The 576,716-nt window shown below is 41.5% G+C and overlaps 5 protein-coding genes and 3 long non-coding RNA genes across 23 annotated transcripts; 4 read left to right on the top strand and 4 right to left on the bottom strand.

The window, feature by feature from the left end:
• Window positions 1-38,825: 38,825 nt before the first annotated feature.
• FHL2 (four and a half LIM domains 2) lies at window positions 38,826-64,801 on the top strand. 6 transcript variants are annotated; one of them, XM_048495565.1, is made up of 6 exons: window positions 38,826-38,920; window positions 53,452-53,626; window positions 57,079-57,253; window positions 61,278-61,447; window positions 62,779-62,965; window positions 64,320-64,801. In XM_048495565.1, exons 2-6 carry the CDS (start codon window positions 53,570-53,572, stop codon window positions 64,469-64,471), a joined length of 741 nt encoding a protein of 246 aa, XP_048351522.1. In that variant the 5' UTR covers window positions 38,826-38,920; window positions 53,452-53,569; the 3' UTR covers window positions 64,472-64,801. The 6 variants fall into 6 exon arrangements, with proteins under 6 accessions (XP_048351522.1, XP_048351519.1, XP_048351520.1 ...); XM_048495562.1 differs by having other exon boundaries at window positions 53,452-53,631; XM_048495563.1 differs by lacking the exon at window positions 38,826-38,920 and adding an exon at window positions 48,486-48,649.
• Window positions 64,802-70,043: 5,242 nt separating this feature from the next.
• On the bottom strand, window positions 70,044-81,112 carry LG04H2orf49 (linkage group 04 C2orf49 homolog). Of its 3 annotated transcripts, none has more exons than XM_048495108.1 (4): window positions 80,963-81,112; window positions 76,483-76,649; window positions 74,286-74,637; window positions 70,044-72,288 (listed from the first exon to the last, which is right to left on the bottom strand). In XM_048495108.1, exons 1-4 carry the CDS (start codon window positions 81,095-81,097, stop codon window positions 72,232-72,234), a joined length of 711 nt encoding a protein of 236 aa, XP_048351065.1. In that variant the 5' UTR covers window positions 81,098-81,112; the 3' UTR covers window positions 70,044-72,231. The 3 variants fall into 3 exon arrangements, with proteins under 3 accessions (XP_048351065.1, XP_048351063.1, XP_048351064.1); XM_048495106.1 differs by lacking the exon at window positions 80,963-81,112 and adding an exon at window positions 78,764-79,031; XM_048495107.1 differs by lacking the exon at window positions 80,963-81,112 and adding an exon at window positions 78,764-79,031 and having other exon boundaries at window positions 74,289-74,637.
• Window positions 81,113-81,274: 162 nt separating this feature from the next.
• On the top strand, window positions 81,275-107,737 carry TGFBRAP1 (transforming growth factor beta receptor associated protein 1). Its single transcript, XM_048495154.1, has 12 exons — window positions 81,275-81,396; window positions 88,723-89,427; window positions 91,432-91,626; window positions 93,363-93,517; window positions 97,706-97,788; window positions 99,486-99,827; window positions 100,512-100,569; window positions 101,251-101,394; window positions 102,520-102,666; window positions 103,868-104,027; window positions 105,049-105,476; window positions 106,474-107,737. The coding sequence occupies exons 2-12, from the start codon at window positions 88,743-88,745 to the stop codon at window positions 106,660-106,662; spliced, it is 2,586 nt and encodes an 861-aa protein (XP_048351111.1). The 5' UTR covers window positions 81,275-81,396; window positions 88,723-88,742; the 3' UTR covers window positions 106,663-107,737.
• Window positions 107,738-113,679: 5,942 nt separating this feature from the next.
• On the bottom strand, window positions 113,680-119,192 carry GPR45 (G protein-coupled receptor 45). The gene is made up of 2 exons (XM_048495608.1): window positions 119,085-119,192; window positions 113,680-115,242 (listed from the first exon to the last, which is right to left on the bottom strand). Exon 2 carries the CDS (start codon window positions 115,041-115,043, stop codon window positions 113,907-113,909), a length of 1,137 nt encoding a protein of 378 aa, XP_048351565.1. The 5' UTR covers window positions 115,044-115,242; window positions 119,085-119,192; the 3' UTR covers window positions 113,680-113,906.
• A 6,492-nt stretch (window positions 119,193-125,684) lies between these two features.
• On the bottom strand, window positions 125,685-176,884 carry MRPS9 (mitochondrial ribosomal protein S9). Of its 2 annotated transcripts, XM_048494662.1 has the most exons (12): window positions 176,729-176,850; window positions 175,893-176,021; window positions 156,619-156,804; window positions 146,980-147,042; window positions 146,861-146,891; window positions 146,028-146,107; window positions 138,577-138,662; window positions 136,552-136,627; window positions 134,271-134,439; window positions 131,069-131,177; window positions 126,859-127,028; window positions 125,685-125,846 (listed from the first exon to the last, which is right to left on the bottom strand). In XM_048494662.1, the coding sequence occupies exons 2-12, from the start codon at window positions 175,974-175,976 to the stop codon at window positions 125,755-125,757; spliced, it is 1,146 nt and encodes a 381-aa protein (XP_048350619.1). In that variant the 5' UTR covers window positions 175,977-176,021; window positions 176,729-176,850; the 3' UTR covers window positions 125,685-125,754. The 2 variants fall into 2 exon arrangements, with proteins under 2 accessions (XP_048350619.1, XP_048350618.1); XM_048494661.1 differs by lacking the exon at window positions 175,893-176,021 and having other exon boundaries at window positions 176,729-176,884.
• Window positions 176,885-176,907: 23 nt separating this feature from the next.
• Window positions 176,908-227,222, top strand: LOC125431658. Of its 2 annotated transcripts, XR_007244325.1 has the most exons (4): window positions 176,921-176,979; window positions 198,433-198,549; window positions 212,169-212,275; window positions 227,014-227,222. It is a non-coding gene; the product is annotated as an uncharacterized LOC125431658 (long non-coding RNA). The 2 variants fall into 2 exon arrangements; XR_007244326.1 differs by lacking the exon at window positions 198,433-198,549 and having other exon boundaries at window positions 176,908-176,979.
• A 40,478-nt stretch (window positions 227,223-267,700) lies between these two features.
• Window positions 267,701-335,106, top strand: LOC125430860. 4 transcript variants are annotated; one of them, XR_007244232.1, is made up of 5 exons: window positions 267,701-267,866; window positions 325,045-325,279; window positions 328,154-328,252; window positions 329,809-329,945; window positions 334,736-335,106. It is a non-coding gene; the product is annotated as an uncharacterized LOC125430860 (long non-coding RNA). The 4 variants fall into 4 exon arrangements; XR_007244234.1 differs by having other exon boundaries at window positions 328,154-328,628; XR_007244231.1 differs by having other exon boundaries at window positions 328,154-328,636.
• On the bottom strand, window positions 316,434-552,990 carry LOC125430861. Of its 4 annotated transcripts, XR_007244236.1 has the most exons (7): window positions 552,873-552,990; window positions 522,250-522,338; window positions 461,338-461,415; window positions 348,104-348,197; window positions 339,592-339,659; window positions 336,401-336,464; window positions 316,434-317,065 (listed from the first exon to the last, which is right to left on the bottom strand). It is a non-coding gene; the product is annotated as an uncharacterized LOC125430861 (long non-coding RNA). The 4 variants fall into 4 exon arrangements; XR_007244235.1 differs by lacking the exon at window positions 336,401-336,464; XR_007244237.1 differs by lacking the exons at window positions 336,401-336,464; window positions 461,338-461,415.
• Between the last annotated feature and the right edge of the window lie 23,726 nt (window positions 552,991-576,716).

Raw genomic sequence — 576,716 nt, 5'->3', positions numbered from 1 at the left:
ATCCTGCATGTGAGCTCCCAAAGGCACCTGGTGGGCCACTGCAAGTAGCAGAATGCTGGACTAGATGGACTCTGGTCTGATCCAGCAGGCTAGTTCTTATGTTCTTATGTTCTTACCAAACAGAGCCGAGGTGTCCAGAGCAGGGGTACCCAGCCCCGTTGGGCCTGTGGGAATATTTGGAGTGTATGAAAATGTGCAGGGGTCACCACCCAAAAAGGGAGGCAGGATCAATCACAAAATGATTGCTGGAGAGAAGATGGGGAATAGGTCACAAAATGTCTAGAAGTTCTAAGCCAAGCATTCTTCTGTAATAGGCAGCTTTTTCTGAATGGACATTCCTCACAGACCCACAGGTGATGCCTCCTGGGGTCATCTGAAGTACCTCCTGGGGGAAAGACAAGATTGGCTGTTTTTGTTTATTAAGAGGTAGTATGGGGGAAGAACTAACTGAATGCCAGGAAACTTACCACAAGGGACCTCCGTAGGTAATTTAGATAGTTGTTGCTATATTTATTTATGTACTTCATTTCTATTCTGTGTTTCTCCCTAATGGGAACCAAACCTAGATTATATCATCCTCCTCTCCTCTATTTTATCTTCACAACAGCTCTGTGAGATAACGTTGGTTGAGCGCATGTGACTGGTCCAAAGTCACTCAGTGAGCTTCCTTGGCACAAGTAAGGATTTGAACCCAGGCCATTCCAGATTCTAATTCTACAAATTAGCAAGTACATCCCATAGGTCCAAGAGCCCCCCCCCCCCAAAAAATGTAACATCTACTTAAGACATGCGCTGCAAATAAAATGGGGGAGGGAGAGAGTTGTGCTTGGCCAAACATGTTTGGGGCAAACCAAGCCCCAGCTTTTCTATCAACATTGCAAGGATTCACCTTGGACTTGACTAAGCCTACCTTTGCCTTTTCCCATCACTCCAGGAGTGCTGCCAGTACGTCAGTTGCTTGAGCAGAGATCTAGCCCTGTGTGCCAAGAATAATGGGTTTCTGTTCCACTTGTGTGCCTCTTGGACTTTTCAGGACTACTTCTGATTTAAGTAATGGCAGGGGTAGCAGAAAATGCCTCTGTAGCAATCCTGAACCTTCCTGGTGGTTTCCCATCCCAATACCGCACAGGGCCAACCCTGATTTGCTTCCAGGATCTGATGAGGTCAGGTTAGCCTGGACCATCCAGGTAAGGGCATTTACAGAATAGGCTTCCTGAAATGACTAGGAAATCTTCTACTTCACTGAGATTCTGCATACTTTTGAATTGTATATTGTTTTTATTGTCATTATATTTCACACTGAGTCCAATATCAGAGAAAAGTGGGCTAAAATATTTTAAACAAACAGCTACCAACATATGACACAATGTCTCCACTGTTAATTTGAGATTATGTACCCAGAATGATATATGACATTTAATCATTGTAACATATAATGTGTGAGAAGTAAACAGGTAATTTGTTTTACTTTTATTTCGCTGTAAGGATGATTGGGGGTGGTATGCAATTTGTTATTCCTCTCTGTTCTCAGATCCATAGTTAATGATCTGTCAAGATGTCTGTAATAAACCCCTTTTTCAAGAAATGTTACAATAATTCACTCGGAGCTAAAACCTTCATGCCTATTCAGTGTTTCAAATCCCATAATTCTTCCTAGTTTCAAAACACAAAATAGATTTTGCTGTCCATAATAACTGGAGAAATCCATGGGAATTCAGTTCTGAGGACAGAGTTTTGTAACACGGACTTCTTTTGTATTTACATGTGAGCTTTTTACTTTTAACTGTTCCTTTTCCTTTATTACTCACCCATAAACCTTAGTATATGCTTAATCTTACTTTTATCGAAGAAAGAATGAGGATGTTGTGAGTAAGAATTTTGGTTAACAGCTTATTAGTGGTGCCTTGCCATTCCCCCAGTGATTTTTCATACGTAGTGTACTTCGTGTAGCAGAAATAACTACTTTGGTCAATTATTAATGAAGGCTGTAAAATTAATTCTTAATCCCAATTCCCTTACTGCAGAACTGGACAGTTTTAATCACATTTTTTTTTTGCTTCCTCCCAGGTCCATTACATTGAGAGTACATAAAATATATCTAGCATATATAAAACCCTATAAAAATATATATTCACAGCACCTTATTAAAATAACCCCTTCCTCCCAACCACATATAATTTGACTTAAATAGTCTTGCATTGCTTATAAACATGAGCATAATTACAGGCAGGGACAGGCCCCTCTCTTTTGGGAGTCCACACTACTAGAAACTCATTAATCTTCATTGGAAGGCTAGCAACCAACAACTTTTCTGCCTATGTGGGTCTTAAAATGGCTGCAGTGGATCTCATGATTGCGGCCATTCAGGGCTAATTCCATTGATTTTGAAATAAATAATGCATCCTATGCCTGCAGATCAATAAACGACTATTGCTTTGCTGATTTCAATACCAGGAGCTTTCTATGGGTAGGGCAGCCTACTATTATCAGTAGGCTAAAGTGGGGGAAGAGCTTCTCTTTTGGGTACACAGAGATGCCATGTGTCTCCAAGGTTTCTTCTATTAGGCAACATAGCATCCTTCCTATTATTTAGCTGCCTTCTGGCAAAAGCATCAGGAACTCTTGTGTCACTGTAAAACAAAGTGAGGATTACTAACTGCCTAGACTAGAGGGGAAAAAATGTCCTGTCCTTTTAGCACAGGCTTAATGGAATGTAACTGAGCAGGTGAGGTTGTTTACCTCCATGCCATGAAAGCCATGAAAATCTTCAACCATTCATTTCTTCATATTAAGCCTCTATTAAAATGATAGGACATATTTGCCAGACTTAATGGCAACCCCAAATTGGGAATATTTGTGCATTTGTGATCCACACGCACATCACATTGGGAAACAGGAGGAGAGCAACGAGTGAAAAAGGGGAAGAATATCAGGACTGCCAATTCTAGGTTGGAACATTCGGGAGATTTGGGGGTAAAGCTTTGCGAGGGTGTGGTTTGGAGAGGGGAGGACCTCAGTGGGTATAATAACAGATTGATCACCCTGCAAAGCAGCCAAGGGAACTGGTCTCTGTAGTCAGATCAGTTGTAACTTTGAGAGATCTCCAGGCCCTACTTAAAGGTGGGCAACCTGTAGGTGGAAGCGTAGTGACCACGGGGACAGGGTGGCTCAACTGTCCCCGGGGTCAGGGTGGCTCAACTGTCCCCGGGTATAATAGCAGGGAGGGCAAAATTGCCCCCCTCCTCCCCCTGCACCAACCCAGAAGAGTTGGTTCGGTGTGGGGGTGGCGCGCTTAAAGACGGGGTTATGCGCCCTGCAGGGGCCTGATGAGGCAGAGGTGCAGGATATTCCCACACATTACAAAATGGCATGCACCTCAGCCTCACCCCCTGGCCTCCGTGCAGGCCGACTTTTATCCTCCTCAGGCCCTTGGGATGGCAGGGGCTGGCCTGCAGGGAAGTGGGGGGCAGGGCTCAGCCTCCCCAAGCTCTGCTCCAAGTGTGGGGGTCACAGGGAAGGGGGGTGCCTAGAGGTGTGGTACCTGGGCCTCATTTCCCCCTGATACTCCTCTGCCTGTAGGAATACCTTTACTGGCTGTGCCATTTTGTTCAGGATTCCCCCTTCTCCAATTTCCACAACTAAGGTTGCCAACTTCCAAGTGGTAACTGGAGATCTCCTGGGATTACAACGGGTGTCCTGGCAACAGAGATAAATTCACTTGGAGACAGTAGCTACATTGGAAGGTGGAGTCTGTGGGTTCCATTCCATTGAAGCCCCTCCCTTTCTCAAACCATACCCTCCTCAGGCTCCACCCCCAAAATCTCCAGGTATTTCCCAATACGGAGCTGGCAACCCTATGTGAAGCTTGGACATGGCCAGAGGCGCAAGCCGAAAGGCTTTTCATCCTTAAACTCCCAGCCTGTGGTTTGCAGCCTAGCCTTTAGAGAAGCCAGTATATGATTATGCCATGATACGGTCTGCTGTCATCCTACTGTTTTGCATATGATCTCTTCCCTTAGTGTGGTTCCCAACATTTCTTTAGCAAATATCAAGCCAGCAGAAGGGAGTTTTAAGTAGCCTTATTTGCAAAGAAAGAGGAGCCGTCCCCTCTGCCGAAACAGTATATCCATGGCACATTTATCCCTTTCTCCCAACTTACCCAAACCCTCTCTGTTCCACCATTGGCTTAAGAGTCACAGCTTTCTGATCCACCTATTTGCATGTTACTAATGTGTGGCTCCCTCCCATATTCTTTCTGTATGTTCATTATAATACAGTTTCTTGTCAGAGGAGGAGGAGGAGTTAATATGTATTAGCCAATCAAGCATGTTCAGTACATACAATCTGATACAAGCCTTGCCCTTCAGCCCAGTCATCCAGCGGTCTTATCTTGACCTAACACGAGCATCCCCCCCTTACGACTCACCTCCACGTTCCTAGAAGAAAACACATTTCTTGTCGGGCCCATTTGGTAGAAAAGCATCATACAAATATTTATATACTTAAATAAAGCATGGGTATTTGCACCATGTGAGAGGAGGAGGAGATCAGTCCTAGAGAGATCATGTGGAGATCAGTCCTAGATTAACAGTTACATGAGTGGCTGTGTCTGGTCTCTGATTTGATTGTGAACAAATAAATTGTTCTTTATTGGCACAGTTCAGAACAAAGTCGCCTTTGAGAAATCATCTGCCTGGCTCAGATGCTGGAGTAGGATGTGGGCCTACATAAGAGTATGAAGAGAAAGGCAGGGAGGCTTGAAGTTCAGACCACTTGTACAACTGATGAAAGATTATTCAGTTCAGAAGTGGTGGAAGGATGTATAAGAAAAGAAAGGTCACTGCAGGAAGCAATTCCATCTAGCCTGATCCCAGTGGCAGGAATATGGTTTGCGGATTCTGATCATTAAAAGGAGTAGATTTATATAGCGACACTTGCCTTTTATATATGTAAAAGAACTCATTTAAATACTATTTTTAAAAGGGGGGGTCCCTTTCTTCACCTTTGTGGTTTGTGATGGTTTCAGATAGATGTTTGGCATGCGACCTCTAGTGGCAAGAAGAAGAACTATGCATGAAATCTATTTGACAAATGATCATTTGTAAGGAAATATTCTATTACCTAGAGGGGGGAAAGCTGAAGAACATTTTATGGGTTAAAAGGATTAATGAGGAAAAGTTGGTTTTCAGCCTAAGAGAAGCTAGACAGGAATTTATGAGGAATTGCCAGCTAGAAAGGATAAGCTTAATTAAATATACTAAAAAATGTCAGTGGATCTGAGAGAAGAGGGAAAATATTTAATTGATGTAAATATGAAAGAGAATTCTCTGAAATTTCTGTGTCTAACTCCCTTACAGTTAATCCATATATTTAAACGTGGGTTTGGAAAAATGCTATTCTCATATAAGATGCAGACTTACTCCATATTTTTGGACTTGTTCAAAAATTATATGTTTCTGAATTCTGTTTACAGATACAATCAAATAGACTGCAGGATATCTAATATCATTTGCCAGCCTGCCATCTAATACTCTTTCCCTCATCTTTGTCCTTTTCTTTTGAACCTGCTTTATTGGACCTGACCCCATACCTTGTCTTGTGTGACTATACCAGTTCTTTCACGTGTTTGAAAGCAGAGTGCCAAGTCATCAGCCTCCTTCCAAATTGCTGAAATCACCATTTTGATTTTTTAATTAGTGCTATTAAATTGTTACAATATTTTACCATTAGTTGCTATCCCTGGTGCCATGGCATAATGGTAGTAATTGGTTCAAACTGTTAAAAATGGAACTATGCTTCCCTGATGAAAATAAACAGAGGGAGAAGTGCTGTTAAGCTGAATGAGATGATCTATGTGGCCCAAGTTAGTTTGGGAGTTGCCTGATCTAACTTGAAATGCATGTAACATCTGGGAACTATCATTTACAAGCCATTGTGGGGTACGTACAGAAAATGGAGTCCGGAACAAGAACTGTTTTTGTACTCCCCCCGCCCCTGTCCTATGAGCATCCGCGGAAGGAGCAGTGATTCTGGGAGGTTCCTTTCACTCCAAGGGCAACCTGCATATACCCAACCCACCTTTCTCTCCAGTAAGAACCAAAGTAACTTAGATTATGCTCCTCTTCTCCTTTTTACCTTCACAATATCCCTGCAAGGTAGGTTAGGCTGAAAGTGACTGGCTCAAGGTCATCCAGGGAATTTTCATGGCACAAGTGGGGAGGGACGGAATAGGGGGAAAGGAGGAGAAAGAGGGGTAAAGAAAAGGGGTAACAGAACGGGGGAAAGGGAGAGAATGAGCGGAGAAACAGAATGGCAGGGAAGGAAGAGAAAAGGTGAGCCACAGGAGAGCTGCTGCCACCACCTCTGCCATTCACAGGATCATCCCCAAAGCCAGAGCCACTCTCCCTGGAAGCCACAGAAGAGTCTATCCAAGAGAAGCTGTAGAGGCTACTCTGCCCTGCTGCAGTGCCCAGAAGCACTTGGAGAGATGGGCAGACAGACAACCAAGCTAGGTGGGCAAGTGGTGGCAGCAGGTGAGCAGGCGAGCAAGCAAGGTGGGTAAGGTGGTGGGCAAGCAAGTGAACAGAACAGGCAAACAGTGGTGGGCGACCAACAGCACCCCCATGTGATCCAGTGGAGTTGTACCTGGGTCAAATGTCCCCCCTGCCCCCAGAGGCGGAGTGAAGGGGAACTGCGCCTGGGGCACGCGTGCGCCCCGTGCCCCTGCCATGCCCTGCCCCCATAATGCCCTTGCCAAGCTTCCGCAGGGGCATGCGCCCAGTGCATCATGCACCCCACCCTACCCCCTTGGCACTATGCTACTGCCGGTCCCCCAAGGTACGCCATTGCATGCTTCGGTCCACTATCTTCTTTCCTAGCAATTTCACCAGCTATTTTGCATTTTTAAAAAGAAAACTTTGCCTGCATTAGGGTTGTCAGCTTCTATTTGGGAAATACTTGGAGATGTTGGTGATGGAGCCTGAGGAAGGTGGGGTTTGGGGAGGGGAGGGACTTCAATGGGGTGCAATGCCATGCAGCCCACCTTCCAAAGTGGCCGTTTTCTCCAGGGGAACTGATCTCTATTGCTTGGAGATCAGCTGGAATACCAGGAGATCGGCAGCCACTACCTGGAGGTTGGGAACCCTAGTTTGCATTCATTTAATTTTCCTACTCTTACAGTGACTGACTGACAATACCCTCCTCCCCTCTGCCGCATTTCTGCTAAAAAGTCTACATTTGCCATGCTTCCTTGTTTGGTCTGTTCTTTGTTTCCTATCAAAAGTGAGGAAAGAGAGATTTTATGGGGGGTTGGAGTGGCTGTTTTTCATCAAAATGTCACAAAAATCCCAGCAAAGCTAGTGCTGCCTGTTCTCTAAAGAACCACAAAATTCCAAGAAAATTCCAATTCTATACATCCTTGAACAAGGGGCCCCAGCAATCCCAAACTTGTAATCCTGTTCCAAGACATCTCTATTAACAATCCAAACGAGCATTTTTTAGTTCATGAATTCTATTTGGTGACTGTGGTAGAAAGTGCCATCAAGTTGCAGCTAGCTTACGGTGACCCTGTAGGATTTTCAAGGCAGGATACAGACAGAGTTGGCACGCCATTGCCTGCTTCTTCACAGGAACTCTAGACTTCTTTGGTGGTCTACCATGTAAATACTCATTGGGGCTGACCCTGCTTCGCTTCTGAGATCTGACAAGACAAGGCTAGCCTAGGCCATCTAGGACTAATTTAGCAGTGGTTAATCTGTAATAAAAACGATTTTAAAACAAAATATAGAGAAATAGTGCCTTGTTGGCCTTACAGAACAACAACATCTTCTGTTGGTAAAGAGCAGTGCAAGTGTAACCCCTGTGTCAGAATGGGATGACCCAGAAAGGGGTGGAGTCTGAAAAGAAGCAGAATGCTGCAGAACTCATGAGGTTGGAGGAAGCAAGGCTACCAGGCTGGGACCTTGATTGATTTTATTAAGCCCTTAACACCTTGTTTAAGGTAACTGCAATGTTGTGGGGAACTAGTGGGAAGGGAGTTTATTTTTTTTTTGCTATATTTTAAATGTTAGAATTTATTGTTTCAGGGTTTTCAGGGTTTTTTGTGTATGTAAATGGTGAGAGTTTTCTGGGAACCTTCATCATCTTGAATCCCGTTCACCAAGCCGTTGAAGTCTTCAAAACCAACCACCAGCAAAGAAGAATTGGACTTGGCAATATCAGTAGACTGTAAATATAAGGACTTGAAATGCAAACCTGAACAGGACCTTGAATTGTAAATGTTAAATGTTGATGTTTAATGTTATTTGTAAAGAGAAGTAAACTGTTTTGTTTAAATTTGGTTCTTTGCAACTCCTTCCAAGTACTGCCCCACAGAACTCACAAGCTGAGGTTACACAAGGTTTTAAATAATTCCAAAATTTGCATCAGGAAAATACAAGGGTAGTTAACATTCAGGTACATAGTAACAGAATTGGTTACAAGTATAATTTTGATAAATAATAAAACTTATTCATACAATTCTTTGCTGCTTAAAAAATTAATTCAGTAATTTTTATAATTTACAAATTAGATTAAATCTGCTTGAAACTGCCCTGTAGGTTTGCAGCTAAGCAGGTGCATAACTTGGGTGGGGTAAGTCAGGGCTCATGCCCCAGGCACCACATGATCGGACGTGCCCTGGCCACCCTCCCACCCCCTGGGGTGCTGAGGCAGCATGGCAGTGGTGTGCAGGCAGCTATGAGCTGAACAGCGGCTCCTGCAAAGCTGGGCAGCTGTGGTAGGTGGCTTGACCAGGCTGAGGTGTTTGTGCTGCTGCTGCCAGAAGTAAGTAAGGCCTGGGGTGTTCCATGGCCCTTGAAAGGGCGCCAGAAGCAAGTCCAGGCCCTGCCACTCACCTAAAAACACTTGTCCTTCTCTTTTTACCCACTGTGGGGCTCCAGTGACCACATCCTCTGCCATCTGCCGGAAAGTGCCGCTGGTGAGTCTGGGCTGAGGGGAGGGGAGGCCAGGCCCAGCTCACACAGTTGTTTCCACCCCTGGCAGCTTCTAGACAGAGTTTAGGCACTGGGCACTGCTCCTGCTGGCCCTGGGATGGGCCAGATGCAGAGGGGGGATCCAGCAGGTTCTCACCAGTTCCCGAGAGTGGGTTACTAATTATTTGTGTGTGCCGAGAGGGGGTTACTAATTGGGTCTGCTTTTCTGTTAGAAATTCCAAAAATCATAAAGTCCTGTTGTTTCCTATGTGGCTGGTTAGCGAAGGTAGAAAACGGGATAATTCTCCCTGTTGGGCTATTTTAAAAACATGTTTTAGAAATATGGTAAAGTTCCTTGTTTAAGGAAAGTATCCTTCTTTTGATTTCTAGAAACAAAATTAAGTATTTGAAAGTATTAAGTATTTGAAAGGCAATCAATTAGAGGAGAAGTAGTTGTTTCTGTTGGCAGTAGACGATAGGACTTGCTATAATGAGTTTAAATTATGGACAGAAAGATACCAGCTGGAAATTAGGAACTTTTTTTTACAGTAAGAGTTTTTTACAGTAACAGATAAATTATTAATGCCCCGCCCCTGGAATGCCCGGCCACGCCCCCGTCGTGCCCCGCCCAGCCCCATTGGCGCTACGCCACTGTTTGAATCCCACCACCATGGGAACCTGTTACTAAAATTTTTGGATCCCACCACTGGCCAGATGTAAACAGTGTGATGCCTACTGCTACTCATGCACTGGCGTCGAGGCACAGCAGGGCTCACTTTGTCCATTTCCAACATCAACCATTCCTGAGAAACTCTTAATCAAAACACAGTGAGTATAGCTGTCCTGAACATAAACACTCATGTCTTGCACTGAGCCAGACCATTATTCTGCCAAACCAGTCAGCATTGTCAACTCTGTCTGGCATTTGTTCTCCAGGGTTTAAGGCAGAAGTCCTAGGTCGCCTGCTACTTGACCCTTTTCACTGGAAATGCCTGGGAGACCCTCTGAAACTGTGTTATTGATTTTAGGCAATTATACTTTGCTTTTCAAAAAACAGCAGCAAATAATAAACATGCACTAAAACAGATAAAATAGCAAATATATGTATGATCGCACAATGATACTGATACATAGAAATGCCAGCACCAAATGAAAGAGCATCACAATAAGAAATAGCTTAAAACTAGAAAGTTTCTTAACTTTAGCATCAAATTACAAAATTAGAATTCAGTGGGATAATATTTCTTGCCCACTCTGCATTCCAGCAGCATGATTCAGTCAAATTGAAGCCATTTTCCCCCTTAAAGGGAGATATGTTAAATACTTTAATCTTGTAGTTTTTGAGCAGAAACCTTTTAAATAACCTGTAAATAAAACCAGCACTTAAATACCTTGTGGATGGCCAGTGAATACTGCAAATCCATTGCAGGTAAAAAATTATCTCTTTAAGTGCATCCTTTAAAAACAGGTCTACAGATAGATGATACTTCTTGTAGCTAGCTCAGGGCCTAAGGTTGAAAGTGTCAGCGTCCTTTGGTCCTATCCATGTGCATCTATCATACCCAATGCTACAACTAATGCAAAGGTTGAGTGAACACAGCCACAGCTAAGCTCAAAGGGGAAAGGAAAAACCTTTGTCTAATGCACCTCCACTGAAGGCAAAGAGGATACTGGCTGTTTGAAAAGACCCAAGGTTCTTGCTCAGCACTTCTGATTCTAGTTGAACTGAGAGGTCATTGAAAGTATCAAGTACAAACACGGCCTAAGTGATTTACTCAAGGTCAACCAGGGAGTGCATGTCAAACTCATGAATCATACTTGGATAGCCCAAGGCTCATATTTTAGTACATCAACTCAGCTCAGTATCTTGAGCACCGGGCCTTTCTCTTTCCCCATCTGAGCTGTCAGTTACAGATTTAGCGAGCAATTTCAGTCATCCTGTCAAAAAGTGGTAGCAGAAGGAATAGGAAAGAGAAGTTGATTAAATAACTACACGTAAAATGTCAATATTATTAGAGCTTTGGATATCATAATACTGTTTATTTTTCCCAGTGGTGTATGCCTTTGCCTGGTACCTGATGTCTCCACATTTCATTCCTTAGCACTTTCTCTCACTTACTTTAACAAGTTACTTTAACACTGTTCATGTCATATGTAAAAATTACCTTCCATCGCTCAATAAAAGATGCATGCATTTGCAAGACAGGTTTTTCTTCCTGGGTGAAACAGATGTCATCGTTTCTAACAAAATGAAGCAAGTTTGTCATTTCAGAGCCAGCAGCAAGTTACTATAGCAACCTTCTAGCATTGTATTATCACATCCAGTACTTCAGGATTCTCTGTGAAACTAAGAAGTCCTTATGAAGTAGATGACATGCAGGTAACTTAAAAGTTTTTAAAAAACCCTGTCTTTATGCTGGCTTTGTCTTCCATCTGTCTCAACAGAAAATATTAACAAAGCAGCTTCAGACATTATTGTGTATGAGTTTATGGTGCCAGCATGGTGTAGTGGTTAAGAGCAGGTATAGTCTAATCTGAAAAACTGGGTTTGATTCCCCACTCCTCCACATGAGCAGTGGATCATTTTTGGTTACCTGGACTTGTTTCACACTCCTGAGCCCTGTGAGGATGGAGCAGGGTATAAATCAAAAGACAAATACATTCCTGTTGGGTGACCTTGGGCTGCTCACAGTTGTCTCAGAACTCTCGCAGCCCCACCTACCTCACAAGGTATCTGTTGTGAGGAGAGGAAGGGAAAGGAGTTTGTAAGATGCCTTGATCCCCCTTATAGGAAAGAAAGAGAGGGTATAAATCCAAACTCCTCTTTCTCCTCTTTTTCTTACGAATCGCTACAGGTTCTTCCAGTGTTTTCCAGCAATAACACAAAGGTAACACACCAGTGAAAGAGGCTGGTCTCATCATCATCAGAAATTCCAATCCAAAAGCAGAAGAGTTTCTGGTTGTGCATGCGGTTTTCTCTTGGAATCCCATCCAAAGAATTTAAGCAAAGGAAATGTATATTTTGATCTGAGCATCTGAATTTGTTGCCAGGCCATCAAATCATCTCTTTAGCTCAGTGTTGCTGTTTTTATTATTGTGGCAGTGACTCTGCATCAACTTGAACATTTGTCTTTCCTAACTCTAACACTGGGTTTATATAGCTAGCAGTACTGTATTAATTCCTAATAAATATAAATATATATTGAGACAGGGCCTTCTTTGAACAAGGCGTGTCCTTCTGTGTTACGACTTTTTCCTCTCCTCCAAGCAAAAAACTGGAAGGGATAAATGAAACCTGCGAAAGGATTTCGAAGAACAATTCGGCATTAAAATAGAAAGAGTGAGAAATCTTCCTTGATGGACATTTTCAAGTGGCTGACTTCCTTTCCACTCTATGATTCTAAACACAGTCAGTCTTTAGAAGTAAAGGAAATTGGAAAGGACTAAGGCGGGCCCAAAGCGATATTTTATGTCTACTTGAACAAAGTCAGCTTTATCCTGCCCTTATTATTTCCACCAGCCTTATTCTCTGACCTTGGTTGCCCTGCAGAGATGCATAGGATGCCCTTTTATTGGCTAATAGACCCTGCCCTTGTCAGATTGGGGGAAGATCAGTATAATTCGTGCTCCAGGGCAAGAGCAGAAGACAATCGGGGCTTGACATTCAGCAGTCAGTATAATTTAAGGGTCATGGAAAGGCACAAGTGTGTCACTGCTGATTTAATTCCCACAATAGAGTTTTACAAGTGCTGGGGCTCAATTTATATAGCCAATAAACATGACATATGGGTAGGATTGCCAGCTCTAGATTGAAAGATAACTGGAGATTGGGGGAGGGGGGAGGGGAGAGCCTGAGGAGGGCAGGGTTTGTGGAGGGGAGGGTCTTCAATGGGGTGTAATGCCAGAGTTCTCACCTTCCAAAACAGCCATTTTCTCTAGGGGAACTGATTTCTATCAATTGCAGTCCCAGGAGGTCACCAGCCACCACCTGGAGGTTGGCAACCTTGTGTGTGTGTGTGTAAAGTCCAGCCAACTTATGGGAGCCCAGTAGGATTTTCCAAGGCAAGACACTAACAGAGGTGGTTTGCCATGGCCTGGCTCTGCACAGCAATTCTGACATTCCTTGGCAGTCTCCCATCCAAATACTAACCAGGACCAACTTTGCTTAGCTTCTTAAATCTGATGAGCTCTGTCACACCTGGGTCATCCAGGTCAACATGGCTTGTGCTTTGTGCACTGTACATATTTCACTGTACACATTTCAGCCTTGATGGTTGAAATGAAAACAAACCCTGGGGAAGCTAGGAACCCCAGATGAAAATATGTTGATATTCTAGTGCAAATGTTTAGGATTAGGGTAGCATAGACCATTTTATCGTGATCTCTGTAAATTCATAGAGTAATACCCTTCTGCTGAACAGAAAGGTAAGGGGTGGGATGAGATGTTACCAAGAGTGGCGCCAGTTTAAAATGAGATCTAATACAGAGAGTGAGGAGTGCCAGCATGGTGGATTGGTTAAAAGCGGTGGACTCTAATCTGGAGAACCGGGGTTGATTCCCCACTCCTCCACATGAGTGGCAAACTCTTTCCTGGTGAACTGGATTTGTTTTCCCCACTCCTACACATGAAGCTTCCAGGGTGAGCTTGGGCTAATCACAGTTCTCTCATAACTCTCAACCCCACCTACCTCACGCAGTATCTATTGAGAAGAAGGGAAGAAAAGAAGTTGTAAGTCACTTTAAGACAACTTAAAGATAGAGAAAAGCAGAGTCTAAACCCAACTCTTTTTCTTCATCTATGCAAAGTAGGAGAGGACCACTCCCATCTGTTAATGGACAGATAAAGAAGGATTAATACAGAATTTGATCTCATTTAGAAGAGTGTAGGTTTAAACCCATCTGGAAATATAATAATAAATGCTGCCATCTTGCTAAACAGCGAGTAACTACACAACTTCTTTTCATATTTAATCTTCGCTTTCAATTGAATGTGTTACAAAGAAAACACCTGGTAGTAATCAGCTGCATTTTGCTACGTAAAATAAATACCTTTCAAATTATGAAAACAGAAACTGCAATAGCAGACTTGAACACAAGGTGGCAGATCTGTTTCTGCATTCAAGATGAAACTTAATGTGTCTGTGTCTTTTATACAGTACCCAGTATAAACATGAAGTCTGAATTGACCATTTCAAACATCCACTGAAATGTGAAATTAAACTTTTGCGCCAAGTGCTGGCCAGAGTAGTACACTTTATTTTTATTCTGTGTGAGCTTAAACTGTTCCCTAGAACATTTCAAACATTCAACAGCCCCTGCACATTGCATAAGGAAGTTGTTACAGATGAAGAAGCTTTCTTTCAGATGCTGCTATTGCTTTATGCTACTTACCTACAGAGAGCCAGGTGGTGTAGTGGTTAAACTGATGGACTAGGAAAACCAGGTTTGAGTCCCCACTCATGCCACTGAGATGGCCAGAATTTGGATGGGGACCATCAAGGAATACCATGGTTATGATGCAAAAGCAGGCAATGGCAAACTGCTTCTGAACATTTCTTGCCTGTGGGGTCAACATGAATCAGATATGACTTGATGGTGAAAAAAAATCCTGGGGCAGATGTTGCCCAAACCTCTTGCCTTCTATGCATGGGCTCAGAGGCTTATATCCAGCTCAACATTTCCATGGAGGAAGGATTTCCACCTGCAGAGTAAGACTTTCTCACCTCCATTCAAAATGGCCCCAAAATGCTGTCCAGAGAACATCATTTGGGGGAGCATTTTGAGCTGCAGAAGTTGTGCTTTGTGGGCAGGAAACTCCACCATCCATGCTACTGCTTGGTCAGATGGCTACATATGCAGGCATTACTTACCCTGTGACTGTTTGCTCTGCAGTGGGTTTTTCCTGCAGTTTTTTGTTTACAGAGGGATTCTCCCCCAGCAAAGTGTCCCAGATCAATCCGATTTGCCATTTGTCCACCCATCATTTCCTTGTTCTTTCTAAGCTACCTCCATTTGGGGAGGTTGGCTACCACTTTGTGTGTGTGCATGTGTGCGCGCTGTCTTTGGTCTAGCATTACTTTACTAGACCTTGTCAATTTCATGTCAATTTCAGCATTAAGTTTTTTTTTAAAGCCCTCTTGATTGTTTTGGAATGGTGGCCCAAAGAGTGGGAGAAGCTGCTGCTGTGTGGCTGAAGGGAGGTGGCGAGGAGAGAGAAAACACTCAGAAAGCTTAATGCACAAGGTCTCCACTTTCCCTGCAAAGGGAAAGAAAAAGTCACATTTCAAGAGAATTCTCTGATCTGAGAGCATAGTTCTGTGTGCCTAACCAAGGATGAAACCTGAAGGGACTGTACACTTAATCGAAAGGAGGCCAGGCCACAAATGCACAAAAGGCCACAGTCAAAAACAGGTAACTTGTAAGACAGCACCTGACCAGGAAGTTCCCAGTTCAGTCTCTTCTCCCAAATTCCTCAATGTCTACATATCTGTTAAGGGCAGACATGACTGGTGCTAAAAAATCACTTGCACACAACCATTGTACAATGGATAAAACTTGCTTGAAGAATGCTGTGAGTTATATTGTATGATGACCCTAAAAAAATTACTATCCTAATTTCAGAAGAGTCTTTCCATTTCACTATACTGAAAACAGATTAATTTGCCAAGTGACACTTCCCATCAAATGCTGGGTTTCAGGTGGAGGAGTGTTCAAATGTAAATCTTCACAGTTTCTCCCCTTCTCTTAATTGAAGCCTTAATAGAAAGTATTATAGAATTATTAAAGTATAAATACTGTATAAATACTGTATAAAGTATTATAGGATTATTACACATTAAAATGTGTAAACTTGTATCCTGGAAAAATGCCTTCTGTGAAGTATTGCTGTTCATTGGAAGTGTACCAGAATGTTCCATTTCTTTTCTTTTGTATTAAAAATATGTCTGGACTAGTTAAAAGAACGTTATCAGTCTACTGCAAATTCCTTGGTTGGAATCCTGAAAACATCCTCTTCAGATAGTTCTACTGATCCTAGGATCTGTTACTTTGCATGAGTAATGCATGTGCTGTCCAGGCTAGCCCTTGTTGTTGTACTAATTTATTTGACATTTTAGTATTCTGCCAGAAGAGAAAAAGTAATTAAATTGAGCTTCTTTTGAACTGCACCGCAGTGCAGAACCAGATTTAAAGGACAAGATTTCCATAATGCATTTCATCAGGACAGTAACTACAACTAGTGCACACACATCATGGGGCTGAAAGGTTTTTAAGGTACCACTTATTTTCAAAATTAAGCATATCGATTTATAAGGTCTCACAGGTCCCACAAGTAAGATTACAAATAACAAATGAGAAGACAGTTAAACGTAGGTGATGTACCCCTCCCCCTCCCTCCCCTCCCTTGCATGCCACCCCTCCTCCCTTCCTCCCCTTCCCTTGCATGCCACCTCTTCCCTCTCTCCCTCCCCTTCCCTTGCATGCCACCCTTCCCCCTCTCTTTCAAGCATTAGGCCATGAGAACACATCATAGGATTGTCAGCAAAGAGCTAGCAAACCCAGGGAGCTTTTAGGGCATCATGCAGTTCTGTATGATGTCACAACATCACTTTGAAATCTGATGGATTTCTGAGTTTCTGCCCAACAGGGCTGGTGTAATAGAAAGATGACCAGGGTCATTGATTCAATCACTCTGAAATGCCCTCATCCCTCTGGTAAAGCCCAGATCACCCCCCCCCCCCCACCCCATATACTAAGGAACTTAGGGCCATAAGTTGGGCAAATGGCTTGAACACAGATGGAGGAAAACGCTGCGAATCTGACTGGACATTGGTGAGAATTCACTAACAAGCCTACCAGATGGCAGTGAAGGTAGTGAAGAGGGCCTACTACTCCACCTCCATTGCATCCACAAATAGCCATCCAGCTGAACTGAGTGGCGAATGGATTCATGTTGGCCTACAGGTGGGGGGGGGGGGTTGGCTCTGCTCTTGGAAGTCAGCTGTGGCAATTTTGCAAAACACTTTCAAGGCAAAGTTGCTCAGATTCGTAGGAATTTAGACTCTATAGTTATGGACAATCCTCAGGTGGTCTCCAGAGAACTGTCTGGTCCACCTCTTGCATGCAGAGAACTGGGTGGGTCCAGGAGCTGGTGAATGCTTCTTTAGGGAGTGGGGAGGTGCCGTGAGCCTTGAAAGAGCTCTCCTTAAGAGGTCATCCCTGGATCCAGAAGATTTTAATAGCTATTGCTCTGTAGTCAATATCCCCTTTCTAGGTAAAGTTTTGGAGGGGTGGTAGTGCAACTGCAGGCACAATTGGATGAAACTGATTTTCTAGATCCATGTCAGTCAAGGTTCAGGCGGGTTTCTGGGACAGAGACAGCCTTGGTCACCCTGATGTATGACCTCCCCACTCTCTAAAGAAGCATAAGTGGGGCATAAATGAAATAAGAGAATAAAATAAAACAGACCTTTCTACACATGGAAAACTGGATGTCAAGGAGAAGAGCTCCAGCTTATTCTTTTTCCCTGGCTTGCTAGTTTTCTATGCATGCTATGTCCGAAAAATCTCTACACAGATGGTGCTGTTGTAATGCCCCGCCCCCAAAGGTCAAATGAAGCTGGGGAAAACAAAGTGAAAGAGTTTGAGAGAAACTGATTTGAGCCAGCAGCTGTGGCAAAACATGTGCAACGCTTAAATATATGTTTACATCTTATTACTTGTCTCCTAGAGACCATAATCTGATCAGGGTGTACTTTTCAGAAGTTATAAAATAGTAGTATAAAGAACATAAGAACATAAGAAAGAGCCTTGCTGGATCAGACCAGAGTCCATCTAGTCCAGCTCCGCTACTCACAGTGGCCCACCAGATGCCTTTGGGAGCTTACATGCAGGATGTGAAAGCAATGGCCTGCTGCTGCTGCTGCTCCTGAGCACCTGGTCTGTTATGGCATTTGCAATCTGAGATCAAGGAGGATCAAGATCGGTAGCCATAGATCGACTTCTCCTCCATAAATCTGTTCAAGCCCCTTTTAAAGCTATCCAGGTTAGTGGCCATCACCACCTCCTGTGGCAGCATATTCCAAACACCAATCACACGTTGCATGAAGAAATATTTCCTTTTATTCGTCCTAATTCTTCCCCCCAGCATTTTCAATGAATGCCCCCTGGTTTTAGAATTGTGAGAAAGAGAGAAGAATTTCTGTCAGTACAGAACCATTTTCTACCCCATGCATAATTTTATAGACTTCAATCATATCCCCCCGCAGACGTCTACTCTCCAAACTAAAGAGTCCCAAACGTTTCAGCCTCTCCTCATAAGGAAGGTGCTCCAATCCATCCCTCAATCATCCTCATTTAAAGAAAGCATTGAAAGAAAACATAACTTATTATTGACTTCGTTGAATTTCTGCCTGCTATACAACCATATACAACCATCTATATCTATCTGTATGTATTAAGACCTAATCCGATCTCATCAGATCTTAGAAACTAAGCAGGGTTGGCCCCACCTAGAATTCAGATGGGAGAAGAAGAAGAGGTTGGATTTATATCCCCCCTTTCTCTCCTGTAGGAGACTCAAAGGGGCTTACAATATCCTTGCCCTTCCTCCCTCACAACAAACACCCTGTGAGTTGGGTGGGGATGAGAGAGCTCCGAAAAGCTGTGACTAGCCCAAGGTCACCCAGCTGCCCAGGCTAATCTGAATTCCCCAGATAACCTTCCACAGCTCAGGCGGCAGAGCGGGGACTCAAACCCGGTTCCTCCAGATCAGAGTGCACCTGCTCTTAACCACTACTCCACTGCTGCTCACTGGAAGAGTTGCCATGTTGAGGCAAACAATGGCACAACTGCCTCTGAATATCTCTTGCCATAAATTGTTAACTACTTGGGGACTGGCAGGTCTACACTACATAGCGATTGTTTTAAGTGGCTTCATGAAGAGAGCACAGAAAGTAATGGAAAAGGGTGGTGGTGAAACATTTTATTTCCTATGTCTCGTATCTCCTAGGTCTAGCTTGTTTCTTGTCCCTTCGAGAGGTGTGTGCATTTACATTATGTAAGACCACTTCAAACCCATGTCCCAACCCATTATTTTCACTGACAGGTGAAACCATATATAATATAAACCATATTTCAGTTGAAAAAAAAAACTGTTTCATGTGGCTGACATTTAATGTCACATTACTGGGATGGCCGAGCAGGCAACGGTATGCAGACTTCTTCACAAATTTTAGCCAAAACATTAATGTAGATGGATCTTTTCCATTTAGAATACCTCAAAAAGGGAGCACAGTGCAATAATTTTGTGTGTTTGAAGCACACACCATTTACCTTGTGAGTAAAAGTGGACCCAGGTTCCACAGCTCATTTTGTTACAGACTCCTGATAGAATTAGGAGCATCAACCCATGACACAAAAATCACATTTAAATCTACTGCAGAGCATTCTTAATTAGAATTCAGAAATGATTCCATTCCACTGTCTGAAATATTTATAGAATTAGGAAAGTTTTCCTAATAAGGTATTAAGAGAGTTTATCTGATTCCTTCATTGAAAATACTGTACAATTTTCACTGATCGTTATTTCTTTTACCCATAGAACTTTCTGAGAATCCATTAAATAAGGATTTCTAGGAACTTGTTTATCAGAAAGCCTAAATCCATAAGGTCTTCCAATTTGTTCTCTGGAATTTTTGAGCAACAAGAAACTAACAGATGTTCTGTTCTCTCTTTCCAAGCTTCTTCACATGACAGTGTGAATATAAATGAATATCCTTTTTCAGTACACTCAACCCCAATGACGTCCTGGCAGAAGCAATACATGCTGCTGATATTTGATAAGTCTTGATGATACGTAAATTAATACTGTTTTTGAGGAAAATACCATTTGACAGATTTGTTATGAAGTGCTGAGAATTGGACCACACAATTAAATTTAATAACAAGTATCAAGATTTGTATCTGCTGGTAAATAAACCATTCCTTGCTCTAGTCCATGCACCTGCCCTTTCTCCAGTCTTAGTTTTTAGCATCAATGGCTAGAAAAGCACCAAGAAGGTCTAACTGTTGTGAATTCATTAGGCCCAAACGAAATTCCCACTGCAAAGAGCTCTAATATGTGTAGCCTGTGAAGGCTCTGGCAAACTGCTTTTCCCAGGGATCTTTATGATGAACATTTCTGTCGAAGTTTTAAAGAACAAGAAATCTCAAGGAACAGTGCTTTCCTTCACTTTCCCTTCATTTAGGGTTGTTTACCTTTAAGGTGGGACTCAGAGACTTCCTAGAATTACAATTGATCTCCAAGCTTCAGAGATCAGTTCCCCTGGATAAAATGGCCGATTTTGAGAGTGGTCTGGATGAAATGTCTTTCCCATATTTGAGAGTGAACTTTATGGCATTATTCCTTGCTGAGAACCCTCCCCTAAGCTCAGCCGTCTCAGGTTCCACCACCAAATCTTTAGGAGTTCCCGATGTAGAACTGGCAACCAATTACTGTATGAAGTTTTGATGGAAAAGGAGGGGGTGAGAGCTCACAGAAGAAGGAGATAACTCGCTGTAGGGGTAGTCTGGAACAGTGAAGGTCAGCCAGGGAAGTATTTGAAATAGGCATATCTTTGAGACTTGGCTTTCTCTCAAAGTTATCTGGAAAAGTACCTTAGAAAAAACAAATTCAAATGAAATGTGGGAAGGCTGGGGCTCAATTTGCAGCCCCTTGGTGGGAGAGAACAGAATATTATTTAATTTTGTTTGATCTATATAATATCATTTAACTTTGTTTGATATAACACATCTGCCTTTCATTACAATTTGTGCCTAGGGGGCTGTAATGTATTGGCGTAGTATTCATGCAGATCATAGCAGGGCTGCCTTCTGAATCTGACAGAGGTTGATTTTGTCAGTTTGAAGATGTTTCAAGTGATACTCTAGTATTTTCGAAATGGCAGCCAGTGCTGGTTGCCACTGGGACAACCCCAGCTGGTTTGTGTCATAGTCACTGAATCTCGATTTTCAAATAGTGAGCAGCAGTGGCATAGTGGTTAAGAGCAGGTGCATTCTAATCTGGAGGAACCGGGTTTGATTCCCCACTCTGCCACTTGAGCTGTGGAGGTTTATCTGGGGAATTCAGATTAGCCTGTACACTCCCACACACACCAACTGGGTGACCTTGAGCTAGTCACAGCTTTTCGGAGCGCTCTCATCCCCACCCAACTCACAGGGTGTTTGTTGTGAGGGGGTAAAGGAAAGGAGATTGTAAGCCCTTTTCAGTCTCCTACAGGAGAGAAAGGGGGGAGAGAAAGAGGGGATATAAATCCAAGCTCTTCTTCTTCATTTTCAATGACCCTACTGTCACCAGATATTACTATGCTGATGATGATCACTTTCTTGTCCTCAATCACTGTCTGGTGCGTTATCTGCTAACATTTTGTCTGTTTGGATTCAAAAGTTCCACAAGATCTTGACCTTCTCATTTTTCATGACTTTCTCTGAACAGTGTTCTCACCAGTTTTTAGCTGTCCTAATGTTGTGATTCTTGTAGAGGTGTAGACAGCTGGCCAAAACTAAGCGACCCGGTGCACATCTTTCTGCATTTCATGCCCTTGCCCCTCTTTGTCTCCTCAGCCTCCCTTCCTACACTTACCTTAGTTCCTTTTTCAGAACTTTTTCAGGGCTGCAAGGCCTTTGTTCACCTTTTCGAGTTTTAAAAGTCTGAGTGGGAACTATACTTCCCAGGAGACCTTGTGAGCCCCAAAGGGTCCTCCTGGGAAGTATGAATTCCCATCAGGCACTTTTAAAACTTGATGAAATCAAGGCCTTTTGCAGCCCCTGAACAAGTTCTGAACAAATGAAACCAGCAGGTAATGGGAAGAGTGGAAAAGGCGGGCTCTGCCATGAAGTGCCGCAGGGGGAAAGGGGAGGAGCCTGGGGTGATTTGTGCACCCCCAGATGTGCGCCCGGTGTGTGGCACACACACACCACCCCCTTGTGGCTTCGCCACTGGATTCTTGCATAAATTCCAGTGGATCATTTTGGCCACTGAGTTGTGCCTCTGTTTTTACTCAGTCTGGGTGATCTTTTTGCAGTAGCTGAGTTCATGATCTATAGTTTCATTGGCTTCCATGCACAGTCTACATTTTTCATCATCTGAGGAGTCTTCAATTCTGGAATATTATTGTTATCATTATTATTTTAGTGCAATTTAACTGTGTTGGATATGGTTAGAAATTTAAGGCAAATGTCTGCCACTAATGGGAATATACAAAAACAGTGCTATTTTTTCAAGCTGTGCTCCTCAGTTTAAAGAAAATATATTTCAGACAACTTAACATCATCAAAATATAATGTGAGCATATCGTCACAACTACTGTTATCCTTCTGGTGGATTTATAATTGGAAACTCTGCAAGAGTTCATACGCCCTCCACAGTTCTCCATCAACAGCCATTCATCACCTCTGAAGATGAATTGGCAAATGACTGAAGACAGAGAGAGAATTCTCAGAATCTGCTTTCTTGTAAAGGATCGCAAGGCAGAAAGGGACAGGATGCAAAGTGCAAATACGTGATTGTAACACCTTGGTCAGCAGCAGCAGGAGTCAGGAATCATTACCAAAATTAGGCACACATCCAAATGTAACCCTGATAAGAAAGCCAGCCATGCATTGACTTAAAATGGGCAACAGCCAGTACACAGAGAAGGTTCAGTAACAGATGAATTAAACAATGCTCCAGGCTTTCATCCTGTGGTTCCATTTGGAAGGTTGGGACTGACAAATGGTGTACATATTAACTATAGGTGTAAACAGTGTTTTCAACAGTTTCTTTCTTCAGATTTGTTTGTTTTTAAGAATAGCGGAGAAACAGAGAGAGAGGAAGGAAGGGAGGGAGAGAGATGGACATGTACAGTAAAAAGTAAAAATTAAGTCCCATGTTGTAGGTTGGCAATGATGGTTGATTGTAGATCTGAGAAGCTAAGAATTGGGGTCTTAAACTATAATACTTTCCCAAGAGCAAGACCAGTTAAACAACACACAAGACTTTCTTCTGAGTAGATCTTTTTAGAACTCCTACCTCAACCACTTAAGCGGCAAGCATGCAGTGCCCCCCTAACCAGGTCTACTCAGAATCCTATTGTGGACTATTCAGTGGTGCTTATTCCCAGGAAATTGTTTTTAGGATTGCACTCAATGTCACAAGTTTGCTATTAATTCATCAGTGGTGTGGACAAAAAGACATTGGAAGGACCTGCTTGTGTGCCAGTTATATTAATGTTCCATTTCGTACTTTCCAGCCTCAAATAAAAAGCAATTGATCCAAGTTGTAGCTGGCAGCTTTTAGAATTAAGTTGATGTCAGAGGCGTAGCTGGGCCAAACTGCGCCCAGTGTGCAGTCTGTATTTTCCGCCCCCCATGCCCCCCATGGTGCCCCCCGATGGCGACCACCGCAGCGCCCCCCCAAGGTCTCCTGGGAACTGTAGTTCCTCAGGCCGTTTTTAGCCTGTACTGTGAACAGGCCTTTTTTTCAGCCTGAAAAAGTTATAGGAAAAGGAAAGGAACTAAGGTAAGTGTGGGAAGGGGTGGGGTGGGCGCTGCGGGGGGCGCCACGGGGGGAGGGCCCTGGGTCAATTTTCCATGCCCCAGGCGTGTGCCTGGTGCACAGCGCACCCCCGCCCCCTTGTAGCATTGCCACTGGTTGATGTGGCTTTCTTTTTAGTTGTATGAACCACAAAATAAGATACTCTTCAGTCACAGTTAACTAATAATGGTCAAAATATCATCTGGAATGTGCATACTGACCATACCTATTACACAGACTGAATATATTAAATTCAAACTGTAGCCTTGTGTGTTTTGGGAGAATTTGTTTACATTGACTCTCTAAACTTCTGTAGTTTCAGGGGTCTGCCACAGAGAAGGAAAGGGGGTTAATAGTTCCTTCCACTTAGGCAAGTTTGCATCCAACGGTTAGATTCTAACCTCACATTTATCTGAGCAAATTCTTTTTGCCAAGTATGGCCAAAAATAACCATACTTATGTCAGTCAGATAATCTCCAATCAAAAGGCCAAACTCTTCTGTTCTCAAGTACATGCCTCTTAACACTGAGTGAAGGGAAAGAAACAGAAATTACTTGAAAATAATGGAACAACTGCAAAAGAAGTTTTTGCTGAAGTCTCTGAATAATATTTATTCTAGTACTTTTCCCACTTTCTTGGTGCTATATTCTGATAATTAAGAAGATGTAGACTGCCCCCCCCCCCAAAAAAATTACAAGGATACAACCTTCAGATTAATTACTTTGAAGGAGTCCCTTGGAAGATTAATCTTAAGAGAGCTCAAGGCCCAAGACAGGACATGGGGGGGGGGGGGAGTTTGATAAACCTCCCATAGATCACCCTCTCCCTAATTCTCTAAAATCTGGACTCAAGTAGAAGAGGAAAAATCATGCAATTTGCTCTGTCTATAAAATGGCTCCTACAGCCTCAGTTTGCCTTGGGACTGTGCAGGAAAGGGAGAGAGGTTTGACCTTTTAGTCTGTACTCAGTTTTGCTATTTGAAACAAGCCCTTCTCATCTGTTTTTAGCGATTTAAAGGAAAAGAGTTAGGAGTCAGTTTCAAATAACAAAAGGAGATTAAAGGATTAACCCACAACTCTTCTTCCTCTACTGTTCAAGTCACATTGAGGCTCTCAGGCTATTGAGCAGGATTATTTGTCCTCATCTTCTTTTTCCTTGGATTTATATTCAGCTGCTGTCAACATTCCATGCTCCTGGAACACATTCAGTCCTCATCAAACCTTCTGTGAAAGTTCTCCCCCTTTTTCTCTGCGCTAATTTATAAAGCCATATTTTTCCACACTCAAGAGGATTATCCTGTATATGTGAAATCTTTATCTGTCACCCAACTTTGTGCTTGTTAATATCATAATAGGAGCCATATACTTTATTATTTGTTACAGTGACTGATTCAGTGCTAGTCAGAAATGAGAAAGGGATTTGTATGTCATTCCATCCCCAAAAATCTTTCCTTCTAAATTCAATAATCTCTCAGGTAAATGAGTAAACCAAATTCTATTCCCTTCCTCTTTTTTTCTTTTAACATCTCTCAACATTCCTTTCCTTTTGAAGCATTTTCCGCCCTTGTCAGGGTATTAAAATGGGGAGGGGTTGATTTCTGCATAAGAAGTCCCTAAGAGCTCCGTGGTGCAGAGTGGCAAGCTACAGTACTGCAGACCAAGTTTTGCTCACAGCCTGCGTCCGATCCCAATGGAAGTTGGTTACAGATGGCCAATTCAAGACCTTCCAATTCAAGATGGCCTTCCAAAGTCAGTCAAATAAGTAGCCCACTTGCTAGCGGTAAAGTGTAGCTGACTGAGGAATCACAACTTTTTGCACTGAACTCTGAATTATCTGAACCTAGAATGACCATGGGAAAGAAAAGTAGCTCCATTTTCCCATTTACTTCCTTAAATAATACTCAGTGGCTGTCAGTGTTCTGTGAGTCCCAGGTAACAATGCTCACTATCTCTTTTTCAATTTACAAATGAATATTTTTGAACATAACTGGGCATCCCACAAAGTCTGCAAAATAATTGTCTATATGTGACCCTACTTAGCCGCTCAGTTGATAGACATGGGACAATCGGTTTTGCAGATAGACATAATTGCGGTTGTACATTTATACTCTGAGTTCAGAGAGAGAATCTGGAAGCCAATGCAAAGTTTGTACCTCTCGTCATATTAGAAACACAGTTCAGAGGTCAGATTAATTATTTTAAAAAATTATGGCTAATTAGGCATAAGTGTTATTGAGAATGTGCCATGTCTTTTAAGGACTTGAGAAGTACTTCCAGAACAGTTAAATCTTTCTGCACAAATGCTTGCTACTGTGTACATTGTTCCTATGAAGAAATGTAACTGAAGCAAGAAGTAGAAATATAAATGATGTGATTTGCCTTAAAAGACAATTTGCAACAACTCAAAGGAGGTGGACATAATTTTTTTGTTATAAATATTCTTTGTTGGGCTTTATCTTCAGTGTGGCCACAGGAATGGAACAACTGCTGGTTTTGATTATAACTGTACGTCACCAAAACCACAAGATACATTTACAAATCTCTGCCCCCCCCCTTCTACAGCTACTACTAAGTTCCTTTTTAGTAAGGTATGTAGATTTCTCAAATAGTTGTCCAGTATCTGAAATAAAAAAATTGAACATTAAAGAAGTGCTGATATATGGAAATATTTCAAATATTTCAAGTAAGGGATGAAAGTTATAATATCTAAGTATTTAGAACTAGGTCAGTGCAAAAAAACTTCTAGGGTAAAGCATTAGCTCTTACAACAGGAGTCATTTTAGCAAGGTCCTTGAGGAGAGAGAATGATAGGATCTAATTTGAAACTATCTGCATTTCTTAAAAATCTGTGTCTGTGATAACAACATTCCAAAAAAGATGGTGTGTACAGCAAAACATGTAGGCCAGCCACAACATCCTCTGAGCTTCCATACAGAGAACAGATTTCTAAAACTCAGTGGGCAGTTTGAAAACTCCACCATACCAGATCATAATCTTTGTATACTTTAGGATTATCATACTGTTTATTAACAATCTGATTTTCAAATAAAACTAAATAAACTAAATAAAATTATCTGATTCAAATAAAACCCACTGGAGTTTTTGGTATCAGCAGATGAAATCATTGTTGAAAATGCTTATATTTATAAAAATATTGGATGTGAATATTTCTAGCCAAACTGAGCATTTTGGCAATTAGTTTCCAAAAGCCTGATCATCGCTTTACATGAAAAGACTGCCCCTAATTGGAGGTGAAGCTTAATGCTCATTATGTTGCGTTTCTGTATAGTTGATCCAACTTCTTCAACAAAAATTGCCAGTATCTAAATCCAATGTTTTTCTGTGAAAATCAGATTCCACATTGAGTGTTTTCTCTTTGGTTTCCAACTATGTATTATTTATTTGAGAATCTCAAATCAATGTTCCCCTTAGAACTGAACCTTGCCAAAGACAAGAACAGCCTCTGTAGGAATAATATTTAGTGCTTTATGGCATTAGCAGTGCAACGTCGTGGTCTGGCTGGAGCAACTGTGCATGGGATTTCATTCTCAGTATCTTGACATGTTTTTGCTTTCAGCAATTAAGCTAGAAGAGTGGATGGATTCTGAATTAAACTATGTAGAATGGAAATTTTATTCTCCCAGCACAGCCCACTGGTATCTACTAAATGCTTCTCCTGGGAGGTAGGGGACCCTGAGGAACAGTGTAAGGAGGGTTTGTACTACAAACGGGGAAATTTTAGTCTGCATCAACCCATAGTGTAGTGTTTCTTGTATGCTCGTTTTTTTCACAGTAAATGTATTCCTTATTTAATATTAAATTAATTATACACTAATTTTATATTACTTGTATTTAATATTTAATATTTAAAATGTTAATTGATATGAAATTTAATTTTAAATGTAATCTTTTAAAAAATGTAATTCCTTTTAAAATAATTAGATTAGAGCACCTTAGAGACCAATAAGTGTTTCAGAGTTTCTCTCTAAGGTACTACTGGATTTGAATCTAACTGTTCTACTGCAGACAAACATGGCTATCCTCAGTAACGTATTTAACACTATTCCTGCGTTTTACCCTGACAACATAGAATTTCTGAACTAGATCCTTACAGCCCTTGTTCCTATGCTTTTTTGGATAAAGTAAAGTCAGGAAAGTGAATGAAGAGAACACATGAAGCTGCCTTTTATCAAGTGAAGTTCAATATTGTCTACTCTGGCTGACAGCAGCTGGCTCTCAAGAGTGAGATATCTGTCAAATCACCTGATGTTCTCCTATTGAGTGAACATTCTTCAGGCAAAAAGTCCACAGCTTTGAAATAGGGAATAACTATGGACCAATGGTAGGGCATGCAGAAATTGCAGTTGCCACCCCTGACATCTTCAGGTAAAAAAATAACCAGATAGTGGGTGAGGTGAAAGACCTCTACCTGAGACCCTGGAGTAATGGCTGATCCTGACAAATTAATGGTCTGATACAGTGTAATGGTCTGATACAGTGTATTCATAACAAGTTTTGTGCCTGAGTACTCACAACAAGGAAAATTGTGTTTGGTTTGGTTTTTAGTTATTATAAGTTTGCATTAAGGCCATTGACCAAGACGTTGACCCCAACAAAGAAGCCAAATGAAGAACTTGTTTTGATTGTTTTAAGGAAAGCAATTACAGACATGTTTGCAACATTTCCCTATAGAACAAGAAGAGCACTGGATTCCCAAGATTTGGAAGCTTGGATAACGCTATCCAACCTTTCCTTCTGGTTTTAAATTGCACTTTGGCTCATTACTCAATGCTATTATCTACCATCATACTTTCCAGATAGCTTGAATGCTAGACTGAGATTTTTTTCAAGCTAAGAGTTTAATTAAATTATTTTAAGTTTGTTCCCATTTGCAAGATATTTTTAGAATCGTGTTTGCACAGAAAGGGGGAGGGCTGTCAGTATTTAAATCAATCATCAAAATGTGGGGGGTGATGTATGTAATCTTGCAAAGTACACCCTGTCCCAAACTAGATTATTGTTCTTTGCCTAGCCCTCTCATGCGCTATTATACCATAACTGGCTTAGTCTGCAGTGATAAAAAGTGTCTCCTAACCTCCTGCTGTGATTTCAATTCTGCTTCCGGAGATTTTGCAACATGAGAATCAGTACTTCATAATGCTGCATTCTTAAAGTTGCATCACACCCAAGAAAAAATGTTATATATATTCTGTGCTCTTAAAAGAAGAATGCATGGGTGTGTTTTGCATGTTTTCCCCAGGGCATATCATGTAGACCAGGGGTAGGGAACCTGCGGCTCTCCAGATGTTCAGGAACTACAATTCCCATCAGCCCCTACCAGCATGGCCAATTGGCCATGCTGACAGAAACTTGATGGAGTCTCCCTAACATCTCAGGCTCCCTGAGCTGATGAGCTACCTGCTCTGTCCTGGAAGCCAAGTTGGTCCAGGGCTTCCTACTGGATAGTCACAAAGCATCAAACACATTTACTAGCACCTGAATGTTAGCAACACTGTGCCTTAATGAATTAGCATGAGTAAGAGTTCTCAGGGGAGCAACATTTCACATCTCTACCATGAAAGTACTCTTTTAAATATTTTGTTCTTTTCAAAACAAATCTGCATACTCCGCTAGAAGTTTGCATGGGGTTGTATGCAAATCTTAGGTCATGAACAATAATAATCACAATTATTACAGGAGTTAAAGTCATTTTGAACTACTTCCTCGACATTTTGCATCCGAGAAAAAATAATAATCTAGCAATACCTTGAAGATTTGATAGAAAAGGCATTTTTGTGTTTCTCTCATGGTAATGCCCTGTCCTTTTTTTCAGTAAACTCAGTCCTGAAGGGTTAATATACCTGGGTTTTGTCTTATAGATTCATGAAGACTGGCTAGCCTAAGTCCAATATCAGCTTTTCTACTATCTCTGGGCCTCAACTGCTTCATGTATTCACTTACATTGATGGCAGCAAAAGCAATTAATTCCCAAACAACACTAAGATTTCCTTTATGCGTGGATCCAATTATATGGTGGTCATTACTCTCTGGTATTCCAACTTTTGACTACTGTTTTAAAAATTATTTATGTATTTTATAGTTAATGGCATTTCCTAGTACTATAACATGACCGGCACATGAAAATATCAGATACACCACTGACCACAAAATAAAGGGCCTAGATGAGCCGGAAATGGTTTTGTGCTTTGGACAATAGATACTGGGCTTGGTAGCTCTGGCTTCCCTCGTTTCCAGTGCCAGCCGTTGTTGCAGAAAAAAAATTAAATCTGATAATTGCTTAGAGCTTATTTTCCCTAAGGGATATTCCAGCTATATTCAGAAGTTGCCTTTACCTGTAGATACTGGAAAAGTCTCCTGTTGATTTATTGATTTGAATGAACGTTGTATAAAAATATTTCTTTAGAACATATTGTTTCTGAAATATCTAGAGAGGGAAAGCAGCAACAGATGGCTTCATTTCTATGTTTGGTTTTCAAAACTGTTCCAGAGCATCATCATACACATATGAACAGGGGTTGACAAAGGAGAGTTAAAGGAATATTATTATTCAAAGTCACAAATAAATGTCCATGACAGTGAAATTCACCAGTAGGCTGGTGGGCTGCCAGAGACACAAAAAAATTGACTGCTTTGTTGTCTCCATGACTAAGGAGCCTCACAGAAGACTACAGACTGTCATCAACAGTGAGCTAAGAAAGCCATTTTTATATCATAGTTTCCAGAACAGACAGCTACCAACTATCTGTCACAAGTAGAGGAAGAGACTAAGAAAACTACCTCTCCATTTTCCATCACTGCTGTCATTACAAGACTGATGATGCAGGGATCAATTTAAGCACGTCTGCTCTTTTTATTTTCAGTGGGGCACACGACCAAAAAAGTGTTCTAAAGATTGTGCATAGTCAAGCTGGGCCAGAAATCCAGATCTCCAAGTTTCCATTAATTTTTCTGCATGATAATCTGTTCACTATGATTTTCCATTGATATAAATTGCTTGGTTTTGTTATTGTGGTAATTGTATCATGTCATTTTAACTTCAAACAGATTTTTAGTTCTGGAGAAGTGTCAGAGAGATGACAAATGAATAAATAAATGAGCTGGGTTGAGTCTAAGAAACAGAACGCTTGAAATTGTCTATTCTTACTGTCATGTTTACCCTTCTTTTGGATTCAACAATATACAAAGATACTTCTTTGGTGAGCACTGGCAGGTGAAATATCCTTGTTACTTGATCACAAGCAATGACTCTCTGTTCAGTGCTCCTCACCGTCTCAGGGTTGAATAAAATTTAGCCCTACATTCCAAGGGTAAAGTTACATATAAATATGTCAAATACATGACAATGACAAGTAGCAGAGTAGGAGAGAAGTCTGGCAAAGCAATCCTAATCTTCAATTTACATTTGGGAATGAGATTTCTCCTAAATTACCTAAATGAGCTGCCAGAGCTTGGAGATTTTTCTTGGTGGTATATACCACTGGTAGAAAGCTTACAACAGAGCAACTCTAGTAATAAAAAAGAGGAAAGGGGAGTGGAGAAGAAACATGGCAAAGGAAGGGAAGAGTCCCCTGCTCACACACAGCTCTTATCCCTAGCAAAAGAAAAACATTGCATCTGAAAAAACAGTGGCCTAGGTGAAAACATTCATGATTCATTTAAGGAACACCCCCAGATGACTGTTTCCACCTCTCTGTCTGCCCTCACAGCAACCATGGTCTCCTTACTTGGAACACTTTTGTGCTGCTAAAGAGGATTTATTTTTTGCAAATAGAGTTTGGTTATTCACAACACTATGCAGTTCTCATTCAAATTTGGCAATGCTCATCCTTATGGACACAGTCTTTTTTAGGTTTATTTGGAACTTAAGTAACAATGCGAAAGTAATGTGCTCAGAAGAGTGACACTTCTTAAAATTACACTAGGTCATGCTCAGAAGAAGTTACCCTTCTCCAGGAACTGTCCTGTTAAATTTTGTTCCTTCCCTTGACAGAATCAGCTCTTCTGATTCACTGTGATTAGTTGATTGCTTCTTCTGTGGCTGTCACATTCCTGTATAGTTTCAATTTATTTCCCTTTTGCAGCCAAAGTTATTGCTGCTCCATTTTGTTTTATTTTTCATGCACATGAATTGGCATCTAGAGCCAGCATGTTGCAGTGGTTAATGTATTGAACTAGGCTCCGGAGATATAGGTTTGAATCCTCACTCTGTCATGGAAGTTTGCTGGCTAGCCTTGGACTGGTAACTTTTTCTCATGGGGCCTTTCCCCACTTGCCTTAAGCCCCGCTCTACTCTCCTCAAGTAGCATGGGGTCCCGAGGCAATCCCCACGACAGGGCGGCGACAGCGCAGCTGCCCCGAAGCTGCCGCTGTCGCGCCCCCTCAGCGCGCGGCGCTGGAGAAAACGCTGCCTTTTGATGACGTCATGGGGATGCCCGGGCACGCGCCAGGGATGCCGCGCGCTGAGAGCAGCGCGCGGCATAGGGGGGATCAGAGTGAGTGGGGAAACGCCCTTTCTCTCTCAGTCAAAACTACCTCTTAGAGTTTTTGGAAGGATAAAATGGAAGGCTGGGGGCATGTTTCGGAAAGCCATTTTGTGTCTCCATTGAGGAGAAATGTGGACTATAAATAAATAAGTGTACCCAGGCTCATGGATGTGGAAGGCTTAAAAGACTACTTGAATGAAGCTTTTTGACATTTAAGCTCTGCTCTTGTTTCTTTCAGCTACTTAGTTACTTTGGCTGTTGAAACCAGCACTTAATTATGTCTAAGCATGCTGTGCAATAAAAACCTATCTACCTTAATTGAGATTTGGACTGGAGGATCATGAGGATTGACCACTGAACAGCAGTTGAGCAAGAATTAACAAACATTGCAGCCAGCAGGAGAAAGGCCATGAAGCAGCTGCAAATCAGGAGCTTTTCTACAAGAACTCAGTGTCTGCAGTTGAGAAAAAAGCTGGCAGTAGAAGGGTGGTTGTTTAAAATTTTGCATGGAAAAAATGATTGATTCTCCTAAAATTAAAAAAGAACTGTACTCATGGCTGTCCAATGAAATTAATAAGTACCAATTCATAGGAACAGGGACAGGCCCAACGTATGAGATGAACTGACTCTGCAAAGGAAAACTTGCCCTTCAGTTTGAAGACCTGAGCAAAGCTTGAGGAACAATAGGGTGTTTGGGAGGGTCATTTATTCATTGCAGTGGTAGCAGAAAGTGACATCAAGTCAGAGCTAACTTATGGCCACCCCATAGGGCTTTCTAGGCAAGACACATTCAGAGGTAGTTTGCCATTGCCTGATTCTGTGAGCCAATCCTTGACTTCCTTGGCGGTCCCTTTTTCAATTATTAACCAAGGCTGATCAAGCTTAACTTCTGAGATCTGATGAGATAGGCCTAGCCTGGGCCATTCCAAGTCAGGGCCCATTGATTCTTAGGGTCACCATAAATTGGAAACCACTTAGTAGGACATTCTACTACAGAAAGTAGCTGGTTGAAACAAGAAACAATGTACTTAATTACAAAACTTGTTAGCAGCCAATGGGAATTTTTGTCTAGTGTGTTTTGATGATAGCTTAAATGGCCCCTGGTATATTTTGAACGAAAGAATCTCATTAGGGGAAACTCAGAACATTAAGTTTTCAGGCAGGGGCTCAGTGGTAGAGTAGCTGCTTTGAATGCAGAAGGTCCTACGTTCAGTCCCCAATATCTCCATTTAAAAGGATCAGATAGTTTGTGATGTACAAGAACCTGGAGAGCTGCTGCTACTTAAAGTAGACAAGACCAGAAGCATACCGGGGGAGGGGGGATGGAATCTGGGGGCAAGACCTGCTCTAAGCCACCTCCCCCCCCCACCTCTTGCCTGGAGAAAAGGGGAACTGCTCCCAGGGCAACTACCAAGCTGGAAGACTCATCTGGTGTCTTTCCAGAAAGATTTTCTGCTGTAGCGAGAAGGATTTTTGGGGGGATTGTGCAACAGACTTGGTCTCAGGAAAAACACACAGTGCTGTCAGCACAGGACTGTGAGGAAGACTTTAGTACATGGTTAGTGAAGCAGTGTTGATACCTTTGGGAATGTTTTCACAAGTGCTTTTTGTTGTAGTGTAATAAATTGGATTTATATTTTGAGTTTATTAGAATTTAGACCTTGAACCTGGACCTTGGGGATTTAGGAGGTTATATTTATCCCACCTAACTGAAAGTTAGGAAGGAGGATCCTTTGCAGGAGAGGTAAAATCCCTGACAATTTTTGCCAACAGCCTCCACTTTCAGGCTGAACTAAGGTAAGTGTGGGGGTGGGGGCAATTTTCCACCCCACCCCCCGGCACATGCCCAGTGCAATGCAACCCCCCCCCCCCCGGGTAGCTCCACCTCTGAATAGGCCTGCCCCTGTACTTACTACAAGGAGCAGGGGCCTCCAGGAAGTCAGCAGTAAGAAGAAACAGCAAAAACGTGGCAGGAGAGCTGGAGCAACAAGAGCAGGCCACAGCAGTTCCAGGAAATAGGGTGCAGACAGCACAACCCTAGCCAAGCTGCAATCAGTGGTGTTCAGCAGCCTTAGGCCCCCTCCGCACATGCAGAATAATGCAGTTCCAATCCACTTTCACAATTGTTTGCAAGTGGATCCTGCTATTCCGCGATGAAAGGCAACCAGCTGCAAAGTGCACTGCCGTGGAAGGGCCCTTTAGAGCGGTGGGGCAGGGCTGGGCGCCACCGGGGCCCGCTTGTGACTCGCAATCTGGCGTGGAGGGGCTAGGAAGGCTGAAAAGCCAGTCTCAGGCCAGCAGTGCAAAACAGACAGCTCGTCAACTGCTAGGAGGCTGGATCAGAGAGCTCCTGAGAGGAATAAAGGGGAGGCAGAGCAAGAGAGAAGAGGCTGATGCGATACAGAGGGTCAGGTTTGCACGAGTACTGTTAACAACCTGACAGGAGTAAAGAGCTTATGAATAGAAGCCTGAGTTGTGCTGGCGGGACCAAAGTTGAGTGGCCCCTGAGTGGGATGTACTAAAAGGAATGACAGGCTTGCCCACTGGAAACATTGGGAGAGGCTGGAAGGCCCATTTGAAATAATGGGACCCAGGAATGCTTATTGACTTGAATGGACATAGGGCCGCTTCCCATCTCCACCCCTGATCCTTCTTTTGTCGTGACGGCTGGTTTCCTTTGTACAGCGGCATCCTGGCGGGCACGGCCCCAAGCATCCCCACTTAATCTCACAACTCTGGCGCAGGGTCATCAAAAGGCGCCCTTTGCAAGAGCGCCAGTGATCGGCCGCTACAAGCGGAGGGCTGGTTGTCGTGAAAGCGGCAGTGTCGGGGTAGGCCAGACTTGGTTCGCCACTTCACTCGTGAGGGAGAGTTTGGGGACCCCGCGCTATTCTCCTCAAGTAGCGCAGGGCTTAAGGTAAGTCGGGAAAGGCCCTCAATTGAAATACATTGCAGCACAAAAAAGGTAGTGAAGGACATGCAGAATGATTTCAATAATGGTCTCTGAGCCCATATAGACTATCTTGACACTGGAATGACAGCCCTCACAGTGGAGTGAAAGCCCTGGGGAACAGAATCTGTGCTCTGGCAGTAGAATGACAGCTCCCACACTGGAATTAAAACTCCTAGGGATTTTTCCACTGAATCTATTGGGAGCATCATCCAATGATCTGAACATTTGACACAACACTGAACAATCTATACAAAATTGCCTAAATTAGCAGTTTTGCAATCCTATACAGAGATTTGCCTTCCCAAGTCTACTGAAAGCATGCAAGTAAGCCTGTTTAGGATTACATTATAAATGAACCAAATATGAATCCAATAAAACTGCTGGGCACATTACTATTAAGTAGAAGTCCAATTTTAAGTTTATTTACAGGGCCAGGGAGGTTGGAGGCCAGGGGTGGGGGCATTTAGGCAGCTTTTCTTACAGAAGCTTTAGGCTTTTGACTAGAGTTATCAAAAGTATATTCAGGGCATTTTCTTTGTCCTTGAGGTATTTATATAGAGATCCCACACAGAATACTCAAGATCAGAAATGTTAAATAAACAGTAAAGAAAGAGGGGGAAAGTTCTCTACTTCTCCAGGGTAATGTGGGTTTCTGTCTTCACATCCAAATGACTCTGGTTCTAATCTCCTTAAGGACACCACCATATGTAGAAAGCTAATGAATAAACCTGGATGGTGAAAAATTAAGCTGCTGGATGAAGGAACTAAGCTGTTAGTAGGGAGATCTCCTGGGTATGAAACACTGAGAATGAAAACTAAGATCCAAGATTACAAGATGGTGGAGACAAAGCAGTCCTGGGTATAAGAACTGTTGTAATGAACTAAATCCCTTACTTCATCTCAGAAAAAAAGAGACTAATCTCCAAATGTCTCCAGACAGAGAATGGCTTGAAAAGTTTCAGAGTGTTACATTCTCTTGCTAGCTATGCTCTCTGATCCCTTGAGGTACCTATCACATACACAGCTGCTATTTCTTCAATCTACAAAATTAGATTAAAGGCTCAGGAGTACTGTAGTGCCGAGTTTAATCAACTGTGTTTACCATGAGTGGCTGGATGGTGATGTCAAAGTTCTGCAAATATCTCTTAAGATCTCTTTCTAGATGGCAAAAAATGGTCTTCATTAATGCCATTTAATATGAAGTTATAAAAGCTAAATAGTTCAGATAGTGACCCCTATCTCTGTAAACCAGACTTGGGGGATGGAATCAGCAACTTGAAGAAAAGGAAGTCCCCAAAATGTATCCTGTTGTTGACAAAGAGACCACAGATGCCAACTTCCTGGCTTGGGAAGCCAGACCTATAGCTTTACAGAAGCCTATGTAGAGTTACTCCACTCTAAAACTACTGAAATGAATGCTCTAGTTTTTTTTTTTTTTTTTTTTTTTTTTAGATTGGAGGCAACTTTCTTCAAGGACGGGACACCTGAAACCATTATCTTATTAGCTGCAAGTGGAAGTGGACTCCTTATTGCTCTGAGATGTCTTTGGCCCAATTCCATTATTGAGGAGGGCAAATACATATGTTCAGAGGATGTGCCTGCATCGTTTCTACCTTATTTCTTTGCAGGTCCCAGCACCAAAGCTGCACCTTTGGGTAAGCTAGGTAGAGTGCTTGACGGCAAGCACTAAGGAGCATCACTGGGCACCCTGTATCTCATTTACCATCAGAATTATGCTAGGGTGTTGTGTGGTTTCCGGGCTGTATGGCTGTATTCTAGTAGCATTTCCTCCTGACTTTTCATCTGCATCTGTGGCTGGCATCTTGAGAGGATCAGAGAATTATTCTCTGAATTATTTTGAGAGAATTGTGCTAGTTTGTTCTGGTCAAAAATACCTATGTCCCATTGATCTCTAATGGAGAGTCAAAAGGACATAATGAAGAAGAGGAAGAGGAGGAGTTTGGATTTATATCCCCCCTTTCTCTCCTGTAGGAGACTCAATGGGGCTTCCAATCTCCTTTCCCTTCCCCCACACACAATAAACAGGAATGCATTTTTTCAGCCTTCAGAATACTTAGGAAAAACTTAGACCAATTATGTATTTAACTTCTTTTGCCCCAGCTGTTTTGCTTGTACAGTGGGGGTTTTCCATGGTTTTTTGTTTACACAAAGATTCTCCTCCTGCAAAGTGCCCCTAGCCATTACATTCAATCATTTTGCCCACCCATCACTTCCTTGTTGTTTCCATGCAACTTCCATTTGGAGAGATTGTCTGCTTTTTTCCCCATCTTTGATTTTGCTATTTAATGGTGAGAAACCTTTTGTTAGAATGCCATGAGTTATTCCTTTTACTCTCAAAAATTGCCCATATGGCCAATTATCTTTTAAACGGGCTGGATGAGATGATCTGTAATGCACATATGTGTTCCGGTTTCCTGCCATTCTTGGTATAAGCAAGAAGATTAAATATACTTTAGGATCTTCTTAAATTCTATGCCAGAAATCCATTAATATGAGACTCCCTGGACTGATCGTGACAGCTTCCTTCCAATTTAATGGGCCTACAGATATCCTTCAATTCTTAGAAAAAGACTTAACTGTCACAGTGAAACTCTCTCTTGAACACAATAACTCATAATACACAGTATTATGACCATTTCCAACCTGCAGGCTCAAAATGTTTACTACTTTACCTGGGGGCCTAATTTAAATCCTTGTGCAGCTGTCCTCTTGCCATCAAAACTGGCTTTCTGCATGCTCAGGACTCCATAGGAACATGGGAACACATTTGCTACCTTAGAAAAGTTGCCGTTGTGCTGTGAAAGTGATTTTCCTCATCAGCTCATATGCCTGATGATTTCACGTTATGTGGCCTTTCAACAGGCATTTAATCACTGCAGTAGTGCTATGCAGCTGACAGAAAAGCAGTTCTCTTCACTTTGACGTCTTTAAAATCCGATCTGTTGCTAAAATTGTCCTCAGCTTCCAGTTATGTCCCTCTAAATCCACTGGACTTCAGTGGACTTAGGTGGGTATATGTTCATTCTTGGATCTATTATTAATCTCTCTTACTTTTGGTTCCCTAAAATTGATTGATGAAATGTGTGTTAAGCCATCTTTACATTACTAGCTGTGCACCGAACTGCGGACAATGTAGCAGACTTTCTACAATTTAAGCAAGTGAATTATGAAAACCCCCACTAAACAGAAAAGGACTGTAATCAAGGATGCTTAAAACGATCTTTAGGTTCCAGAATGCAAGCCTTCCCACCTTTAAATAACCCCTTGCACTGCAGCTGCAATAGCTAATGGAGCAGAATTTCTGCCATAAATGCTTTCAAGATTTTTTTTAAAAAATATGTTGTGATGGTAAATAGTGGAGGAAATTAGAATTTTAAGCAACTGATATATTTCTGTCCAGCTACAACAATACTTTTCATACAAGGATTCTTATTGAAATGGTTTATTGAAGCCTGATGCATGGTTACATGGAAGTAAGTCCCTCTATGTTTGCCTAGGTTTACTCCCTCTTAAGACTGCAGCTGTTCAGACCAATCCCTCTTCAGGTTTACCTGGAAATTCCATTGAGTTCAACTGGGCTTATTGTGAAATAGGCAGGCTTAAAATTGCTGTTTAAGTGTACTATAAACTAGGTGGCTGAACTTTACTGGAGGCTGAGCCATCCTTTCTATTGTCGACCTGAGCTCCTACAAAAGAGGATTCCTTAAAAGGAGAGTGTGCAGAGGCTGTGGCTCTTATCTCCCAGATTGGCTGCTTCTTTGGAGATACTGTATTTATAGCTCATCTGGCAAATGAACTCTTGGTGTTCTAATTGCTAAATACATAGTTTGAGTAATCCAATAAAGCAGAGCTTTGTCTCCTCATTCCTTGAGTGGAACACACAGCGGTCACCCAGCAAGGTAAGAGCAAAGAGTCCTCTGCTGACTTTTCATGCCAGAACACGGGGGGAAACAGGTTTTAGGGAATTGTTGGTATTTCACTTTCTGTCCCTGACACACGGCAACATGCTCATACATTTTTACCATTTAGTTCTACTGAAAGCCCACTAGCAGGAACCAGGAGATTACGGGAGCAGGTCTACTCAGATTCCAACTAAGGTCTATTTCACGGGGTTTACTCCCAGGATAGTGCTTTTTAGGATTGCCCTGTAAGAGCTGTTGTTGTGTTAGTTGTTTATATATGGCTGAAAAGACAAAAGTTGACTTGTAGTTTTGCCGTTCATGCCTGTCAGTATCTTTGCCAGATAGATCAGTGGAATGGAGGGCAATTTTGTAACTTTTTCCTCAGCAAAGTTCTAAGTCCACTGAAGACCCTTCTAAAGTCATTGAAGTATTTGGTTTTACAACAGGCTTGTTTTATTGTTCTTAAATTCAGTTCCTCCACTAGTCTGTCTAAAGCACTTTTTCATTTGAAAATATTTTTTTAAAGGGACACTACCCTATTTATAGTTTATGCTCAGTCAATATCGTGTTAGAGAATGTTAAAAGAAGTTGCCTCTGAAAAGAACTGCGGCCACCAATCTCTGGAGTATTTCATCCCCCATTTCTAGTCATTTTGACTACAATCTGTGCCTACTCACTTAGGGATAAGATTATCCCATTGGACACAGAGTGCCTCCCAAGTACATAAACATAGAATCAGGCAGTTTCTTTGATTGTATCAGAAATGACAATGCATTCCTTTTAAAGTTTGGGTTTTTTCCCCCTCCTTTTGACACGTAATATTTTAGAAACTGAGTGGTGCAGAAGTAGCAACATCTCTGGACAACTCTTGGTATTCTTTCTTGACCCTTCTGTCTAATGTCCTTAGAAGATTATCCTGATTATATGTTTAAACAGCTATGCTTTAGAAGCTGTCCCAAAGGAGAAAAGTAAAAGGCATGAGGCTTTTGTGACTGGAGGGGAATTCTTCATAATTGTTGTGCAAAATAACATCAACAGCTGGTGAACACCCATTAGAAAGCATCTATCCCACTGAACTGCTTTTTAAATTGATCTCAAGGGAACAATATTTTTCAAGCGGAGTCTCATTGTTTTGTTATGGCAATGGTACTCTGGGGAACAAGCATTTCCAAGTAGGTAAAGGTGCATTATCCCAGTTTTTTTCTTTTGAATCGTGATTAAAACTGATGCTTTCTGAAACCATTTTTTATTACAGCAGATCCAAATTTAAGCAAACTAGCTTCAAAATAAAAAAAAATTAACTGGCACTGTAGATAACCCACATCTCTAGGAAGGAGGGGACCCTGCTTTCACCCACCCTTTGTCTGAAAGGCTTGGTGAAGATAAAACGGTGAAGATAAAACGGGTAAACTAGCATGCCAGGCTGAATGGTTCTGGCCAAAACCTTTCCTGAAGGGAGTTACGTGCTCAATGGGCAAGGTTTCCTGAATGCCATATAAAATGCTGCACCCGTCTTAGTTATTTTTAAGTGAAATGAATTTCTGTTGGTGAACTATTCCATGATTAGTTCTGGATCCAGCTGAGTCGAGTTGCTTCATCCTAGGTCCAGCTGAGCAAAGCCACCTCATCCTAGAGTGAATAAGTTTCATGGTTCATGAATTTAATTAAATGTGTATGAATGACAGTCGCCGTTCAGTCAACTACATTTTTGGAAATTGCTTGGGCAGCACTTTTCCTGCTCCAGTTCATGGAGAATCACTAGGTTTACCCCCAGAGTTTTCTGCAGTGAATATGATGTGGAAATAAAATATGCACCATAGAAACATAAAGGAGCAAGTTTATTGGACATATGCTTAAGTTCCATACTGTACTTTGTACCTTCTGCTGCATAAACATCACTGACTTTCAGTAACAGTGCAGTGTAATACTGTCCACACAAGATAGGGTATTGCCATACATGAGGCTTTAATTGTTGTTAGCCCTTTCTTGTGCTTTTTGATTGAATATGTGAAATAGAAAGCAGAGGTGAGGAAGTTGTCATTTCCATCCCAGAACCCAGTCTGGTGAATCCTGCCATCTTCCAGGATCTAAACAGTTATTTTAGGCTCAGCTTTTGATGGTTTTCTATTTAAAAACATTATCTGCCTATGCCATTTCCTGAAAGCAATTTTCCTTGTTTCATGGGCAAGGGGAAAGAATAGGGGGACACAGAACAGTCTAGCTGATCTGGAGGAATATGGTAGCCTTGGCCAGCTATCATGAACAATCTTTAAATGGTTTGCATCACCTCTAGATTAGATCTTTGACAAATCACATTTTCAAGGGGAAGAAATAAGAGGCTAGTTTCTGTCTGGAAATAAACCGATGAGGTGGCTCTAGAATTCACAGGGCTGCTCACTTATTGGCCATAAATACCCCAAATAAACTTGTATTTACCCAAATCCCATGCCTGTTGACTAGTTTATAAATAAAGAACTTCTTTAAAATCTTGAATAAGTTGTTCCAATTTTTGAGCACCCAGCTCACACCGCTGCACCATTACTTCAAGGAAGGATAGAGTTAACTTTCCTTCTGAAATTCCTCAGTCTTTCAGCTCATTGGCTAAGTGCAGCAGCACTGCCTTCCTCAAATGAAATCATACCTGTGTTTCCCTGAAAATAAGACAGTGTCTTATATTAATTTTTGCTCCCAAAGATGCGCTATGTCTTATTTTCAGGGGATGTCTTATTTTTCCGCTCCACAGCTGCATGGTCTGGTGTTCAGTTCGACGGGCATGCTTCCAAACAAAAACTTTGCTACGTCTTACTTTTGGGGGATGCTTTATATTTAGCACTTCAGCAAAACCTCTACTATGTCTTATTCTCAGGGAATGTCTTATTTTTGGGGAAACAGGGTAACTGCTGGTTCTCCTCCCATCCATTTCTGGGGTTTCACTGGATTGACTCCAAAGCACTGATTTATTTGGGTGCTCTGCTTCTGCAAAGAGCTGTTATTCTTATTTGTTCCCTTGGCAAAGAAAATTTAGACCCTGCCTATATGCATAATTGGGAGTGTTTTCTCATTACTGATGGCGGGGGGTGGGGGTTCCTAATAAAAAAGATTATGTTAGTGCTTCTCTGTCCCTCTCATCTGAGATATGTTTAAAATATATCCCAAACCAGAAAAAATGCTTTGGGGCTACTATTTTTGGGAGAGTTTTCCTAGAGTTCTTGTATGTGTTTATGGTTTGTTCTGTGTGTGGCTGAGCAGCAGAAATGTGTGTGTGACAGAAAAAAAGAGTTTCCATGATAAACATATTTTTATGAAGCCATGATTTCAAAGGAATGGTTCTTTACTTGAAATTTTGCAGTGTCAATCTGAATAAACAATTCTGACTGAAAGAATGCATTTGAATTCAGAAAACTGACTATATGTAGAAAGAAAAGTAACTGACGAACAAATTGGGCTCCTTGCTCAGCATTACAGTACACCTTATTCTGTGACATATTTTCATGTGGTAAAGCAACGCTAGACATACAATTGATTATGAGATGGTATTCTTTCTCTACGACTGCCAGATAGAAAGTGAGAGATTTAGTCTTGATTTGCTTCTCTGGGAGAATTTATGTTGCTGACTGAGTAGGAGAGAGCAGCCACTGGCCTGCCAGTAAAGATGCAAGACACTTGTTATGGTAATAAAATTGGCCACAGTTTGTTTATTGATTACAGGCTGAAGGAAGCAGAGGCGCAGCATAGGGGACAAATCCTAGTCCCTAGGCATCACGCTTGTTGAACCCAATGCATTCCTTCCCCTAGCCCGAGTGCTGGGGGAACCAGCAGCAGCAAATTAGTGGGAGCCAATTGTGTACTGGCTGCTAAATGAATCTCCCCACGACCAGCAGCCCCCACCTGGGCATGTGGCAATGAGGCCCATCTCACCTCCAAGGTCCCTTGGGGGTCCCAATAATGGGGAGATGGGGCCCACAAGCTCCTCCTCCCCAGAAAAGGATCGATCCCCATGCAAAACCTGCCAAAGAGCAAATACCCTGCCAAGACATTGCTCCCGCCAAAGATTCCTAACTCTGCAACCAATCACACAATACTTGCCGCAAGCTGAGGAGACAGGTGTCCATTTCCCAATCAGAGGCATGTATGCCATCCGGGTGAAACAGGGCTGTGACTCAAAAAGAGATCTCAAGATGTGGCACCGTCCTGCTGCCCAGCGCCACCACATGTTGAGCCTTCCACCTGGCCAAGTCCATTTTATCCAGTGCTCCACGACAGACTCACAGCTTCAAGAGGTATGACGAAAACACAGTTGTGCACAGCAACCTCCATGTCCTCCAAAATGTGGCAGCCAACAAGTCATTCTCACCCAGCTGAAGGATCAAAGCATGAGGCAGCCTCTTTCAAAGACTTCATCCACTACTGTGAGTACAGGGTGTCCCAGTGCATCCCAAGTTGTCCAAGCCCGGTCACAGAGATCATATTGCCCAGACATGGGTTGACATCGCATCCAGAGTCCGCTGTGTACTTGCCAGCCCAAAGAAAAATGCTGTGGCTTCCTTTCCAAACTTTCTTTCATGGACCTGCCAAGGCTAAAACATGGAATCTGTTAGTGGACCAAGCCGGGGCAAATATAGCTCCTGTTGGTTGAAGAATGCCTGTCACCGAATGACCAAATGGCCTGCTCTGCTCAGGAGGAAGCCCCTCATCAGCAGCTGAGGTTGCTGCCCCAATCGGAAAAAAGCGAGGGCCAAATTCCTTGGCAGAGATGCTACCCAAGCAAGCCCTGAGAACACTGGGGGATTGAAACTGGAATAGGCAAGGCACATCAGCATGCAGCAAGAGGGGGTCAGGAATCAATGGCCACATCAAAAGGGATTCAGCTGTGTCCCACACTGGGCAGGGCTGGCTGGGGGCGGGGAAGGAATGTAAAAGGAATGTAAAACCACCCACATACCTCGGGCCTGCTGATCCGTCTTAGAGTAATGCAACCAGATATGCTGGTCCATCCAGACATTTGACAGGACGATGGCCTGGCTACTGAAGTCACGTCGGGAGCCCGATACTAACTCCCCACAGTGAAGGGCCCCAAAGAAGGCCAAGGAAATGGCTGCCCTCAAAAGGCTGACTTCAAATTGGGAGCAGCATGTCTCCGCCAAGTAGAGGGACATATCCTGGAGTAGGTCCCTTGTTGGGCCTGCACCATTCTGAGTGGCAGGGGACCAACTGGCTCCAACCCTCCACTGCCCTCCACTCCAGGAAAGACTTACAGAGGTTAGACAACCCAGCTGCCTAACAGTAGAAGAAAATGGCTGCCATATGCATGCATAAGGTCTTTGGAGTGGGACCCTGCGACCTCAGCTGGACAAGATAAGCACAACACCGCCCCCTCAGTGCCTCTGGGGCCAAGAACCCCAGCCTTCCCTGTGTTATTAGTTGATGCCAAGGCCCCAGAGGTCTTCCAGGAAGCCAATTGAGAAGCTGGTTTGGGCGGGGCGGGGGGCAAGGTACAAAACCTCTTCTCTTGTAAGGGAGACTAGGCATCTGCAATGTCATTACTGGTGCCTGGGAAAAGTGATTTGCTCCACTGGGGCAGGCACATAGGTAACTGTGGTTTTTAAAGGGAAAAAATGTTGGGAATTCATGTGCTGAGCTCACAGATGTAAAAGTTTGTAAAGCTGTCCTGAATATTCTACATTGCAAATCCTGAAATCTAAGTCCTCATTTAAATATTAAGTATTACCTCACTTTAACAAATATATTTAACTAGTAGCAAAGTCCATTGTGAGGAAAAATGCAGTGGGCTCTAGAAAGAGGGGCAAACAAGCATTTCTCCCCCCAACACACACAATGGGCTTTAAGGCTGGTGCGGAGGAAGGGGACCACACAAAGCCCCAGCCCCTCCAGTTGCCCCTGACCCCCTATCCCATCTCCTCTTCCACTTTCACCACTACTCCGCCTTTCCCCCTCACCATTCTCTTCTGGGTCCAGCAGTGAGGTCTTGGTGGCTGTGGCTCTGACTGCCCTCCCATTGGGTATTTGGTCTTTTGAGGTTGAGAAAGGGCATGCAGGAGAGTGGAGGGGCTTATGCCGGGTCCAGAGGGGAGGGCAGCTGCCCCCCCCCATGATGCCCGGGTTGGTCTTTGGACAGGGAGAACAAGCAAAGGAATAGATAGAGAGTGCTACTGGGGCCAGCTTGGTATTTGGGGTGAGGGGAGGGTGATGCTGGGGGCAGTGGGTAACAAACTGCTGTTGCCCTGCCAGTCTAGCTTGGTATTTGGGGCAAGGGAGGGCAGACGGGGGAATGGGGAGGCTGGGCCAGACCCATAGGAGAGGGTGTCCTGCCACCACTGTCCAGCTGGGCATGGCTTGCTTCTGTGTTGGAGGGAATCGCAAGCAGGGGACTGATCAGGTGGTGAGGGACATACTTCCCATCGATCAGGACTTGCTTTCATGGCTGGAAGTGAGTTCTGCACACCGATTGCTGAAAAGTGAGTCGTCGATTCATTCCATCCCTTTGCAGATTATGTCTAAGGATTAAAAGAGAAGCAGGACCAGTTGTTAAAATGTTCCTCCAGTTCACAGCCTTTAGATCCACTGGTCTGGAAAATGTTGTGATGCACAATCAGAGTACTTACAGTCATGGGAGTTTGGTGCTGAGAGGCCAATACTCTTGGCATGCTGTCCAGAAAGAAGGAAGCACGGGTTCTGGTGGAAAGAAAACAATTCAGTCCTAGTAGACAAAGAAAATGAAATTGGCTGGCAGATGATAGCTTTTACAGATTGTCCCAGCAATAGTCAAGGGCCTTTGAATGGTTTCTGTTTGAGGAGAAGGTAGCAGAGAAAAGAGTCTTATAACAGGAGATAGTTTGAAGTAGCAATAACAGTTGATAATGTTTTAGGTATGAAGAAATTTAGCATGACTTGCTGCTTCCTCCCCTCCCCTCTCCCATCTTGGTTCACAGATAAATCCTCCAGCATTGTATTAACACATCAGGTTCATCAGAGTGGTGTAGCAGTGAAGAGTGGTGGAATCCAATCTGCAGAACTGGGTTTGATTCCGCACTCCTCCACATGAGCAGCAGACTCTTACCTGGTGAACTGGATTTGTTTCCCCGCTCCTACACATGAAGCCAGTTGGGTGACCTTGGGCTAGTCACTGCTCTTCAGAATTCACTGAGCCCCACCTGCCACACAAGGTGTCCGTTGTGGGGAGAGGAAGGGAAGGAGTTTGTAAACTGCTTTGAGACTCCTTACAGGAGAGAAAGACAGGCTATATATCCAAACTCTTCATCAATAATGTTAGCACCGCCATCCTCTAGTTTCACAACTTGTGTGAACAAGTTGCATCAACATTCATTCTTGCCCGTCCCCTCATTCTTCTGACAGGGGTACTATCTGAATGGTAGGAGTGGCATGCAATCCTATCTTCCTTATATTTAAATGCAATACATACCTTTCTATGCTTATTCCTTTAAAAAAAAAGTTGCAAAGCTGTTTCAGGAACTGGAAGAGTATCTTAGGCGTTTTCCAGACAGACCTAATATCCTGGGATAGACTCGGGAATCGGGATCATACATACTGGGTTGTTTGTATCTCGGTTTCTCCCTTCGCATGGCAGCCTATTACCATGAAGACCGGGAGGGAGAACTGCAGTTAATTATGCATCAACCCCCAGTTTATTTTCATTTTCTACGCAAACGTTTCCATGCATAATAAACCGGTCCGTCTCCCATGGTGTTTGCATGGGAGCAAGATTGGTGCAGGGTTTTTCAAAAGAACCGCCAATTTAGCGATTTTTGAAAACCCTGGGAGAAGGGAAATCTTGCGGGACGGGCCCGATTTAGGGCTGGAAGCCATGTGGAAGTCGTGTGCAGACCAGGATAGTTCACCTCCCCATCCCGGGATATATGGTCTGTGTGGAAAACGCCTTAGTGACATCACAGGCACAAGCCGGTCAATGCCATCAACCATTGACATTAGTTGCCAATCTTCAAAATTCTGCTAGACCTGCCACACTCCTCTACATCTGAATGCATTCTTAACCAATTACTAAATTTCAGCTTGCAGTGGAAATATTTTTGATACCCTAATAATACAGTTACATGATACAAAGTGATGGGATTTTGTGTAGCCGAAGTGTACTGAGGTCTCAGTCCATTAAACTGTCAATTGTGTCTCGAATGCTCTCTGAAGCATTCCGTGTGTGTATGTATGCTTGTTTGTACGCACACGCTTTGTCAACAAGTCAAAGCTGAATTCTGGTGACCCTGTAGGGTTTTCAAGGCAAGAGATATTTGCAGGTGGTTTGCCTCATCATCCCACCCCTGTATTCCTTGGAGGTCTCCTGTCCAAATACTTACCAGGGTCGAGTTTGAGAGTGTGTGATTGGCCCAATGTCACCCAGCAAGTAGCACAGTGGGGATTTAAACCTGGGTTTCCCAGATCCCAGTCTGAAACCTTAACCACTACACCATGCTGGTTCTCAGCATTCCATATGCAGGCACACAAACGTATGAAGATAAACACAAGCCTTCATACATATATGTGATTCCTGACAGGAAAAAGAACATTAAGGAATGCAATTATATACAGGACAGAGTTTCAATGCTATTACATTGTATTGTGGTTGCCCTGGCAACTTATAAAGGACCCTCGTTCACACTGAAATATTTACATCCTGATATAGGTGATGATTACAAAACAGCTCTTCTGGAGTTAGTTTTTACCATTCTTCTCCCCGCCCCCGCACAATATCTGAGGAATTTTGAGAGCCTGTCTTTCCTATTTCACCATCATTTCTAGCATATGGAATGCATTCCTCTTTGAAGCTGTAAAATCAGAGGGAAAAACTAGCTAAAATTATTGTTTCTCCTGTGTATTGATTTGCTTTGGTTTGGAACTGTGGTCTGCTTAGGAGGACTATACTACACGTGATGTGAAGTCCTAGTTTTTGACGTTTTAAAAAATTAGAATTATGTTGAAACAATTTTGAGCGATTGCTTGAGCTGTGAGGGTTGCATCACCACTTCCCCTTGGACACAACTCTGTACAAGATCACCCCAGCTGCTTTCCTCATCCTAAAGGACAGTAGACAGCGACTGCTGAAAAATTACTCTGAGACGTCCTAATCTTTGACCACCTTTGTAGGTCAAATTACAGCAGGCAATAGCAGGAGTGCAAATATCACCACCCATAACTTCACCAGGTGAAGAGACACCTGACCACAGCAAAAGGGTGTGGGTCAGTCTATGATGATGTGATCCAATATTTACATACTTACAAAATTGTTCTTGCCAAGAACTGTTCAGGCACAGTATGGAATTAAAACCTCATTTCCCCCCCAAAGGGCACTTACAGGAGTGAAAAGCTGGCGTGTTTGATTTATATAAAAGGACTAAAGACTGGACCAATAAAACACAATGTAAGGATTGTTGGGGGTGGGTGGGTGGGAGAGGTAGGTGTGGAGAGGAGTTGTCGAATGCCAGCTGCACTGAGCCTCAAAGATTCAGTGTCTCTGGTGCTTTTATCTCCTTATATGGTAAAATGATACACAGGGGTTTTCACTAGGCTGTGAAGGCAGACGCCTGTTTCCACACAACACAGACAGCTGGACAGAAATTCGGGAGAGCGGCTTGCTTAGGTTGGAGGATTCCCCGGCTTGCTGTGTGTCTCCGCTCTTCTACCCATTTTGCTAATGGATACGATGCTCCATACCAACTCCAGGCAGTAGCATTAACGGTGTGTAAGTAGACACCCCCCTTTTGTCTCCTGACAGCCAGCAAGAACCCTTTGGAAGCTTTGCTGTAAATTACAAAAGGAGATGATGCTAGGATAACATGGGATGTTAAATGAGGCTATACAAAGGAATTTGACGGGTTTGTTTTTTAACTATAATAGTCTTTGTTGCCTACATGGCCATGTAGTAGATTAAAGCGACAGAAGGTTGGTCTTTTGTTTCGGCAAACGTTGTATGCAGAATAGGTAGAAATAATCCTTTTGTATCCAGATACAGTGTTCCCTGGCTGAGCATTATGTGTGAGGAGGCATTGTCTCCATTTCCCTAGATGGTTTTAGCAACCCTGTGCTGTGCTGGATAAGCCCCTGAGAAGGTCATGAATAAGTGAGAGTTCAGATTTTGGTTTCTTTACTCCTCAGTGAATACTTCCTCCTCTTTAGAACAACAAAGGGCCTCATTAATTTTTGCAGCAGCCAAATGCACAGGGGAGAAAATAGCTTTGTCTGCTTGCTGTCACACACGGAATGGCCAAAAGAAAGGGATCACTTAACAATGTAATCTGATGTAGAGCTACTCCAATTGAAGCCCCTTGATTTCAGTGGGATTAGACAGGAGTAATTCTGCACTGGATTGCACTGTCAGGCACATTTTATACTTTATTTAAATCTATTTGAAACACAGCCCACAGCGTTACATTTTTCTCTCTGGGTCTGCATTTAATGTTGACATCTGCTGTGCTTTTACTGCTGAGAAAAGACATGCAAGTCAACTTCAGCTTTCTTGTTAACATTTTACAGACCTACTGGGTTAATGTCTCCATCCCTATTTCTGCCATAATCTCTGAAATACAATGCCTTGGGTTACTGAACCTTCTGGTTAAAGATACTTTTTGGTGGCTGCCTAAAATAACTTTATTATTTAATCAAGATAGATATTTATCATCTTGAACAACAGCATAGGATACATGAGTGAAATACATTTTAAACATATTCCAGAGAACACAAGTTTGGAGCTGCAAGGAACCGAAAGGTGATATGGATTTGTACCATTTGAATCATTTGTAAACATATGTGATCTTTAGTCTCATTGTTCTCCGTGAACAGTGGTCACAGCCCATGACAGCACACCCTTGGCATGTGACAAACTGCATTGGATGAACTTTCCCCATATTATTCTCTTGTTCATTTTCTCAGTCAATGGTCTTTCACTTTTTGAACCACAAAGAAATTTCTTTGTACCTAAAAAGCAAGCAGATTATACATTTTCAAAGCCAGCATGTAAAAATGCTGTTTAGTAGGTCATGACTGTGAACTAGTAAGGAACTAAGTGTGTGTGTGTGTGTGTGTGTGTGTGTGTGTGTGTGTGTGCAGGTACAATGGAGCGCAGGAGCATTTCTTCTCAGTTATTTTACTATTTACTACTACTACTGTTATTATTTTGATTTATATATCACTCTCCCCTTGTGGGCTCGGGACAGCTTTCAACAATTAAATTTATAATCTTAAATAAAAACATATCAAAATTATGAATAAATACAGATTAAAACAAGTTTCACAGTTCTAACAATACTATCGCGGTAAAATACTAAGGGAAGAGAGTGACCCTGGTGGAAAGGGGAGGCCAGAATGGTAACCGTGGCTGCCTCAAATATATGCCTGGTAGAACAGATCTTACAGGCCTTTTCATTTACTGGTATGTCAATTCCCGCTTTACCCTGCTCTGGGGTTTGTTTCACTGAAAAAGGCACATGCCCAATCTGAATATGCCTTGTGGGATAGATCAATAACTTTGCCTCTGTAGAAGCACCCACAGGTTTACAGAAAGGCAGTTTATAAAAGGTGATGGTTCTGCTCCAGTCATGTGTAGTTGCTGACTGGTCCCATCATGGTACTTACTGAAAGTACACAGCTAGGCCCTTCTGCAATGCATATCAATGGGATAAAGGGTACTTATCTCTCATGCAAATAGCAGTTTGCCCAGTGGTGAGATTCAGCAGGTTCGCACCACTTCGGCAGAACCAATTGTTAAAATGATGCTTGTATACAACCAGTTGTTAAATTGTTTGAATCCCACCACCGGAACCGGTTGTTAAATTATTTGAATCCCACCACTTAATTTGCCCCTTTGCAAATACCTCTCCCTCTTCAGATCATCCTTCCTCCAGATTGATTTATTCTGGTTTTTGTGCTTGGGTGGGAAAAAAATTTGAATAATTTGGGAAGCATGGGAGAACTAGTGGAGGGAACCAAGGTTCAAATTCTCCTTCTGCTGATTCTCTGCCTTGCATATTTCCTTTAGCCTAGATAATGCTGTCCTAAGCTGGAAACCTCATATCCAGATAGACAGGAAAGGGAATGTTTAATACAGGAAACAATCCATCAACAAAGTGAAGCATTCCTCTCCGTTGCTACTTTGAGCAGGGCCGTGCCAAAATTCTCAAGCATTGGCAAAGTATACACACTGATCCATGAATTAACTCAATTTGCTCCTGATTTGTCTCAATGCATAGTTGGTATTAGGTTGTGTTAGTGATTCTCCCACACAACCTTTGCATTGCATATGGGAAGTAGAATATGATGCAGTATTGGCCTTTTACAAAAAGGGCGTGCCCAACAATTCCCTTCTTCATTGAGAAGAATGGTACAGGAAACCTTAATAGAACTTGTTTCTGAGAAAACCAGCAACATGCCAACTTCCAGGAATAATTTGGCATTATGCATGGCTTTCTGGAATGCTATAACTAGGGAAAAGCTAATTTCCCAGGAGAATCAGCTGTCCCCAGCTCCTATTTCCCCACAACCCCTCAGGCTCCTACCAGCCCTAGCAATAACTCTTGCTGTGTGTAAACATAAGAATGAATTGTCTGTAAGACTGGTTAGGCTGGGCGTGTGCAGAGAGAGAGAGAGAGAGAGAGAGAGAGAGAGAGAGAGAGAGAATATGGTCCTAATATGGTTACCAACCTCCAGATGGCACCTGGAGATCTTCCACTATTACCATTGATCTCTGGACAACCAAGATCAGTTCCCCTGTAGAAAATGGTTCCTTTGGAGGATGGATCCTATTGGATTATACCATGTTGAAGTCTTTCCCATCCCCTAACTCCATATGCCCCAGGTTCCACACACACCCCCCACCCAAATCTCCAGAAATTTCCTCAATGCATAGCTGGCAACCATAGGTCCTAGGTCTACCAATGAACTTCAGGGCTGAGTAGAGTTTCGAAACCAAATTTTCCAAGCCCCAGTTCAGCACTCTTATCACGATGGCCCCTTTCGCACATGCAGAATAACGCACTTTCAATCCACTTCCACAATTGTTTGCAAGTGGATAGTGCTACTCTACACAGTTGCAAAGTGCATTGGAAGTGGATTGAAAGTGCGTTATTCAGCATGTGCGGAAGGGGCTTATAACACACTAACACTATTCAAGTGAATACTGTATTGCCAACTACCTTGTATAGTTAATGATCTTCATGTTTTCAAGTATCTTCATTCCTTTCTTCCTTGCATGGATTTGACATTTTGAATGGAAAATGGATCCTGGAATTCTCGGGAGGAATACCTAAAGTTCTGAAACTAGTTTGTGCCAAGTATTGGTAGAGGAAAGGAAACTGATACATTCATTTGCTAGACTACAACACACACCCATTGTAAATATTTGGATTTCTGCCTTTGAAATAATGACAAATTTTAGATACCAATTCTAGATACCAAGTGGATTATAAAATTGTTCAGGGACACAAACTTAAATCTAATGCACGCTCTCTAGTGTGCACCACTAAAAACCTTGAATGACAACTATGTTTTAGAACAGAGTGCCAACAGAATATCATGAGCTACAAGTGGTCACAAACTATTTTTGCCTTAAAGAAATACAACAAGAATGGAACACTAATCTGTATTGAAACTCCCAGCAGCAAGTACCAGAGCAGTTGCCCCTTCAGTAAGAATTACTGAGACTGAAGGAGTTTTGCAATTGGTGTTCTCAGATCACCTGATTCCCCAGACCAAGAGAATTCTGGATTGTGGAGCTAATATCTTGGCTTGAGCTATTTTCAGTTCTCTCTTTAATCACACAAAGGTGAGGGAATTGGTGCCTGACCTATATGTCTCCTGTGGTATTTGATCCTAAGGTGCTAAACTAACGTCATTTGCTCTTGAAGCTATTTTTTCCTTTACAGTGATTGAATCATTTGAGTTAGGTAAACTTAGCATTGGAGCCAAGTTTAGCTTGCTGAAAGAGCCTTTTCTACAGGACAGAAACAAAGAGTACTTCCCATTTCCCCTTCCCCTATGATTCTCCCTACAGATGCAAATGAGATATTAAAAGCCAAATTGAAAATCTAGCATAAAGTAACCAGTAGAGCGTTGTTCCATCACTGCCCAGGACTACCAGAGTTCAAATGGCAATGAAGCACAATGGAGGAGCAAGCAAGTCACTAATCTACCTAGTAGACTTCCTAACCTTTCAACCTGGCAATGCCCCCTGTCAGGCATCAGCAAAAAACAAAGCATAGCCCATAGGCACCAATTGTACTAAAAACACAGGGTGTTTGTTGTGAGGGGGGAAGGAGATTGTAAGCCCCTTTGAGTCTCCCACAGGAGAGAAAGGGGGGATATAAATCCAAACTCTTTTTCTTCTTGAGGTAGAAAACCTTATGTAAGCTCATTGGAGGGATGGAATGGCATGTTGCAAAAATAAAAATAGTGATACGTGACTAATAGTACATAGCTAACCCCACCACCCGGAAATTTTCTGTACTGATACTGTAACCTGGAGCTGTTTGTTTTCTTGTTGTTAACAGGCCAGCAGAGGCCTAGATGCCAAGATGACAGAACGCTTTGACTGCCACTACTGCAAAGAGTCCCTCTTTGGCAAGAAGTACATCTTGCGGGAGGAGAATCCCTACTGCATCAAGTGCTATGAGAGCCTGTACTCCAACACCTGTGAGGAATGTAAAAAGTCTATTGGCTGTGATTGTAAGGTACCTTGGGCATGCCTTTCATTGTTCTAATTCCGGTGTCACTTGGCTGTTACACTTATTTCAAGCTAGAGGGATTTTAAAATGAAGTTGGGTATGTAGTAATGGACTCTGCTTAGATTCAGTTTGGGGTGCTGTTCACGCATGGGGATTGCAACCTTTTAATTGCTGTTGTTTTCTCCTGTTACTCAGGAGAACACTGTGGTGCACTGTCAGCCCCTGTCTGTATGCATGTGCAAATATATACGTGCAGAAATATTTTCCTAACCTTTCAGGGAAAGAACCCCCCTCCACAATCTCCTGGCCAATCACATATATCACATACTTTTTTCATTCCCTCGAGAAAGTCTTGTTTAACAGAAACATTGAAAGATCAGATAACAACTTGACTCCCCCAATCCAGCAATCCAAGTTGAAAAGTTCAGTTGATTAATTCCTCATTGCTTGCCTTGAGATGAAGTTGCTTGAAGCTTGGCCAGGCTCAGAGATCCTTCAGTATCAACATGTGCAAAGTGCCCAAGGGATTTAGGTCAAAATCAAACCTTGGAAAAATATTGCTACCCTATTTCTGCTTGGCGGCTCAAGGAGTCGTTGCATATTTGCAGTTTTGGGGTGTGTTACAGGTGCCACAGGGCTATCTCAAAAAATGGCACCCTCATATTTATTTACTTCAGTTATATGCTGCCTATCTCTCCAGTGCTGATGAAAAGCAGCTTACATAATTTTTTCCTCTCCACCAATTTATCCTCACAAGAACCCTGGGAGGTAGGCTAGCCTGAGAGTGTGTGATTGGCCCAAGATCACTCAGCAAGCTTCAATAGCAGCGAGGGTTTCGAACTTGGATCTCAAAATCCTAGTCCAACATTTTAATCACTATACCACACCATAACTAACAAGATAACAACTTGCAAAGAACAGTTATTGAAAATCCTTTACAAAAGGAAGCATAAATATTATTCTTTTGAGGATAAGGCAAAGTCTGTGTTCAAGATTCTTGAATTTATATAGAAAAAAGTCTGAGCTTGATCCAAAGTTTGAGCTGGTACAGAACAGATTGACAGAAAAAGAGCACTGCCTCCCTGTTTCCCAGCAGTACCCTTTGCTTCCTGAAAGGTCACCGCTGAAGGCTAGGAAGCCCTCCTGAGCAAAATGCCACACAGGTTGGGGAGATTGCAGGCAAAAGAGGTAATCAGCACAAAGGAGCAACTTCACCTGCTGTTCTGTTCTTCAAATCTTTTCCTTGCTGCCTGGCATTTGGTTCAAAAGGCTCTCCAACTCCGAGCAGTGACTTTTCATAAGGTGTAGGGTGGAAAAAGAATATCCACTTCTACAAACTCCTTCATTAGAGAACGTTCAGGTCTAATTCACAGGTCTTGACTACCTTAATTATTTAATCAAATAACTTTTAAACAAAATCTTCACAGACCACTAACATTTCCATCGCTCTTCTAGCATTTCTGAGATGGAAAAACATGCACAGCTGTAACTTTAAAGGCCATTGTAAAACAAACAAGCAAACAAGAACTACTAGTGGGCTGTGTATGTATTCATGGTAGCTTTTGTTGACAGCATGAGGTCTGCAGGGAGGCCCGCCACACGGGATGGAAATAGCAGCTGCCATCAAAGAGGATTCCTTACCTTTATCAATTAACAATGTGCGATCAAGTCACAATTATTCATGACAACCCCTTGACCACAGGGTTTTCAAAGCAAGAGGTGAGAATGTACTTTGGCCATTTACACATGTGCTGCCTCCTTCAGATTTGAATTTATGCATGTGTGGTCTCCCTCTGGGTCTGAATCTCACTAACACACATTCTTCCGTATCTTCAGCACTCAGATGAGTGAAGCCCTGCTATTTCTGAAACCTTTTTAAGCACAACTTTTTCCCTCCCTTCAGAGGGAAGGCGAAGAAAATCCATATGTATTACCATTTCCTCAGGCTTTCTTGCTCCTCTCCATCTTCCTCTGCATATACCACTGATCACAAGGGCTAGACCAAACATGGCAGGAAAAAAAGGGGGGAGCCAGGCTTTTCTGGTGAATGGGCTAAAAAAGGCTGGTTGTTTTCAAGAGAAGTGGTGGAATTCACGCCATTGCAATTGATGTGGTGTATTGTGATGCCAAGGTTGGGAAGAAGAGAGCAGCGAGCCAAGAGCTTGGGAAGATGGCAGTAGTGACCTCCCTCCTGACCATTTACGCATGCCCTACACATGTGTAAACAAAAAACCACAGGGAAACCCCACAGCAAAGGAAACAGCTGTGGGGTAACTAAGGCATGCATACATGGCCTTCCTCTGCATAGTGGCTCCAGTCTTCCTGGGAGGTCTCCTATCCAAGTGCTAACAACCACGAACAACCGTGGTTAGCTTCCAAGCTCTGATGAGACCGTGCTAGGCTATCAGGGTACTAGTGAATAACTCTCCCCCCTCCAAGTTTTTAAGGCCACATTTTGTTCAATGTTAACGCTAATAATATCACAGGACAATTGCTGGATGCTGAGTTTTTCTTAGCATCTTGTGTCTTAACACTAGGATCACAGTGTGTACCAATGATACGTCTCTTCTGACGGCATTATAGACTAAAAATTAAATAATTCAGATGAATCTGTAAGACTGGGTACACTTTCAACAACAAAACCAAGCTTGTTCTTTCCTGTAAAGAGATCCATTTGATAGATGGTCTCCTGACAGAACATACAACAAGCTTTAAATACTCTGGGATTCTCTTTCATAAACATTTTCTTTGGCATCAACAATTCAGCTGCCTTTAAAAAGAAAAAAGTCTTCACAAGAGTATGGTTTTAGACCATGGTTTTTACTAACTTAGAAAGCACTCTAAAAATCTATCCAATCCATAAACGTTTTATGTTATAGTCTATAAACTCCCAGAGCTGTTTTTGAAAGAAAGCCTGAAGTGCTACTCTAAACTGAGGAACAAAGTTAAGATTAATCTTTGCTACTGTGCTATGTTAATCTCGGCAGCTCATAAAAAGTCAATATACATTTTTGCCATTGATTGCTGTCATGCTGTAGTTACCATTCAGTATAATTATTGCTCTGGATTTTGACTAAATCGAATTTTTATTGTTGCTGATTACTTTTGTACTACTGGGCCTATGGAATGTTGGGGGACTTGGTTTTTAATAAATGATTTTGCCTGAATGACTTATGCAAATGTAGTGGAGAGGTTCTTTCTTCCCTGCAACCAGAATCTAGTTCCTCTTTATGATCAACCATGGCAATGCACAGCTATGTAAACTACACCAGGCTCAAAAAATTCCAAGGAAGGGAACAGGAAAGGCAGAAATAGGTATTCAATTTTGGCGAATTTAATGTTTACAAACTCAATAATAAGTATTTGTTTTTGACATTTCAAGTATCCATGAGAAACCCTTCCAAGAATTCAGCCAATTCATTAAGCATGCTTTGTGATTTGTGATTTCTACAGGATCTTTCCTACAAGGACCGGCACTGGCACGAAACCTGTTTCCACTGCTTCCAGTGCAAGAACTCACTGGTGGACAAGCCTTTTGCTGCTAAAGAGGAACACCTACTCTGTACTGAATGCTACTCCAATGAGTACTCTTCCAAGTGTAGCGAGTGCAAGAAGACCATAATGCCAGGTTAGGAGTTAAATGCTTTCAGCTCAAGGGGGTGGACTTTAGGTACCCTGCTCCAGAGCCCTCAGGAACCAATGGGAGTCTCTTCTCAAATTCTGTACCCTCTGACCTTCTACAGAAGGAAAGGGAACATGTCCAAGTCACGTACCAAGGATTCTTGTTTAAACTTCTCTCCCAAACCCATACTATTGAAGACTTTGTTCTGCTGCTACATGATTATTTTAGAAAATGTATACACTGCTTTTCCAGAGACCTGTATCTTTTATGTTCTATGCAGTCCCCCATCTTAGGAACCCCAAAGAATGATAATTCTTTGCTGCTACCCTGTTTCCCCGAAAATAAGACATCCCCTGAAAATAAGATGTAGTAGAGGTTTTGCTGAAGTGCTAAATATAAAGCATCCCCCAAAAGTAAGACATAGCAAAGTTTTTGTTTGGAAGCATGCCCATCAAACAGAACACCAGAGCATGCAGTTGCGGAGCGGAAAAATAAGACATCCCCTGAAAATAAGACATAGTGCATCTTTGGGAGCAAAAATTAATATAAGACACTGTCTTATTTTCAGGGAAACATGGTAGTAACTCAATTATAGTAACATTTAAGCAAGACAAAACCCAAAGGCAAACAAATAGGTACAAAACAAAACAATGATTTACAAAACAATTTACCACAACTTACTGAAATAGAACTTACTTGAGGCAGACAATATTCTCCATAGTATTTTAATATTAAAGACTATTTTTAAAATTAAGGAACACTTGTATACTGTTCAAAGTGGCCAAAGTTGAGAGTACAGTTTTTAGCATTGTAAGAAAAGAAAACTGCCCTGCGCACTAGCTTGCTCACCACCCTATCACTGTGTCCCTCTCATGGGCCCTTCCGCACATGCAGAATAATGCACTTTCAAACTGCTTTCAATGCTCTTTGAAGCTGGCGGAATAGCAACATCCACTTGCAAACAGTTGTGAAAGTGGATTGAAAACGCATTATTCTGCGTGTGCGGAAGGGGCCATGGTGACCGGGAACTTTTTAAAGCGTGAATATAAATACTTAAAATGATATCAGAATGCAAGCAGTCAAGTAACTCAGAAAGGGCAAGAAATAAGCCCTTTCTTAGCATTAAAACTGATTGTGAATAGCATTGATTCATTCAGCTTATGCTGTCCCCAAGCTCCCTCTTGACATCCTGAATCCAGGCTTCAAAGCAATGGGCCAATTAAACATGCTTTGATGTTTGTTATTGCAGAGGATGAAATAGCTTGGAGATGTGACTGTTTTTACTGGAAGACTCTTGAGCAAAGTGTATTTTTTTACAATTAGGTCAGGAAGTTAGTATATGAGCAGCTGGTGATCCCTGCTATGAAAAGGAGAACATTTTGAATTGGCCTTCATCTCAGTGATCTTCAGATTAATTTTTATGCTTGATGAGCCATGACATTAAAATTAGAAGGGTTTTAGTTATATGATAGGAACATGTAAACCACGTTCTGCGAGAGCATGAAAAGCAGATGGCCCCAAATCAGTCAGAGTTCTGTAACTGATACAGGGCCTTTGATTTTCCTCCCCTACCCACCCCCAACAATCCACTATGTCCCATATATAATGGCAAGAACCCTAGGCTGTATATAGATATCACATTACAGTGCTTATGGTGAATCACAGAGACATGATTCAAGGCTTAAATAAAACAGTGCACCCTAATGAATGTAAACAAAATTAAGAACTGAATGAAAACTTGTGCTAGAGGATCAGGCAGCTGGAGATGGGAAAGACCTGAGACCCTGGAGAGCTACTGTCAGTCTGAATAGATTGCCATTGATGATCCGACTGACTAAAAGACAGTGGCGTACGGCCCTAGGGACATGGAATACCCCATGTCCCCGGGCGCATACCTTTTGGTCACGTGGGGGGGCGGATGGCCCCCCCATGTGACCAAACGGGCAGACCCTCTTCCCTGCCTACAAGCCTGCCTACAAGCCGAATTTCCCTCGCGCCCAGCTTGTAGGCAGCGCAGGGGAGTTGGGCAGCCCCTTTTCCCTGTCTATAAGCCAGGCATGAGTTTCCCTTTGTGCCCAGCTTTTAGGCAGTGAAGAGGGGCTGGAGCAGTGAAGTGGGACTTACTCACGAGCAAACCACACGTACAAATAACTTTTAACTTCTTGATGATCTGTCCTACTGCAGCATCTTCTGCTTTAAGTTTCAGCAGAAGTCTTTGCTATTTTCTGCCAATAATGTGGTATCATTGGCATATCTCAAATCGTTAATGTTTCTCCCCTTAATTTTCATTCCATCTTGATCTAAATAGGATCCAGCTTTCCTTTCATGTTCTGCACAGAGATTGAAGAGATAGTGAGATAAAATACACCCTTGCCTAACACCTTTGCCAACTGGAACCCATTCTGTTTGTCCATATTCTGTCCTAACAGTAGCCTCTTGTCTAGAGTACAGGCTGCACATCAAAACAATCAGATGCTGTGGCACACCCATTTCCTTAAATAACAGCCATAGCTTTTCATGATCCACAACAGACAAAATCTTTGCTGTAATCTATGAAACACAAGCTCATTTTCTTCCTCAATTATTTCATATGCTCCAGTAACCAATGTAAATTTGCAACATGGTATCTGGTATCTCTTACTTTTCTGAATCCAGCTTGAACAACTGGCATTTCTCTTATTATACATCGTAACAGTCTTTGTTGTAAGATATTGAGCTTCACTTTACTTGCGTGAGAAATTAATGTGGTCTGATACTTGCTGAAGTCTTTGACATCTCCTTTTGGAGGGGAAATTGGAATGTGTTTCTAGTCTTTGGGCCACTGTTTTGGTTTCCATAGTTGTTGACATAATCTTGTCAAGATTTTGATGGACTCCGTTTCTGTGGCTTGGAACAACTCTATTGATAGTCCATCTGCTGTATTTTGGCACTATGAACTTTCTCATGTTTTTCTTCAACTTTATTCTAATTTTCAATATGAACAATTTATAGTCTGTACCACAGCTGACTCCTGGTAATAATTTAGCAGACATAAAAGAACTTCTCCATCCTCTGCTTCCAATGACATGATCTCTTTGATTTTTATACTGGCTGTCCAGTAGTGTCCATATATACAATTGAATTGTCTGTTTGGCTGACTGAAACATGTGTTTGCAATGAACAAATTGCTGTCCCTACAGAATTCTGTAGGTCACTTTCCTCTTTCATTTTGTGCTCCTGGCCAAATCTGCCAGCAATGCTTGAGGCTGGTTTGTTTCCTACTTTTTCGTTCCAGTCACCTATGATTTTTAGCACATTTTCTTTAGCTGTATGATCAATTTCTTTCTGGATATTTGCATAAAATCATTCAGGTTCTTCCTCACCAGCATCTATAGTTGGGACATAAGCCTGAATAATGGTTAATGTTGAAAGGCTTTCCCTGAAGTCTGATATTATTTGGTAAGACTTTGCATTATAGCTCCTCACTGTCTATGCTACATCTCACTTCACTATTAAAGCAACTCTGTTTGTTCTGTTATGATTCCCCCAGTAAAACACTTCGTAATTTTACTACTGAAAATGTCCCAATCCAGTCTATTTTCGTTCACTCACTCCCAGGATTGAAATGTTTACGCATTTCATTTCTTGTTTTACCATTTCAAGCTTACCTTGATTCATGCTTCTCATGTTCCTATTATATAGGTCTTAGGAGACAGAGCCTTCAACCCAAACATCTACAAACTGACCCAATTCTTGTAACATAACAGAGAGGCCCCTTCTGCACATGCAGAATAATGCACTTTCAATCCACTTCACAACTGTGTAAAAGTGGATTTTGCTATTCCGCAAGTAAAATCCAGCTGCAAAGTGCATTGAAAGTGGATTGAAAGTGCATTATTCTGCATGTGCAGAAGGGGCCAGAGAGATGGGGCATGATTTTTTTTACTACCTTTTCCCCTACAACACTTTGAAAAATAAGCCAAAACAAATTAGTGCCCCATTTAAATACAAAGCAAGAAATGTGGAATTTTATTCTGTGGTCTTCTCTTAGGAACTCGCAAGATGGAATATAAAGGAAATAGCTGGCACGAGACCTGTTTTATCTGCCCTCGATGCCAACAACCAATAGGAACGAAGAGTTTCATTCCGAAAGATAATCAGAATTTCTGTGTGCCGTGCTATGAGAAGCAGTTTGCCATGCAGTGTGTCCAGTGCAAGAAGGTATGATTGTCTATTCCTTTTTGCAATGTTACATTTTTAGCATTGCTTTGCGATGAAATGTGTAAGCATCAGCCAAAGGTCAATTCCTGGTTCTGAAATCTGTGACATTTTAGGTCTATCCAATTCTGCAAAAGGCAACGGCAGACTGCTGAAATGATGAAGTATATCAAAATGGCAAATACTTCACATTTCATCTACTTGACATAAGCTACAGGTAATAGGTTAGCGGGTCATCATATAAGTCATCACCCAAAGAAATTCGTAATCCACAAAGATCAGAGCAAAGCCAGGATGGGAATGTTGAAAGGAGGCGTATGGCCTTGAGAAAGATTAAATGGGGTTTAAATAAGAGAGATCAATGTTGACTAAAGCATGCTGGAGGGAATGGGGAGGGAGGGAATTGCCATTTGAGGTTGGGAAAGGTCAAGGGCCCCCACCATCCAGGCTTCAGATGAGGAACTATTCTTTGGATCTTGTATCTTTCTGTTTTTGAAGCAAGTCAACACATGCTGTCAAAGCTAGCTAAGCGGCTCAGATTGATGTACCTGGCTCTCCCTTTCCACATGTTAGGATGAGGGAGTGAGCATTGTATCAGAATGGGGTTTCAAACATGAATCTCTCTCATCCTAATCTGGAACTCTAATCACTAGACCACAACCCTTTAGAGAAAAAAACTCTCAGCAATTTTTTAAAAATCCCTGTGATATTTTTAATTAGGACAACCAAAAATGCCACAACGCAGTCTGCAAGCTTTGCATAGTATTTGTGTGTGTGTGTGAGACAGAGAGATTTTGACTGGTTCTAATAAAAGGTACCACTTTGCTTTTGGTTTTGGATGTTGCTTTCCAGTGGTGGCGAACCTTTGGCACTCCAGATGTTATGGACTACAATTCCCATCAGCCCCTGCCAGAATGGCCAATTGACCATGCTGGCAAGGGCTGATGGGAATTGTAGTCCATAACATCTGGAGTGCCAAAGGTTCGCCACCACGGCTTTAGACTAAAGGGGCTCCCAGCCACTTGCTCCCATTAAGCAAGACAATCAACAATTTAATACTGCATGTATGCAAGAGTAGACCTTTGGAGTCTGCTGAAGTGGTAAACTTGCTTATGAATAGGAACAATTGTTGGAAAATGTACATTTTTCCAAGAGCTAGAGTGGTCCCACTGAGCAAAGAAAGGCAAGGCATAAATGCTGTAAATGAACAAAAATAAATAATATTTCTCATTTGAAAAGCCACCATTTATTTGCTGCCTCAAATACTGGTGAAGTGAAAAAGAAGCAGAGCTTTTTTTTTAGATCATCCTTTTCTTCTACTGCTAATTTAACAGCCCATCACTACAGGAGGGATTACTTATCGAGAGCAGCCATGGCACAAGGAATGTTTTGTGTGCACTGGATGCAAGAAACAGCTGTCTGGGCAACGCTTCACTTCCCGGGACGAATTTGCATATTGCCTGAACTGCTTCTGCAGCCTCTATGCTAAAAAGTGTGCAGGGTGTACCAATCCAATAAGTGGTAAGTATCTTACTACAACTTAGTTTGAAAACTGATAGGTTTAACCCACCCATCTACCCACACCAAGGCAAATAATTTCCAGGGGGAATGGGGTAATATAATAGGTAGCCCAATCCGGGGAGGGTGGGGGGTTGAGTCCTGGGAGCAGCCTGAGCCCATGGCATGTGTTTGCCATCCTGCTGGCATAAGGGGCACTAGCAATTGTAAGCTAGCGGCACCAAACTTTCAGGGTATCTTTAGGAGCCTCTCCTGATGATTCAACCCAGGTTTGGTGAAGTTTGGCCCAGGGTGTCCAAAGTTATGGACCTTCAAAGGTGTAGCCCCCATCTTCTGTTAGCTCCTATTGGAAACAATGGGGGATGGGGCGCCCCCTTTGGGAGTCCATAACTTTGGACTCCCTCAACCAAACCTGGGTGGTATCAGGAGAGTCTCTCAACAAATTCCTGAAATTTTGGTGCCGCTAGCCTAAAACTGCACCCCCTGCAGGCCAAAACCCCCCAAAACACTAAAAAATAAAAATAAAAACCCAAACGGGGGTCAGAGCTTCATACATGTAATGGGGGGTTGAACTTCGATACACCCTTACCTACATCCTTGCTTTTGCGTTCATAAGATTCAGGAAGTAGATCATCTTTGGTGTTCCACTTTTCTTGCACAATTTTCCCACAGCTCTTTTGCCTGCCATGTGGAGAAGGCTGCCTGAGGACCCAGTCCATCAAGCATACATGTTATTTCTTGAGAAAATTGACAGCTGGAAGAAATAGAGGGTTGACTCCTATGAAGAGTAAAAGAGAGGAATTCACTCTTCCACTTTGCTCTTTGTCTGCCCCCCCCCCCCCTTCCCAAATGAAAAACTGCTACTGTGGGTTAGAGAGTTTGGAAAGAGGGGAATGAAAAGCCAGAAGCAGCAGCAAAGGAAAACTGGGAGATGTTGCCCCTGCTTCTACACTTTTTAAACATCTTGCTCCTTCACAGAAAGGAGCTCATGGAAAGCTGGAGGTAGTTCACTGTGACAAATTTTGGTTTAATATTTCCAGTACTTGAATACTCTAATGCCGTTCCATTGCTGCACAGCAGCTTCTCAGAAGTATCAGCTTTTTTTGTTTACGTAGGAGAGGGGAATTTTTGCCCATTTTTCCCTCTTGCTGACCTGAAGGTTTGGGGGGACATGACTTTGGGGAGGGGGGGAAAGGCTGCCATGGGGTGGAGCGTGGAAGTTGCTCTGCTCTAGTACAATGCTGTTCATGCTGCTTAAGATGGAAGCCAGCATCTGCACCTGGCTCCCCCAAAACAATCAGGAATCTCCTCCAAACCTCTCCACAGCTGCTTCTTATAACCTCTTTTGCATTTACAGGGCTTGGAGGAACCAAGTACATCTCCTTTGAGGAACGCCAATGGCATAACGACTGCTTCAACTGTAAGAAGTGCTCCCTGTCCTTAGTAGGCCGTGGCTTCCTCACAGAGAGAGATGACATCCTGTGTCCTGAGTGTGGAAAAGACATTTAAGACTTCAATATGGAATAACAATAAGCTGCGTACATTTTCTAAAATAAGCATTGACAGTGGGTATGGACTTTGACAAGAAATGAGAAACGTAGTGTCTTGTTTTCAACAACATATAATCTCAGCAGTTAACTTTTTATTTTCTAGCTTGTGGAAATGCACTGAAGGAGAAAGTAGGGGGTGAGGTGATTTTGACATCCAGTCATGCCACCAGAGGCGTAGCTACCAGGGGATGTGCGTTGCACCGGGCGCATGCCTGGGGGGCACAAAAATTTAGGTTTGTTTGTGGTTTTATTTGTATTTTTAGTGTTTTTTCAGTTTATGGCCTGCAGGGGGCGCAGTTTTTAGGCTAGCAGCACCACAATTTCAGGGATTTGTTGAGAGACTCTCCTGATGATACCACCCAAGTTAGGTGAGGTTTGGTTGAGGGGGTCCAAAGTTATGGACTCCCAAATGGGGTGCTCCCATCCAATGGGAGCTAATAGGAGATGGGAGGCTACACCTTTGAGGGTCCACAACTTTGGACCCCCTGGACCAAAATTCACCAAACATGGGTGGTATCATCAGGAGAGTCTCCTAAAGATACCCTGAAAGTTTGGTGCTGCTAGCTTAACAATTGCACCCCTGACAGCAGGCACCCCCCAAATTTCCCCAGATTCTCCTTTTAAATCCACCTCTTTGGCATGGATTTAAAGGGAGAATCTGAAGACCCCAGTTTAAACATTGAAAGTGATGCTGTTTCAGGGTGGGGGAGAATCCACCCCAAAACAGCAGCACTTTCAATGTTGTTTTATCTGCGGACCCCAGATTCTCCCTTTAAGGTGGATTTAAAAGGAGAATCTGGGCTCCCTAGTTTAAACACCATTGAAAGTGATGCTGTTTGGGGGTGGATTCCAGCAACACAGCAGCTGCCCACTGGAGGGGTGGAGCGCAAAACTCAGATTTTTGCACTGGGCTCCATTTCCCCTAGCTACGCCTCTGCATGCCACACATTTAATTGATTAATCAAGATCATTCAAAGCACCAAGATGTGTTCAACTATTACTAAAAGAAATTTCTCTTTCATCCTAAAACGACGTGTGATTTTTGAAGAGAAGGCTTTGTGAAGGATTACAGGAACTGCTGTTTGAAGTTAATAGGCCGAGGGCCAATATTTATGATATGTGAACTGGCAAACGTGTAAGTGATTCTGTGTTGGGTATGTAGAGGATATCACTAATAGAAAGATTTGTGTCACGCCTTAAAATAAGGAATTAAAGCAGCAGTTCTGTGTATATGAACATTGAAGCAGGACCATTAAAGTTAGCTGGACTTGCTCCCAAGTGAACGTACACATTGTCAGGCTGCGTGTGTTTTAAACAAATGTACATAACACAATTTATTGCACATGTCACAAGATCATCGAACAATGCACATTGTCAGCGTCTAGTTCTGGTTTTTGAAATTTCATTGCACCTTGTATTTTATGGAGTAATAAATTTTACACAAGTTTGCTGTATCTTGGTTAACTTCTGACATCTTAAAAATGTATATTCAATATCAACACTCTGGCTGTAATCCCTTTGATCTTACAGAGCAGGACTACTCACAAATCACACTGAGAGGAACTACCTGTACCCTTTCTGTCCGGAAACTATGAAATCAGGCCTCAAAGAAAAGGATTCTGGGACCAGGAAAGACTAAGAGGGGACTATGCTTATAGTTTTTTCTTCCTTCAGCCACTAGGTAATATTACCTCATTTCTGGCTTCCATTGACTCCTTACTACTTCATTACATAAATTAACTTCCAATTTTGTTTATATAGTAACTACATAGTTTTCTTCTGCCTCTACCCCTTTAAGGCACCCATGTATACTATTCTGTGCCAGAAATACTTTTGACCAATTATTGCTTTTCATGGTTTCAAATAGAGGTTGCTGTTTTTGTCTTTATTTATCTAAGGTAGACCTTGACACCTGCTCCAACTAATCTAATCAAGTCTACCACATCCTGAACAAAGATGAAACTTTTCCTTGCCCCTCATTTCTGTTTTTCTATTGGAATATTTTGGCTGATCCTACAGCACAATTCGTGGCTTTTTCTTTTGACAAACGTGACTACCTGCAATTGCCAGGAAAAAGACAGAAATCAGCAGATTTCCAATAGCAATAGATTGGAAGCAAGACCATTAAAAGCAACTTAACTGTACAGCTGCACAAGTATTTTGAGTACTCAAATTTCAAAATTTTTCCTTCCACTTCTGAAATATTAGTTAAGAATACAGAATACTACCAAATGCATATGAACTTAAAATATCTGATGTAGATTTCCCCACCCGCACAACACTCCTCCAGACAGGAAGTCATTTGGGATGTAGGGGAAGGTGAAAGTTGCAGTCAAGGGTAAAAATTCTTCTGTCCCTGTGCCAATGCACCAAGCCCAGGGAGTGGATCACATGACATTCTCCCACTGGGTAACCAAGGGAGAACTACAGGTGCCTGAAAGGAACACTGTTGCATATGACAGGATGTTTGGGCACCATGTTCCTTCTTTCCCAATTAATGAATAAGGTGCACAGAAGTGGTATCTGTTTTTCTTGTTTGAATCCCACTCCAAGTAGTCAGAACCTGCTGTCAGATTATTGTTTCAAATCTGGAAAATACATTAAAATGGCTAAACACACTTGGGCACTCCTCACTCCCATTTTAACTCTAATTCAATCATAAAGTGGAATACAATTTCACCCATGTGCTCTGATGTGGTTTTCAGCTTTCTTGAATGGCAGATCTTGAAAGTGAGACCACCATAAAGAGATATTATTGAACACAATGGTCTGCTGTGTGAAGTAAAAACAAAAATAAAAATCTGAGCATATCTAAATATCTCCTTGGATCTTAGACACGGTTTTATTTTTTTATGTGCCTCAGGCACAAAACATCTTTTGTTTTACAAAGACAGCATAATCCTAACCCACATTTAAACTTGTCAAGGTAGCACAGAATAAAGTGCTACTAGGAATGGCCTGGAGCTTGTCTAAATGTCACAGATTCAGGAAAGGGAGATTTTGGTTAATACCTCCTTCCAGAGGAGACCTCAAATCCCATCACTACACAAACTATTCCTGGGGATCGCCATGGACCAGTATTTGAAGGGGGGTGGTGGTGGTGGAAATCCTCAAAAGTTCTCCATGAACCCACTGAAATCTAGGCAGGATCTAACCCAATATTAGCTTTATCAGGCAAGAGAGCATTTTCTGGGAAGAAATATGGAAACATTTCTAGGGATATGCTATTTTTTGTACAATGAAATTTAATATTTACATTAACCACTACAGCTTTTAAACACCGGATTGTTTTCAAAACAAAATACAATACTATGCAAAGTGATGTGTGTATCCAAGATGAATATTAATCACTTAACAGCTAGTTCTGAGTATATTTTCTTACAAATTATACTTACCACAGATGACACTGATCACATACTACCACTGCAGAGAACTTGGGCAATGAACAAATGAACCGTCTTTAAAGAAGAACCTCAAATCTATTTAAGAAGCGTCCAATAAAAATAAATAACTCTTTTAGGTTTCAATGGGCTTAGAGCGGAGTAACTCTATACTGGACCTGCCATCCAACTAAAATTCTAAACAAGGTGCTCTTCTATACAGAAAGTGTACCACAAACCCGTCTTTCACCTATAAGTATGAAAGAGCAAGCTTTTGTATAACCGTAACATGGAACTTTAGTGCATCTTTTAAAAAATTCAAAGCAATTTAGCAACACTGATCACATATATTCATTTATCAAGCTAACATGGTCCCCTATTCATCTTGTGAGAATGCTTTTCAATCAAAGGTTGGAAATTTACAAAAGCACAATTACACTAATCACTGAATTTAATAAATATGATGAATTCCCCTGTTGGCCAAACTGGTTTGTATCAGTGACCAGTTCATTCAGGCCTTATCAACAGTCACTGCCTGTAGTCTAAAGGCTCTTGTGTTGCAACTGAGTCTAGCTTTGAGTGCCAGTAGTACGGCTGCCACTCAAGAACATGCCTTTAATATATGTACCTACTTCCCATCTGGAGCTACAGGATCAAACAGTATTGGTCTCAAGGAAGTGCAAATATGGGAACGTACGAGGTGATCTGATAAATCCCTCTCGGAAATCCATAATAGGTATTGCATCATCTGCATGAAATCCCAACCACATAGATTCCCCACCCAGCAGAACCTTTTTTTTGTTACCATCATAATATGAAAACACCTAGATCGGACACATTTCCAACAAGGGAGCTGTTAGATTGTTAAAATAAGGCGCCGTACTCTAAGTGAATGTGTCGATGCGGCTCTGGTCCAACAGACATGCTTCAACATTCTGTTTAGTTGCGGCAAGAGATAGAGGGATGAAACTGTTTATTCAGGACTAAGTGTGAATTGGGGTTTCTTGTAATTTGAGGTTATTTTAGCAGGGGCAGATGCTAATATTACCTTGGCCATTGCCAAGTTTTTTTTCTAGTTGATTAAGATTAAAAACTATTAATTTTGGATTGTTTATGTATTTCTCCTTTTTCTTTGAACTACTGAACTCCTACTATGACACTGTTGAGAGCTGAATTGGCTGTATGAGGAGTGCCATTAAAATCAAGTCAAGGAACTATCTTTATAGAGAAGGACTCTGGCATGTACATGCTACATGGAAATATCTGACCACATGCATGAAACTCCTGATCTTATTTTTTTTAACCAGGTGGTTATAGCTGGCAACTACAGTGTGATTTTCATTGGTCTAAGGCAGTGGTGGCGAACCTATGGCACAGGTGCCAGAAGTGGCACTCAGAGCCCTCTCTGTGGGCGCAAACAGAGTGCCCCCCCCCCCCATATCTAGGCTGGCCTGGGTCGCTGGGCTCGATTATTAGCATTAAAACTAAGACCTAGTTTTGGGGTAGCCGTTTTAGGGTAGCCGTTAAACCCCACTGATTTTCATGTGAAGAACTAAAGCGCGGTCCTTTACCTAGGAGTAAGTTCGGTTGCTGGCAATGGGGCTTGCTTCTGAGTAAACCCTCCTAGGGTCGTGATTCATCCATTGGGAGAGTTGCATGGTTGCTTCAAAGCAAAGCCACCGACTACCACCAAGCTTACTCCCGAGTAATGCACGCCTCAGAGCCAACAGTTTTTTCTAAACTAAAACCTCAGTATTCAGGTTAAATTGCTGCGTTGGCACTTTGCGATGAAAAAGTGGGTTTTGGTTTGCAATTTGGGCACTTGGTTTCAAAAAGGTTCGCTATCACTGGTCTAAGGAAACAAGTCCTTAGTGGCCATAGTGTTCGCTTATTTGCAAATAGAGTAAAGAGTGACTGGTGATCTGCGGCATCAACTCCTGTTTGGAAGTTTTCTAGGTTGACATGAACCATGATCTTAAAATGTTTTCATAAGACCAGATGACATATCAACACTTGCTTCCCCATGTAGCAACTCACAATACAGTCACACAAACAAGTACTTAGCATTCCAACTACTCAAGATTCTGACTGTTTCATGATAGAGACACAAACTCTGGCTTTAGATTTTTGCACATATATTTCAATGATTTCTTGGCTGAAAAGTATGCTTTATTTTGTGCGATCTTGGCCTACTAAGGTTAAAACAAATATTCCAATTTACAAGTGTATGTTTGGTTCCAAATACAAAAATGAGGACATCGATTTATCTTAAAATAGCATAAACTAATTTTAAAAAACCTTGAATCTTTATTTCAATACCCTTAAAAGATCACCCAATCCTAACCACTTTTAAACTTCTTTAAAGTAACACATTCTTCATCAAAATATAGTCAAGCCATGACCAGGTACACAGAACAAAGTATTCCAGGTTTTAAAAACTTGGAACTAACATATTTTACAAATTTTGGACTCATGTTTAAGGCTCAAGTTATGCCATTTACAAAAAATGGACACTTGAAAGCCCCAGCTGGCACAAAGTTTATATTAGAAATAACCTGAAATTGTGATTTATTAGAGCATCCATACTTACAGGCATGCTTATTCGTAAAATCACACATATGCATGCAGACACACAATCCCCAAACCTGTCAACTTCAAAGGCAGACAAAATTACAGCATAGAGAAGATCCGTACCATTTAAGAGACTACTTTAACTCAATTTATTTAAGTCAGATAAGGGTACTAAAAAGACAGCTGTTTAAATATAAAACACACAATATTAAACTGTGCAGTACCAAAGTACAAAACTGACACATGTGTTCAGCAATCAAGCCCAAATACACTTCAAACATACCATATCTTTAAATGCTCCGAATAGATATGATCCATTAAATTAGTATCCATATGACCCAGTGATTTCAATGAGAGTCAAACAACATTTTACTTAACATTCCCATTGCATGAAATGACACTCCAAGTGAGTTAATTTTGGCTGGATTTGCCCTTTATTTTTATGAGACTGAAGATTCCTAAGGCAAACCAAATTCATTTAAAAAGACATTAACAGTTTCAAATTGATATATCTAGAATCTAAACTGTCACAAAATATTTCAATGAGATGTTGCCAGCATCTTTACAGCATTTGAGCAGATAAACTTTTCTTACATTTCCATCCGATGGGTCCCAGATCGTAACAAGATACTGTGTATGGGAAGACGATTATAACACTTACATTCAGCTAAGATAGATTTTACAACATACAAGGAGAATCCATGGGGTTCAAAGAAATCTACCATGTTTCCTCACAGAAGGGGAAAAGGCAAGATTTGTTTTGTTTGCAAACTTCCATTGCTTATTCCCAGTATGAGTTTGCTTGTCATTTCAAATATATTTCATCCATGTATCTATAATATAAAATAATAATACATGTACTTGCTGAAGTACACTATTAACTCACACTCTACATTTCTCTCTGAAACTTTCTATATATTACATACAACCTACTAGTCTGTGCCTTTCATCTATTATCGCCAGTGATAACAGAAATCCATTTATCTCTAATGACAACAAAAACTTCAATTTGAAGCAAAGACACAGTTCAGCTGTTTTCCCCAAGTCTGTTAGAAGCAATAACAGTCTCACAGGAGGCTGAAAAATTCCCAGATGTCATTTAAACATAGGATACTGGAACCCAAGAATTTGATTTTTTTTTCTTAGTCATGACCTAATGTCCTTTCCGCAGAGAATAATGCACTTTCAATTCACTTAGACAATTGTTTGCAAATGGATTTTGCCATTCTGCACAGTAAAATCCATCTGCAAAGCGCATTAAAAGTGGATTGAAAGTGCATTATTCTGCATGTGTGGAAGGGGCCTAAAGCATACCACCAGAACTGCTTTGTATGAATGGATTCAGTCATCATAAGATGTCCAGCAGAACACGGAAGCACTATCTTCCACATCTTCTAAATATACATGTTCAGGAACATCAAATGTATTGAAGTCAGTGCCCCAGTACAGTTGAGTGTGGACAGTTACAAACCCACACATAGTTTCTGTATTATATCATGCAAGGGCTGAACTACTGTGTACTTGTCAAATTCAAAGATAGATTGGTAGAAAATTCTTGCTTTCTGAAAACCAACCATTAAAATGGAAGTAAATAAATCAAAGTGAAATACAGGAAATACTTTGAAAGTTACTGGGAAGAAGATGGTTCCGCTTTACACTTTGGAGCAACTGGAACTGTGAAGAATCCACTGCAATCTGCAATCTTGGTTAAATATTACTTCCAAAAATGGAGGCTAAATATTATTTACATGCCAAGCACCTTACGGATTCATGGCCATGTTACATGCTGGATCTTCTTTTTTGCTTCAGTAGGTTGTACACCATTCTGGGGGGGAACAGAATCAAATAATGTTGGATTTAGTATATTAAACCATTTAAGCAGACATCTTATGATACACTAAGCATGGCTGGCATTGCCATCTTGTGGCTAAAATCAAAATATAATCTAGCTGCAAGTAAAAACAAAAGAGTCTGATCCAGTTTCTAGTCTGAACATTAGAATATTCAGATTCATGCAGAGACTGAAAAATCTACTGAAAATACTGACAGATATGCTTATATTTCCAATATAAGTGATTCCCAGCTGTTTTTAATGTCGCTTATCTTCCTAAGAACGAGGAAAAGAAAGAAGAAAGCCTGCAATATTTCCAAATAATTACTTCTGGTTCAGAGGAAGAGAAGTTTGGATTTATACTCAGCTTTTCTCAACCGTAAGAAGTCTCCTAAAGCTGAGATAGGGTTATTCCAGCATAATCAATTATTTCATTCCTATTTATATATTTATATTAATAATAAAATTGTATCAATGTAAAATATATGAATTACAAACAGATCAAGCTTGCACAACAGACCTTTGGCAACTTTCTCTTTCCACTATAGTAACCCCCTTCCCCTGAAAAGCTGCTCATAAAAGTTGCTGGGAAACAGGAAGAAAGGGGGCTGACTAAAATCAGTCCTCCCTTTGCTTAAGAACATAAGAACAAGCCAGCTGGATCAGACCAGAGTCCATCTAGTCCAGCTCTCTGCTACTCGCAGTGGCCCACCAGGTGCCTTTGGGAGCTCACATGCAGGATGTGAACGCAATGGCCTTCTGCGGCTGTTGCTCCCGATCACCTGGTCTGTTAAGGCATTTGCAATCTCAGATCAAAGAGGATCAAGATTGGTAGCCATAAATCGACTTCTCCTCCATAAATCTGTCCAAGCCCCTTTTAAAGCTATCCAGGTTAGTGGCCATCACCACCTCCTGTGGCAGCATATTCCAAGCACCAATCACATGTTGCGTGAAGAAGTGTTTCCTTTTATTAGTCCTAATTCTTCCCCCCAGCATTTTCAAGTGATGCCCCCTGGTTCTAGTATTGTGAGAAAGAGAGAAAAATTTCTCTCTGTCAACATTTTCTACCCCATGCATAATTTTATAGGACTTCAATCATATCCCCCCTCAGCCGTCTCCTCTTCAAACTAAAGAGCCCCAAACGCTGCAGCCTCTCCTCATAGGGAAGGTGCTCCAGTCCCTCAATCATCCTTGTTGCCCTTCTCTGCACTTTTTATATCGCCTCAATATCCTTTTTGAGATGCGGCGACCAGAACTGGACACAGTACTCCAAGTGCGGTGGCACCACTGCTTTATACAAGGGCAAGACAATCTTTGCAGTTTTATTATCAATTCCTTTCCTAATGATCCCCAGCACAGAGTTTGCCTTTTTCACAGCTGCCATGCATTGAGTTGACATTCCCATGGAACTATCAACTAAGACGCCGAAATCCCTTTCCTGGTCCGTGACTGATAGCACTGACCCCTGTAGCGTGTATGTGAAGTTGGGATTTTTTGCCCCTATGTGTGCATCACTTTACATGAGTTCTTGCATGAGTTCTTCTGCAAAGGAGGATTTTTGTTGATTCTTTTCCTCCCGTAGCCTGCCCGCCCCACTCCCTTTCCTATACCATTCTTGGGTGAGGATCTCCCAAACCTCAGTCTAATTTGTGGGGAAGGGGGTCAAGTTTCTACTATGGGAAGGGCAAAGACCTTTTTCACAATCTTGCTTCATTTGGATCCAACCCATTTGGCTCAAAGAATCAGTGTGTTGAACCCTATAAAGACAATGAACTTGTTCATACAATTTCTGACATGTATGTCACACAAAGGCCTCTTCGTACATGCAGAATAAATGCACTTTCAAAGCACTGCAGCTGGATTTTACTGTGCAAAATAGCAACATCCACTTGCAAACAACTGTGAAAGTGGATTGAAAGTGCATTATTCTGCATAGAAACTGCAACAATTTTCTAGTGTATCTATGCTTTTTTTGTTGAGGGTATACTTACTGCTGTATCCGATTCTTCTTTTGGAGCAGTTCTCTTTAATTTCACAACAGTAGGTCCTGTAGTAGACACTAATGATGGTGCCTTCTGGCTAGACATCATATTGCTGTTATTAATTCTAATATTGTTCTTCTTGGTCTCATTAATGTCCAGTGTTAAAATGGAGGCAGATGTACATGTAGATGAATTTGAAGGACCCAAAAGTCTCCTACAAGTAGTGGTGCTTCCAGTTGTAGGTAATTTTAGATGCTCAATAGCTCCATTCTCTGTTTTCCTTATTTTTATACTTGTACTTGTTGAACTACCATCAAACACAATGAGAGGCCGTTTCCTTAGATTCTCCAAAGTAGCAGTGCTAGACAAAGATAGTGAACATTTATTTTCTTAGGAAAGAAGCATATGGCAAATAAGACCTATAAGGAATTATACTCTTACACATGCTAATTGGAATAATCCAGTGAAATGTTCCCCAAGGTTCTATGCTTAGATGAGAACCCTACATTTGCAGGAAATTAATGTACAGGGCAACTCTACTACAACAAATAATTGCTTACTTCAAATTTAGCTCTTTGTAATGAAAGCTGTAAAAATATCAAACTAATCATTTAACAATTCTTTCTCCCACTTAATTATTTTATGTAGCTATGACCATGTATCAAACATCAACAGGAACCTTATGGTACATTAAAGACTGACAAAATTATACCCCAGCCTTAGCTTTCATGAACTACAGCCCACTTAGTCAGATGCTCCACCATAATAAGAACTATTTCAGTCTTTACAGACAGAATGCGTGAGGTGCTGATTCATCCGAAGTTTGTTTAGGACTAAACATTAAGAGTTCACACAACCTCTCCTTAAATAAATTGGATTTGCTTAATATAAGCCAGGCTTTTGTAAGGCACTATCCCAGTTTTTTGTGAAATGTCCTATTTTAAGAGCCATGATAAAGCAACATGCAAGTAAAATACCCCCTCTATCTGTAGATTTCCATTATATACAAGTAAAAAAAGGACACACATGAAAAGAAACAGCTATCCCTGGATATGGATTATTAACAGCCAAAACTAATAGTGACAGTAAAAAGACCCAACCTACAATACAGCGAAAATGCATGGATTTAAACTGAAGCTCAATAGAAGCAGTTTTCTCTTTCTCTAACAAAACTCTTTAATGCAGATGATCTCCAGACCTTGTTCAAAGATTGTATGTTGCCTGCTGCGTATTCCTAACTTGCACTAAGGCAGCGGTGGGATCCAAACATTTTAGTAACAGGTTCCCATGGTGGTGGGATTCAAACTGTAAGCAGTAAGCCAATGGGGCTGGAGCATGGCTAACGATGGGAGGCTGTGGTCGGGCATTCCTGGAAGCGCGGGGTTCCCTGGCAAGTGACTTTAGCCGCAATGCATGCTCGATCCTTGGGCGGGAAAACGAATGCACGCAGGCGCAGGCTGCCACGCACGCCAGTGCACCTCCTGCTAGACTGCTTCAAGTTTTGCGCACTACTGCTGAGAGGAGGGGCGTAACTAAGGCAAAAATCACATGGCAAAATCACCAATTAGTAACCCCCTCTCGGCACACACAAATAATTAGTAACCTACTCTTGGGAACCTGTGAGAACCTGCTGGATCCCACCTCTGCACGAAGGTCTCCAAGCTCTTCTTCCACTCTGATGTTGACCCAATTCATTACATCTGCCCTCTGAGAAAAAGCAGGAACTGTGCATAAGGGATTCTTTTTCCCTCAAAACCACTTCCAGCTGATAGTATTCCTATCCTAAAAGTGACCAGAACCATCTTTCCATAACAGATCTGTCTCTACATTAACTTCTGCTTCATGCAGAAGAACAATGTACTTTTCCTGCTACAACTGGGGCAAAGGAGAGCAGGATAGGGGCAGTGAAAAGTGAAATCAATATAGAATTCTAGAAATTTTAAAATCTTAGTTTGTCAGCAGTAATCAGATATTTATCTCCCTATGTGCAAAGGTATTATACAAACAGCACCATTAAAGAACAGAGGCACATTCCACAACAGTTCTCAATGAGGAATTTTTTCCTACTGACATTATGTTACTTTTACTAATAACCTCTTCATGCTAATACATAACACCATCTTATCTATCACAGGAAGAAATGGATAAATTACTTCCTGAAAAGTTTCAGGGATGATTCAAGAGCAACAAGGCAAGCAAGAATTACCTGTCATCAGCATATTTAAACACCTTCAGACTTTTTTTCTTTTCCATCAACTTTCCCCATCTTGTGTTAGGCAAGGTCCGCTGAGGCAATGGTATAACATGTTGTACATAAAGATCAGTAAGGACTTCTTTACTGATCTTCACTTCATCTTCAACTGGTATATTTTTCTGTTAAAAAAAGTAGTCAAACCTGCAGTGTTATATAAGTGAAAATCTCTAAACTGCAACAACTGAACAATATTTTAAGTGTCACATATTGATCAAAATAGTGTGGATCTTCTTCAAAACAAACAGAAATGCATAGACTGGCTGACAAATTTTATTTTGTAAAATATTATCTGTACCTATTAGTTTCCCATTCAGAACACAGAATTCACAAACTGTGGTATATGTTAACCTTTGTTAGGTTTATTAGGTGAGAGCTATATGTAGAAGTTCAGATTTGCCTCTTCAACTTTAGTGACTACTGGCAACTGACACAGAGTAAAAGGTATGCCACACTAACACAGTATTAACTATAACTTTAAACAGAGTAAAGATGCTGGAGGTTAGGTGAATGTACACTTTAGGAATGTAAAGTTTTTTTGTAAGCTTTTAAGTCCCCTTGGTGCATATATAACTGATCTATGACCATAATAAATTAAGTTCTGAGGTTAGGTGATGTATGTCATCAAGTTGCTTCATCGTGACTCTATGAATCAATGCCCTTCAAAGTGCCCTATTGTTACCAGCCTTTCTCAGGTCTTGCAAATTGAGGGACATGGCTTCCTTTATCGTCAATCCATCTCATTGGGTGTTCCTCTTTTAACTAATCCATATATTTCACACTATAACTTTACCATAACGAAATACCAGTCCTATATTCTTATGAAAATAAAGGCTCAGATATTATACTGCTGTTCTGAAAAAAAACTTGTTTGAAAGTAGATCTGCTGATTTCTTTTTTAAAAAATTGCTCTAGCCTGACATGTAGAGACATACCAGATGATTGTTTTCTTGGAAAATTATAAAAAAATAAAGAAGACTTCATTAATGAAGTTCCTCGTGCCAGACTGTTTTCACAACTAATGTTAAGGGGGCAAGAACAAAAACAGCTGACAGTTCACATTAATATACCACATCAGTACCACATTGTCAGCTTATCTAATGAGAAAGGACAAAACAGCATGGCATACAGGTTGGGCTAAGTGCTGAGACCCCCACCCTGCCCCAATCTTCCATTGAGGCTGTCTACATAACCTTGGGCCAGTCACAAATACCTCACAGACAGGTTAGGAGAAAATGTGAAGATGTGAGGTGAGAAAGATAAAATGGAGGTGAGAATGATGAAAGCTACTCTTGGTCCCTGCTGGGGAGAAAATTTGGGTATATATGAAGTAAATGTTAGGGATGAAAGTTTCTCAGCTTTGGCAAAGCAAGAACCTTCACAGTTACATCTTTTCCTGATGCACTTATATAAGAAGTTCAAATGGGACACTTATAAAATGTGACCCTTGTAAACACAGATACGCTGGTGGAACACTTGCTAAGTAAACAGTGGGTCCTCTTCTTTCAGAAAAAAACATATGAAACGGACTTTTAAAAAGCTGTTTTAATAGAAGGGCTTCTCACAATATCCTGAGCTGCCAATCATTTAAATAGCTCCCGCTTCTGTGTCTTTCAATAGCATCATGATCTGCAGGTACTACCAGTGACAACATTTACTTTGATGCCATAAGTACAAACATGCATCCCTATTGGAGTAGGCCACTCAGTCCAGGAGCATTCTAAAAAAAAGGGTAGCCAGAAGCTTCAAGTATGACTGTCTCTGGATCAAATTGTCACCAAGGGGATCCTTTAACCAGCTTGCTCCAATTCAGTTGGCAACAAAAAGGAACCCCGATACAAACAAAAGACAACCCAAACCAAGTCAGATCCAAAACCTGCATTGCCTCAGCGGGCCCCAATTAGGAACCAATCTACAGCAAAAAATGCCCCAGTGGGACAAAGGGGCACAAGAGTAGGGTAGCCAGATCTCCCTGGCCACCAGTGAGGGTAGGGTTGCTAGATCTAGACTGGAAAACTCCTGGAGATTTGGGGAACCAGCTTGAGGAGAAGCGAAACCTCAGGGGGGCACAATGTCGTAGAATCCAGCCTCCAAAGCATCCCTTTTCTCCATGGGAACTGATCTCTGAATTCTGGAAATAAGGTGTAATTAAAGGGGATCCCCAGATTCCACCTGGAGGCTGGCATCCTCATTACTAGTCCCGCCCCTTCCACATTTGTGCACACGCCCTCCCCACCTGCTCCAGCGTAAGCAGCAGGAACTCCTGCGAGAGCAGCTCCGGGTGCAGCAGGAGATCCGTGTATGCGCTGCTTCCGCCACCATTGCTGCTTCCTTCCCCTACAGACGGCGCAAGAGCCCCGCGCGCCGCCATCTTGCCGAGCATGAACCTGATTGGCCGCCTGGGCGTTCTATCTTTGACCCGACGTTAGAGCTTCGTTTAGAATTCCTGCGACAGAACGATGGGAAAGAAGGGCGAAACAGAAAGAAGTCGCCGGGCGCGTGAAAGTGACGTCACAGCGAGCGGACAGCAAATAGCAAAGGCGCGTGAAAAAGACGTCACAGCGAGCGGACAGCAAATAGCAGAGACAATCCTCCCAGAAGGACCGCAGAATCAGCAGCTCAGCCCCCTGTACCCCACAAGCTACAATTAGAATTGGAGAGGCTGAGTTCTGATTCTTTATGCCTACTGCGAGGTTCGCCTTTGCTATTTGTGTACCAAAATAGGTTGGACCGAAGCATTAAAATCTTGCATAGAAAAGTTTCACTTTTTTTTGTATTACTGGAGTTAACAAGAGTGCACGCATTCCGCCTTAAACTATATACTCATGTTTAGAATACGATGCTTAATTGGACTGAAAACTGCAAGTTCTAGTTTCACATAGCCACTCAGCCATTTAATGTCTCCAAGCACTCTTTTTCAGTGCAACCCACCTCACGGGCTATTTGTAAGAATAAAATGAGGGAACATGAGTGCCCTTTCCTTGGTCTGACAGAAGGAGCGAATAAAAATGTAATTTCAAAAACAACAGTTCTATATGGATACATGATACTGTGCTCAACTGGAAAGTTATCCTGTTTCACTTTGGTAGTTCATATGAGAAGGCTCAAAACATACAGCCTTAGAAAGAGGTGAATGACATCTTTTTTTTTTTTTAGTTGTGCATAAAAAAATTCTCAGAGAGCCTGAAAACCACTGTATGATTTGTGTAACTGCTTGACCTGGTATTTGTTCATGGCTGTTTATTTGTGCTGCTGCTGGCCTTAAAATGTCTACCATATACCAGATATTGAAGGAAAAAGACTAGCATAGATCTTTAAAAACATCTGAGATCGTTTAATATCTTCTGTAATTTATGAGGAATATTTTTAGTTTTAGCAACAAAAATGAGCTTCTAACAAGAATCTGAACGTTATGTAAGTGATTAATGATTTTAGTAAAATTAGAAGATTTGATGTTATAGTTCTTAATAGTAAAAATGTAATGAAGTTTGAGTGCTTTATCTCCCTTGGTTACAACAAAATCAATATTTGTTTTGTTCTGTAACAGCTCTTATTGGTCATTGCTGATTTACTGCCTGTGTACGGTATTTTAAATTGCAATTGGAGACTGTTCTTGGGTATATGTGTTTTAAAAGAATGAGTATGCGCCCAGATATACATTCTGTAACACAATTTTATATGGAGTTTATATGAAGATGTTCTTTCTATGGTTGCCATCTGTATGTTACTATATTTTTTCAGTAATTTGTATATACTATTTTACATTTATTACATTTATTGAGGTTTTAAAAGTGTTTTAAATAAAATTGTACACCGCCCAGAGCCCTTCGGGGGTGGGCAGCATAACAAGTTGAACAAATAAATGAATAAAGCAATTATTTGCAAAGAAAGGGGAGCCGTCCCCCGCACATGGGCAGACTCCACTGAAACAGTATATCCACAGCATGTTTATTCCCTTTTCCCAAATTCACGAAACCCTCTCTGTTCCCCCATTGGCTAAAGGTACTTAAGAGTTAAAACTTTCCAGTCCAGCTAGTTACATGTGCTTCCTTAATATGTGCCCCCTCCCATATTCTTCCTGTATGTTCATTATTATACAGTTTGTTGTCAGAGGAGGAGAAGTTAATATGTGTTAGCCTATTAAGCATGCTCAATATGTACAATCTGACACAAGCCTTGCCCTTCAGCCTAGTCATCCTGTGGTCTTATCTTGTCCTGCCACAAGCATCCTCTCTTATGAGTCATCTCCTCATTCCTAGTAGAAAACACATTTCTTGTTTATCACAATGTCACTAGGGTCCTCCTGAGAAGCAACTGTGCACTGGCTCACTAATATGGCAAACCGATCTTATGACTGTGTACTTGCAGGCAAATCGAACTGAGTGACTTAAATCGCACTGAGGCTTGTTCTCATCCCAACCCTATGTACACCTACTCGGGATTCCCACGGCGCATTGAAGGAGGATGCAATCCCCATGCTCACTGACACCAAATCCGAGTGGACACAAACTGGAACGTCCTTGTCCCAGGAACCGTGCCTCCGGATCCAGCTGCACGTCTGCTTAAGCATGCATTGCTGCTCGGGGAAGGGGAGACCGGCTGCCCTTGCCCGCCCTCTCACCGGGGAATCATCTGCCTGGGCTTTCCCTGCCCCCTTACACGCTTCCCCTTCGCTTCCTCCGCCCGTCACCAGGAGGAGTCTATTGGTGCATGGCGCCTGCCTTGTGACCGGAAGGACCAGGGAGCCGCCCCCGGAGGAAGTATCAGCTGCGCTGGCTTGCAACGGTGGCGGGAGTGTGGCTTGCACGGCCGGGCCTGGAGTGAGTGGCACCGGTGGGCCTCACCTGGACAAGGGAGCTGGCTGAGCAGGTAAGGGTAGAGGGCTGAGCCACCGTCCCTCTTCTGCTGCACCCCGCCCAGCTTTGGCCCGACTCTCTGGCTTCTCTCTCCCCACCAGCTCCGGAGAAGCAGCAGCCTGATGCTCTGCCCACTTGCCTGCATCCATCCCGGGTGGGTGTGGTGGCGTGGCTTGCAGGGGACCGGCACCTACGAATGCTTGGCTTGGTCCGGCCCGGTTTGGATGGGAAAAAAATGGATGCAAAAAAAAAAAGCTAGGTACCCTTCTGTTGGAAGAGTGTGCGGGGGCCTTTAATGGATGTGGGGTGGCTTGGAGAGGGCGGGCGGCTGTCTTGCAGCAGTCGGGGTGTCTGGTGAGGAAATATCCATAACTTTTTAAATTGGCATTATCGGTAAGCGAGGTCTTTGCAATGCTGTTGCTAAGTGGCACAGGATAACGTGCTAGATTGCAAATAACCGACAGCAGGAGAGAAACGGCAGAAGAGCGGGGGAAAGAACTGTGTTTCTAGGGAGGTGGAGGAAGAGCTGATATGATCAGGCCTAGTAACTTGTGTCCGGGGATACATCTCTATGTTATGTGCTACAGCACTCATACGTGTCTTGGTGGTCGAGACAATAAAGTTACAAATGCTGTGACAGCACAGTGTCCAAATAGTGTGTGGTTGCCTGGGACAAACTGAGGTGTTTAAATGGTTTTCTGCAGAACGCTAGAAAGCAGAGGTTTAACCTAGTTTTCTCTATGAAATCTACAATGCAATATGAAAGCCCTTCTAAGCCCATTGGCTTCAGGATCTAGGACTTCACTGCTACTTTTGTATTTACCAAGGAGCACAGTTATGAGAAGACTTGGAACTGGTATATTTGAGACGCACATTTACTATCACAGTCTTAAGACAGAGAGGCAGGCTAGGGATGTCTTTATTAGGAATATTATTCATATCTTGTCTTTATCACCATAAAATGGAATTTAAGGCATCTATTAAGACATGAGATGAGCAAATTGCACACAGCCCCCACAATAACATTTAATAGTATTATAATTGAATAGTATGTTACCACCCTAAAGTCACAAAAATGCAGGAACAGTTAGTCTCCTGCTAATTTCAAAGGGGCTACTGCTTGGGGGGAAAATCCTAATTTTATTGAGGCAAAATGCAAAAATGTAAAAAGCTGTTAATAAATGACCTTTGAGAATTTGAGATGTTCCCTAAAATGTTGCTATTTGCCAATAAAGGCTTGGTGCTGTGCTCCTAAAATGTTGTAATACTTGTGTACCATAGGCTTACATTTTAAAGATTCAATATGTCCTTTGGTTCTGCAGTTTGTTCTAGCACTGAATCTTTATAATGGCTCATGCTGTTATGAACAAACAATATGATCTAAAAGAAGTAGTATTCTGAACGGAGAAATTTCAGTTTTTTGAATAACAGGCATACCATGTTTTGCAATTGTTGATAAACTATTCTGTCACTAGTTTGGGTGTTGTAATAGTTGTGGTTGTGGCTTTATGGTGTGGCATTGTTCATCTTATTTAAGACTGGGTATTATTCTAATGGTAAGCATAATCAGTATCATATAATTTCTTAGAGATACCTGAGTTGATGTCATTTTGGAGAAATACTTTTCAAGTATTTTGTTTGGTATAATGATTAAATTTTAAAAGTGTAAATACCTGAATCTTATTCAGAGTATACTTACAGATATATATCTTTGTAGATATAGAACAGCAGGTTTCTGTGTCCTGAGGTACTTCAGTTATTTCTGATTGGGAACACAGGGAAAGAATAGAAGTTGAAAACAGAAACAATCAACATTGTGGAAAGAAAAGGATTTTTTATTACCTGGATTTACAGTCAACTTTGCATATAATCAGCATTCCAGAATGTGTGCAAAGGCCTTCTGCACATATTTACTAGAAATGACAGTGGGACTTATTTTCATCACAACCAGTAATCAGTGTTTGAAAAACAAATGTGTGTCTAGATCATAGGAGTTAGGATTTTCAGTAAATAAATTAAAGTTTAAACTCTAATGTAGCTTTTTTGGGAGGGAGGGGGGATTTGTACACCTAAATAATTTCAACATATGCAGTCCATAACTTTTTCAAAATTCCTGGAAATGAAATATCAGAATGATAAAGAAATGCTCTTTCATAAATTGATAATGGTTAGGAAGATTCTAGTATTTTCTAGAATAGTGTTTAAAGGATGATAGAAGCTTGACGTGGATCATTTTGTCATGTGCCTTACCATAACAGCAGTGAACCAGGGCTTCCACCTGTATATTTGCAGGGACTGTACAGGTTTGTAGAGAGATCTTAATCTGTGTAAAAACAATAACAACTCAAAGAGGAGAGAGCATGATCGTTGCTTTTTAGGAGCACAGAATGTAGAGAACATTTGAGGACCATTTGAAGGAGGGGAAGAATTTTGGCATTTTTGAGACCTTAGCAACTTAATGTATACTTGAGTGGGGATGAACATTAATAATGGCAGACATCTGCTGACCCTAATTTACCCCCAATAAACTTTTTCCTTTTATGCTATGGGCTTAATTAACCAGGATCAGAGGAATGTATCACTCACCAATGAACTCTTTTAGCTGAGGAGGGTATATACCCGTGGTGGCGAACCTTTGGCACTCCAGATGTTATGGACTGCAATTCCCATCAGCCCCTTCCAGCATGGCCAATTGGCCATGCTAGAAAGGGCTGATGGGAATTGCAGTCTATAACATCTGGAGTGCCAAAGGTTCGCCACCACGGGTATATACACACATATACCCAAGAACCTATAGTATCCTGGAACAGATGAAGTTAGGATTAAGGTGAAGTTAGGATTAAGGTTGTGTGCCTCATCTTCATTTCTTCCTTCCACTCCCCACAAAAAACTATGTGGGGAAAGAAAAAACCCTATATTGCAGTTGTACAGCTAAACATTTTTCTGATCAACACTGAGGGCAGGTATTACAGTATTAAACTCTGAATTCGTAATTGGTTGACTGACCGAACCCAAAGAGTGCTCACCAATAGCTCACCAATGGTGTGGGGACCACGCCTCCCAAAAGTGCCTGCTTCATTGCAGTGTACCCCAGGGGGCCTTATTATGCCCACTCTTGTTTAATATCTACATGCGACCCCTTGCTCAGTTGGTGTGGAGCTTTGGGCTGGTTTGTCATCAATATGCTGATGACACCCAGCTCATTCTGTTGATGGAGGGGAGGGCGGTCTCTGCCCCTGTGGCTCTACAGCATTGTTTGGAGGTGGTCGCTGGTTGGTTGAAGCAGAGCATGTTGAAACTTAATCCATCGGAGATGGAGGTCCTTTGGCTGGGTTGTGGTGGGGGACTTCGGGATTTTCAGCCGCCGATTTTGGGAGGGGTCTCACTGGCCCCTACTTCTTCTACTTGCAGCCTGGGGGTCCACTCTTTCTGTGGAGATTCAGGTGGCCCATGTTACCCACATTGCTTTTTTCATATTCGCCAGGCCCAGTGGCTGGCCCAGATCCAGCCCAGAATTGCACTGGCTTTTTTGGCTGCCGCATCACACTGCCAACTCATGTTCAGTTTGTGGTCTAGTAAGACTCCCAGATTCCTTTCACATGTGCTGTTGTCAAGACAGTATTATCTGTGCATTTCATTTTTTTCTGCCTAAGTGTAGTATCCTACGTTTATCTCTGTTGAAATTCATTTTGTTTGTTTTGGCCCAGCTCTCTAATCTGTCCAGGTCATTTTAAATTTTAACCCTGCCCTCTGGACTATTAGCTGTTTTTCCTAATTTGGTGTCATTTGCAAATTTGGTTAGCATGCCTATTCCATCTATTCCATCATCCAATTCATCATCTATTCCATCATCCAATTCATTAATAAAAATATTGAATAGCATTGGGCCCAGGACAGAACCCTGTGGCACCCCACTAGTCACTTCTCTCCAGGATGAAGATTTATTATTATTATTATTTATTAGATTTCATAGACTGCCCAATCCCCCAAAGGGCTCTGGGCAGCATACAATATCAGTAACAAAACAACAAAATAAACATTAAGCATTAAAATCCCTTAAAATCACAGTAGCAGCATTATCATAAAACCCACATTGATTGATTGATGGTGTCCAATCCAAAGGCCGGGAGGGGAACACCAATGCCAAAAATAGCAAAGATACAATACAGGGATAAGCATAAGAATATAATGGCATAAGAATATAATAGGGGGCATCAAGAGGGGGCAGGCAATCTGCAGCCGACCTCCCCAAAGGCCCGGTGGAACAACTCAGTTTTGCAGGCCCTGCAGAACTCACCAAGGTCCTGCAGGGCCCTAACAGCAGATGGAAGAGTGTTCCACCAGGCAGGGGCTAGGGCCGTAAAAGCCCTGGTCCAGGTAGAGACCAGCCGCATCATTGAGGGGCGAGGGACTACCAGTAAATTAGCCTCCACAGATTGCAGAGGCCTGCTTGGGACATATGGGGTAAGACGGTCATGTAGGTATGAGGGCCTCATGCTGTGAGGGGCCTTAAAGGTTAATACCAACACCTTGAAGATGATTTGGAATTCTACCGGGAGCCAGTACAGGCGGTGCACCCCGGGGGTAATATGATCTCTAAAGGAACCACCAGTAAGAAGTCGAGCCGCCACATTCTGGACCAGCTTCAGTTTCCGGATCAGCCGCAAGGGAAGGCCCACAGAGAGCGAGTTACAATAGTCCAGCCTGGAGGTGGCCGTTGCTTAAATTAGAAAAGTTTATTTACTTCATTTGTATTCTACCTTTTTTCTCTGAGATTCAAGGCGAACTACAAAATTAAAAGCAGTGCATAAAGCCACCACATTTTGTTTAGACATCAGAACTGCAAATCACTTCCCTTAAGGAAGATTCCCTCCATTTTACACATTCTTCAGAATTATAAAGTGGGAACTTTCCTGACCTTGTCAGGCAGGTCTTTCCACCAAGTGGAGGCCACAACAGAGAATGCTCAGGTATAGGCAGTTGTTCGATAGTGAAAGGTTTGATTTTTGTTGGGTTTGAATCATCAGGGTAACACATGTGTGGAAGTGCATTTTCATATTCATTCTGGCCCTACAGTCAGAAATAAGTTATGAAGTGTGTTTTATATATGCTTGTGGTGTGCTGTTTACGTATTGAGAGGTAACAAGTATTGCTGATACCTGTGTGAGTGTAAAGGAAACAGATTTTCTTCTCATTGCCACTATATCCAGTATAGAACCTGCAACACATGTTAAACAAGGAGATAGAACTTTTATCTTTCATTAAGGTAGGAAGTACTGTTGTGCGCTGTTTTCTTCTAGATAGGAAAATCCAGGAAGTGAATGATTGCCCCATTGCTAACAACCTGGATCCAATCTGTGTGGACAGTTTCAGATAACTGAGATACTTATAGTTCTTGAATATTAGAAGGTGCAGAAATCTGGGAAGTCTCTCTTTCTCTTTGTTTTCATGCATGCTTCTCATTTTTTAAATGATCTCAACCAGGGGTTTCCAACTGTTTTGAGCCCATAGGCCCCTTTGGAATTCTGACACAGAATGCAGAGCCCACCACAAAATGTCAGAAGGTCAGGTTATGCATAACTGAAATAGTAACACTTCAATATTTCAGGCAGAAGATCCTTGTGTTGCAGCAGCTACTACTGAAGGTATTTTTTTTAACTGCTCAACCAATGAGACCCCGCAATCCAATCAGAGGACATGCTGGGCGAAGGCTACACCTAACTCTGTCCCCTTTCTAAAAACACTTGGAAAGGTATTGGCAGGTACCATGATGCCATCATGCACCATGTTAGGGAATTCTGATCTAATCAAACCATGGGCAGACCCAACCACTAGCCGGGCACCTACCATGGTTCCGCAGTTGTGCTTGGCCACCACGCCTGATAGCATAAGGAGGTCTATGAAAAGGCCACTCTACCACCATGCAGCCTCTATGGGACTGTTCAAACTTAAGATACTGTTTTTGGTGACTTAAGTCTGAAATGTCTACCACTGGCATAGAGTGGTGAATAGGTAAGAGGGAGCCAACTAAACTTGGCCTCTGCCTGTGAAGGAAAAGAGGGTTTGCCCTAAGCCGGTGCTCTTTTTCCAGTAACATACCAAGAAACAGGGTCCTTGATCCAGATACTCTCAATAGCTGAGTTTTAAAAAAATTATTAAAAAGAAAGGAAAAAAAATACAAACAGGTTTCTCTCAACTCTAGACAGTTCCATGTATCAAAACACAAACACCATGCAGGGGTATCCAACCCAAAGCAGATGGATGAATTTTGTAGAAAGTCTGAATGTCTCTAGCCATGTCAGAGGTTTTTTTTTTTAGCATTTTCTCTTCTCGTCCAGGAAGAGTAAGATGATCCCCCACCCGATCACTCTTGGTAATTAAGACCTATCTGTCAGGTTTTAGAATATGGCCTTGTAAAAACCAATTTCCGTTATGTAAACACAAACACAGTTTACAACTTCAATGAGGGCCAAAAGATTGTATTGTTTATGACCTAAGACCAAGTGGTTGCCATCCAAGATAAATGATCTCGAAGTAAACTTAAAGGAATGAATGCACTTTCTTCACTCTGACACACCTCTGGACCACCCCTGCTGCAGTGATGGAGGTTCAGGGATGCTGATGGCGGCCAGTGCATGGTGCCAGTTTCACCCCCCCCACCGGGGTAAGTGCCCCAGAGAGTGCAAATCCGCCAGCACGGTTGCCTCGTCATTCCCAAAAGCCGATTACCCCCACCCACTCTGGAAGGGACACTAAGACGTTTATGTCCATATTATTTCTGTTAACCTGCTAAAGAGTTATGGGGAACAATTCTAAGTAGATCTACTCAGAGGTAAGTCTCATTTATTCAATGGGTTTATTTTCAGGAAAGTACCTTTAGAGTTAAAGCCATGATGTATAATTAACTTGGGCACATATTAGATAAAAACAGGCAAGAAGTTGCCATAGTTATCAAGTTTTATTGTATACTGGGCAAAAAGTTCAGATAAATGTGTATGATGAACGGGGAATGTGATGCAGTCACTGTGGTGTTTGAGATTGCAAACAGCTCAGTAGCTCAAAGGGGAGGCAGAGTTCGCAATTCATTAATTGCTGGGAATAGCAGCAGCGACTAGTTCGTCATCCGTGGGCAATATGTAGCTGCAGCTTGAGAACAGTAAAGTGAAACTTGTATTGGGCACTGTTTGTGCCTGCCAGAACTTGCATGTTTGGGTTTTTGTTGCTGGAAAGTTCGCCTGTTTTTGGAAATATTACTGAACTGAAGATCTGGACGGATTTATTTTAAATATCCTATTTGTTGTTGCATGTCTGAGTGTAAAAATATTATCTTTTTACTTAGCAGACCATCTGGGAAGCGCAATGAGTGTCAAGGCCTTCAAGCTGGTCCCTGCAGTTGAGCGGGAAATGCTCATGGGTGACAAAGCTCGGATCAACATTGAGTGCATCGAATGCTGTGGAAAGAACCTTTACATTGGAACCAATGACGGTTCCATTTATCACTTCCTCTTGGAAGAAAAGAACTCCCCAGCTGAAAAGACGAGTTTTTCTGTTACCAAACAGCTGCATAAATACCTCAGTGTGAGGAAGGCTGTGGGCGAATTGAAAGCTGCTTCGGCCCTCAACAGGCTCCTGGTGCTTTGCGACAGTACCATCACACTAGTGAACATGATAAACCTAGAACCCGTCCCCACAGGGGCTCGGATCAAGGGGGCGGTGACGTTCACATTGAACGAGAACCCTGTGAGTGGGGACCCGTTCTGTGTTGAGGTGTGTATTGTTTCAGTCAAACGGAGGACTATCCAGCTGTTCTTGGTATATGAAGACAGAGTCCAGATTGTGAAGGAGGTTTTTACTCAAGAGCAGCCATGTGCCGTGGCTGTGGATGGTCACTACTTATGTCTTGCCCTCACTACCCAATACATTATACTGAACTACAATACTGGAGCCTCTCAGGATCTGTTTCCTTACGCCAGTGAAGAGAGACGACCGATTGTGAAAAGAATAGGCAGACAAGAATTCCTGTTGGCCGGACCTGGAGGATTAGGTGAGGCTGAATGCTCATTGCATTTGAAGGGATTTTGTTGGTCCTCATCTGTCCTTGGGGGTGGTGGGGAGGCACTTTTCTTCATAACAGAACAAAGCTTGCTTCAGGCAGGTTTGATCCTTTGTGCAAACGTCTGAGAAGTCCTGACCCACTTCTCAAAGCGTGATATCCCATCTCTGCATGGTGAACAAGCAGAGGAAAAGGGTATTTTTTTGGTAAAATATACTAAGGGCAGTACTCTCTGCTTTGGATCAGGGTGCTGGGCATACTCCATCTCTAGTGTAGTTGACTGTAGGAGGAGTTTTGGAATTTCAAATGCTGCTATCACATGGTTTGCCCAATGACTTAAATTGTGACAAAGAGTTATGCTAGCACATTTCTTTCACAAGAAGATCCTTAAATTTGATACTCTAGGCTGGATTCACTGAAATGACACTGGGATGTATGTGGCACAGACTACTTGGAGCTCCTTGCTGGTGAAGAATTGTATCTTACCGGCTAATTCAGGTCTTCAACAGTAGCCTGTCTATGGTCTGCAGTATCTTCCCACTTGAATTCTGTTTGTAGATTATAGAAATAAAGGTGTCTCTATAAGCAGTGCTATTTGTAAGCATTAATAACAATTTCTGTGTAGAAAACTGGATTGTTTATTGAACTGTACTACCCTGGTGTTTGATTTGTATGATTAAAATTCACATAAGATTTTGAGCTGTCTCTGGAATACGAGCTATGACTCAGTGAGTAAGCAGGCCAGTTACTAGGGTGAGAGTCTACTCTTGTCCTTTCACAGTGCATTAGGAAACTGAACCTGCTGTTGGTTATGGTGAGCATCAGAGGGTGACAACAAACACGGAAAGTTCCCCGTAATCTTCCAGAAGGGTTGAATTGGCTGACAGAAAGGAACCAATCCAGTAAATCAATTCTGACATTTCTTCAATGAGTTGACAAATAATTCATAGTATAAGGTGTAAAAGGAACTTTGATTAAAGTCATCTTAAGAAACTTGTAGCTTGTTTCTGTGCAGGTATTAAATATGCTGTGCAGCTTCACTTATTCTTGTTTTCAACTTCATATTAGTGATTTTGAAATTGATATATAGGATTGAAGAATCTTCTGTTTTTCAGTCTGGTTACATAGGTGATGCTGTCCATTCATTCGTTTGGGGGGTGGGGGAAGTACTTCAATTCATATAGCTTTTTTTCTTTTTGTGTTTAGGACAAGCACATGGTTTGTTTCAGAGTGAAACGGACCACAAATGTTCTTCTAATGGTTAGGAGAGACAGAGTCTTAATAAGTCTTTTGTTTGCTCCTCTTTTACGGTTGTGGTTCTCAAACTTTTTGGAGAAGAACCCTCTTCTAAAGTTACTGTACTTCTCAGGACACCCTTCCAAAGTCCTTCCTCCTTGCCTTGCGAGCCACCTGCAATAGAGTCTCAACCCATGTTTGGGTCTTCATCCACAGTGTGAGAGCCACTTTTGTATGCTACTGGTGGTCTGTCTTTTTTTGGGGGGGGGGGCGGGGGTGCTAGTAACCAGAAATATGCAAAAGAATTTGAAAAAAAGAGATCTTTTCACTCTAACCATGTGGGTTTTATTCCAAGGTATTTTAAAAATAAGAACCAGCTCCGTGTAGTGGTTAAGAGCAAGTGGATTCTAATCTGGAGAACCGGGTTTGATTCCCCACTTCTCCACATGAGCAGCGGACGTTTATCTGGTCAACCAGTTTTGTTTGCCCACTCCTACATTTCAGTTGGGTGACCTTGGACTAGCCACAGTTTGTTCAAAACTCTCTCAGCCCCACCTATCTCACAAAGTGTCTGTTATGGGGAGAGGAAGGGAAAGGAGTTTGTAAGCCTTACATGTAAGCCTTACATGTAAGCCTTTTCTTCTTGGGTTGAGTCTCTGCAATATGTAACCTGATCCATTTAATACTTTGATAGCCAGGTAATCAGCTAGCTGTTTCCTGACAACCTCCTCATTTGTTCTTCCTTTTATAAATTTGCAGGTATGTTTGCAACTGTTGATGGCATTTCCCAGCGTGCTCCTGTCCATTGGTCGGAAAATGTGATTGGGGCTGCCCTCTGCTTTCCTTATGTAGTTGCCCTGGATGAGGAGTTCATCACAGTTCACAGCATGCTGGACCAGCAGCAAAAGCAGACTCTGGCCTTTAAGGAAGGGCATATCCTGCAAGACTTTGAAGGTATGGTCTAGCTAGCCTTGCACTGTGGCATATGGAAAAGGTCTCATTTTTAATCTGGTAACACTAATGAAAATAGACTTGCAATAACGTCTTATGCTGATCTTTTTTTAATAAACAAAACAGAGTTTCACACGTTAATACTACATACTTCAGTCTGCATGGATCATGGAATCATGCCATAAGAATCTTAATTCCTGATTTTTTTTCCTGTATATTTTCGTTAGATCATAAGCGAATTCACCATAAAATAGTGTGCTTGTAATTGTGATATCTTGCTTATTTACACTGCCGTAAGTATTACATAATTTGTGACATAATTTTGTAGATGGTATATGTACTCAGCAAGCCCCATGGTGCAGAGTGGTGAGCTGCTTACAATCTGAGTTTGATGGCAACGAAAGTCAGTTTTAGGGTAGCCAGATCAAATTTGAGTCAGCCTTCCATCCTTCTAAGATTGGTAAAATGAGTGCCTAGCTTGCTGGAGATAAATTATAGACCTCTGGGGAATGCAGTGGTAAACCACCCTGTTATCACAGGGACCAGTCTACAGCGGGTGGCAGTTGGGAAAGATGTTCCTAATACACTGCCACACCACCTCTAGTGGGCTTCCAGCAGCACAATGAGGCAGAAAAAGGGGGAAAACCTGGCTGCTGGAAACTTCCCTAGGGCAGGGGTCTGCAACCTGCGGCTCTCCAGATGTTCATCAGCCCCTGCCAGCCTGGTCACCCCACCTCTGGCTTGCCCTTGCTGTGCCGACGGGACCAGCCGTGCCTTGGGAGTGCTGGCACAGCTCCCAGCCCTGTGTTTGGGCATTCAAGTGTGCTGCAGCATCTTCCCACCACCGTTTTTGCCCCTCTACCAAGGCAAGTGCCCCAGAGAGAGCAAACATGCGGACATGGGCCTGTCCTGCATCCAAGAGATGATTTGGCCGCACCTCCATGTATTGGGCTGATAGTCTGCCTAGTAAATGTCCTGATGTGACATCATCCCATGGGTCAGTAATGACCCCAATGGCTTTATTTATTATGTATTTGGGTTGAGGACAGGATGAGGAGCACTCTATGCTGTACTCAGGACCAATGTCAGAACACCCTGAGATGGGGCTGTTCCCAGGGCTTCTAGTAGGGCCCATTGCCACCAACCTGTTGCCCATGTGCCAGCCTGGCACCTGGTTGTGTGCCCTTCCCCCTGTCCTTTAGCTTGGTGTTCCACCATTTGTTCTTCCTGCCATGTGCACCACCCAGCATCTCATTGAAGGGTGTGCAGGTGATTCAGAGCGGCAATGTGTTTGGCCCTGCTGAGCTTCATGCTGCCCAGTGCCCTTGGAGAAAGGACAGAGGACAACTAGGCAGGTGGGTGGGATCAGACGTCCCTGTGGGGGTGAGGTGGTGGGCAGAGGAGAGCTGGGGAGTCTCTTTGCCCAGGGCCCTTGAAAACCTAAAACTGGCCCTGAATCTACTATAACAGATGTTGAAAGAGTAGGAGGCCCTGTCTTTTGTAGCAAGAAGACATGCACAGCCTTCCTGGTTGGAGGCAGAGTACCATTTCCTGGGACTCCCTCAGACAGAAGCTATCATGGTATTATATTGAATTTGCAGCGGTACATTTTCCGCTTTGGAAATGTTATGCAATTGAGGCATCTCATTAATTTTTGTATTTTAGTTTACCTTGACATTTTGTGTTCTGCTAAGAAATTTAAATTGACATTTTTCTTTCTTTTTTAAAAACAAATCCAGGCAAGGTTATCGTGGCGACCACCAAAGGGGTGTACATCTTGGTGCCACTCCCACTGGAAAAGCAGATCCAGGATCTTTTGGCCAGCCACAGGGTTGAAGAAGCACTGGTGCTGGCGAGGGGAGCTCGAAGAAATATCCCAAAAGAAAAATTTCAGGTCTGTGAAGTGTTATGAAAGATGTGAAAGTGACAAAGTAGGAAGCAAACTGTGACTAATGTGAAGATCTCATTGGAGATGCTTTGGGGAATTGGAGCCCTGAAATGCTGCTAATACAAAAGAGATCCCACACTTAGTATTGCTAGCAAGATGTGCTCTGTTGAGCTGGTTTGTTTAAGAAGCGGGATTGAAGAAATTGGGGAAGGATGAATGACTGGAAGCCGTGTGTGTTATAGTGGGTTAGTGTGTCAGGTTAGGATCTGGGTGATCCAGGCCCAGATTTCTATTTTGCCATGGATGCTTGGGCCAGTTACACACTCTCAACTTGACCTACCTCGCAGGGTGGCGGTGAGGATACAATAGAGGAGAGGAGAACATTGTGAGCAGCTTTGGGTCCCGATGAGGGAGAAAGCAGGGTAGAAATGAAGTAAATGAATTAACTGTCTGTGCTTCATATAGTGCATAGTGATGCTGCTTAGGTGAGAAACTGGCAGAATGGTACTTCAAGTCCCCAAATGTTGATCAAAATTTTGCCATCTGGAAGCCAGTGATTTCAAACAGGCCTTCCTTTTTTTTTGCCATCAAGTTACAGCAGATTCATGGTGACCCTGTAGAGTTTTCAAGGCAAGAGACATCCAGAGGTGGTTTGTATTTGCCTGCCACTGCATCATGATCCTGATGTTGTTCCTTGTTGGTCCCTCATCCAAATACTTGCCATGGTTGAGGCTGAGAGTGTGTGACTGGCCCAAGGTCACCCTGCAAGTTTCCTTGGCAGAGTGGGAATTCAAACCTAGATTTTCCAGATCCTAGTTGGACACCTGAACTATCACACCACTCTAACTACAAGTTCCAGAAATGCTACAAGTTCCAGAATGCTACAAGTTCCAGTAGTGCTACAAGTTCCAGAAATGATAAATATTTATCAGTTGTTCACTGTGCTTCATATACTATATCAGTAATCCTGCAAGGTACACTTATGCTACTGCCTTGCTGTCTGTATCTTTCCTGTGGTTTGGATGTCAACGTTTTTTCTCCAAGTTTCCTTACACCCCCCCCCTTTGTTCTCCATTTGTTAATTTTCTATGGTTTTCCTATTGTCTCTTCTCAAATCACATTCCAAGTGGTTTGAGAAGGCATGGAAAAATGAAAGGAAAACATGGAAAGACAGCAAATGGATAACCAGGATGTCAGGAAATTCAGAGAGAAACTGCTGCAGGCCAGCCCCCAAATTGCAGGAGAGCCTCCTCCGTACAAAAGGACTCTTAATTATAAATGTAAGGTTTACAGCCCCATTCATGAGCTGGGCACCCAGCCGCAGCATTGCAGCCACACTTCACCGCCATCCCCAGAGAGGCTTCCGGGTAGCACAGGGAAATTAGGAAAGTCAAACAGCTTCCTCACCAATGAGGAGCCTCTATGGGCCGCAGTGGACTTAAGGCAGCCAAAAGGCTAACTTAAGTCCTAACTTCAGCCTGCTGACTAACGTCAGCAAAGACTGGGAGAAAGCCGACTGGCATCAGTTCCTTGCCTAACCACGTCCCTGGCCCACCCCCGCTATGTCAGCAGAAGTGCTGGGATGCTGGCGCAGTGTTCAGTGCAGTGTTCCGGGGGGGGGGGGGGGGGGCAGCTGCATGCCGGTGGAATCACCCTTCCACCTGAGTGAGTTCCCTGGGGAGGCAAATCCACCAGAGGTCTATGCACCACTCCCGCAGGCGCATTCACCCACCCCTACCCCCATGGATGAGGTTCTTAGTATAGTGGCTCATGTGAGCCCACAGGGGGTTTGTGATTGAAAGGCAGCTGCCTGCGAGTTCCAGGCTATGCTAAATTGAGAATATTGTGTATTCTTTTAATATTCCTTCGAAGTCTCCAAAACAACAGTACTTGATAAATCCCTTCCATTTGTTAGGTGCTTTGTACTCTTTGAATGTCATTCTTGAACTTTTTATATATGTCAGCTCAGTTTTGGAAATCAGTGTGTGAATTTTTTCCCCAGTATTGTATAAATAAAAACAGCCCAGGACAGCAGTCCCCAACATGATGCCCATGGGCCTGCAAGCACCGTTTTGGGCACTCGCCAAATATTTTCAGGAAGTTCCCTGGGGAGGCCAGGCAGGGTTCTTGTTCAGCAAGGCTTCTGACCGATTATTGAAGATTTGATTGGCTGTGCAGATCTTTTGAAATGGCCACTTTTACAGCAGCTGCCACCACACCGCAAGGACTTGCAGCGTGTCACTAAAGTTAAGCTGTGCCACTCATTTTGTGGCTGGCTTCACCTCCTTTGGCAACCCTTTTGTGGCTGCACCCACTGTGCCATATCAGAATGTCAAATGTGCCTGCAGGCTGATCCCTGATCTTAGAAATGTAACAGAATCTGGTGTATTGCCTATGCAGAAAGGCCTCCTTTTCTGAAATCCTTCTATGCATTAATTAGCTGCCCGATCATAATTATGTTACTTCAGAAACAAATCCCACTAAGTCTGATAAACATCCTTACCAGGAAGCTATCTGAACACTGTAGCATAAAGACACAGCGGATTCTTCAAGGCTATAGTGCCCTCGTGTGGCAACAGCCATTTCTTCCTATAAAACTTTGCAAACGAGAACACTGGACTAGATTGAGGCTCTGCCATGTACAGGCCTCTCCCCTTCCTTCTACAAAAAGATATTTAGGAAGCGTCCATTATGAAGTCAGTCGCTATTTATTGGATTAAAATTATGAGCATGGGGGCAGCCTTATTAACTGTCTTGTCTAGAAATAGTTTAGAATCATAGAGTCCACAAGGGCCCATCAAGTCCAGCCCCTGCCGTGCAAGAACATACAATCAAAGCACTCCTGACATATGATCATCCAGCCTCTGTTTGGAAACTTCCAAAGGAGACTCCACCACACTCAGAGGAAGCGAATTCCACTGTCGAACAGCTCTTACTGTCAGGAAGTTCTTCTGAATCTTTAGGTGGAATCTCTTTTCCTGCACCTTGAATCCATTACTCTGTATCTTAGTCTCCGAGGCAGCAGAAAGCAAGCTTGCTTGCTCCCCTCTTTGACGTGACATCCCTTCAAATATTTAAACATAGCTATCATGTCCCCCCTGAACCTTTGCTTCTCCAGACTAAACATCCCCAGCTCCCTAAGTCTTTTACCATTTTGGTTGCCCTCCTCTGGACACGTTCCAGCTTGTCAACGTCCTTCTTACATTGCAGTGCTCAGAACTGAACATAGTACTCCAGGTGAGGTCTGACCAATGCCGAGTAGAGTGGTACAATTTCTTCCCTTGATTAGACACTATACTCTTACTGATGCATCCCAGAATTGCATTGGTTTCCTTGGCTGCCATATCACACTGCTGATTCATGTTCAGGCCTAATTTGTTATCATATAATAACTGTTTAGAAAAGGTAAAGTCTTATTTTGGAACTGATTATAAAATTACTATGCTAAATGTAGCCCAGATATCTCTTGACTTTTCCACTGAGTTTTGTTCTTCTCTGAACCTGCAAGAGTCTTCATGTAACGAGAGGCAGCGTGATGTAGGGGTCAGGGTGTCAGAATAGGTGCTGAGAAAACCAGGTTGAGATTCCCAATCCATAAAGTTCAATTGGACAACTGTGGACTATCCACACCTACTCAATCTAGCCCACCTAGGTGGTTGTGAACGTAAAATGGGAAAGGGAGAGCAGTAAATTCCTTGGCGGAAGGGCAGAATAAAAACACTCCAGATACTTTCTTCCTTTTTTTTTTTAGAACTGAGAGCACAATTTTTTTCTTAATAAATGCTGATGATGTATCCTTAATTTGATGCAGATTCTTGAGAATAGTGGAACTGAAACCTCAGCAGATGGGAAGTGGAGATATAAAACTAGTTCACTCAAACGTGTTCAAATTAGTTACATAAAGAATGTCCAGATAAAACTTGGGAACATTATTCTACTGTGAATTCACGATGCATCTTTGGTTTGCTTGTAATTTGTGTTCACTTTCTGAGTAATGTCTTCTTCATGGGTGACAGTATTTTGGAATGCACTTCTATGTAAGCAAGAACATGTATACCAAATGTTAAACTTATAGGACACACTGGATTGAGACTACTGAAACACTGAACTGAAATGCTATTGGTGCATGGAATCTATAATATAGTGTTTTTTTTCTGCAAGTAAACATGCCTTTCTTCTGCTTTTCTGTTGCAGGTAATGTACAAACGAATCCTGCAGCAAGCAGGCTTTATACAGTTTGCACAGCTTCAGTTCCTAGAAGCAAAAGAACTTTTCAGGTAATCTTTAGATTTGATTTTTAAAATTTGATTTGGTAGCAGCTTTGTTTTGCAAGCTTCTTGAGCCAGCATTCCGGGTGTGTGTGTGTGTGCGTCTTGTTGGATCTTTGAGCATTCTTTCCCAGTATATTATCTAGGCACGAACTGCCAGTGCTCAGCACCATCGTCCCCTAGGAAAGGGATTAATAGAATGCTCAGAATTAAAATTGTAGCGAATGTGAATGCCGTAATAGTGTTTCTTGCACATTTACCCCGGTCTTTCTGTCCATGCTTTACAATAGATGTTGTATAAATTACATTATCATTTTTAAAAGGCTGTGTGGTTAGAGATTACAAATGAAGAACTTTGGTGCATGTGCCTTATAAATAGCTAGCTTTTGGTTTCTGATCTCTGACCATTTGGCATCCCACACTAAATAAAAACTTTAAGGGCAATAATGGTTAGTTGAATTGTCAGCGCAGCCCCATGAGATCAACAAATGCATATTCTAAATCAGAGAGTTACAAGCTTCAGCACCACCTGTTCAGCACCACCTGTCACCATATTATACCAACGGTTTGTATATTATACCAATGGTTGGTATATTATACCAACATATAATTGGTATGTGCACATATAGAACCCCCCTTCCCATATGTGTCAGTCAAGGACCCTACATTATCTAGTTTACATACATTGGATTTTGTTCCTTTTACATGGCCACTGAACAGACATGCAGGCACTCATGTACATACACACACGGGCTTTTCTGACTATACGCTGACTTTCAAAGCCACTTGAAGTGTTTTGAAATGTTTTTGAAAAAATTGAGCCCAAAAGGGATACGCTCTCTTGTGCGGCAATCCTCTCTTTCTGTCTGACTTTCAGTCGGCTTTTCAGGTTGAGTTTTTGAGTCATTGTTCCTGCTCGTTATGGAGACCCAAGTGGAATTTGCTATGCTGCTGTCCTTGATTAAGTCATGCCTTAGTCTTTGGGCTCCATACAGGGCATGGTAATCGAGTATTCTAATAGAACGGGTTTCCTGAATGTTACTTATATTGTCACATTTCTTATGATTAAGAATTTTTTTTAAAAAAAATTCACTGTTAGGACAGTTTCAGGTGGGTAGCAGTGCTGGTTTGCAGTATTCAAGTCCTGGAGCAGCAGTGGCGTAGTGGTTAAGAGCAGGTGTACTCTAATCTGGAGGAGCCAGGTTTGATTCCCCGTTCTGCTGCTTGAGCTTTGGAGGCTTATCTGGGGAATTCAGATTAGCCTGTGCACTCCAACACATGCCAGCTGGGTGACCTTGGACTAGTCACAGTTCTTCTGAGCTCTCTCAGTCCCACCCATCTCACAGGGTGTTTGTTATGAGGGGGGAAGGGAAAGGAGTTTGTAAGCCCCTTTGAGTCTCCTCACAGGAGAGAAAGGGGGGATATAAATCCAACTCTTCTTCTCTTCTCCTTCAGTGAAATTCCAGAAGCACCTTAAAGACGCTCACAATTTCCAGTGTGTCAGCTTTTGACAGTCAAAACTCCTTTCATCAGATGAAGGTGCTGATGGACTTGAGTTGGGACAGTGTTAGAGTTGCTCAATTGTTTCATAGTTTGCATAAAAAATTTAGCATTCTTTCATGTGTGGGGGTGTGCGTGTGGTGTGTGTGCCTCTTGTATACTTTTTCTTTCTCTTTGCTTCATTTAGTTTGACACTGTAATTGCAGAAGCGGCCAGCTTGACGTCCGGGAGCTGATCTCTCTCTATCCCTTCCTGTTGCCTGCTTCCTCTTCCTTCATTCGGTCTCATCCTCCTCTCCACGAATATGCGGACTTAAACCAGCTGACCCAAGGGGACCAGGAGAAGATGTCGAAATGCAAACGATTCCTTATGAGCTACTTGAACGAAGTGCGCACCACTGATGTTGCGAATGGCTACAAGGAAGATGTTGACACAGCTTTACTGAAACTCTATGCAGAAGCCAATCATGAGAACCTTCTAGACTTGCTGGCCTCAGAGAATTTCTGTCTTCTCACAGATAGCGCAGTGTGGCTGGAAAAGCACAAAAAGTAAGCATTCTGCCAACATCAGTGATCCTTGAAACCTCAGAGAATTTTATGACCCTGGCAGCTATTTGGTGGTTGGCCGTTCCTCCCCATAACACAAATTTTGGTAGACATTTTACATTCATTTCCCACTGCATGTTCTCCAGATCAAAAAGTGCCTACTGGCTCAACAAGATTGGGGTCCCTGGCCTACATTGGGTTTTCTGTTGGTGAAAAGAAGACCACTTGAAAGGGCTACATTGGGAATTATGGGATCTGTATGGTTATTGGACCTGTATGGTTATGGGACCTGTATGGTTATGGGAATTATGGGACCTGTAGGAAGTGGATAAGAGTGGGAATTGGACAAGATTGAGAGGAAAAGCTTGCTGGATCCAACTCCTGATATATTTCCTGCCCTTAGAATCTCAAGAACCAGTGCAGTATTGTGATTAGAGTGTCTGGCTAGGATTTGGGGATCCTCACTTTGCCAGGGAGGCTTTCAAGATAGTCTTGGGCCGGCAACGTATTCTGTGACTAACTTGGCTCACAGGAATGTTGTGAGAATAAAAGAGGAGAGAAGAATGATCTAAGGCCCTTTGGATCTCTGTTGATTAGGATATGAAGTATATAAATCACATTTATTTTACACTTGATGAACGCTAAACAGTAATTCTTGGTATTTGCTGTTTCATGTCACTTTTATAGATTTTTTGCACTTGGACTCCTGTATCATTCCAATGGTCAAGATGCAGCAGCGCTACAGGTTAGACTGAACCCACTTTTCTCTTAACTCAAAGCATCGTATTATTGTCTGCCAACACACATGAATACATGTTTTTGAAGGTATTCCAAGAAGGTTTAGGGCATGAAAATCTAAATGTCAGGGGAAAGCCATTCTGTCTTGACTCTTATTGTATGTGTTTTCTGTTTAACCAGAATTGCAACAGCTAAAGGCTTTAACTTCTGAGTAAGCTGTGTGGAGGCAATAGCGTATGTATACTGGAATTAAAATGGGGTTAGTCAGTATGCTCAGTAGGCAAGGCATAAAAAGGAGCAGTGTCATCCCACCCCCAGTGTCCCCATCCCACCCCCAAAACGTTTAGGGACACTAGCTAACAATTCAGAGCAGAGAAACGTGCACTGTTGGGATGACACAACTTGGGTCAGGGTCTCTAAACTTTGAAGGGGATGCATGTTTACCACATACTGAATGTAACATTCACGTCTCTTTGAATAGTTCTATTGCTGGCACAAAGGGAGTAACTACCTTTAGCCATTGAATAGCAACCAGAAAATGCTTTCCGTTGGCTTCTGCCAAGTCAGTGAGGGGTGGGGTAAACAGGTTGATTGTCAAATCTGGGGGGAAATAATGTTGTACATGTGCATGTAAAGGATGTGAATTGTCACAGACCCGGTTCTGACACCTTTTCTTTTCCTCTTTCAGTTATGGGTAAAAATTGTCAATGGAGACATTCAGGATTCCACACGCAAAGACCTCTACGAGTACATAGTAGACTTCCTTACTTCCTGCTCAGATCATGAATTGGTCTGGAAGTATGCCGAATGGCTTTTACAGAAAAGTGAGGAGGTTGGTGGCTGGACTCTTTCGACAAATAGTTTTGAAACCACTGTTACTTGGACGCTTGATGCAAAATGGCTGGTTCTCCTTTTGTTTCTTGAACATTTCAGCCCATATCAGTCCATATCCATACACAGTTGTCTGAACAGAAGTGCAGTAATAATGAAAAACCAGATGTGGAATAACACAGTTAGCAGGATGCTCAATAAGTGGGGGGGGGGGGGATTTGTGGAATGATGGCCCACAAAAGAAGCCATAGCAGAATGGGTGGGCAGAGCTGCTTTGCCCCCCTCCGCTGTCATTCATTCTTTGGATCTTGCAGAGTTCTGTGGAAATTAAGGCTGATGTTCAAACCAGCTGTCTGCATGCTCTGGTTTTTAATGCTGTGCTTAACCTTTGCCAAAAATATTTTTCCCTAGCACTCAAAATACTGACTTGTAGTTGCTATCCCCAGAGTATTTATGTTGTGATCAGTGTGTAGCATGAGGTGTTTCAGTTGATCCAGCAGTCCATTTGGTATTGTATGTCACTGATTGTCAAGCTTCCTTGTCTGATGCTGCCCTGAGACTTTTCCTCCCAGTTTTATACTTTCAAGTGGCGCTGGATGATTCCCATCCACCCAATTCCTTAAGAGACAAATATCAACATAATTGTATCTCTTGCCTTGCCCTCCCGCTCAAACACCCGTTATGTAAAGACGGGATTTTATACTTCTTTCCTAATCTGAGAAGTAAATTGCAGGTAGCCCCTAGGATCCATTTTTAGTCATTAGAGAACAACTAGAACAGGTGCATGTGTATCTACACTCTAAATCCACTATACCACACAGTTATGAGTGTCTGTCAGGCTAGGACCATGGTTCTTCACTTAACCATACAACTCACCAAATGATTATGAGCCCAGCACATTCTCTCAGCCAACCTCACAGTTTTTGAGAGGTTAAAGGTCGAGGGGGGAAGAACCATAGATTCCATCCTGAGCTGCCAGGGCAGGATAAAAAGTGATGAATAACGAATCCCTTTGGCATATTGAGAAATGTGAGACACGAGTCATAACCATCACCTTGAGCGTGAGAGTAAGACTGGTTATTTATACAAATATGGTCCTTGATTTCTGGAATGTGTCTTGTTCTAGATCGGCGTGCATGTTTTCACTAGAAGGCCGCAGGAAGAAGAACAGGAGAACAGCTTTAATCCTGATGATGTCATGAGCTGCCTTAACAAATACCCCAAATCGCTAGTAAAATATTTAGAGTTTTTAGTTCTAGAAAGAAGAATACAGGTAATTATTGTTAAAAATCGGTGGTTTCTGTAGATGTTAGTGTGTGGAGCCTTCATACGGATCTGATATTCTAAGTTACTCAAATACCCAGTTGTACTCTAGGCTACAAAGATGCTGTGGCAAACCAGGAAGTTTATGGCTGCTCCTGTCTCCTCCTGCTTATCTCCTCTAACTCTCCGTACCCTTGTTAGTAAAGGGAGCAGGCTGGCCCACAGATGTTGTACACGCACAGCGAAGAAGAATGGCTCTTGTCACTTATTTGCTCTCAAATCCTGACACCTGTCCTGGTATCAGTTGCTGTGGCACAGGCTGAAGGGTAAATTGCTAAAGTAGGCCTATCCCATTCCCTGGTTGACTCTTCGTAGCCCTGAAACTCCTGCAACTGGACAAGGGTGGTCTTTGAGTTGGGATCCACACAGTGCAGTGTGCAAGTGGAAACATAAATGGGCTTGTGCAAGATCTAGCACTTCCCTCCCTGTACCTTGTGCTCCTCATAGATTGCTTGCACATGTAGAAAAACAACTTGGGATATACTTTGCTTGACTTAGCACAAGAAAGCTAACATGAGAGTTTTTTTCATGTATCTGCTTGTGCAAGGAAGCTAGTTCGTGCAGAAATCTCCAGGTGGATCCAAGCCAGTGACCCACTTCCTCTACATATTACCTTTCATGTTGCTATGCATGTTAAATGGTTGAGTCTAAGCAGCGAATGGCAAGGGAAGAGAGCTCCCAAGTTTTACTCACCTTCCAGAACTTCAAACTCTTCAGAATAACTTTATTGCTATAACATTGGCCTTGTCAAGTCACTGAATTTTGAATAGTTAAAACACAAATAGGTCAAGGTTTCAAAATGTGGTGCCATAAAAGTTACAAAAGTTAAAAGGAACAGAATTCGTGTTTGCCCACTCATCTTAAAGCGAATATTATTTTGGAAAGCAGAGAAAATTTATTTAATTGCTCTGGTACTTCCCCATCATGACAATATCTGGAGAAAGCTACGTCGGTGGAGTTTTCTCTCTTCCATACTTGTGAGGGATAGTAGCTCAGTCAGAGCAAAATGGCCTATATCTTGCACAAGTTATCACTTTGTTAATGAATTTCTTAACTTGGTTATGTGTCATAAGTATTCATGTTCTTGACTTTATTTGTGACGTTACTTTTGGAAATCTGGAATTGATGTATCATCTGTTTCATACCGGCAGAAGGAAAAGTACCATTCTCACCTAGTGGTGCTGTACCTGGAGAAAGTGCTAGCCCTGAAATCTCTCGGGTCAGAAAGAAACGAGGAACTGGTTGAAACACAGGCAAAGTTGCAGAGTCTCCTGCGGCAGTCTGACCTCTATAGGACTCACTTTATTTTAGGTAGGACAACTAACATTGCTAATCTCAGTTTTTACCTGCTGTGTATAGAAGTGGAATGGAAAAAAAAGAATCTGCAGGCCAGGTAGCAGTGGGATAATTTCAAATGGCTTATGCTGATACTCTTTTCTGCTCCATTTTAGCTGATTGCAGTTTTAAAGTGATCAACATACTGGTGAATCTGGCAGTTCCCTATTCAATGTGGGCTTGGTGGCTACTACCAAACAATAATTATCTGCCTGAATCCCACAGTCCCTTCCTTTCTTTACTGAAATGGAAGGCCAGTGGGAGTTGGGCATATTACATGATGTGTCTTGGCAGCAAACCCATAGTTCTGCATCTGCATCTGATTACGCAGAGGTGACTGCGATTTCTCCCGATACCAAGGCTTTTCTTGTCATGGGAAAATTTTCCCAGATGCTTTTTTCTCTGCTGCTCCTGGTGACCTGTAGTGCAAAACTGAGAAGTGCAAAGGGGTGTGTATGTGTGGAGGGGGGCCTGGCAAGCACTTTGTCAGTGTACAGACTGAAGCGTTTTCTGCTTATGTCATGAGATGTGTCAGTCCTGCTTGCATTTATCCCTGTGCAAGAACTGGGTCATTACTGACCCACGGGATGGTGTCATATCACAACGTTCACTAGGCAGTCTGTGTTTGTGATGTGGTTTGCCATTTCCTTTCCCAGTCATCTACATTTTACTCCCAGCTAGCTAGGTACTCATTTTACCAACCTAAAGCTGAGTCAACCTTGAACCAGCTACCTGAAACCAACTTCTGTTGGGATTGAACTCAGGTCGTGAGCAAAGCTTTGTCTGATGTACTGCAGCTTACCACACTGAGCCACAAGGCCCTTAACATTATTTCCAAAATTCTACATGCAACTTACCAACCATCAACAAGTGGGGAAAACCTTTTTCACAAGGGTTGTTCTTTTATGTATGATGGTTGGCGCATGAGAAATGTTTAATGTTGGCTTGTTTCTTGCATTGCCAAAGACTTTGCTCAAATTATGTTTGCATTTGGCAGATAAAATCAGTGGCTCAGATCTTCATATGGAGCGTGCAATATTGTATGGGAAACTGGAAGAGCATGACAAAGCCTTACATATCCTTGTCCATGTGCTGAAGGACTTTGCTGCCGCTGAGGACTACTGTATGTGGAATTCTGAGAACATTCCTTACCGACGGAAGTTGTTCCATATGCTGCTTTCGGCGTATCTAAATTCCAGCACATCAGAACACGAACTGGTCATGGCTGCTGTGGATCTCCTGAACAGTCATCCGTCTGATTTTGATGCTGCCCTCGTTTTGCAGCTTCTCCCCGATAGCTGGTCAGTGCAGCTTCTCTCCTCCTTTCTGTCTGGAGCCATGAGGGAAAGTGTCCATGCTCAGAGAACGTCTCAGATTGCACTGGGCTTAGCAAAAGCTGAGAACTTAACTTACAAGCTTGAGAAGGTGAGCAATGCCAGTTTGTCCATTTGTGTGAGTGTGCTGAAAACTTTTAGTGGTCCCCGTGGACTTTTGGTGTCCTGATGAAAAGAACCATGTTCCAGTTTTTCTTAGTGCATATGCATACAATAATCTTCTTTCTTCTGTTGCATATTATGAATGCAAAAAAAGGCAAATGCAATACGGTGGTTCATGAAGAGAGTCAGTATACTACAATGGGCTAGTCGTTTGGGTAGTTTACAGCTTAACCACAAAAGTGTGAAAAATAGGATGTGGTGCAGACCTCAGTATCCAGTAGTCAGTTTTTGTACACAGCATGGAAAGAGGCTCAATCTTGGATCCCCTGTTGCTGCTTTCATGTTGTCTGCAAAGTGGCACTGAGATTTAGACTGCAGAAGAAATTTTCAGTAACACATAAAACGGACCTTGGTTGGACATGTATTAGAATAAGCAGCTTCCATGCAATTCACAGCTTCCAGCACACCCCTGCCGTCTGACAGTTGCTGTGTCTTTGCTGTTAATGCTTATCTAGCCCCCTCCTTTAGGCCCCTACCTTAAATCTCTCTCTTGATGACCTATTGTTGCTCTGCAAAAAAAAGAAAAAAGCCCAGGTGATTTGAATATTTGTTTTCTGGTGCTTGTAATAATACTTCAGTAATACTGACACATACCATAAATATACCTGTTCACTGATTTTCTGTAAATTAAATCTGCCAGCATGGGGCAGTAGTTAAGAGTGGTGGGCTCTAATGTGGAAAACTGGGTTTGTTTCCACACTCCTTCACATGAAGCCTGTCGGGTCGCCTTGGACTAGTCACAGTTCTCTCAGAACTCTCTCATCCCCTCCTACCTCACAAGGTGTGTGGTGCAGGGAAGGAAAGGAGTTTGTAAACTCCACTGAAACTTCTTACAATTGAGAAAAGTCTGCTAAGCTGTATGGCCACATTGGTTCATAAATGGATTAGCAGTGAATTTTTTTGTTTGTTTTTCTCCTGCCTTATAGGTAAAAGTAAAAGGAAACACCACTGTTCTCTCAGACAGAAAACTCTGCCAGGTGTGTCAAACTCCTTTCTGTGAGCCTGCCTTTGTCAGGTATCCGAATGGCAGCGTGGTTCATACCCACTGTGCTGCAAACAGACTTGTAACTTCGAACACAAACCACCCCTTCTCCGACCCCAGCAGGAGGACATGAAATGTACTCAGAAGGGTACCAGAGTGTTGTTGTGGTTGTTCTTTGGGGGAAACCAGAGAGAACTATCTGGATAAAGAACAAGCAGCAAGCGGAAAAGAAGAGATTGCCCTGAGGAATAACAAGAAGACTTGAGTCAATGTGAAACAGGGCCACTTAACCTCCTCATCCTGTTTGTGAATGTAGCTGGCACAAAAAATTGCAAATTTGTTTTTATCCCATAATAAACAAATGCAGTAAAGATGCTAGGGAGGGAAAGGGAGCCAAAATACCTTTTTAAATGAAACATTGCACTGCACTTGGTGATCAGCTGGCCTTGGGAGAAGAGGGGCTAATGAGGAAAGATACCTTTTCACCACCTAGATGATTTTTTTGGTCCTGTCTCTTGAATAAATGGCATGAAGCAGCACTTTCCTGACAGCAGAGCAGACCCACAGTATGGATTTAAATTTTACCTAGCAGATAGCATCACGGACTTGTTCTGTGCTCTTCATACTGTTGAAGTTTTATGCACTTTGAGCCTTTGTACTCCTTCCATCTCTGCTGTTTAATACGGTCCATATGAAAGCATTGGCTTCGTGGTAATTCCTGCTTGTTTGGGAAGTTAAAGGGAGCCAGGCAATGGCAGTCCCAGGGCGTGAAGAGGCCTACAGCTTTTTTCTGACACTGATCACAAGAAAGCCACCCGGATTCAGAGTCCTGCTATATGGAACCATTAACCATTGTGGGGGAGGGTTAGGGTTGAAAGATGAGGCTTTAATAAATTGAAGGGTTTATTTATTATCATACAGGTGTTCTGTAAATACAGTTGAATGAAATGGTTTTATATCTCAGAAGTTCTCTAGAGCAAAAATATGTAACCGGTGATTCCAGGTATAACTTTTGGTGTAGGTTCTACATCTGACAACACAATTCATAATTTCCTGCAAGGGGAAAAAAAGGTGCCTCTGACCTGCTTTGCAGGAATAAACCTTGGTTCACAAAAAGGGGGGTGAGGGTGCAGTAAAAGTATCAGTAATTGCATCCTGAAGTGCTGATAAGCTTGATCATACTTAATAAATGCTCTGTGGATTCTAAAGCGGTGTGCTCAGCTCCTACATTTTTCCTAAATAAACAAAAACATGGATTCATATTTTATATTCAGACTGCTAAGAAAGGGAGGGGGTGTTTCCAATTGAGTATACCTTTCAAGGATGCCAAATGCCAGTATTTTGGCCTTGGAATGACATGACCAAGGTTAAGAAGCATCCTGGAGTCTTAACAGTTGTCGTCAGCTGCCATTTCCTCTTCAGAGTTAGGAAATCCAATTGGTTGCTTTCAGTTTTCTTTTTTCACATGGCCAATGATAGAGGTTGCAAGCCTCTTCATGTCCTCCCAAATAAATACCAACACTTTCTTTCATTTGCCTCTGTATATATTTGATTTGATTATTCCAGAGAAACAGGATGCAAAGTTCGTGGCTTCTACTATCGATGCCTTGTATTGTTGTATTGTTTTCAGAACAAATCATATTCAGGCAGAAGTTTTTTGTAGAAAAATGGGGAAGAGACAAGAAGAGACTGTTTTGGCTTTTTGAATAGTAGGTAACGTGAGGGCGCACCACCCTCCAAAGAGCAGTACACAACCAAAGCATCCCCCTCCCCTTGTAAAGCCATTTCAACCTAGTTGCATGATACCCATGGTGTTAGCAATTCTGTATATGGGTAGTGTAATGTAATAGAGAGTTGGAGCAGAGAGTTTCAAGTTCAACTTCTTTCTAAGCTTAATGTAGTTCCTGGGCTTTGTATGAGGATACAATTGGATAGGCTAATAACTGCCACTTTGATTTCCTTGGGGCATGTTTCCTGCACCCCTTACTAATTTGCACAGAGTATCTGTCGGATAAAAATAAAACTAATTTACGGCAGGGATTAAGTGTTCCATATTCCTTTGCAGATTAGGGAGGATGCAGCACTGATGGACCTGCAAGAATACTTGGTACTGATTCCAGGGATGTAGGTAAGGGGTGGGGTGGGGGGGTCCTTGGGTTCAAACTCCTCCCATTTCATGTCTGGCTTGCTTGAAACAACGCATGAAATGGAACAGCTGGAAAGCCCTCAGTCGCCAAACCCACCCCATAAAAAATCTATACCTACGTCATTGACTGATTCTAAGATGTGGTTCAGACTTCAGGTAGGGAGGATCCACAAAACAACTCACTTGTAAAACTGGGGTTGGGATCTCTAATGTGCCCTCCCACGGGTGACCAAGTATTTTTAGAAAGTCGGTGTGACTTTTGGCCAACAGGGCTTATGACTGGTTTAGAGGTGAGCACAGTTTTTCTATTTGGAAATTTTCCGGTTTTCAAAACTTGGACATGTTCGGAAAAGCTGGAACACGAAATTTACCTTATAAAAAATTCTCCCCCAGCTCCATGGTGATTTTCCAAATCCATGTGGACCTGGGAAAAGGCCTCAGGGAGAGCTTCAACTCAATGCTGAAGTTCTCCCCACTGCCATCATTTCGGAAGTCCACTTGGAAAACAGCAGTGGTATGGGGGCAAGTTTGCCCAGGAAATAGTGGCGCGGGGGGGGGGGGGGGCAAGTCCACTTGGGAAACAAGTGGGGATGGGAGGCCAGGTGGCTTGAACTCCAAAAGCTGATGAAGCCTATTTTTGCAGTGAAGAAAAAGGCTGGTGTGGCTTTTTGGGGGGGGGGTGGTGGGGGGTGGTGGTGTAGATTGGCTGTGCACATTTTTAACCAGATGTGTTTCCGCACTCCTACATTCCTGCTGAGTGACCTTGAGGTAGTCACAGAGTTCTTTGGAACTCTCAGCCCTACCCACCTCACAAGGTGTCTGTTGTGGGGAGAGGAAAAGGAGTTTGTAAGACTGCTTTGAGACTTCTTACAAGAGAGAAAGGTGGGGTATAAATCCAAACTCTTCTTCCTCTTCTTAAAAAACAGCTTTACAGCACAAGGATCTTCACTGTGTGACTGAAGGAAACTGTATGCAAGAAAATATTTGTAAAGTGTATGTTCATTTTAAAAGGCATTCTTCAAAGTCGAACTGGGCCTCCTGTTGGATGGATAGGTAGCAGGGATGGCTGCAAGTGCCTTTCAGCAGCTTCAGTTGATAAGCTGCAGCCCTTCCTATACAAAAAGGGATCTTGCCCCTGTGGTGCATGCTTTGGTAACATCTAGATCAAATTGCTGCAGTGTATTCTATATGGAGTTGCTATTGAAGACTGGAAGCTGCAATCGGTACAGAATGCTGTGGCCACAGTGTTGTCTCAAGTGGGCCATACAGCCAACATCACTTCAATCTTGTTTCACCTACACCGGCTTCCAGTTTTCTTCTGTGTTCAATACAAGGTGCTGGTATTGACCTTTAGAGCCCTGTATGCACCTTGAGACCAACAGTCATCAAGGACTGCCTTGTCCCCTAAGAACCAATTCACTCTGCTCCTCCTCAGAGACCCCTGCTTCACTTGTTCCTGCTATCTGAAGCTAGACGAGTGGCAACCCACGAAAGGGCCTTCTTGGTTGTGACCCCAAAACTTTATAACAACCTCCATTCCAGGGAGATTCTTCTGCCTCCCTCTTATTTGTGCCTTTTGCCAATAAGCGAAGACTTTTTTGTTTCTTCTGGCATACCCCCAGTAACAGTTATAGACCACTTTCTTGTGTTTTTAATTCAATTTTATATTTTACCTGCCTTTTAATGTGTTTACATTATGAGCTGGTGGGCCCTAATTGAGTGGAAAGGTAGTATAAAAATGTTCTAAAACAAACATGTGGTTGGCTCTACCGACTGTGGAAGCCATTTTACGTTTATGCCCACAGAATTCCAAAAGGGCCTGTGGGTTGAAAAACCTCAACTAGATGAGTCAGAGAAGAGTTTCTGAATTTGCACATTAACTTTGTAGAGGGGTGTTGATAACTTTATGCACTTGCGATCTAAATTAATTGGGATTAAATGTGGTTGAATTTGGGGAGAATTGTTGCCTATAATACCGCTGGTACAATGGGATGGATCATTTCAGAGTCCTTATGGAATGCAATATTCTTGATCCTCCACTATTTGAAAATTCTCTGCCCCCAAAATAGCGTATTGGAACAGGAAGGTTTCAGTTTAGGCCTTTCCAAATTAAAATGAAGCCTATTAGCCCCAGCAGATCCAGCTGTTCAGACTTAGTCATGATGAATTTTGCATGGAGTTCCTGGCATGGAACAGGACTTGCCAGCTTCCTTTCTGTTGCAGACCTGAAGGGCATGGGCTTTGAGAGGGAGTCAACCCAAGGAAATGGGAGCCTATACTTCCCTGTAAAATGGAAGCTCACTCAGCTTGCATTAGAAACCCTTTTCCATTCCAGCCATTTTTCCCCCAGACTGCACCAATGTAACTGGTAGTAATACAAAAACTGAAGGGGTGAAGTAAGAACCTGGAATAGTGGGTTAGCAATATAAAACTTCAAACTTAGCTATTGTTATGTTTTATGGACTGATTGACTATTTCACAGCTGCTATCCATTGACGGTCCAAAAGAATATATTTCAATTTGCAATGGTGATTTTAAAAAAATGAATTTTTCCAATTGCCTGTCTCTGGGTAATTTGGAGAACAAGGGTTGAAACTCCTTGAAAATTTCCTCATGAATATCTGGCTTTGCACAGGTGGAAGTGCTAAAATTACTTCTGGCTGTTTGTTTAGCAAAGTGTTTCCCTACTATCTCTTCCAGGTGGAAGAGATATGGTGTCGTGATTAAAAGCGGTGAACCCTTATCTGGTCAATGGGATTCGTTTTCCTTGCTCCTATGCATGAAGCCTGCTGGGTGACCTTGGGCTAGTCACAGTTATCTGGAATTCTCTCAGCCTCAGTTACCCCACAAAGTGTGTGTTGTGGAGAGGAGAAGGGAAGGGAAGGAAAGGCATCTGTAAGCCGCTTGGAGACTCCTTAAAGGTTGATAGAAGTGGAGTATAAAAATCAACTTATTTTCATCATGCAAGATATTTCTTCCCAGACAATTTAAAAACTAAAAATCACTCCAACCATCTGGGATATATTTCATTGCTCCGCATCCAGCTGATGCACTACTTTCAGGCAGAACTGCAATTACATTTTCCTTTCCACTTTCCCACTGCTAGATGCAAGCCCACAGTTAGGAGTTAATCTCTTTTGAGCTTTGATTATTGGTACATATGAAACCAATCAACACTACCAAGAGAGCTTTTATCTTCCACTGAGAGTCAGTGGTGTACAGTGGTTAAAATATCAGACTACAAACCGGGAGACACGGCTTCAAATCTCTATTCTGCCATGGAAGCTTTCTTGGGCCCCACTGGAGACACAGTATAAATGAGGTAAATAAATTATATGGTAAAAAAATATATTTTTTTACCCTAAGGACAAAAGAAGATAACATTTCCAATGGGAGAAAAAAGCAAGAAGATGAATAATCTGAATATACACCTATTATGACCATACAAACACATTATATGGGACCCAAAAGATACACAAAAAATATAGCTGTTTAACTAGCAACCATGCAAAAAAAAAAAGCACTACTTGATAAATGTTAGTCACATCTTCAATTTATTATACATCTTTGTGGTACGTGTTCTTGTGAGTAGTTGTGTGCATATGTTTGTACTTGCTTCCTAATTTTAAAATAACACATATAAGTATTTGTCATACTTTTGTACCAATATGTTTGCACCTTCATAGGGGAGTTTAACACTGTTAAAATTTGACAATTTTGCAAAATGTGTAATAGTATGTGTGATGTGAATCAGGACATGAAGGATATAACTATGAAAAAGCCAAACAGAAAGTGCAATCTAAAGTTAGCTGGACAAAGTCCCATTGAAATCAGTGTGACTAACAGCTCCTATCTAGCCACAGGTAGTCCTTGGTTCATGCAACGTCATCACTAACCCATGGGGTGATGTCACATCACATTTGCTAGGCAGATTTTGTTTCCGGGCTGGTTTGCCTTTGCCGTCCCCAGTCATCTATGCTTCACCCCCAGCAAGCTGTGTACTCATTTTACTGACCTCAGAAGGGTGAGTTGGCTACCTGAAACCAACTTCTATCAGGATCAAGCTCAGGTCCTGTGCAAAGCTTGGACTGCAGCACTGCAGCTTACCATCGGGCTCTTTTATGGCCCAATCTGTGGAGGCAGTGTGGGTCCGTTCTGGCAGATTTGCCCTTCCCAGGGTACTTGCCCTGATAGAGAGATAAACATGTCGGCAGGTAGATGCCATGGCCCTCTGGGACGGATGGACGCACTGTTGAGCACTGCATCAGTGCTCCTTGATGGCCCCATCAGCGAGCAGGGGTGTGTTGGAGGAGTGCCCGGGATGGAGCCAATGTTAGACAACTTCCACCCTGGCTTTGCAGCCAATTACGCTACAGCTTAGCCCTTGCAAGTGAATTAAGATCTATGAAGGCCTTTTTGATGGCGGGTTTTGTTTTTTTCTGTCTCCCTGCACCACTGGAAAGCTCTCTGGAGATGGTAGGGTGGTGCAGTAGTGGTGCTCTCTGGCCGCTTGGACTGTTAAGCTCCTACTTACAACTACTTAAAATCAGGTACCATCACTTTCAATGGGATTTCTACCTGTGTTTTCCTATAAATGGACCCTGAGCTTATTTGGAGGCTTTAGCAGGGAAGTGCAGCTATCGTATACCCTTGACTGTTTAAAAAGGAGCCTGCTGCAGCAAGGCTTCCTCATCCAAAATTGGCATTTTGCTTGCCTATCGTTTCCTGCTTGCCTCTTTTGGGAGGTCACAAAACCTGGAAGGTGCTTTGCTTTCTAATTGGCTGCTTGGCTTCGCAGGGAAAGGAAAGCTATAGAAAAGGATGCTTTTTCTAGCATTTGAAAACCACACACTTTCTCTGATCTGTGCATTTGGGAGATGCTAAGAAAAATGCATAAATGACAGTCTATAGTGAAGAAAATGTATAAATGAAAGTCTACAGTGAAGGAAAGGTATGCTCGCTGTGAGGCAGAACGTAAGTACATAAATGGCCAATGGTACAAGATTCAATTTGCTGGCAGAATATTTAGTCAAATCTTTTTATTTTCTTACCGTCAGACTATTGTTACATGTGCTGTTACTGAATGGGTAACATGAAAAAGTTCCAATGTACTGTGCAGTTGACACCAAAGACAGCACTGCGAAATGGCAGTGGAAAAGTAGTGAGGAGAGAGACAGGCTGTGGCTGATTCAAACTTTCTGTTTCTTCCCAAGAACGCTCCTGCTTTAGTCCTAAACTGCAGACTGATACTCGCTACACACATATATCGTGCTTGGCCTTATTCTCCTTTTGGTTCGTCCAGGCACTTTAGGAAAGATCTTTAACGTTTTCGGCATGAACTCCAGACAGGCCTCACGGAATTTCTTGATTCTCCAACAGTAGATGACAGGATTGAACACCGATTTGAGGTAACTCAGCCACAACACATAAGTGCTGGTGATGTAGAATGAGGGGCTATAATAGAACTGTCTGCTGAACACAGACATCAAGCTGAATACTGTGTGGGGGAGCCAGCAGAGGGAAAAGCCAACAAACAAGATGAGAATGGTTGTGAAGGCCCTGGTCTTGAAGCTCATGTCAACATTCATCTGATGAGGCTTTGGCAGCCCCATCAGGCCCAGTTTTCTCACCTGACTCAAGCACATGTTGTCAGTATGGTTGTGGATCCTGACAGTATTCCGGCGGACAGTATTCAGAATGCAAAGGTAAGAATACAACATGACACTGAAAGGGACAAAGAAAACAGCCACAATTAATGTCACAGCATAAGCTCGGTCTGCAGGAAACTCTGTGTACCCTAGAACACACTGGGGAGCCCGGCTTGGGACTTCTATAAATGTCCATCCAACCAATGAGGGAAAAGAGATACAGAAGGAAAAGGTCCAAGAAACGGCAATCATGACTTTGGCACGACGAGGGTTCAGCTTGTCTTGTCGCTGCACAATGATAAGGAATCGATCCACACTAATTATCAACAGTATAGAGACTCCTTCCAAGACAAAGAACCAATAGAGCATGGCTGACAGTCGGCAGAAGTAAGCCCCAAAGTTCCAGTCCACTGTTACGACAGTGATGGCAGTGAAAGGCATACAGAACAAAGACAGCATGATGTCAGAGAAGGCCAAAGTAGCTAAAAGCAGATTGATTGCTGAGCGCATGGCCGGTTTTTGGTAGACAATGAGGCAAACAATGGCATTGCCAACGAAGCCTATGGCAATCATGACAAGCATTATTATGGCCAATAAAAACCTGAGTGGAGGAGGTAAGGCTGTGGAACTGAAGTCTGTGAATTGGGTGCTCACATTCAGAGCACCAAACCCGTCTCTCAGAGTTTCGTTGCGTGCCATCACAGAGAAAAATGCCGACATCAGAGATGCAAAGCGCCCCAAGTCTTCCTTTTACTGTTGACATTTTCCCATCGTATCACCCACACAAACTTGGAACCAATGATATCTCTGACAAATCACAGAAGAACAAACTTTAGGGAAGTTAGCACACAAGTTTCTTGGGCTGTGTGGAGATGATCGCAAAGACATTACCAAAGCATTCATTCACAGACTTTCCAATCTAGAAACAGGAGAAAAGAAATATGGTGAAACCATTTATAATCTCTTAATGCACTAGCAATATTCATGGGACTTTCTCGGAACACAACACCTGGGTCTCCCAGATCCTAGTCCAACACTCTGACCACTATACCACACATTCTTCAATTCTGGTTTGGTGCCAATGCATAAAGGGGCTATCATACTAAAGTCTCCAAAACAGACTGCTGTTTTTTGGTTAGAAACACCTTTCTTCTAGTTTGGGATGGGAGAAAGACAGGACAAAAATCCTTGTGAGGCCTGTGGGACTCGTCGTGTGATTTTTTTGGGGGAAAAGGAAAAATAGTTCAGTTTGGTTGGTTGGTTGCAGAGGGTTTTTTGTCCTTGTGTAATTAGACTCCGAGTTTTTGGCAGATATTTCATTTGGTTGTGTGTATGTGTTTTCAGACCCTTGCTCCAGGTTTTTTCCCCCAGGGTGTGTGGATCTTTCTCTAGGTTTCAGGGTCTGGGGGAGGGGGTCTCGTCAGTTTTTTTGTGTTGATTTTTCATCAACCCCCCCCCCCTTCATTTTCTGATGCTTGAATTTCTGTTATATTGTGGCGTTATGGTGAGCCAATCCCTTGTTCCTAGGTTTTCCTTCATTTATTTAAACTTCAAGGATTTGTGCAGAGTGGTTTTTGTTCATTGTGGCTGTGTTGAGTTGGTGGAGTTATATTGTTTTGCTCCTCCTTGCAGATTTTATTTGAGCCATTTTGATATAACAGTTCAGAGATTTAAACAGAGGCTTGTTTTAACAAGGGTGTGTTAGGAATTGATTAAAACAACCTCAAACTGTAATTTAGATATAGGGCTTTAGTTCAGCTTTGATATGGTATTTTTAAAAATCCATTACAATAGTCACTCTCTATCCCATGTCAGTCAAACTACACAGACAGGAATTATGATCACTGGACGATCTCTTGACAAAGTTGGTCAGCTGATTTCCATCATAAAAATCTCAGCCTGTTTCTAAAAATCCTTATAAAGTTCTTCCTGAGATGGGACATTTGAGAAGGAAATCTGTACAAGGATGCTGTCCCTTTAATTTTTCATCCCTTTAACCAGCTGTCTGTCAGGCTTGGTTACAACACTGACAAATGGTACCTTTTAAAAAATTGACACAGCAGAGATACATGGGCAATATTTAAATAAACCACTTAACCTGTCAGTTCGAAATGCTTCCTGCTGAAGCGAAACATTAGCCTTTAAATAGATGCGTTTTGTTAAATATTAGACCAAAGGAGCACTTCCAACTTAAACCTTGCGATAAGGGCCATCTGTAACCAATGAAGCATCATAGCAAGGTAACCACCTTGCAAATGGCAACCAAACTGTAGGCAGCCAGAGGCGTGATGAGGTGGTCGGCTCTGATCTCAAGCAAAGCAACATCATCTGCATCCTTCTGTATCTCTGTGTTGCAATCTCTCACTTTCAAGGAAGAGAGCAACAGTCCATGGTAAATTAGGGAGTGATCTTTCTTAACAAACAGGCAGAAACAATAGTTCATGACAGCTAAATGCACTTGTAACTAAATTTAAATTGACCCCTCGAAGAAGACTGAAATGGAGTGTGCTTAGGCAGGATTAACCAACATACAGAACGGGACTCCCAATAAATTTCAGTCTCTCATCAGGCTTATCTGTCACATTATTATTCCACCTTTCTTCTAATGCACCCAGGGTGGCGGGTATGATTTGCCCTTCCTGCATTTTATCCTGACAACCTCACGAGTTGGACTATGCCAGAAGTGAACCCCAAATCAATCAGTGACTTTCAGGGCTGAGCGGACATTTGATCCTAAGGAATCAAACCTGGTTCTATCTACAGTTTAGATCCCACCAGGCTAAAAATACGTTGGAATCCAATCCCACCTTTCCCCCTTGCAGTATTTCGCCCATCTCAATTTGATGCTGGGGAGCTGCTCCTTCTGACAGAAAAAAGCCTATAGGCAAATGTGCGCACTAAGCTGTAAGTTCTCTCTAAGACTGACCTTCATGGCCGATGCACCTGGAAATCTGGTAGGGTTTTCTATTAAGAAGAGTGACAAACACCTGTCAAAGCTGCCTGCAGCAGGTAGCCATGCTGTTTGCTGTAATCATTTTTACACACCTGTGTAGCCTACCAGTGGCACCTTCTGACAGCCATTTTCCCCTGTTGATGCACTTCCTGTCAGAAACAGACAGCCGCCTGGCTTTAAGGAATCACTGCCTCTGAACATGTTCAGAATGCCTTCGGGCTGTGACTGCAGTTAATAGTCCATCTGCGTGGCTATTTAAGGTCTGACTCACGAAAGCTTATAACTGGAATAAATGTTGTTAGTCTTTAAAGTGCCACTTGGTTTCTGTTTCACTATAAGAAAAGGGATGTTTCAAGGCACAGCAGGGTACACACTTCTGAACAGGACCAACCACCTTATCCACAGGCATCTCGGTCCTCTCAGTGTTGGGCCTGAAGACACAGTGAGCTTGGCAAGAATGTCTTTTAACTGTAACAGAGGCCAATTAAGGACACCATCTTTTGGAGCAAAGGGGGCAAAGGATTTCAGTCACCAGCGTGGGATAGCAGCTAGCTCTGGGTTAGGGTTAGGACATGAATTTGATTCCCTGTTCTGCCATGGAAGTCTGCAGGGTGACCTTCCAGTAACACACTCTCAACCTAACCTGCCCCACAGGATTGTTATGGGGGAAAATGGAGGCAAGGAGAATCATATAAGCTGCTTGGGCTCCCCATTAGAAAGAAGTCAGGGTAGAAATCAAGTACAATTTTTTAAAATTTGATTCTGCTGCTGAGTATCCTGTAGTGCAAGTGAACAAACTCAGTAACAGTTAGCAGCAATAACTGCAATATCTAACAAGTGGTTAATTATAGTCTTTAAAGTCCATATAGGAATATCTTCCTTTGAGGATGGAAACCTTGGACTCTATATAGAGTGTGACTGTTCAAAGCACTTCAAGATGCATCTACTGAAGGTGGAGGTATGGAAAAATGGCCAGAGCAACCCGGGCCAGAGCTACCCTGCCACTTTAAACCTTGCCTCATCAATGCTTCAAAGACCTCCCAACTCAGCTCTTGGCCACTACACCAGCTTTCCTTTGGTTATTCAAGAAGATATGAATGAAGTGAGTGTTGATACACATACTGACTGGCGGGCGGGCGGGGAGGAAATTACTGCACACAGAAATCCAGATGTCAAGAAGAAGGTGTCAATATCCTAACACTAGATGACAGAGCCAGAAGGCCTGGGATCCACACCTTTACTTACCTTATGAACTCGAACCTTAACTCATTCTATTCATGGAAGAGTTATCAGTAGAAATAATGTTGACCAAAGTTCTTAGTAAAATGACTGTGGGGAAAAAAGCAACCACAACTTTGAAACCTGGTTGGGGCTTTGGCCCTCCACTTGTATGCTATACATGTCAAAGTGCCATTTAAAAAAGCAACAACAATAGAGGCAGAAACTTAACCACTGATCAGTTATATAACGGGGTGGGGGTGTCCGTTGCCTTTCCCCTAGATCTGCGAATGCTGCGTTTTACAGAAAATCAATGGATTTTCCCCCCACCCTTCCACTCATGTGGTTAGAAACATTAAAAAATGCCGATTGTACGCTGAAAGGAGATCCGCACACGGAAGTACAGACACCGTTGCATCTACACGCCGGGCGACTCCCGCGTCGCTATTCAGACAAGACGGATGCCTGGCTCCAGCCTTACTGCAGAAAGTTCAATTTAGGCCATAACGTGGCAGTAGGTGCATCCGCTGCCCCCCTCCGCCGCCCGCTAGAAAGTCTCCCCAGCCGCCCTCTCGCCCGGGCAGCCTCACCTGCAAGCCAGCAGCATCCCTCCGCAGAGCCCGCAAAAGGTGCACAGCCACGTCACGTGCCACAGCGCCAGCAGCTCAGCCCGCCCCTGCACGAGCGCGCGCCGTCGGTGCGGGTCTTCGCTCCGCCGCAACGCGAGAGAGCCTTTGGTCACGCGCGCCCCCTGTCGGCGTTTGCCCAGCTGTAGACTGGGATGGACCACAGGAGCCTGGACTCTGTAGCTGGGCAGCTAATACCAGGAAAAGAGCGCCCAGGCCGAAGCCTGCCTCGAAACCACGCTTCCTTGTGGACGGTTGGATCTTTCTTCTTCAAGATCTGTACTTTGGAACAGCTGGGTGACGGCAGCCAGTCTGGATCTCGCGAAAAATTTATCAACATTAAAACTGATGCACTTATGGCCTTTGCCAAAATGTGTACAGGTCTTAAAATGCTTTCTTCCTTGGCTTCATAAATGCTATGTTTGAACCTAGGTTTTCAACAGGACTGTTCAAAGACCTCTGCTGCATTTATCCCTCAAGTGTCTTTTTAGGATCTAAGTTCAGACATGTACCAGTGTTCATAAAGAATAAAATATATTTGGAGCATGCACAAAGTTAGGGAGTGTCTTTTCCTCACAGAACTGATTCGGGTTAATCCTCTGGATGCAACTGTTGCATAGCCTTGTCGTACTACAGACTTCAGTGGAAAATCCAGTTGCTTGTCTTCATAAGAAAGAGCCTGCTGGATCAGACCAGAGGCCATCTAGTTCAGCACTCTGCTACTCGAAGTGGCCCACCAGGTGCCTTTGAGAGCTCACATACAGGATGTGAAAGCAATTGCCTTCTGCTGCTGCTGCTCCCATCATTCAGTGTCTTCAGAGGCAAACATTGCAACTGCAATGGACCAGGAGGCCTGAAAAGGAATCTTTTCTGTTTGTGCCTTTAGGTAAAGCTGTGTTCAGCTTCCATCCTTGCTCTTAAGATAAACTTCATAAATAAGAATCAAAAATAAATGTCATAAAGGATAGTGCACTGGAACCTTTCTGTCCTCCAGAGCTTGTTCCTTGACTGGCTGCCTCGCTGTCTAATGAACTGATGCACTTGCAATAAACAAATACCAATAAATTTCTCTTAGTCCACGATCTGACATCTTGCATAGTGCTAATGCAGCATCGGGGCCAGCAGTGGGACAGCTCAGTGATGGGATTCAAATAATTTTACAACCAGTTCTGGTAATTACCAGTTCTAGCAATAATTTAACAACTGATTGTTTACAAGCACCATTTTAACAACCGGTTCTGTCGAAGTGGTGCAAACCTGCTGAATCCCAATACTGGGGCAAATCCTACTCCACAGTTCAGAAAATGTGTTAAAATGCTGCTATAGTTCAGTGGTCTTTCTCGCCCTAGGATCCACTGACCTGTAAAACACATAATATGAGATGTGTTAAATACAAAAGGATGTAGAGTTATGACCTCACCAATGGGAAGGCCAGGACCATGGGCAGCAGACCAGAAAACAAGTCAGGTATAAGAAATACAAGCTGAACACAGCCAGGGAACTCTTTCCTACCAGAGACCTTTGGGGAAGGGCAGTATATAAAATTAATAATAAATAAATAATAAATATGATCCCATCTTACTATTCTACTGCTCCTCTCAGCATGTTAAGCAAACAGAAGTATGAATCATGGAGTCCTTGCTCTTTACACATGCGCATGAGCAGCAGGTTTGTCCAAAAGCCGACCAAAACAATGACTCAAGGACCAGATGACCCAGCAGTTAGGATTCATCACAACCCTCTCTGAAGTGCACCACTACAGCCCTCTGTAATCTCTTAAGACTAACAGAGCACTTGGGTGATCCGTACACATTAATTCCTATGTTGCAATGACTGATTGTACAGACCAGAGCCAGAGCAAATTCTTGTAGGCAACGAAAAATTAAAACTCCGCAAAGGCGATGGCATTTAGCCTTGATAGCTCAATGGAAGCTCCACATCCAGATCCGGCCCAAATGCTGAGGAACAATCAGAAAAGGGCTGTTGTCATCTCTGCGCCCTGCCACATCCTTCCTGAAGGCATCTGGATAGCAACCAAGTTATCCTGGTCCAGAGGAAACTTAAGTTTCAGTAGTAGGCAGCAATGCCGCAGATCCTAGCAGGCCACAAGACTTAGCCCACCTGTACATCATAATGGTGTTTTGACTGGTGCAGGTCGCATTGTTTCTCCATATACACATCTGGAAAGACAGCAAAGGCTCTATCTAGATCTTACCTTTGGCTGCTACATGTTTTCCTCTTTCACGCTCAGTTCCCATCATAATCACCAATACCAATTAGTTAGCATATTTCAAATGATCAGTGTGTCACACACTTTCTAATTCTTTCAGCAAGTCTGCAAGGGAAGTTTTAACCATATGGGACTACTAATGAGATAATGGGTTTGTCTAAAGCCACTGAGTGAATGCAGTAAAAGTGAGATTTGGCTTGGGAACCTACTAGCTTGCGTGCCAAGAGTTCAGAATGGCAGGGCCTGATTTCATCTGTGTTGACACTCATTCTCTTGTGCAAGGTTGTAGAAGAGAGAAGGATGGTGGTGGAGCATGTGTGTACATAACCAAAGCCTTCCATACTTCCAATCCTTTTGCCATCTGGAAAGAGTCTAGTCCTGGCCAATAGTTAAGTACACTTCTCTACAGATGACAATGGAGATATTTAAACCAAACCAAACCACAAACTGAGGTAATCTTGGACCTGTGACATCTCACAGGATTGTTGCAAAAATAGAATGGGAATGAGACAGATGTTACCTACCTTGAGGTCTTTGGAAGAACAATGAAATATTCTTTAAAATTATACTGTTTTTCATGGAATGAAGGAAGGCTGGCATGTTAAACTGTGCCTGGGTAAATATACTCACCACAACATAAGTAGCTGAGGTGGAAGCCTTCCATCCTGTCTCCTTTTTCTACTATTGTATTTGATAAATAACAATGAGTAAATGGAGCCATGGAAATGAGAATTACATCTGCAGAATGTTTACAGCTATCATCAGAACACAGTGTAGGGACTTTTTAGGGTCATGTGACTTGAACAAAAACATGATTGTATAAATACTTCATGGTCCTGCCCATCAAGTTTCCCCCTTATTTAATCAAAACCAGGATCCAGATTTGTAGAACTCCAGCACAGTAGCCTAATAACAAATGAATTACCTTCCACATTTTTTTAGAGGACATTTTCTGCTGGAGGCCGGGGGTGGGGGTTGGGTGGAGAGGGATGTGGCACACACTCAACCACTTCTGCAACAATGGCTAAAAATTGTTCATGCAGCATTCTGAAGTTGGCATGAAGCTAGTGTGGGCAATTATTGTTTCTGCCATGAGATCACAGGCCCATCATATGTAACTCTCAGCACCAGCACCCCTATCTGCACTGAGGGGATAGCACCTAGAAGATCAGTTGTAAGGATTGCAAAATAATGTATGCATGCAAAGCACGTTAGGCATTTTCTATATTTTGGTTCTCTTCAACGATGCACTCTATATTTCGTGTCATGCAAAATGAAGGTGATTCAAGCATCAGGTATACTGTCTTAGTCCAGTTGATATGTGCAGTCTGGACATGCTGGCCACTTCCAATTGTAAATTATAGGACTGACTCCTTAAGTGGTGAGTGTAGTTTTCCAAAATGATTGCTCTTCTCACAGACATCACAGTATCCATCACATTTTCACAGGCATGTAACAAAGGACAGAAACTTGTTGCCTGCAACTTAGCATCATTGCAATGAAACTTGTCTGCATGAAAGAGTCCAGCATAGGGGTGATACTGGACCATTCTGCTTTCAACCAGGCAGATTCCTTAATAAACCACTCCCACGGGGGCAATAGTCCCTCTAACGCCAGTAGGGGACTGTGCGGAAGTTCCCTACCTCTGCACAGAACAGAGCAGTCTGTGGAAGCTCCCCCTACCAGCAGCTGCCCAAACTGCATGGCACCAATATAGTGCCTGCATGGCATGCAGGGAACATTGTGTAACTCATGCCATTTTAGTATTTGCATTTTGGTTGGCTCTTAGGGCCCAGGAGACAAGAGCTCAACAAGCATGTGCAGTTGGTAAGCTTGCTTACATATTACCAACTGCAAGAGCCCCAACCTCCTCAACTGATCCAGCCTTAAATAGGAGGAGGAAGGCCTACAGCTCAATTGAGGGAATTGCTTATTTTTTTTACTGGGCCAAGTTGAAGAAAGACATTCAGTAGCTACACCCTGTGTGGAAGAACAGATGGGATAAAGAAGCCCTAAATTATTGTTTGAACTTTCCTACTTTTTTTAATTTACTGGGCACTGTTAGTAGTTTTAACTGTTTTGAGTGCTTTACTTAAGACACTTAAGATTTTGTATAATTGAGTTGTGTTATACATAAATAAGCACACATATATTCATTATTATTGATCCCTAAATGGTAGAAAATTGTTGTGTTTATATCAAAGGTTTGTTAATTTGTTGAGGCAATTTCATATTTATTTGACAAGGCACAGAGTGCTGTCATTATATTAACTTATACATTTTCCTAGGTCTCCAACTGGGATTGAGGTAGCCAAGGATAAGTAGGCTACAATTGCATGGGGGAAACTCCTCACCTTCTATTCTGTATTCACAGTCCCCATGGTTTTACTACTCACATTAAGATCTTAGGATGAATTTATTTTATTTATTTATTGAGGATCTATATTCTGCCCTAACCTTGAAGGGCTCTGGATGAAAACTAGATGCAGCTGGTGTGGGTCAGGAAAGACTCAGGATTAAATCCCTGTGCACCACACCAAATTCAGAGGAGAGGAGTGACCTGCTGAGGTCTTTTCCAGCACAGATGAGGCTACGGCACAGGGCTACTTCGTGGAGACGGTAAAACAATGTTCGCTGATTGGAATAAAAACGTCATAAAATTAATGATTCCTTATTGACAAATTCAGATTATGTATGCTTTCACAACTCACAACATTAGCACTCCACCTTTTGCAGGGTTCTGTTAGTAACAGAAATTTAAGTGTTCAAAATAATCTTTTTTAAAAAAAACTTTTTTAAAAAAATTATATGGTCAAAGAGTTCAGAAACAAATCTGGAAAAATGGCCTATCTGCAGACAAAACAAACAACCCACCAAAACCCAAATCCATCATTTTAAAAGATAATTATGCAGATGAAGCATGAAGCACAATCTTGTAAAAGACATTTCCTTCGAAGGAGAAGAAACAAGGCATGATTCTACAACAGTGCCTACAGGTTTTTGTTTTCTGCAAAAATGTCTATTTTAAATAATTTAACTGCCAGAAGACAGTTATCCAAGACACACCTTTGGGTCCAACAGTGGGCCTGGTCAGTGTTCTGAAGTATAAATACATAGTAGCATCCAATCTTATTTTACAATTTAAAATTTTCTGTTTTTATTACAGTTTGCACAGAGCTCCATCTTGTGGTGAAAGAGTGATACTAACAAAAATATTTCCATGTTTCATGAATAATCTTTTTTTTTTTTGGTTCTGGTGGGTTTTCCAGGCTGTGTGGCTGCGGTCTGGTGGATCTTGTTCCTAATGTTTCGCCTGCATCTGAGGCTGGCATCTTCAGAGGTGTATCACAGAGAAAAGTCTGTTTCACACTGTGTCTAGTTAGAAGGGAAAGTTAGTGTGGTATATTGTCCATGTCCCGGGGGGGGACCCAATCATTAAGTGTTAGGGTGGAACTTGCTACGCAAAGGTGTGGTTCAGTGCATTGCATTGCAGGTTGTATGCACTCAACCGCACCTTTGCATAGCAAGTTCCACCCTAACACTTAATGATTGGTTCCCCACCCTGGGACATGGACAATATACCACACTAACTTTCCCTTCTCACTAGACACAGTGTGAAACAGACTTTTCTCTGTGATACACCTCTGAAGATGCCAGCCACAGATGCTGGAGAAACGTTAGGAACAAAATCCACCAGACCGCAGCCACACAGCCTGGAAAACCAACCAGAACCAGATGAATTTGGCCGTGAAAGCCTTCAACAATACAAATCTTTTTTTTAACCTGCTTTCACACAGGTAAGTTAAAATATAACTGAAAAGGTACTTTTAGAGAGTGTACAAAACGTGCCACTAGAGAAAAATGACTGCAAAGGTGACACCTAAACTGGAAACATAGAAGTGTTCATTATTTAGAAAGCTACTATCAAGAGACCAATGGTTCTTTATTTTCAGTTATACTAGTACAAAATGTAGCCACGATGAGCCCTTATTTTTTTAACCTTATATGTTTGTCATCAGCAGGGAATATCAGACCACAGCTAAGTTTCATTTGGAAAGAAGACACCCATGGTGCCTCCCTACTCTCATCTGTCAAATGTCAGCTTGGTGCCTTCTGTAGATGTAGGAAAGAGTTTCAAATAAGAGCTCACAAGCTCTCCTTACTTGTTTTCACTCATCCGCTGTCAATTTCTCAAGTCTGTTCATGTGCAGTTGCCTTTCTAACTTGTATTAGCTTCTATTGGTTTTATCCTTTTCCTACTTTTTTTGCCTCCAGCAAGTCTACTGCCAACTGGTTAGTCGGCATTGAGCTTTGTGATTGATCCAGAGGTTGAATACAATGGAAAACACCAGTTTAATTTCAATAAATGTACAATATATATGTAAACAATTTAACATTCAAAATTCAGCGCTTTTTCCAGGTAAACTTTCTGCGTGCTCCCTCTTGTCCAGGTTTCTTTCTTTCTCTCACCCGTGGATCAACCGTCAGGAGACCAGCTGCAGGGAGCAAGATGGTAAACTTAATAGAATTCAGATACGGCACTTCTGCATAATGCTCAAAATGAGAGATGAACAACAGGCATGAGAATGGAAAATTTTTGGTGTGAATCTCACTGCAATTTGAGGAAATAACTAGAAGGATTGTACTAGTTCATACGTTTTCAGCACAAGATTTTAGAGGTCCCCTAACTGGGCTCTATTTGATGAAATTCGTAAGCACATAGACTAACTAGTGTCCAAGATTCTTGATGCAGCCAGTTTGTAAATCCTCAGTACATATCTCTTGTCTATAGGATAATGTTCTGAAGTTTAGCTGGGGTTACACCACTGAAGGAATCAACCCTTGCCTCTGAAAGTACAAACAGCCACTTGGGGACCACACAAAATTGCACAAAAAAATAGGTTTTGCTCTTTGGGAAACAAAGAATAGTGGACAATTCCTTCCAACTTCCAGCAGGGCTGGAAAAGATGAAGAGGTGGTGGGGTGGTGCCACAGCAGCACTGCGTCCTGCCGCTCGGGGCTTTGAATTGGGTTGACTACTGTGAAATTTGCTGCCACAAGCATAGATAGCTTGAATAAGGGAGTATACAAATACAAATACATGTTGGAGAGGTCTATCAATGGCTACTAGCTGTAGCGACTGAAGAGAACCACCAGATTCTAAGACAGTAAACATCTGAATCCCATGCCAACACCAAAAGGCCTCAGTCTTTATGCCTTGTTGTTGGACATCCAGAGGAACTGGTTGGCCACCGTGTGAGACAAGATGCTGGACTAGATCCAGCAAAGTTCATCTCATGTTCTTACTACTAGCTTAGTGCTGTCAAATCGTCTTTCCTCCAGCCTGCAGAATGTATTACACATATCAATAATAACTCAACTTTTCTACAGTTCTAAAGTATTCCACCCCCTGATCTGCACTTTTAGTACAAATACACAGAATGTCATTACTTAAGGAACTCATGTGACCACTACAATGATATCCCCCTTCCCTATTTACATTCATACCTTGCCTCATGTGCTCCACTTTGTCTTCTGTAACAAAACTACACAATGCTCTCGCAATAGCTAAGCGGATTGCGCCAGCTTGTGCTGATCTCCCACTCTCAGAGACGGAGCAGACCATGTCGTGTTTCCCCAACCGATCAACAAACTGAAATGGGAACATCAGCTGCTCTCTGAAAAGGATTATTTATATGTAAATAAAAAAACCACATTGTGTATTCCAGCTGTAATAATAAGTGATGTGAGGGGAAAAAACTCACAGTTTGGATCCTGCTTAAAATTTTTTACATGTGCAAGGGGAGATTTCTACTAAACCTCCATCCCACGGCAGACCCCCAAGTTACTCCTGGAGACCTTTGGGAGCATCTGGGGCTGTAGTGGGAGGCAGGGAAAGTAAACATCTGTGGACAGAAGGAAATTTTTAGGTGGGATCTTTGAACCCCCCCCCCCTTCTTAGATCAAGGTCTTGAACAATAAAACCATAAATCTTGAATAAGACCCATATGTAAAAACACCTCCCCTTGACTCTTCTCTGAAGCATCTAAAAACGAGCAACAAAATAAATAAGTTGAGGGTCAAAGAGGAATCAATTCCTTGCTCAAAGTTGCTCAAGAAAACATAGACCATTTATTAAAACTATGATACAATCCATTTTGGTCTCAGTTGGGACACTTAAGGGTACTGCAAAAGGATATGTACCAATGAATCCACTGACTGAAGGAGGCAGGGACATAGCCGGTCAGAAAAAGGGATCTTTAGCAGATGACCCAGCAAAACCATTGAAAAAGGGCAATTAAATCCTGCATGCATGGTTCTAGAAATGTAATTGTTCTGGAAAGAAAAATTAATAAACAAAACTAGTCTATATATTTTTTTCTGAGCAAGAACAGGATGTGTTACTGAAAATTAAAAAACAGGAAGTGTTTACATAGCCTGGTTCAGCCCCTATAAAGTGTAAGCAAATATCTAGAAGTGTTTCAGTACAGGGGATGAGTATTTCTAGTTAGGCTGCACAGTGATGGTTCAAAGTGCCATCATGTCACAGCTGGCTGTTTCCGCATGGCCATGCTGCGGGGATGCGTTGGCATAAATGACGCTGATGCACCCCTTGGGACCTTTCGCATGGTTGGTCACGGTAGGGGTGGGGAAGATGACGCAGCCTGTGCAGAGGTTGCGCCGTCCCCTGAATGCCTTACTGTCCCTCCAGCCTTCTGGCGCATTGCACAGGCCAGGGGACACGCCCCCTGCCCTGCTCGACAGCTCTGGAGTCGCAGGGCCGGGGGGGCGTGTCCCCTGGCCTGTGCGATGCGCCGAAAAGCCGGAGGGACGGTGAGGCGTTCGAGAAAGGGGGGAAATGGCACCTTCCAGCTGTTGCCGTTCGCACGTCAGCGGTTGGAAGCCGCTGTTTCCGAAAAACCTCGCTCGAAACAGCGGCTTTGCGCCACTCGGGAGTTGCGAATGGTCATGTGCCGGCCATGCGAACGGTCTCCCAGAGACGCTGTTTTTAGAGTCCCTGGGACGCTGTATTTGGCCCGTGCGGAAAGGGCCAGCTGACTTATGGCAACCCCATAGGGGTTTCAAGGCAAGGTTTGGAGATGGTTTGCCATTGCCTGCACCTGCATAGGGTGAGGGAGCTCTGAGATAAATGTGACTGGGCCAAGGTCACCCAGCAGGCTTCATGTGGATAAATGGGTAACCAAATCCAGTTCTCTGAATTATAATCCACTGTTCTTAACCACTACACCATGCTGCCTCTCTTTAGGTTGCATTAGGAGTGGAGAAAGGCTGCAGGCTGAGAAAAACATTTATAGAGATAAACTCCCCCTGCCACAGTGAATGGACCAATCTGGAGATAAAACAGACATACTATCAGGCACACAGATCTCTAAATGCCTGTAATAGAGACAACAAAGGCGGCAGCATTAGTAAAAATATAAGAAAGATCAGTATAATGCATAGATTGCTGAAGTATTTTCTAAAACAGGCTCATTTCCAGGGAGGGAAATGACCAAAGTAATTCCCCTGAAAAAATAAGCAGACCATAAGACAGCCCTACACAAATGGTTTGGTGTAATGTGCATTGTCTTCACATGAGTTGTTTACAGCCATTTACAGAACAATTCACTTAAAGCAGTGATATGAAAAGATTCCAGGCTTCAACGCATCTCACGCAAGTAAGAACCATGTGAGGCCCGTAAATAAGTTGTTTGATAAGTTGAAAACCCTTCCTATACGGAACAGAGTGTAAGCAGTCTTTTGGTCTATGACCGTAATAAATATTGATTGATTGAGTGTAAGCAGTCCCACATATGGAAGAAAAGAAACGTGTCGTCTGTTCAATAATCTTCTATTTCTGTCAGTCTACCTGTTTGTATAAGAATTTCGACTCATGCCTCAAGGACTTGACTTTATTTACATTGAAGGCAAACTTCAGTTTTCTAGTTTCAGCATTAATTTTAGCCGAGAAAGACCACCACAAGGGCCACCCAGGGAAGGCAAGGAAATTTCACCTGTTAAGCAACTCACTATACTGAAAACCAACAGCCAAAACCAGCAAGAACAAAAAAGTAATCAGAACAAATTCAAGCACAGTTAAACAAAAGACAGATATGATGCAAGAAATATTAAGGATGCAAAACTCCAAAGTCTCAACACCACAAGATATAAAGATCTTAAGGCCCAGGAGTGGAAAAAAACCAACCAACGAACAAACAAGTTAGCAGAAAGTCTGCACTGTTCCAATGACCATGAGCATGTGAAGAACTGAGAAATGGGAACTTTGGCATTGAATGTGAGATTACATTTTAGCAGCACAAGAAAATGAGCAATGGGGGCAACTAACCAGTCTACAGGAGCCGTGTGGTGTAGTGGTTAAGTGCTTGCACTGCTACTCACACGGTCAGGAGTTTGAGCCCCCTGTGGGTCAGATATCCTGGCCGCTGGCTCATGGTCAACTCAGCCATCCATCCATTTCTTGGTCGGTAAATGAGTACCTAGCTCATAGCTAGGGGGTAAAGAATAGCTGGGGAAAGCAGGCAAACTACCCCACAAAAGCGGCTTGCCTATAAAATCACTGCTTGCAGTGGTACCCCAGGGTCGGATACCAGTCTACAAAAATAGGATCAGAAAGCTGGGAGCTACATCTGTCATCACAGCTCAGTTCTCAACACTCTGCCCTTTTGGAGGGATGAAGGATCAATTGGAGAGCTCTGATTAGCAAACATGTGACCTGTTATGCTTTTCCCAGTATAGGCTTGTAAGTGTGTTAGCAGTACTATAGGGTTACATTTCTACTGCAATATCAACGTCATTGTGTATTTAGGTCTTGATGCTTATTTGTTCGGCAGCGTTACAGAAATTTTAATGAAGGAGACAACAAATACATTCTGATCAAGCAAGCCACGTATGCATACTAGAAAGGAGAAGCTCTGGGGGACAGAACTTCACAGATGCTCACAGATGATTGCCACAAGTTGCCGGGAGAGGGATTCATTTGGCAGAATTCTGTTCTACTAGCCTTGATGCTGCAAAGCTTTACTGGAGAAGCTGGCAGTGAGGAAATCTTACCAATAATAAAGAGCTAAGGGATGAAGTGTCCAATGGCGAACCCTCCATCAATAAGGGAGCAGGACTCGCTAAGTCCTGCTTCCTTATTGGTGGAGGGTTCGTCGTGGGACATTCCATCCCTGCCTCAGAGCAGCAGTGCCTTGCTGCCACTGCTACAGGGCTTCAAAAGCCCCCTCGCCCTCCCCCCCACCCCCAGCAAGCTCTTCCGGCCCCTACCTGCCCTCATCCCCAGCCCTATCTAGGCCTGCTGTATTTCTTACTCTACAGCGGGCTTTACTGCTAGTAATCTATAAGGATGTAGAGTAAACAGGATGAAGACTGAAAACTTGGGAGAAGAAAGCACTGAGGGAGAGGGGGTAGAAATTCTGAGTCTATTGGCTGACAAGAGGATCAAGAACCTGACTGATTTCTGAGATTGCTCCCTAGCATGTTCAGCTGGACCCTCCATATTCATCTTACATTTCTTTGAACAATAAGTTGCTAATGTTAGTGATTAATGGTGATGGACACACCATCACTGTTGCTCTTGAAGAACTTGGGAACAAGGCTAAGAAAACATCTATAATCTTGGTTTTACTAGCAAGCCTCCTGGAATTAAAAGAAATGCTAAGAAACAGTCAAAAACTCTTAACTTTTATGAACTCACCTGTCTTGTAACACAGGAAAGAAAAGTAAATAATTATCTCCGTTTATGGTGACTTTTCCACTTCCTCTATCATAAATGGTAACAGTTGCTCTGGCTGTTTTTCTTCGGCCTTGAAAAACACACATAAGTATTATATATTCATTTCTCTTAGCATTTCAAATATCATAGATGGCAAAGCTGGGGAGGGAAAAATTCTAGCAAAAGTGGATATTCTCTCCCAAAGATTATTTATATCCTTTCCAGGGGAGGTGGGACCAAGGCTATAGTTGCTTTTCTAAGCATATTTTCTGCTTGAGGACAAGTAAAAGGCAAAATTAAGCACTCCCATCTTGGAACCAGATATTGGTCCAGAGGCTAAATTGGATCCAGGCTGGGAAGTATTAAGTTGGCAGTGTCCTAACAAGTCTCTTGCCTTTGGACAAGTCTGATTCAGTTTATGAGGAAAGAAGAGTAAGGGAGAGAGTCTCATCACAGCCAACAGCTGGGGGCAGTTACTAGTTTTAGGTATGGCAAACTGACCATTTAGAAGAGAAATCTGTATCTATGGGAAAACCCAATGGCATGGATGAAAGTCTTCCCTTTTCGCACTTGAATCCTTCTACAATCTTTGCATTCATTTCTACTTCACAGAGGTAGTTCTATCAAAATATAGCTGAACAGATTTTACTAACCAAAAAAGAGAAAGGCACAAAAGCAGCTTACCCTCTTGGCGTGGGGGAGCTATTTAATGTACAACATTTTATACAGACACCATTGCTATGAATACTCCCCTTTTCCCCCCACCAAAGGGAAGGATACTCTGAGAATTCAAAATGGCAGCCAACATCTAAATAGAGATAAACTGGATTTCTATCAAACAGATTTCCTCAGAGCTGCATGATACACAGAGGTGTGCATCAAAAGTGATCCACAAATCTGTTGAATTGGAATACTGAACTTGGCTTTAAGTCACAAATAAAAATCAAAACACAGTGAAATGGGATTTCCAACCAGGTTCAGTTTTCAAACTGTAGGATTCTACAGCATTATGAAGAAAAAAACCCTGAAATCTGGGACAAATTTTGTATCGGGGGACTAGGAACAGCTGTTAGTGAAGAAGATACACATTAGCACACACGTTGTAAAAAGTAATATACACACATGGAGAGCCTGGAACAAGCTATAGTTCCATGAAGTTTTCTGCTCGTGAAATAAAATTCTTCCTTGAATGGAAAAGCATTCTATATACTTCTACATACTTAGAAGCATACTTTTTTTGGTCTACACTGTAAAATGTTTATTCTGTAGAAGATTACTAAAACTTTAAAATCATACACAAGTTCATGTTTTTTAGCAAATATATATTTTAGTCATCCGGTATGAAAATAAAACAATTCTGTGGTAATCTATGATTGCTTTTAATATAAACAGCACTGCAATAGAAGTTGTTAAGTCTTACCCAGAAAGAACAGATCCTTTTATAGCTCTTAATCACTCCTCTATTAAAAATTGCATGACTTAATAGGTGAAAACTGAATATATGTTTCTGATCATTGCAAAGTATAATTAAGGTTACTAAATGTATTTTTTTAATGTAAAAGAAACAATATTTGCATTTCTGTACAAAAGGAGGGCTGTAAAGGAGGTAAATAAAAATATTGTTGCAAACATATCCACTGCACATTAAGTGAGTGCTTGCAGGAGGAAAAATGATTCTGAGCAGGTATTTAGCATCCAGTTTCTGATTAAAACCTAATTAGAACAACATCCTGATCTAAGTATGTTTATTCAGAACTCAGTCATACTGATCTGAATGAGACTTAGCAAGTCCTGAGGATCAGAGCCTGAGAGTCCTTGTGCATCATTTTGGTATATGCCTGTCACCTTCTGTCAGCCCACCACAGAAAAAACAAGCAATAAATCCTTATGACATAACCCTATTTCAGCATATCTATTTCTCATCTGTAAATGTTTAGACTGTAACCATGGACAGACAAGATAGATCTTTCTACAAAACTGAGAAAAGCTCTGGGCTTGCAGAAAAATCTGAAATCTAAAAAAAGGATTAAAAAAATCAAAACAACAGAAACAATGTCTGTACCTTTAAAAAACAAATATCCCCTATGGTCACTGCTAGCCTGTAATGCCAGCCATCAAGGTTTGGTTTATGTCAGTAAAAATAGGGGAATGTGGCAGGGCTTTTCCCAGGAGTGGAGTCATGAAGCCAGGCCTGGCAACCATCACAAGGTGACTTGTTGCCACTTGACTTGCATGGCTCACGGAGGCCTGACTGTTTGCTACTATTTAATACCAGCTACCCCACGAAAGCCAGTATGGTACAGTGGCTGGTGTTTCAGACTTTGAGACCCAGGTTCAAAGCCCCGTTCTGCCACAGAAGATCACTGAATGATCTTGGGCCAGTTACATATTCTTAGCCCAATCCATCTCACAGAGTTGTTGTGAAGATAAAATGGAGAGGAGAATGCTATTAAGTCTTTGGATCACACTGTGCAGAAAGGTGGGTATACATTAAGTTAATAAATAATAAACTCAGCTGGAGATGGAGGAGCAGATAAAAGGAAGGTTGGTAGGTGGGTTGGTGAGACAAAAAAAAGGAAGCAGGGGAAACTGTTGATATGAGGGCTGCCATGAGAAAGGAAGGAAGAAATAGAGGAGGAGGACACAAGGGAAAGTAAGATACCCCCAACAAGTCCATACAGATTCCTCACTGTGTAAATGGGCTTAGCCTGCACCCCACACAATTGGGCCTAGCTTGTCCAGCATCATGTAACTGGGACCAGTTTGGGACTTGGCACCTACAGTTCTCCCAGAGGGAGCTGCCAGGAGCAGGAAAGAAAGCTGAAGAGTGGTGGGGCTGGAGGAGAGATAAAATAAGGTTGGTTAGTGGGTGGGAAGGAAGGAAGGAAAGAAGGAAGCAGGAAGCAGGAAATGGGACAAACTATGGGAGTTTTAGGGGGGGAAAGAAAAAAAATCATGGGGGGAAGAGAAATGAGATGCCCCCCACAAACTTGTATGTGTTCCCCACTTCTGTGTTACTATTATCAAACAGATTTAATAGCATCTGAGTCAAGTACCTAGAGCAGGTATTTGTCGAAGAACAAAATGTCACACAACGGATAGCCGGGCCAACACAGGAGAACATTTGACATTTTAGTCCTAAATACTTCCCTTTCCACATTAAGGAAAACCAAAAACAAATTACCTTCTCCAGTGCTGAAGGCCACTCCTTGTTCATCATATTTCAACGGTTCAATTACATGCTTTTTAGATTGTATAGGTAATTCCTTACGGAATTTTAGCACATAATCTTTTTCGATGCCCCAGCATGGCTGTGTCACAAATCTCTCAAGCAGTTTGATACACTGCAAATACTGGAGACAATAACAATTCATTAAAGGGTTGGGGGCGCAAGTGTAATTGCATTTGCCAACAACTTCTATTTTTACATGTCTTGATCTTTTTGATTCAACTTTATTGATAACTTTGACAGGATGACACTTCTGCATTTTCATGCTGCTTTCAAAACAACATGCAGATGCATAATTTGCTATGCAAATAAAGACACTCCATCCTTTTTTTTTCTAGCAACAAATGATTCTGCAGTTCAAAACATAACCAGCTCCTTTGTAATACAGGATTACCACATTAGGATGAAATTCATCTTAATTTTAAAGGAAATGTTTGGTGGGTCTTGAAATGGAATGTACTTTGAAAAATAGTAAGAGGTGGAGCTTTCCAACTTGTTTCTAGTAAGCTGATATGCACATTTAAATGGAAATAATTTTATTTTCCTAACGCCACTTCTGAGGTGATTATATTTTATAATATACAGAGGAAACGAATGTCTATGTCATTGGTTGTTCAGGCAGAGTTACTTTAATGTTTATGATTTCCTTTAAAAACTAAACAATCAAGCTTTTCAAAAATTCAAGAGATACTTGACTTAAAGGGCAACCTCTTGAAATAAATTATCTTTTGCTACTGTGTGCTTTTTTACCTACATCTTGAACATGTGATTAGAAAGTAAAATGCCTCACTTATAATACGTGGTCTTATTACTAAGTCTTATTTGGACATTCTGTGCCCCCCCCTCACCCCACACAGAATGAAAGAAGTGGTTGTCACCTTCCATACAAGGGTAAACATTTTTGAGGAGATGGAAATGCAGCTTGCTGGTTGTGGCGAACAATGATTCAAAAGAAAGGTCAGATATGGTACATAAGCCAGACAGCATTAAGAAGAGAACACTATTGGCAATGTTTTCTTTTAAGAAAACAGATGCTCTTTTTTGGGAGGAGTAGAGAGGGTATCTTTTTTTATGGACCAAATAGTTCTCTCTGAAATACTAAGTTTCTTGCTATTTTGTCATAAAAACCACATGGTTATGAGGTAAGTGGCCAAAATACACTCTGTACAATGGTAAAGGGGAAGAAGAAGGGCAGTCTAAAGGAACCAGCTGACTGTCCAGGGGTATCAATCCATTGGTATTTGCTAGGCAGAAAAGTGGAGGCGGTTTATGCTTGTGGCTGCTAAAAAGAACTGAAACGGAAAATAAGCTGGACTTCAGGGCAGAAGAGAACAAAGGCTGGGAAAAAATTGGAAACGCAGGGGACAAAGTGTACGCCAATGTTTGGTGAGATGCCGGAAGAGGAGACATTACAATACACAGTCTTTGCTGGGTTCACAATATCAGGCCGATTGTTGGGATGAACAGGTACAACCGCTGGCCATAAGGGGAATTTTGCTATTAATGGAATGGGAGGTGGGATAGAATGGGAAAAGGGCACTACTGCCACTCCCTTCTATGAAGTGAGTTGTCTTTCTCCAGTGGAAGGGGGCTGTGGGATCTAAGTTGTGTCTATGTAAACATAATGTGTTATTGAATTGTGATGATTACAAAAGAAGAGTTTCTCTGTTGAAATGGGAAGGTTACAGGGTGCCCATAAGGCATGGGGAAAGGGGTTGTGTGCAGAAGGAGGGAGGGTTTACATTTTCTATTATTAAATGTTAATACTAATAATCAGATTTTACATGCAACTTATTTGATATGAGTTATTATGGACAACTTGAGATTTGGGTCCCATATTAAGTAGTACAGGATTTTATCTGGAAATGTAATTAAATATGGTTTAATGGACATACTGCCTATGTGTATTAAACCAATGCATTCTAAGCATTTGTGAGTGTTTGGACTTACAGCTACATTTTCTTGTATACTGTGATACGTTGTTTCTGTTGAACCTATAAAGCCACACATGAAATTTACATGACGTTTAATGAAAATTAAGAAGGGTGTTTATGTGTGATTTGTGATTATACATGCATATAAATGCACAGATATATACATGTTGTGAAAGGTTTACTGAAAATTGAGTAATTTCCATCTCTAAGGAGAACAATTTTTTCAGAATTCTTAAAACAACCAACAGTAGCTGTTCCATTAGGTTACAGGGTTCATTAAATAAAGGAGATTAATTACTCACATCTTGATCTGACAGTTTTTCCACTAACATTTCTTCCAATTCCTCCTTAATCAGCCATCTGCTGCCAATCAGGTTGCTGTTTAAAACATCACATATATTCTCTTTTTAACTAATCATGTAATTAGAGTTAGATTGCTAAGGACCACACATGCAGTCACACTTCATTTAGAAATATACTTTTTGCTTTGAAAAGTGAAAGTTACAAACTTAACTCACCCCCAAAAACTAGCACAGAAATGGCTGGAACTTTATCATTTTAATGAATCAACAGATAATTTTGTCTAAACAGCCTTAAGACTCACCTTCAGCAGGTCTCTAAGACAGAAACATCTTCAACAAAAACAAGTTTGCAACCATAAAAATGAAGTCTTATAGGGCTGAAACACCATATTAAAGTCTGATTAGATTCAAGACAGGCTAGTTACTGGACTATTCTAGCACAGAGTTACTGATACATGTACAGATTAGCATAGGGTTGGACTTGCCATATTTTTAAAATCAATATTCCAAGGTCTTATATGAGGTCTAGTGTGCTTTGTAGATCTTGTATGCACCTAATACAGAGTGGAATGCTCACCACCCCCTGAAGCTGATGCTATTTACTCTTCATTCCAGCCTTCTCTGATTTTGTAGTCATGAAAGCCTTCTCTTTTCTGTATCTTCACACTTTATCATTAAGGACCTGAGGATTCATGCTGCCTGTCAGTCCCTGAGCTTCTTGCCTACTCCCTTGTGTGATTTTGGTTTCTCTTCAGAGTTCATTACTATAGCAATCATATCATTCTCTGTCACATGAATCTTAAAACCTCCATTTTAATTATCAACCTTATTAGTCTTCTTTAAAACTCTGTGTCCACCTCATTTCTAAAGTTTTCTCTCCTTACTGAAGAGCTTATCTTTGTGGGAAAGATCAAACTTGGTATAGCCAGAATTTCCATCTACCGTCTATATTCATCTATAAGCTGATCCGTGTATAAGCCGAGGAACCTAATTTTACCATCAAAACCTGGGAAAACTTATTGACTCGCGTATAAGCCGAGGGTGGGAAATGAAGCTACTGGTAAATTTCAAAAATAAAAATAGATACCAATAAAATAAATACAGTGGTACCTTGGTTGGGGTTTGAAGAAGCCCAGCCAGCTGGGAGGCAGAGGGAGCTCCTTATTTGGGCAGTGACATCAGGGGAAGTCACTGCCCAAATAAGGAGCTCCCTCTGCCTCCTGGTTGGGGTTTGAGGAAGACCAGCAACAAGCGGCTTGTGCAGCTGCATGGAGGTCGTCCTGGCCCACCCCCAGCCTCGGCAAATGAAGCTCCCTCAAACCTCAGCATGACATTTGTATACATCTTCTCTTGATTCTAGCCAAAAGGCTGAGAAATTACATTGTAGCATTGGAAAGAAGTGTCCATCTCCAGTAGTGCATTGGACTAATGACATTATTGACATTTACATGTATGGAATATAGAGGACAACTGCACATGGACATACTTTTGGATACCTGGAAACGTTTAGCAGATGTTTAGCTATAGACTTGCCATCACTGTTATTTTTTTAAAAAAATCTTTCTGTTTGGAATAATTAAAATTAATACAAAATAAAAAAGTGTTTTTATAGATCTTAGAGGATTGCTGGACAGTTAGGAATGATCCATATTCGTGAGTACCTTTGGCTTGCCATTGATAGAAAGCCAAAATAATTTTAAAATTAATTAAAAAATTAACCAAGGCATAAAAATTACCAGAATTGATGGGTCTCTCACCTGACCCATTAGTTTGTTTTCTCCAGGTAGTTTCCTTGCTGAAAATTTTACAGCAGCATAAAATGTCTCATAGACATAATACTGCTTTCTCAAAATGTTAACAATGGCAAAATATTATAAGGAATTATTCCTATAGATTCTTCAGGAAAACAGTAGCCAATGTAATGATTTATTTTTAATTGCATTTAATCATATTAAAAATCCACTGGTTTCCCAGCCCCTCCCCCCAACATCAACATTATCAATGATGGTCTCAAAGGTAACTTACAAGGGATCTTTGATCTCTGGATCTAATCCTTGAGCACGAATTTGATCTTGGTGTTCCTGAATACGCAGTAATTTACCATACATTTCCTACAACAAATAGGAAGAATAAAAGGGAGAGTTCCAGTTATTTTAAAGCACCTGACGGAACCCGACTGCAGGACAATAGTACCCTGGCAAGGATGCCTTCTTACACTTGGGGGTTTGCAAAGAATGTCATCCACCATTCAGCCATGGCTTCTTTCCACCAGAACAATGTTAGACAGAATTTACTGTTGTACAATAGTAATTTGAAAACCTACTAACAAACCAAATTCTTTCAGTTTCAACATTAAAGGTTCAGGTTCCATTAATGGATTTTCTAAGTTCAAAGCCAGATTGTCAGCAAATGCTCTTAATGTAATTTTTACACTTTCAGTCCTCTCATCACATCTTATGTCTCTACTCAATACTTCCAGAACTAATATAACTAAGAGAGGAAATAATGAACAACCTTGCCTTGTTCCTTTCTGTATTTTACAAGTTTTAAGTTTCCATTAACAATTATTTGTGCTGTTTGTGATGTATAAATTGATTTCACCCATTTTATAAAAGTCTTTCCAAAATCCATATTTTCCAATACCTTAAAAAAAGACCAGTTCGAATTGTCAAATGCTTTCTCTGTATCTAGAAAATCAAAGTGGCTTGTTTTTCACTATGTTAACTCAAATATTCTAAAATGTCCAATATACTTGCAACACTGTCCTTCAACTGCCTTTTAGGGGGAAAAACCCCCACCACATTTTCATGGTAACATCTTGTAACACTATTTTCAATCCATCAGTAAAATAGTAGTAAACAACTTATAGTCATTATTCAGTAAAGATATTGGTGTATAATTTCTTGTCAAAGTTGAATCTTGCTCTTCTTTGGGTAATAATATTATATCAGCTTCTTTCCATGACTCTGGCATCTTTCCTCCTTGCAAGGTGGAATTAATTGTATTTTGCAAAGGTTGCAAAATTTCATCATCAAAACATTTAAAGTACAAACCCAAAAGCCATCTGGACCCAGGACTTTTTCTGATTTAATTTTTTATACACCCCACCCTCACTGTTATGGTACCATTCATAATGTGCCTCTGCTCTTCAGTAATCTTAGGTAAGCTTTGTCGAAGGCTTTCACGGCCGGATTCAACTAGTTCTGGTGGGTTTTCCGGACTGTGTGGACACAGTGTGTAACAGATTTCCCTTTGTGATACACCTCTGAAGATGCCAGCCACAGATGCAGGCAAAACGTTAGGAACAAGATCCACCAGACCACGACTACACAACCCGGAAAACCCACCAGAACCAGTTAGGTAAGCTTTGTTTTCTAAGATATTCTATTTTTTGCCAGCAAAACCACTTGTTATTTATATACATTTATATAATAGTTCAGAAAAATTTGTATTGGCACATTACCCAATAAAATACTATTCCCTTCTTGAAATTTCAAAATCATTTTCTCTTCTTTCTCTTTTCTCAGTTTGTGAGCTAACCATTTTCCCGGTTTATCTATTTCAATTTTGTTCCCATTTCTCTTACTGCTAACATAGATATAGTGTAAAATTTTAATTTGTTGTAAAATCTGTATCTTGGGTGTTTTTTCAGTTTCTCTTTTCTTTTAATCTCTTCTGAAATATTATGCATTTTTCTTGTCTCTTTTTTGTAAGCACACCTAATTATATCAGGTATCCTCTCATATAAGCTTCATTTGCATCCCACACCATTCTCAAATCCGTACCCCTATTCAAATTGAGTTTGAAAAATTATCTTAGTTTTTTTCTTACCGTCCTGAACAATGGGATCCCTTTGTAATAAAATTTCACTTAGTCTTAATCTATTAAGTTTTCTTTTACATACACCAGGCTTACTGGGTTATAATCTGAGAAATTCATTGATAAAATTTCTGCTTTGGATACCTCAGACCCCAAAGCTCAAATTATGTATATTCTTGACAAAGATGTATGTCTTTCTGAGAGAAAGGTATATTCACTTCAGTTTCTATTTTTTGTCTGTACATATCAGCCAAACTCAAAATATCTACTATGTCAAAAAAAGATTTTCAGCAATTTACCATGTGTATTTTAATGCTGTTTCCCCAAAATCTTGTGTATCTGTGGCAGTGTCACACCATTCCAGCCCCTCATCAAGCACCAACTTTCTGATGAAAATTCTATTAAGTTATTTGGAGCACAGATTGCTGATACCATAGTTCTAATCCCAATGAAATTAATTTACACTCCCACATATCTACCTTGCTCATCAGTCAATACCGATTTAGGTTCTAAATGTGTTCTGATATATAGAACTGCCCCGTTTTTCTAATACTAGTTGAAATAAATTCTTTACCTACATATTTCTAGGATAAATATTCTTCACCTAAAGATTTCTGGAACAAATATTTACAAATCAAATCAAATCTACAAATCAAATTACAAACAAATCTTTTTTCCTAATGTGTCTTGTAAACAAATTACATCTTGTTTTAGGTTTTTTTTTCAAACAATGAAAAAAAATTCTCCTTTTCTGTGGTGCATTAACCCCATTGACATTCCATGTCAGACATTTGTAATCCATATTTGAGTTCCTGATTATTAACAGTCCAAAAGGCTCCCCTAACTTTTGTTGTTGCTCTTTTCCTAGTTGTTCTTGGTATGAATTCTTTAAAATCTCTGTATCACTGAAATCCTTTTCATATCTTCGAAGGAATTCTCTTGTCCTGTGTGTTGTATTCAATCTGAATCTGTGTTGCTTAAATTTAAAAGATATACATGTCAGTTTTTCCAAACAAAATCTAATCTTCTTATGTTTCAGCTTCCCAATTAGAAAGGTGTATTTTTTCCTCTTGTGCAGAATTTCTTTCAAAACAATTATGGTCACATTATCAATTTTCAAACTTGTATCAAAATGCTGTTATAGGGTAATATCACTCATCTTCCTCATAAACTGAACCAGTACATCTGTTGGGATTTCCTCACTGCAGCATATCTGGAATTTAATCTGTAGACTTTATCAACATCCATCTCCATCTCTTTCTCTGCAAGCCCCACAAAGTCTGGGAAGACCATTATAATCCTTTGTCTAATGTTTCATCAGCAGTTTCACACATCATCCTGAATCTCAAATAAAATTCTCTGTCACTTAGTTTCAGCAAAGCAAGACTATTTGATACTCTTTCCAAATCTTTTTAAAAAAGATTCTGTTTTTCCTTCAAGGATTTCAACTCTGCCATTATTTTGTTTTATTTCTCCAAATGCCTGATCTGAAGAGTTTTCTAATTTCTCATCTCCATCTGCCATTTTCTCTTTCATTTTTAAAAACTTTGTGTCCATTTTATTAAATCTCTTCATGTTTTTCTCAAATGTCTCTAATTTATCTGTTAGATGCTCAAAGTATTTTTTCATGATCTCAAGTGTGATTAATTTTTCTGGTGTTACTTCTACAGATTTCTTTCTCAGAGGCCCCTTCCGCACACGCAAAATAATGCGTTTTCAAACCACTTTCACAACTGTTTGCAAGTGGATTTTGCCATTCCGCACAGCTTCAAAGAGCATTGAAAGCAGTTTGAAAGTGCATTATTCTGCATGTGCGAAATGAGCCGTAGTCATAGTGAGGTTGGTATAAAAAAAGGGCAGATACTTTAAACTGTCAGCAAGGGAGACTGAAAAAAGGTTTGTGAAAAGAGGAACTAAGGACATTTATTTAGCAGGATTTCTCCTTTACTGTAACAAAATACAAAAGTTGGGTCATTTTCTTGCCTAATAGAACATTTCTAAGCATTTGAATGGGAGATCCTAAGAAAAGGACAAAATTTCTATGGCATCCTTTCTCTGGAAAGGTTGACTCAGAACCTGAAAAATTCCCCTATGCAATTTAAGAGTGAACCTTTTTTTTTTTTGCAAGGTTCCTCATTCTGAAGAATGGCAATTTAGGACAGTGCTACATGTGCAGAATTAAAGCAATGTGCTGTTCCAGCTTCAAGCCCCTGAAGATTCAGAAAGCCTCAGAAGGTACAATCACATAACAATTGATACCATGATGATTCTAATGGCATGGACACTAAACTGCAACTTCCAACATCACTATATATTAGCTGACTTATGCCTCAGAATTTCCTTTGTTTTTTTGTGATTTATTCAGATTGCAACATTTGGACTTCTGCATGCTACAGATAAATTTTGGGAATCATTGACCAAACTCTTCTTATAATGTTTATAAAAATTAATAATGCTGCACCAGATTTTACACTCAGTGGAGTTCTTGTCTCAGTTCATTTTACTGTCCAATTATAATGCTAAATAGATTTGCCAAGGTAAGGTAGAAGTAACACAATATTATAGGCACAGATGATGATGCATAGGTGGGATGTTTTATCTTTGCCACACCAATTTATTCTTCCCCAGTAACATTACAGATGAAGGCTTTAAAAAAGGCTACATTTGAGATATTTTTTACCTATTGCATTCTATCCCCATTGTTATTTTCCCTCCATTTCTCAAACACTTTGGTGGTCCTTAAATTTAGAAATGTGTACAGCTACAAAGGCAGGCATGTGCAAAATTACTTGCAGGAGAACAGACCAATGGACAGGATAATGATACGTGCTATCTTGCAAAGTTATATACATCTGGGGAAAGGGATCATCTGGCAAACACATCTGAAATATTTCAGAAAAAGAAGACTTCTATTTTCAATATATAGGTGTTGTTTTCCAGAGGCAAAAGCCACAGTCATAAATATACATGCCTGTACTCCTTACACACACTAGCTAGTATGCAATAGACTTTATAAGAGACTTGCAAGCTATACATGTTGTCTTAGAATGAAGAACTGGACCCTTGATCTTGTCAATTAACAAGGTAAACAGATTTAAACAAAACAAGAATCATAGGACTGGATGCTTGAAACACATCCCGGAAGAACACTTGTGCATTTTAGAACTATTTTTATTGCTATGAATGAAGCGGGGAGGGGGGGATGGGACTGATGAAAAAGTTTGTATATGAAAATATCTAGAACACAAGACATGAGGTTTTATTTTACTTTTCCTTAAATTGCTATGTTTTAAATTTTGTTGAACGTTCTAAGTTAAATAATTGTTGTGGGATGTAAAAGTGGGAAGGGATCCACTAACTGGTTACACACAGATGAACACAGCCTGCTTGAAATACGTCACCTTCCCCATATTATTTTAATCAAGACACTGACACAACTTCCATTACAGAAGAACATACAACGTTTTACAGTTGTCTTATGCAAGCCTGAGGAGTTGAAGTCCTCTCAGTATGCATTTGACTCAAATGTAACTTCTGGATGACCCAAACATAATTATTGTCAACCATCAGAGAATAAAGGTGAAAAAGGATAATATAAAAGCTACTGAAGTGATAATAAGCCTTAATATTCAAGTCATATATGAAAAGGACTTGAAGATGGATGCATGGGCACTACAAGGATATCTAACATTAGAGGTTACAGTTATCTGTCACAGTGGCACAGATTAGTTGCCTCAATTGGAATTCATAAGAGCTGGTAAATCAGCAAGGAAATATACACGTAGGTGAAACTTCACCAATTTTTAAAATGCTGCAAATTACAGAAGGATGACTGAGCACCACACAACAAATCATGTAAAAATTTTCCATTTACTATTTTAAGTAGCATTTCTGACCCCAGCAAGCATTCCTCTAATTGTTATACATAAAAATCCTCTTTCTACTCCTACTTAAGAATATCGGAAATCTTATTTAATGAAACGTTTTATACCATTATTTTAATGAGGCCATTTACAGATGTCATAATATTAAAGTAATTTTTTTTTAAAAAAATCACTTCTAAAAGTTACACTTAATTGTCAAATGGATTTTCATTGTGAGGAAGGGGAGTGATTCTTTGAGAAATGTTCCTTCACAGGAAAATCTTACATACTGTTTTCAAAAGCAACCAATAGTTAAAACAAAGTTGTGATCCTTGTAATTTTTTTTTAATTTCTTCATTATGATGGAATGCAACAAAACATCTTGCCCTTGGGTTGCTCCATTTCAGCCAAAACAAATGCAAATGGCCTGTCAGATGACAGCTGCTTTGATAAGGCTCCTTTACAAGACCTGCATGCTTTACTTTTTTTCCGTGAAACTTGGGATGAAAAGCAGAAGGCAGGAAGAGAATTAATGTAGCATACAGTCTAAAGGCAATGCTACAACCGTGATTAAGTAGAAAAGCTAAAAGGCACAGATTTTCCACAGCCTCTCTGCGTGCAACCCATCCGTGTAACAAGTTGACAGGCCTAGCGCGTCAGCTCCATCATCCCCTCCGACAGCTAAAACGCAGCGCTGCATCCCTTTTCAGAGAAAATTTGCGTCTGCACCATGAAGCGTTGTACATTATTTCTTAGCACTGCAGGGGGCTCAAGTCCATATGGAACCTTCACAAATATTACCACAGATCAAACCAGCGGCGTTCCGAGGCAGATTTGACATACCTATTTAAATGAACAGTAGGGGTCCTCAGGCTGCCTCAGGCTGTACAGGAGAAAACCTCTCTAGAAAGCCTCCACTGCAGCTCCATTACTCAGCAAAGACAAACTCTACATTTATCATTCATTTCATTTCTGCCAGGGCAAGAAGCTCATTTGCCCAAGGTCAGCCAAAAGAAAAAAAAACCTTCTCTTCTCCCTCAAAAAAAATAAATGTACCTGACAAGTGGGGATTTTGTCCCTTTGAGTGTGTAGAGTACAAACACATACCAGATAACTCTACAAAATATGAAAACAAAAAAGTAAAGCTGATTTTTTTAAATAGAAGGGCCACAAATGTTACTGTGTCTCCTCCCCCTACCCCTGTAGCAGATAACATGAGAAACAGATTTTGAAACTGTAACCATTAAAAAAGTTATTAGTATGAACATGGGCACTTAGGTCAACTATTTTTCAAACAATACTTATGGTCCAAACAGCATGAATACGTTATTTACTTCAAGAATACAAGTTCAAGGTTTTTTACTTTAATCACAAAGCACATTACAGGGTTATCCGCACCTGCCCTGAGGGCTTTCTATCTCTCACATTTGGCAGCTGCAAAACAATAGTGAATTTGAATGTGGACTCCTGATGCTTACTGATGGCAACTGAGCATTTCTCTGAGCATCCTCATTGTGCAATGCTGATCTTGTATAGTTTACTTGACTGACCACTTGCTGGCAACCTTTACATCAGCCTTGAACATTATATTTTGAATTTAACTCATCATTAATCATAACATGAAATCTTTGAAACCACATGGATTCAGTGAACTACAGCCCAAACTGAAGCTTAAATGTTAAATAAGATAGTAATTTCTTCAACTGATAATTAGTTTCATTTATGAACAAACACTATGACTTGGGCACACCAAAGGCAATTTTATTTTGAACCATTAGAAAAATCAGAACTTACATGTAATAGTGAATAGTAAGTTTGATGGCCAGTGTAAAATAGAAAGTGAAATGGACGACCATCTTCATCCCATTGGATAGCTAAAGAAAAGACATTAAAAATTACAGCAGTTCTAAAAATCTAGAACAATCTACAGCCTACACTAGCCTGCTTAAATAGGACTAAAATATACTGTAGGAGGATTTTCTGCCCTTCACCTGGTTTGCACATCAAAATCTCAACAGATAATTTATCCTATTACTTAATCACTCTTAAAGGTTAACAATCCTATCTGATATGTGACCTAACCTTCTCATTCTTGGCTTTAAGCTTATTACCAATCAGCCCAGTCTTAGGGATGATTTAAGCATGCATTTTTGCATGGGACAATTAGCACCGTGTCTTCATTCCTTGTGTAACCTTGTTGCCTGTTACAATTTTTATAAGCATGTGGGACTTCCCCATTTCAAGAAGGCAGGCTACACTCCTAGCCCAGTTGCACTAAATGATGGGGAGAAACGAGGCACACACCCTTCTGTGGGCTGAGGGAATGAGAGAGAAGGAGATCAAACAAAGCCAATGCCTTTTAAAGTGTTCCTTCCTTCCAATCAAAGCTTCTGGCCACACAATCAGAAGTCAGACCTGGTCTACAGATGCAGTAAAATGAGAAGTAAGAGTTCCAAAGTGTTTAATTGGATTGCTCTAATTCAGGCAGCAGGTGATGGATCTTTAAAATGTTCCTATGTGTATAGGTCTCCTTAAGGGGAAGCCACAGGAAGACAACAAAAAGAATCATAATGCGTCTGTATAGAAACCCAAAGACCACATTTAACATGTTGTTTATCTTCTCTTACCTCTTTGCTTGGGAAATAGTTCAGTGGGGTGCTGTTTTTTGAAAAAAGGTAATAAGATAGTTAGTGAACTGATAAAACAAACCTGCCTTGACATCAACAGCACTGAATATGGTTCTTACCTTCATTACAGGTCTAGCCCTTTTCTCAAATAGCCCAGACGGAAAAAGATAGGCAATAGCTTTCTGCAGACAAACAGATATTTTGTTAGTTATAACTTTCATTTCATAAAGTGTTAAAATAAAACTGTCTCTCAAAACCTAGAATGTTCAGAAACTTTAACGTTAAAAGTACATTCTAGCCTGCACAATTGACTGAGTTACAATGATGGCTAAGAGGCAAATGTTGGCTACATAATTTTCTGGTTCTTAACTCTAATAACATTAAATATCAGGATTGATTCACACATTTTATGAACTCCATGTGTCTACTAGTAAAGCTGATATGTTAGACTTCTTTCTGTTAGTGTGCTACAGGCACGTGGAACTTAACGGTCTTTCAAGAGAGGCTTGTGATATTTTGCTGGAAAAGAAGAAGAAGAAGAAGAAGAAGAAGAAGAAGAAGAAGAAGAAGAAGAAGAAGAAGAAGAGTTTGGATTTATATCCCCCTTTTCTCTCCTGCAGGAGACTCAAAAGGGCTTACAATCTCCTTGCCCTTCCCCCCTCACAACAAACACCCTGTGAGGTAGGTGGGGCTGAGAGAGCTCCAAGAAGCTGTGACTAGCCCAAGGTCACCCAGCTGGCGTGTGTGGGAGTGTACAGGCTAATCTGAATTCCCCAGATAAGCCTCCACAGCTCAGGCGGCAGAGCTAGGAATCAAACCCGGTTCCTCCAGATTAGATACACGAGCTCTTAACTTCCTACACCACTGCTGCTCCTGCAGTCCTGCACTTATGTATACTAATTTCTTTAAAGACCCATCGTGGTGGGGGCGGGGGCGGGTTTGCGCTCCTGGAACCAGCACAGGGTCCTGTTGGTACATTTGCCCCCTCCCCCAAGTGTAAGGGGAACCTTCGCTGGTGGGGGAGCCAAACATAGAGGTCAGTGGGCACCAAAATGCTCCACATGCCCACCTCTAAACATTCCTGCTGCCCACAGAATTGTATTGGCCTATAAGTGGACACCGGCACAGCTACGGGTCTTCCTGGGGGTGCAGCTGACCTTAGTTGGCTTCTACTGGGCTTTCAGCCCAGCAATGCCTCCAGCTTTCAGCCCAGCAATGCCTCAGACCTCCAACTTATCCTCCCGAAAAGAGTGGCTTAAGACCATTTGGCCCAATGGAGGATTTTCAGGCAGCTGGAGGTTTTCTGGATTTCTGTTGCCACCCTGCGCAACCTGGTAGTCCTCTGGAGGAAGAGGCCTATGGATTGAGCTGACAGTATATTATGATTTCTAACTCATTAAAAAAAAGGTTCTTATGAATTACTCCAACTAGTTATCCTTCTTCTTAAGAGTCCAGGGCAGAATACACGTCTCTTTTTCTCAATTTTTCATCCTCTCAACCATTTGGTGAAGGCTGAGCGTGAATGACAGGCCAAGACTGCACAGTGAGTTTCATGGATAATTGGAAAATTGAATTCTGGCATGGGGCTGCTAGGAGGTTGGTGAGTAGGAAGGATAGAAAGAGGCAGGGAAATAGGAGATTGGGGGGCTTTAAGGGGTAGAGAGGGAGGTTATAGAGTGGGGAAAGAGGCTGCAGAGGAAAATAAAGCGATTCCTGCAAGTCCTTGGGAGGTTCCCCACTTGTAATAATATATAAAACTTTCATATAGCTGTTAGCTACCTTAGTTTATCTTACTGGTTGGAAGAAATACCTTATACACATACACTTCCAGAGGTTAATTAAGCATCCTTCAATTTTAGCAGAAAACTTTGTAGAATCAAAGGCTTATTTTTTTCTTAGCAACTATTAGAGGCTATATCTTTGTTTTGTTCTGAACAGGAAATATGGTAAGTGGCCAAGGCTCAAAGAGCTTTCAGGACTTTTTTGCAGCTCCCTTTCCTCTACAGGAACTTATTTCCCTTAAGGACTCTTCGAAGTGGAAGTTCAACATAACATGCAGAACTGCGGTTGGAAAGTAGAAACTAGTAGAAATTATTTCTACTTGTACCTGGAGTCTAATGGACCTCAGCCAACATTTCCTATTACAATAGAAAATTGTTTTTAAAAATTCATCGTTTACAAGAACTACCACAGGATTCTGGTTCCAAATTAAAAGAATAGGCTGAAGTTTGTGTTGCATTAGCCCAAGGCCTTGAACAACCAAACCATAAAACTTAAATAGGACCTTTATGTAAACCCCCCCTCCTTTCAACTCTTCCCTGCAACCTCTAAAAAACAAGCAACAAAATAAGTGTATCGGAGGCAGCCTTCCAATGCAAGGCATCTTCCAATGCAAGGCAAGGCTTGCCATTAGCAGAAAAGGCACATTCTGCTGATAGAAGGCTCCTTGTAACAGCAGAAGGCTTCTTGTGTCTGAGGAAAGCTTTGCCATTAGTGAAAAAAGATGTTTTGGATTCTACTTGTGACTTTTTTATTTATTAAAATGTATGCATTGTCTTTCCTAACATAATGGACACAAAGCCACCGGAAATTTCTCTCATTAATATCTTACAACTTTTTGAGGGGAAAAAGAGCCTTATTGAAAATTAGAGAAAGGAGGGGCAAATATCTTGGGCTTGAGGAGACAAGGAAGAGTACAAACATTTTAAATAAATGAGTTAAATCATGATGGATTCAGTGAATTTTGTACATGCATCCTAAATATGTCCTTAGAAGTCAATCCCTCTGATTTTAATGAAATATACTTTCAGGTAAACAGCAGCAATTCAGAAGATGTTCCAACCATACAGAAATTCTAATGCACACAAGCATTATTCCACTTAAGTTAAATGGCAGGACCTTCATACATTCCTTGAATGCCAGGCATAGCTGGAACATATAAAAGTTTTAATGGTAAGCATACATCACAATCTGTACACAATGTTGGAGTGACTAGAACGTAGTTTAAGATTAGCACATTAGATGTGTTGTACTGGATTCCTGGCTGAATGGTTATTTACTGCATTTCCAGTTCATTATTTTAAACTACGTTATAAAGGAAACATCTGCCTTTTTGAAGCAAGCAGGTCTGGGCCTGGTCAGTTCATAGGTGGTGGGGAACCACACAGAATGTCTATGTATGTTGCCTTGAGATTCACAGACAGGCCGGATATAAATGTTAGATCCAGCATATTATGAACATTATGCAAAATTAAATATACTACAGGCTTAAACTTTTGAACTTTTATGTAGAAATACATTCTGAACAAATACTTTTTTTGCACACGCAACAATGAGAAATAAGTCTTAAGACTGCTGTTTGTTTTTTCCTCTCTGAAAAACTGTACTTCATTGCTGGTTACATTAACTCAAGGCTATTACGTGCTAATAATACATTTTGTGTAGACACAGATTGGTTTGTCAATGTTGTCAACCCACTTAATATGTGTGAAGTGTACAAAGACTTCACCTACTACTTTATTAATACCCTATTGGCATTCTAAACAGAAATTCTGAGAATTCAGAAGCAAACAAAAAGGATTAACTTGATTTTACGGAATAGTATTTTGTTTCTCTTAGCACTTTGACAAATGCCTGTTTGTTAGTCAATGGGGATATTGTACATATACACACAGAGTAAGTGAACATCCATTTGTGAACAAATGGGGATTAATTATAATAACAATGGGAAGCCCATTGTGAGCCAACGGATATTAAATACCATATAAAATAACATATCAAAAGAATACATTATCAAATACTGGGAACAACTGTGTGTACTTATTAACAAGTCCGTCTTTACTAGCCTGCATGACTTGATTCAAACATTAATCTCATCTACAAAAGCAAAAATTCAGTAACTGTAACAGAATAGGACATTTTTTGTGCATATACTAAGCAGGTAGAAAAGACTTATCGCCCTAATCCCTATGCATGTTTATTCAGAAGTAAATCCTTTAGTGTTCAATGGGACTTACTTCTAGGTAAGTGTGACTAGGAATGCAACCAAAGGCAACTATCAAGTCATGGATTAAGAACATCTTGTGCACATCAGCGTTTTTTTAGACAATTCTGGTTCCTTCCAGAACCACTTCAAAAAATTATGATAATGTTCTATATATTCACTGTAGCTATGTTTTCCAGTGGTAGATGAAGACAATTTTTAGTTTGCACGGTGGCATTCTCATTCAGCTTCTTTGGCAATGCAAAAAAAAAATCTGCAGTTGCTGGTATTACTTTTTCAAAAGGAGTGTTCCTATGGACAACCAGCTACATATAAGTTTACTGAGCAATGCCAACTTGGAGAACCTGGCAGGAGCAATCATCAGCATCAGGTTGTTAATGATATCACAGCCATTCCAGATACTGCCCTTACTGTATATACTGGCGTATAAGACTACTTTTGAACCCTGGGAAATCATCTGTAAAGTCTGGGGTCGTCTTATACGCCAGGTACTGAGTGGGTGGTACTGAGCAGGTGGTACTCTATATTTTAACTGGAAAAGTGGGGGGGGGGGTGTCGTCTTATACCCCCAGTCGTCTTATACACCAATATATACGGTAGATGAAATTTTAAAAAATAACCAGAGCTTATAAAGTGCAAGCACATGCCAAATGGGAATCTTTGGATTATAGCCCAGTATAACCTGAATAGCCCCAGGCTAGTCTGATCTTGTCAGGTCTCAGCAGCTAAACAGGACTACCAGGGTAGTAATGCAGAGGCGGGCAATAACAACTCACCTCTGAATATCTTTTGCTTTGAAAATTCTTTGGGGTCACCATAAGCCATTGTGTAGTATGTGCTCTGCGATGCGTATTTTATTTTAAAATAATTATACAAACAATCAGATTTTCAGAAAACCTGGCCACCAAAGAATTTGAGATATTTCTCAGCTCTGTTTAATGAGATATCCCAGATAAAAAATTATTTTCTAAAGCTCAGGTCTTTCAAGTTACACTACAATGCTTTTAATTACAGTCCCAAACTTGCTTTAAATCAACCTAAGGCCACTCCATGTTTTGGCACTAAACCCCATATGATGTGTTAAGTCTTCATCAATGGCAAACTTGTAACATATAAAATTAATATGCTCTTGTGGCAAAGAAGGCCCTCTCTTTTTCCTTTTAATCTATATGCTTTAGGCCACAAGGTTTTTGAAAAGAACAATCTTCCACTACTCTCGGCAAAAGATATTTGTCAATAGAGAGAGTTTCTTAAAAACATTTGTTTTACATTTAAGCATTAGACAAGTAGTCCGCATGTCAATATCAACCAAGATCTTTTGGCAAAGCCTTTCTTCTGAAAAACGTTAGTACCGACATATTAATCCAATATAGTAGCACTGTTCACTGTTCTCAATAAATTCGAATAGGGAACTTTTTGAAATAGGCTGAGAGAGATGTAATAGGAAGCTGTTATTGCATTTAACAGGTAGTGTATTACTATTATTAGTAGACTGGGAGTACTTAGAGGGTAGTGTCCTGTATGTCAAATGATCTGCCAGTTCAAAAACTAAATCAAATTGTTTACTCCATACGGTAAAAGTGAAAACGCAAAATAAAATTACATTCTCAACCCAGGGAAAAGCTCTAGGTCAGGACTGCAATCTCTATTAATTAGGTATCCCAGCTGGGCAGTGGGTATGCAGCTGTTAACTTGATCAATGACTTACCTAAATGTCATCTCTACTGATTCGCTTATAAATTACCAGCAAGTGAGACTAATGTACAGGTGCTAATTTATTTAAACTGTTCTCTACAGTTCTACATAGCTTTATAAACTGCATCTGGCACCTAATGTTAGCTGTCAGTTGTACTTAGACATGCCTGTCCTAACGACTCTGTTCATTAGAAATGAGCACAAATTATGAAATATTGTGAAAAATGATACATCAAATGGAATGGGCAAAGCGAATCAATTAGAGAAACTTCATACTGCATATTCACACTTAGGAGAATAAAACATCCTGATTTCAGAGCACGGTCTATAATACCAATTAAAAAGCAATTGGTAGACTTCTGCAGTTATATATCAATTTGCTGGGTCCTCCTCCACCCCACCTCAAGACATATACTTGTAATTTACTGCTTAACTTTTTTTTTATTTCTTTAAAAAAATAAAACCACTAGGAAAAACCTGCATTGTGCAAGAATACCCTGAAAGAGTACTGACAGGCTGTTAACAACTTTCCCTATATGACTTGTTTTAAAACATTCATGTCCAAAATGCCAGGAAGAAAAAGAACTCTAGGATGCCTACTTTGGAGAAGCACGGCATGCCCTGATTAACTGCCGACGACAGGAGATGCATAAGCACTCATCAGAAGGAATTATTACCATTCCAAGTGTAAAGCTTGCTAATTCTGCTGCCAGTGCTAAGCAGCTTTTATATTTTTATAACAGAAATTTAATTATGCATAACATACACTGTTATGCAGCCTAAGTATTTACAACACCTGATGTTATGTGAGCAAATTGAACAAGCATTACAAGCACTATGCTTCGCTAAGTAAAATGTTGCTCTTTGTTGTCTTCATCTTTTTACACATATAAGATAAAAACGTTGAACTGGTCTTACACTTGACATCTGTAATAAGGAGAAAATGAGATTGTTCAAGTTGTAACTTATTTCCTTGATGAGGGAGTGGTAATGTACTGGGAAGGGTGCCATAAGAAAGGTTTGGGCTGCTGCTAGCTCACACATGTAAACGGCAAATCTATGGTTTATAGTAACCACTTGCTTGGGGGCCTGGACTGACCCTCCTTGCAGACAAGGGGTAGACCAAAGGAAGTGACGAACTGGTCTCACGTATATGCTTTGCCTCAGTTGGGTTTGGTTCGAGACTAAAAAGTAAGATCTGCCAAGGGAAGGCAAGTGGAGAGGATTAACTTTGGGGCGAAGTGCAGGCAAATACAAAACAGGTTCACCACTTCCCCACTCTAAATCACCTTCCACCCTGCTTTAGACTTGTTTAGTACAAACCACATTCTAACACAATGCAATGCCACCATCATATCTAATTATGTGTCTAGACAAGGGGAATTTGCTGCTGTTAGGTGACACTGATTTATTTTAAGCATGTCCAGTTGTGTGCCAAGCACACAGCAGAATTCCTAAAAACTTTTAACAGAAAACAAGGACCTGTACGAGAGACAAGGCCCCATCCAAAGGGGAGAGGTGTGAATCCGCCTGTGATAGCAGCACGCTGCTGTTCCTGCAGATTTGCCCTTCCTGGGGTACTTGTCCCAGAGGAGGGGCAAAAATGCTGGCATGCTGGCCCCCCTATGGCGGTGGGACATGGCCCTGTGACAGTATCCCTGCACCTCCACCACTGCAACAGGGGTGATTTGGGGACGAGGCTGTGGGAAGAGCATTCTCCTGGCCGTTCACTGCTCTACACTGGCAACTGTTTGTATAGATGTACAACACCAAAAAGGCGGCATAAGTCTACACAGTCCCACAGAGCCTTCTTGGCAGCAGGGAAACTTTTTCTCTTCGCAAGTCTCCCCGTGCTGCTGGGAAGCCTCTCGAGGAGCCGTGGGGTGGCATGGCCACGCCTGGCCACCTGGCCATTCGGATGGGACTGGCAGTCAGAAAAACATAGGTTCACAAGAAAATGAAAAGCATCTATGAGGATGAGTGCATTGACACTAATGGTTGTGAATGACAAATAAGCCTACTCAGATATAAGTCTTGTTACACTGAATTCTTTGGCAGTTCAGTGTACACAAATAAACTAGGAAAAATGAATATTACTAGGGGATAGCATTTACTACTTTGATTTTTCCTTTTCTGAGCATTCAAATAAATGGCTAGTGACCAGTGGGTCACGATTAGAGAGTTCTCTGTTATGTCCAGATGCTGCCCAGTGTCTGGCCTTGCCCTGCATTCACAAGTGACGGTCCTGTGTTCTGCACATCTCCTTTCCACCTATGAGTTATTCCACCGTCCCCTCCCTCTTCATGGTCAATATATCACTTTGTTGAACTGCCAGGCAAGAACGTGCAAACCCAATTATTACTAGAATACCAGATGCAGATTGTGCCTGACTTTCATATCATATCCTACCTAGGTACAGCAAGACCTAAACTCAACATACCTTATTTGTCACAAAAGATGCATAAAATCAGCCCTAACAGCAGTCAGTGGGCTCAAACATGAGTAACTTATACTTACAGAATAGACTGCTTACTGTGAGGGTTGAACATCAACACTGACAGTTCTAGTGTGAGTATTTACAATAAAACTATCTGAGAACAATGCACCTCCAGATGAACATGGCTTCATGCTGAGGCACACAGTACAGAGGTCAGGACTCAAACCAGACTACTAAATAAATTGCCAAGTGATGCTCCAAGCCTTTTCTATTGCCCCACTGTCATTTAATGCTTTTTCCTAGATCCCACAAAACCAAATACAAGTTCTGCCAGAAGAAGCAGAAAAAAGAGAGCAAAAATACAGGAGCCAGCTTCTGCAAGCTCAAGGTATAATAGAAATGCTCCCCTCCACTTCTCTTACCACCCAGTTGAATCTGTTTTGATTTCATCCTTCCCCTAATGAGCTCAGAGTGACACACAGGGATGGGATTATTAAACATTTTTATTTAGAACAACCCTGTGAAGTAGGTTAGGCTGAGTGGGTGACTAGACAAGGTTATCAGTGAACGTCAAGGCTCAAGCAGAGATTCAAACCCAAGACCGGTACTCTACTCCCTCTACCACACTGACTACATGCCTCAAACATTGACATCTTGTGCTTTATCATACAGAGTATCAAAAAGGACAATATGAGAAAAAAGCAGATGGGAGGAATGGAGAGAAGCGCTTCTTCCAAAAAGGTTCCTATAAGGAAAACCACACCCATTGCTGACAAATAGGCCATTTAAGACAGATCTGAAGAGACTGTAACTCAGGGGCAGACTTTCTGGCAACTGGGCCTCCAATATCAAGCTTTCTTTACCAATGACATTACCCTGAAGTCTATTTTGTTACCCCAAAGCTTTGGTAATTAGCATTTTTGTTTCCATTGCAATTTTTTTAAAAAAAATGTTGCTTAATGATGATGATTTATTGTTGATTTATTATTTTTGATGAGTTTTCAAAGGTTAAGTTTCTCTTCATTAATTAACACCAGTTGTCTGAATAATTTTCAGCTCATGTTTTACTTTGTTATTGCTTTTATGGTGGCTATTTTATTGATTTCTCTTAAGCCAATTGAACGCTATATAATAATAAACACACTGGAATAAGTCCCAGAGGGACTTACTCCCAAGTACAAGTGCATAGAATTGCAGACCATGTTGACAAAGGTCACTGATGATGCTAGTCGCTCTAGTATCATATGGGAACCCCAGTATAAGTACACTCAGCAGGTCAAATTACGGGTAAATGCTTCCAAATGCTGTATAAACTTTGATAGTGGTTCTTACGACCTCAGAGCAAGGGGATTATCCATTAGTAGTTTTAAAAAGAACCCGCTGTGCGTTAGCAAGGTATAGTATAGAGCACTACCCTGTGATGTCTGACCTCGCACAGTAGTAGGGGCAGAATCTCTATTCAGAGCCACAGTTGCAATGTTTTCTATGTATAGTAGCATTCTCTCGTATTCTGAAAGTTCGATTAAAATTCACAGAGAGCTGAGGGGCTCATGCTGAAGCAAAGAGCTTTCAATTCTGAAACCCTGCAGTAAATTACTTCTCCAACTGAGCAACCACACTTACATCAATATCCTCCTGGGTAAAAGTTTCTGGATCTTCCCCCATCATGTTGGCTAAATGTCTCTTTCCTATGTTGAACTCTTCAATCTGTTTTTTGATAAAAGCTTCTGTGTACTTTTCAGGTCCGGAAGAAGCAACATTTTTTCTCTGCGCCGCTGCAGTACTAGTAGTGCAGATTAGCCTTGGTGTCTAGGAGAGGAGAGGAAAACAAAGAACTATTAAATTGAATTATCAAAATGGAACCATACACATGACCGTTACATTAGTACAGAAACAGAGACAGTCTCGCCAAGGAACACATCACTCAGTACAAAGACCCCAACTTAGAAGGTCTTTGAAGCCCCCTGTCTGACGTGATGGGTTGTATACCAGAAAAATGCAACTCTTCACCCACAAATTTTACTTGGTAGCCCTTGGGTAAATTCTCTCTCATCCAAACCTACCTCACAGGGCTGTTGGAGCTCAAACCGCCAAAGGGGTGGGGGCAGTGATGGGATTCAAATAATTTAACAACCGGTTTTGGTGGTGAGATTCAAATAATTTAACAACTGGCGTCTTTGTGTGCAAAGCCTAAAGTTTATCACATTATTCTTCCTTGGAGGAGAAAATCTATAATGGCAGCAGGATGTAAAAGGGAGCCACTTTGGGAATATTTCAGTGAAGTTCCTCTACCTATGGATAAGGCAGGCATGCACGCAAGATGCAAATATGCAAGAAAGAAATGCAAGGCCTGCAGGCCAGAATGAAACTGGAGAAAAATAATTAGAAAATTATTGCAAGGTGAACTATGTTTAACACAATCAGTATTTTTGATGTAACCATAAAACTAATCTAAAAAGTTATTATAAAAATGAAACCTTCACTTGGTTGTAAATATTAAGATTATACCAGCAAGAATGGGGCTTTAAGTAGAAAACCATGATTTAAATCTCAATTTACTGACTAGTCATTTAAATCATGATTTTAATTTATTTAAATCAAATCCACCCAGGAAAATGTGCAAGAATCTACTCAGCATTGAGCTGTACAGTATTTCATTTTCATATATAGATCTCCCCTCCCTTTAAATTCTTCCCTTCAGGAACTGCCTCCACTGGGATCCATTTCATGGGTATCACAGAATGATAAAACAGCTGAAATGAATTATGTAATCTATCCAAAATGGAAGTGACTATTCTCCCTTATCATACAGATCTGGTTCCCTGAATTTGCTTCTTTTCCATCTTCATCTTTGCATGCCAGGTCTATCAGATTATAAAATATTATGCTGTATTAAAAACTATTTTGGAAGAAAGGCAGAATAGAAATGTATTCAGTAAATAAAGAGACAAGGAACACCAGTGGCGTATTTATCTAGGGGACATGAGGTAGTCTATGTCCCCTGGAGCCCCCTAGTGTGTGTGGGGGGGAAATGTCAGGTTCATTCGTGGTTTTTTTGTATTTTTAGTGGTTTTTTCAGTTTTTGGCCTGCAGGGGGTGCAATTTTTAGGCTAGCAGCACCAGAATTTCAGGGATTTTTCAGGAGACCTTCCTGAGGATACCAACCAAGTTAGGTGAGGTTTTGTTCAGGGGGTCCAAAGTTATGGACTCCCAAAAGTGGTGCCCCACCCCCCACTGTTTCCAATGGGAGCTAATAGGAGATGGGGGTCCTTTGAGGGTCCATAACTTTGGACCCCTGAACCAAACTTCACCAAACCTTGGTGGTATCATCAGGAGAGTCTCCTAAAGATACTCTGAAATTTTGGTGCTGTTGGCTTAACAATTGCACCCCTGACAGCAGGCACCCTTCAAATTTCCCCAGATTCTCCTTTTAAATCCACCCCCTTTGGCATGGACATAAAGGGAGAATGTGAGGGCCCCAGTTTAAACATTGAAAGTGATGCTGTTTGGGGGTGGATTCCAGTGGAGGTGTTTTGTGAGAGATGATGCTGACATTTGTTTGGTAAATGTTTTGCTGGGGGTGATTTGTGAGAGATTTACATGCTTAATACCCACTTGCACTGGCTTAGAGCTGTTTCTCAGGCTAACAACTTACCTCTTAGGGTTGGTGCGAGGACAAAATTAGGAAAATTGGTGGGGAGAGAGCCATGTGTTTTGCTGGGGGTGGAGGTGGGTGATTTATGAGAGATAATGCTGACATTTGTTTGGTAAATATTTTGCTGGGGGTGATTTGTGAGAGATTTACATGCTTAATACCCAATTGCACTGGCTTGGAGCTGTTTCTCCAAGTAATAACCTACCTCATAGGGTTGGTGTGAGGACAAAATTAGGAAAAAGAGAGGCATGTATGTTTTGCTGGGGGTGGGAGGTGTTTTGTGAGCTGGTGCAAAAAAATCATTGTTTGGTCGTGATGGGGGAGGGTGGCCACCCATATGCGGGGGTGCCAAACTCAGGTTTTCTCCCTTGGCTCCAGTTTGCCTAGATACGCCTCTGAGGAACACTACCAAATTTTTTTAGGGCGGATTGTAATATCCAGCGTTTCATAGATTTGGGATTATTTATTTTAGCAGGCATGGAACACCAGGGGAAGGAAGGAAGGCAACATGCAGGGAAGGCATAAAACTCCTTAGATCCCAAATTCATTAGAATTCTACCCATTGAAGTCTTCTGTACACAAAAATGTTTGTTTCCTAACTTTTTGGAAATATAACTCAAGATATTGGAGAGGGCAAATTTCAAGCTAGAAACGTCACTGAACTTAATTGGGATTATTTCAAAGTAAGATTGCTGTAGTCCCATGTTCTGCATGCATGCAAGAAATATTCCCCTATATCAGTCTCAACAAATGTTTCAATGGCTTTTAAAAACTTCAGATAATGAGGAACCAAGCCTTCCAATAGCCGCAAGTTCCCTTGCCTACCTCATTGACTAAGGCAGGTGTAACAGGGTGTGGAAGCTCAGACTCCCTTTTTGGAGTCTGCCTCACTCCAACTCTCCCCAGTGAAATAAAAGAAGGAACCTCTGACAAAAATGACAGACACCTCCTTTGTAGGCACACTGAAAAAGTAGACTGGAACTTCGGGTAACGTGAAACAGAATTTGTAAAGTTTATTTTACTAGAATTGAAGGCTTCTCAGTTGACTTGAGAGGTTTTAAATGCTTGTTGATTACAGAAAGTAAACAGCTTCTACTTGCGAGGTTACTCAGTCAGTTACAATAAAGTTTTCCATTTGGTCACACGCAAATGGCCAATATACTTCTTCTCTTAAAGAGGTTCTGGTTCTTAAGCTTTCTCCTACCCACAGGTTCTAATTTAATTCAGCTTTCTCTCTCAGAGGTTTCAGCTTTTAGTTGTTACAGACACAGACACTAGATTCTCTCTGATTCACACCCTTTCTAGTTCACACAACCACCCAAGTCTTAAGACTGGAAGGACTCTGGCTCAACACTCGCCACCTTCCCTTGCAGTCCCCTGTTAAGGCCTAACTGCCCCCTTTATGGACTGGTCTTCTCCTGACTGGGCTTTGAACTGGGGTTGGACAGACACTAGTCTGGACAGCCAAGCTGCCAAGCACCTGAGAGGCGGATTCACCTTCCACCAAGGCCAGGGCTTTCCTTCACACTCTATCAAGCCTCCTCAGCCTGACTAGAGCAATCTGACTTCTTGTCGGAACACACAAGCAGCGACAGATCTCCCTTCCTGATCTGCTCTCTCTGCTTTGGATCCTGGTCCAAGCACGAACCAAGGAAAAAGAACCCTCAGCACTCCAGCTGCCTCCTTTTCTTTTCCCTGGCAATTTCCTCCAGCCAATCAGGACTGGGCAGGACTTAACTCTTTCAGGGCTGTCTGTCACTGGAAACCACTTCCCAAATATGGGCATTTGTCACAGCAGGTTCCTCTGATATTCCTAGTTTGGAGGCTGATATTTCTGGCTCAACAATGTATTCCCTCCCTCTTAGAACCCTAGTACAATTGCTATCAATGCCTCGTAGCAAACACAATCCCTGTTTGAAACAATGGTCCAAGAGACAGTTATCTTCTGGCTTTTGTGGAAGCCTATAAGATATGGCTAGACAGATTTGTTTTTCTTTTAACCAAGATAATCAGTGGGGAAGACAACTGTAATTTCAATCAAGTGCTCTGCCAAAGGAACAGAAGAATCACTGGCAAAGCAGTAATGGTTCAAGCTTGGCAAAAAGCCATCTTTATGCACTACTTTATTTGTTCCTGTGTTCATATTAACAAAGCTTCGCAGCAGTCTAATTATTCCATAAACAGATTACTGGAGTTGTCTCCCTGGAAAGAAACACGTCTCTCTCTCTCTCTCTCACACACACACACAACACACCACCCAGCAGAAGATAGAGGGTACAAACTTGCAAGCCTCCTCAGCAGGCTACAAAAAAGCAGCTGTTTAAAAGGGACATCCAGTTAGCTGCCAATTTTTAAAGCTGTGACTTGAAGCACATCTTTATTTCAATGCTGCTGAGTTCAAATGGATTGCACTTCTATGTAAAATATTTAGGATCAGGGATAAAACCACTTGACCCTTCTTTATTCCCGTAGGAACTCAGACACACTGTTTACTGAAAACACTTCCTTCTGGTTCAAAAACAGCCCCCTGGATCAATTCTGTCACTCCTAGTGTGCCATTAAGTCACATTTGACTTATGGTGACTCCTGGTGAGATTTTTGAGGCAAGAGACATTCAAAGGTGGTTTACCACTGCATGTGTCTACATGGGCTGAGAGAGTTCTGATGACCCTGCAGACATCATGTGGAGGAGAGGGGAATCAAACCTGGTTCTCCAACCCTTACTCCGCTATTAAAGCTCACAATGCTAAGCTAACTCCAGCAGGAAACTTTTAACTCTTCTTTGCCTATTCCAGTTGCAACCTGCAGATCCCACACTGGCAAACAAATTGCCTTTTCAGAGGGCTGTCCAATCATCATGCAATGGATCTTGCCAACTTTTTCACCAAAAACAGTGTCCTAAGAACCCAAAGAGCCAAAAACCAAAGGAGATGCACATGCAGTAAGGAGTGGAATCAGGTAAGAGTGAGCAGGAAAAACCAGGGTTGCATACTGAAGTTTTTAAGCTATCAAGGCAGCTATCAAGGCAGCTATCAAGCTATCAAGGCAGCACTCCCTAGTAAATAAGCTATTAAGGCAGCACTCCCTAGTAAATAAAGCAACATCAGCCAAATATTTTGAGCCATTATAACCTAGAAAAGGAACTGTGAGTCTGTAACAGACTTAAAAATCACAACTGGAATGTGGAAACCCGGTAAGCTGTGTAAAAGATGGTTCCCCCTCCCTCCCTCTAGGTCTATTTATTCTTAATGGTATTATAATTTGTAATTTGTTTATCTGGTGAGATTAATGTATATATAGCATACTGTCTTGATTGTCATGGTCCAATGGTCTGTGCAATAAACATCCAGTCATTAATACAATTTTATGTCCAACAACAGATTTAAGTTAAGATCCAGCAGGCCTCGGTATATTGCAAAGAAAGAAACAGGTCAGTTCAAACTACAATTAAAAAGTTTCTTGAATTCTCTGCACTTCCAAAGGCAGAGTTCTTAATTTATGAATATAATATTTATAAACTGCCCAATCCTCGTGGATTGGGCAGTTTATAAATCCAAATAATAATAGTAATATTCACCAAGAGCATAGCTCTAACATTTCATGCATAAGTTAGAGCATGTAAGTTTTCAAGCTGCTATGTTACTCCATCTATTTTGACAGATTTGTGTGCAGGGATGAATGACTGCCTGCCCCTCCCCTCACACATTCTTCAATTAAATAAAACAAAAAAGAAGGGTGTATGTGGGGGGTGGGGTGGCAAGTGAATTAGTTCTCATGCACGTTCACACAAGATAGAAACTGCCCAGTGCTAAAGTTTTAAGAGTTCACAGAAATGCAGGAAGGTGCAAGATGGAAGGTAAAAAGTTGGCCAGCTGAGAAATCACAGACTGCTTTAAGGACACCCTGTGAGAACACGACTGAGATTAGATTTTATCCAGGACTGCCTGCAAATTCACAGCAAATTCTGGGAGATAAGGTGCATCTTATTTTCACCATAGAATTGCACTGTCATTCAGTTACAGACACATGTAGGCTTACTCCTGCTGAAGCTCAACGAAATGACTGGCAAATAGCATGGCCATGACTAATTCCCTTTTCCTAGAAGTCCTGTGAAACATTTGGGAAATTTTACCATAGCTAATTTAGGTATACACTGGGTTTTTCTTGCCCTGTTCCACATATTGACAGATAGAGGCATTTCAGCAATGCAGCAGCTGTCCTTTAAGAGACACACTAGCCACATAAAGCACATATACATACTGGTGAATTCTACACAGAATGTATTGTCGAAGGCTTTCACGGCTGGATTCAACTGGTTCTGGTGGTTTTTCCAGGCTGTGTTGCCATGGTCTGGTGGATCTTGTTCCTAACGTTTCGCCTGCATCTGTGGCTGGCATCTTCAGAGGTGTATCACATGTGTGTAACAGACTTCCCTCTGTGATACACCTCTGAAGATTTCAGCCACAGATGCAGGTGAAATGTTAGGAACAAGATCCACCAGACCACGGCCACACAGCCCTGAAAACCCACCAGATCTAGACAGAATGTATCTCACGGATGCCATTTCCAGTGGCTTCCTTTGATGAATGCTGAGTATATTCTACCAACTAATCAAGTAATAATTTTGCAATACATTACGTCACGGCTGTTAAAGCAAAACCAAGCAGGACTGTGTAGTAAGGATTTGCACTTCACTGACTGAAGATTCCAAGGTATGTATCAAGAAGGTGACAATACTTGGGCCCCAAAAGTAATTTAGTATTGGAGACATTCTATTGGCTTCCTGATCAAAATGTTCAAAGTGATCTCAAGATGGAGAATGAAATTAGGGAGGCATCAAAAGATGATGAAGTAGTAATAATGGGAAATTTTAATTACCCTCATATTGACTGGTAATACATGCTCCAGTCAAGCCAATCAGGTAACATTTCTAGACATCCTCAATGACTGAGTCCAACCAGTGAGAAGGTGACTCCAGATTTCATACTCAGTGGTGCTGCCAAAGACTGAGCGCAGGATGTGGATGTAGTTGAACCAATGAGCAATAGTGACCACAATGACATCAGATTTATGGGAAACTGCCAGGGAAATCTCACACAATTACACTTGACTATAAAAGAAGGAACTTCTCTAAAATGAGGAGCCTGGTAAAAAGGAACAGTTAAGGAGGGTTAAATCTCTGGAAAATGCTTCGGGGTTCCTCAAGTCCTCAATACTAGACACTTAGCTAGATCATAAATCACATATCAGGAAAGGTAGCATAACGTCCATGAAGTCAGTGCCATGGCTAACAGTTAAGATTTTATTTATTTATTATTAGTTTTGCTATACCGCCCACTCCCGAAGGGCTCTGGGAGATGTACAATCCAACACCAAGAACATAAGAAAGAGCCTGCTGGATCAGATCAGATCCATCTAGTCCAGCACTCTGCTACTCGCAGTGGCCCACCAGATGCTGCTGCTCCCGATGTCATGCCCCCACAGAGCCTTTGTTTATTTCCCCTTTAGTTTCCCCACAGTTAGTATGGGTTTAGCTATGTTTTGTACAGTATTCAGTGGGAGGGAACCGAATTTAGTTCTGTCCCTTTAAGAAGCCCTAGGGCTGGTGTTCTACGGCAGTTATTACCCAGCAACCTGTCTGATTTGGCAGTTAGGGGCCAACGGAAGCTGGGTGACAGCAGCAGTTAGGTGCCAACGGAAGCTGGGTGACAGCAACAAGTTAGACAGTCCAAGATGTTTTAGACTCTCAGTATTTAAGTTAAACAGTCAAAGATGTTATAGATTCACAGTATTTAAAGTTAAACAGTTATAGATATTTATAGTCTCACAGTATTTACAATAAATTCCAAGTAGACTCCAGAAAGTTTCTGCAACAAAGTAACCTTTATCTAAGCTAGACCCGGAGGAGCTGTCAGAGGTCTGTTAACATTGTTACAATTAAAGCTTTAAGTATTGAACTGTTAACTGAGTCAGTGAGTCTTACATCTCTGCTTTTGGCGGCGTATGAGGCACTCCAAATAACCAACACCTTTGGGGAGCAGGAACAGTCTAACTTTGAGTCTAACTTGAATAAGCCTCTAGTTTCCAAAAGGCCGAATTGAAAGTTTCGAAGTCGGTGAGGAAGCAAGGCAGGGAGCCTTTGCAGTAAAAGGAACAAAGAAAGTCTGGCCTCACGCGAACAGTAAGAGATTGGTTCCTATAAGCCCCAAAGAAGCTGGGCATAGGAAAGTTGAAGTCTTCTTTGCTAGGAGCACTGGCAAGAAGAGAGAGAGGGTGTGGTCTCCTATAAGCCCTAAAAAAAGAAGCTGGGCATAGGAAAGTTGAAGTCTTCTTTGCTAGGAGCACTGGCAGAAGAGAGAGATTGGTCCCCTATAAGCCCCAAAGAAGCCTGGGCATAGGAAAGTTGAGAATGTCTCTTTGCTAGGAGCACTGGCAGAAGAGAGATTGACACCCTATAAGCCCCTAAAGAAGCTGGGCATAGGAAAGTTAGAAGTCTTCTTTGCTAGGCAGCACATCGGCAGAAGAGAGAGGTGGTTCCCTCTACAAGCCCTAAAGTAGCTACTATAGGAAATTGGAAGTCTTCTTTGCTAGGAGCTTTAAAACCGGCAATGCAAGAAAGAGAAAAGAAACTCACTCAGAGCCAACAAGCTCTATTTCACAAAGCAATGCTAGAAATAAAAAGCCCACTACCAAAATGTTAGCATCTCTTTGCAAGATCAGGTGAATGTATTGCAGCTCAAAATGCTCCTAAGGCTGGCAAGACCTCCTGTAGCAAGTTATCAATCTGGAAAATGCCTTGTACAAGAAGAAGAAATATTAAGTTGTAAGGAGACCTTTACAACAACGGGTACTGCTTTATGGAAAGGTCAGCTAGGCGGAGATAATCTGCATTTCCCTCCTAGAGCGAGACATGAATACATCTGAAGCCTTGAATATCAAGACAAAAGATGGAGAAGGGGATCAGAGAGAAAAGGCAAACTTCTTTAACAACATTATGTGTGTGGTTTATCCAGCAAGTGCTCTTCAGGACGATTGCAAAAGTAAGTCCAACTTAATCAGAGATCCAGCACGGCTAAAGAAGAACAATCCACCAAACCAACTGTAGACACTGCATCCCCAATGCGAGAGGAATAGGAAAGAGAGGAATGTCTACCCTCACATTCCAAAGAAAGGTTACACCTGAAGTGCCAAGCAAGTGCGTGGCAGCAATCTGCAACTAAAAAACCTCGGGCTCTTCCCAACACATCCCACAGAACAAGAAGCACTAAGTCAGGCTCCAAATTATAGCAGTGCCTCTTGGTCGTTCCCAAAAAAGAGTGCGGCTATGGAAATGAAGATCCTGGAAGATCCTGAAAGCCGATGCAGCGGCGGGCTGCAAAACAAGTAGATTTCTTTAAAACGAAAAGAAGAAATCATTGAAGAAACAAGCCGGCTCGTCATTGTAGGCACAGTTAAAAGCTCCAGGAAGCCTGCCCGGCCAGGCACAAAGTTAAAAAAGCCCAGGAAGCAGCCCCATCAGGCACATCAAAGCCCAGTTGAAAGCTCAGGGAAGAGGCTCCTAAGGCTAAGCAGTAGAAGCAGCCTTGTCAACACTAAAACAAAGAGCAAAAGAGGCAGAAAAGCTGATAACGCAGAGGCTCCAAGTTTTTTGGAGCAAGGCCTTTAAAGAGAGTTTATTTACCTTCCGCTTCGTTGAGGAAATAGAGGAAGAAGACCCTATGATGAAGGTATCTTCCCATTTAATCCAACAGTCATCCAACTTTTGGAGAAGTGACTGCTGAGTCGGAAGAATTCCAGAGTGACAGAACATCTGGCAGCTGGGCAGAATCAGCAAGAACTAATGTTCCAGATAGCGTCCAAAGTGCAGCAATCCATGGTCCAGTTCCAACCACAGCACAGCATGGTTGCACCCAGTAGTGGTGAGTCAGCAGACAGTACCACAAAAAGGAGCTGCCCGCAAGTAATCAACAAGCAAAGTCAGTTAGCAAATGAACAGAATGAGGGGAGGAAAACCTTTACAAATCCAGTTGGGATGCCCACCTCGACTCTACCACAGTTTTTAGGACAGGAGCAGAAGTCTCCTGAAGACAACGAAGTTGTACCTGGAGTATCAGCTTCAACAGTGCCATAATACTCTTACTCCGTGATCATCAGGCAACAAATCCCATTATGCAAACCTGACACCCCAAATTTGTCAGGATGTTTTGAAAGCTACCCTTCCAGAAATCCTAGAAGAGATTTAGCAGACAGAGGCATTCTGTGAAGTTTTCTGATAAGCCAGAAGACTAATACTTAACTTTGGAAAATTACATTCCAGAGAGCTCTCAAAGACCTGAAACTAGATGCGTCGAGGAAGAGCTGACCTTTGCTTATAGCTTGGTTGGGAACAACATCGGCCGTCGAAGCATGAAATAAGAAAAGAGTCTATGCAGCACATGTAAGAAACCCTCACATGGCTTTAGAATGAGCATGGAGTAGGATTAGACGAAAAGATATGGAGCGATCTTCAGAAAATAGAAGGCTTCGCACTTCTACAAAGGCTTAAGCGAAACCTTTTCCCAAAACTTCTGCTATAAATGAAAGATTGCGAAGAAACTGTGGGATTTGACAAGATCTGTTTTCAGAGATGGAGTCTGCAAAAGAAAACCCACGAGCCGCCATAGGGACTTGCGGTATGTTTGGGATCAGCATTTGACTCTCGCTAAAGAGAAGTTATTGACAAGTTGCCCTTCCCCCCCTGAAAGAGCAAATGGGGTAAAGAAGTTTTCAACTACAAAGAGAACCATAAGCAAAGGTAGGTATCCACCATTCACATTCATATCTTGTAAGATTTATATCAAGAATGGCTAAAGAAAAGAAATAGATCTCACTCAAACAGGGATTCCTTCTTCTTGTACCAAGGGTGTTAGAGTAAAGAGAAGAAGTCGCTCCAAAGAGTTTAAAGTTGTAAACCTCAGAGCCATGGTTAGGAAGACAAGAGACAAATACAAGAAACTCAGTTAAACAATTCTCAAGTTAAGCCATTGGAAATTATGTGTCCAGTTCATAAAAAAATTGCACAACCTCAATGACTGCAAGAGTTCAGAGAAATGCCTTGGCGAAGAGCTTGTCCACTACATAAAGCAACAGAAACTGTGTTTTAAATGTTGCTCTTTCCTAAGAACCATATGGCCAACGAATGCAAAGAAAGGTAAAGTGCCAAGAATGCTCCAGTGAACAGCATTGTTCGGCATTACATCAGCACAAAACCACCCCAGTTACCAAAGAAAGAATTAAAAGAGGCAGAAAATATCCCGGAGGAAACCATCACCACCAAAGGAGGACAGAACGGCAACAGCCATGCACTGCTACCATGTGCGGTATGGAACCAAAAAAAAGATAATGTGACTTGCTCATCCTATCATTATTCCTCTAGCAGATGTTTACTCAAAAGCTTCACCGCATCAAGCCCAACGCATGTATGTATGTGGTGCATTAGGACTCGACAAAAGCGATAACGCCATTAGCCACTCCAGAGTTTTGAGATGTTTAACATACACTCAGGAAGAGATAAGAATATGTCATGACTCACATGTGAGGTGCGGAAATCAAATCATGACAGGAAGAACAGAACCAGGATTTGTTCTACGGCAATCAACTGGATGGGACAGAACGCAACTTAAACTACCTACTCTCCTTTGAATGTCACCAAACATATTCCTAAAGATCTAAAGAATAAAATCCCAACAAGAAGCATTGCCACGCATCACAAGCACCTGGAGTCTATAGCAGACAAGATACCTGTGAGCTTGACCCAAATGCTAAGATTCTGCTGCTTATCGCGCACAGATTTGTCCAGAGGTGTTCAGAATCAGTCAGAGCAAGTGAAAGGTCCCCCCAGGAGATGCCATTTGCTCAGAGATTAGGGCTGGAGGTGGACCATTCTAGGCCCAGCGTTAGTTTAAACCACACAAAAGAATACCTGAACATGGCAATAATACCTTCTGCATGGGTTTTATGCCAAATGGACGTCCACCCACGCAGATGTTAGAATGCCCAAATCACATCCATAGATAATAAATATCATCAGTAGCATAGGAGGAGTTGGAGTCATCAGTGTGTTTTAAAATATACACTCCATGATGACCAGCCAGCCTTGTCCATAGAAGACAAGCCGCTTCCTAGCCATAATGGAAAGAGAGTGTCAGCAGGATGAGCAAGGGAAATTGGATCAAAGCACCTTTACCCCCTTCAAAAGAACCCAGAGACAAGTTACCAAATAATCACTCCGCCGTGGCATTACAGCACCTGGAAAGTTCGGAGAGTGAACTAGGAGAAAGGTGTAATGAGAGGTTTGATGTACCCTTGCATAGTACCTCTATGTCAGTGTATGAAGATAGAAAAAAAACTCCAGTGATTTAGAAGCATGATGAATCCATCAGTAATTCATCAGAATGTAACAGTGTACCTGATGCTCCTGTGACCATCAACTGTAGCAGGCAGTAGAAAACAAAGTCATGTACAGAAAAGCAAAAAAATCAGCTGCGGCTCACTGTAAAATCAAGGCGAAGTAGTGAGAAGAGATGGTGTTCGAATCAGAACCTGAGATAGATGATTTGATGCATAAGTTGGGATTGTTACATCCTCTGTGCAGCAAGAGGAGAGATGTGCATCAGGAAAAGGAGATAGAAACATCACAGAGGTCCAGAAGATGATCTCATAGTAAACAGTTGGCACTGAGAGGCGCTCCAGACATGTCACAGAATCGAATGTTGTTCTGGACAAGTTCGGAGAAAAAAATAACAGGTCAACACAAACAGGGAAGTAAAAAATGCCGAAAATATCCTCTCACTCAGAAACACAAAAAAGAATTTCTAAAGCAGGGGAGTCTGCAACATGGCTTTTCAATCCACCACATGTGTCCCATATGGGAGTGAGCATGGGAGAGAGTGATAGGGATTAATAAAAAGCACTCCTGGATGTGCTAAGTCTTAGCCTTTGAATAATGTTAGCAATCTTGCACCTGACGTCTTAATTACTATTGATGGCAGAGGTAGTCTCTATAGTCAATAGCTGTCAGCCTTTAACACCAATTTCATCGACCCAGAAAATCCAAGCATTTTAACACCAGCAACTTTGTTAACTTTTTTAAAAAACTCCAGGAGTGGAATTACCAATATAACTATAGCCTCAGGATTTAAAAGGAATACACTACAAACAATGGCAACAGGTGCAGCGCCTTGGCTAATGCATTCTGGAAGAGATGGAGGAGAATATTTGCCATTGTTACAAAAAGAAGCAAATGGGAAGAACCCCAACCAGATCTTCAAGTAGGGAGACGTGGTCTTGATGAAGGAAAAAAAGAATCTCCAATGGAGGTTCTGGCCATTGGACATTGTGGTAGAAGTAGTTCCAGGAGAGGACCACAGAGTGCTACAAGGTTAAAATAAAGACAACTAAAGCAACAGGTGAAGAAGAGACTTTGCTGAAATTGATAAGCCACAGTTCAGCTTTCCAGGAGCAAGACGGAGATGGCTGCCTTCCTTTACATGATGCGTAGCTCAACCTCAACAAACATACTCTAGAAATAACCCTGAAAGCTTCCAGACCCCACAAAGTGTTGCAACAGACAAACATGAAAGGAGACTCTCTTTGTAGCGGTGGATAAATGTCTTGTGGAAAAAACATCCATTTTCTGCTACTTAATGACTCTTTTAAATCTCTGGATTTTAAGAATGAAGATGGAGATTCTCTTTATTCAGAGTTCCTGAACGTTGAACTTCAGTGAACCACAAGTAGTTTGAATTTCAAAATCAAGATTGTTAGTATATAGATAGCATAGAAGTTTATAGTTATAGTTAGCATAGAAGTTTCATACAGTTAGCATAGTTGATATTATGTATTAGGGATAGATAGTTATTAAGAGTAGTACAGTAAGAATAGTTAAGTATAGTTAATGGAAGTTGATAAAGGTAAAACTTCCAGAGGAAGTTTTAGGCGAGCGGAGTGTCATGCCCCCCACAGAGCCTTTGTTTATTTCCCTTTAGCTCCACAGTTAGTATGGGTTTAGCCATGTTTTGTACAGTATTCAGTGGAGGGAACCGAATTTAGTTCTGTCCCTTTAAGAAGCCCTAGGGCTGGTGTTCCTATCGAAGTGAAAGTTATTCACCCAGCAACCTGTCTGATTTGGCAGTTAGGGGCCAACGGAAGCTGGGTGACAGCAGCAGTTAGGTGCCAACGGAAGCTGGGTGACAGCAACAAGTTAGACAGTCCAAGATGTTTTAGACTCTCAGTATTTAAGTTAAACAGTCAAAGATGTTATAGATTCACAGTATTTAAGTTAAACAGTTATAGATGTTATAGTCTCACAGTATTTACAATAAATTCCAGACTCCAGAAAGTTTCTGCAACAAAGTAACCTTTATTTAGTTAGACCCGGGAGGAGTCAGGGTCTGTCAACATTGTTACAATTAAAGCTTTAAGTATTGAACTGTTAACTGAGTCAGTGAGTTACATTCTGCTTTGGCCAGGCGCAGGCACCTAAATAACCACCTGGGGAGCAGAACACCCGAGCACCTGGTCTGCTAAGAAGAAGAAGAAGAGTTTGGATTTATATCCCCCCTTTCTCTCCTGTAGGAGACTCAAAGGGGCTTACAATCTCCTTGCCCTTCCCCCCTCACAACAAACACCCTGTGAGGTAGGTGGGGCTGAGTGAGCTCCGAGAAGCTGTGACTAGCCCAAGGTCACCCAGCTGGAGGGTGTGGGAGTGTACAGGCTAATCTGAATTCCCCAGATAAGCCTCCACAGCTCCCAGATAAGCCTCCACAGCTCAGGCGGCAGAGCTGGGAATCAAACTCGGTTCCTCCAGATTAGATACACGAGCTGTTAATCTCCTACGCCACTGCCACGCCACACGCATTTGCAATCTCAGATAAAGGAGGATCAAGATTGGAAGCAATACATTGACTTCTCCTCCATATATCTGTCAAAGCCCCTTTTACAGTTATCCAGGTTATTAGCCATCACCACCTCCTGTGGCAGCATTTTTTACACTTCCCAACTGGAAGTAAACAAGTCTCTGGCATCAAAACGACATATGATGATGATATAGATTTCACAGCTGCCAGATATTTAGCTGGTTGTTGGCCATTCATTACAACTCGAGCCTCACCCAGAGGACTAGGAAGTTGTAATGTATTGACGTAGTATTCATGCAGATCCCTCTGAATTTGACAGAAGTTAATTTTGTCAATTCGAAGATGTTTCAAGTTCTGCCCTAGTGTTTATAGGATGGCACTCAGGGTGCCGATTACCACTGGGACGACCTCAGCTGGTTTGTGCCATAGGCGCTCAAGCTCGATTTTCAAATCGTTGTTGTTGTTATTGTTGTTGTTGTTATTGTTGTTGTTATTGTTGTTGTTATTGTTATTGTTATTATTATTATTATTATTATTATTATTATTATTATTATTATTATTATTATTATTATTTTGAGGACTACATCCCTATTTAGTAAACCTTGAAGTCTTTCCCAGAAACATGGAAAAAGCACTGCTTTCTTTATCGAAAAAAATGGATGGAGATAACTTTCAAGTGAGACACAACTCTTCCTCAACATAATTGCCCATTCCTTCCTAACATTTTATGCATAGTAAGCTATTACAATGCCTATGTGACTGTGATGGAATAGTACTGTAAAACTAGCGAAGTCACATATGACTGTGAAAAGCATCTTTGCCTTTTGATCTCCTGGAGGGAGGACAGGAAACTATGCAGAGGTGCTAGGATGAAACTTCAAAGGCCTAAGTTACCTCATGGCCTGAACAGAGTTTTCCTGAGAAGGGGAAAACAAAGGGTTTTGAATTCCATCTTGAGACGTGGTCAGAGAAACATCTCTGGGCCATGGGTTCCCGGAACGGGGACAAAGAACCAAAAGGGATATGACCACCTAAGCAATCCCTTAACTGCATCTAAGTTTTATTTCTTTGTTTTCTGTTTTTCAATAAAAATCGTTGAGACCTCAGCTGGTTGGAGTTATTGGAGAAAAGAACCCAGGTTTTAATGAAACAAGCATTGGCTCTCCCAGGCTTGCTTTCATGATAGTGACAACGAAGATGTGGCACTGACAAAACCTTCTTTAGGAGCAACAACGAGAAGCGATGCCAAAAGGAAAAGGTCCTTTTCCTAACAGGCATCCTTGATTCTACAGCTGAGTCCCCACCACTTTCAGACAATGAAACCGAGTAATCAGAGGACAAAAAAAACTTCCTTTAATTGCGTGTGGGTGCTGGGTCCAGAGCAAGACAACTAACTGTGGCAGCTTGCCTGCTCAGGCAAACTACTCATGAAAAGCAGCTAAACAGGAGGTTAACGGTATGGCAGAAGATGGCATGCTGATCTTTTTCTCAGCAGCAAAGTCGCTTCCTCCTGTTCAGTCATCTCCTACTCAACTTTACACATGTCCTGTTGTGGAGATTCATCCTGGACAAGCCTTTCTTGTACAGTCGTATCATCTGCTCTGCAAACTGTCTCCACAGCAGTAAAAACACTGTGACAGGCACTCCTCTGTGCAACAGCTGTCACTCTCTTCTTCTGCCGATTGTGTATTCCTCAGTATGCTAGACATGCCACAGTACCCAGAAACAGGAAAAAGGACGTAATTATGGCTACTATTAGAAGTGAGAACTTGAACTTAACATGCATGCACACTTTCCGACATATCAGCATTACATCCACGAATAAAGGCAAATGAATTTAAAAGTGACCAGTGACTCCCCCACCTCACACACCCGCAGTCAGCATCCACAGAACTTTGTCCAGTTCTGTTCACACCCAAAAGGTTTGTCACAACACAAGTTACATCAGGTGTAGATGGAAGTTTTGTAAAGACTCTCTCATACCTCTCCCTTGAACATGCACATGTCATTTGCTCACTACATTAAATAGTCAAGATGGGAACAACTGCACTAATTATTTCCAGGGCTCTACAGATCACAGAAACTGAAGTCACCAAACTCACTATATATTCAGCTGATGGGCAGATTGAGATGTATTCAGTGCTATACTGTCTGTAAAATCAGATGATTGTGAATGTATTCTCAATTGACAACACATAGAATGTTGAATGGTAGAAAACAGAAAAGAAATGTAGGGATGTTTTATGCAGATACCAGAATATTTGTGAATGAAGTGAGGAAATCAAGAGAGGCAGAGATGGGTCGTGTGTGCCTGACTTATGAGGAGTATTTAAAAATCTAGAAAATATTCTCACCTTTTGAATAAATTGGATGTTTTATACAACAATATTCACTTAAAATGTGTCGTTTAAAGCACCAGCATGATGTAGTGGATAAGAGCATCAGATTCTAATCCGGAGAACATGGTTTGATTCCCCCTCCTCCACATGAAGACTGCTGGGTGATCTTGGGCCAGTCACAGTTCTCACAGCCCACACGGAGGCAGACAATGACATACCATCTCTGAACATCTTTTGCCTTGAAAATCCTATGGGTCACCATAAGCAAGCTATGATTGGGGGCACTTTCCAGCACTATCACAAAGACTTTTATGAAAAACAATATATAGTATTAAATGTAGACACACAGTATATCTAACAGTGCTATCCCAAGCAAGTCCCATGAAGTCAGTGACCTTATATGTAACTCTGCTTAGGATATCACCACAAGGCATTTATACCTTTTAAAAATTTCACAACTATGCCAGATTCAACAGTACATATTATGTTGACAAAATTTTCTCCCAAAATTTTAAACCTATGGATTTTGGCCATATTTTTAAAATCTTTTTTTGGCAGCATTTTTGATGGTCTGTGTGAACTGACTTTTCTGTTTAGGGTTTATCATCTAGGCAATTTGAGAACTCCTTATCTCTCTCCCCCTAGCCCTGATTTTGTACCAATTGTTGAAATCCCTTCTATACTGCTAGTCTTAAGGGCTTTTGTATTAACATTAAAAGTTACTATCGGCATATATACCAAGCCTGAAGCTGCTTCCGCCCTGGAGTGTCATACGGGAAAACAAATGAAAGCCATTCGGAAGTGCCTTTTTGGGTCCTGTTATTTTATTTTTATATTCTTTCACAGCTGTTATAAAACATTTTGAAAGCATTTTGAAAAAGGCAATTTTTTTATTTTCGCTGTATGGCATGAACCATTGCTGTGTTCAGATTTGTGAGTTGGAGAATGTTCTATAATGTGATGGTGACTTTGAAATGACCTGATGCAAAAAAAATCATTGTTTGGTCGTGGTGGGGGAGGGTGGTCACCTACACGGGGTCAGATTTTGCCCTGCGCTCCAATTTCCCTAGCTATGCCTCTGCTGAAAGGTAGAACAATAATAGTAAAAAGCTCCAATGACCTCCTCCAAAGTTTCTGCAGGACACATGTGCAACAAATGTAGCTAATAAAAACAGCTAATAAACTTCAATAAAAAGAATGCCTACACTATTGAACAGTAAATAGCATACTTTCTCTTTCACCTTAACTTCCATAGTAGGAAGATTAGACACAGATACCCTGTTTCCCCGAGAATAAGCCTAGTATGATTTTTTGGGATTTTTGGAGGATGCTTGAAATATAAGCCCCGCTCCAAAAATAAGCCCTAGTTACAGATTCCCTGGGGCAGCTGATCTGGTCACGTGGGGGGCGCAAAAATAAGACATCCCCTGAAAATAAGCCCTAATGCATCTTTTGGAGCAAAAATTAATATAAGACCCTGTCTTATTTTTGGGGAAACTGGGTAGTAACCAAAGGTTCCCAAATGAACTTCTAGGTTCATCAAGGATTTTTACTCAGGCACAGGTTAGCCTGATCTCATCATATCTGAGAAGCTCAGTAGGGTCAGCCCTGGCAAGTAGTTGGACGGGAGACCTCCAAGGAATACCAGGGTTGTAATCAGTGGTGGGATCCAAAAATTTTAGTAACAGGTTCCCATGGTGGGATTCAAACTGTGGCATAGCGCCAATGGGGCTGGGTGGGGCACGACGGGGGCGTGGCCGGGCATTCCAGGGACGGGGCATTCCTGGGCGGGGCTGTGGCAAAGACGCAGCCACTGCACAGGTCCTTGGGCGGGAAACGAATGCACGCAGGCGCAGGCTGCCATGTACGCCGATGCACCTCCTGCTAGCCTGTTTCAAGTTCTGCGCGCTACTGCTGAGAGGAGGGGCGTAACTAAGGCAAAAATCACATGGCAAAATCACCAATTAGTAACCCCTTCTCGGCACACACAAATAATTAGTAACCTACTCTCGGGAATCTGTGAGAACCTGCTGGATCCCACCTCTGGTTGTAATGTGGAGACAGGCAACGGCAAACCACCTCTGGAAGCATCTTGTCTTGAAAACCCCACCAGGTGTCACTGTAAATCAGATGTCACTTGACAGCACAGAGAGAGAGAGAGAGAGAGAGAGAGAGAGAGAGAGAGAGACCCTGTCAAAGATCAACACTAAACCTTTGGCCTCCAATGAAGTGAGAGTTCTTTCTTCAGACTCCTATCTGATCCCTTCCATCATCTGATCCAGAACACACTCACTGATATCAGTAGGATTTCTTTAGGAAAAAATGGTTCATAAATGGAACTTTTATATATTTTAATTTTTAAAATAAACATAAGTCATTTTGGAAGTTTACAAGGGTCACAAGAGACGTGTCTCAGCACTCCAAATGAAGTCAAGACTGGTTTCTCTGACTGCATACTGGAAGGTTACATGTGCTATAGCAGGTGAAGATACTGCAAAAGGGAGCTGTCCCTCTAAACATTCCCGCATCAGTTTTGCTTATCATACATGCATTAAAGGCACAAATCAGCACAGAAAAGCAATGATAACCCTACTCCCGATCCGGCTTTTGCATTAAAATATTTTGCATTAAAACAGACAGTCGGAATGGTCAAGGCAAAGACCGGAGTGAGGAAAAGGCAACCACATTCTGCACCATCTCCACCATCAGACACAAACTGCAACCATGTTGCGCACACTAATGACGAAACACCAAGCCAGAGGGGGGGGCATGGATGAGAAAGAAAAAGAACGCTCCCAAGCCTACACACCGCTAAGCTTCAAATATTCCGCCACGGAGTTTACCTTGGATCCCCCCAGCAGTTTTCCGGTCACCCTCACCACGCGCCATGCAGAGCCACCCACTACCCGGCGTCCAACAGCGACCGCCATATTAACTGAGGGCACAGAAACGGCTGCACACCCCCAAACAGCTGTTCACATCGCCGCACTCTGCGCAAGCGCGCGTACGTCGAGGAAGACGTCGCGTCTGATTCGCGGCAGTAAAAAGGAGGCGGAATTCGGATATGGGTGATGAGTTGTGGCAACTGTTTTGGGTTAGATACCGTTCTGTTTAAGAGAGCGGGCGTCTCTGGCTGTGTGACGTTCCCAAAGTTTAATTGAAAAGTTTGCTAAATTCCTCCCATTTTGGAAACTAGCACGTAGTATAGAAGAACGGTAGAAAAAAAGATTAAAGCTGCTGGAAAGAAAGCAGGAGAGTTTTGAATCGTTTTTTTTTTTTAATGGAAGAGAATTGTCTTTTCGTTCCCGACGACATTATTCCATTCATATGCAGGGCATCCAGGGGGATAGGAAAGAATTGTGTAGGATCTACAACATTAACAACGGTTTGCTCCCCCGTTAGCTTTTGTAGACAAGAACACATTTCCTCACCTTCTTTTGTGTGAGGTATCTCTTTAGGCAGGTGAGGTGGATGTCGGAGCTACACAATTAGCAGGTTTTTGGTTAAATGGTAAATACAATATTATTTATTTTTAAGTCTTAATGATTTCTATAGAGGATTCCAGAAGAGATACAGTCACCAATGTCCCTGGATCAGTTGTCACAAAAGAAAAAAAAAGACTCGTTTAGAACTTTTGAAGATTTAACATTTATTGAAGCATTAGTTTTTGTGAGGTAGAGACTACTTTGGCAGGTTTAGGGGTGAAACTTGAGTTTGCAAATAATTGTGAACAGGAATGTTTAAAAGTCATGATATAGAACCCATTACAAAGTATACAAGGTAACCACAGTGACCATTCAGAACAGCCAAGTGCACAGTCTGGCAACTCATTTTTATACTGCTTTTCCATGGGGGGGGGGGGGACAGATTCAAACTGTTTGACAAAAAATAAGCAACTGCTAGACAGGCAAAAAGCCACATAAGTCCCAGGATTAGTGTTACTGGGTCCCCTACCAGTTAGCAGTCATCTGGAAGGAAAATGTCATGAGGCCATTGGGAAATGTAGCTCTGTGCTGTCTTTCAGCCTGCTCTACCACTGTTGCTGAAAAAAATCTTCCTATAACACAGATGGAAAACTGTTAAAAAAAACAGCTGCCTCATACTTCTTTTCAAGATGAATTGCCTTCCATAAGCCCCTAAACTCTTACTGGGTCAGTTTAGCAATAAAAGAGCTCAGGTTAACACCTGGGCAGCACAATCAGGGCAGAGGCAGCCGGTAGGGGGATGGATCCCCTTCTGGATGCAGCAAGGGCTTCTGCCGACATAAATGACCTCTCTGGAGAACTTATGCTGATGGAGGGGCAAATCCACTGGTGCCTGGCTGCATGCTGATACTTGCACAACGCCCCCAGCTATGCTGGTGTTGTGGAGGCATTCTACAATTTTTGCAGCATATTTCTATTCTCTATGGGGGTGTTGAAGATTTTGGGGTTTTTTTTTTACAAAAACCTTTTTTTTAACTTCCCGTGCCACGAAAAAGCCCTGTGGAGCAGGCAGAGCAGTGCTCAGCTAGTGCTATCCCTGTCCAACTCAAGGCTTAAGAAAATGTAACTACAATTAAATGTGTCCTGACCTGATTGCGCAGGCTAGCCCAGTCTGTCTTGGAAGCTGAGCACGGTCAGTCCTGATTAGTACTTGAATGGGAATACCAGGGTCTCTGCAGAGAAGGGCAATGACAAACCACCTGTTAGTCTTTTTCCTTGAAAATCTTACTGGGTTGCTGTAAGGTGGCTGTGACTTGATGGAGCTTTCCATGTTTCATGTCTACAGCATGTCCATCTTGTCTTTAAAAGCATCTCACTCATTCTAAAATAGAAAATATTTCATAGGAGTGTTTTTTCACTATTCTCCCAAATTTCCAATTTTTTCATTGGAAAAATGGGGGGGGCAAGGACGTAGGTAAGGGGGGTTCTTGGATTCAACCCCCGCATTCATGTCCGAAGCTCCGCCCCCCCCCGTTTGTGGGTTTTAAAAACATTTTTAGTGTTTTTTTGGTTTTTGGCCTGCAGGGGGCGCATTGTTTGGGCTAGCAGCACCAAACTATTAGGGCTTGTTTGGGGGACTCCCCTGATGATACCACCAGGGTTTGGGTGAGGTTTGTTTCCAATGGGAGCTAATAGAAGATGGGGGCTACACGTTTGAGGGTCCATAACTTTGGACACCCTGAACCAAACTTCACCAAACCTGGGGTGTATTATCAGGAGACTCTCCTAATGATACCAGCCAGGTTGGGTGAAGTTTGGTCCAGGGGGTCCAAAGCTATGGACTCCCAAAGGGGGTGCCCCCAGCCCCCATTGTTTCCAATGGGAGCTAATAGGAGATGGGGGCTACACCTTTGAGGGTCCATAACTTTGGACCCCCTGAACCAAACTTCACCCAACCTGGCTGGTATCATTAGGAGAGTCTCCTAAAGATACCCTGAAAGTTTGGTGCTTCTAGCTTAACAACTGCACCCCTGACAGCAGGCACCCCCCAAATTTCCCCAGATTCTCCTTTTAAATCCACCCCCTTCGGCATGGATTTAAAGGGAGAATCTGAGGTTTTCAGTTTAGAAGAAGAAGAAGAGTTGGAATTTATATCCTCCCTTTCTCTCCTGTAGGAGACTCAAAGGAGTTTACAATCTCCTTGCCCTTCCTCCCTCACAACAAACACCCTGTGAGGTGGGTGGGGCTGAGAGAGCTCCGAAAAGCTGTGACCTTGGGGAGAAGTCAAACTCCCCAAGGTCACCCAGCTGGCATGTGTGGGAGTGCACAGGCTAATCTGAATTCCCTAGATAAGCCTCCACAGCTCAAATGGCAGAGCGGAGAATCAAACCCGGTTCCTTCAGATTAGAATGCACCTGCTCTTAACCACTCTTCCACATTGAAAGTGATGCTGTTTCACGGTGGGGGATAATCCACCCCAAAACAGCATCACTTTTGATGTTGTTTAACTAGGGACCCCAGATTTTCCCTTTAAGGTGGATTTAAAAGGAGAATTTTGGCTCTCTAGTTTAAACACCATTGAAAGTGATGCTGTTTGGGGGTGGATTCCAGCATCACAGTGGCTGCCCGAGGGGGGGGGGGCGCAAAACTCAGATTTTGCACCGGGCTCCATTTTCCCTCTATGCCTCTGCCCAGAGGGGAGGGTAGAAGGAACTGCCAGCTGGGAGCCCAGCTGGTGGGGGGGCAGGGGTGGGCAGGGCAGGGGAGTCTGTCGTCCCTGGCCTCGGAGAGCTGCTTTTATAAGCACTAGGCCAGAAGCGGGGCTTGGGGAGGCGTGGCCATGCCCTAGGGGCAGGTGGGGGTGTGGCCCCACCCCCGAACCCCCCAATAACCCCCCCCCTATGGAACTTGGGGGGAAGCAGAAAAAATTGACTTCTCCCCAATTCTTTGGGGCCTTCATGTCTTCTGATATATTTACCATTCTATGTTAAAAACAATTTTAAAAACCCTTCTTAAATAGTTTAGACATTCCCCAAGTTGAGGCTGTGAGATGCTAGAACTCTTGGACTATATAGCCAATATTTTTTCTACTGTCTGACCATTCTGTATAAAATGATTTGTGTTTAGGAAAATTCATCTGACAAACTATCAAATGTAAGTATTTTCAATCAGCTCCACCCTTTCCCAAACTAAAAACTTCCATAGGAAATTCTCCCGGGACTGGTTTTATCTGATTGCAAAAGCACTGGAGAGTTAAGATGTAATATTTGTTTTATTTACAGAGCATACATTCAAAAAGACTTAAAAGACAGCAGATCTACCATCCCACATCATTTGCAGGTGCAGATTTCCTGCATGTCAAATGCGCCAGCCAATTCTCAACACCGTCGTCCTTGCTTCTTCTCTGTTTCCAAACTCTGACTACTATTTTTTTGTACTCATGCACATCTGTCCTCTCTCCTTAGCTGGGATCATCATCTTTCAAGTGTTTATGAATACTTTGACAGCCATCGGGGGGGGGGGGGTATTCTTCTAACAATTAGCAGCACCCACTGTGAAAAATAACTAAAAACAATAATGTTATAGCTTTTACAATTAGGACCCACTACTATCACAAAATAGTGAGTGCCAGTAGTTTAGGTGGGATGCTAAGTGCAAAAAAGAGGGTAAAATAATTGTTTCATGGCATACTATAAAAGCCCAATGTATGTAGCTTGTGGTTCCTTAAAATGGAAACAAAGGGACATTTCAGACTGAGTACATAATGAGTGATGTGAGCCAACTTTCAAGATTTACCTGAGGATCCTGCTCTGGAGAAGTAAAGAAATGAGGTATATTGCTTTGGGAATATAAATGCCAACAGCCTATCGGAGTGAGAGCATTATGGAAACACACATATTCTTGTACAGCTGAAAGCAGCAGGGAAAAATGGTTGTCTTTAACATTCATAAATCTAGATGATGAACTGGGCAGCAAAATAAAGTCCAATGACATTTGCAAGGCTAACAAAATTTATTTCAGCGTAAACTCTTGTGAGTCAGAGCTCACCATCCAATGCAAATCTGATGTTGGCAAATTAGGTGGCAATAGCTGAAGGCAACCTAGGTAGCAATAACTCGTGTTTGGAGGGGATATAACTCCTGTAAGCAGAACACCTTTAGAACATAATCCTCCTCCAGTTGTAAATTTTATTTCTTGGGTGGCTGAAAACCGTATTCCAAAAAACATAATTGAATGGGGTGGGGGGTGGGATGCAGAAAAAAATGTGACTCCTTTCATAATATATTTTTATCGGGACTAATCAAAATATCACAAACTAGCAAGTGCAGGCATTTAAGTTTCTCAGAATTCTTAATCAAGCTGATATTTAAGTACAAAAAGGGAATGGCAGGAGCATTTGTTGTATGCTAAGGCCAGACAGCTAATCTGTAGCAATAGGTCGCAACTGGTTACTCCAGAATGTTACTTGTCATAAGCAGACTGCAACTTGATGGCACAACACTTTACACACACACACACACACACACACACACACACACACACACACACACACACACACACACACACACACAGTAATAGCTATATAACTGAAATAAATTGTGGTGGGAAGTCTTCCACGCATGCAGAGTAATCCATTTTCAATCCATTTTCACACTTGTTTGCAAGTGGATTTTGCTTTTCTGCACAGTAAAATCCAGCTGCAAAGTGGATTGAAAGTGCATTATTCTGCATGTTCGGAAGGGGCCTTTGTTAGTATCTGTAAATCTCTGCAGGGATGGGGACTCTGATAGGGACTGCATCTGAAAATACTTTGGACTCCATAAGCCTGTATACAACAGCTTTTATTTGGTGTGTATATGAACGTGTTCACCCTGACCTAGATAGCCCAGGTGAGCCTGATCTTGTCAGATCTCAGAAGCTAAGCAGAGTAAACCCTGGCTAGTATTTGCATGGAAGACCTCCAAGGAATACTCAGGCTATGATGTGAGGCAGACAATGGCAAACCACTTCTGAATATCTCTAACCTTGAAGCCCCAGCAGTTGTCGCCATAAGTCAGATGTGACTTGAAGGCAAAAAAAAAAGGTATTCAGGAGATGGTAGGTGCTGTAAAGGTGGGGTAAGTTTCACTAGTTGCCACTAGGGGGACAAAAATCCTTCACTTTCTTCCTCCTCTCTCTTAAGGCATATATTGGATGCGAACGCGATCTGGATGCGAACGCGATCTGGCTGCAACATCTGTCCTGCATTCATCGCCAAAGTTGATTCAGCTTATCTGATTGAGGCATATATTTATTTCTTATAGCAAAGGTGGTGAGGATTTCCTTGCGAGCACTAAGTTTCAAGCCAACATAGACTCCTGAAGACATGACACCTATTACTCTTTAAGCTGGGTCACTGTCTGGATTTTTCAGGAAGTGGCTAGCTCTTGGTTTCCCCCCTCAACTCCTTCTCTTCCCCTCCTCACAACAGACACCATGTGATGTAGGTGAGTCTAGCTCAGGGCTCCTGCCAGCATGGCCAAGATTGCTTACCTAGTGGGTGGTAGAGAAAAAATACCTGGAAGTTTAATGGTGTCCAGTGACCAGTATGCAGGAACCACAGTGAGATCTAGCTCAAGGTCACCCAGCAGGCTTCATTTGTTGGAGCAGGGAAGCAGATTAGAGTCCACCAAACTTAAACCCTATACCAAGCTGCAGGTTATCTCCTCAAGGTCAAACCAGCAGCTGGATTAAAATGGATGCCATCTTTGGGAAGGCTATTGCTAGGGTCTATCAAAACTAGGACAAAGAGGCTTAGAGACAGCTTCTACTCTAGAGCTGGGGTGATGCTGAACTCCAGGGCTTCGTGTTGATATGTTTGGGGCTGTGTAGGGATGGGTGGAGGAAGGGGAAAGTGAGGATGGGGTATGAGTCTGAAATTGTGTGCATCGAGGAATGCTGCTGTAAATTTCGTTGTGCGTGCACAATGACAATAAAATGCTTATGCTTATTAGCTGTCATAAGGGCTTAGAAAGGGGTCAACTCTTTCAATTCAGCTTCATCATGGAGCCAGATTTTCATTCTGCCACCTCGTTCCATGATACCATCTTGTTGTACAGACTGTTGCCTTTATGCTTTGCTACTGCAAACATTGGAACTGCAAGAAAGCACTGTCTATGCTATAAGCCAGTATTAGGCAAATTGAGTAAGTTTTATTATTGTTCTGTTACTGTTTTTAGAGACTGCACCTGCTTTGTTTTATCCCTGTTCTTTTCCCCCCAAGTGCCTTAATACATGTTTGTTACTTTAAAAATGAGTCTGCTTTATTTATGCACTTGGTAGCCCTGAAATTTTGTGGCCGTGGGGCTTCTCAACAGTCCTACAGGGTAGGCCTAGGTCTCTGGCAGACCCCTTCCTTCTATATACTGAACCTTTGACTGTCACTGATGGTTTGAGAGACCAAATGCCCCACAGGTGAAGACATAAAAGAACTAGAAAAATAGGCCAGGGTTTATTCCATGTCTCCCAAATGTGTGTTAAACAAAGCAATTGCATTTGCTCATTTGTTTAATCACCATATCTACATAACCTTCATGCATATGTGGTTTGCCTCTGTGGCTCTGTGAACTAGCAGCATTCACAGGATTGGATCCAATAGTTATCTCTCTGTTTGCTCTTGATATTTGAAGGATTGAAGGGTAGTTCTAACAGGGTGACTTCTCCAACCCCATCTTTCATCTCTTCAGCACTTTTCTTGATAGGCCTGTTATTCTTGTCTTGATATAGGAATTTTCCCTCCTATCTTGGCAGGGCTATTTCTTCATCTTTAACTGATAATGCTATCTCTATTTTTGCTCAAACTGATATAGCGTTTTTCTTTGAGGAACACAGACATGTACTTTACTCCTAAATAAGAAATTGGCTGATTGTAGCATTTTTTCCGACTGCTATTTGTGCACTGGACTATAGTTATTTTTTTCCTGCAGTAATACAATGAAGGGATTGGGACTTTAGCAGGGCAGAAATGTTGCGAGCAGCAAATTTTGCTGCTGGCTATCTTTCTGCTATGAATTCACAAGTACAGTTATCCCTTTCACATCTCTGGGGTTAGGAGCACAGCGTCCCCTGCAATCTGGAAATCCAGATTTTTTGGCCCTCCCTTCATACCAGAGAATAATTTTTTCTTATTAAAAAGTGTATATAGAATTAAAAATAAAATATGTTGATATGATACAATATTATACTTATATTTTACCATGGCATACTGGGCTTAAATGGCACCCAGGGGTATGACCATTTCCCCTGCCCCACCCTGCCTGGCCCCCTGCCCCCCACTTACAGGAGCCAGCAGGGAGGCTGCTTACAGGAGCCATTTACAGGAGCCACTCAGGAGGGAGGCTGAGCTAGGCACCGTGGCTGAAGGCTGGCTCCTGGGCTGACCTGCGATGCAGCACCCCAGCCACCTCCTGACCTCCCTGCAGGCCAGCTTCTGCCCTCTCCAGGGCCTGGGGAGGGCAGGAGTCAGACTGCAGGGAGGCCGGGGTGGGGGGCTCTTGGCGGCAGATGACTTGGGCGCATGCCATTTCATCATGTGGAGGCACCTGGCACCCCACCACATGATGAAATGGCGTGCGCCCAGGGACATGGGATACCCCATGTTTCCATTAGTGGTACGCCACTGTATTTTACATCTTTCTCAGTTTCTATACTTTTTCTGTGTCATTTGCTAGCCTTTTGTGTGTCAACTATGGCCTCTGTAAAACTCATCAAAAATTCCCATTTAATTTATTATGCCAACTTGCGATATATCAAAACTGTGATGGGGAAAATTGTGATGTGGAAGAGATAACTAGAATTGTTATCAAATAGAAAGGAAGTGGACATGAGTGGTATTAGTAGTTCTTTGAGAAAATGTCTCCTTTACAAGCCTGAATGTTTTTGCGCCCAAATCTTTCCTGCCATGGAGGGATTTATCATCACAAATAGGCTTGGTGATCTGGTAAACCCAAATCACAGAAAAAGAAATGAAAAAGCCACATCAGCTTTTGGGGTTTTTTTACTAACACAAAACCCCAAGAGTATTTGAAAAGCTGAATATACCTGGGGCAGCTTTTTCTCCCTCTCCTTGGAAACCAGCAGAGGAGGGGAAAGAGATCAATCCTGTGTGTCAGGCTGAGCTAGAGATCTTACATCACGCTGATCTAGCTCAGCCCAAAACGCAAGATCTACCCATCTCCCACGCTCTTCAGTTTCTATGGGGCTTGAAAGCCATCAGAAGGGGATGGCCAGGCCAGATTCTGGATGCATGGCTGAACCGGCTCAGCTCTGTATGTATAATCACTTCCCCACTCGGGTTTTCCAAAGGCCCTGGACTTGGAATGCACCGCTAGGGCAGTTCTTTCTTCCCACCTCATTTCAGAAGCTTCTGAGGTCTTGGGAAGTGGTAGGGAAAGGGAGGACCTGAAAAATTTCATGTTCAAGGTTTTTTTACCCCAATATTGTCAGTAATACCCAAATAAAGTCAAGACCCCTTCCAGTTGAGAAAAATGGGGTATAAAAACCAACTCTTCTTCTTCCAATCTAGGCTTTCTGAAGCCAGTTATTACAGCTGGAACATGGGACCTTCAACATGCTGGAGTTTCTGCTCTGATCACTAGGTGCAGACAGAAGGCTAACATTTATACCCAGTATTCTTATTTCACGGATCCCAGTAGCAGGAGAGCCCAACATTGTGGAGTCCTATTGTCTTCTGTGCCTGGAAAAAGGTCCTGAGGGCTAAGCATGTTTCTTCAGCAGGCTGGGTTCCATTGCCAAATCATGAGATTACCAAATTAACAAATATGGTAAATGTTATAACTGAAACCATGATGAGTTGTTAACCAGCAAATGGTTAATGCATGAGGACTTTGGATGGCATCTGACATTTGGGTTGCTTGCATAAACTTTCCAGACCTTGTGTCAAGGTGAGCTCTTCACAGTTTTTGTGTTTGGCTCCAGAGTGGTTTGGCTTCAGAGCCCTTGCTCACATTGTTCCACAAGTGGCGCTCCAGTAAGGGGTGATTTCTGATGCTGTGAGAGGATCTTGAAAGTCAGACTAGAAAATCAGACATGCTGAAGTGCACACAGCACTAGGCTAAAAATAAAGTAGCGTTGCCAACCTCCAGGCAGACCCTGGCAATCTTCCAGAATTACAATTGATCTCAGAGTACAGAGGTCAGTTACTCTGGAAATGGCTGCTTTGAAGGGTAGACACCAAATTATCACAACCTGCTGTGGTCCCAAACCCTTCAATCCCTGACTACAACCCCAAATCTCCAGGAATTTCCCAGCTTGAACTTGGCGAGGCTAATTTACAGCAATCTTTGGCTCATTTCTAACTCAGAAAGAGCACCTCAGCTTTACCTTGATGCTTCCTGCATTTTGCTTAATTTTTTAAATAAAGACTTTGAATATTTTTGTAGCATAAAGTTCTAAAAACCAGGAGAATTGTTCCCATGATTTTTGTATTCCAAAACAAAGCAATTATAGGTGAACAAGGACAGATGGCTGAGATTCCAGACATTAAAATCAAAGACATTTTCTACACAAGTGACAATTGATGGATTTGAAAGGAACATCGTCAGAAACATCTTGAATGAAAGTTGTCAATCTTTTCTATGCAACATTTGGATACATTGCCCCCCAGCCAAACCAGTATGACATTTATATATCCCTGGGTAACTCAAACACAATCCATCTATTTGTATACCCATTATGTATACACAGTACATGAACATTCATATTTCTGCACTCTGTAAGATCCAGTCTACAGTTTTCCCAGGAGCTCTCCGATAGGGATATTGTATGATGTCTTTCTAACTGCTGTTCTATTAATCACATATATTTTTAAAAAGTCATGTATATCATACAGCTTTACAAGATGCTTTCCACATAGTTTGTTCTGAAATATTACACACATTTCCTTGCTTAGACTGATGATATGGTTATAATTTGAGCTTACACTGGCAGAGAAATTGCTTTCTCAATGGAACCGTAAAACAGCTGATTACTTCCTGAAGCACCTCTTTAAATAAGAATCTTCCCAATAAAAATGCCTTTTACAAATTCCTTTAATCCTGGAAAACAACATTTAATCACCTTCAAGAGCTGATGCTAGAGCCGCTGAAAGGGCAAAAATGGCCATTTCTAGACTGATGCATCTCTTGAGTTTTAAAATTAATGTTTTCCTGGTGCCTCGTTTTAATTAACAACCTGTAATTGAAACCATTTGCATTCATTCTTGATTTAGGAGAAGATGATAAGATTTATGTTTCAGTACCATGATGTCATTACTGATGATGTCATTCTATGTCATATGTACAAAGTTATTCCAGGTGTCTATAAATATATACTTCAGTGGTTTTTTTGCTTGCTTCTTTTGCTGCTGTAAAGTTCCCCACCCACCCAGTTTACATGATGTGTGTGTGTTAAGCTCTGTCAGGTTGGTTCCAATTGATGGCACCCTATTAAGTAATGTCTTCTAATGTTAGCACCCTTGCTCAGTTCTTGCGAATGGAGGGCTGTCCTCCAGATGTTATGGACTACAGTTCCCATCATCCCCTGCCAGCATGATGCTGGCAGGGAATGACGGGAACTGTAGTCCATAACATTTGGAGGGCTGCGAGTTTGACACCTATGAATCAACCCATCTCATGCTGGGTCTTCCTTTTTTCCTGCGGTGTTTAAATTTTCCTAGCATCATTGCCTTTGCAAAGTATAGTTAGTGTCATTTTAATCATTTTAGCTTTTAGGAAATGTGCAGGCTTGATTTGATCTAGAACCCACTTTTTTGGGTAGTCTGTGGTATGCATAAAACTCGCCTCCAACATTGCAAATGGCTAGCTTTTACGTCCATACATAGTAATGGGGAATACTATGGCATAAATCAGCTTAATCTTGTTTTCCATTGACACATCCTTACATTTAATAATCTTTTCTAGCTCCTTTGTGACTGCCTTCTATATATGATAACAGATTTTGAGCGTTGCTTTACTCGTGATAGAAATTAATGCAATGTTCCAATAGTTGCTGCATTCCATTCCTTTCCATTCCACATCCTTTATTAGGCATGTATAAATTTGAAATAGTTAAAATGGTACAGGAATTACAAGTCTCTGTGAACAAATAAACTTAATAAAATAAAATACATATCTAGAAGTACAATGAATTAAGCTAATATGTTGATTTGTCAAACCGCATATCTTGAGGTTAAAGAATAATGCATCAGACCAGGGAACTAACTAAATATACTTCTGATTAACCTTGGTTTTTTATAATTTCAAGCAAGAATTTAGCAACTTCATTGCAATGGACAGGCTTGCTTGGCATTGGTGTTGGTGTTAGTACTTTGATTCACTGAGAATTTTTAAAGGTAATCTACTAGAGTTTTTGTTAACAGTTCAAAATTAAAAATTCCTGTACTGGGTGAATCTGCATTTAAAATTAAATCCCTTTGGCCGTTTCCGCACGAAGGCGGAAACGGCCGGGTCGGCGTTTATGACGCCGACCCGACGACGCTGGGAACAGCCGGGCATGTCCGGGCATGTCCGGCGCCCGGCCGACCCGGCATGTCCCCGGGCCTCCGGCGCGTCGCCGAGGCCTGGGGACACGCCCCCTGGCCCTGCGCACCTGCTCCAGCGGCGCAGGGCAGGGGGGCATGTCCCCAGGCCTCGGCGATGCGCCGGAGGCCCGGGGACAAGGTGAGTGCCGGGTGGGGGAGGCGGCGTGAAGCCGCTGCCGTTCGCTCGGCAGCGGCTTCACTGCGGTGTTTCCCCAAAAAGAGTGCTGGGAAGCGCTCTGGGGAAACGCCGGCTTCAGGCCAGGAGGGCGCCGCGAGGGCGCCGCGGCTGTGTTGCAGCTGCGCCCCCTGTGCGAATGGCGGTCTGGAGACGGTGTTTTTACCGTCTCCAGGTCGCCATTCATTGCCCGTGCGGAAACGGCCTTAGATAATAGGAGATGATTTGATGAAGTTAGTGATGTTGTTCTCCAACTGGGGGAGCCATTTCATATTTAATTTGCAAGTCTGTGACCTAAGAGTCTCTAGATTGAGTGTCTTGACTGGTGACCCTCAAATTAAGGCATAATGGTAAGTGGTCATTTAGAAAAAAAAATCACTGATATAAAATGTCTGAACCAAATTTAGGAGGTGGGGTGTGTGATCAAAATATAATCAATTACACTGGATCCTCTGGTGGAAACAAAGGTACGACCTCCTGCATTTTTAAAGATCTTTATATCGTTCAGCCAAAGTTTTTTTTACATCTAATCGCAAACCTAAGTAAATTTAAACCAGCTGTATTAAACTGTTGATTTTTAGAGTCATGCAGAGTGTGGGACAGTAGATAGTGAACTTGATTTTTGTCTAACCAATATGTTCCATGCAGGTTACTAAGTCCACTCCTATACATGCGTTGAAGTCTCCAGCTATTAAAATTTCTGTAGATGGATAAAGTCTTCAAACTCTTCAACATAAAGGGCCATGTTGTTCCAAACATCATTGTGTGATTGGGAATCTAATACTGGCGAGATATATACATTTATTATTATTAAGGAAAATTCACCCTTAGGTATTAAGACTGATTAAACTACTAGTGTGGAGCTTGCTAGGCTTTTTACTCTGATATTGGAAGCCGCTAAGATGGAGAGGCCACCCATAAAGTGACCAAAAGGAGCAGGCCTTGTGGCAGGGAGATAAAAAGATCTATGTCCCTCCATGATGATATTCATTTTGGACCAAGTTTCTTGTAGTAATATGATCTCAAAATCTCCTAAATATTTAATAAGGCATTTGTTGCTGGCTTTTTTACTCCAGCCAGTGATATCCCACGAAATGATAGAGATTCCTGTGTGCCCCTGGCATCATTTGGTTGTGTCAACTTCTTTGATGCTAATTGAATCATATTGGATGCAGCCATTGGGTCTTTTCTGTCTGTTTCCAGTTTGAACTTTAATATTCTCCATGCTTTGACTTGATGGGCTAGCTGCTTTTTCTGGTTGATTATACTACGTTGCTTTAAGATGATGTATTTCCACGGCTGCTTGTTCAGTGAATATTGGTAAGTCATGGCATTTGCAATTTGAGTTCTGCTTTGCCAGCCCAGGCTGTTCAAGTGTGTTTAGAGGATTTCTATTTGATGGAGATTCTGGTATTTGTATAAGCTGCTTATCCTTTGTAGTTTCTATCTTGTCTATAATATCTTTCTGCTCAAATTGTGGGAGGTTTTGAAAATCTTTAAATGTTTCTTCTTTTCAATTAGTTGACAGGACTAGATGATGTAAATTGCTCATATCCAGGGCATCAGTTTGAGGTCTATTGGATGTACTATGTATGATTTCTAGTTCTTCAAGTTCCTTGTCCATGATTTTCCAGGATTGCCAGGAGGTAAATCATGGGCTAACACTTGTATAGGTCTCAAATCTAGTTCATAGTCGATTAATGGGGCATCTTCCAGTGATGGTGCATCTCCTTTCGGGAGATACTCCATGGACATAACTGTCTTTTGTCCTGAAGACAGAGGAATGTGCTGTAAATAGTTCAAGGAGTTTGGGGCTGAAAGTTCTGTGCCTGGCATTAAGATGGAAGAAGCTGCCTCATGTCTGTATGCATTCTTTTTACCAGGGACTGTTGGTTTTGCACAGTTTGGCATGTTTTTCTCTACAGGGACAGAAGTGTTGAATGATCCTTCTTGAGTCAGCTTTTTACTGATGGTTTGTTGTGATCCATTTATTTTCCTTATAGTGATTTCCAGATGCTTCCATTCTTCTAGAATCTCACTGAAATTTTCCATTGTCCTTTCTTGTGGTCTAGTGGTGAAGAAAGCCTCTTCATCCTGCCTGTTCTTGGCAGGAGCTGTAACCTGTTTTGTTGAAGTGGAATTAAAAAGTTTACAGCAATTCCTGTTTTGAAAAACATGCCACAAATTATGTCATATTTTCTGCAGAGTTGGTCTTGTTGCTTTAGAAGCATGGAAGGGAGTCATGGATTTTCAGATTGGAGAGTCATTCTATTGTATTGATTTAAGGATGGTAATCTTTCATATGATGCCAGGTTGATCTCTCCTCTAGGATAGTTCAAAAACTTTCTCAAGGAATCACAAATACCATGAAAATTGGTCCATTTGTTATAATTTAATGTAGTATTTCCTATCAGAAGTGCCACTTTATTTCTTTGCAGGACTAGAGACATTGGATATTGTTTATGTCCATAACCTGAAGAAGACACGCATAGGTTTTCTTGGGCCCTTCCCTTTCTGATTTCACTGTCATTTCCAGTATCAGCTGGCACGGCAGTGGACAGATATTCTTTGATGTAACAAATTGGCAAGCATTTCAATTTTATCACTTAAATGGGATTTTTTGTCATTAAAATTTCAAATGTGTTGGACATTAAAAATGCTTCTCTTGCAAGGAGTTCCATCAATGGAGGTGAGTCAGTCCTACAGATGGGAGCTGCAGTCTTTATCAGAGCACAGTGCTGTCACCTGGATATTATTCTCTGTAAGTTCTAAGTCTTTGGCAGTCTCATTCACTGCAGGAGGCTCTTTCGCATTTGTTGAGGAAGGGGTAATTGCCTCATTAGCCTCTCTCACTGCCAAGGTTTCTATGGAGCAGTCCAGTAAGGAATATCTGTTTGAGAGCTCTGTGTTTTGATATAAAACTTTTACTAATAAGTTATCATTACTTGCTTTGGCTTTGCTGATTAACTGGGGAGGAGTGCCGGCGTCTCCTAGATAGTTTCTTTCCTCTCATTTCTGCAAAAGCCTAAAATGTTGTTTCATGAAAAAGCCCTAGAAAATTACACTAATCAGTGTTTAAAAGCTGCAGGCAGGATTATATTTAATTATCCAGGATGTTTTCTAGATATCTCTCTTCACAGTGGTGAAGGTCAGTCAAGCCTTGTGTGACTATAAAAACGTTTATAAAATAACTAATGATGTCCAGATAAAAGCTGATAAAAGATTCAGGGGGAGAGCTCAGTGCTTAAAGTTTGTTTTAAAATCTAATTGAAAGCAAATAAAAGGAGAAATAAAATCATAGAGCTCACTTTTTGGCATCCTGCTTTGGCACTTGATAACCTGTTCCAGTTGCTGCAGTCTTTTATTTCTCTTTTTTTGGAATTGGATATGAATTGAGCATTTCCAGTCTGAAGGTCATTGTTTTGTTTTCCATACAGGCATGTTATTGTTAAGATTTTGATGTACAATGGTCTGTTTCGCACAGCTCAAATAAGAGGTCCTGAGGATGCTTAAAAAGGCGTCCTGGGAAAGCACTCTGCACACCTTTCTTCCCCAGATGTCCTCAGGAGGCCTTATTTTAGCTCAAGGCATCTTTTTTGGAGAACACTTCAAAGTGCACCTTTACCCCCTAAGCAGTGGTGGGATTCAAGTAATTTAACAACCGGTTCCAGTGGTGGGATTCAAATAATTTAACAACTGGTTGTTTACAAGCACCATTTTAACAACCGGCTCTGCCAAAGTGGTGCAAACCTGCTGAATCCCTCCCCCCCAACTGCCCCTAAGGTGCCTGCAAGACATCTCCTGCCTGTCTGCGGAATGCAGAGCTCAGGAGGTGTTTTACCCTATATACTCACGTATAAGCTGAGTTTTTCAGCCCTGTTTTAAGGCTGAAAAATGCCCCCTCGCCTTATACACGAGTCCTGCTTACCAGCCGGCTGTTCAAGCCTCTACCAAGGCTGGGGGTGTGGCTGGGACGACCTCCCTGCGGCTGCACAAGCAGCTTGTTGCTGCCCTCCTCGGAGGGTGAAGGGGAACACTGGCTGGCTGGGCTTCCTCAAACCCTGGGAGGCAGAGGGAGCTCCTTATTTGGGCAGTGACTCCCCCTGATGTCACTGCCCAAATAAGGAGCTCCCTCCACCTCCCGGCTGGGTTTGAGGAAGCCCAGGCAACCAGGAGGTGGAGGGAGCTCCTTATTTGGGCATGACATCAGGGGGAGTCACTGCCCAAATAAGGAGCTCCCTCAGCCTCCCAGCTTCCCACCTTCGGCTTATACGTAAGTCAATACCTTTCCCCAGGTTTTGGTAGTAAAATTAGGTGCCTCGGCTTATACACGAGTTGGCTTATACACGAGTTTATACGGTATTTTTTCTGCCCTACTATTTTGCTCTCTTGTCAGTTTCATCCTCAGCTTGCAGTCTGCATTTTGTGTGCAGCTGAAGAGATTCTCCCTGTTGCCATTTGCTGAAGGTTGTCCATGGATGTTTGCTCTGCAGGCTCTGATTCTGCGTGCCTCTTCAGCCCAAAAAGTACATAGTTGTACTCAGCTGGTCCTGCCAATTCTGGCAATGTATAATTTTTGAAGATACACAGATAGGCATAAGTGAATCTTAGCCGCGTTGCTCAATGCTTTTCTGTCCTCTGTGGTCCCGATGCTTTTCAATGGAAGTCCTCAAAGCAGCTAAGATTATTTATTATTATTTATTTATTCCATTTATACCCCGCCCTCCACTGAAGTCCCAGGGCAACTTACATGGGGTTAAAAGCCCCGTTAAAACATACAATAGTTCTCTTATGCCTGTCTGCATATCTTCTGCGTACATTGCCAGAATTGGCAGGACTAGCTGAATACAACTTTGAACTTTGTGGGCTGAAATGGTGCCTACAGAGCCTGCAGAGCAAACATCCTGGGGTGACTTTCAGCAAATGGTGGCAGGGAGAATCCCTTCAGTTGCACACAAAATGTTGGCTGCAAGCTAAAATGAAACTGACCAGATACCAAAACAGTTGGATGGAAAACAGCATCTTTCCACCTCTGATTCCTAGAAGCTGCCTCTTTTTAAGATGCCCCCTGAACATCATATTTTGGTATGTGGAGTGAAAAGAAGCAGTCGCCTATTTTTAAGACGTCCCACAGACATCTTTTTTGTGCTGTGTGGAGTTTCTATGGATTGGAATAGCTCTTTTGATATCCCATCTACTCCCGACTATTTGTTTTTTCCAATTGCTCTCAGTATAGCTTTCACTTCACTTTCTTAAATAGTATGTTCTTCTTCAAAAGAATCCTGGAAGGAATCTGTCATCTCTTCATCTTGTTTTTACAGTTCTTCAGTGTATTGTTCCCACCTATTCTTTATTTTGTACTGTTCGCTAAATGTTTTACTGTGTTGATCTTTCAGCAGACCTAAGCATGCTTCTAATTTCTCTTTGATTTCTTGAATCCTGTGAAACAGATCTCTTGTTTTACTTTTGTTGTTGTTTTCTTTGATTTCTTTACACTGGTTATTGTAGTAGTTCTTTTGTCTCTATATGTAAGTCACTGGACGACTGCATTTAGATTTTTGGCTCTGTTTCTGTCACCTTTTGCTTTTGCTTCTTACCTGTCTTTAGCAATTTTAAGAGTTTCATTAGTCATCCATGGAGGGTTTTCATTTCTTTGGGCTACAAGAATAGTCTGCACATGTTTTTCCTTGATGACATCTCTGGTTTCAACCATAACTCTCCTGGTTCACACAGAGGTGGAGCTACCAGGGGGCCAGGGGATGCACATTGCACCAGGGGCACATCTGGGGGAAATCCCCCCATAGTGCCCCTCCTGCCCCCCTGCAGTGGCGAACCTAGGCAAACTGGAGCCCTGGGCAAAACCTGAGAAAGAAAGAAAACAAGCATTGGCAGGAAGGGGGTGGGTTTATATACCGCCTTCGGGGAGGGTGGTTTATAAATATAATAACTAACTAACTAGCTAACTAACTAACTAACTAACTAAATAAATAAATAAATAAAAGGAAAATCTGGGGAAAAGCCTGTGGTCAGGGGGTGCCTGCTGTCAGGGGTGCAATTATTAAGATAGCAGCACCAAAATTTCAGAGTATCTTTGTGAGACCCTACTGATGATACTACCCAGGTTTGGTGAAGTTTGGTTCAGGGGGTCCAAAGTTATGGACCCTCAAAGGTGTAGCCCCCATCTCCTATGAGCTCCCATTGGAAACAATGGGGGATGGGGGCACTCTCTTTGGGAGTCCATAACTTTGGACTCCCTGAACCAAACCTCACCAAACCTGGGTGATATTATCAGGACAGTCTCCCAAAAAATCCCTGAAATTGTGGTGCTGCTATCTTAAAAACTGCACCCTCTGCAGGCCAAAAACAGAAAAACACTGAAAATATAAAAAATCCCACAAACGAACTTGCAGTTTTTGCGCCCCCCACAAGGCGGTGCCCAGGGCAACTGCCCACTTTGCCCAATGAGAGGGACGCCTCTGCCCCCCTGGGGTGCCCCCCCACACTTACCTTCATGAAACAGTGCAGGCTGGAGAAGCGGCCTGTTCCCTTCAGACTGAAAACAGCCTGGTGGGAACTACACTTCCCAGGAGACCTTGCGAGCCTCATGATCTCATGGGAAGTGTAGTTCCTACTAGGCAGTTTTCAGCCTGAAGGGAACAGGTCAATTCTCCAGCCTGCACTATGGTAAGGTGGGGGTGGGCGGGTAGGCCGCCATGGAGGGGGAGGCGAAAAACATAGAGTGCGCACCGGGTGTACTCTGGCCCAGCTACGCCTCTGGGTTCACATTCTTCATATGATCTTTAAGTGCTCTAGGAGTATTGTTCAGGTTGTTTAAATTAGTTTACATGATAATATGTTATAATTTTACAAATCATAAGGCCAATTATATTTATAAATACAACTGTATTCGATATTTCATTGTTTTTTGTAGTCTTGTAGACGTGTGTTTATCTGTAATTTAAGTATCATTGGTTTTTGTTTAGGTCTAGCTGTGCCCTAAGTCATCATCATTCATTATTTATGAAAGTGCCTATACTATTCTAGATACCATACAGTAGCGAAATCAAATGGGTCTCTTCCTGCAGGTTCATGGTCTTAAACGTAAATAAAGGGAGGAAAACATGACATTCTTTGCATTGGCTGGATTAGACTACTATAAAGAAGAAAATGTAAAAAAGATTCTATATAATAGTTAATATGATTAACATGAGAAGAAAGAAAGGTCAGGTGACCAGAAGAACTGAAAGACATAGACAAAAAGGATAATGTCAAGATAAGAATAAGACTCTGAATAAGGTTTTAATAGAATCAGACCGTTAAAGTACAGATTTTAGAAATACTGTAGCAAGGAAACATTAGCTAGGAACAGAAAAAGGCACAAGAATAAAATAACTTTAAATAAAACCTGAAATGTAGGCTATAGAGCAATACTGCCAAATGAGACAGAAAGGGAAGGCAAAGCAAAGGTTTAAGGGGTGCTACTTTTTTCATATAAGGTTTGAGTTAATCAGATGTTGGGTGAGAAAAATCAGTTAAAAACAGGAGAAAACGAGGATCATAAAGATAGAGCTGGATATCATCAGCATAAACATAATACTGTAAACCAAAAGAAGTAACATTTCTAAGAGAAATGGTATAGAATTTGAAGTCTTTGACAGAGATTTTGGAAGAATCATTTTCAGAGACTGGAGTGGAACCAAGACACCAGCATTACCAAATCTCAAAATGTAAATACAACTGACAGTGTGATCCTAAAGAGGGTCATTACAGTCTAAGCCCATTTATTTCAAGGTGTTTGGACTGCAATCTGCACAGGATTGCTCTGTATGAAACAGAATGAGTTTCCAAAATTAAGGGGGGGGGGTGTAATCCTAACAGAATTACATTCTAATCAGGGGTGACTTCAGTGTTATAGTTACACTCTCTAAGCAGTACAATTGACCTCAGTTGGGTGTAACTCTTGTTTTGGATTGCATTGTAAGATTAGAAAAGAATTTGTGACTCAGAATATGTAAGTTCATTAAAGGTTTTTACACTTAGTATTCTCACAGGAATGCTGCGGTCTGAAGCCAGCTTGAAGAGCATCAAAATTGAAAATGGAAATGTATTTAAGAAACAAAATAAAGAGGAAAATAAGAATGCAGTTGGAGACAGGCGGATTCCAAGGAGGGTTTAAAAATGAATGGTATGCATGCAAGGAAATAGACTATTCAAAGCACACAAAAAAGGATAGTGAAAGAGCAAGACTGAAAATATGGGGATGACAGAAAGGAATGCATAACACAATGATTATAATGAAGTTAGATAGAACGGAGTTAAGAGAAATGTGGCTCCAGTGTACCTCAGAGCTGCTGTTACTGTCTGGGGGTGGGGGTGGTGTAGAGAAGAAGAGCAGCCATTTGTAGCTGGCCACATGATCCCACAGGAACAGCCAGCTGAGCACTGAGTGTTCACTGCGCCTAGCCAGTGCGGGCAGGGCTGGGACCTGGTGGGGTCTTAAAAGTCTGAGCTTTCCCCTACTTCTGGTTTGGTGTTAGACTGTATAACACCTTAAGCAATTTTTTATTGAGGAGCAGCCTAGTATAGATCGAAGTGTGCGGAAAAGGCTGATAATGAAAAGAGGTGAAGACTCTGCAGTTTTCTGTTGTGATCCCCACCTTTTGGAATGGCCTCCGAGGAAGTCAGGAGGGCACCCACAACTGTCATTCTAAAATCTTCACAAAACAAAGTTGTTCAGAACGGTTTTTCTGTAAACACAATAGAGCTATACTAAAACTGAATAGATCAGGGAAGGTAATGGTAAAGGGACTGTGGATTATACTCCTGTGTTTAGGATTATTTGTCTTCTGTGTATATTATCTGTTGTTGCTATTGTTTTCTACCAGTTTCTGCATTCCATCTGTGCTTTTGTGCCATGCTAATTTAAATTTCTATAATCCTAGTCCCAGTACATTGCTTTTTCGATGTCTCTTCATATTGATTTTGTCAATGGATACTGCGTAATCTGTGAGGTTATAAAGAAAGGTGGACTATAAATAAATAATGGTCTGTCTTTTTAAAAGTCTATGTTCAAAATAGACAGCAAGAACTGGTTCTGATTTCCCCCCCCCAGAAACCTGTAGACCTTTCTTGAAGATGTCCTATCCAGTCCATCCTGTGTGAATGGACTGAATAGCAAGGCATGTTACATTGATTTTTAAAGATATCCTGGTTTTTTCTCTCTGAGTATATTACACAATCTGAAGAACAAATTTGTGCTAGCTAGATCAGTGGTGCAAAGAACAGCATTTCCCTGTTAACAGTCCACCTTCCTCAGTCACCTTTTGAAAAACATTGCTTGTACAAGATCCTTCTGTTGTTTCATTGCAGAACATCTCAAGCACAGGGGTTTGGTTAGCCCATGTGTGAAACGGGACTGAAGTTGACTGACTGAATGATCAGAAAAATGATGTTCTCTTTCTTGGAAGCACCTGGATCATTATTATGGTATAAATTTCTTTCTGTTTTCTGAAGACAAGTTCAGTACCAGATGTCTACAGTGAATGTAAGAGCTAGCTACACCTGAAGGCAAAAGCTGAGGTACTGGGAACGGATATTGTCTTTAAAAGGAAAATAATAAGCTTGATATCTTTCATCTCCTTGGATAGTCCCAAAATATGTTGACTGTCATCAAGCATATATTTTATAAAGTTATCACCAATTGCCAATTTCAATAAGAGGAATGGGACTCACTACTTTTTTAATGTAGTATTGAAAGAAAGTACTAGGAGCTTAACTCTTTAATGGTGCCAACCTAAGCAGGGTTAAACCCTTCAATATCTAGTGAAGGGTGTGAAGGAATGGATATGCAAGACCCATTCTCTCAGGTACCAGTTCTGCCATTTCCCCTTGCTCCAGGGGGTTGGGATGAGGGCAGGGCTACAAACTTCTCTCTCCATACTAATTTCTACCAACAAATCTACAAGAGTATTTCCTGCCAGATGGATTTATACATCTAGCATTTTGTACCTTGCCTTTTAAAGGCTTTGTGTTGCTGTTTAGGCTTCACCTGGTTGCTCAGTCTAGGTAAGGTAGAGACAATCTATTGCACCTTTGTGCTTACATGCTTTAGTTACCTTTACCTGGTTCTATATGAACTGGTAACTGGTGGCTGAATATGTGAATCAAATCCACTGAAAAACATTGTTTGAAGAGAAATAAAAATAATGTGGTATCTTTGGTGGCTTATGTATGCATGCAAGTCATTCATGTTGCAGTGACCAAGTGGTGAGCATGCTTCTATGAATCAACCCCTGAAAGAAAATTCACCCAAGTTTATTTATAGATAATCTGTGAAACAGGCAAGTTTAAAATCATGGATGTGTACATAATGATTATAACAAATGACAGAAATACCCATAGCACCAAAATAAACTCTCCCAATTGAGGACATAGGACATTCTTTACATTCTTTCCAAATAACAATAGAAAATACACTCAAAAGTAAAGCAAATTATAACAGTCAGTTAAAGTATGCATTGAGCCCTGAAATATATGCTAGTATTCCATAATATTCTCCTGTCAAAGAACACAATGGTTTGCTAGCACCTTTTCCAAGACAGAGTTATTCCAATTTTATGGGGCTGTAATGGAATACAGAGGACAGTCTTCCTTTTCTACAAGTTGACACCCTGCTAGCAGATTACACACATTGAAAGTTGGGTAGGGGGTACAGTTTTTGAATGTATTCATTCCTCCTCTTTCCTTGCATAAACTTAAGCACCAGTTGCAATGAGCCTTTATCAGCAATATGGTGCAAGGACATCTGGAATGCTGACTGAGGGATTATTCACACTACATAGGAAGTTTCTTGATGGGGTTTTCTCTGACAGTGGTGGCCAGATGGTACATGATTTGGTTCTACCAGGGGAAATTTTCACTCTCTTTTTCCATGCCATTGTCATAAACATTATGGCAGAGAGGGGACCACAGCTGTCCTAAGAATCACAACTGACTTCTTCTCTTGGTGACCTTTGTGGTGAATCATGGATAGTTTTTACTGATACTGCCTTGTTTGCTATTACACCGTTGGTGATTGAATAGCACTGTTAATTGAGTAATGAAACTGATGTTTTGTGGTCTCTAACATTTCTGTTTGGGGCATCTTCAAAAATAACCTTTTTCACTGTGAGAATTCTTTTGTTTGGTAAAATGTAGCATCATAGGCAGATGCCACAAAAATGTCTGAAGCATGTACAAAATAGTAAGGTAAATGCTATATTTTTTTCTAAAGCAGGTTTAAATACACCATCTTTTTCTTATGAAAAAAATACACCAGGTTAATGTACCACCTTTTGATTGAAGCCTATAACTTAAGAGGAAGTCCTGGTGTTATTTATGTTACATCCAGTAAAACTATCTACCATAGTCCCAAAGATCTTATAAAGTGACATCTTTACTCTGGAATGGAGTCATGTGTCGTTTTTGACCACTGAGGAAGGCCACTTGGCATTTGGTTTGGGGTGGAAGCTGGATTTGTTTGTCTATTTGTGTTATATTTGTGTATGAATATGTATGTAATGTAGGCTATCAAGGTCCCTATTTGTGTTGTTGATTTTAGCTGGCAGTAAACATATATGTTTTCTATATTTTTGTCATTTATACAATTTTCATAATTGGATTTGTTGGCCCTATATGTGAATTTATTCTTGACCATTAGGTAATTAATTCTGTTGTTTTAGGGTTAAATTTCCCCCCTCCATCTTTTGTTTGAAACCTTGAGTGAAAACAACTCAATCTAAATAAGTGCCAATTCACTAGGCTGTCTAAACGATGGCACCTGAACGAACTGGAGGTTTACTCACTATAGTCCAAGATCTTCTCTGTTTTAATGATAAAATGTCATCTTTTTTTTGCTGTGTTGTCCCCTTTCTCATTCATTTAATTTTGTAGCTTACTGTTATTTGTTTTTCATTTTCTTGAAAAAATGGAACTGGAGCCAGGGAGGAGTTTTGCAAAACTTCAAATTCATCTCTCAGTTTGATGAGACCTGGAGAATGTGATACACGTTGTGAGCAAATTAGAAATATGTGTCCAGATGAAACAAATTTGAACCTCTATTTTGTGATGTTTCATATTTATTTCATTTGTTCAGTGTTAGTATTGTCATTTCCTTTTTTATTATGTCTAGGTGATTATATATATGAGAGAGACAGTTTTGCTGTGACATGGTCAAATTTTGAGATGTGTAAGTGCATAGTTATTGCAGGGGGAATGCAAAACTATTTAAACGCCTTTGTCATGCATTTGAAGAATATTCAGCTTTTAGCTCTATGATATATCCACTGAACTCCATATCTATTTTATTAAGAGTTAAAAGTTTAGAAGATTTGGAAAACTCTTACAAATGTAAAAGCAAAATACTCCAACATAAGTCAGTACTCGTTTTGTGTTTGCAAAATTCATCGGATACTCTAGATCTCTCTGTGGTTCCTGCATGCTGGTCACTGGACACCATTAACCTACTTCCAGATATTTTTTCTCTACCATCCACTAGGTAAGCAATCTTATGATTGCCAGAAAAGTGCAAATGTTTATATGAACTATGAATCTTGTGCTCCTTTCGCACATGCAGAATAATGCACTTTCAAACAGCTTTCAGTGCTCTTTGAAGCTGTATGGAATAGCAAAATCCACTTGCAAACAGTTGTGAAAGTGGTTTGAAAACACATTATTTTGCGTGTGTGGAAGGGACCTTGGTGAAATATACTTAGCTGGTGTGTTATGGTGGTAAAAGTCACACCTGACAAAGTGATCCCATAGAGTTTTCAAGGTAAGAGATGATCAGAAGTGGTTTGCCATTGCCTACCTCCATGTCAAGGCCTTGGTATTCCTTAGAGGTTTCCCATATAAATAGTAGTTAGGTCCAACTTTGCTTAGCCTCCGAGATCACATGAAATTGGGCTAGTCCGAATATCATTGTTCAAAGTACCTACTCCTAGGAACCTACTGTCTTGTTTCGCCCAACCCTATCAGTCTGCTCAGCAAAATTTGGAACCTTCTGTCAGGGCCGGAGCAAGGGGGAACTGCGCCCAGGGCACAGTGCGCCCTGCATTCATGCCACACCACACTTGCCCCCACCCTGGAACGCCCCCGCACTGTCATGCACCCGGTGCATCACACCCCATTTCCTTGGCTCTATGCCACTGCCTTCTTCCTTCAGCTCTCAAGGAAAGGAAGAAGAATGTCTTGTTGAGCCACAACAGACTCATTGCAACCCCATCTACAGGACATTCCAAGAAAGCAATAAAAGTGGCTTCCTATTGCCTTCCTCTGCATAGCAACCCAAGTATTGCTTGGTGATTTCCCATCTAAGTTCTGACCATGGCCACAGCTGCTTAGCTCTCAAGCCCTAAACACGTCTGGTATGATCTGGGCAGCTTGGGGTGCCAACCCATAAGGAGCCTTTTTACAAAACTGTAAAAGAACAACATACAGGGAAATACACAAAGGACATATGCAATAAAATAATTTAAAGAAGTATCAGGCCTAAACTTTGGAAGCTCTCAAAATCCTAATGAAGTAAAGAAAAACCTTTTAAAAGAACTGTGGTATAAAACATTAGGGGCAATCTTACAAAATTAATGAAGCTCTAGAGGGGAGGAGACTCTGAAAGTCTGGCAAAATAAAAGCATCTTTGCCTGCTACCTTGTAAATCAGGTGCCAAGTGCATCACTATAGGAAAAGCCATCTGCCTCTCATCCACCTAGCCTGTGATTGTAGGGGGATACTTGACAGGATCTTTCTATGGATCAGTTGCTCCTTCAGTTACCTTAATCTCAGAATGCAAAGGGCTTTATAGGACTGACCAACACTTTGAATTGGGTGCTGTGTGGTTTCCGGGCTGTATGGCCATGTTCTAGCAGCATTCTCTCCTGACGTTTCGCCTGCATCTGTGGCTGGCATCTTCAGAGGATCCTTCGACAATACTTTGAATTGGGACTGGAAGTGAACTGACAGCCACTGTGGAGGTTTTAAAGTTGACGAGATATAGGCCCTGTAACTTAGACCCTTTCTGCACAGGCCAATTAAAACGGGTTGGACTCCTTTTTGGGGGGGTATTGTTTGTAGAGAACTTGACCCCAAAACGTTGCTAATCCGTTTTAATGGCCAGAACCCAGGTTTAATGAAACCCACTAATTCTATGAGTTTTTTTCATTAAACCTGGGATTCAAACGCTTCCTGCTTGCCTGTGTGAACTATGGCAAACAGGAACATTAAGTCCCTATTCCCTTCCTTCTACCATTATGATAGATTCCACAGGCAGCCGCCATTAGAGGGGATACTCTGATAGGCGACTGCCAAGCCATGCAGGTTGGTGGTGGTGGTGGGGATTCTTGGGTGGGTTGAATCTCAGCTGCATGGTTCGCACAGAAACACAGCATTTCTGTGTGAACCATGCTGTCTTCTGCCTCCGGGATCCCAATGATCCTGGCTGGCTCCTGCAGCTGCTGTGCAAACAGTGGTAGTGCAGCAGAAATGGGTTTCATGAACCCGTTGCTGCCTTTGCAGAAGGGGCCTTAGTTCTGCTAGGGAACTGGCTGCCATCTTTTTAAATTTGAAGCATCTGAAATTTGTCAAAGCACATGATGGTAGTTGGTGTAGTATCATAACTGTGGCTATGGTCCAACCAAACTACTACATATCCATTTTCCATAAGCCTTTCTTCTTTGCTTTACCACTATTTGCTTATAAAGGTTGGGACATGCACTGAGACTTCTTCACTTCTGACTATTATTTCATTCTTCCCTATCTACGGAAGTATTCTTCATCACTAGAAGGTCCTTCTACTGCTAGCTAGGCTGCTACCAATATTCTAAATTTTTCTCTTTCTGAGAGAGTGGCCACTGCACCCTATGTGAGGGAACAGCTACTAGTCTGTTTCCTACTACTCCACTAACAAAATTTTCCAGTATAAGGTGCCTTCCTCCAGTACAAGTGCCACTTAAGCTGGACAAAACCTTTTCATGTTAGGATTCTCATCACTGCAAGGAACACAGTTTGACTCAAGTTCTACACTCTAGTATAGTCAATGAAGAAGATAACCTGACCCCAAATACTAATTATATTCTATTGATCCACACCTAAGACAAGACAGATACATTAGAGCTGCAAATCTTCTACTTATATAACTCAGGGCAGAAAATGAGCAGTGATTTACCACAATGACTTCACAACCTTCTTCCGTGAAGTCCTATCATATTAGACCAGAATTCTATTTCCAGTGTAGAGTATAAATTAAATGTTTTGTGGAATTCCCTAATTAATCTGAATTCCTCTGCTGTCCATTCTATTCATTTTCATCTTTGGTCTCCCAATATCAGCAACGTATTACCAGTGGGCTATTATTTTGTCTCCTGAAAATTCTCATTTCAGTTATGATGATTTCTATATTTGTGAAATTCTATTGCCTTTATTGGTGTTGCCTATGATTAATCCAACTGCATGTGAAAGCAAGATCTTGTAATTAGGACAACGTTTCCCAAATGTCACTGAAAATCACATGAACAATAAAAGGACTGTATTTTGATTATACACTTTAGACATTTTTTTTAAAAAGAGAAGTTGACCATTTGCAGTCAATCCATCTGTATGTGTCAACTGCTTCTTAAAATCAGGGCCAAAGTGAAAGTAATAAATGTCATTTGCTTTGTCTTGGATAATGAGATGACCCTTTCCTTATTTCTCTCTTATTAAGCTACTGGTAACACTTCTCTTCATTCAAAATTAGAACAAACACAAAAGCACAGCAGTAATCTTAATTTCCAAGTCTTGTTGAAACTCTAAACACACGTATCTGACAGATACAACAAAGATTAATGAGGCATGACCAGAGTTTGATTTTTCTGTCAAGTGCTACCATCCGTTTTTAATAAACAGAGGAACAATATAAACTCCAGAACTTGCATGATGCCTTTTAAGCAAAGTACGATCCTTTCTAGCTAAGTGTCAGAGCTCAGTGATGACTCTGGTAACACAATTTTAAAAATATGCATACCTGCCATAGAGTATCAAAGAGTTACGCCATTCTCATCATTCAGTTACAAAACAGTGGTATATTATACTGTGTCAGTTTCACTCTTCTTCTACCAAATAGTGGTAATGTGATTGAGTGGTCCTTATGCCCATGGGAATTCTGATGTGTTAATGGAGGTCTCAGTGTCCAATGACTTCCCTGTTGTCTTCAATGTAAGGGGCAGCTGTACACACACAGTGAGCTTTAGATCGGAACTTAGTGTTTTACCTCAGCTTTCTAGTATCTAAAATTCTTCTAGAATGTTGCATAGGTGAATTTTTCTATCATAACTATTTGTGCTGAGGCAGTTTGGAGAAAATGAGTTTCCATACACATTTTCCCTTGTACATAATATTTATGTTGAAAGTTAAAAAATACATTTTTAATTAAAAATGAAATGTATTTTGCGCTGATGTTCCAGCTTTTGGACCAGTGAAATCAGCATTATCAGACTAGGCAGCCGAGGCCAGTAGCCACTGTTGGCATGTACTCAAAACTTGATTACTTTAACCCCCGTAATTATTAATTCTTGATGAGAAACTGTCCTTCCTTCCTGGGTTCTGAAACTGACTTGAGGTTTTTAAAAGGGCAAGGTAATTTACAAAACTGTGGTCTTGTTCTGCATGCTGACCACTGATTTTGACATCATATGAAAGCTTTTGCTGTTGCTAAGGCAACACACATGGTTGGTTTGCTGCCCTGCCCAGGTGGCATTATAAGAGAGTGCATATGGCAAAATATTTGAGGGGGGGGGGGGGGGAATTCCCAGAAGAAATTTTGGCTACTGTCTCAAATACAGCTAACGGCTCAAATACAGTTTGAATTGAGATGCAATCTGTATCATAACACATTCCTGAACATTTTAGTGCCGAATCCAGATGCAGCATTAAAGAATGTGCAGAATGACAAAGTTAACATCCTTGATACAGAAGAGATCATCTACAGAATTTAGAAAGAAACGGATTGTGTTTTTGAACCATATAGATCAAAATCTGGGACAACAATTGACAACAATGGTCATATAGATAAGAACAAATGTTATATTTAACTACATTTATACTTAACAACAATGTTAAATTTAGATCTTTTTAGGCTTAAAAATTCTAAACAGAATAGTTGATGATGCGAGTTCCAGATGTTGACAGATGTAAGGAAGCAAGCTTCATGCACCACTTTTTCAATAATAATATTTTTTTTTCTTTATAAAATAAAAACAAGACAAAAGAAGACTTTTAAAGATCCTGCTATTTAGGGGGAAAGTGACTCACATTAATTCAGAGGCAGTACATACAGCAGGTGGTGACAGCTACTGCAGATTAAAATGGCAGATAAACTCCATGACGCCTTTTGATGCAGTAGTAGTAGTCTAACTTTCAGACCCAAGGCATATTTGCCTTGTTTTGCCCTTTTGGCTGTGAAACCTCTGACCATGGTTGACTAAGCTGCTGTGGAAAGGCCAATCAATGACCCTTACATCTGTTCAAGAAAGACCAGTATCACAATATTTGTTTTTAGTTCCTTTGAAGGAAGAGGAAATGACCCATTTTTCTGGGATGGAAAACTTTGCACAGGACTAGAAATAGCTTTGTGGAGTCTGCTGAAGAATGTCACAGAAGGTACATTAGCTGTGGTGCCAAGGTAAGGGGGTCGAAGATGAAGCAGAAAGCACAGAGAGACAAGATTCAGGGGGGAGGAGAAAGAAGCATGGATGAAAGAGAGATAGAAAATTTGAGCAAGGAGGAGCCCTGAAAGACCCTCATAGGTCAGGAGGAACTGCATGTTGTTTTACTTGCTTGCTGCACGCATATCCATGCTCATGGAACTCAAGGTGGTGAACTTGGCTTTCAAGAAGGAGGGCTTTCAACAAGGCTTTGATGGGACACATATCTGCTTAGAGCAAGGTTGCTCAGTCATGAGTCTTCAGGCTGCACCCAGGATCTGCAGTGAAGAAGAGCAATGGTACTTGGAGGACCAGTTGAAATAACCCTCTTAAACTTTGGTCTCTTTACCTCTGCCTACACGTGGGTAGCAGTCAGAGACAGGGATTTTTCAAAGAGGGCACTGCCTTTGGAATGCCCTCTACTTTGATGCTTGGCTGATACTGATTTAAGGGTCATTTAGGCACTAGTCCAAAACAGTTTCTTTAGTTGCTGCGTGCAGCTTGTGGGCTGTTTTATGAATACTCTCTGTCCTTATTTCTGTTAGCACATTGCTGAATCCAAGCCAAGAATTTTTATATTGCTGAATGTTTCCTTTATGGGCTTTTAATATTTAAATTTATTTATTTACAGAGAAGAGTACTAAGAAAACAATAAGAACGTCACCAAAGCAATCCCCCCTAAGCTTACTAAATATCATGACAAAGCTTCTGTAACTCAGTCTGCTTAGCATCTTTCCCATTCTGCAAGTCTGCTGATCTTATCACTGGAGAGATCTCTAAACATTTTTGAGCCCATTCTTGAGCTGATGGGGCTGTTTCATATTCCCAGGGTCTTGCAAGCGCTATTCTAGCCACTGTGACTATGTCTCTAGCTGGCTCTTGTTTCATTTTCAGTTTTAAAAATGGATACTTTTATGCTTTCTTATTATGATGATTTTATTGTACTTTATGTACATGGTTGATCCACCTTGAGAAGAGTGTGGGCATACACATTGTCCAGATAAATAAAATTGTGAGTTGGTTATGTGCAGCTGGAGCAACATCTTTGTTCCTGCTATGGAATACTGGAAATCATGCCATGATTGCTTGTGGGTCTTTGTTCTGTATCTTGTTCCCTAATTTACTGGTGCGAGTCATAAACTTGGGACTTAAGCCACGGAAAAATTGCCCAGAGTTTTGCTTCTCTGTATTTATTTGGAGATGCCACCACTGTGATGTTTTCTTTCACTGTATTCAGTATGGCACAGGCCAGCTTCACAAGTGACGCTCAAATGAATTTGTGTATTTCTTTGCTCTCTGGACTAAATTGAAAAGTGACATAAATTGGAATGCAGATTCCATTTAGAAAGGGTTTTTCTTCATCTTGCCCCATAATGTTCACTAGAGTTCATAATGGACTTATTAGCATTGTTGGCATCCATTGTGACAATGTCCCAAGCACAAGAATCCTGAACATGTTCACAGAGAAGCGAGTCTGACTGATTGTAATGGGACCCCTTCTTAATAAGAATGCTTAATTTCTGCACTAAGAAAACCCTTTTCTTAGTCTCCATGTGTACATATCAGAGTGTGTACCCCAACCCAGTATTGCATTTCACAGAAGACAGATCAGACAGTACCCTTATAATCTTCATGGATTGATACCCCTGGCCTAGACATTTAAGAATTTTCTACAGGTAATGTATACATTGCGACAACCTTGCTACATATTCAAGTCTGTAGAAATGTTTAAGAGTAAGACACTGACTGAATTTTATTCTTGGTTTTGAAGATACATTTCTTATTTTGAAACACAAAGGACTGCAAGCAGGCAAGAAGAAAGACTAAGCAATTTATTGCCACATCATGACATTCTTTATTCCTGTGTGTTTTCTTACATTACATTTATTCCTGAAAAATGCAGCACAATCACATTTGAGCTAATCTGAAATTGATGTTTGAGTGATTTTATTCTACTTAAACATGCAGCATTTCCTTCTCAATCTCTGTCCCCCCCCCCCCCCCCCCCCACACACTTTCTCAAGACATGAAAGGAGCTGAAAACAAAACAGAAGATTATCTCAGGGTATTTGCACCCTCAGGGATTTACAAGAAAAAACAAGATGCCATAAATCTAACTGACCACTGAATGTCACTGTTTCTCCATACTTGCAGAGGTAGAAGGGAATTTACCTGGTAATGTAAAACAGTGCTCTTAAGGTAGAGAGGTCAAGGAAATCTCATGTACAGAAAACATTTTCCTCTGGATTCACAAACTCTGTTGAAGTCCTGATCTGAGGGACTTGTTTTTCTTGTAAATGGAAGGGTTGTTTTCCTTGTAAGTGGATCTTTCTGAAGGCCAGCTCTGTCTAAAAACCATTGCCAAAGACCTTTCATGATTGTGGTGCCATCACTTTAGTAGTTAAAAGAGGTCTTTACTGAGCTGCTTGCATTATTCAGTTTCTACAGACACTCTGTTCCTTTAGGGGTGATCAACACATGATACACAAATCTTGTTGGAACTTAGGAGATCTGGCCTGGTTGGAACTTGGATGGGAAGATCTCTTAGCAACCTTGTCCAAGTCTGAAATAGAAGAAAGGTGGAACAGAAAAGCATCAAACAAATAAGCGCTTGCATACAGAGCTCTGTGACACAAAGTGGTAAACTTCAGAACAGTAAAAGCTTTGCTCCTGACCAGAGTTTGATCCTGGTGGAAGTTGATTTGAGGTAGTTGGCTCAAGGTTGACTCAGCCTTCCATCCTTCCAAAACTGGTAAAGTGTAGATGACTGGGGAAGGCAATGGCAAACCACCCTATGAACATAGTCTGCCTAGTGAATGTTGTGATGTGACATCACTCCATGGAGTTGCACAGGGACTTCCTTTACTTTAATACAGGGACAACCTTTACTTTTATACTTGCATAAATAGATTAACTTATTGACTGTTAGGACATGTTTCTTTTCTGCCCAGATATCTGAGTGCTTTTTCTGTCTGTTTCCACGTTTCTCTGAAGAACAGTTCTTCTTCTAGTCCCAGCATCCATCTGCTGTAACTGGAAAGTGCAATGCAGATGTTCCTGGTGCTGGCCATTCATTAATCTATCTCTACATTTGTCTAGGCATCACTCCTGTCCATGCCACAGATGCCATCTCCTCTCATTGCGTCACTATCTTTCTCCCTCCCCCAACAGATATTGGATTATGTGTTTTTAAATTTGGATTATTTGGAATGTGTTGAACTGAATTGTATCCTATCATGTTGGTGTCCACCAACTACCATGTTGCTAAGCAAAATATGTTATGGTAAGTTCCTACTTATGAACTGGGGGTTTTGAAAGAAGAACAGGTCAACTTTTCTCCCGGAAGTGCCCGCTTAAATGCGGTGTACCCCAGGGGGCACTTTTATCCCCGCTGCTATTTAATATCTATATGCGACCTCTTGCTCAGCTGGTACGGAGTTTCGGGCTGATTTGTCATCAGTATGCAGATGACACACAGCTCGTTCTGTTGATGGAGGGGGGAGCAGCCGCCGCCCCTGTGGCTCTACAGCACTGTTTGGAGGCGGTCGCTGGTTGGTTGCGGCAGAGCAGGTTAAAACTGAATCCATCGAAGACGGAGATCCTCTGGCTCGGCCGTGAAGGGGGGGGGAGGGTCTTTCCAGCCGCCGGTGTGGGAGGGGGCCACTTTGGCGCCGACCCCCTCCGTTCGCAGCCTGGGGGTCCACCTGGATTTGTCTCTATCAATGGAGACCCAGGTGGCCCATACAACCCGGGCTGCTTTTTTCCACCTCCGTCAGGCCCGGCGGCTGGCGCCCTTCCTCTCCCAAGCGGACCTAGCCACTGTGATCCACGCAACGGTCACCTCCAGATTAGACTATTGTAACTCGCTCTACGCGGGCCTTCCCTTGCGTTTGATCCGGAGATTAAAACTGGTCCAGCACGCAGCAGCGCGCCTGCTTACAGGCAGCGCCACCTGGGCACATATCCAGCCTATACTGCATCAGCTGCACTGGCTTCCGGTGGAATTCCGGATCACTTTCAAGGTGCTGGTGCTGACCTTTAAGGCCTTACGCGGTCTGGGACCGTCGTATCTTCGGGACCGCATCACCCCATACGTCCCTGCACGGCCTCTTCGATCAGTGGAGGCCAATCTACTGGTGGTCCCTGGCCCCTCGGCGATACGGCTGGCCTACACACGGGCCAGAGCCTTTACAGCTCTGACCCCGGCCTGGTGGAACGCTCTCCCTCCAACTGTCCGGGCCCTGCGGGACCTCGGTGAGTTCCGCAGGGCCTGTAAGACGGAGCTGTTCCGCCGGGCCTTCGGAGGAACCAGCCGTTGATGGTGCCCCTTTGCCCCCGGCTCTGATACCGGGGTCAGTTGTCATCTTAGACTCGCCACTCCTCCCTTTTGGAAGGGGGGCGGGATTTTTAGATCGGAATATGGGATACTGTTTCCCCCTTAGGGAAGGGACAGAATAACAATAGCAGATTGCTGAACGCCATCTATTTTACTGTAGTTTATTATATTATTGGAAATATCTTATGGTTTTCGCTGCTTTTAAATGTTTTAATTGCTTATATTGTCTTTTTAATGTTGTACACCGCCCAGAGCCCCTTGGGGATGGGGCGGTATATAAGTTCAAAAAATAAATAAATAATAATAAATATATTAAACTACACTGATCTGTGCAAAGAGCTGGATAGGACTGGAAGCAACCCATAACATTTGGAAATGTGGAAGGCGGCAGTCTATGCTTTTCAGACATTAAAGATGGTTATAAAGGGCTAGTGGAAGTAACTGTTAATATTTGGCATGCCAGTTAATGATACATTGGGGAAGGAGGAGGTAGTTTGAGCTAGGTTTGTTAGCCTTTGTGACTGGAGGTGATCCTCCACTGAAGTCCTGTGGTTACGTTGTTCTTCTACCATAAGCTTGAAATGCCTCATGGGATGCTTGACTGCAAAGTGTTGCTCCATGATTCTCTCACTGAGATGTAATTTGTCCATTAGATTAAACTCTTCATGGGGCCAGTTCCCCATTTCCCTCAAGAATGCAAACAGCAGGCCTTCTCAGGAAAAATGTGGCCAAAGTGGGGAATTTCCCTGATAACAGAGGTAAGAATTCCCCATTCTTTCCCCTCCCACTCACAGTTCCACACCCCTTGATGCAGGTGGGCTTTTCCCAGTTTTTTAAAATGGTAATTTGTATATTACTGTAGTTTTTTTTTAAAAAAAGTTTAGCAATATTTTCACTATCAATATTTTTTGTTAATAGCAAAAAGTCCATGGTACCTGATTTGGTGATGGATGGAAATGGTGCTAGATATGGTGGTGGATGTGGATATGAAAGTGAGGAAATCATACCTTTCCTTCTACACTTCCCCTAAACCCACTTTGATTATGATCTTTTAGGAATGCAGGTTTTGGGAAAGCCACAAAAGAGCTGGGGGGAAACCCAGAAGGAGACCAGATGACAGTGTCATGCTGAAGTCCCCAGAAGATAGTGAGAGACAGTCAAAGTAAGTGCTCTGTGTGGAAGCAACTCATGCCATGGCTAAGAGTTGCCAATAGGAGAAACAGATGGGAGGGGGGCAGGGTTTGCCTTGCATTTTAGAAACTCCAGGGAGAAAAAGCAAATTATGAAGCAAGAGGTCCAAATGAACCCGAAGCCATTTCTGCACTCCCCCGGGACCGGTCACACGAATGGTCCCGGTAGGGGCAGGAAAGATGGCGCAGCGCTGCCCCGTCACCCGATCAACGTACCTTCCCTGCGACCTTCCGGCGCGTCTCCCAGGCCAGGGGACATGCCCCCCTGCCCTGCACGACAGCTCTGGAGTAGCAGGGCAGGGGAGGCATGTCCCCAGGCCTGGGCGATGCGCCGGAAGGTCGCAGGGAAGGTACGTTGATCAGGAAAGGGAAGAGGATGGCACCTTCCAGCCGCTGCCATTCGCACGGCAGTGGCTGGAAGCCGCTGTTTCCAGAAAACCACACTCAGGGAGCGAGGTTTGGAAACAGCAGCTTTGTGCCGCTGGGGGGGAGCGAGGGTGGCGCGGCTGCGATGCAGCTGCGCCCCCCATGCAAACAGCTCCCTAGGGACAGTGTTTTTGCCGTCCCTAGGGCGCTGTAAATGGCCCATGTGGAAAGGGCCCGAGTCTTCTGCTTGTGCTGTGAATAATTGCTTCAGAACATTTCACTTTTAACAAAATCATAAACTTTTGCTGCATTGTCTTTACCTTGTAAACCATCTTCTGTGTAGTTTATGGCATATCAGCCTTAGACAGCTTGTTTGCATTGGTCTCTAATTCTGTAATCCTCAGCCTTGTTCATTGGTTGTTGTGTGCTATTTATGTCATTCAGTCTCAGCAAAAAAGGCGATTATAAATAAATAAAAAGACAAAGTTAATAAACTTGGTCTCAGACTAGAACTTAACTTGTGATCAAGACCCTTGGGGATTTTTCTCAGCCTTGTCAGCCACTGGTACAATACAGTGGCACCAGCATGCTTCCCCTCCTTCGGGCCTTCTCCATGCTCCCCTAACACCATTGTGCCTTTCACTCCCTGACTGCCCTTTGCCAAACTGTCTGTGGGCAAACCCCTGTTGCTGACTCACCTTGTCTAGAGTCCCTCCATGGTCATGAGTGTAGCCTTCTGCTTCCTCTCCTGGCCCTGTTGGTCTTCTGAAGGATCTCCAACCTCAGTGGGGATCATGTAGGTCTGGCCACTTCTTGGTCAACTTCTGGCCCATGCAGTTTGTCCTCCAGCCCACAGGCCATTCCCTGGCACCTCACTGGCCATGACTTGATCTTTTCTCTGGTTTCCTTCACTCCTTGCTGACACTTGCTACATGTATCTCCTGCAGCTATTCAGCTGCTTTCCCTTCCTCTCCTCCCTCTGCTGCCAACTCCTATCCACCTAGAAACAGTCTGCCAGCACCAAAAATGGCGAAATATTCTTGCTCCAGTACAGATCTGATACTCTTGTCAGTTTACTGCTAGGTTTAAATGAGACCTGTTGCTTTACATCTTCTCATTTTTCCATGTTATTGTTTGTTTGAAACCAGAATATTACTGCTTTTATCTATTTTATTGCTGCTTTTTACTGCTGCTTTTATTTACTGCTATTTTATCAAATGTTATGCTGCTGGGTTTTTGCATTATTTTAATAGACATTGTATTCTACCATGGAGAGAGAGGCGGGTGGGCGGGCGGGCGGGCGGACGGACGGACAGATAGATAGATAGATAGATAGATAGATAGATAGATAGATAGATAGATTTAAATGAATAAATAAATGCCTGGATTTTTTTGGTGGTTTTTAAATTAATTGAAGACTGTGTGTTTCTTCTTGGTCTCTTGTACTGGAGCACAGAACTCACCTCTTTTTCTTTTATGGAATAAAGCAGCTATTCACTCCTAAGCACTGTATATTGAGTGTTTGTAGTGGGACATAGTACTGTATTGTTATTAATAATCCTTTATTATGTATATCATTAATATAGCTGTCATCTTTTTAAAAGTTTAAATTGTACCTTTTAAAAGTTCATATCAGAATGAGAACTTACGTTTTATGACAAGGCTGCGATCTGACCATCTGAATAACATTCAGCCATACAGATTTAGCCAGTGATCTAAGAACTGATTCTCATGCTACAGTTAAACAACATGAATCACTGCAAACCCACAGAAATGTCTTAAAGATGAAGGAAGGTGTAATTGTTTCTACAGCGGCAGGCCCACAGGAAACTCTTTCACTAAAATAAACCCAACATACCTATGCTTTTCCAGTGTCAAGAAGAAAAACATGCCACCAAGTTGCAGTCAACTCATGGAAATCCCATCCATAAGGTGTGGTTTGCCAGTACCTTCCTCTGCAAAGAAACCCTAGTCTTGCTTGGGGATCTCCATCAAAGTACTGTCAAACCCTGCTTAGCTCCCAAGCTCTGGTAAGCTCAGCCTAGCCCAGGCTATTCAGGTTGATCCTCAGTGTCAAGTTTTAGAAAAAAACCCTGTGTTGTATTTTTAAGTATAAGTGTGATGTACCTAGTGCTGAATGAATGTTCCTGTGATGTCACAAAGGAAGTATCTTTTCCAACCTTAGATAAGTTTAGCATTTTTAATGTCCTTTTACAAAAATTAATAAGCGCACACAATATGTGCACTCCTGTTCCCTCCCCCGAAAAAGGTAGACAGCCTGGCTGATCCATGGGATGATGGGCAAAACTGAGAACTGAAGCAGCTTTTAATTTGCTGGTATGCTGCCATTTCTGGTACAAAACTGGGAGACAGCTGGGCAGACCCTGTGAATCTGGGACATGCTGTGAGCTCTTTTAACATATGCCTGCCTTCTCCCTAATAGAATGAAGTCTAAGGTCAGCTTGCATGAAGTCTATTTTCCTTGCAGAATGAGGCTTGAAATGAAGTCTTATGGTGACTTATGCTGTGTGTGCTGCAGCACTTCTGTAAGTGATTCTTTAGGTGATTATGAGAGTTACACTCTTCCAAGCCCTTTGAAGTCAGTGTAAAGCACATAATGTGGAGATTTCCCACACCATCAGGGTCTCTTTTAGTGTGTGGACAGTGTCCACAGCAGGTCAAAGAACTGCTCTGAATCCAGCTCAACATACTATGGAGGCTTTGGAGAAGATTGGAGAAGGCAGGCGGCATGGTAGAACAATCTCATCTGATCTTAGAAGAGAACTAGAATTGGTACTTGAATGGGAGACCACCAAGAAAAGCTCTGCAGAAGGCAACAGTGGTCTTCTCACTTGCCAGTGGCCTTCTCACCATAAATCAGTTGCAATGTGATAGCTCTTAGCATGTTGAAGAAAATTATCTCACATGAGCTAAAAGGTAAAGAAGAGTTCATCATTACTGATTAAAATGTCGATGAGGATGAATCTTCCAAATCTGTCCTTTCGTATCATTGCAGAATTTGAGCTCTTTTAATGTGTAGACTCTTATTTTAGCAATTTTCACACTGTTTCTGTAATTTAGCCTTCTGTTTATTGTAAACTACATTTCAGGGACTACAACTCTGGGAGACCATTAAAAGTCTTTGCAATGCTATAAATATATCTAATTCTCAATATAGCCCAATCTGGAGACTGGATCCATGAACAGACAAAACAGATCTTTCTACAAAGCTGAGAAAAGTCCCAGGTTTGCAAATCTGACAGCCAAAAGTGAAACGTAGCTTTAAAAAACAAATGCCCTCTGTAGGTGTTGCTAAGCAGTTGAAGCTTTGGTTTGAATTGAAACCTTGACCAGTAAGAGGGGCTTGGGACAGGACCCTTTCCAGGACTGTTTTGTCTTTTATAGGAAGACTTATCCAGGTCAGGTCTGGGAGCAACCACTGGGAGACTTGCTACTGTATGACTTGCATGACTCACCCAGGCTTATGCATCACATAAATTCCTTTAGTAGTTGTTGGTATCGCAATTATTTGTTTGTTTGTTTGTTTATTTATTTAATAAACTGCTCTCCCCCAAAGGGTTAATAGAGCAAAGATGCAAGTGAGTTGTTTTGTACAACTTTGCTAGATGAATGTACACTAAATATAAGAACAGCAAACTCTATCTCAGCAAGTGCTCAGTCTGAGGGTCTGTGCAATCTATATGTGCCTATCTGTCTCTCCTGTAGTCTTTGGTTGGAAGAAGGAACAGAGATCTTTCCAGAAGCTCATGTGATTCTAAGCCTGTGACTTCAGCAGTTAATTCTTACTTGACTGAATGAAGCAGGTCCTTGTAAAATCCTAACTGTAATCTTAACAACAAAATAATAAAGTATTGCATTTTTGTGATAATAAAGTATTTCTATTTACAGAGATATCTCTGTAGTGTGTTGACAATTAAAGTACACTTGCAATTACACTCAGGTATCCATCCTGTCCTTAAAAAGATAGGTTATTTAAACTATTTTGCTCTACTTCTGCAGTTTCCCACTGCCTTTTCATTATTTCTGTTTGTCTCCCTTCCTGAAAAATAAGGCTGGGGTTCTGATATATTACTCAGTATCTAGCAATTTCTTCTGTCCTCCATCTTCTAACTGATCATCCAGGTAAATCCTTTGTTTGCATAAATCTCACATACACATGCATACTATCTGAAGGTTCCCTAAAATTCCTTTTAACCGCATGCAAAATAGTCTTATCCAAAGCCGTAAAGACAGCTGTCAGCTATGTGGGAGGAGGGGGGGAATACATGCAACTGCTTTAGCAGGATTATCCTTCCTGTATTATAGCAGATTTTGTGCCCCCCCCCCACCCCGACTTTCTTTTAAGATCTGTAACTGTAAGTTGAATGGATTACCTTTGGTGCTCAGTTTGCCCATGAGTTGTCATGTAGATCATTGGCATGAGTTATGTGAAGTGATTGTGATAAGCTCAGTTGAGTTCTCGCTTCATATTGTGTAAGCAGGGAAGAAAAGAACGCTTATGTATACATCACATGTGTTTAGGTGCCTTCCCTTCGCAGCACATGAGGCGACTGGTACACAGCTGAAGGAGTGTTGCCCCCAACATGTGTTTCTTTTTTCCCTTCCTATTCCACACTTTCCCTTTTGTCTTGCCCTGACTGTCAGCGAACGTGTCAACAGCTCTTCTCCTCTCAGCAGGAGGGGCAGGAAGAGAGGTAGGGAGGAAGGACAGCTACATACCCAGCACAATGCTTTGGCTAATGAACAAAGGAGGCCAACAAACAGAAGCTGCCTTTTTCTTCTGGCAGGAGCCGAATGCCTTATTCCTGGGCTGCGCTTCTGATCTCTGCCAGAACAAGGGTCAGTTCCCTAGATGGGGAAATCCCGTCTGTCAGTGCCATTTAACCACCAACAATTAGTCTTCCCATTAAACCGGCTTTGTTTGCGGCTTTATTCTCTTACAAGGCCCATTCCTTTCCCTTTCTATATTGATTATTAAAAGCTATGCATGGCTTGCTGCTTTTTCTTTTCCTTAAGAAATTGCTGTGAAGCATTTTGAACATACTGCGGCTCTGCTGGGGTTCCCAAGTTTGTGGATTCCTGGAATTAATTATTAAAACCGAAAGTGGGGCCTGCTTTCCAGAGAAACAATTGTCCTTGTCGCAATCGCTTCACATAACTCATACCGACGATATACATGACAACCCACAGGCAAATTTTGTTGTGAAAAAGGTAAAGTTTCCCCTTCAGTCGTGTTCGACCCTGGGAGTACCACTGCAAACAGTGGTTTCATAGGCAAGCCATTTTTGTGGGATAGTTTGCCATTGCTTTCCCTGGCTATTCTTTGTCTCCTAGCTATGTACTAGGTACTAATTTACTGACCTAGGAATGGATGGATGGCTGAGTTGACCATGAGCCAGCTGCCAGGATATCTGACCCACAGGGGGCTCGAACTTCTGACCGTGTGAGTGGCAGTGCAAGCACTTAACCACTATGCCCACACAGCTCCTTGTTGTGAGAAACAACTGTTCTATTCCACTGCATGTTGGTATTTCCACCAAAGGAGGTGACTGCAAATATATATGAGAGCTGGATTCCTTTCTTAGAGGTGAAACATTTCAGTTTAGTTCAGTAATGTTTGGAGCAGATGGGAGTTTTTAAATGAATGGGTTCCCCTTCGGGATCTTTGCTCCCCGCCTATAGCAACCATCCCTGTTCATTTCAGGTCATAACCTTATTTTCAAAATCTGTGCCATTCCATACTCCATTCATTCTTCAGCAGTAAAAGAGGTTAGTCATTCAGTCTTGTGTAGAGTTACTAGGCTTCTTGAGACTGGGGAACTGGAGCCTGTGAGCTAATGGTTAGCAGGGGTGAAGCGAGGGGGAACTGTGCCCAGTGCACGCATGCGCCCCGTGCCCCTGCCACGCTCCTGCCCCCTCCGTAATGCCCCTCAATGTCCCGGAACGCCCTTGCCATGCCCCTGCAGGGGTGCGCACCTGGTGCATCACGCACTCCCCACCCCTTGGCGCTATGCCACTGATGGATGGTGTTTCAAATGCCAGGAAGCACAGGATAGTTCCTGCTAAGTCATGGGAAGACCCTGATGACAGAGGCAGTAGAATCTGATAAACTTAGGTTTGTGTGTGAGTTTTTACAGTATGAAAAGCAAAAGCTTACAAAGCAAACAGAATGTGGCTCTCTGATTCTGGGCTCTCTTGTTTAGATTTCATTCCTTCTACCTAAGACTTCAAGGAGACTAAACACTGAATGCTCTGTTTGAATGTTTTCAAACTGTACCTGACTAGTGTTGGACTTTTTTTTTAATGTGAAGGTTTCACTAAACACATTGGGATTTGACTGCAGTGAAAGAGAAGGGGGGGGGGGCAGACAAATGATATGTATTCAAAGTTTGAAATGACCTCCACATAATGAACACAGTAGCTGTTGTATGGTGGTGTTGATGCAGCAAATATGATAAAAAGGTGTTTATCAAGAGATTCTGCAGTGAAGTAAAAGAAGAAGAGGAGTTTGGATTTATATCCCATTTTTTTCAACCAGAAGGAGGCTCAAAGAAGTTTACAAACTTTTTTCTTTCCTCTTCCTGGACACTTTGTGAGGTAGGTGGGGCTGAGAGAGTTCTTTGAGAACTATGACTAGTCCAAGGTCACACAGCAGGCTTCATCTGTAGGAGTGGGGAAACAAACCTAATCTTCAGTCTTCAAACCTGATTACAGTCCACTACAACTATGCTGGCTACCCCACAGTGTCAGAAATAAAGTATGAGGAATTAAATTGGGAGGATTGTTGTAGGTCCTAAATATTGGTTCTGTATAGTTGCAGTCCTGCACTATATACAGTAATCACAGTTATAATAAAAGTACAATTTCACATTTCCATCAACATGAAATAATTATCAAATACATCTAATTTTCAACAGTAGCAGATAATCAAATTACTTTGTACAGGCAAAGGAAGGGCAAATCTGATTCAGTTAGATCTAACCACAATAATCCATGTTGCCTTAGTCACATCTAGATTGAACTACTGCAATTCAGTCTAATTGGGATTGCCTTTAAAGAGTGTTTGGAGTGGTTACCACTGCAAAGCTCTGCAGTTAGACTGTTAATTGGCACCAGCCATCAGGAGCATGTGACCCTGATACCATATTAATTACACACTCCCAAGTCCAAGGTACTGGTTTTGTCCTTTAATGCTCTACATAAGGGGTCTGATTGGCTATGGTGGCAGGGGATGATGGGAATTGTAGTCCATGAACATCTGGAGAGCCGCAGGTTGCAGACCCCCGCTCTACATGGATAGGGACCAGGGTATCTGAAGACCCCTCTTTTTCCATATGTTCCTGCCAAAGAATTAAGATTACAGGTAGAGGTCATCCAGTGAGAGATAGTCTTTACAGCGGCAGCCCCACAGTTAAGGAACACCCCCCCTCCGTGAGGTGTGTGTGCCCCCTCAGTTTCATTCTTCAGGAGGCAGATGAAGACAGTTTTATTTAGGACTGCTTTTGATTAGTTTAGTTTTTATTTGCCAGCAGTCCTAACTGAGATTTCAACTGTTGTGTTTTAGAATTGTGTTTTTATTTATCCTGTAAGCCACCTTGAATGCCACAAAGTAAAAAGGTGACTAATAAATATTTCAAATAAATAAATAGTTGCATGGTTGCATTCTTTATCCTTAAATAGAAAATGGTTTTGGGGGGGGGGGGGGGAGAGAATAACTGTTCCACTAACTTTTTTTGCATACATTTCTGTGCTCTCTAAATGGAGAGACAATGTTGGAATAGAACTTTTTTGAAACAGGCCATTCCTTGCATACTGCTAGTTATTTTAGTGAAGTCAAGCTTACTTCCTACTGGTACAGGCAAAGCTGAAATTGCCTTGTATTGAAACTAAACTCACATGTGTACTGCTAAGTGCATGAAGGGTCAAATGGGCTTGAAAATCAGTCTTTCTGTATCGCCAACTGAGGAGGGGTTGCTCTGTACAGTAGCACATTTTTACTGTATTTGTGTGCACTATTTTCCAATAAAATGTTTGATAGTGGTGTTTATAAGGGTAACATTTAAAAAAAATTAAAACACCACTTCTATCTAATGTGGCATCCCTTAAACCCTGATGATCTTGGAAGCGGCCTAGTTTGCCTATATGTTTAGGTGATGCTGGAATACTGTAATGTACCTTATGTGGCCTGCCTTTGAAGACAGGTAGGAACCTTCAGGGATAAAAAGCAGCACCTAACCTGTTGGCATGTCACTCCTAAAAGACCAAATTGTATCTCAACTAAAGTTCTGGTCTTTACCTTCTAAGTTCTTTATGGTCTGAAACTATGGTATGCAAAGGAATGCCTATTCCTGTAAACAATCTGTCCACCAGTTCAGGGCTCTTTGCATACAAACGTTTTAAAACATTTTGAGGCAGGAAATAAAATGTTTCCTCCATGGAGTTCTGCATGGTTTTACCCACCACATGTTTTATTTGCAACCTTAAAACTTTTTAAATTTAATCCCCCTTTAAAACAATTCTTCGGTTGAAACGTTTTGAAAATGTCTGCAATTGCTGTGCAGTCTATTTACTACATTTACTATGTTTCTCTGCTTTCCTTGAACTTCCTCCTCAGTGCTATTTTCCCAGCTCACTCTCGGTTCCCCTCACCTGTTTATTTACTCATTTCTGTTGCTTATTCTTTCTTTTTAATCATTTTTATTTTATCATTTAGGAATACATATTAATTGGCAGACAGTCTGACTTAAAGTCGTTCCAGTAACAGCAGAATATGATTTACCACATCAATTATAAACAATGTACTTAACATTTGTGAGTAATAGTTACATCAGAAATAGTGGTTTAAGATTCTAGTACAGTGGTGACGAACCTATGGCACTCTAGATGTTCATGGACTACAATTCCCATGATGGGAATTGTAGTCCATGAACATCTGGAGTGCCATAGGTTTGCCACCACGGTTCTAGTACATAAACACAATGCAAAAATATATGTATAAATGCGCAATAATATCAAAGATATTCTATATTATCTTAATATATAATATCTTATATATAATATCTTATATATTTTATATTTTATATTTTATATGAAGAAGAAGAAGAAGAAGAAGAAGAAGAAGAAGAAGAAGAAGAAGAAGAAGAAGAGGAGGAGGAGTTTGGATTTATATCCCCCCTTTCTCTTCTGCAGGAGACTCAAAGGAGCTTACAATCTCCTTGCCCTTACCCCCTCACAACAAACAACCTGTGAGGTAGGTGGGGCTGAGAGAGCTCCAAGAAGCTGTGACTAGCCCAAGGTCACGCAGCTGGCATATGTGGGAGTGTACAGGCTAATCTGAATTCCCCAGATAAGCCTCCACAGCTCAGGCAGCAGAGCTGGGAATCAAACCCGGTTCCTCCAGATTAGAATGCACCTGCTCTTAACCATTACACCACTGCTGCTCTTAACTTCCTACACCACTGCTATTTTATATCTTAATATATTTTAAGATGTATGTATGTATGTATGTATGTATGTATGTATGTATGTATGTATGTATGTATGTATGTATGTATACGTGTGTGTGTGTGGGTATGTATATATATATATATATGTATGTGTGTATATATGTATATATGTACACACACACATATAAATAGATAAATAATAATAATAAATAGGTTAATAATAATCATAAGCTATACAGATAGCAATAAGGTTCTATTTTGAGGATCACAATTGTATAGGTATTGTATTAAAGGATCCCATACTTTATAAAAAGGATCAAGGCATTTTTTGTTTATTAGAGTTGTCAGTTTGTCCGCTGTTCTGTAATCTTGAACTTTTAACAGCAATTCATCATATGATGGCAATTCTTGCATCTTCCAATATCTGGCTATCACTACTCTTGCTGCTGTTGTTAAATAATAAAGGAGTGTTTTGTGTCTTTGTAATATGGCATCATTAGACTCCCAGATCGATAGAAGATATAGGTCTAGTCATTTCTCAAACTTGTAATTTAATATGATTTCTATGATGTTGTGTATTGTGTCCCAAAATCGTGTAATTTTAGTACAATTCCACCAACAGTGGAAGTAGGTGCCATCTCTTTCCGCACACTTCCAACAGAGAGGTGAACACTGTCGATACATTTTGGATAATCGTGAAGGAGTTAGATACCACCTGTAAAACATTTTCACATTATTTTGTTTGATATCAGTAGAAAGTGTCAGTTTGATGTTGTTTCTCCAGAGTTTTTCCCAGGTCTCCCATCCTTTGCTAAATTTGACTTCATTCTAAAGTCAACACTAAATTCCCCTTCCCCTTCCTCCCCTCTCTTGCATACCACCCCTCACTCACTCCCCTCCCCTCTCTCACTCCCCTTGCATGGCACCCCTCCCCTTCTTTCCCCTTCCTCTCCTTCTGCTAGGGTGGGTGGGCCATTTCCAGATGCTGGGTCCCCTCCCTCCCCTCCCTTGCATGCTACCTCTCTCTCCCCTTCCCTTCCCTTGCATGCCACCCTTGCACGCACGCACGCACGCACGCGCGCACACACACACACAAAGTATGTTGTATATTTTTCTGATAGCCATCTTATTTGGTGATTTATATATAAGATCCAAAGCTGTGTCTCTTTCTAGAAATGTCCAGCGTTTTTTGTCTTTCTGCAGATATTTTTCTAGATGATAGTAAATGTCCAATTGACAGGGAGAATCATTTATCAATATTTCTGATCTTGGTTTAAGTGTGTAGATATTATTTGTTTTAGCTATAATATCTTTGTATTGTGACCAGGTTTATATATTTTGATTAGATGCGTATCGTGATAACTCCAGTCTGGAAACCCATAAACGAATCTTATTATTGTAGATAAAATTTCTATATTTGTTCCAAAATTTTATCGGTCCTTTTCTGAGAGGATGGCTAGAAAAGGTTCTGTTTCTTATTCTTCATATTTCCCTGTAACTTTTTAATATGGATACTAATGTACAGCTAGGACTGTTCAAGAAACCTCATTAGCTGATACAATTTCAATGTTGTTGCTGAAAGAATTTGTCATCTTTCAAATTATATGCCTTAAGAAGCATCATCCTTTGGCCTGTCTGTTCCTATACTTCTTTCTTGGCTTTAACAATCAGCAGCGTTCAGGAAACGTTCATTTGCTGAATTATAAAGAAAACTCTACTGTTGCTCTGTTTTTGTGGCTTATTCTGGAGTTATTATGAGGAAACGTTCTTGTTCTTACCACTGAAATACAAAGACAAATGCTCCTTCTAAATAACTCAGTCTATAGAAATTTGTTACATATCTCTGTGCAAAATGGAAGTTCCCCTTTCCCACTTCATCTTGACAAGTAAGTTAATGAAGTAACAGACATCTGTCAAACTTTTTATACAGCATATGATTGTGCTATATAAATCAAGTTTTCAAATGGCATGGAAATGTTTAATAACCCACTATATTATTTGGAAGCTGGTGTGTCCCAGTAAATGTATGCCCTCGTTATTCACGATGGCTTCTGCTCCTGTCCACACTGCAGCTCCAAAAAAAGATATATTTTGTATAATGTAGGTGATGCTATAAATTAGACCCCAGTGTCTGCATTTACTTTCTTTTCTATGTGTTGCTAGCAGAGCTATTAGACAACCTGGATTGGCCACCCCATGGACACTTCACACAGGGACTATGGCAATAAGCATAGCACAATGGTTTAGAAATTTCCCAAATCTCTGTGGTATTTATCATTGGAGTTGTGGGAAATTCCTAGAGCACTGTGTGATGCCAGCTACCCCCTCTCTATTTTTTTTTCCAAGTCAGCGTTTGAATGCTAGGGATGGGAGGTTGCCTGCTGGGGCTTCTTCAGCACTTGCCAGTCACGGAAAACAGAACAGAACTTTATTAAACACTTTGGCTGAACTAACCAAATGTACTCTCTAGGCTTCTCCTAGAAGCCCTTCCAGTTGCATGCTTTCCTTTGCCTCCTGGACAGAACCTCTCTCACACTATACACCTTTTCAGATGTTTCACATGTGCTACAACTGTGCAAAATCCTCCTAATACATGAAGTCACAATGTTCTGTGAATGGGAGCAATGCATGTTTGCCATGTGCATGCAAGCTAACAACTGCATTTTTCAGAGTTTATGTTTAATTGCACCCAGGCTTTACGTACATTGTAAATATGTGCATTGCCCTTGTTCGTGCAACATGGCAGCCATGCCTCTTGGGAAGGTTGAGGATAGTGTGCCCTTTTGCTGTGCATGTCTGGTGGCTCCTGGTATATGTGATTGTAATACCTAAAGAAGACTTCTGTTACTCCTCTCAATTTGCTAAACAGAGATGACAGGTTCACATTCTAACCTCTGATGAACATGAAAGGTTGAAAAAGGGGAAGTAGGTTTATTTTGCACATAATGTGGTACACTCTGTACATGCTCTGATACACACAATATTATGAAAAAAATCAACACTTTCTATTTTTTTAAAAAAACCTATATGCAACAAAGCAGTGCTACAAATATACTGCATCCAAACTGGAGCCTAGTAATCTATAAGCATTACATTCTATTAAGGTTGCCAACCTCCATGTAGGGCCTGGAGATCGCCTGGAATTACAATTGATCTCCAGACCACAGAAATCAATGCCCCTAATGAAAATGGCTGCTTTGAAGAGCAGACTGTACGGTATCATAACTCACCTCCCCAAAGCCACATCCCCGGATCTCCAAGAATTCCACAACCTGGAGTTAGTAATCCTAACTCTGATTGTTTGAATGAAAATTACTTGCCATGAATCTTCAAAATGGCTAAACCTGATCTAAAGTCTAATCGGCTTAGACAACAGCCTATTTCACTTTAAATTTATTTATTCATTTATTACATTTATACCCAGCCAATATATAGGATCTTTAGGCAGCTAGAGACAGAGATTTGAATAACATGATTAAATTGGTTTTGCTTAATTATACAGCATTCATTCCAAAACAATATCAGAACGTTGCTTTGTAGTTACTGAAAGCAGCAAGGTTTGTTTTTGGAAAAGTATGGAAATCAAAATTTAAGAGAACAGAGAAAAGTCCGGTTGTTGTGGGTTTTCCAGGCTGTGCGGCCGTGGTCTGGCAGATTTTGTTCCTAATGTTTTGCCTGCATCTGTGCAGGCAAAATGTTAGGAACAAGATCTGCCAGACCACGGCCGCACAGCCCAAAAAACCCACAACAACCAGTTGAATCCGGCCGTGAAGGCCTTCGACAATACAGAGAAAAGACCATTTAAATAGAGTGAAAGAAATGTAGAAAAGTCTAATGTTAAATTTATTGTAAAAAATATCAGGATAATAAAGGGCATAGAAGAATCTGGGATTCTATGTTAAAAACTGAAAGTGAAAATGTCAAACTGGAAAAGTGAACAATCTCTGTTAAATTAGCTAGAATTGAACTACAATTTATAACTGTTATTTCTGATTCAGTTATATTAGTTCATGATGCATTTTGTTTTAGTGATCACTGTATGTATTAGGTTTCTATTTTGTGATATGCAATCTGCTATAATTAAAAAGTTTTTTTCAATTAAAATGGAGTCTTATTGGCTTTGTGACTTATGGTGTCTTCTAATGGAAAAGTCATTTATTTGTTGTGAAGAGAAGAAGACAAACCCACATCTGTGTGCTGAATAACTTACATTGCTACTTAATTTAGGTGGAAGGGGAGAAAGAGGGAAATCCCTCTAAGGAATAAGTTATAAGTAGTTGCAAACAAGCATTAATCTCTCAATAAGCTGGTTTTCTCAGTAGGATTTAGGAAACATGCTCTGTATATAGAAAAGAAGGGGAGATCTAGATTCTTTGCCTTTGCGTGTGTGTATCTGTGTTCACACTCAAACTGCCCTTTGTCTTTATTTTTATGCCGATTTAGGAGCTTCTGTAAGGAAAAGCTCAGTTGATTGTCATGTTTTGGATGACCTTAACTTCAGCACGTTCCAGCTTGGCCCATTTGGCGTGGGGCCTGTTTATATGAAATATACCCGCTCAACCTCCACACTTTTAGCCACTGTTGCTTTTTTAGTTGTGTGAGAAAGGTTGAATTCCTGCATTAGGCCAGCTTGTCAGCCATTAAAGGCTCCTTCATTTGCAGGTGTATGAATTACAGCCCAAGGCAAAAAAGGGTAGGAGGGGGTGGGAGAACCTTCTATGCCTTCCCTAAAGATCTCGTGGAGCTTCTGCAGCCCAGATGGTTCCAATTTGAGGCCTACACTCAGTGATGTAGCTGTATTGAGTTTCTTCCCTGAAACCATCAAAACCTGCGTTAGCATTTTGCTTGGATTAAAATATTTGTCCCTTTTTTCGCAGGGCAAAGAGGGACTCCTGAAGCCACTGAAGGAAGGAAATCATTACAGAATTCTACAGAAGTAGGTCATGTGCTACAGCTGCTCATAGTTTGAGAGGAAGAAACATGGGACCTCAAACATGGAACATGACTCCTTCAAAATGCTTGAGAGCAACCCAAGAAAAACATCCTCAGAGGCTTATTTAATAAACATTATCTATAATAGTCTCAATGTGTGCTCATGTTTCTTTAGGAGTTTGCACCTCCATCCCAGAGCTAATAAAATTCTCCAATGGTACACAAAATAATTTACTGAGAAGGATTTAAAAGTTTGTGTTGAAACTAACATGATTCTATAAGAGCTCATCATTTAATAAAAAAGTCTTTGAGGAGGAGTTCTTACAATAGTCAGTGACAATCAAGAGAACCTGAACAAAAAGTGCAAAAGGCTGTTATTTCTTCTCTGTTTGGCTGTGGTAAATTAATTTACAAGGATCGCATACAAGCATGGACAAGTACACACCTCACCAGTCACTGAAACACACACACACACACACTTATGTGGACTTCATTAACAACTAAACAACATTTGTTATCTTAAAACACTTCTGTTTTCGTAGTTCTTAGCAGCAAGCCTTTATTGGCATAGACAACAGTACAACAATAGTAAAAAACTGATTAAATAGTAAAACTGCCTGCATTGAATTTTTAAAGTATCATAGCGTTTTTTTCTCCTGATAATAAATTCATATTTTTGAGATTTATGGATTTTGAACTGATTAACCAAATTGTGCTAATTTCAGAGTCCTGTGTTCTTTTTTTCAGACAAACTGCACTTATATGAGCAAAAATGACAGGATTCATTCAGTCGATCTTTCACATTATATTTTCCATGCGTTTTGAGAAGGAAAGTTTAGGAAAGAAATATGAAAGATTACTCCCACACACCTACACACACACAATCCTAAGTTTCTTGACATGGATCACCTCATGCATTAGGTAAAGGAAAAGGCAAAATGGGAAACATTTGTCTTGATCAGAAGATTTTTAAAATTTACTTATTTGCTGCCAGTATCTCAACTAAGTGGTATCACTATGTAATATCTGAAGCAAGCACAGCTCAGAGTTTATTATTTATTGATATACTTAATTTATACCCTACCTTTCTCCCCAGTGGGAACTCAAAGTGGTTCACAGCACTGTCCTCCATTTTATTCTCACAACAACCCTGTAAAGTAAATCAGCCTGAACGTGTGTACTGGCCTAAGGTCACGCAGCAAGTTTCCATGGTTAATGTACTGTCAAAGGCTTTCATGGCTGGATTCAACTGGTTCTGGTGGGTTTTCTGGACTCTGTGGCTGAGGAAAATCCACCAGAACCAGTTCCATGGTTAAGTTGAATTTGAACCTGGGTCTTCCAGTTTCTAGTTAAACACGCTCTAACCACTACATCACACTATCTGTCAATTTTGAATAGGCTCAAGCATACACATTGATTCTCTTACAGGCACAGGAATTCCCCATTCATTTCGTTGGAGGAGCCATTGAAATGAAATGATGGGAAATTTATTGAATACATTGGAGCATTGAAGGCTAGATCAGGACACAAACAAAGAAGCAAAATAGAATGACTATAGTGTATTCATACGGAGTTTGCTGCAATCCATTACAACTGATGTCACCATTAGGAAGGTATAAAGATAACCTGCACTTTCTTTTCCTCACTTTTCATGTGGTGAACACAAATGGTGAGAAAACATGTATAAACTGGGTATTTAGGGTCTATATGGTGTTGACAGTTAAAGATTAAAAAATAAAAATACATAATTTATTTCCATTAAATAAGTGCCTTTTATAGAAAGGCAATTTAGGGAAAAGTGTTGCCTAAATGCAATTTTATGTAAAAATAGGCATTTTTCTATATAAAGGTGATTTAGAAAATTTGCATAGAATTGACTGCTTGAGATAACCCAGGATGCTAAACTCAAAATGGGCAACTCTGGGTCAAAGAATTATTTGACACTGAATGAATCAAGCTGAATGTAACAGTACCACTGTGTATCATAATGGTTACATGGTGGACTGGTGGATGCTGGAGACAACCTATGTGGAAATGTTAAGCCTAATAGGGATGTGTGTGTGTGTGTGTTACACTTGGATATAAAATGAATACAGATAATTAAGTTTGGCTTGCTGATGACCTGTCCACACTGGAATTTTCCATGCTGCCATTAAAGTGCTCAATAGAAAACGGAAACATAAGGAGAAAGAGATGTTGTGTATTGGGGTTTTGCATTCTACTGTGTGGATCAGCAAAGTTGTCATGAAGTCCTCAGATGAGCTGTCACAGAAGCCTCACATGAGCCTTTGCTTCTTGAGGCAATATAATTAAAAGTTAGGGTAGCAATTACTACTTCGTCAGGCATTTTCTCACACAATGTTAAGGGCTGAAATTACATTTTTTTAAAAACAAACAAGATTAGATCATGAGTGAAGAACTGCTTAACCTTTCCTGTCTGGCTGTTTGCGCATTTAAAAGGTCCTCCTTCAAATCTGCTTTTTTCCTCCAGAGACAAAGTACCTTTTGAAGCTGCCTGTATACTGTTTTTATTTACATGTGTGAATGCTGTCAATGTGAAATAGAAAGAGGAAGGAAGTAACTTTTAAACTGAGAGTGTATTCTAGCCAAGTCAGGCTGTAGATTGCATTTTATCCATGGACCATTATATGTTGGTATTTTTGACTGGGAAAGTATTTTTGACAGGGGAAAAATTGTTTAAAAGATTAAATAATAGTAGAGGGGAGCATGAAATGATGTAAAGATTTCTAGAAACAGATGGTTAATCCTTCCACTCTTCCCTCTCTTCCCTATAAGTTTTTCCTGCCAACTGTTTTTTTTTCAGTTCTGTAATATAAAGGGTGAAATAAAATTATGTACTGAATTACAAAGGACATGGAAAGGATGTCAGGAAGTTAAAATTACATGCGCCCAAATCTTTTGTAAAATTCAAGACTGTGGTTGACTCGTATAAACTGCAAATAAAAAGGAGTTGGTATTTCCTCATCCTCCCCATTTAAGTTCACTCATTAAAAAAGAGATCAGAAAACAATAATTGTAACTTATCTATAAAAGTCACTTAATTTTCCACAGTACAGTTCTGATTTTGAAAGAACAGGGGCTGTATTTGCAGGCCAGCTACAGCAAATTGAGAGAGCCCAATGAAGTCAATAATGTTGTTTTTACACTGTCTGAAAACCTGATCCATACTGTACACATAACACAATTTCTCCCTGTACAGTTGTATTTTGTTTACTGTGGCTGGGCCCAATTGTCAGTCCTTCTCCCTGAAACTTATTTCATTGAGTATAATAGAAACCGGCTTGGGCTTTAGTGTCACATGAGAAACATGTCAGATAATTCACATTTGTCTGACAAAACGCTGGCGGAAGGCAAAAGATGCCATGCCGAACCATAAATGTGAGTGACATTCCCATTGAGATACGATTCAAGACTTGTGATGTACTGCAAGTCAGCTTATAGTGTGGAGGTCATACAGGAGGGCACACAATCACCTGATAGAAGGGGTTCAGTAACTTGAGAAATAGAGAAGTTGCTTGGAGAATAAAAAAAAAAGGAGCTTTCCCAGTGGAGGTAGACCAAGAATTTACAAGGCGTCTTTAAGGAAGCCGCACTGACTCAGTCTTGGACCTTCCAATCTGCAAAATGGAGTTTTGTGAGGATACCAATTGACTGTATGTGGAGCACTTGAAAGCACTACTCACATGCTCATTAATAATTAACAACAACAATAACAATGCTGTATATATAGATAATTGTATTGATTTTATTTTATGCATTTACTTTCCAGTTCAACTACATTGCTGAGACTCAGGGCGGATTACAGCATATAAACTAATGTTGCCAACTGCCAGGTGGGGCCTGGAAACTTCCTGGAAGTGATGTCCAAATGACAAAGATAAAAATGACTGCTTTTGAAGGTGGAATCTCAGCACTTTTGGGGGGGGGGTCATCTTTAGTGCTACTTCGCTAGATCATGTCAATTTCACAGGCTTTATTGCATTAGCATTAGACCTTCAGATTTATTGTTTTTTTTAAGATCATATGAAATGGTGGCCTGAAGAGTGGGAGAAGCTGCTGTTGTGTGGGCAGAGAAAAGGCGGGGAGGAACGCACAGTGATCTCCTTTGCTTTTGCTACGAAGGAAGGGAGATAAAAGGTCACATTAACAGCTTCCAGAAACTGTGGGGATTCTTTGATCCAAGAGTGTGGTGAGTTCCAAAGAGGGGAAAATGTGTGCATTACCAAGACTCAAACCTGAAGGGAATGTATGCTCAATGCGAAGGAGACTACAGGTGCATAAATGGCGTAAGCTATGAGAAGTAGATCAGTAGTCACAGAGTTAGTGTTGACAAAAGTTCTAGCATTCCTGTATATGCATGAATCAGGGCCTCTGTATGATGTAAGAAATATATTACATATGTGAATGTAAACAAGAATTCAGGGCTATTTGATGCAGCATTCATCTGGGCAAGACTGGTAGCAATTTCTAGTGACTTTTCAAGAGAATGTGAACTGGAAAACATGCTGGATACCAAAGTGATGTGTTTCTGTCTAACTGTTATTATCTGAAACAGGACTTGTTTGGGTTTGTTCCTCTCATCCCTCTAGCAATGGTAGTGGAATCTAAGACCTGGACTTCCTTCCTTCCTTTGAGAAGACTGTAGGATTATCTCCTGGCTGCTGGGAAACTAGAGTGAAAAAGGTATGGGGCAGGGGCTCGCTGGCAGCAAAGTAGATGGTGAAGTTAAAGAAAAAACAGACAACCAAAATAACAACAAATACACATCTATACCCTTTAAACAAGCTTAGGGGTGATGGACAGTGATATTCTTCAGGTTACACTTATCTAAGATATGAAGGGGAAATCGCTGAGGAGTGTAGCAACCATTTTGCTTTGAAACACTTCCTGCAGTAAAGAAACTCATGGCATTACCATGAAATAAAGGCAAGGGGTAAGGAGGAAGTTAAAGTTGGGTCCCCCATGTGCACAAGTTCTGAACAAAAGGAAGAATGCTTATGTGCTGAGGCTTTCTAAGTGATATCCAGGGTTCATGGGGTTGAAACTAATAAGCAGAACTGATCCCTTTTTTCCTTCCTACATGCACCTCCTTATACTGAATTGATCCCCAGTTCAATCACATATCTAATAGTGGGGTAGCATCATCATGCAGATCAAAACACTTGTAAGGTGGGCCACCAAGGGCCAATATATATATATATATATTTAAGAACCTGGGCTGACCAAAAGTTTGCAGGAAAATATGAAAACTACAAAAGCAGGTTGAACCCCCCTAAAAAGTAAAAAAGTAGAACCGACGCTTGCTGTAGCCATCTAAGAGGCCTCAAGTTCTGTGGCCACAATCAAGTGGTTTGAGTTGTACACTAGGTTTGGGTGGAAGGTCACTTGGGAGTGATCAGTCACTCTCCAAGCAACTGGAAGCAACTCTCTGTCCCTGCTCCAGTGCCAGCGTTGACAGCCTCCAAGTGGGGCCTGGAGGTTTCCATGAACTAATCAGAGGCATAGCTACAAGGGGATGGGAGGATGCACCTGGCACACGCCCCTGTGGGGGTGTGGCAAGGGCATTCTGGGGGTATGATGGGGGCGTGGCGGGGGGCGTTCTGGGGCATGGCGGGGGCGGAGGACGCCCCGGTGCACCAGGTGCTTTTCACCCTTGCTATGCCTCTGCAACTGATACCCAGACTACAGCAGTCCCTGCTAAGGTCCCTGCCTTCCCCAAGCCCCTTTGTCCTCAGGATCTGCCCTCAAATCTTCAGAATTTTCCAAAATGAAGAAGGTAACTCTATCAAGTGCACCTGGTATCACTTCCATTAGAAGCTACTGCAAAGCCAACATGGTGTAGTGGTTGAGAGCGGCAGACGGTCATCTGGAGAACTGGGTTTGTATGCCTACTCCTCCTCATGAATCCTGCTGGGAGACCTTGGGCCAGCCACAGTTCTCTCATAACTCTCTCACAAGGTGTCTGTTGTGGGGAGAGGAAGGGAAAGAGACTCTTTACAGAAGAGAAAGGTGGGGTATAAGAACCAACTCTTCCTTTTATTCTTTCCTGCATCTTTGTAGATCAGTTGTAATAGCAGGAGATCTTCCGCTTTGAGACTCTTTACAGAAGAGAAAGGGGGGTTATAAGAACCAACTATTCCTTTTATTCTTTCCTGCATCTTTGTAGATCAGTTGTAATAGCAGGAGATCTCTAGCAACCACCTAAAGGCTGACAATCTTAATAAGCCACCATGTTGTGACCGGCAGCTCTCAAGACTCTTGGGGGGGAGGGGTAGCTCCCAGAAACATAAAGTCTGCCATCTCCCACTATACTGCCATTTTGATTTTAAAATCTCATCAAAACATCTGTGGCTGATTGTTGGCCTGGATGATCACCCATCCTGAAGGCGCCGCACATACCTTGGAGACTGTGCATGTGAACAGTCAACTGTGATTGAGAGAAAAAGCTGAGCCCTGATCCTATCTGCCTTTGAGCATTCTTAGTAGTTGCTCCTCTTTCCCCACAGCACTGTGGAACATGTTGGAAGCCTGGAAGACTGCACAAATGAACAAACTGCTTCTCCGTAGACTTCAGGTTAGCCCCCAAGGGCTGCATTACGTCCCAGACTGAGAAGTGGGCAACCTAATTTTTTTTCTCAATAAACAAGTGGATCCTAAGAGTCAAAATTAGGGGAACTGAATATTAAGTCTTCATTTATATGAGTGCTAAAAAAAAGTTGAAAACAATCATTTTAAATGAAAGGAAGCCTGGGAGACGGCTGATTTGTTGTTTGGATTACACACAAGACTTTGATGAACATACCCCTGATGACTAAAATAATGGAAGTGATAGATTAGCGCCTTGATGCATAATCACTGTCTAGAATGTAGAACTTGTGAACAGCGGGGTTTTGAGAACAATTACTTGTAATTAAAGCTGTGCTGGTTACCCGAAAAAAGAGAAAGTCTTTTGTGTATTGCACCAATTAATTACGTGGTTTTTTTCATGGATTCTTTAGCTCCAAACCAGCTCTGCCGCTATTTATACGTGACTATGTTTGAAATTCTGAAGCGATATGAAATATGTATTGTTTAGTGATATTATTTTGTTTTGGGAAGGAAGGCAGCATACCTCCTCCTTTGCAAGATATCATCTTGTGAATGAATTAAAAGTGAACCACTTCTGCAAAATTGGGGATATGAGCAGACACTGTCATTGCGATGATAAAAGGCAACTTTAGGCAAACACTTTCTTATCAAGTTGACGCATCTTTCTAACCACACTATCTTGTTGTCCATCTCTTTTTGATTTTCCACACTCTTAGAAGAAAGACTCATGAAAGTATAAAATGTTTTGGGGCTTAGGAAAGAGAAAGCTGCAAGAAGACAATCTCCTGCCCCCCCCCCCCCGCATGTCAGTGACATTGCTTTGAGAGAAGCAAAATTAATAACATTTTCCAGTACTAAAATGGGATCTTTTCCATGCTTTTATTGTGACTAAATGTCCGTGGACTTCAGCAGATGAGAAGTGACCAATTCTTACTGCATGTTGCTCATCTGATGAAGAAACATTGCTTCTGTACCGTGGCTTGATGGGAGCCAATGATTAAAATTTGATATGGATGTCAATCGGAACTTTGCCAGACATTCTCAGAGACAATTTTGTGTTTGGGAAAGAAGAAAGAAACTAAAATATACTTACTTTTTTTTTTAAAAAAAAAACCTAATTTCCAAGGCTCAGTAAAAACAAATGGAAAATGCTGCTCTCAGCCCTGTCAGTTACTTATGACCCCTTTAGACTGCCATCCTAAGTAGAGTTATACCCTTTGAAGTCCATCAAACTCAGTGTGCTTAGAAGCGTGCAACTCTTCTTAGGATAGCACAGTTTACTTAATCTGAAATTCCTTATGCCAATAAAGGCTTACTTGACTTGATTACTCTGAAATTTTCTCCTTGAAGTCACTGATGCTTCAGGACAAATAGTTTGATGATTACAAATGAAATTTCTAATTTATACTGATAACTGAAGGGGAAAGAGTCACATGATTCACAATTAATTTTGCAATGCATTCTGAACTAAACTAGGTGTTACAATTGCCAGGGGGAATCAACATCCCATATAACTTACCCATCATGCCCCTCCCCATGTAATGTGCATTAATACTCATCACATGACCATGATGTCATTGTGCTGTGGATTTTTCTGCTTCCCTTTGATGACAATAGTGAGGGGTGAGTTAGTTATAGACATTCACAATGATGATAATGCCACATCACAAGATGCTGGTATGTGTTATAAGTGGAACAGGAGAGCCAGCATAGTGTATTTGTCAGAATGTGAGTGGGGTTTTTTTTTGAGGCATATACCTTATAAAACCTAGCATCCAACACATCCTGGTGGAACTCAACATTGTTCTTGTTCACTTTTTAGAAGAAACCGTCTTATGCCAATCAGTTTTACTCCAGTTATCAATACAAGTTCAGCTTGATTGTACTTAGGCCCAAATCCTACCAGCTTAAACTAGGGATGCGCACAAACAATTGGAAAAAATCAGCTTAGGATTTTTTTAAACCCAAGTTTCGGCAAAGCCAATTAAAGCTGGTACCCATCAGTTTCAATTGGCTTTTTACTGAAATCTTTTGGGTTTTAAAAATCCAAACCCAAAATTTACTCAAAATACAAAATTGTTTCTCTGCAAGCAACCTAGGTCCCTCCCTGATCTCAAAAACAGCTCTGTTCTCTGCAAGCATCCTGGCTTCCTCCCTGATCTCAAAGCCAACAACTGGCTTGGCGATCAGTGAAGGAGGATTGTTTGCAGAGAGCTGAGAACTCCACTCTCTGCAAGCAAAAACTGGAAAAGCTGAAACAAACACCAGGCTAATTTGGCTCTTTTTGGTTACCCCCCCCCCCTTCCCAAGTCCCAATAAAGGTTTTTCAGGGGGTTTTGTGATTTGGATTTACCAAATCATCATCCCTACCCAAAACCTATTTTGTTTTCTCACTGGGAACCTAGGTGCCATCTTTTTCCCCACTGGGAACCTAGGCGAGAAATTGTATTGGGTCAGGAAGAAAAATTCCTATGGAATGGTGACTAGCCTCCAGGAAACCTGTTACAGCATTCTAGGGAGTCCCTCTCACTTTTTACTGTAACTGCTTATCAAGTGTGTGTTCAAGCTCTATACCCTTTTTCATTAGAAGACCTACTGTTAATGATTAGCTACTTTGCTTATAGTCCCCTTGCCCTACCTTATCCATGTTCTCTGTTTCTCTGATAATCCATTCCATCTCTGATCCATTCTATATATTCTGAAAGTTTTCTCAGATCATGCCATACTGAACTTGGGGGAATCTTGTCAGGGAATCTGATAACTAAGTGCTCCCTATTACCTACCTGCATAATAGAAAAGTAGCATGTTAAGGAAAAAGTCAGGCCATTCATCCTGATCTGCTTTTGCAAGGATATTAATCATAGAGGAACATTCAAATGCAAAGGTCCTAACCCTAACCCTTAAGTCAGTGGTGGGATCCAAATATTTAATAACAGGTTCCAGTGGTGGTGGGATTCAAACAGTGGCGCCGCCGCACACACGCACCTCCAGTCCCTATTGGGCAGGGAGGTTGCTTTAGTAACCCCTTCTTGGCACTCAGAAAAAATTAGTAACCACTTCTAGAGAAGTGGTGAGAACTAGTTGGATCCCACCTCTGCCTTAAGTTCAATCTGAACTGGTGCACTCCGAGGGAAGCCAAGACTACAGAATGCAAAGCTGGATATTGCACTAATTGTTCCCTGTATCAGTCCTTCATAACTGAGTTTGCCTTGTCCACACCAGGTAAATCCAGTTGCGAACCATTGCTACATTGCCTGGCTGGTCTCAGCTCATACCATGTTGGTCTGCTATGTGAGAAAGTCATCTCTGAGAATTGAGAGAATGAACCTCTGAATTTACAAGTGTCCATCTAGTCGTTTTTGAACACACTTCATTTATTCTGAGTCCAGCCTTAACTGTTCAGACACTGCCTGCACCTTAATAAATACAATCATAGAGGAACCTCTCAAAGTGGTTGCAGATGCTGTACAACATCACAGCAGTCTAGGAAGCAGGAGGAAGGAAGAGGAGGCTCTTGAATACTAGGAAATGAAAAGAAAATATTGCAGCAGGCTCCTTTCCCCCACTTCTGAAAATGTACTTTCCTGTACTTTGTCTCTAGCTTGTAATGTGTTGGCAGCTCATATACAAATAGAACTTACTAAAGCATAAAGTTATCTGCATTCCAGATTCTTTCAATGTGTGCTTATCCTAATCGATCTTTTTGATCAGGCTCAAGTAGGACAGATCTTAATATAAAAGATCTGTAACCACAAAATTGGTTGTTTTAATTATATACTTCTTTCCCCCCATGCCTACCCCCAAATGGTTGCTGTTTGTTTAAGAATTTAAATGGTTACATTTGAGATTATTAAAAATTCCCAGAAATGTATCCCATAGAAACCCTGTTTTATGACTGACAAACCTTTATTTGGATTTGTAGTGTTGTGATCAGGGTGTTCAATTATGTATAGGAGGAGTTAGATTCAAATATCCACTTTGCCCTGAAGCTTTATCCTCATTGTGAGAATAAAACTGAAGAGGGGACTAGTGGAACATATGCTGCCTTGAGCTTCCAAGAGAAAGAGAGAGATGGAAAAAGGAGTTCCCCAATGTTTCCTTTGTTCTGGTACAGCTCATCATAATTGTGTCATCCTTTAAAATGCAGTGTCCTCGGACAAAGATTGTTAGTTAAACCAAAATAACATGAAAAACGGCTCTCTTTTCTGCTAGATTTTTGCATCTCATTAACTAATTTGATCAAATCTGGCCTGCTTCCTACCTCAGATCGAAGACTATTGTGATGGGTGTGGTGAGGGTCACTAGCAGAGATTGCTTCAAAAGAAATTTAAACAAGTTCAAGAGGATCCGTTCGTCAGTGTCTTCATACACCAAATACCAAAGGCAACACCAGTAGAAAGTTATGGCCTCTGTGTACCCTGGTTCTGGGGCCACTGATTGGCCATTGTGTGAGGAAAGGGCCAAGCCTGGCAGCTGAGCTATGGTTCAACTTGATGCTGGGCACACTGGTCATTTCAGTGACAAAGTCAGGAAAGAGCCTAGCTCACGGCACTACTGAAGATTCACCGTTCGCTCTGTTTTGATAGCATATCTGTATCCACCTGTTTATGTATTCTTGAGCAGTATCAATAATTGTTGCCAGCATATCTCACTGCAGTTCAAAATTGATGATGGTTGGTGTTTTTTTAAACAAAGATTTGATATGTGAAGCCAATGGTAGAGTTACAGGAATCTCAGTCTCATTGAGTTCAATGGAATGTCCACCTGACAAACTGAGGGTAGGATGGCAGCCTTGGTTTTCCAATCTGTAACAAAATAAAACTAGTGACCGCAGTGCAAATGGTGAAGTCCTAAGCAGAGTTACACCAATTTAAGATCACTGAAGTCAACGGGATTGTTCAAGATTGCTCTAAATGCACTGTGAGATACCACCTTTAAACACAGTCACATTACTATGCTTATCTTGCATTGCCTTCATTTTTTGCGTTCTATTTGGGAAGTCCAGTAGGCTCATGTGAACCTGAGACTTCCATTGGAAATACTCATTAGTATTAATTGCTATGAAAAACCAGTCAGGATACAATTCTAACTCTTTGATGTTTCAAGATATTTCTGCAGAGGAGAACTGTTGTGAACGGTGGTCCTTCTGCTTCTTTAGGGTGGAACAAAGGGGGAAAAGGGATGTTTGTTCCTTTAAATCTCCAGGTGTGTCCACTTGCTTCTATTATATTCTTTCAGAAGTCTTCCCCCTAGTATTCCTTCATTGCTTCCTATGCAGGAACTGGCCAGGCAATAAAGTGCTAGCAGGCTTTTTGGCATTGGTTACGCTACTGCATACACACAGGTTGATATGATTAAGGTGAACAATTCCAGACTTTTTCCATTATTGCATTATATTTACTCATTTATTTGTTGTTGTTGTTTTTGAAATCCTAGTCAAAAGCACAGCATCCATTGAAAAGCTCATGATACCGTAGACATAATATTTTAAGACCAAAATCTTAAGAGCACTTTCCTGGGATTATGCCTTGTTGAATAAATTGGAGCTTTCTTCTGAAAAGACTTGCCTAGGAATCCTTCTAAATTTCACTACAGCCCGTGTGAATAAACTGGTTCATTTTAACAAAGGATACATTAATAAAGTCATTTCAATATGTTAGAAGTCAGGATGAAAAAGAAAATTTTGCATTCATGAAATGTTGTCTGACTTACTATTGTTTATTTTAATTATTGAGATACTCCAACTAAAAATGGAGGGAGGTGCTGTTGCTTTGGAGCCAGGAGTATAACAACATGAAAAGCAATAATTTGTGACCAGGACTGCCTATGTCTAACATTTTATTTGAAAAACAGCTGTGAGGAAGTCCAACATTAATTGGGGTTGTGGCATTGGATCATGGTTGCTTCTGTGCATGTATTAACCTCTCTCTCCTATGGCATACCTCAAATACCCAGGTGGCTATTAGATCCTTCAGGTGTCAGTCTATCATTTTTCACAAGATACTGGCATTCTCATAAGATGTCTTTTTTCCCCATACTGTGATAATTGTTTAGAATTGTGCTCTGTGACTATGAGCCATAACTCCAAAAGTACTCTGTTAAAATTTCTGATTTGTAATGAAGATCTCCTACCAGTTTCTCAGTTTTGTGTTTTCTGATGTGAGTTCTTTACATAGGGCAAACAGGTCAAATGCTGAACCAAAAATAAATGGACACCAGTCTGACATCAGGAGTCACAAAACAGAAAAACTGGTAGGAGAACACTTCAGCTTTCTGGGACATTTAATGTAGAATCTCAAAGTGGCTGATTTATTGAAAAAATATTCAGAAATGTAGATTGGGATGTTGCTCAGTTGCTTATTATAACACAGAACAATGGAAACACGAGGTCTCAGTGGAGATATTAGATTCTTATTTCCCTACATATGCTAAGGTCATTCAATTCCTGCATCTATTTCTAAACTCTTTTATTGTACTGTATACTAGTTTGTTGCCATTCACAGGTTTCACCATCTGTGTTAATCCAGTCTTACTTTGCACTCAGGTACTTATATATATTGACCCTTACCAAATTAGGTAGTGTGATGAGAACCACAAAAGATTGCGAAGAGCTCCAAGTGGACCTTTATAAATTAGGTGAGTGGGCTAAGAAATGGCAGATGCAGTTCAATGTAGCAAAATATAAAGTGATGCACATAGGGGCAAAAAATCCAAACTTCACATACACACTACAAGGGTCAGTGCTATCAGTCAGAGACCAGGAAAGGGATTTGGGCGTCTTAGTTGATAGTTCCATGGGAACGTCAACTCAATGCATGGTAGCTGTGTAAAAGGCAAACCTATGCTGGGGATAATTAGGAAAAGGATTGATAATAAAACTGCAAAGCTTGTCATGCCCTTATATAAAGCAGTGGTGCAACCGCACTTGGAGTACTGTGTTCAGTTCTGGTCGCCACATCTCAAAAAGGATATTGAAGAGATAGAAAAAGTGCAGAGAAGGGCAACGAGGATAGTTGAGGGACTGGATCACCTTCCCTATGAGGAGAGGCTGCAGCTTTTGGAACTCTTTAGTTTGGAGAGGTCTGAGGGGGGATATGACTGAAGTCTATAAAATTATGCATGGGGTAGAAAATGTTGACAGAGAGAAATTTTTCTCTCTTTCTCACAATACTAAAACCAGGGGGCATATATTGGAAATGTTGGGGGGAAGAATTAGGACTAATAAAAGGAAACAATTCTTCATGCAATGTGTGACTGGTGTTTGGAATATGCTGCCACAGGAAGTGGTGATGGCCACTAACCTGGATAGCTTTAAAAGGGGCTTGGACAGATTTATGGAGGAGAAGTCGATGTATGGCTACCAATCTTGATCCTCCTTGATTTGAGATTGCAAATGCCTTAGCAGACCAGGTGCTCGGGAGCAGCAGCAGCAGCAGCAGAAGGCCATTGCTTTCACATCCTGCATGCGAGCTCCCAAAGGCATCTGGGGGACCACTGCAAGTAGCAGCGTGCTGGACTAGATGGATCCAGAAGGCTCTTTCTTATGTTCTTAACTAGCCGTTCTAGGCGACACCCTTCCCACCCTCTACCTATGTGTAATGGTCGGTGACTTCTGTCTCAGTGTATATGTACAACTGGGCATGCACACAAAAGCTTATACCAAGAATGCCATTGGACAGCTACCCATTAGATGTTATCTAGTCTTTTCCCACAAGATATAGTCTGTCCACCCCATTAGGTGTTAGCCTTTCCCCCCCCCCATTCTGTGAGAATTGTTTAGGATTGTGCCCTATGACTGAGAGCCAAAAATCAAAAAGCACTCAAAATCTCTTGCTTGTCATGAGGACACTAGACACCTTGAGCCTAACAATTTTCACAGCCTCAGCCATTCTAATGAAACATCGGAATACTGACCTACCTCACAAGAACATTGTCAGAATTAGTATTCAAACTCTTTGAGGAAGAGAAATGTGTCATAGTAACAACAAAAGATATAATGCGACTCCTGTTTGATCTGATGTGTGTTTCTACGCTTATATTCTTCATAGGCATGCCTTTGAAGACTGTTCAGAAACCTCAATTGGTCCAAAATGACAGCCAGATTAATAACAGGGGCTGTTTATATGGAACATATCATCACTGAGTTGGAATTGCTTTGCTAGCTGTCAGTTTGTTTCTGGGCACAATTTAACAGTGTAGTTCAGACAATTGAGGTGGCTGGGACTGGCGCTGCTGCTGCATCCCTCCGCTACCTCTGGAGAGCTTTCCAGAAATACAGGAAGGGAGAAAACAGCCAAAATCCTCCTCACCACTGGAAAGCGCTCCATTGAGGCCAATGGACTTATGCCACTCAAAAAAGTAGCATAAGACTGGGGCCAGGAGTGGGGGCTCCGCCCTTGAGAATGCCCAGCACCACCACCCCATGCTGGCATCTGTTGTCCATGCCAGGGCAGCTCCATTGGGGCCAGAAATTTTGGCTTTGGCAGTGACAGGGCTGAGGGATGCTTGCCTACTTATTTCCCCCCTCCGCCAGCGCATTTGCCCTTTGTGCCAAAGGAGGGGACAAATATGTTGACACAGGGCTGCACCACCTCCTAAGGTGAACCCCCCCCCTCTGAATTGGGCTGCCCAATATTCATTCTCATATTTAAAGACAATTTGGTTTGCCTGGGCCTTTGGTTAAGCTTTTACATTTTACTTATTGATGTGACCTCCCTTGTAATATTTGGTCAGTCCAACTAGGTGTGGATCTTATATTGGTGATATTTGTGCTTGTTAATTATTATTTGTTATGTCTTTTTTAAAAAAATGCTAGCTTAAATCATTTTTACAGTTGCTTATAGAATTGTTTTTGATTAATTTTTAAATGGTTAGCTACATTACTGTTTTATTCAGTTGCTGTTTTGAATGGATTGTCAACCTGTTCTTTGCCCAGCTAGCCAAAATAACTGATATAAATAAACACAAGGTTCCTGCTTTTTGTAGGTTGTGCTGTGCATTGGTTAACTTTATTGAAGAGTAAGTGAATAAATAACATTAAAACCTAATAGGTGATAGAAAGGATCAAATCAACAATGCTTCCTTTTTTGACAATAATATGCCAACAAGTATCTCAGAAACCTCTCAGGAAGAGTATGAAGGTCTTGTCCTATTGCTGCAGCAAGCAGTATTTGGAAGCTCTGTGCCAATGTTTCTGCTTGGTCACCATGTCCATTGAGGAGCTTATCTTGCACGCAGTGGTCTACTCTTCTTTTCAAAGCCATCTATGCCAGTGGCTCTTGTTACATCCTCTTGGCAGTAAATGCCACCAGTCTGTCATTAGGTGCTTCTGAATATTCTGCAACAGGGTGAAAAAATTAATTCTCTACTCCATGTACAATTTTATAAGCCTTAGTCATACTCACCTTAATTGACATATTTTTTCCCAGACGAAAAAGCCTCTAGCTCTTTAGACTTTCCTCATCAGGAAACCCTTTTTAAATTTACTTACCTTTTTCTGCACTTTTTCCAATGCTAAATTGTGTAGATTGGGAGCTCTTAGTAACAAAAATGCATTTGGAAAAACTACTGGAGACCAGGATATAAATCTAATGGCAACAACACCATCAAATTGTTGGAGATATGGTGGCCAAACATGAACTTAGTTTTCTGTGTTACTGCACCATTTTAATATTACAATAAGGCTTGCTGGTTTTCAGTCCCTTTTCTAAGAATTCGTAGCACAGAATATGTGGGTATGTCTACTGAGTGGACATTTTCATAAACTGGCCACCCTGATCCAAGAAAAATTATGTTGTGGTGAGTTAACTGCCAATTAAGATCTCAGAACTGTGCAAACAAACCATTTCCTGTAAAGTGCTTTTGTTCTTGAGGAACCTCTAAGCATTCCTCTGCTGTTGGAGTTACAGTGTAATCCTAAAGATTGTTGCTCAAGTCTAAGCCATTCACTTCAAAAAGCTTAGATTGGAGTAATTCCGTATAGGGTTGCACTGTCAAACAACTTTTTCCTTTAAGAGATAAAAGATTTCCCCATACTCATCCTATTTCTTACCCTCCCCTGCATTCTTTGAATTAAATTTTATGTTCCAATATTGTTATTCTAAGAAGACTTCCATCCTGCTAAGCTCTTGATGTGGGAGGGCATGACATGCTATTGCTAAGCAGAGTCAGTACTTGGATGGAAGACTGCATAGAACGACTCTTCAGGGGAACGCAATGGCAAACCACTTCTGCTTTTCACTTGCCTTGAAAGCCCCTTGCTGGGGTCACCATAAGGTAGCCATGATGTGCCTGCACTTATGTACATATAGCTCATGATTTAAAATGGAATAAGTCTAGATAAGACTGTACTGAAAGCTTCTTTGAGACTTGTTACCATGCACATTGATAGCACATTATAAATGGCAGAGATCACTAACAGGAAGGCTTGTGAAAATGTTCTAGTTCCACAGTTGTATAATGCACGCCTGTAAAATTCAACTGGCAGTTGCACAGCATGCTTCCAAAGCAAGTTCTGCTTGCCTTTGTCATTGGTTTAAGTGCTTTCTGCTGTTCTGCCAAGCCTCTACGATGGGCAGGAATGGAAAGCTTGTAGATGGATTGCAGAAAAAGATGTGAAGAGCAGTCTGGTTACTCTGTTGTTTTGATCAAAGTCCCCTAGAAGTTCTGGAAGAAATGAGCAGGGTTGAGTCAGCTGCTTAAATAAGAGGAGTCATGTCTGTGGATCAGCTACCAGGTGGTTCAACTACAAGGGTCAAAGGAAAAGAATCACATTCAGTTTTTCCTTACCAAGTATGTGGATGCCAGTTGTGGTTGTTCAGCAGTAAGTAGCCCCCACACACTTCACCGGACATTCGTATGATTGACTGGATCACACCAAACTTCACCCATTCCGGCAATGACTTTGCAACACAGGCTAGCCAGATACTTCAGGGGTGGTGGTGGCAGTGGTGGCCAAAAATAGAACATTAAGATGATGATGATGATGATGATGATGATGATGATGATGATGATGATGATGATGATGATGACAATCTCTATTGGTTTGTTCTCTGCTTCCAGTCCTTTAGGATCTGTTGCATTTATGGGGGTTCTATGTAACTAACAAGGTTAATGCCCTGATCTGGTTAGTGAGGTTAATGCCCTGATCTGATCTGGATGGCTCTGGTTTGCCTGATTGCATCAGATCTTGAAAGCTAAGCGGGATCTGCCCTGTGTAGTGTGATGGGAGATCACAAAGGAAGACCAGGGTTTGCTAAGGCAGGCAATGGCGACCCACCTGTTTGACTCTTGCCAAGAAAGCCCTACAGGGTTGCCATAAGATTGACTGCCACTTGATGGTACTTTCCACCACTACTGTGGCTAATAAACCACTGGTGATAGGGCTCTCATTTTCTTTCAAAGTTTCCTCCGTTTGTGGCCATCAGTGCAGCTCATGGTGGGAATTCCACATGAATGTTTCTTTCAGCTTAACCATGATACTGAAATCAAATCCCAAGGCTGTACCTTGCTTTAGATTAAGTGCTGCTTTAGAATACATAAAAACATGAATAATTGGGGGGTGGGGTGTCTGCAAGTAAAAAGGTCACTCAGCAACTACCATCCTTCCTCAGCAATGCCATTCAGAACAGTCCTAGGGGCAACAACATTTGAAAATAGGTTGAAGCCATTTTCAGTATTGGATGTTGATTTCTTTGACCAAGTGTCTGACCCTTTTTTGAAGATATTCCATGCAGAAAGTTGCAGTTTTCAAAAAGCTGAGAACTCGTGATATTTGTGGCTGATGCACTGGCATATTTCCACATCTAGAAGTACCATAGAAGTGGGAAAAGGGAGTGGGGTCAAGTTACCTACTGCAGAATAAACGGAGATAAATAATTCAAATTCTCATTATAGCGAGGAAGTGCAGCTCTCATCTGGAGCCAAAAGCCTGCTTTTGTGTGAACTGGTATATAGTGGTTATTTGGTACCACAAGCAATGAAAATGAGCATTAATATCAACCTTAAAAAAAAACTGACAGGAATTACCCGCATTACTAAAGTATTCAATGGTAGCTGAATTCACACCATATTGTTTAGTCCTCCTGGGCATTTTAATAATCATGTAATAGAAATGTTGGAGTACTTGAGATGTTCTTTGTATTACTCCCTGAAAAGGTCTTTAACAGAATGTCTTTAACAGACAGGTTTGATAGAATGTGCTGCAGAAAAAGAGAGAGAAAGAAATACCCATTTTGGTAAAATAGGGATGTTTCATTAGTTCAGCCAGCAGCGATATGACATTACATTTAAAAAGGAATACAATTAATAACAATGAGAAAGCAGTGGGAGGAGGAGGGGGCTTGGCTCTCATAATATAGCTGGAGGAGCTAAGCGAGGTGTCAGAGCAATTAAGGAGATGGAATGCATTACTTTTCTGGAAACGCTCAGCTTATTGGCCCATTGAATAGGGAAATTCTCTTCAGGATAGGCTCATTCCACACATGCATGTTCTCAGTGGCTATTTATGCATTTGTGGTCTGTTTCGCATTGCATGGACATTCCCTTCAGGTTGGATTCTGTATAACACACACATCTTCCCCTCTCTTGAACTCACCACACACAGATCAGAGAATCTACCTAGTTTCTGAAACTTCTGAAAGTGAAGGGAGACAGCATGCATTGGGATTTTTTGCCTCTCCTTGCCTTTTCCCACCCACCCACCCAACCAACCAACAGCAGCTTCTCACAGCAATTCAGAGCAATCAGAAGAGCTTTCTTGGTTTTAATTAATACTGCCCATCTTTTTCTGCAGCAATAATTCAGAGAAACCTACACAAAAATTAAATGGTGGAGCAAAATAATGCTAAACCCAAGATGGCTTGGACACGCACACACTTAAAGGCAGCAAAGAACAACCTTCTCAGATGGAGGTTGCATGGAGAATGAGTGGGTAAAATGGTGGCTCAGTTTGGCTGGGAACTCTTTGCAGCAGAAGAATTTCATTTAAACAAAAAAGTGGGAAAAATCCACTGTGAAACTGATGCCGGTGTGTGTGTGTGTGTGTGTGTGTATGTGTGTGTGTGTGAGAGAGAGAGAGAGAGAGAGAGTAAGCTCTGTATACATAAAGAGACTATGACTTGTCACTTCTTGATGTGTATCTGAATGTTTGAACTGATTCCACTGAAAAGTGTTGGATTGGTGCAACATTTATTTGAGTTGGTGCAACGTGATATCAAAACTCTACCTTTTGTATTTGATATAGATGGTTCTCTCCTATAGTACTGACATCATTTGATGTTATAGTCATCAAGATATGAATGTATGCATTAAGTCACCTAAATTTTGGCTCACACAATCTGCTGTTGTCCATATTAGTAGCACTAGCCAACTCTGAGTGCATAACAGGTTGGATCCAACCAGCTTTCCCACTATTGAAAAAAGGAGGAAAGGGGGCCAGCACCTTAATCACCAAAACGGGGTGGGTGGGATATTAATGTAATGAACAAAATAAAATAAAGTAACAGAGCTTTCATGGGGATCATAGAATTTTTACAGAAAATATAAAGATTGAGAAATATATGGAGTTGGAAAGAAAAGTGATATTGAAATGGTATAGAACACCAAAACAAACTAGCATACATGATTAAAGGACTTAGTCCTGTGGAGAACAGGAGGCATATTATAGCCATACGTGGACGGAATGTATAGAAGTGAAAAAATTTTGGACAACCGTATTGTTATATATCGAGAAACTGGTGAAGATTAATATTGGGATAAATAATGATTTAATGTTCATGGGTGTAAATGGAGGATAGAAGGGTAGATTAAAAATATAGCTATATGTATAAAATGATTAAAGCAGCACATGCAACAATAGCTTTAGGCTGGAAAGAAAAGAAAAAATGGACAATCCAGAAATGGTTGGAATATATCTGGGAACAAGTGACACTGGACATTTTTGATATAATAACAAAAAATAAACTGTGGCAAGATAAACAGAGTGAAATTTTGAAGATATGGACAATATATGTGGACTGGATGAAAGAAGCTGGAGTCAATGAGGAGATATGGGAGAAGAGATTACAAAGAATGAACTTACTGCTGTTTGTTTGATAAAACTATGAAGAAAATACAGGAGGGAGGGGAAAAGTATGTATTGTTTGAAAATGTATTGTTTGAAAATGAATGAAGAAAAGTATTAATATAAAATGGAATATTCAAATGATACAATAAAAAATTAAAAACAACAGAAAAAGAATTTTTACAGACACATACTATATGGGATGGGGGCTAGAAGGAAGAAGCAGCAGCTGATACTGAGAGAAAAAGCTGTCTGGATCTAACCCCAATGCTCTCATAGTGTAAACAGAAGACTACATCCAGCAGCAATGCCCTGGACAGTTTAGCAGCTGGAAACAGTACCACTGTGATCTAAGTGCTCTGCTGACCAGTCTGTGGATCAGCCAGCTAAAGCATTATGGTTGACCTGAATACATAGTCATGGATATGGACCTTTTATTTCTTCTGATTAGTCCTATAATTTTAACTATGGTATATACATAACCTGTGGCCTGGGGGTAGGATGAAACAGGCCTAAGAGAAAAAAAATTTCAGGATATTAAAAAAGTGAATTCTGGTAATAATGATTAGTAATAAATCCTGAAAAGTAGCCTGGATACATTTGTTTCAGGAACAGAGAAACCAGCAGAATGCAGTGTGGAATTTGTATGCCAAGTATTGCTTTTTTTGTCCCTTGAGAGTCAGTGTTACATCTGCAAGTCTGTAAATGCTGCTGCTGTTGCTTCCAGGCCATTTTTAATTAGAATAAGGGTCTTCAGCTGTTTCTTTGATGGTAGAAATGTGGATGGCTGTGCTACTCCAGACCGAAAAGCAATATGATGTATTGTTAGAGTGTTGGACCTGTAAGATGGGTGTTTCAATCCGTTTTCAACCATGAACTAAAAGCTAATCACCTTCCCTCAGCCTAACCTACATCATTAATTGGTTGGAGAGGGAGAACGGAAAAGCCATGCTTGCCCCCATGAAGTCTTCAGAGGAAAAGTGCAATAACTTGCAATAGAAAGTGGTAGGAGGGCAGATATGATCCATGAATGTTGCTTTAAGATTAAGAAACATTGTCCCCCATCTCAATTTACATTTTCTTAGGTATGTGATCTTATAATACGTGCTGTGAGATGGTTTTATGTCAGTAACCTCAGCTCTCCTTATCTGTCAAAGTTTGGTGGCAGTTTGTGGTCAACCATGCCGAAATCGACAACTGGACAGCCTGCCATTCAACACCTGAAGTCAATACCTGGACAGTTTATCAAAGGTCTCTTGGACAGGCAATGGTAGAAGGCCAAGATTTATACCAGCCTTTTGTGCCAACTGTAGGGAATGTTGCATATTCCAATTTCCTTCAGTGCCTGTAATGAGTTCTGAGGATTGAGCGCATCAGCTTAGAAATGTGGGTCCTAGTCTTCAACTACAAGGGCTCTCATTCACACTCAAAAATCCCTGAAAGTAATTTCATTTCACACTTACTTTACTCTGTCCACACCTCAGCAGGCAGCCTGGCTCAAACCGGAAAGTATGTGGCAGACTGGAATGCCTGGTTGGTCAAGAAGGTAGAAAGCACCCACGCATTGGTTAGCATACTGTAAGGTGCCACTGGTATCTCTTCCCTTCACCACCTGACCAAATATATTGTCATTAAAAAAATTTTTTTAGGGTGGGAAATTTCCCTAAACCAGTGCATTCAGACACATACTCAGTTTTAAACATGGTTACTTGGATATACATTTGCTGTTGTTGCCTTGCACATAAAAATGCCTTTATAAATAATTATGTTATGAACTGTCTGGGAGACTGGCTGACATGTTTAATAGGCTTTTGTTGAAATATTATATAGTCCCTAATGTTGTACCGATCAGTGTACTTTGGCTTAGATTATTAATGTTGCATTTTTTTGCATACAGTTTTACAATTAAACAATGAATGATGAATATGTGTATGTGCACATAAACACACACACAGGTATAAATCCTATTGATTTTCATATGATTTGCATCCAGGTAACTATTTTTTAAGGCTGCTGTTCTACTGGGCAATCCTATGCAAAGCTACCACAGTCTAAGTCCACTGAAATCTATTTGTTTCTTCTAGAGTAACTCTGCAAAGGATTGCACTGTTAACCACTGAATTGTCACGTAGATTATAGGTTGTAAAGGTAATAAACTTTTGCCAAGTTGAAGCTAATGATGACATTTAATGTTCTACTTCCTGCCATGACAGATAGGATATAAGCAAATGTTATCCCAGAAGCTGGAAGGGTTACTAAAGAACGTCATTCATAAGTAATATATTACAAGTCTGTAGATAATAAATTCCTAATCCTAGAATCTTCAGGTTATTCCTAATTTGAGCAGCTACTTGGTTAATGTACCACTAGAGAGCTGACTTCTGCAGCTCGCAGTCTTCTGTTTTCCCAAGGTTTCAGAAGGCAGCCATTCGAACGGCCTATGGACGCTGTTTAGTCCCTGCATATATGCAGAAGCACACGTCCCTTCAAACAATTAAATCACCCCAAACTGCTCAGGGACTGCGGCCCTGTGAATGTTATGTGAGTGGTTCCCCTCCCCTGCTAAGTATTATTGACAAATCCATCAAAGGCAGTGATGCATTGGTTTCCACCTTACCTCGAAGGACACTAGGGCAACGGCGACATGCTGTCACCGTGGTAACTGCTGCTGAAGTGAACAGCCTGTTGGGATAGGTGACCTCTGTTGGCAGCACGCCTGGAGATGTAGCAGCCACATGGCAGCCATGTTCCAAGGGCCCAGAGGAGAGGCCTAGAGCCCTCCAATTGATTCATTAGGCCTTAAAGGGTATCGATCACTCCAATTTGCACGAATTTATTATATTGATATGGGACTGATTAACATTTTGTGCCAGACTGGTTCGATATGTGCTTGTAACAGCTTTTAATGATTAATTGACTTTTATGATTCCATCTCGGTGCTGTCAGTGAGCTGTGAACTGTGGGCAGTCTCATTCCCTCGCTGCCTCTCAAGTGGCGCAGGGCAGTGATTGAATACCTTGGAAATTAGTGTCCTTGCTGTCTCGTTTCATGAAAGATAAATGCTATGACATTTAATGCAGACCTTAATTTAGAACAGAACGAAGCAGATCATTTTGCAATTTAATCATAAACAGGTAAATATCAGAAGTTGTTTAGCATTTTACAAGTTAAGTAGACAGATGACAGTGGAAAGACAGAGCCTTCTTTGGCAAATGGCAGAGGTAAAACAAGGTACTGAGGACCACAGCGATCATCCTAGTAATGCATCCTAGTAATGCAAGTTAAGAACAGTACAGCTACTCTGTCGCCATGCACATCTGGAAGAATCGCTCATACACTTGATCTCATTCATGGCGATGTGTGGTAGCTGAAAACCATGGAATTTTATTTATTTAAAACATTTATTAGTCACTTTGTGCCTTGCAGAACTCAAGGTGGCTTACAACATAAATAAAACAACAGTTATAAAAACTGTATAAAACTTTGTATAAATACTTGTGGTGTGAAATGTTTTCTTTAGTTTATTTTTCTTCCATCCTCTCTTCAAGCAGTGGCATATATTCTTCCTCTTTCATATTCACAACAGCCCTGTGAGAATGGCTTGACTGTGAGAGAATGGCTGATTCAATGTGACCCAGTAAACTTTGTGGGTAAGAAGGGATTTGAACATGCGTCTCCCCTGCCTTCTGACAACCACCATGCCAAAGATATACATTGGAAAGCCAGTTGAGAACAATTTGTTCCCTTAACCAAACAACTTCTTAGGTACCATGGAAAGAAAAGGTTGCAAATGGGAGCATTTTATTAGAAGCTATATAACACTATAAGGAGATATTTAGGTGTTGCTTGTCTACATTCCTGCCCTTTTAAGTTCATTTTTAAATCATAATTTCATGACTTAAAATATTTTGTTTTGTCAGTGTTTGAGGCCCATTACAGAGTAACAGAAATTGCCCAAGAAGCTTGCAAGCTAAAATTAGCCTGTGGCAGGGTGGATGGGGAGAGGAACTGGAAGGAAGGTGGAGGAAAAGCACCTAGGGATATGTGAAAGCAAAAGCAGCAACAAATATTTGATTATTCATTTATGCATTCCTATCCTGCCTTTCTTCCCACTGGAGACTCAAAGCGGCTTAGAATAGAACACATGGAAAAAATGAAGACAAATGGGAAATAACAGCAACAAAAATCAAGCTGTTGGGCTGGTTGAGGATTCAGCAGACAGGTTCTTCTAGGGTCTCAGGCTGCATCCGGAAAACTGGCAGGTCTGTTGTATGAGATGGCAATAGGAACAGGAAGGGGAGAAGGGGAACCCCAATCTAGTTGCTCTGAAGATCCTGTTGAAGCAGTGGCTTACTCGCGAGTAGGTCACCTTGCAGGATGCAATGCAAACAAGAACCGAAAGACACACAGTCACCAGTGCAGTTCTGTTTATTGCTAACTACTGTCAAAGTGCTCCGCCAGACCACAGGTGTTTCCAGGCACACTTTACCCTGTAGTCTGTGCCAACTATATACAATTGAGGTGCCAATCAGGTGCCCATGTCTTATCTGACTTTGCACACGGTACACAGTTGTGCACACAGCCCTAATTATGCACACGGCACCTGCTGGGAGGAGTGTCCACCTGTCATCTAGATTTTGTCCATCTAAACACATGTTCTGACACCCCTTCCAAAATCGGTATGACAGACTTTACATATTTACATTTTGATACAGACATCACATTCAGCTGCTTACACAAAAGCGTATATTTCTTTCTTTTGCAGTAGTAGAGCTTGGATTTAAAGGCATCAGCTACGATTCAACTTAAGAATCTACGTGATTGCAGCTTAATGAACCCGCTTTTGTACTGAATTCCCATGCACCTGTTCATTTAAGCATTTCAATACGCCTTTGTACTTAGTTCTAGCCTTTAGGTTTCCGGGTTTCTGCCAGATGATATTGGCTGTCTGTGAATCTTCCTTAACACGGGTATTGGATGATGATGACAGTTTCCCCTAGCTCTGATAACAATGCCTTTATCCATATACCAGTTTCATTGCATGTTTCAGAGATGGCAACAGTGAATCCCTCGGCCTCAGCAGTTGATAGACGCTGACTGAGGGTTTGCAATCTATCAGGACTGCCAGGATACTTTTACTGGTACATTGGCATAGGTTATTACAAAACCACTGTGCATGACTTATGGATTCATCCACCGATCCAAAGCAAATGATGCTATCAGTTGTAGCACATAGCATGTTACTTTCTGTTTATCAGCATAGAACCCAGTGTAACCCTAGTTCAGCAGTGCCATTTTAGATACTGTATCACACTTGAAGTCAGACCTACTCCAGTCATGCTGCAATGGTTTAACGGCATGGCATGTCGGAAACTTAGAATGCTTCTACGGCATAAAGCCAAGGTCATGGTCACGGTCCAGTTTGCAATGTGGGAGTGAAACTTCCTAACAGAGACTCTGTATAGTTCTGGATCACTACACAGTTCTGTATCGGATTCTTTACAGAACTCCACACAGAATCATTGGTGTTAACCATGCGAGGGACTTTCTCATGCGATCGATAAATCAGCCTTCCTTTTAACTACTGGCTTCTATTTTCTTCCTTCTGACACATAAAAAGAAGCCTTGTTGCCTTCACTTGTCTGATATCTATGCTCTAGGTAGTGGGTTATTTCACCCAGGATCTTTGACCACAAAGGTTTCTACTCCAGGTTCGCTTTAAAGATATTTGTCAGCCTGCTGGTCAGGTTTTGTACATACACATATATCATCAACATAGAAACCAGTATGAATCTCTCTCTGTCTGATGCTTGACCCCTCACATATACACATGCATCAGCAGAGGATGCGATAAAGAAACCTACTGAACTCTTTCAGCTTTGCATCTAAGCAGCAAATACCAGTTCCTGCCGCTTTGAATCAGGCCGTACAGGGAACGTTGCGGCTTATAAAACCATTTTTGGGTCATCACCTTCTCAGTAACCAGCAGGGGGCGCCATATGAGACGTTCTGCCTTAATGGGGCATTTAGGGCCGAAGCTACATTGGAAATCAAATGTATGGCGTAACCTCATGTCATATTTGCTTTCGCTTAGAGCAAGGACAGACCGCAAATAAAGATTCTGAAAGCCTGGCTGTGGGGAATACCCTTTTTCTTCCTCCAGGTTTTTTTTCTTGGGCAGAAGCCCGACGGAAAGCAACGATTCTAGCTTTGTAAATCAATCCTTTATATAGTCGGCAACTTAGCTTCTCTCCTGAACACTCCATTTAGAATACCAATCACTTTCCTGTTTTGAGGTGCAGGTGTTACTTTGTAAAAAACATTCTGTTTCATTACCAAGGCTGTACTCTGTGTTCGGCCTCCATAGCATCCTCCAGCACTTTTTCTCTCTTTTCTTCTTTGGGGAGAGATAAAATTCTCTGCATAGGAGGTAAGCTGGCTCGCAAGACAGAAGTCTGACACACATACACATTCTGACTATGTCCATACCGGTCAGGTGGTACACCCTTGTTTACCCTCTTGGAAGTGCGGGGGATAGTACATTCCACCTCCTCCCCTTCTGACTCTTCATCTGTGGAGTCAGTTTGTTTAGCTCTTGGTCGTTTTTTCGCACTTCTGTGCTCTGAGCTCTGACCTTGAACAGCAGCTGGCAAAGCCTGCTGTCCATTAACCGTTTCAGGCTCAGTAAATGGCAGTAACACCTCAGTGTTCGAGTGTATCTTCTCCCAGTTCGCATGCTTAACAAAGTTAGCATTCCTGGAAATGACAACTCTTCCAAAACGGAGAAAGAATCTAAAAATATACAATTGAGGTGCCAATCGGGTGCCCATGTCTTATCTGACTTTGCACACGGTACACAGTTGTGCACACAGCCCTAATTATGCACACGGCACCTGCTGGGAGGAGTGTCCACCTGTCATCTAGATTTTGTCCATCTATACACATGTTCTGACAGATCCCAACTGCAAAGCGGTGAAAAGCTTGATTCCAATTAGGGAATACCTGAACAATGCCATATTCCAGATACGAATGTTTTGTAGGGGTATGATATCCCCCAGGATCTTCCCAGGTCACCTGACTCTCCTCGCTCTGGACAGCTTGCAGAAACTTTCCTCCTCCTATCAGTTTATTTTTAAAATTATTTTGCTGGCAGCATTTGGTAAGAATCTTTCTCTTTTTATTTACATTCTGTTGGGTTGTTTAAGTGTTCAGAATTTGTTGCTTTTACAGTGCTTTACATTTGGGACATTCCATCTTGCTGCTCACCATCCCAGGAGCCTAGAGCTGAGGGACTGCACATAAAAACTTGTGAATGATAAAATAATAATAAAAACAGAGACTGGAAGGAGGATAATGGTTTTTCTACAGTTTACTCCATGATAAGGCTAGCTCTGGCCTCCGAAAACTTTCATTTGGCACACAAAATGCAAGAAACATTTCCTGTAGAATGGTGTCATATTGCTTTTTTTGTATAAAATCAGTCTGGAATGTATCTTTGTGTTGACCAAAGCACTCTTCCTGTCTACTGTATCACTGGGAATTAGGGGGTTCTCTCCGAGGGACTGGTTGCTTGTGAGGAGTTATTTACAGGACAATTACTGTATATACTCAAGTATAAACCAAGGGGGGCGTTTTCAGCATAAAAATGTGTTGAAAAAGTTGGCTTGTACTCAAGTATATATGGAATGCTTCTTATAACCCACAAACTCCTCTACAGCATGTAGAAGCACTCCAAAAATGTCTAGATGGGTATCTTGTAAGCTGTACAACCCAAAGTCACACTTAATAAAAGCACAACTATCTGCCACACAGAATGGCCCAAAGCAAATTTATTAAATAAAATTTTGTGGGACAAAATAGCAAGAGCAGTAATGTTTAGAAATGAAGGAAGTTATGAAGAAATCCTTCACTGAAATTGCAGCCTGAAGAATGATAGATACTTATGGGAGAAGTTTGGTTTAGATCCAGCCATTTCCTGAAATATCATCCCAACTAGTGCAAAGTGGCATATATACACACACTAATTAGAGGAGTTCTTGTCCAGCTGTTCATCCGTCCATTCATTCATATGGTGTCATTGGTAGGCAAGGTGTTTTACGTGATTTCATTTTCAGAAGGTGCCATGTTCAGTCCTGGGCATCTCTTGTAAAAGTATCTCAAGCAGCAGATGCAACATAAAAATGGGCCCTGTCTGGAGGAGATTACAGTATAAATTTCAACATGGAAGGAGACAATGCCAGAAGGAAAAAGTGGGATGCATTGACAAGAGGGTACAAGTAAGTAGACAGTTGGGGTTGCTTCCATTTAGGCTTCACAGTATTATTATTATTATGCCTCAAAATATTAATGGCCTTTCTATCTGAACATACGTTTTGGGGAAAGAGATGACAGTAAATACTGGGCAAAATAAGTTAAATACCTGGTGCCTGATTATATCAATCATCAATATATTACTAGGTCCCCGGTGGAGCATTCTACAACAAAGAAGGTCCAGCATGCTTTGTTCTGTGGTGGAGGAATACACAATCTACTAACTTATGTGAAATAGAGTATAGCAGCTCTCCAGGGCCTCAGGTAGGCTCTTTCACATCATATTACCTGATCAGTTTAACTATAAACACCAGAGATTGACCCTGGGACTTTCTGCATGCCAAGTGGGTGCTTTACCACTAAGCCATGGCCCCTCAGTACTCTAAATCAGTGCTATTTTATTTATTTTATTGTTCACTTTATCAACATTCCCTTTAGAGATAGCTAATAAGGGTTAATTATCCTTTTGTTGCCCCTCCCCCTGCAAACCTTGGACCTTATTCTAGGAGGTGATAAACTTTTGCTTGCTTCAACACTGTTGTACTACTTCAGATTGCAAGTGAGGCTGACTTGAATGCATGTCCTACAGCAACACAGAAGAGTGGCAGGAAACAAAATCAAGGCGAGGACACTTTGCTATGAAATTTCTTTGAGGACTATATGTGGCAGTTGTGTGAACCTCCATTCTGCAGCCCAGCAGGAACCATCTGGCCATTTCACTTACTTAAAGGGAAAGTTTGATGTGGGTCACTGTCTTGAGGACCCAGGAACAAACACAGCCAAGGCCTAGGAACTCAGCTATCAGTGCACTGGTCTCAGACCCTTCATTAACAGCCTTGGTCCTTGTCAGTTCACCAGGTTCATCCTTTTGCCCTTTGCTGGGTGTCATGGGCCCTGCTGGCCATGTGTGAGCTGTGTGGCCCCTCTCTTGGTAGTGTGCAGTGCTCCAGGTTTAGCATAGCTCAGCTTATTCCTGGACCATTTTGATTCCTCAGTCAGTCTCTGCAGCCTAGACACAAATTTGCTACTGAGCGAGAGCAGGCCTAGAATATTCAAACGATTGTGCCTCCTGACTTTATGCAACTGTATGCATGAAGATTTCCTTTAGCTGAATTTTTAGTCGGCTTAATTCTTTGAAAGCCCCTGTCTTCTCCTCAAATATTTGGATAAATAAGATTCTGCTGTGTAGCCAAAGTATTTAAATCCTGCTCACTTATGATCCTTCCTGACAGTGTTCCTAGGGTTTGTTTTGTGGGTGTTCTTTTTTTTCTTTCTTTTTTTTAAAAAAAACATGGACTTATTTGCCTTTTGCTGCCGTTTGTATTACCGGTATGTTTCTCACAGTTCAGTTAACAGTGTGTAGAGGGCTGTAAATGCTTTTTTAAAAATCCCTCAAACCTCTTTTTTGCTCTTTACGAAATGAGAAAGCAGAAACGTAATTGCTTTTGTTAGATCACAATCCTGAACAGCAAAAGAATTTTTCAAACCTCTGCCCTTATTTTAACCAGCTTTATGTGTCTCTCTTTTCTCCTTGGGCTACCCATTCATTATTCTGCATTATATTCATTAATGAAAAATTCTATCCCTGTCAATGTTTTCATATGCTGTGAGACAATGAGGCTTCATGGCATTCAATCTGAACTAGCCCTACCAAAACATTTAATGGAAAATGACAATGTATGCTAATTCTCTGTGGCCTGTATTTCAAAGTTGTAGATAGAATGTATTTACCAGCAGCCTACCTGTCACTCTTTGATCTTTTTGAACTCTGGGAACTATAGCTCTAAGAGAGAAGACAGAGGTCTCTTCAGGAGAATTCTCAACATCCTGATCAAATTGTAATTCCCAGGATTCTTTGAGGAAGCCTATAGATTGCATGGATATCAATCAAATTTAAACGATTAGTGTAGAACTCCTAAGTACCTGATTCATTTGCACAATGGGTTGAAGCCAACCAGTTTCTGCCCTGGTGAGAGGGGGCCCCTTTTGACCACCCAAAAATGCTGTGCTGGGGTTTGTGGGCCCTTCACAGAGAAAAGAAACATGTGACAGAGTAAGGAGAAGTGAGTGAAAAAGCAGGATGGATCTAGTATATGGAACTAGGGTTATCAGCCCCCCATCTGGGATGGGGGATCACCCATTTTGGGCTTCCTCCCCCCAGTATCATCCAGTTGGCCAGTGGTGTCTTACTGTGCTTAAAATGAGAAGAAGGAGAAGAAGAGGAGTTTAGATTTATACCCTGCTTTTCTCTCCTGTAAGGAGAGTCAAGATGGCTTACAAATTACTTTCCCTTCCTCTTCTCACAACATACACCAATAGGTGGGTCTAAGAGAGTTCTGAACAAACTGTGACTAACCCAAGATCAGCCAGTAGACTTCATGTGCAGGAGCGGGAAAACAAATCCTGTTCTCCAGATAAGAGTCTGCTGCCCATGTGGAGGAGTGGGGAATCAAACCTGATTCTCTAGAGTATAGTCCACTGTTCTTAACCACTACTCCATGCTGGACTAGGCCTTGTCATCACAGTGGTGATGTTAAGGGAGACACTCTGGCATTTGGGCAAAAATCTATGATAAAAACCGCTTCTAGCATAGAGTTTTTGTCCAAATACCTGAGCACCTCCCTCATTTATGGTGATATGATGACATCTTTGCATCAGCAATATTGAGACTTATGTCTCCTTTTATGACCCACCCCCCCATCCCTTTTCCTCACCAATACCTAGCATCCCTGTGTGGAACCCAGTATCTAAAATATGAGTTCTTTATCTGAGGATGCAAAAAGAAACTAACAACATCTCACTGGCATCAACAAAATAATTCTGAATGTACTGATTTGAATGGGCTTTAGCATCTTGACAGTAGGGCTGCTTACTCATCCTCCTTCATTCTGAAATTCAGCTGTTTGTTCCAAATTATTAAAACCATGTGAATAGTAGCATCTGAGCACTTCTATTGTACTCCATCATCTACTCAAATTACATTAGATTAAATGATTGTGTGACACCCTGGATAACCAACCAATATGTTACTCCCCAAAATTCAAAAAGAACAAATGACTAAGGAGACAAAAGAAAATTGAACCATTAAATCACTAAAACTGCCAACAACGCGTATCCATTAAAGTTTTCTCCGTCCTTCTGGGCAGGAATACCAGCTATCGAACTGCCAAGTCAACCCTTTAAGAGCCAAAGCAGACAAAATGCCTGAAAGATCTCTGATCAAATTACCAGTAATTTCTTTTTGGTGACAACAGCAGCCAGTCCTTTTTTCAATTGGGACCACGGTGTTGGAGAAAGACTTTTTTTCCACTTTCAGTACTCGTGCAATAAAACCTTAACAAGTGAAATCACATTGAATTCTGCATCTGGTGTATAAACCTGGCTCCTTCCCGCTCTACATTTTCCATGGTAGATCACATCCTATCAAATCAAATGTTAGGTCAGCTGTCAGTCGTGCCTCCGCCCTCCTACTTCAGGTTGATTCCATCATTTTTAATAAAAAAGCATCAGAAGTATATATCTTCATATGTCATCCTTAAATTAATTGCAGTTTTCCACAGCTGTTCTGAGGTATTGGGGCCCTCCCCCAACTGTGGTAAAGCTGAGGGGATGAAGCATCTGCCAGGGATATTTGAGAACTATGAACAGGAGATCTGGTTGAATAATTGTTTGGATGGGGCCATGGCTCGAAAGTAGAATATCTGCTTTGCATTCAGATGATCCCAAGTTCAAACCCCAGCATCTCCAGTTAAAAGGAAAAGGCAGCAGATGATATGGAAGATTTTTATCTGAGACTGGGGAGATCCACTGTCAACTGCAGTGGACAGTATTAACCTTAACAGACCAGGGATTTGACTCTCTTCATGCATTTTGGGGTACTTTTTAGTATCACGACATATATTCTTCCCCAGAGGTTTTTTCCCCCAGCGAAATCCCAGCAACATCAATTCTTGATATAAATGTTGTTCGGTCATCGTCCCCCATTCCCTCCTCCTTGCAGCTGGCCTTCTTGCTTTTGCATAATTTGCATAAAACTTTTGATCAATTACCACAAAAAAGGCGGAGGAGCTAGCAGAGTGATCAGGTCTGAACCTGATTTCATAGCACTTACTAAGGCAAGTATCCATTCCAGAGAGAAGCTGAGTATCAGGTTATCAGGCCAGAAATCAAGGCCTCCCAGTGAACATTTAGTACTTTTATTAGCACAAAAGGACGCTGCCATTAAACATTTTACTTAAAAAAAAAAAGAACTGTGTCCTTACCAGCATTCTTACAAACAGGTCGAACACTTCCAATAATGTAATTTAGACTAACTGAACTGCCCACAAAACATTGTGTCACCAATCAAAAGAAGACTATTGCTAAGCACACCTATTTTCCCTCTGTTTTTTTGTTTGGAAATATTTCCAGCTGTCAGGGTTTCCCCTTCATCCACTTTAGCTACAGAGTTGGCCCATATTGCCCTCTCATTCTGAACCTGGAAAGAACCATCTGTTTTTGACCCAAACCTCTTGCCCTATAACTGGAGCCAGAATCTGAGTCTGTCCTCAGAGACTGCTGTTCTAACTGGCTGCAAACCAGTCTAGCTGCTGAGATACCCATTCTGGACATGCGTGATGTAGATCTATTTTTCTTTTGCCTTTGGAATTACTGCTGGATGATTTGCTACCTAAACACCTGAACCCATTTATTAGGAATAGGACCTCCGCTTAGATGCTTTGCTTTACTCTCTTCTTGCCTTCCTCCCAGAAGGGTTGCACAGTATTTGGGCAAGTGAAGGATTGGAGTTCTTTTAGTGGGTTCTCCAGAATGATTGGTATTATTTTAACTGCTGGAGTTTGCTGACTCTCCAGCTCAGATCTTGGCACCGTTTCTCTTGCTTTTCATCCAATTTGAATGCTTGGTAACCCTTCAAAGCCTTGCCACTTTGTCAGTGTTCAGTTGGGTAGCTCACTGTTCAGATTGGGAGTATTTCATTAAACTGGACATAGGATCTAAGGCAGCAATTCCTTTAGCAGAGGAGTGAGAGGCAGCAGAGGAAAGTTTGTCTTCTCTGCATTCAGCTTATTTCAGAGTTGATTTGGATGGAACTGGGAAGCTATGGTCACATTCACATAGATATGTATCTACTGCACACGTCTCCTTGATTATACATAGGAACAGAATGTTTAATGATGATTTAAGACACTTTTTTCTCATTGAACAGATGAGGTATAGCATCTTGCCAAGAGCATACAGTGAGTCTGTGCCAGAGGTGGAACTGAATCCAGATGCAAATCCAGCTCACTTTCTTTTTCGACTCTGAATTTGCGGATCCAATTCTCAAAAGTAACAGATGCCATTGGAAACATCAGAATTTCATTAACTGTAAATGTGAGATGTCTTCATCCTAAGATGTCTACATTCTATCACGCAGTTAAGGATGGTTCCAAAGCTGCTTCCCCCCACCCTTATCACCACTTAAAGTGAAAACACTGTAGACATCCATAGTTAGAAAGCATGTCTTGTAAATCAAGAATGAAGAAACATTTTGGTTTGGATTTCCTGAGCAGTTTTTATCTACTATTAGCCCAATAACATTTAGTAGTGTGAATTTTTGGACTGGTCTAGGGACACCCAAAGCCCCCTCCAAAGAGGAGGGCTGAAAGGTCTCCCAGAAATGTTTACTTTCCCCAAGTAAATGATGCCAGCAAGAGGAGGGCAGGCCAAGGCATTCCCAGGGGGTTCCCTCCCTGGGTTTAGGGCTGATTGTATGGTGCACCAGCTCTTGGATTTACACCACCCTTTTGGTGGTGTATGTCCCTTTAAAACCTTTAGGGATTTTCAGCAGCGAGGAGTTTGGGGGCTTTTCTGAGTTCCCTGTGCTGCTGGAAAGCCCTACTGGACATGGTGGGGCAATGCCACACTGGCACTGCATCCCACCTCCTCCACATTTGGATGGGGCTGCCCATCTACCATGCAACTCACTGGATGACCTTGGGCCAGGCGATCTTCCTTGGACTAGCCCACCACAAAGGGCTACTATGACAATAAATGAAGATGGAAAGAATCATGTACACTCAGGAGGGAGGGTGGAATAAAAAAAGTTATTAAAAATAACATTATTTTCTGCCTGGCCACAGTTTGTTCAATGTAGCTAACGAAACAGCATGATTTTAATTCCCTACTGAAATATAGTAGATTGGAAATGTGAATGCAGTTCTGCAAACCAGCAAAGAAATTGAGCTCCATTAGGTTCAAACCATGACTTTGTTTCTGGAGTGAAGACATGAAGCTGTCTCAGACTTAGTCACATCCTTGGTCTATTAGTCACATCCTTGAGACTTAGTCACATCCTTGAGATTGCAAATGCCTTAGCAGACCAGGTGCTTGGGAGCAGAAGCTGCAGAAGGCCATTGCTTTCACATCCTGCATGTGAGCTCTCAAAGGAGTCTGGTGGGCCATTGCGAGTTGCAGAGTGATGGACTAGATGGACTCTGGTCTGATCCAGCAGGCTAGTTCTTATGTTCTTATGTCCAGTTATCATGTATAATTTCATCCTGACCTTCTTCCTGGGAGCTCTGGACACCTTGCATGGATCTGCCCTCTTCACTGCAGTGCTGTATGGCTGACAGAATAGCTGCCCCAAGAACACATCATTAGCATCATGGCAGAATGGGGACTTGAACTCAGGGTCTTCCAACCAGCATTCCAAATGCTGCAACACACTGCCTCAGTCCAGTCCAGAGGGGCGTCTGATGGTGGGATGCTAATGTCTTGGGCAGAGAACTTTGGCAGCCCTGGTGCTTGAAGTCTTTCAAACGACATCTTCTCAGCCCTTTCAGCTGCAAAAGAATGGCTGTGTGCTACCACCTCAACAAAACAGTAACTTATAATTTTAAAAGACAATCATATTAGGTGTATCTGATGCTTCTGCTAGACAGCTGAATACCAGGCTGAGTTTATAATGTGTACAATCATAGTATAGTGGCAGCAGTGTTCTCAGACCCATGATGCATGTTGTCTATCGACTCTGGGGGAAAACAAGCCTTTAAAAAAGCATGTATCACATTTATTCCCTCACACCTGTACAAATAAAACAAAAAGTTGCCCTGTCTTATCAAATCAAACCCCTCTTTCCGCTGCGTATCTGATTCAAATCATACTGCTGGCAAGATGGAGTGCCAAAAAACATTAAACTTTGCAATCCCAGTGACAGAAAGTTTAGGAATAGATAACGCCGGGGGGAAAGAACACATCAACTAAGAAATGTCAAATTCTATACCTAATTTGGGGCTTTTAAAATTTGTGGGTTGGTGTTGGGATAAAAAACATTGTGTTTTGGAATTTTTTTAAAAAGAAACAGAGAGTATTCAGATCTTTCATTTAAATGTTGTACTGCTTCTTAAGGATACACCATACATGCCATCTTTTCAATATAACCTAAGGTGCTTTAACTGTGTACTTGACAGTGTAAAGTGTAAACGTCAGACACATTTACCTAGGCACTATGCAGGTACACTTGTCACGGAACTGGAAACTGCAGTCAGAAAGTCCAGTGTACATCTTCAGCAGAGATAAAACCTCCTTCCCCTGATTCCTCCTAATTATTATTTTGTGCCAGAAATACCAGTGGATGGCCTGATCATGTGACCAAAAAAACCCCTTGGCGAATGTTTCAGTGCAAGATGTCTTAATCATGTTGTGAGGCTAACTGGATGAACCCCAGTTTCACATCCTGATTTGGCTCAGAGGGGGACACCAGGTGTTAAAGGTAATGAGAAATGTGGATACGACGGAAGCCTTTTTTATACATCAAATAATATTTTTTATTTATTAAAACATTTATGCCCCACAATTTCCTGTGATTCAAAGCAAGTTACAATAATAGTAAAAGAAACCCCATCTCCAGTTAAAAGCAGAATAAAATAGCGAATCCCAGATTACAGTGGCAGGGTACATAGATGGCATATAATGGAAACCACAATCCAAAGTGCATTTTCCAGGACACCTAAGGTTTTCATACACCCATCGCTATGCTGTATCTCAGATTCCATTCTGAGCCTTTCTAATTCCCAAGAAATGCTGCTTTGCAGAACTGAATGGCTGGCCTGTCATTGGTTCTGTCAATCAATCATCCAAGGGGTGCCCAGACAATCTTTTGAATAATATCCAGAGTTTAGATAACTGGGATTTAGTGTATGTTCTATTAAATTGAGATCTAGATTTCCAACCACCTGGGGAACAAAAATATCCTGTCCCTTTAATAGAAACAAGGTGTAGAAATGAGCAGGTAAAGATGTTTATGGCATCAAAATAAAGAACATTATATTAGGTCTCTATCGGCAGGTAATGGCAAACCACCTCTGTACCTTTCTTGCCTTGAAAACCCTACAGTGCCCTAAATGGGCTGGGACTTCAGGGCACTTTCTACCACCAAGTCTCTATTAAAGGGATAGTATAACTCCATGCAGTTGACATCTCCACCTTTAGTTCTCTACTCAGAAGGACCTCTGTACTGCATCCATTAGAAAAACTGATTCTGCTTAAGTTAAAAATTTGCAGCCCAACTGTTAGCATGTGCCCTCAGAACAAAGTCCATTGAATGTTGCAGGACCTTCTCAGGTCAGAAGCCCCAATCCAGCTTGAGTTTTTACTGAAGCTATCTTACATGTCTTGGAATAAAGCCCGTTGACTTCTGAGTGGGTTGTATCATTGAAAATAATGGAATGAGTCAGGATCAACTGAAGTCTGATCACATCCAATGATCCTGTACGCTCTCTTTTGTACGCAAGCATTATTGAGCTCATTGACAGTCAATGCATGTACACAGGAGGGCAGTGTTAGTCACACACTAGATTCAGGGCCTCGATGGTTTCCGTTAGAGAGTGTTTAGCAGAAGGACTAATGCTGTAATTAAAAGTAATAGCAGTTATGCTTAATTTTGGCTGAAATAGAATTGGGACGATTGTGTTAGCAAAATATTAGCAAACCATCTTTCCGCTCCTGTGAATATACAGAGGGAGGAGTCCTAAGCAAGGCAATTTCTGCACAGCCAATTACAGCATTGTGCTGTCAGTGTTATTGGCAAAGCTGCAGAAATGGAGCGTTTGCATGGCCCGCTGCTCCATGGACAGGTAGTGCATCAGCTCAACCGTGGCGCTTTGCATGACTGCGCTTCACAAACGCTGTTCTTTTTCCCCCAGGGTAGATGTCACGGATGTTCGGCACCAGGATTGGCCAGTGTGAGCCACCATTGTGGGGGCCAGGCTCTGTGGCACTGATTCCTGGTGGGTGCTTTGCATGACGTCAGCTGCAGAGCGCCATTGTTGAAAAGACTCGCTAGTTTAGCAATTTTCGAATACACCGTTGTATTGTTGCATCACTGCAGTGTTGTTTCTGCAGCAGCGGCCATGTGAAGTCTCCGCCCATAACGCTGTTTTTATCGTTTTTTTAACCAGCTTTTTTTGCCCATGTGGAAATGGCCCAAGTCTATTCGGAAGTAAATCCCCCCTTTTTTTCATTAGGTATTACTCCCAGAAAAATGTTCTGACAGCTGCAACTTCAGGCTTTCACAATTAACATTCACATGCCGGGACAAGTTCCAGACCTTTTGGCGCCTGAGGCATAAAATCCAAGCGGTGCTTCTTGGAATAACAAAAATGTATCCTATTATGTAAAAGGATAGCAGTCATGGCGACAACTCACTTCCAGTCAATCGCCATACACACACGGCTTGGGGATGGAGTTTACACGGCATAAGTAAAAAAACAACACAAACAAAGCAGTGGACTGTGGTGGTTACTCATTTTCTCACATGCTCACCCTTTCCCTTCAATGTTGAGTAATTACAGTCACGGTACCATCTGCAGCTGCCTGAGGAGGAGCAGGCACCAGAGGAGGAACTGATGATACAGGTCAAGGGGGAAGAAAGGCAGGAGGGGTGGCCCTTTTGGTGGGCACTATTAATACACCAACTGTTTTCTAGAGCCTGATGTATTTGTTTATACAATGGATTTAAATAATCCTTATACATAATTGCTTAAGGGATGGAATGTCTGACGATGAACCCCCAGCCAATGGGTGTGCAGGACCCACGACATTCCATTCCATTCCATCCCCGCCCACCGTCCCCCTACCCAGGAGCCTCCCCAACCCTGAACAATATGGGCTGCTCTCCTGGAGGGAAGAAGAAGGAGGAGGAAATGTTTGTGGGCTTCAGCTGTGTCCAAGATGTGCTGCCCCAAGGCAGTCAATGCATCCTATCGAATGGCAGGATAAGACCTGTTCGAGGCACACAAAGTGGTCAGACAGCAGGAAACATCTGTAGATCCCAGATTGCAATTCTGCCTACAGCTCTTCTGCTACCTTTTAAGAGAAACCTAAATAAAACCTGTGGTGTCGTTAGCTTCTTCTGGAAATGCCGCCAGCTTCCACGGATATGGACACCCACAGCGCTTAATTTCAAATGGCTGATTTAATTTTGTTTGAAAGCTGGGGAGGGGGGATTTTTATTTAGAGAATTTCTAGACTTTTTCTGCCCAAGGTGAGTAACCACAACAAATAAAATATTAAAATGATCTATGAACGTCACTAAAACACATAACTGAAACAGCTAAATTAATACAGATTAAACAAAAGCCAGATACTATTTGAGCGAGGGCTGCCAACCGCCTGGAGGGTACAGTGTCCTATCTCTTTAATGCAGACTTAATGTGATTTTATTTACCTGGTGATGCTGTGTACTTCCATGAGAAGCTTCCCCTGCACATTTCTACACATTTAGCCTCTGATAAAAGGGGCAGGACATTTTTCCCCCAGGTTGTTTCCAGCCCTAGTCTGAGCTGTCTTGGAATCACACTTCTGTCTTATGGTCTCATCAGAAGGTCCCGAGGGAATGTCATGCCTTCTGGAAGGTTGCTCCAAAGTAGAAAAGGCCTGGCCTGTAGCAGATCATACTAAAGAAAATGAGAAGCACATTTTTTCCACAGGTTCCTGTTTGGAAAGAGGCTTCTTCATGGATTGAGGGCTTTAAAGCTAAATTGGACCTGGAAGCCAATGGGCAACTGATGAAGAAAAGGCTTCTGGACAACTGGGCACTGGGATTAAACATGGTGTTGTCCACATGAATACACTGACATAGCTAGCCTGATCTCACCAGATCTTAGAAGCTGAGCCCTGGCTAGTATTTCGAACAGAGGTATTTAAGGAATACCAAGGGCATGAAGCAGAGGCAGGCAATGGCAAACTAGCTTTTAACGTCACTTGCCTTGAAACCCCTAATCAGCTGTGACTTGACAGCACTGTCCACTACCATCCATGTACATGAAGAAGAGCTGTGCTTGCAGCCAGGAACCGTCTCCCTAGTTTTGCCAGTTGACGAAAGGGCAGCTTGTCTCTGGCTGTGGGAAGTCTGCTTGAGCAAAGCAAAGGCAGACAGATGTCTTTTCTGTCACACTCTGACATATCCTTCTTTAAAGCCTGTCCAGTTGGTAAAGATGCTGGAGCTGAGCACTACTTAATAATAATGCACATTTTTGGGAAAGCCCCATCAAATCAGTCATATCTTGGAAGCTAAGATAAGCTGTGTCAGTACTTGTAAGAAAGACCACCAAGGAAGGCTCTGCAAAGGGAAGTCATGGCAAACCACCTGTTTCTCATTTGCCTTGAAAGCCCTCCCCCCACCACCCCCCCCTTCTCCCTCCTCCTCTCTCGCTCTTCACAAATATCAAAGGAGATTTCATTTGTCTCCCCTTGACAGGGCTGGTCAGTTAACCCGGGAACATTTGGAAGGCTGGTATCATTCGGGGAGGAAAGCCTTCGCTTCCTATGTACTCAGTAAGTTTTTTTTAAAACCCTCTTCCCCCACTTCACCTATCTTAATGTTCTTTGCCTTGTTTGTAATTGTGAAAAAAATCAATCCGGAATTTGATTTCTTTTTTTTTTTGAGGGGGTGAGGGAGGTTTGGCACGTAGAAGTTTGTGTGAATTTGAATCTGCTGATGCATTGTAAAGTTCTGGCATTGACAGACTTACAGATGCGGACAGCACTTTGTATCTGGTATGGTTACAGTGACATGGAAGTATTGAGTTCTCTGTCATCTGTCAAGCAATATGTACTTTTGTTATCATATACATGATTGCATGTGATTTTATTTCCACGTTGATATATATAATTTAAATTTGCATGGCAGATAAGGGAAAAAAGGTCTTAGCTATGATTTATGGAATATTTTGAAATGAGCCGCATGTATCAATGCCTGTAATTCTATTTCTGCATAGCCTTTTAAAAATATTAAAATGTATTTATATTGTATACTTAAAAATAAATAAAAGTAACTATATTTAGATTCCATGTTAGAATCTAGATCAGCTTTTCCTAGCAATTATTAACACAATTTTGCCACCATCACATTAATTACTATTAAGTTTCAGTCAGTCTTCATTGGTTAACATCATTTTACAGCATTTTCAGGTGTATTTTCACCTGTATCCAGTATCTAAATTATGCCTGGCAGTATATATGAGCTTGCTTTTTTTGTCAGTCCTTATCGATTTCTTTAGAAAGTGTGACCACTCTTTATCTTCAGATGCTTAGAAGGAAGTTGCCAGTTATAAATGAAACATCTGTCCCACTTTTCAGTTGAAAATTTAAAACCCCAGTTATATTATCTCATAATAAAGGAAAGGCTTCACTAATGAATTCAACAAATTGTTTATTTAACAAGTTTTATGCAAATGAGACTAGTATACCCTCAGTTATAAGGAGATGACGTTTGTATTAAATGGTTATGCTATGGAATACACACACACATACACACTAACCTTTCTTTCCCTAAACATTCAGAAAATCCTAACATTATATAATTTGATTAAAGTAGACATTTGAAAGAGGGGCTAAGGATTTATATGATAACACAAACTTGCATTTACTACTGCATTTGGTATAGTTGTTGGCACGTGCATTTGTGCAATTCCATTTGCTTGAACTACAAAGATTTTGCAAAATTAAATAAGAGAACATTTGTACTTTAATAAAATAACATTTTTTCTTTTGAAATATGAAGTGCAGCTGACTCAAAATGACACATGGAAACTGGTGAATAAAACATGGGCATGATTAATATTTGAAATGCATTTTAAATTATTCTGAACTTCATTTTTGTTTCAGCTACATTTGCTTATCTGTAAGCAATTCTTTTTGGCTTCAAGTGTTCAATTCCAGATTTTGCTGATTTTATTATTATCGTTACAAATCTGGAGCCATACATTGGCATCTTGATGCTAACACTTTGACTTGGAAGCTGCTTCTGTTGATTCTATTGTGCCAGTGGCCTAGTATTGCAGTCTGAAACTTTAAAAAACACAAATAAACACACAGTTGAAACTAAAATGTAGTAAGAAAGGAATGTGAATGCAGTTCTAGAAGCTATTAAAAACACTGACCACAATTTAGCTCACAGTTTCATAGTGAACCTGGGTAGCCATAAGCATGCTCTGTTGTGTTGTTTTATTTTACAATTCAGTAGAAGCAGAGGAGTTTCAAATAACTATTTACTGAGGTGAAATAAATGAATTTTCTCTTGCCATTATTGTATGATGCATAATGTAACCAATATAACCTAATGCCCTGAAGATATATTATGGAAAGAATGAGTATATTAAATCCTATAATTATACACATAGATTTAATTTATTCCATTTCTATAATACTGGGTATGTGTGTTCCCTCTCTGCAGTGGCATTATAGTTTATTCTGTGATATCTGTGGCACAACCCATACTGAATCCCCTTGAAATTAATCCTTGCGTAACAGTGGGCTACAATATCTTATGTTGTATTATGTAGGTCTGTATGCTATTGTAGGTTGTACCAACTACAGCATCATCCAGTATGAAAACTCAGTTTCTATTTACCGGTATGCATTTTACACCAAATTTGGTAATCTGCAGCGCAGAATTTAAAATAGTGACCATACTGCATGATTTTAGAGTTGTAAAGTGATCATAGCAAGAACTGCTATTCAGATTAAATTCTTCACATTGACAACCAAATGGTAACCTGAATGAGAGTTGCTCTGGATTCCCATAGGATGGAACTGTGGCCTTGGGTATTAATTTAAATGTAATTAGTATTCATGGTGATGCTTTCTGGACCTCAGACTGGCAGAATTTGAACTTGGCTCTTCTGTGTATATGTTCATTAGCCAGGACCAGCGTTTTCTTGATTTAATCATTAAATGTAACACTACACTTATTGCAACAGAGGAAAAACTTTTGTTTCCTTTCAGCATATTCGTAGCAATGTTTCAGTGGGCTCATGGTTGGATTTTACCTTCATAGCACTGAAGTCTGCAGGAACTTTGATTGATAGTCTTGCTTTTCAGATTTGAATTTATTTTAAAATGAAGCACTCCTGACTTTAATGCAGTATATTTCTGAGGATTTTATATTTGGATCTTATTGCCCTGTTAAGTCTACAGGAGATTTGGAAGATTCTGTTCATATTATACATATTATCATATCTAGGTAATGGTATCTTTGAATAACTAAGCAAAAATGGAAATAGTAAGGAGAAACTAGACAAAGATCTGGCAATAGAAGAAAAGAAGTTGTATCTATATGAATTGGGCCATAAAGGTTTGTTACATGTGAAGCAACGTAAGAAATAATTACATCTTTAAAGTGCTCAAAGCATTCTTGGGTTTCAGTTATACCACAAAATTACACGTTCTATGATATAGCGATTTTTATATTTCAAGCTGTTTAAACAAACAACCTGGTCTGCAGCCTAGTTATACTAAATTAATTAATTGGGATTTTCTTGTACAGTGATATGGAAATATTTATTTACTATTGAGTAGCTTTACATTTTTTCAGTTTTCAACTGTAGAGTTATTGACTAAAATATTTTTAAAAATGATTTTGAACTTTTGTGTCCCTGCATGGTATATACACATACTGCATTTAAACATTTCTTCGCTATCAAAGAATATTTATGCCATAGTATAATGCTAACTAGATTTGGAATTAAAACAGTGTGATATCAGATTATAAAAAACCTCAGGATGTACCATTAATTTACAGTGTCATATCTATATCTATTTAGATCGACTTGTAAAATACAACATGAGTTTGCTGAACATAATTTTTAATCTGTGATTCTGCATATGCATTTCAATTCTATAAAATAATAAAATTATATTGAATATTGTATTTAAGGAAAACTGTTATTGGACAGCATCAAATAATGTTTTTTGCCTAGTCAATGAAAAGAGGAGGCATATTATACTACATTATACAGAAAAACATAAGTACAGCTATATTAATCAATTGATGTATACATTTGGAACATAATAATAAAAAAAACTACACAAGAGTACCTTTATAATTCTGCTATGTAAAGTACTTTTCCAATTATAACTCGTGAAAAAAAAGCATAATTTTGAACTCAGCACAAATGCATGCATCTGTTGATTTGTTGGTCTATTGAGAAAAATTGTTAAATAAAGCCTATTTTTTAATGTTTCTGTACTAGAAAAGACAGATATGCGTTTACATGTGCTTACAAGTTTCTGATTTTAACCCATAATGGCATGTATGCCTTTCTCTGCATGAGTCTTCCAGTCCATTGAGATTTCAAAGGAGGACTGTTCCAAGCTGTGTAATTTCATGACAATCAATAAGAAGTTGTTTGGATTAGGGCCCGTTCTACTGTGGCCCCAGGTATTTGGATTCCTTTACCTGAAATACTGGTAGCCCAATGCTATCAATATTCAAAGAAATAATATATATATATATATATATATATATATAATTTTGAAAAGCCATATAGTGGTTTGTTGTTAAGTTTTTTTTTTACTATTTTGTCTTTCTGTCATTTTAACAATTTATACTTTTCCTTTTCCACTTTAGGATTTTGGGAAAGTAAGATAGGCATGTAGTTAGTTATTGTATTGCAAACTTCAAGCATTCCATTTATAGGCAATGTATGTTTTCTGAATCCCCTAATATGTAATGTAGTAGAATACTGGAGTGATATAGGCAGTTTGTTATTTTCTCCAGTTCTGATCCCTAATTTCTTTACTCATATCAGCAATTTAAGTAGATCAAATCACAATCCATTTAATGTTCTAACACTTAACCTGCTTTATTTCCATCCATGTGGAAGGAACAAAATCATTTTAAATCCAGATAATTTGAATGCAAATATTTGTTTTAAGGATCAGTTCATTATTATGTCTGTTAAAAAAAATCTAAGGAATTCCCTTAAAAGATTTCATATTCCTTTCATGAACATGTGAGAAGGTCAAGTCTTGTTGCTGTGATGTCAGTGACAAACGTGCCTTTGTAGATAGAACAGTTGGAGGTTTAATTCTATTTTCAAGACAAGTAACTGCATTAAAGGTTTCATTAAAATCGATCATTAACAACATGTCCATATTTGAATGCTTAAAAAAAATCTAAATCAGGTAGGTTGTTAGAGAAAAGCAGACTGCAGGTGGTCAGTTGGTCAGTGTTTAAAATACTATTATTTTCTTTATGTTATTCACATTTATAAAATCCTTTTTATGTGTTAAGATCCAGCAGACCTGTTCTGTCGGTCTGAGTCTAAACTGTACATTGGGAAGGGGTTTTCTAGTTCTTGTTTTGGATGGCAAATATTATTTATATCGGCTGAAATCCTGGATACATTTAAGATGGTTAAATCCTCCTAAACTCAGTTGTAGCTGTGGTCTGTCTCCTTATTTCAGCTAGCAGCTTCAACTTTATTGGTGTGTGTGTATGAGAAAAAAAGCTATAATAAACAAGAATAAGAAAAGAAAGCAATGTCACATTGTCACATGCAATATGGTTGTACTTAATCACTTACTATTCAAATGCTGACATTATGGAATTTTGTTTAGCTTGCTGAATACATTAAAAAACCCTAAAGGGAAGCTGAAATTCCAGACTTTCATCTCCATCAAAAAAGTGAAAGAAAAAAAGTTTCATGACAGTTCTTTTCCAAAGATGCATCTGAGTTGTATACTACAGGCCCAGATAAAAACATTGTAACCACTTTTTTTGTTCTTCTAAAACTAAACAAGGAAAGTCACTCTTTAGTTGTTCTGTACTGCTGATCTATATTCTTAGGAAAACATTAATACTTGTCTTCCTTGAAAACACTGGATTGTAATTCGAGCTACCTTTGCGTGTGCTGAAGGGCTGGCCCAGTAGGATTTATGAATATTTTCCTGCGAAATAGCAGAGCACCACCACACCATAGGAATCAGGATAGGCAGTGTTAACCTTGATAGTCAAATGAAACTTCAGGCTTTAAAAGTAGTATACCTACTGGTATACTGAGGAGAGATGTTCTGAAACCTTACTTCCCAGAAGCATTTGGTTGGATGCTGTGGCAAAGAAAACGTGGGTCTAGATTAATGTTTGGGCCAATAAATGTTTGGGCCAATTAATGTTTGGGCCAATCCAGTAGGAATCTGTTTACACTTTCTTTCTTTCTTTCTTTCTTTCTTTCTTTCTTTCTTTCTTTCTTTCTTTCTTTCTTTCTTTCTTTCTTTCTTTCTTTCTTTCTTTCTTTCTTTCTTTCTTTCTTTCTTTCTTTCTTTCTTTCTTTTGAGAAAGTTGTTGCATGAGGATCATAAACCAAAATTCCCTTGGGCTTGCTGAAGTAGTTCAACAGTTCTTTGGACCAACTGTTTAGTGTTGGCTGGGGCATTATTAACTGATAATATAATCAACTAAGTCACCAATACTAAATGTATTTACTAGAAAGTAAGTCCCAGTAACTGAGTTAAGGGAACTTCATTCCATATAAATGCATTTAAGATTAGATTTAGGCTATAAGAATGAGTTGAATTCAGTTTACTGCAAACTGCAAATTGCAAAGGTTTTCAGCAAATTTCATGAGGTTCAAAAGGAAAACATCGAACATACTTTTTTTGCTCCTCTGTGTTTGTATTTTGAAAGATTTGCATCCAGAAGTAGGAAAAAGTAAATGACTAGCCAGGTGAAACATCCATTATGATGCACTCACTGAAAAATAAGCTGAATTGGGTCTAGAATGGCTCCCCCCCCCTTCACATCCCTGAACACTTTTGGTTAAAGAAGTCTTAGTTATTACTTGTCACAACAGTGAGTTAAAAATGAGACAGAAATGCAATTTTTAAGTTAGCTTTTCTTTATGTTGTGCTTGAAGAACAATATCTTAAAACAAGATGTGGTACATTGTTCTCTGTGCTATTTGTTTAAATGCAAATTTCAAGGCCTGGCTGCTCACCAGAAAAATCAGAGAGTCTACTTCTGTACTAGCACTGGTGTTAGAGTTATTTTTCCCCCAAGCAGCAGACAATTTATATTAATGGCAACAGACAATTTATATTAAAACAACTGATATTTTGAGAATTTATTGCATGCTTTAATTCCTTCTTATTCCCCATTCCTAACTCATTATAGTTAATCATTTAACTAGCACTGTTCGTAAGCAAAATCATGAAAGTTACCACTGCATTCATCCTAAATCTGTGAGATAGGTTAAGTTCGTTTTACAGATCAGAAGCCAAAGTTGACAGAAATTTGTCCCTTGACCATATAGAGAGTTGACACCATTTTCCTGGAATCTAAAGCCAGTGTGATGTACTGGTTCAGAGCAGGTGGATTCTAATCTGGAAAATTGGGTTTGATTCCCTACTCCCCACTCTCTGCCCCACCTACCTCACAAGGTGTTTGTTGTGGGGAGAGGAAGGAAAAGGAGCTTGTAAGCCACCTTGAGACTCCTTACAGGAGAGAAAGGTGGGGGTATCCAAACTCCTCCTCCTTCTCTCCTTCTTCTTTTCAGATATACATTGAATACATGTGAATGATGGAAGAACATGAACAATCTCAACTCTGACCTTTTGGCATCATTGCAAAGTATTTGTGAAGTCTATGTGTATGCAGAAATCTTGTTTTCCCCCTCACACATGGGTATAGACTCTATGCACAAATGCCAATGAATGGACATAAATCAGGGGCAGATCTTGTTACTGTGAACTCAGACTTTTTGTGCAGATTCATGGTTGGGCTTAGAATCATTGGAAAAGGCTATGCTATCCACACTGATTTCAATGTCTCCAAATTTTATATATACACACACGCATACATAAATACACAGAGTTGTCACACAAGAGACTTCATTCACGCACTTAGTAACATAATTTAAAACCAAATTACACAAATAGAGTTCTCAAAATAGGAACAAAATTGTTTTCAGTATCGTGATTAGAAATAAATGGATCTGCAGAGGTATTCCTCCTATACATATATTCTATGCATGTTTTCTTGAATGTAAGTTATACTTAGTTTTTTCACAAGTAAATGTGTATACTTACTGTATGTGTATACTTGTATACTTACTGGTTGTAAGTATACTTACTGTGTATACTTAATGTGTATACTTACTGGTTCCACTGAACACAGTGGGACCTATGGCCAAATAAGTGTGCTTAGATAAGTCAGGGTGCAGGACCACGATGCTGTGGCAATAAGTACCTGTAAAGTTTTAAACTCCCATGAGGCAGTTACTGGAAGTTCATGGACAAAAACAGTCATTACGTGGTCTCTTAGCAGATCACTTTCCTTTGCAGCATATGATCTTGATTAGGCATTAAGGATTGTAATACTACGCCCATTTGCTTGGGAAAAAGCTCAGCTGAATACAGTGGAATTTGTTGTAAGTAAATGTGTTCAGAATTGGTATGAAGAATTCCTACAATTATTTGATACATGACATTGAAGTCAATGGACTTAGAAAATAACTCTAGTTTAGAACAACACTGTAGTGAATAGACACCATCATATATGAAGTGCACCAGTGGACATTATTTTGCTACAGATTTAGAACATTCTCAGGCTAGTGACCTAGAGTTGGATCCAGACTAAATTTTCTGATAGCAGAAGCTATGAGGCAATTGCCACCAATTTCCTTTCCTGCTGCAGATACCCAATTTACTTCTTGCTCTGTTGCTGAGAGTTCTTTGTCTTCCAGAAACATAATTTCAGATAGATCAGTGGACATCAGTGGGAGGTACTGACAAAAGTTCATTGCCTGTACCAAAAACTTAATCTGGATCCAACCCACAATCTGTGAACTGGAAGTACATTTCACATATGAGTGGGGAAAATGTCATGCCAATCCTTAGTTCCTCTGAAGTGTAGCACTTATAGCATTACATTAGGACTGAGAAAATCAAAATTTAAATTTGGGGAGCCAGTGTGGTGTAGTGGTTAAGAGAGGTGGACTCTAATTTGGAGAACAGGGTTTGATTCCCCTCTCCTTCACATGAGCAGCAGGCTTTTATCTAATAAACTGGATTTGTTTCCACACTCCTGCATTCTTGCTGGGCAACCTTGGGCTGGTCACAGTTTTTCAGAACTCTCTTAGCCTCACCTCCCTCACAAGGTGTCTATTGCAAGGAGAAGGAGAGGAGTTTGAAGGCTGTCTTGAGTTTTCTTATGGAAAAAAAGTCGGGTATGAATCCAAACTCCTCCTCTTCCTCCTCTTATTTGTTGGAAGAGAAGGACTTTACGCTGTTTCCTGCCTTGACCCACAGAGGGGATTTTACTAGATAGCCAGTGGCTATAGGGATTGACACCTTTACTCTATCATGCTGACTCTATCCCTTTGATGTTAGACTGATACTCTCAGGGACTTCCTTCCTTCCGCCTTCTTCTTGGTATCTCTCCATCTTACTTTCACCATGACTAGAGGGAGGATGGGGGCTCCATGCATCCGTCTCCATACAGCTAGATTAGGATAGGTTAGTGAATCTATCTACCTATCTTTCTATCCAGAATGGAGTTAGCTAATAAATACTCTTTTTATTAGATTAGAAACTACAGCAGACTCTGAGTTTCTTTTGTGCAAGCTCACATGCACATGGGATCCTCACACGCACGCACAGGAGGTAAGGCTTCTGCTGTGCTCTCAGCCACCCGTGCACTCTGCTCAATGTGAACAGGGATAATCCCCATTACCAGGTGATTATCCCAACATTCTTCTTCATCATCTCTAGTTGTCTATGAAGTCCACTGGGTAAACATGTGAATCTGCCATCTTGAATCACACCATCAAGTCAATATTGTCTATTCAAATTGGTAGTGGTTTTCCAGGGCAATGGTGAAGATCTTCCATATTCCTTACTCCCTGATCCTTTGTATTGGAGGTGCTAGAAACTGAACCTAGAACCTTCTTCATGAACGTTGACTATTCCTCCTTGGGGTGACTTTGGGATTCTTGTTCTCTTAGCCCAATTTACCTCTGAAGGTTGTGAGGAAAAAAAATAGAAGAGAGGAAACTACATATGCCACTCTGAGCGCCTGGCAAGGGCAAGATTAAATGGGATGGAGAGATAAATAACTTCTAGGGTATTTGTAGTATTGTGTGTTATTCCTGGTTCACCACAGATAACTGAAACACACATACCTACTTTTTTATCTATCACCTGCAGATTACTGGCTGTATTTAACTTTTCCCAAATAAGTTATTTCAGAGAACTGCCTTAAGCAAATGCTTTCCACAGCATTAGTGCAGAACTAGGCTACAAAAGAATATTAATCTAATACATTCCAAAATTCAAATCCATGTGATTAATAAGCATTATCTATAAATAAGGACCTAATGATTCTTTAGCAATGTTGTAAACATAAGAATCAGAGGCAATTATAGTCGTTATTGTTCAGCAAGTACTTTCTGTGAATACCAAATGGATGTTGCTGTCCAGCTACTTGGCAAATGTATATCTTGTAACAAAACAGATGTCAGCCGGCCTGCTCTGCCTTCAATTACACTTGCCCAATACGCAGGGTGTGTAAAGGAAGAAGGAATCAATTTATTGAAGGCAAATAACCTGCTGCTTGAAACTGTCTCCCGGTCCTTATTAACCCACTTAAAACATAAGTTTTACAGTAGTGCCAGAAAAGTCATTTTCATCACCCTGTGAAGCAAACTGGATGTGCAACAACCATGATTATTAGTACACAGTTGGAAGGATGGACAGACATACATCAGCAACATTTCTTTTGGGCTTTATGTGATACAAAAGAAAACTGTAGTCAAATATTTATAAATTTTTAAAGTGCTACTTGGACATAGTATTGTGTGGTTTGAGATCTCATTCTCTGTCCTAAAAATAAATGTCTAAAAAGAAAGCCAATGAGTGCATAAACTATTTCCTTCACAGATGTCTGTTTGACTTCACCCTTTACAATTATGTGACACTATTTTAGAGATATCAATAAAAAACTGAATTATATTTATGATAATATTTTAAAATATCAATCCTCATGTTAAACATTCTCAAGAACTCTGACCTTTAATGTCTGTAATGATCAGTCTTAGAATAGTCAGTCAAAAATTAATTTAGAAATTCCCTTAATTTGGTTGGAGGAAATAAACCATCGCATCACCATGACAGTGAGCTGGACAAAAATCTAAATGTTGGTTTTTCAGGGTGAACCCCAATACTTAGTACTATTGGGAATTACATTTCACTAAGATCTTTTTTTTAAGTGATGTTATTTTCAGAACATGTACAGTTTACATGTAAGAAGGCCCAGGGTGCAGAGTGGTAAGGTGCAGTACTGCAGTCAAAGCTCTACTCACAATCTGAGTTTGATCCTGATGGCAGTGGCGTAGTGCCAACAGGATAGGGGGTGGGGGTGCAATGCCCTGGACGTGTGCCTGTGTGGGGGCATGGCTGGGGCATGGCGCGGACATTTTGGGGGTGTTCTGGGGCATTCCAGGGGCGTTCTGGGGTGGGGCGGGTGTAGTTCCCTCTAGCTCTGCCCCTGCCTGATGGAAGTTGGCTCAAGGTTGACTCAGACTTCCTTCTTTCCAAGATCAGTAAAATGCATACCCAGCTTGCTGGGGGTAAAGTGTAGACAACTGGAGAAGATAATGACAAACCACCCCATAAACACAGTCTGCCTAGTAAACATTGTGAAGTGATATCACCCCATGGGTCAATATTGACCCAGTGCTTGCACAGTGAATTACCTTTATCTACTTTTAGATAGTTTTGAAGAGTTGGATTTATATCTCCCTTTTCTCTCCTGTAAGGAGACTCAAAGGGGCTTATGAACTCCTTTCCATTCCCGCCTTCACAACAAGCACCCTGTGAGGTGGGTGGAGCTGAGAGAGCTCCAAAGAACTGTAACAAGCTCAAAGTCACCCAGTTGGCATGTGTTGGAATACACAAGCTAATCTAGTTCACCAGATAAGCCCACAGCTCAAGTGGCAGATCAGGGAATCAAACTTGATTCTCCAGATTAGAATGTATTTGCTCTTAACTCCTACATCGTGCTGGCTATCCTGATGTGTTCTTTGGCTTACACTGAAAAAGCCTGTCGGTCATATAAAGAACCCTTGGAGAATGGTTTTTTTAGTTTATAATTGGTTGGAATGGTTGTCTGGATATTCTAACCATACTCATATTGGAATATGATGTGAAAAAGGCTGTGAACTTCGCACCTAAATTCTTTTCACTTGATATTTTGGGAATATAGTACAAGTCATATTATATTTTGTTGCATTCATATCTCTGGCTGCTTTGTAGTGTGAAAGATAAAACACAGGTCCGCTAAAAGTAAGCCTCATGGATCTCCATCATGACAGGAACAAGCCACTTATGTAGCCCTTCTGTTTCATCTTACTGCCTCTCATTACTTGATGAACACATACACATTTGCTTCTTATACTACAGAGACAGTGACTTGGATCTGATATGCTATTCTGCAGGTAAAAGAAGGGAGAGCAGGTTCTTTTGATCAACACAAAGTTTATGCTGGGGAATATAGGATATATGTAGGAGAAAACCACATGGGACAGGAGCTGCAATGAAGAGGGGGGAAGGAGTTGGAGGAAATGAGCAAAAAAGCCGATAGGATCCAACCCAATGTCATTTTAACACATCGTAGATCATTATACTGCATTTTAAATGTTTTGTAAACTGTCATAAGAACCCTGTTATACAGTGTTTTAAACAAACATGTTTATAAAACAGTATTGGAAGGTTCAAATAAGGTAGATAGGATAACAAGGGGAAATGATTTTTAAAATCAGGAGAGGGGATTTTGAATTATAAAGAGAGAAGATTTAACATTATTTTGTACTTACAGATAACTATTATGAACAGATTTCAGTTCTACATAGAATTTATGCTTGGTAGCAGAGTTGTATAGCTATTGCTTGCAGTCAGCCAAACCAGGACTAAACAGGTAGGCACATCCTTGACAGACAAAACTGCAGTGTTTTCAAGCTGCCATCAAGTTAGCTGAGCCCCAAGCTGGCTGTGTACCTGCTTGGAGTCCTCTGCAATGGGTCAAGGTGTGAACACATGAACACATGCATGAAGCTGCCTTATACTGAATCAGACCACTAGGCATAGAATTATAGAGTTGGAAGAGACCACAAGGGTCATCAAGTCCAACCCCCGGTCATGTAGGAACACACAATCAAAGCACTCCTGACATATGATCATCCAGCCTCTGTTTAAAAACCTCCAAGAAGGAGACCCCACCACTCTCTGAGGCCATGAATTCCACTGGCAAACAGCCCTGACAGTCAGAAAATTCTTCCTAATGTTTAGGTGGAATGTAGTCTGCCGAGGTCAGAATTGTGCTTTGGATCATGGGACCTGCATGATCAAAAGTCAAATGACTGCATATAAACCACGAAGCAACCTGAAATGCCTTCCAACTCTAGAAAAGCCCTTCGGGGATGGGGCGGTATAAAAGTTCCAAAAATAAATAAAAAATAAATAAAAAGTAACATCACTTGGCATAGTTTTTTCTAAGAACATAAGAACATAAGAACAAGCCAGCTGGATCAGACCAAAGTCCATCTAGTCCAGCTCTCTGCTACTCGCAGTGGCCCACCAGGTGCCTTTGGGAGCTCACATGTAGGATGTGAATGCAATGGCCTTCTGCGGCTGTTGCTCCCGATCACCTGGTCTGTTAAGGCATTTGCAATCTCAGATCAAAGAGGATCAAGATTGGTAGCCATAAATCGACTTCTCCTCCATAAATCTGTCCAAGCCCCTTTTAAAGCTGTCCAGGTTAGTGGCCATCACCACCTCCTGTGGCAGCATATTCCAAACACCAATCACACGTTGCGTGAAGAAGTGTTTCCTTTTATTAGTCCTAATTCTTCCCCCCAGCATTTTCAATGAATGCCCCCTGGTTCTAGTATTGTGAGAAAGAGAGAAAAAATTCTCTCTGTCAACATTTTCTACCCCATGCATAATTTTGTAGACTTCAATCATATCCCCCCTCAGCCGTCTCCTCTCCAAACTAAAGAGTCCCAAACGCTGCAGCCTCTCCTCATAGGGAAGGTGCTCCAGTCCCTCAATCATCCTCGTTGCCCTTCTCTGCACTTTTTCTCTCTCCTCAATATCCTTTTTGAGATGCGGTGCCCAGAACTGGACACAGTACTCCAAGTGCGGTCGCACCACTGCTTTATATAAGGGCATGACAATCTTTGCAGTTTTATTCTCAATTCCTTTCCTAATTATCCCCAGCATAGAGTTTGCCTTTTTTACAGCTGCCATGCATTGAGTTGACATTCCCATGGAACTATCAACTAGGACGCCTAAATCCCTTTCCTGGTCTGTGACTGATAGCACTGACCCCTGTAGCGTGTATGTGAAGTTTGGATTTTTTGCCCCTATGTGCATCACTTTACATTTATCTACATTGAACTGCATTTGCCATTTCTGAGCCCACTCACCTAATTTATCAAGGTCCGCTTGGAGCTCTTAGCAATCCTTTGTGGTTCTCACCACCCTACATAATTTGGTATCATCTGCAAACTTGGCCACCACGCTACCCACCCCTACTTCCAGGTCATTTATGAATAGGTTAAAGAGCACTGGTCCCAATACAGATCCTTGGGGGACACCACTCCCTACATCTCTCCATTGTGAGAACTTCCCATTTATACCCACCCTTTGTTTCCTGTTCCTCAACCAGTTTTTAATCCATAGGAGGACTTCCCCTCTTATTCCTTCATTGCTGAGTTTTCTCAACAGTCTCAACATTTCCTTATAAAAGCAAAGGAGCCAAGGACAGAGCCTCAGTTACTTCTGCTCTCCCAAGAGTGGAGGGCAGAAAGGACTGCCACCAGGGAGCCGGCAGCCAGGAAGGGGGGGCAAGGCTGGGGTGGTGGTGTCCTCAGGTTTCCTTGGCCCTGCCCAAGTCAGTGATGACATGGGCAGGGCCAAGGGCACCGAAGACAACGAGGCAACAGTCCTGCTGCCTTGCCGTCTTCCTGATCACATGGGGGAGATGATTTTGCACCCCCCACATAACCAGATTAGTGGTGCCTTGGAAAAAGGATACCCTCTGTCCCTAGGGCCATACACCACTGACTGATGGAGAGTGCAAGATTTTCTTTAAGATGTCAATTATTGACTCAATGGATTGTTACAGCTTCCCAGCTATTAGGGTCTGCTGTGTCAATGTGCACTCAGGGACTGTTTAATATGCAGATGGACCAAAACTATTATTGTCTATTCATCAGTAGAACTACATAAATGCACACTTTGCATGCTGCTGTTGTGTGTGTGCATAACAGTTATTAAAGTATTTTTAAAAAGAAAAGCTGCTATATTTTTGCGACTTTCTATTTGGTAAACTCCCCTCCCCCACATAAATTCTTTTTTTTGGAGAAAAGGATTTGGAATGCAGTTAGTGAGTTAGGCAGTAATTGTGGGCATTCAGCTCCCATCAAATCTTGCAAAATTTGTGATTCTATTTGTGCATGTGTTTTAGAAGTGAGAATGGTACTGTCTTTTGTACTATGAAAAAAGTTTGTATTTTTTAAGAGTAAAGAAGAACATCATCTCTTCATTTTACCTATGATCTTCTTCAGTAGCAATTAAATAAGCCTATACTACCTAAGAGAACTGTTAACATAAGATAAGTGGCATGACAGGTTTTTTTTGGGAGGGGGAGTAGAATAAGTATTGGATTATTTACTATGTTGTGATATCTGCTACTTGTTTCCAAAATGCTAAGGAAGGAAGTAACATGAAAGGCTCATTTGATCATCATAAAGAAAAGAATCACAACTTTTTGCATTACTTTTCAACAACCTATTTTTTTTATTAAAGCAGGCAGAATCAACTGATGTATTTCATATGATACATTCCTGAGATTTGCATGAAAATGTAACCCCCACCCCCAGTGTGAAACAGAGCAAATGTCACAAATGTCCTTGAAGGATGTCTCTTTATATATAAAAATACTGATATATAGTATTCATCTACTAGAGTCTTTATCTTTATCTTCATCCTCATCATTGATTTCTCTAAACATCTACTTCTGCACACACCCTCACCTTTATAATTGTAACTTCTATGTATTATTTTGTGAAAATAAGCAGAGAAAGGGCAGGAGGAAGATTTCAGAATGCTGGTTGTTGAAGCTGAGATCTTACAGGATGCAATTCCTTCTTTCAACGTTCTCTTCTGAACTATTTAGCAATAAAGTTTATGGGGAAAATACATCCAAAGAACCAGTTATCTGATCTCTAGGGAACTGTGGAATGAGTAGGATTCTCTCTTCCACTGTAAGTCCAAAAGCTGAAGAGACATTTCTGGTTGAATTTAATTTCTGGAGTTTGATTCCTCACTCCTTTCCTTGAGCAGCAAACTCCAATCTGGAGAACTGGGTATGATTCCCCACTCCCTCATATGAACCCTGTAGATGAACTTGGGCTAGTCACAGTTCCTCAGAAATCTCTTACCCCCACCTACCTCACAAGGTATCTGTTGTGGGAGGAGGAAGGGAAGAAATTTGTAAGCTTCTTTGAGACTCCTTATAGGAGAGAAAGGAGGGATATACATCCAAACTCCTGCTCCTCTTCTTATGCTGACGGTTTTAAAATAATGTCACAAAAAGGGGCAAAGAACACCCCACATCCATTGAAGATGGGTTAAAAAGGAATGGGTTTAAATGACATGAGGATAGATTTTAGATGAAATAATGCAAATCTTTCCAGACTGCAAGGATTTTTTTGAGCTTGTTGGTTTATGGGTATTCAGTTCTCCGAATAAGAGTGTTTATCTGCAATCCACAGGTTCTTCTACGTGCTGAATGCTGCACGAGAAACAGAGACAGTATCTATATATCTCCACAATAGAAAGTAGCTTTTCTGATACTTTTTGGTTCAGTACTACCATGACATCCAAGAATGGCATCCGGAAGTGACTTAAAAATGGTTTAGCCAACAAATAATTGGCCAGGAAGATAGCAGAATCACCCCTGCTTGACTTCATTAAATAAAGGACATTATCTAAGGTACAGAATTGGATCAGATGATTTTGTGAGATCCTTCCCAGTTTTACCACTCCAAGGCCTTGGAACTATTCTCTGTTTTAGCTAGAGATGCTGCCAATTTTCAAAAATAATGCAATCAACATCCAGACTTGTTGAAATTGATCTGCTCAGTGTAAATGTGGGTCAAGCAACTCCCTCATTAAATCACCTAAATGTTTTCCTTGAAGTTGAGATTCAAAATTATGTTGAGCAACTTTGGGTATGCCCAGTAGTCACTTCTGGTGGCTTGCCTGCCAGTTGTATGGTACAGGGTCATGTGCAGGTCATGCCTGGTAAAAATTTTGCATTTCTGCATACAAATCCTTCTGGAAGGAGACAGCTTCCACCAGTGGCATATCACCAGAAAATGGAGCCCGGGGCAAGAACTGAGTTTTCCGCCCTCCCCCATGGGCGACCGCCCTCCCCCACCTTCTCTCAGAGCGAGGGAGAGGCTCAGCCAGGCCCACAGCAGCTCCCCTCCGACGGCCTACTGGCCAGGTGGTCCTTGTGTGCAAGTTGGAGAGGGGGTGCCCTTCCTGCCTGCCAGGCCCTCCTCCCTCCCTTGGGTGCCCCCACCGGGCAGGAAAGGCAGCTGCCACCATCCAGGTCCTGGGCTTCAGCTGGAGGGAGCAGAAGGTGCCTTAGCTGAGGGAGCTGGCCTGGCCCGGCCGCATTCCTTTCCTGCTGGAGCTGGTGGGTAACCCAACTGCTACTCCCGTGCCCACCCACCTTCAAGTGGGGCTGGCTACTGGCTTGGAGTGCGGGGAGGAAAGAAGGGGGCAATTTTTCCACATGACTAAATGGGCACCGCTCGTGGACATTTGACCCTATATGTCTCCCTGGGTGGTACGCCCCTGACTTACCCTAAAGTAATGGCTATGTCATTAAAGAGACCTACTTTTTCATCACAGAACATTTGCAGTTTTCCAATTCTTCATACTGCTCAATCCAGGTGCATAATTTAAATGACCTATATTGTATCATAACTGGTGTGTGGTAGAGGTGAATGTTTCAAACATTTTCCTAGTAATTTCATTTCTGGCTCTCAGTGAGGGGCATGCTTTTTGTTCTCCTGAATTTTTGAGAGTACTGTGGGATTCTGTTTTAACAACATTTGCCAGTTTCTGGAATTTGTGGGAACATTTTTGGTACCCCCCTTCCCAGAGGCAGCAGGAATATGGAGGGAGTGGGAGGAAGAAAGAAGAGGAATATTGGCAAACAGCTGTTCAGTATACATCCTCCTTTAAGTTTTAAAATGCCATTATTTCCTGGCCACCAAACTATTCACACAGCAAATAATAGCCCTTTAAAATTTAAAGGGGAGATGAAATGTGTGGAAATACAGTGTGACATGTTCAATTGTGTCTGACTTCTAGATGGCTTGTGAACTGAGGCAGAGGATAACCCTGGTTTTTGCTCATTCTGTGCAAGCAAAACATGGTAATTTAACATCACTACCCAAGCCAACTTTGAAGGTGGATTCCACAATTCAAAATTCTGCATGTAAAAAATGTATTGGACAAATCCCTTCAGGAGGAAAGGAGAACACCATAATAGACTTGAAAACAAATACCTGATTGTGTGTAATGACAGTTGCTATGGGACTTGTGCTAATTGAATATGAGACTGGTGCTCAACAGCAGTGGTGTAGTGCCCACGAGATAGGGGGGGCATGATATCCTGGGTGGAGCAGTGGCGGAGGTGTGGCCAGGCCATAGAGGGGGCATGGCGGGAGCGTTCCGGGGTGTTCTGGGGGCGTTCCGGGGCGGGTAATGCTGTGGCAGGGGTGCAGCAGTTTCCCCTCACTCAACAGTGGTAGAGCAAATACTACAAATGGTCAATTCCTGATTTTATGAATCTCAGGCCTACAGTATGGATCACAACAGCAGGCTGTGAGTGCTGCTGTGTTTGTAAACTACCAAAGTTTTTCATTATGTACGGTAATTGTGATTTTAAAAGGTAAATATGTGTCGAAGGAAAGATCTCCCCAGGGTATGTGTGTGAAACATTTTTGTATCAGTGCAGTTCTATGCAGAGTTATACCAGCCTAACTCCCTTGAAATCAATGGGGCTTTACTGGAGAAACTCTGCATAGGATCACACTGCCATTGTCCAGAACATATTTCAAAGCTAATTCTCCTTTGAGTGAATCTGCCCTATCATATCAGGTGGTAGAATTCCAAAGTGCCTCAATTTTATTATCTTCATTTGAACAAGAAGAGAAGAAGAGTTTGGATTTATATCCCATCTTTTTCTTCAGCTTACAAACCCCTTCCCTTCCTCTCCCCACAACAGGCACCTTGTGAGGAAGGTGAGAGAGTTTGGAAAGAACTGTGACTAGCCTAAGGTCACCCAGCATGCTTCATGTGTCGGAGCAGGGAATCAAACTCGGTTCTCCAGATTAGAGTCTATCACTCATGTGGAAGAGTGGATAATCAAATATCTAGATTAGAATCCACCTGCTCTTAACCACTACACCATGTTGGCTCTCCATGAACTGGCATAAATTCACTTGTAAGACTGAAAGTAAATGGGAACACCATTGGGATGGGGCTAAACATTTCTCCGGCATTCTCTGCGGGAGTATCAGGCTTTGCTCTTTCTCCATGATTCTCCCAATTAAAATGTCATTCACCCCACCAAAAAAAGGGAGGGAAAGGAAAGGAAAAAAATATATAAAGGAAGGGCCAAGATTGTGATACAGACAGTTACATATAATAGCCAAACAGGATGCTCTACTATATGCTGTAAACTGAATACATATTTTGTTCAGGCATGCTTTTTTTTATTTTTTGAAAAATCAGTTTTCTCTCTCTTTTCCCTAAAGACATGCAGGACTTGAAATAAATAAGGAAATCACATTTTAATTAGTAACAACAGATCGAGGCAGGAAATTCACAGTTAAACACAGAATTTTCTGTTCCTGTACACCCGGTTTAAGCATATTGCATCAGACTTTATTTGGATTTGTAGGCACCCAAATGAATCTGACCTAATAGCTAATGAGATCTAGTATACTTTTTAAAACCCGTCACTAAAATAATGAAGGGGGGGGGGGATCCAACCCAGCCTGAAGCATTGTGTGTTTCCTCACTTCCCTGCGCTGCTTAAACATGGATGGATTTTTAATAATTTATTTCTGTGGTTCATCTCCAGGGAATAGTTGCCAAAGGCTTTTCATTTTGTGTTCGATGCTTGCATTAGAAGCTTACAAAAGACACCCCCCCCCCCATTTGTGCACATGCAGAATGGCACACAAAGAAATTCAAAATCTGCATACCCAAATCTGGGTTTAGAGCAGGCAATGTGGAAAAAACGCTCGGGACAGTAAATGCTTGACTTGATAGGATATAGTACACAGATAAATGGGACTTGCTTCCATGTAATGTGCCTGGATGTTAATCTGTGTGATCTACTGATGTAGATCTGGATGTTTATTTGTGCTGTGAGTGGTTTTCAACTTAAGCCTGCAAATTGCACCGGCAGCTCTCTCCTAGCTCAGTAATGTTACTCCAGGGCTAGAGTCATTTGCCAGGAGTCTGATCCTGAACCTTTAATTTATGCATACCACCAATGAAGGGATTCATAATAAATCTCCACTCTTAGTGATGCCATCAGAGACAATAATTCCTGGAAAAGGCCACTGATTTTTTAAAAATATAATCAAATAGAAGACTGACATGATTAGCAATGTTGTAAGCATTCCTTGAGAATTATCTCTTCCCCCTCTCCCCCAAGAGCACAGTGGCTTGTAACTAAGAAAAAGCTACAAAAAGTCAATTTCATTCAAACTACATTAATGTGCATTGTGTGTATGCATGCATGTGTGTGTGAGTGAGTGAGTGCAGGGATTGTTTGCCATTTTGAGTGAGCTTTTTGTAGTTGGCAGTGAGACTGGATTGTTTCTGAAAGGCCTTGTCCTGTCAACATCCTGTTAACTGTATACATTTCTCAAATTTTAGCTCAGCCCAGCCCAATCCAGTTGAGTTCAGTCCCCTCTCTGTCTCCGCATTGGAGTGTAAATCTAATAGGATGATTTTTATACACATTGTAATTATTGGGAGGAAGTCACTGGTTGGTCATCACCTCATACCAAATTGGTGTAAGACACTACCAACTACAGTTAGATAGCTGAAATGTAAAACCTCATGGGGTGAAATGAAATAAGCAGATGCAATTGGAAGGTATAAAGCAGGGGTAGGGAACCTGCGGCTCTCCAGATGTTCAGGAACTACAATTCCCATCAGCCCCTACCAGCATGGCCAATTGGCCATGCTGACAGAGGCTAATGGGAATTGTAGTTCCTGAACATCTGGAGAGCCCCAGGTTCCCTACCCCTGGTATAAAGGTATCGTTGGAGCAGTGAACATCTGTAAGGGGTGGATATGTAAAATATTAGCACCTGTTCAGGTTCTACTATGTGCTGGATGTATGCTTGTGTGAGCTCTGATTCACAAAAGGTTATGGTGGAATTCATTTTGTTAATTTTCAAGGTCCCATTTGAGTCTTTATTCTGCTGCTACAGACTAAGATGTCTATCCAAGTGGAATTAGCTAGATATGTCTGCTTCTTCTATGTGAATTAGACTTTCAGCAATGAAACTCAAATTTCTCAGTATTCTTCTATAGACTTGTTAGTTTTGGAATTAGTTATAGGAGGAATAAGGTTTTAACATGACCACTTACAGATGCTGTCGGTTTCATAAAAGTCAAGATACAAAAGTAATGAATTTGAAAAGGTGATAGCAAACACCATTTTCATTGTCATTGACTAAAACAAGCATCCCTGTTGAGTTTCAAAACATAAATTAAAAAATTCAAACTAGAAATCTGTTATTTTGCGGAAATTCAAGATTATGTGACATTTTATTTTGACTGTTGTGAAAAGTAATGCATGTAAAATGATCAGAACATTTCTGAGTGGTGATAGGTCTATGCTCACTGAATTATGCTGCATAGGGGTGCCCTGAATCTGCCTTATACTGAGTCATGCAGTGGTCTGTTCTTGTTTAATCTAGTTTCAGGGTTTTCTCTCAGTTCTGTTACCTTAGATCCATAGTGGTGAACCTATGGCACTCCAGATGTTCATGGACTACAATTCCCATCAGCCCCTGCCAGCAGAGCCAATTGGCCATGCTGGCAGGGGCTGATGGGAATTGTAGACCACAAACATCTGGAGTGCCATAGGTTCGCCACTACTGCCTTAGATCATTACTTAGATTATACCTGAGATGTTCTAAAAACACACCATGTACTCTACCACTGTGTGATATTCCCTATCCATCTTTGGGTTGTGTCTTTGGGACTGTTGATCAGTTCTCTTATTGGGGCTTTAAAAAATATGTCTGAATGGAAAGAGCCAATCTAGGCCATCCTCATTCCTGTAATAGCCATATTTGTTCAAGAAGGGGAAAAAATTCCCCAAAGGCTTTATCAAGCCTACAGTTCTCTGTGGCAAGGACTCAAATGCATCTTTGCAGGTAACAGCTAAACAAGTACTATATATGCTGAGAAAAAATATTTCTGACTACTGTGAATGAAAATATGTTCCTGACTTTTACAGACCACATGCTGTTTTACTGTAGAGGCTTCCAAGAATATCATATGCAATTCACTCCTATTATGGAGTCATCACTTGTCAACCTGAATTTTCTGTAAATGCATAAGCACGAGAGAAAAGTACCTCCAGTCAACAAAAACAACTCCATGTTTGTCTGTCTTCAGGATTGTTTTGATGATTTTTTTCCCTGCCTAAAAATAGAAAGAAAAAAGTCTGGATTGACACTTTTCGTAGATAAAATTTCAATGAAGATCATATTAATTCACTGCTGCGATGTAATAGGTTGCTTTAAAAGAAATCCTTAATTTCAGTGCTACATTAAAAACAAAAATACCTCCCCCCACACACAAACAACCCCAGTCAGTTGTTACACCCTACACCGCATCACTAGTTAAGCAATTAAGTTACTGATAGACTTTTTACATTATTTACCATGATAGAAAGATATGTTTACTCAACCTGAGTAGAAATCAACACGAGGAGGCAGGAGTTCAGAGTAAATTTGACTAATGATGTTGTATTTTCATCCTTGGAAGTAAGAGGGTGGGAAAAAGTCTTCCTGCTTTTGATGCTATTTTATCTCTGCTGGAAGAGATCCGCAATGATCCAAGCTGTCATGTGAGAGCTCAGAGAAGCTGAGATCCCTTCGAAGGCTGTCTCCCTCCGCTGCATCTCCCTCCCAAACGGGTACATCAGACAACACTTTAGGGTGTTGATTAAACTGTACTTTTCACTTTTAGGATCTGATTTTCATATCTAGATTGTTAAGCAAACCATAGCCAAAAAGGCTTCTCTTTTTAAAATGTGCTAATGAGACCTCATTCAAGAAACCAAGTGCTCTTTCGCCATGACATTGAACTGCAGAATAAATGGTTGCTTCCCCCTCGCTGTAATCATTTCTTCTGACCGAAGCTTTTATCAACATAATTTTCTTGCAAACGATTTCCCTGGTTATGGAGCACTGGTTTCAGAATTCCTGTGTTTCTATTATCCAGTGGCAATATTCTTGGTGATAGGACCCTTTTTGCATGATCATCCTCATCACTCCCTAAGACATCTTCTTGTTTTAAGGTTTGCTTTTTAAACATCAGGATGCTAGATAGCTGGGGATATTTGAATTTGTTGGAGCTTTTAAAAATCTATGATACAATATGTCAGGTAGCAATTGCTATGCTATGAAGAAACAGGTAGCTACATTTACCTTCTCTGTGATAGGCCATTTCTGCACGGGCCAAAAAAGCCGGTAAAACGACGGTAAAAACACTGTTATAGGTGGGGGTTCGCACGGTTCCCACTGCAGAAACGCTGCTGCAGCTATGCAGCAACACTCCAGTGGCTCCACAACGGTTTATTTGAAAATTGCTCAAAAAGCGAATCTTTTCAAAAACGGCACTCCGCAGTTGGCATCGTGAGAAGTGCCTGCCAGGAATCGGTGCCGCAGAGCCCGCCCCCCACACTGGCAGCCCACACTGGCCAATCCTGGTGCCGAATGCCCGTGATGTCTACCCTGAGAAAAAAAGAACGCAGCTTGCAAAGCGCAGCCATGCGAAGCACCACAGTTCAGCTGATGCGCTACCTGTCCATGGAGCGCCCACCCATGTGAACGCTCCATTGCTGCAGCGTTGCCAATAACACCGATGGCAAAATGCTGTAATTGGCTGTGCAGAAATGACCTTACTGTAGCCCTGCTGACATGTCACAGTGACTGCAACTACATGTCAGAAACAGCCAACATGCAGGCACTTCACAAATGACACCAGGGACTAGTAGTTGAGTAAATGTGGGGTTTAAATGAGCTGTACATGCATTGAATGTAACATGAGAATTACTTAGTGCGTGTACAAAGAAAAGCCAAGTATACACTGTAAACAGTGGTACATGCATTCATTGTAACTTGTGAATTTGGACTTCTGTGCAATCAGGGACATAAGTACCTTACAGTAGAATCCAAAACAAAATTACACTCTTTTGAGTCTGTTGAAGTCAGTGGACATAGGAAGGTATAACTTTCCTAAGAGTGGTACTGTTAGACATATGTCCCAGTGAATGTGGCTCACTTTCTAGTTGAAGGCAACTCAAATAGCCCATTGAGAGTAAGCAGCCATCCTTTATATCCTTTATTCTTCATCTGGAAAGTTGTGAACTTGGATTTAATGCTAGTCATACCCAGAGTAATAACTCATAGGACAGTTCGGTTAATAATGTAGATTATGAAACACCAGTAGTAACTTGGACAGAAAAGTAAAAAACCCAACAGGAGGAGGAAAATCAGATATGCAATTTCTCAAAGCAGGAGAATTAGTTATCTGCTGCTTCCCCTCCTTCCTCACTCACTTCAGTTTGGAAAGCTGCTTTTCAGTGAAAAAAAATAAACAAGCATAAGGGGAAAGAAGCATGAACTTGATACAGTTCGGCCATAAGAGGGCTTAGCAGTACTGCAATTTATGTTTCAAAGATAGTAAAAGTAATGACAATCCTAAATCCAAACTTTTGGAAATAAATGTCAATGGTCAGAATTTTGTTCAGAGCTAGGTGGGCCAACTTAGATTGCATCATTATATTCAGGCTCCTTCTGCACATGCAGAATAATGCACTTTCAATCCACTTCCAATTCACTTTGCAGCTGGGTTCTACTGTGCGGAATAGCAAAATCCACATGCAAGCAATTGTGAAAGTGGCTTGAAAGTGCATTATTCTGATTGTGCAGAAGGGACCCAAGAGTATAAAAATTAAGAACCAGTGGACTTTTTGGACTACTGAAATAAAAGAACAAAGTGGCTGAAGAAAATGAAGCATTAATAATTGCTGTCCCCGTGAAAATTAAATTAGGTACCCATTTATGTACAGTTAAAATCTTAGAATAATGATAACCTATATGGTACAGTGTTTAAGATGTTGGACTAGGACAGGTTTGAATCCCCACTTTGCCATGGAAACTTGCTGGGTGACCTTGGGTCAGTCACACATTCTCAGTATTTGGATGGAGGATCTCATATGATGTGGAGGCAGGCAATTCAAACCACCTCTGAAGGGCTCTTGCTTTGAAAACCCCATGGGGGTCACCATAAGTCAACTGTGACTTGATGACAAAAAAACCCCCAGAGTACAGAAAACAGTTTTATTATAACTTGAACAGGATAATTTATTCTTAAATTGCACTACAATATGTATGCTTCATTTTTTAAAAAGAGCTGTGCCTTCTGGGAAAGCTAGGTTTGATTCCAACTATCTGTCTTAAGTACATCCAAGAAATGTTTGCATGAAGTAGATGCCGGAAGCCAGAAGGCCTTTCATAGGCACACTTGTGTGATGAGTCGTCTCTTCCTTGTCTCAGAGTTGCATCATTCTTGGCTATGACCTGAGTATTTTTGGAATGCAGAATTAAGAAGAAATAATTGGCCAATTCTGAATTTTCGCCAAGAGTTCTGAACTCCTACTTAACTCTTGTCTATCTTAGTATTCATATTTTCAATCTGCCAATATTCAGCTTTTCCAGACTTGAGCCTTCCTATGCAGCTTAATCAAATACTTCCTTTGTGGTAACATCCCAAGTTTGTTTTGAAAAGTAGTATGGAAAATCCAGCACAGGACACATTGTTCACAAACAGTCATGCAAACATTTCTAAATCTTTCAGTGTTCAAGAAACCTGTAATCACCAGAAACAGAGTGACCTTAAAAACACCATGTGAATGAAAGTTATCCAGGATGTCCTAGGTTTCTCTTCCTCCAAGATCAATCTGTTATTTTTATACTGACTTTCATGACATTCTGGCAGTGAATGAGACCCTGAAATAGAGCAACTGTACAATTCAAGCAGAGGCAAAGAAGTTGTGGATCAGGTGGAAAACTGTCTCTGGGAAATAGATGACATAACCAGGAGGATGAACGTCATATTTAATTAGATATTTATACTCCACTTGTAAGAAACTACTTACAAGTTTCTTACAATGCTTACAAAGTAGCTTACAATATCATACTCCCCTCTTTCATCTTATTGTAGCCCTGAAAGGTAGGTAAAGCTGACCGAGAGAATAACTGGCTGAAGGCCACCTAGCAAATTTCCATGGCAAAGTGGAGGTTCAAATCTGGGTGTCACAGATGACAGTAATCACCCTGCTAGTTCTCCATTCACTAAAATAGCAGCAGTGATTTTACATTTCTTAGCAGCCTTAATGCAATCACAGCAATTAAACAGTTTATAAAAGAGTGTTGACAGTCTATCTGGTGGCAATTTCCCACTGCTCGGGCGTACTGTTATTGTACTGGATAAGAAGGGTAGGGAGCAGATCCTGCTAAAAAACATGGTGCCACAATTTTTGCACAAACTGTTTAGGAGAGAGGTCCAGACTTTGTCTGACTTGTGGTCTAGCAAGGGTAAGCATGTTGCCATGTCAGTTGCAGGGAATTAGATGCACTGGAACAATTAAGTCCAACCAAAATCCTGCGTGAATCTAACAACATTTGATAAAAGTGTACTGAAAAGTGTAGTACAAGCCATCCCTCAGCAGAGATATATTTAAAAGAACATAGTTGCTTAGCACAGCAAAGGGGGAATTCAAGCAATGCAAAAGACATGATATGTATCACTATATGCATTTTTAAGATTCTTAATTAAGATGGGCACAAGTGGTGCATAATAAGGTTGCAAAATAAACCTTGAAAGTGAGAACCTTGACAGCTGCCAGTTACTGGCTTTGTAACATACTATGTTGTTCATAGAATCTAATTAGTTGAACTTGGCTCAGTGGGACTGAATCAGAAGGCCCATGTGCACTGTTGCTGCTTACCAAAATAATAAATTATCATCCTAAGTTTCAACACAGTCTTGAATTGTAGCTCAGGATTTTCTACTGTAGCAGTCCCTCTACTAGTGCTTAATGTACAAAAGAATGTTAATTACACTTAGCGCACACAGGGATATAGGATTACGATGACGTAAATATTGGATTTGGGTGGCACAGTTTTTTGTGTGAAAAGAAAGGATATTCTGTTTGTAATTGCTGTAGTTTCACCTCGTTTCATTATTTTGTACAGCAGCATTGGGAATAGGCATAATTTTAGAAAATAAAAGGTGAAATAATAGAAGAGTCAGAGTAAGTCCTGACAAGGCCTCTGACTCCTCAGTAATAAAGGCATATTATAACTTCTCTACGTTATGAAATACTTTGACCCTCAGGCTTTTGGAATTTGTCCAGGATGGAGACTCTTGCCTTTTGTAACACTACAACTTTGCCTAGATGAAGAAGAATAAAATCACTGAGACCAACAGTGAGACTGTAGGATGAATGGTACGATCCATGATTACATTTCCTCTAAAGTACAGTCTGTCAACAGCTGCACAGAAAATCTGATGTTCTGGCACATTCAAACAAATGGCCACCTGCATTCATTCTGAAGTGGTGCAATCCCAAACACTGTTGTTGAACATCTGAATGAAGAAGAAGAAGAGTTTGGATTTATATCCCCCTTTCTCTCCTGTAGGAGACTCAAAGGGGCTTACAATCTCCTTACCCTTCACCCCTCACAACAAACACCCTGTGAGGTGGGTGGGGCTGAGAGAGCTCCGAAAAGCTGTGACTAGTCCAAGGTCACCCAGCTGACATGTGTGGAAGTGCACAGGCTAATCTGAATTCCCCAGATAAGCCTCCACAGCTCAAGTGGCAGAGTGGGGAATCAAACCCGGTTCCTCCAGATTAAAATGCACCTGCTCTTAACCATAATGCTGCTGCTGGTGCTCTCATGTGTTAGCTCTAACACAGGAAGTTGCCTCCCACTGAATCAGACTATTGGTTATTGCAGTTATATCTATTTCAGAAGCAGCTGGCCGGTGTCTCAACAGAAGTATTTCTCATTAGCTGCTCCTACCTAATCCCTTTAACTAGATTTGACAACTGGCTTCCTTTCTAACCATCTTTCCCTGTTGCCTTGCTCATTGGCTGTGGTTTACCCCCCCCCCCACCCCCCAATCATGATGCTGCTCAGGGATGGTGGACTTGGAAGCCTTGAAAAATTAAGGAGCTGATCTAGGGTAAACCAACAGCAGATCCCACATAGCCCCTCCTAAAAATTTCCTTCTTTCCAGCAACAGAATTCCAAGTTCTCACTGGCTGACTGCCTACAGATGCAGAAAAAGGGCAGCCGAGACTTCAGTTGGGAAATAAAATGGGCCAGATTTATTCAGTTATTTATTTACATTGATCAAAGTGGATCAGCAGAACTCGCAGGTCAAACCCCATTCCAAACCCATTTGCAGCGGGAAAATTGGTGGGATGTGGAAGAATCAGACTTCCTCTTGTGTGCACAACCCTGAATTTATGAGTGAAGTCACCCTGGCTGCCAGCCTTGAGCCATCCCACATGTTGGGCTCAGGTTCCTCCTTGCCAAGCCTTCATGATATTTAAGACAAGTGGGTCACTTCCTGGCTCCCTAGCTGTGGCAATTATAGGTTGAGGGCAATGACGCCATTCAAGGCTTTCTGTCCCAGGTCCATGGATTTATTTATTTACACATTAGATTTATACCTGCCCCTTCCCTACTAAGTTGGGTTTAGGGTGGTTTGCAACAAAATGTTGAAATTTAAATTTCATATAATACAATTAAAACTTTCATCAATAAAAATTCAGTGGCATCCTCAACATATGAAAATAGGGATGCCAGTCAGAGCAGGTAGGGAGACAACAACTGAATAATTGACAGGGACTATAGGACTAGGAAATAAGGGTTTAACAATAAATACAGGAAAGGAAAGAAGAAGGCCCTGGCTGTGGCAAGACAACCAGATTATCTTTTTGCCAAGATCACCAGTAAGTTGTGTATGCTCGGGGGGGGGGGGGGTATATTGGGAGAAGTGGTCCTACAGATATGAATGTCCCAGACCACTTAGGGCTCCCAATTGATTGACCAGCTTGTGCCCACTCTGAAATAAAGGGAGGGTGGATGTCTCCCTTCTCAATGTTCCAAAAAAGGAGAGGTGTGGCTGAGACTTGCTTTAATATAGGCCCTATCCCTCCTGCCCCAAACACATCACAACGAAAACAGCATCCTATCCCTCCTGCCCCAAATACATCACAAAGAAAACAGCATCACAAAGAAAACAGCATTACGGTGACAAATTGTGCTCTTTCTCCACCTCTCTGAGTTGTGAATTCAGGAGTTATCTTGGTGAAAGGTATGTGTTTAATGAATGTTTGAATGTGAGTGGCCTGTAAGGCTAAATGTAATTTAGGGTAACTCTCTGGAATTTCACTGGAATTTCCTTGTGTCAGGACCAGGTTTCATTTCCTGTAACTTCCAGTAAGTTTCAGTTTCGTTTTCCCCAGCAATCGTAGTTCCCGCCACTACCTAGGACCACCCACTACACACCCTACATATACTGGAACTGAGGGCAAGAACCCTCAGTTCCAGCACCCTGTAGCTAGGGTGATACATAGCAATAAAGTTCATTCCTTTTTCACAGAGCTGACTTCGTTTGAGTGTGTTCAGCCTTACACCTTGTGATTTTGGGGAAGCGAGCACTGATCTCTGAGGTGATTTGTTCTTCCTCTCCCTTTAGACTCACACAGACACCTCCTTTTAACAAAACAATGTTTATTGTCTCTTCCACAGATGGATTAAAAAGACTATTTTGGTTGACAAGTTAAGATGGTGTAAAAATGTATCTGTTTTCAAAGTGGAGCTGGATTGTAGTTCCCTTAAGAATAGTGAAGTGTAACACACTCCCAACAGGGTCTCCAAAAATGATTGGCTGTTTCTCCTAGTGAGAGATGTGGATTGATTTTATTTGGGGAAGGTTCTGTAAACCCTGAGGTATCTGATCCTTTCTCTACTGCCTACCAAATTGACAGATATACTTGAAATGTGGACTTGATCTATTCAGTCCTCACACTTTCCTAGTTCAGTCACCCTTGGACTGAGACTCAGGACAGGAGATAAGGATAGCTAATTTTTGATGCTGTCTTGATTTCCCAATCTGTTATCTCCCTGAAACTGATTACCCTGCCTATCCTTGTTTCTATCCTGGGCAAAATCTTGTCACTGTCCTTGGTTAAGCCCTATCCGAAGATCTGACCACCTGTCTCCCCTTCTTACTTCTTTCTTCCCCCACAAAAATCTGTTGGCTGGAGTCTCTAGGAATTTGCATATGCAGGTATTGGAAGTGATGGTGGAACCCAAATCTGGAGATGCTAAGGAATGGACCTGGGACCTCCTGTATTCCATGCCCCCTCCCTGGAACTCTCTGTTCTCTCATCATGCCTTAATTGCCACGCTATGACACTTTCCCCTTTCTTAACTGCTGTGCCTGAAATCTTGAAATTGAGTTAACTGAGTTGTGGTTTTGTCTATTGTAGTTTGCACTACATAATCAATCCATTTGATCTGCCAAGGATTTCCCAGAAAGAATGCTGATTGTTCCTCAGTAAAAGAAATAGGAACTCTTAGCAGCCTGTCAATGATTCCTCACTTCCTTGAAATAACTAAAAGATGTAAAGTTTGTGTATTTCATTTATTTGTACCCAAAAATGGTTTGAACCATTCTCCATTTTATCTTCACAAGAACTCTGTGAGGTGAATTAGGCAGAGAGTGGCTGACTGAACACCCAGAAAGGTTTCATGGCAGAATGTGGATTTCCCAGATCATAATCCAACAGTCTAACTGCTTCTTTGGCCCTTTCCACACATGTGGAATAATGCACATTCAATCCACTTTCAATGCTCTTTGCAGCTGGATTTTACTGTGCAGAATAGCAAAATCCACTTGCAAACACTTGTGAAAGTGGGTTGAAAGTGCATTGTTCTGCATGTCCGGAAGGGGCCTTTAAGTACTACACCAATGTCCCCAAATTTATTCTTCAACTTAGTTATCAAAAATATCTCTGTAAGCTCCAGTTATACTTTGAGTAAATCAGATCATTTTTTACTTGGAAAATCTCATGGCAGCTTTTGAAAATGCTTCCCCCTTCCTACCATGTAGCTATAATGTACAACACGGGACACACATTTAATTTTCAAAAACTCTCTGTATTTTCTCCTGTCTCTTTTTTGTCTTAAGCAAACAAACCAAAAATTGCTATTACTGCTGCAGCTGCTGCTATTCTTGGTACCCAAAAGAGCATGATCCACGTATGGATTCTAACAGTAAGTTGAAAACCCTGTAGTTCTAGGCCAGGGGTCTGCAACCTGTGGATCTCCAGATGTTCATGGACTACAATTCCCATCAGACCCTGCCACCATGGCCATTGTGTCCATGAACATCTGGAGAGCCACAGGTTGCAGACCCCTGTTCTAGGCATTCTCTGAAACATGTAAGGTCGTTGCAGTTCCATAGTAGACAAACCCATGTGAAATGGATTCTCTGATAGTATAAGGTTTGAGAAGCACTGTTCTGTGACAGTGGTATGGATATGTGATACTGAGAAAATAATGATTTGCCATGTCCAATAACAGCTGTTTATCTGGACTCACTGTGGCTTGGTAAGAAATACATGCAGCTATATTCTCAAAGAAATACTAATCTAGTTACTGTTGCTGATTTTTACTAGTAGTTAAAAAGAGTAGTGCAATATTATTCTTCCCAACATGTCAAGCTAATAAATTCTCTTTACTGTACAATTTCCTAAGTACTAAGGTAAACAACAGTCTCAATTTACTGATCTGGTATGTAAGAAAAAAAGTACTTCTTTTAGCAATAGTTATCTATGCTTTTTGCGGTAAATGCAATCAGAGAATATTGCTCAATTTGTAACAGGATACGTAAATTAAATCACTCAATGTCTTTTTAAAAAAGCTTTAAAGTTAAGGGTAAACAGAAAGGAAAATATACAGTTTCACTTGGTTTGTAATATGTGCTAATGATCCTTGGTAAAAATTTCTGATAACATGCTTACAATTCCCAGAGGGGCAGGCTTGTGAATAAGTAGATCTTTAAAAAAAATCTAAGATGTCATTAGCTAGTGATTTCTTGGAAGTACAAAACTGTTGAAGAATAAATTGCATAGGTATCCTGTGAAAAGGACAGAACATATCATTACTATGTGCTGCCATTATGCTTTGTGTCTGCCAAGGAAACAGTTCAAAATTCACAGTCATAAAACATCAACCCATGAACATAGTGTACATTTTGCCATCTTTTAAACAGTCTTGAGGCATACATTCCAGGTTTCTTATTTGGCTGCCAGTGCCTTTATCCTTCAGCTATGGCCCAGTACATATCTAAATGTGTTTAGCATGACAACAGACTTTAGAATGTAGAGTCCAAAAAAGGTGAAAGTGGTTTGTCACACATTTCTAGGACATTTCTTTTGAGGCCTTGCATCCCACCTAAAATTCAGTGTGTGCAATGGGAAGATGTTCCTAAGGCCCCATGAATAGCATTTTGGTCTGCAGTGAAAAAAAAAGGAAGAGGAAGTCTTGCTCAATGGATGAAAACCCTTCTTGACTTCTGCATCTGTGAAAATGATGGGGAAGATTTCTGTCTACTGGACTGTTCACACCCGGATAAATTTCGAACGACCCTTTCTTATTTGTCCTTCTTCAGAATCCTAAGCCTCAAACCATCTAGCTTTAAGATGCTCATATTTCTTAATCCTTTACGTTTCCCATTTTTGTATGTTTCCTTCTTTCTGCGTTTTTTTGAGATGGGATAACCAGGCATGAATGTCCACACTATATTATTATACTTGTTTTATTTCAAACACTTTCCCATAAACTCCCCTCTTCATGGCCCCAACACAGTGAATTGATGTTCTAGGTGAGCTTCTTCATACCATTCCTGTTCCTTTTTATTTATGGTACTGGAATTAAAGACAATGAACAGCAAAACCAGGCAGAATTGGTTAATTTACAAAGTAAATTCCTGCTGTGTGATATTCCCACAGAGTCTGCTGTGACCTAATATTGGTGCTGTCATGGTGGCCAGCCACTTTACGATGATATCTAGTGATGTTTATAATTTTCTTGACTCTCCTTTAAAACTTAGGCTAGCCAGCAAAACTGCTTTAGATGGATGATTAGGACACATGACTGCACTGTTAGTATGCTTCCGAAGGTAAGTAAAGTGAACCAGATTTTCCTATCCTTGCAAGTGCAGGATGTAGTAGATGCATGAGATCTTAAAAGATATCTCTCTGCAGCAATAGGACATACACAGGATTACATAAAGTTCTGTGTGAGTACATGCTAAATCTCTGAGATTGCCAGATCAACAATCGATGAAGTGTCATTTTATAATTACGCCATTACTATGACTCTTTGTGTGGAGTATAAAATATTGGGCAGTGGTGAAAGTAGACCACTGATTTGACCCACAGGACCAGTTCTGACCTTTTCCCAGTTAATAACATGATTTCAGTAAAGTCTAAAGCAAAATTTAATAGGATGGTAGAAGAGCAGAAGAGATACACGGCTACACAAATAGTACCATATTTTAATTCCTTCAGTGATAAAATCATACCCTATTCTGGGTTCTTTTTTGTCATATTAACTTGAAAGTGCGTTATGTTGACCTTAACATAATTTCATTTAAAGCCAGTGCCCATAATTTGGAGGCTCCATTGCATATGTGGATCTTTCTTGCCCTGCAAGAGCTTTCTGATTCAATGCAATGCAAGAACAGAGTCTGGTAGAAGCAAAGAGATTAGTGTATTGTCGAAGGCTTTCACGGCCGAATTCAACTGGTTCTGGTGGGTTTTCCGGGCTGTGTGGCTGTGGTCTGGTGGATCTTGTTCCTAATGTTTCGCCTGCATCTGTGGCTGAACAAGATCTTGTTAGGAACAAGATCCACCAGACCACGGTCACACAGCCCGGAAAACCCACCAGAACCAAAGAGATTAGTGTTTTCCTGATGTGAATGGAGGAGTGTACACAGGTGCCAAGTGTGAGTGTCCTTGTGTATGAGCAGTCTTGCAGATCCTGAATATGGAACACATGGGATTGCCTTCGAATGATGTGGACTGTTTGCCACACCATGCTAGTACAGTCTATTCTGACTTGCATGTGATCTCTGAGGGATCAGGTAGCCATCTTTCACTCCTCTGCTTTTTAATATTCTTACATAAGAATGGTACAGCTTGAAACTGGGGCCCTTTCCGCACTGCAGAAAGGGCGCCCCTGCACCGGCAGGAATTCTGCCGGTGGAGGGGTGGGGGCCATTCACACGGGAGCGTGCGAGCGCCCCCCGCAGAGGCCGGCATGGGAGAGGCGGCTCCACACGGAGCCTCGACGTCCTGCGTCGCCCTGCTGGACTCCTAAGACCCACCCACGCTGCCCTCTGACCTCCAGGGGTCGGAGGACAGCGAGGGAGGGTCTCAGCAGTCCAGTAGAGTGACGCAGGACGACGAGGTGAGTGGGGGGGGGACGGGGAAAACAGCGTGTTCCCGGCGGTGCCGTTCGCACTGCACCGGCGGGAACATGCTGTTTTCCAAAAACCTCCCTCCAGGAGGGAGGTTTTGGGGGGCGGCCTGACGCCACTCTGGGGGAGGTGGAGGGGAGCCAGGTCGGCGCTGGTGCATTTCAGCAGCGCCGCCTGTGTGAACGGCTCCCTGGGGACGGCGTTTTTGCCATACCCAGGGCGCCGTATTTGGCCCATGCGGAAAGGACCTGGGACTCTTGCACAAAACATGTATCGATAACTTACTTCGCCCTTCCCTTCATCATAAGATCTTGCCACCTTGGTGAAGTGAGGTGGACATAGGTTTGCCATTGCAACCCCAGGAGATTTCTGGGATGGGGTTTCCTGCAGTTCTGGAATCTTCCCGCCAATGCTAAAAGTGCCTCCCAAACCTTGATGGTAAAACTGTTACCTAAATGTGACATTGCTTCCAAGGCCAGATACCATTTTTTGCTCCCCCTTTTTTTCCTGCAGTGGCTATCAGCAGCAAAGGACAGGTAAGTACAGCAGTTGGCAAGCATGGACTTTTGTAGATTGATCCAGGCAACGAGGCATCACAAAGCAGGATTCTGAACACAAGGTTTTATGGTTCTATCCTTATTACAGGCCCTTGTTTACTACTTTTTTTCCTCCTTCCTCTTCTGCCTCTTCTTTTCCTCTTCAGTATAGATGCCCCTAACCTTCCCAGATACAACTATGGTTTCTGTAATGGGACAAACTTCAAAATATTAATAATGAAACAAAATACTGCTCTTAAACCATCACAATTCATTTTAGGAACTTAAGAAATGTCCTTCTAGATTAGACCAGAAGTTCATCTAGTCCATCATCCTATTTTACACACTGGCTAACCCAGTGGTTCTCAACCTTCCTAATGCCGCGACTCTTTAAAACAGTTCCTCATGTAGTGGTGACCCCCAACCATAAAATTACTTGTGTCTTGGTTCCTAAGACCATATGTGTTTTCCGATGGTCTTAGGCAACCTCTGTGAAAGGGTCATTCGATGCCCAAAGGGGTCACGACCCACAGGTTGAGAACCGCTGGGCTAACCAGTTGCCTTGAAAGGCTCATGAAAAAGGCACAGAGGTCAAGGGGTTCTCTGATATTTTATTCAGAGGTGTACAGAGGTTTAGTCATATAATTTTACTATTACTATAAGTCCAATCTTAATATTCTTCATTTGTAGGCATTTGCTTAAAAAGGTAAAGGTAGCCTCTTCATGCAAGCACTGAGTCATTACTGCCCTATGAGGTGATGCCACATCAAGTTGATTACTAGGCAGACTATGTTTACAGGGTGGTGTGCCATTGTCTTCCACAGTCATCTACACTTTACCCCTACTTTACCCTGGACACTCATTTTACTGACCTTGGAAGGATGGAAGGCTGAGTCAACCTTGAACTGGCTACCTGTAACCAACTTCCATGAGGACTGAACTCAGGTCATGAGCAGAGCTTTGAGTACAGTATTGCAGCTTACCACTCTGTGTCACAGGGCATCTGGCAATTGGTTACTTCCTCATAAATAGTGCTGAACCTCATCAACTGCTAAAAATGACCCCTTGTATGATTTTGCTTAAATGGTTGAAATATATCACTGAGTAACATTGACAAATCCTATCCATAAAGAACTTTTAGAAAATGCTCATATGTCCTAGCTATTAATTTTTGACTGCTGTTGAAAGAGTTCTGATTTGTTTTGGCTGTTATGAAATTCTCATCTACTTTTGTTGATTTTCTTTTGCATAATGGTGGGAGGTAAAGCATGAGACATGCACATTCATTTTATGAAAATCCTCAGCTTTTGGTGCTTTATGGCACTATCTGAAAAAACTATTGAACATATTGTCTTGTCTATTGAATAAATATAAACAGTGCTGCCATGGTGTGCTGCAAAAAGTAATTATATTACTAGTCAACAGCCTAACAGTTCACTTCAGGCAATAAATCCTGATGAACAAACAATACTTCTTCAGTGTTAAATTGGATCTTGGTTGTAATTGAATGTCCTTAACTTAGTATTCTCTTGGATTAAAGGAATATCATTTTCATGTACTCTCTTTAAATTTTCATTAAGGAATGCTCCAGCTACCTGCTGTCTTATCTGGTCATGTTTAATGATATTCTCTAACTCCTTCTTCTTTGTATCAGCAGGGGCTTCTTTAAATTGGTCAAGTGGGTAGAACATTGTTTTCATGCATTTAGTACACCTGGATTCAGCCTAATAAAGTTAATGATATAAAGTGAGATATTACAAACACACAAAGTTTGTTTCCACAAAACAAGTGATTCTAAGAGTGCTAGGATCACTTCTGTTGGAAATAGAAAGATTATCCAATAGCAGATCCCACCATTCTGTTATTTAGAGATGTTAGCTAGGCTCAGTTTACAAATGCCAAGGGATGAGGTGCTAGAATGCTGATGTAGTAGAATGGCGTGTACTGCTTTAGACTACTGGAATGCAGTCTGGCTTTGAATGTGATTTTGTGTAAGAACTTCCTGTAAACAGAAAATGTAGCACAGTAAGAAGAAGAGTTTGGATTTATGCCCCTCCTTTTTCTCCTGTAAGGGGACTGAAGGCAGCTTACAAACTTCTTTCCCTTCCTCTTCCCCCAACAGACCCCTTGTGAGGTAGGTGGGGCTGAGAGAGTTCTGAATGAACTGTGACTAGCTCATGGTCACCCAGCAGGAATATAGGAGTGGGGAAACAATTCTGGTTCACCAGGTAAGAGTCGGCAGCTCATGTGGAGGAGAGGGGATTCAAACAGTTCTCCAGATTAGAGTCCACCTGCTCTTAATCACTACACCATCCTGGCTCTTAGTAGGACCCCTCTATACCCAGTTTTTGCTTCCAGGGAAAATTTAGTGAGGAGTATTCAAAAATTTGAACCTCCATGACTTTCCATCTGCAGTGATCCAGTCCCCAGTATTCTATCACTTCCATTTCCCCCTTATTATTACTTGGTCAAATTATACACCCCTTCTCAGTGTCTGCCTCCTGTTACCATAATGATTGGGTTCTACTAGTATTTACTAGTGTTCTGTACAATACAGATAGGCCCCTTCCGCACACGCAAAATAATGCGTTTTCAAACCACTTTCACAACTGTTTGCAAGTAGATTTTGCCATTCCGCACAGCTTCAAAGAGCACTGAAAGCAGTTTTAAAGTGCATTATTCTGCATGTGCGGAATGAGCCGTAGTTCTTTCTTCATCATGTCAAAGCCACACTTGAAGGATCTGGGAAGCTTATCAGTAGCTTATGCAAATATCAAGATGGTTGGGGGGGGGAGTTGCTAAACAGTGCAAACTACCAAACAATTATATGTTGAGCATTATCCCTTACATACATGATGATGAAGGGCAAAAGTGGGGGATTTTGCTGTTTTTCAGAAACAATACTCACACACGAAAATATTACACTGACATTTTTCAGGTGAACTGATGGCAGACAGACACAAAATAGCAAGCATGGAAATGCATGAAAATTTGGAAGTTTCATAGATATTTGGTCATCTGTTATTGCTTCATTTCTGCTAACTTGGTATAGCATATCTTCATCTTTGAAAAAGATTTTAAGTTTCAGAATGAAGCCTGGTTGCTGTTGTTGTGGTGGTTATTTTTAGGTAGATTACATCTTTTTCTGTGTGAACAATCATAAGAACACATTTTCCAGGAAATGTGACCTTGATCAAATGTCTGGAGATGTGCAGCCTGGCTCCCCAATACAATGAAATACATTTTTGGGTGTATTTCAACTTGGATAATAACTCTGCAAAATGTCAACAAAATCCATGACTATGATCTAACCTTCACATGCTGAACATTGTTGATTTAGCACGGAACGACTGGCTTATGCTGTTCAGCACCATCATTAATATATGCAGTTTTCTTGGTCAAAGTACAATATGTTCAAAGCATGGGATCTACACTCCCTCTGAAAGAGTAAATCTGCACCCTAAAAGTACTCCTGGAACCTTGAGAAACAGGTGGCAGAAGTATCCAGGGATGCTTTTTAAAAATAGCTTAAGAAGGTCTACCTGCTGCAACTATTCTTGAAAAAGGGGAATATGGCCTCAGTTACTCATTCAGGGTAGACTACTGTGACATGCACAATGCTTGGCTAACTTGAAAAATTATTCATAAACTGCAGGTGATGCAGAATGTGGTGGCTAGGATATTAATGGGAACTTGCTGTGGGATTCATATTTCTACAATTTGTTGTCAGGTGCACTGGCTGGCAATCAGAGGCATAGCAAGGGGGGAAAGCGCCCAGTGCACTGGTGCATCCTCCACCCCTGCCACTCCCCCAACAGGGTCATGCCTGGTGTATCGTGCCCCTGTCCCCTTGAAGCTACGCCTCTGCTGGCAATTTGCTTCTTGGTCTAATTGAAATGGCTAGTTTTGACTTCTAAAGCCTTTGATATCTATTGATTAGGTATTTGAGAAACTGGACATGAGTCTGCTGGTAGCTTAGAATCAGCTGGTGTTGGCCATCCTCAGATGCCTGCCATATGTAAAATTTCTGTGGAAGTGATTCAGGAGAGGACTTTGGAACATATCTCAGGAGGCCTTCTTTACTCTCACACTGTTAATCTGGAAAAAACTATTCTGACTCTTTAATAAGACTTGTCATGCAGAAATGTACAGTGGAAACTTTTCATAGCAAAGAGGGATTGGACATTTTTCTCCAGGTCTTTTGGCAATCCTAATTGCATTTCTTAGCCCAACCATACAGATAATTTTTACTATTTTGTTTCCAGGAACAAGGTAATTGATTTGGTCTGTGTTAGTATGCAGTCATGTGCAAAGGGTGTATGCTCTACATATGCTATAAGGATTTCCCCCTCTCCAACTCTTGCCTTGTTAAATTTTCTTACAGTCCCTATATACATGTTCTTTCATGTTTGGCACTCTGAATGTTTTCTAACTGTAAAATTCAGGGGCACTTTGATAAAACTCCATCCTCAGATTGCTCTTCCTGTTATGAATATGGTGCAACAAAAAAGTAGATCATCCCATGTTATTGTGTGATCAAAGGTTTGTACTCAAACATCTCTATATTATGTCTATCTTGACTGAATATCAACTTCCTGCTGCACTCTGGGTAATCTCTTCAGTTTTGGCAGATTTTGCTTAAGGCACTATCAAGAAAGGTTTTAATTTATTAATATTTTCTGTGAAAATTGTGTGTGAGTATATTTTATTCTGTCATGTATTTTACTTGGTTTTATTGTATTGATTTTAATATTTAAGATCTGTGGCCAATTGAGCTTATTAATAGAAGGAAAGTAAATGGGGCTATTGCTGTTTAGTATGCCAATGTCTTGTATCTATCATTTTTTATTTTTAATATATCAGCATTATTGATATATGTTATCCACCAAACACAGAGGTTTGTCCTAACATTTAAATAGGCATTCGTTCCCTCCCTGATGCTAAAGAGAAAAACATTGCTCACAAGGAAGGGTGTATTTTTAAGCAGAGTTTTTGCTAATCAATTAGTGAACCCACTTGTGCCACAAGCCTCAATGCCAGAGTCCACAGCCTCCTTGTCTGCAAATATCAGATCAATGAGGTCTGCCTCCACTCACCCAAGGGAACTTAACAAACAACCATCGAGAGGTAGCCATGATAAGCCTTGTGACAATAATAATGAACTAACATGGGCTGATTGTGACCTGCTAGAAAACAGTGCCAAACAAACTTTTGAGCTTCTACCCTTGGAAGAAATGGAGGTAACTATTCATAGATTCAAAAACCTCCTAGAAAATCTTTCTGCAATTAAAGAGCATACCCAAAGCCTGCAACTACAGGATGCAGTGACAAATAACAGAGAAACAGTAGAACCAACTGAGGATCAAACAGCCTCCTCAAATGATTCTTCTTGCCTATTACTTTGCAAGAATCTCCTGAATCCCTACCATCAAACTCACAGCAATGTGTAGGATGCTCACTACTTTTAATACATGACTACCCACTAGAGTCGTGGTGGCGAACCTATGGCACTCCAGATGTTCATGGACTACAATTCCCATCAGCCCCGACCAGCATGGCCAATTGGTCATGGTGGCAGGGGGTGATGGGAATCATAGTCCATGAACATCTGGAGTACCATAGGTTTACTACCACTGCACTAGAGGAAGCAGGGATGGAACTTGACATAGATCTGAGGTCACACAGAGTGATATATGTTATATAACATCTAGATATCTAAATAAATTGTTTTATTCTTACTGCTTTAGAGTATCAGACTAGGATCTGAAAAATCCATGTTCAAATGTCAACTGCTTCATAAAACTTACTGGGTTAACTTTTGGCCATTCACTTTATCTCGAAGGGTTATTGTGACTTACCTCATGAAGTTGTTGTGAGTATAAAATGGAGCAGAGAATTTTCCCTCAAAAAGTTGTTATGATGTACCTCACAGGGCTGTGAGTATAAAATGGAGGAGGGCAGAGCCATGCAAGATGCTGTAAGGTCTATGAAAGAAGTTGGTAACACAAAAAAGTACCAAATAAAATACGTCATAAACGTTTTTTGTTGAGATTTTCATTATTTTTATGACTGCTGAAGCTTTTTAAAAATTTCTGTTTTATATTTACAGTTTGGTCTTATTTGTATGCTGTCTTCAGTGCCTCAGTAGAAGGATGATTCCTTTTTCTACAGATGGAGGCTGTGTGTGTGTGTGTGTGTGTGTGTGTGTATAAAAGCCTCCATAACTGAAGCAAATCTGTTGTTCCTTGGCTCTTCTTCATATACACACTGGATGTGAAGAATTTAGTGTTCCTGGGGCAAACTTTTACATATGTGTGTGTGTGTGGGGGGGGGGGGGAGCATTTTCCTGAATATTTTTTGGTCCCTGTCCCTAGATAGCTGACTGTTAAATGTATTTGATTTGGATGCCCTAGAGATCATCACAAAGCTTTTGAGTGGGTCAGATGACAAGGATGTTGATATAACTTTGAGGTTAAATGAAAATCTTACCTCATCTTCACCACTGAGAGTGGTGAAGGAATTTCTGTGCCAAGCTTACTTGGCACAGGAAACTGAAGCATGGCCTTTATACAGAACGAAGTCTCTGTGGAGGAAGTTATACAGTAACTTGAGAAACTCAAGTGCCATAAATCACCACATGGTGTTTTTCTGTGAGAGTTCTGAGGGAAATAAAGTGTGAAACAGTCAAGCTACTGACAAGGACATGTAGCATTTCCTTAGGAGTAGCAGCTGCGCCAGTTGAAGGAAAGGAAATACCCACCCCAACCTCTCTTTTCCAGAAAGAAACATTGAGGACCCCTTGGAAATTATAATTCCTCCTCTCCAGGGCTGACCCAAGATTTCAAAGAAAAGATTTCTTTGACTGTCCTGGGTCTCTCTGAAATCATGGCAGGTGCAACACATGAAGAAGGCCATCCCTTAAACATGATCTCTTACTTTGAAGAGAGATCTTATTTCAGGATTAAAGGTTCAGCATGAACCATGGTCTGGCACCTATCTATTGAAGGCAGGACAACTGTGACACCAACATCTCACAAAAGGTGGGGGTGCAGTAAAAGTGTTCAGCTTGTGGAGGCTCATGGATCTTCTGGATTCCAAAATGCACTGAGAGAGTTTTGATGTTCCAAACACTTGCCCTGTTGAGTCTGTGGTGAAAAATTGGAACATGAAGCTCCTAGATGCCATTGACAAAATTACTTCTCTGAACCCCTCTCACATTTAAGGAGAAAATCAGCCCCATGGTATACTGGAGCTGGGTGATCTAAATAGGGCTAGAAGATATCTGGAAAGATAATGGCCAAAAAACCCCACACCACACCCTAACACCAAATGACAGAGTGTGCTATAGAATCTACTGGAAAACTTATGAAGGAGTGGTGAAAGCAGCAAAGAAATGTTATTTTTTTGCCACCACTGTATCAGCTACTTTATGGCCATCCCAACTGTTTAAGGTATTCTGTCGTCTGCTTACTAAATTTACTAACATTTATTGTCTCAGGAGCTAACAATTAGTTACAATGCCTTGGCGTAGTTCTTTGCTAAAAAAATAACATGAATATGCTCTGACTTTGATGCCGCTGATAAGGTAGGGCTTGCCTACTGCATCGCATTTCCAGATGTTATGGATCATAATTCGTGTTGGCCGAACGCTGGCACTCCAGATATTTATGGACTACAAAGATTCTCATCAGCCCCTTCGCCAGTGCATTGGCCAATTGGCCATGCTGGCAGGGGCTGATGGGAATTGTAGTCCATAACATCTGGAGTGCCAAAGGTTCGCCACCACTGATCTAGTTTATTATGGACCATTTTAATCTAGCTACTCTGATGGACATTGGCAGGATCCTGGGATTGGTCAAGCCACAACTCTTGCCCATCCTGGCTGCTAAAATCATGCTAAAATCATACAAATGAGCTCTGAATGACTATCATAAATAAGTTACTAATCCAGGCTACCTTTCCTCAAGCACTCAAACAGGTGGTCATCTGTGAACGACTAAAAAAATACCCTAGATAAAAACCATGTTGCTAATTATTGACCAGTTTCCCATCAGTCTTTTCTAGGCAAAGTGATAGAGCAGTTGTGAACCAACTCCAAGTCTTCCTCAATAACTCTAGATCCTTTCCTGTCTGGGCCATGGGAAAGAGATGGCTCTACAGGCTTTAGTGGACAACCTCCACCTGAATGTATACCAGGGTCATGGTTCTCTGTTGCTGTTCCTGGATCTGTTTTCAGCCTTTGAAACAATAGACCATACTATCCTACTGAGGAGTTTGAATGCAGAAGTAGGTGCCTTGAACTGGTTCAAATTGTTCTTGAACTTGAACCAGTGCTTTGAACTGGTTCAAATTGTTCCTCATGAATCAGACAAGAAGGGTTGCCATTGGATACCAGGTATCTTCAGTTTGGGAGTTAGCTTGTGGAGTTGCTCAGTCCCTATGTTATTCAACATCTACATAAAGCCTTTAGGATAAATCATTCATAACACTGGAATTGGATGTCATCAATCTGCAGATGACACACAACTTTACATCTCTCTATATAAATCTCCTGGTGTTTTAGTAGATGTCCTGAGCCACTATCTGACTGCTGTGGTCAAATAGCTGAAAGCAAATCAATAGAAACTTAACCCATAAAGATGGAAATGATGCTGGCTGAGCAGTTAGATCTCTGGAAAGATCTCGTGCTTCCCACTTTTGATGCGGTTCAGGTAACAATTGTTGACTCCATTAAGAATTTTGCGGTTGTATTGAATCCAGCATTACTGCAGCTGCAAAAATACTTTATTCCAGTGCAGTCAAGCCCACAAGATGGCCCTCTACCTTGACTTGGCCAACCTGGATACATGCCATGGTAAAATCAAGACTAGGCTTCTGTAATTCATTTTATGCAGGTCTCCACTTGAAGTCAGTTCAGAGGCTCTAGTAGTTCAAAATGCTGTGGTTAGGTTATTATTAAAAGCTTGTGTCCGGGCTCGGCTGCAGCGCCCAGACTTGCCCTGCTGGGTCACGCACGGGCTGGCACCGTGGGAGATGGGAAGGCTGCAGAGGAGCCTTTTGCAGGGATGGTGGAGGCCTTAGAGGCCTTGTTCAAAGAGGAAGGCAGGGAAGAGAGGAGTTTCAGGACCAGCAGGACCCACCCACCCACAGCTGAGCTGGATGTGGGAGATGGGCAGGAGAAGCAGCTTAGACCAGGCAGGGCCTGCCCACCCACAGCTGAGGCGGATGTAGGAGATGGGCTGGGGAAGTAGCTGGGACGAGGGAGAGAAATGAGAGGGCAGAAGGGATATAAGGAAGTGGGAAAGGGAGAGTCAGGAGCTGCCGCAGCAGCAGGGAATGTGGGTGGTGGTGTAAACAGACAAGGGAAAGGGACAGCTCAGTGGTGGGAAGTGGGAAGGAGGGAAGAGGACCCTGGAGCCCAGACCCCACCAGAACCTAGAGTTTAGGTTTAGGCTGGTCCCATCCCTGTGCAGTAACAGGGTGGGAGTCTTTCACACAGACTGGAAACACCTTTTTCTGTGAGGCAACAAGGGAGAGAGAAAGGGAGAGTGTGAACTTTCAAGTCAGCCAGGGGAAGGAAGGCAGAGAGACCTGCTAAGAGGAGGGCATTGGCTGTGTGGGAAAGGCCAGGGGGTACACTCATGCAGGCGCCCTGTGGGCAAGGTTGTTTCTTGGCCCTCCGGGCCAAGGGGATGAAACCCCGTCTGGGGAATCCAACCCCCAGGTTAGGGAAGGAGGGACAGCGCACTCACCTGAGGACACCGGGCGGCTAGGGGAAATGCCACAGCTAGGTGGAATATGCGCATTACTCCCATTCTGCAGTCACTCCAGTGGCTGTTCATTGATTACTGCACTTGATTCAAGTACTGACTATCGCAAATAAAGACTTGTCTTTGTCCTTCTTAACTGTAGGACTGCCAGTCTCCCTATATTCTGCCATGCCAGCTTTGCCCTTCCCAGCAAGTCCTTCTGGAAATATCATCCTGAAATGGGTATAACTGATAACCACCTGTCTTTGTGTATTCTCTGCTGTGCCACCCCTCCCCCCACCTTATGGAATGGCCTCTCTGATGAAGTTAGGAAGGCTCCTACTCTCCTGGCTTTTTGCAAACTCTATAAAATGGAATCACTCAAGAGGTCTCTTTGCCCAGTGCTTGCACCTTTAAGTAAAAGTGTACTTTAATGAAATGGTAAAGTTGCACTGGTAAAGGGATAGGGACTGTGACCTACACCACTGTTTTGCTACTAACACTGTAAATATGTTTCAGACCAGGTAGTTTCTACACCACGTAACGTATCATATTTAAAACTGCAATGTTTTGTTACAGTTTTACCTAAGATTCTCTGTTTTCTGATTTCTGAAGTCCAAATGCTATCATGCTGCTTTTCAGAGGTCCCATCCTGTTAACAGCACTTGATTCACACTATGTCACCTGCCTAGAGTGTCAGTGAGAAAGGCATACTATAAATAGCCCAAACAAACAAAAATCAGATAAAATCAAAACTCTGGCTATCAAGCGCCTCAAACAATTTTTGGGCAATTTAAAATCAAATCTAACAGGGCTGCTTCAGCAAACATAGTTTCTAGTTGACCTGCAGTCATTCTCTAAACTGCTCTAGTTCTCTGGAGAGAAAACAACTACTGCCACGTTGGTACAAAAAAGGTATTCAGTGTATTTAATGACTGGTCACCATGAACACATCAATCCCCATTATTTTAAAAAGGTTTTAAAAGGAGAGCCCTCTTCAGTAATTACAGAATAGCATAATAAGCAAAGTGATGAAGAAAATCAGTTACCATGAGGGAAGGGATGAGCTAATTAAGGATCAACAAGGTCTGCCACTTAAAACAAACAAGCCAACAATGAAGCATGTCTGGTGCCTTCTTTCTACAGTTTTTTGCTTACTCCTGTTTTCTGCCAAAACTTTGGTCCATTAAAAAAAATTCCTTCAGCTACTCTGATCTCACGTTCCATGAGCATTCCTAGTCATGTTGACATTATTGTTTTCATCGTAATTAACTATTGGAATGCAAACCCTGAATACTTGTTAGGCAAACTTGAGCAAGAAAATGGTGTCATTGCAACTTCAGCGGAGGCTGCTCCTGAGGGGAAACTGAACCAGGAAAAGTAGCATTAGGAAGTGACCATGTGCCTTACCCTTCATTGATTTTGCCTTATGGTTGTGGAGCCAAAACGCTGCAAAAAAAGCCTTCAAGTTTTCTGGATTAACTTCTCCTTCATGCAAAAATAAGGACAATTCATTCAAAGTATTCAAAGCATACAAAAGACTTTGTCCTTGCAGTAACAGCTGTATTGATTCTATTTTCTATGTTTTCTTTGATTGTGTTTTCTATGCTAATGTATGGGATTTCTTTATCTGCACTTACCTTCATAAACTGAGAGGGTGGCTGAAAAATGGGGGGGGGGGGTTGTCTGATTAGAATTTACACATGACCAATTTGGTTGTTAGATTTATCCTTATAACCATGAGGATCCGAGACCATAAGACAGAAAAAAATATTTATTTCAAAGTTTTGTACTTGACTTAGGTTGTACTTGACTGACTGAATCCAAGTATACAAAATTACTTCTTAGGGTCTAAATCAATACTTATTCATGCTTTACCTGAAATCTTAGAGACACTCATGCACTGGACTGAGAGTATCTTCTGAGGAATAAAAGGTACATTAATACACAGTCCAACACTCTCTCTTTTTACACTACCCCAACCTTGTATGAAAATTGATAGGAAATAGGCATGAGATAAGTGTTATAAGCTCTACAATCTCAACAGGATTTTTTTTTGAACTGATAGTCCAGTAGGTGGTCTGCAGCCTTCTGTGGTGCATAAAATCTTTGGAACTGGGGCTATCTGTGGAATCAGCTGTATTTCTATAAAACAGAAATTTGCTCTTTTTAAAAAAGAAGAAACCTGAAATACCAACTAATATGGTAGTTACAAGCATGCAGAGGCATAGCTGGGCCAAACTGCACCCAGTGCACAGTCTATATTTTCCACCCCCTACGGCACTTTGCCCCCCCGCAGCGCCCCCCTTCCCACACTTACCTTAATTCCTTTCCTTTTCCTAGAACTTTTTCAGGATGAAAAAAAGGCCTATTTACAGTTCAGGCTTAAAAATGGCCTGATGGGAACTGTAGTGGGGGAGAAGGGGGAGGGGTCTGGGGAGATTTTTCACACACCCAGGTGTGTGCCTGGTGCACAGCACACACACCTTCCCCCTTGTAGCTCCGTCACTGCAAGCATGAATAGAAAAACTGTTATGTCTGGGAAGCTTATTCTAGACTCAATAATGTGACAATCCCAAGCAACTGGACATAGTGGCCAAATTCTTGCTCACTATTACGAAATGATTTCCTGGTTTCCTCTTTCGCTCTGATGTATGCATTTTTGAAACAGGAATACCTGTTTTATCTTGTAAAACTGTATTTGGATTACTTAGTTCTGCTATGTTTTAATGCCTAATAAAGGTCTTTGAACTTGAACTTGACTCAATAATGTGGCATGAGGATCATGTTGTCCTGAAAACTGGTGACACAAGAAAAGGCAAAGACAAAGTAAAATATTGGAAGTTTGAGGAAGAAATAAAAGCAAAAGGAACACTGTTTACTATTCTGGTCATAACTTCATTGGTAGTCCATGTTTTCTGTGACTGATAATTGTTTTAGAACAAGTCTATGATCAGTGTGGGTCCTCCCCACCTCCCTGCTAAATTTGGTGTTGTCATTGATAAAGGGCTAGTAATGCCATTCAAAGACAATTATAATTTTATGATAGGACACATTATTTATGAGATTATTTCATGAGTATAACTACAATATACCTGCTTTGGGAGTATATGCATGCATAGTATACTTGTGATTTTACATGTTGCCATGAGACTCCTGAATACTTACTGTCTTTACAACATTATCAAGTACTCTTAAGTAATAATAAGCACAATAGGAAGGCCAATAACAGTTATGGGGGTGGTATGCTGTACAAAGTAAACATATCATCTGCTGGCAGATGATGTTAGATGGAGACAAATCTCCCTGGGAAGGGAGTGCCAAAGTTTTGGTATCATGCTCAAAAAGACCCCTTCTCTTTTGCAACCCATCTAACTTCAGATGTCAGAGGCAACAGAAGCAGGACCACTGAAGATTAGAGGAGTTGAAGGCAGTCCTTAGGGTATGCTGCCTCAAGCCACAAAGGGTTTTAAAGGTCAATACCAGCACCTTGAATTGAGTCTAAAAGCAAACTGGGAGTCAGTGTAAAGGGGGAAAGACTGGAGTATTATGGTACCTATAACACACCTGTCAATGACTCAGCCACAGCATTCTGCACCAACTGAAGCTTCTGCATAGTCTTCAAGGGCAGGCACACATAGAGTGCACTTCAGTAATCTAAAGTAGATATTACCAGGGCATGCACCACAGAGGCAAGATCTTTTCTGTCCTGGAATGATCACTGACTCACCAGGTAAAGCTGGTAAAATGCACCATTGCCACCTGTATCTAACAGGAGGCTCGGGTCCAGCAATATCCCAATGTATGAACTTGCACCTTTAGGAGGAGTGCAACCCATCCAGAACAAATGTCTAATCTTTTCCCTTCCAGTAGTACCTCCATTTTGACAGGATTAAGTTATTTGTTAGTCATCATCCATTCAAAAATTGCATCCAACTTGCACCTGTTCACAGTTGCCACAGCCTCCCTGGGTTGGAAGCACAAGACAGAAGTGTTATCCACATATTGATGGCAATTCAGCCCAAATTGCCACATGAGCTCTCCTAGCAGCTTTATGTTGTTGAAAAGTTGTTGAAAAGTGTGTGTGGGGGGGAAATATCTAGAAGTGTTGAAAAAAACTGGGGAAAATATATATAGTAGAATTGCTATTTATCTCTTCTGAGTTCTGTAATGAAGCAAGTCATGAATGTGCTGAACATATTGCTGACCAATCTTTGATGAAATCCAAAAGCACCAACAAATGAATCTTAATGCACTGGCATTGTAACCATCCCATCCATGAAGGACTGTTGTAATCATCTCACCCACGAAGCAGGAGAATCATTCTCAGATATATTTTACATCCCGGCACCATATCTAAATATCTGACACATTTTTTTCCTGACTGGTACTTGAAGTTTGCTTTAGGGTTCCTGTGGGAATATGTTTGGCTAGGAAAAGTCCAAGATGTGTTTTCTGCATCCTCCATGTACATGTTCTGGTGAAGTCCCTGTGGGAAGTAAGAAAAGGCAATTGTCAAGTGTACTTGAGGAAACTTCTGAATTTGGGTGGAGAAAAGAATTGAAAACATTGACTGGAGAGTGATTAGTTGAATGAAAATAATAACAATTGCAGGCCAAAAAAGAAGATGAATCTGGAGGAAAAGGCAGTAATTAAATTTTATAAGATAAGGAAATTATCCATTCATTAATGTTTTCTTCATTCATACCCTGCCTTGCTCTTCAGTTGAGGTCCAAAGCAGTTGGTATTATTCTCCTCTCTTCAATTTAATCCTCACCAATACCCTGTGAAGTAGGTTAGGCTCCAATATGTGACTGGCTCAAGGTCCTGCAGCAAGATTCCATATTGGAGTGGGCAACATGCAAATAAAAATAATTTATGGTATCCAATCAGAAGAATGACAGCAGCTATATTGCAGCGAAGCAGAAGTAAACAAGGCTCTCATTCTGTCTTCAGGGAAAAGGGGTTTCTGCTTGGTAATTGTGGTCTTTTCATATGAACAGCTTTGTATCTTCCATGAGTACCTTGCTCTGGTAATATGCATATCATTCACACAAATAGGCCTGTCACATTAACAGATAAATCCACAAAAATAACAAATGACAAACCTCTTAAATTCTACCTATTTCTCATACGCAATCTATTGTCATGGAAGAGTAATGATCTAGAAGTTTTTTGTGAATCAAGAATAGAAGGAAGAGATTTTTGTCACCTACTTTCCGTGTTTATCTCCTTTAGCAGTTTTTATGGTGCTTTCAGTGAACCAGGTGATGTATGATGGGCACTTAAAAACTTACTACATAGTTCTTATAACTCACGGGGAAGCAGCCATTTGTAGCCATGCAATTAAGTCCCCTTCAGATCCACAGATGTCTGAATATGTTGTTAGGGCTGAAACAGTGGTCTTGAATGAATCCTCAGGGGCTTCAAATCAGGGGCGTAACGATGCAAACTGTAGCCCTGGGCAAAACCTGAGTTGGATGCCCCCCCCCATGGGCGGCCACTCCACCACTACCAAATTTTTTTTGCACCAGGACATTGGTGCGTGCAGGGGGTGCATGTTTAGACATATCAGCACTAAAATTTCAGCGTATCATCAGGAGACTGTTTTTATGCTACCCCCTAAGTTTGGTGAGGTTTGGTTCAAGGAGTCCAAAGTTATGGACTCTCAAAGGGGGTGCCCCATCCCCTATTGTTTCCAATGGGAGCTAATCCCCAAATTGCGTCCCCTATGCAGCCCTTTGTCTGGAGTTAGGTCAAAACTCCTTGGAATCAGCCGCTTGGCTAAGGACTTTTAGATTCTGGCTGCGAATTCATTTTCTCTTGGACTGTAATTTCCTGGTCCACCGTCTGCTCTCTGACACCCATTCCAACCCCTGGTTTTCCATAATTGAGGAAAAAATGGCCTCTATTGGACTGTCAGTGGATTCACTTTGCCCTTTGTCCTATTCAGAAGCTTATAGAAAATTAAAAGGTCAACTATTGGATAGAGAGTTCTCTACCCTAGTCACCACAGCCAAGAAAACGTGCTCTCCCCTGTATTTTTCTCTCCCATTTGAATGGGGCCACTTGGCACACTACCTGTATTGCTTAATAAACCCTGCTCAAAGGAGAGCCATAATGCTTGCCAGGTTTAATGTTATGCCTTCTGCCTTGTTACATGGCAGATTTAATAAGCAAGAAAAGGCTAAAAGATTGTGCCCATGTAATGATGAAACTCAAGTTGAACTTCTGGCCCACCAATTACTACACTGTCTCAGATTCAAGGAAATCAGATCCCAAGTATGTTGAATCTTACTCGCTTTACATTTTTTACCCCATCTCCGATTTGAATTAGATTACACTACTTGTTGGACAATCCTGATCCTTCTCTCTCTCTCTGATAGTGGCAGACTTTCTCCTGGAAATTACTAAATGCCAGTAGATTTCCTTTGACCTAACATTTATTTCCTGTATTGTATATGCTTTTTAATCCATTTTTATTATTGTTGTACTGTTGTCTATGCCAATAAAGGCTTGCAATGGGAGCTAATAGGAGATGGGGGCTACAGTTTTGAGGGTCCATAACTTTGGCCCCCCTGAACCAAACTGCACCAAACCTGGGGGGTATCATCAAGGCAGTCTCCTGATGAGACCCTGAAAATTTTGAGACTGTGCCTTAGGAAATGTGCCCCCCCAAGCCGGCAACCCCCATTGACAGCAATACAGAAAACTCAATGCAGAACAAAGATTCTTGGGCAAATTTCTGGGATGTTCCTGAAGGGGGTGCATTTTTGGATGTATCAGCACCAAAATGTCAGGGTATCATCTGGAAACTGTCCTGATGGGACCCCTCCAAGTTTAGTGCAGTTTGGTTTAGGGGGAGAGGGGGCTACCTTTTGCTAAGGAGATGGGGGCTACCCTTTTGAGGGCCCATAACTTTGGACCCCCTGAACCAAACTGCACCAAACCTTGGGGGTGCCATCATGACAGTCTCCAGATGATACCCTGATATGTTGGTGCTGATATGTCCAAGAATGCCCTCCCTGCAAGAACATCCCGAAATTTGCCCAAGAATATTTGTTCTGCATTGAGTTTTCTGCATTGCTGTCAATGGGAGTTGCAGGCTGGGGGGGCACCTTTCTGCACACGGGCGGAAACGTACCTCCACCGGCATGAATCATGCCGGTGGAGGCTCGGGGTACCTTTTACACGCTAGCGTGTGAGTGGCCCCAACTTTCCCCTCAGCCAGAGAGGCGGCTCCGTACAGAGCCACCTTTGGTCACCCCCCTCCACTCACCATCCCATCCAGTGTCGCTCTGGAGGGCTGCAGGGACCCACCACTCTGCAGCCCTCCAAAGCAATACTGGACGGGATGGTGAGTGGAGGGGAGGGGGAAAGCAGCATCTTCCCGCCGGTGCTGTTCACACCACGCCGATGGGAAGACGGTGCTTTGGAAAAACCTCGCTTGCTTAGCGAGGTTATCAGGGGCGGCTTCACACCACTCCTGGTTGGCCAGGACAGCGCTGCTGTGTGAACAGCAGCCCAGGGACGGCATTTTTGCCATTCCTGGGTTGCTGTATTACGCCTGTGTGGAAAGGCCTTAGTTTTCTTCTCTGTGTTTTAATTTTTTTTAATACTTATACACTTATACACTTTCATTTGGTAGTTCAGAGACTAATACATTCTGTTTTCTCTTTCCCTCAATGGCATATAAAGTTGTTAACAAAGGGCCTTTCCCCACTTTTCCCTCAGCCGGCATCGCTGCGTGCAATTCCCAGCGCATGTCATCCCTGGCGCACGCCTGGGCGTCCCCACGACCCCGCGCTCTGCACAGGGTCATCAAAAGGCGCCCTTTGCAAGAGCGCCAGGGATGCCTCGTGCTGAGGGGGCGCGACAGCAGCAGCGTCGGGGCAGCTGCGCTGTCGCCGCCCCTCTCGTGGGGAGTGCCAGGGGACCCTGCGCTACTTTCCTCAAGTAGAGCGGGGCTTAAGGTAAGTGCGGAAAGGCCGAAAGTCTAAAATAATCCAGCTTTGGGTGCTGTGTGGTTTCCGGGCTGTATGGCCGTGTTCTAGCAGCATTCTCTCCTGACGTTTCGCCTGCATCTGTGGCTGGCATCTTCAGAGGATCTGATGTTGGGAAAGCAAGTGGAGTATATATCTGTTGGAGTGTCCAGGGTGGGTGGAGAAACCTTGTCTGTGAAAGTATTTTCATGTTAGAAGGCAACTAAGATTGGACCAATAGTTGAGGCACCTGAATAGAAGTATGAGTAATAATGAAGACTATAGCATGGGCGTGAACACTGGAGATAGCAAGGTCACTGGTGGGAGCATCTGAATAAGAAGTATCCTGGCCTTTGTTTTCTTTTGTCTTATGGTCATCCTGTGTTTGTCGTGGAGCTGGTTAGACACTGTCTTGACTCTGAGTATTTTCAACACTGGCAGCCAAGTTCATGTTCATTTTCATAGTTTTCTTCCTTCCTGTTAAAATTGGGTCCATGTGCTTATGGATTTCGAATTGCTTCTCTGTGTGGTCTGACGATAGTGGCTTTCAGAGTGGGTCCAGAATTTCTGTTTTTTCAAATAATATTCTATGTCTAGCGTTGGTTTTATCGTGTGTTCTAAGCTATTAAGCTGAAGATTTTCTGGCTCGAAATAGTCTGCAGTGCCTTCGTGTTCTTTTGATACGATGGTTGCCATTAGCCTGCATTTGCAGTGTAGTTTCCTATGTGGAAGACTTGCTGTCCACAGCTGCATGGTGATCGCGATAGACCCTGCAGTAGCTAAAGGATCCTCTCTTATCCTTTGCTGAACAGTGAGACATCTGCTTGAATTTTCTTAGTGGGTAGATGTAGATAGTTTGTAGGTTGTGCTTCTTCATCAGTTTCTCCTATGCGATCAGTGGTTCCCTTGATGTATGGTAAGAACACTTTCCCTCTAGTTCAGGGGTAGGGAACCTGCGGCTCTCCAGATGTTCAGGAACTACAATTCCCATCAGCCTCTGTCAGCATGGCCAATTGGCCATGCTGGTAGGGGCTGATGGGAATTGTAGTTCCTGAACATCTGGAGAGCCGAAGGTTCCCTACCCCTGGTCTAGTTGGCTCTTTATCTTTGTTCATGTGGCTTGTTCTTGGTCTTGCAGCTTGTTCATGTGGCTTGTTCTTGGTCTCTACAGACCCACTAAGAAAATTCAACAGATGCTACGTTCAGCAAAGGATAAGAGGGATCCTTTAGCTACTGCAGGAGTCTATCGCATACCATGCAGCTGTGGACAAGTCTACATCAGAACCACCAAACGCAGCGCACAGACACGGTAATCAAAAGAAATCACGAAAGGCACTGCAGACTCATTTCAGCCAGAAAAAATCAAATAATAGCAGAAACACATGATAAAACCAACCTGGACATATGGAATATTATTTGAAAAAAAACAGAAATTCTGGACCACTCTGAAAGCCACTACGTCGAACTACACAGAGAAGCAATTAGAAATCGCATGCTTGCACATGGACAATTTTAACAGGAAGGAAGAAACTATGAAAATGAACAGAACTTGGCTGCCAGTGTTGAAAAATACTAGAGTCAAGACAGTGTCTAACCAGCTCCACACAAACACAGGATGACCGTAGACAAAAGAAACAAAGGCCAGGATACTTCTATTCAGATGCTCCCACCAGTGACCTTGCTATCTCCAGTGTTACGGCCATGCTTATAGTCTTCATTGTTACTCATACTTCTATTCAGATGCCCTCAACTATTGACCTGGTTGCCTTCTTTGTTACTCACAGACAAGGTTTCTCCACCCACCCTGGACACTCCAACAGATATATACTCCACTGGCTTTCCCAACATCAGATCCTCTGAAGATGCCAGCCACAGATGCAGGCGAAACGTCAGGAGAGAATGCTGCTAGAACACGGCCATACAGCCCGGAAACCACACAGCACCCAAGTGATTCCGGCCGTGAAAGCCTTCGACAATACATAATCCAGCTTTCTTCTGGATTGCAGAAATGTTTCCAGTGAATTTTATTTAGGCTGAATTACAGGCAATTTAGAAGGTATTACTGAAATATGGTCTAGCCTAGAAACCTTAGAGGACCTGGAAGGGGCAAGAAGATTGCAGGCTTCTCTGAGACATTGGGTTGGATCCAACCATTCTCCAAGGAACCTTCCTTGGTCGTTAAATTACATGTGCGTGGTGCAAAGGAGAAGAAGAAAGAAAATGGCTGCAGGGTAAAGAAGGAGTTGGTGGGCGGAGCCTAGACATGGAGAGCAAACAATAGAACAGTTTAAAAATACATAGCGCCCCCCATTGTCCAGGCATGCTGAAGTCGCTTATTCCAACAAGAACAGTGTGTTTTTGCAGTTGTTTTCTTTTGTGATAATAAATTAAAGTCCAATAAGGACAACAAACAGTTAAATGAACACCTTTTCCTCCTTCAAACACTGCTCTCTGTCTACTTCTTCTTCACTCCTGGCCCACATTTATCATGAGAAAGAAATACTTGAAAGTGGACATGCTATGTGCTGGAAATGGAAAGTGAAGAATGTTACCCAATATATATATTTTTTTAAATCCAAAATTTATGGGAGATTGAAAAGCAATTTCCTTTTAAGGTGTAAATTCCTCATTTTCCACATAAAAGTACAGGAATTAAGTGCTAAATCCTACTTTACCAGTTGGACCCCTGAAAAGAAGTGTGAAAAATAGAGTTACTGTTTGGTTTCTTTCTATTCAGGTTTCCTAAAAGCTCTCATATGCAAAATTACACTGCAATGGCCCTGATTTTTTTTTCAAAGCCATCCTGCTGTTTGGGCTGACTTTTAAAAATGAGCCCTTGTCCAGCTTTATTTGCGTGGGTGGTTAATATTTTGTTCTACCCGCTCTGTATCATTTTTCTTCTATCACCATTAATCTTTGGTGACTATTCCATTGGGCAGTTGCCCCCCTCTGCTGCATGTACAGCTCCAAGTAAAATTCATGGGCTGAAGGATGAACATGCTCCCCCCATGTCAGCTTTATTCTAAATAAGGCTGCTATTTTGAATCAGCATGGCAGGGGTGTGTTGTTTTGTTATTCTTAAGAAAAGCTCAGTGGCTATATGAGGTGGTAAAGCAGAATTGTACATTTGTATACATTAAAAATGGGTGGTTTATTTCTCTGAGGATGGTAGCACAAAAGTGTAGGGGAGAGTTAATGCTGGGAACTGAAATGAATAGGAGGATTTTTTTAAGCAATGAGGGGAAAATGGCGGGCTTCCATACACAGGAGTTTGTATATAGCATTAAGGGCATGTGGGAATGACTCTGATTTAGGTTTAATGCCCTCTAGAGGCCCACACAGAAGCTTATTCTGTTTCATAACAGTGAAGCCTTTGATCAATTAAAGAGTGCATTGAAAATAATCTTTAAATGGGTTCCTAGAAATGCTTCAAGGAAAGACGGTGCCTTCACTGAGAAGCCTTGAAGTGGTAAGGAATCAAATTAAATACGCTGAAGTATCTAACTAAAGTGGAATAAGCATACTATATTTAAACACACTACAGAAAGGTAATACACAGCAAAAAATATTCCTAAACAGTGCTCTGTGTGTGTTTTAATAAAGAAAACATTGGCAGTTAAACTAAGGGAGGAGAAATGGTAATGCTTAAAGTGTTTAACTGAAATTTAATTTTCCGATTTGCCGAATACTTGAAAATACATGAAAGTATGTTATGGATTTTTGATCATTCATTCATTTTATAGTATTGTTTAATAATTATAATTTGATCCCAAAATGCTTTGAATGAAATGGAGTATATGGAAGGGCACTTGGCTGATTTCTTTCTGCAGCTTTTTGCACCCCTGTCCCAAAGTCATTCCTTTAGGGTCAAGAAACCTTCAGGAATGGCACAGAGGTTCAGCTTGTGCTTGTGTGGGTAGGGGAGGTATTTCCAAAGAAAACTGGCTGAAATGGCTCCTTACTATTGCGTGAACCGTATGGAACAGTAACTAATGCAAGATCAATGGGAAGGGAATTTCTGTTTCCTAGCTTCAACCTACCCATTTACTATATGCCACAATGTTCCTAAAGGCACAGCCCCATTCCCAGCATTCTGAATGGCTTTTCAGAAGGATGGGAACAGAGGATTACCAAAGATCCCTTTGTGAACATTAGTGGTAACCAATGACACAGAGACAGACTATGAAAATATATTTCTTCATAGCTTGATTAGTAATTCATATCATTGTCGCAGGAGTTCCAACCCAAGCACTGGCACAAGACAGGAATTACTGCAATCACCAGGATTTTTCAGGGCTGGACGAGGGCAGAGCCTGAGTGCGGGATATTAGAAGCATCTAAACGGCTGCTCATCAGCTCTGGAGCCAGAAACAGCAGCACAAGATGAACTACTGTTTGTGCTGTAACAGCTAAAGCCAATATATAAGATCAGGCTGCCAGACTGCTTTGCTGCCAACATACTAATTTCCTGCTGTTTGCTTCTTAGGACACTTTGTTCGGCGGACCACTGGGCTATTCCCAAATAGACAGAACTTCAATTTCTAGTGTGCTGTTTGAAGCTGACCTGAATCATTTGTGACACACCAAGCTGAACAAAGCCTATGAGCCAAACATTGTGGCTTTCCAGGAACTGGACCATTGCTCTGTTTGTGTGATCTCAGGCAGGCAGCAAAAAGAACAAGAATTTCATCAGGCCTGCAAAGAACCACCTGATGCAGCTGGTAGGCCATATTGTGTTTCGTAGGGTTGTGAGTTATGACTGTCTGGTTTAAAAATAGAAGAACTGTAAACAGTATTGGGAATTGAATTAGTTATTTGAATTAGTTCTTTGAATTGTTTTCAAAGAACACTCTTTGGATTCATTCTTTATAATCCAAATACTTAAGAAGTGAGGAAACCTTTAGTGTTGAATCAATTGAACTTTGGAGAGCCCTAAGCATTTCTCCTCCCAGGAATACCACCCCTGAATGTCTATTTCCTTGAAAACCCTATGGGGTTGTCAAAAGTCAGCTGTGAATTGATGGCAAACACACACACACACCCCATCACATTGGCAGCCTTCATTTGTGGGTTTCATAACCACAACAACATTTTAAGGTGAGATATGCCTGAGACTTCCTGGTTAGTCTCACAGCTGAGTGTAGACTGGCACCCAACTCTCCCCAGTAGAAATGTGTATTGTATTAAGAACATAAGAACATAAGAACAAGCCAGCTGTATCAGACCAGAGTCCATCTAGTCCAGCTCTCTGGTACTCGCAGTGGCCCACCAGGTGCCTTTGGGAGCTCACATGCAGGAGGTGAAAGCAATGGCCTTCTGCGGCTGTTGCTCCCGAGCACCTGGTCTGTTAAGGCATTTGCAATCTCAGATCCCTGTTAAGGCATTTGCAATCTGTGTGGTATTGTACCACACAGGCCATTATATCAACACTATTTTGATGCTCATATTTGCCTTCAAGAATAATGAATGGTTAGTACATTTTTTGCATTTGTATTTCTAGCTTTGTAATATCCCTCTCTGTGTTTGTATCTCTCTGTGCATGTATGTATGTATATATATATATTCTTAATTATTACAAATGTTGCTGTGAGCTGGATCTAACACTGATCGCTGCAAAATTATTTTAAGATTAGCCTTGTCAAATCTGTTTAAATGGGTCAGGCAAATACATACAAATAATTCAGTTATAGGCAAAATTAACTAATGCTCCTTTTCATGGTGAGCTGCTGTAATGATTTTATATAGCAGTCAAACTATTTAAATACTAATGTTGCCTTCATGCTGCAATCACCATTCCAGTCAGATGTCATTTTAGCAGCCTATAGGGAATTCTGTCCCTTAATTATTCTTCAATACACAAACCAAGCATTCTTTAATTGGTGTAAATTGAACAGCGTTCCAATGCAAACAAGGAGAGGACAAACTAATCAATGCTTTCGTGCATGTCTATTGGAAAGCTATTGCCATTAGATCAAGCAACAAATCCTCAACTCCGTGGGCTTCAATTGCATGAGAGGCAAACAAATGCGAAACTTGTGCCACTTCTTGCTATGGGTCACAACAAGTAATTCTCTCCCAAGTCTTGTGTACAAATGCTTTTAATTTTGATTTATTTTTGTTTCCCAGATTTCATGTACTGTTGTTTCTTTTTTACTCTTAAAAATACATTTGTTTCAATAGGAAGCATGTTCTGGAAATAACAACTTTGCATCACATTCGATCATACTCCTCACCCAAAGGGCTCTTCCTCCCAAATTTTAAGCAGATAGGAAAGAGAGAGCAATTAATATTTCACTTGCTAAGCTGGCAGACATTTAGCCACCAAAAATGGTACAGCTGGCGGAGGTGGTATAAGAAAGTGTTTGCCATCCCAAGAAAGGCAGGGCATTTGGTAAAAGAACTTCTCCTTGCTATTAGTATGGCGGAGACTGCCACATAGACCATGATGAAATGTATAGTCCCTTCATATAAAAGGATGAAATATTTTTTATGTTAATTGCCATGTGTCGTAAAAGTCTTTTCCAGTTTTGGGTGGATGAATCAGTCAAATAATTTTAAGTGAGATTTATGTTAAAGGGCAATCACAACACATGAAAATATCATATACTTGACCTCTATAGAGCACAAATGCCTCAAGTATTCCAGCTTGAAAAAACCCAGCCCACAGTAAAACTCTGTATGTAACTCTGAATGTTGAATGATACTCTTTTCAATAATTTGCCAGCAAAAAAAGTCTCATATTCTCTTTTAGTTCTTCATACAAATTACTGGAACAAGAGTCTTCCTTAGGAAATTTGCCAAGTTATGCGAAATCCATCTATTCTACATAGAATGATAGTTCTCTTTTATGAATTTGATCTGGAAGAAAGGTCTGTGGTTGAAGAAATGCATGTACAATCCATTTTATAAATATGCCCTGTTCATTTTTCATTCTTTTCCTTGTCTTAATTGATTATTTAGCATGATTATTGAATACGAAAAAGGGAAGAGAATACAAAAGGGAAATTCTTACTCTGCACGCTGACTTGGTGCCTCTCTACTTCCCCTCTGCCTTCATGTTCCTCCTCAAAATCCATCTCTTCCATGAATATTCTGGCTAACCTTTTCTCAGCATAAGTATGTGTAATTGCATCTTGTTAGGATTTTACAAGTGCCTGCTTCATTCAGTTTAGCAAGAGTTAACTGCTGAAGTAACAAGATTAGAATCACATGAGCTGGAAAGATTTATTTCTTCTTCTAGCAACAGAGGAGAGGCAGATATACAGACAAGCACAGACACCCAGACTGTGAACTTGCATAGACAGAGTTTGCTGTTCCTAGTGTAAATTCATTTTTTATCTAGTAAAGTTCTTGGTTGGATGAGCAAATTTTTTTGATCTGGCAATTTCATATGAAGCATTCTCTTGCTATTCAGAATCTCTCCCAAGTAATTCTCAGATAATGGGACTGAATACAGTGCTAGTTAATTCAAAAATTACCTAGAACAAGAAGGTATACAACATGCAAGATCAGTGGCATACTCACCTTCTCAAAATGGTCTAACAGAATGTTTTAATTGTTCAACACTTGAAACTGTATGTTGTTTATTAATGCAGGCTGGACTACCTGACACCTGTTGGGCAGAAGATGTCAATACAGCTATATATCTCTATAAAAGAACACCATGCAAACCTATTGGAATGACTCCTTTTGAAGTATGTCATAAGAAAAAATTGGAAGCCATTTGGAGCATAAACCTCTGTACAAATTCCCAAAGAAAGAAGAAAAAACTAGCTCCAAAAGCTGAAATTGGAATATTAATTGGCTACAATCCAAATTCAAGAGTCTACAGAGTCATAGATCCTAAGACCTATGATGTCCAGATATGCAATGCTGCCTATGTAAATAAAAGAAGCATTCTGTGTGCTTCAAAACAAGATGACTCCACAAAAGAAAGCAGACATGATATCGAAGAAGTCACATTTACAGATGGATAACAGTGTTGCCTGACTATATTGCATCCCAACAAGAGACTTCCCAACCAACAGGGGAAGAAAAAGGAGCCAGACTACCAGAGAGACTATAGTAACTGTAAGGAGGTAAAAAAAATAACCCACAAAGGGAGTGGCACCAAAGAGATACACCTACCACTCGAATGTGTAATGCCATAATTAGCCCCAAAGCTGGGATGAAATGACAAAGTTGCCTCCATGTGAAAAAGTAAAATGGATGATGGCACTAAAAAAAGACTCAGACTCTTTGCACAAGAAAATGATAGCAGACATACTGATGAAGCCACTTACCAAGATGAAATTTGAAAATCTCCATCAGAAATTATGCCTGGTTGACTTCAGAAGCTGACACTTCAGAAGGGTTTTGCTAGGCTTTTACAAGTGCCTGCTTCCTTCAGTCAAGCAAGAGTTAACTGCTGAAGTCACATGAGCTTCTGGAAAGGTCTGTTTCTTTTTCCAGCAAAAGAGGAGAGGCAGACACACAGGCACAGATAGACTACACAGACACCCAGACTAAGCACTTGCAGAGAAAGAGTTTGCTGTTCCTAGTCTAAATACATTTTTATCTAGTAAAGTTCTCCAAAACAACTTACTTGCATCTCTGCCCTATTATTTGCTCTGCTATTTCATTGCAATACAACACATTTGCAATTGCCCCTATTATGATTCCCCCTTCTTCCTCATTTTCCCACCCATATGACCAAGATTTAAATAGTAAAATACTTGGATCAGAGATCTGTAATTTTTTTTTTAAAAAACATTGGCCATCAAGTTGCTGATGACTTATGGTGACCCTGTAGGATATTGAAGGCAAGATACCTTCAGAGGTGGTTTCTCATTGCCTGCCTCTGTGCCATATTCTTGATATTCCTTGGTGGCCTCCTATTCAAATACTGGCCAGGGCTGATCTTGCTTAGCTTCTGAGATCTGACAAGTAGGCTTGGTGATTTGGTTAATCTGAATCACAATCCCCCACCAAAGCCATAACATGCAAATGAACAATGAATTGTGCAGACCCACTCCCCGCCAGTCACATAGTAAGAAAAAGTTTACATTTCAGATTTCTGTGCATCCTGAACAGGTCTAGCAGGGAAGACAGCAATCCAAAGTAGGTTTTTGAGCCAGCATCATGTCACCAGGGCAGAGGAAATGAACTGAAAAGTTAGCAAGGGGGGGGGGGGATATTTAACCCGGGGTTAGAGTGAAGTTTTCTCTTCAGTGGCAATTGAATGATTGCTCTCCTTCTCTCTTTTTGCTAGAGATCAAGCTGTTTCTGGAGGTTTCTTTCAGCTACTGAACCAGGAAGTGCTAAAGGATGTACTGAAAGAAAACATGACTTTAACATCTTCATTCATAAGCAGTGAAAGTAACAACTCTGGAATGAAGAACAACTCTGGTAAGCTATAACAGAAGAAATCAGGATATTTGTTTATTGATTACTTTTCTATCTTGCTCTTCCCTCAAAGAGCTCCAACTGGTATTTATGGACATTTTCCATTTTTTCTTCACTGCTATTTTTGAGGAAAGTTAGGTTGAACAAGACTGGCCTGTTCAAGGTCAGCAAATGGGATTCATGCACATTAACACACACATCCCCCCTGGTGCAGTATTCTATTCATTATGCCACATTAGCCATTGGATAAACTCCTGCAGTCAGATTCAAGGATATATGACAGTGAAACAATCAGTTCAGCAGCGAATATTTTCTGGAAGGGAGAGCCCAGAATGGATCTGATGTTTACCTTTGGTAAAACCAAAAGATTTAAGATTTTTCCTTTTGTCCTAAGGCCAGCTATGGACAGATAATGATAAAATGGCTATGGACGGATAACGATAAAAGTTTTGGCATTGTGTGATTGGTATGCAAGGAAACTCCCTTTTACCTTGTCTAGAACCTGTATTATCAAATGTGTTTAATCATGCAATTTGATTTTATTAAGTTTCCCCCCCTAAAACACTCCTGTCATTTAATAAAAATGAGCTTTGCATTTTTCTGGCTAGTAGGCTAGTAAGTTAGAGATGGTCATTAGAAAGTGGCTAATGCCTAACAGAGAGTTGGTGATCATTTGGACCAGTGATCTTGTGACTCCAGTCTCAGGGTTTCTATAATAGAGTATACTGAAAAACTGAACTTGTGTATGTGTGTGTGTGTGGGGGGGGGGGGGGAGAATATCAAAGACATAACTTCCTTGGGATCTGGTTAATGTCACACAATTGGAAGGCCTATGTGTTTGGAGCAGAACCACTTGGCTTCTCAAAAAGTAAAACTGAAACTTGTAATTATCTGAAGACCATGCTTATAAAATGCTTTAGGAAGCCGCAGGGTCCATCTGAACTCAGGTTGCAAAAGGAATTTATGGCTGGAATAGTTACAACCTCAGTAGCACAACTTCACAATTTGTTCCATTAATACTGGACTTAAACCAATTCACCATTTGAAAAGGGTTCAATCAGCGAAGACAGTGGAAATATATACTATCATAAGATTCAGCAGTATATAAAACTGCTACACAGAACATAAATGGACATTGATTTTAGGTGATGGGAAAACTGCAGACAATCATCTACACTTTCCCAAAAGCACTGGGGAAAACACAACTATACTTACTAATTGTTCCAATCCAAAAATCTTTGTACATTCAGGTTTACAAACAATTTTTTTGCACACATGGGCTTACCATTGACAACCAAGTAGGTATGCATTCAACAAACACAACAGAAATAGTGATTTGTATAGTGGAAATACAGAGGAAATAGTGATCCTCTGTATTTTCCTCAACGTCTTGATTGTGAAACTCAATGAATCATTAACCTTGTCTTGGAATGTTCATGCACTGACTGGTGTGATTAGGCAAAAGGGTTATTTGGGGGAGGGGGCAGGAAGAAACTGAACCAACAGGAACTAGGATATCACATCTTCGGAAAGATTAAGTTTTAAAGCCTCCATAATTTCTAACCTCTAGTAATCACCATTAGTATATCCAATGTTAAACATGGCCAAAGTTGTAGACTCTGCAACTTTCTACAAATTTAAGATCTTTCTACAAATTTAAGAAAAGCTCCAATTTGGTAAAAAATATGAAATCTAAAAAACAAAACCCAATACTGAGAATTTAATCCCTCCACAATAGAAGCAGTACTTACAGGCTTAAGAAATAAATACTGTCAGTGGCTGTTGCTAGGCAGCCACAACAGTATTGCCACTTGAAGCCTTGGTTTCTGAAAGTATAAGGCAGGGGAAGGGCATAGGGCCCATTCCCAGATTGTTTTGACCTTTGAGGAGACTAACGCTAAGCTTGGCAGCAACTACCACACAACTTGATACCCTTCATGTTCCATGACTAACCCAAGCCCATCTGCTCTCTAGTGTTCAACAGCAGTGTCATGAAAGCCAATTAATGTATTGGATAGATTTTAAGACTAGGACCTGGGAGACCCAGGGTAAAATCCCCATTCTGTTATGGAATCTTTTTTGATGACCTTGGACCAGTCACACAGTTTCAGCATAATTTACTCCACAGAGTTGTGGTGAAGATAAAATGGAAGAGAAAAATGTCAGCTGCTTTGTGTCTCCACTGCAGAGATATAAATGAAATAATAAATGTAGTTGAAGATGAGTGGCCGGATAAAAGGTTGGTGGGTGGGAAGGAGAGACAAAAGCAGGGAAAGATGAGGGTATGGTGTGCCTCAGAGGAGAGAAAGAGGAAATATCATGGGGAATGAGATACTTCTGGAAATGAGATGCTTCCTGGAAACCTTTGCAAGTTCTACACTGTGTAAATGGACCCAGCCAAGTGGCCCATAGTTTTTCTGGGTAGAGATTTCCAGAGGGATAAAAGTCTATGGAACTTTTTAGAAAGGGAAAACAAATAGTAGGGGAGTGGAAAATGAGATACTGCCCACAACTCCTTGTGGGTCATTTGGTTGTCTTCTTTAATCTCTGATACCCAGTGGCGTAGCGTCAAGGGGACGGGAGGGGGGGTGCGCACGATGTATCAGGCGCACGCTGGTGCAGGGGTGTGGCGGGGGTATTCCGGGGCATGGCAGGGTTGTTCTGGGGCAGGGGCATTCCTGGGTGGGCTGGAGCATGGCAGGGGTGCAGGGCTCCTTGCTCCAGCCCTGCTGATACCTTTCATCCCCAAAGCTCCAGCCCTGCTTATACCTTTCATCCCCAAAGCACTGTAGCGGCAGCAAATTATACCAGGCTGAAATACCCGTTATGAATAAATAATTAGCAACAACTTGCAAATTATTTTGTCTATTATAAGATTATTTCCAAATATAAAGGCTGCTATTTGAGTTCTTAGGATATATGCATGCTGCTGTGATAGAGTGATAATATGCCTACATATGGGCAGCCATGCTCTTGAACTCTCTTTTCTTGAATGAATGCAGAAGTTTTGGAGACATGAAGAAATCCCTTAAAGGTCTGTCAGATCTTTCTACTGTAAGGGCTTTCTCACGTACTTGACTCTGACCCATCAGTGTAGATAAATATTTTACAGGCATGGATAGCAAAAATCAAATTTTAAAATGGCACTACACCACTCCATTCTTTTATTTCATTAAATTCTTCTCTACGTGATCCTGAACAAACATTTGCTGTCAATATTTGATAAAAAAGTCCAACTCAATCAAGTAAATAAAGCATTCGAAAACATAATTTCCTTCCTTCACTAGACTAAATCCATTAAGACTTTTAACAGAAGTATGAATAGAAGACAAAGGGTACATACTTCTCAAGACATGAAGGCCTGTAGCACATTTGCATTTTAAAATTAATTGCTGACCTAATTATTTGTCAGTAGAGGCATAAATTAAACAAATACAACTTATGGAGCTCTGAGACACTCTTCAGATTACTTTCCCAAGAGTAAATTGTTGTAACGGTCCAGTTTGACAATCCATTTGTGCTGTCATCTCATGACCGAAGGAAAGTATTGCTGGGAAACTGTACCATATGGAGACATGAGAGAGAATGATACACTTAGATCTCTCGTACAAAGGGATGATAAGCTAGAAATCACTAGAGAGAGAATCAGAAGACACAGCTTTGATTTTAGAAAGTGAGGGTAGAGCCTCCTAAATCTATTTAGATATGGTTTGTGTGGGTTGCAGTTTTGACTGAAATGCTGCGCTAGGTCATTTATCTGTTTTGCAATGTTTAGGCCTCCCCCAAACAATAAAAAACCTAAGAAACTAAAACATCAATTTCCAAATTACAGCACTGAAAGCCTCACTTTAAAACGGTAAAATAAAAGGTAAGTCATAACCCATTCAGAGAATGTGCAAACATCACATATAAAAGGGAAAGGGGGGAAAAGGTTCTTCTTTGTTGCTTTCATTGCTTTGTCCTCCATGCATCTAAATTCAGCATCCTCCCAAAGAAGCCAAATATGTATTGCTGATTTACATTTGTGTGGTAATTCTGCACAGAATTATGTTATTTATTCTAAATTCATTCCTTGAAATGAGTAGCGTTAAAGTTAAATATAAGTAGCTGGTGTGATTCACCAACAAAAAAGGCTAATGTGATCTTTGGGTGTATCAATAGAAGCATAACATCCAAATTGCAAGGTGTCATAGTCCTGCTGTACACTGCATTCATCAGGCCTCACCTGCAGGATTATGTTCTAGAGGCCTCATTTCAAAAAGGATGTGGACAGAATGGAGCAGGTGTAGAGGAAAGTGATGAGGACGATCAGGGGCCTGGAGACCAGATTCTGTGAAGCAAGTCTGACGTACTTGGGAATGTTCAGTCTGGAAAAGAGGAGATTGAGGGAGGACATGGCTGCTGTCTTTTATTGGCAGGACTGTCATTTAGAACAACAAAGCATGGAGCAGAGGACAGGACTTGCAGTAGTGGGTTTAAACTACAGGCAAAAAGATACTGGCCAGATAGTAGGAAACAATTGTTTATAGTAAGAGTTGTTCAATAGTGGAATTGGCTACCCAGGGAGGTGGTGAGCTCCCCCTCACTGGCAGTCTTTAAGCAGTGGCTGGACAAACACTTGTCAGCGATGCTCTAGGGCTGATCCTGTAATGAGCAGGGGATTGGACTTGATGGCTCCTTTCAATTCTACGATTCTAAGTTCCCTAACAGTGCGCAGGATTGCTGCCTTCATGCGTAACATAAGTCTTGCAGAAAAAGATATGGACCTGATTTTGCTTTTCTTTCAATTCTAGGGGAGCAACTAGAAACAATCATTTGCTGTTGACACAAGCTAAAAACCAACAGTTGAATATCAAGAGATGACACGAGAACAAAACTTGTGTGTTCCATGACCAATGCAGTGCTTTCAAAGGGTCCACTTGTAAGAAGCGGAGAGCAGTCCCTTCTCATCCTGTCACTATGTGAACTACTTTGCAGCTTCTTTCGTTCCATGGCTGCTTCTACCTTGTCAACAGCTGGCATCGGAAACCCAGTATATAGGCTGTTTTTCAGATCTTTTTGCACTCATTAAATACAGCTGTCACAATAGCGAGCATTGGAATGTGCGCCAAACTTTTTATGCCACGTCAAAATAAAGCAGAAACATTTTTTTAAAGATCTAAAACCTTTGAGCTTTTCCTTGAGAAATTCTGAAATCCTTTTTATGTTGTAGTTTTAGACACTCTAAATTGTTCCATGGCAACACACATTAAGTCTCACTGCAGAACAAAACATCACCCATCAGAATTATTAAAAAATGAGGGAAACAAACAAATAAATGAAACTACAAAGCTAAGCTGATGTCTTAGTAGTATAAAGAGATTGGCTCCTGAGGGCTGGAAGCTGTCATGTGACTTCTGGGTTGGATGAAAACTGCAGTGGAAGAAACAAATATCTCTTGATAGCATTGTCATGAAATGCCAGGTCCATTTTGGCCCTGAAAAATGTCAGCTACGGAAAGATGCAATCTTGCATTAAAAGCAGTGCAGGGGTTTCAAACATATCAGCATACAGATCTATTAAAGGCACATTAGCTTCTATTTATTCCAATACTGTAATAAAACTACAATTCCCATCATTTTCCGTGAGAGAAATAAATGAAGTTTGGATCCTTTGATTGCTTCACTTATTTTCATGACAACCCTGCATGGCTTTGAGTGATTTAAGCGTTCAGTAGCTTTCCATACGGTTAGTACAGGAGGGATCAGTGAGAATTCTATAATATCTAGCTACTTCCCTTTCCATATTGCTGCTCTTTGTGCCTACCATAGGTGGGTTGTATGGTTATGTTTTAACAGATATCTCAAGAGCCAAGGGATGGAGTGGGCTAGGTGGCAGGAAAGGTGTGTACAAACAAATTAACGTTACAAAGCGTACCTGAAAAAATACTGACTTTTCCAAATATAATTCCATGGCACAGAAGTGTTATTTGTCAACCTCCAAAGGAGCCAGAGGCCCTTTCCCCACTTTCCTTAAGCCCTGCGCTACTCTCCTCAAGTAGCGCGGGGTCCAGCTCCCTTTCCCACTTCAGGGGCAGCGAGAACGCAGCCGCCCCGACGCTGCCTCTCTCCCGCCCCCTCGACACACGGAATTCCTGGCGCCTTTTGAAATGGCGCCTTTTGACGACCCCGCACACAGCGCGGGGTCGTGGGGAAGCCAGGGCGCGCGCCAGGAATTGCGTGCGCCGGGAATTTCCCGCAGCAAACCTCAGGCAAAGGTGAGTGGGGAAAGGGCCAGAGATTTCTTTAGAAGAGTAGCTCTAGCCTTGAACTGGGACATTGCTTGTGCCTGGACGAAGGGCAACCAGAATGACTGGCAATTAGGCCTAGCACTGGCTGTCAGCCAATCAACTCTCAAGCAGCTGTTTGCAGCACACCCCCAGAGGTCAGCCCATCAGAATATGGATGTTGCATACAGACCTGTGGACTGCAGGCTTCGCTCTGGTCTGTGGCTCAGATGGAAAAGAGAGGGTCTCATTCAGACCTATTGCAAAAATGGAAGACAAAGGTGTAGTCTGACAGTCTCCCTTCCATTTGTTGTTCCTAGCTGACCGCATTCTCTCTTCCTATCCTCCCACTACCATTTTAGGAAGAGAAGAGGTCCAGTGCCTGAGGCACCCACAAGGCTGGCAGGGGGCAGAAGTTGATGTGCACGTGCTGTTGGGAGGGATTCTGCTGTATTGACTCGCAAACAAAGCTTGCTTGGCCCTTGGGTTTTCACCTTCCCCATTACACCTTCCCCATAGCAAAGATGCACACTTGTTTGTACAGTTAAAAATAGCATATCCATCACAATTGGCTGCCAGCATTTAGGCACTGGCTGGGAAACTCAGGCAGATGGTGAAGGGTGGGTGCCCTGCATGACCAAAAGGGGGGTTCCCTTGAGGGGAAGGGGGCAGGTTGCACAACAATGAACCATAGGAGTGATGCATTGACCATGCCTCCAGGGGATGGTTTCCACTGCTTTTAGTCTTAATACAAGCCCTCTTCTCTCTGTTAACCTTACAGGCAGGTTGGGAAAGGTGCTGACATCAGGTGGGTTGTCAGCAACACTTACTGTCCCTAGGTTGTACTATGCCAATACTTGAGTAACTTGTTATCAATAAAGCTCTGTCTAATTCTTCCCAGCATGCTATGTCTATATTGTCCCTCCACACCATGGGCTCATCCCCACTCCAAGCAGAAATGTGAATGCTTAAACATGTCTGGTGACCACTTCATCCAACCAAACTGACATTTAAGTTACAAATCTTTCAATAGCTTTGGGTATTTCTCTTCTAGAGAAAGTGTAGGCAGAAACCACACACCAGAGAACCACACACAGTCTGCTTGTTTCTGACATTCTTTCTGACTTTAATGCTGGCATATATGGACATTGGTCTGATCCTGCAGAGTACTTTCTTTGGTCTTAAGCAAGATTGCATGTTCACCACAACTTTGTTACGCTTTAACTGTTAAACAATAAGTGCATACATACTTCAACTATGTGAAATTCACTGGTGAACCGTACCATGCAACAATGAAGTCAACTGTTTTCCCTCTTCTTTACACACAGTTTACTATAAGAACTCCAGTATATACATAGAACTCTGGATGTGCACTATTTTATGTATGGAGCTTCCCTACTGCATAAGGACATAATCTGATTAAAGAAAACAATGAAACCTATGCTGAAATCCTTGCTGGTAAAACTCCACAGACTCTGTAGAGGTCCTGTGTATGCATCAGACTGAGGAAACCAATCGCCCTGTCAGATTTTGCCAGAACAATTTTTATCCATTTGATCAGCACCATTGACGGCAATGTACTTATTAGTTATACTTTTTCAGTGGACTTAAATATAACTCTGCTTAGAAAGGATCAGAAAATCTGTCAAGTCTGTATGTGGTTTAAATGGACAATTAACCAATTAAAATTAGTTGATTGGTCCCCTACCTTTTAACAGAGTAATTATTAAGCAAAATTTTTCTTATACCCCCCCCCCCCAAAAAAAAGGTCATGTTATAAATCTTTATCTCTATAAATGCTGCTTCAAGATATTGACACACTTGTCCTTCTTGGCATGTGAAAACCAACTAGAGATTGAATTAATGATTTTATTGTCGCTTGTGCTTAAAACTGGACTGTTTGTTTCTGGTTTCTGTGACCTACCTAATGCGGTGCTTGTTATACTGCCATTTTAAAAGCTGCTTTTAAGAAAAAAATTAGATTTTTCTGGATTTTTTGTGTTTTTGCCCTCAGATATGAGTTCATTGTGTCACAATTTAGTTTTCTTTGTTAAGTCAGAGTACGATGTTTAAAATTGATAAATAATAAGTATTAACTATTTATTTGTTATTTTTATCTCATTTATCACAGGAAAGGCCATCTTTAACATTTTTTTTTATTTGGACTTAAAGCAGCATACTACAACCAAAATAACTAATTAAAATTTGCCTTTAATGTGCCCTTTGTCAATTAAATGTGACCTTGTCAATAACAAGTGGCTCCTAGTGATCAACTGCGGGTTGATTAATCTATCAATTGAACAAGTGGGAGCAACATTAAGCAGGTTTACTCCAACTCCCCCCAAGTCTATTCAGTGGGGCTTACTCTCAGGAATGGAAGCTTAGAACCACACTGTTAAAACTTCCATTCCTAGTTCTAATCTTTGTATAGGGAAAACCAAGCACCTTATGACATCAGCACACATGGAACAGAAATTCCATCATTACCTATACTGTGAATGTCTTCCTTCTCAACATATATTCTGGCTGACTATTTTTATCCTGTGATACAATGCACCTTCTCTCTTGGAGCACTTTCTGGAAGCTCTTTCTTGCCTAGCATATTTTCTTTCTGTTTACTTTGTGAACCTGGTTATTCTCATAGTAGTTATGGCATTAAAAACACATATATAAAATGAACGCTCAGGACAAAGTCAGAACCAAGATTTCCAAGAGGGTTTTCTGGGCTGTGTGGCTGTGGTCTGATAGTTTCAACCCCTATTTGTTTTGTCCCCTTCTGAGGTGGGAGGTATTTCTTATGTAGCTCATCCCTCTCCTACCTCAGAAGTGGACAAAACAAACACCCAACTCCCCAACTCCACACTGTGCCACAGAGAGAAACACATCTTAGTGTGACATGCCTCTGAAGATGTCAGCCACATTTGCGGGCAAAATCTTAAGAGCTAAAGCTGTATAGCAGACCACAGTCAGACAGCCCAGAAAATCCACAACAGCCAGTTGATTTCAGCTGTGAAAGCCTTCAATATTTCCATAAGAGTTAACAAAAGTTAGACAGCATAAGTAGGTATAAAGAAGAGCAAATTCACATTCCAAGTATGCAACACATCTCATCTCTCTAGGTTAAAAACCATGTAAAATGAATGCAACAATCAAATAGTTATTAACACACATATGTACTGGCACCCTTGGCAGGAACCATGACTGGTTGCAGCTCCTTATAGAGTGTGTACTTGGTGAACCTGAATTTGCCTTTATGTCATGGTCCTTTCTCATCAATTTAAGCATGAATAGGATATACATAGACATTACACCAGCTGTATATTATTGCATTTTAATAAAAACAAAAGAGGAAAAAAACCCAGACAGTTCCATCTGTTGCCTCACCTTCCAAGTGAATCCTGAATCATATGCTCTGTTGTTCCACTATGTTCTCACCCACAATTGAATCCCTCCTGCAGAAAAATGTAATTTCAGTTCACTGGCAAGTGTAAAATGCTTTTAGTTCATGTGTAGTGTGGATGATCATTATTTAAACCAAGGCATAGCTCAAGTTACTTGACCAAGTTCAGAGCCAAGCATGAAACCCAACTCCAATATACCAAACGCAGCTGACAGTGGCTTTCCATTGGGCACATTTAATGTTATTGAGGAGAAATTATTTTTGACAGCAGAGCTGGAAAGATTCACAGGGTTTGAAGCCATGTTTGGCTGCAAGTAAGAGTTCATTTTACATTCTCTTTAACAGGTTGCCCTTTTATTCCCCCCCTCCCCTCCAACTGAAATATATGGGATCAACCTGTACATCAAACACATGAAAGGTTTTGACTTTTCATTCTTATCATGTATTTTGGTGAGAGGAATTAAATGTCAAAACACAGAAGTGATTATACTTTTAATGGTAAAAAAATTTAATCATATAATCAGTAGGGTTTTTTAAAACTTCCAAATTGCAGGGATTGCAATAAAAGGGCAAAGGGGTCTCACTTTGACATTATATGAAATGGAAAGTCACATCTGTACGCCTTTGTGCTTTTTAAAAAACTCCAGTTTCTATGATCACAACTATTCATTTTATAGCAGAAGAGCATGCTTTGGATTTGTAGAATATATATAAGAATATTGACACAAATACCTGAATAAGGTATGACATATGACATTAGCAATGGGTAAAACTAACAAACGCTTGTAGGCAAGTTGCTATGCCTTGAAAATTCAGATCAAGAGCCCAATGAACTGCCAGACTGGTTGTGGTGGGTTTTCTGGGCTGTGTGGCCATAGTCTGGTGGATCTTGTTCTTAACGTTTCGCCTGCATATGTGGCTGGCATCTTCAGAGGTGTATCATGGAGGTGTATCACACACAGCCACACAGCCCGGAAAACCCACCACAACCAGTTGAATCCGGCCGTGAAAGTCCTTGACAACTCCCAGACTGTTTCCATTGAAAGTTTCTAGATTACACAGGCCCCTTCTGCATGGGCCAATAAACACTAAATAACCCATTTGTGCAGGACTTCACACAGATTCCACCCCCAAATGAGTGTCCTGTGTAATTTTCCCCAACCCTGTTTTTTTTAAATTGCTAAAGAAACGATCCTTTTCGAAAATCCCAGGTTGCAGCCGCTCATGAGCAAACAGCCAGGGAGGAGAAGCTTCATTTCCTTCCCTTTTCTTATTTTGTGGCTTGCACCTGCGTAGCTATGCAGGTACAGATGGTCATATTGTGGGACATTAGCAGGTCTGTGGGGGTTCATTTGTGCATGCCTGTGTAACTACCGTGTTTCCCCGAAAATAAGACAGTGTCTTATATTAATTTTTGCTCCCAAAGATGCGCTATGTCTTATTTTCAGGGGATGTCTTATTTTTCTGTGTTCTGTTCAACAGGCATGCTTCCAAACAAAAACTTTGCTACTTACTTTCAGGGGATGCCTTATATTTCGCACTTCAGCAAAACCTCTACTATGTCTTATTTTCAGGGGATGTCTTATATTTGGGGAAACAGGGTATGTATGTGTGGGAAGAGATTTAAAATAATAGAAACCTCTCCATGAGAAGGTGCAACAGCAACCCCAACAGTGGGCTCCAATCACTGCCTGCACGGATGCATGTGAATGTGAAAACAAGAAAACGGGTTCCTGTATCCTGACTGCAACTTGTTATACATTTGCTGCGTGGAAGGGGCCACAGTTAAACAGAGAGGAGCCAGATCCTATGCAAGCTTCAAAGCGAATCCCAGTCAGCACATTTGCCTGCCACTATTCAAACAATGATGTGAACACTTTTTTTGGTTGGTGTACTGATAAATAGATGCAACCGAATAACCAGGGGCAGCCATTGCTGCCGGGGTGAGCAACGGAGCAAAATACTTGGCATGCATGGCTTGGCGGCATGCTGCAGAACCGGGTGCAATGATTGGCTCCCGGCCGCAAAAGGCGGGAGGAGCCAGGGTATATAAGTACGCCTCACCCAGTCCGCGCCCTTCCTGGCGGCGAGGGCTTTAACAAGGGCCGTGGTAGATTATTTGGTTTGGAGTCACCGTGTAAGGCCTGGAAGGAGACTGGTCGCGGCCAATCTTGCTTGCTTCTCCTTCTCCTCTCGGCTTCCATTCCTACTCACCTCTTTTGTCTTCCTTCTCTATTTTCTTCTCTTTTTTTTTTCTTTGCTTGGTGATGCGCAAGTGCTTGCCTATGCGGCGATAGGGGCCAAAGCGGGCTAAGAGCAAGGAGCCCCCCACAGGGGGGCTGGCTCCCTCGGGCAGAGCCCGAGCCCTCTTCAACAGGGTCTGGGCCCAGACCGGCCCAGGGACGTCGGACGAGGGCCCCGTGGTCGGGCGGATCGGAGCGGCTGCGTGGGCGGCCGCCGCCGCCACGGCTTTGGGCTTAACTCCCATCGGCAGGGGCAGGCCGGCGGGCCCGGTGGAGCAGTCCTCCCCGGCTGAGGAGGCTCTCCCCGCGGCCTCTGGTGGCACCGGACCGGTCTCTGCCCGGCCCGGGCCCACCAGCGGTTCGGGCCCTGACTCCGCCCTGGTCCGGAACCTGGCGGACACGCTGCTGCACCTTTCCCAGGCCCTTGGCGGAACGGCCGGGGATTCCGGGACCCCCTGTGGCGCAGGGGAATCCGAGCCCTCCGCGTCGGCGGCTGCTGGCGCGGTGCGGGCGGGCGCTGCAAGTGGAGCGGTGGAGGACCTCCAGCCTTCACCACCGGTCAGCGCGTCCACATTGGTGGACGCGTCCGTCGGCCCCTCCGAGCGCGAGGGCTGGAAGATGAAGCGGTCATCGCGGCGTTCCCGTTCCTCCAGACAGTCTTCCAGCTCTTCGTCGTCGGGTGAGTCTACTGAGGATGATGAAATGCAGGCTAGTGGGGAATTCTGGTTCCAAGAGGAGAAGGTGCCCGCTCTCCCCCCCTAATACCATAACGCATGGCGGCGTGGGGGGGGGGTGAAGCCATCCATTGGCTCAGATCCAGACGACAATGGCAACCCTCCCAGGTCCCACCACCTCCCAGGAAATTAGGGAGGCGGAAGCTGGACGAGTACTATGTGGACATTTTCAGGTTCCTGGCCGGAGGGGGACCGCGGTTTGTCTGGCGGTAAAGGCTGACAAAAAGCGTAAGGAACCCAGTGGCTGACGAGCGAGGAGTTTCAACAACTGGCTGCAGGGTTTTACGCACAGATACCTGGCCCTCATTGGGCCTACCTACCCCTCGCGGGCCTGGCACTTGGCGGCATTATATATGGTGCATGTGCTGCAGGCCCAGGCTCCTGCTTCTTCCCGCTGACCACCGCCAACTGGAAGACGAGGCCGTTCGCAAGAGCGGCAGCCATAAGAGCCGTTTTACCGGCTGGGACCTCATTCACGACCAGACCTGGATGGTGGTGGTTCGGCTTCACCATGAAAGGGGCCGCAGAACCCTCCTTCCCAGACAAACCCAACCAAGAGGTTCACCCGGAACATCTCTTTGAGGGGACCAAAAAAGGGCTCTGCAGAATTTAATAGAGGCTCTTGCCAGCGGCCCAAGTGCAAGTACGAGCATGTTTGCTCCAACTGTTCTGGGAACCACAGCAGGGTGGGCTGCCCCAAGCCAACTGGCCGCTCCCCCTTTTGGCAGGCCCTTTCCCCCGGCGCTGGGCCACCTCTACACAAAGAAACCGGTGGCCAGAACAGTGCCACTACTAGAAACAATGAACCCCCCGCCCAGCGCTGCAGTCCTTGGCCCCCATTTGCGGTCCGGGTGGGGGGTGCTGCTGAATTGGCTGCACCATTATCCTGATGACGAAGTGGCCAGCGTATGCTGGAAGATATGGCTTCTCGGCAGGGTTCAGGATCCCCTATCGTGGCCTTCGGAAGGCTCTTCAGGCAAACAACTTAAAATCGGTTCACGATTACCCTGGCGTGGTGGCCGATAAACTTGACAAAGAAGTCAGGGCCGGTCAAATTGCTGGCCCTTTCAGCCACCCGCCCCTCCCTCACCTCAGGGTCTCCCCCATCGGCGTTGTGCCCAAAAAGACCCCGGGGGAGTTCCGGCTAATTCAACACCTCTCCTACCCCCGGGGCGACTCAGTGAATGATTTCATAGACCACAGGCTTCTGCACGGTCCGGTATGCCACTTTAGAGCGAAAGAGACCATGGATTCCATCAGGAACTGAGCCGGCCCAGACGCCTACCTAGCAAAATGTGACATTCAGTCCGCCTTCCGGCTCCTGCCCATCTCCCCGCTGGATTTCGAGCTGCTGGGCATCCACTTCCGGGGCAGTTGGTATGTGGACAAGGCCATGCCCATGGGTTGCTCCTTTGCCTGTGCAGCCTTTGAGGCTTTCAGCACCTTCCTCGAGTGGGCCTTCAGGCAGAGGGTCCCCTCCGGGCTGGTGACCCATTACTTAGATGACTTCCTGTTCATCGGCAGGCAAGGCACCAGGGAGTGCGAGATCGCCCTGCAGGCCTTCCAGACACTGGCCGCCGAGCTGGGGGTGCCTCTGGCCCCCAACAAGATGTAGGGCCCCACCCCCGCCCTCAGCTACCTGGGCATACACCTGGACATGATCCAGGGCACGTCTTCACTCCCTAGAGACAAACTCGTTGCCCTAACCAACCTGCTCCAGTCCGTTCTCCCCCTGCAAAAATGCAGGGTGCGCCTGGTACAGTCCTTACTGGGCCACCTAGAACTCGCACGGGGGTGGTGGCACCAGGCAGGGCTTTCTGCTCTAGGCTGGCGAGGTCATTGTCTGGCTGCGGATCCCCCTGACCACCACATCAGGGTCTCCCGGGGCATGAAAGAAGATCTGCAGGTCTGGCTGTCCTTCATCCAAGGCTTCAACGGCATCTCCTTGTGGCGGGCGTCCCTGGAACCTGGCCTGGAGCTGCAGGTGCACTCCAGCACGCCTCCCGAGGGCTCCGCGGTTTTGGCGTGTATTTCCATGGTCAGTGGGCACACGGCCTCGTGCCTCCAGCCTTTTACACATAGGGCATCACCAGGGACTTCACTTTCCTAGAACTGTTCCCCATCACGGGTGGCGGTGCACATTTGGCATGATCCCTGGCTCAACAAAAGGGTGCTATTCTGGTGTGACAACCAGGCTGTGGTGCACGTGGTGAACAGACAGTCGAGCAAATCTGCCGCGGGTCATGCGGCTTGGTCCGTAATCTGGTCCTCACCTGCCTCGCCTATAACATTTTCTTTCAAAGCTGCTTTTCGTTCCAGGTTTGCAGAATGAGATCGCTGATACCTTATCTCGCCAACCGGTGAGATCGATTCCGACACCTGGCCCCAGGCGGAGCTATTCCCGGCGACGGTGCCGGCGTCCCTGTCAGGCGCCAGCAGCGAGAGCACGTCATCACAGGTGTTTTGAACTTCGTTGGCACCACGGCCACGCGTAGGCAATGCTGACAGAGCATTAATGTGACTTCCGGAATTTCACAGCTTGAAATCCGCAGGCGCCCCGTCCGTGGCAGGGTGGACACAGGCCTTCTACTTGAGTATTTGGTCCATCTCCATGGGCGGGGGATGCACCCTCGGTCCATGGGGGTCCAATTGGCGGGCATTGCCTTCTATTGCAGGATTTCGGGCTTCCCAGACGTGACCAAGGCATTTGTAGTTCGCCGGCTGGTGGCGGGCTGGCGGCGGGTGGGCCCCAGGCAGAGGGACCTCAGGCACCCAGTTACCAGGGAGGTGTTAAGGGCAGTCACCGGGGAGCTGCGGCAGGTGTGCGCTTCACGCTATGAGCGCTTACTCTTCTCAGCAGCCTTCCACCTGGCACATCACAGGGCTTTCAGGCCTGGGGAATTAGTCGCTCCCACCAGGGACCGGCCGTCCAGCACCGCGCTGCAACGGGAGCACCTCGTCCTGTCGGGGGACATGGTTTACGCTTGGCTTGCCCACTCCAAAACCGACCAGGAAGGCCATGGCGCCTGGGTCACCATGCCAGTCCTGCCGGGTGATGCCACCTGCCCCCTCGCTTCACTCACCACCTGGCTTCGGCACAGGCCCCGGCGGGGTGGCATGCTCCTGGTGCACGAGGATGGTTCCCCCCTCACCAGGTTCCAGATGCTGGCGGTGTTCAGGGCATGTTTGGCCTGCACTCCGAGTTCGGCCTGCACTCCTTCAGAATAGGGGCCGCCACAACCGCGGCGCAGGAAGGCAGGGCCCAGGAGGATATCCGCACCTTGGGAAGGTGGCGGTCGGGGGCTTTTCGGGCTTGTTGCCCCACCTGACTTGTTGATTCCCTCCACTGTGCCTCCAGGAATCGCCACAGACTGTTTTTTGACAGGTGGTAAGGTCGTGGGGAACAACCTTATCAACGGAGCCGAGGACTAAGCCTGCTCTTCCGACTGGGGTCCGGCATCTTTCGGACACGTAAAGGATTACCTGAAACAGGGCAAGGGCACATGCTTTGGCATGAGCTGGAACCAGAAAACTCATTAATTACATCTTCCAATTGGCCACCGGTACGGGATTTCCTGGTTATCCACCTGGGGGAGGAGGATCTCCCGGCCAGGAATTAGGGCCTTGAGCTCCGTTGGGAAGTGGCCACTGCGCTTCGGAGCCTAGCCGGAAGGAGCATCGGCCCGGCATGACTTTGGTTTGTTCCGAAGATGCTGCAGTGGGTCCACTGGAGGGGAGCTGTGGGTCCTACACTTCGCTGCAGACCAGGGCTTGCAGGAAAGTCAACAAGAAGCGGCTGCACCAAAGGTGGTGCGCTCACTCCAGGTTAGCAAAGGCCTGATGACGACCGGATAGCGTCACCACTTGCCTTTCCCGGTGGGGCATGGACTTTATTGGCTACAATCGGTCAGGTACACCCTCCTCCGTTTAATTTTACAGTCCAGACAGGCTCCGGAAGCTTGAGGAGCTTGGGCAGTGAGCTGCAAAAGGGGGGCAGCTCGTGGCGGCACAGCGGGTGTCACACATCTGGGGGGGAAAGCGAGCCTTCATTTCAGGTCTCCCAGGCTTGTGCCCTGTGAAGGGCCGGGGGGGGGGAAGGGCAAGCTGTAGCGAGGCCGGCAGGCCGAGCCATGCCCGACACCCCAAGAATCAGGATTTGAATTAGGACGACAGGCGGCCGAGGGCTTAGCCGGTGCCCGTCTCCTCAGCATGGGCGGGAAGGGTGGAAGCCGGAGTGTTATCTCTGGGGCTTCCCTTCCCGTCAGTTTCCCAATGGAGATTGGGATATTGATGTGCGACCCGTTTGCTGCCCAGCTCTATTGTACATAGTTCATGATTTGATTATGTTATTGTTAATAATTAATAAACTGGGCTGCGGCCCATTCCTTTTCCAGCCTGTCGTTGTGTGTTTATTGAGCGAAGTAAGGTCTCACCATCTGCAGCAACTGAATTTCTGATTGTGACTTACTCTGCTTGAGAGGGACAGAGTGATCACTGAGAAATGCGGTGCTTCCCTATGGCAAGCTTCACTGCTCAGGAGCTTTTGTCTAGCTCATTGGTTCTATATAGGGAATGACAGGGCATCCCCTGGACCAGATTGGAACAACCCACAGTTTTACCCCTTTGAAAAGTGTTCCATGTAGAGCTGCCTTGAGAGCTTGCATTTGAAAAATAAAGTGAATCTGGCAATTTCTACACAGAGTTTTGGCATCCAGTAATTTTGGAGCATCATCATCTAAGTGTCTAAACTTTAGCCTGCTTTGCTCTGATCTCTCTGAAGAGGTTAATGTGGCTAGTGGGCAGACCCAGGATCAAATCTTTACTCAGCCATGAAGTTCACCAGGTGACCTTGGCCCAGTCTCTCTCTCTCTCTCTCTCTCTCTCTCTCTCTCTCTCTCTCTCTTGTCCTAACCAATCAATGTTGCTATATCCTGGAATCCTGGTGGTGGAAAGTGTTGCCTGCCTTTGGGTGGCAGTCCTGGTGGTCACCCAGGACTGGCCTTCCTTAGTTTCAGAGATCTAATATCGGGCTAGGCTTGGCCATTCATGTCAGAGCCCTTGAATCTTACATTATTTTAATTGGTAGGTTGTGATATGTGCAATACTGGCAACAACATATAGGAAGATTATACTGGTCACATGATGGAGCCTTTCAAAGAACAGATAACATGTTGCTTGGATTGGCTTCCAATAAGTATTGGTGTTTTGACCCATAATTGCCTCATTAGAGCAATAACGAGTAGATGCTGCTCTACAGCACCCAACCCAAGTATTATACTTCAGAGCTACAGAACTGGGGGACATGTCCTCTCAGCCTTGATTTGGGTATGGCTGCCCATGGCCCTAACCCAGCCCTGCCTCCTGAGTGAGTGTGTTTGGAAAGAACTGCTTCCCTGTCACATCTCAGCAGTACAGAATTTGGATCAATGCCTAGTTAGTTCAGCGCTATTTCTAGCTTGCTGAATAAAAAGAGTATCGCCGATAGCAGAGTTTGATAAGTAAAAAGGTGTCTCACTCACCTGCTCACACTCTGGATTGTCATCCTCCTCCTTTGTTCCTTTGCAAGTCGCTGTTGTCAGTTTCTGAGTCACCGAACCATTTGCAGGAACCACTCTAGAGATTTTGGAAAGAAGAGAGAGAAAGGGGAAAAAAAGATGCAGTGCTTTTTTTAAAGGAGGGGAAGGAAAAAAGAAAAAAAGAACATATCGAAACGGAGGGTACTCTCAAGTATGTAGCCTGCAGCCTAGTCAGGTAACATTTCTTTAGATGATGTTCTGTCTTTTTCTCCACCCCAAGATCTCTCTTCATCATTTTTTAAAAACATCTCTTTTGGGACAGGGACATGAAAGCAAACTGTAGGTCAAAGGCAGGTGTGCAAAAGGGGTTTTCTGTGAAACGCTATCACCGGTAGCTTTGTTTTTTGTTTTCAAAAAAAAATAGCATTGTCCAGAAGCTTTTGCCAGTCAGCAGGTACGGCAGGTTATCCATTCCAGGCACATCATTTTCTGCTTGATGACAAACTTCACACCTTCATCCATCACATTTACATTTCAAACTGCCACTCGGCTGCCTATTGATTAATTATTTAGCAGCCACTGCCCACTCGTGAGTGTTTCTGATCTTGCACTTCACGTAGAAGGAGCTGGTCTTTTCTTTCTTTCCTTTTTTAACCTCAGTCGTTTTATCCATCTGGCAGCACATGCATAGTTCCCTTTAAAAAACGAAGTAAATGTAGAGGTATGCCTTGTGGTGTGCACATGTTTTATCCATCTGATGGCACATGCATAGTTCCCCTTTAAAGTGAAAAAGATGTGGATGTATAACTTGTGTGCACAAATGTATATTTCTTTAAATATCCCTCCTGCAAAGGAAGCAATACAGTACTGCAATCTACAAAACCCAGACTGAAGGGTTCCAAGTAAGATTGGTTTGGCATCAGCCTTAATGGAAGTTTTAATTTAGGCAAATGAAGGATCAGATAATCATATAGGAAGTTTTAAATGGCACATTACTGATTTACAGATTTGGAGGTGAAGGTCAACAACTGGTATCTACCCTAATTGCTCCAGTCCTGCGTAAGAACTTAGTTTCCTGGAGTACCCTGCACTCTTTGTTGCTAACTTGAACTTTTAAAATATTTTGATTATAAGACAGAAACATATAGGAAGATTAGACTGGTAACATGATGGAGCCTAATAGCAGACCAATACTGGCTATTAATGGTGACCGCATTGTCCTTCTGGCCAATTGACAGCTAGGCTATATTCCCTCCATGTTTATTGTATTCTTTCAGCATTGTGGATATGTTGCAGCAGGAACTCCTGCTTCTGCATCATTGTAAACTTGCTGGGAGTACACAGAGAGGTAACTCAGGACATAAGAACATAAGAAAAGCCCTGCTGGATCAGACCAAGGCCCACCAAGTCCAGCAGTCTGTTCACACAGTGGTCATCCGGGTATCTCTAGGAGGGCAAAACCTCCTGTCACTGCCCATGCCATCAATAGATAGGCTAGCATAGGAATAGTGACATAATACATGCATGATACAGTTAAGCATGCTGCATTTATTGATGATAACTGCATTAATAACTATTAATGTGGAATCACTATTTGGGCAAATGGGATTCCATTTTTATTCTGTGATCCACTATTTTGAAGATCAAGAGTACAAGGTTAGACAGGTACAATCTTGTTTATCCACCAGCCTTCAGACAAGCACATCCTGGCCAACCTTTTGGGGACTGTCAGCCTTGGAAAGCCCTGGCGCAGCCTGTTGCTTCCACTCTGCTCCTTGTTTGTTGGGACAACATTCAGAATGTGAGTGATAAAGAAAATAGATCAAACAAGCACCTTCATCCCTTTGGCATAAAATATGCATATGATTCTGGCCATAATATTGAACCACCTTACTAGTCTCCTCAGAGCAGTATTTGGGCAAAATATGCCCAAAGGGCCTTAAGTTTATGGAGGTCTTTCTGTGAGATCCCCTGCTCATGTGGAGCTCTGCATCATCTTCTATATGGCTGCAGAGACCTGCAAAAAGCCTTGCTACTGTTACTATCAGTTGTTTCTGCTTACTACATCTTTTCATATTCACAGATAACAAGCTTGCTCAGCACAGAAAAAAAACCCCCTGAAACCAAAGCAATTAGTTCATCATAGGTATGCTTAATGTGTATTGTCACAAATAAAAAGCAAAAATGCCACTTAATCTTTTTATCTGAGCTTAATGGGATCTGGAAGCTATTTTCATAATTGAGTAGATTTTTTTTTCTAAAAAAAATCCATCTAAAATTAGTGACACTAGCATAATATAGGTACTTCACATGAATGCTACAGCAAAAATAAACACAGATCATACAAGAAACCATTAGATTATGGATGGACCCATTAATTTATTAACAAATATAAATACACATAATAATTCAAGGTAATTTAAAAGATTACATTCATTGAGCACATGGCCTGTAAGTAATGGATAAGGGTGTTATCAACTAGTGGTACTAGCAACAGAAACAGAAGTAGTCCCATAAGAAGTTTTTTCCTCAGTATATCATTGCAATAACCCCCAAGAGCAGGGTCACTGTTGTACTCTGTTTCACATAAAGATATTAGTAGATTTTATATTTCTCTGCCACAGAACAAAGCATGCTGAACCTTTGTTGTTGCAAAATGTTCTGCCTGGACCTCAGTGCCTACCTAGCCCGTCTCCTTCCATCCATTTGAAAGTAAAAATACATTTTGGCATAAATGCTCTTCTATCAAGGTACCATGTTAAATAATGGTTTTGACAAAGGTAGTGCATAAAATGAATGATAATTCTCATATTCATTTGGGATTATATTCTAATGCAGAAGAATACAATTTTCTTGATTGCTGCATCTCAACTGACATCTTTATGTGAAACAGACTATAGCTGCTGCATCAGTGAACTGTCTTAGCTTAGGGATACCTGAAGTAGCTCTTAGCTGTAGATCACTGAATCCTTCCTCCCTACTCTGGATTACTCTTCCTATCTTCTTTATGTATTTCTCTTCCACTCTCTGTCTCTCTCTGTCTCCCCTTTCTTGCTGATCAGTTCCTGCTACCAATGCCCGTTTATCTGTTTCAGAGGGTAGCCATGTTGACCAGCAGTTGAAAAGTCCAGTAACACCAACAAGAGACCAACCAGATTTTTGGGGTAGAAGCTTTTGAGAGTTGGAGGCTGTTTTTGCATGGTCAAAATATCCTGGGGTGAGCATGGAAAATATCCCCATGCAGCCGGGAATTTCGCATAGTTCCCAAAGCTGCACAGGGTCTGCCCTAGTTTTACACCACTACTTTCACTTTGCCCTACGAATTCAAAAACTGCCAAAAAAGGTGGTGCTTTAAAAATGCTCCTGTGTGACCCCGCTGACCTCTCTGCCATGCAAACACCACAGGAGCAGAACCGGGGTATTTTTCCCGCCTTGCCGCTCTGGCCCACCCCACCAATCAACAGGCATTGGGAGCAACAAATGTTTGTGTTGGCTTTGGCTTTGCTTGGTTTGCTTAAAAGAATCACTGCCCTCCTATTATTTTCGCTTACCCCCCTTTCTGTTATAAAACCCACATCTGCTTGAGAGAATCGCTGCCCTTTTAGTCTCCCCTCCCTTTTCTGTCTTAATCCACAGTTTCTCCCTCTGTGATTCCCCCCCCCCCACTGCAATAAAGTCATGTATCTTATCTTCACGGAAGGAGTTTTCTCTGTGAAATTGGGTTCAAAGTCAATTAAAACTAAACTAGTGAAAGTGAGTGGGGGAATGGGGGGAGAATCAGCCAATCAGAATGCAGGAAATGAAGGTTATCCTCGCATACGTGGAAGAAATAGCAGAAGAGATCGCGATGCAAATGGAGAAAGAAGTGTGCTAGTGCAGAAATAGCTGGGGCATTGTGTCCTGGTCCTGCCTTGATTCCTTGGAAGCACCCAGGAGCCATGCTGAAGGAGATACCACGACAAATCAGCTGTGGTATGTAAGATCCAGGTTCTACCCTGGGATATTTTGATTGTGCAAAAACAGCCGGAGTGCCCTTTGTTATCTGTTGAACTTGTATCCCATTTCATAGATAGTTTTTCTGGCTCTGTTCTGGGTAGATCTTTGGTGGCTTTTTGAATATCTTATCCTAGTTCTCTGTGTACTCTCTACATACCCACTAGGAATGTAGCCCTTGAAGTCCATAATGGGAACCTGGCAACCTATCAAAGGGGATCCTACCACCAGTTCAGCAAGATTCTTTCAGGACAATATTGTTCATGCCTCAGAGAACATGTCTTAAAAGGTGCAAGTTGTCAAGCAAGGACATTAAAATTTTGTTCTGCCACAGAGTTACCTCCTCTGCTTAACTATGAAAGTTCCAGGAATGCTGACCTTTTTGGACACTGAAAATACAAGAAAAACAGGTCAGCAAAGGACAACATTTCTGCCAGAGTAGGGATATTAGCAGTTCAATAGCCTTTGGGGAGGGCGGTATATAAATATAATAAATAAATAAATAAATATATTCCATTACTGTTTTGTCTCTGAGGCCCTTGTCTTCCGCCGGCGAGGAGGTTGAAGTGCCCCTGGTCGGGCGCTTCATTGGCGCCGGTACCTGACGACGCTGGGGACCGTCCGCATGGGACGATCCTGCAGAAAGCAACCGAAGACTTGGCGCCGCTGGGCGCCATCGCCCGGTCGACTCACCTGCTCTCTGGCCCTCCGGCGGGTCACCGGGGCCTGGGGACACGCCTCCCTTGCCCTGCGCGCCTGCTTCCGCGTCGCAGAGCAGGGGAGCGTGGCCCCAGCCCCCGGCGACGCACCGGTGGGCTGGAGAGCAGGTGAGTGAAGGCAGGGAGTGGTGGGGGGGAAGTGCCGAGAAGCCGCTGCCGTTCGCATGGCAGCGGCTTCCAGCCAGCGTTTTCAGAAAAGTGCGCTTCCCAGCGCACTCTGAAAACGCCGGCTCGGCGCCGGGCGGGCGGCGCAAGGGAGGCGTGGCTGCAAAGCAGCTGCCCCTCCTGTGTGAGTGGCGGCCTGGGGACAGCGTTTTTGCCATCCCCAGCCACCATATTCCGCCCATGCGGAAACAGCCAGAGATTAATTATTGAGACTCTTGCTCTTGAAGTTTCTGGCATCCCCCTGTTGCAATTGGAGTATGCACACAGCCAGTATCCAGAATCAGCACAGCAGGGCCAAGGTCTGTGGTCATGTAGAAGGCTCACACACCAAGCAGAAATGTTTGCCCATCCATTCCCACCAGGAAATGAGAGGTTGCCCAGAGGCTTTTGTGAGATTGCTCACTTTTCATTCTGATGAGGGGTCACATGAGAAAGGCAGAAGAGCAATTAAGCCATAGTTATGTGCTTCAATCCCTCCGTGTAGTTTCCCCAAGCAGAATATGTTGGGAGATTACCCTAGAGAATCTCTGTAGCCCCCAGGACAATACTCTACATCCTATGCTTCGTTCCACATGTGGCGTAGGAGGTTAAGAGCTCGTGTATCTAATCTGGAGGAACCGGGTTTGATTCTCCGCTCTGCTGCCTGAGCTCTGGAGGCTTATCTGGGGAATTCAGATTAGCCTGTACACTCCTACACGCGCCAGCTGGGTGACCTTGGGCTAGTCACAGCTTCTCGGAGCTCTCTCAGCCCCACTTACCTCACAGGGTGTTTGTTGTGAGGGGGCAAGAAAATTGTAAGCCCCTTTGAGTCTCCCACAGGAGAGAAAGGGGGGATATAAATCCAAACTCCTCCTCCTCCTCCTCCTCCTCCTCCTTCTTGATTAGGGATGTACTAATAGGAATGGACTAGTTACTCTCTGTGGCTCTTTTTAGCCCTGCTAAAAGCAAATCCAGATGTACAGACAGGTAGAAAATGAGTGTGCAAGTCTACTTGCATATAAGGAGGGTAGATGGAGGAAGGTGGTGATATTTTTTTTACAGAGGAATACTATCAGGAATCTTATTATTATTATTATTATTATTTATTATATTTATAAACCGCCCTCCCCCGAAGGGCTCAGGGCGGTGAACAGACAAATAGCTAGAGCACAATAAAATCAGTAATCATTAAATAACGGCTCTATGCATTTTAAAATCAACCCCGTTTAAAATGCAGCGTTCCAACATCAGGTAAGCAATGGCGTCCTACTAATAGATCCCCTAAAAAAGGGGGGAGGGGAAGAAGAGAAGAGGGACAGCAGGGTCCACAGATGTTAAAAGGGGGGGCCATCAACGGCCAGCCTCACCAAAGGCCCGGTGGAACAACTCTGTCTTGCAGGCCCTGCGGAAATCATTAAGATCCCGCACAGGGCCTGCCAGTAGCTGGAAGTGCAGAGTGTTCCACCAGGCAGGGGCCAGAGCTTTCGTAAAGGCTCTGGCCCGGGTGAGAGGCTAGTCCGCATCATTGAGGGGCCAAGGGATCACCAGTAGGTTGGCCTCTGCTGAACGCAGTGGCTCGATTTGATGGACATATGTATAGAGGGCAAGACGCAGTCCCGCCAAGTACGGAGAGTCCTGCAGGCCGCTAAGGCCTTAAAGGTCAATACTCAGCATTCCTTGGAAGATGATTCTGAATTCAACCGGTAACCAGTGCAGGCGGCAAGCGCAACACAGGTGAAATGTGATCTCTGGCGGCACTCTCCTGTGAGCAGTGGCGGGCCGCTGCATCGCATTCTGGACCAGTTTTAATTTCCGAATCAATCGCTAAGGGGAAGGCCCTGCGTGAGAGCGAAGTTGCAATAGTCTAGTCTGGAGGTGACCGTTGCATTCGGATCACAGTAGCCAGATCCGCTTTGGGAGAGGAAGGGGGCCAGCCCGGGTCGGGCCTGCCGAAGATGCAAAAATGCAACCTCGGGTTACATGGGCCACCTGGGTCTCCATTGAAAGAGAGATCTAATCCAGGTGGGACTCCCTTGCAGGCTGGCGGACGGGAGGGGAGGCCGGTGCCAATGTAGCCCCTCCCACACCGGGCGGCTGGAAATCCCCAACCCCTCCCCCCCGGCCCCAGCCAGAGGGATCTCCGTCTTCGATGGATTCAGTTTTAACCTGCTCTGCTTCCAACCAACCAGCCGACCGCCTCCAAACAATGCTGGAGAGCTACAGGGGCGATTACCGCTCCCCCCTCCATCAACAGAATGAGCTGAGTGTCATCAGCATATTGATGACAGGTCAGCCCAAAGCTCCGTACTCCTCAACTGTGAGCAAGGGTCGATATAGATAAAGTTAAATAACAGCGGGGACAGCAGCGCTCCCTATGAGGAGTTACAACTTCACACGCACTGAAGTGGGCACTTTCGGAGAGCTGGAGTCCCCGCGACCACACTAATACCCTAAGGAGTTAACCGGTCCCGGAGAAACGAGGCAATCCACTGAAGGACAGTGCCTCGCACCCCAGAAACGGGTGCAGACCTGCAGACCTAGAGTGGTTCCTAGGTATAGATCAGTACCCACACACACACAAAAACAATTATATTGGTTTTCAATGAATCTATCAGTTCTGGCAAAATAGATTTGTACTCTGTTCATTCTGATCAGGCCTGTTGTTGCCAACAAAATATTGTCTCAAGAGGTATAAGATTTGTCCAGTGGGGGCTTCCTGCCTTCATTAATTGTCAAGCTTCAAGCAAGTGAAATCCGCGTGTGTGGGGAAAAAGCAATTAGGTATTTTAAGCAGTGATAAAAACACCACAAATAATCAATTTCTATAGCATTAGCAGCTACCAGGTCCAGGAAAAGTCTATAAAAGCCAGAATTTATTGCAGAACCCCAGCCTGCTTATGAAGCATTGATCTTCAGTAGTATGCAGAGATTGCTGGATTTAAGAAGAAATTCCTAATGATTCTTACTTTTTCAGAGATTACCCCAGGAAAAGAAAACCCAGCAAGGTCTCCACAAAGGCAAAACTGTACTAAAATGGCTGTTTGATGCTTGCTAAACTGTATTTGTTTACTTTTCATAAGCAACCCACCAGCAAATTGTTTGGAGGCAATTAGATGTAATCTGATGCATGAAACCTCATAAAAGGGGGGCAGCTAATTGCAGTAATAACGCATTGCTTTTTAGTGACATTTATTATCCTTATTTTTAAATGCTCTACACACCTGGAGAAAAAAAGAACAGGTACAGAAATACATTTCTGTACGCTGCAGAAACCGAGAGCTGCTCCTTTTAAAACACGTACGTCCCCTCTTTATGAAAAGTTAATGCCATACAGTACTTAAATTCGTATTAACCTTTCCAATACTATTTATTTATGTTAAACAATCCCACATCTTGGTCACACTATACAAAATTAAAATGGGATGAATAACACTCATTGGATAGACTAATTTAGCCACTTACCTTAAAGACATAGCCAACGAGCGCTAAAAATTAAATACAGAATGAAATGTTCTGAGACATATTTAAGGAAGACCCCAAAAATGGCAACTGAAGTCTCATTCTGTGATGCAAAGTCTGGCAGGACTGTGAGGGCTGTAGAACTTCAATATGTGTAATATTCCCAGCAATTTAAATCAATAGAAAAACTTTTCCTTATGTGAAGTTTTATGTGGGCACCAATTTTGTCAATTTACAGCATAATCCTACCCACCCTTCTTAGTCCATTGCATTCATTTGTCTTAGAAGGAATGCAGTGGAATTCAAATTAAAGGGGTACAATTCTTCATAGCACTGCACTGCTATAGTATTCTTGTATTGAAATATTTGGAGACCTGTTGTTCTGACAATTGTTTCTTCAAAAACCTGAAAAATCTTGGTTTGGTAACAACTGGATCTCCACCTCCAATCTTTAAAAAGACATACTATTTTCAATTCAATACCTTTGCATCTTTTGGGGTGATTCATAACAGAAAGAATACCAGATTATTCAAGACGGAACAAGGGAGCAAACCAGAATCAGGTTGGAGACCAACATGGCTCCTTACGAAGCCTCTCATCTTATTAGTGAATGGCTCCATCTGCAGATATCTAAAATCCAAGGATCAGGGTCACATAAAAAGAAAACAGATACTTCTGCAAACTTGGAGGACACTTCCCCCTCCCAGATTTGCAGAAAAATCTGAAAATGTTAAAAATACATTTTGGGGTTTAAATTTCCCCTGAACAAAAGCACTGTTTGCACATGAACAGACAATGTATGTACCTCTTCCAGGTGCTATTCGTGATGTTGGCAATAGTGGGGAGTGGTGGCCAGACCCTGTGGCAGCCTAGTTGCTGGCCGCAGTGATGGGAGAAGAAACTGTGGTGGGCCTGGGAGCTGTGTTAGGCCCAGTTGCATTGTCAACGATGGTGTGGTAATGGATGAAGAAGCTGCAGCAGGCCTGGCGGCAAGGCTGGAAGGTGCGCAGGGCCTTGCTTCATTGTTACTGATCGTGGGTGGGGATTGACCAGGGACTGTAGTGGTCATGGCGATGGCAGTGGTGATTGGGGAGAGAAGAAGCTTCAGTGAGCCTCTAATTGAGGCCAAGAGGCACACTGGGATTCTTGGTGATGTCTGTGGTGGTGGGGAGGTGGCAGAGGTCCATAGTACCCCTGGGGACTACAGGGTTGCTGCGAGAGGGGAGAAGCACTGCTGGGACATAGGCAATGGGGGTGGTGGCTGGGAGCCATGCCTGCTCCAGCAGCATTGAGGGTGGGAAGTTAAGAGAGGGTGATGTATTCCCCAGTGAGTGTTGAGGGTCCCTACCAGTCAGTGCCTAATTTCATCAAACATGTAAGGAAATCTACATGGAACTGATTCATTTCAGGGGTCTAACATACCTTTTAATCCCCAAAACACACACATTCTGCAAACCTTGAAACATGGTCTGCAAACCTATATGGAACTGTGATCTCAAATCAATCTGGGGATCCTTTACCTTGTGGCATAGTGATGTCACCCAGATACACCTGACTATCTTTTGAAGAGCAGAGGGCCACTGAAAGACCACTGAGCATCTGATCTCTCCTTGCTAATATTTGTAATTCTTGGCTTGGAGCAAAACCTGGAGGTTATCAAACCCTGGCTACCATGGTTGGTAGGCTGCCTTGTGGTATATCACAAATTGTGCATGCCTGAACACAGTTTTATTGCATGTGTTTTGTTAGCTGCGCCATGATTTTTAATAGAGTCAAACAGAAATGTAGCATTCTATAACCTCCCAGGTATCAGCCCTGATTAGTACTTGTGTGGGAGACCAAGAAAGTCCAGGGTCGCAATGCAGATTCAGGCAGTAGCAAATAACCACTGTTCATCTCTTCCTAGAAAAACCCTATGGGGTCACCACAAGTCAGATGCAACTTGATGGCAGTTTCCATCACTACTTGCATTGCTGGAAAATGTGAATCTTCAAAACATTTCAGTTGGTTTATGGATTTTCATTTTTTAAACAATCCAGGAATAACTGCAGAAAATACTAGTTTCAGAAGACAACTGAGTGGCAAAGACCGTTATTATGGAAATTAAGATTTTACTTTAAACACTATATATAAACTTCATTGAATGCAGATAGATAGAAAAAATAGTCTAGGGCATGATTTTTTAATTACTGTTAAAGATGTGGTAGCTAGAGAGCAAAAAGCTATTGAAACCAATTTTGGACGAGCACCTGATTTTCCTTACTAGATCTTTGAGTCCTACCTGACATAATCAGGTGGGGCTTTTAGTTAATTCCCTGATAAAACTATCAACTGTTTTACTCTCAAGCTAACTTTTAATTTTCAGCTTTTAAACTATTAAAACCATCATAATGCCAGATATAAAGATATTGTTGCTATTGTATCAATTTTATATTTTATTTATTTATTTATTTTTCGGTTTTATATACCGCCCTACCCTTGAAGGGCTCTGGGCGGTGAACAACATAAAATTACGGGTATACAATAAACTCTTAAATAAATTAAAATGCAGCAATCAACATATTAAACAGTGTCTGCAATAATCCTCATTAAACCCTCCCAAGAGTGGAGAAAGAAAGATGGGTCCCATAGATGATAAGGGACCCTAAACACAGGAGAGTAAAGGGGGCACTTATCAGGGGCTGGACATTCCAAAAGCCCGGTGGAACAACTCCGTCTTACAGGCCCTGCGGAACTCACCAAGATCCTGCAGGGCCCGGACAGCTGGAGGAAGAGTGTTCCACCAGGCAGGGGCCAGGGCTGTGAAGGTCCTGGCCTGAGTGGAGGCTAGCCTGTACAAATTTGGATTTGTAGAGAATTAGTTTCCGGAAACTATCGTACTTCTCCTTTATAAACTGTGCTTTCTTATTGGTTATTCTGGTTACTGGACCTGACTGATCCTATTAATCATTCTGCGATCAACAGTTGTACAGAAAGTAAGAAGGATTTTGCAATTATTTGTTTCAGGACTGGAGAAAGGTTAGGGAAATTCCTTGTTGGTCACCCCTTCCCACCGTTTCATTTGAGAAACTGGGGATAAAAATTAATATTTTGAATGAAAATCAAAAGTATCCAAGTTGTGTTAAAACTACCTTTACCCCCTTCAAATAATTAGATCAGCACAAGCCAGCACAGCACTGGACCCCCTGAGCAAACCACCCACTATTGTGCATATAGTGCCAGGACAGAGGTCAGGTTCCCTTGAGACCTATGCCTAAACTACATAATATGCAGTCTTTAAGTATATACCAGAGGTATATCAGGGGAATTGGCACCTGGGGGCAACACCTGCTCAAGGCACTCCCCACCTCTGTGACCCACTTACCTTTGCAAGTCTGCAGGGAGGCTGGGGGTGGGTGGGCTTGGGAGGCGGCGAGCGGTTCAGCAGGTGCCTGACACCAGTTCCTGCACTCCCTGGCCTCTCTGCTGACAGGCCAGCCGCCGATACAGGTGGGGAGGCCAACAGAAGTTGGCGGTGGGCCGGCAGCCTGCTGCAAGCCTGCCGAATGCCCCTCAAATTGAGGGGTGTCCCCCAATTCTATTGGAGGCCGGCCTCCGATAGAGGTGGGGATGCCAGCAGAAGCCAGCATCGGGTCGGCAGCCTGCCACAAGCCCACCAAAGTGCCCCTCGAGTTGAGGGGTGCCCGGTGGATGCGCAGCAGCCTTTGGAGGGTGGGCGGAGATTTTGCACCCCCATATGATCTGATGCCCAAAGACAGGGGATACCCCCTGGTACACAATACACATTCAACCTGATGGCTGACATGCACTTGCAAATTCCTCACTGTAAACTCAATTCCTCATTGTGAGACCCAATATGGATATAGGCAGTTAAACACAGGAGAGAATTTATATGCATTTGCCCTGTGCTGGTTTCTTGACCTGAAATGGCTTTGGGGACATAATATATTTCCTATTGGTGACACCTTCACAGAGTCTGTAAGTTGATTCCCTCATTGTGGTAAATACCCCTGGGGACATTTCAGGTCAGGAAAACAACATAAAGGCTGAAGCTCCTCTTTTATGCACCACATCCATAATCCAGATTGTGTCTTGTGCTTCTGGGAATTGAGGTCCCATTAGGAAACTTACAAGTGCATATGCATTGCATGGGAAAAATGTAATATGTAGTTAGTCCTGAGAGCCAGCATGGTGTGGTGGTTAAGAGCGGTGGACTCTAGCCTGGAGAACTGGTTTTGGTTTCTCACTTCTTCACATGAAGTGTACTCGGTGACCTTGGGCCAGTCACAGTTCTCTCAGAGCTCTATCAACCCATGCAGAGGAATGCAATGGCAAACTACTTCCAAATGTTCTGTTGCTTTGAAAATACTTCAGGATCACCATAAGTCAGTTGTGACTACCAGTTAGCTCCTTGTAGCTAGAGCCTAACTCATGGGAGTTAAGAAATGGTACTGATAGATTAGAGTGTGAGATAGAGTGAAATTGGTTAGGACTGTGGATAGGAACTAGCATATCAGAGGCAGAGCTTAGCTAAGCTTCATCAGCCAAAATTGTATGCTTTGAAAGCAACGTTCCAGGACTGATAGTATGAGAAGGGGTAGCTCCTTGACTCTTGGGAGAAACTTGTTCTTGATGTGTGCTATGTGCATTCCAAAGGTTGATTTCACTCACAATATGAAGATACAGCAAGAATTTGTTCTTATAGTTACACTGCAGTAAAATTCTTCCCTGTTATATAGCCTGTAACAGAGGAATGACTATTGCGGTACATGAAGTAAATGAGGGTTTGGTCTATTCTCACCTGTGGCTGCGTGTCCTGGCACCCTAGGACCAGTGCTGCCTGCTTCCAGGAGCCAAGACAAGCAACACCTTGCTTTCCTCTGGCAGAGAGAGGTGCTTGTCTTCATCTCCCAGGCGGACCAGTCACAAGAGATGCTTGTCTTGGCAGTTGGAAGCAGGAATCTTGCTACCTTTTTCCAGAAACCATGACAGTTTCCCCCCATACAGCTTGTCCAGGGTGGTGGGAAATGGCAATTGGTTGACCAGATCTCACAAGAGGTGATCAAATGCTAAAGGACCCAGATGCTGGAAAGCAGGACAGTACACATCCCTTTGTAAAAAGGAAAACGAATCAAAAAGTCATCAGCTTCATTAAAGAAAGGAACTGTTCAGTGGTCCTGCCGATAACCCCTCTTCCAATCCTACTTGCAGAATGCCGATCAGACAGTAAGAACCCTGTCTGGATTATGGTATTTACTCAGTCTGTATGTTTGCTATAGACCCATGCACGTGAGCATTCATATATACTCACATAGCACCGAAGTGGAACAACTACACTTGGCATGTGATCATAACATTCTCTGGCACACTCTCAGAATACCATGTGGAGCTATTTGTACAGTTCAGCAGAGACCCCTGCAGCACAGGAAATACCATCGGAAGTACCGCTGACCTTGTATGGCCTTCAGTTCCACGCTGCCTGCCTACTTATCACTGGCCTGAATTCAAGTGCAATCTCTAGAGAAAGCAAATCAATCGAACACATGTTTGGTCTGAAAAATGCCATTTTTGGAAGACCTGAAGATATTTCCTTACACCAGGCCATTTTCGTTGCCCTGAAGATTTGTCAAGTGCAATTGAATGCATGCATATCACAACGCATGCCGGTGCCAGAATTTCAATGTGTCCTTTAGTGTTTTGATAAAATGTAGGCAGTCAAAAACAAGATGCCCCATGAAAGACCCAAACACTACAGCATTCTGCATTTCTTTTAGAAACTTGGAATTTAAAAAAATGGGGAGAAAACCAAATCAACAGGTTATATGTAAGAAAGACAGCAACTGCAGTAACCCCTTCTCTGGTAGCCTAGACAGTTGTTTTAAAGTGGAGTAATTTATGTGACTCCCTCTCTTTCTCTTATGTACACACACACACTCACATAGATGATAGGAAAAAAATCTTTAAAGCTCCATTATTGCACATGGTTTAAACTGATAAATCTTAATATGAATAAAACACATTGCAAATACACCTATGCATTCATTTAAGTTTGTCTAATTATATATACATGGCAGGATTGTGTTTTTTTCAAAACGTTTTATGCATGTATCAAGGATTAATTACTGGCACACACTCATCATTTTTAGAGCTTCATTCTGGGAGTTGGCTACCTTCCATATCCTCTGACTGTGTCTCTGTTTTATTAGGCTGGCCTTGCAACAGAATTTCCTATTGAGGATCATTTGGGTTGGAAGATGTTTGAACTTTTCAATCAACTGGCCCCTCCCAGTTAGCACTAGGCCAGCGCTGTGTGGATTGTTTTGAGTGGATAAGGTTTCCTTTGGTTCTGACCACCATTCCTGAAAGTAAACTCATACTGAGAAGGTCAAACTCCCTGCCTCTATCATTGAAAGGATAAAGAATCCAATTCAGATATTCCTACTGAGGGAAGATAAATTTGGTTGGGGAAAACTGGGACATTTTAGTCATTCAAAACTTTTTTTGGCAGGACGTAAGACATTGAGGGAGGTAGTAGCAGTGGAGATGGAAGGCAATGCCTACGAAAGGGTATTACGAATGCAATTTTATGATGCCTTTTGTCCCATAATGACTTTAGATCAGTGCAAAAAGAACCACACAACTTCATACAGCCACAAATGGCAGAAACCAATACTGGCACAGATGGGGTAAAAAGCTACTTCTGGGTACAGCTTTCTGCTGAACTTTTCCCCTAAAATTAAAGGAAAATTGCAACACTTCAAAAGACTAAGCAGATGACTGGAAGTACTCAACTTTTTCAATGTTAAATATAAAACCAGAAAGATGAGCATGGTATTTACAAGTCTTTTACTACTCCATGTTGCATGGATGATGATTATTTTTAAAATTTTGTAATGCAGAGAAGGCGATTTTTATTTGATAGTTTGTTATGTTTAAAAGACAGTGTAAAACTCTCCCCGCAAACAGTTGTTTACAGTGCGCTTTTCAGCACAAGGCTGTTTTAAAGCTCAATTGTGCATTTTGCAGATAAAGTGGGAAAACTAACTGAAGGCTGTATTGTAAGCAGTGGTTGCCGTGGAAACCCCAGTTTCAAGAGCTGGTTCTCCATTACCACTTAATTTAGGCTTCCTAATTGCATTCCACTAAATCGGTAGCGACAATATCTGCAGAGCAAAACTGCATGCCCAGTCTAGCGCAAACCTCTTTGAAACAAGCGTTTTGAAAGCCAGGAGCTATAAAAACTCAGCATGACGCGGAGCATATGAGAAACCTGTAGTTCAAATGTACTGCGGCTTGCTTTCTCATCCTCAGGAACTTCAGTGTGCTCCACACCAATCTATTAGCTCAGTCTACCTTAAAGATCATAAAGCTCTGCCAAGTGGAAACTCATCTGTCCACCAACACGTTGGTGCAAAATAGATTTAATTGTACTCCCAACCCAGTATCATGTCCATCTTATTTTACTACACGCCAGCAGGTAGCCTGAACACAGGCTTGCTTTTCCTTGAACTGCCCTTGCTCGGCAAGGCGCAGAGAACAATACTTTCTCAGTTTAAATTATTTGCCACTGTTCAGCTGTGCAGCAAGCCAGACCGCCCATCTGTGGCCTAAAGAGAGTCTTGTCAGAACCACTAGACATAAAAGCATTCCAATTATCGACCACACTGCTTTAATAGAGGAGGCTACTAATATGATAGTGTAAGTGATTCTGCCAGTGAGAAGCTCTCCGTCACTGTCAGATTAACACTTCAGTTAAACTCCTGTAAATCAGTCACATTATGCAGTTGCTGGAGGAATAAACACAGGCCCATTATGCTTAAAATTCTGGAGGGCTATCCCCTCAAATAGGAGTTACACTGGATGTTCTATTAATCTACGTTTCATGTCATGTTTATTATTCTGCAATTACTAATGTGGCCATTGTCAGAAAGATTTAAGTTGCCTGTGATTAGGTTCTGAAAGGCTGGCGGAAGTGTGCTGGAAGCTTCTGGAGAGTTACACAATGAAGGTGGCAGTTCTCCACTCATTCCCTCAAGAGTTAAGCCCTGTTGTACTCCCTTGGTTCTCCTTCAGCGTAAATGTGCCAGGCCTGTTGCTGGACAGTTTATGAGGCAGGAGAAGGGCCAGAAGTAGGTGCTTAATAAGTTGCCACACACTCACCCCCAGGCAGGCCCCATGGACAGGTGGGACAATTTCTAGTTGAAAAGAATGCAGCTAAACATCAACTCATAGCTAAATCACCACCTTCAAGCATTTAAAAGGCAAAAGCTTTGTTGTCTTTGAGCAAACGGCCTCCTACCAGAACACAAAGGAGCGCACCTCCTACCTAATCCACAGGTTAAAGTTAATTCTTGTATTATGCATCAGATATACATTGTACTTGTAAATAATTAGCAACTACTGCTTTTTTAGCATTTTACTTTGATTTGCTCCTGCAGTGTTGGCAAAACAATCTTCGAGTTACACAAGCCTTTGATTTGTGTCCAGCTTGTTCCCCTGTCCCACTGCCTGGCTCCAGGTTGGCTACCTTTGCTAAGTGATTTTGCGTTACACAAAATGTACATCATTTTAGAAGGCCACATTTGCAAAGGAACTCAGCATATTCCTTATCACAAGGAGAAACTTATGTTTCATTGTTCACAGCCTGACTAGAGCTCACTGGAAGACTGTTCTATATAACCAACAAAGGCAAGGTCTCAGCCAAGGCAGGGCTTAATCTAAAATTTAACTTAGGGTCTCTTTTCAATGTTAGAGTTAACAAGTCACAAAATAAGAAATGAACACATTTCTGAATATGTATGTTGTATTTTCAGAACTCAGCCGGCATTAGAAGAGAAGGCTCCCAAAGTGAGAGGCCATGGCTTCCAGGTAAGATAGCTTGCATCCAGCAGTGGGATTCAAATAATATAACAACTGGTTGTTTACAAGCACCATTTTAACAACGGGTTCTGCCAAAGTGGTGTGAACCTGCTGAATCCCACCACGGGTTGCATCTCAGCAAAACAACTTTTTTTTCTCAGAAATTAGTTTTTCTCTTTCAGATACTTCCCCTTCCGGGCTGGCTACCTTGGCTAAATAACTTTGCACTTCCCAAAACATACATGATTTATAATCATATAGGAAAATTTAGGCTGTCATTGTTCACAGGTAGAATAGATCTCACTGAATATAAAAGCACAATCCACAAAAATACATCTGATGCTTAAACCCTGATCAGACTGAACCTATCTGGCATAACATAGTACTGGGACACATCTTTGGCTCCGAATACCTACTTCTGATTATATCACAGTAACACACAAGATTTCAGTACGCATTTTCCGCTACCATTCAAAGTGCATGATCTCAGTCCCCTTCACTTTAGTGCCTCAGACCAACAACCATTTTCTAACAGGGGCAATCGCAAGATCTCATCCAACAGCTGATCAAAGTACAAGAACAGAAGAAAAAATTCTCAGTATACTGTCCTGAAGTCCTTGGGAAAAAGGGTGGGAGATGAAAATTTGCCAACTAATTGCCTAAAATTGACACTGTGATTTTTCAGTGGATAAATGATAGTGTGGAGGGAGAATGGGCTTAAACCTTTACCCACTGACTCTTTTTGCTTCAAAAAATACCCTTTCTTCCAGCTGTTTTTTCCTCTAAATGCTTCTAGATATTTATTACACAACTAAAATCCTGCAGGGGGGACAGAATAGCCAAAGTGAACTTTGTTCCAGGAGGGTGAAGTCTTTTTCGTTGCACCCACTTTGCCCATTTCTAGTTCAGCCTTAGTGCTATGGGGAATACAGTCCCCATGGTCCCAAGGCATAGTGCATTAATACTCCAGAAAAATCATCTGCTGTCTTGTAGGGCAGGGAGTACAGATTCTAGTTCCTCACCCATTCCGCCTGCTTGCTGGCTGGCCAGATGCCTTCCTGGATGCTGCAGCGGGAGAATGAAGCAGGAATTGGGTGTGGGAGGGAAAGTGAATGAACAAGTGGCGTATATTCATTTATCACCTTTCTGCCTTGGTTTTGCTATCCAAATAAAATGAATCAGACATTCTTAGTATGTTTTGCCAGTCATTTGGGAACAAATTCACATACCTATTGATTAACTCCTGGGCACGCCTCTGTTTGTGACCCAGTGTGATCTGCATTATGTGAATTCATTGTCCGTGAAGCTTCAGATTTTTACGAAACATTTTGTGACAAGAGGCACCTGTACAGAGAAGATGGGCTCTCCTTGAACTGTAATTGAATAAGGTTGCTGGTGTTTCAAATCCAAAAGGTTGTAACACAGCCTTTAAATTGACTTCTGGCAGAAAGCTGTCAGGTGCTGGTTTAGGAAACATCTTGGCCAGGAGTGTCATTCCCTTGGGGGTCACGTACTAAATGTTCTACATTTTTAAAATGGAGGATAGAATAGAAGGTGACAATACACAGAATTATGGGAGCAAATCAAAAACATGACAATGTCACACGAGTGATCATTTGAAAAATGCATTTAAGAAGTGCACAATATACTTTAGATGCTAATAGTAAGGGTGTGAATGCCAAAGGAGAATGTGAATGCTATGAGCATATTAGAAGCCTAGTGTATCAGTGTTAGTCAGTGGGGTACAGTTACTTCTACATGTTAAATCTAGTAGCAGGTCATTTTGGTGGAGGTGTTGCATATCAAGGAAAAAAAGAATTCAATCAATTATGGATTGGAAAAAAATCAAAAAAATAATTATTGGTAAACAAAATGTAGCATCATGGCAATTCTTTCATTCACTCTGACTGAGGGTTTGATCTTAGGAATGTGAAAGAAATCATGGAAGGAGCCTTCTGAGCATACCTCCTGCATCATACACTTTGGCTTGATCTCTATATATAATTGTGCAAGCCTAGAAGGTGGTGATGACTCACTTCCAGCCAATCACTATGCATAACTCACTTCTAGCCAGTCTCCATGCATGACTCACTTCCAGCCAATTGCCATGCACATATGGCTTGGGAAGGAGGCTTACGCACAACTGGTAAAAACCAACACAAACAAAACAGTGGAATCCAGCAGTTACTTGCTGTATACACAGTAGACTGTTTTGATTCTGAGATCTAATGAGACTGGGCTAGCATGAACCAGGTCAGGGAACCCCAGGAAATCCAAAGTATAACTTGTGTGGGGGGACATCTTGGCTCTTCTTTCCCTGGCTAGGCTTCAGCTCCCTGCAGTGGGGAAAGAGCCTGGCAGCTCCAGCAACATCATTACCTCTAGGTGTGTGTGTAAAAAGTGGTCAAGACAAGTCACTTCTGACTTATAGTAAGCCTATGCAGGGAAGTAGCTTACTAAAGCAGTGCCCAGGGCACTGTGCTCCCTCAGCTGCCCCAGTAGGGTCAGTCTGACTAACCCTGCACCCAAACTCTATGTGGAGTTCAGGAGTGGGGCAAGTCCCTCTGGTTGGCATTTAACTGCGATCCTGCCCTGAATGCAACCAGGGCACAGTTGTGAGGGGAGGGGATGGTGGCTGTGTGCCTCCAGAAAATGGCTCCTGGGGCTTTAATCATTTTTTGCCCACCCTCAATATGGCAGTGACCCTATGAATTAATAATCTCCAAAATGTCCTAGTGTTACCAACCTCGTTCAGTTTTTGCAAACTGAGGGTTGTGGTTTCCTTGATTGAGTTAATCAATCTAATATTAGGGATTCTTAGCATTAGTGCTGGTTTGCAAGACTTGTTAACAATAAGATGTTTTGGAGGACATTGATTGATAGGGTTACCATGAGCTGGAAGCAACTTGATGACACTTAACACACAACATTATTGTCTTCTTCAGGGACTCTTGTTCTGGCTATGCTTTAGAGAAAAACTGACTAGCCCTCTGGCAAATAGCTTTGTTACACTTTAAAGATTAACTGATGCAGGGTCCAGGAAGGGGAAATAGACGAGGAGGGAGCTGGTGATATGAGACAGAGGCCATTTCTGCATGGTGGCGGAAGGGGTCAGGTCGGCGAAGATGACGCCGACCCGACCCCTCTGGGACCGTTCGCATGAACGGTCCCAGAACTACTCAGGACGACGGCACAGCAGCTGCACCCCCTGTGCGAACAGCTCCCTGGGGACGGCGTTTTTGCCGTTTCCAGGCCGCTGTATTCCGCCCTTGCGGAAGGGGCCTAAGTGGGGAAGAAATGCAAAAGGGGTGCGCCCCCTCGGTGGGCACAACCCACCAACAGATTTCTAGAGCCGGTTGTATTTGTTCATACAATGGGCTTTATTGCTTGTTTAAACATAATGGCTCTGTATATACCCAGAGTCTTGGATAAATTGACTGTGACAGCTGTTATATATACCATGTTAACATACCCATGGATCTAGGGATTGGTCCATATATCTCTGGCCTCCAAACTCTGCATATATAATGTCTGAGAACCTGGTTGAAGTAAGATGCTCAATGCATGCAACATCAATCAAGGTAAATTCTTTCCATCAGAGTCATGTTTAAATTGGGCACCACCCTTTCTTTTTAGCTGTATTGTTTCAAATGACTCATTTTATGTATTTTAATTAACTTATATATATGATGTTTTAAATTTTTATTTTGTTGGAAACCGCCCTGAGCCTTCGGGGAGGGCGGTATACAAATACAATAAATAAATAAATAAATAAATAAATAAATAAATAAATAAATAAATAAATAAATAAATAGTTTAGGTCAGGGACAATTTTGGTACATGTCAGGCTGATCTGAATTGTCACTTACAGCCCCAAAGTGATGCCATCATGCCATCATGTGCAGAGGCGTAGCAAGGGGGAAAAGCGCCCGGTGCACTGGTATGTCCTCTGCCCCTGCCCCGCCCTGGAACACCCTCGCCCTACCCTGGAATGCCCCTGCCGTGCCCTCACCACACCCCACACAGGGGCACATGCCCAGTGCATTATGCCCCCCTGGAGCTATGCCTCTGATCATGTGGGAGTGGCACTCTAGGATCCACCTATTACTCTATTGTTACACTGATCCCACAATAGCGTTACTTTTTATTTTGCTCTGGAAGTGTCATTGTACATTTACTGCAGTGCTGAAAAGTTCCCCCCACTTTCCCCTGGTGACCTGTCAGGAGACAGTAGGAAATGGGAGATCGGGGCTGAGAGGAGTTCTCCCCCAACATAGATGGCAGCTATCATATGATGAAGTCTCCATACTCTCAATCATGGTGGTGAATATGGAAAATATGGAAACTCTCCTTTAAGGCCTTATGCGGCATGGGGCCCTCATACCTACAGGACTGCATCACCCCTTATGTCCCACATAGGCTGCTGCGGTCAACTGCGGCAGAACTGCTGGTGATCCCTGGCCCTGCGACGATGCGGCTGGCCTCGACCCAGGCCAGGGTCTTTACGGCTCTGGCCCCTGCCTGGTGGAATGCTCTACCTCCAGCTGTCCGGGCCCTGCGGGACCTTGGTGAATTCCGCAGGACCTGTAAGATGGAGCTATTCCACCGGGCTTTTGGAGGGGCTGGCCGCGGTTCTATTGCCCCCCACTGAAATCGGAACTAAGCTGCCTTTTCCATCCTGGTAGGGCCCTGATTCCATCCTGGGCCCTGCCTCTCCTCCCTTCTCCTTTGGCCTTTAGACCGGGCGCCTGTGTGTGTGTTTTTACACAACCTTGTTGTTTAATCTGTATTTATTGTTTTAATTGCTGCTGAATTTTAATGTTAGATTTTATGTTATATTGATTTACTGTTCTGGAAGCAGTCATGTTGTGAGCCGCCTCGAGCCCTTCATGGATGAGGCGGCCTATAAATTTAATTAATTAATAAATAATAATAATAATAATAATAATAATAATAATAATAATAATAATAATAATAATAATAATAATAATAATGTGATTTATTAATTTATTTACTTCGTTTATACACTGTTCCCCCCCCATGGGAATCCAAGGTGCTTTGCATCCAACTCCCCCATTTTATCCTCACATTAGCTCTGTGGGGTAGGTCGGCTGAGAGTATGTGACTGGCCCAAGATGACCCAGCAAACCTCCACAGATCATCGTCTGACACTCTAACCACAATGCCACTGAGGCTCTCATAGAACCATGTAAAACACTGGTGTGCTGTGTTGCTGGAATTCCTATAGCTTCACCTTAATATCCCAGAGATGCCTATTGTGTTGTCCTCTTGGGAATTGATCAGGCTTTCAAGGATCAACCTCAGCCCACTTTATGACACCCTTTTGGTATACAGAAATCTTCCTTCAAGAAAGATTTTGGAATTGAAGGGGTAGGAGGCAAAACAGGACGAAGTGAACACAAACACAAATCTCAGTAAACGTTAACATAATACATGAAGACTGTTGACTGAAAAGGAAGAGTGCCAAACTCTATGGTCCCAAGAGGCCACACACCTACTCTAGGAACATGGCATTGCCCAGCTTGTCCTGGTGCAAGTTCTGATACACAGCAGGTCTCTGCAGTTGCTGACATGGTGGTGTACAGTTGCCAACCTCCAGGTGGGGTTTGGAGTTCTCCTGGAATCCCACAACCACAGAGATCTGTTTCTCTGGAGGAAATTGGAGGATGGACTCTGTGGCATTGCATCACAACAGAGCTCTCTTCCCTCTCCAAATGCCACATTTCTCAGGCATCACCTTAAAATCTCCAGGAATTTCATAATCTAGACTTGGGAACCCTGCAAGATGTAATGTACTACCATCAGCTTTACTGCAAGGTAGACAGTTGAAAACTCCCCATCAGGAGAGCATTTATAAATACACCATGAACTGTGTAAAATTGCTTGAGCACGTGCTTTTGTACTGCCCTCTCTATGAGACAACTAAACTAAACCTTTTGCAACTGGTTCTAGGAAAGAAAAAAAGTCTATCGGATCAACAGAATTTTTCATACCTGTTAAATAATGATGTTGGTGGTATAACCGGGACAACAGCCAAATTCCTGTGTCTTGCTATTGAGATGTGTCCACAAAAGTAGTGTAAGAGTTTTAAAGCACTGCAGTCAATTCTCAAGATCTATTTTGTCATATAAGGGGGGAGGGTTGTCTGTCTTTTATGCTGATATGCCAATAAAGGTTGACCTGACGGACTGACTTGGCAACCTTATGAGATGCCAGGTGCTTGTTTGGATCTTTTTTCCAGTGCTTTGCTCTTCTGCTGGCATGTTCCTTTTAGGTTGCTTGTCAAATTTGTGTCTGGCGTGAGGGATTTTTAAGACCAGAGGGCAGCATGGATAATTTCAGGGACACTGCAGCATGCATAAAGCACCATAAAGCACTTTCTGGCAGGAGATTTGCAGATTGGTTCTTCCCTTCATTTGTACACATACGTATGTGGTATCCTTCCATCAAAGAAATAACTACAGTGTGAATAGACCAGTGGGAGGTATGCAGTGGTGTTGATAACAAAATTCCCTATGCTCTGATCCACTCTCAAGTGGGAGGAGGCAGAACAGAATGCAGGGAAATGATTACAAGAATCAAATCCTCCCCAAAGAGACCAGAGCCAAAATGGCACACTTCCTTTTCTCTGGAGCTCTTGGATACCCTTCCATGGGAAAGAATGTTGCTTGGCTTGCCATAGGCTTTGAGGGAAAGGTGTCAGGGCAGGAATGGTGCCAGGAAGTAATTGTTCTATATGGTACATCTTTCACAGTGGCTGGCACATGTCCCAGTGGATGCCTAAATGGGAATTAACAAACATAATGCTCTTTCAAGAAGTCAAGAGAAGCTGTGTTATCGGGCTCTTCATTCTACAGGCAGAGAACAAGATCAGCGGTAGGAAGATTTTTGTTTTAAGAGGCAGCCCAAATGAGCGCACATGATTATTTTCAAAAACAAATATTCAATCCGGAATATATTACGGTTTCTCATATTACCACAGTTAAACTCTATGTAGTTAGGGGTTCCAATTTGGGAAATTTATGGAGATTTGGGGTGGTGTTGGCAAGGGCAGAGTCGAGGAATCAAGGGGAGTTCAGCAGAGATGTGATCTCTAGAACCCAGCCTCCAAAGGTGCCATTCTCTTCTGGAGATCAGTCCAAGCTCCACCTGGAAGATAGCAACTCTTGATGTAGTCCCTGACTTTGTGATATTTTTTGCCATAGTTTATAAACTGTCATGATTACACCAAGCTCTGGGCAAAAAATAACCTCTGGGAGAGATCTGTACTTGCAGCGAGAGCAGGTGAAGACAAAATCAAAGGATGCAATAGCAATTTTCTCAGTCTCAAACTTTGCTTGGATCTGAAAATGTCCTGTCTCTCTGTTCTCATTTAGCACAAAGCAAGCCATTCTCTTGTCTTAGCTTATCTAAAATACATTACCTAGTTGTTGTTCCTCCATATTCCCTCAGAATGCACATTTCCCCCCTGCAGCTTTGAAATGTGTCCCACTTCCTTGTACCCACTTACTGTCAAGTTCTAACTCACCCATCTCTTATGTCACTTGGAACAGATTACCTATCATCCCTTAGGGATGTTCTCCAACTCTTATTGGCTTTCCTCAAGAGCTGGTTTAAAAGTTGCTCTGTGGTACTGATATTAAGTGCTAGCAGTCTGGCTGGTTTTGATTCAAAAAGATTTAAACCCAGCTCTGTCATTGTACAAATTTGGTTTGTCCAAAAGCATTCCATAGAACCTGACATTTTCCTCAGCACCACGCAGAGTCCATCTCTAAAAATTGTCTGCTAGGAACCAATGTGCTGTGCACGGGGCCCAGCTCAGTTTATTGGTGATAGCTTGTGTGCTGAAGGAAAAACAGGTGGCTAGATTCAATTCCTCTGCTTTCTTTTCCCCTGAACCAATGATCAGTGCATGGGGTGCTCATAGTGTGGCCATGTTCTCACTGAGAGCAGGAGATCTCCTGCCACCTGTGGTTTCTTCCCACAACTTAGCTGGGCTGCAGGAGAAAAAGGAGAGCAATTGCTGGCATTTTGGCACATTGACTTCATTTCCGGTACAATAGGAAGTACATTGCAGTACATTGCAGTTAACACTCTAGCATTCAGTGAATACTCCATGATTAAACCATACAGTGTTGGCTAAATGCTTGAGCATTGCCAGCCAGGGATGAAGTTATGACATTTCTGATGCATACTTCAGTGGTATAAGTTTACTATGGATGCCAGACTTGTGCCTGCAACACTAGATATTTGTTGTGAGTGGGACAGAACCACAGAGCTGGTAGGCTTATTTTGGTTTAGTACACCAATGCATAACTTCTACAGAGTTTGGTGGGATTTTCGTTGCTCTTAAAATTTCTGTTTCAGTGATGGAACTATTTTAGTCATGCTGTAACTGCTGTAACTTGAAACAGAATAAAGTATTAACATATGCCCCCACCCTGCTTCATCTCATTTGTGACTGTCCTAGATGCTTTTTCCATTATTTGACAGGTGAAGATGTGTGCTATGAAATGATGGTGCCATGACTTGGAGATAGTTCACCACTGCCAGGGAATCCTTACTGAAAGGAATGTGTTCTGATGAAGCAACAATTGTCATTCATCTTCGGCTATTTGAACTGCCAGGAATTCTAAGAAACACAGACACTTGTGAAAGGAGTGGACTGAACTACTAGTAATAGGAATCAACTATGTCCTAGTGTCTGGGCACACTTCAGAAGTCCCTGGCCATAGCTAAGGACACATTGGGTTTGATCATTTTAAAATTCATAGTATAGCACCTATTCAAACTGAGCAGCCCTGGAGTTTTATTACAAATCATTTTTAGGACTCTATCCAAATTCCAATTCTTCTATAGATTTTTCGGAGCAGCAGCTAGATCAAGCCTTAATGAGTATGTGATGTAATTACTTCTAGCACTGGAATAATGCCATATACTCAGCTAGGGATGCCAAGCTCTTCCCCTCCCAGTGTAGTGCCACCACTATTACATTGATAGCTGTTTAGTAGCTGAAACTACCTGGCTAGTTGGAAAAGAGAACACTAGACTTACAATCTATAGGATAAAATGAGAGATTTCTATGTGTGTTATCCATAGTAATGCCTATTTCTACTGATAAATTTCTATTCTCCAGGTTTTGAACAAAGATTATTAAGTATAAATTTATCTAACACTTTAACTATCTATGAATTATAAGAATTGTAAGAATATAAGATACAGGGAAAAACATCAATGGAATATAACATAAAGATTCAAAGGTGGCATTAGTGATCAGCCAAATAAAATTAGTAGCAAAGAAGGGGCAAGGCAGATCTCTAGGGAGTTTCACAGTCTTGGTGCCACTTGCTGAACCTCAGTGTGTAGTCACATATTGAAGGGTCTCCAAGGATGATTTTCTGAAGATTATCTTCAGCACTATAGCACTATGCAAGCCTGGGATTAAGGACTAAGTAGTGTCAGCCTAGACAATTTGAGGAAGTTTATGACTTTATAGATTAAAACCAAAGGTTTGAGCTCAAAAACAACCTGGCATTGGGAGTGGGACTGCTAGTCTTCAGCTGTCTTTACTGGGGGGGGGGGGGATAATAGCTGGGGGCTTGTGCCCAGGGATGTGAACTACTGTTCCTCTGGTCCTTGGTGGAGGGACATATGATGGCTGACCCAGGAAAAAGAAGTCTGGTCACTGTGTTCCTTCACCATGCAGACCTGGTAATTATTGCCCACACACATTGTGTAGAACACACACACTGGATCTGGTCTATTATACTGGTAGGAGAGGGTAATTTGGAGATGGGGAAGTTAGTGCTTACTCCCTAATCATTACAGGAAAGAGTTTAGACTTGCTGGTTTCGCCTTCTCATGCAGGGACTTGGATCTATCTGGGAAGTGCGGAGAGACCACTTAGGAGAGTGGTCAAGAAGCAGCCAAGGCAATTTACCTACTATAGAGGGTGGCCTGGGCCTCCACAGAATTGTCAGCAGCTGAGATGCTGAAATCCCCAAATGCTGATAGGAAACCATTGGGATCCATCAGGCACATGGGATGGACCATTTTAGTGCAGAGAGATGTTTCAATGACCTTCCATTCACCTGACTATAATATTCTAATTAGTCATCACTCAGCTCTGAGATTTGAGGGACTGTGTTGCAGTGGTTGAGTCTAATCGGGGGGGGGGGGGTTTCAGAAGATGGTACTGCTCTGCTGCATGGCTTTTGGTCTGTGGGGTTAAGCATGGTTCAGTCTTATCCCCCCATCCCCCCAGAGATAACTGTAGTCTCTGGAGATCTATAGCAGTACCCAAAGCAGCATCAACAGCACCTCAGACAGTTAGCCAGCCAGTAGCAAGAAAGAGATTCTCAGAAGTCCTCACAGTAGGGTTTCCAACCTCCAGGTGGGTTCAGGAGATCTCAGGAAATTATAGTAGACTACAGAGATTAGTTTCCCAGTGGAAAATGGCTGCTTTGGGGGGTGGACTTCATGGAATTATATCCCACTGAGGTAATCCCCCACAGCCAAGAGCAGTGGAAGCCAGTGAATTGGAAGCACTGCGGCTTCCCCTTTTGCCTCCACACTTCCATTAATGAATTAAGGTCTCATCATTTCTTCCATCAGCTGAGACTGATGAGATACACGTGCAAAACCACTTTCAGCCAATTTCATTTGAGCTAGTTACCGGTGAATGCAATGTGGTGTTGGTTACTTAGGCCCTTTAAAAATAATGACATTAGGTGCATTTATTATCACTATTTTAGACTGTGACCTCAGGATGTCTAAAATGGGGAAATATTTGTTGTATACTACTGAATGTTTTCAGTAAAATTTTGCCACATGTTGAACCCTTGTTGCCTCATTACTCTTCAATCTTTATGAAGAGTGGATGGAAAGCATTTTAATTGTATTACTTAATTGTCTAATTACGGGGCATTATTATAGCCTTCCATTCCATGCAAAATATATGTCAATGCAACATTAGGCTGCACAATGAAGCACACAACTATGGCTTTGTAGAAGCAAAGGTTAAACATGTCGATTTTCCTCTGCCTCTTTTCATGTGTGCACTTGGCCATGGACTTACTGCAATGCCTCTTGCTGTTTCACAAAATGCACAATTCTGCATGTTTTCAGAAAACAAAATATTGCATTTACAAAGTTTACATTCCTGCAGACTCCAAAGCTACTGAAGTCGGTAGCTTCAATTTGATCTTGTTTTGTGGTGTTCTTCAAACTCTAAACATCAAGGAATGTTTGAAGAAAACCACTTTGGAGGCTTTCAATTGATGAAGTTTTAAATCTAAACTATTCTGTGAGGAGGTTCACAAGTCAGAAGTAGGGAGAAGAATGTTTAACACGGCACAAATGGCAGCATGTTTTAAATAGATGTAGCCTGGCAACATGAAAGACAGAAAAGTTTTAAATGGTAGAACATATGGACATATCTATTGGTAAACATAAAATGGAATTAAAATATATAGGTACATAGAACAACAGGTGATCAGAAATCAATGAAAGATTCCTAATTTTTCTAGTGTTTTAGTCACTATTTGGATGTAATTCTCACAGGTTTTAATGGAAGGCTCTTTTAGTTATCCTTCATTTAGGATTATCATATTTTTGCTATCACAAGGCTGACACCAGCAACAATATCATCGTCGTCGTCGTCGTCATTTTAGACACCCCTTCGTCTGGCAACGTTGGGCTCAGGGTGACTTACAATGATAAACAATACATACAAACTATAACATAAAAATCTAAAGCAACAATTTAATATTAACAACCACTAGTAAGCATTCCAACATAGGCACCTAACCCCAAAATATCTTCTTAGGAGGATGGTCCAGTCTGGCAGCCACACAGTAAATAATAAACTGGAGGGATATGCCACCAGAAATAGAGGAGGGAAGACGGGAGAGGAGGTCAGGCTCTAATTTTCACCACCATTGTCGTCAACCTTGGCGGAACATCCCTGCCTTATAGTTCCTGCTAAATCCCACAGAGTTTGGGTTTCACTTGACAGAGAGTTCCACCAGCAGCAGAAAGTTCATTCTTCGTATCCTTTGTTCCCATTTTTCTTCGTTAAATCCGGCTTCTCTCATCCATTTCTCAAAAATTAACCAAATCTTCATAATGTATCTTAGTTTTTCCTGCCATAACATATTTTTTGACATCATCTCAAAATTTCTAACTGTATTTGTTCCCAAACATAGTCCAACCATTTTGAGATTGTCCATTTCTTTTTATCTTTCCATCCTAGTGCGATCACCATGTGTGCAGCTCTAATCATAATTTTGTACCTTGGTCCATAACTTCTATTCATCCTTTTATCCTCAATTAGACCTACCATTAATAAATCATTGTTTAGATCAATTTTAATTTTTACTAATTTTTCTATATACTTCAAAATATTTTCCCAAAACTTTTCTACCTCCTTACATTCAATCCACATGTGGGTGTAGTATGCTCCCAGTTCACCACAATGCCAACATCTTGGGCATAAACCCTTAATCATATAGGCTAGCTGTATTGGAGTTCTATACCATTTGAAAATTATCTTTCTCTCCAGTTCTGCATATTTTTCTATCTTTAGCTTGTTCATGCTATCTATAATTCTTTCTATTTTTTCGTTATTGAAAAGTTCTTCCTTCTCCCATTTTTGTTTCAACGTTCTCATCATGAATCCCTTATCTTCCATCATATAGTTATATACTGATCCCAATATCTTTCCTTGTGATTTTTCATGACTTTTCAGCCATTGTGTCATAATACATTCACCTTTTATTCATGAAACCTAATTATATAACTGCCTGCTCATTTGAGAGTTTCACCCAGGTAATATAGGTTATAGGTTATAGATCCCAGGTACCCCACCTACTCTCTGTCTCCAGCTAATTCCCCCCCGCACTAAAGTGTGGACTGACTACTTCAGGTAACAAATAGAGGAACAGACCTGCCCCCATTTCACTTTTGTGAAACACTGACTTAATGACCATGGTAATGGACATAATCTTATCTCTTATGCTTAATTTCTATTTATATATGGCAGGCTCCTGATTCAGACTCTAGATTCAGAAGAAAACCACCTGCATGACATAGACCTGAGGAACGAGAACAATAGTCTATGCTCTTCAGAACTTTAAACAATTGTTATGAAATATGTCAGGATGTCAGGGACATCTTGAATAAACTATAGTCTAGGGCCATTTCCACATGGCCACGGTGGGGGTTGGGTTGGTGTACATGCGGTGTACATGCGAACGGTCCCAGAAACTACCAGAACGACATGCGAATGGTCCCAGAAACTACTGGAACGACGGCGCCACGCTGGGCCGTTGCCCGATCAACGTACCTTCCCTGCGACTGTCCGGCGCGTTGCTGAGGCCAGGGGACACCCCCCTGCCCTGCGCGACCGCTCCGGAGTCGCCGGGCAGGGGGGCGTGTCCCCCCGGTCTTGGCGATGCGTCGGACTGTCGCAGGGACGGTAAGTTGATTGGGACAGGGGGGAGGGATGGCGCCTTCCAGATGCTGCCGTTCGCATGGCAGTGGCTGGAAGCCGCTGTTTCCCAACAACCTTGCTCGGGGAGCGAGGTTGGGAAACAGTGGCTTCACACCGCTGGGGAAGCGCGAGGGCGGCACGGCTGCAAAGCAGCTGCGCCCCCCATGCGAACAGCTCCCTGGCGACGGCGTTTTTGCCGTCCCCAGGGCGCTGTATTCGGCCCGTGCGGAAAGGGCCTAAGTGTTAACACATGGAATTAAAATTTCTTCCTGTAACATAGGTGAAGGGTCATGGCGTAACTGAATGTCTAGTTGATGCCATGACCTGTCAACCAAAGAGGATGATAGTCACATAGTGACCATGAGGCAACCTCATTTTGCAGAGCAGTCTGGTCTTCTGTATCAGCCTGCCAGGCTCTGTTTTATAATATGTTGTGCACATACGTGCATGCTTCTGTTAGACATGTGTCTGAACCTTTCAGTGACATACCACAGAAAGTGGATCAGATATGTTTCACATTGCAGTGGGGTTCAGGCATGTTCACTTTCTCTAAAGCTTGCCCAATGTGTTTCCAAATGTAGCTACATAATAATCCTTCTACAATACTTCAGTGTTTGACTTGAACATCAGTCTTGCCACCAAACGCCAGACGCACAGCCAGTGAAGAAGAAGCTGATAAGAAATTCATGTAGAAACACTGTTAAGGCTGCTAGGATCATCATGAAGTGTGCCTTTTAATTTTACTAGCTTCACATTTTCACTTTACTCAGAAATGCGATATTATACAAAATGGAGCAAAACCCAAGATACTCAAATTGACTTAATTTGTGACAGGATGATAACAGGATGAAAATTAATAGCATGGTAATCAAACTAATACATCTTTTCTAAAGGAAAAATATGAATAAAAGGCTTTTAGCTTTTGAGAAATGGAATCCTATTGTAATTAGATCATGAACCAGGGTCTTTCAGTGCCGAAAATTCAAACTGTGCACCATTTAAGTGGCACCTTTTAATTCTTCCCCGGTACATACTAACAGCAAACTCTATTCTGTTTTTCTTTGTGTGAACCCAATCACATCACATCAAATTATAAAACTAATTAATACACACTCCTTAAAAAATTGCATATTATTTTGGCAAGCCAAATTAACGCCAGTCCCCTGAAACCATGTTTAGTAATTCCCATTGACTGTAGTAACGCCTACAATTGAGAGAAGGTCTAATCAGCTACAGGCTCTCCTGCTGATGAGCTGAACCAAAGAACCAGATGTTTCTGCCTTCTAGGCTAATGAAAATGTCATAGATGTTTTCCCCTCCATCTCAATGAAGAAATAATTCCATCATGGCCATGATCTAGGTAGTCCTAGTCTGCTTCTCTTATTGGCCTCTTTGGCACAGCTGGATCAGATGCATATGCATGAATATATGAAAAAAACCACATACCAATTTTTGAGATTAGATATACATACATGCACAAATCATTATATAAAAGCACAAACTTGCAGATATACACATCTCCATTTCTAATTACAAAAACCTTGGAATTGATATTGTACAGATGCACAGCTGTTGTATTTCGATTTTCTATGGCTTTCTTTCTGCAGTCCAAAATGAGATGGAGGTAGATAAACCTCATTCAGGAAATTATATTTCCATCTCACATTATATTGTATATACAAGCTAGCCCAAATGGTCTCTGTTTATGGACAAGGGTTCTCGCTAGCATTAAATTACTTAATGGGATGTCTTTTGCAATTAAAACAGGCATGCTGTTTATATTAACATTTTAAAACTTGTTTATTCTGGGAGGGTTGGTTTACTTGATTTTAAATAGGTGATAATGAGCATGATGAATCGGTGTGTTTAAAACTGAGTATTCTGTTAACTGTCTAGTAAAATCTTAATATTAAACTGTATAACTGACAGTAACTTATCAATGTATTAGGGATAGAGCTATACCTGATTTCTCAGATGATGCATTTGGAATTAACTATGAAGACATATGGAACGGCACATTTAAGTCTCCAAAACAAATTGCATAATTATTCTGCTTTAAAATGGCCCATCATCTCATACAGACTTAGGTGTCCTAAAAACAATTAATTTCTACACAGTTTCTGTGCATTTAATAGCATAGAAAAGTTGATTGCTGTGTTAGTACATAGCAAAATCAAAAACAGAAGCCATTAAGACCAACCAACATAACACAACACATTGTGCAAGCTTGCAAGTGTTCCAGGACTCTTAATTAGGCTGGAGGTCAAAAAGGAAGGAAGGGGGAGGGGAAAGAGAATCTTTAGGCCACAGTTGTGTGGCCTCTCTGTGTAGAATGCTTTGCTAATTGGGCACAAGGTACGGCTAGCTGGTATCAAGTTGCATCTATGGCCTCCTGGAAAAAAGAAGCAAAAATGTATGCATGTTGTTCACAATACAAAAATAGTCTGTAGGACATAGGGTTTCCAAACTGCTGCGGGGGGGGGGGGATCTCTGCCCCCAGTTCCAGTCACTTGGTTCAGCCACTGCAGCCAGTGGAAGAAAATTAACCTTAAACAAGGACGGTGGACAACGACTTGATGTCCTTTTGGGAAAAAAACCCCAGAAGTAATTTAGATCCTCTCTAGGAATTGCCAAGTTTACCATAGCATTTCCAGCCATTTCTAGATATGCATGATGTCACCTCTGGGTTTTTCCCAGAAGTGATGTCATGCCTTCACCAATGTGCCTCCTAGTTCCTGTCATCTAAGTCTCCTGCTAATTGCCAGGCAATGCCTATTAAGATACATTCAGATTCATGGAGACAGAACTGTTAGCTTCTGTTGCTTATGGTTTGTAGATTTGTCTAAAAATAGGTTCCCTCGTTTTGATATTTGAATGGACAGACTTATGCCTATGTGGAATTCCCAGCAGATGCCCGGGGGTTTTGATGTAATGCCTGGAAAGGAAGGGTTTAAGGATAGATAGATAGATATTTATTATTACGGCCTTTTGGCCAGCCAAGAAGGGTTTAAGGAGATGTGAAGTCACTTCCAGGTGATACTCTAAGTTGCTTCTGTGGTCTGTACTACATACGCTATGGGAAGTTCCCGGAGGATCTTTATTTAGAGGCCATTTTCTTATGTTCTTCAATTGGGCCTGGAACTGTAATTCCATGCCACAGGAAGACAAATTGGAGACCCATCAAGTCCTCTGCTGGCTTTAATGTTTTTATTACAATAAAAGCATCCAAGATCCTTCAGATCCTGAGAGTGATTATCTATTGTATAGAGAGATAACTTGACCATTTGTCACTGTGGATCTCTTTGGCATTTTCAATGTATGTATATGTGTTTGGTCTTTAATGTTGTAGGGGCAGGGGAGAAAGATTTGAGCACCTGCTTTTAATTTTCCCTTCCCAAAGTCTTCAGGGAAGGTGGGCTGCCTGTCACTTGAGGGCAAAAATTATGTTCATATTTATGCATCTGCTCTCTCGCATCTCTGTAGTTCTGCCTGACTGCTAGCATGTACAAGCTAAGCATTCTTCAGGCAAGCTTTCTATCATGGAAGGGCAAATCAAATGTAAGCAAAGATCCACCACTCTGCCATTAGAGGGTTTCAAACCATGTGCCGTAGCCTAACAGGATAAAATCTCAAATATACAAAATCCATATTTATTCAATCAGATAGCCTTCCAAAAGTCAGTGAGACAATTCAATTCTTATCAGAAAACAGAAGTGCCATGCACCAATACAGCAACCAAGACTTGCTTGGGAGGAGAGCTATGATGACTTCTTGTACGATATTTGTTTGTAGGTTAATTCTTCACAAATTATGATTTATCTATTATAATCTGTAGTAGGGCATTTATAGTAGTAGGTCATGTAAAATGCATAAATATGAACTATTTTGGTTGGACAATGGCCCTATCAAGCACACATAGCAGATCATTGGCTTTTTTTGGATGGTCAAAATGCCCCAGAGTAGATCCGGGATCTTATGTGCTGTGGCGCTTTCCCCCCTGTTTCTCATTCTGCATGGTGCCCCAGTTCTTCCCAGGAGTTGAGGCAGGGCTTGTGCGTTATGCCCCAGCTGTTTCCGCATAAGCCCAGGGCTTTTCCATTTGTGCTGCAATCTCTTCCGCAGTCTCTTGTTTCCTGCATTCTGATTGGCTGATTTCCTCCCCAATTCCTCCACTCACTTTCTCCAGTTTAGTTTTAAATGACTGAATCCAAAACTCCTTCCATGTTGATCAGATATATGGCTTTAACTGCAGTGGGGGAAAAACACAGAGGCAGAAACTGTGGATTTTAGACTGGGGGTGGGATTTTAGACCGGGGGTGGAAGGCGCCAATCCTCTCAAACGCACATGGATTTTAGACAGAGGGGAGGGTGTGCAGGGCACCGATCCTCTCAAGCGCCCAAGGATTTTAGACAGAAGGGTATGTGTGTGAAGGGAACTGATTCTGTCAAACACCCAGCACCTGTTGATTGGTGGGGCAGGCCAGAGCGGTGAGGTGGGAAATATGGTCCCAGTTCTGTTGCTGTGGTGTTTTCATGGCAGCAGAAGCACACAGCGGCAAGCAGAGTCACACAGGGGCATTTCAAAAGAACATCCAATTTGGTGGTTTTTGAAAGCCACAGGGAAAAGGGAAAATGGCGGTGCAATGCAGGGGCAGATCCAGTGCAGCTTTGAGGACCGTGAAGAATTCCAGGCTTCACTGGGATATTCCCTGTGCTAACATCGGTACAATTTCACCGTGAAAAAATGGCCATTCTCCCTTCTTGCCGTCCCTCCAGCTTTCTAGGAACACAAAACGAGACAATTACCGGTATCTTCCAGAATAATTGTCATACTGAAAGATTTCTGACCACTCACCTTCCAAACCTTTACATCTGAATAAGTACTGTTTGGATTATAGTTTCAATACATCCCTCATATTCCCAATAGGGAGAAGCAGCTGGGTGGGAATGATTTTCAATGAGAAAACATCATGAGGGGAAATATTAAGAAAAACACTCTTTGTGTCAGACTCCCTTTCAAATTGCAGTCCCAGCATTTGCTGCAGTTTAAAAACTAAATAAAAAGCTCTGACACAGTTCTGTACTCAGTGGGATTAACTATATGAAAAAAGTATATAAGATTTGTCCATGTGTTTTATTTTGTAGTGGACTGTGTTATCAAGTCACAGCCAATTTATAGTGCATGGTTTTCAAGGCAAGAGACATTCAGAGGTAGTGTGCCATTACCTGCCTCTGCATAGCAACCCTGGACTTCCTTGGTGGTTTCCCATCCAAACACTAACCAAGGTTTACCCTACTTGGCCCTGGAAATGTAAGATGAGCTATCCAGATTTTATTTAGAGAAAGAAAATCTACATCTGAATTCAGAACCAAACCTTTTAATTCCCGTGGGATGTCAAAAACTTGTGCTTGTTCCTACTTAGTCTCTGTCAACTAGTTTGAAAGAGTTAGTGGACATAGTAGGGTCCTATGCTGAATATACCAGTGGTTCTGGTATGAGCCAATAGTGAAAAAGTTCTGGCAGCAATTATGATATGTGGTTGATGGGTTGCGGGCACAGTCTTTTATTTGGTACAGAGGTTGTTGATGAAATCAAACTTTGTAGAACAATTCTGTAATTAAAAAAATAAATGCATATAACCTGGTATCTCTCAAGATAATTAAGCACAAAGAAAAAATATTTGAAAAAAGGTCTCATGATGAAGAAAAGTTTCAAAATGCAGGGCAACATGCTCATTTAATCATGGGAGAGCTATAAACATCTTCTGGAGAGTGCTACATAAAAGCGTATTCCTAGCAGAACCCATAAACATGGCACACAATTAGAAAACCATGTGCAAAGCCAGGGAGATAGCAAAGTACAATTGCAATCGTTATCCTAAAGCAAGGATTGAAAGCATGTGCTTCAGCAACCTAACTGAAGCTAAGCAGAACAGGATCTGGAAAAACTCTGTGGAGCATACCTTATACTCACCATCTATGACTGAAAAATGTGATACGAATATAATAAATAACTAAAATATTGCAATTACTTTTCAGGTTGGACCCAATGAGCCCTTTTATAAATAGCATGTACTTCAGTATTCACCCAGACAAGACGTTCATCTTTCTTGTTTTCCATTGCATCTGTTCATTATAAGAAACAATTTTGGAAATTCCTAGAGCATCATGCATTGCATGTCACTATCTGTTCTGAAACCAGAAGTTGCCAAATAACATTGCTGACACCAGTTTTTGCCCCTCCCACACCTGCATTGTAGTCTTGTGGCTCCATTGAGCGGCAGTGAGAATACAGACCTTGGGCAGAGTTGCCTGCCACAGCCAGCAATCTGGCAACCCTACTACCTAGACCAGTGGTGGAGAACCTATGGCACTCCAGTTCTTCATGGACTACAATTCCCATCAGCCCTGCCAGCATGGCCAATTGCAACACAGAAGCTGGACTCCAAATAGTTCAGTATCTGAACCACTGGACATTCTTGACTACGTATTGTCGAAGGCTTTCACAGCTGGATTCAACTGGTTGTGGTGGGTTTTCCGGGCTGTGTGGCCGTGGTCTGGTGGTCCAGTGTTACAGTGTGTAACAGACTTCCCTCTGTGATACACCTCTAAAGATGCCAGCCACAGATGCAGGCGAAACATTAGGAACAAGATCCATCAGACCATGGCCACACAGCCTGGAAAACCCACCACAACCATTCTTGGCTACCACAGCAGCACAACCAACCAACATGAAAGACTTCCAATGCCACAAGTTCAGGACAATATAATTAAGATTCATCTAATACTTGTAGGTGTAGTCAGGAATATACTGAGGGTATTCTTAGATAATTAAGAAAATAACATTATTCATACTACACAGTATGAAAAAAAGAAAGGAATGAAGCCTACCAGAAACCTTCATCCAGTCTTTAAAGAATTATAAGTAAAACCTGTACTGGAACTCCTCCAGATTCCTAGTGTCCCCTTGTACTCTGAAGGCCCAGCCAAGAAAAAACAAACAAAACATCTTCTTTTGCACCATGATTTCAATGGGGTTGCAATGGGGTTGCAACCTGAATGTTAAGTATTCCCTCTGGCATTTAGCCCCAGACAATGTCATTGGTCCACCCATTTATTAGAAACTGAGTCCTCATGAAGTCAGAAGGATACACACCCAACTAAACATGATTAAGGTACAGCCATTGAATCATAGAGCTGGAAAGGGCCACCCAGACCATCTAGTTCAACCTTTTGCTCAATGCAGGATCAGCCTAGAAGCATCCCTGAAAAGTATTTGTCCAGTCACTGCTTGAAGATGGACCCTGAGGGGGAGCTCACCACTTCTCTAGGCAGCCAATTCCACTGCTGAACTACTTACTGCAATTTCCCCCGCTAATATCTAGCCAGTACATTTCCAGTGTAATTTAAACCCATTGTTGTAAGTTCTATCTTCTGTTGGCAACAGGAACAGCTCCCTGCTCTCCTCTAAGGGACAGCCTTCTTTAAATATGAGAAACACTGTCCCCCCTCAACCTCCTCTTCTCCAGACTGAATCCCTCAGCAATTCCTCTTAGGGCTTGGTATTCAGGCCCCTCATAATTCTCATTGCTCTCCTCTGAACCCACTCCCTTCTTGTCACATCCTTTTTGAAATGAGGCCTCCAGAACTGCATGCGGTACTTCAGATGTGGCCTGACCAATGTGGTGTACAGTGGAACTATGACATCTTGTGATTTGGATGTCTTAGCCCTGTTGATACACCCCAAAGCTGCATTATTTTGCTGCTCCATCACACTTTACAGTCAACCCAAGATCTTGTTCATACACCCTGCTACCCAGAAGTGTGTTCCCCATCCAGTATGTGCGCATTTCACTTTTGTTATGGTTAATTTTCCTACTGTTTTTTTTAAAGAACCTAATTTTGGCTGGCCTGGGCCAGTGTTTCCAGTTTGAAACCAGTTACCAAGCAAGTATTTTATGTATGTGTTTTTCAAGAATTCCTGAAACTTAATGGTACCTATCATAACAATTTAAATAGCCACCAGCAGCCATAGATTTCTCTCTGGAAACTTAATAAAGTGCTGACATTTTAAAAATGAACTCATTTTTATGCTTCCTTTTCTTTTTCACCCCACTGACATTTTGACACCTGTTACCTAAAAGCGCATGGTCATGTAAATAATACTTGGGCACAGGCATCCAAAGTAATTGCTTTTAAGTGTCTGTTTCATAAGGGTACCAGGCAGCTCAATCCATATAAGGGTGTGCGAACACACATAAAGATAGGTCTACAGTGATGTGTTTGCCCCTTCCACCAGTTCAAGGAGCACCCCCACTAGCTGAGTGGGCAAAGGAAGCGGTATCTGGCTGCCCCTTAGCTTCGTGGCAGCAAAACCTGGACATTGGGGCTGCCACAGAGCAGCGCTGGCATCTTGCTGGACGCCAGAGGTAGGTGCGAGCAGACCTGGGTGTTCCTGGAGGTGGAACCAACATTCCCGGTGTGGAGCCTATGAGGCTGTTTGGGGTTGGAGCTTATGGGCCAATTCAAGTGGCAGAAGGGTTTTTTGTTTTCTCTCCCTTCTGTACCACCTGAAGCCCTTTTGGAGGTAGCACAGTGCTGCATTCAGCATGCCACCTCCAGCCACCAGAGCATTCCCCTCCAACTGAATTGCACTGAACATACATTACAGATCCCCCCGCCCCCGCAACCAAGAAAATACCAGATAGCTGTGGTCACACATCAGAAAGATCCACTTTTATAATAAAGGAAAGAGACTGCGGTATACTAGATGTCCCAGGTATGGTTTTCTTGTGGTCTAATTGGTGGCTGACGATCTCCTCCTCTAAATTCTTTTGGATTTGTTGCTTTATTTTTACCGACCCATCACAGCATCAGTGTTCTAGCTCATTCACTCACGGTTGACCTGAATGTCCTAGGTTAAGCATTCCCTCTGGCATTTAGCCTCAGACTTTGTCATTGTTCCACCCAGCTGACCTCTGCTACATTAAATTCTAACAAGGTGCTCTGGAGAAAGAAAAAAATCCCTCATTTCTCTGTATGGCTTCATGGCTCGCCTCTTACAGCTTGGTTGACATCCTTTTTTCCATTCCAGACCACCAAGTGCTCTGCCTTAGTTTGTCAATTTATAGTGCTGTCATGGTTTCGAATGCTGCAACCATTGTGTGAAATATACTCGGCTGACCTCTGAAGTGACTTTCTGTATTTCAATTGTTAACTCATTAGGGTTTGGAAGGGCCAGCTGAAAAAAAAATGGCCTTTTCCCACAATTGCATCCAGTGAGCAGCTTGACAGTCATCACAATGCCAAAGGAAGGGAAACAGAAAGCATGGTCCTTCAAAGTAGCTTCAAATATTTTACATTTATAATTGCAAAGGAAATAAACCACACCTCCACTACAACACTGATGTTCTTCTGCATTGTAACAACCGGTGGAATTCAGTGGAAGACACACGAATGAAAGATCAGCATATTCTGACTTACTGGCCGGACTTTCTCTTTTAAGTACAAAAGCAGAAGGCAAAGTGCTCAGAATTGTTGTCTGCAAGTCATAAAGAGGATTTCTTGTCCCAAATGTCAGCTTGAGTGAGATCAGGGACATTTTTCAAGTAGAGAGGGTTCTCAGCCTCATCAGCAAGCATTGATGCTCCTGATATTCCCTATGAATTACCAGTTACCCACAGTTTGCCTTTTGTTTCATGAGCTCTGATATTTCAAGGGTAGCAATGGGGCAATCAATTACATTTCTGCAACTAGAAACCAGTCTTTGGTGCAGAATGTGGATGTAGTAGGACCAATTGGAAACAATGACTACAATGGCATCAAATTTAATTTATATGTACATGGGAAACTGCCTGGGAAATTTTGCACAGTTACACTTGACTTTAAAAGAGAGAACTTCTCTAAAAGGAGGAACCTGGCAAGAAGGACGTTGAAAGGAGCAGTTAGGAGAGTTCAATCTCTGGAAAAGGCTTGGGGGTTAGTCAAGTCCTCAATACTAGGTGCTCAGCTAGAGCATATACCACAAGTCAGGAAAAGTAGTATAAAGTTCATGAAGTCAATGCTAATGGGCAAGATGAGGGATGCTATTAGAAAGGGAAAAGGCTTCTTTCAGAAACTGTAAGGTTTGTCCAAACAAGGTAAATAAAAGCAAACACAAACTTGCACAAAAGAAATACCAGCAAACAGTTAAAGATGCAAAAAAAAAGGAATTTTGAAGGACATGTTGCTAAAGACATCAAGACCAACAATAAAAAAATATTTAAGTACATTTGGAGCAGGGAACCAGCTAGGGAAGCAGTTGAACCATTGGATGCCAATGGAAGTGTCACCCAGCAGAGACATCACAGCCTCCCCAAATTCCACCCTCCCCAGGAACTGCAGGTATAAAAATGCAACAATAAATAAATAAATAAATAAATAAATAAATAAATAAATAAATAAATAAATAAAGTAAAGGAACACTAAGGGCCATTCCACACAGGCAAAAAACAGTGCCCCAGGTGTGGTAAAAACACAGTTCCTGGGACACTGTTCTCATGGCTGCCTCCTCATAACGAGGCAGTTCCCAAAACTGCCTTGGAGAATACCAGGAGATTTGGGGGGCAGTTCCTGGGGAGGGTGGAATTTGGGGAGGCTGGATGTCTCTGCTGGGTGACACTCTAGGCTTCCTTTCCTAGCCTCTCTTTTTTTACCCAGGATAGCTGATTCTATCCTGTAGCTGACAAACCAAATTTACAAAATTCCAAATCATCGGATAACTCATGTTTAAAATAAAAAGCAAAAACTACTTTAATACGACACACATCTTGAGCCCGGTAAATTTAAAATGACTTCACTGTGCCCTTGAAAGACTTATTTAATATGCAAACACACAACAATTGCTTTGTAATCAAGATGCCTCTAACAGTTCAATCCTAAACAGATAGATTTGAGTCCAGTAGCACCTTAGAGACCAACAAAATTGGTGACAAACCTCCCTTGATCTGGTATCTGATGAAGGGACCTTTGACTCTCGAAAGCTTGTAATCTTTTTGGTTTCAAGGTGCTACTGGAGTCAAATCTAGTTGTTCTACTGCGGACAAACACAGCTACCTCTGAAACAGTTACACCATTTTAACTCTTTTATTGAAGTTGGAGGGTTTGGAAGCATATAATATTGCTTAGTATGGCACTGTAAAATTCCTAAATAGCTATGTCCTACTCCAGTTATATGGGTGAAGAAGATTTCTGTACAGATCACTACTCGTGGGAGTATGTCACGTGGAATGGGTGCTATACCCACAGTTCCCTGGCATGATCCAGAAGCTAGAACTGTAGATAATTAGAACTTTTTATTTAAAAAGTTATGATCTTGCTAACCAGCTGTTCAATCTTCTATAATCCCCCTTTGTCCCTGAACAGTGGATTGGTGGGATTTCAGCGCTTTGAAAAGTACTCCATGTATGCACTCTTCACTACTCTGTGCATGTTCTCATAGATGGGAGCCATACTCTATATCTTTCAGAAAATAAGCAAGGGAATTTTACAATCATAATTTCCATTAAAAATGGCATGGGTGAATGGCATTCAAAAGCTATTTGTGTTCATGTTTGTAGAAGCGATTGCAGAAAATGCTCTGGCTGGTTTTGTGGCCGTGTTTCTTATGCATCACTGTTTTTAACAGATGGTTTGTTATTATGACTGCCGATTCCTTCCATAAAGCTTCTCTAGCTGGACCCCCCCTCCTTTTTTCTATTTGGCATTTTTAAAAGACACTTTTTTAAACAGTAAAAGTTGATAAGGGTTATTTCCAAATGTTTGGTGTCTCCGTGAAATGCTGTTTTTTTTGGTGGCTCGATGACAGTAAATGTGGTACTTGTTCTGGGCCTAAACACTTTTTGATTGTAAATAGAAAGGCTTCCTTTATGAGGATGTTCAGTTCGCAGCTTGAACAGTGTAATTTTTACACAGGTCCCAGCAATCAATAAAAAAAAGCCACGGGAGGAATGATTTATCTTGTTGGTTACAGGGACTGTCACTGAGAGAAATTGTAAAAGATCAATTTACACAACCTGGTGTGAGAATGTTATTGATATAACACGGCTGATCAGTTTCTGGTTGTCTGTGGGCAGTCACTGCAAAAGGGAGCCCTGCCCTCTGATAGGGCCACTGACCAAGATCTTAATAGACTCGGTGGTCCATAAAATGGACAAGAAGCCAATGGAGGAAGAGATTGCCAAGGGCTCTTGGTATGCTAACCTGCCAGGAACAGAATGGATTGGCTGAATGCCGATTGCTTAGTTAAGCAATGTCAGGCAAACCCCCCCCCCCCCTTGCTTTTTTCCTCCCACTGTGAGAACAGTTCACTGGGAGACCTGCTGCCTTAATTACAAAGAGCCCTTTCAAATACAGGTCACAGGAGTTGGCTCACTTGAAAGGAAATAAGGAAACAAGCTACCTTCCTGGAAAAAAAAATCAAACTTCCACTTCTCAAATTAGTTAAATGAAGCTTATCAACAGTTGTTAGTTGATCCTTTGACTGTCTGTTAATTGCTGTTCCTACATTAACAAAGGATTCTACTATATGATTTTAATTTTTAAAAAAATCTATAGGGAACTTATGAGACATATATATTTACACAGACAATACAGACTAGGCTGTAATTCCTTCTTCTTGCAAATCTCTTTGCATAAAAGAATTTGATTGACATACATTCATTTAGTTTAATGTCACAATTAATTTCATTTTGTTGGACCAAAGTCCATTCTTGCTTCTTCTTAGAAATTTGGTGTTAAATGGGCTGGTACAGAAGGGCAAAATGTTTTTGACCTGCAAACAACTATAGTCCTCTTGCTCACGACAGTGATTGAGTCTTATCTATTTTACTTCAAAGTTTTGGAAGGTACCCATCGAAGTTGTTACCTTAAAACTGCTGTAAAAATTTTTTTTCTTGTTGTCATGTTTGGTACATGACAAAGAGATCTTTAAAATTAATAGTTTACAGATACAGAAGCTCGGCAAGATTGCTTTATTTACTAACTTTCATTTTCTTTAACGTTACTGCAGAAAAGAGAAACTCAGCCACAATTAAAAATCCCACAGAGGTAATTTCTGCCTTGGTTCAAGTTATTATTCTGTTTTAAAGCTAATAATATAAAAGATCCTGGGAAACATTAAAGGGGAAAAAGTAATGTTGTCTTGTGTCTAACCTGTTAATTATAGTAATCTGCGCTACACTGTAAGTGTCTTAACCTGGAATGAGTAACAGGGAGTTGAGAAAATGAACAGGCTATGGCAAAAAGAAAAAGAAAAGATTAAAATTACATTGCCAACTGAAGTGTAACCCGAGCTCTGTGTTTCTAAGTTGTTTTGTTTCCACATTTTTCCACACATTGCTGTATGTTAGACAGAATAGTTGTGTCCAGAGACATTTTTTTTAAAAAAAACACCCTAAGAAATCTGACAAGTTTGTTTGAACATTTGAAGTACCTATTAAAGAAGCAGGACATAACAATTTTCATATTCCACATGGAGGTAGGTTTTAACTGTGAAAAGCCTTTTATCTTGTTGTGATGGAAAAAGATGAGGATTAACATTGATATTTTTGGTTATGAAAAATATTTATTAGCTGGCTACCATTTGGTGCTTCAAGGGGAGATGTGCTTGATGGGATGCCAGCCTCCAGGTGAGACCTGGTGATCCCTCAGAGTTATAGTTCATCTCCAGACTGCCCTCAAGAAAATGGATACTTTGGTGTGTGGACTTCATGACATTATACCCCCACCAAGGTCCTTGTCCTCCTCAGATTCTATCCCCAGATCTCTAGGACTTTCTCAGCCTGGATCTGGCAACACCCCCGCCCCTTCCTGGTGGCAAGGAGGAGTAAGGAGGACAGACTATTGTTTATACAATAAAGTTCATCTCATGGGGCATTTTTTCCACTTCTTACTCCACACACAACCAGTCTAGGGAACAGCAAGTTGGCCACTCTGGTGGGTTGCATATTCAGCAGGAGCCGGCAGGCTGAAGTATCCTATAGAGATTGCATTTAACAAAGGCCGAGGCAGTGCCCCACTTCCGTGATTCAGGCTGTGTACTGTTATGACCCGGAACACCTATAGTTTTCCAGCCCTTGACTGTTTCCACAACTGTTTCTCTTCTAAACTGCAGCTGACTCTGAAAAAATATTCTTTTTCTAGCCCTAGTTAATCAGTTGGTTCTCTGAATATTAAGATTCCGGGTCATCAGATATCTGAATGGTGAGAACACATTGATATTCCAAACCTTTCATAATGCAAGCCAAACCACTTCCTACAAGTGAAGTGAAAAAGAAAACAAACCAGCTGGATCAGACCAGAGTCCATCTTGTCCAGCTCTCTGCTACTCGCAGTGGCCCACCAGGTGCCTTTGGGAGCTCACATGCAGGATGTGAAAGCAATGGCCTTCTGCGGCTGTTGCTCCTGAGCACTTGGTCTGCTAAGGCATTTGCAATCTGAGATCAAGGAGGATCAAGATTGGTAGCCCTAGATTGACTTCTCCTCCATAAATCTGTCCAAGCCCTTTTTAAAGCTATCCAGGTTAGTGGCTATCACCACCTCTTGTGGCAGCATACTCCAAACACCAATCACACGTTGCGTGAAAAAATGTTTCCTTTTATTAGTCCTAATTCTTCCCTCCAGCATTTTCAATGGATGCCCCCTGGTTCTAGTATTGTCTTCTCTTTCTTTGTCAATTTTATCATTACAATAGGTAAATAATCATTTACTAAAAATGGCTTCAGATAAAGCATATAATAAACTAGCGGGGCCCAGCCACGCGTTGCTGTGGCAATTGTTCTTCTCATCACAGTCCGCAACCCACACAGATGTCCATGCAGGTCCAATGATTCCCCAGCATAGCCTTTGGGGAGCACCAGTGGCATAGTGGCTAAGAGCAGGTGCACTCTGATCTGGAGGAACCAGGTTTGATTCCCAGCTCTGCAGCTTGAGTTGTGGAGGCTTATCTGGGGAATTCAGTTTAGCCTGTGCACTCCCACACACACCAGCTGTGTGACCTTGGGCTAGTCACAGCTTTTCATAGCTCTCTCAGCCCCACCCATTTCACAGGGTGTTTGTTGTGAGGGGTGAAGGGCAAGAAGGTTCTAAACCCCTTTCAGTCTCCTACAGGAGAGAAAGGGGGGATATAAATCCAAACTACTACTACTACTACTACTACTACTACTACTACTACTACTACTACTACTGCTGCTGCTGCTGCTGCTGCTGCTGCTTCTTCTTCTTCTTCTTCTTCTTCAACTTCTTCTTCTTCTTCTTCTTCTTATTATTATTATTATTCTTTTGGGGTGGTCAAATGGAATCCCTCTTTCCCTTTTCAGTTCACATTATCATATGGTGGTGTCTTGGTTTTTAGTATAAGGTAACCCTTTCCAATCCACAATGGAACTGTCCAGAGTGCGAATCCCGCTGTCCATGAGGCTGGTTGACACGCACAGTCCTGGCTTGGGTAAGGCAGAACTGGGGCAAGGAGGCTATCCCAGTCAGGCAGCAGAGGCAGGGTGGTGAGGCGCTCAGATCGAGGCCAGCTCCCTGGGTTTTTAAAGGGCCACATGCAAAAGAAGCGGAGTCAGTAGTGTTGGTTCGCCCCCACCTTGTGCATTTTCTGAGAAGAAAAAGGCAAACTCCAGCTTGCTTTTAGTAGAAGAGAGCTGTGGTGAATATGGGTGAGGAAGTGGGTGAGTGGTGGTTGAACATAAGAACATAAGAACAAGCCTGCTGGATCAGACCAGAGTCCATCTAGTCCAGCATTCTGCTACTTGCAGTGGCCCACCAGGTGCCTTTGGGAGCTCACATGCAGGATGTGAAAGCAATGGCCTTCTTCTTCTGCTGCTCCTGAGCACCTGGTCTGCTAAGGCATTTGCAATCTGAGATCAAGGAGGATCAAGATTGGTAGCCATAGATCGACTTCTCCATAAATCTGTCCAAGCCCTTTTTAAAGCTATCCAGGTTAGTGGCCATAACCACCTCCTGTGGCAGCATATTCCAAACACCAATCACACGTTGCGTGAACAAGTGTTTCCTTTTATTAGTCCTAATTCTTCCCCCCAGCATTTTCAGTGAATGCCCCCTGGTTCTAGTATTGTGAGAAAGAGAGAAAATTTTCTCTCTGTCAACATTTTCTACCCCATGCATAATTTTATAGACTTCAATCATATCCCCCCTCAGACGTCTCCTCTCCAAACTAAAGAGTCCCAAACGCTGCAGCCTCTCCTCATAAGGAAGGTGCTCCAATCCTTCAATCATCCTCGTTGCCCTTCTCTGCACTTTTTCTATCTCTTCGATATCCTTTTTGAGATGTGGCGACCAGAACTGAACACAGTACTCCAAGTGCGGTCCCACCAGGGCTTTATATAAGGGCATGACAATCCTTGCAGTTTTATTATCAACTCCTTTCCTAATTATTCCCAGCATAGAGTTTGCCTTTTTCACAGCTGCCATACATTGAGTTGACATTCCCATGGAACTATCAACTAAGATGCCCAAATCCCTTTCCTAGTCTGTGACTAATAGCACTGACCCCTGTAGCGTGTATGTGAAGTTTGGATTTTTTGCCCCTATGTGCATCACTTTACATTTTGCTACATTGAACTGCATTTGCCATTTCTGAGCCCACTCACCTAATTTATCAAGGTCCGCTTGGAGCTCTTCGCAATCCTTTGTGGTTCTCACCACCCTACATAATTTGGTATCATCTGCAAACTTGGCCACCACACTACCCACCCCTACTTCCAGGTCATTTATGAATAGGTTAAAGAGCACTGGTCCCAATACGGATCCTTGGGGGACACCACTCCCGACATCTCTCCATTGTGAGAACTTCCCATTTATACCCACCCTTTGTTTCCTGTTCCTCAACCAGTTTTTAATCCATAGGAGGACTTCCCCTCTTATTCCTTCATTGCTGAGTTTTCTCTACAGTCTCTGGTGAGGAACTTTGTCAAAAGCCTTTTGGAAATCCAAGTAGACAATGTCCACTGGTTCCCCCTTATCAACATGTCTGTTTACACCTTCAAAGAACTCTAGTAAGTTTAGATGTGAGGGAGGGCAGAGTGAGGTGTGTGAGGGAGGGCAGAGTGAGGTGTGTGAGGATGAAGTGGATGTGTATGAGAGTATGTGTGTTGTGTGGTAGTAGTGGGTGAGGCACAGGAAGTGAAAGTTACCTGCATGTGTGTGTAGGGGGGAACCCCACCTGACGTCTCACATGGCAAAGTGTGTATGTGTTTCACTTCCACTTGTATTACCTACCAGTATTACCTATCTACTGTTTTCACTGCTAATCCCTGGCCATCTGTGTGAACATTCTAAGGGCATACCAAGCCCTCAGGCCACAGGCAGGCTGCACGAACATCCTAAGGGTGAAAGTTAAACACAGCCAGCTTCATGGCCTGGTGCTCCAGGAAAAAGACATTTTACCTGGCTCAGGTATGGACTTTTGGCAATTTGAAGGTCCAATTACCTGCCCGCAACAGGGAGGGACGTCATGTGAAAATTTGGGGGTGATCCATCCAGCTGTTTCGGCGTTAGGGCAAGACCAACAAACGAATGGTTAGCTTTATATATATAGATAAGCTTTTTAGATAAGCAAGTATTAAGTGGAACCTAAAAATCCTTGTAAAACTGTCTTTTCCTGCTTCTGGCAAATTAATCGAATTCAGGCAGAATAATCTGGAAAGTAATCATAGCTCACCTGCAAAGGCAAACAGCCTCCCAAAACCCGCTGCTGCTTTTCTACTCTGTGAGTCCAAATCAAGATGATATAACAGCTGTTCACATTTATGCTACCAAAATTACCCTTTTTTACATAGCTAAATATTCAGAAGTGTGAAAAATTAGAGGAAGGAGAGAAAACAGTCTTAAACATCTGGAGGAGATGGCTAGTCAGAAAAAAATCACACACATAGGATTCATGGGTCCAGAGACCAAGTCAAAGATTCGCTTTTCCCCAACTCCTGTTGCCAAATTTAAATTGATAATGAAAAGACACTAATTGAGGAACTAGTAGATTTATGTATGGATAGAGGACACCAGTTGTAAAAGGACATGATATTAAGTGTGAACTATGCAAGTAACAATATCTATTAGCTGTATACAAGAAATAATGCAAAATTTGGCTGGCGTGGAAAGCTTTTATTCATGTACTCATGTTTGAAAGAGTTAGCGTTTCCTTTTCTACTTGAAGCTGTGAAACAGTCAAAGTGAATAAGGCATTGTAGATTTCTGATCTCTATTTAAGTTTGCAAGGTAGCTGTGGAAGATGTTCTGTATCTTTTTTCTTTTGTGGTCTCAGAAGACACAGCTTGTTAGGTGTTGGGTATCAGGGAGAATAGGCCACGTGGAGGGTACCCCACTGGTAACTTTATTATAACCCCAAAACAAACAGTAGACAGAAACCTTGACTGAACTGGCTGCCAGCAAGACCAAACAGAACAAAGCAGTAAGTGAAGCCACTCTTGTTGAGAGGCTGGATTTCAGCACTTTTGTACACTGACAAGCCAGAAGAACTAATAGACCACATGATGCACCAACTACTTCTATGCTAGGACTCAAGATGGATGGTTTGCCTTGCCATCCAGGCTAAATATCTGCCCCCCTCAATTATTGTTCCCTCCCTTTCTCCATGCATTCTGGGGGTACCTAGCCATTTACTCCCTCTGACTTGTGAAGATCTAGTTCGTCTGTTCCGCTCATAGGGCTTCTGTAGCTTCTCTACTGTTTGTCCATCAGCAATTGCAGTTTTGCTTTAACTTCTCACTTTATCTTCTTTGTATCAGTAATCTCATTTAAGAGTTCATGGCTTCCTCTCCTCGGGGCCCCTGTGCACACACATATCAAGCCCCCTCCCCTGCATGGCACTTCTTGCTCTGTGGAGTGATGCTTTCTGATGCCTCTCTCAGCAGATAATCGTGGAATTTGCCCAGCTGGGAGCCATGGTTGGATGCAATATTCCTATTAGGAATCCTTCTGATGTGCTGGGGCAGTACATGAATCGGAAAAACTTTGCCTCCATTGTCCTGATGGTAGTCTGTGACCACATGGGATGGTTCTTTGAAGTCGAGATTGGACACCTGGGCAGGAGCCACGATGCCCGCATCTTCAGGGAATGCCACTTCACCTACACCATGGACAGGGGTGGGTTTATTCCAGGGAATCCAACACTGACCATGGGGGGTGGTGGCTTTCCCCCCGCTAGTTCTGGCTGATGGTTTTCATAGTGATTTTGTATACTGTATACAATATACAGTATACCCCTCCCCTCCCTTGCATGCCTCCCCTCACTCCCCTCCCCTTGCATGACACCCTTCCCCCTCCCTCTCCTTCCCTCCGCTAGGGTGAGTGGGCCATGTCCAGATGTTGGCCCCCTCCCTCCCCTCCCTTGTATGCCACCCCTCCCCCCTCCCCTCCCTCACTCCCCTTCCCTTGCACGCTACCCCTCCCCTCTCTCTTCTTCCCCTTCCTCTGCTAGGATGGGTAGGCCATGTCCAGATGCCAGGCCTCCTCCCCTCCTTGCATGCCACCCCTCAGTCTCTCCCCTCTCTTCCCTCACTCCCCTTCTCTTCCGTGCCACCCCTCCCCTCCCCCTCCCTCCACTAGGGTGGGTGGGCCTTGTCCAGATTCTGGCCCCTTCCCCCTCCCTTGCATGCCACCCCTCCCTCCCCTTGCATGCTACCCCTCCCCTCCCCCTCCCCCTCCCTCTGATAGGGTGGGTGGGCCATGTCCAGATGCCGGGCACCCTTCCCCCTCCCTCCCCTTCCATGCCACCCCTCCCCCTCTCTCTCCCCCCTCCCCTTCCCCATTCTTCGCTAGGGTGGCTGGGCCATGTCCAGATGCTGGACTCCCTCTGCAGGGAAGCCCTGGGTTTATACAGGAGGTTCTGGCTAATGAAATACATTTGGGACAGTGAGGAGACTTCTTTACACAAAATGCAGCTTGAGGAACTCACAGCCACAGGGTGTCACGGTGGATTAAAAAGGTATAAAAGGGAAACTTGCATCTATTTACAGACAACCAGTGTGCACATGTGCTTCCCTGTATAGCACCACCTTCACCAGCAGATCATACAAATGTTGGCAACATGGGGCTACCCAGCAATAATTCTACACACAGAAGAAACTTTCTGGCCATTCATTAATCTATTACCTATAAGAAAGGGCTTGACTATACAAATGAAATGTCAAAGGGAATTTCTGTATTAAGCCATACATTGTAGTAAAAGGAGCTATTATTAACTTCTTTGAAACCTTAATAAAGTGCAAAGTGCAATTTACATGACATTAATTTATTACATTAAGGTGTTGTACAACACCTATTTTTATAATAAGAAACTATTACTTAGCAAGAGATATTCTTTCTGATATAATTCTGAAAGATCTGTGTTAATTCTGGTTCACCGTTTCTTTATTTTCGTACTTGTTTTGCACATTATTGTTTGCCCTATTTCTACATTGTATTCCTATGGTGACTGGTGAACCTGCATATAATATAATGAATGCTACCCATGATAGAACAGAAGTCAGATTAGAAACTGATTACATTGCTACACCTAGGCCTGTTATGCACACCCTACTTACCCTGCGGCTTCTTCTTTTGCAGTCGTTTTTTGTGGCTCCGCTCTCCTCCTCCACCTCCTCCCACCACTGCTCTTCAGCCCTTGGGTTTGCAGCAAGCTCTGCAAACTCCTGGGAAGAACTATTGTGGTGTGTGGGGAGGGAGGAGAACAGAGAAAACCTGAAGAAAGAGTAAAAGTTGGAGTTAAAGAAATGGCAGGACGTATGTAATCTGAGGCAAGGTGAGTGCCCAAGATGCAGAACAGCATGCACTTGCCAGATTGGAGGGAATGCACCATCTGAAGCAGGCCAAAAGGGCATAAAATACCTATGACTTGACTGGATTTGCTTCTGACTCTGTAAGACACATACAAAGTCTCTTCTATTCTATGCAAAGAGTACTTATTTTTCAACCAGGTTAGATGTCCTGGGAGAAGAATGCATAATAAAGTCACTTTTCAGTTAGATGCTTTTATGGCATTAGATGCTTTTATGGCACAAGGACCCTTCCTTTGGTATGATGGAAGAGCCCCTTGGTACAAAGGCTTCTGATATTTGAGGATTATGCTGCCATTAAAGATTTGCAGGATATAGCCTAATATCCTTTCCAGATTTAAATACTTTTACATTAGACCCATATGTGCATCTATATAGGCTGTCTTAAAAAAAGATGTTAGTAGGATTGTATAATTCTCTGTCACAGAACTCAACATGCCAGACCTTCTTTGTTGTAGAATGCTTTGTCTGGGTCCTAGTGCCTACCTAGACCTGCTTCCCTCTGTCCCCAATCTGTTTGAAAGTAAAAACACAATCAACTATTAATGTTCTTGGATCAAAGTAGCCTGTTCAATAATACGCAAAATAATGGTTCTGAAAAAAGAAGCGTGTAAAAAATAAATGATAATGTTTATATTTGTATGGGACTATATTCTAATGTGGAAGCATACAATTTTATTGACTGCTGCACCTCAACTGATCATATTAACTTATTTTTCTGAGTATAATCATATATATAATCATTTAGGTGATTTGTGTATATTAAAATTACTCTTATGGTTTTGCTAAATTTTCCTGTTATATTTGCAGGAAAAAAATGACTTAAAGCTTTCCTAGAACGTATGTCTTCATCCCATATGAATCACAGAAAGAATGTTTGACCTTTGATGTGGCACACAGAGTAATAGAGCACATAAGGTACTGGAAACATCAGGCAGTTTCCTTCCCTCAATAATTTTGATCTCATCCAAAATAGAAGGAATTTTCTTGTACCTTTGGCTTCTGGGAAACATGCAGCATTTCCAACATAGAATCTTGGCCCCAAATATTTAAGAAGTCTCAGAGGAATGCTGTCATCGCCCAGTGCTTTGGGCTAGGTTGATCTGAGCGATTACCAAATTCTGCCAAGGATTTGATGAAAAAGGCCTTCATATGTAGGATTCCTTGAGGGTTGTTTTGATTGCTCTCCACTGGTGTGCTGTTGTTCATCTTTGATTTATTACATAGAATGTCAGCAGCAAAGTCTTATTAAGGACTGATTCAGATGCTCTTTTAATGGCTTTTGCCTACTTTTGCTTCCGCTTCCTTGAGCTCCAAAGATAAAAATTTCAGTGGCTCCAAAGCAACAATGCCTAAATCAGGATGATCCATACATGCATGGTTCTTCATAAAATGCTCTGTCCCTGAAATTGTAAAGAAGTCCCTTGCTAAAGGCCTAAAAGATTTTAATTAATGGCTTTAATAGTAGATCGTATGAAGATTTCATTTCTGACATACAACAATCAACATAGACTTTTGTCTTTTCTTCCATCTTTTTGTCATAGGTCTTCGCATCTGCTCAAGAAACACAAACTGAAGTTCTCTTAGGAATACCTAAGACTTGCAGAGTTCGTTGGCTCCTAATGAAATATAGTTAAAATCAACATCTAAAAAAACTTACATACTTGGAATGTTCAGAACCATTCAGATGCTTGTAAGTGAACACGTCTGGGAAGAGATAGAATGAAACTGTACCTTCTGAAATTCTAAATTTAAAAGCTTAATCTCTTTCAGTAGAGGTTACTTCCTTGTGAAAGTTCATGGCGATGCCGAAAATTATGCTCAAGACATGTGGCACAATATGAAGAAATATGTTGGTCTGTTGCTTGTACTATTGTGTGTCATTTATGTGTATTAACATATCATTAAATATAAAATATTTAAGTCTGAGAGAGTGGTTTTAAGTGTGATTATTATTAGAATATTCAAATGTTGTTTAAAAAAATAATAATTTGTGAGTTGCTTTGAGAACCCAATTTCATGTTAAGGCGTGATATAAAGTTTTTAATCAATCTGTAAAAAATAAATAAAAATATTACTGGTCCCATTGAATAATGGTTCATGAGAATAACAGCTGGCACTGCTGATAATTTTAGTGCCCTCAAAATTCTTTCGAGCTTCTAATAGAATACCTTTCAAGAATGTTAAACCTTCAGGCCATCTCACAACAAATCCTTATGCTGATTTTTCTATTCTGAGGTCTATAAAGTGAATGCAAAAGCTATAAACTGATTTACAAATGGCTCTTTCCCATTTTCTATACTTCATCAGCAACATTCATGGCACAGGTGATCCTTCCCAGATTAAAAAGAATTTCTAGTGTCACTTGTAAAAATGCCATCATTCCATATTACTCTTCTTTTTTTTTTAAAAAAAGCATCAACAAGGGAAAGTAGGAAATCTAACTGAAATAAGATTTCTGACATGAGCAGTTCAAAATTTGAAGTATATCTGGATAAGTGAGGTCCTTGAATGTCCAAGGAATGTGTCCTTTCAACAGACTAATCAATGCATCTATTTGCATGATTATTTATTATGAACACACACACACACATAAACGCAGAGAAAGAGAGTGAGGTGTTGGTTTGCATCTGCCCTAAAACAGTTTGGATATGAAAAACATCATTTGGTTATAAAATCACCAAATTGCTCCTTCTATTTTTAAAATTAATCTCATGTCTATAAGGCCTTGAGCAGCATAAGTTAAAAAAGCCAAACTATTATGGCCTCTATTCCAGAAAATAGCACAACATGAGAATATAAAGTTATTTTATAGAAGAAGGGGGAAAAAAAAGAGAAGATGAAAAGAGGGTTAGAGAGGACTAGAACGAGAAGTCTGTCTTTCAGTTCCAATAGGTCTTGATGTTTAAAATCTCTGAAGTTTTCTTATGTGTTAAAAATGAAAAGCTACAAATTTATCTTTTGCCATTTCCCCAAGGGAAGCTGACCCAAATCCTCCAGCAGCGCTTGAAAAGGTTTTCCTAGCTTTATCAAATGGCCCCAACAGAGCTGAGCTTAAAATTAAAAGCTTCCCCTACCAGAGGGAATATATGTGACTTTAATAACTGAAATGTGTTTTTACTTTCTATTACAGGGGTCAAAAGGTTTCTAAACAAACCAAATTTATCAATTATTTAGAGCTGATTTCTTCTGAAGTGGCATTTCTAAGATATTATTTGGTGGAGAAATTCAATGTTCTAAGGCCAGCAGCAGCATTTTATTCATAACAAATTTCTCTGAAACTGAATTTGCTGGGGCAACTTAATTTTCTACTATCGTGTTTGCACTGCAGAAATATCAACTGAAGTGTTAGAGGGCCTAACGAGTGGGCTTTTCAAAGAGAAATTCCACACGAGCATGCTTATTCAGCACCACCCCTGCTTGCCATTTATTGCTTAAAAAATGAGGCAGTAGATTTGGAACAGAATTTCTTTAGATGAGGCAATATTCCTGGGGAAAACACACACGTCTGCACACATATTCAACCACCATAAAATTCAGGAAACAATATCTTAAACCTCATTGTCACTCAAGCAGGAAAAGAAAATCAGATAAGTGTCAGAAGTTTTGTTAAGGATATTCGAAATTAATCTCTCACGTGACTTTCTCAGTGCCAGGACTTTCTCCCAAGACCTCCATACAGCGTTTCATTTAGTGGAAGGAACAAAATCAATGTAAATGTAGAAAGTGCCTCCTGTTTTTTCTTTCCAACCGAGTCCACAGACCGTGTAAATACTGCGTTTATTATATAGCAAAACACACATTGGGTTGGTGCCTAAAGACTGCCATTCGGTGCTGGCAGAAGATGTTGTAGAACAGTTCATAAATTCATGGGAAGCCCTGTTAAATGAAACCAACCATCCAGGAGCTGACATTCTGCCATCGTTCAAAACCTGTTTTTCCAGCAGTACAAACTGTGCATTTATTTGTGCAAGAAAATATGAAGCAGAAATGCAACCAGGGGTTTATGAATGGTAATTAATTATTTTCAGGGAAAATAATTTGTCCACTGAACACCCCAACATTAAATAAATGCCGTTTACTTAAATATTTTGTTTTCACTCTTCTTTGTAAAAGCTGCTTACTGGAATGATACATATAAAGGACCAAGAGTAATGCTCTAGATGAATACAAAATAGGTTCATGTTGTTTCCATAACTGATACATGCAATAAAATAATATGGTGTATCATCAGTAACCCATGCAAACATTCACCACAGAGAACCACAACTGTACTCTGAGAGACAGTACATCTCTGAGAGCCAGCAGAGGTGAGCGGAAGGTGGCTGAACAGAGAACAAAAGGTGAGATCAGTTTTTTTTTGGGGGGGGGAGTTATCCTTAAATCTGTAATTCTAAATCATCATCATCAACTTTTATTGGCACTGAAAATCTAAATCTTTAACTGTGTGTGTATGTTTTTGAGGGTTTGTGTGTTTCTTTTTGAGTGCTTGGGAGGGCTTTTGTTTGTGTGGGGGCTTTGGTTTGTTTTTGGCTGTGTGTTTGACCTCAGGTTTCTGAGAGGTGAGGTTTCTGGTGAATCACTAACACTATTTAACTGCCAGCCAGCTCTTTTGAGTTATCTATGGCCAATTTTTCATGGTAAAAATGCCCCGTTGTTAGCACAGAGAACAGTCTGGGGCAGTTGGGAGTTCTTCATGGCTCCCAGTGCTGCAGCATGTCTGCCACATTGTTGCCCCAGTGACTCATCGCAGCATTGGCTTTGCCCTGCGAATTTCCAAAACTGCCAATGTTGAGCTTCTTTTGAAATGCCCCTTTGTTGCTCTGGTGGCTTCCACTGTCATGCAAAACTCCTCGGCAGCAGAACCAAGGCCATTTTTCCCGCCTCGCCGCTCTGGCCCACCTCATCAATGGATAGGCATTGAGAATTGGTGCCCTCCCCCCCTTGTAGTGGGAAAAAATGGAGGGAGAAATCTTGTTTTTTTGAAAGAAAAGCGCCTTATGCAGGCGCCATAAATGGGAGGGCAGCAATTCTCTTGCACATGCAAGACTGTTAGATTTAGATTTTAGAAGGGGGGGGGGATGTAGGACGGCGATTCTCTCTCACACACAAGGATTTTAGACAGGGGGGCTGAGGGTGTCGATTCTCAGTGCCAGTTTTATGTTCAGAGTAATTCACTAAAATAGTGAAAGTGAGTTGGGGGAATGGGGAGATTCAGCCAATCAGAACAGGGGAAACAGAGGTTGTCCGTGCATGTGTGGAAGATATTGCAGCAGAGCTTGTGATGCAAATGGAGAAGCACCAGGCTTGTGAAGAAACAATTAGGGCATAACTGTTAGGGCATAGGCCCTGCCTCGAACCCTAGGAAGAACTGGGGAGCAGTGAAGAGTCAAAAGCAAAAGATTTCCTGGACAGAGTGCAGCAGATTACAGAGTGGGGAACACACCAGGATTTCTCTGAGGAGAAGTACAGTTCTCAAACACAAGAGGTGGGCATTTGGAAGAACGTGACACAAAGAAGTAGAAGGATCAGTGAGCATCCTGCGAGTTTGAAGCTCCAGAATCGATTTGAAGTTCATTCCCTTGCAAGTGAGTATAAGGAACAAGCACAGGAGCAACCAAGTCAGTCCTTGGAGAATGTACAAGTGGCAGAAGGTTCAGCCCATGGAATGGCCCCTGTCGAACCCCAGAGATGTGTGGTGGTGGTAGGGGACTCCCTGCTGAGGGGAACAGAAGCAATGAATTGCAGGCCTGACAAGCTAACTCAAGAGGTGTGCTGTCTCTCAGGGCCAAAAAATCCAAGATGTTACATGATGTTACAGAGAGGCTGACAAGATTTATCAAGTGCACTGACCATTATCCCATCCTTTTGATCCATGTGGGGAAAAAATGTCACTGCAAGACATAGCTTTTGGGACCCCCAAAGAGATTTTTATCCTCATATCAATCATGTGTGGTAGATTATGTGGAAGGAGAAGATCACTGCTCCCTTTCTCTCCCTTCAATAAAGCAATTAAAGAATGCATAGCTACATACTTAGCAGGACTTTACCTAATTCCCCAAGACTCTGGGATGATTGTGCCCCCAGAACTTTGTTTCCCCAAGTTCTTCTTTTTCAATAGCCTTGGTTGCCAGTAGTATGCTTGGAGGCTTCTTTCTTGCCAGTCATAGGCCTGGTGATTTTTTTAAAAAGATCGGAAAACCAAGACAAAATTCTGGGATCCCGATTAGCCAAGGAGCCCATGAAGATAGGCAGGATGTTTTCTGTATTTCTATATAATATTTGGATTAAGTTTAGATGGTGTGAAAGGGAAATCCCTCCATGGTAGTCCTTGACAGTCCTGCTTGAACCCACCAGGTCAAAGTCATTATTCACAAGGTCAGTTACTGCCATCTTGGTGGTTCCTATGACTTGTTAATAACATAGCAGGTTGAGAATCAGAAAAACAATCAAACAGGTGGCTCTCTAAGAATCGGGGACAATTTAGGATGGTAGCTTGATTCTGTTCAGCATTGTCAGCCTTTATGGCACAGGCTAACCTTAATAATGATATAGTTCTTTACCTGATTATTTTGTTGTAATCCTTACACCAGCTATTCATTCCTTTTTTGGGTGATAGTTTCAGCAGGCACTGTGCACTTGCGCACAACTGTATTCCTAAATGTTAGTTCCTACAAAATATTTTACTCATGGCAGGAGCACTATCTCCCTCCTACACATACCGGTAATTGTGAGTAGAGGAAGGAAGAACTTGTAACTCAAGCTCTTAACCTGTTGTTTTGTGCAAACTGGTCTCACACAGCCATTTTGATCAGAGAAAGCCATAAGGTTACTTTTACCTGCAGTTTTTACATAGTTGTGACCTTTGGGAAAGTGCCATAAGACACAATGGTTCTTATTCTGTTCTATAAAACTGGCTGTTTCTTCATCAGAGATTGAAATCCAGGAGATGTCAGCAAATTATTCTAATTTGAGTAAGTACTCTCCTTTGATATCACCTGTGGAAGGCCTCCTGATCTTGCCCTACTCCACATCTTGCAAGGCCTTGGGTCCTCTCAAGATACTGGCTACCTCACTGTGGTCCTAACCAGACAGAGTGCAACAGGGGCAGGTATACTGATTTCTATGGTCTCCTTCACATTATTCTCTGCTGCTCCTACCTGAAACTGTAGTTGAACTTCACTTCACTTATTGGAGTCAGGGGGTGTGTGGGAGGTAAATTGGCAGTTCTATCTGTTGATGTTGGGGTTCCTAAATACTTACTTTTAATGAAAACCTTTATTCCGCCATCACTAAAACTTACTTAAAAACATAATTAGAAATGTCCAATTAAAAACATCCTAATACATAATTAAAAACATCCAAGTAAATAACCAGTTTCCATGTCCAACCAAATAAAATGTCTGCAATGTATGCTCCATTAAAAGATCTGGTGAACAACCCTTAGCCCTCTCTATCTGAGGCTAAGGGTTGGTGCTTCATCTGAAATAGATGCTGGTACATGACACAGGGACTCTATGGTACACCCACAGGGACTCTATATAAACCTGTCCAAGATTGTATCCAGACTATTTTCAATAAAAAATTACATTCTGAGGCAATCCAGCTTCCCTGTCCACCCAAGATTTTAAACTTCAGATTAGTTTTCTGGCAGCTGGATACTGAGGAAAAGACAAAGGCTATTGGAAATGTCTGATAATCAAGGTATGTGAAAAATGTATTTTCAAAGGCTTACACGGCTGGATTCAACTGGTTGTTGTGGGTTTTCCGGGCTGTGTGGCTGTTGTCTGGTAGATCGTGTTCCTAACATTTCACCTGCATCTGTGGCTGGCATCTTAAGAGATGTATCACACAGAGAAGTACACTGTGTCCAGTGAGAAGGCAAAGTTTAGTAGGGTATATATTGTCATGTCCCAGGATGGGGAACCAATCAGTAAGTGTTTGGGTGAAACTTGCTATGCAAAGGTGTGGTTGACTGCATTGTAATGCAGGTGAGGTTTTTCAGTCCAGGGAGTGATTCACATTTGCATTCCCTGCAGCAGCAATAGTCTTGCAACATGGGGTAGCCACGGGAAGCCCTTTCAGCCTAGTGACAGCCAATTTTTACATGAAACATTTTGAGAAACAGGCCCTCGAAACAGCACCCAGAAAACACACAACTTGGTTCCAATTTGTGGATGACACTTTTACAACCTGGAGTCATGGCAATGAAGAACTGCTGAATTTTCTGGACCACCTTAATGGCACCCACCCAAACATCCAATTTACCATGGAAACTGAAAAAGAAGGAAAACTGCCTTTTTTAGATGTCTTGGTCTTTTGCAAACCCAACCATCAACTGGGTCACACAGTATACAGAAAACCTATACACAGAGACCGGTATCTACATAAAAACTCCAACCACCACCCACAACAAAAAAAGGAGTATAATCAAAAATTTGACAGATCGTGCAAAACGAATTTGTGAACCTCACCTCCTCCCTGATGAAATCAATCACCTAGACTGGGCTCTAAAGGCTAATGGCTACTCCACAACAGAAATCAGAAGAGCTTCATGACCAAGAGAAACCCAGAGGACTGAGGAGAAACAGCCACCCACAGGAAAAATATTTCTACTATACATCAAAGGAATCACAGATCAAATTGGGAAACTGATGAAAAAACATAATCTACAAAGAATCTTCAAACCTACCAGAAAAATACAGTAGATGCTACGCTCAGTAAAGGATAAGAAAGACCCCCGCACTTCTGCAGGAGTTTATCACATACCCTGCAGCTGTGGAACTACAAAACGCAGCATTCAGACTCGCATTAAGGAGCACGAAAGACACTATCGGCTTAACCATCCTGAAAAATCTGCAGTAGCAGAACATGCTCTAAACAAAACTGGACATAACATTTTATTTGAAAACACTGACATTCTGGACAACTTGGGAAGTTACTATTTCAGACTGCACAGGGAGCCCATTGAAATCCACAAGCACCAAGAAAACTTCAACAAGAAGGAAGAGACTCTGAGAAACAGATCTTGGCTCCTAGTACTTAAAAACACCAGAATCAAAGGCCAATGGCATGCTGGGTTCATGGACAATGGACTCCACCTAGACACAGGGTTTGCATTCACTGTTGCTGCTGCAGGGAATGCAAATGTGAATCACTCCCTGGACTGAAAACCCCACCCTCATTACAATGCAGTCAACCACACCTTTGCATAGCAAAGTTCCACCCAAACACTTACTGATTGGTTCCCTACCCTGGGACATGACAATATATACCCCACTAAACTTTCCCTTCTCACTGGACTTCTCTCTGTGATGCACCTCTGAAGATGCCAGCCACAGATGCAGGCGAAATGTTAGGAACAAGACCTACCAGACCATGGCCACACAGCCCAGAAAACCCACAACAATCAAGAGATGTGGAGTTATATTTCTTGCTTTATAATTTATATTGTACCAAACAAAATAATTTACTTGGTGTTTTTTTTAATTCTTCTCGATTAATGTGGCCATTTCATTTTACCTGAAATAGAAGCACTGGTTGCTTAAAGCCAGAGATTTGTTGGAACTCTAAAATCTTTGCCCTTGAATCGACTGCTTAGAAAACAACTATCTGGGAGAAGACCTATGCTAAGAGACATTCCTATTGTGAATACCTCTGTAAAGCTGTATACCTTGTGAACTGTAGGAGATAATATGAAAAGAGACTCCTTGATTTGCACTCATTTAATGGATCCCATTGGATGTCTTCTGAACATTCATGATTGGCCCCACACGGAGCCTTTTCTATCTTTGTCCTGTTGATAACAAGGCAGTGCAATGCAAGGACTTTGAAAGTAAGGAGAGTTGAGGTGAAAATTGAGTGCTGCAAGAAGTTGTAGGAAATGAGTGGAAGATTGTCTCCAGACCGGAGGGGGGGGGGCACTATGTTTATTGCATATATTTGTTTTTGTACCCTTTAGACAGCATCTTTCATCACTGAAGCACCAGCCACAACAATGCTGAATTTTCTTTTAGAACATACATAGAATTTGGACTGAAGTAAGGATGATTTGTAGCAATTGCTGTGCAGCTGGTAGAATGACCTGTATTCTTCTTGAACATGTGGAGATGTTTTAAGCAGGAACAACTGTTAGTTCATTGGCATTTTCTGTGGTCATGACCCAAAGTCAAGAGAAGGTTTCCTTTTTTGCTTACACTCTGCCTTATGGATTCCATAACTGTTCAAAGTCTTTTCAAATGAAATAAGGAAGGGATCCTCTTACTGGTTGATAAATGGGATAAGAGCAAAACAGAGAGGTCAGGCTTGAAATAATCAATCCCCACTTACATCAGATATGCACAGCTTCCTCCTTACTCCTTTGGAAAAAAAGTCTGAAACAACATGGAAGAAATTACAGGTGATGGAGGGGAGCCTTTCTATGCCACAATATTATAGTGGTGTTGCAATGCCTTCACAGAATTTTTTTTGGGGGGAGGGTCTGCTTTCATCTTTAATAATTAAGAGAAAAACAAACAAGTCTTGTTCAAGTGCTAAGAACAAGTGTGATGAATATGCATCTATGGGTTGAATCCAAGGATTTCCTCCTGCAAAGTCAAGAAATCAAAGAAGGAATGCCTTAGGCTGATTCCACATGGGCCAAAAACAGCAGTGTGAAAACTGTGTGAAAATGGTATAAAGGGGTTTAAAACAGTGTAAAAGGGTTTATACTGTTTTCACACTGTTTTCACACCGCTGTTTTTAGCCCATGCAGAATCAGCCTTACTTTTCCAGATGAAGACTCCATAGTGGAACAGATTCCTGTAGAAACATATATACCTTTTTAATATATGTTTCTACAGCAGTGGTTCTCAACCTTCCTAATGCCGTGACACTTTAATACAGCTCCTCATGTTGTGGTGACCCCCAACCCAACATTTATCCATTTTACAGATGGGGAACACTGATGCAGAGAGTCTTAGGCGACCCCTGTGAAAGGGTCATTCGACCTCCAAAGGGGTCCTGGCTCCCCAGGTTGAGAACCACGGTTCTACAGCATATTACAGTGAATCTCCAAAATGAGATGAATTTACACATATGAATGCTGAGAGTCCCTAAATAAATTTAGATATTACCCACTTCTCAAAGATATATATGCCAGTTCTGGCCATTACTAGGTGACTGTTGACATTTACTAGTATATCTCAAAGTTTTTGGACAGTCCCACAATTTGATATTGCAAAGAACATCTGTCTTGAAGCAAGTCTTTAGAGAGGGGACTTAAATTTTCTAATAAATAAAAATAAATCACTCACATTGGGAACGTTTGCTGACTTTTGGAATTCATTGTGGCATATATATGTCACGGTAAAACTTAGTGCTTTACAGTCCAATTCAGAGCCTCCCTGGTAGTAGAAAAAGCCTCCAAACCACTTAAAAGTCCTCCAAACGGGTAGCATAAATCCAAGCCCCCATCACTGGCGTTTTGGCAGGCAAAAGCTGGGTGGGAGCTGATAAGACCCTGGCCACACCTACAGAACATCCCTGCTATGCTGGCAGGGACACAAGAGCACTGACATGGTACTATGTGCTGCGTCTGGGCACCATGGAGAGCTGCAGAGGTTGCCTGACAGTGGATGTGCCCCTCTGCCAGCGTAAGTGCCCCGGGGAGGGCAAATCCACCAGCACAGCCCCATGCCGCCCCCATAGGTGGATTCCCCCCTCCGGATTGGGTTGTTAGAGCACTTTTACATTTATTGCATATCCTTAAGATTTGAGTAGAATATTAGTATAGGATGACATTTACGTCCATGCTATAGAAAATGTCCTTTAAGAGTCTATTATGAAAATAGCCATAACATTTTGAGATGTACTGAAGGCACTCAGTTTTAATCTATATCTGTAGCCTAATCAACACCTATCTTTATCTATTTAATCAATCTACAATGATGCTCAGCTAAGAGTTTTTATTGACTTATTTCTAAAGATGATACGTTCGTAGGCAAACATATCTATAGTTAACCAAATCTCTTGCTTTTGTGAAAAGAGGTGGAGGAAGGAAGAATTCTTCCTTTATATAATTCCTACCAAAATTATTTCTGTGTAGGTCTAAAAATACAAGAATCTGCTAGTTACTCATATATACTGCTAATAATAATGTCATAATTGAACTGCCTATAAATGGCATTATGAAAAAGAACATTGAAGAAATGCAACTGATTGCTTTTATAGTGGGATCTTTTCTCCCCTCCCAATTATATATGTTAAATATAAAACAGAATCAAATCCATCATCATCAGAACCTGAAAAACCCCAATGTAAGCAACATTTTTATTTGATTAGGGTTCTTTATGAGAAGCAGCAACACTTGAAATGGTACACTGGACTGGAAGCTTGAATAGGCGGAAGAAGCTGGGTGATAGTTAGGGTAGGGAATTAAATGGCTGCTTTCCCCAACCAAGCATACCTTTGCAATCTGGTGCATTTCCTTATGTGGCCTTGCTCAGGCTTATAAACCATTGTAATCAATTTCTTTTAAAAACACGTTTTTCAGAAACTTATTACGCACTTTAGAGATATATTATATACCTTCAGCGGCAAAAGAAGAAAAATTACAGGTGCGAAAACAGCCCATTTTTCTCACTGCCGAAAATGATGCTGTGTACCAGTCACAGGGGAACGGTAAAAATTACACTCCAACAGCAACAGGGCAGAAGCCCACAAAGCCACAACAGAGCGAGTGGCACAGCCAGGCAGCGCTCTAATAAATCAAGATAATTCTCTGCCTGCCTTGAACTTAGACCCGACTACAATTCACTGGTACAGCAGGGGGAAAAAAAAAGTCTGTGAGTGGAATTCAGCTTTACTGGGGGGATGTGATTAGTCACTGGCCAGATTGAGCCTCGATTGCATCTAAATGGTCCACTTTATGAACCATTTATCTTCTGCTCAGACCATTTTCATTACACCAAAAAGTGATGCTGAGCTACCAGCTGTAAGATACAGCCTGGTGAAAATTAATAACCTTTCCACCCCCCAACCCCCCCCTGCAGAACTCCTGCATATGTGAGCAGGAGCATTTATCCCTGTTTTGTTGCTATTTGCATCCCTGTGTTCTCTGGCAGTCTTTCAATTTTCTCAAGTCTCTTAGCCTTTGCCCCCTGTTTCGCTTTCGCAACACAAACAATTCATCTGTGCATTTAAAATTCTCTTAGCGCCCTGACATCAGGATATAGCCTTAGAGCAGGGAGCAGTTTACACAGGGAAAAAAAGGGCTCTTATTAATTCCTCTGTCCTGCCTTCCTGCTAAAATATAGGAATCTTGAGATTACTGCTGGGTCCCTTAAAGACCATTTAGAGCAGTGCAATTTTAAAAAGGAGACCTTTATTAATACCTGCTTAGGCTACTGACTGTGGGGAGGGCAGGGGAGGTCTGGCTGTGATGGAAGATAGTCTCTTAGCAAGGCAGTCACATGACTGATAATTCACCCACAGCCTGCAGAGCCTTCTGGAGCTGCAAAGATATATGCTGATATGATTAAAATAACACACAATGAAATTATTGAGTATTAATGGCGCTTAACCACTGTCAGGAATTAAGCAGAATTAACACTAGTCTGTCTTTGAGCGTAGTTTTGATAGGGCTGATTAAGGATTTGGCTATCGTAGGAAGCTCATTATAGTATTAATTAGGCTACAATGAACACCAAACTGATGTTTTGGCAGATTTCTGCATTGAACCACCCAACTGGCAAGAGGCTTAAAGCACATCCGATCAGACCTGAAATTTGGAGGTGGGTTTTTTTTTGAAAGGGGGAGGGTACTGGTACTGGACTGATTTTATAGCTTTTTAATATTTCCTTTTGCTGTCATAACAACAAAAAAATTGCTTTCACTACAGCCATAAATATGGTTGACAAAATCTATAAAATATACTGCAGGGATGGGATTGCTAAATCACACCACAGGGATTTTGCTCAAAGAATGAAAAAATTCAAAGAAAATTCAGCGTCACCAAATTGACAATGCTTACTAGTCTTGGCACTGTGGTTTAAATGCACAGCCTCTCTCTCCCTGTACAGTCATGTGCTTTGCATAACACAAATCCAACAGTATCTTAGATCAATTGTGGAAATGCTAATAACATTATTTTAAACATATTTATGCTGATCCTTGTATTCTTCTAATAATGCAGTAATCTCCTTTGCAAAATATTAAGGCTCTTGAATTAAGGACATAATTAAACTGAAAGCTATTACAAAACATTTCCATTGATATAGTTCGATGTTTGTATACACACGTATATGAACTTAAAGGTAAGGTAAAAATTCATTTGGAGACTATTTAGAAGGACAGTTGAAACTTGGATGCTTAGCTGGTGATAAGGTATACAGGAATTATCTGAGCACATATACTCAGTATAGGTTTCCCCACCCAAGACAGTTCATCACTATAATCTGTATTATGATGCAATAAACTGCAGCTGAGCTGGTAGATGCAAAGGCATAAGTTTCATTTGCTTTACCAAGAATTTTTAGGTAATAATTAACAAGTAAATGAGAAAAACCTTTTGGCCTGATTCATCCGGAGGGCAAAGACAGGTACAAATTGCACCCACTTCATCTAGTAGTTAAATTTGCATCCTGTGGGTGGGGATCACTTCACCTTGGGGAAAGCAGATGGTTGAATCATGACTGCCCTCTCCTGGGTATTTATTAGGAACAATAGGTTTTTCCGTCCAGTCTTAAGACTAAAGGTATTCAAAGAACAATGATCTGGTGGCCTCCTGCTCCATACTTCTGTCCTGTTTTGCTGAAGGAGCCAAAACTCTATCTTGCTTTAGGTGTGGCTCTTGTGTAACATGCATGCATATATGTAGGATTTCCATAGTGATGGAGGGTTGTCTATGATAAACTGCACTGGAAAAATTGCCCTGTACATTTAAGAACTCAGTGGCGATAACATACCCAGTCCTAGACAATGGATATGCCAAGGCACATATTTCAGATAATTCTGGAAAACCACAGGAATGATCACTGTGGCCCAGCAGAAGTCTCAGGAATGTACTTGAGGTCTTATCTTCCAGACATCTCAAGATTTGTATTTTTTTTGCCTTCCTGAATTCAGCATATGGACACTTGCTTTTATCAGGTTTACATAAAACACAACAGAGTTTCATGGATAGTGGTTGAATGCAGAGGGTGTCATTTATTTAGATCTTCAGCCCCTTTCCCCCTCAACATTCTTCTGACAAAGAAAAAGAGATGTACACTTTAAGATAAGTAGCCAACAACTGAAGTATACACATTATAATATATCATCCCACCACCTATGTGTGTCTGACATCTCTGACCAGATATGAGCAGATCGACTTCTTTTCCTGACAGACAAGCATTTGGATCCAAGATGCTATCTAGTTGTAGGGCATGTGAAGATTACTCCTCAGGTAAATAATTGCATGGCAATGCTGCCCATGCTAAAGTGGTGGTCAGTAGCCAGGGGGAAATTAAAGCTCTTATCTTCTCCGGTCATAAAGTTGCTACATCCTTATGGAAAATGCTCTCTTACCCAGGAGTTTAGATGCACAGTACACCCCCTAGTGAAAAACCTGCCAGAGGTTCCTAAGGCCAAGGATACATACCTCCAAATGGTTATCCTATATGTGTAAAAGAGCATAAATATTATGGCTGGAGAAGGAAGAGAACTTGCTGCAGAAACTGTTCATGTCAACAGTAAGACACACAGGGATTTAGGATCTGTATCTCAATTTCCATAGCCTAGCTGTTTTGTGGAAATCTAAGCTAGATTTTTAAAAAGTTATTTGCTCCATACATTTTGTGTGCTTCACTGATAAATACAATAAGTTGTGTTTCTTAACCAAAATAAAGGATGAGGTACAAATCATCCTTATGCTCTTTAGATAGAGAATCACATTCTGTCTCATTTCACACCTGTAAAATGGGAATAGGAATGATTTACCCTGCTGGTTTGTTATGAGGACAGTAATAAGGATCTGGCAGGCTCTGAACAAATGTTGGTCTGGTTGACATTTTGTTATTATGCTTTGAATACAAACACTACTCTACTCACAACTGAATTATGTAATCAGAAATATGAGTGTTGCCAAAGTTTGTTTTCAAGGCAATTGTAAATCCCAGACAAATGCTGTGGGCTGACTGAATTGCAGGAAATTTTTCTTCATGTTTTATGTGTAATAAATTTTGTCAGAGATAAATATTTTCTTTTTAAGCTCTGTTTTACTATATAAAATGCTGAATGACTCTCCAACCACAACTTCAAACTTCTTCTTTTGTCCTGCAATCCAGGGCAATATCATTTTGTTTGGTTATGTGGTGCCTTTTTAATTGTGGCACTTCTGGACACATATGTACAGATACTGCTGGTGAGAACAAGCAGGTATGAGACAGCTAGGGCAAGACGGCAGGAAGAGAGAAGGCATGAAAGACAGCAACTTCTTCTTAGGTTAAACTAAGACATGATGCTTCAACTATTTTCTTTTACATGAAAGCACATTTAGTTTGAAGTAATGTGGTCCAATATATACCACTCACCCCATTTCCTTCATGTAACCTCCCTCTACCCTGAAGCTGCCTTTCTCTAGCCCAGATCTGTTAAAAATGTAGGTACCCATAACTGGTCCAGACTCTTGGTTAAATGTAAGGATCTTTTCTACCGTGGACAGTTCCAATAGCAGTAGACCCATTGTTCTAATGAAATACAGGTCCTTATGAAGAGTCGAGACTGAAATGCAAACCACAATGACTTTTCCAAAGGGAAGGGCTAAAGAGGTTACGCTTGGTCTGGAACATTGCAAGATAGTCTAGGCTAGTCGATGCCATTTTAGTCAAGGATTTTCAAGAGAATGCAACTTTTGGGTCAGATGATGAAGACATACTCTAAAAGGCTTGAGCTGACTGGTCAGGTCTCTTGTGACTAATTTCCCAATCTGAGTCTGAAACTGGGTTTTCTTTCATATTGTCTACCCCAACTCCAATTCCTCTCGATGCACTTGAGCTTCCTAGCACCATTCTTCTGAATCAGCAACTTGCAAGAAAAAAGAACAAGCACACAGGCCTCTTCCACACATGCAGAATAATGCACTTTCAATCCACTTTCAATGCACTTTGCAGCTGTGTGGAATAGCAAACTTCACTTGCAAACAGTTGTGAAAGTGATTTGGAAGTGCATTATTCTGCATGTGTGGAAGGGGCCACAGTTCCACTAGCAGACTTCCTCTGTTTCTCAAGCTTTAGTTTAAAGTTAATATTCCTGAGAGCGCAACTGCAACCCCACTCTATCACACATTGTGGTTTCTAAATAGCAGTACCCATTGACCTAGCTCAGTTCAATATACAAGGCTTCTGTGTATCAGCTTTGGAATTAATATTGCTAATGACAAGGAAAGAATTAGAGGGCAGAGTGTGATGCAAGTGTAGAAGAGGGCAGCTCTTTAGCCACCTTGTGAATACCCCTGGATTTGTTAATAGATAGAATCTTGTGTTCACAGTTTGCAGCTAACCATTGCACTCAGTATAAGAGCCACAATGTTTTGTTTTTAACAGGTGATTCTCACCAGCTAGCTTCTGTGGTAGCAATTCAGGAGCTGTGGAGTCTCTCGGAATGTTTTGTATGGAAGCACTGGCCTTATTTTCCTTGATTTTTGCCATCTCTGCACTGCACAGCTTAAGAGATGCTGAAATTCCATGGTTAGAAGGACATCCAAACTAGAGTTTTATATGCAGCGTGGGTAAAAAGGTTTAACAAAGTTTAATCTTGGTGAGAAGTCTGAGACATCATTTAGAGGATGAAGAAGGCTTCCTTAGATCAGTTTTGCAAGACCTGTTCCTCTAACCTAACCTAACCTCAACTAACTTAAACCACTCTGGGATGCAGAGATGGGTCTCCCTCCTCACATTTGATATGCGGTCAAGAAGCAGGAATACTTATATTATTGACTTCTAAGCTCAGAATAGGTGAGCTCACTCATACTTTGAACATATATTTCATTCAGTTTTGATAAAAAGTGGATTGAAATTTAACAATGTTTTCTCCATTGCAGTTTCTTTAAATATCAGTACTTGTGGCCCATTATTTAAGCTACAAAGACTGTCTTTCCCCTTCAGTTTTAAGAAGCATGAGCACACTTTTACAGCAATGATGAATAAATGAAGTTTTCAACTATGGTGTGACCCATGAAGAATTCTGTGGAAAGTTCTGGAATGGAGTTATTATTCTAAGTACTGTAAGAACACTGAATCCTTGCAAAGATCTGAGTGAATGCTTCTATTTGGTGGAATTTTTCTTCTAATGAAAATCCCTGAGTCCCCGTCCATATCAATGAATAAAAATAGATTAAAGAGCTATGGATTTTGCAGCTGTATTAATTGTTTCTAACTATTAGGTTTGCATACCACACTGTACAGCCTCCAGAACTATTTTATCATGGGTTTTAAGTCTATAATTTCCATTTAGTTGGTGCCAAAGCTTACTGGCACACACTTTTTCTAAACATTTTTTTGTTTCTACAGAGCATCAATTACATCTTACTCACTTCTATATAATGTATCACAAATAAAAAAGTTCCCCCAATGCTATAATTAACTAAATGGTTAACTTAAGTCCTAGAACTTACATCTACTCCCTTCTATTAGATGAATAGCAGGAATATGCCTGACTCTTTGACAACTTCTATTTACTTCAAGATGGATTTTTCAGAAATAGTAATTGGTAGATGTAACCAATAACAGTGATCTAAAACTGCAACTTCTTCCTTCAAAATATAAAAATCCTCTAAAACTCAAAAGTTAATAGTTATCAGCCACTGGATGAAATCCTAATGGGCCTAGGTGCAGTATATCTTTGGGGATGTCTCTTCCCCATTCACTGAGATGTGTGGAAAACTTGTTCCAGGTTCCTTTCTAACGTGATGGGAGCATTATTGCATTCATGATGTTTGTGGAGAATGTTCTCACTTGTAGCGCAACAGCTTTGACACCAGCTAGTCAAGGAATATGCCCTGACCTGGATGACACAGGCTAGTTGTGTTGTGTTTGCCTTGGGTACTTTTCAGATAGAAAGGCGATTAACACATTTTATAGATGAAATGATGCATAAGAATATCTCGACCTCTCAAAAACGAATGAAACTTTGTAATTGTGTTATCATACACTTTATTTTGTTGCTTGTTTCCCAGAGAAAGTGACATAAGCAATAGCTACAGAGGCAGCATAGATAAAAGAGATTTGAAATACCGTAGAGAACCAGAATGAAAAACTAGAGCACAGCTCTGCAAATTTAAATCTCTAAACTTTGAAGTGAAACATCAACAACTGTTGAGAAGTGATGACAAATTGGCACCGAGCTATCGGTTGGCACAGTAGGCTGACACTATTTAGTGCAGTTACCATAAAAGTTTCCAACAGCTGAATGAATGAGAGGAAAGAAAAACAGGAAACGTGAATGTCAAGAGCAGGAGGATGTACTAGATAACTTTCTGTTCTGACGGTGCTATGAGTTAGACAGTTGCATGGACTCTACACTGCAGACTTGACCAAAGGATCACCCACTGTTGGATTCCTTTTGATTTAGTAGAACTAAGGCGGAAGTAGCTGAGAAAGACTGAGTCCAGAATTACCTTTGGTTATGGTTAGAACGCACAAGTATGTTTGTCTCCTTGTTGCTGCAGCATCAAGTAACCAGTTGAATGAATAAAACAACTGCTACACATGAAATATTTGACCTTTCTCAGCTGAGGATAGTCCATTTCACACACCATCTAATCATCTACTCGTTTGCTTAGTAAATAATTAAGCTGTGGTACTCACTGCTAGTGGATGTAGTAATGACCACAAGTATGGATGGATTTATAAGGATGTTAGATTCATGGAGAGAGGTCCATCAAGGGCTACTAGCTCCTATGACTAAAGAAAAACTTCTGGCAGTTATCTTCTGAATATCAGTGCTGGTGGGCAACATCAAAGGCTACTCTTACCTGCATTCTGGCCCTTCAGGGCAACTGGTTGGTTGATGTGTAAAAAGGGTTGCTAGATCAGATTCACTAGATCTCTTCTTATGTTCTTATTTCCCAGTTTGTACAATAAAGAATGACACATTTTCCTGCTATCCTTAGCCTTATGACTGTAAGATCATGACAGAACTGTGCCAATAGCTTTTTAATTTTCAGCCTCCAATTTTTGCTTTGGTGTACCATATATATGTATAAGTCGACCCGCATATAAGTCAAGGCACCTAATTTTACCACAAAAAACTGGGAAAAGTTATTGACTTGTGTATAAGTCGAGGGTGGGAAGTGCAGCAGCTATTGGTAAATTTCAAAAATAAAAATAGATACCAATGAAATTACATTAATTGAGGCATCAATAGGTTAAATGTTTTTGAATATTTATTTCAAAGAAAAACATTAAACTATCTCTGTAAGCCCTGATTCTCCCTTTAAATCCACTCGGGGGGGGGGGGGGGGATTTGAAGGGAGAATCTGGGGAAAATTTGAGGATGCCTATCAGGGGAGGAATGTTTATGTTAGCAGTACCAACATTTCAGAATATCTTCAGGAGACCCTTCTGATGATATCACCCAGGTTTGGTGAAGTTTGGTTCAGGGGGTCCAAAGTTATGGATCCTCAAAATGTAGCCCCATCTACTATTAGTTCCCATTGGAAACAATGGGGGATGGGGCACCCCCTTTGGGGGTCCATAACTTTGGACCCCCTGAACCAAATTTCACCAAACCTGGCTAGTATCATCAAGATTGTCACCTGATGATACCCTGAAATTTTGGTGCCACTAGCCTAAAAAACTGCGCCCCCTGGTGGCAAACAAAATAAAAATCCTAAAATATTTTTTAAAAATACACCTCACTCGCATATAAGTCGAGGGGGGCTTTTTCAGTACAAAAAATGTGATGAAAAATTCAACTTATATGCAAGTATATATGGTATCTTAAAATCTTCTTTATATCCCATAGTGTTTAACATAGACCTAGAATGGTGTGAGCCCGCTTAGGATTGCAGCACTTAAGAACACTACAGACTGTAAACTTCAGGCCTTTTCTATCATGCTTTGAAATATCCATTTCCCCTCCCCATCCTCTTCCCCCCTGTACTTAACATTCAGTTTGGTGAAAAGTTTTGGACAACCCATCCAATGGGGGAGGGAGTAGAGCAGTGGCTGTGGACAGCACTGCGGCACTGCTCCCAAAGGAGGAATCAGTGGCATGGGTGCTGGCAGAGAGAGAGAGAGAGAGAGAGAGAGAGAGAGAGAGAGAGAGAGAGAGAGAGAGAACACACTCACATCTCCCTGGTTAGCCCATTACCTCCCTGGTTAGCCCATTTGCATGCATAAGTCTGCACCACTGAAAGGGAATGTTTCTGGACTGAAACACTACTGGAAGCTGAACAAAGTTGGTTTCTCCCCAGGAACACCTCTGGAACACCTCTTCCCTTGGATGCCAGTGCAGGCTTGAATGGCATAACAGCTATGACGTCTGGCCTGATTTCTGGGTTTGGGTGCCATGCTGCTGCTCACCTAAATGCTTGTACATGAGCATCCACGCCAGTTTGCATGGTGCAGTGGGTGCTGGTGCCAGCCGAGAGGTCACACCAATGCGGCTTCAGCATCCCTCCTTTTGGATTGCACAGTGAATCTCATTTTCTCTTTTTGATATTTTACACTCATTATTTTTTAAAACATTTGGTTCGTCTTGAAAGACAGGAATTATACTACGAGGGTTTTGTGTGTTTGTGTGCTTCCCCATAAATCAATACAGTTATCTACATTTTTTGTCATTCACCCTAGTCATTATTTCCCCTGCTGGATTTCCAAAAGTTTTCATGGTTTGTACATAGGGAGTAGTGGTGGAGAGCATTCCAAATGCAGAGAAAGGGTGAACACAGAAAGGGTTAATCATGCCCCTACAACACACCCTAATGACACAGAAGCCAGGTTTCTAAGTTGCATAGTCCTCCTTGTTTTCTGCTGCTCCTAAGATCAGAACAAGGAGTAATGGATTCAAGGTACAGGAAAAGAGATTCCACCTAAACTTTAGGAAGAACTTCCTGACAGTAAGAGCATCTCAACAATGGAACATGCTGCCTTAAAGGGTGGTGGAGTCTCCTTCTTTGGAGATTTTTAAACAGAGGCTGGATGGCCATCTGTCACGAGTGTTTTGATTGTGTATTCCTGCATGGCAGGGGGTTGGACTTGATGGCTCTTGTGGTCTCTTCTGACACTATGGCTCATTCCGCACACGCAAAATAATGCACTTTCAAACTGCTTTCAGTGCTCTTTGAAGCTGTGCGGAATAGCAAAATTCACTTGCAAACAGTTGTGAAAGTGGTTTGAAAATGCATTATTTTGCGTGTGCAGAAGGGGCCTATGATTCTATGATCAGCAGTCTAATAGTATTCTTAGAATCTGGCTGATCAACTATATGAAGGAAGGAATTTTTCATCTTGATCCAATTTTTTAGTTCTCCTTTCCCTTTCTCCTTTCAAAATCCATGTCAATATAAGTTAATCTCTAAGTTTCTTTACATTCTGATTTGACTTCTGTTTATCCCAAAACCCAAATGTAATTTTAGAAGATTTCTTCTTGTCTGGAACCTGCTATATTTTTTTTAGAAAAAGAATTTTGTTTCTGCAGTATCAGCTGCAATTCCAAGGTGTGAAAGCAACAGGGGAATGAACAGGATATTTCTTGGGTATGTGCATGCATAGAGGACACAGATGGTTAATGTTTCAGATGTAATTTTCTCCATGATATAAGCTTTCATCTATATGTGTCAGATACGGGTAAAGAAGAACATAAGGGGCAGTCAACTTTTTCACCACCGAGGGCAACAATGGAAAGCTATCATGAGTCAAAGGGCTACAGTTAATTGCATATTTCAGTTTCATTTAATTAACATAATTTGTCTATCAGGTCACAGCTTGAAACCAAACAGCAGCTTGAAGCTAAACTATAAGTGGTGGACATGATACATTTATTTGAAAATGTGTTTTTATTCTGCAATTTTTAACCCCCCAAAGTGAAAAAAGAAAACAACTGTTTGGTAAACCCTTTTTCATTTACACCTAAGTAATAGGCTAACAATCATAAGATATGTAAAAAACATATAGGATCTTACAGTGCAATTCAAAGAACAATTTTCCTGGGAATGAACCCCACAGCATAGGATTCTGTATAGAGTAGACCTACTTAGGATTGCATTGATCGTTGTGCCCTGTTTGTCTTTGGATTTTTAGTGAAGATTTCTATTGACATTTGAAGAATTTCTCTGCAACACCCTAAGCTATAAACTTACCTGTTTAAAAAGATGTGTGATAGCCATACTTTGAAGATTTCTGCACTACCTTGTAGTTCCCTGCCCCACCTTGCTGATTTCCTTTGTATAGTTGGGGAGATGTTTTGGAAGAACCCAACTATTGTAGGGATTTTGGAAACTACTAGGAAAAAAGCCAGCTAACACTTCTTTGCACAATATATATCAACTGATTTCTTGAGTAGCTTCACAGACTTCCATGAAATACTTGTGTTACAGATGTGTTGCAGATGATATAACATGGACGATCTATTTGTGATATATAAGTTGTCACCTGAGTGAATACATCCATTGATTTATATCCTGCTTTTCTCCACAAAGGTGAAACAAAACACCTTACAATATTGGTCTTCCTAATTCCATTTTACCCTTACAACAACCATCGTGTAAGGAAGGTTAAGAGGGTGACTGACCCAAGATCAGCCCAGGGAGTTTTAAGCCCGTGGGTTCCCAGATTCCCATCTGACATTGTAATCACTATACCACACTGGCTCTTAACAACTGATGAATACATATGTACTATATGCATGCACAAATACAAATATAGTCTATATTTTATGTCTCACTTGATCCCAGTTTGCTATTTCAATTTGCATGCTCCAGCATTAGGCCCTATGCTTAAATCTCCACACTGCCATAGAAATGTTCTTTTTGATGTGTTCGGCCCACAGCATCATCCAGTGCCATGTAGTTCTTGAAGTGGTTTCATTGTGCTAAGTGGTGCAGATAACATCCCCCCCACCCCCATATACATATACATTTCACTCAGCAGTTTTCTCCTACTACTCAGCTGAGCAGTACTGGGGAAAGACAGAGGGGTGTCGAATGTTTCCTGCTATACCAGGAAACCTGGTAACCCTACATGTCAATAATCTTCAGCCATAAGCTACTTTCCTACTTCATAGACTGTTGTGAATACAAGCAGACTGTTGGGTAACATTGAAAATGATTGATAATAATGGTAGATCAAAATGTAAAAACCTGGTAGGAATTAAGTTCAGACCACTGATTTTTTTTCTCTGTGGTTAGAAGTAAGAAATTCCATATTGATGGGAGTAAGCATGGGGAGGCCAGTTATCTGTTTATAAAAACATAAGACTTTCACTCAGGGTGCCAAAGCATTTTCCAAACTGATTTGCTGTAGTGATATAGGCATGGCTATTTCTACCAGCACTCACTTCACTAATATTGTATCTCACAGATCTGTGAGCAACAAACAGGGGGAGAACAAAGCAAAAATAGATTCATAAAGTCATTCTCTGTAGTACTTTATCTGCTCTGCATAAGAAACATGTGAAACTATTAGATAAGACAAAACAGCACTATGCATTTTTCATTATTCTGGCAATATGAATCTTTTTTAGAATATGAAAATAAGAAATGAACTGGGTATGACCCCCCCAAGAAATGTCTTAAATGGAAGAGGCAACTGCCAGACATAGGGAGTTATAATGCTCCTCAGTATCCTCCTGTCACGTTTGTGAATGTAAGCTCAGGGGTGGCCAACCTATGGCACTCATGATGTTCATGTTCATGCAATTCCCATCAGCCCCTGCCAGCATGGTTAATTGGCTGATGGGAATTGTAGTCCATGAACATCTGGTGTGCCATAGGTTGGCCACCCATACAGTAGGGATACAAATGAAGGTAGACAAATGATCCTTGCTGGCCCTAGCAGTACATAGTCTTGCCATGTATTCTTAAAGTCCCATGCTTTGCTCAGCACTGCATCATGTATCAAATTCTCCATGGCTTTCTACTGAACATCCATATACAAGAGTGAGCAAACTCCTGAATATCACTTCTGCACCAGGGGAAGGCCTTGGCCTCTATGCCTTGTCTGTTGGCCTTCCAGAAAAACTGGGTGGCTGTAAAACAGTGAACTGTACTATAATGATCAATGCCTGATTAGGGTTGCAAGGCAACCAGCTGGAGAGGAGCGCTGTCAGTGGTGGTGAGTTGTCTCTTCCAGATAATACCATAGAGTTTGTGAAAATTCCTAGAGAGTTCTGATATCATTTCCATGTTTTCCCCCAAAGTGACATTACACTGTCTCCTGATGGTGTTTTTGTAAGATTATTTTTGACTGCATTGGCAGCAGCAGGAAACAGGAGCTGGGAATAGGGGACTTGACAGCCTTAGGTCTGGTCTAACAGAATTCTTCTGATTTTCTTAAGTGCTCATCTAATTGGATTTTGGATTCTGCTTGTACTTTGGTTTTCCTCCAGGCATGCCTCTTGCTGATTCTTAGCGATCTTTTTGCAGTCACAGAGATCCCTTTTTGTATTGTTAACTGTCCAGATAGTTGAGATTTTCATCTAAAAAAAAAATCTCCACTCAGTATTTGCACTGATATGAAGACACACGTCTTTGTCTTTCCCTCTTTTCTGGCCTTGTCTCGTCTTCTTCTTAAAAGTTTGTGTGTGTATGTGTGTCTGGGGGTGGAGGAGCTTGTATCTCAGTGTGGGCAATCTAGTATTTAGTGCTATTTTTGTGTGTGCCTAATTTTATTGTGAGTTCTTGAGTGTATTTTTGTTCCCTGTATAAAAGCTCTCTTCAGTTTTTCTTCATCCTGGTCTCAGTACTCCTTTCAGACTTGCCTTGGAACCTCATTTATTTGTGACAGGAATACATAGAGGGTTGGGGTTTTTTTTATGTGTGGGTGTTCCACTGAAGCTAGGTGTAAAACCTAAGTCAGCAGCTTCTTCTAGAATAGGCATGATAAACAGGAGAAGGAAATTCTTTACTGGTTTTCGTGGGTTTTCCAGGCTGTGTCACCGTGGTCTGGTAGATCTTGTTCCTAATGTTTCGCCTGCATCTGTGGCTGGCATCTTCAGAGGTGTATCCCAGAGAGAAGTCTGTTACACACTGTGTTGTGTCGAAATTCTTTATGTTCATGCTTTCCCAGAGTATATCTGGACCAGACTGGAAAGCAGGCCTTATTGACATTGACATCAAAACATGTTTGGTACAGAATTAAACAGAACTCCAGTGGCACCTGAAAAATTTACACAGCTAGTTCCTTCATAAATTGAGACAGTCTAGCTATGATGTTTAGTTTTGCTGAAAAAGATCAGCATGATATTCCTCTAGCACTTTCTGTTAAGTTTTGCTGAAAAAGACCGACATGATATTCCTCTGGACTTAATATGTCTAATGCAGGGGTGCCTTCTCAACTGTATCAGGTAACAAAAAAAAAAGTTACATCCTTCCCCTTTCATTCACAACAGTGCCTACGCAGACCATAAAGCAGTGGTACTCCATGGCTTGTGCAGAGCCCTAATGGCTTTGCAATTACAATCAACCAAAGGAGTCTCATGACTGTTATATGCTTTGTGTACCACACCATCAAATGCACACTTTCTGACATTAAGTTACAGCTGACTTATGGTGACCTTGTTTGGTTTTCAAGGCAAGAGACTTCAGAGGTAGTTTGCCATTGCCTGGCTCCACATCACACCCCTGGTATTCCTTGGAAGTCTCCCATTCAAACACTCACCCGTGTTGACACTGAGAGCATGAGACTGGCCCAAGGTCACCCAACAAGCTTCCATGTTGCAAATGAGGATTGAATCTGGGTTTCCCAGGTCCTAGTCCACCATAACTACTACACCATACTGGCTCTCAAAAATAAACCCATACAATTATATATATAAGATAATAATGTTGTATGAACTATAATTGTCACTTTTTACATTCACAGAGTATCTCTATGTATGTTGCGTTGTCTTTCCACATCACTGCTTAACCTTAGCTAGCCCTTCTGTAAGCTGGCATTTGGCATCCCAGTCTGTCTTCCTGCTTTTGCCTCACCATGAAGTATGACAGATTGGGCAAGGCAGTGAGACTGCCAAGGTGCTCAGAGGAGGACCAGCTGGCTGTGAAGAAAAAGAGTAAGAACAACCACCACTCCCTTTTGCTAATTTACTTTTTTTCTTCAATGGCTGTAGTGATAGTTTTACTCGCTTTTCTCTGTGACCACCTTGTTCTCCTCCCAGCACTGCCTGGGTACTAAATGAAAGTACAAAGTCTACCAAGGAGGGTGGGAGTCACTGGAAAGAGTGGCCCATTTCTTCCATCTTTTCTAGGGCCACAGATCAAGGTGGTTTGCAGCTCAGATGTCTTCCAGTCCCTTTCGCAGTGGCTGTTTTAATGGGTAAAAAACCAGACTACCAAAATCCCTACCTTGGAAAATAGGCAAGTGTCCCATTGGAGAACGGTGCCAGAAGAGCCACAGGTGGCTCCTAAGCCACTGAGTGAGCATTGTTGGGGTAAAACATCTCTGTGCACTTGGGACTGCATCAGCTCTGTCAGGTTTTTTTAAATTGCTTTGATGTATTAATGCTCCTTTTACAAGAGACCCGTGCAGAACGCAACTGAATCATAAATGGATTCAGAAGGTAAAAAAATATCTCCAGATATGTATATGGTGTGTGTGACTGTATGTGATATGATCTTTGGTGTGAGTCACTGAGGCTGATTCTGCATGGGCCAAAAACAGCGGTGTGAAAACGGTGTGAAAACAGTATAAACCCTTTTACACCCTTTTACACCCTTTTACACCATTTTCACACCGTTTTCGCACTGCTGTTTTTGGCCCATGCGGAATCAGCCTGAGTGTTGATGAATACATAAATGCCTCTGTTTTCATCTTTCAAATGTTGGAAGGTGTGCAACTGCCTAACCTTGCTGGAGCTCTACAGTGATGTCATGGAGGAAAGAGCCACTGGCCTTTCGGCAAAACTTGGATCTCTGATCTGTTGGAAGGCCAGCAAAGGGTTGTACAAAACCACCTGACTTACTGCAGGAAGTCCCTTTCTGTGATTCCTGTGCACAGTGAGCTGTTCTTATCTGAAAACAGGGCATAAGAAGTTATGAACCACAGTAATTTCCTTAGTCTACAGGAATGCAAGGATTGTTTATAGCCATGCCATGAACAAATCAGAATAGGGAATTTTCCCACTTGCTATGTTATTAAATATTAATAGTTCCATGCATCAATTGTTTAATCAACTCATTAATGATTAATGCCTTCAGCTATACGTCCTATAGGACAATGTGGAATATATGGAAACAGTCATACACAACCTCCCCCCATACTTTTGTTTCAGAATAAAAACAGGAAGGAATACTTTCTATATTGTGATTACACAATAAAGTCAAAAAAAATACTTCAGAAGGAGAATGTTATATATTTCATTTATTATACATCACTCTATGTTTACAACTGCAGTAGCGTATTTCCTTGGGGATTGTGCCATCATTTATTTCAAATCAATGTTTAAAATTAAATGGTAATCCTCAAGAGACGGGGACGCTCTTCAGTTACCAGCTCTTCCAATTCGAAATCTTTCTTTCATGTTTCTATTAATACTCAGTCCAGGGTTTGAAATTAATTAAAAGATATCCTTTCTCTAATCTTTTGATTATTAGCTTCAAAGATTTTTTTATTCAAAATGTTAGAGTAACTTCATCTTTAAGGAGGAAATGCAAGCCCTTATTAAATGTACAAAATGTATTATCTTAACTCGCCAATAAACAGAGGGATGGAATCTAATTTGGGAGGAAAGGGAATGGGCTAGTGACAAATCTAGATCCTTTCTGAGTGAGCCAACTAATAGATAATTTGTTTATCTTTGTGGGTGGTTAAATTGTGGTGGATTAGTATTAATGATATCTAAGTTGCCATTTCAATAAAGTTTAGAGCTAAAATCTAGCTGAATTGACACCAATTCTCAAATGGTCTGAAACCACCTTTTGCCCAGCAGTATCAGCTACCAAAAAAATCCTGTTGCCATGATTATGACAGGTTTCATATGTGCCTGTGTGGTGTTTGCATGCATATCCATTAAAAGGATCACTAGAAGACGCACTGAAATTCATCCACTATAGTACCCATATCAGTGAACTCTGGCCCACCATTGGGTGCCAAGGGAAGAGTATGATTTACTCTAGTTGAGTAGTGTCTCCAGGTATTATACTCTTGGTTTTGGTTTCCTCTATAGCAATGAGTGTCAATCTTCCACTTGCATGATATCTACATGGGAGGCTGTAACAGGAAAGGGGAATTAGAGAAAGGCACACCCTTGAAGGATGGAGTTTCCTACCCAACTAGTATGTTACATACAATGTGTTGCATAGATAGGCACTGTCAACATGTTGATTGATAAATTCTAATACACATAGCCCTCTCCTCCATCTATCTGGGGTCTGGTGTGGAAAAGAACTTATTTTCTTTGCTTGTGCCTTTACCATTTCATCCAGACTCTCATGTTTCTATAGGTCAAAGGAGCAGAGAAAACCATGTTGGGGTGTGCAGGAAGGAAATAGAGACAGCAGGGGCATTAAGGCAAAGCAAGTAGAAGGCAAGGGCTTTTAAGGCTTTCTAGGGGGAGGAACTGGGGGTGGCAGTCCCAACTTGACAGGCCATTGGTCCATAGACCCACTGTTCTGTCAGGGAGTGGTAGAATTGGGAGACGCCTGATGTGCCCCACCCTCCAGGAAGACCATTAAACAGGGAACCCTAGAAAAGCTGGGAGGAAGAGCCAAAGGTCACTTAAGGTGCCTGGCGAGAAAGGGAGAGAGATCTGGATGTGGAGACCTCCCATCACTTCTGAGGCCTTTCCCAGGGCCACCCCGATCAAAAAAACAATGCTGGAGGAAGGTTCCAATTGAATCAGACAACAGTTTCAGGAAAATTCAGTGATGAGTTTTGAACTACATGTATAAAACTGCTTGTCTGGGTGGGAATTTCCTTGCTGATTTAATTATCAGTGAATGAAGTCACCGTTTATTCAATTTCAAGATCTGGCAGCTGTGAAATCTACCATATTAATACATTTCAATGGAATTTGGCTTGGAAAAGTGGGCTATTTTGGCAATAAAGAGGGGCAAGATCACTGAGAGTGATGGCATAGAAATGCCTGATGGCTAACTCATCAAGTGCGACCAAGAAACAGCATATAAATACCTGGGAATATTACAGTTTGATAACATCAAGCATGGGCAAGTGAAGACTATGGTCAGCAGAAATTTTGAAATCTAAATTAAACAGCAGGAATACCATCAAGGCATTCCTTGGGCCATTCCCGTCATCAAGTACACTGCGGGAATCATCAACCCTGGACACAGGCTGAGTTGGATAGAAAAACTCGGAAGCTTTGCAATGCACCATGCCTTACACCCACACAGTGATACTGATAGATCATGCTTTCCCCGGAGAACTGGTGGCAGTAAAGTAAAGCAAACAGTGGAAGAAGAGAAACATACGCTGGCCGATTATGTGAATAAAAGTCAAGAACGGGCATTGATTGAGGTGAACAACAGACATTTGCTGAAGACCCAGAAAACCAAACAAGAATACAGAAAACATGTGATTAAAATGAGGACCAAAAGCTGACACAACAAAGCTCTGCATGGCCAATTTCTGGAGAAGATCAAGGTGGACAATGAAAAGACCTGGTTGTGGTTAACAACTGGAACTCTGAAAAAAAAAGCCTGAATCCCTGATTTTAGCCACTCAAGAGCAAGCCATTAGAACAAATTTGGTCAAGGCCAGAATTGAAAAATCCTCAGATGATGCAAAAATGCAGATTGTGCAAAGAAGCTGAAGAAACTGTAGATCATGTCCTCAGCTGCTGCAAAAAGATAGCCCAGAGGCACAACTCAGTAGCCAAGATGATCCACTGGAATTTATGTAAGCATTACAACATAAGAACACCCAAGAACTGGTGGGAACATTGTCCAGAGAAAGTAATAGAAAACGAGAAAGTCAAGATCCTGTGGAACTTTCGAATTTAAACAAAGTGTTGAAACACAATACACCAGACATCACCGTGATCGAGGACAAGAAAGTGACACAGCAGTAACCAGTGACAGCAGGATCATTGAAAAAGAACACGAGAAAGTCACTGGATACCACGATTTGAAAATCAAGCTTCAGTGTCTATGGCACAAACCAGCTGAGGTCGTCCCAGAAGTAATCGGCATGCTGGGTGCCATTCCAAAAACACTAGGGCAGCACTTGAAACATCTTCAAATTGATAAAATTAACATCTGTCAAATTCAGAAGGCAGCCCTGCTGCAGGGATATAGGTATATTTTTAATGGGGGGTTCAGGGGGCATGGCCATGCCTCCCCAAGCCCTGACCCCAGCCTCAGTGCTTATAAAAGCAGCTCTCTGAGGCCAGGGATGGCAGACTCCCCTGCCCTGCCCTCCATCGCCTCCCCACCAGTTGGGCTTCCAGCCGGCAGCCAGTAGCCCCTTCTGCCCGCCCCCCTGGGCAAGGGCGTAGCTAGGAAAAATGGAGCCTGGTGCAAAATCTGAGTTTTGCACACACACACACACCCATGTGTGGCCGCTGTGATGTTGGAATCCACCCCCAAGCCGCATCACTTTCAATGATGTTTAAACTAGGAAACCCAGATTCTCCTTTTAAATCTGCCTTAAAGGGAGAATCTGGGGTCCCCAGTTAAAACAACATTGAAAGTGATGCTGTTTTGGGGTGGATTATCCCCCACTCTGAAACAGCATCACTTTCAAGGTTTAAACTGGGGACCTTAGATTCTCCCTTTAAATCCATGCCTAAGGGGGTAGATTTAAAAGGAGAATCTGGGGAAATTTGGGGGGTGCCTGCTGTCAGGGGTGCAATTGTTAAGCTATCAGCACCAAACTTTCAGGATATCTTTATGAGTCTCTCCTAATTATACCACCCAGTGTAAGGTTGTGGGGTGATATCTGTTCTCTGCTTCTCAGCCACGGCCTTGGTAACATTCCACGGACTGGGCTACGTGCCCGGGAGGACTGTTATCAGTAACCTTGCTGTCTATGCTTATCATATGCGTGTGAAGCCTTACTTTCTGTTTGTGTGAGAACTGGGTTTGGAGTTTGGGGAAGGCTGTCTTGTAGGCTGTGGGAGGGGGCAGAAACGCTCGTAAAAGCAGCGGTTTGGCAGGAAAGGGTCAGAGTACGCATTCCATGTATTGTGCATCATGGAAGTTTAAGAATAAAGAACTTTTCAAGTTACTTTGATTCTAGTCCTTTCAGGTTCCTTACACCCAGGTTTGGTGAAGTTTGGTTTAGGGGGTTCAAAGTTATGGGCCCTCAAAAGTGTAGCCCCATCTTCTATTAGTTGCCATTGGAAACAATGGGGGCACTGCCTTTGGGAGTCCATAGCTTTGGACCCCCTGGACCAAACTTCACAAAACCTGGGTGGTATCAGTAAGAGACTCTCCTGATGATACCACCAAGGTTTGGCAAAGTTTGGTTTAGGGGGTCAAAAGTTATGGGCCCTCAAATATGTAGCCCCCATCTTCTATTAGCTCCCATTGGAAACAATGGGGGATGGGACACCCACTTTGGGAGTCCATAACTTTGGACCCCCTGAACCAAACCTCACCAAACCTGGGTATTATTGTCAGGAGAGTCTCCCAACAAATCTGTTGGTGTTGCTAGCCTAAATAATGCACCCCCTGCAGGCCAAAAAATGAAAAAAACACTAAAAATAAAAAAACCACAAACGGGGCGGTGGGGCGGAGCTTTGGACATGTAATGGCGGGGGGGTTGAACCCGAGAACCCCCCTTACCTACATCCTTGCCCTTCTGTGATCCACACGAATAGTACTCTGATCTATTACAACTTCCTAGGCCTCTGGGTGAGGCTCGAATTGTAATTAAAGGCCAACAACCAGCTAAAGATCTGGCAGCTGTGAAATCTACCATAATAATAAAATGAAGAAGATATCAAAGAAACTAATAATAGTAAAATTGGGGGAAAGATCAGTGACTCGACTGGCTACAAAAGATGTTTTTAAAGTCCCTCCCATCACAATTCATAGGGCGTTTTTCCACTAACCTTCTGCCCCGTGCTACTGTAGCCAAGTAGCGCGGGGTCCCCCGGCACTCCCCACTACAGGGGCGGCAACAATGCAGCTGCCCCGTGACAGCGCTGCCAGCTTGTCGCCTACCAGCGCCGCACGTCTGTTTCCTGGGTGCCCTTTTCTTCAAAATGGCACCTTTTGATGGGGAAGCTAAGCGAAGCACGTGGCATAGGGGGCTATGAGTAAGTGGAGAAACGCCCAGTGTTAACTATTTATTTGTTCATGTCAGGAAAGTAATGGCTAATCAAAGGAGAACAGGAAATAATGAATTATTCTGGAAGGCAAAGGGTTAAAGGAACATGAGCTCTGAGAAGCCTCAGCAGACATTTGATTGTACACATAGAAGGTGCTTGTGTGGGAACTGAATTTCAAATGCAAAGTGCTCCTCACAACTCAGAATTGAAACCATTCAGACAAATGACATAGAAAACATTATTTAATGTGTTGACCATGACATCACTGAGAATTATTAACAGTGCAATCCTATACAGTGATACCCTTTTATGGAGCTATTGAAGTCAATGAACTTAAAAGGGTATAATTCTTCTTAGAACTGCACTGTACCTTGTGGACATTCCAGAGTGAATGATTAGTGTTATACTAGCCAGCTTTTTTTTAAATCCAAGATGAGTCTGACTGAAGATATAATATAAAGAAAAATAAGTAGAACACTAGAACTAATTCAGGATGATCAACCTCTGAGCAACTGGAAGGCATTTATTCGTTCATGTCACATTAGCGATTCCTGTATACCTTATGCAATTTTCATACTGTCTATTAGCAACATTCACATCATAGAATCCACTTTTATATCCTTTGTCTGAAATACTTCTGCAATGTTTTGGCAGCCTTCATATTTTATTTAGGATTTTAACTTACTGTCAAGAGTTATGTTTCACTAATATATGAAACAAAAGAAATAGATGTTACATTTCTGCATATTTTTAATGCAACCAGTGGAGGAAATAGATCAGGGTCTGAAACTATGGAGTCCTTTCTTTACAAGGAAGATAGTCTAGTGGTATTCTGCTCAATATGGAAGGAACCTTTCAGAGGTCTTTCTAATGAATGCCAAGATACTAGCTTGAATCTAGCTGAGCATTCCATGGGCTGAAGGATTTCTATCCACACTGTGACTTCCTTATCCTTACATGGCAACAACCCAAAATATGCTCCATGCTGCTCTAGGGGAACAGGGTCCCTTCAAGGGAAGAATTTCAGGGGGCATTTGGGGCTACAGTAGGAGGGGAAGGGGGGAAAAGTATGGTCCACAGATGGAAACCCTTCTACCTGTGAAAATGTTTGGCTAGATCCCAGCCCCCAGACTTGCTGATAAGTGCTTAGTCTTAATGCTTTACTTTAAAAAAATGATTATATTAAGTAAAATATTCTGATAAATATATATTTTAAACCATCTTTATATCTAGGTTTTCAGCACTGGAATATGTCCTCTGCCCCATTTCTGGCAAAGATTTATGACTTTCTAGCAGAACAATTGTAATGTTGATTAATGAAATTAAAAACCAAAAACCAAAACAAAACACAGCTAATATAAAGTGAGATTATGCTGGGTTGGGATAAGCTACTAAAGCCATGGCTATGAAAAACATGCAAAGACACGGAGGTTAAACTACATTTTATGATTAACTAAACTTTCCAGAATGTTGCCTTGTGAACTGACAAAGAAGGTGAACTGGAAAGAAATCAACAACTTGGCTCTTGTGGTTTCCCTCCAAGCAGGCTATTCATCCCAGCATAACATTCCGGCATGAGTGACTGATGGAAGATTTGACTGATGTAATTTATGGTGCTTGATATGACAGCCCATTTCGGAGAGCTCGAGGTTTACAGTCTTTGGTACTAGTATTTGCCGCTGAAACAAGAGATTACTCTCCTTGGACAGACTGTAATTTAATAGTACAACTGTGCAGCTAGCCACCTCCTACCGTATTTCACCCCCACTCCAGTCAGGTTTTGATAGATAGATCTCAGTACTTGGAAAGTGATGCACTAATGGATCCTCCTCACAGGCCTGAAAGATACATGAAGGGCAAAACTAAAATAAAACAAACAAAACGCAAAAACACCTGCCACTGAACAAACAAGAACAAAAAATACAAGAGGCAATTTCAAACATAATATAATAGGTACACAAATAAGAGTTGCTTTTGAAGTTGACAAGTTATATGGTTCCTCTCCAACATGGAGGCCCAGATTTTGTTTATCAGTGTGAATGACCTAGTTTGGCTGAATAGAATGGAGAGCTTATATGTATATGTTTAGGAGGTATGTTCAGAGACACTATGGATTTGGCTTTATATAGACATGATGCTCCTAATTTCCAAACCATGATGAGATCTAGATGCCCTAAGGGCATTGGATGCTTCTTCCTTCTCTCTCTGCTTCTAACCATTTAGGGTCAGTTTCAGTATTTATAATGGTTCAGCTACTGACAACACTTATGGGCAACTGACCTATGTCAACAGGAGGGTGCTTTAAGGGAAGATAGCTGCCAGTTGGAAACAATTAGGCTGAGTGTTTTTCTTTCTCCCACTGATGGAGATGACTGGGGAAGCAGATTTGAAGGGCTGTTGACTGTAGCTAGTGGCGGTGGCCGGATGGATTAACCTGGTAGACACCAACCCAGGATATGTTGTCTATCTTTTTTTTTTGTTCATTTTTTAATATTGTGCTTTATGTAAATTTGCTTCAAAGGATTTTGTAAACCACTTTAGGTATCCATCAAGGATAAAAGTAGGATAGAATGTACTCAATAAGTAAATATAGTCTTGCAGAGGGTTCATCTAGCAGAGGGTCCAGCAGAGGTGCAGCAGTGGTGTGGTGGTTAACAGCAGGTGTACTCTAATTTGGAGGAACTGGGTTTGATTCCCTGCTCTGCTGCTTGAGCTGTGGAGGCTTATCTGGGAAATTCAGATTAGCCTGTGCACTCCAACACATGCCAGCTGGGTGACCTTGGGCTAGTCACAGTTCTTTGGAGCTCTCTCAGTCCCACCCACCTTACAGGGTGTTTGTTGTGAGGGGGGAAGGGAACGGAGTTTGTAAGTCCCTTTGAGTCTCCTACAGGAGAGAAAGGGGGGATATAAATCCAAACTCTTCTTCTTCATCCTTAACAGATGTTGAATCAATTTATGTCCCAATAGAAGAGGTATTTAGTCTAATGATAGTAAAGAACACTTTGATTTTGCCCCCCCCCCCACATGACTGAATGAACTGCGCCTGGGGACATGTGACACCACATGTCCCCATGGCCAGTATGTACCTGCTGGTCAGAGTTCCCCCTCCCCCCATCAGAAGCATGCCCCCACACCAGCCTTTGCTGCAGTCCTAGCCAAACTCACCTTAGGATGCCGGTGTTGCCGGTGGGTGTGGGAGGGATTGTGTGTGGGGGGAGGGGGTGACTGGGGCTGTGTGTTGTTTTGGGAGAGCAGGGGAGAAGGGGTTGTATGAGGTAGAGGGGGAAGCGGGAGAGCTGTCATCCAGATGGGGATGGCACTTTGGCAGGAGGTTTGTGGAGGGCTTCAGGCCAGTGGTGGCTTTCCACCTGTTGGTTTGCAGCTTGGTGTATTATTGGGGAGGGAATTGGGGAGTCTTGGGTTGGGCTTCAGGGCAGCAGCAGCTTCATTTCAGAGGGGCGAGGTGGGGTGTGGGTCAATGGGCATGCAGGATGCACTGGGCTTGCCTGTGTATGCATTCTGAACGCCAACTGGCTAAGGTTTCATCAACGGACATTTGAATCCTTAGCCAATTATATATGGTAAGATGTCCCTTCCCTCATTTATGATAGCTCAGAGCCATGTACAGATTCACAAAAAGCTTGAAACTTAACGGGGATCTCCATTCTATTTCAGTTTCATCTTATTTATTTATTTATTTATTTATTTATTTATTTATTTATTTATTTATTTATTTATTTATTTATTTATTTATTTATTTATTTATTTATTTATTTGATTTCTAAACTGCCCAATCCCCAAAGGGCATACTAAGTTATGAGTCCCTCCTATGTCCCCAGAACAATTTCCATTAACAAAAGCAGCTCCTTAGCCTTGAAATTCAAAGGTCAGGTCCTATTTTGTCCTTTATGGCATAGCCTGAGGCTGCCTGTGTCCCGGGTCAACAAACAAAATCATCCAGCATCACAATAGGCAGAGTGGAGAAAATGAGAAGATCGTACATCAAAAGGGAAAGGACAAAGTGGAGGACTATAAAGGACTATCCAGCACAGGTGCCCTCCAGAGTTTGCTGCTCTGATGTAACATGCACACCTGACCAGTATAGGCAGATGTGGCATAGGAGCTATGATCAGAAGAAAAGTTTGGATTTACACCCCATTTTTCTAAACTGAAAGGAGTCTCAAAGTGGTTTACAAACTCCTTCCCTTCCTTTTCTCAGACACCTTGTGAGGCAGGTGGGGCTGAGAGAGAGACTAGCTCAAGGTCACCCAGCAGGCGTCATCTGGAGGAACGGAATAAACAAGTCCACCAGATTAGAGTCAGCTGCTCATGTGGAGGAGTGGGGAATCAAACCCCATTCTCCAGATTAGAGCAGATTAGAGTCCATTGCTCTAACCACAATGCCATACTGGGTCCTGTTTAAACTTGTCGGAGACTCACTAGGTAGACTTAGGTAAGGCACTTTCTCTGAGCATCATCTTTGCATCTGCAATGAGGATAATAACACTAATGTTACAGGTTAATTGAGCATATTTTCATACAATAATGTGTAATGTATATGTTCATTGAAGTTGCATTAAAGTGCAACATAGATGCTTAGTGTTGCTATCACTGCAGGCCCTGCCATGGGTTGTAAGCATGCCAATCAGTGTAACAATCAACAGGACCAAGCCAGTGATCAATACAACTGCACCCTCAGGAGAATCATCATATGGATTGTTTCATTTACTTCTTTATTGCATTGTTATCCCATTCCCTCTCCAAGGAGCTCAGGCAGTATACAGGGTTCAGCCCCTCTCTATTTTAAACTTACAGCAACTCTGTGCAGGTTAGACTGGACAGATAGGCAGCAAACCTTATGGCAGAGAGGCGATTGGAACCCCCACTTTCCTCCATGTCAGCTTATTTTTTTTTCTTTGGCTCAGAGGTTGCTAGTGGGCAGATGCAGACAAACTGCCACTTTCTAGTCTCATTTGCTAAATGGGGGAAATCGACACATCGGGCACAAGGTGCCTGTCACAGAGGAGCTCAGCAAGGCACTCCCCCGACCCTCAGTCTTTTGCCTTCAAAGGCACATTAGGAAGCTTCTGATGCTGAAGTAATCCGTCTCAGCGCAGTTTTGCTCTTAATCCAGGCACACCGCCAAGCTCTGAAGGGCCGCCAGACTATGGAGATGTCTGTTGCTGCTCTTTGTGGTGGTGATGATTGCTGGGTAACAACGTCTTGACATTTCTCCTCTCCCTCCATTTCAGAGGCTTGCTTTCCCCACGGCTCTTTCTGGCTCCCTCCTTTATATTCCGCATCAGCAAGCTTCGTCTAACCAAACCGATCTTTCAAGATAAAAGTAGAATTGCTAGGTAGATTTACAACTGTGCTTACATTTTTACACATTTGTGTATTAGTAAATGACGTATGTGGGATGGATGCAAAGAAAAGACTGTAGGTTGGTAAAAACCTGTGGGAAGGAACTGCCACTGCCAATTACCCACACGCCTCACCCATCTTGAAATGTAAGGCAAGAACCACACGGAATACATTAAGTCCAAGCTAGAAAAATCAGGTACTTGCTTTGCAGCGGAGGAAGCTTTCTTTTGGTGTGCGTTGATTTATAAATGAGAGGTAAATTTGTCCTTTGTTATAAATTTTATAAATGATAGTTATAAGGCATCCGAAGATTTATTTATACATTTGTTATAAATTCCTTCAATGACAGGTCACCTGTATCTGGAATGCAGTGGGCTTCTTTAGTTTTGAATACATCTATACAGTTTTATGAATTTTTAATGCATTTGGCTTATGCATGCTGTTTTTGCTTTGCATTTATTTTGGGAGCATTTGCCGGACCCTGAATGTTGACTATTTGGAACAACTGGCAGAAACAATGAACAATCTATCCATCTTGACTTGATTAGAATTTGTGACTCTTCCATTGTCCTATGCAGAGGACAGTAGAATCTCTGGCCTCACTTTAACCCTCTGATGTATAATGTCGTTTTTTAGGGCAGTGATCCATAAATTACAGACAATCACATTTCAACTTTACAGTCGATTGACAGCACGGAAGTTAATGAGGCTAAGTGTGACTTAGTTGTTAATTTTGTAGGTTCTGTAACTGCATGGTAGCAGCACAAGCCCTTCTTTGTTGTCATGCAGATAGCACCCCATGAGAGACTCTGCCTTGATATTCACATCTGATCACTGAAGACCTTATTTATCCCATTTCTTCACATCAAAATGAGGGAAAGAGAACACAGTCTTGGTGGCTCCTGGGGCATACTGCCATGATGAGACCCACACCACAGGTCTAGGCTGTACCCCACCCTGATGAGGGTTCTAGAAACCCCAATTAGGGCAGGTGTCGCACTCAGTGGTGGGATTCAGCCTATTCGAACCAGTTCGGTAGAACCGGTAGCTATTTTTTTGCCTAGTTTGGAGAACTGGTTGTAATCCCACCACTGAGTCCTTTCAGAACCGGTTATTAAATTATTTGAATCTCACCAGTAGTCCCACTCCAGACTTCCTGGTACCAGCTTGAGCTCCCAGAAGAGCTTGCCTCCGTGCCCTCCCCCCTGCACTGTGCCACAATTCACTGACTCAGCTAAGAAAGTGGCAGAATTTATCCTAGTTCTTCACATTAAAAATGAAATTATGAACACACATGATGCTGCCTTATACTGTTTGGTCTGTCAAGGTCACTCCTGCCTATTCAAATGGCAACAACTCTCCATGAGCTCAAACAGAGGACTTTCACATCAGCTACTACCTACTCCTTTTAACTCAAGCTGCAGTGGATTGAACCTGGACATTCTGTGCCCAAAGCAGACACTGTATCCCTGAGACCCAGCTTCACGTTTATGAAAAAAATTGACTATTGTTACTTTCTCCCAGTTGGTGAAGACCTTTGTGCTTGGTTTCCAAAACTATTTTTAATTAAAAAAAACACCCAGTTTGCAGCCTTAAATTTAAAACATTTTAAATAAATAAAATAAAAACAAACAGGGACCAAGGAACCAGCCTTTTCACTTGGAAACATTGACACCTACCAGAAGAAGAAGAGTTTGGATTTATATCCCCCCTTTCTCTCCAGCAGGAGACTCAAAGGGGCTTACAATCTCCTTGCCCTTCCCCCCTCACAACAAACACCCTGTGAGGTAGGTGGGGCTGAGAGAGCTCTGAGAAGCTGTGACTAGCCCAAGGTCACCCAGCTGGTGTGTGTGGGAGTGTACAGGCTAATCTGAATTCCCCAGATAAGCCTCCGCAGCTCAGGCGGCAGAGCTGGGAATCAAACCCGGTTCCTCCAGATTAGATACACGAGCTCTTAACCTCCTACGCCACTGCTGCATGGGTAATGAAGGAGACCATCTGCATGGGTAATGAAGGCTGCCATTATTCCTGATCGTGCTAACTCAGCAATGTAGAACTCAAGGCTGCGTCTTGATTTACATACTGGAGACCATGACATAATTAAACTGTCAGATACCAGCCAATCTATATAGGCCTCTGACCAGCAAAGGCTGTCCAAGTCCTTGGAAAGTTTGGCCTTTCCAAACTCTAGCATTCAAGAAGCCAAACCTGAGGCCTTATACGCAGAAAACATACATTTTTTTTGTGCTATGTGGCAATGCGTAATGCAGAAAACATGGTTTTGAAAATCATGAAATCATTTTGTTAAAAGACAGTGAAAGATAAAGGACATTACCTGCCACCTGGTCGAAGCTTGTTTAATAGCCACATTTCATCTGCATTCATTTCAGCCAAATGATCAGTGCAACTGAGAGGTGAATAGTTAGTTTCTGGCATTTCTTGGGACTAATATGCTCTAATTACCAAAAAAAAGTTTATTTTTCATTCCAACCCCTCAAAGAATATCTTCTCAATACTTATTATACATACAGTAGCAGCTTCGTTAGTAGACACTACTCTAGGTGAAAAGTGCTCAGCTGTATGATTTGTCTGTTTCATTTTTTTGGTCTTTGTTGTCGAAAAATTTTCATTCCTTTTTTCCTTTGAAATGCAGAGTAGCACACTTTCACTCACCCACCATTTTTGAAAGCAAAATGTAAATCACTGGAATGTATTTTCTTTGCTAACAAATACTTCCTCTTGGGAATTTTTATCACCTTTAGATATTACTATAGATTTTGGTATTTTTCCCTCTCTTCCTTTAAAAGATAGAAATTAAATCAGACTATTCAGAAATTTCCCAGTGGAAAATTATCTTTGCGTATAAAGCCTTGCCATGGAAATGTCTATAAATCTTATAATTTTTCCTCAGCTGTTAGAAGGGAGAAAAACTATCTTACTGATCTTTATGGCACTGACCAATAATGGAACAGGTTAGGATGAATGTGCTCATGCTTGAAGGTAAATCTAACTAGAGCTCACATAACCTTCTTGCCAAAGAAATATTTTCTTCTGTGTCTTAAGCTTCAGAAATAAACTGTCTTTTCTACCTCAAGTTTTTCCAACACTTTCTTTCTTTCTTTCTTTCTTTCTTTCTTTCTTTCTTTCTTTCTTTCTTTCTTTCTTTCTTTCTTTCTTTCTTTCTTTCTTTCTTTCTTTCTTTCTTTCTTTCTTTCTAGCTCTGATCAGCAGATTTGATATATGGATTGAGATCAATTTTTTCTTATGGCAAATCTATACGTTATTCTACTTCTTCATTTGGCTCTGTTTGCTGAGTGGCTGTTACTCAGGAGCAAAGGTCACTGTCTTGCTGTTGGAACAGCCGAGTAATATTTTACTCCTCATAAGGGTAGTCAGAGATATTAAATCACACTTGACGTACCTGAAGCAGAGCAACTTCATCCATATTTTATCTGCTGTAAATTTAATACCACAGCACTTTTTAGGGTGATGTATTTATTAACTGGCTAGGGATGAGCACTACAGAAATTCAGTTTGTTCAGGAAAATAAAATGAAGACTCTCTGACAAGTTTATGAAGTAAGCACAATAGCTATTTATTACTTTTTAAACACATAGAGGGCCTAAATGTTTTTAGCAGGATTTGCCCAATAAGTATATAAAACTCCCCAAATCATCTCTCTTTGCTTTCCCTTTGAATTTTAATAAAGTTTTAATCTGTATTTTTAAAACACCAGCTTAGCTTCCATCAGCATAAACCCTGTTCTTTATGGAAATAAATATATCCAAAGGGTACAGATAAAATGTTCAGTGGGAAGTGAAACAAATCATTTTTTTTGTCCCTGCTGCATTTTAAATAAAGGAAATCATTTTTGTTTTGGGGTTCAAATTTTATTTTGTTCCTAAAATTTAACCATCTCTGAAACAAACTGTGCCATGAAGATGTTGCTTTACAGATACTGGGTTTTCTTGGCTAGGGCAGCATTTCATTCAGACCCACTCCGCATGGGTCATTAAACACGGGTTTAGAATGGGAATAAAATCTATTTTTTGTGGGGGGCACTTCACACAGATCCTGCCCCTAAAACGAGTCTGCCCCATGTTATTTCCCCAAACCCATTTTTTTAGAATTGTGCTATTCGCGAGTCTTTTGAAAAATCCTGGATTGCAGCTGCTTGTGAGCAAACAGCTGAGCAGGAGGCACTTTATTTGACTTCACTTTTTGCGGCTTACATTTGCATTACCACGCAGGTGCAAATGGTCGTATTGTGGTCTCATGAGAGGTCAGCATGGTTGTGGGGGTTCATTTGTGCATGTCTGCATAGCTATGCATCTGTGGGAGGTAAATAAAAAATAGACGTGCCTTCAGCTTGACAGCAACCCACGTTATTTCCGTGGGCTCCAATCACTGCCTTCATGGATGCATGCAAATGCAAAAACAGGAAAACAGGTTACTTTATCTGCAACTGCTGGTTTAATCCCTGCAACTCGCTGGTTTAATCCCTGAGGCCTGGACAAAGGCTATCATAGTCCCTATCTTTAAAAAAGGTGCCCATCTTTCACCAGTGAACTACAGGCCAATCTGTTTACTATGAATACCAGGGAAAATCTATGCTAAATCCTTACTCACCAGATTGAATAAATGCGTTGTCTCGAATGGGATATTAGGACCCGAACAGATAGGGTTCAGTACAGGCAAATCTACCCTTGACCATATCATGGTCATTAATCAACTGATAACGAAAACTTGTAATCAATTCAAAAGTCCACTGTATGCTGCATTCCTGGACATCAAGGGGGCCTTTGACTCTGTCCCCAGATATAAGCTATGGGACAAACTTGCAAAAATGGGTGTAGAGCAGTGGTGGTGAACCTATGGCATGGGTGCCAGAGGTGGCACTCAGAGCCCTCTCTATGGGCACATGCAAACAGAGTCACCCCCACCTGCCCACACACATCTAGGCTGGCCTGGGCTGCTGGGATCGATTATTAGAATTAAGCATAAGACCTAGTTTTGGAAAAGCAGTGTAGGTAACCCTGTTAAGCGCTGTTAAACCCCCACTGTTAAACCCCACTGATTTTCATGTGAAGAACTAAAGCATGGTCCTTTACCTGGGAGTAAGCTCGGTTGCTGGCAATGGAAGTCAGTAAACCCTCCTAGGATCGTGATTCACCCATTGGAAGAGTTGCATGGTTGTTTCAAAGAAAACACACACACACATAAACCAGGGAGCCTCTCTCCCAAAATTGCAATGAAAAGGCAAGTGAAACAATCGAAAGATACACATGCTTCAAAGAAAAGCCACCAACTACCACCAAGCTTATTCCCGAGTAACGCACGCCTCGAAGCCAACCGTTTTTTCTAAATTAAAACCTCAGTATTTAGGTTAAATTGCCGTGTCGGCACTTTGCGATAAATAAGTGGGTTTTGTGCTGCAATGTGGGCACTCAGCCTCGAAAAGTTTCGCTATCACTGGTGTAGAAAACAGAACAGATTCTACTTATTAAGGCGTTACACCATAACATAGGCTGCCAAGTTAAATGCAATCAGGAGGGATCACTCTCACCTAAAATATCTATCTCCAGGGGAGTAAAACAAGGCTGTGTCCTTGCACCGGTTCTTTTTGACCTTTACTTAAATGACCTAGCATGTGTACTTAACTCTGTCAACTCACACTGCCCAAACCTAGATGCTCATCACATCCCCCTATTATTATATGCCAATGACGCAGTCTTGTTGTCTCATGCTGGAAAAGGCATGAAGCGACTACTAGTGACCTGTAATCAATACTAATAATAACCTGACACTAAACTCCCCAAAATCTAAGGTTGTAGTGTACTCAAGAACTTGGAAGCCATCCCGTTGGATGCTAGGAAGCCATGACTTGGAACCGGTCAAATGCTTCAAATATCTGGGAACACATTTTCATTGTAGAGGGTGTTGGGTCAGTCACAGAGATCATGCCATTACAAATTCCATGGCCAGCATATCAGAAATTTTGCTCCTTTTTTTATAACAAGAGCAAATAATTCATACCTGCAGCAATAACAAGGGCAAACAATTCGTACCTGCAGCAATTAAAGTTGTTTCTGGCCGTTTCCGCACGAATCGCGTTTAGCTGCCGGAGTTCGGCGTACTTGATGCCGAAATACCGAGCGACGCTTAGAAGGACCCATCCCCGCGACGGATGGTCTCTAGAAAGAGCCGGGCAGTCAAGCGCTGGCCATGGATGCGCCGGCGCCCGGCTGACCCGGCATGTCCCCGGGCCTCCGGTGCGTCGCCGAGGCCTGGGGACATGCCCCCTGGCCCTGCGCGCCTGCTCCAGGTAAGTACAGGGAGCAAGGGGGGGGGAAGCGCCGGGAAGCCGCTGCCATTCGCATGGCAGCGGCTTCCAGCCGGCGTTTCCCCAACAAGTGCGCTTCCGAGCGCACTGGGGAAATGCCGGCGTGGGGACGGGTGGCCGGCCCGAGGGCGGCGCGCCTGCGACGCAGCTGCGCCCCCTGTGCGAATGGCGGCCTGGGGATGGAGTTTTTGCCATCCCCAAGCCGCCGTTAATGGCCTGTGTGGAAAGGGCCAATGCCAAGGTATCCCAGCAACTATTGTATGGAGTTTCATTCTGGATAGGCTCCTGGTCCAACTCAGTCGAGCGAGTGCAATCTTGATTTCTGTACAGACTCCTGGGTATGGCCCACTGTGTGCCCTATGCCGCTCTGTGCCTCGAGACTGGACAACATCTCTTAGAGACAAGAGCCTGGTTTGCCATGTTCAAATATTGGCTGCACCTTTGTTTCAACTGTGATGCCACCACTCTGATGTACAAAGCCCTACAGACTCTCTGATACTCTGAATGGTGGGGCATTATTGAATCTAAAATCATTAAGCTAGGCTACTCCTTAGACTCTTTGGCCATGCTCCCATCCAATGAGATTTTTCAGTTACTGAAAAGGATGTTGCTTGATCAGGAACATCAAACTCTGAAAGGGCCTCCAGGTCTTGCTCTCCCCTTGCCTTGGGCATTCCTTATATTGGAAATGGGGCTCCCCAGTACCTTAGTCAAATAATTGTGCCCAGATTACAAAGAGCAAAGATGTTGGCCCACTGCCACGCTCTTCCATCAGCTGCATTAACAGGGAGATTCACCAAAACTTCCTATAATCAAAGGCTATGTACGTGCAATGGAAATTGTGTGGACTCCACAGACCATATCCTACTCGACTGCCCCATTTATGCCACACTGAGAACCAAATATCTGTTGACCCTGCTGATTAAAAAAGACCACACGTCTAATTTACAAAAGATTATCTTTTTATTAGACAATCCCAGCAGCGATGTAAATGATGCAGTTGCCAAATTTCTAGACTTGTACCTAAGCCAGAGCAGACTCTAGGAGCAAAATTTGAACAATGCCTTCCTTCCCCTTTTTTCTCCTCTTTTTAATGTATAAAAAATTCATTTTATATTCTTATGCCAGTTTTTTCTTCCTTATTCAGCTGAATGAACCCTATGTACACAACACTGTATTATTATTATGTCAATAAAGGTTCCTTGACTTGAACCAGATTTAATTCCCATTTTTCCACATGATGCCTTTCAGATGACCTTGGGCCAGTCATAGTTCTCTCAGAACTCTCTCGGCTCTACCTGACTCGCATAGTGCCTGTTGTGGGGAGGCAAGGGGGACAGAATTGTAAGCAGCTTTGAGACTCCTTAAGGTAGAGAAAAGTGGGATGTAAAAACCTTCTTGTCTTAAAATCTAAGACCTAAAGGAAGAATAGAGAAGACAAAGCAGAGCCTGCCCTGCTTATGCCTCCAGATCCCTCTACAATTTTAAGAATGACTGATCTAAGCTCCTAGTTTAAAGAAAGAATGTTTCTGAGCAATAATGTCTAGAGCTAATTTGTTGAAGAAACAAAAAGATTTAGGAATGCTACCATTAGCACGATTATTTTTGTGTTCTGTAGAAGCAAAATAAGATAGTGTTTTCATTTACTTGTCATTGCCCAGAAAGCTTTTAGAGCTGAAAGCTATTTCATAGAGTTGACAGTTGCAGAGCTGTGACAAAAAAACAAAACAAAACAAAAACTTTAAAGAGATGATTTCTTTTCTTTCCTTTTCTTTTAAAAGATGCCTTAGTAATGTATATATGTTTGTTCCCCATGGCTCCTTAAAGGACACTCCTATAAATAAAATCTCAGTGAACAATGTTCTGTAAAGGCAATTCAAATACCATTATTTTTGCACTGAGTTTCTCTTTTTTCTTCCCTATGATTGTTCTGAAAAGGGGCAAACAGAAGAACTAAACAAGGATAAGACATACTACAGTCTGTTCTGTAACTCTTCTGATTATATTTGCTATTTGTTTCCTCAGGACATGGTGAAATACAAGATGATTATAATTTTTACCTTGCTGTTTTGCCCACTATATCATTATGAGATTCAAACCTACAAGTACCTAGGGATCAAACCAAGGGGAGGGGGGGAATCAAACCATCCACTAGGCTTTGTGCGATCTGAAGAATCTCGTTGCATAATGGATGTGTTGTGTAAACAAGGTGACAAAAGCAATGGAAAGACACCTCAAGAGTGGCTTTGCAAAAGCTTTCATTTGCCTTGGAAAGCTTTGCATACTCTTGTTTCTCAAGGTTTGTGAAGAACACGGTTCAACCCATTCTGTTTTGCGGGACAAATGTACCTCCCTTTCAGGCTCAGATCAATGACTGCAGTTCACTCCTTCTCCTTGTCACTATTTATTATTTTGACATGCTAGTCTCAACGACTAAACACCTCAGAAGTCTCTCTTTTTCCTGTTCTTTTATTCTTTGCTGTGATACCTTTTTCTGTTTCCCCTTACTTCCACTCCTGAGTCTTCACCAACAGTTGTTAACAATTCCAATCGGCATCATTTTATTCACTTCTTTACCTCTCAAAAATAATATTAAGCACAGGGTTTCTGTTGTGTGGAAGGAATGGTGGAAAGAACAATGACCTAAACAGATTTACCTTGAAGTAAGTTCCACTTAATTCAATGAGCTTATCTTATCATAAATAGGGTTAGGCTATAAAATGAAGTATCTTTTTATTATTGCCACTCATTACTCAGAAACCGCAATCTATCAAACAATACCACACAGGGTTTCATGTCAAAAACAGAAATATCCCCTGCCCTCAAGGAGCTTCTGATATAAAATAGACAATTGTTAATTGAAAAAGTAGTGAGGAATGAATGTGAGAAAATACTTAAAATATGGTAACAATTGAGAATAAATATTAAGGGTGAAGTAACCCTTGAATGACCGGGGGGGGGGGGGGGGGGGACTATTGAAGGGATCCAATTTTATGGGTATTTTAATTAGCACTAAGGAACAATTCCTTGAAATAAGATGGGAAAACTAGTGATTTGGGACTAAGAGCTCCATTTCTTGTGATAGCCTTCTCAAGTTACTGTTTTCAAGGCTTCAGGGTACCCTATGTCCTACAGCTGGACCTCTCCATCTTGTCTCTCTGTGTCCATCTGAAAAAAAGGCAGTCTGGTTTACTGTGTTACATTGCTTTGTTTTATTTCTTCAGATCCACTCACAATCCTACAGATGTAGGATCTTTCTTCATCTGCTTTTGCTTGCCTCTCTATGTCTCTTTCCTCACACTTAGTCAAATACTTTCTGAAGTCCATTGAAATCTCCTGCAGTACCTCAATAGTCCAAGCAGCCTCAGACTCTACTACATACGCTCATGAAAGGAAGATTTTAGCCAAATAGAAACTGCCCCACTAATGCTTCCTTTATAACTGAAGTCCTAATTCTGAGTGGTTCGAAGAAGAGCAGTGCTCATTCTTGAAATCAAGTAGGGCAGTGGTGGCGAACCTATGGCACGGGTGCCAGATGTGGCACTCAGAGCCCTCTCTGTGGGCACGCACAAACAGAGTGCCCCTCCCCACACATCTAGGCTGGCCTGGGAGGCTGGGCTCGATTAGCATTAAACCTAAGACTTAGTTTTGGGGAAGCAATGTAGGTAACCTTGTTAAGGGCTGTTAAACCCCACAGATTTTCATGCGAAGAACTAAAGCGTGATCCTTTACCTGGGAGTAAGCTCAGTTGCTGGCAATGGGGCCTGCTTCTGAGTAAACCCTCCTAGGTTCGTGATTCACCCGTTGGAAGAGTTGCACGGTTGTTTCAAAGCAAAGCCACCAACTACCACCAAGCTTACTCCTGAGTAACGCATGCCTCGGAGCCAACCATTTTTTCTAAACTAAAACCTCAATGTTCAGGTTAAAGTGCCGTGTTGGCACTTTGCAATAAATAAGTGGGTTTTGGGTTGCAGTTGGGCACTCGGCCTCGAAAAGGTTCACCATCACTGAAGTAGGGAAATGAACTGGAAAGGGAAGTGTTGTCTAGCAGAAACAGCAATCATGAACAGGTCAGTAATAATTGGATCCTGCCTGTATGGGTCCGGAGGCCAAGGCCATGCTGGGGAATGGAGGAGCAAAATATCTGCTCGAGACGAAACACTGGGGCTCAGCTGGTCTTGTATAAACCCTGAAGGACAAATGAAAGCAATTACCAAATTCATGAAAATACCTTTCTGGAATTAAAGTGGTGGAAGAGGATTGGCTCTGGTCCAGAACAGATACCCCCCCCCCCACATCAATGGTTTCTTGCCCCAACAAATGGAGGAGGAAAAATATTAAAGTAATAGGCAGTGAGTTTCATTAGTGAAAGGAACAATCAAATGTCACCATCATCTTATGCTTCTTACCTTATATCTCAATTAATACACCCTCCCTGTTTAGCATTATTTCTAGCATTACTACTAGATCTCAAAAGGGGAAGAGGGTTATTGCTGTGCATAATGGGAATTTTTCATGAAGGAGTTGGTAACTGAAAACAAACCAAAAACAATGCTTATGAGACCAATTCTCTCATTTCAATATAGTTAGACATGAGCAGCAGGTGTTAGTCTTAGAACAGTCTGTGATCTGCACGGAAGAGAGCATAAAATTCCCAAACATTTTCTGATTGTCATGCATATGCTCTGGCTGACAGCAAAGAAAATAACAAAACAGTACCCATCTCATCGAGAAATACTGTAAGAACGTTGGAAGGGCTGCGGGATGAGGGGCATGGGGGGAAATGACTGGGAAATTCTCCAAAGTTAACTTTGAAGTTTTATATTGAAGTAGCTGAGGTCCCAGTATAAAGTGGAAAGAAGGAAGAGACAGCAAGTATTAACAGAGTGAGAAAGTACAAGGCAAGCTGTACTGCTGGCATGGAGTGTGGGTAGTATAGTAATGGTGCTTGGTCAGAAAAAAAACAGCAATGAAAAAGGAGGATAGCATGAATTCAAAGACAACAAATCTCTCTACCCACTGGACCCTCCATGCAGCTCTTGAGGATTCACTGACCTCCAGAACAAAGTTTGTGGGGATGGAAGGACTCAGTGGTCTGGTCTTCGCAGGAAGGGAAATCAATTTAAATCACCACCCTTTCTTAAGAAAACTTCTGGCTGTTAAGTTTTTCGAACTGCATGGTTGGCTGTAGGGCAATGAATGAAAGAACTGAGCCAAAGATGGGGATTACTGAGCAAAGAAGCTTATTAGGGTGGTGGGACAAGCATCAAGTTTTGAGGATAGAGAAGAACCGAAGGTTAGAGTCTAAGGAATGTGCAGAAGTGGCAAAGGAGATGACAGTGTAACAATTATTTCAAAACAGACATGACACTGATAGACTGAAGGCCGTGAAAGAAGAGACAGCAAAATAAACAGTGCAGAGCTATAATCTATATAATAAAGAAGATGGCCAAACCTAAGGATGTTTACATCTGGTGACTGAAGAGGGCTTCTGGTTTGTAGAAAGGTATGAAATCTAATAAAATGAATAAAAATGGGTAGTTTAAAACCCCTAAAATTATAAAAGGAGTGCCTGCAGCTTTAAGCAATGGATTCTCTCTGTAGCTGTTGCTAGGCAACCACAGATTCCAGGCTGGGTTTCTGTGAGTAAAGAGGCAGGGGGAGAGCCAGGTTGTTTCCAGGCCTTCTTTTGGTCTATGAGGAAGGACTCATTGGTGCTAGGGCCAACTAGAGTTGCTAGTTCAAGGTTGGGAAATTCCTGGGAATGTTGTGGTGGACTCTGAGCAAGGCAGGGTTTGGGGAAGGGACAGGCTTCAGCTAAGCATAATGCCACAGAATCCACCCTTCAAAGCAGTCCCCCAAGGGGACATGTCTCAGTTGAAGTTTGGCAACCCTAGGCCTGAAAATAACCTCTGGGTGACTTGATACCACTCAACTCGCATGACTCAACTAGGCATGGCTGTTTGCTACTGTTCAACAGCAGTCACCCTAGGAAAGTTAGTGTGGTGTAGCAGTTAGAACTTCCGAGTACAGACTGAGAGACACAGGTTCAAATCCCCATCTTGCTGTGGAACCTCACTGGGTAATTTTGCACCAGTTACATACTTTAAGCCTAACCTACCTCACAGGTTTGTTAAGTGGATATCAAGGAGGAAAGGAAAATAATGAGAGCCTCTTTGGCCTCCACTGTGGAGAAAAGTGGATAAATGAAGAAAATAAATAATTAATACGGCTGAAAATGAATGACAGATAAAAGATATATTGTTTGGTGAATTGCTGAGAAGGAGACAATAACACAAGGAATAGCGAGGAAGCATGGGAATTTCCAGGAAGAAGGAAAGAGGAAATAGTATGGGGAGGCTGATACAAAGGAAAGTAAGATGCCCCTCACAAGTCCTTGATCATTCTCTATTATGCTAGTGGCCTGGTTCAGTGGTTGACACCACAAAACTGAGCCATACTTTTCCTAGGAAGATTCTGCTGCTGGGGAGGGGAGAGGGAAAGCTTAAGACAGAGCAGCAAATAAAGGTAGGTTAGGTGGGAAGGAGATAGGGCTGCCAACAACAGATTAAAAAATTGCTAAAGATTTGGGGGGCCTGAGAAGGGTGAGATTTGAGGAAAGATCTCAGAGGATAATGATGCCATACACTTCACCTTCCAAAGTATCCATTTTCTCTAGGGAAACAAGGTTTGCCAGCTTCCAGGTAGGAACTGGAGATCACTAGGAATTACAGTTCTTCTCCAGATGACAGAAATCAGTTCCTGTAGAGAAAATAGCTGCTTTGGAGGGTCATTCTATGTCATTATACTATGTTGAGATTACTTCCTTCCACAAACCTCAGCCTCCCAAGGCTCCATGTCCAAATCTCCATGAATTTGCCAACCTAGAGCTGGCAACCCTAACTGAAGAAATGATCTCTGTAGTTGGGAGATCTGGCGTGATTACAGGTGGTCTCCTGGTCCCTCCTGGAGGTTGGCAACATTGTAAGGATAGAACAAAGAAGAAAAAGAGGAGAAGCTGGGGGGTTTATGAAAGAGAAAGAAGAAATTGTGGGGGAGGAGAAATTAGATCCCTCCCATATTTCCTTGTGGGTTCCCATTTTGTTTATATGTTTAGTCAGTCTTTATGTGCTATTTTTCTCCTGGAACACTGGACAATGCAGGTGGAGTTAGGAAGTGGCTGTCTGAAGGCCAAGATGGAAAAAAACTTACCATTGTGAAAAACACTGACCATGCCAGAATGATGCACAGAGATGAGGGATTTTCACAGCAGAAGGATCCGGATAGAGCAGTTATTAGAGATTATCAAAGGATGAAGAAATGGCATGGTGGTAACAGAGGGAATTAGTTCTCAAGACAAAGGCACAAGGCACAGAAACAGGAGGAAGCACTAATATGAATGAAGTCATATTATGAATGTGGGTATTCAGAGAAATGTTCAACTAAAACAATGCTAAGAACTGTTTAACATAACTAATGTGTATTATTGTGTGTGTGTGTGTGTGTGTGTGTGTGTGTGTGTATTATTATTATTATGGTAGATTTCACAGCTGCCAGATCTTTAGCTGGTTGTTGGCCTTCATTACAATTCGAGCCTCACCCAGAGGCCTAGGAAGTTGTAATGTATCGGCGTAGTATTCGTACGGATCCCAGCAGAGCTGCCTTCTGAATTTGACAGATGTTAATTTTGTCAATTTGAAGATGTTTCAAGTTCTGCCCTAGTGTTTTTGGGATGGCGCCCAGCGTGCCGATTACCATTGGGACGATCTCAGCTGGTTTGTGCCATAGACGCTGAAGCTCGATTTTAAAATCATGGTGTCTAGTGACCTTCTCGTGTTCTTTTTCAATGACCCTGCTGTCACCGGGGACTGCTATGTCGATGATGGTCACTTTCTTGTCCTCAATCATGGTGATGTCTGGTGTATTGTGTTTCAACACTTTGTCCATTTGGATTCGAAAGTCCCACAGGATCTTGACCTTCTCATTTTTACTAATGACTGGATTTCTGTGTCTGATTTCCCCTACAGCTTCAAATCATCCATGTAAAGCAAATGTGAGATTTTTTCTCAATCTTTGGCCATTTGATAGCCCAATTTTGTTTTCTTTAAAATTACTGCTAGTGGGATCTTGGTAATGATAAACAGTAAAGGTGATAGTGAATCACCTTGGAAAATTCCTCGCTTAATGTTGACTGTTCTGAAGTTTTCATTTCCGACTGTCAGTTCAGTTTTCCACTGTCTCATCGCTTTTTCAGTGAATACTCGAAATTTGTTCTAATGGCTTGCTCTTGGGTGGCTAAAATCAGGGATTCAGTTTCTTTTTTCAGAGTTCCAGTTAACCACAGCCAGGTCTTTTCGTTATCCACCTTGTCTTTGATTTTCTCCAGAAATTGGCCATGCAGTGCTTTGTTTCTCCAGAAATTGGCCATGCAGTGCTTTGTTGTGCCAGCTTTCAGTCCTCATTTTAATCACATTTTTTCTGTATTCTTGTTTGGTTTTCTGGGTCTGCAGCAAATGTCTGTTCTTCACTTCAATCAATGCCTGTTCTTGACTTTCCTTCACATAATCAGCCAGCTTTTCGTCTTCCACTGTTTGCTGTACTTGTAGTAAGCCTCTGCCACCAGATCTCCAGGGAAATTATAATCTATCAGTATCACTGCGTGGGTGTAAGGCATGGTGCACTGTCATAAGCTTCCAAGTTTTTCTATCCAACGCTTCCAACTCAGCCTGTGTCCAGTTGATGATTCCTGCAGTGTACCTGATGATGGGTATGGCCCAAGTGTTGATGGCCTTGATGGTATTCCCGCCATTTAATTTAGATTTCAAAATTTTCCTCACCCTCTGGGTGTATTTATTATTATTATTATTATTATTATTATTATTATTATTATTATTATTATTATTATTATTATTATTATTATTATACAAAACAGTTATACACAGCAAACAAGATCAATATGCTGGATTTTGTATTACATCACACGTCGGACACTTCCCAAGCATCTAGGACTGTGTGATGTATCGACGAATAATGCGTGCAGAGCCGAGTAGGGTGGCCTTTTGCAGCTGACATATGGTGATTTTGTCAGCGCCGATTGTTTTTAAGTGCCGTTCAAGATCTTTAGGCACTGCACCCAGTGTGCCGATCACCACTGGGACCACCTTTACTGGTTTGTGCCAGAGTCTTTGTAGTTCAATCCTTAAATCCTCGTATCGTGTAAGTTTTTCCAGTTGCTTCTCATCAATCCTTCTGTCACCAGGAATTGCAACATCAACTATCCACACTTTCTTTTTTTCCACAATTGTGAGGTCAGGAGTATTGTGTTCCAAAACTTTGTCAGTCTGAATTCGGAAGTCCCAGAGTAGTTTTACGTGTTCGTTTTCAGTGACCTTTTCAGGTTTGTGATTCCACCAGTTCTTTGTCACAGGCAGATGGTAGTTGTGGCACAAGTTCCAGTGAATCATCTGAGCAACAGTATTATGCCTCTGCTTGTAGTCCGTCTGCGCGATCTTCTTGCAGCAGCTAAGTATGTGATCTATTGTTTCGTCTGCTTCCTTGCAGAGTCTGCACTTGGGATCTGTAGTTGACTTTTCAATTCTGGCTTTGATGGCGTTTGTTCGAATTGCTTGTTCTTGGGCTGCAAGAATCAAGCTCTCAGTCTCCTTTTTCAAAGTTCCATTTGTGAGCCACAACCAGGTTTTTTCCTTGTCAATTTTGTCCTCAATTTTTTCTAGGAACTGTCCATGGAGAGCCTTCTTTTGCCAGTTTTCTCTTCTGCTTTGCAGTGTATTTTTACGGTATTCACTCTTTGTCTTTTGCACTTTGAGCAGTTTTCTGCTGTTGACTTCCATCAATGTTGGTTCTTCACTGTTTTTCACATAATCTGCCAGTGCATGTTTCTCTTCTTCCACCGTTTGTTTCACTTGCAGAAGCCCTCTACCTCCTGATTTTCTGGGTAGGTAAAGTCTGTCAACATCACTACGCGGGTGTAATGAGTAGTGGATTGTCATCAGTTTTCTTGTTTTTCTGTCCAGATCATCCAGCTCTGCTTGCGTCCAGTTCACAATTCCAGCAGTGTATCTGATGACAGGTATGGCCCAGGTGTTGATAGCCTTGATCGTATTCCCGCCGTTTAATTTGCTTTTCAAAATTTTTCTGACCCTTTGGACATATTCTCTGCTGACCACATTTTTCACATGTCCATGCTTGATGTTGTCCAGCTGTAGTATTCCCAGGTATTTATAGGATTCAGGTTGATTGCACTTTATGGTTTTTCCATTAGGCATCTCTATGCCCTTACTGTCAGTAATTTTCCCTTTCTTCAATGCCACTAATAATAATAATAATAATAATAATAATAATAATAATAATAATAATAATAATAATAATAATAATTAATTTGATTTTAAAAACCACCCACTCCTGAAGGGAGGGGAGGGAGTAAGGGGTGGGGGGCATGTCCAGATGCCGGCCCCCTCCCCTTTCCTCCCCTCACTTGCATGCCACCCCTCACTCCCCTCCCTTGCATGACACCCCTCCTTCCCCTCCCACTCCCTCCACTAAGGGGAAAGCAAAGGAAATTAACAAGGAAATTAACAAAGGAAACTAACCCTCCGTCCCCTTCCCTTGCATGCCACCCCTGTTTCCCCTGCCTCCTTCCCCTCCCTCCTTCCCTTGCATGCCACCCCTCCCCTCCCTCTGCTAGGATGGGTGGGCCTTGTCCAGATGCTGGGCCCCCTCCCCCTCCCTTGCATGCCACCCTTTTCTCCCTCCCCTCCCTCATTCCCCTTCCCTTGCATGCCACTCCTCCCTCTCCCTCCACTAGGGTGGGTGGGCCATGTCCAGATGCCAGGCCCCTCCCTCTTCCTTGCATTGCACCCCTTACTCCCTCCCCTCCCTCACACCCTTCACTTCCCTTCCCTTGCATGCCATCCCTCCCTCCGCTCCCTCTCCATCTGATAGGGTGGGTGGGCCATGTCCAGATGAGGTGTCACTGACTGCACAGCAAACAAACAGTTCTGTTGTTGCCATTAAACAGAATCAAATCAATTGTTAGACAAAAGAAGACAATATAATGCTGTGAATATAGCACCATCATATACATCTTGGCTGCATCTTTACTGGGAATAGTTTTCATAATTCATGCTGGTGGATAACTGAAATGAAAGTTTTCCTCTCTATATTTCATTTTTTTCTCATTGCCTTTTACTATTACCTTACAATTTGTTTACATGCTCCATAGAAATGAAAGTTTTTCTTGTATTGTCGAAGGCTTTCACGGCCAGATTCAACTGGTTCTGGTGGGTTTTCCAGACCACGGCCCAGAAAACCCACCAGAACCAATGTTTTTCTTATTTGAGTGAAGTCTGAACTGTATATTCTCAACCATAAGGAAATATAGGATGCTATATTTGATACTGTATTTTTGGATACAAAATTAGGCTTTGAAGCACAAATCATAAAGTGTAATTAATTAAGAAAGTTCAGAAGCTTAGTATCATAGCTTTTAGTTGGAAATGATTTCCATCTCATAAAGCTATGCAATACCAAATGATAATACCTCCGAAGTAACCCTTTGGTGCTGAGCAACACTTGGTAGTCTGTGTATTCTGTTGCTGCTCTGTTATCAGCTCAACAGTCAGTCAGAGGAAAAGGGTATGGAGATGTTGTCTAATGAGTTGACAGACAAGCTGAGATGGCTCAGTTGAGCAGGATGAAACTGAACAAAAACAATGATTTCTGCTGGGAAACCTAAACTAAAGGTAGACTGAAGACAGGTAATATTTTGTCTTCCTGGTAGAAAACAGTCTTCAATGCACTATTTCTGTCTTTATTTTCCTGATTAACCTCTGGGAAAGACCACCTCAATTTGAACTGGAAAAGCCTAGTGTTGTGATTTCATCAACCAATCTCATAATTTCTGGATGCTCCCTCGACTGGAGTACTAGCCGCTTTTTGTCTGGGAAAATTTGCTAGAGGGCCAGATTTTCCCTATAACTACACTGCTTATTTTGCAGTTAGTGTTCAGTATTTCCTAAATTACACTCTTGTTTGGTTGTTCTGTTCCAGCAATGGTTTCTGTCCCATCTCTTCAGAGCTCAATGCAGGTGTTGAACTCTGCTTCTTGGACCCTTCTGCTCTAAGATAAAGTAACAATTGCCTTCCCCCACAAAATCCCTATCTATTCCAGACCTTTCCCCTCAACTTTGTCTTTATCCTACAACTGTGTGAACTATTCCTGTGATTGTTTTACATTTGCATGTGTAAGTGTATTATTTTTATTCCTTCAATAAAATTGTTAACCTTTTACTCCAGATTTCTGTTGATTTCTTGCAGAAACCAACCCTAGTAAACTCAGTGGCAAAGATCTCATGGTTATCCTTTCTTGCACAGCAAGGTCTGATCTTGCCAATTCCCAACTCTAAAAAGGGGCAGACCCCAGCATTTTGGGTAACAAGTAGGTGGTGGCTAACCAAAGATAAAGAAAAAAATCTATTCATTCCAAGTAAATACTGCTGGAGAATTTTTCATAGTTTCCTAAAATGAAGCCCACAGACCAATATAAAAAATATACTATTAGAGAACTTTATGTCTATTAAAAATGCCCAATGAAAGGATTGAATTTCCTATGGGGGAAGAACAGAATGAAGCTCTAAGTAGGGACCTGCTATGGAGGCAGTCCTTCTTTAAGTGTCTATGAAAAAGATAGATCAGGAGGTGTCTAAATGATTCATAGTTTACATGGCAGTGACAGCCTATGGTGGAGTAAAGGTCACTACACAACCCAGGCAAAGGAGACAGAAAGTGAGTGTTGCTGTGAAGCAAATGACTGAAGGAGCTTGGAGGATCATTCTAGTGAAAGGCAACCATCAGCCCAAAAGGAGTTGGTTGCCTGCAGGAGCCTTTCCTCAGGCTTCTTCATGGTTTGTTCTACTCCCTTTTTCCTACACTGTTACAGTTTATAGTACAGAGTCAGGTTTATGTAACATGTTACATATGGCCTATAAGGCACACAGAACAAATAGAGACAGAGTACCTGTGAAAAACTGCATATGATGAGGGGTTGAACTTTTGATGAAAAGGCTGTATTTTACTTGGTCTTGTGAACACTTGAAACCACTTTTTACAAACAAATCAAAGTTTACGGTTATTATAAGGTATTTGTTTCTCCATAGTCCAAAAAATTAAGGCATTTTGCAAAGTGCAATGGGTGCAAAGTGCAAAATGTAATACAATGTTCTCTTGGGAATTTTCCAAGAAAAGAACAAAGTCTGACATGGATTTGGCATTCTATTACCTGGGCATCTTGCCAGTCATAGCCAGAGGAGAGTGAACCTCTCTCTTGGATAATGGTCACAGTGCATATTGCATGCTCATTAATACAGCAATCCTCTAACACAATGGCAGATAAAAGAACTTTCCCTTTATTGAACTAAATGCTGGTTTTACATAAAATAGACGATAATTCAGAGTCTATAATGCCTACTGAAAGGTTAGGCTCATTATGATCTAAATAGGCCATGCTAATAAAATTATATTTGTTGCAGTCCAAATAGATTCACCAACCTAAAGGACTTAGTTCTACATTACATTTTCCAATGTTTTTATTATTAAATTGGGATACAATAGATATGACAAGTAAATGAGTGCATGAAAAACACTTATAGATTATTTCACCAAGATAACTGTTCAGTTTTCTTGACTGGCAATTGGTTTATATTGAAACAGCTAAAAAAAGAATGCTACAGTGAACAAATCAACTTTCAAAAGAAAATGATGGGCAGCTTCTATCTACAAAGTGGAACAAAATCAGCTTAACGTATGTTATAGGTCAGAAAGCTCTAGAGCCTGTTTCAATGTATTTTTACTTAGGAAGCAAACCTTGTTTTATCCCATATCAATGGTCCAAATAATTATGCATAGGATTGCCACAGGAGGGAACAATTTTAATGTGGGAAGTCTAATTTAGTTCCAAAAGACTAGGTGCTGAGGCACACATTTATTTCTGAGGCTATTTTGATTCTGGTATGTTACTGCAATAAAGACACAAAAAATGAGAAAATACCACAGACGGACTTTTCCTTCTTGTAATGAGTTGTAACTTCATCAATCCAATTTTGTAAATTATATTATATTTCCTCCAGTATCTCAGTATTTAAAAACGTATTTATACTCTTGCAACATGCAAAGTTATAAGCATTTAATTGTTCAATCATTTAGAAGGCAGATAATTTATCAACTAAATCCCCCACACCCTTTAATCTGTAAACAGTTTAGTATTCCAGTCTAATGGGTTTGTACATCAGGTCTTGTCTGATTTCTTGAGTCTTCTTATAAAGTATTTTAAAGGTTGAATGGAAATGTTTTGCAAATGCCTTAGGAGTGATTTCTAGAACCACTTTCTACTCGATCATGGATGTCTGAGTGCAAATGGCATGCCCTTGTCAATAAGAGTGAATGGTATATATGTGTAAACTTTACCAAGCCTACTTAAAAAAATATTTGGAAGTGGGGCCTGATACTTTTCTTGTTGTGGTTTTTAGTAATTTAAATAGACACAATAAAATGTTGCCCTATTTATGTACTTTCCCCCCCCAGCATTTTGATTTTATTAAATCCCCAGAGAACTAACAATAATCAATTAAACCTATTAAAATCCAAACAAAACAATGTATAAATCCACTGACGCTCACAAGAGAATTGGAAATGACTAAAGTGAATGAATAAGCCTTGCCAATGAATCCTGGTGTTCAAAAGCGCTGCTTTGGCTTGGTGCCAACATACCAGCAGTGAAGGGGTGAGGCAAGCTTTCTCGGGGAAGGAGTTTCAGTGTTTCACACGAGCTGCTGAAAACAGCAAAGCTACGTACTGTGCTTTCCACTCTAAAGACACCTGAAGAAGGGCTCCTTGGGAAATATATACAAAAGAAAACTTGGTAATGAGAAGTTATTCCTCACTATTTCATGTACTTTACAATCTTTTAAATATTTCTCTTTAAATGAAATTATCTTTTTGAATGAAGTAACATAGCACTGACCAGATCCAGATCCAGAGAGAGCGGGGGCAGGTACCTCCCATGGCAGGCAAAGAGGGGACAGTAACAGAAGGTCAGGGAGACTCAATTGCATGGAAGAGATGGCTCTTTCTGATGCATGTGCACACACTCCATTCTCCCAATTAGGCTGCTGCTAGGAGGTGGGGGAGGCTCAATTGCCCACCAGAGATTGCTCATTCTGAAGTATGCACCACCTTCTCTGATTAGGCTGTTGCTGGGGTGGGGGAGGAGGGGGAAGGAGACCTCAGACATTAGAGGGAACTTGCAGCTCTTGGTAAAACAGAAGCTATGCTGCTCGTCAGGCAAAACTGTGGTGAGCAAAGAGGAGCGGGAGACAAGGACATAGGTAACGGGTTTTTTTTTCGGGTTCAACCCCCCATTACATGTCTGAAGCTCCGCCCCTGAACCCCCCCCTAAAAATCTATACCTACATCACTAGTGAGAGATAAAGGTTCTTGAGAAGATGTTCAAAGACGTCAAATTCTTTACAGTGGGAGACATAGACCTTCAGGTAACCTTCCCTGGCCTTGCTAATCTTTCTCCTTCTCCTGGCTGAGGCACATTCTGCTCTTCCAACTGCAGGATCTTTCGATTTCTTGTCTTCCTGCCCCCCTTTCAAGGACCATACATTTCAGATTATGAGGGTTGCCAGAAGGAAAGAGGAAATAGTGTGGGAAAGTGATGGGGGAATTGCAGCCCCTGAAAGTCCCTTGTGGTTTTCACCATACAATTGACTCTGGTTTGGTGGCTGGCACCGATCAACTGGGGTATAGTTTTCTCAGGTAGAAGCTGGGAAAGAAGGAAAGCTGAAGACAGGGGGCAGATAAAGCTAGGTTTTCTGGTAGGTGGGAAAGAAACAAGGAAGGAAGCATGAAAAGGGGAGAAGACATTCAGGGAAGGAAAAAGAAAATAGTGGATGAAGGGCTAAAGTAATATCCCCTCAAGTCCTTGTGAAACCTCTGCTTGTCATATATCCAATTCCAAATGTGCCATAGAGGGTGGGTTAATAGATCAGCAGAATGGACCTAAGGACAGATAGGGGAAATTCTCTAGAATGAAGTTTCAAGTTTGCAGAAAAATCTGAAATTTAAAACTTGTCCAGACTCTTCCTAGGGAGAGACTGCCAGAAGAGAGGAGGGAGGGGAAAAGCAAGAACAGGGGAGCACATAAAGGTAGTTTGGCTGATAAGTGGGAAGAAGAGAAAAAGCCGGAAAGGGGGAGTGGCTGTGGGAACTGCTGAGGAGAAGGAAAGAATGAGTAGAAACTGGTTGGGTAGAAACTTACAACTGGAATATATTTCTTATGGAAACCAATGGGAGCAAATGAAATAAAGCCAAAATATAACATAACAAAAATTAAGAAAACAAATAGAAAAGGTAATACTAAAATGAACCCAAAGCAAAAAGAATTATTTTGTGCATATCAGTCAAACCAATGAGTTTTGAGCTGAGCATTAGTTGAGCATTGAATTCTGAAAAGCTGCTACATTCGACTAGGCCATTCTTTCAGGCTTTACTCACTGCTTTACTGAGAGAAGTCTTCTTTCTCACCATGCCAGACTAGCCAAATGAGTCCAAAGTTCAGTGGCCCAGAATTGCCTAAGAATTAACAAATGCAGGATTAGTACATTAAACTTAAATTGCTTGCTATGCTGTTTTGCAGGTTGATAACTTTTATGCTAATATGTCATATCATTAAAACATATGGTAGAATTACAATAAAATCCTAAAATATACACCTTCTAATCTTTCTTAAAGGTAGGAAAAACTGAGCCACAAAAATGTTACGTACAGATGTTACATGAGCAATATATAGATGTTGTGCTAATACCATGTAGAAATTAATTCAAAATTCAAAAATACTTTTAAATTTAAATTCAAAATCCATTTAAATTTAAAAATAGGGTTGGATCTAGTGATGTATGAGCATAAAGGAAAATGTATTTAGTGCAATTCTGCTTGTGGAAGCAATTGTGCAATGGCTGCAACAATATAGCAATGTAACACATTTTAAAACCAGCCATATACATACTGAGAAATAGAGTGTACAACAACAGTTGGTTCACATTACTAGATTTAATTTGCTTTTGAAACCAGAATAAATATTTTGTGATAGGTCTTCCGCACTTGAAATGATAGTGAAGATACAATTGTTTTCTTTTTGTGCAAGTTTTATACTTTTGCTTTCATATGGGCTGTTGTTATTCCATGCAGTCCAGTCCATGATCTCATCTTCTAAGTATTTCTATAATAGCACCCAGGGAAAATGGTACTGGGTTGGATCCAGATAGCTTTTTCACTCAATCTCTCCTAACTACTTACTGTAACTCTTGTTGTAAATGCATTTTGTCAGTGCAGGACCCAAGATTGCCAGCATAGCACTTCGGGTGCTCAAAGGTATATCCCAACTCCACATCATCCTGAAAGCTTACAATTATCAAGACATAATTTAAAGTAATAAGAAAATCCTACTACTATCAAATGTTCAAGGTCTTCCATTACCTGCCTGGGACTGGGAATCACCAGCTCCCAGGTCCAATTCCCTGCCCCCAAGGAACTGAGAAGTGAGCGAAAACATGGCCTCCATATAGTGACATTCTAAGAATACCCACTAGTTTCTATGATAAAGATGATACAGTGGACCCCATGAGCCGAGTGTCATCCAGAAGGGACATCACATCCTCTCCAAACTTCAGCACTCCCCAGGCACCACCAACAAAATCTGCTGGCATTTGCTGTGGAAGTGTTGGTAACCCTAATATGGTAACCCTTACTTTTATTAGATTTTTTAAAAAGACAGTACAAAATATTTCATATAGAGGATGTTCATTACTAAGTATCATCTTGGCCTTATCAACATTAACACACTGTTATGCATAATTTGACTTGATAAAATAAAAGGATACAGTTGTATGTGCACCATCCTTATTAAAGAAGGTCTGGGTGCGGTGAATAACTGGATCCTCCAGGAACCTAACTCATACCTTTTAACATGACATGAGGAAAGGACAGGAATTGTTGGCTGCATCAACATGTGGCTGGGTTTTGTGCTGTCATTGTGGTAAGCAGATTATTCTCAACTGGATTTTTTTTCTGTATTGACAAGGCAGTCCAGTTGTGAAAGCTAGCTACTTTACAACACTTGGGCAATATAGCACAATTTGCGAATGCTGCCAAAAATGGAATAATAATGGCCACACCAAGTGACTTTGCTTAGGAAGACACTCTTCACAAGAGGCTCATGTTCACCCAGTGGATTTTTTTTTTGTTCTGAACAGTTGATCTAACTGCTTTTGAAACCTTCCCATATTTTTGGGAGTTGCCGTGTGAAGTGCTGCTCAAAGAATACACGCATGAAGACTTTCTTGGCTTACAAAAAAATTATTTATTTATTACTTATATATGTTATTCATCATGTTATTCACCTTTCTCACAAAAACTCAAGGTAGATTACACAAAGTGAGTCAATACAATCAACAAAACAGGACATTCAATATTAAATAAGAATAGGACTGTGGAACCATGGAATCAATCAGAAACCTGAAAGACAGAACTAAAGCAAAGCATAAATATTAACATGATACATTAAACAATACAAAAATTACACAGTAGGATCTTTCTTACAGTATGCTGTGCACAATAGTATATACCACAATCCCCTGAGTCCAAGTGAGAAAGGACTATAAATGATAAAACAAGTAAACAAAAATAAATACGGCACAATTGCTTATCATTTATCCAAATAACTTCGTATCCCATTTTGTACAATGTAGCCCTACTAACTGTTTTGAAAAGTTCTCTTTAATAATTCAATATTGCATAGCTTGAAAAAGCCTGGAGATAGGGAACCTCTTTGGGAAGGCCATTCCATAAGGTGGAGACCGCAAAAAAAGAAAGCACACGTATGGTCAAGTGTTGATTTTGCTCATTTGTGGGTTGTCAACTGCAGAATACCCAACTGAGATGAATGAAGCTGGTGTGGCAGAGCATAGAGGAAATGTGGTCATATTGATAAGAGGGACCAAGGCCATGAAGAGCTTGGTTTGTGACAGCCAATAGGTTAAATTAAGCTTGGTAACTAATAGGCAACAAATGGAGTTTCTGCAAAATGGAATATGCAAGTTCCATCTATTTTTCATCAACTGATATTTCCGAATTGATTTTGAGGGGAGTGTCAGTATTACTGAGGTGTGAATACAGGTGTCAAGATTAGTCATGTCATGGTAAGGAGCCATCTTACAAGCGAGACTGAGTTAGTAGAAACAACTTTTTTTTTTGCAGATGCACTGATTTGCTCTTCCAGCAAGAAAATAATAATAATAATAATAATAATAATAATAATAATAATAATAATAATAATAATAATAATAATAATAATAATAAATCAATCAATCAATCAATTAATTTTAGTATACTGCCCTGTGCCCGAAGGGGATAAATCCAGTATGCTTTTGAATCAGCAAAGGTCAGCTAAACTCCATCAAGAGTGGGGAGTACAATTTTCTGAATGACACATACCATATATACTCACATATAATTTTGGTGAAGTTTGGTTCAGGGTTTCCAAAGATATGGACCCCCAAAAGGGGTGTCCCATCCCCCATTGTTTCCAATGGGAACTAATAGTAGATAGGGCTACATTTTGAGGGTCCATAACTTTGGACCCCTTGAACCAAACTTCACTAAACCTGGGTGGCATCATCAGGATAATCTCTTGCTGATACCAGCCAGGTTTAGTGATGTTTGGTTCAGGGGGTCCAAAGTTATGGACCCCCAAAGGGGGTGCTCCCATCCCCCATTGTTTCCAATGGGAGCCAATAGCAGATGGGGCTACTTTTTGAGGGCCCATAACTTGGACCCCTTGAACCAAACTTCACTAAACTTGGGTGGTATCATCAGGAGGGTCTCCTAAAGATACTCTGAAATGTTGGTACTGCTAACATAAATATTCCTCCCCTGACAGGCCCCCTCAAATTGTCCCCAGATTCTCCCTTTAAATCACCCCCCTTCTGAGTGGATTTAAAGGGAGAATCAGAGCTTACAGAGCTAATTTACTGTTTTTCTTTGAAATAAATATTCAAAAACATTTAACCTACTGATGCCTCAATTTATGTAATTTTATTGGTATCTATTTTTATTTTTGAAATTTACCAGTAGCTGCTGCACTTCCCACCCTTGACTTATACACAAGTCAATAAGTTTTCCCAGTTTTTTGTGGTAAAATTAGGTGCCTCAACTTATATGCGGGTCGACTTATACATGAGTATATATAGCACCAGCATAACCTCTGACTTTTTATGGTTTAATTTAACCAAAGCAACCAAGACTTCTATCGCATCACCAGGAGATTTGGATAAGGATATATAGAAGAAGAAGAGGAAGAAGAGTTTGGATTTATATCCCTGCTTTCTCTCCTGCAGGAGACTCAAAGGGGCTTACAATCTCCTTGCCCTTCCCCCCTCATAACAAACACCCTGTGAGGTAGGTGGGGCTGAGAGAGCTCCGAGAAGCTGTGACTAGCCCAAGGTCACCCAGCTGGAGTGTGTGGGAGTGTACAGGCTAATCTGAATTCCCCAGATAAGCCTCCACAGCTCAGGCGGCAGAGCTGGGAATCAAATACCACTGAATACAAATAGCATATTGATGACAATCAGCCCAAAATGAAAAAAATATTTGTAAGGGCTTTACATAGAGATTGAAAAGCATGGTGGATAGCATTGCACCATGTGGAAATCTGCAGGATGGGTCCCACATGATAACTGATTTCTAATAGCAACCCTTTGAGTCTGATCTAAGAGGAATGATTTCAACCAGTTTATTAATTTAATTAATTAATTAATTAGATTTTATATACCCCCCACCCCCGAAGGGCTCTAGGCAGCATAATTCAATAAAATGCAATAAATTACATATATTAAAATCAAATCCATCATTTAAAAACATAACATTACAACAAAAACCTAACAGCAGATGGCAACTCAGAGAAAAGGACCTCCTGCACTCCTGGGAGCGGGCTGAATACATAATAAAATCAACCAAGTGTGATGTTATACAAGGGTTAGCGGGGAAATGGCAGATCAGCGGCCAGCCTCCCCAAGAGTCTGGTGGAACAATTCTGTTTTACAGGTCCTGTGAAACTGTCCTAGATCCTGCAAGGCCCTGATGTTTGGAGGAAGAGTGTTCCATCAGGCAGGGGCCAAGGCCGTAAAAGCCCTAGCCCGGGTGGAGGCTACCCACATCATTGAGAGGCCAGGGACCATCAGTAAATTTGCTTCTGCTGAGCACAGAAGTCAAGTAGGAACATAGGGGAAAGACAGTCCCTAAGGTATGAGTTTAACATATATCCTCTCCTATCTACTTCTGTCTACTGGCACCTCAACAAAATGACATGATCTACTGTATTGAAGGCCGCAGATAAATCCAACAAGAGCAACAGAGAGGCTTGGTTTATGTCTACACTGAGACAGAAGTCATCAGCTAAAGCCATCACTATCCCTAAGCCAGACCGAAAAGGGTACAGAGCAGATGAGTTATCCAGAATACCTGGAGTTGGTCAGGTGGACCTGGATATGTCAATCACTTTGTCTAGAAAGGGAAGATTGGACACTGGGTAATAATTGCCCACATTTTTGATAGGGTTATTTTTATTAAGTAGTGGATAGATCTTTTGATTTTGGCAGTAATACAAAAGATCTATAGACTTGAACATAGATGAGACTCATTACAAACTATAAGTAAGTCTGATATTATTGTGCAACAGATATGTCTTATCCATTCATTCTCTTATCTTATGTTGAGGGTAGGTTCACATGGGTCTGTGGTTTGGATTTCAGCGGTTTACTGCTCATCTGAGAAAACAGGCTTGTGAGAAATTTCCAATTAATCTGTCAAATAAGGTGGCATCAAATATATTCTGTGGGAATTAAGAGAGGATGATGGGCATAGACATGTTAACTACTAGATTAATTTTTTCATTAGCTTTTTCAGCAACTGGATTGCAAGTGTATGTATTCAAAATTAAAGTGCCAGAAAATACTCATACATCTGCCATTTTACTTCTCCATGGCAAATGGAAAGAACATTTGCTGGTATTACTTCTTAAAACTTCCTACACTTGGACAGTATGATGTGCTATAGGGCTAAGGACAGGGTGGTATATCTACCCATGGAACATGTCAGTGTGCATGCCCCCTACCCACACTGAAATAGCTTGATGGTAAGGGGGAAAGATTTCTTTTCCTGCCTCTTGCCCCTAGGCTAAAGGAGTTATTGATTTAGAATCTATGTGTGCTATTGGTTTAAATTCCACATGTATTCTTAAATGAATAGCTGTGACCCATGCAACAATTATGAGGAATCTAGTGACAAAGGGATCTAGTGAGGCACCTTTACAAGGAATACCAGGAAACCACTAAATGAGCCAGATATTCCATGCATCCATCTACTGCAAGGTACTCTTCTAAAGAGGGGAAATACCAGAGGCCACAGAAGGAGAGCAGCATTGTCAAGTAAGTGTGTGTGTGTGTGTGGGTGGGTGGGTGTGTGGGTGGGTGGTGGGGAGGTTATAGCTATGTATACTTACAAGTCCATCAAAGGTCCAATTCTAGGGGCCAATTGTCTGGCATCCTATAATCCAAAAAGGGTCCCAAAGGGAAAAAAGCAGTCAGAACACTTCACATATGACCAGCATGACAGAATGTATCATGATTTAAGAACAGGTTTGGGTTTCAGCTGTAAAGTAAAAGGTATGGTTCAAAAGCAAAAGATTATTTTTTTCCTCCAGGCTTTGAAAGAGTAAGCTTTCAGGTACAGAGAAAGGAAGGAAAGAGTGGTATCCTGATGGGGAATAATTGGGTCACCCATGAAGGTTATACATGAAGCTGCCTTATACTGAATGTGACAGCTGGCACATTAAGATTAGTTCTGCTTATTCAGACTGGCAGCAGGTCTCCAGGGTCTTGGGGTCTTCCACATTACCTACTGGCTGGTCTTTTTATCTGGGGGTGCAAGGGATTGGGCCTGTAGATACTCCACCACTGAGCCATGGGCGTTTCCCACGAAGGCTGGCTAAAGGATGTCTTGCTTTGGTCATTAAAGATGGTGTTTGGCAGGAAATTCAAACTGTCTTAATTCCACTATTTGGGCAGTTGTACCTATTTGTGGGGGACATGAATGTGGGCATAGTTCTTTTTATGGTTAAAATAACTGGTATCCTTTTATTGGTAAATACACACACACATGAATTTCTTGAGAATTCTTGAGAATTCTTGAGAATTTCTGATCAATGGTCAATGATATCTAAAGCCCGGCATCCCTTATTTGCTTATTTTCTTCAGTATGTGTGATATTTGGCATCGTTCTGCTTTCTCTGCTGGTTCTTCTGTCTCTGATGTGGCAATACGACAGCTTTTAAAAATTGGCCCCGTGGTTCTAGCATTACAGTGGTAGAGGAAAAAAGACTACATAACGCAATGACAACAATCTGAAACGTTGGTGCATTTCAATGTCCACCTAGCAAAAGCTGCCACACCTATCCCAATAATGTCCTATAACAACATTGCTGTAAATCCATTTTTACACAATAAGCATCCTAAATCTCTTTCTAATAAAAAATGCAATTGAAAAATAAAAACAAGCTCATTTTCCTTTAGTGTTACCTTGAACAACTGGAGTACATCTGTGTATACCTTTGCATGCATACACATAAAGGAAGACACACACACACACCACACACATACAGGCCATTAATAAAAAGATGAAACTGCCTGAAATTTGCTTACAAATTTCAGTTATGCACAGTGTTAAAAAACAGTTTGTGTATAGCCATTTAAGGGAGATTGTCTTACATTCAGGGTCATCTTCTTTTCAAGTAAATATGGTATTATATATCCCAGTTCCTACTTTTCTTCATTCTCTAGAAAGGGAAGGTCCTGAGTTTTTTGGGGGAGAGGGTGAGGCTGCGGGGAAAGGAAATGAGCTGTCCTTTGAGATGCAAGAGTCTGGTGGATCTGCCTGTGCCCCACACATTGAGACAGCTGCACAGATGGAGTGACTTCAACATCAGCGTGAAGGTTTCCTGGAGTGCACCCATTTTTTTTCTCTTCAGTGTAAGGCTGCCATTTACTATTATGAAGAAGAGTAAAATGCTGTATTTCAGTGGTTCTCAACCTTCCTAATGCCGCGACCCTTTAATACAGTTCCTCATGTTGTGGTGACCCCAACCTTAACATTTATCCATTTTACAGATGGAGAACACTGATGCAGAGAGTCTTAGGCGACCCCTGTGAAAGGGTTGTTCAACCCCCAAAGGGGTCGTGACACACAGGTTGAGAACCACTGCTGTATTTGGATTAACATTGTAGCAGTGGTAAAATCTGTGCAGTGCCTCTATCACTGGGTAGACCTCCCCAGTATAGACTATTTTGGGGGAAATGCAGTACATTTCAACTTCTGGAATCCCTGAAATATATACTCTCTCCCTACACATGTACTTCCCACCAATCAACATGATGGAGATGTTGCTAGAAATGGTGTGAACCTGTGATCTTGAAGGTAATTACTTCTGTATTTTGAATACTATAAATGTATAGCTAAATTCAGTTCTTGACTGTTTAAGTGGAAATTTTTAAACCAAAGAAAATGTTGGTGAAATGTACACACTTGAGCCTTTTCAATATTTCTTTATTATTTGATACTGGCTGATCCAAAGAGTGTCTAATTAACTGCTTTTTAAAAATTACCATAGCTATACTCTGAATACCTAACGCTACATCTCAGACCTCAAATGATCTTTTCTCTGGCATAAATAGGAGTTGAGCAACCCAACGACCAAAATTCAAAAGTTATTACTACACAACTACACATTTAAAATATTTCAGAACAGCGCGTGGCAGATTTTAATGATTCTCAATATGACATACATTATGTATCTATAGATGTTAAATACATACTAGGTATAGCACAGTCCATTGACTTTTCTGCCAGTCAAATTAATACATGTGCAAATTATAAAAGCTGTTACAGTACCAAAGAAACATCTGCTAACCAAAGTAAAAATGCTGATAAATAAGGAGAAACAGTGAGCCTCTTTTGAGTTTGATTTACATCCAGCTGCACTGTAGTATACATACGTTATCAAAGAAAATTCCCCATTAGCTAGCAATTCTGAACAAGTTCGGAAAGCTGATTTTCTCCTGCCTCCAAAAGCATTTTTTTTAAACAAGGTCATGCCTTTGGTTCTGAATGCTCTTGATAAAATTCTTAGAATTGAAAAGACCTTCTCATCAGCTCTAGCTGGGTCAGCTGTAAGAAACTGTGTACCACCTAGGGTCACTGAGAAGCCAAAGCATCTAATACCATCACAGCAAGCAAAACCTATAAGCCATTAAAGAGTTTTCATGTGCAGATTTATTTCTGCAGTGAGTCCGTATCAGGTTGCCCTTTTGTTAAAAGACTCATAGGATTGCACAGTCGATGGGGACTCTAATCAAACCATTGATCCCCACATGACATTTTTTTTGCTATGGGTGAGCCAACAACATTTTTCCTTGCCCCATTACTTCCTTACATGATCAGACATTATTATTACATTATTAAATCGGTATAAAAGTGGGGAAAATACAAATTAATTAATTAATTTCTACTCTGACCTTTCCCATCTGAAGTCAGGCTCACGGTGTCTTACAACCAAGATAAAATACAATTTAAAATAGATACATTACACACTATATGTATAGGTCAACATTTAAAATCCAAGATTCACATTAAAATTCAAAGCTCTACCCTACTAATAAAGGGAACAAACAAGAAACGTACCAAGGGGGAAGGGGTAAATAGAAGGGAGAAGAACAGGAAGGGAATGGTAATCTGGAAAGGAGAAGGAAAGAACAGGGAGACCAACATGAAATTATCCTCAGCCATGGGCCTCATGGAACATCTCAGTCTTGCAGCCCCTGTGGAACTGTGTCAGATCCTGGGCCTGGATCTCATTTGACAGAGTATTCCATAAGGTCAGAAGCAGAGCTGAGAAGGCTCTGGCCCTGTTTGAGAGCAGCCAGATACATTTCAGGCTGGGGATCACCAGTAAGTTGTTACTGGCTGAGCATAATGCTCTTTGGGGAGCATAGTGGGAAAGACAGTCCCACAGATAGGATGGTCCCAGACCATTTAGGACTTTAAAAGCTGGTATTAAAACCCTGAACCTGATCCAGTTGGAGCCAGTGCAGCTGGCAGAACAGTGGCTATATACTGCTTTGATGCATCTGGAACAACAGGGGAATTATGTGCAAATGCTCTTTGCGGACTTTAGTTCCACGTTTAATACAATCTTATCACAAAGACTGGTGACAAAACTTGTGGATCTTGGACTCTCACATTCAATCTGTTTGTGGATTAGGGACTTCTTGTCTGGACGTTCCCAGCGGGTTAGACTGGGAAATCTGGTTTCCTCAGTTCTTACTCTAAATATGGGAACACCACAGGGCTGTGTGTTGAGTCCTTTATTGTTCACCCTTTATACATATGATTGTACTCCTGTCTATCATAGTAACACCATTATCAAATTTGCCAATGACACAACAGTGGTGGGGCTCATCTCTGGAGGGGATGAGTCTGCCTATCGGAGTGAGGTGGACCAATTGCTCTCATGGTGCAGGGAAAATAACCTGGTTCTTAATACCAACAAGACAAAGGAGCTTATAGTGGACTATAGAAGGAGTAGCTCAGAAATTCAGCCCTTGACTATAAATGGAGATCAAGTAGAGCGGGGGGCTAGTTTTAAATTTCTGGGCGTTATGATTAAAGAGGACTTGACCTGGGACGTACAGACTGCCGTGGTGGTTAAGAAGGCCCAGCAAAGACTGTACTATCTTAGACTGTTAAGGAAACAACAACTGAATGGAAAACTCCTGGTGTCCTTTTACCGCTGTGCTATAGAGAGTGTCTTAACCTACTGCATCTGTGTATGTTTCTCCAGTTGCACAGTGGCGGATAGGAAGGCGATCCAAAGGGTGATCACTACTGCACAGAGGATTATCGGCTGCCCTCTCCCCTCCTTGGAAGAACTCTATAATTCCCAAAGCCTAAAGAAAGCCCAAAATATTCTGAGAGACCTGTCTCATCCAGCACACTCTCTTTTTGAACTGTTACCATCTGGCAGACGATACAGGTCTATAAAAACAAGGACAAAGAGGCTTAGAGACAGCTTCTACTCTAGAGCTGTGGTGATGCTGAACTCCGGGGCTTCGTGTTGATGTGTTTGGGGCTGTGTAGGGATGGGTGGAGGAAGGGGAAAATGAGAATGGGGTATGAGTCTGAAATTGTGTGCATCGAGGAATGCTGCTGTAAATTTTCATTGTGCATGCACAATGACAATAAATGCTTATGCTTATGCTTTCCATGGAGTCCCTATAAGGATCTGAACTGTTGCATTCTGATCAATTGAAGTTTCCAGAACAACTTCAAGGGGGGCCCTGCATAAAGTGTCCAGTCTGGAGTTGACCATTGCATGAATCACTGTGACTAGATCAGGGTGGGATATGCAGGGCATCAATTGCCTAACTTGGTGGGGGTGAAAAAAATACCACCCTGGCTATATTCGTGGCCTGTGTCTCCAAAGAAAGTGCGGCATCTAGAATCAAATCTAGGCTCTTGATAGTGGAAGCTGTTGTCAAATGCAGACCCTCAAGATGTCCCTGACCTGGATCTCTCAGCCCAGCTTCAAGACCTCAATCTTTGATGGATTCTGTTTCAGCCAACTCTGTTTTAACCATTTTATCGCAGCCTCCAGGCACTTGGCCAATATATCTGGGATGGTGCCTGGCTGGCCATCCATCAGTAGATATAGTTGGGTGTCATCAATATATTGATGACAACCCAGTCCAAATTCTGGACTAGCTGCATACTGGGGGTGCATACAGATATTAAAAAGCACTGATGAGAGGATGACCTCCCGAATGACTCCACATACCAAGGGGTATAATGATGAAACCCTCTCTCCTAGTGACACCCTTTGTCCCTGATCTTGCAAAAATGTGATCAGCCATTGCAAGACTGTCCCACTCACACAAACACTGACAAGGTGGTGGGTCTATAGAGCATAATCAACCATGTCAAGCACTGCTGAAAGATTGAGTAATAGCAGGACCATTGACCCATATCAGTTCAGATGTCTACCAGAGGCAAAGCTCTGGGGGCAGGGGTGTGCTCATTGCACCGGGCGCACACCTGGGGGTGGTGGAAAATAATCCCCCTGCAGTGCTCCCCTGCCCCCCATGACTCCTCCCGTTCCCCCCCACTTATCTTAGTTAAGCCTGAAAGTGCAGGCTGGAAATGTGGCCTGTTCATTTGGGGCTGAAAACAGCCTGGTGGGAACTACACTTCCCAGGATACATTGCGAGCCCCAAGGGTTTTCAGCCTCAAGTGAACAGGCCGTTTTTTCCAGCCTGCTCTTTCAGGCTGAACTAAGGTAAGTTTGTGTCTCCCTTGAAATCAACTTGCACAATGCTTCTCTGACACTCTTCCTGACAGGATTAAGTAAACACAAAGACCTTGCCCTGGAGAGAGTTCCCATCTCCAGCCCTGGACAATGGAGCTTTTAATGTGCTTACCTGCCCAGTGTTGTACTAACTAATGTTCGACTAATACCTTTAATGACCACCTCATTTACATTGTCATTGTTTTACAGCAGTAATTCATCTGTTAACTTCCCTTTGGAGACACTCCTGAGCCTGGAACATCAGGCTGATATCTCAAACTGTTAGACCAATGACCTAGCCATTAAAGTTGATGTCTGTCTCTTGTCTTTCCCAAGACAGGCAGAAACTCTCTTTTTCTAGGAGATTAAGGACTACTCTGCATAACTCCCTTTAAGAAGCCCACTCTCCCAGTAACTAGTGTTCAGTATCTCTGGACATCTCTCTGTCTGTGATATTGTTCCACAGTGTTGTTCCTCCAGAGATAAGTGTGGGTCACTCAGTTCTGTCATCGAACCATTCTGCTCCAAGATCACATAACTTTTATTGCCCCTCCCCCTATATTTTCGTCTATTCCAGACCTATCCCCTCACAACTGTCTATATTCTAGGACTGTGTGTGTTCTGCTGCTTTTTATTGTGTGCTTTTGAGCCCCTATTATCTCTTAATAAAAATGGTTAAACTTTATTTGTTCTTCTGCAAGTTTCTTGTGAAAGCTGACTCTCGTATATACAGTCAATCAAGATTCCAAGCTTGCCCAACCTTTTGTTAGCCTACAGTCTGCTCTGCTAATTCCCCACTCTAAAGGGGAGAGACTTCCCATCACTTTGGGTAGCAAGCAGGCTGGATCAAGAGGATCTAGAGATAGTTTGTTTAAGAGTAACCTCATCACAACCTGTTTCAATTTTCCTGGGAAGACCCCTGAACTCAAGGACAGCTTAATCACTTCCTCCAGGGGCCCCTGCACCCCATCCCCACTGGTTTTAACTAGACATCAGGGGCAGAGGTTCAAGAGGCAAATAGTTGGCTTTACAGCAGACAGGATCCCTTTGATATTGCTTGGGAGAGTTGGATGATTTGGTCCGATACAAGGGCCTCCAATTCACTCACCGTATCAATGTTGACAGGAAGGTCAGGGTGAAGTGAGAAGATTTTATCCACAAAGTGGCTCACATAGGCCTCACAGCTAACAGTCAAATTACTAACATTTTGCAATCTCTCAGAGAGGGATGTAAGGGACCTAATTACCCTAAATAATTGAGCTGGGAGTGAGCTACGGGATGCAATGGACTACTATACCATCGGGGCAATCCAATCAAGAATATATCACTGAGATTAAAATGTGGGCTCTCATGGATACATCATGAAGCCTGTACAATATGTGACTCTTCAAGCTGAATGGAGCTCACAAGCTATGTATTTCGGTTTGCCTGGTTATTGATGAACCTGCTTTTGTACTGTCACACAGGCAGCATTAAAATGCTACATTTTGAATGTTTTTTTCCCATTGCCTTTGAAATATTCCAGTCACTAATATTTTAGATGTGGGGAAAGAAGACTAAGAAAGATAAGAATTCTCTCTTCCAGGGATAGAACAGCAGTACTAGGTACCACAATTTCCATCTGGTAAGCAAGGGCCTGGTTGGTCACTTAGGAAGATCATACATGGAGTTGTTTGAGATTTTCAGAAAGGGAGTTTGAGGCTCAAGAAGATAAATTATACACCAATTTAATCCCCCCACCTCTGCAAAACATTCCTTAATGTCACTTGGAATTGTTGGCCCTGATTCCAGCAGAGTCTGAGAGACCTCACCCATTGCTAGAGATCTCACCCATTCTGAGAGACCTCACCCATTTCCTCACCCATTCCCTGAATCTGCAGCACTCCTGTTTAAAATTCATAGCAGCCTTCTGAATCACAACTTTATGGCAAAAAAGACACTCACCCCAGAATCAGAATCTACTGTTCTACTGTTTTTGTTGCATAACACACCAATAGAAAATTTTAATGAAATAATTTTGACAGGTTGTTGACACAGTTTATTGAACACCAGTAGTTTTTGTTCCCTGGAGTGTTCCATTAATAATCTTTTTTTCCCATTTGGTGAACTGACCACTTATTCATAGCTTCTGCTACCCATTCCTTTGCCAGTCTTGGAAGATTACCTCTCACCTCTTGGTTACGAGGTCTCTTAATAGCCTCCTGTGTGTGACTTTTTCAAAAGCCCTTTGAAATCCAATAAATTACCCTCACAAACTCTTCTTTATCCATTAAAATTTTCAAAGAACTCTAACATGCATGAGAGCTATAAGAAGCCAGACCTATTACACTTGGGAAAATAAGATAGCAGCCCTGGAAATTTTGGTATGCACATTTCTAGTGTTTTAACTGAAATTGCATCTAGTCCTTTAAGACATTTTCAAAAACAAGTTTTTAGGCAGCCATCACTCCATGGTGTATTTTGAAACAAAGTTCATTAAAGCATAATCCTACAAACAGATCCTGAAAAGCTACTACCAGTCAGGATAGACAATACTGACCTTCATAGACCAATATACTAATTTAGTGTCAGGCAGTTTCATATGCTGATTAGCTTTGAATGTGTCAAAATAGCTGCTAAATATTCTTTATCACTAGCATGATTCTTTGTAGAAAGCAACCATTGTTCTTCAACTATCCTCCAAAATTTCTCCCAGCCAAAATTGTTCTTGTTATATATTTGCAAGACATAAAAATAATTTTCATTGGGACCAGTTTTGATGCTGTCATTATCACACCCCCAGAACCCTATACCATACATTCAATTTCAGGTGTCATGAAAAGGGAGATAAATCTGTTTCATAGAAGTTAAGAAGAAGAAGAAGAAGAAGAAGAAGAAGAAGAAGAAGAAGAAGAAGAAGAAGAAGAAGAAGAAGAAGAAGAAGAAGAAGAAGAAGAAGAAGAAGAAGAAGAGTTGGATTATATCCCCCCTTTCTCTCCTATAGGAGACTCAAAGGGACTTACAAACTCCTTTCCCTTCCCCTCTCACAACAAACACCCTGTGAGGTAGGTGGGGCTGAGAGAGCTCCAAAGAACTGTGACTAACCCAAGGTTACCCCGCTGGTGTGTGTTGGAGTGTACAGGCTAATTTGAATTCTCCAGATAGCCTCCACAGCTCAGGTGGCAGAGCAGGGAATCAAACCCAGTTCTTCCAGATTAAGGCTTCTTCTGCATATTTGTAACGCGTTGCAGTTGTTATAAATGAACTTGGTTTCCCTTTTTATTAATGGAAAATGAATTCATTTTTAATGATTGCAACTTGTTATGAATCTGCTGTGCAGAATCCACTTAATTTATGTAAGCTTTATATTATGGCAATGGGCTCGTTGCTTTCCCAGACCCTATTATAGATTTCTTAATTCAACTCAGAAACATTGGTCCCTGCTTCTGTGTGGGTGTTTTCTATTTGGCATGGCATTATATTATCAGTGAGCTGGATGGTCAGCTGGAGACAGCACTTCTTTCCAAACTTGTATTTTAATCTGCTGTTTTAATCTGCTGCTTTAATGCAACTCTCAACAATATTCCCAATGAGATCATGCAAACTTCCCCTTAGTTTTTGGGACACCTTTAGTGTTGGAATTTTTCAGACCATTAAAGTACAGAATCTCACACAACCCCTCAAAAGTCAGGCTTGTAACTTATGCATTAAATAGCCCTAATAATATTTCTAGCACATCAGAGTCAACTCATTATGTAAGAACTAACATAAACAAACAACCTTCATAGTCAAATCTCTACAGAGTATTTTCTAATTATCTACTCTACTCAGTTGTATAGACATCTGTGACATTCATTGCAGAGGAAACTCATATTTTCAGTACCCAGATTAGTATCTCTCTCTCTTTGTGTGTGTGTGAGTGTGTGTGTGCGCGCGCGCGTGTGTGTGCATGCAGTGCCCATAACCTGGAACACATATTCCTCCAGAAATGCATCTTTCCCCTTCTGCTTTGCCTGGTGGTGTCATGAAGCACCTCACTGGCTAGATGGTAGCATTCCTCAGACTGGCAGTCTTCCTGGTGTTGATAGCACAGCATGCTGCCTGAGGTGGCAGTCTTGCTAGGGCACATCTGTCCCTCTTAGTATTCAGGCAGCTAATGTCTCACGTTCATGACAAATGCAAATTGGGTGGCTTCGTCCAAACATGTCAGCCTCATTAGCAGGTGCACACAGATTTGATTGTGACATATAGCAACTCGGCTTCTGTGTTCCCACCTCCAGCCATGGCTGGTTTTGTCATGCCCTCTGATTGCTTATTTCCTAGCCAGTAGCAGTGCATTGATATAATGTGATTTAAAGGCTACTAGTGGGAGGCGGGGGACAGAGAGGGAAACCCTTAGCTTTTTAAGAGATACATTATTCACTAGACTCCACATTTTCCAATTTAAGAAGGACTTCATGTTCAGACAGTCTTTAAATGTCAATAGTCAGTAAAAAATGGCCTAAACAGGAAAGTGGCATTGTCTTCAGACTTTGTTACAATCCTATAGACAACCCCAGAAATAGCCATTTCCTTTTTACTCCAGTGCTTTGTTGGGTTCTGAACACTATGTCAAAGTAAGGGTTCTAAGCTCATGCGCACAAATTAGACAAGTTTATCAAATGAAGGCAGTCACACATAAAAGGGTTAGATTAAAAGCCATATAATGAGTTAGCCTCAGCCACCTTTTCAATAACAAAAATTTGCCCCACTGCAGATCTTGTGCAGTAAGGAAAACTAGATTCTGTCATGGCTGAAGACATGATTAATACAGAACTGAATTGAGGTGTGGAGTTTCATGTAAATTTTTATGACACTAAAAAGCCCCACCCTAAGTCTGTTTTCACACAGCCCAATAACAGCACCCCAGGGACGGTAAAAACACTGTCTCTGGGTCACTGTTCACACAGCAGGAACTGCTGCACCACAGCTACTAGAACCAGGGGGCATTCATTGAAAATGCTGGGGGGAAGAATTAGGACTAATAAAAGGAAACACTTCTTCATGCAACGTGTGATTGGTGTTTGGAATATGCTGCCACAGGAGGTGGTGATGGCCACTAACCTGGATAGCTTTAAAAGAGGCTTGGACAGATTTATGGAGGAGAAGTCTATTTATGGCTACCAATCTTGATCCTCTTTGATCTGAGATTGCAAATGCCTTAACAGACCAGGTGATCGGGAGCAACAGCCGCAGAAGGCCATTGCGTTCACATCCTACATGTGAGCTCCCAAAGGCACCTGGTGGGCCACTGCGAGTAGCAGAGAGCTGGACTAGATGGACTTTGGTCTGATCCAGCTGGCTTGTTCTTATGTTCTTATGTTCTTATGCTCGTGCTGGCCAAGCGGCATGAAAATACTGCTTTTGAAGGTTTTCCAAAAGCGGCATCTTCCACCTGCTGCCATGCGAATGGCAGCAGGTGGAAGCCGGCATTTTCCCCTCCACCTTCCCCAAACGGCTCTTACCTTCTCCTGGCTTCCGTCATGTTGTGGAGGCCAGGGGACACGCCTTCTGGCCTCCAACTCCAGAGCCATCTCTCTGGCCATGGGGGCGTGTCCTCTGGCCTCCACAATGCAACGGAAGCCAGGAGAAGGTAAGAGCCATTTGGGGATGGGGCAGCCTGTGTGAAGGCTGTGCCGTCGACTGCACACCCAGCGGGACCATCCATGCAAATGGTCCAGAGGGGTGTATCGGCATAAACTATGCCGATGCAGCCCCGCTCAGCTGGCTGTGTGGAAATGGCCATAGTTTCAGGCAAAAAGCTGTGAAAAAGTTGGTGGGGACATTTTCAACTTTTTTTTTAAATCCCAGAGTTAGCATCTAGCAGGGCTTTTATTCAGTCACACTCAGATGTTCAGCACACAGCAATGGGTAGTCCTTTAAATCTGGAGTTCTTTAAGTAGCTTGGTGTGGAGTGCACAACAAGGGGCCTTTAATATAATTTTTTAATGTGCATCAGCAAGCAGATCCACTAACAGCAATTGGTCTGGAAAAAGAGTTTAAGAAATTATGACCTTTCATTTAAAAATGGGTACATATAGGAGCAACAATAACCATAAATAGAGCTTAAGAAATTTTTCACATTATTCAAAATGGTTGTTTTAATACTGCAAACCAAACATCTCCAAAATTCCACACAGCTGTAATGATTAGTTTAACATATGTGTTTTAGCTTCAGTTCCATTCCTCACCCTATTATTCCCTTTTCTCTCTCCTCCATTTCTCCCTGCCCCCGGGAATTTCTTTCAATTTCAGCAATTCCTCACTTGGTTCCCCATGCCCCAGTCCATTGCCTTTTCTGCCTGCTCCCTTCATCCTACTTCCTGTTGAGCATCACTGACCTCTTCTTTCCCAATTCCCACCAACCTTCTGGTGTCTCACAAAGCAAATGCTGAGCTTGGGGCTTTGTAAGATTTTGTCTAAGACATATTGACAATGTTCTATTCCTTCACAGACATCAGGCTAAAACATGCAGACATATTTGCTACTTGATCACTAGGAGTTTTTCAGAGGCTTCACTGTCTCAAGGAATCAGTATGGATAGCCTGGAAAAAATGGGCATCCCAGTACAAGGAGCAAGTAATGTAAGGCTGAAAATCATTACAGAGAAATCAAGGTGGAAAAGATGTCAAGTCATAACATTCAAACACTGCTTCAAGAATAACAATATTGTTAGCATACCCTCTGCTGGCCACCCTGTGGGTTGGGCCACCTTGGCCTCATAGGAGCTTGCTACCCTCTTGGAACAAGCAAGACTCACCTGTATTCTGTTCATAAGCACTTTACTTTTATCAGGTAGTTAATAGCATTCCTGTAAGCTTGAGCCCCTGCATCACACCAACCCACCTCCCTCTTTCCATGACTCCCTTTTATCGCTCTCAGAAGGTTTGCTCCCTCCTTGGAGCTCCCTGCTCCAGCCTCCTAGTGGCTGGCAAGCTGCCTGTTGTGTCCTGCTGGCCTGGGACTGGATCTTCAGCTTTCCTGGCCCTCCTTCTTGATTGCAGCCTGGTTAGAGCTGTGCCTGCCCCACTCCATTCTTTAAGGTTGCCTGGTGCTGTGAGGCAGCCCCGTCCCTGGACAAATATTTTTAGGAGTGCCCATGAAGCAGTCTGTAATCTAAAAGCACATCCAGGATGTCATGCAATGTTACAAAGGAAGCTGAGTGACATTTCTTTCTTCATGTGGTATTCGGGATTGTTATAAAACATCTTGAGTTCAGAAGATGGATGTAAGTTTTGCCTTGATGCCCGCTAGAAAAATAAGTCCCAGCAAGAATCCGATTCTGCACTGTACTCAGAGTAATCTGTCTCTATAGAACAATTTAATATTCCCCTCTGGAATTTGAATTTCACATAAATCAACAAGGTTGCCAGGAGTTCAGACCCCTGTCCTTTCTACTCAGCTGCTGGTGATATGTCTTCAGCTTTAAATAACTGTACATCAACATCCACTATCCTCGTCATATAGTTGTTTGGTATAATATATACAGGGTGATCTTGATGGAACACTGATATTGTTCATCATTTTTGGATGTTACTTGTTTGTTTGTAGTTTATCCTAATCCTAAATACTAATGCAAATAATAATAATAATAATCTCATTGAAGGACAGTATTACTGTCACTAGGGAGAGAAACTGCATGCAGTAATTTAATGAAAAACAGGATGAAAAAAATCCCCAAGGTAGTAAGGCAAGTGTTAATGTGAACACAGATCTGTGTGTTTCTTTTCTGTTTAACTTTCCATCTTCTTCTCTGAAAGATTTTTCATTTGCTATTGATATTCTCAGTTGGATTATTTAAGAAAGAAATAAAAAAGAAAGAAAGAAAGAAAGAAAGAAAGAAAGAAAGAAAGAAAGAAAGAACCACATTGAAACTGGGTTTCATGCTTTTAGAGAACAAGGTCACATTGTCAAAGCCTTTGGGGAAGATGGAATTAAGAGGAGAAGGGTGAGGAGGAGAGAGATAACTCTCACAGGGGGGTAAAATCAGGAGGCACATGTCAGTCCATGGGTGAGTGCTGTAACAGTGACGCTAACTAGACACAAAAGCTCTTTTGGCTATTTAGTCTTTTGGCCACCTAGGGAGTCCCATTAAAAGCACACTCACCACTGCCTTGATAGAATAAATGACCAGCATTTTTATTTTTTTCCAGGTGCTTTCACAAATGGACAATTGACAGGACTATCATTAGATTTGTTTCCCTCCTGGTCCTCCAGGTTTTCATAGTGGTGCTTTCTACATATAGTATTCCTCCACATTAAGTCATGTTCATTTCCAGTGGGTTTAGCAATGTGCAGCCCTGTGCATGTTGTTATTGCATGCAGTGTCTGATGTTCACTTAACTGATTTCAGGTAACTGAGATCACTTAACCCACCCTACAGATGTTCCTCCATTGTTTAGGTTTGACATTGCCAGGACAAATTCTCCACACTGGATGGCAACACTGAATGTGCCCTCTCATTTGATCTCATGAGAGACTGTGCCATGAGGCGATAGTGATAGTCGGGTTTACATTCTTGGCAAGTTTTATTAGCATTTTGTGGTCATAGTGGCATATTCCTTTAATCAAATATGAAGTGCTGTGTTAATCTCTAGTGGAGCCCTAATGAAGCTGGAGAGACAATTGCATAGATTGTCCCACCAACATGGAAAGTAAAGGGTGCTATTTCTCTTAGCCATCTGTTTACTATATATCTCCTCTTATTTGAGAAGAACGAGGAAACCACTGAGACAACAGTGCTGATTCTGTTGCTTCTTATCTGATTTAGCTGCTGCTTAGAAGATGACATTACAAAGCTGGCAGAATACACTTCTGAGACTGCAGCCCTTTCAAGTTTATCTCAATTTCTCCCTCTCTTTCTATACATAGTTCAAAAAATGGCAAAATCCTTCTATCAAACTCAGAGAATGCCAAAGATGTATTTTCAATACTTTAAAAAGATCTAGTTGAATTCTGTTGCGGCCATCAATGCCTGAGGAATAATTCTCCTGTGGTGGATTCCTTGGGAATACAAGGAGACTGGATAAAATGGCTGGTGCAAAGAAATCGAGAGGGTATGGTGTGAAATAGTGGAACATGCTGTCAGAAGTACCGTGGAAAGAAGACTTTTTAGCCTCAACAATTTTAGTCACTTTTCATTTATGTGAAGTTCAAGGCAATTTGAAAACATAAACACTTCATAAGTTGAATAAATTTTTCTATATTGAAATATGGCTTAAATGTAAATAATATTGAGCTTGATGTGATTTAATTTATTAGCATTATATATCATATATTTAGTAACACCTGATTTACAAGAATATCCAAATTAGTATGGTATTTCTACACCTTCAGAAAGCTACATTTGGTACATATATAATCCAAGAAACCATAATTTCCCCCAAAGGCGGAAAATGATATATATTGACATTAGTACAGCGAAAGCCAAGCCACAAAATAATGGGCTGTGGAGTTTTTTTGTCTAAACAGTCAGGCATAGGCATTAATTCCAATCAGATTCAGGAGATCTTGGAGAGGGACTCTCAGCAGTGATATGGGAAGTTTACCGCTACCTGCAAAATGTGAGCTGCTTACAGTAAGATATAATTACCAAAAAAAGAGCATACAAGATGGTTGGGCTATTTTGAATTGAAATAATATGTTCCCCATATTGCAGTCTTCAGTATTTGTTATCCAAGAATCTTTCAACCACATTTGTGTTTGCTTTGACAGAAATAGTAACATTAACTGCTTCCCTATGCAGGGAATATGTGCTCTCTAGAAATATAATAGAAATCCATGGACACATCCCCAGCACAGCCTGCCTTAAAGGCTACAAAGTTTTGCAAACATACTTGCAGGTTAGTTGACTTTTAACCAGTGGGACTTTTTTCTGAGCAGTTATCAGGTCAAATTGCAGTTCTGGGATAAAAAAAAAACACAGAAAGGGAAAACAAAATCCCCTGTTAGCAAGCAGACAGGAGGAGAACTTCATGGAGATAGTGTGATATAGTAAAGATTATAAATTTAGGAAATGGCTGGCTGCAATCTCATCTGAATCACATGCTCATGAAATGGTTCTTAACTGGCTATAATCCCTCATCCTCAATTGAAAGCTTATTTTGGTGGGTTTGTTTGCTCCAGAAGCTACCTGGGTGTTGGTCAAAATAGTATAAACTAGTAGCTTGATTTTATAACACTTTAATATTTTCTTGCTAGATCTTTGCAAGCCTCAGGGGGAAGGGGTTTTCCTTGTGGCTGCTGTGTAGATGCAGAATTTTTTAGCACATATCTGAATACTATCTGAATCTGTGTTACAAACAGAATGAATGGGAGGACACGTGTGATTGGAACAGTGGAGGAGCAGAGGAGTCAAATATGCAGCTTAGGGGTTAAATCTAGCACTTTGAGTTTGTGCCTGGAAAACAAGAGCAAGCTTCTTGTGCCCATGAAGCAAACACTACAATAACATGAAAGCCATGGTGTTCACCAGTGGACTTCCTAGAGAACCCTTGCAAAGAATCAATTGTGGCTTTCCCCTCACTTCACTGGAGTAAAAAAATGGCTTCATGATATCTCAAAAGGGTCTGCAGGGAACATCTGTTTGGAAATAGACATTCATGTCCTAACCTGGATGGCCCAGGCTATTCTGATCTCATCATATTTCACAAAATCATCTCATCAGGGTTGGTCCTGAATAGTACTTAGATGGGAGGCCACAAAGGAAGTCCAGGGATGCTGTGCAGAGGCAGGCAATGGCAAACCACGTTTGAACATCCTTTCTCTTGAAAACTCTATGTGGTCACCATGTGGAGATGAGCAGTATACAAAACAAACTATTATTATTATTATAGATTTCACAGATCTTTAGCTGTTGGCCATTCATTACAATTTGAGCCTCACCTAGAGGCCTAGAAAGTTATAATGTATTGGCGTAGTATTTGTGCAGATCCCAGCAGGGGTGCCTTCTGAATTTGACATATTAATTTTGTCAATTCGAAGATGCTTCAAGTGCTGCCCTAGTGTTTTTGGGATGGCGCCCAGGGTGCCGATTACCACTGGGATGACCTCAGCTGGTTTGTGCCATAGGCGCTGAAGCTCAATTTTCAAATTGTGGCATCTAGTGACCTTCTCGTGTGTTTTTTCAATGATCCTGCTGTCACCGGGTACTGCTCGATGATGGTCACTTTCTTGTCCTCGATCACAGTGATGTCTGGTGTACTGTGTTTCAACACTTTATCCATTTGGATTCGAAAGTCCCACAGGATCTTGACCTTCTCATTTTCTGTGACTTTCTCTGGACAATGTTCCCACCAGTTCTGATCTGATCTTATGTTGTAATTCTTGCATAAATTCCAGTGGATCAACTTTGCCACTGAGTTGTGCCTCTGTTTGTACTCAGTCTGGGCAATCTTTCTGCAGCAGCTGAGGACATGATCTACAGTTTCATCAGCTTGTTTGCACAATCTGCATTTTGCATTGTCTGAGGATGTTTTGATTCTGGCCTTGATCGAATTTGTTCTAATGGCTTGCTCTTGAGCCAATAAAATCAGGGATTCAGTTTCCTTTTTCAGAGTGCCAGTTGTTAACCACAGCCAGGTCTTTTCATTGTCTACCTTGTCCTTGATCTTCTCCAGAAATTGGCTGCGCAGAGCTTTGTTGTGCCGGCTTTCAGTCCTCATTTTAATCAAATGTTTTCTGTATTCTTGTTTGGTTATCTGGGCCTTCAGCAAAGTCTGTTCTTCACCCCAATCAATGCTTGTCCTTGACTTTTATTCACATTATCGGACAGCGCATGTTTCTCCTCTTCCACTGTTTGCTGTACTTGGAGCTAGCTTCTGCCACCAGATCTCTGGGGAAGGTATAATCTATCAGTATCACTGCATGGTGCATTGCAAAGCTTCCGAGTTTTTCTATCAAATGCATCCAACTCAGCCTGTGTCCAGTTGATGATTCCTGAAGTGTATCTGATGACGGGTATGACCCAGGTGTTGATGGCCTTGATGGCATTCCCACGGTTCAAAGTTTTCCTGACTCTGGGTGTATTCTCTGCTGATCACAATCTTCACTTGCTCATGCTTGATGTTATCCAGCTGTAAAATGCCTAGGTATTTATAAGCTGCCTCTTGGTTGCACTTGTTGAGTTGGCCATCAGGCATTTCTATGCCATCACTCTCAGTGAACTTGCCCCTCTTTATTGCCACAGTGGCGCACTTTTCCAAGCCAAATTCCATTGAAATGTCTGTGTGGAATAAGCCTCTGCCACCAGATCTTATCAATATCATCATCATCATCATCATCATCATCATCATCATCATCATCATCATCATCATCATCATCATCATCATCATCATCATCATCAAATTTTGTTTAACATCACAGTTGCCAGTTCTTTAGCTGGTTGTTGGATTTTCATTTCAATTCAAGCTTCACCCAGATGCCTAAGACATTGTAATGTATCAGCGTAGCATTCGTGTGGATCCTAGCAGAGCTGCCTTCTGAATCTGACAGATGTTGATTTTGTCAACTTGAAGATGTCTCAAGTGCTGCCCTAGTTTTTTTCAGAATGGTGCCTAGGGTGCTGATTGCCACTGAGACAGCCTCAGCTGGTTTGTGCCATAGTTGCTGAATCTCGATCTGGTTTGTGCCATAGTCTGTGAATCTTGCATTGATGTTGTTGTTGTTGTTGCTGCTGTTGTTGTTATGATGATGATGCCATCTGTAACTTGTCAGCACTTTCCATCACCACTCTTAACATTTTGTGGAGACTCTCATAAAAGTCATTTTGTGACTGATCAGCAGCCATTTTTTGGTTATTTGTTGGTCTATAGCAGCTGATTTTGTATGGCACCCACTCCTGTTCTCAAACAGAAATGGGTACAACTCAATAGGATTTAAAACCCTTGATGTTAACAATGTCCAGCGATTTACCAGACCTACATTAAATTTCAGCTCAATATTCAAAAACTGTCCAGATTAGGTTGAAGACATAATTCTAACTGGTTCTTTCAAGAAAAAGGTCACATTAACCCTGTGATAATAACAGCAGTTCTCAGTTATGTGCAACATACTGTTGTTTGAGTCATGCTGAAGGAAGTACATCTGCTATTGGGTATTTGGTTGCCAGTTAGAGTACAGTCAACCAATCATTCTTGCAAACAACATCAAGGAATTCAACTCAGTGAGAACGTTGTCCAGGCATCCAGCAACTAAAGAGGCATCATGTACTTCATGGAGATTGCCTAGTCACTTCAGTACTCGTTTATTATTTCTTCCCCATTTTCCATTCAGGTTATGAGACAGGTATTTCTCAGACATATAAATGTTAGAAAAAGCAGTGCAATGACTAACTTAAATGCCCTGTCTTCTCAAACTCTGGCTCATTCCGCACATGCAAAATAATGCACTTTCAAACTGCTTTCAGTGCTCTTTTAAGCTGTGCGGAATGGCAAAATCCACTTGCAAACAGTTGTGAAAGTGGTTTGAAAACGCATTATTTTGCTTGTGCGGAAGGGGCCATATAGTTAATACGAACTCACTTAACAAAAATACAGAGAAGTGCATCATTCTTAAAGCTGAATGATATAAGGCAATTTCACAAACAGGATTAGCATAAACTGGTGCAAAATACAGTTTGAATTGCAAGTAGAGAAAAAAAACCCATGAAAACTGTCCCTCTCTTGTTAGTCTATCTCTATTCTGCATGTACCTTTTAACAATGGAACAGAGCCTTCAAAGTGCAGTTTTAAGGTAATTTTTCTCCTTTTATACTGGTTCCTTCATCGGTCATATGAAACCCATGTGCAGCCTAAACTCATATAGCCATATGCAATGTCAGTGTGTGTGTGTGTACAAAGTGCCATCAAGTTACAGTTGACTCACCGTGACCCTTATGGTGCAAAAGTAGTTTGCCATTGGCTGCCTCTGCATAGTGACCCTGACTTCTTTCATTATCTCCCTGCCAAACACTGACCAGTGGTGACCCTCCTTAGCAGCTAAGATCGGATGAGATCAGTCTTGGGTAGTGTACGCAGGCCATATTTTCCCATCATATTGGAAGAAAATCACCTTTTCTAGGTAGTAAGGTTGCTCACTTTGACATGACTGTTTCTCATGATTCATAAAACCTCCTAATGGAATCCATACATATAGTTGATGCATACATGCAAGAAAAAAAGAAAAGAAAATATGTCCAATTTAGAACACTAGCTAAAACCAGCTATAAGACTGCCAATGTGTTTTGTGGAAGAGAACATAAGAACATAAGAACAAGCCAGCTGGATCAGACCAGAGTCCATCTAGTCCAGCTCTCTGCTACTCGCAGTGGCCCACCAGGTGCCTTTGGGAGTTCACATGTAGGATGTGAAAGCAATGGCCTTCTGCGGCTGTTGCTCCCGAGCACCTGGACTGTTAAGGCATTTGCAATCTCAGATCAAAGAGGATCAAGATTGGTAGCCATAAATTGACTTCTCCTCCATAAATCTGTCCAAGCCCCTTTTAAAGCTATCCAGGTTAGTGGCCATCACCACCTCCTGTGGCAGCATATTCCAAACACCAATCACACGTTGCGTGAAGAAGTGTTTCCTTTTATTAGTTCTAATTCTTCCCCCCAGCATTTTCACTGACTGCCCCCTGGTTCTAGTATTGTGAGAAAGAGAGAAAAATGTCTCTCTGTCAACATTTTCTACCCGTGCATAATTTTATAGACTTCAATCATATCCCCCTCAGACGTCTCCTCTCCAAACTAAAGAGTCCCAAACGCTGCAGCCTTTCCTCATAAGGAAGGTGCTCCAGTCCCTCAATCATCCTCGTTGCCCTTCTCTGCACTTTTTCTATCTCTTCAATATCCTTTTTGAGATGTGGTGACCAGAACTGAACACAGTACTCCAAGTGTGGTCGCACCACGGCTTTATATAAGGGCATGACAATCTTTGCAGTTTATTTTCAATTCCTTTCCTGATTATCCCCAGCATAGAGTTTGCCTTTTTCACAGCTGCCATACATTGAGTTGACATTCCCATGGAACTATCAATTAAGACGCCCAAATCCCTTTCCTGGTCTGTGACTGATAGCACTGACCCCTGTAGCGTGTATGTGAAGTTTGGATTTTTTGCCCCTATGTGCATCACTTTGCATTTTGCTACATTGAACTGCATTTGCCATTTCTTAGCCCACTCACCTAATTTATCAAGGTCTGCTTGGAGCTCCTCGCAATCCTTTGTGGTTCTCACCAACCTACATAATTTGGTATCATCTGCAAACTTGGCCACCACGCTACCCACCCCTACTTCCAGGTCATTTATGAATAGGTTAAAGAGCACTGGTCCCAATACGGATCCTTGGGGGACACCACTCCCCACATCTCTCCATTGTGAGAATTTCCCATTTACACCCACTCTTTGCTTCCTGTTTCTCAACCAGTTTTTAATCCATAGGAGGACTTCCCCTCTTATTCCTTCATTGCTGAGTTTTCTCAATAGTCTCTGGTGAGGAACTTTGTCAAAAGCCTTTTGGAAATCCAAGTAGACAATGTCCACTGGTTCCCCCTTATCCACATGCCTATTTACATCCTCAAAGAACTCTAAGAACTCTAGTAAGTTTGTAAGACAGGATTTGCCTCTGCAAAAGCCATGCTGACTCTTTCTCAGCAGGTCTTGCTTTTGTACATGTTTTATAATTTTATCTTTAATGACAGATTCTACTAATTTACCAGGAACAGATGTCAAACTGACTGGCCTGTAATTTCCCGGGTCCCCCCTAGATCCTTTCTTAAAGATTGGTGTGACATTGGCCATCTTCCAGTCTTCATGGAAAGAGTTTTGTGTTTGGTTTAATAACGACACTTTGCTCATGCACTGACCTATGTGCTGGACAGCAACATGCAAAACAAAAAAAACCTGAACTTGTGAAGCTGCATTTATATACCAGAAATTAGACAGGTTATTGTTTTTATTAATTTCAGGGATAGCCATTCTCTCAACCTAAATAAAACCAGACATACAACATTAATTTTCTTGTTAAACTCAGGCTGGTCTTTCATCCTCCTTATTACAGTTCTGGTTTTTGTCAACATAATATTTTGGGTGGTCAAAGGAGACAACCAATTTTTACCAGTTGAAAAAGGTAGGTGGATCCAACCTCATATTAGTAACAAAAACTCCTCATATGTAGTAACAAAAACTCTAACTTACTTCACAGAGTTGTTGTGAGAATATAACGAGATGGCAACATTTGTAGCTTCTTGGATACAAATACAATGAAGTGAAACAGACCACATTCATGCCTATTGCTTATACATCTTCTAAACCTCTACAAAAGAGAGAGCTTGCTGCTGGTCTAAGATAGGCCAGTAAGATAGGCCAATTATTCTAAACAACACCCTCCACAGAAGAACGTGGCGAGAACTATTATTAATATCAAGGACATGCCATGCCTCTGAATATATCTGTGCCATGGAAAGAGATATGGCATCTTTAAATTACTGGGTGAAATAGATAAAGAGCTGGAGAACTGCCAAGGTAAAAGTTGTAAAACTGGATTGATTTTTGCTACAGCTTGCTAAGGGCTCCCTAGAGCCAGGATGCAATGTTCAAATATAATAATTGATAGCCTGAAAAAATATTTCTGATAAGCATGCTACTGTAACATGCAACCCTGTCAGAGATGAAGTGACTCTTTGTGTTTCACCCAGCCTGCCTTACCAAAGTGACCCAGATCTGTACCTCTTCTCCTTGATTCAGCTGCACAAAACTATCCCTACCTCCACCCCCATTCCCCCTTTCCCTACCTTTGCTATTTTTTCCAGCTGTGAAGAAAATGGGCTTGGCCCTTAAAGAAGGACGTTTGTTAAATGCTGTTGTGGAAAAGTAATTATCTAACAATCAGACCTACACAAGGAATGGATGGGAAATGTGTACTGTGCACAGAATGGCAGCTTTAATGCCACCCCGGTGGCTCTGAGAGGCAGCTATTTTGTTCTCATCCGCTTTCACTGTGGTGAGCTGGTCATCCTACATGTGTCCACATTGCTTCAAGAGTCAATGGACACATTATTTTTTTCCCTCTAAAACATTTATCTGAATGTTTCCCCCTAGGTTCTGAATACTGATAATCTGTTAGTTCAAAGTGAATTAAAATCTCAAGCAGGGATATTTAAGTTTTGCTGTAATTTATTATATAACATGCCCTTATATAAAGCAGTGGTGCGATTGCACTTGGAGTACTGTGTTCAGTTCTGGTCGCCACATCTCAAAAAGGATATCGAAGAGATAGAAAAGATGCAGAGAAGGGCAAAGAGGATGATTGAGGGGTTGGAGCACCTTCCTTATGAGGAGAGGCTGCAGCTTTTGGGATTCTTTAGTTTGGAGAGAGGAGATCTGACGGGGGATATGATTGAAGTCTATAAAATTATGCATGGGATAAAAAATGTTGACAGAGAGAATTTTTTCTCTCTTTCTCACAATACTAAAACCAGGAGGCATACATTGAAAATGCTGGGGTGGGGGGGGGGGGAGAGAATTAGGACTAATAAAAGGAAACATTTCTTCATGCAATGTGTGGTTGGTGTTTGGAATATGCAGCAACAGGAGGTGGTGATGGCCACTAACCTGGATAGCTTTAAAAGGGGCTTGGACAGATTTATGGAGGAGAAGTCGATATATGGCTACCAATCTTGATCCTCCTTGATCTGAGATGGCAAATGCCTTAGCAGACCAGGTGATCGGGAGCAGCAGCAGCAGCAGCAGGCCATTGCTTTCACATCCTGCATATGAGTTCTCAAAGGTATCTGGTGGGCCACTGTGAGTAGCAGAGTGCTGGACTAGATGGAGTCTGGTCTGATCCAGCAGGCTATTTCTTGTGTTCTTATGTACTGGAACACGGGCATACAACCCGGAAAACACTGTTTTCAAGACACTTACAAATTCCATTATTTGCATAAGAGAAAGGGGCATCAGTCATTTGAACATTTGGAATGTGTGCAAGTATTTTTTTATGAGATGAAATTTATCCTGACAAACTTCTTTAGTTTAGATCTTACTGTATCAAGACCTTGAAAAATACCATACAAATATCTGATGAACATCATCTTCACTGAAACTGGTCTGGAGAGTATTCCTGCAATTTTGAGGTATTTTAAGAACCCAGCCCTTTTCTCTTGGTGTTCAGGGATAAAAAAAAGATTCTTCTGGAAAAGAAAAGAAAATAATTGTACAGAAAGATGAGAGTTTCATTTTTCACCCTGCAACATCTCCATTTTTATATGACTGATACAGAAGCAATAACCCGTTTTTTTGAGAAAGCTTCACTCATAAAACAAACAATACTCTTGTCCAGGATATGATAATGAGGAAAACTGTAGGATATTTGAGATGCCACCTAAAATTGTTGGTGGATCATATTTGCCATTCTGTAGGAAAGAGGTTCTGTCTGGGAAAATTTGTAAAAAAGTTTTTTAAAAGGTAGATAAAAATGCCAAGTAACGAAGCAAAGATTTATGTTTATTAATAATTTGTTCTATAAACTCCATCTTCAAGAATAAAGTTAAATTTGCAGAAATATGTCTCTTTTTTTAAAAAAAAGCCTTTTAAAGAACTGTTTTTGGGAGAAATTATCTGACTATATTTACAACCATACATTATGCATTTGGTAATTAGCTTAGATTACTTTACAAAGATATATGATTGATTCAGAGAGTAGATCCATCAACAGATATTAGTCATAATGGCTGAATTAGGCTTTCATGTTCAGAAGTAGTATACCAATTCCTGGGTGGTGGTGGGAGGAAAGGAAACAACAGGAAGGAGGATTTGGTAATATTGTAGCCCTTCCACGGCATTTCATTGGCTACTGTGACCATCAGATGATGGGCTACATGGTCCACTCTGTTCAAGCAGGGCTTTTCTTACGCTCTTTTCTTCATGTTTCTCAACTGGTACAGGAATGTAAATATCCCTTTATGCAAACTGGAGAGAATCCAAATGTCATATAATAATGCTGCTTTGTAGTAACATAATTTAATATTATATAACATGTCCTTTTCAGTTAGGAATAATATCTTTGTGAATGATGGATGAAAAGACTTAATTAAGCTTCGAGAAGGTGACAGAGGGGTACTTTCCATCTTTTAATTCTCAGCTCTTATAAACATGTGCCCCTCCACTCTACCACTGTATTCCCATCTCATCCTGCTGAATGTATAGGTGATATTTTTGAGTGATGAAGTGTGATGAGTCTATGTGTATAAATCTGTGCCAATTCAATAGTAATAAGAAGATGGATATTCAGTATTATTTATTTATTATTTATTTATTGAAATACCTATGGGATACTCAATAATAACAGCACTAGGAGAAGCAACAACTTCAGAAGGCTATTTCTCCCTATATCCCTTTCATGTTCAAAGATGGGACTTCTTTCTGGAAAAAAATATTTACTATCTTCCAGTTGAAAATAGTAGGGTAGCCATGTTTGTCTGCAGCAGAACAGCCAGATTCGAGTCCAGTTATCTGACAGTTGAACACATACCCCCAACACAGTGGTGGGATTCAAATAATTTAACAACCGGTTCCAGTGGTGGGATTCAAATAATTTAACAACTGGTTGTTTACAAGAACCATTTTAACAACCGGTTCTGCCGAAGTGGTGCAAACCTGCTGAATCCCACCACTGCCCCACCTCATTTTTCTTTAAGGTACTACTGGACTCAAATCTAGCTTTTTGAAGAGCTTGCTAATGTGGCTTATTATTGAGTTTCATTTCTGTCACTTCACAAAACATTGTCATTTCCCGCTACTGCTTCTGGACTGCTGCATTAATTTATTTTAATCTTTTTAGCAAAGTTTACCACTGACCATATCATCAGAGCCACAAGTCCCAGACCGTGGAAGACATGGTAATTTTGAAATGCCAAAGGGATAAGTGGAATGTTAACATTAAAAATGTCTTTTGTCAGAAGTTTTCAGATGGTTATGAATGAGTAATAAATGTTAAATATGAGGCGGCTCTTCCAGTGTACGGAATTTCATCTGCATTTTAATGTCTTGAATGCTATATAGTTAGATGGGTGTTGGTTTTTTTTTTTAGGTGAGTGAATATTCATGCACAAATATGACAATGTCATTTTCAAAAAAAGTATTTCCAGTATCTGAATGCATCTGAATTCATTGAGAGCCAGCACGGTGTGGTGGTTAAGAGCAGGTGGATTCTAATCTGGAGAACTGGATTTGATTCCCCATTCCTCCACCTGAGTGGTAGAGGCTTATCTGGTAAACCAGATGTGTTTCTGCATTCCTACATTCCTGCTGGGTGACCTTGGGCTAGTTTACAAAAGAGAAAAGAACCTGTCTGGCTCTAGTGCAAACTTTAAAACTCTATTTTTAATGAAAATAATTAAAACTGTTATATAACAGTCTACAACTGTTAATCAACAACAAAAGTATACATATTATAGATAACAACAACAATCAAATAATGAATAATACACACACAGGGGATCCCAAATACAATAATATCAAGTCTCTGCAATAAAAGTTATTGCTTTGAAAGAGATCCATTAATGGTGTAGAAGTGAAGGATACCAATGTCTGATGCCTTTAAATACTCAACTTCTGCAGATGAGTTTCATGTATTTATAGATGAACTTATACTCATCAGGATGTTGATAGAGAAATCCTTGGCTGGTGGTCAATAGACAGTGGGAGTATTGACCCAGGGAAAAAACCAATACTTTCGACTATTATGTCTTCTTCAGCCACTTTAGGCAAAATCAATTAAATATTTATTTATTTATTTATTGGTTATATTTATATACCGCCCTCCCCCCGAGGGCTCAGGGCGGTGAACAGCATAAACATAAATAGAGCACATACGACTAAAAACTAAAATCCATTAAATTAGTTTCCTGGCTCTATATAAAGTAAAACCCCATCTCATTAAAATGCAGCATACTAAAATCAACATAATAGATGGCACCTACTATCAAATCCCCTGAAAGAAAAGGGGGAAGGGGGCGGCAGGATCCACTGATGTTATAGGAATCTGGCTCACACATACAAAAGATTATCTAGCTCCAAGGCAAGACATCACCTACATGCATACAAGCATGTTAGAAAGTCAGTTACTGAAAACCTTGGACTAGTCACAGTTCTTCGGAACTCTCTCAGCCCCACGTACCTCACAAGATGTCTGTTGGGGGGAGAGGAAGGGAAAGGAGCTTGTAAGCCACCTTGAGTCTCCTTATAGGAGAGAAAGGTGGGGTATAAATCCAAACTCTATATTTCCCCTCCTTTTAAACAGGAGTTGTAGCTGACAGCACAGATAATGTGCATGAAGAAGAAGGAGAAGATGAAGCAAAAGTCGCTTCTCTGGATTTTTTCAGCTTTTTTTTAGCAAGATAGTTTAAGATGAAATGCCAGGAAGGAAGATGGGAGTGGAAAAGTAATTCTGATGTTATTGTTGCCAGTGAGAATATTTCATTTTCTTTTGCTTCCTAACTTGATGTTAATAACGAGGCCTGAATACAGTTTCAGCAATTTGCAGAAAAGACAAGTTATGTAATTCTTCTGTGTAATAGCTGCAGACTGGGAAGAATTGGCCTCAAACTGTCTGAAGGAGAAACTCTTCCATATTAAATGTTTTAATTGCAGGGTAATATTTTTAAGCCTTGATTTTAAAAAGAAAATCCAGCCCATTTAATTTGCTGCATTAACTGCACACATTTGTTCCCTGGTATTCTTAATTAGGTCAATTTTAAATTTTAATGGCACAATTTTGTAATTTTAATTCTAGTGAAAGAAAGTTGTGAAATGTCTTATATTCCCATTCCCATTACAGATGACAGTACTGTGTATCATTGTACAGATATACAATATGATTATATGTTTTTCTGTGCAGTAAGAAAAAAAACTGTCAGTCTGTAGAGGGCAGGTCAACTCAATGCTTTTCAATGGGCAGCATATCCATCTTCCTAGCGGCTAAGATTCTCTTAGGCATGTCAGAGATAGCTCCGCCAATTTTTTTATTTTTTTAAAAAAAATATTGCCAGATTTGGCAGGACCAGCTGAGTAAAACTATGTACTTTTGGGGCTGAAACGGCACCCAGGATCAGAGCCTGCAGAGCAAATGTCCTGGGGCAACCTTTAGCAAATGGCGGCAGGGAAAATTTCTTCAGTTGCACACAAAATGTCAGGTGCAAGCTAAGGGTGAAACTGACCAGAAAGAAAAATGGTCAGGCAAGAAACAGAAGACACCTCCTTGAGCTTTGGATTCCACACAGCCAGGCAGGAGATGTCTTACACTCACCAATGTTTACTGAGATATATATTTGTAAAGTTTTCAAGGCAAGAAACCTTCAGCGTTGGTTTGCCATTGCCCATCTCCAGGTCACCTCCCTGGTATTCCTTGGAGGTCTCTCATCCAAATGCTCTCCAGGGCTGAACCTTCTTAGCTTCTGAAATCTGATGAGATCAAACTAGCCTAGGGCTATTGTTCCATCAAAATACAACATTTACAACCTTTTTGTACCAAATACAAATGCTTTTGTTTAAGCTAACATAAGAACATCAATTCATAAAACCACATAAAGAGGAAGAGGAGGGCTCATAAGAGTTACTGAGGAAATGCCAAGGAAAACAGAGTAAACATCACTTTCTGGCAGAAGATGATTGAGGGAGATTGATGAACCTCCCTGGGGAAAGTCCTGAACTTTTGGCATCACAATCAGGAATGATGTTTCTTAGATTGCCATTTGTCTAGCTTCAGATGGCAGGGGCACCCAAAGCGGGACATCTGAAGATGACCAGACTGAATTGGTGAATTCATATGGTCCTTCAGGTATGCTGGTCCCAAGCCATATAGGGTTTCAAAGGTCAATACCAGCACTTTGAATTTGGTCTGGAAGCAAACTGGGAGCCAGTATAGATAGAAAAAGACCAGAGCAATTTGAGTCCTGAGATCTGCTCCAGTCAGTATTCTGTCCACAGCATTCTGTTATCAATGGTAGCATCCAGACAATCTTCTAGGGAAGCACTTTGTACAGCACATTGCATCAACTTAATCTTGTTGTTATGAGGACATGCACCTATGTAGCAAGATCTTTCCTGCCAGAATGGCCACAGCTGGTTCACTAGCTTGAATACCACTGCCAATGGTTTGTCCAACAGAATGCCTCAGTTCAACAGCACCCCCAAGCTATGCACCTGCTCCTTTGTAGTGAAGGGCAACAGGATATATATAATCCTGTCAAGCAAAGTAACGAGCGGAAATGTGGATTGTGTGGCACATCAAATTAGAATAGTTTATCTCTCAAAAGACCAGCCGTTTTACCTCAGAAGTTTATAAAAATATAAGGAGAACTTTACTTAAACTGAGAGAGAAAACATATACATTATATACACAGTATCACATATAATAGTTACATGCACGGTTCATCGTTAGTTACAGTTTGGTTGCATTACAAAATCTTTTAGTCAGAGCACTTTTTATATATCATTTGGTTTACAGAGCACAGAGAACATCTTTCACTTAGTCAGTCAGGCAGTCTCAGAGAGTGTGTGAGGGAACAGAACACTACCAACGGATTTTAACTGTCACCTTTAGAATGTTCGTGCAGCTTCCCAGAATTTCAACATGTAGGGGGAGTGAAAACACAGAAGATAACCCAGTTCCTGGGGGAAACCTTCGTCCCCCCCCCCACCAGTATCACCTCCAGAAATATGTTCACAGTTTCTACAGCCTATCTGTAACTTTATGGAATCATGAGAGAGTGCTTAATTTTAGCCATTTGTTTGTGGCAAACTCAGCACTAATCTCCAGATGGCTACTCGCAGCAACTTCAAGTAAATTTAAAAGGCCCACCATAGGCAGTGGCGTATCTGCCCGGGGACAGGGGGGTAACCCTTGTCCCTGGGCGCCACTAATCTGGTCAAGTGGGAAGTGGAAAATTGACCCCCCACGTGACTAGGTCTAGCACAAAGATGATGAGGCAGTAGGAAGTCCTGCTGCTTTGTCATCTTCGGGCTCCCTCAGCCTCACCCACATCATCGTCAACGTGGGTGGGATCAAGGACACCTGAGGACATCACACACACACCCCCCATGCCCTCCTGGAAGTTACAGGCACAAGAGACAGGATACAGGGGCTGCAATAGTGAGGAAGTACCTTGCTGAGCCCTACAAGTTGCTGTCCATCAATTCCACTAAAGCTACTGGCCAGACCCTTCTGCTGAGGCTCCTGTCATGCTCTTCAATGAGTGTGCAGAGGGAACATATTTTCTTCCACATGGGCAACATTGTTGACCTGCATCATTCATACCTGCTCCTTGAGATATCTGAGTAGTTAATCTTCCTGAAGATCAACTTGCCACTGTTCAACTACTCTGTTCTGGACTTTGATGAGGAGTGAAGTGAGCATGTTTGTGCCTGTGTCCTGACTCAGTCTATTTTGGGAAGTCGAGATAAAATTCTTACCAAAATTATAACATCACTAGAAAGAAGCAGCAGGTCAGTTACTCAGTTTGATTGGCAGAACCTCCCCATCCCTAATGCCATTCCACATCCACCTGCACTGAAATGTCTCAACTGAACCCTAATGACTCAAAACACTGAGGTATACATCCAACACATGAATTTCCATTCCTACATGAAGTAAATCCAGGTTGACCCAACTGTTTATGGGACAATGAAGCAACAGTGCTGGGCTGCACAATAGAGACCACAGTCTCCTTTATTAAAATCTTTACAGCTCTTAAAAATATTTAGCACACTGATTTTATCACATAAGGTTTTTTAAGATCAAATAACAGCACAGTACTGAAAAAAAGATGAAAGATAAATATTTTCAAAGTACTTGTATGATGTGCTTTTGAGAATTATTTAACTACTTGAGATCTCACAATTAAAAAAACATTCTAAGGAGAATCAGAAAGTGGACTGAAAGTTACAAATCCTTTTTGGTCTTGGGAAAATTACTTTGCAATTTACATTATCTGTGCTTGAGATAAGGAGGGAGAAAGTCTCAAATTGTGAGCTATTGGTTCCACCCTTTTCTTCAAGCACTTCCTATCATGGTTTTTATCTATTTAGATTAATAACTTTTCAATTTCTTGACAACACACACATACATATGTTGTTGTGGATCTGCTAGAGTAAACAATGTATTATGCAGGATCTTTGGGGACATAGTTCATGAACACACACATTAAATTTCACTGTGGATCTGTTTGTCACTATCTAGATCATAATTTTTTTTAAAAAAAGGATTCACAGGCCAATTAATTGATGCTTCGAAGTAGCATTGCCTTCATTTTAAAGAATCTGTTGGTGCCTGCGCCATTAAATGAAATAAAAATAAACTCATCTTATTGTACTGTAATTGCTGACAGGTAGATCATAGAATGCAGGCAGCCATACGGATATAGCCATGATCTCTGGAAATAAATTCTTCACTGTAGCTAAACAAAGACCAAAATAGGTACTGCTGGCTTGATACTGTTTAGTTATATAACAGATTGAGGGTCTGGGTTTTAGTCACTGGAAATGTGATAAACAACATTGTGCATTAATGCAGAAAACAGATTGAGCTCTTTAATGGGACATCAAATAAGACTTTATTAGCATCTATTAGGTTCAACCCAAAGCCCGGGAAATAGCATTAATGAGCATCATATATCAGTCTGTCTGTTATTAGATAACATTATCCCTTAAAACTAGCAAGTCATATAATGCTCTATACTTTTTTTTTACCTTTATCTTTAGAATCAGTGCCTGACATTCTATCTAGCTACGCTGGCCTAACTATTAGTAATAGTGAACCAATTTATAAACCCATTAGTGACACTTTTTCCTGAAGATAAAAACAGTCAAAATTATCTGGCAGCAATTAATCTTAATGGCTGTATGCAGTAAACAGCAATGGGCTAATTCCAGCTCTGTCAGCCCCATCAAACAATCCCACATTAGGCAGCTTTTCACTGATCCATTAAGCATATTCAGAACAACAACAAATTCAATGCTGAAGGCATATGCACTAAACATTACAACAGTGATCTTCTGAAGCCATCATTATCTCTTAAATAGTACTTCCCCCATGTATTATCATTATGCTGTACATTAGAAATACTTTGATTAAACTCCCTTAATTCATAACAGACAGCTGCAGACCATTTATGCAGTTAATCTCAACACAACAGCTATTGAGGAAATATAACAAATGAAGGCTGTAAACTGGAAGTCATTACTACCGAAGATACTGGTTTTTCTAGCCCTCTCAGAGCAAAGAGCATATAAAGATTATGCTTTAGGTCTGTAATAGCACACTGAAACCACTAATGACACTCTAATTTTCCTGCAACGTTAGCTGCCCAAGTTGTAGCTTTTAAATTTTAGTACAGTGGCAGTTGTGATCAAGCATATTTGTAAGAGAGTGATATTGTAAAGTGTGTGCGAACTCACACACACTCAGAGAAATTCAAGCTCTGCCATGATCAAAATCACACTGGAGAAGTCCAACAACTGCACTCTTTCCCTTGACTGACTTCAGTTAGCTCTTTCTGTATTTCACCACTATAAAACATGTGGTCTGACTGAAAGTCCCACTAACTGATGCCAACAACAATGGAAGACAGCAGACTAGAAGGGCCCCTTTTCTAGAATTAATGTAAAACTATTTTTTTCCTTTTCAGACAGCTGTGATATGACAAGGCATTTGCTAAAAGCATTTCAAAACCAAAGGAGAAAATTCCATCAGAAGGAAAGGAAAATAAGTGTTTGGGCGGAATTTGTTATGCAAAGATGTGGTTGATAGCACTGTATTTCGGGTGGGGCTTATCAGTCCAGGGAGTGATTCTGTTTGTCACCGGTTTATTCCTGCAGTTTCCGCCATTACATGCTGTGGCATGCTGGCTCAGGAGCCAGAACTCTTGAGTGCACAGAAGTGGGTGCTCTTATAAGTACCTTTCACATACACACATTTCATAGACATGCAATATACACACACTTCTCAAAACATCTCCAACAACCTCCATTCCAGAGGCCTACAATTTTTTTGAACCGCTGGACACCTTTTGAGTACTGTCACAGAATGGGGGACACAACCACAAACAAGGCCATGCAGGAGGCAGAGCTAACCACATACACAGAGGAAGCCCAAGTGCAAGGGATAAGAGGAGTAATTAAAAATATATTGAAAAAAAAGGAGGTCAAGTGAAAGCTGTAGTGGCTAAAATATGTGGCCAATCAGATCTCAAATGGGCAACTGGAAGCCCTACTAGGTAGGAGCTTACCTGCCCCCACTCACTTCTAAAACACTTGACAGCATAGGGAAAGGTGTTAGTGGGTGCCAGAGCATGCCTCCCCGCTCCCAGGGTCCACATTGAGGACCCATGTTCTATTATTTGCCCCTCAATGGGACAATCACCCCTTTCAATTGTTGGATATGTTGCAGAAATCAGCCTTCCCCAGATCATATTTTGATTCTCATTGCCCAAAGGGTTTCTGCTATTGGCTAGATATATTGTAGAGACCCATAGGCATCTGGACAACTGGAAGAGTAGCACAGGCTCTTGTGGGCTCACTTTAAGAAACAAACTTCCATCTTTTCTAGAGCTCAGTTTGCTTTGCGAAGCTAGATCTTACCTTAATGTAAAGAAAAGCCCAAGAAATGCATAGTACCTGGGTACAAAATATACCTTCACAAATTTTTTACTTCATAAGTGTAAAGAAACCATAAAAGTATCTGTGAATGAGGTCTATGTGTCTCACAGTTTTTTGCCACACATAAATAGTTCATTTGATTTTTTCGCGATGTAAACCACAGACACAGCGTCTACTTTTCGATGAAATGACCAAATAAATAAAACTTCAACCTGGCATTAGCTTAACTGTCACTGCTGATCTTGGTTTCGGTTTATAAACCCAGTGTACAGTAATACAAAAATCAGGACCTCGGCAGAATTTTCTAGGATTTGCAATGCGGACGATTAGAGGGCATGAGTAATATAGTTCTGGAATATAAAAAGGACCCAGGGATGCTGAAGGTTAAGTTAATCCAGTAATGAAAGGACTTTTGTTTCACATCAGCCCTTTGTTGATCCAGCATATATTTTTTTAAAGTCCTGCAGATCTAAAGCCCAAAGGGCAACAGCGTTATACTTATTTTCTTAAATAACTTACATTTTTTAAAGTTATGTACAAGATGGATAGCAGAGCAACAACAGGAAGCCTTGGTGGTCAGAGATGCCAAAGAAAATAACCCTTCTGCAGATGGCAAGTATGCTTTCTGTTGAGTGCATATGTGTGCACAGTCTTTACACTGGCTCCCTCAAGAGAAGTAAATTCTATCCTCACTTTCTAAGTGTTTGTTACTGTTATACAAAGAGAGAAAACAAATAAATCAGCAAATAAATCTGGAAAGCTGGGGGCCACTTTTGCAGGAAAAAGGTGAAGGGCAAGGTAAGCAGGGGAAAGCTTGTGGCTCTGTGGTAGAACTTCTATGCTGCAAGCACGGAGTCCCAGGTCTAATCCTGGCCATCTCCAGATAAAAGACACATGTAGAGGTGAAGTGTGAGCTCTGTTTGAAATTATGGAAGGCTTTTATCTGTCAGAGGAGGTAGTACTAATCTTGATAGACCAATGGCCTGATTAAGGGGCTTTCCTGTGATGCTCCTGTCAACTACCCACAATATGCAATTAATTTGTCTATATCAGACACTGAGTTGGATCCAACAACATTTTTCACCAATAACAACATGAAGAAACCCACCCAATAAAACAATGCTGGGGACTGTAGGTCCTCTATGAACAAAAGCCATGTGTACAGAGCTGTAAAAAGAGGAACATTTATGAAAGGGAAAAAATCTGGTTGGATTCCACCTGTTAACACATATCATTATAGCAGCTATTGTGTTACTAAATGCGACCTTGAAAAAAATCACTGACCGCCTGTTCTGGAGTTCCACATAAAGCCCTATGGTCTTCTGTGGTCATGCTGAAACCATTCACCCTATTTTGTTTCGTTCTGTGGGTGTGGCTCTTTGTTGCTCATTTACGGTTTCTTCTGGGGCCCATGAAACAATTCTTGATTGTGGGTTTATTGCCATTCCAGTGCCTTCCTATCTTTTCAACAGTGCTTTCTAGCTGAACAATCTTCGCCAAAAAAAAAAAAAATTCCTGCAAACCCATGAAAATTCTGTTCACTAACATCTTGTTAAACTCAAAACAACTGACAAATGAAATCAAGCCTTTGCTTGTCTGGCTTCACTTAGAACACACCAAAACAAGGCTCACTGGAAGAACTGATCCAGTTGTAAGTTGCCCTGCTTAGAAATCTCTAGCCAGTAACAATGTCAGCCTGAAAGAGAGCAGACCTTTCCTACTTCCTTTCTTCTCCATATTAGCTAACCAGAAGTTTTCATGCAGTTGTTTTTTTTAAGGCATAATGGCTGTGGTATGGCAAGCAATTCACATAAAGCATTATGACATAACCCATAAAGTGGGGTTAACAACAACATGGGCTGTCAACATCTGTTATACTTTCTGGCAATCTGACATGGATCAGATAGTCAGGAGTAGGTAACACAGAAAAGGTGAAAAAACCCAATCAGAGACTTTAAGGATTTCCCACTTCACCACATTTGTGAGTAAGCAATTAGCTGTGTAGTTATTTTCTGTGTAGTTATAGGAACGATAAGTTGCTAACTCTTCACAGGACATACATACGACAGGGTTAACAACAGTACAACCATCTAAACAGTACAAGCAGTACAACCATCTAAACAGAAGGTAAAAGAGCAGAATTCAGTAATCAGTGGGATTTCTCACATTCAAAGAAAATCCACAACACTGACTTTGGAAAAACAAAGCCATGGTATCTACCAGAACTCTCAATCTGCAAGGTTCACTACAGGGCTAATGTTGATCATCATGGTGGAAGAAATGGGGGGGGGGGGGGGTTGCATCTGATCCCAGAAGTGATGGCAATGCTCTAGGAATCCCCAAACATAGCTATGGTCTTTCCATCAACATTTGAGTGATTCCTAGAGAGCCATGTGGAAGTGATGCTACTTATGGGCTTGGATGCAACCAACTTATTGGATGACACTGAGTAGGTTTGGCAGTTCTAGAAGTGAGGCATATGAGATAACAGAAAATAATATAAACCAAGCAAAAATAAAATTAAACAAATAATTCAGGATTTTTTCATTTAACTTTGAAACCACTCCATTAATTTCAGTTACTGATGGGTGATAGCTCAGTTCACAACTGGACTTGATAAAAGGAACAACTTTTCAAAACAACATCAGAATAAGAAAAGAGCTCCCTTTAAAAAGTTGTTCTGAAGACATAACTCCTGTTTCATTCCAGGTGTAAAGTTAGAAAGCTGACAGGTTGGCTATTATGGTGGGCAACCTCATGCCCTGGAGGTCTGTGTCCCTGATGCTGCTCCATGGAGCAGCAAAAGCAATATAGGGGGCAAAAATTGGCATTGCACAATGCTCTAGGAATTTCCCAAATCTTGGAGAGCTATAGAGCTTTGGGAAACTCCTACTGAAGCTCCAGACCCATTTTGTTCCTCAGGATTGCCAGCTAGAATCTGGAAACACTAAGCATGACTTTCCTTCCTCTATTTGCAGCCCAAAATGTCCCCTCATTCTGCTTTTGGGGGGCAATGGAAAGTGGGAATTTGAAGGCTGAAAAGGGAAGTTAGAAGGGAGTTAGAAGGCTATGGGATGATGGAATCAGTGGAAATCAATCCCTGGTGTGCATGGTGTTGATAGGCAAGACACAAGACACTATCTTTTTTAAAAAGGCCATGTGGGCATCGGGGTGCTTCACACTATTTCAGCAACTAAAATTGTGCCTTTCCCATGTGTTGTTAGTTCTGGATGGAAGAAGACAAAGAGTCAGTGCATGGAAGGGAATTACTGAATCTGTGCAGGGTTAAACCCCTTCTTCCACTGTACCTGAGCCCCCATCCGGAATGAAGCACTATATGCCTTTTAAAACACTGACAATAGCTGATAACAGTTCTCAGCATTTTGGCCTTTGGATTACATACCAAACTGGAGAAAAATTCAATGGTTAGTAATGCTTAGATCTTATTGATTTCAATGGCACTTGAGTGGCGCTAGTGGTTGTTGTTACCAGCACCTAATGCAAAACAAGGGAGCTTTCTATATACTAAACCCCTCAATCCTATTTTAAAATGCTTATTTCCTATTATTGATACCTTTTTCACAATGCTGCTATTGTATTTCTGCTACTGTTTGTTGGCGAGAACCTTGGTGTAGCATTTTTTAAAATATACATTCTAAACATATAAAATATATGTTGAAAGACATGCAATCAGGAGTATAACAATTATATTTGTATATAATGCTTCCAACAATTTATAGCCAATTTGTCAATGGCCATGCAGCTGCGCTCCCAGAAGCCATTTTTTTAAAAAAATCTCACTTAATGTTTACATAGTCTTTGAAAGCACAACATTATAGCAAGGGAACAGGAAACCACTGGAGTAATTAGAAAGGTAGATTGTAGTGCATGTAATAGTAGACGGATGTTTGTATTATAGTCAAACACATCATTAAGGATACAATTGTTATTTAATGTGACACAATAATCTTTCTACTCTTCGTGAAATCCACTCTAGTAATTACTTTTTGTAGTTCATTGGCTCTGTGATCTGAATTCTTAGCAATGTGTTATATCCAAAGAAATATTAAATGTCAGCTTTCAAAACACTTCCACCTTCCTTCATCTCAACAGTCACTATGTAGGTGGAGCTGCCATGTTCTTTAGGCAGGTTTATATAATCACTTTACGGACTGAAGTCAAGGGAAGTTGATTCCTTTACTGGTTTTGGCATGTTGAAGTGGTCTTGTGAAAGTCCAGATTGCACCTCACTATAGCCTGAACAATATCTGTGTAAGAAATGTCTTGCTGCCACCCTTGATGTGTTTGAGGATTGTCTTTGATGAACACCATCATTTGGCACCAGCCATTTGATCAGTACTCCTGCTGAGCATTGGATGGAAAACAAACAGCAATGATTATATTGTGCCCTATTTTTATTGGAAACATGGGCTTTCTGGCAACTAAACAGTAATTGAGGTAGCACAGCATAGATATTAAAAACCTAGTAATCCATGCCCTTCCATCATTGGAGTCCCGGGAAAATGCTGACCTCCTCTAATTCCTGAGAGTAGCCTAGCTAGTACAGCTTCTCACTTCTATTCTGTCTGATGCTCTAAGCTACTTTGCTCTTTCTTCTACTTCCTGAAATTTGTCTAAGGGCAAGGTCAAGTGTGTGTTTTGAGCCCTATTACTGGTTCTTTTATAAATGTCACATGATTGCCAAAACATTCATAAAACAAAGAATCCAAGCATCTTTTAAAAAGTGGTGCCAATTTCTATTCATATTTTTTTTTAAAAAAACAGAAAACACTGGAAACTTGAGCTTAGACAATAGATGGTTAAAATTCTAGGGTTATTCCTTAAGAAAAGAATTTGGGCAGCACAATCCTGAAGAAGGGCAGATGTGTGGCAGCTGGGGATGACACAGCAATGGGGCAGCTGAGGCACTTCCTAAAGAGTTGGTTGCACCATGGCTAGTCCCACCACCGCACTGGAAAAAAACAAACATTGCACAGGAAAGCCAGCACAGAGGGGGAGGGGATGGGGCAGTAACTGACCTTCCTTCAATTCAGCCCACAGGCAACAGGGGGTAGAGGAATGGGGGAAGAGTGAAGTATTTAAGTCAGCCCAGGGGCAGGGAGGGAGTGGGATTAGGCAAAGGATGACTGAGGAGGAGCTGCTCCAAGCATCACCAGAGGGAGGCAGCCTAAAGTGGGGGAGGAAAATCCCTGGGGGAAGCTGGGCTACAACAGAGCACCAGGAGACTGCTGAAGAGCAGTGGAGAGGAAAGAGGAATGCATAAATCCTAGTAGCGCAGTTACATTGGCAAGGGCAACAGCTTTGGACAGGTTGAGACAGTGCTGCCAGTGGAGAAGCAGGGTGGGGGTCTGAGAGTGGACCAGGATCACTAGAAGCACTTCACATGGATGTGGAGGCATTGTGGTGTTATTACCTGGCAAACATGATGTCTCATCCATGCCAGGTGACCCGGTAATGGGCCCCTCGCTGCCAAAGAGAAGCCCCCTCTTAAAGGGTGCTTTTCAGGCTATCAAGTAGCTGCTGTCCCCCCAGCGTGTTTCTACTTTGTACCAGGAGATAGGGGCAATGATGTTTTCCAAACTCAGAACACTCATGGCCATGGCATTTGGTTGACCCCCTCCCATGTGCAGCTGACTGTTGTGGGAGAGTGTTGCCCATTGGCAGAATGGAACTTATTTCATAAAGTCCAGGGACTGGACATAGGAGCAGAACATCTAGTTAGAAGTCTGTTCCTATGTCTGCCCTTGCACATGCTCACCTCTCTGCACCTAGGAGTTCCCACTCCAAACTCAGAAACAACTGAGCACCTGTATAGCCATGACTGGGACAAAGTGGCAACCAACCCATAGGTTTGAGCAACCAGGAGTCTATTGGCCTCCAACATTTCCCCAGCCCCAACACCTTTTGTGATCTGAAAGGTACTGGCTGTAAGCATCCCATAACTCCAGCAGTGCCATGACAGCTGCTGCACCCTGGAAGGAGCTGGTCTATCCCACATGCAAAGGATGGCAGCAGCTACTGGAAGGGAGCCCATGTGCCAGGAGGAAGTGGTATTTTTTGGATGGTGAGTCAGAGTCTTAAGGAGGAGATGGGTTGATTGGTGGTCACCCACTACTACAGCTGGTCTCCTGGTCATGGGGATCAAGTCACCTGGTGAGAATAGACACTGGATCAGGTCTCCTTGACTGCATGAAACCCCATTGAGGTCACTCTCTTCCAACACTCAGCCCAGAATCCGTAGTGTTCTCCAACACACAGCTAGCAAGAGGAGGCCTTCTAATCCAGGCAACACCCCTGCTAGTTTACAGTCTTTGTGTGTGTGTGTGTGTGTGTGTGTGTGTGTGTGTGTGTGAAATATTCCCAATTTATTGGCTGCAGCACCTTGTGTTGGTGGCAGGCTGTCAGAGCTCTGTCCCAAATACTCCATACACTTGTATGTCCTTCCACCCTTTCAAAGATGCACACAAACAATTGTGACAGGTGGGTGGAATGACAGGGCCAGGTCCATGCTGAATGGAGACTTGTAAGGAAGGTCAGTTTGTGAATGATAGGAATGGTTGCCAGCAGTGTCCAACCACTCACATATTGGCTGAGTCCCTGCATCAGCCTGTTGGGATCATAACAGCATGCATGCCCAAAGTAGGGTGCCTGGGGCCTACTGATGTGAATCTGTAGCATTGCTACCACGGCTACCATGTGGATTGCACTGCAAGCCTGCTAATAATAACAATTTTAGTAAATTAATTAATCATGAGAAGTGCACATCAATTAACTAATAAACTGTGTGCCTTTTTTTAGATGAAACCCATACGTTGTGGGAGATACCATCTTCGTACCTTCGGGACCGTCTTACCCCATATGTCCCTACATGGCCTCTACGTTCGTTAGAGGCCAATTTACTAGTGGTCCCCGGCCCCTCGATGATGCGGCTGGCCTCTACCCGGGCCAGGGCTTTTACAGCCCTGGCCCCTGCCTGGTGGAACACGATACCACCAACTATCCGGGCCCTGCGGGATCTTGGAGAGTTCCGCAGGGCCTGTAAGACCGAATTGTTCCACCGGGCGTTTGGAGGGGCCGGCCGCTGATGCCCCCTCCCCTTTCCCCCTCCTTTTCCTTACATTCTGGGTTCTCTGCTTCTCTGTTTTATTTTCCAGGGTGGATCTATGAAGTTTTTACGATCGGATGCCAGTATAACATTATTGATTGCTGTTTTAATGGGGTTTTATTGTAACTATTGTTTTATTGTGTTGTTCACCGCCCAGAGCCCTTCGGGGGAGGGGTGGTATATAAAACCAATTATAAATAAATAAATAAATAAAGATTTATTTATTTATTTATAATTGGTTTTATATACCGCCCCTTCCTCAAAGGGCTCTGGGTGGTGAACAACACAATAAAACAATACTCTCTTCCTTGTGTGAGGGAAGGACTTTTCTAAGATGGTGGCTCACAGATATCTCCAGATTGTATATTATCATGACTATTAAGAATAACTTTGCTGCCTGATTCACCAGGATAACCTTATTATTACATCAAAAGGTTTTTATCCATTTAATGTAATGGGTTGACTAAAAACCTTTCAGCCTGAAAGACAAGATCTGCTAATTTATTAAAATTTTTTAGTTAAGTTAGTCAATTGACTTTAACTCATCAATTTGATCAAAAATTCTATTGAAATATATGTGTGGTAAAACCTCAAACACAGTGCATTTTAGATATTCCTGAAAAAAAGGGATAGATTCTCTGGCATAAAAATAATTTTAAAGCTATCCTGCATTTTTAATCATTTCTCTTTCATGAGGTGATATTACTGTGGCACAAAAATGGTTTCAAAATGTAAACTAGTTGAAGGTGGGATGAAAAAAGAAGTTAAAACCTATAATGGCTCCAAAATGGCAAAATTGACCATTTGATCTGTAGGCAGAGCCACAAAGTTTCACCTGTGCAACAAGGCTGGCTTGAAGTCAATATTTCCTTCTAAATAGCATTTCATGGACAGAGACATCCCACACATTACATCAATAGGGAATACATTGCAGCAGTGCTAGTGGTAACAGGAGCTCTAGTGGACCTAAGAAGACTCTAAGCACCATCTCTTTTAAAGTCCCCTTGCTGCAGCAGCTGTTGAAGAATAGCAAAACCAGGAGCCTCATATGTTGGGCATCGGGTCAGGCAAGGAAGCCTTGCTACCACAGATACTGACAATATACTGTCAAAATATCTTTCATGTATTGTTGAAGGCTTTCATGGTCAGAAACACCAGAGTGTTGTATCTTTACCTTGTTTGTTTGTTTTCTGATGTTTCAGGGTTTTGAGTAACAGAGGAATGTAAGTTGTATTTTCACTGTTACATAATTTTTTTTCAGAATTTAATGAAGACCCTCATGAGATATAGCAACTTTGGTTTATTTGATATCACTAACAGCACCATGTATTTTGAAGGCAGTTTACTTAGAGAAGAATCTCTATAGCTTTAAACACTCGGAAAATCAAATAGTCCATACAGTTTTTCAGAATTTATTAAAATCAATATTTTAAAAGTATGAGTGTGTGGAACCCTATTTTGGTATCCTTCCCTCTCTCCCCTATTTTAAACCTTGAGTTGGTTTCAAAAGATGTGACATCTATGTTTAGTATCGCTGCAAAAAATTTAAGTCAGAAATACCTTTATCCTGTTTGGCTGTTTCTCTCTTCTTGATGCTCTTTGCTTAAAGAGAAAGTCAGCTGTATTTTACTTTATCATATAAAAAGTTTCAGAATTTAATTAAGGGTCAAGTACCCACAGTAGATAAATGCAACAGCGAAAGCCTATTTCTGATCTTTCTGAAGTCTGCAATCATGAAAATTATTATCATTGAGTAAAACTGGTTTCAGTGATGGTGCCTGGAAGATGGAATCAGTGTTAGCCACAATTTACATAATAATGGATTCCCAGTTTTCATCAGCACCTTTTGTTTGTACAGTGCTTACTGTTACTGCAAATTGTCAAAATGTCATTCCACTCCAATCAGCTAGAAAACGTCAACAGTAAACAAGGAACAAGACCAAATCCTCTGATTAAAAATATGGCAGAAGTAGGAGCAAAAGTGAAAACACTGGGATCTTCTGAGCATTGTTATTTGTGTATCTTCAATGATACAGGTGGATCACTTGTGAGATGTGTTATTACTTCTAATAACAAATAAGTCACAGTTATTAATGTCACTCAAAACATACATCAGAAAGAATGTATTTGCTTTTGATTAGATTTGGCATGATCAAGTTCATTGATTAATCTTTCTTAGTCCAAATTATTTATATGAAACAAAATATATTCATAGATATTACTGTGTGCTGAACTGAGTCCCTCATAGTTTATGATGTAATTGACCGATGACAGAACATGTCCTTTGCATGTGGAAGTTACCAGATATAATCCCCAGCATATCCAGTTCAAAGAATCATGTCATAGGTGATCTGAAAGACCTCTAACTTAGCTGCTGCCATTCTGAGTAGATAATACTGACCTTGAGAGATCAATGGCCTGACTCAGTAGGAAGCAGCTTCATTTGTTCTTCAGGAGGGAGAGACTTTGGTGCATTCCTGGTTCATCAGGGAATATAAGAGTCAACGTTATCTCATTCAATAAATATCTATTGGGAAATATTTATGTTTGTTGTCCCTTGGGATCATTAGAACATAAGAACATAAGAACATAAGAGCAAGCCAGCTAGATCAGACCAGAGTCCATCTAGTCCAGCTCTCTGCTACTCGCAGTGGCCCACCAGGTGCCTTTGGGAGCTCACATGTAGGATGTGAAAGCAATGGCCTCCTGTGGCTGTTGCTCCCGATCACCTGGACTGTTAAGGCATTTGCAATCTCAAATCAAAGAGGATCAAGATTGGTAGCCATAAATCGACTTCTCCTCCATAAATCTGTCCAAGCCCCTTTTAAAGCTATCCAGGTTAGTGGCCATCACCACCTCCTGTGGCAGCATATTCCAAACACCAATCACACGTTGCGTGAAGAAGTGTTTCCTTTTATTAGTCCTAATTCTTCCCCCAAGCATTTTCAATGAATGCCCCCTGGTTCTAGTATTGTGAGAAAGAGAGAAAAATTTCTCTCTGTCAACATTTTCTACTCCATGCATAATTTTATAGACTTCAATCATATCCCCCCTCAGCCGTCTCCTCTCCAAACTAAAGAGTCCCAAACGCTGCAGCCTCTCCTCATAAGGAAGGTCGTCCAGTCCCTCAATCATCCTTGTTGCCCTTCTCTGCACTTTTTCTATCTCCTCAATATCCTTTTTGAGATGCGGCGACCAGAACTGGACACAGTACTCCAAGTGCGGTCGCACCACTGCTTTATATAAGGGCATGACAATCATTGTATCATTCCTATTAAAGTAGTACTTTGAGCATCTCAAATGGTCCCACCTTGGGAGAGGGGCTGAAAGAGCATGTGGTGGTGGGGGGGAAGTGGCCTCATGCTGGTTCATTTGTCCCCTCTCCTGATAAAGAGCAGCCTTGCTGGTGAAGGGAGCAAATGCGCTGGCATCTGATCACCCCTCAACTTTGCGGTAGTGAAACTCAGAAGTTGGGGCCACCACAAAGCAACACTGGCATCTGTTTGAACACCAGTGCAGGAGAGGGGCATTCCTGGTGGTCAAGCCAATGTTAGTTGGCTTCCACTTGGGATTTAGGGCTGGCAGCGTGGTGCCTGGGCCCTTGGACTTATGCCACCTGAAAGGGTGGTGAAGATCATTTAGCGCTATGAAGGGCTTTCCAGTGGCAGGGTTTTTTAAAGTTTCCCCTGCCTTCCTGTGCTGCTGGAAAGCCCTCTGGAGGTGGTAGGGCAGTGCATCAGCAGTGCTGACTCTGGCCATCTTGGGCTTTGGAAGGGGTTGGAAGGCATTTTTCTTCATTAGAAGCTGCAGGTATGAAGAAAATGAGTTAATCAATATTCACATCATAGACCAACTTATCTCCACACTACAGTTCACCTGGATTAAATGGCAGCTTTAGAGGATAAAATCTATGGTACCCCATCCCTGCTGAGCTCTGTCCCTGTCCCAAACTCCAATCTTTCAGAGGCTATGCTCCAAGATATCAGAGAATTGGGCAACCTTGTTTTTCTGGTAGCACATTTCATGGAAATCAATGAAAAGGTGAACTTAGAATTTGGTGGTATGTTAATATTAAAGCTTGATTTAGCTACTTCCTGTTAGTTGGTGCTTCAGGAATCTGTGCAGGTGGTGTTCCCATGTAGGAAGTTCTAATGGTATAAATAACATTGGTGGTGTTCCATCACTCTCATTCAAATGTGTCACATTATCATACAATTTCTGCATGTAAGAACATTTTTCCTTGTAATTATGAGCTATTTCTTTAATATACATGATTCATGTAGGGGAGTAATATTTTATAGTTTGGGGTGTTAGTATTATGTAAATGCGCTGAGTTGGATGGTCCAGGCTACCCTGATCTCATCAGATCCTGGAAGTTAGGTGTAGTTGGCTTTGGTTTGTACTTGGGTGGGAAACCATCAAGGAAGTCCAGGCTTGCTTTGCAGTGGTAGGCAATGTTAAACTACCTCTAAACAGCTCTTGCCTTGATAACCTTACCAGGTCAGCATAAATTATCTGTGACTGGGAGGCACTTTTCACTACCATGATGTATAGATAAAATAAGAATAAAAAATTTGTCTCAAATGCATTGTAAGTAATTGGGGTATAAATTGTCTGAACACATGCACAAATTAAAACTTTTGCTCACTTTTCACTGATGTATCGTGTTTCATCATTAATATTTCTGTAAGAACTTGTGCTTACAAGATGTTTTCCCCCTTAACAGCTGCATCAATTTTGTCTCAAGTAAGCTGTCAAGTTCTGTGCTTCAACAGTAATCTAAAACTATAAAACTGAAACTTTTACCTACCTTCCTTTACAGATTTCCCAATGGCTTTCATACATACAATATATACAGATCCAGAGAACTAACAGTAGTGCTGACACATCTCATCTTCACACACACAGGAGAATGAGGTTGTAAGGAATCATGAGGTTGTAAGGAGCTCTAAGTTATAGGGAGCATGGTAGCCCTTTAGACAGCACATGGTGCAATCCAGCTTTCAATGTTTCCACATGTAAAAATGTCATGCAATTAAAAAGTAGCATAATAGGAGAAAGAGTCTACATTCTCACACATACACCGCATCCTCAAATTGCAGTGCTGGCTTTTTATCTATCATTTTGAGCAAAGGGGAGCATTTTATCTGCAATCTGAAATACTTCTACCACTGCTGTCTCTGCCACTTCATACTCCTGCAGGTGTGAACCAGGCACAAGCATCTGGTCAGAGGGGCAAGATAATATCTACACTGATTAGTCCTTCAACATGAAATAAGGGGAATATGGGGAGATATGATATAGGTTTATACAGTTATGCATGATGTGGAGATAGTGGGCAGGGAGAGATTCAGGACAGATGGAAGGAAGTAATAGTCCAACTGTGGAACACACTGCCACAGGATGTAGTGATGGTTGCCAACCTGGAAGCCTTTAAAAGAGGAAGTGGACAAATTAAAGGATGTGGAGCTGTCAGTGGCTACTAGTCACAGTGACTGCTAATCATGATAGAGATCTACTTCCTCTAGCATCAAGTGGTCAGCCCCACCTACTTCATGAAGTACCTATTGTGGGAGAGAAGGGAAGGTGACTGTAAGCCACTTCAAGAGTCCTTTCAGTAGAGAAAGGCAAAAAGCCAACTCTTCTGCTGCTGCTGCTTATATCAGTTGCTGGGGAACATAGTTGGGAGAATTTTGTCATCCTGCTTGCGAACTTGCTAAAGGAAGCTGGCTGGCCATTGTGTGAACCAAATGCTGGACTTGATGGGCCCTTGGTCCGACCCAGCATGGGTATTGTTACATTCTTATGGGCATAGTACAAGGACACAACCATGTAGTGTGCTCTTGGGTGTGGAGACTGGTGTTGACCCCAAAGCATGCTGGTGGAAGCAGATATTGTTGGCCACATTGTGTTATTCCTCCCCACCCCTTGGAAATTTCTTAACCACTCTTTGTTGAGGAACTGCATACTGCATAAGCAAATGAAGCGTTCCATTTGCTTGTTTCAAATTAAATGAAACTATATAAGTGTTCTTTTAAACAGAATGGGAGATATAAATTATTTAATTGGTGACTGTCACTGAAGTTAATGTCCTTAGAACGCTGCGATTTTACTTAGTATTCTACTTAAGTTCCAATTAAGTATAGTGGAAAGCCTGAAAAGCATGCATACCTCTATTAGGGTTATCAGGGTTATGTAGCAGCCTGACAACCAGCACGAGAAGGAAGCAGGGGTCATTTCTGCACCATGGCAGAAGCAGCTGTTCACTGGCATAATTAATGGCAGTGGAGGCACGAGACCGTTCGCATGGTCTCGTGCAGGTGCCACCAAAGCTGCTGCGCACCACAGAGATGGCTCCGCATGGAGCTGCCTCTGGTCTGCATGTGTTGTTTACCTTGTCTTCCCTCTGAGGCTCCAAAGGGAGGAAGTGACATGCCCACACTGCCCTCTGACCCACGGGGGTCGGAGGGCAGCATGGGCATGTCCCTTCTCCCTCTGGAGCCTTGGAGGGAAGAAAAGGTAAACAACACATGCGAATAGGCAATGCCTGAAAGCAGCACTCTCACACCAGTGTCCTTCGCACCACTCTGGCGGGAAGACACTCCTTTTCAAAAAACAATCTCATGGAGTATGTTTTGAAAACAGCATTTTCGCACCTTTGGGGGGGGGGGTGACCACAGTGCTGCTGTTTTTGGGCTATGCAAAAGCAGCCAGGGGAGGGAGGTTCCAGTGAGAGATGGTATGATGTCACTTCTGGGGGAAACCCAGAAATGACAACTCCCTAAGAAGATCATAGAATGTCTGGTGATTCCTTGACAATCATGACATCACTTGTGGGTTTCTATTGAAATAATGTCACATCATCTCCGACCAGCAATTTTTTAAAATTCTTGGCTACCATTAGTGTGCCAGCAGCCAGTGGTTGATGGGGGCAGGTATGTCCTGCCCCCCACTGGGAACTTGGGAAGTCTGCTTGCATGCAATGTCTTTTATTCCCCAAGAACCACTTCTTTCAATCTTCCCCAACATTTAGGATGATAAAATATGTAGAGGGCATAATGTTCAGGCAAACTCTGAAATCTTTCACAATGAACAAAGAAAATTAATGTGATGTACACAGCATTCAGGCAGTGTTAAAATCTACAATCTCAGGGGGTCAACTAAATAAATTGAAGCTATGCATAAGCCCCACTTTCAAAGTCAAGATGAAATACAGTTGAAGGAAGTATTCCTGAGTACATTCAGAGTATCTTTTTCTCACTACATAGTAAACAAAAACCTTCCTGTCTGATATTTTGAGCTGAAGGCAAGTGGAACCCAGGCACCATCCATTGTGGTAATCTAAAGCACTGAGCTATGTCCCACCCCATTTATTCAAAACATTTTTTTAAGGGGGGCTAAGCCATGAAATATAAGGATTGCTTTGTAAATTTCTATGTGAATCTAAATGCACACAAACTAGACAGTGACCCATTCACACTAAGAGGAGCTGTTATAATGCTATCTTTCTAGACATACTATTAACAGCTGTAGTGGGAAAGAAGCCCAGATTCTTGATTAAGTTCAAATTGAATGCAATCAGATTTGTTAGATAAATTTTCATTTAGCCATTTCACATTGGAGCATCTCTTTGGTTAATGGGAGGCTCCAGTATAAAATTGCTGAACTAAATTTTATCAGAAAATTTCATTCTACTCCGTTCAAACTTAAATACTTAACTCATGTCCTTTTGGCTCTACTGTCTACATTTTCCCTCTGTGCCTGTTTTGATAGACACATCTGCCAAATGAGAATAACGCTCCCTACATCTGATGAAGTGGAATCTAGTCCACAAAAGCTTATGGCATGCTGAATTTGTTAGTTTTTAAAGTGCTACAAAGCTCTACTGTTTTGTGCAAACCGATTTATAGGGCTAGTCCTCTAAAATGACTAAATAAATTCAGTGGCTTTAGTGACCTTCTTTAGTAGCTGAAAGAAGGCATTCACTTGAAGAAAGTGGAATATACTCTATGCCAAATGTATTTTTATGAAAACATATAGTAGTGTAGGAAGTACAGCTTAAAAGGGAACAAGTTAGCAGCTGCCACTATGGCCTTTATCTGCATCCATGGTAACTGGGCAAAAGATGGAGATCCATTTTATTATTCTCACACTTACAATGTTAAGCCTATGAATCCCATTGAAATTTAATGGCTAAAATCAGAAGGCAGATCTGTGTTCATTGGACCAGTGCCGACATCCTCTTAGCTAATGAGCGCTATAAACATTTTCATGCCAGGAAACCAATGCAAGTGGAAATATTATGCCATCCACCAAATACAGACACACACACACAAAATGGTCAATGAAGTCCATTCTTTGCAGTCCTTTAGACAGAGTATAATGCCCAGGAATGCAACATGTATCCCATCCATTTTATTTCCAGAAAGATTTACATTTCTTGTTTACTTATTGTTCTCTATAAAATATGTAGTAGTATGACAGGTATTATCCATTTTTATTTATGTAGCTATAAGGGATTTCAGTATTGTGTTCTTACATTACCATCCATTAAGTAGAGTGCATTAATACAGTAAACTGATGTAACAAGAAAAAAGCATTTATCTATATATCTAATTCTCAACCTGGCTCCGTCTGTGGATACTTAAATTCAGAGACTGGGATCATGAAGAGACAACAAAGATATTTCTACTAACTTGAGAAAATCCCCAGATTTTCAGAAAAATCTGAAATTTAAAACAAAAAACATTTTAAGTCATCCAAAATGATAGTAGCAGCTCCTGTCATTTAAGAAATGTATATATTCAGAGGCCATGACTAGGCAGCTACAAACAACAACAGTATTGCCAGCCATGGTTTATGTCAGAAAAGGGAGGGAGTCAGGATCTTTCCAGAGCTGTTTTGGCCTTTGAGATATCAGGGCCAGACCTAGCAGCAATGGCAGGGGGGCAAGGGGGTGTGAGATGCACCGAGCGCAAACAACTGTGGGGGCATGGTATGGTGGGGCAGGGACATGGCAGGGGCACAGGGTACACGCAGGCCCCATGCGCAGTTCCCCTTCACTCCTGTCTTGCCTGGTAGTAACCACAAGGTGACTTGCTACCACTTAATTTGCATAATTCACCTTCGACCAACTGCTTGCTATTGTTATACAGCAGCCATCCTACAAAAGCCAATATTGTACAGCAGTTATAGTTCCAGACTAGGATGTGGTACAGCCAAGTTCAAATCATGAATCATGAATTATCCAGGCCTGGCTGCTTGCAACTGTTCAGCAGATACCACCCTATGATAGCCAGTGTTATTTAGTGGTTAGTTTCAAAATAGTCTCTGGGAGGCACAAATTCAAATCCTACTTTATCATAGAAGCTTGCTGGGTGACTTCGGGCCAGTCACACACTCTGTGCCTAATCTACTGGAGTCAAGCCAGGATAAAATGGAGGAAAGAATGATGTAAGCTACTTCAGAATATAAATGAAGTAAATAGTATAAATGGTAAAAAGCCCTGATGCTTGAGGGAACATATAAAAGGTAGTTTGATTGTTGGATGGGAAGGAGCGAAGAGGTAGATTGAACACGCAATCCACTCAGGGGCTACCCCGATTGGCTGTTGCATTATGTTGGGGCCGGATTTTTTTTTATTTCCAAACTTCCGGATCCATGTCTCCGCGAGCATGCGCAGAACAACCCTATGCGGAAACGAAGAAATGGGCGATTAAAGCGAAGCCCTGTTTCTGCATGCCTCCATGTAGTCGGATCCACGTGGATATGACGTGTAGCACTGCTTTGTATTGCCTTCTACTCAGTCAATCAGTCAAAACCGGCCCCATGTTGCTTCATATCCATGTGGATCTCTGGTCCGCAAAAGAATTTTTAAAAGGCTGTGCGCGCATCATGCACAGCCCACTGTGTTCATTGGATGAAAGTCTCCATGTCACTAACAGTGGCAGGAAAAACAAATCCGGATTCCCCCCCCCCCCCAATTTCCCCGCCGCTCCAGATTGCCCATGCGTTTTTTGAAAAGGTCTACTTTCTTGCAGGTTCTAAAATAACATGTGCTGGGGGGGGGGGGGGAGCACCAGAAACAGGATGAAAGCATGTTCGGCTCTGGTGCAGTGGGGAGTTCTGCTGGAAATCTGGATGTTTTGTGTGACGAGCATGTATCTAATCCTCAGTGGGGAATCGATCACTGTGCTGGTGACTTGACTCAGAATGTTCTCAACTGTTAGTCAGATGTTCTGTCACTCCATTATGTCCGGTGAGTTTTTATAGCTGAGGCTTCAGAAGTAGTATTGAAGCATGCAAAATAGAAAGTGTTCTTACTAGAGGTATTGTCTTTTTAATTGTATTTTACATAAGCAGAATTGCTATCCTGATTTTTTTTGATAGTCTTTCCTTATTAAGAAAAAAGGAAGTACTTAGATACCTTAAAAAACCTTCCCTGCATTTTAGGCTTGTTAACCCTGGGTTAAAACTAAAAGCTGGAACATTTTCCAAATTGACCTTGGTGTGACAAAGATTCAAAATGCAGTGGTCTCTTTGTGCAGAAAAGTAGATATGTATATATATATACTAAAGGACACAGCATGTCATCTTTGGAATACCAAAATTGCTGGTGTACTAAAAGATGCTAATCCACCACAGGTCAGTTCTCTTAATAACATAAAAAAATAGTCTTCAATAGCTAAAAGTTCATGTAAAAGTGCAGCCAGAGGCTAAAGGTCTCCAATATATCTCCTTAAATGCTTAGGCAAAGCCATCATATCTATTTCAATATACTGCTGTCAATGACATAAAACAGAATTAATACATTCATAAAATTTAATACATGAAATATTCTTGTCTGTCTCAGTCAGCTTCCTTCTTCATATTAAAATACACCCAAATTCTATTTTTGCTAATATGTTAACCCAGCAGAAGAGAAGGAAGCCTTAATAACTTCTACTGTCAAGAACTATATATTTCCTCCATGGAATAATGCCAAATATCTTTTGTGATAAAAAGCTTGAACTATTTTGCTAATAAAAGCTGCTTGTTCTGGTAACGGTAAAGGTCAGACAGCAAATAATGTTGCTGGTCCTTATCTTTTAAAATAATGTCACTTTCTATCATTACTGTAACATTTTTGAGGAAATAAATTACACAGAAAACAGAAGATTTGATACTCTGACAACTAGGCCTGTTGTCCATTAAAAGGCATTAGATTGAAAAAAAATGGTTTGCCAATTAGACCCCCAAAATGTCACTAAAGACTGCAATATCACCAGGTAGTATCCATGTACAATCTAGTCAAATTCAAGGTATGTGTTATATGGCAAGTATTAATGTTAAATGTAATACCTTAAAAACTTTTGGTGTGTGTTTGAAAACTGAAAAATTTTGAATTTACAATTGAAAAAACCTTGAAAGAAGAAATTATTGACACTTCGTGTGATATAATGGTTATTTTTTTAACATCCGTCCTGAATTCATGCTATACTCATAGCAAAATGATGAGAAATGCTTTTCTGATTTCTTGGAAACCACTGATTGCTTAGAAACTGGGCTGGAATTTCAATCAGCAAGGTCAAGTATTAAGTCAGTAGGAGTTCAAGTTAGGGAACAAATTTAAAGAGGCTGAAGGCATTCTTATTCTTATGTACTGTAATTCCTATTGTTCCATGGAATTATTCCACAGGATCAAGTGTTTTAGGACTGCACCCTTTATTATTTTTGTACCTGCTTTGATTTCATAGTTTGTTTTGCTAACAACATTCTGACATATTTGCACTTGAAACTACATTTGTAAAAGTCCCTCAATGTTGAGCATTCAACTTGTTAAATGGTTGCTAGTTGGCACTGAAGGAGTATAAACCAGAAAAATGGCCCCAAAAAGATATAACAAAGAGTTTAGTGACACTTTGAAGACCAGTTCTGGAATAAAATTGTATGAATTACAGATTAATCGGATGAATGGGATAATGAAATATGAATTAGCAGAAATTGCTAAACGTATACATACGCTCATGTGAAGGAGAAAAAATGTAAATGAATGCATTTAATGCAAAGCTCGAATGGATGTTGACTCAGAGAACATTATTGCAGAACCAAGTAATACCAGCTATACAATGAGGTCTCATTTACCTGGTAATCTTCATTGTGACACACAACATTGTCAACCTTCTGCTGTCTACAGATCAGTCTCTTTACAAAAATAATGAACACAAAATCGACATCAACTATCTCATAAAAGAGGGGGAGAACATTTCGTCTTCCAAGATACTCTATAGATGATGTGAAAGTCACCATTATTCAAACGTAGGGGGACATTTCAGTACTAGGAAAATTATTTAATCTCTAGTTCTTTCTGTGAATAATTACTGCTCTTATTAGGAGATTGTGTTATACAGCATTTTGGCTCTATTTGTGATTTTTCGTCCTTTTTTGTATGTGTATACACAAATTCTGTGGTAATGCTTCATTTATTTGAAGACCTTTCGTTTACAAAAGCTTATGTCTCAATACATCTGTTAGTCCTTAAGAAAACGATTAAGGGGTTCACTGGAACTTAAGAGAGACACAAAGAAGTTGACATGCCATAGGCCCATATTTGTATTAGATGTTAACATAACTCTCATGATTAAGATGTCAAAAATGAAATGGGTTATTGGATCGACCTTTCATCAGGAAGATATAAGCAATATATATATATTCAACCATTATATATATAATATTTCAACCATTAAAGCTATTATGTAATTGCATATGGATACCTAACAATTGCTTTGAATTGTAGTTGAATCATTTTGTTATTCCACTGTATGAGATTTCATGTCCCGGGCTGATGTCTGATTGCTCCTGGATCGAGCAAATAACCTACCAAAAGACCACTTAAAGTAACCATTGCAAGAATGCCCTGACATACTGTAATTATTTTCTTTCAAATCATAAAATGGTTAGTTCTACAGGACAAAAGGTATCATGGCAGAATGTGTTTGTAGATAAATTCAACAAACAGAAATGCTGAACATAATCCAACAAAACGTAAGCAATTGGTACTCCTGTGGATTTCAGTGCCAAAGTACTAAGTGTTAGTTTAACTCTCCCGCTATAAAAAGTACTAAGACATGAACTTATCCTTTTCAAAATGGTAATCATTATAAATATGGGTGAAAATACCCCATTGGGGTGGCTCCAGTGATACACAACAGAAAGGTAACTGTATTTAATGTTTTTCTGCTGTGAAAGACCTACTATTACCCCTGGGTGTTTTGTCAATATTAACAATAATTTCAATAGTTTGAAATAATGTCTAGTTTTATAGTATGGCACAGATGCACCTTTTGAGAAAAAATAATTAAACAAATCATCCCTGCATGTCTTATATAAGTAGAGCAATGAGGAGTAGAGCAAAGAGACATGAGGAGTTTCCGATGTGGTGCCATCGGTGTAGATGACAGCTGACACTTTTCCTTGTATCCTCCAAGTGCTTTTAGAAAGTAGGGAGGACTAGGTGGAGCTATTGCCTAGCAAGATTCCGAATGGCTTTTGGAGATTTCGTTGGCTTTGCAGCATTTAAAACTATTGCTTTGGAAGCAGCTACCATCACAACCTACAGATCTTCATTGGGCAATTTAAGGTAAGCTGTGGCAGTTGTTTAGTGACTGGCTCCACCTTCTGCAGCAGCCATTTTGAAGACGAAGATTTATACCTTGTCTTTTCCTCCTGTAAGGAGACTCAAGGGGCTTACAAATTTCTTTTCCTTCCTCTCCCCACAACAGACACCTTGTGAGGTAGGCACGACAGAGACAATTCTGAGAGAACAGCCCGGAAACCACACAGCACCCAAATTCTGAGAGAACTGTGATTAGTCCAAGGTCACCCAGCTGGCTTCATGTGTAGGAATGGGGAAATAAATCTGGTTCACCAGATAAGAGTCCTCTGCTCATGTGGAGGAGTGGTGTATCAAGCCCGGTTTTCCAGATTAGAGTCCACCTGCTGTTTTCACTACACCATGCTTGTAGCTGGGGATACTTTTATTGTGTAAAGATTGAATTTTTATCCACTCTGATGAATAGTTACTGTCACTATTGCTGTCTCAAAGATTATCTCTTGCTAAATCCCAACTCAGATATTTTATTTGTAGCATTACACAATAACTCCTTTAGCTCAAGTTACCAAAGTAGAAAGAGCAGCTATAGCATTACCTTATCTCATTGGTAGTTTCTTGCATATTCCATATTGTCTATATTTGCCGTGCTCTGAGTTTCCTCCCAACCAGGAACTGATCAGTCTCCTAAAATGAACACAGACTGTCATCAGAATGTGTCTTTGATGGGTTTATTGAAACCTGAGAGGCAAAACGCACAACCAGCTTCCTACATACACTGATACATGTCTGTGTTTCAGCAGCAGAAGTAACGTATGAATTATCCCAATGTAGTAATACTAGATACTGTTCTATATGTTCAAGAGCTGCTTCACATATGGTATTTTCAGTTTTTCATTCCAGTTCAAATACCTGTAGCAAAATAAAGACTAGCATCACTCTTCACAAGGAATACAAAATATGGTTTTTCCTTACACATGAATACCCACCATTGTGGAATAATGAGAATAGTGACCATTGATGGTACAGAAATATGGACTCAGATTCCATCAGACTTTGGTGTGAATCTTTCAATAAGTTTTTCATTTATTTTTATTTATTTTATTCAATTGTACCCTGCCCTTTCCAGTGAGCTGAGCCCAGGGTGCCTATTAGCATGCCAATATAATATGCATACAATTTACAGTTAAAATAATAAAATTTGATATGACTAAAACATACTCTTATCCTGTACACTGATGACATCCTCAATATGAATTAACCTACCACCTAAAGAAAGAGTATTCCCACATTGGGGCAAGGCAAGATGGTGTAGGCAATGGTGATGGTCGCTAGGTGGGATGGACAGAGCCAAAAAGGAAAAGAAAAAAAGAAAAAGAAAAAAAGAAGGGAAATGGAAAAGGAAGGGAAGGGAAGGAAAAAAGAGAATGGAAGGAAAGAAAAGGAGAGGGAAGGCAGACCAGGTAATATGATAATGTAGTTGTCATCAACCATAAGCCTGGCAGCACATCTCCATCTAAAGCTGTTTCTGCATGGTGGTGGAAACGCACCTCCACCGGCATGAATTGTGCCAGTGGAAGCTTGGAGGTCATTGGCACAGTAGCATGTGTGTGGCCCCGAAGACGTAACGAACTGGAGAGGCGGCTCTGCACAGAGCCACCCCCAGTTCATCCAGCTCACTCACCTCTCCGTCCAGCACAGCTCTGCAGGGCCAGAGGGACATGCCCATGCTACCCTCCGACCTCCAGAGCTGCGCTGGATGGAGAGGTTTGGGGGGGGGGAGCCAAAAGCAGCTCCCTCACGCTGGTGCGGTTCACACCGCTCCTGTGGGAAGACACTGCTTTTAAAAAACCTCGCTCAGGGAGCGAGGTTTGAAAGCAGCATCTTTGCACCGCTTGGAGGGGCAAGGACAGCGCTGCTGCGATGCAGCAGTGCCTCCCATACAAACAGCAGCCAAGGGATAATGTTTTTTCCATCCCTAGGGCACTGTAAGTTGGTCGTGTGGAGACGGCCTAACAGACCTTGCAGAACTGAGCTAAGTCCCATAAGGCACAGGTCTCACTAGATAGAGAGTTTCACCCGGCCAGGGCCAGGGCTGAAAAAGCTGGACACTATTAGGGCAGGGATAACCAACAAGTTGTCAACAGAACAGCATACTGCTCTCTGAAGGGAATATTGGATGAGGCAGTCCCATAGGTACAAGGACCCCAGACCAATCAGGGCTTTAAAGATCAAAACCTTAAACCTGATCTGGTACTCAACCTGGAAATAGTGGATTACCGGTTGGATTTTGGTTCTCTATGAGTCCCAGCGAAGTCCCATGTTACCACATTCTGGACCAGTGGCAATTTCTGGATCAGTCTCAAGGGAAGCTCTGAATAGAGTGAGTTAGTTTAAACTAAAGGGGACGATTTCATGAATAATTGTGGCCAGACTAGAACAGGACAGCCAGGGTGTCAATTGTCAGGCTTGGCACAGATAAAACAACACTGTCTTGGCAGTGGTTGTGATCTGGGCCTCTAGAGAGAGATAGAGAGGCATCCAGGATCACTCCTAGACTCCTGATGGAGGGTGCTGGCACTAACTGAACCCTATCAACAGTGGGAAATGGAACACCCCTGTCCAGCCCAGGACCTCTGTATTCAGTGGGTTCAATTTCAGGTGACTCTGCTTTAACCATTTCATCACATAGCCAGATTTTATGGGATGGTGTCTGGCCAGTTATATGCCAATAGAATCATGGAGTTCTTTTTCACCATACAAATGTTTATATGAGTAATGAGTTGAAGTATTTCAATATGTTATCCTCCATACTGGTACCTCACTAGATCTTTCTCACTCATAAAGCTATGGAGGGTTTTTGTGGTACCAGTCAGCACTATGTAAATATTGTTTATAACACCACTGCCATTGCAGTGATCATTAGTTAAACATCCATTTCCAAATGTCCAGATAAAAATATTTCCTTTGCTAAAATAACTGGGGTGGGGGGGATTTCTGATTATACTACTTCCGCTTATATAAAAAGACAACAAGACTCATGCTCTCTAAAGAAGCTTTAAATATGTATTAAAATTGTTGGTCATTCATATATTTAATTAAACATGCTTCCTTTGTAGGGTAATTTCATATATAAGCCACAGTTTATTTTTTTAACAAAGAAAAAAAATCCAGCCTATTTTTGTTTCCTTCATTCCCAGATGTGTTCAGATAAGCAAAGACCACCCCAAAACTCAATAATAATGCTTATTTTAGAACATTGAAATGGTAAGTGAGACATTCCTGAGACTAAATACTAAGCTTTCTGGAAGACCTTAGGGGGCTAGTGAATTTTTAGCTTGTTCATTCCAGGACTTTGTCACTTTTGCAAATCTTTGTTGGGGTGTTTTCCGGGCTAAACATGGTGAAATCATTTGTCTTCAAATCCTGAGAACCATGCAGGATGCCATAAGTATCTTTATTTTTGGCCATTACTGTAGCCACCTGGGATCCAGACTCTAGAGTATCTTTTAAATGGCCATAAGGCTTTTATAACAAAGAAGTTACCCTCGCTCCCTGTACTGTTGTTTTATTAAAAAGATGAAACAGCTATGGCAGAAAAAGGACAAGCCAAATGCTTCCCAACCTCTGTACTTGATTTCATTGTGTAGCATCAACAAACACTTGAAGATTATAATTAACTGTGGAGAACAGTAATCATGGAATGATGGAGCTTTTGCACTTATGCACAATAATGTAAAAGGAACATTTAAAAAATCCAGCACACAGTTGATAGCCATTACAAAATGCTGATGTTGGATATGGAATTATCTGTAAATCAATATTATTATTGAGAAGGATTGAAGATGAGGATTATTGTATGTGTCCAAGTATAAGCAAGAATCAATTTATATCTCCATGTGAGTTGATTCTTGACACAATGACCTTAGTTTTGATGCACTGACCCCCTCCCCAATCATTTGTGCTGATAAAAAAGTAAAGCTGATAGTAAAATGTCACCCATTAAAAATTTAAGAAGAATTTGACAACCCTTCTCCCTAACAACATGACAATGGAATTTCAGGGTGCAAACTTTTCACAAGAATATTTTAAGACAAACAAAATTCTATAGAGGCTTTCTCCATTTTCCAAAATTGTCCTGCATTTTCCACAAACTGATAATTTTCAGAAATATAATATATACAAAGAGGAATGCTGCGTCAAACTATGCAGTAACAAAAAATCACACTGCGCAGCAGGCTCAACATCTTATTTAGTTTGCCAAACTGAACACTTCCATAATATCTACATAACTCATTACGTTCACATATCACACCAAGTTGAACAAAGGAGCAACTCGCCATGGACAATACACTTCAATTCACTTCAAAGATTATTTAAAAAAATGTAACACCATATCTGATATAGATGCGGGATCCAAGTCCCCAAATTTACAAAGTCCTCAACAACTGTCCAGTGTATAATAGTTCACCAAAACGTATAGCAAAGGCCGGACAGGTGGTAGTCATATCCTCTGTAAGTCATTCATGAAGTCGCACTTCTCGTTTATAATCCATTCACAAGTAGATAGGTAAAACGCATCGCAGAGAGAACCTTTGTTCAACTTGGTGTGATATGTGAATGAGTTATGTAGATATTATGGAAGTGTTCAGTTTGTGCTCTTCAGAAATAAACATTTCAAGAGTTTCTGCTCAATGAACAGGAATCTTGCACATCTTGAGCACCAGGAACATAATAGAACATAATTGAACATACTTTCATTCTTACATTTCTAGATGTGAATAGTTCGTTCCACACAATAGAAATAATAATTAATTTATGCAAATGAAAAATCTAAACAGTTTCTGGAGATTTCTTGGGAATGTGAACATGCTGACGAGTTCTATAACTGAAGGAAATTAGGAAAATATTTAATAAATATATTTAATAAATCATGAAAATAGAAGAGGGGGAGGAGGAGGAGGAGGAGGAGTTTGGATTTATACCCCACCTTTTTCTCATGTAAAAAAACTCAAGGTGGTTTACAAATTCCTTTCACATCTTCTCCCCACAACAGACATCTTGTGATATGGGTGGGGCTGAGAGTTCTGAATGAACTGTGACTAACCCTAGCTCACCCAACAGGGATGTAGGAGTGGGGAAACAAATCCAATTCACCAAATAAGAATCTGCCACTCATATGGAGGATTGGGAAATCAAACCTCATTCTCCAAATTAGAGTCCACCTGCTGCTAATCACTACACTATGCTGGCTTTTAGTGAAATCAACACTGTGGGCAATATTTATTTGTTTATTTATTTATATCCCACCTTTCTTCCCTATGGAGGTTTAAAGCATTTCCCTTTATGAACTACAGTCATTCATGAAATAGAGAAAATCATGCCTGATTGCAGTAAACACTAGAGGAAATTGCTATATGGCAGCATGATTTCAAATATGGACCACTCCTATTGGTTCTGGGAATGCAGTCATGTGGTTTACAATAACATCTTCAGGTTAACCGGCAATGCAGTTAAACTAAAGTACTTCACTTAGAGATAATTTATGATTTTATAGGCTGAACTGCAAATTATATATTTATTCATGTATCAAAGAAGTTCTAAATGTATATGCTAGCAAACATGCATCATACAAGTACACTTGCCAAGGAAGGTTTAGTTACGGATGCCTGCACAAGTGTACACTTCGCAGTGTACATATGGTTTGTATAAAGTAGGATAGGACCTCTGATGTACCAAGTTCTTGAGCTGTGTACTATTGCAGAAATTATGATGTAAGACACTACAAGTTCTATAATTTAAAGGAAGATTGAGGTATTGAGAAGGAACTGAAATGAATTTGGTAAACTGCAGACTTCTGATTGTGTAGTGGCTATCAACAGACCAATAATACATCCAAAAAAACAACTTATGTGATGCAAATTATAATGTAGATAAAACCAATGTGAAATAAACATATATGGGAAAAGGCATTCAAACATCTTATTAGTTATATTTTACACATATTTTTCACAAGGAGAAGTCTATGGCAGACAGAGAAGTGATGTACAGGAAAATTATTCTCTGCATAATGCAAGTAACATTTAGTCACTTCCTAGTCATGGTTTGTAGTCAGTCAGTCATCTGTCCTAACCATCTGTTCAAAACTACATTTTCCCTCCCCTTCAGCCTAGTTGAACTATATCAACAGAAACTGTTTCTTCAAAGAAAGTAAATGTACCAATATGTAAGTAGTAATGAAATTCTGACTCTCTGTGCTTTTATAGAACAAATCTTCCTGTAAAAACCAGTAACACTGATTGCATCTAAGTTTGTTTTTATAAAACAGATAAGTACCTATGACTTATAGTAACCAGTAGCTAACTGATCCATCAGAGAGCACATAAATGTGACCCAATGTAGAAGAAGGTTCTAACTGGAGGAACAGCAGATGGAAATGCACCAAAGAGAAGGGGGCAGACAGACAGATGTTAGGTGTGCATCAGTACCACTGAAATGAATGGGTCTAGAATTATTTGATTTATTTATAGAACAAGTTAATCATCTTTCTGTATTATGGTTGTTTTTGAAAAAAATCTAGAACAGACTAGAAGAGGTGTGGATGCCACTTGTGCCTTGCCCTGTTTGCACCACCAAGGAATACCTAGCCTTATGTCCTTTGGGCCCTCACCTTCTCATCATCCATGCAGATGGCACCTGCCTCACGACATTCTAAATTGCTGGAGACATGCAAGTGAGTCTTGCAGCCATTGGACTTCCCCTTGGGAACTTTGGGACATACTAATTCCACATTGGTCCCACACTTCAGCCATTGAAAGGCTCTTGCCTCTTGCCCAAATCAGTCCATTGGTTGCTGGAAGTCCACAGCCTACTACATCCACCTGCAGGAAGGCCTATTCTCTTATACTCACTCCTCTTGTACCACTTGGTTCACTATGTACTTCTTAGCACCCCCCTCCTCTATCAGCAGCCTCTTCCTGCCCTTAGGAACACAATCAGAAGCCTAGAAGATAGAAAGACGACAGCAACAAGCCAACTGCCCAGTAGCTATCAGCATTTAGAAATGGGATTTGTTGACTGGCACCAATGGGGAAGCGCTTCTTTTCTCCTGCCTACCTTCTTCAATGGGCTTAGTCTGAATAACTCCACATAGGATAACACTATGTTTTGCAAAGAATTTTGCATTTCACTAATTTTTTAAAAATAATCTTGCAGGGTTTTTCTGCAGGAAAACCTTTTACTCAAAGGCAGAGATTAAATAGGAATTGATGTGACTAAGACTTTCACATGGAAGGTACTGATGATAAAGGACACTATACCGAATGTGCAAGGGTGTCAAGGAAAAATGACAGATTTGCAACCAGATTAATGGGTGTCTCACATGAAAAGGAAGAGAAGCAGTTTTTCCGCTCTATTTGATGCTGCTTAGACTTCATTTGGAGTGCTGCATTCAGTTTAGGGCACCATACTCTTCTCCAGATATAGACAAATTAGAGGCAATTAAAAGGACATCATCAGAAGTGATAAAAGATATTGAAAATAAGACCCAAGAGGAAAAATTAAGAGAAGTGGACATGCTCAATCTAGAGAAAAGAAGGCAAGGGGGAGACATTATAACTTTCTACAACTGCATAAAGGGCCATCACCAAGGCAGTGGGGAACTATTATTCTTATTAGCCAAAAGGGACAAAACAGGAAGTAATTGGCTGAATCTGCAACACAGATAATCTAGGCTAAATATTAGAGAAACCTTCATATCCTTAAGAGCAATTAGACTATTAGACTATGGAGGAAACTGGAGATGTCAGTGATAACTTATTAGAATTTAAAGATAATTAAATCAATCCTTGCATAATACATGGGAGGTCAGAGAAGGCGAGCGAAGAAAATTATGTGTTGTGGATCCTTGTCTGTGAGCCACAATGCTGTTCTAAAATATGTCCAATCACTAAAAGTTTGCACCGCCCTGCTTTTTAAATTCTAGATTGAGCATTTCCCATTGAATTAGCCTGCCAGCCATTTCGCAAGGGAAATGTAAAGACCTTATGGGGAAAATGCTTGCTTATATATCTTTGTTGATTATTTATAATGAAGATTTCCAAAAGAGCTTCATTGGTTTAATGCACAGGTCAAGAATGGCTTAGACAACCATGTGCCATGGGGCACCAGTAAATCTGTGCGTAGTCAATTATTTGTAACTTCTAGCAATGTGGGGAAAAAGCAGCAATCAACACACTTTGTCATCTGCTCAGGAATTTTAGGAGAGCTATAGGTAAGTAGCTCTCAAGGTGTCTTCAGTCACCATAAGGGAGTTTTTAAACAGCCAGAATGCCTCACATTGCTGCCAAAAGCCCTTTCCAAGATTAGCAATGCTATATGAATAAAATTGGTGCAATGCACCTTTTTAAATAAGTAAAGTCACTAAAACTGAGTAAGAGATACAACCCTTTCACTACTTCCTATGGTTTTAAACATGTGCACTTGGGAGAACAAATGTATATTTTAAGAAGATGAAGAGTTTATATCCCCCTTTCTCTCCTGTAGGAGACTCAAAGGGGCTTACAATCTCCTTGCCCTTCCCCCCTCACAACAAACACCCTGTGAGGTAGGTGGGGATGAGAGAGCTCTGAGAAGCTGTGACTAGCCCAAGGTCACCCAGCTGGCATGTGTGGGAGTGTACAGGCTAATCTGAATTCCCCAGATAAGCCTCCACAGCTCAAGTGGCAGAGCTGGGAATCTGGTTCCTCCAGATTAGATACACAAGCTCTTAACCTCCTACGCCACTGCTGCTTCCATGGCCGAAAGAAATTTGGAGTGGAGAGTGGGTTCCTACAGAGAGTGGGTTCCTACTGTTACTTCTCTTCTATAAATAATTTTCTACTTTCATCCTAAGCTTTCTTTTCAGTATATTTTGTCCACTGGAACCAATAGGAACTGATTCCAAGCAAGTTTGTTTCTAGTCCCAACCTGAAGGCAATGTGAGTAATATACACAACCTCACAATCAACTAGACCATTTAGCTCAGTTTTAGCTACTCAAATTGAAGAAAGGTCTTTTGACATGCTTGCTACTTGAGATCCATTGAAAGGAGGTTGCAAGAAACTTGGGACCTTCAGCATGTAAACCAGATACTTTACCCCTGCGCTATACTCTTTTCACATATATCATGCAACATGGAAGAATCATACTGGGAACATCTATTATTTCTCACATTCCTCCATGGTAACTCTAACTTGATTCTACCTTTATTTTCTTTGGCTGTTTCTGCTCAGCCAATTACAGCATTGTGCCGTCGGTTTTATTGGCAATGCTGCAGCAATGGAGCATTCACATGGACAGGTGCTCCGTAGACAGGTAGCGCATCGGCTGAACCCTGGCGCTTCGCACAGCTGCTCTTTACAAATGGCGTTCTTTTTCCCCTAGAGCAAACATCACAGGCATTCAGCGTCAGGATTGGCCACTGTGGGCCGCCATTGTGGAGGGGCGGGCTCTGCGGCACCGATTCTCGGTGGGCACTTCGCACGATGCTGACTGCGGAGCGCCGTTGTTTGAAAAGACACGCTCAGTAAGTGATTTTCGAATAAACCATTGTGAGCCCACTGGAGTGTTGCTGCATCGCTGCAGTGTCGTTTCTGCAGTGACAGCCATGCAAACTCCCCGCCTATAATGCTGTTTTTATCGTCCTTTTACCGGCTTTTTTGACAATTCACAGAAGCTGAAGTGCATTATCCACTTTGAAATAAGATATTAGTGACTCTTGAAAGACATGGAACATATATAAAATTATAGCTTTAGCAAAATGAATCAGCAGTTGTTAACACATAATAATTTTTATCCAGCAAATTATTTCATATACAGCAATATTGGTCTTATACAAGTAACAATGAGAAAAATCACAACTATGGTAATTTTGATCTGTTAAAATCTTGGACATAATTGATTCAATAATATAGATTACATTTGTCAAAGAAAAGACAATTAAAAAAACCAAATCTCCTGAAATTATTGCTTGGCTAATGCTATCCACTGAAACAGCCTGAACATGAAGAAGCAACGTTAGATTCTGTATAGCCATGTTCTGCCAACACTTCCTTCAGTGCCAGCTATAAATTCCTAGACTAAACTGTTTAAAGTTGGCATTCTCTTTTGTGATGCAGTACTTATGTTATTCTTGATTGGTTCCCCAGATTCAAAGGATTCAAGCAAATGATTTATTAGCAAGACACACTTCTGGATGGCAACCATATGTCCATGGCACAGTAATTGCATATTTTTCTGCAGAAAAAGGAGTGATGTTATTTGTACTATTGTATCCAAGGTTAGGATCAACCCAAAGTCTATTTGATTTAATTTGTCTAATAAAAGCAGTCTAATATAATGGCCAGAGTGTTCAATTTGGATGGAAAAGTACTAGGGAGATTCAAATCCTTATTCAGATATAAAAAATTGGGGATTATTTCTAGCCAGCTACTATCTTTCCACCTTAGAATTATCTTATGTATTTATTTACATCATTTATACCCTACCTTACCCCCAGTAGGACCCAGAGCAACTTCCATTGTTCTCTGTCACACAGACCACAGCTACATGAAAGATGCTTCTGTGCTGTCCTGCTTGGATTCTTTGTCTGAATGTTGCAAGTATCTGGTGGAGATTTCCTACTCAGGACAATCACTGAATATAACCAGACTCATGTTAGATCATGGAGCAGGACATGAAGTCCATGCAGTTGAGGTTCATGTGAGGAGCCTAAACTATTTTTCAGAACTAGTATGAGGTTAACATGGGAACACTTCAGAGTTCCATGCCAGCATTCATATTGCAGATGCTAAATCACACTGACAGGAACAGGATGGCACCTGCAGATCCTAAGCCAAGATGTCCATGGATACAGAGATCTTCTTGATGGTGTGCATAGCCTTCTCCACACAATCAGGAATGCTGCAGGTATGTAGGGGTTGCTGTAATTTTTCAACTGTAGAAGTAGATATGTAAAGTGGGGTCAGCATGTGAGGTACCACTCCCTTCCGTGTGTGTAAAATATAAAGTATTTGGAGCTCCTGAAAAGGGCTCATATACATTTCCCTGAATTTCTTGGGGTGGGGTGTGCATTGGATAGATTTTTTTTAAAGATCCAAATTGCTGTAATCTGAAACTAGCAGTGGAGCCAAGGCAGAAGATAATTCTTCTTATCCGACCCAGTTACTTTTATTCTATTTTGCTTCTTTCAAATGAAGCCATTGGCTACAGATGCATCCTTTCCTTCCTATAGTGAACAGCAGTTTCCGTTTAATGTGGAAATGGTCTGAGAATCAGCTCACGTGCCTGACTAATAGCTAAAATATTCTGAAAATGAAAAGGGGTGGGAGACATACGAAGGCTTAAAAATGGACTCCACAACAAAACAAACACACAAAAAAGCTTCACAGGCATTTTAAAATGTGGCTTTAATATGCATGTGTAGCAGCTGGACCAACACAATGGATCCTAACGGCTCCTTCAGGTTTCTTTCATACTGTATTATTCCCTCTTCAACGAGAGTACCAAAAACATTTTAGGAGGGGGGGGAACCTCTCATATTTCTTTCAAACAGCTGCACTCGCCAACAATGACACAGGCAATTTCATCAAGCAAGAGTCCCAACGTAAATGTAACTCATTTGATTGAAGGATTTAGGACAAGAGAGAAAATAGCCAAGAGTTGCATAGTGTGTAAAGGCCCACATAATCCCACTCCAGGGTTGGCTTGGTACATTGTCTCCAGCCAACACTGCACTGTATGTACAACAAGCAATTGTGCTGTCTGAATCCTTCGCTGCAAGAACAAACTGTGATTTCGCAAAGCTCCCTAATGTGGCTTGAGTGGCAGTTTGCAAGGAGGCGATCTGAGGTTGTTGCTAGCTGTTAGCCCCATGCATGGTGGGAGAAAAAAGCATTCACCCCTGTTCACAGGGGTCTTCATAATAAAAGCCTAAATCAGAGTCCTCTTTGGTTCAAGTGCTACCCCACTTTTTTTTTTGCTTCTTCATTTGGTAGCTCTTAAAGAAATTGCGACCTGCTTATTAAAACATGATGTCTTTTTATCGAGTGTAAAAAGAACGTCAAGGACACAATCCTCATGAAGGACGTGCTTGTATGAATCATAACTTTGCCCTTTACACTACAGGAGCAGAGTGTGTACAGGAGGGGGGCAGAAGTCCTTTTATGCTTGCCATTTGGGGTGCATTTTAAAAGTATCTGTTGACACACACAGCTGATATGATCATGTCCTTTATAAAGTTTATCTGGAGAAGCCACCCTGAGGGCTGTTTCACACACTTATGTGGCAGCCAGTGTGTGAGGAGCAGCTGCTAATGCTCCCTGAGTAGTGCTCTTCAGTGATACACATTTGGTCCATTGCACTTATCTTTACAGTACACGTAAAATGTCATAGGTATGTCATGCTATGCTGGGTATACATGCTATGCTATGCATTTCAAAATAGTGTTATAGAAACTTGAGCCTTAAAAATCCACATATCTATTAGTAGGGATCTCTGCTACATGGACAACTTTAACCTTAACCTATTTTGTCCTGGCCCCCATCTGGTGGAATAAGCTCCTGAGTGAGATCAGGATCTGGTGGGATTTGAATCACTTCTGCAGGGCCTGCAAGATGGAGCTATTCTGCCGGGCATTTCCTGGGGACCAGCTAGGTTGACATTTACTATCACTGGCCTCCCATGGGATATTGGGGTTTTCAGTCGCCATCATATTTATAAATGCTGGATTTTATAGTATTTTAGATTATTTATTACTGTTTTAATTGTTTATTGTTTTACATTGTTGTATTGCCGCCCTGAGCCCTTCGGGGATGGGTGGGGTAGAAATTTAACAAACAAGCAAACAAACAAATAAATGCTATCAGTAAAGCTATGATGAGACCACAGTTGTTGATATCCTTTACAATTTCATAATACTGTCCTTAGCCTCTCTCTATAGTCCAACTATATGTATTTTTGTCTGTCTGTCTGTCTGTTTATAGTCTGCCTTTTTCACTGGGACTTAAGGTGGATTATGCAGAGTGAGGGTTTTGGATTGTAGAAATAGGGACCCAACCAGACAACTGAAAACAGAACTGAAGTAAAACATACACATTAACATAATGGCATACATATTAACATGATGCAAAAATTACATAGCAAGATCCTACTTACAGCAAAAAGCCATGAAAGTTATACATAGTAGTATAGACTATAGTGCCTACTGCTTTACCCAAGTAACTTTTTGAACTAAAATATGTGCAGAGTAGCTTACAGAGTGGAATCATGTGACTGGTCCAGCCCACTTTTATGGTGTAATGCTTATGAAACTATAACTGATTATGCACAATCTGCTTGCTGCATGATAGGGACAACTGTCCATCACAGCAAGATTTCTTGCATAGACCTGCTTCCTAAAGCCCTACTTTCACTCTCAATTCTCTACATGGCAAGCAAGACCACTTTTAGCATGACTTTTAATGTGCTTTGCCAGCAGAGTGGGACATATTTGCTAGTGAGCACAGTGTTAACCTGGAGATCTTCACCCACGGCCAGCCTTTTCCTCGCACCGCTTTGCACGCCTTTCCCCTCACCTCTCCCATGTCGCCAACTGCTTTAAATGACAAAAAATATGTTCACTCACACAAAACCAACCTCTAATTTTCTTGATATTTCAACATATTGATACAAAGAGAAATTGGAAATAACAAGTCTCTGTCCTCTGGTGGCAGCAGAATCACCAGCAGGAAGTGTTGTGTGGAGGAGATGTGAGGGAAGGGGACTGGGAGAGATTATCTGCTTTAGGATGGTCCCCTTCTTTAGCAGCATGTGGTCCAGGGAGTTGCTTTGCCTCTTTCATTAGCATGGGACGTGGGGAGAAGGATTACTTTTGGAACAGTAATATTGACATAAGTGTAGCTTAAAGGGCTAAGCCAGGAGTCTTGGCTACCAGGTGTACTGAGATCTGTGCCTTTAAGATTTACTTGATGGGCAGAATTAAGAGAACCAGATTTGGGGAGGTCTCTGCAGAAAAACTCCAGGGAAAGGAGGGAGTGCCTTCTTGCATGTAAACAGAGAAATGTGAGGAGTGCCCTCTGCAAGCTCGCTGAACAGAGAACAGAGGTAAGCATTCCATGCATAATGGGCCTATGCTGACTACTATATATGTGAGAGATTTGTTAATGGGAATGAAATACCATTTTTAAATTTTATCTGCAACAAGAAAATGAATATAAATAATACCAAATAACACTAGAATAATACCAATTAAAACAATTGTAACAGCTTGTAGCCATAATAAGGTATTTTTAAACTTCTTATACAAGGACATTTTAAAATGTTCCTATATCAACAGGTTATTCATTCAACATATGTTGAGTTTTGAAACACAAAGTTTTATGTACTTAGTTTGCATGGAAGTTCCAAAGCCTGAGGGAATATGTAAGTCACTATGTACTAACATAGGCCAGATATGTACTGAGTACCATTTACTGCACCTCTATTCCTAGTTTTACCATTTTGTTTCATCTCTCTGGAATGTGTATAATTTTTCTACAACCCAGTGCTTTTTGGGAAAATTAAAACCATATTCTACCAACTGTACAAAAGAAAATAAGTTAAAAAACCCTGCAGGTTGTGGCTGATTCTAAGGCGACCAGCCTCCAGATGGAGACTAGAGATTATCTGGAATTACAACTGATCTCTAGGCAGTGGAGACCAGTTGTCCTGGAGAAAATGGCTGCCTTGGAGGGCGGGCTCTATGGCATTATATACCAATGAAGTCCCTCCCCTCCCCAAACCCTCCCCTCCCCAGGCCCCACTCCTTATCTCCACATATTTTTCAACCCAGATTTGGCAACCTTATCTGATTCACATGATTAGGCAACCTTATCTGATTCACATTATTACAAAGTCTTCGTGGCTGCTTTGGAAAATTTTGAATCACACAAACACTGGACATTCTGTGCATCCTAGCTGCTTGACTTGAAACAGGAAAAATAGGGGCTCCTGGAAGTGGTTTCGGACTCAGTCGTACATACAGATTTTATTTTTCGTATCCTGCCAAAGCAGCTGTGGGAATGGAGAACCTTTAGCATGAAAATGTGGTTGGGCAAAAGATAAGTTTAATATCTACTGCCATACATACCCAATGATTTCCATTCAAATTGTACTATATATTGAGGCACTGTGAGGTTTGCTTGGAGTATATCCAATGATTCAGATTGTGTAAGAAGAGGCAAGAAAATATCACTATTGCCCACTTGGTCTGTTTGTCTAAAGCACCTTTCCCTAGCCCCTCTTTACAAATATGCCAGGGGACTTGTACATAATTATGTCTTCCCAGTTGTCCTTCTGATCAAGACAGATTAGATTTTTTTTGTTCATATCTGCCCATCAGTGTGTGTCTAGGGCTCCTTCCGCACATGCGGAATAATGCTCTTTCAATCCACTTTCACAATTGTTGCAAGTGGATTTTGCTATTCTGCATAGTAAAATCCAGCTGCAAAGTGCATTGAAAGTGCATTATTTTGCATGTGCGGAAGGGGCCTGCAAGAGGTCTTCCTTTTTTCCCCACACAGAAACCCAATATCCTCTGCTCTGCAAAGCAGGCTGCTTGTCTGTGGGTGTGGTTTCTGGGACTTCAGAGGCTGCTACCAAATAGCATGGAATCTCTTACCATCTTACATATACTTCAAGAAGAACTGTTATCTTTTTTTCTCCTTGAGAGGACAAGACATTTAGTGTTCAGGTTACACTTAAACCAAAAAACCCTCTTTCCCCCTATTTGCCTTCTGCCATCAGCTGCAGACGCAGGCCTGACTATCAGGCTTGCACCCAATAGCTGTAATGGTTCCAGCAAAGAACCCACTGGTTACACAGAATATGAGCTCTTCCAAACCCAGTGTGGAGGCTGCATACCCAAATCACAGGCAATGAGCACGAGTTAATATATTGGGAATGTTTGAGACTGAGATGAGACAGAAGAGCAATTTTTAGGTTCTGTTGCCAAATTTTTGGCAATACTGATTTTTTAAAATGCATTCTTCTAGTAGGGTTTAATGAATTTTGTTTTTGGTAAATTTAGTTTAATTTTGCTGTTATAGTGTATTTATTTTGTTTTGTTTATTGGTTTTGCTCAAGGCCTTTGGATTAAGGAACTTGTTAATAAAATTAAGTAACAAATATAGTTGATATCTAAAGTACAGACAAAATTCACACAATGATCCTTTGAGAAATAGTAACTGGCCCAAATGCCACCAAGTAAATTTCACAGCTAAGTGGAATTTGAGCCTAGGTATCCCTGGTCATATTCCAAGATTTTAACCAGTATGGCATATCAATCATTGCATAGATTTAAGTGTATGCTAAATTCTTCTGTTTATATTAGTGGTGAGTTTAAGGCCCTTTATTTTACTATCTTTTCCTTGATTGCAACTTTCCAGTGCAGGATTTTACACACCACTTCCATTCAAGAACATGGGGGTATTTGTGTCAATCCCACAACCATGGAAGCTAGTTTGGCTATCTGCACAATAGCCTGATAAGCTGGAGAGCAAGAATCATGTGGGTAAGACCCTCATCCCACCAACAGGACTATATTGACAGCCTCAGGCCCCTTCTGCACATGCAGAATAATGCACTTTCAATCCACTTTTAATGCACTTTGCAGCTGCATTTTACAGTGCAAAATAGCAAAATCCACTTGCAAATTATTGTGAAAGTGGATTGAAAGTACATTATTCTGCACATGCAGAAGGGGCCTCGGTGTTGAAGGTGTTCCAGAGAGTTCAGTATGTGCTCATATTGGGTTTTTCTCAGGATATGTCCCGAGAACAGCTTTGCAAATCATGCTTAAACCTGGGTGAAGGTACATATTCCTAATCCAGTTCTGGATTGGGTTCTTCAAAGAATATTGTTATCTGCTTCCAAGACTTGAAACAAATATTCCAGGTGGAAAAATCTCAGTTTCAAACAGCACTGAAATGCTTCCAGTGAATCTACTAACAATTACAAACCTGAAAAGAGTTATATATTTGTAAGTCCTTTGTCTTCAATGGAGGGTGTACCTCTGCTTAGGATGGCACTGTAAGTGCCCCCAGCTTACTGCTCACAAGAGTTTTTATGCATGGGTTTGTAATGCATGGGTGAGAACTGCATATTCAAAAAGAGCAGAAAAAAATGATATAAAAAGAGGAAAGACTGTTTCCCACAACTTCAGTGGCATGGAGCCATTCCAGTGTTGTGAGATCCTACACTATCATGGTATGAATATGAAATGAATACCAAATCCTTGAGAGTAAGGCCAACAGCATCAGTATATGCCACTCACTGTCTGCTTCAAGTACCATCTGGACAACAAGCAGCTGGGAAATAACCACATCCAGCCCATATCATTTTCCACACATACTGGAGTAATATGGGAGGGTGGTGGTTCCCATATTGCAAAATGGATGTGTGAATGGAGCTCTGAAAAACAGCTGTTTTTCCTCTGCTGTAAAGGACTAGAAAGGATAAACAGAACACAACTCAGTCTGAACTAGAATGTTCACCTCACATGTTTCTGTTTTTCTAAACTATAAGTTCCTTCTAATTATTCCTAAAAAGGTACATACATTCCTCTTTTTTTAAAAAAAAAATATATTCCTGCCTCATTCCCTTTTCTGGTACAACTACATTGAATGAAATAAATTAGTGACAAAGGAGATTGAGAAATAACTGGATATTTGTGGGTGGAGCCTGGAGGGGTGAGGTTTAGAGAGGGAGGATCTTTATAATTCCATAGAGTCTACCTCCAAAGCAGTCATTGTCTCCAAGGGAACTGGTCCCTGTAGTCTAAAGATAAGATGTAATTCCTTGAGATCTCCAGGCTCCACAAGGAGGTTTCAAGAGGGGTGGGGGGAGGGAGAATAATAGCATTAAGAAGACTACTGTGTCTCTAGATAGCTGGTTCCTAGATAAGATTATCTATGTATGACATTATCTATACATGGATTATCTATGTACGCAAATTCCAAATTATGTATCAGCTACTAGAGGATTATAAGCATTGACTGTAAATAAGATCAACTGGGACCTTCATTTAGAAATATAAATTAGAGGCAAATTAGCAGAGATTACAAGCTCCTTGAATAAACCATTGAGCAAAACAAGGAGAATCCACCTGGAGGTTGGCAACCCTATCACCAACTCAGGATGCCATTTCAACCTTCATCTTTACAAATGCCATATAGCTGTCACATAAGAAGCCATAAAATGGCACAAAAGGAAGAAAGAATGGCATTCAAGCCAAAGATGGGCACCTCGTCAACTCTGCAACAACTGCGAGGGGGTAATAAATCATGCTCTTCCAAGGAGAACAAAAATGGAACAGACCCATTGTATGCATCCCACCAACACCGTTGGAGGGAAAAAAGCAGACCAGACTGATATACATACGGTATCAGAAATGTGGCAATCACTACCTTATTGAACAGGAAATACAGCCTCTTCTATTAAGCTTCCATCTGAAAGCATTTAGAAGAAAATTTGCAATGACTAACATTGTTCTTGCTTCAGAACTTGAATCCGAAGGCGTAAGAAAGTGAGCAGTTTTGATATCGTTGTGCACCTGTGCACTGTACTGAGATATGTGGTGTTTTCAATTTATGTCACATGTCATGGTAGCACCATGCTGCATCACGCATGAAAACATGCTACAAACCAATTCTGCATCATTTCTATAATAACAGCAGCAAATGCTATATCTTTCGTTTACTAAGTGACATACGCTTATATGCATATAAATACCCTACAGAAACTGCTCCAATATTGCTATTTGAGCCGAGCAAATAACACATAACAAATATTTTATGTGACAAACTTCACTTCTTTCACTCTTTGCCAATCTCAATTGTCTCTAATTTATTCATTATTCCAGCTTGCTTGACAAGCCTTCTGTCTAATTTTTTTACTGTATGGTCTGATCACAGGTATTCAGGATTCAAGCTGTATTGTTCCACATTGATTGGCTAGAGAAGTCACATGGCCTCACCTCTTTTCATGACTGAATTTGCAAGAAATCTCCTGAGAAATTAATGCCTCTGCATGTGAATATTTTTTGGGTAAACAGGGATTGAAAGTAGTACTGTTTGTAGTGGTGAAACACCAAGTGTAGAAAGGTAAGCAAGCTTGGGGAGAGGAAGGGAATTATGCAAATAAATCTGAATATTCATAGAACTATCTGCCTTCTAATACTAGCTAAAATTATATTATTTCTCACAGCCATTTTTTATTTAGTAGAATAATTACCACCTGACAGTTTTCCCAGAAATAGCTGCTTTTTTGAGGTCCGAAAACCATGTATTATATATTTCAAATCGTTTCAAACCCCATGAATTATGCTGATATATATTCTGTCCTTATGGCCATCATGAAGTCACCTCCACCATTTTAACAATAAAAAGTACTTAGGAAAAATTCCCAAACCCCATTTTTTCTGGAGCTCTACATTTTCTGAGAGCTCTACATTTCGTTTCAAACCCCATGAAATTAGACAGGATTTACCTCTGAGTAGACCTGTTCCCCAAACAGTAGACCTGAGTAGACCTGTTCCCCAAAACAAAGTTATTATTAATATTCCTGATTAAGGCAGCTTTCTGGAGCTCTACATTTTCTGGAGCTCTATATTTCGTTTCAAACCCCATGAAATTAGACAGGATTTACCCCTGAGTAGACCTGTTTAGCATTGTTCTACCGAACAAAGTTATTATTAATATTCCTGATTAAGGCATCATGAAATATGAATAGTTTTGATCTCAAATTCAGGTATGGAGGAAGAGAGAAGGACCTTATACTAGGAGGATTTTGCAGTTGGTTCTCATCAGAAACAAGCCTCGGTTTGTTTCTGATGTCTGAATGCAGCCATTACATTACAATGTCTATCAAAGATTCATCAACATGCAACTCATTGAGATCTCCATGGTAGGATATTCCCCATGCATTAACTTTATAGACACACACACACACACACACACACACACACACACACACACACACACACAATGCATTGATTCACTGTTCAGGAAAGGAAAAAGTGGGCATGGGCAGCTAGTCCCACTTCCTGCCTCCACACAATTGGCTGGTGGTCTAAAAGTGGTCTAAAAGTGCAACAACTTCTTCCACATTCTGAAACTAGTGTTGCTGACCATGGGGAAGGAGGTGACATCATGGTCACTTCCCCAATGTGGTTGCATGCTGCAGACAACCAGACAATCTCCAAGAGGCAGAAGAGGGGCCAACAAATGATGAGGTAATATGTGTATTGGACATCTGTATTGGACAAGTATGGACAGGAAATGGGATACAAAAGAGATTATTTAATTGTTGTGAAATAGAAAAGTCAGACTTCTTGAAACCCTAATTCCATTTATTAGTTGATCCCAAACTGTTTTCATTAATAAAAACATCTGATTTCTACCTAGTGGAACTTTAGTAAACCGTAACAAAAATATTTTAGTTTTCAGAAGGATTTTCTCTAGGGATTTATTTCTTTAATCTAGATTCATTGTAGCAGATTTTGTGAGATCTTGTTTTACACTTGCATACATTCCAAATGAGTTGGTTGGGACTAAGAACAACATTCAGTATTACCATAATAAAGTGAGGAAAGGTCAGAGGAACAGGTATTAAAATGCTGCAGAGCATAACAGTATGTCTCAAGGTCAGAATTTACTACTCAATAGTAATTTTTTTCTCAGTCTCAACAGGTTCCTACCATTTCTTTTGAAAAAAAGGATTTTTTTTGCAGAACATCTCACAAGTTTGCAATATTTATATCTTTACACATTATTATGTATTATCAACTAGCTAGATTTTCAGCATATCATACCTGCCACTCTGTGTACTGTTACCATGTTACCATGGGATAATTAATACTTGCACTGCTGATCTCCAAACTATAGCAAAAAGTTACCTCAGAATAAAAGGCTGTTTTTGAGGACAGATGCTATGAAACTGTACACCTCTATTAATCTCTCTCTACTCATATTTTCCACAGGTTGCCATGTGCCATGTCTCTAAGAATTTCTCAAAGCAGATCTGGTAACCCTAATAGGCAGGAAGGAGTAATATAGAAATCTCTTCATTAACTAATTGGCTTGAAACTCCTGAACTATTTCTCTCTCTCTCTCTCTCTCTCTCTCTCCCTCCCTCTCTCTCTCTCTCTCTCTGTGTGTGTGTGTGTGTGTGTGCGCTTCTCTGCTAAGTAACTCCCTTTCTATTTTCCCTTGTGTGCCTGTATTATTTTCCCTTTCTACTTTTCTAATTCCTGCAGTTCTACATACACTGAAACTTTCAAGATGTTGAATTGTGCCAAGAAAACAAATAAATTGTATACTTCAAACTGGTTCAAACCCCATTAATTTCTTAGAAATACTAAATAGTTGCTGGTGGAAGACATCAGCAGTAAACTTACCATTTTTATATATTTTGTTTTATTTTTCTTAATTTTGCTTTTAGTGAAATTCAATGGCAATTCTGCAAGCTCTGCACTAACACTTACTAAGGCCAAGCTAAGGGCTAAACTAGATGTGGCCATGTTCTTGTGACCTCCATGAAGACACCACTACCATTTTAAAGTCATTAAAAGTTGACTCCCTGCCAATACCTTTTCAACAGCCGCAAGGATTGTATCTGTTATGTGTGTGTGTCTGCGTGTGTGTGTGTGTGTGCACGCGCGCGCGCACAGCCATTTCAGCACTCCTTAAGGCACTGGGATAGGGAAGATAAAACACCTTGGTTTGTTATGCTGTGGGCATGATCAAGACTGTAGCAATCTAAATGACCTTGCATTGTGGTAAAGCACTCCCCTGGACAGCAGGCCAGCCATTCTCCTGCAGGTGCAGTGTAAGAAGCCTCCTCCCCTAAGGAAGAGAGTAACATCAAGCATCACTTCCCAACACCGTCACTGGAAGATATCAATAATCCTCCCCAAAGGATGAGCAGATGGACTGCGAGGACCTAACATACTTTCCTCTGCCCCTTGGCCCCTTGCAGGATTTCTAGCCACAGCCTCAGGGATTCTGGCAATATGCTGTGTCCTGTGCAGGGAACATGCTATCTTGGCCAACAATGGAAGGAAGTTCCAGAGAGGACTCAGATTCTGACGCAGCCGCCAACTGCCAAAGTGTTAGACCCCTTTTAATCCTGTCAATCCTATTGATAGTGTGTTTTCCTATCTGTTGTCACTGAAGAGCTCTGGTTTATCCAGCTCTTCTGGAAGCAATACCTGGCAGCAATATCTGCCTTTTTTGATTGGGTGGATTCCCACTCACTAGTTTCCTGCCTCTCTTGAAGAGGTTTTCTGAAGGGACTTAATAACATGTATCCTCCTGTCAAACCTCCAGTGCCTCAGTACCTCCTGTCAAACCTCCAGTACCTCACATTAGTGTTAACACACATCTCACTCCATTCAAACCCTTAGCTTTGTACGCGTTGAGGTTTTTTGTCATATAAAATGGCCTTCCTGTTAGCCACTACCTCTTCACACAGAGTCTGTGATTTGAGGGCTCTACGCTGTGACCTTCTGTTCACACAATTTCTTCCTGTCAAGGTAGTCCCCCGGCCAACCTCGGAACACTTACCCAAGTGTCCAGCTTTCACCTGTCACATGATGTTCTTTTAGGACCCTGAGATTCAAGAGGATATGACTATGCACTCATGATCTCTCTTACTACATACCAGAACAAAGTGCTTTAGGAAAGATAGCACATTGTTTATATATTTCAGAAGTCCCAAGAAGGGGTCTGAGGTGTTTGCCCCCACTTTATATCGCTAGGCAACTTCAGCAATTAGGTTGACTTACAACAAGGCTGATTTTTTCCCCAATTGGTTTTACGGCGCATTCTACCAGGGCGCTAGTCACTTATGTGGCTTTTAAAACACATGGGGACCTTAATGACATATGCAAAGGGGCTACATGGTCCACTCCTTTGACTTTTATCAGCTGTTGTGAACATTGATGCTAGGACTGAGATGACTTTGGGTTAAGCTGTATTGCAACCTGTGGTTACTGACAATACCACACCTACCTGAGGGGTAGCAAGGGAAACTGCACCTGGAGCATATCATACGTGCCCCGCACCCCTGCCACAGTGCCGCCTGCCCCTGCCTTGGAATACCCCCATCCCGGCCATGCCCCGGCCACGCCTCCACACCGGGGCACGCCCAGAGCGTTGCACCCCCAATCCTGCAGGTGCTACACCACTGCAGCTACCTCCACAGCATGTAAGCTTGTCATTTCCCCACATGGGATTGTACAGAGGCCACAATTATGAAAAGCAGCATTGCTTACTATAACTGCTTGTTCATTTAGTGGTCCTCTACGCAGGCACATGTCCCTCCCACCTTCCCCACTGTGGGCTGTCATTTAGCAAAATTGGTGGCACCTTGCAGCGGCAAAGGGAGATCTGAAGGGAGAGGTGCACCCCTCCTCTCTAGTAATGTGACTTGGATGGGAAAGTAGTTAGTCCAGGCTGTGACTGGGGGAGGACAGCACACAATTTGTGACTAAAAGCTCTTAATATGCTATCTAAAATGTTCTGCAGCTGGCCGGGGCAAGATCAGTCCCCACGTGTGCATGCAATGAGTACCACTAGATAAACAAACAGTTATCTTAAGCAATACTTTTTTAAAACTCCAACAAGCGATTAACATTTTTGCACTGGTTTCCAACTAATCTTCAAGGGCAACCCATTTACAGTGTGCTACAACACTGTGTTTTAAAGTATTGTAACAATAATCTAGTATTGAGGTTACTGCAGGATGGATTAGTATGGTCAGCTGAGTTCAAATATATATTTAATTTATCAACCAACAACAAATCAAAAAATATGTTATTGATTGGTTTATTAACTTGCTTCTCCAGCAGAAGAAAAAGATCCAGCCTTAGTTCCAATTTCCTTATGTATCAGACTGTATGAGAATGTTTCTGTCTGAGTAACATGCTGTCATTGATGAAATGAATCATGTGGGGCCTAAACATGCAGGCTAATACACTGATTGCACTGAAAAGTGCAATCAGGAAATTATAACTGTTTAATTTCAGTTTGTTTCAATGGAGGTCCTGAGAGGGCCTTTGGAATATATGAAGAATGTACACCATGAAATGTTTGTTCAATTATACCTACAATAGTGCTTCTCCATTGCATTTTGAGTCATAATTAACTTTTTTTAAAATTGTTAAAAATTCAGAATTAAAAATTAATGACTGACGAGCAATATTGGTCTGCCAAAATAATTAAAATAGTATTAATACTTCAGTATCCTAAGATGAAGCAACTTGATTTTCTTTTCCTTCAGGCAGAGTCTTCTCTGGGCTGTAAATTTCTCTCCTTTGAACCTCACACAAACTGTATTTAATGAAAAAGATATCCCTGGGTGTAACTTTGTTCTGATAAAGTCATCCCAAGGGTGGATTTTCCACAGAAGTGTATGGTATAAATAACAGGATTTTCTGGTCACTTTCCCCCTGCTGATTCCAAAGTTACTTTTCTTCTCCCTTCTTGGGAAATATTAGATTTCCAAAGTAGCTTCTGGGCTAAGCGGCTTGGTTCTGCCTCTATAACGGAACAATGTAAATGCCCTTTGGTTAACTCCACTTCTTTAGCTATGGTGCAAAGCTAGCTTAATGTGTATCTTTGGTCATTTTACAAGCTGCTCAGATTGTTTGGAAAGACTTTAAAAAACAAATAAAGATCATAGCGGAAGCCACAATGTTTTAGTTTTTGGCAACTTTTTGAAGCCACAAACTTTGCTATTGATACTGCGGCTCTTATAAATAGAAGATATCAAACATACTTCTGTGGAAAAATATTCAAAATACCTCCTCAGAACAGGACACAATGTACTTTTAAAGAGTGTGATAAAAACTTCTCCATATTTGCTTGCCTAATGAAGTGGAGTAAACAAACATGAAAAGTAAAACAATAACAGGTGTTAGTAAACAATAGATTCTGAAGAAATTTTATAGAACCCAACATGGGTTAAAATATGTTTTCAGGAGCAATTCAGATTGGTCAGTCTAAGAAACTGATTGGCACAGGGTCACTATTTTGTGGCATATCTAAATGCCCCTCTGAAGAGGAGTTTCTTGTAGCACTTAGATTGAAGCATTTCTTCACAATACATGATTCCTAGTACCTGTTCAAGTTATCTCTCCTTTTTTATCCCCCCATCACTTCATTAGAGTACTAATCAATGTGAAAATTTCAAAATCTCATGTGGTTTTCAAATACAAGCTCTACAGGTTGAAGGAGTCTTTGCACTTTGTGTTCTAGAAAAATAAATTTAATAATAGATGGACTCTCTCTTCTCTCTTGTTTCCTCTTGGTGATGACAGTCATGTTTAATTCTGACACAAACAACTAGAACATAAGAGCATGTTTTCCAAATGCAGGTAAGATCGAAATGTCTGCATAATATTATGGACAATGGTGTGCATTAAGCTAATAAACTACTAGTTCGCTCCAAATGAGGTCCGGGGCTAAATTTCTCCCCCTCATCCCTGTCATGTGTGGAACCAATGATTGCCCTTCAGCATAATGGTAATCAAATATCAAGGGTGGTTGGTGGTGGTCAAAGTTCTTCATGGCCTGGAAGTTACATTCTTGAAGATCCGTCTCTTTTTCCCACCCTCGCATACAGGCTGATTAAAATCTCCATTGTCCAACTCTGTTTTCAGTATTCATTCCAACACTGTGGAATAGCCTTTCTGAATTTTAATTTTTTTAAAAAACTGTGCAAAGCAGAATGGCTTACAAGGGCTTACCGTAGATACTGACTACTGATTATTTGTCTTAAATGGATGTAAGTCACACTGGTTTCAGACATTGTTGCTATTGTAATTTGTTTTTAGATATCCTTGTTGGTCATCTTGGATCACCAATGGGAAAAAGGCAGGCTAAAAATGTCCCCAATTGTCCCAGATCATATAAGACAAGTCAATTTCTGTATTCATATTTCAGGGTTCATCACTGTTGTTAAAATCTACTGAGTGATTTGGGGGGGCGGGGAATATATGTTGATATTGCTGGTTGAGTAATGTTATCACCAGCTTACCCATTTCATCTTGAACAGATAAGCATAAAAGGGAGATCAGTTTGATCCAGTGCAATTTAAAGTATGATTGGGAGCTGGTTTTATCATGTGACCTGAGTGCAATGCATATCTGTCTTTTATTCTTGTCTTTATAGATAGATAAGACTATTATCCCAAATGCTGTTCTTATTAGTTAACACAGACCTTATTCATAAGTAAAGATTCACTCTTTAAAAAGCATTTTCTTCACATATGAATTGTACTCCATAATGCAAAGTTGTGGTCTTTTACACGAAATATTAGAGTATTTAGGAAAAAGTACAGCAAAAAAAGAAAGTCCATACTGTATAGCAGAAAATGTTGTAACTTTTGAACGCTCCTTTGTACTCCCTAAAATATGTCAGCAAGACTTCTAACAAATTCATTCATCAATGCGATGATTATACAAAGAAATTACAACACAGATCTTCAGATCTAAGCAAATTGACTAAAAATGCATTCCTCTGCTTATGAGATGGGTCACCTGCCATTTCAATATCTATGAAAAAAACAAGCATCTCTCACTGAAGAGCTCCTGATTTCTCATCTCTATGTGTGTGTGCTGTGGGTGGTTGTGAATTTCCTTACTGTACACCACAGAGATGAAGCCTCAAACATCTATAATTCGTAACTCAAGTTTCTCCCCTTCCTAACTGGAAGGCAGGTGGGTTCCTATTAAACTGGGGAAGGGGCTATGCTTTTATCAAGTTGAGCGAAATCTCTGTCAGACATGTATCTGTTAATTCACTTTCTTCCCTCACTTCCCTTCTCTTCCCATCCCCATCACTGGGAAATTGGAACTTAAAATGGAATGTAGCCCTAAGCATTCTACCAGCATCCTCAAAGCAGCAGCATATCTGGCTTAATTGGTTTGCATTCAAAAATCAGAGGGAATTTCATTTGGAATAGTTATCCTTTAAAGGTTAATAGACAGGATTTATTTATATAGGGTTCTGATTATATTCTGAGTGCTTGGGGAACAAGTACTGGGCCATGACCCCCTCCCCAAATTAAGGCAAACACCCTAACTGAGGGGTGCCCAACTCTGGCACTCCAGATGTTCATGGACTATGATTCCCATCAGCCCCTGCCGGCATGACCAATTGGAGCATTGCCAACTCCAAGTTGAAAAATTTCTGGCGATTTGGGGCTGGTGCCTGGAGAGAGAATTCATGGAGGATGTGATGCCATAGAGTGAAGCTGCCATTTTCTCCAAGCAAACTGATCTCTGTAGTCTGGAGATCCATTCTAGTTCCAGGAGAACTCCAGAACCCACCTGAAGGCTGAGGACCCTATAAGAGGGCATGAAATTTAATGTGTTAGGAGTTTCAGATTCATTTCCCCAATATATATTGTACATGGATGTGCCTGAGATCAAATAAGACAATTATGAAAACTTGCCAGCCCCCCAAAGCCCATTTTCACAAATATCAATTAAGTTCATTGGCATAGTCTTGTAAAACTACATTGTGATATGATCATAGGTTTTTATATGTTGATTGCTCTTGTGCATGTGAGGCCTGTGAGTATACACACAAATGGGTCTGATCATCTTTTTAGTTCTATAGGGTAAACCTGGAAAACTTAATCTATATTAGGCAGTCTAAACCTGATAGCAGTAGGAAATGACTATTATCATTTTACATTTCACAACACACAGAGCAGCTACTGACTAAAATGTTCTAGCAGATTTTAGGGCTAAGTCCAAGATTTGAACAAGAATGCTGTTTACATTTTGTTGCCAGGAAGAGAATTTTGGAAAATGGATCAAGGGCTTTGATATAAGCATTAATGGTCATAAGTGACACTCTGTTCTGTACTTTTTAAATTTCTTTTGCAAGTGGCTCAATAATTTCTCCCTATGAATGAACTTTTTGCTTGCTTTTTAGGTATTCTACTATTGCTACATTGATCAATACTGCTTTGTTGGGAAGCTTGATAAACAGAATGTTTACAGTGGAATCCATTGGGCAAGGGGCCCCCAAAAGAGTAGTGGAAGTGGCACAAGGGCACACTAATGTGAGGCCCTAGATGCTGGTGCAAGGGACAATTATGCTAGCAGGGGGCACTAATACCAGCAGTGGAGCACGGTGCCTGAATGTGCAATTTGCCCTGAGTTGGTGCTGCTCTGCCACAGGGTCCCACATGGGTACCAATGGGGCATTTCTGGGGTGGAGCTGCCTTAAGTCAATTTCCTGACATCTTTCAACCTGGGAACACTCCTGTGACCTGCCAGTGACTTATGCCAGCAAAAGACCATACGTTGCTCATTAGAAAGCAACAGTGAGTTGGGGCTTTTGATGGGTTTCAGATTTTTGTGCATCTTTTCTGGGCCTTCTCATGGCTCTTTGGAGGTGGCATGGCTACGCCATTCCCAGCATTCACGAACTTCCCTCCCAATCATGGATTGCACCATAAATTTTATTTGTCATAGCAGTCAGTGTCCATTTGCATACATTTATGTGCTGATCAGATAAAAAGCAATCCATTTCTGTAGCACCACTGCACTTCTGGAAATTTGTGTTTGCTGCAATAAAATATATGTCAATTTAAAACAGAAGCACAAATACTAAGGAAAGCAAAAAAAATCACAATAAGGTTATAAACTATTTTATATCCTAAACATTATTGTCAACTGCCAGATAATCCATATTTGTGTATATTTATACCGTTTCAAATGTCAAAATGTTAAATATTTTTGCCATACTTGCTAACCCATTTCTATGGTTGCCAACTCCCAGGTGGCCTCTTTGGTTCTCCCAGAACTTCAGTTGATCTCTAGATCAATTCCCCGGGAGGAAATGGCAGCTTTGTAGGATGTAGACCCTATCCAAAAATCTCCAGGAATTTCTGAGGTCAAAGTTGGCAACTCTTTCCATTTCTAAATGTCTCTGATTTTCGGCTTATTGCCGCTGATTTTAGGCTTATTGAAAGACTCTGAGCCCCAGGGGGGTGGGGGGCAAATCCACTTATGGGAGAGGCAGATTCACCCTTCCTAGGGCACTTACCTTGGTTGTGGAGTGATTCCACTAGTGTGTGGTTGTCACGCCCCCCCCCCCCCCCCCAGTGATGGCATGCAGTACAGTACACCATGCCAAAGTCCCAGGGCCCCTGCTGCTGCCAGTGTAGCAGGGGTAAGCCAGGGGCATGGCCAGGAAAGGAGTCAGCTTTAGTCAGCTCCCTCCTGGCCTTTGCCAGCATTATGTCAGCGGCCCATACTGCAGACTTAAGCTATCCTTTTGGGCAAGTCCATTGTGTAACTCCATTGAGGCCCATAGAGACTTCTTAGCAATGGGGAGACTTTTTGACTTTTCAAGCCTCCCCATGCTGCCAGGAAGCTTCCTTGGGAGTAGTGGCCAGGCAGCACTGTGGCTGGGAACCTGCCTCTTGGATGGGGCTGGAAGCATGAGCAATAGTACCTGGTGCCAGAGAAATGAACTCTGCTGCCCCCACAATGGAAAGGGTGCAGTTTAAACAAAGCAAGGCCTAGCCTCATCCATAAAAGTTCAGAACAAACAGAAACATGTAATACCATGAGAAAGTCTCTTATTTGGTGACTATTCAGGAGATGGGGATTCAGTATCTTGTATGTGAACATCCACCAAGTAGTAATGAGATCACAAATATACAGGAACTCATAACACACCAAGAGGTCAACCCTAAGAAGTTTAGGTATACCTAAAATTATCCTGTAGAATCTAAACCTGTACAATATAATCCTGTTGTTTTCATTGTAGCATAAGTACGTCTGTCCTCCTCTGAACAGAATTTGTACAGTCAAAGTTCTAACAAGGAAATTATACTCAACACCAAGTAATTGTGAGTGGCAAGTACAGCAGCTTGAAGGTTTAAGGCTCCAATGGTTTAGTCTACTATCCAGTAGGTTCAAAAATATTTGGATCAAAGCTGATTAACTCCTATAACTAATAACCCAATGTGACATATACTTCACTGGGAGTACGTCATGATGATCTCCTTGAAACTTACTTCTAGTACATGATCATACACTCTATCTGCTTAAATTTTAGTATGTTAATTTAAGTGGACCATGGGTTGGGTCACACACAGCACTGTTGAGTGTGAACTATTATGCATGGCAGATCCTGAGAAAATCCTTCAATTTGCTTTATTTAGAGGTTATAGTTTTATTTTCCACCATGCATAGTACCTTGGTTCTATATAAACATAAGGTATGGTACAGATGAGTCTTATCGTAATGTTGAAACAAGAGATCAGCTTATTCTTTTCATTTAAAGGCAAGGATTTATGGAAGAGTACAGATATGCTTGTAAAACTGTGCTTCTGAATCCTGACATATTGTCTGAGGTCTCTTCAGAGTATAAAAATAGCATGTGGTTCCCACGGCCCAATCCATATTTCAAATCAGGGGCCAACAAATGCAGTTGATTTTAGATAACTTAATGTTGAATGTGAATTGGTGCCAGGTAAAGACTAATATTTAGGCAACACAATATTTACTGATATGTTTCAGCCTTGTTTGTGGTGTTACATAAAATATACAGAAATGCTGCAAACTGTTTTTTTTAAATAATATATTTATTCATCTTGCTGTTTAACTACAATGGGTGTGATTGCTTCTTATGCCTAAACAGCTGAAAGGGACTATGTACACACAGTTCCTTACTAGCTTTTAAAGATATCTTTAAATTTGCAATACAATTTAGCATCCCAAACCTCCCAGCATAATATCTGCAACATTGCAATTTGCACTTATGTAATTTTATGTTAAGCCAGTATTTGTGCATTCAGTGCCTAAAAATTAAAAGAAGTGAATATGGATAGTGGGAGAAAAAAACAACAACACAAAGGCAAACAGGGTGGTGGTGGGTGGGGGGAGCAACATCAAACAACCGTGCAGCATTAAACATATGCCAAAGTAAACAATAGTGTTAAGGTCTGCCACAGTTTTGCCCTGCAGGTAGACGATAGGCAGCACAGAAGGGAAGCAAATGGAAAGGAAAACAGAAAGACAGTACAGGATGTGGAAAAGATGCCGAACCCTGGAAGCATGAACGGCCCGATTGTGATCCTCAAGTCACACTATCAGCCATGCAAAACAGGACATACCTTTCTGGCTTGCTAGTTCTGTCGGCTGAAACAAAGCAGTCCCATTCTCAGCGGGAGGCCAAATCAAAATGAAATTTTATTTAGTCTGCACTGTCCCCAGATTGGGTTTCAGAATGACTGCTTTAAGAGATAGCATGGATATGGCTGATGCATGCTTTGCATATGAAACTGCAGTAGGGGGGAAAATCTACATAATCAAAAAAATCTGTGCTGTGTGCATGGAAAACACACACACACACACACACACACACAAAAGCCTGGACCTTAGCAATTCAACTGCCAGGAACATTTGCTGTAATGACCTTATTGCACTAAGTGAATTGTTTCCAAAAATAATCATTTTGTGTAAATGTCTGAAAAAAATCATTTTACAAACATTATTTGGAGTATTTCTGGAGTGTTGTGACTTCCCCCCTCCCTTTCCCCCATCTCCTCTCCTTCTTAGTGTTAAAAAGAATTCATCAAATATAATGACTTGAAAACAATTGGTTAGAAAATACAATACAATACTTCTGTGTCTTGCAGTGTCATCCATTGTTCTTCAGGATCCTTAGTAATGTGTTTCATTTAACTCCTTTTCTTCTCCCAGCAGCCAAAAGAAGGCCCACTTCTACAAAATAACATCTGTGTTCTCAGACAATAATCTATGGCAGACCATGCTGGACTTTTTAAAAGGAAACCTTTCTTTGACTGGAGTTTTTATTTTGTAGCCATTTTTCAAATAAACAAATGAATTACTTGCCATATATTTTTTATTAAAACTTGCAAATATCTTGTGAAGGCAATAGGGGATGTATCAACAAAATAGGCAGGCTAGATATCTTGTAATGCCTTTGTTATCAGGTGTGGTTCAAATGTGATTTTCAACCAAATTTGTAGAGGCAGGAAAGTGAACACCCAGTAATGCATAGGAAAAGGGAAGTTGAACACACACACACACAGTGTGCGCTGAAACTAAAGGGGGCAGAATGGAGCATGTTTCTATATCCATATTCATATCCAAAGACATATTCTTCCAAAGACTGCTTGATTTTGTTATATAAGGAAGTAGCCATGGTGTGATAACACACATACGATGTTATGAATGTGTATGTACATGCACGGATTTGAAATGAGAAAACTCCACGCACATGGTTTTGTTTTCGTAATTCTTGCCGTGCTAAAATCAGTAGAGCTAAAAATGGTAGCATATGTGTTGGGGAAGAATACGGAAAAGAACTCAATTTATATTTAAGGCAGGAGGATACAAAGGGGATAAATATACCAAGTGAACAGCACAGCTACAAACTTCCAGCAATAATGAGATTCAGTACAAATCAAGCACACAATGTGCTTTCTCAGAGCAGTGACAGAAGTCACTGACAACAATGCAGCCATGTGTATGCATCCCTTGGAGACATATTTTGTAATTCAATCTTCTGTCTCTTGTAGGATAGGTTTGGGATCCTTAGCAATAACTGCCGGAGTATAAAATCTTTCAATAATTGGCCCTTGCAAGGAGTAACCTCAAACACATATTGTGTACATCCACAGCTATTTAATACATGCAGCAATTCATGAGGAATTGAGTGCCCCCTAATATTTCTAGTTAAAAAAAGACAAAAGTGTATTCACAAATATGTTTTTAAAAAAACACTATGGAATACATGCAGATGAATTACTTAACTGCAGGGCACCTTATAGGAAAACATTGCTTGAATTGACTAAATCTTGATTTTTTTTCTTTTAAAAAACTTGTTTCTTTTGGTTATAGGTTTTTTCTCTCTGACAACCACACATTTTAAAGATATGCTTTGAATTATAATAAATACAATTCCTTAACCAAAACCAGTATTCCCAAAATCCAGAGCACCTGGCATTTGTGTTCAACCTAATAAGCATCCGTGAATATGCAAATGTTTGGTGTCTCCAGTAACCTCATTAATTTATTCCTCAGGCAGTCAAAGAACGGGAACCAATAACCTTCCTCATCCACTAATATTGGAAGGAATATTGTAGATCAACACAGTGTGCTGTAAAACATTCTGCATACTTGAAAACTTCTTTCCCCAACAACCTTCGATTCTAAGCTAATACTTCCTATCATTACAGTTCCCTGAGCCTTGATCAAAAAAGTTGAGAAGTGTCAAGGAATAGTTATGGTTCAAAATTTATGTTTTAAAGGCAAACTGGTAAAAAATAGTGAAAAGGTGGGAAAATGCTTCACCAAATGTTCAGTTTGTAAACGGCTTCAGGGTACTGTCTTACAATAGAGCAAGTATTTTGTGTCCTTCGTTTTCAAGCTAACTTATTTTATTTGGGCCAGGTGTGGAATGTACATGAGGAGATAGTCCTACATTCTCTGATGGAGAGCTGCTGAAGAGTCTTGTGCTTTGCCCACATTAAAAGCCCTGAATAATGTTTATAAAATGTTAGGGAATCCCGGTAGGTTTCCTATTTAACAAGCCATGTATGACAAATCACAGTGTAATGTACTACGTTCTTAATCTTTAATTAGAATGTGAATATCTGCTAGAGAACGCAGTTAACTTTGACACATTAAATCTTCTGGTTAAAGTGCCTTATAGGAAGTGCAAAGATGAAACACTGTAACAATCTACTGCCTCTCTCTCCATTCACCCAGACAGTTGGGGAAGGATGATAACATCTTGTAATACCTGCTCTGTAGTAATTAATCGCTGTGGTATTTAGGACCATTCAAGTAGACAAATATGACAGAGACAGGGACAATTAGGAACCTTGTTCAAGCTACATTAACTTTTCCAGCTATTACAACACAGCAGCTCAAGTTTGCTTGTAAAAGCTGCAGAGGGATTGTTATGCATTAGCTGTGTGATTATTAATGAAAAGAAAAGGAGAATTGTGTTTATTGTACTTTGAAAACTGCAAATAAATTTCAATTATCTGCTGTGTCATTTTGTTAAACATGCATTTTTGAAATGCCTTTGTGCTCTAAATCACAAGCTACTTATGGCAAAGTGATACTGGAAAGACTGCAGGGAAGTATAATGTCATTTCCCCCCTTTTATTGACTACCCTTCCTTTTGTTGAAGCTGGAGATGGATTCAGCTACCTGAAAACTATTCAGATAGTTAGTGAACCCTGCAGACACTTGGCATCCTCTCTGACTCCATCTTCTAATAGGAATTTGAATCAGACTCTTACAGGCACCAGGACAGATATGTCTGGAACTGTGTATGATGATGCAACTAAAACAGGTGAACTTCTGAGTCTCTCCTGAATTCACCCAATGGCTGTATTCATTACATCCCCTCAGACCTCCCAACAGGCCTGGGGGAACATTGCCTTGCTCAGTCCTGTAACTGACTACAGAACTCACATTTTCAAATCTAGCAATCATAGTAATGAAGCAGCCAGTCTGAGGAAATATCATCATCAACAACAACACTCATTATTATTTGGAACATAACCTAACCTATATTTCTGGTCCTATATTTGTTTTTTTGAAGTATGTGACTGTATATTTTTGTAGCCTGAATTTTCATAGAACCAAACCAGTGTCTGTATCTCTGTGTGTGCATACACAACACATATTTTCATTAAGTGACGAACAAGAATTTTATGTCTGCCACTAAATGAATTAGTACTGAATGGGTGATAATTAGATAATAGAAGAATCACGTGCCTTGGGGCGGGGGGGGGGGGCAAATGTACAATTGACAAAACACCATCAACTTCCAAAAGTGCATTTGTTTCTACTTAAAAATGTAATGGTTTTAAAATCTGAAATCCCATATACCATATCTACCCCAGGGGATGGGGCGGTTTATAAATCGAAACAATAAATAAATAAATAAAAATAACCCAGAGAAAATTATGTCTCAGTAAATATGCAGTCAACAAAGAGTCTTGTGATACCTGATTGATGAATACACATAATGTGACAGAATCTTGCTGGCTGTGTGTGTTTCAAGTTTAATAGGACAGGCAGCACTTTTTTCTTTTTGTGATGGTACTTACCACTAGTGAGTACTGTCAGTTTTTTCAGGTTCTGTAACATCCTGGAGTAGGAAGGGGGGAGATTAGTAGAAATTGGCATAACCTTATATGTGAGTGTTATCCCTTTTTTTTCAAAAAAACAACATGGAATACAGAAGGCGAGCTCATGTGAATACATATATAGGCTTAAGTGATGCAATGAACATATGTGATGTATTGCAAATTATTTCCTTCATTTTATTGAGAAGTATTCCCAACATGCCTCCCAATGCATCTATCCATTCAGACACAAGGGTTCTCCAGCACCAAAAACAAGAGCCCAGATTTACACACTCTCTTCTACCTTCTCATCTGCTCTTTTAAGTCTTCAACAAACATACACTTCAGAGTACTTTCTGACTCTAAAGGAAACAGCCCTGGTATTTGCTTCAGGGTGGGATCAACCCCCATGTTTCAAAGATGTCAAATTTAAGTTTGTGAATTTTGTCCCTCTAAAAACTATGCCCCAACAATTTTCCTTTTATTTTCTCCTTTCCCCTCCTTCTTTTCTCTCACTTTCTGCCTTTTTATCCCCTTGTGGTTTTCCTCAAGACTGACAGACTTACATCAATTGTACTCTGCGAATAAAAAAGAAAGGCCAGCTTAGCACGGCACAAATCTGCATCCCCACCCCAGAATCTGTTGTCACCGAATGAGAAAGCAAAGTGGGGGGGGGGGGAGGGAGGAGAAAGAGAGGGGGGAAAGCAGCTCAGTGCACGGGAACAATCCCCCCTCTCAGCTGAGCTGCGATGATGTCAGCTTTCTGATTACAAACTGCTTATTTATGCTTCAACAGCTGCCAAGAGCAGCAAATAAGTGGCTAAAAGAGTGTCTAGACCAGGCATTCAGGCCTCTATTGTTTGCTGGTTGTTACCTGGTTGACAGCGATGGGTACAGCTGCCTGGTGTGAAAGAGAGCAGAGATGGGGAGGTGGTGATTGACAGAAGGGCCCTCGGGGTCAGGCACAGCCAGCTCCGATGGCCCCATGTCTTTATATTTGCTGCTCTAAAGGGAAGGCGATGGCCCTGCCTAGAGGTTGGAGGTGAAAGGAAATGTTTCAGGGTAATGAAAAAAATCCTTTGGCCAAATTTGTGATCATGAACAGTTACCCTGGGGAATTTAAACCAGCTAAGTCCTTCATACTCCTCTCTCTCTCTCTCTCTCTCTCTCTCTCTCTCTCTCTCTCGTGTGTGTGTGTGTGTGTGTGTGTGTGTGTGAGAGAGAGAGAGAGAGAGAGAGAGAGATACATATACACAGCACATTTATTTAGAGCCATCTGTAACAATTACCACTGTTATATCTATCTATATATAAAACACTAGAATAGTTCTACTGTTTCCTTTTCTTTTTATTCTGCAGACATATGCACACAAGTAGAGTGGCTGTGTATTTCTAAAACTAGCTCAAAGTATTCTGGCAATAGGGAGAAAGATGCGTTCATCTGGTGAGATCAGAGTAAACTGCAAAACAAAAGCTCTTTAACACTGCTGTTTATTTCTCTGTCTTCATTTAGCTTCTCACTAGGCAATTTCTTTGAATGCTGTTTTTAAAATGATGCTTACAGCAATCTTCATGCTTCCCTCCAGTCTCCATTATCATCAGCTGATAAGTACATGGCTTGATTTTGTTCCCTTGGGTTTAACAGAATTTTACTTTATATATTTAAAGCTTGAACGACATCCAAGCTTTTGAAGGTTTCATTGATAGCTGTGAAAAATGTAACCAATAGCAAAATTTTACTTTGTAAACTTACCTTGTAAGGGTCTGGAAAGCTTGAAACACCCAGGAGACGAGTCACAGAATATTTGCATTTTAAGATAATTTCAACATGATTTCCTTAGAATTATACCACACTGATTTAAAAGTAGCTTATAGCCATAGAATGGTCATCTTCCAGAAACAAACCTATTGCTGAGGCTTACACCATTGGCTGTTGCAATTGTATTTTGTGAATACATGGTATCCTTTCTACTTATATAATCAATACTGGGTAAGTCCTCTTGTGCATGGTGCACTGCCTTATAGAGTCATGGACTAACAACCTGAATGTAGAATCCTTTACGCACTGTGATAAATACGCACATTTCTACACATCAGGTATCCACATTAAATTTCAACAGAATGTGCCAGTCTGAACCAACATGTACAGATGAAGTTGCTTTCTTCACAGAATTAAATGGAAATCTCCTTTTGGGCAGAGGAACACCACTACTTTTGAGAAAAAATTGTCCGGAGTATTACGGCTAATAATTATACATTTGGTGGAACGTAATGAAATCAATAGGGCTCCCTTTCACATAAAGTTGATTAGGGTTAGAGTATAAATTTGCTTAAATCAACATGTCCTTAATGCTTGCTAACTAGTTTCTGAGTTAGGTTTTTGTATTCTTGATCATTACTATGTTTCCCCACTCACACTCAGGCATGAAACTCCCAGAAGCAATTTCAACAAGCATATATTTTACTATCTTTCCTCCCAAAGGTGAAAGATCACATTGAAAAATCAAAACTGAGAAAAAGTTACTTTATTATCAGAGTTTACATAATATGTCAGTTGGTGTTATTAAAAATGTTTACAGTCATTTTACAATGCAAATGAAGCCCAGGAAAATTAGAATTGTGTGTGTGTCTGTAAACCTAAAAAATAAATAAATGTATGAATGTTCAGGAGGAACAAAACGACTCGGAAACGCAGCACAGCACCTGAGCAGTGCTAACCTGATACAGATACGCAGTTGGCTTCCGATATAATATTTGATGCAGAGTCTGTAACTAAAATGAAATCATGTTAAATTAACTGTAAAAAATAAGTTGATTTAATTAAGCACAGAAAGTCTTATTAGATATAATAAATGTTAAAAAGTCAAATGATGTGCAGTTACATTTCAGTTAACACTGCTCAACAAATGCACTAAATTTATTCCTTTCAATAATTATGTGTTTTGAGCATTTAATTAGATAAATAATATTTAATCAGTTCAGCAAATTTGAACTAGAAGAATTCCTTGTCAGCAAAGGTGACTCATACTTACTAATGTCTACCTTTAAGGAAAGGATATAGCCCGGAAACTCCTTCTTTTGAAGCGGAAAGTAGGCGGGGGAGGGCTAGCTGAAGAACTTTGTCTACAGGCCTCATTAAAAATCAAGGTTTGCTAAACAAACTGTTATTTACAGTAAGGAGTGTGCATATTTTACTTAGAAAGAGATTTCACATGTTTGCCTTTTCTCTGCACCAGGCACTAAAAGTACACTGCAAGAAAAGGCATTCAATAGATGTCCTATAATTCATCATGATACTGTTTCATTTAATAACTACTTTGCTGAAGTGATTGGCATGATTACTGGAAAATTACTTCAAATTATTCATCTCTTATCTTGCATCTAAGATGTCCTAAACTTGCATGATAGTTAGCATAATGGGACCCTATTAATTCCTAATGCTGCAAGTCCTTCACTACTTAAATATGCCTTCTATGGAGAATAGCACATTACTCAAATAATGAAAATACACTGAAAAGGCAACTATATAATATGTCACCATTTCCTTAAGGTGGCTCCACGTATTGTCAAATAAGTGAAATGTCAGCAAGTACATGAACAAAGCTTTTAAAAAGCATCTTGACAAATCTGCAAAGGCAAATGAGGTTGTTGTAGCCATTCTGGGAAAGCCCGCACACAGTACCTTTCATGATAGGATCGATAAACTTGATAGCCAAACAATTTCATACCTGTACAGTGGAGACATTTTCAGATCGCTGTGTGTACAGCAACAGTTCTACTTCTGCAGATCCTTGCTGCCTTTCCCTTCCCATATTCACTTTCCAAATCTGGTTTGAGTGTGGGAATATTCTTTAGGCCAAATGCCATGTTGCGTAGGATGGGTTAGGAGAATTAATCAAACAAAATCACTTCCCCTACTCTTGTGCCAGTCACACACATGATGTAGTGATCTTGCTGAGTGAGTGGAAGAGAGTGGTCCACCAGAGAAGGGAGATCATCTGGGACTGCTTTCAGAACTGGAGCCTAGAAGTGGAGAAGCTCAGAGACGGTCAAGATTCAGTATTGAGTTTCCTAAGCAGCTATGACTGAGAGAAGAGCTTACTAAAGCCTGTAAAAGACTCCCTGTAGTAGCAGGACTACAAGGCTGAAGACTTTTGCCTGCTGCAGAGATTAAGAACAACAGCATGGGCTCGCTTTCTAACTGTAATATTATTGACTTTTAATGGTTGAACATTCTTGTAAGCTTCCTCAGGTGTCAACTTGAGTAATATGATTACTTTGAATCATATGATTACTTTACGTTCAAATCAAAGTTCACAAATTGCTCTATAAATGTTTACCTGCATGATTTTTGTGACAAACGAATACCATGTTGTGATTACAAAGGTTTGTCATGCACAGAATGCTGATCTCACAATAGTTTTGGAGTTCCATGAAGTAGTAGAGTGAGCCTTTTGATTGTGTGGTACTGTAAGTTGCTGTCCATCATATGGGAAAAGGGTGGGGGGCAGGAAGAAAGGCAAAGAAAAATTCCTGCTGCATGTCTTTGTAACATTTAAACATAGATCTTTTAGTACTTTAAAAAACAAAGGTAAGATGTGTGTGTTTGTACACCCAGGCATGCAAAGAAGTCAAGAAGTCACAGCCAATTTACGGCAATCCCAACAAGGTGCTTTCAAGACAAGTGAAAAGCAAAGGTGATTTTCCATTGCTTCCTTTGCAGGGTCTTCACTGGATCCCTCTTATTATATATATTTGATAGTCATGTGTGGCTATGCATTTTATACTTCTATGGTATGCACATTTTTATGCTTCTTCTATAAAATGGGGGTTGTTTCACCTTGCTGCTATATAGCTGTAATATACAGAGTCCTGAGAAGTTTGATGACTTATAGTGTTCAAGATTCAGCTGATTTCATATCAAATCTTCTATCAAAAGTTCTACTACTCACAGTGGTAATTAAGGCCGTTTCCGCACGGCCTCCCTGTCACTTCCACGCCGGCGAGAATTCCACCGGTGTGGAGGCGAAGGCCGTTCGCATGCACGCATGCGGACGGCCTCAGCAGAGGCCGGCAAACGGCAGGCTGCTCCGCACAGAGCCGCCTCTTGCCTGGCCGTCCCTCACCTTGTCAGGCCGTCCCACCTCCAGGGTCGGAGGACAGCCGGATGGCTTCATGGCCAGCCGAATGACGGGACAAGGTGAGTGGGACGGGCAGGGAGAGCCATGCGTTCTCGGGCGCTGGTTCGCTGCCAAAGGGCTACGCCCGGAAGACGCTTCCCCAACAACAACCCTTAAAAGGGAGGGAGGGCAGTCGGGAGGGAGTGGGCAGTCAGGTCGGTGCTGGGGAGGGGAGGGCAGCCGGGGTCGGCTCTGGGGAGGGGAGGGCAGTCAGGTCGGCGCTGTTGTGGTAATCCAGCGCCTGGGCGCGCTTTTATCAGCTCTTAAGTCGTCGTTTTTGGCCCATGCGGAAAGGGCCTATGAGAATATGATATCCTTGTTGATCATGTTGCAGGGATAACCTCAAGAGGTCAGAATAAGTTCATATATTGCTTCAGTTGAGAAGCTGGTACTGACACGAAGTTCCAGCAGAAGCTCAAGACTCTCAACACAGACAAGATCTATAAGTTCCACTTCAGACATTATCTCTGCTTGAAAATTCAAAGTTTTAAAGGCACTCCCTGTGCCACGGAACCTTGTGCCACCTTCTCTGTGGCAATCAGTTCCTAACTGTAATGAAAAACAATCCATTTTAATTGGGGCTTTGCCAATTATTACCATACCATGCAGAGAAGAGATTCACTGTGTTTACCTCTAATGTCCAGCACCTGAATATAATGCTAGGAACTACTATTTAGGATTAGTTTGCCTTCCAGAAGACTACAATTCCCATGAGTCCTACCACTTGGCCATGCTGGAAGGGGCTGATGGGAATTGTAGTCCATGAACATCTGGAGGGCCATAGTTTGAAGACCCCTGATTTAGGACCTAAATGTCAGGCTTGAGATCAACTAAGACAAAGATTGCTAGTCTATTGCCCCCCCTAACTTTGCTGGCACAACCTCCAGTGTGGGCTTTAACTGCAGAAAAAGGCTTGGAAACCCTGTAGAAATGAGGGGCTGTTATGGGCCCAAGTTTTCTGCAAACGTAAGATATAATTTTTTTACAGAAATGAAAAAAGGGTTGAATCATGGTATTTATTACCCCATCCTATAAAGTTCCAAGAGAGTAGGTACAGTAGTCAATCTAACCTCTCAATCCTTGCACAATACATTTGACGGACCATATCAATTTAAATTAATAATTTTGGGGTGGAGGAAAAAATTCTCAAAACCCATATTGATTGTAAGAATTTTCATATTCCAAAGTTCTCTTTGCTGCCATTGGTTCCCCAGCAGCTTTGCTTCAGTGCTCATTTCCTTATTAATATTTCTGTTTCCTTCCTAGATTAATGGATGGTCCAGCCAATAAGGGATCATGTAGCGAATCAGGATGATATTATATTATGTAGCCAACAGATTTAGCTACAGGACGCTATCACTGTCAAACAAACAAAAAAGAGGCAAAATGTAAAAAAGTAATGATTGTCCTTGAAGGCGCTGTCCAAACCAAAGTCATTTTCATATATTCCTGAAAATGTTGTCTAATCCAAAAGTAAGTACATTTGCTTTAGCTCTAATTCTCTTATATCTATCTACAGAAACCATACAACCCTGAACAGAAATAATTGGCTGTTCTGATAGATGGTTTTAGTACATTTGGCACTATATTTAGTATATCTGGCACTATATTTAGCAGATGGTATTTCACCTTAATGGATATTTTATTCTGTACTTATAGTAATTTTTGTTCAGTAACAAGTCACTTGCCCTGGTTGTTTGGAGTGTGGCAAACTAAATTTGGAAGGTGCTTTGCACCCCAAAATTCTGCACATGGAAGCATTTATTTCAGTGGGTCCTGAGAGTAACTAAATCATGTGGAACTATTTCCTAAGCAAAGGCTAATAGGCTTTCAATGGAGCTCATGCAGAACGCAGCCCAGTGGATAGTGGTTTGGAACATCAAGGGATCATCCATGTGGATCTTATTTCAGAGATCTGGAACTATGTTTCAGTACACCCTATGTCATCAGAGCAAACATGCAGTAAATATGTAGTAAACATTCAGCTGGTCCCCATGAATTGGCATGGGACCAATAGAGACTCTGAATTCCACAGGATTAATTTCCTGCACTTTGTCCTATGGAAAAACATGCCTTATTTTTTTCAAGACATTTGCCATATTCCCAGTTGTTTTCTGTGGCACTGAGCCAAGAGCACACCATGTCAGCAATTTGGATGACCCCCTCCCCACCCCCAACAAATCATCCTGCCAAATCAGAGTTCTAATTCAATACTGGCCAGAAAGAAAGCAGGTATACATTTATTCCTACACCTATGCAATGGCAGATAAGGTGATGCCCTTTGAAAAACATATTCATTGGAAGCCAAGTTTATTTCTGGACAGAATTCAGAAAGAACAAATGAAAATCTGAACAATCAACAGTGAATGATACAATATCCAAATTTGCAACTGTAACAAAAGCAAAGACTCATGACACTCATACTTGAACATTTAAGGTTCTACATGTAACACAGTTGGAGCTGGAAAAAAAGATAATAGGAGAGAAAAAGGGAAAAATCAGCAAGGTTCATGGCAATAACGAATAGATTTTTTGTTTCCAAGGACTGAGTTTTGATGCTCACATCAGAGTTTTCTGGGGTGCCCTTTACATTCTTATTAGACATAAACCGGTTCTGGTGAAGAAAATTCATAATGTTTTGTAACTGTGACATGATCAGATTTCAGCACTAGGGATTAATGTTATAAATTGTAATCATTAACCACACCAAAAAGCAATGGAATGTTAATTAGAGCTTTAACATTGAAAGTGATTGTTGGCCAAAGTCAATACATTCTTCCAAAATGGATACAATGGGAAAGTACTACTCAATTTAGGAGCAAGGAATTTGACTCCTAGTCTCCCAACTTGGTAGAAAATTCACCTCAACTAGGAAACATTTCAAACTATGAATGAGTGTTTTAATGGAGGGTTTTTCTGAATAGCAATGAACAGAATCAGTTTGACCCAGCAATCTGATTGGAATTCCTTGTACTGCTTCGACACTTATTCTAGAGAAAGGTCATTTATAAGTCTTTAATAAATGTATATTTGAGACCCCCTCCTACTCACTGCACTCTGCTCATCAGCTTAGATCCATTACAGACTGCCAGGGAAAGATCTCTCTCCTCCCAGAAGTCCTTTTGGTTCCCCAAAAGCTGATATCTGGAATAGCAGGGTCTGGATGGACAAGCAAGTTGGCAGGGAATCTGTAGTAAGAAGGGACATAAATCAGCTTTCTTTCTTTCTTTCTTTCTTTCTTTCTTTCTTTCTTTCTTTCTTTCTTTCTTTCTTTCTTTCTTTCTTTCTTTCTTTCTTCTTTCTTTCTTTCTTTCTCTGCATGACCAACTCCACTGAAGAAAGAAGGCCAATTATGGTCTCTTTCTCCCTACTCACTGCAACCCCTTATGTTCTGTTTTTCCACAAAGGTCTTGGAGAGGGAGGCGAAACAGTGAAAATCTCTATCTACTAGCATCTTCTGCTGGCAGATCATTGGATCCAAGTCTATATAATTTTTTCTCCTCAGATGGACAAAAATACAAAAGCAAACAAAACAAAACATTCACAGCCCAATTCTATTGGGGGTGGTGGGGGTGGAGTTGTGGAGTCAGCACAGGACTGCACTTATTCATTTCCCCCCTGATGATGCAAGAAGCATCCCATTAGCAGAGGGGGCAAAGATGCTGGCGGCCATCTGCCTCTCAGCTCTTCAGCAGTGAAATCTGGAAGTTGAAGTCACTGTGGAGATGCATTGGCATCTGAGTGGATGCCAGTATGGGGGTGGGAGCTGGCCAGGGCATTCCTGGAGGTAGAGCTGATATTAGTCAGTTTCCATCCTGACTTTGAGGGCATTTGCACCATGGCCTGGGGCTTGGACTTACACCACCCTTTTGGGTGGCATAAGTCCATTTAGTCCTATGAAGAGTTTTGCAGCAGTTGGGTTTAAAAATGTTCTGCCTCCCTGTGCCATTGGAAAGCCCTTTGGAGGAGGTGTGGGGCAGCACAGCAACAGCACCGTCCTTGCCACAGACTGTACATTGGGCTGCCTAACAAATATAACCGGTTCCATCTTCCAATGCAGGACTGCCCTCTGTTGTTTTTCAGGGTGCCCTATCCCCTAGAGAAGCATTTTGTGGAGATGAATGTGGCTGCAATGCAGACAGGGAGCTCCAGTGCTCCAGTGATGGGAACTTTTGTTCAGTTATTAAGATTTTAGGCTGTAACAGATAAACACAAAAATCTCTGCTGAACTCTTTTGCAAAATATAGCACTTCCTCAGCAAACAGGATTCTCTCGTGTTTAGCTGAATCCGATAAGTGGAATTCTAAAAAACGCTAGGTAACGCTACTTACCAGGATTATGGATTTCTACTGTTGGCTGAGATTAGAGACCCATTAGTCCACCACTCAACTAGGCTATCAATCAAGCTATTGATCTGATGAGAGAAGAAGGAAGTAAGAGTCATATGTGTATTAAACTTTCAAGCCAAACAGGATACTAAGAGTCAATCCCTCCACTGAAGTCAGTGGTCGTGTAGATGGATCACAGGCAAACCCAACTGCTGAAATCGTGGGATTCCATTCAGCAACTATTGCTTTGAAAAAAAGAAAAGATCTGACCACTTCAAACAATGAAATATAGTACTATGGCATGGCCCATGTATGATGATACCAGGAATAATTTCTTGCATTGTTTCCCTTTTAAAAAAAGAACCTGACTGAACAATTCAATTGATCATTGAATGGAGTGTACACAAAACTCTTTACTATAGATAATTATAATTTACTATATTATAATTATACTCGGTTTCATACAGGACAAGCGATCAGAGGAAATGGATCAATGTCAAAGCAGTGGACTACAATGGACTTCTCCCAAACACTCCTGAGTCACAAACAAAAAACAAACTTTGGCAGCATGTCTATGTACACTGAATCAGCTCCATCACTCTCAACAGAATTTACAGTCAAGTAAACATAGGTCGTTTCCGCACAGCAAAATAATTGCAGGATACATTCATTATTTTTGAATCCAGGTCTATTTTATTCTATTATTCTATTATTGTAGGGGTGCCTGTTTTCCATGAAGGAACTAATTTGTTTTCTTTCTGCCTCTTTGCATGAATCTGCTTTTTTTCTTCTTCAATGCAAATGAACAGGCGTGAACATCCCATTTTTCCTTCATTCTGATTGGCTGTCCAATCACCACCCTTTCCGCCCACTCCCTCCTTCGTCTAACAGAACACTTCTGATTCAGGGAGAATTTACAGCAGGAGCCCGCTGGTGACCTCCCATTTTATACAGTGTGGAAAAAAAGTTTTGGGCTTTGAAACTAAGACTCATGAAAACATGAAGCATGCAACTCAGCCCCCCCCCTTAACACTGAGATATACAAAATAATAAAATTTGTCCAAAAATGGAGCAAAGCAATATGCCCCAAGGTGTGCATCTGCCTACATGCCTACATGCTCTGAGCACCACCACCACCCCCAAAAAAAAAATTAAAGGAGGCTTACGCTGCTTGCAACGCCGCTTGTTGTGAATCTGTTGCTGCGACATTTGCGGAAATAAAGTCGCCAGGGAAGAAAAAGTACTTGGAGGACGTTTCTGAAATGGTGGCCTATTACACTGGTCGACAGCTCAGCAAAAAAGAAACTGACATGATGTAAGGCAAGGGAACAGGCGCCACAGTGGGGAAAAAATTAAGTGGTTTGGTGCCCGTGCTGTTCCCACAGAAGCGGCTTCAACCCGGGATTTTGTAAGAAGATCGCGATGTTGGTGCTTTTTTAGAAACCCAAGTTGAGGGAAATATTCACTGGTCAATCCTGCTTTGAGGATGGGACTCATGCAAAGTTCTTACCCAAACCAGGATATTTCTCTTCATCAACCTATTACATTTGTATTGTGCAGAATAGGCCATGCACAGGATTGCACTATTCATTACCCATCACGATTGCCTCAGAACTTTTTTCAGCTTCCCAGAGTTTAGGAGGAACTTCGATATAAAAAACAGTTAATGCAAAAACAAAACCACCTTGAAAATTATGATTTAACAAAAAATTGTGTATGGGGGTATCACACTCGTAGCATATAGTTGTGATTTAGTAACACTAATGTACTTACCATTTATGTTGATCAATCTGCTGAATATAGAGATATAAATATATGTTCCCTACTCTGATGGCCATTTTCATTCCATGACAATAGGATGCTTTATTAAAAGGGGGAAAAAACAAAACAGAACATGAAAGCCTTTAAAACATGCATGTGAAAATCCATTCCAGGTTTGTTACATTTGTTACTTTGATGTGGACTTCAGAGACAGCCTTCATAAAGTATTTTGCATGTTGCACAAAGATTGGGTTGTTTGGAGTGCTATTCCACACAATTTAAAGGCTACTTTAAACAACAACAACAACAACACAGCTTGTGTTTAAATTTATGCTACTCTGTAGAGAGGAACGTAATTAAAACAAATTTAAAATTCATTAAGGGAAAAAGATAAAACTTTTTTTTAAAAAAAGAAGCAAGCTTCTTGTTCTTTTTTAGCACAATGATACATACCCCCTCACCCTGTTAAAAAGAAAAGCTATGGGCCTAGTTCTGTCATGGCGGTGAGCAGGCAGTTGGATACGGTAATACATGCCTGAAGCCTTCACCAAAGATGATAAGCCTGCATGAATTTTACGAGTCTCAGTATCAAGGTTGCCCTCGCCCAAGGGATTTAAGAATAAGGGGGGAAAAGAGAGAAGGCAGATGTATGAATAACTGGCATTGTAAATCTTCACCGTGGCAACCTACAGCTAGAAAAAGTCTGTGATGGGTTCATGACTTGAGAAGAAAGCGACACAGCAGAATGTGAATGGATTTTCTTCAGCTACTTAATACACTGCTTAGACCAGCTTAACGGTGTGTGTGTGTGTGTGTGTGTGTGTCAGACAGAGAGACTATGTGTGTGAATGTGTGTGAGTATGTATTGGGGGATGGTAACTGGAAATTTGTTAGAAGGAGTTAGTAGTGTTATACAGCCTGGCAGCTTTGTAGGGGAGGGATATGGGGAGGAATTTCGTCTTAGATATAAATGACTGGATTTAGCTTTGGGAAGGGGAAAAAGGGTGTGAGGGACTTGTGCTGAATGATGCAAGTCCACAATAACAGTGAGCAAATTGGATCCTCAACAACACATTGCAAGGTCATATTAGAAGTCACAAGAATAAGGTGGGGTGTGGATGGCTAGAGGTAGGAAAAGGCTCATGATAAATAGCTTACCATTTTACAAAATCTGGTAGTTAATGAAAATAAGATGCAGTTGAGTTGCCTGATTCCCCCCTCCCCTTTCCCTCTCACTCTGGTTTGCTCACTCTCAGGTCCTGCTGATGTATGAAAGCAAAACAGTCACTCTAATTGCACAATTATAAAACGGAAATGATGCAGATTTGGCCACAGAGAGAAAGGAGGCAGCTCAATAACATTGTTTAATAACAAGCATATAAAGCACAGAGGGGAAAGAGGTGACTATTTCTGCTTTAGACTCATTAAGGAGCCCGAAACATATTGTAAAAGAGTGATATTTAATTATGGAATAGACTGATAAAATGGAGCCAGGGTCTCACTGGGAGAAACAGACCCCTGTGCTCCGAGGAGCTAGAAGCTCCAAACATCAATTACCATGATTATCATCCCGGTGCTTTAAAAATGCACCCGCTTTAGTATTCCATCAGCGACCCATAAACAGGCTCAGGAATAGGCACAGGCTAAATTTATGGGCACAGTCAGGCAGGGCCAGGTGGAAAAGCCAGCTTTCCATTGGAGACACCTCAGCAAAGGAGTGCAAAAAGAAAAAGAAAGCAAAATCTGTCTTGGATGCTGCCGAACGAGCAATTTATTATGAAGCATTTGCTGGAGACAGCATTTGTTGCCCTGCTGCCTTTTTTTGCCTCTGTTGGCTGTCTGGATGAGAAATGGGAGTATATTAACCATCTTATGGGTTACACAAGATGGCTTGGCATGGACCCATCAAACTTAGTGGTGCTCAGGCAGGTTAAAGGTCAGGAGAGAGTGTTAGCAGCTGAGATTTAGAACCTGTGCATTCTCTCTTTAACCTTAACTGCTGGGAATGGAAGGGATCACTTTATTTCTTCAGCCGAGAACTCATTTGCACTGAAAAAGCATTATGGAGAAGGCCTTAGCATCCTACTTGAAGGAGATAGGAATAATGGAATGAGAAGTAATATTCCATTTATAATGGAATGAGAAGTAATATTCCTAGGAGAATGTGTCACTGTGTGCACACATGTGTGCACGTATGCTACAATTAATTCAAGAAATTATGTTGCTTTGTGGTATCTTTAGATCAGTCTAAAGTATGTTCCCATGTTTTAAAATGTACAGATTGGAGTGACAATAAAAGATGCAACTTCCTATAACAATTGCTTCTTCTCTTCTGTATTCAAGCAAAATCCCAAATTTTTTGGAAGTGGTTACAGGCTGAGAGCTATGCAACTGTGCATGTGTGTTGCAGTTTCTCAGTTGAATTGTGCCACTAGAGGGCTGGAGTGCTGTTCCAGGGTCTTTTAAAATGTTTTCCAGTGGTAGCGAACCGTGTAACTATCAGGTTAGTTTGTACATGGGAAATCCAGGTTGTTTCCACACTGCTGACTGAGGAAACCTGGATGACATTACCTTGCAGTTTTTTCTGTGAGGGTGACATATGATCACCTATCACTATGAATGATGCCCAGAAAGCTGTTTCAAAGCAGAAGTATAATGCACAGAAGGTCAACAAACACTGTTTCCATGTTCTGCTCCTGCCACCTCAAAACTGCAAAAATATCGGTAGGAGTAATATGGATGCACATATACCTACGTAAGTGCTGTCAAGTTGCAACCAACTTATGGCAACCTCAGCAAGGGGCTTTCAAGGAAAGTGATTAAGCAGAGGTGGTTTGTCATTGTTTACAGTAGAACGTTTTCAAATTAGGAATTCATAATTCCATCAGTTTCATCAGCATGGCCAATTGGCCATGCTGGTAGGGGCTGATGGGAATTGTAGTTCCTGAACATCTGGAGAGCCGCAGGTTCCCTACCCCTGCTCTACAGTCTTCCTTGGTGAGCTGAGGGGGGAGGTAAAGGTAAAGGAGATTATAAGCCCCTTTGAGTCTCCTTACAGTGAAAAGGTGGGGATATAAATGCAACTCTTCTTCTCCTCCTCCATATGAGAAAGACCTATCAAATTTCTAAGTCTAAGTACAATGACTAGGGGAAATGCTTGCTATGCACAAAATTAACAATTAGAAAGATCCCTTTGGCTCATTCCGCACATGCAGAATAATGCACTTTCAAACTGCTTTCAGTGCTCTTTGAAGCTGTGCAGAATGGCAAAATCCACTTGCAAACAGTTATGAAAGTGGTTTGAAAACGCATTATTTTGCGTGTGCGGAAGAGGCCTTTGGTTGCCAAAACAGGTCAAGATTTGTCCCTGTCTGGCCTCTCTATTTGCTGAGTCCTCCTGTCCACCACTTCTGGCAACTTTGGTGAAATGGAACTTTCAAGGTTATGAGGGGCATAAAGGAAACAACATAGCAAAACCAGCTTTGGGTCTGGAGATTCTCAGAGATTCTACACAAGAAGTCTGCTGGGTGACCTTGAGCCAGTCGCAGGATTCTCAGAATTCTCTCAGCCTCACCTACCTCAGTACCTCTGCTGTAGAGACAGGAAGAGAAGGAGTTTGTAAGCCACTTTGAGACTCTTTAAAGGTAGAGAAAAGTGGGGTATAAATACAAATTCATCTTCTTTTTCATACACAAACTTCGGTTTGCAGCCTGCATGCAAGAACTTGGCTGATTATGTACAAGCTGTCTGTTGTGCTGCAGGGGCAAATGTCTGTTGCAGCAAGATTTCTTGTATGGATGTAATTCCTTGGGCCCTGTATTCACTTTCCATTCTCTCCATGATAAGCAACACCAATTTCTAGCGTGACTTCAATTTGCTTTGCTGTCAGAGTGGGGCAAATTTGCCAGTGAGCACAGCTTTGCATTGGACATCTTTCCTCCACTCCTGACCAGCCTACCTAGTTTCAGCCTTCCCACTTCCTCACATTGCCATTCATATCTTCCCCCTCACCCCCCCCCCTTCCATGTTGCTGGCTTCTTTCTGCTTCATACCCATCCTGGTGGCATTTTTGGGTAGCCAGCAAGTGAAAGTCAAAGAAAAGAAGCTTAATTGCACAGGCTTAGCCAAAACACACTTTAAATTCTCATATCTAAATCTCAATATAAAAATAACAGACAGTGCTTGTATTAGATCTATCTAATAAAGGAATATAGAAATAAAAAGCCACCTCCTGTGGCGGTGGTGGTGGCGGCGGTGGCAGCAGCAGCAGCAGGAAATGTGTGTGTGTAAGAGAATAGCAGTTCTAGGACATGGTCCTTTTCTTCCGCAGTTAGTGGTCCAGGGAATTGCTTTGCCTCTTTCATTTGTGAGGGAGGATTATTTTTTGCAAAGGGCTACAATATCAATATAACTGCTATAACAGTAATTTAAAGGCTTTTACAAAGCCAGGAATCTTGAGACAACTGGGTGGGAAAAAATCTGTGACTTTAAGAGTCAGTGGATGGGTGGAGTTAAGAGAATCAGGAAATGCAGACCCAGGAAATTTCAGCAGGCAAGCTGAACTGTGTAAACAGGAAAACACGAGGAGACCCCACTACAACCCTACTGCACAGTGAAAATCCCCGAGGTAAGTCTTCCATGCATAATGGACCTTTGTATTCTCAAAGCATTAGAAAACAAACTTAGTAATAAAAAGTGAGCATATCTGTTTAAGTTTTTGATGTGAAAGGCAGCGAGAGTCACAATAGGTAGAAGTGGGGTGTGGGAGTTACATGCACATTTAAGTGTTTGGTCCTCTGATCAGAATTGCTGAGTAGACACCCGCTGAAAACAAATGCAGTTGTAGCTCATAACAGCTTGTGGCTGGGTTTTCTGAAAGCAAATGACCACATGTGACCAGGCCTTCATGAGACGAGATCTTTTTGTATGCACAACTTTGTGGTTATCTTCAAGGGCCAGTACTTAGGCTCCTGAAGTATTTGTTTAGTCAAAATATTTGTTAACCGCCTTTCTTCCTTGCAGAACTCAAGGCAGCTTACAACATTAATAAAACATTATAAAAACACAATAAAACAGCAATTGTGAACCCCATAAAAACCACAATTTAAAAAACACAATAGCAAGGTTGCTTGTTTTCCTGTATCCATATCTTGCCATTCCAGAAACACTCAGACAAGGTGGTCTATCACTATCTGGTGGCAAGTGAGGAAAGAAAAATAATTAAAGCAAAACGAGATCCATCAAATAGTTACTTTGACATGATCACTGTCCTATTTGCATAAAGTGACATAACCATGGGGGGGAGATTGGGAGGATTTTCTTCTGCCAGCTGTAACATCTGTGATGAAGGTTTATTTTTTACTTCCTCTCGCAGGCTTGGGGCATGGGCCAGAGGTGCAAGGCTTTCACAAGAGCCAAAGGGCAAAAACCAAGGGCTCTTTGGTCCTTAGCCCTTTGTTTCTCAGTCTGTGCCTCTGGATGAACTAACCCCTGAATCTGAGGCCAACCAAAGGTGCAGTTTATTTATTTTTGTTTGTTACTAGGGTTTTTTTAAATTGTTGTAAGCCACTTGTGGGCCCCTTCGAGGAGACAAGCAGGACATAAATGTTTAAATAAATGAACGCATACTTCTCTTCCTCAGAAGAAATTACTGAAATGTCAGTGAAGAAATGACAGTTTTGAAACAACAGTGCAGCCGAGGCTGTTCCCTCAATGGCTAAAAGGTCACATAATAGAAATGTGGGAACACCAGTCAGAAGTAAAGAAATGTGGTAGCACTATGTGTCATCCCTATGAAAAACTAGTAATGTGGCTTCCTACCAAGACATTAATGGAGGTGGAAGGATTGGCCACCTTTTGATATTACTGTCATTACCATCCAACCACTTCTACGGCTTCTTTTCACTTTTCACATAATGAGAATCTGGCTTTAAAACTGTTTTCAAAAAAACCCTGAAAGTTGTGTAGATGCCACTGATTGTTTATCACCAAAAGCTTATATATGTCAATAAAGCATTCCAAGAAAATAGAGGTTCTGTTGTGAAAATGTCACCTCCTGCTCACAAGTCGCTCTCCAAAACTGAACTTTTTCTTTTTTGCTGCAAATATTCCTGACAACAGAAAAATAAATGGAAAGTTGATTTTAAAATATCCTCTCGACTCAATAAGCATGGGGTTGCATCAACACATTACATAATATTCTAACCTGGTAACTAGAAACCAGACCTTGGAAGTTTCTCAGCTTCCACCATGACAGATGCTTGCCAGAGAAAAACTCAGGGGACACATGCTTGAGAGCATTTTGGCTAAATTTGTACCTACCATGCCTCTTAATATTGCAAATATCTCCAGTGTAATCAGGGAACAGCAGTTACTTATTTATCTCACGTCTTGCTCCTTGATAGCTACCCACTACTCCGGCATGACCTCTGAAGCATGCACATTAATTTTACCTCAGTATTTCTATAGCACCAATTAATAAAAACTGACTACGTTTTCAACAAACACACATGTACTGATAAATGAGGGTCCTGACTTAATTGCTCTGTAAATTAAGAGCTCACAGTAGTGACAACAGAGAATAGTTTTAATATTTAAAAACTCATTAAATTTATGTACATTCTGCATAATTACAGTCGCACAACTACTTTTAGAAGCTAATTTAAGATAATTTTGAAATGTATGCTACAAAAATAGAGAGATTTTGGGGGTGGTTGTTGTTGTTGTTGTTGTTGAAGCTTTATAATCTTTGTATTAATTTTCCTAAAGATTTGTAGGATGTGTTGTTATTGAGATAGCTGATGGAAGTAACAGTAGCACAAAAAACTTATAAGTTCCCAAGAAATCCTGTTTCTATAAAGGTAAGTTAAAAATTGAAAAATCCAGTATTCATGGTAATATTCTTTCCATTTGTGTTTTGTGCATTTGTCAATTGGTTTTAACATAATCTGTATTTTACCACTCTTTATATGCCATTAAAGGTTTTGTATTTGTATTTGTATTTGTTTTGTGCATTTGATTCCAAACTCATACCTCAGTCTTTTAGATCACTATTATCTTCTTCAGTTGTTTTTAAATATCAGGTGTTTTAGGGGAAAATATACTTATTGGCCAATTACCCACAGGGCAGCTACTTCGCCCGCAGCTGGAGTGCGCCAGGGCAAGAAATCTTGTCTCAATATGCTTCTTCCCTGGCACAGAGTGGAAGCATGTTGGGACAAAAAAATCTTGCCCTGATGCAATTTCCTACAGAATATACCAGAGCGGGGCAAGGGCAGGGCAGGGCAGAGCCAGCCATGGGTAATCGGCCTTAATGTTACCATAACAGCTGCACCCAGTCAAAAATAGTACATGTTCCTTAAATGAAGCTAGAATGTATCTCTACAATCTATGGTTTTCAGGATTATTTGCCAGCGAATCTGGATGATAAGAAAACTAAAACCTTCAAATTTTATGTTAAACACATTTTACCCTTTTGACAACCATTATTAGTGATTGAATTCTTAAAATCCCAGCTTGTATAGCCAATACAATGCAATGGAATGTTTGTATTCCATGATATACTGGGAAGATTTGTATGCCTTTTTTGGTCAGTGTGTCTGTGTGCTGTGCCTTTCCACCTTTCCTCGTCAAATTACCCAAAAACTCTCTTAAAAGTTTCACCTGTCCTTAATTTCACAGGGCTCTCCTTCTAGATAACAAGGATTCCAGTTCATGGAACCATAAGAGGCCACACTTAAAGACAGCATGCACTGACTTTCTGCTTAGTAATACTATCATTACTATTTCCATGAAAATATGTTTGCAACCTTTTGCTGCTATCCAGCGCTTAGACGTTATATTTCATTATAACCTATTTTTGAAAGTCCATTCAGTTTCAAAAGTGATTTTCCATATGGACTGAAGAGATTCCTGTTTGAGAAGTACCTGTCCAAAGCCATGCATAAATGTTCCTCCTTATCCTAACTTTTATTTGCCTTAACCTGACCTAGGCTAGCCTGATCTCCTCAGGTTTCAGAAGCTAAACAGGACTAGCCCTGATTAGTACTTGGATGAGAGACCACCAAGGAAGTCTAAGGTTGATACACAGAGCCAGGCAAATTGCACACCACCTCTGCTTATCTATTGCCTTGAAAACCCTATGGGGCCTTCATATGACAGCTGTAACTTGACAGCACTTTCCATCATCAACCTTTATTTTTTAGTGTTTGCTATTTGTGGTACCATAACCAATAAGAAACAACAACAGGCAATTCTAATCTGCTCATCTCAGTTATGGACTTGACAAACAGAGCAGTTCTTCCTTCTGCACATTAGAAAGTAGCTTTTTTCCTTGCCTAAAACCAATTCTGAATCTGGACTCCATTGCACTACCATAGAACCAGGACAAAGTCTGATTGCTTCCCATCCACAACTACATTGTTCCCAACAATCTATGATCTCCTAAATCCTGCCTTGCTGCTACTTTCTTTTGTGCCAAACTTACCTACTAGAGGTGATAAGGCAGTAGTATTGCTCAGAATTTTTCGTGAAGTCCTGGTTTGAAATATTTGGTAACCTTAAGAGATTAATGATGC

Source organism: Sphaerodactylus townsendi, linkage group LG04 (genome assembly GCF_021028975.2).
Source record: "Sphaerodactylus townsendi isolate TG3544 linkage group LG04, MPM_Stown_v2.3, whole genome shotgun sequence".
Classification (NCBI taxonomy): Eukaryota; Metazoa; Chordata; class Lepidosauria; order Squamata; family Sphaerodactylidae; genus Sphaerodactylus; species Sphaerodactylus townsendi.
The sequence above is the reverse complement of the archived record's forward strand: the minus strand, read 5'-3'. Positions and strand labels throughout refer to the sequence as shown.

Excerpts from the sequence above, each read along its gene's own strand:
- TGFBRAP1 (XM_048495154.1), top strand. The coding sequence starts at position 88,743 with ATGAGTGTCAAGGCCTTCAAGCTGGTCCCTGCAGTTGAGCGGGAAATG. Across the intron at positions 89,428-91,431 it reads GGCCGGACCTGGAGGATTAG|GTATGTTTGCAACTGTTGAT; the intron begins GTGAGGCTGAAT and ends ATAAATTTGCAG. Across the intron at positions 97,789-99,485 it reads GAAGCAAAAGAACTTTTCAG|AAGCGGCCAGCTTGACGTCC; the intron begins GTAATCTTTAGA and ends CTGTAATTGCAG.
- LG04H2orf49 (XM_048495106.1), bottom strand. The coding sequence starts at position 78,910 with ATGCTCGGCAAGATGGCGGCGCGCGGGGCTCTTGCGCCGTCTGTAGGG. Across the intron at positions 74,638-76,482 it reads TTTAAATATGCTGATGACAG|CACTGCTACTTTGGAGAATC; the intron begins GTAATTCTTGCT and ends ATCTTTGTCTAG. Across the intron at positions 72,289-74,285 it reads AAGAAGAATCGGATACAGCA|AATGGTGTACAACCTACTGA; the intron begins GTAAGTATACCC and ends GTTCCCCCCCAG.
- GPR45 (XM_048495608.1), bottom strand. The coding sequence starts at position 115,043 with ATGTCGGCATTTTTCTCTGTGATGGCACGCAACGAAACTCTGAGAGAC.
- FHL2 (XM_048495562.1), top strand. The coding sequence starts at position 53,476 with ATGACAGAACGCTTTGACTGCCACTACTGCAAAGAGTCCCTCTTTGGC. Across the intron at positions 57,254-61,277 it reads CAAGAAGACCATAATGCCAG|GAACTCGCAAGATGGAATAT; the intron begins GTTAGGAGTTAA and ends GTCTTCTCTTAG. Across the intron at positions 61,448-62,778 it reads AGTGTGTCCAGTGCAAGAAG|CCCATCACTACAGGAGGGAT; the intron begins GTATGATTGTCT and ends CTAATTTAACAG.
- MRPS9 (XM_048494661.1), bottom strand. The coding sequence starts at position 176,815 with ATGGCGGTCGCTGTTGGACGCCGGGTAGTGGGTGGCTCTGCATGGCGC. Across the intron at positions 146,892-146,979 it reads GGGCTAGACCTGTAATGAAG|CACCCCACTGAACTATTTCC; the intron begins GTAAGAACCATA and ends TTCAAAAAACAG. Across the intron at positions 127,029-131,068 it reads TTTCCTGTGTTACAAGACAG|AGAGCAGCTGATGTTCCCAT; the intron begins GTGAGTTCATAA and ends AATCCTTTTCAG.